We start from the raw sequence: 576,716 nt of genomic DNA, 5'->3' as shown, positions 1-576,716 counted from the left end.
ACTCTCCACTGGAGGCTTTTAAGCAGAGATTGGATGGCCATCTGTCATGGATGGTTTAGCTGGCATTCCTGCATTGATGACCCTTGGGCTCCCTTCCAACTCAATGATTCATTTATATCAGGGGTGAGGAACCTTTTTCAGCATGAGGGCCATATTCCCTTACAAGCAACCTTCTGAGGATCACTGGCCAGTAGTGGGTGGAGCCAGAGGCAAAAAGTAAATGGAGCAATGGGCGTAGCTAGAACCACCCCTTCAAAAGGTAAGCGAAAGGCATTATCAGAGTTTAAGGACACATTCTAGTCTAGCAAAAGCACTAATCCAGAATGCGGCAGCTAGACTGGTTACTGGGGGCGGCCACCAAGACCACATAACACCAGTCTTGAAATACCTACAGGGGCTCCCAGTACATTTATGAGCACAATTCAAAGTGTTGGTGCTGACCTTTGAAGCCCTAAATGGCCTTGGTCCAGTATATCTGAAGGAGCGTCTCCACCCCCATCGTTCCACCCAGACACTGAGGTCCAGCACCGAGGGCCTTCTGGGAGTTCCCTCACTGCAAGAAGCCAAGTTACAGGGAACCAGGCAGAGGGCCTTCTTGGTAGTGGCGCCCTCCCTGTGGAATGCCCTCCCACCAGATGCGAAAGAGAACAACAACTACCAGATTTTAAAAGACATTTGAAGGCAGCCCTGTTTAGGGAAGCTTTTAATGTTTGATGCATTACTGTATTTTAATATTTTGTTGGAAGCTGCCCTGAGTGGCTGGGGAAGCCCAGCCAGATGGGCAGGGTATAAATAAATAAATTATTATTATTATTATTATTATTATTATTATTATTATTATTGATGAGGGTGCAGAGCTGTCCTAGGGAGGTTTATAGCCTGGGCGGGGAGGAGGTATGGCCTAACGCAGGCATAGGCAAACTCGGCCCTCCAGATGTTTTGGGTTTTCAGCTCCCATGATCCCTAGCTAACAGGACCAGTGGTCAGGGATGATGGGAATTGTAGTCCCAAAACATCCAGAGGGCCAAGTTTGCCTGTGCCTGGCCTAAGGTGAGTCACATGAGCCAGAGAGAGAGGCCTGGAGGGCCACACATCTGGCCCCCACGCTTGAATTAACCCACCTCTAATTTACACAATGCTTTAGAGCAGAGATGGTAAACCTGTAGCGATCCAGGCTCCCACCCAGACAGCATGGCCAGTGGTTGGAGCTGTGGTCCAGCCACATCCAGACAACCAGAGCTTCCCCATTGCTGTTTTAGAAATTTGGCAAACGTGGACTTTTATAATCTTACAACAAACTTGTAAGGTAGGTCAGTGTTGTTACCCCCACATTGCAGGGGGTACTGCAGCCGAGAACAAGGAATTTGCCTGAAGCAAGTAAGAGGCAGGGGAGTTGGTGGCTACCCAAATAAACTTGGAAATGTTATTTTCAGGTAAACCTGTCAGGCTCATTCTTTCCCTGTATTTGGATGGCTAAGAATCTATTTGTTCAAGCAGGTGTTTAATACTTAACCATCTCCTTTTAAAACAGACAAGCAAAGAGTAATAGACTCAAGAGGGTCTGTGGGGTTTTTAAAAAATGCTTTTGTTGTAGTTTATTGTATTTTTCCTGTGCACAAATCACTCTACTTGGTGGTTTTGTTTTGTGTTCTGCAAGCCGTTTGGGGGTTGCTTGTTACATAAAAGTGGGGTATAAATTAATGTTCATCCACAGCAGGAACAGCAAGCTCCTAGCAGAGGCAAGAGTCAAACTAGGGACGTCCCAGTCTGTAGCTCACTCTCTTAGTCCCATGTTGCGTCCTCTGAGGCAGTAACAATAATATATGGGCTCTAGGAGAGGGAGAGAGGAGAAAATGGACCTCTCCGTCAGCTCTGCTGAAAGACCAGCAACTTTTGGCTCCTCATCTCCATGGAAATCTTTCCATTCCAGCTGGTCATGACAAGAACTCTGCAACTAAGAAATAGTGCCTGAGTTTGCTTTGTTCCTCTCCCAACCTCCCTTCCTTTTGTGTCATGCCTTTAAGATTTTAAGCCAGAGAGCGGGAGAGTCTTATCTTAACATTTGTAAGCCTTTTTTTTTTGCCTGAGGAGCCTGAGAAAAATGTTTATGTTGTGTATGTAATAAAGACAATGAGGATGAAGGTTTATGATGGCTAAAGCCCAGCTCAGATTAACACCCTCCTGACACACATGCACGGACCCATCATCAACAGCTTTCTAAAACGTTGTCTGCTGAATTGCCCTATTCAGCCCAACACTTGACCTTTTAACATTTCCACCCAGATCTGGTTTCAGACAACCCCGCCCTTCCCTGTCCCCCATGAATGTACTCAATCCACTCATTCTAAACAGGCAGAGTCCCTCTCTATCAGGCTCCTAAGAATAGTGAAACTTATCTGCCTCACCGAGGGTGCTGTTAAGTGGCATTCGGTGTCTGCAAATCCTCGGATGAAAGGAACCATTCTCAACATGCCAAGTAGCAATCTGGGGTTGCAACAACAGCGTGACCTGGGATTCATACCTTCCCTGTTCAGGGATGGCCTTGCTAGGAGGTAGAGCAAAACAGCCACCTTGGGTGGCAAGCTTCTGGTGACGGTTAAACAGTAGCAAGCAGGAGAAGGGCTACTGATTGCTGGCAGGGCACCCACTTTGCCTGCAGAAGGTCCCTGGTTCAAGCCCCAGCATCTCAAGGTAGGGCTGGGAAAGATCCCTGTCTGAACGTCTTTTGCTTCCAACCGACATATTGAGCCACCGGTTTTCACTACTGGATGTAACTGCAGACTGAAATCTCAAATGCCTCGGGGATTTGACCACTAGAGTAAACCATGCTTCCCTTCTGCTGGTAAGTCATTTAGTCGTGACCCCATGGACCAGAGCACGCCAGGCACTCCTGTCTTCCACTGCCTCCCGCAGTTTGTTCAAACTCATGTTTGTAGCTTCGAGAACACTGTCCAACCATCTCGTCCTCTGCCGTCCCCTTCTCCTTGTGCCCTCCATCTTTCCCAACATCAGGGTCTTTTCCAGGGAGTCTTCTTTTCTCATGAGGTGGCCAAAGTATTGGAGTCTCAGAGCAGTAGACAACCAATTCAAACCTATGCTTCTCTGCTCAGAACTTATTCCCAGTTAAGTGTGCATGAGCCTCACAGACCTCAATGGGGCTTACTTCCCAGTAGACATACATTCAGTGGAGGCTAGTGCCCTGGTAGACCAGGAGTAGATGGAGCCAGAGCCAATGGCAAACAGAGGCCAACTCCTGCCTGGTTGTAAGAAAGAAGGCAGGAAGGGGACGGAGGTTGGTGGGGCAGTGCCCCATTTGCCCAAACTCAGCTATCATCAACCTTTCCAGACTGAGGACCCACTTTTAACTCAAGCATGCATTTGCAAACCCATTAATTTTTACCATATATATGCATGGTGGCAGTGATGCTGCTGCAACCCACCCACCAGTTGGACGCCAATGTGCTAACAGATGAGCCTCCACTGCATGCATGGGATTGATTCCCCTATATTTTCTTTTATTTTCTTTTCTTTTCCAGGTACAGATTGAGGCAACTAAGTGGGCCCATGAAGGCTGGGGAAAGATAAGGATCCAGCCCATTGGCCAGGTCCACATACCTCCCCAAATTTCTCTGAAGAAAATATGGACGTCCTATTTCATCATCATCATCATCATCATAATTTTATTATTTATACCCCACTTGTTAGGTTTAGCACATATCTCACACATGACACAGCAAACTAGCCGTTTAACTCCTTTAGCTTTATTTGGCAATTACAGGCTTACAGCAAACAGAGCCTCCCACAGCTCATTCTTCACTATCGGAGTCAGTTGACTAGACTGGCCTCCGGTCCCTTCCAAGACCAGATATATGCTGAGCCCGCCCCCGCTTCCAGCTGGTCTTCCTTTGCTGTAATCGCTTGCTCCACCTCCTACTTCTGGGAGACTCAGGTGCAGCCAATTCCTCCTCCTCTGGAGTTGAATCCAACCCCTCACTACCACCTGCCTCCTGCTCCTGCATCTCAGTGTTGCTTTGAGAAGTGGCAGGCAGCCCTCTGTTTTCCTCTGTCTCTTCCTCCCCCTCTGCCGATTCCTCTCTGAGGGCCATGTCTCTGACACCACCCATCTGACTAGGTTGTCCCAGCCAATCCGGGCAGTTTCCAACATATATAAAAACATAATAAAACATTAAACATTTCTTTAAAAAACTTCGCTATAAAGGGCTGCCTTCAGTTGTCTTCTAAAGGTTGTCGCCTATCGCCTTGGCTCGGGGGTCAGATAACTCCATACCCTCCAACATTTCTCCCATGAAAATAGGGACATCCTAAGGAAAAGTGGGACATTCTGGGATCAAATCAGAAACCAGGATGGCTTCTGTAAATCCAGGACTGTCCCTGGAAAATAGGGTCACTTGGAGGGTCTGTTCTCTACCCCTGCCTCAGTATTGAGGCTGGGCTGTGAGCGACAATCTGAGGCGAGCCAGGACCCTGAAGCAGTTGGGAAAGGCAGAAACAGAGAGCAGAACCAGGGAAGCAACAAGGAGGCAGAACCAAAGAATAACCGAGGATTCAGGTGCACACCAGAGCTCAGGAGGACCATGGTACTTAAGTAAGGCTCAAGTGCAGGCATCCCCAAACTCGGCCCTCCAGCTATTTTGGGACTACAAGTCCCATCATCCCTAGCTAATGGGACCAGTGGTCAGGGATGATGGAAACTGTAGTCCCAAAACAGCTGAAGGGCAGAGTTTGGGGATGCCTACTCAAGTGGGACAGGAAGCTATCTTATGCTACTTCAGTGGGTGAAGTCAGCCCTGGACCTGAAGCCACCACCTGCAGTTCAGTGTTCTGCCACATGGGGCAGCGAGCACAAAGACCCAGCAGTTCTTGACACCATAGAAGGGAGAGATTCTGCCAGAGATATTCCTTTCCCCGGTGACATTTGGTCGCAGACACACAGGGTAGCAGGCCATTACTCAATGTAACTTGTAGGCGTGAACCCCAGCAGGGAGCAGGTTCCAGAGTCATCCATCACACAGGAGTGATGCAGGGGGAGGAGGGGTTGGGGGGGCCACTTAGAAGTATTCAAAATTGCTCCTTCAAAGAACCCTCCTCCAAATCTTTGATCTGCACCATGTTTGAAGCGCAGCCAAAAAAAAATGCAAACAAACCAGGTCACCCAAACTTCACATTAAAATGCAAGGCAAATGGAGAACATTGTGTGGCAGGCAGGGGGAGAGGAAGGAGAAGGACTGCTGCCTGAAACTTCCCCTAACCTCACCCAGTATCAAGCACCCTAGAAATACGATACGATAATCTTTATTGTCATTGTCCCATACAGAACAACGAAATTGAAAAAAAATCTACATCAGTCATTCAAAAACCAACAAGCCTGCTATCCCAGCTATCCCAGCATGGTTTATCCCCCTAAAAACTCTGGTACCCCATAATTAAATACAATATACTCTCATAGAGACTACCTTAAAAAGTTAAAGGGACCCCTGACCATTGGGTCCAGTCATGGCCGACTCTGGGGTTGCGGCGCTCATCTCGCCGTACAGCTTCTGGGTCATGTGGCCAACAGGACTAAGCCGCTTCTGGCGAACAAGAGCAGCGCACGGAAACGCTTTCAAACTGCTAGGTTGGCAGGAGCTGGGACCGAGCAACAGGAGTTCACCCCATCACGGGAATTCGAACCAACGACCTTCAGATCGGCAAGTCCTAGGCTCTGTGGTTTAACCCACAGCGCCACCCGCATCCCTAAAGACTACCTTACACTGCGTTTAAAACCAAAATTGCATTTGGATAGAAACTGTTTCTCAGGTGGCTGGTCCTAGTCTTATTTTTATTTATTTTTTTATTTTTTTAAAATATTTTATTAAGGATTTTCTTGTTTTACAGAAGTGTAGTGCCTCGTTTTTTGTTTTTTTTTCATGTAACATTTTTACAAATCCGTTTCATTTGTTGAGGCATTAGGGGGAGAAGAAAAAAGAAAGAAAAAAGAAAGGGGGGGGTGGAGAGAGGGAAGATGGATGGGGGTGGGGTCGGGTGGCGGTGTTTTTATTATGTTTAATGTATGTAGAGTTTGGTGTCAGCGTTGCTTGTGTTGTTCACTTGTGTTCCTTTGGTGGTGAGAGAGGTTGGGGTTGGCCTAGGGTGTGATTGTTTGCTTGTGATTGGCTGTGGTGATCTTTGTTTTCGTGTGTGAGTGAGGTGGGTGGGTGTTTTGGATCAGGTTAGCCATATTGATTTGTATGCTGTTGGTGGATTATTGTCATTGTCCTGTTGGGCTGTGTATGTGATAAATGGGAGCCATACCGGGGTGAAGGCGTCTTCTTCTGTTTGTCCCCGTGTCAGTTTCAGTTTATTAGTTAATTTTTCTAGTAGGGCTGTTTCCCATACTATTTGGTACCATTGGTCCATGCTTACTCCTGACAGGTCTCTCCAGTGTCTGGTTATGGTGTTTCTGGCTGCTGAGAGCAGGTGGGTTATGAGTTCTTTGTGGTGTAAATGGGCATTGTTGTCTTGGAAGATGTTTAGTAGGGCCAATTCTGGGGTGATGTCTATTACTTGCTTAGTTATTTTACATATTTCTTGTATGGCTGTTGTCCAGAATAGTTGGATTTTGGGACACTCCCACCACATGTGGAGGTATGTGCCTGTGGAGGTGCACCCTCTCCAGCATTTTGGTGAGGTTCCTGGGTGTATTAGCGCTAGTTTCCTTGGTGTTAGGTACCACCTGTAGGTGAGTTTCAGTGTGAGTTCTTTTCTTTTCGTTGATATGGATTTAAAGGGGGGTTTAGACCACATTCTGGTCCATTGAGTGGGGTTAATCTCATAGCCTATGTCATTCTCCCATTGTTTTTTGATTGCGTCTAGGGGATTTACAGGATTTTGGAGTAGTATTTTGTATATTGCGGATACCGTCCCTTTACTGTTTCCCTTTGTTGTTAGGAGGAGGTTTTCGAAGGTTGTCAGGGGCCTAGTTGCTGCTGATTTTACTGTTGGGTTGTTTAAGAGGGCATGAAGTTGGTGTTGTGTTAACCAGGGCATTTGGGTGTCTTCTAGTTTGTCTTGTATTTCTTGTGTTGACAAGGGTTTGTTATTTTTATAAAAGTCTATTAGGCGATATAAGCCTTTGGTTCGCCAGGTTTTTATCTTGAGGTTTTGTGCTGCACGGTGGAATAATGGGTGGTACGCCAGGGGGATTAGTGGGGATGGGGTTGGGGATAGTTTGCCTATTTGTGTTTTCCATGCTTTGAGCATGGTCTGTGTGTACCTGTTAAGTGTTGTGGGAATTTTCTTTAGTTTGTTTGGGAGGAGTGGGTATGTTGTGGTGCAGGTGTTTTCAATTGTGTCCCTCTCTAGGTGTACCCATTGTTTTGTCTCATCTTCTAGTATATATGGGATTATGTGGCGTATTTGGTTGGCATTGTAATATGCTTCTATGTTGGGGATTCCCCATCCTCCTTCGGAGGTGGGGAGGTGCAGGTATTTGGGGCTTATTCTTGGTTTTTTATGTGAGAAGATGAAAGAGTGTAGTTTTCTCTGCCAACTGCGAAGTTGGGTTGAGGGGATCCAGATTGGGAGGGTTTGGAATAGGTAGGTTAGTTTTGGGAGTGTGATCATTTTGATCATGGCTATTTTGTCTGAGAGAGTGAAGTTCATGTTATTCCATCTCTTTAGGTCTTTGTTAATTTGTTGCCACAGGGGCTTGTAGTTGTGGAGGTACAATTTATTGAGGTTTCTGGTTATTTGTACCCCTAGGTATCTGAACTTGGTGTGGCAAAGTTTTATTTTGGTGACCTTCGTGAGTTCTTTTTGGGTGTGAGGAGGGGTGTTGAAGCACATAGCTTCTGACTTTGTAAAATTTACCTGTAGGCCCGACACCATTGCAAATGTGTTGAGTTCTCTGATTAGGGAGGTTGCTGTGCTTATGGGGTCTGGTGTTGTGACCGTTAGGTCATCTGCAAAGAGCCCTAATTTATAGGTTCTGCCTTTTATTTCCACTCCCTTGATGTCTGTGGCTGCTCGGATGCGGATTGCTAGGGGTTCCAGAGCCAGGATAAATAAGAAGGGAGGCAGTGGGCATCCTTGTTTCGTGCCTCTTTGGATAGCTATAGTGTTAGAATCCATATTGTTAGTTCTGCATTTTGCTGAGGCTTGGGAGTATATTTGTTTGAGGATTTGTAGGAAGTTGGGGCCAAATTTCATGTTAGTTAGTACTGCTAATATGTATTTCCACTCCAAGCAATCAAAGGCTTTGAGGATGTCTAGGGACATAATTGTCAATGGGAGTTTGGTTGCCTTGCTGTGTTCGATCAGGTTCAGTAGTTTCCTGATGGGGTCTGTTATATTGCGGCCAGGGACAAAGCCAGTCTGGTCTGGGGCTATTAACTTGTGTAGGAAGATTTTTAGGCGGTTGGCCAGGATTGATGTGAATATCTTGTAGTCTTGGTTTATTAATGAGATTGGGCGGTATGATTCTACTTTGAGGCTGTCTTTTAGTGGTTTTGGGATGGAGACTATTTTGGAGTGGGTCCAGGTTTTGGGGATGGGGCCCCCTTTTATGATGTCGTTGAATAGGCGGGTCATGTGGGGCATCAAGGGTTCTTTGAATTTCTTATAGAATTCTGCTGTGAAGCCGTCTGGGCCTGGGGCTTTGTGTGGTTTCAGGTTTTTGAGGACCGCATCTATTTCCTCTGGGGTGATAGGGCTGTCCATGAATTCCTGTTCCTCATCAGTTAGGGTAGGCATGGTCAGTCCTGCTAGAAATGTTCTGATTTCCTTCTCTGGTGGGTTATGGGAGGTGTATAGGTTGGAGTAGAATTCTGCAAATTCTGAGGTTATTTCTTTGGGGGAGAATGTTATGTTGCCGTCTTTTTTGGTGATGCAGTGTATTCTTGTTTTGAGTGCTTTTTTCCTACATCTATTTGCTAGTAATCTGGAGTTTTTCCCTCCATATTCGTAGAAACGTTGTTTAGAGTATAGAATGTTGATCATTGTTTTGTTAATTTCTAGGGAGTTTAGTTCTCTCCTTTTTTGTTCTATAAGTTTGAGGAGTTTTTTAGATCCTGTTTGTTTGTAGCGTGATGAGAGGGCTGTGATGTCTTGTTCTATTTTGCTAATTTTTGAGGAGGTTTGTTTTTTAAGGAACGTTTTCTCTTTTATGCAAGCTCCTCTGGTGACCGCTTTCATTGCGTCCCATAGGAGGGGGGTTGTTATATTGTTTACATCGTTTTCTTTGAAGTAGTTTTGGAGGGTTTTTGTGAGACTCTCTCTAATTTGTTTGTTTGTAGTTAGGATGGGACTGAAGGACCATGATGGGGTGGTTTGTGTTCCTTCTCCTATTTTAACAATGACTTCTACTGGGGCGTGGTCTGTGATTTTAATGTTACCTATGTTTGTTGATTCTACTGAGGGGATCAGACCCTGTGTGAGTAGAATGCTGTCCAGTCTGGACACTGTATCATGGCGTCCCGATTGGAATGTATGGCTGATGTCTCCCGGGTTTTGCTCACCCCAAATGTCGTAGAGACCCCTGTTTTTTAGCATTTTTAGTAACTTGTAAGAGTTCCTGGTTGTTGGGGGTTTCCTTCGGAGGAAGGTTGCCCATGGGGTTGTGGGATGGATATCTTTCAGGGATATACCTTTCATATTTAGATTGAGGTCCCCTCCTAGGATTGCTTCCCCTTCAGAGAAGGAGAGGAATTTGTTTAGTGTCTTCTGGAAGAATTCTAATTGTTTCGTGTTTGGGGCATATATGGAGCCGATTGTCAGTTTGATTTTGCCATCTAGTGTCCCTTTAGCGAAAATGAATCTGCCCTTTTTTGTCCTTGAGGACTGTTGTGGCAGTGAAGTTCAGGTCTCTACTGAGTATTATGGCTACACCACGAGCTTTCCCTGAGCCTTGTGCGACCCACTGTTGACTGAAGCGGGGGTCGCTCAGGAGTTTGCTGCCTTTGGGTGGGTTGTGTATTTCTTGTAGGAAGGTGATGTGTGGTTTCATGGTGTTTATGTATGAGGTGATGCGTTTTCTTTTGATGGGGTTTCCCAGCCCCCTCACGTTTAATGTAATTGCTTTTAGGTTAGCCATCTTGCTTATCTATTATGTGGGGCGATTCCCTGCCAACCCATTTGGGTTGTCTTGTGTCTCTCTCTTCGTGTTGTTTAAAAAACCAGTGGGGTTGCGCTGACCTAGGGTGTGGTGGGTGGGGGGCTAATGGGATTAGAGTAAGGTTTGGGTTAAAGAGTAGGGGGTAAGTTGTAGAGAGTTTCCTATATGTAGTCATATAGGTGTTTGTTTGGGGTATTTTAGGCCATCTGGCATTTAGCCAGTTGGTCCTAGGTCTCAGCTGGTGTGGAAGGCCGTGTTCAAGGACAGGCCATCCCCCCTGTTGTTTGCGATAGGGGGTGATCAGTGAGACAGTGTGAAGTGACTTTGTAACGTCGCTGTCAGGTATAAGGTTCATAAGCAATGTTGCCAATGTTATGAGCAACATTGTTGGTGTGTTGGGGTGGGGATGTGGGTGCTGGTACGCTCTGGTGCCACCATAGTGCTGGTTGGGTATCAGATTTTAGCCTGATTGTGGGTTGTGTTATTAAGGTTGGAGGAGTTGTTTTTCCCTAGTATGGAGTATGGGGGTGTTGAAGGTGTGGGTGATGGGGAATGTGGTTGAGGTCGTCTGGACTGGTGTTGGGTTGGGGATTCCTGTGGGGGTGCGGGGCTGGGGGGGATGTTGATGGTGTTAACTAAATCTATGTTTTGGGGGGGGGAGAGGGGAAGGGGGGGAATCACCAGTCCTTCAGTTTGTGGTTTTTTCCTGGTTGCTTCATTCAGCTGGGGTTGTTGTTGTTGTTGTAGGGTTGTCCATCTGCGATGAATTGGTTTGGTTAATCTTGGTCTGGTTTCTTGTGTCGTATGGCCGGCGGGACGGTTCTGAGCATGATGCTTGCCTGTATTGGTTTGCGTTGTTGTGCCGCTTCTGTAGTTTCTTTTTCTTCTGTACCGTTGTCCAGTTGTTTGCTGTTGTTTCCTCGTGGTTGGGGCTGTCACTTGGTGGGTTTGTCGGTTGCCATTCCGGTGGGAGGTCGAGTTCAAGGTTCTTTAGTATTTGCAGGGCCTCAGGTATGTTGGTAGCCATGTGTTGTGTTGTATTGGTTGTTACAATGAGGCGGAAGGGGAAGCCCCATCGGTATTTGATCCCTGCTTGTTGGAGACGCTGGGTGCATGGGCGCAGGCTTTTCCTCCGGTTTAGGGTATCCTGAGATAGGTCCTGTAAGGCTAGATTGGGGGTTTCTCCATATCGAAGGTTGGTTGAGTTTTTGAGGTGGTTCCATACCTCTTCCTTCTTTTTGTAGCGTGTGAAGCATACAATGATGTCTCTTGGGGGGGCGCTGGGTTTTGGCATAGGTTTTAGGGCTCTGTGAGCCCTCTCCAAGTCATCTGCCTCAAGTTTCAGGCTTGGGATTGTGTTTTTCAGCCAGCGTATAATTAGGTCTGCTGGGCTTTTCTCCTCTGTTTTTTCAGGAAAGTTGCGGAAGCGGATGTTACAACGTCTATTGCGGTCTTCAAGGTCGGCTTGCTTAATTTTCATCTCTCTGTGTTCTGCTTCCATTTGGTTTACCAGTTCGTCCAGTTTCTTGTTCACACGTGTGTTCTCCTCCCGGTATTGCTCTATTATTCTTTCTTGCTTTTGGTTCTTGTTCTCTAGAGCTTCCACTTTGGAGGTTAGATTGTTGATTAGTACCTGCATGGGAGCCATTGTGGCCTTCAGTGTTTCTTCTAATCGTGCTTCTAATCTTGCTTCCATTTCCCTCAGATCTCGTTTCGTTATTGGGTGGTCATCATCTTGAAGGGGAGTTACCATCTTAGCATTGTTTGCCATCTCCCTGGTTGGTGTCATCTCGGTCTCCCTGATGGTTTTGGTTTGAGGTTGGCTTGGCGTCCTCTTGGGGTAGGGCATGTGGTGGTTAGGAGTTGTGGCAGTGGTGATTCCTGGGTATTGTTGGGTTGCTGAGCTGATCAGGCTTTGTTGGCTGGTGGCTTTTACAGAGCGTTTGGATTAGGTGGTCATTTGTGTCACTTCTAGCCTGTGTTTTAAGAACTTCTCTAGGGCTTTTGTGGATGCCTCAGCGGTGCCGCCGAGGTGGGGGGGGCAGGTAAGCAGAGATGGGTAGACTAACGGACAGACAGTTCATATAAAGGGAGGGGGTTAGCAGGTAGAGATGCAAGAGATTAGAGGGGTGGGGCCAGGGGAAATATGTGTTTAGGAGGGGGTTGTATATGCCCAAAAGGGGTATTGGGGTCCAGTTAAGGTGGAAGTTGGGGTTGGGAGTGCGCTCAGAAACAGAGACAGACAAATAGGCTATATGTAAAGGGTGGAGGGAGAAAAAAGGGAAGAAGAAGAAGAAAGAAAGAAGAAGGGGGGAGGCGGGGGGGAGAGGGGAGATTGGAGTAAAAGAGAAGAGAGAGAGAGGGACAAAAAGAGAGTTGAAGGAGTGAGGAGAGATAGTACAGTAATATCAGCGGTATTAGAATGCAGCAGTAGTTTTAGCTATAGTATGAGGGGGGCAAATTATGATAGGGTGATATGAATGTGTGTATGTGTTTCCTTTAGGGGAAGGGGGGATGGAGAGAGGGAGGAGAGAGAGAAAAGGAGAGGAGGAGGGGGAAGGATGGGAAAAGGAAGGAGAAGAAAAGAGAGGGGGAGAGGGGAGGGAGGGAGGGAGGGAGGGTGAGCTGCTGCAATGGTATGGGGGAAAGTCTTATTTTAAAAGAGGGGGTGGGGGGGAAAGGGCTCCCCTCTCAAAAACAAACTGATGAACAGGCTAAAAAGGGGGGGTTGATTTAAAAAAATTAAAGGGATAGAGAACAAAATTGGGGATGGAAAATGAAAGGTGGGATAAAAGGAAAAAATGAGGAGGGGTAAAGAGAGAGAGGGGAGAGAAAAAAGGGAGAGAAAAATAAAAAGGGGGGGAGTTGAGGGGGAGAGTATCAATAGCAATAGCAGTGATATGGAGGAAATTTTTGTTTTAAAAGAGAGTGGTGGTCGTAGCTGGGGGCGAAAGATTCCCCCCTCAAGAACAAGCCAACAAATATAAAAGAAAGGGCTTTAAAAAGAGAAAGAGGGGAGAAAAAATAATAATTGTATGGTTTTGGTTTTTTAAAAAATAATAATAATAATAATATTTCCCCCTAATTATTGTTATTATTTTTTGTTTGTAAAAAAGTAATTAAAAATGTACGGGTAAAAGATAAAAATGAGAATTAAAGGTTAAAAAAAGGGGGGGTTGTCTTTAGATAGATAGATAGATAGATAGAGCTTTTTATTTTATTTTTTTTAAAAATGAGTAAAGTATAGGTAAAAGAGGATAGGTAAAAGAGAGTGGAAAGTCTGGGGCGAAGTGGCAGTCCCAGGAAATGGCCTGTGATGGTTCAGGGCTGTTTTCTGGGTACTGCCATTTTAATTCTTAAGAGGGGAGTTTGAGGTGGAAATAAAATGAGGTTTAAATTCAGAGTGTGTGTGTGGAAAAGTGTGTCTTTAAATAGTGTGTAGAAAAGATAGAAATAAAAATAAAGATTCAAATAAAGGGTGGCTGCAGCAGCAGTGGCCCCTCTTTTAAAAAGAAAAGTGATAAAAGTAGGTATATGGGGGGGAGGGATAAAAAAGATATATATATATATATTAAAGGGGGAGGGAGGGGAGGAAGGGGTTAAAAAAAGGGGGTTAAAAAAAAAAGAAAGAAAGGGGGGGAAATCCCCTTTGTTATGCGGCTTCTCTGTGTTTTCCTTGCTGCTGGAGCTCCCGGTGGGGCTCAGCCACGTGTTTTTTCCGGAGCCTCTTTTGCCTTCCCGTGCTCACCTACCTCTCCTCTGCTTTCCTGTCAGCAGAGATGGGGGCAGCAGCGGTAAATTTGGGGCTCCTTTTTCTTTCTTTCTTTTTCTTCCTCTCTCCCCCTTTCTTTCTCCCTCTTTGCGTTAGCTCCACTGTCCTCCTGGTTTTGGAGCTCCTCTCGGCTGTTGGGGGGGGTGGTCGGGTGCCTTTCCGGCTCAATCAAGGTCGTGGGGGGGTGTTTTGGCTCCTTTGATAGGCTCCCCGGGCACCCCCGATTCCTCTCCGCTGGCGGTGCTGGCGGCAGCAGTCCTGGGAGCCCGGGAGTCGGCCAGACAGAGCCTTTTACTCTGGCTGGCTTCAGGAGCTCTTTTCTGCTGTTGCAGCCTCCATGCTGCCTCGCCGGAAGTCCCAAGACACTTGTATTTCGAGGAGTTAGGTGGCATGTCCCTTTCCCTTTAACATCCCCAGTTTGATTCTCATGTTTCACACACCTGTCGGGAGTTTCTTGGGTTCTTCTGTGCTGCAAGTGCTGTCTGGATGCCCGGCTGCAGGTAGTGGGAGACTCTCAGCCGCTCTGTATTAGTTCCATCTCCGGCTGGTCCTAGTCTTTATAACCCTGTACCTTCTTCCAGAAGGCAGAAGCTGAAAGAGATCGTTTCTGGGGTGCGCACTATCCTGCACTATCTCTGCAGCTTTCTTATGACACCTGGAAGCGTAGATTTGATCCAAGATTCCCCATAGATTCCCCACCTTGCTATGTAGCTGTGAAGTAAAATGTTATTGGAAACCAGAGTCCAGCTATTGCACTGGCAAGTCTGCCTGGAGTTGCTGTCTAGTCAAGGGGGCGGGGAGAAGAAGGTTCAGCCAAGTTTGATAATAATCATTATTATGTATAAATGATCACCAAAGCTTATCGTACACAGGTGTGCAGCATGTGGTCCAGTGGCTGCTTTTGCCGCCCTGCCCCCATTTGTGCTGAGCTCCCGTTGCTCGGTCCCAGCTCCTGTCCACCTAACAGTTGAAAAACACGTCAAAGTGCAAGTAGATAAATAGGTACTGCTCCAGCAGGAAGGTAAACGGTGTTTCTGTGTGCTGCCCTGGTTCGCCAGAAGCGGCTTAGTCATGCTGGCCACATGACCTGGAAGCTGTACGCCGGCTCCCTCGGCCAATAAAGCAAGATGAACGCCGCAACCCCAGAGTCGTCCGCGACTGGACCTAATGGTCAGGGGTCCCTTTAGCTTTACCTTTATCTATCTATCATCACCTACCATCATTGATCGATCATTTACCTTATATTTATATGCCCCACTTTTCTCCAGGGAAATCAGGGCAGACATTGTTTCCCCACCCCCTCCATGTTATCTTCACAACCACCCTTTTTAGGGCAGGATAGGCTAGGAGGCGGAGACTGACCCAAGGTCACCCATTCAGGTAGGGTGTTCAGAGGCAAAAGAGGGCCTGGGCTCTTGCACCTGTAATAGTTGTGCAGTAGGAAGCAGGTGGTGCTGTGGTCTAAACCACTGAGCCTCTTGGGCTTGCCAATCAGAAGGTCGGTGGTTCGAATCCCTGCGACAGGGTGAGCGCCCGTTGCTCTGCCCCAACCTAGCACTTCGAAAGCATGCCAGTGCAAGTAAATAAGTAGATACTGCTGTGGCAGGAAGGTAAACTGCATTTCCGTGCGCTCTAGTTTCCGTCACGGTGTTCCGTTGTGCCAGAAGTGGTTTATTCAAGCTGGTCACCTGACCCGGAAAGCTGTCTGTGGACAAATGCCAGCTCCCTCAGCCTGAAAGTGAGATGAGTGCAGCAACCCCATAGTCTCCTTTGACTGGACTTAACCGTCCAGGGGTCCTTTACCTTTTTACCTAGTTGTGCAGTAGCTGTGCCCTGCAAGCTAGACCTGCCACCATTCCCTCTTCTGCACTGAAGATGGCTGGAATCCTGATCGCTGTTGCCTCTGGGCACCCTACTCCTCTTGGGCCTCTCCTGACCTGCTTCCAAGTGGCTCTGTGGACCGTTTTTAATTCAAGTGGGATTAAAAAAAGCAGAGAAAGCCTTTTAGATGTTTCATTTAATTTGCCAATGTGGCAGGGGGGGGGGGGAAGCCTCAGGTCAAATTGCTCATCCAGGCCTCTATATCTTGCCTTGAACACTCTCTCTAGACCAGGGTTCAGCAAACTTTTTCAGCAGGGGGCCAGTCCACTGTCCCTCAAACCTTGTGGGAGGCCGGACTATATTTTTTTTTGGGGGGGGGGGGATGAATTAATTCCTATGCCCCACAAATAACCCAGAGATACTTTTTAAATAAAAAGACACATCATTATCATCATCATCATCATTTATTATTTATACCCCGCCCATCTGGCTGGGCTTCCCCAGCCACTCTGGGTGGCTTCCAACAAAATATTAAAATACTGTAATACATCAAACATTAAAAGCTTCCCTAAACAGGGTTGCCTTCAGATGTCTTCTAAAAGTCTGGCAGTTGTTGTTCTCTTTCGCATCTGGTGGGAGGGCATTCCACAGGGAGGGCGCCACTACCAAGAAGGCCCTCTGCCTGGTTCCCTGTAACTTGGCTTCTCACAGTGAGGGAACCGCCAGAAGACCCTCGGCGCTGGACCTCAGTGTCCGGGTAGAACGATGGGGGTGGAGACGCTCCTTCAGATATACTGGACCGAGGCCGTTTAGGGCTTTAAAGGTCAGCACCAACATTTTGAATTGTGCTCATGTAAAAATACACTGATTCCTGGACCGTCCGCAGGCCAGATTTAGAAGCCGATTGGGCTGGATCTGGCCCCCGGGCCTTAGTTTGTCTACCCATGCTCTAGACCAACCCCCGCTCATCCTATTTTGCATCCAAGAGTTTTTGCCTAGCTGGAATATGTCCCGAAATACTGTTTATGCCTTTTGAGAGTGGGTGTGGAAACAAACCTACCATACAAAGGCAAAGTTTATTTATTTTTTGTTCTGATTGGCTTTGCCTGTGACTCTGCCCACCACTGGCTTGCAGTCCTTGGAAGGTTGTTCAGGAGGAAATGTGGTCCTTAGGCTGGAAAAGACTCCTAGTCTCTGTCTCATGGTGCCACTTTGTGTTCTTATGTTATTTGCTTATGTAAACTACCCTGGGAAATGTTGGATCAACTAGGAGCTTAAACAGCCAAAGAGGCCAGCTTTATTAAGCATCATGTCTTTTGATTGTTGGTGCCTGCCAGCTGGAGAGCACATCCTCTGCTTGGTTGGGAAAGACTGAGATGGTTTGGAAGTTCAGATATGGAAGGAAAAGAGTTTTTTTAACTGGCTGGCATGAAGGAGCATTTCAGGACATCAAGGAAACTGTGGTTAAAGACGCATTACCCACTTAACAGGGACGCGGGTGGCGCTGTGGATTAAACCACAGAGCCTAGGACTTGCCGATCAGAAGGTCGGTGGTTCGAATCCCCGCAATGGGGTGAGCTCCCGTTGTTCGGTCCCAGCTCCTGCCAACCTAGCAGTTCGAAAGCACGTCAAAGTACAAGTAGATAAATAGGTACCGCTCCGGCAGGAAGGTAAACAGCGTTTCCGTGCGCTGCTCTGGTTCGCCAGAAGTGGCTTAGTCATGCTGGCCACATGACTGCCAGCTCCCTCAGCCAATAAAGTGAGATGAATGCCACAACCCCAGAGTCGGCCACGACTGGACCTAATGGTCAGGGGTCCCTTTACCTTTACCTGCTTAACACACAGGGAGCCCTCTCTCACCTTTTTTGCAGTGTTGCAAATCAAATTCCCATGTTATCATGCACATCAGCATGACTGCAGGTGTTCTGAAATATGGGTGGCGTACCCTTCCCAGTCTCCGGAAGCTGGGTTGAATAGCAAGAAGCTGTTGTCAGTTGCCATTCTGGGTTCCTTGGGTCCCGGAGCTGAAGCCTAGATGAGCGGGGTGATTCAGCAGGGTGGCAGGCGGCAGGGCGGTGAGCGGCAATCAGCTCAGTGGGATCCCACCTTTGCCGCCAGTCAAATATACTCAGAGTTGAGTGTTGATATCATGCTCTTTATTTTAGCTCATGGTAAACAGTGAGTGAGTGCTTTCCCCCTAAAACCTCCTGGCTATATATACATTATTTACACAATGGGTCCTGTGTGATTGGCTGATTCAACTCCGCTCCTGGAACCTGATTGGACTGTTCCTGCAGGCCAATCAGGTTGCTGATTCACTTCCTCCTGGAGCCGGATTGGGCAGCTCCTGCAGACCAATCAGGTTGCTGCCTTCATGGATCCTACCTGCCTATTGTTCTGGGATCAAGCTTAGTACATAACAGTTTCCAAGTTGCCTCTGGACTGTCCACACCAGTGAATGGAGAGAAGACATCAATGTCTTCATTTTCAAATCAGATTGAATCTTACTTGGGGGAAAACACATCAAAACACTATAGAGAGAAAATAGGAGGTATATGTGGATTGTGGCCAAAGTCATGTGCTTCACAAACCACCAGCGGGTGCTGATCTGGGTGCAGCATACATGAGAGTGTGTACACAGCCCAGAGGAGGCTGGTCCATTGTGGCGAATGGGAACTCGGTCTGCCCTTGGCCTGCCCCCACCTGCCTGCCCCCTTACTTAATAATAATAATAATAATAATTTATATCCCGCCCTCCCCAGCTGAAGCCGGGCTCAGTGCTGCTAACAACAATAAAAGTAACACAGCATTCTAAAATCAATTCATTCTAAAATCAATTCAAAATCAAATTAATGGCAACCATTGGGCTAGAGTTCTATGAGGATTACAGAAGGAGAAAGGGGGTCAGACTGTGCCTGGTGGAACAGCTCTGTCTTGCAGGCCCTGCGGAAAGATGTCAAGTCCCACAGGGCCCTAGTCTCTTGTGACACAACGTTCCACCAGATTGGGGCCATGGCCGAAAAAGCCCTGGCTCTGGTTGAGGCCAGCCTAACCTCCCTGTGGCCAGGAACCTCCAAGATGTTTTTGTTTGAAGACCGTAAGGTCCTCTGTGGGACATACCAGGAGAGGCAGTCCCGTAGGTACTCATTGGCTGTCAGCTTCCACCACCTTGGTCCCAGTTTTGCCCTTGCAAAACTCAGCAGGCAGAAGGATGGGGACAAGACTAGAATTAATTGGCTCTGCCTGTCATTGGTTCTGGCTCCACCTCATGTTGGGCTCCCTGCCTTCTTCCCTATCCACTCACAGGGGGCCCTGCCACCCTTGCTTTTGCGGGGACAGATGCTTCTCTGGGTGCTTCTCTGCTGAACATCTGCATTTGCTTTTCCCCCAGTCAGTTATTATTTTTACAGCAGCACTGTAAGTCTGCCATAATCTCTCCTTATGAGAGAACTGCTACTGTGAAAATAAGTTTCTGGAATGCTCTATCATTCTAGGAAGTGGATGGCATGAAACACTATCCTCTCTCTCTCTCTCTCTCTCTCTCTCTCTCTCCCTCCCTCCCTCCCCGCATCTCAGTTTTTCTGGCCAAGCTTTTTGTAATCTGGGTTTATAACTTGCAAATCATGTCGTTTTATGACAGACATGGACCTGGGTAGGGGAGAAAGCCACACAGTGGTATTGTTTCTCCACACAATCCCAGACGCAAACGTGCAGGTGGCAGCTATTTTCCCACCTTTCAACATCCACCTTCTCCCTTCCTTCCGATGCCGGGTATATGAGAATGAGGCATGGATGACAGGTTGTGCAGGTGGGCAGAGCACTGTGGCAGCTCAGGTGGCTGCAGCGGACTGCCGTTGAGGGGGGTCAGCTTTCTGTATCATGAAATATGTGTTCTGTAATTTGTACAGAGGGTGAAAGATGCATCTCCTCACAGGAATGACAGCCTTTCATTTGCAGCACCCAATTGGAGGTGATGGAGGAGAACTGAACTGCCAGGATGGCAGGAGCTGGCGGATGCTGGGTCTGGCGTGCAGCTGCTCCATGTACTGAGCCACTGAATTGCAGGTCACAGCTTCTCAGTGAAGGACCTTCAGGCCCTAGACCACCTCCAACCACCCAGGGCAGCTGTTGGTCAGGAAGGAGTCTAAGTGTGCTGGTCCCGTGGGTAAAGCGAGAGGCAAGGTCCGGGTCCAGTCCGAGGTCGAAGGTGCAATATGGAGGCAGTCCATAAAAGCTGAACCTGGGTGCAGGGCAGGGAGTCAGGCGAGGTCAGGAACGCAGGACAGGGTTCAGGCAGGAACTGGCAACCTACAAAGTTGCTCCCGCAACCTGGGACTGGGGCTGACTGGCTTTTATCTGCCCCGAAGCATAGGGCGGCCCCAATCCTCAGGTGACTCGCCTCTCCTGGCCTGGAGGCGAGCACTCCTCCTGCGGGAACTTAGTTCCCTCCGCCTCTATGCCCTGAACCTCTGCAGCCCAGGAGAGGCTGGAGGGTTACTGGACCCAGAGGCAATCTCAGCTTCCTCTGATGGGGCTGAGAGTGGAGCACCTGCAGGCAATGGGCCCTCCCTCACCTCAGGAGCCAGAGCAGACTCAGCTGGAGCCTGCACCTGAGGATCCAGCACAGGTGAAGACCCTTCAGGCTCATGCCCCAGCCCCGGCTCAGCTAGCTCTGGAGGCAGGGAATCCTGTGTAGGCTGGGATTCCTCAGGTTCAGCATCCGAGTCTGAATCCCAGGCCATCACACTTAGACGGCTTCCTGTTACAGTTGAGCTCTGTTCAAGCAACAATATCTTCCTCAATTCTATTGTGAGTCTGTATCCTTGGCTGATATTTGGCCTTGCCTCATGGTTGGCCCTATTCTTTGGCCCTGAGCTCTGGTTCCCCTACCCACAGCTTCTGGTTTCTGGCTGACCTCAGTGTGGCCCGCATCCCAGCCCTAACACTCAATACTACATAACCTTCAGTTGCTCCCCTTTCCTCATGACAAGGTGGTTCAGACATGCAGCACCCATTACTGGGTGACTGAAACATTAAGTGATGAGTTGCACAGCTCCAAACACAGATCTAGAGAATCACTGAATCGCTGAATTGTAGAAATGGAAGGGACCCCAAGGGATGGAAGGGATCTAGTCTAATCCCCTACAATGCAAGAATGACAGCTAGTCACAGATACTTGAGGGAATATCTTCTTCCATGGTCAATTTGCCCATAAATGAAGATCTTCCTTCTTCAGGATGGTTCAACCTTTCTAATGGACCTGGGCATCCATTGTTGGACTTGGAAGCCTAGGGTATCAGAGATGTAAGAACATAAGAAGGCCCATCTTGCCCAGCATCCTGTTCTCATAGTGGCCAACCTGATGCCTATGGGATGCCCAAAAGGAGGACCTGAGCCCAACTGTACTATCCCAACTTGTAGTGCTTTGACTGGTCAAGGAGAAACTATTCCTTTGCAGATCTTTTCCTAACTGAAACTTTACACCTTCTTCTCCAAGTTTGAGGACCACTGCTCTGTGTACACAAGGGCCAATAGCTGGCATTTCATGCTTCCTCCTTTATAGTAGATTAATAGGATCTCATATCAGACCTGGTCCTGAGCACTGCTTTGAGCCAGCAGTGCCAGCAGGGCTCCACAAGTGCTTGGGCCACTCAATTCTATGGTCCTGAATCTGCCTCCCACTCTTCACCCCTAGCAATATGTCTATGCCAGTGGAGAAACCTCCCATCCGCTGCAAAGGCATTTATCATCTTGGCATCTGAGTAGCAATTTCACCAGGTGCAAAATCCAGCCTCGAAGGCCCCATTCGTAGCTGAGAATGCCGAGCTGCCGCTGACACAATTAACCGCAGCCCATTCATGATGGCACACGTTGAAAAGATTAATTTTCTTTTAGCAAGCGGGGTAGCCCAGAGGGGTGAAAATGAAGGGAAATGCATCTGTGAGATGGTTTTCATTCGAGTCCTGTCCTGCCTTCTTCCTGAACAAACCACAAATGAGACTTTGTTTTGTTTTCCAATGGTTTGCACCCAGAATCATTTGAAGCTTGGGAACAAAAACTGGGGGTCTTGTCTGTTCTTAAGGGATGGGGGGAAAGAGAAGAGAGGCAGGTGGAAGATAGGGGGAGAGGGCAATTGCAAGTGTAAATCTTTCAGCATGCCTTTTGGATTGATACTGGATGTCTCATATATAATAATCTGAATTTGATCCAAGAAAAACAAGGTTCAGTTTTAATGCTCATGAAGCTAGAACTGTGCTTTAGTTAGTCAAAAGCTGTGAGACATATCAGTTAGCAGAATCAATGTGCAGATCAGAATTGAAAGGCAACCAGGAAGGCAGCAAGCAGGAATGCCCACCAGAGCTCAGGGAAACCATGTTTCTCAAGCAAGACTTGTGAACAAGCTAACCACCCTTGTGAACAGTGAGGCACCATTTCAATCTGGAGCAGCCTGGAAACATCACTGCAGGCCAGTCAGATTTCTTGCAGTTGTCTGTTCTCCAGAGCAGCCTTCACCACCCTGGTCCCCTTGCAGATATTCTTGGCTCCATCTCCCACCATCTAGTGTGGTGTCATGCTTAGAGTGCTGGACTAGGACCTGGGAGGGACCAGGCTTCAAATCCCTATTTGGGTAACCTTAAGCCAGTCACTGCCTCTCAGCCTAACCTACCTCAGAGGTTGTTGTGGAGATTAAATGAGAAGGATACCTCATGTATACTGTGATAGGAATTTTGAGGTCTTAGATATATGTTAAATGTTCATAAGTGTACCAACCAAGCACGTACATAGATCAGCACAGGAAGACTGACCTGAAACCATTTTGATTCCCAAACTGACCAAATGTTTTCTCTGCAAGGTCAAAGGAAAATGGAAAAGCCTCCCCATTGTCTTTTCCTTCACAAATCCTGTCTTAAGGGCACATTTAAGATATGAATAGGGTGTGAACCTGACCTGGCTCAGGAACTAAGTATTTATCATTACAAAAGACTGCCCAGGCTCCCCAGGCAATCCAATCAAGTGACCATTAAACAGGTAACCTGTCAGACAGGAGGTAAACAAAGCACTCAGATTTCTGCTATAGACCGCCCTTTCTGTGATGTAGGTATGATGTATCTGGGGGGGTGGGGTGTCTTGAGCTACACCCCCTTCTGGGGGTGGTCTTAATCTACAGGGTGGCAATTTCAAAAGTCTATATAAGGGCTTGCACACCATTGTTCAGGTTTCCTCCTCCCTCCTTCGTGTGGTGAGTGAGGACCATGTTACAACAGATCAATAAAGATCAGGCTTACTAGCTGCTTTGCTTCTCAATATTCTCTAGTTGGCCTCTGTTATTTTCTCCTACCAATAGGGAACCTACGTAAGTACTCTATATGGGCTCTTGGATACCCGTATGGGGAAAAGGGCAGATTTTTTGTTTACAACAATACCACCATGAACTTGTTGGAGGAAAAGGTGGGATGTACATACAGTAAATAAAATAGATAAGTGAAAATCAGCCCCAGTGAACATAGCCAATGGGAGCAGTGGCCCAAAACATCTGGAGGGCACCAGGTTGGGGAACTCCCAGTCTACAAAGAGCTGTGTTCCTCATATATGCCAGTGAGCCTGGATGATGAAGACTCTGGCTGAGGTTGGAGTTCTAAATCCCTTCACTAAGTCTTGCATTGTCATGAGAAGCTGAGAGGATCCGGCAAGCCAGCTTTATTTGCTAAATGCAGATAGTACTCAGCTGGGGCACCAGTCTATGAGCCTCTCATGCTGTCCTAGACAATTAGAATAGTGATGTAAGTCTATGCTGTCTTTTCGACAAATCGTCCTCAGGGCAGTCAAAGTTGGCAGAGCCTACCGGTTGAATCTGGATATGTTATCATAGAGCTGGCCAAAGTTCTTAATCCTACAAGCTTCATACAAAATTATTCATAAAGCCACGAACCGCAAGATACACTTTTGGTTGGCAGAGTCTTCCTTCTAGCATGCACACAAAACACAACAAGTTTGCACATCAGACTGCAGCCTCAAAAAGACAACACTGCAAGCAATGAGTTAGTTTGATTGCATTGTGAAACTTGGCTGAGTTTCCAGAACGCCCCATCTCTGTAGTCCAGTGAAAACACTGAATCCCTTTTAGGACCTGGCTAATCACTAAAATGATACACATGCTACTGTTACTAGCAAAGCGGAAGTTTTATTATTTGTGTAGCAAAACACACTGGCTTCTGGCTTCATCAGTTGCTCTGTTAAAAATGCTGCTGGTTCCAGGGTGGCTCTTACAGAGCTTTGAGGATGGAGTGCTCAGAAGGGCTTCATGGGCTGATGCAAAGTGGTACAGGCTGAGGCCATGTGGTATCAATGTGTCCAGAGAACACATCCAGAACACCTCTGCCTTTGCTAACATGGTTGGATCTATTGGCATCTCTACAGAAATTACTGATATGTCTTACAGGCTGTGGTTCCCAGGACTGGAAATGGTTAGCAGTTGCTTTTTGGTCCAAACTGCAGATTTTAGATGGAAGATAGATAAGACAGACAGAGACAGACAGACAGACAGATTGTGGACAAATGCAAATCTCCTCCTCCTCCTCCTCCTCCTCCTCCCTCTCTCTTTCTCTCTCTTCTATCCTGCATCCAGGTGAGTAGGATTCATTGTGAGAACACTCAAGGAGGATGCAAACAGGTCTGGCTAGAGATGTGGTCTTGGGAGAGGGGTGTGCGGCTTGGGGGAGGGTGTGATCTGGTAAGAGAGACCCAGACAGAGAGGCTTGGGAGACAAACTCCCCCAGCCTTGAGTTCTCCAACCCTGACCAACTGAGAAACTTGTTGCGCATCATCTAAGACATTAGAGATTTCCACACCAATGGGAACTCAGAATGTTGCAACATCTTTGGGGGTAAACCAACTGAGCTGCAGCTCTGTATTTTTGTTATATGATATATGCTTGTTTTCTGTAAACACTTTCTTTCTGGCATGACACCAAATTCCCTTCTCAAATTGCACGGGATCCCACATTTTAGGGTAAATTCAAGGGTGTTTGCCTGCAAGATAGCAGCCAAATCCTTATTCTCTAGGAATCCTTTAGCTCCCATCTAGCCTTGAGAATTTTTTTTGGTGGGGTGGGGGGTGCTCCAGATCAAAACTACAAGTCTGTCAGCATATTCTCTTCTACGAAAAGTTTTCCATCTCTCTTTCTCAGTCACACATTCATAAAAGCCACCCTTTTTTCAGGGACACAGTGGTTGGCACCACTGTGAAACTCCAGTTTTTCTTAATTCGTATATTCCACTTCTTGAGCTTCTCAATTTTTTCCCTCACTTTTCAGTTTTAAGTCTGAAGTATGAGAGATCTGTTATTGGGATGATGTGGGGCAGATGGGCAGATCACTGTCCTCTCCCAGATCAAAGAAAACTTGCTCCAGAGACATACTCACACCCCTGGCTGAAAAAGCAAACTTCTCAACAACTGTTGCCACCAGATCCAGTTGTATACAGATAGCAGACCATGCAGGAGAACTTGAGATAACAGAACAGGAGCAGTTTTCAACACCTTCCAGTTTCTTCCCTAACTGCCATTTGTCTTGAGTCCCCAGAGGAAATCATGAAAAGAAAGGCTTTGGAAGGAGCAAAAACAAAACACAAAAAAGCAATGAAGTGCCATTTTGCATTTTATGGTTGCCTGCTGGAATGCCATGTGCAAACAAACATATATTTATAGGCTTGGCTTGTCATGTTAACACAAAGGCAAAAGCAGGCCATGAAGAACATAAAGAAGATGAGCCCAAGAGACTCTTCCCATTAAACTGGTGCAGTCAGTGTGTATGTAAGCTGCAGCCCTATTGGTTCTGCTTCAACTCTTATATACCCCATGCTGGTTTTATATATATATAAAATTTGATGATAATTTCTAGATGCCAAGATCCAAGTTTGAGGCAGGAACCCCAGCAGAGATTTAAAATCACAAAATATTCAGCAAATCAAAGCACTGAAATATAGGCTGTTAAATCTTTAAAATATGCCCTTGTGAGTTCCAAAATGTCCCTCTTCCATTGGTTCACTTACAAACTCTTCAAAGGTCTGGTTCATGTGCGTTTCCATACACCAGTCAGAAAAGTGGCACAGGCAGTAAAACTTGGCTTAGTTCCAAAACATTGAAAGCTTCTAAATTATTGGTATAGGAACTCAAGGGATGTTTGTGGGAGCTATGTGGTCTGAGCTGGAGCAACCAGATCAATCCTCTTCACATGCTGAGCTTCTTGGGTTAACTGAGGGAACGGAGATCTGATTACCTAGTCCCTCTCAAGGTGAGCGGAAGGGGATACAGCTAAGCCTGGCAGGACAGATTACTCTATGGTATTAATCCCTTCATGTTAATGAGACTTAAGCATGTTGGTTGCATGAGGCTGGTTATCCCACACTCAAAAGGTTGCTGTGTCCTGCAGAAGAGTATCTCCTTAAAGTCTCTAAAATATCAGAAGTGCTTTCACTGCAACTTGGAACAGGGCCTTAGGTGTGGTTGCCCCTGTTATGTGGAAAGGCATCCTTGCTGAGATACAATGGGCATCTGCTATCTGTATTTTCCTGAAACAATTGAAGACTTTCTTTCTTTCTTTCTTTCTTTCTCTCTGAAATATACTCAGAGTCGCAAAGTGATTTCATGCTCTTTATTCAGCTCATAGTAGTGAGGAGGAATGAATGAATGTCCCCTCACAGTATCTGCTTTATATACATTATTTACACAATGGGCTGCACATGATTGGCTAATTCTGGAATTCTACTGTAAGCCAATCAGGTTGTGGATTCACTTCTATCTGGAGCAGGATTGGGTGGTTCCTGCCAACCAATCATACTGCTGCATTGTTCTAGGACCAATCAGACTGCTGCATTCTGAATCCTATTGTTCTAGGACCAATCAGACTGCTGCCTTTTGGATCCTATTGTTCTAGGACCAATCAGACTGCTACAGTTTGGATCCTATTCAACTCAGTACATAACACCCCTCCCCTCTAAGTTCCAGTCCTGCCCGGGAGGTCGCATTCATAGTCCTCAAGGTATGCCGGCGGCCTACGTGTGCGTTGTGGCCTGGGGTGTTCCCTGGTCCGGGCTCCGGGTTCTGGCTCGTGTTCCAAGGATGCTGGCTGTGATGCGGCTGTTTGGTCTGGTGCAACCGGCTCGCTCAGTCGTGGTTCTGGTTCCGGTGTCCTTTCGGCCTCACGGGTCCTCTCTGTATTTACTGATTCTGCCTCTCCTGCTGGCCCCTCCTGCTCTATGGGCCTCACTGCCCCGCTGTTCCCTTGGGACTCCTCTGACCTGTCCTCCTCCTGGTTTTCTCCCGGGAATCGTCGCCGTATCTGGTCGCAGTGGCGGCGCCAGCATTGCCCCCCATCCGTTAGCACCTCGTACGACACGGGGCCAGTGACCCTGGTGATTGTGGCGGGTACCCATGCTGGGCCTGCCCCAAAATTCTTTGCGTACACTGGGTCCTGGGCCTCGAAGGTCCGGGGGTTCCTGCCTTCCCCCACCACTACCTCATCCTGAGCTCTATCGGGGTGAAGGCGGTCCAATCTGATTGCAAGGCGCCGACCCATTAGTAGTTCAGCGGGGCTCCGGCCAGTCGTTGAGCTGGGGGTGCTGTGCTGTGCTAGAAGGAATGTGGCAAGGCGGTACTCCCAGTCCCCTTGCGTCATGCGGCGAAGGGTGTCCTTGGTGGTCCGCACCATGCGTTCTGCTTGGCCATTGGTGGCAGGGTGGAACGGCGCCGAACGGATGTGGCGGATGGCGTTCTGCGCTGTGAAGGTTTGGAATTCTCCTGACGTAAATGCAGTCCCGTTGTCTGAGACGAGAGTGTCAGGGAGCCCGTGGGTTGCAAACAGCCTGCGTAGTACCCGGATGGCTGCGGACGTGGAAGTGGACGGTACCAGTGCGACTTCCAGCCATTTGGTGTAGGAGTCCACCACTATGAAGAATGTTTTCCCCTGAAAGGGGCCAGCGAAATCCACATGCAGGCGTGACCATGGTGCTCGGGCGGACTCCCAGGACTGGACTGGGGCCCTTGGGGGATCTGGGCGGGATTCTTGGCAGGCCTGGCAGTGTTTGACCCAGGCCTCTATCTCTCCATCGATCCCCGGCCACCACACATAACTCCTGGCAAGGGCCTTCATTCTTACTACCCCTGGATGTGTCTCGTGTAGGGCTGTGAGGACCCTTTTGCAGAGGGGCTGGGGAACAACGACTCTGCTTCCCCATAACAGGCACCCCTTGTGGGCCGACAGTTCATGTTTGCGGGTTGTGTAGCCGGCGAATTCTGGCCCGGGGCTGCTGCTGGGCCATCCCCTCCACACCCAGTCCAGGACCCGGGAGATGACCCTATCTTTCTTGGAATGGTGTGCAACTTCTTGTGCCTGAATGGGGCGGTCGGGAAGCAGCTCCAGGCTCATAACCTCTTGTGCAGGTGCTGGGTCAGGGCCTGTTTCCGGTAGTGGTAGCCTGCTGAGGGCGTCCGCATGGCCCATCGCCTTCCCAGGTCGGTGAATCAGTGCATACTGGTAGCTGGCAAGGAAAATTGACCACCTGAGGACGCGAGGAGACAGCACTTGGGGGGTCTGCTTTTCGGGGGCAAACAAGCCAAGCAACGGCTTGTGGTCAGTCACCACGGTGAAGGGCCGCCCGTACAAGAAATCATGGAATTTTTTTACTCCCTTTACGATTGCCAGACCCTCCTTGTCGATTTGCGAGTAGTTCCGCTCGGTTGTGTTGAGTGTCTGGGAAAAGTACGCCACCGGTACCTCTCTTCCATCCGGGAGTTGGTGCCCCAGGACAGCTCCAATGCCATAGGGTGAGGCGTCGCATGCTAGCACCACCGGCAGCCTCTCGTCGAAGTGTGCCAAGACCGAGTTTGAGACAAGCAAGTCCTTGACTGCCTGGAATGCGGCCTCCTGGCGCTGGCCCCACACCCAAGGGGCCCGCTTGTCCAGGAGTCTGTGTAGGGGCTCCGCTACCGCCGCCTTGTGGGGAAGGAAGGAATGGTAAAAGTTCAATAGTCCCAAGAAGGCCTGAAGTTCAGTCTTGCTCTTGGGCGCTGGGGCATCACAAATGGCCCGTACCTTGTCCCCAGTCGGGTGGACCCCTTCTGCGTCCACCATAAATCCCAGAAAGTCCACCTGAGGCACTCCTAGTAGACATTTTTCCCGCTTCACCTTGAGACCCGCCGTCTGGAAACGGTGCAGAACGGTGCGGAGGCGGTCCTCAAACTCCTCTGGTGTGGGGCCGGCAATCAACACATCATCGAAGAAGGGGGTGACGCCAGGAATCCCTTTAAGGAGAGAGTCCATTATATTCTGGAATATGCCTGGTGCCACGCTGACACCGAATTGCAGCCGCTTTACCCTGAACGCTCCTCTGTGCGTCACAATCGTCTGTGCCTCTGCTGTGGCCTCATCTACTGGCAGCTGTTGATATGCTTGGGCCAAGTCCAGCTTGCCAAAAATTTTCGACCCAGCCAGGGTGGCAAGGACATGGCTGACCACTGGCACTGGGTATGCGTGGGCCGTGAGGGCCTTGTTTATGGTACATTTGTAGTCTGCGCAGATGCGGACCGAACCATTAGGCTTGACGGGTGTGACGATTGGGGTTTCCCAGGGAGCATTAGGCACCGGCTCCAGCACTCCTTGCTCTACGAGTCGGTCCAATTCCTCGTCTATACGGGGTTTCAAGGCGAACGGGACCCGGCGGGCCTTGAGCCTGACCGGTCGTACTGCGGGGTCAAGCTGTAGCGCAATGGGGGGGCCCGTATACTGTCCCAATTTCCCATCGAAAACCCCTGGAAATTCCTTGCATATGGCGTCCACGTCCACTTGTAAGCTAGTGTGGTTCACCCCGGTGACAGCTAGCCCCAGTGGTCCAAACCATGCCAATCCCAGTAAGCTAATGTAGGGGCCCTTGACCACAAGCAAGTCCAGTTGCCGCGTCCGCCCTCGGTATTGCACCCTGAAGGTCCCCACCCCCATTGTGGGGACCTTACGTTTCTGGAAGTCCCGGAGGGTGAATGGGGCCGGCCTGAGTTTGGGACCCCCAGTGGGACACAGTTTCCTTAAGGTCCTTGCCGAGATTATGGATAGAGTTGAACCCGTGTCAAGCTCCATGCGGCATGGGGCCCCCTCTATCTGTACCTCTACATAAATTTTCTCTACGTTGGGGTGGGGCAACTGGTATACCTGGAAGTCCGTGAGCTCCGTCGAGTTGCCTTGGTGCGTTGGGCCCCGGGACCTGGGGCTCTTGGATTGGTCATCTGATGCCTGGTGTCGGGTGGGCCGAGCCCGACACACCCGGGCGATGTGTCCCGATTTTCTGCACTGCCTGCACTCTGCGTTGCGGAAACGGCAGGTCCTCCTCTCGTGACTCTCCCCGCAGCTTGCGCAGTTCCCTCCTTCTCGTCGAGGCAGCTGTGGTCTGTGCGCTGCTTGAGTGCGCTGCTGTACTCGGTGCACCTCCTCCCTGTTGGATCCTGAGTCGTCGGTGAGGTCTTCATGGTGGACCCTCGGTTGGGATGGCAGGCTCGGCCGTGCCTCTTGGGTCGACCTCTCGGCAGCTTCTGTTGCCAGGGCCTCCTCCAGAGCGACCTGGAACGTTAGGTCCTTCTTAGCGTAGAGGCGTCGTTGCAGCTTCTCATCCTTCAGGCCACCGACGAGGCGGTCACGAAGCATGTTCTCCAGCTCTGAGAAGTTGCAGAACCGGGCGGCTTGGCGGAGAGAGGTCACAAACCCAGTTATGGTTTCCCCAGGGGCTTGCCGCTTTGCGTAGAAGGCATTTCGACGAGCCACCACTGAGGGCTGCGGCGAAAAGTGCCCCTTCAGCTGTTCCATTATTGTTTTGTATGGAACAGTAGCGACGTCTTCAGGCGCAAGGAGAGCCCGGGCGATTTCAAACGTCTCCTCTCCGCAGACGCTGAAGAATATCGCCCTCTTCTTGGCGTCTTCTTCGTCGGTGACCCCTTTGGCTTCTAGGAGGAAGGTGAAACGGGAGGCGTACGCTTCCCAGTCTCCAGATGCTGGGTTGAATGGCGAGAAGCTGCTGTTGGCTGCCATTCTGAGTTCCTTGTGCCCCGGAGCTGAAGCCTGGATACACGGTGCGAGGCAGCGGTGCGGCAGTTGGCGGTGCTGCGGTGCTGTGTGTGGCAGTCAGCTCAGCGGGATCCCATCCTCGTCGCCAGTGAAATATACTCAGAGTCGCAAAGTGATTTCATGCTCTTTATTCAGCTCATAGTAGTGAGGAGGAATGAATGAATGTCCCCTCACAGTATCTGCTTTATATACATTATTTACACAATGGGCTGCACATGATTGGCTAATTCTGGAATTCTACTGTAAGCCAATCAGGTTGTGGATTCACTTCTATCTGGAGCAGGATTGGGTGGTTCCTGCCAACCAATCATACTGCTGCATTGTTCTAGGACCAATCAGACTGCTGCATTCTGAATCCTATTGTTCTAGGACCAATCAGACTGCTGCCTTTTGGATCCTATTGTTCTAGGACCAATCAGACTGCTACAGTTTGGATCCTATTCAACTCAGTACATAACACTCTCTCTCTCTCTCTCTCTCTCTCTCTCTCTCTCTCTCTGACAACCTTTCCCAGCTAGATGGATTTTACTTATTTTTTTTAGGTTTCCCTCTATTGTCAGCTGTTTTTATTGTCCAGCCTTTAGAGTTAGCATCCAGCTAAGTTCTACTCCACAGACCCATTGAAAACACTAGCTTTAAATTAGACATGCCCATTAATTTTAAGGGGGCTACTCTGAGCAGGAGTAACATTGGTAGCCATCCATGGAAATCCTTTCTGAATGTTCCTATTTCCCGCACTCCTCTTTGGGAAGGCTGGCAGTGTTTTGGCCCCCCGAGGATGTGATAATGCATTAAGAATAAACAAGGGGGGGGGAGAATAAAGCAACCATCACAGGGAAATCATACCCTGTCCAAATGAAACCTTCCTCTCATCTCTGTCATCACATTTCCCTATTTGAAACCTTTCATTGTTTCAGATTTTAATTCTCTTTTGGCAGATCGCCTCTTTTGGGGCAGCGACATTATCCGGTCAAGCACTTTCCAGTTGACGGGTGGTGGTGGTGGAGGGGTGAATTTAATATTCTTCCAAACTGTGTCAGATTGTTACCCCTCTACTCGGAATGAGATAAAATCTGTAAGCAAGAGGCAGTTAAAAGAGTAATTATCAAAAGACTTGGGCTATGAAAGGACGTGTAATTTCTGCTGTCATTGATAGTCGACACTCCAAAAAAAAGTGATAAATTTGTCTGTGGCAGGAAATAAAATGACAGAGCGCTTCTGTAATGCAAATCAGCACTTCCTTGAAGGTTTTTGCTTTGAAAAGGGTATTTCCCCTGTGAGAGTTATTTCATTTACTCTCTTCTTCTTCTTAACCCCCAACCCTATCTGTTTCTTCTTCTTCCTTTGCTCAGAGCGTCACAGGGCCTAAATGTTGCCCACTTGCAGCAGTTAGCAGCAGCTCCATGGGGATCGCGCTTCCTTTCTCCCAAGAGGTCTGTCTGGAAAGAAGACGCGTTAAGAATGCCAGCTTTTGGTTACAAAAGAACTGTTCGCTCCCAGTGGGGCAAGAATCTAGAACAGGCTTCCTCAACCTCGGCCCTCCAGATGCTTTGAGACTACAATTCCCATCATCCCTGACCACTGGTCCTGTTAGCTAGGGATCATGGGAGTTGTAGGCCAAAACATCTGGAGGGCTGAGGTTGAGGAAGCCTGATCTAGAACCAGAGCTTGCAGAGTGAGGATGCGGGAACCTGGTAACAACTCCCATCAGCCCCAGCCAGTGTGACCAGTGGTGGACTTTGGGTTCTCAAAATTCAGCCGTGCCCTATGTGATGCTAAAATGGAGGGCGGGGCACCTCTTGCACTCCATTCTACAGTTTTGTTTTGGTGTTCCCTGCAGCACGGCTGAGACTGTACCCATTGTGCTGAACTCAAACCACCCCTGCCCCTGGTCAGGGATGATGGGAGTTGAAGTCCAACAACATCTGGAGGACCACAGGGTTCCCCATCCAGTGGTGACTGGTGCCCAGGGCCATCTTTAGCATATGCGCCGCCGGAGTGCAAAGACCCGCCCAGCGCCCCCAAATTTAGTGCTGCTCATGTTTACACCTAAGATATACTTCTCCATAGGGAAGCGGGTGGCGCTGTGGGTTAAACCATAGAGCCTAGGACTTGCCGATCAGAAGGTTGGCGGTTTGAATCCCCGTGATGGGGTGAGCTCCTGTTGCTCGGTCCCTGCTCCTGCCAGCCTTGCACGTCAAAGTGCAAGTAGATAAATAGGTACCGCTCCAGCAGAAAGGTAAACGGCATTTCCATTCGCTGCTCTGGTTCGCCAGAAGCGGCTTAGTCATGCTGGCCACATGACCCAGAAGCTGTACGCCGGCTCCCTCGGCCAATAAAGCAAGATGAGCGCCACAACCCCAGAGTCGGCCATGACTGGACCTAATGGTCAGGGGTCCCTTTACATTTATACTTCTCCATGGTTGCAGGCAAGGTCATGGCGGCGGCGGAGGCGGTGTCCTGCTCTTCTGAGTCTCGCTGCTGTCGCCCCTCAAGGACTGGGCACCTGAGCTCTGCAAAGGCCATGCAGCTTCACATCCAGGTACTTTTAAAAGCTCCCCAGGAGGAGGAAGGAGAAGAGCAACGCCTCTTCATGCAGGGCAGGACTCTGGGGAGGAGAAAGCGGCCAGGGTAGAGGCGGCAGTGGCAGCCGGCTTTGAATGTCAGCTTAATCAAAATTATTTATTATTTAATCACAGGTAGAGATAGTTAAGAGCTTAGGTGCCTTTAGTGGCGGGTGCCTGGCACTCCCCAGAATTCTGTGCCTGGGTGCCTTGGACCTCTTGCACCCCCAAGTAAAGACCACCCTGCTGGTGCCCACTGGAACTGATAGGGAGGGATGCAGGTGTAGTTGGAGCTATACCAGAGAGGGCCAATTAATTCTAGGTTTGTCCCCATCCTCCTCTTGGCTGAGTCCTACAAGGGCAACACTGAGTCTAAAGAGGAGGAAGCTGCCAGCCAGTGCCATTCCCTGAGCTGGTTGTACAAAGGCCAGGCTGGCAGGTAGCCTGGGACAGTGCCTGGTATGAGGGAGAAACAGATACAGCAATAGGAGAAAACCAGCTCTCCTCAACCTGGTGCTCTCTAGATGTCAACAGAGTACCATGCCCACTGTTCCCAGGCAACATGGCTAACGGTTCAGCAGCTTCCTCATCCTTGGGATAGTGGAAAACAGTTGATTGTGAGCAGGATATGGAAGAACTGTGATTTTATGGGCTTTTCATCTCCCCATACTGACAATTTGACCGTGCGGGAGCATCAAAATACTTGCTGACTGGCAATGTTGTAGGATCAATAAAACAGAGCAGGGCTTCTGAAGCGGTGCTCCCAGGACTACCTCAAGCAGTGGACAGTGGTAGTCCCTGATGAAGCAATGGAAATGACAGAGGGGAAAACAAACCACTGGAGGGGTCTGTGAAGTTTCCAGGCTGATGAGGCAATCCCTTCCTCCCCAGTATGCAACCTGAAAAACTGCTTGCATCTTCAGCCATGCAGCCATTGTTTGAGAAAGTATGTGCATAGGGATAAGGCTAGAGTTGAACACAGCTCCTGCTAGAAAACACCACTCTTTGCTGTGCAACTGTATCCTTATTATTTTTTATGTTTCCATCCCATCTTGCCTCCAGGGAGTTCAAGGCGGAATACATGCCCCTCCCCATCCCTGGACCCTATCTCTAAAGCAATGCTGTAAGGTAAGTTAGGTTTAGAGTGACCCTAGAACAGAGCTTTCCAAACTTTTCACAATGGTGACACATTTTTTAGACATGCATCGTTTCGCAGCACAGTAATTCAGTTTCACTAGCAAACCAGAGGTTTAAACTAACCCCTTTCCAGCCCCGGGAAGAACATGGGGGAGCATTCGCACAACACACCTACACACTGCAGCCAACACACTAATGTGTCACGACACACGGTTTGGAAAGCTCTGCCCTAGAAGGTTATCAGGTGAACTTCAGGCCTTCGCACTCTAACCGCTGCACAATACTGCCTTCCCAAGATCACAACAAAGATGGGGAGGCATTCTCTATGGTGCTCTGCCCAATTGGCCTAGCACTGTACACACAGACACGGCTTCTACATAGTGCTCAAATGACAAGGGAAGAGGGTGGCGCTCTCAGTGGAACTCTGCAAGCCTCACTCTCCCTCCAGCTTTAGCCAAACCAGACACATACTGAGAGCCTTCTGAAAAGTGTTAGCTAGCATAAAATGTAACGGGGCCAGGGGGTTGCTCCTGTGCATCCCCTGTAAATTGAGCATGGCTCCTACACACTGCTAGGGAAGGGGGGGAAGGACACCAATTGGCAAATAACCCAGAGCCTCTTCCTTTCTTATCTCTGGCATTCCACCTTAGCAATGGCTTCACTAACTGCTTTTCCTTTTTTTAATCCGAGAGAGAGAGAGAGAGAGAGAGAGAGAGAGAGAGAGAGAGAGAGAGGCAGGCTCTCCCTCCATCTTCAAACTAGAACTAAAAATACCTGCTTGACCCTTTTAAGTAAGGATTGCATATGTGGTTAGCACAACTCCCGCTGCCCCCTGCTGAGATCAAAGGCTGGGCCCAACTTAACTTGGAACATTGAGCAGCTGTCACTGCCTCCCTTGTTAAGGGCAAAGTTTCCTCTTCTCTGAAGGGTGTGGCACTGGCTTATTTGATGTTCTGCCTCTTTGGAATAATATGGCCGCTGTTCTAATTGCTCTTGGTTTTTTTATATAAAAAAAGCAAAATGAAACGAGCAATGCAGGATAGAGCCATTTGGCCACCGTGCAGGTTATTGCCATAGAAGGAAAGAAAGACCACGTCAAATATTGCACATCCAGGCAGAGAACCCCGCAGAGATTATTTCGGATGAGTTGCTGCAAATCCTGCATGAAGTGTCAAGCTCTTTTAAGTGAAAAAACACTTTAAAAAACAAATAGACGCAAAGCTTTTAAACTCTGGAGGGTGGGAGGATGTGCGTAACATCTTCAAGGCCCGTGAAGTGTGGGATGATAAGATTTAGGCTGCATACACAGATATGTACACACAATGGTTGTCTTTTCTAGAATTAAGGTCTGAGTGCTTCCCTGCCCCCCCTTCATAATCCGCAGACAATTTACATCTCCTGCCTGCATGTGAACATCCTTTCAACTTTGTTGGGACAACCCTGCTGTTTATATATTTTGCCAAATAAGGGCCAAGGACGGGAAACAGACACACCCACACCCGATTTGGAATCACAATGGGAACCCTGGCATGAGACCACACGGTTTCTTCCCAGAAGGCCATGGGGAGTTAGCTTGTTTTGGTTCAAGCCTTGCAAGCTCCGCTCCACCCACACGGCTGCTCCCCGAGGCTCATCACACGAGGGGCTCAAAAATCAAAGCTAACTGAGGATCCGCTCCGGAGAGTTTTTAATTCTCAACGAAGCCTCTCTTCAGATGGACAAGAAGCTGCTCTCAGATACTGGCTGCAGAGGGAAAGAGAAGGGGAGCAAGCATCAGAGCTGCGGTGGGGAACCTTTTTCATTCCGAGGTCCACCTACCCTGCTGGACAACCTTTCAGGGGCCACACACCCATGGTGGGCAGGGACTGAGGCAAAAGTGGGCAGAGCAAGAAATCAAATGCAAGCTTTGCACAGAGGGCTTGAGAAATGCAAGAGAATACAGTGGTACCTCAGGTTAAGTACTTAATTCGTTCCGGAGGTCCGTACTTAACCTGAAACTGTTCTTAACCTGAAGCACTGCTTTAGCTAATGGGGCCTCCTGCTGCCGCCACACCGCCGGAGCACGATTTCTGTTCTCAACCTGAAGCAAAGTTCTTAACCTGAAGCACTATTTCTGGGTTAGCGGAGTATGTAACCTGAAGCGTATGTAACCTGAAGCATATGTAACCTGAGGTACCACTGTAGCAAAGTAGCTGGATTGTGTGTGTGCCTGGATGTATCCCATCCATAACAAAGCTTGGCCATAACAAGCCAAGGGAAGAACAGTTGCTCAGAGTTGCACATGTTTAGCATGTAAACATTTAGCATGTAAACAGTTGCACATGTTTAGCATGTAAAAGATTACCGTATTTTTTGCCCTGTAAGACACACCCAACCATAAGACGCACCTAGTTTTTAGAGGAGGAAAACAAGAAACAAGAAAGCAATGCATAGCCTCTTGAGCGCAGAGGGAGGAGCGCTCCCGCTGCGCTCAAGAGGCTTTGTGTGGCTATCTCTGAAGACAGAAGAGCAAGAGGGATCGCTGCGCACCGATCCCTCTTGCTCTTCTGGCTTCAGCGATAGCTGCACAGCCTGCATTTGCTCCATAAGACGCACACACATTTCCGCTTACTTTTTAGAAGGGGAAAAGTGCATCTTATAGAGCGAAAAATACGGTAATTTGTGAAGGTAAGGCTACCAAGGGCTACCAGCCACAATAGCCACTGTCTGAGGTAGTATACATCTGAATGCTGGTTGCTGGGAATCCCAGGTGAGGAGAGCACTGTTTCATTCAGGTGCGGCTTACAGGCTTCCCATGAGCATCGGGTCAGACACTGTGAGAGTAGGATACTGGACGAGGTGGTCTGATCCAGCAGATTATTTCTTATGTTCATACCAGTGTTGGAATGCAGGGAGCCCAACTGCAGGTGGAGTCACAGCCAATGAAACCTCATTCTCTATTGATCGCAAAGAACTGGAAGGAGGAGAAAATCCCATCATTATTAGAATGGCAAAACAAACTCTGTGAATTTGTAGAAATGGCAAAATTGACAGCAATTATTAGCGGTCACTCAAATCAGAGAATAATCAAAGAGTGGGATGGAGTGAAGGAATACATGAAAAAATATTGTTCCGGAATTGAAATATTAATAGATAATGCGTAAAACGTGCAGGGGTAAGCAAGAAAATAACGATAGAAACAATTGAATAATTATTAAATTATAAACAACGCAACAAGATGGAAGAAATAAAATATTGAGATCACACATGGGTGAAGGGGAGTGGGGGGCATGTGGGAATCTATAATATTATTTATAATATACATTTCTTAACTGCGATGTATTTACATACAGCAAAGGGAAGCCTAGAGTAATCATGTATGTTTTAATTTAGGTAATCTATGTAATAGGCTTATGTTAGAAAATGAATATGGATTTTGAATTTGATGCTTGTATTTGTTTCTTTTTGGTTTTGAAATAAAATTATATAAATAAGACACCTCATTCTCTCTTTGTCCCCATCCTCCTTTCTCAAAGGCAGCACTGAGACTATGGAGGAGGATGCTGGCAGGTTGTGGCACCACCCCTTGGGTTGGCCGTAAGTAGGAAGGCAGGAAGGGGAAGGCTAGCTGGGGGGGAGTGCACTTGGTGGGACAGTGCCCCATTCATCCTCAGGGAGCAACCTTCACTGCTTCTAATTTCACATATTCATGGACCAGCATCTCTAGGTAAGGCTAGGATAGGTCACTTTCTAGAACTACCGCCAGCTAGTATGAAGAACACAGGTAGGGGACTTGTGGTCCTCTAGATATTGGATCCCAGTAGTGATGTATGGAAGTGAGAGCTGGACCATAAAGAAGGCTGATCGCCGAAGAATTGATGCTTTTGAATTATGGTGCTGGAGGAGACTCTTGAGAGTCCCATGGACTGCAAGAAGATCAAACCTATCCATTCTGAAGGAAATCAGCCCTGAGTGCTCACTGGAAGGACAGATCCTGAAGCTGAGGCTCCAATACTTTGGCCACCTCATGAGAAGAGAAGACTCCCTGAAAAAGACCCTGATGCTGGGTGTTATGTACTGAGTTGAATAGGATCCAAACTGTAGCAGTCTGATTGGTCCTAGAACAATAGGATCCAAAAGGCAGCAGTCTGATTGGTCCTAGAACAATAGGATTCAGAATGCAGCAGTCTGATTGGTCCTAGAACAATGCAGCAGTATGATTGGTTGGCAGGAACCACCCAATCCTGCTCCAGATAGAAGTGAATCCACAACCTGATTGGCTTACAGTAGAATTCCAGAATTAGCCAATCATGTGCAGCCCATTGTGTAAATAATGTATATAAAGCAGATACTGTGAGGGGACATTTATTCATTCCTCCTCACCACTATGAGCTGAATAAAGAGCATGAAATCACTTTGCGACTCTGAGTATATTTCACTGGCGACGAAGGTGGGATCCCGCTGAGCTGACTGCCACACACAGCACCGCAGCACCGCCAACTGCCGCACCGCTGCCTCGCACCGTGTATCCAGGCTTCAGCTCCGGGGCACAAGGAACTCAGAATGGCAGCCAACAGCAGCTTCTCGCCATTCAACCCAGCATCTGGAGACTGGGAAGCGTACGCCTCCCGTTTCACCTTCCTCCTAGAAGCCAAAGGGGTCACCGACGAAGAAGACGCCAAGAAGAGGGCGATATTCTTCAGCGTCTGCGGAGAGGAGACGTTTGAAATCGCCCGGGCTCTCCTTGCGCCTGAAGACGTCGCTACTGTTCCATACAAAACAATAATGGAACAGCTGAAGGGGCACTTTTCGCCGCAGCCCTCAGTGGTGGCTCGTCGAAATGCCTTCTACGCAAAGCGGCAAGCCCCTGGGGAAACCATAACTGGGTTTGTGACCTCTCTCCGCCAAGCCGCCCGGTTCTGCAACTTCTCAGAGCTGGAGAACATGCTTCGTGACCGCCTCGTCGGTGGCCTGAAGGATGAGAAGCTGCAACGACGCCTCTACGCTAAGAAGGACCTAACGTTCCAGGTCGCTCTGGAGGAGGCCCTGGCAACAGAAGCTGCCGAGAGGTCGACCCAAGAGGCACGGCCGAGCCTGCCATCCCAACCGAGGGTCCACCATGAAGACCTCACCGACGACTCAGGATCCGACAGGGAGGAGGTGCACCGAGTACAGCAGCGCACTCAAGCAGCGCACAGACCACAGCTGCCTCGACGAGAAGGAGGGAACTGCGCAAGCTGCGGGGAGAGTCACGAGAGGAGGACCTGCCGTTTCCGCAACGCAGAGTGCAGGCAGTGCAGAAAATCGGGACACATCGCCCGGGTGTGTCGGGCTCGGCCCACCCGACACCAGGCATCAGATGACCAATCCAAGAGCCCCAGGTCCCGGGGCCCAACGCACCAAGGCAACTCGACGGAGCTCACGGACTTCCAGGTATACCAGTTGCCCCACCCCAACGTAGAGAAAATTTATGTAGAGGTACAGATAGAGGGGGCCCCATGCCGCATGGAGCGTGACACGGGTTCAACTCTATCCATAATCTCGGCAAGGACCTTAAGGAAACTGTGTCCCACTGGGGGTCCCAAACTCAGGCCGGCCCCATTCACCCTCCGGGACTTCCAGAAACGTAAGGTCCCCACAATGGGGGTGGGGACCTTCAGGGTGCAATACCGAGGGCGGACGCGGCAACTGGACTTGCTTGTGGTCAAGGGCCCCTACATTAGCTTACTGGGATTGGCATGGTTTGGACCACTGGGGCTAGCTGTCACCGGGGTGAACCACACTAGCTTACAAGTGGACGTGGACGCCATATGCAAGGAATTTCCAGGGGTTTTCGATGGGAAATTGGGACAGTATACGGGCCCCCCCATTGCGCTACAGCTTGACCCCGCAGTACGACCGGTCAGGCTCAAGGCCCGCCGGGTCCCGTTCGCCTTGAAACCCCGTATAGACGAGGAATTGGACCGACTCGTAGAGCAAGGAGTGCTGGAGCCGGTGCCTAATGCTCCCTGGGAAACCCCAATCGTCACACCCGTCAAGCCTAATGGTTCGGTCCGCATCTGCGCAGACTACAAATGTACCATAAACAAGGCCCTCACGGCCCACGCATACCCAGTGCCAGTGGTCAGCCATGTCCTTGCCACCCTGGCTGGGTCGAAATTTTTTGGCAAGCTGGACTTGGCCCAAGCATATCAACAGCTGCCAGTAGATGAGGCCACAGCAGAGGCACAGACGATTGTGACGCACAGAGGAGCGTTCAGGGTAAAGCGGCTGCAATTCGGTGTCAGCGTGGCACCAGGCATATTCCAGAATATAATGGACTCTCTCCTTAAAGGGATTCCTGGCGTCACCCCCTTCTTCGATGATGTGTTGATTGCCGGCCCCACACCAGAGGAGTTTGAGGACCGCCTCCGCACCGTTCTGCACCGTTTCCAGACGGCGGGTCTCAAGGTGAAGCGGGAAAAATGTCTACTAGGAGTGCCTCAGGTGGACTTTCTGGGATTTATGGTGGACGCAGAAGGGGTCCACCCGACTGGGGACAAGGTACGGGCCATTTGTGATGCCCCAGCGCCCAAGAGCAAGACTGAACTTCAGGCCTTCTTGGGACTATTGAACTTTTACCATTCCTTCCTTCCCCACAAGGCGGCGGTAGCGGAGCCCCTACACAGACTCCTGGACAAGCGGGCCCCTTGGGTGTGGGGCCAGCGCCAGGAGGCCGCATTCCAGGCAGTCAAGGACTTGCTTGTCTCAAACTCGGTCTTGGCACACTTCGACGAGAGGCTGCCGGTGGTGCTAGCATGCGACGCCTCACCCTATGGCATTGGAGCTGTCCTGGGGCACCAACTCCCGGATGGAAGAGAGGTACCGGTGGCGTACTTTTCCCAGACACTCAACACAACCGAGCGGAACTACTCGCAAATCGACAAGGAGGGTCTGGCAATCGTAAAGGGAGTAAAAAAATTCCATGATTTCTTGTACGGGCGGCCCTTCACCGTGGTGACTGACCACAAGCCGTTGCTTGGCTTGTTTGCCCCCGAAAAGCAGACCCCCCAAGTGCTGTCTCCTCGCGTCCTCAGGTGGTCAATTTTCCTTGCCAGCTACCAGTATGCACTGATTCACCGACCTGGGAAGGCGATGGGCCATGCGGACGCCCTCAGCAGGCTACCACTACCGGAAACAGGCCCTGACCCAGCACCTGCACAAGAGGTTATGAGCCTGGAGCTGCTTCCCGACCGCCCCATTCAGGCACAAGAAGTTGCACACCATTCCAAGAAAGATAGGGTCATCTCCCGGGTCCTGGACTGGGTGTGGAGGGGATGGCCCAGCAGCAGCCCCGGGCCAGAATTCGCCGGCTACACAACCCGCAAACATGAACTGTCGGCCCACAAGGGGTGCCTGTTATGGGGAAGCAGAGTCGTTGTTCCCCAGCCCCTCTGCAAAAGGGTCCTCACAGCCCTACACGAGACACATCCAGGGGTAGTAAGAATGAAGGCCCTTGCCAGGAGTTATGTGTGGTGGCCGGGGATCGATGGAGAGATAGAGGCCTGGGTCAAACACTGCCAGGCCTGCCAAGAATCCCGCCCAGACCCCCCAAGGGCCCCAGTCCAGTCCTGGGAGTCCGCCCGAGCACCATGGTCACGCCTGCATGTGGATTTCGCTGGCCCCTTTCAGGGGAAAACATTCTTCATAGTGGTGGACTCCTACACCAAATGGCTGGAAGTCGCACTGGTACCGTCCACTTCCACGTCCGCAGCCATCCGGGTACTACGCAGGCTGTTTGCAACCCACGGGCTCCCTGACACTCTCGTCTCAGACAACGGGACTGCATTTACGTCAGGAGAATTCCAAACCTTCACAGCGCAGAACGCCATCCGCCACATCCGTTCGGCGCCGTTCCACCCTGCCACCAATGGCCAAGCAGAACGCATGGTGCGGACCACCAAGGACACCCTTCGCCGCATGACGCAAGGGGACTGGGAGTACCGCCTTGCCACATTCCTTCTAGCACAGCACAGCACCCCCAGCTCAACGACTGGCCGGAGCCCCGCTGAACTACTAATGGGTCGGCGCCTTGCAATCAGATTGGACCGCCTTCACCCCGATAGAGCTCAGGATGAGGTAGTGGTGGGGGAAGGCAGGAACCCCCGGACCTTCGAGGCCCAGGACCCAGTGTACGCAAAGAATTTTGGGGCAGGCCCAGCATGGGTACCCGCCACAATCACCAGGGTCACTGGCCCCGTGTCGTACGAGGTGCTAACGGATGGGGGGCAATGCTGGCGCCGCCACTGCGACCAGATACGGCGACGATTCCCGGGAGAAAACCAGGAGGAGGACAGGTCAGAGGAGTCCCAAGGGAACAGCGGGGCAGTGAGGCCCATAGAGCAGGAGGGGCCAGCAGGAGAGGCAGAATCAGTAAATACAGAGAGGACCCGTGAGGCCGAAAGGACACCGGAACCAGAACCACGACTGAGCGAGCCGGTTGCACCAGACCAAACAGCCGCATCACAGCCAGCATCCTTGGAACACGAGCCAGAACCCGGAGCCCGGACCAGGGAACACCCCAGGCCACAACGCACACGTAGGCCGCCGGCATACCTTGAGGACTATGAATGCGACCTCCCGGGCAGGACTGGAACTTAGAGGGGAGGGGTGTTATGTACTGAGTTGAATAGGATCCAAACTGTAGCAGTCTGATTGGTCCTAGAACAATAGGATCCAAAAGGCAGCAGTCTGATTGGTCCTAGAACAATAGGATTCAGAATGCAGCAGTCTGATTGGTCCTAGAACAATGCAGCAGTATGATTGGTTGGCAGGAACCACCCAATCCTGCTCCAGATAGAAGTGAATCCACAACCTGATTGGCTTACAGTAGAATTCCAGAATTAGCCAATCATGTGCAGCCCATTGTGTAAATAATGTATATAAAGCAGATACTGTGAGGGGACATTTATTCATTCCTCCTCACCACTATGAGCTGAATAAAGAGCATGAAATCACTTTGCGACTCTGAGTATATTTCACTGGGAAAGATGGAGGGCACAAGGAGAAGGGGACGACAGAGGACGAGATGGTTGGACAGTGTTCTCGAAGCTACTAACATGAGTTTGACCAAGCTGCGGGAGGCAGTGGAAGACAGAAGTGCCTGGCGTGCTCTGGTCCATGGGGTCACAAAGAGTTGGACACAACTAAACGACTAAACAACAAGATATTGGATCACAGCTCCCATTATCCTTGACCAGGCATAGGCAAACTCAGCCCTCCAGATGTTTTTGGCCTACAACTCCCATGATCCCTAGCAAACAAGACCAGTGGTCAGAGATGATGGGAATTGTAGTCCCAAAACATCTGGAGGGCCGAGTTTGCCTATGCTTGTCCTTGACCATTGTTTACGCAGGCTGGGGCTCCTGAGAGTTGAAGTCCATCCACATCTGGAGGGCAGCTGGTTCCCTATCACTGTTGTAGGCAAGCCTGAGCCTAAGGCAGGATGCTATTGTGATAGGAATTTTGAGGTATATGTTAAATGTTCATAAGTGTACCAACCAAGCACATACATAGATCAGCATAGGAAGACCAACCTGAAACCATTTTGATTCCCCTGAGCAAATGATTTCTCTGCAGGGTCAAAGTGGGAAGCCTCCCCATTGTCTCTTTCCTCACAAATCCTGTCTTAAGGGTATGTCTGTGTATGAACAGGGTGAACCTGTGACCTGGCTCAGGAACTAAAGTACTTATCATTACAAAAGATTGGCCAGGCTCCCCAGGTAATCCAATCAAGTGACCATTAACAGGTAACCTGCCCAACAAAGCACTCAGATTTCCTGTAGACCGCCCTTTCTGTGATGTAGGTACAATGTATCTGGGGTGGTGGTCTTGAGCTACACCCCTTCTGTGATGTATGTATGTTTCTGGGGGTGGTCTTGATCTACATGGTGGCAATTTCAAAAGTCTATATAAAGGATTGCACACCATTGTTCTGGGTTCCTCCTCCCTTCTTCGTGTGGTGAGTGAGGACCTGTTGCAACAGATCAATAAAGATCAGGCTTACTAGCTGCTTTACTTCTCAATATTCTCTAGTTGGCTTCTATGGGAACCTATGTAAAGACTCTATATGGGCTCTTGGATACCCCATAAGGGAAAAGGGCAGATTTTTGTTTACAACAGATATATATTGTGATATATATCACACTATGTTGGGACGCGGGTGGCGCTGTGGGTTAAACCACAGAGCCTAGGACTTGCCGATCGGAAGGTCGGCAGTTCGAATCCCCGCGACGGGGTGAGCTCCCATTGCTCGGTCCCAGCTCCTGCCCACCTAGCAGTTTGAAAGCACATCAAGTGCAAGTAGATAAATAGGTACCGCTCCAGCAGGAAGGTAAACGCCATTTACGTGCGCTGCTCTGGTTCGCCAGAAGCGGCTTGGTCATGCTGGCCACATGACCCGGAAGCTGTACGCCGGCTCCCTCAGCCAATAAAGCGAGATGAGCACCGCTTCCCCAGAGTCATCCGCGACTGGACCTAATGGTCAGGGGTCCCTTTACCTTTTTACCACTCTATGTTCCCATTCAAGAGGAGGAATTGCACCCTTAGACATAGCTGGATTGCTTTAGAAGCCTGCTGCTGTTGCTGCTGCAGACACGATGAGATGCAAACTCCGTTCAAAAGGCAGTTACTAATTTAGAGCAGGATAGAATTCACCTTTTCTCTTCTAATTCCAGCTCTCATTGAATCTAAGAGCAAAGATTCTGGGATCTTTGGGGGCATTATTTCTCTGCCCCTCTTCTTTGTGCATAAGATGGGTTTTGTGATCATACATGACAGTCTGGATTTTGAAGCTCCCATATTCAAAGTTAGCAAGGAGAAAAAGCAGGATCCTTCATCTTCAAGCTCCGCACCCGTAGCTTTGCTCCTGAGATATATATATATATATATATATATATATATATATATATATATATCCCAAAGCCCCCCCACCTTTCCTGAAAACCCACTTTTCCCAGTCAGGAGTAAAGGCATCTTACTCCTTAACTTTTAATAAATAATGTACATGGGCTGCCTGCCACTCAGGAGCGAGAGAGAAGCAACAGAATCAAAGCCTAACTCTTTCCTCCATCAAAGCCTCCGGAAGAACAGAAGCACTTTGTACAAGTTTAGTGGCTTTGATTGGCATTCAGCGCTGCTTAGTTTCAAATGGACCGCTTTCGACAAATGTCTTGCATTGGCTTGTATGTCAAGCCGAACCTCAGTTTGTTACGTTGATTTGAGTCAATGTCATATTTGCATGCCGCTCCTCTGCTAGCAGCAAAGTTGAGCTCAAAGCAGCTCACAACAATTACAAAGCGTTAGAAAATTACATATAAATAACATTCCCATCAATATGATCACATTTTTTAAAAAAAAAAACACCCCGCAGTAGCTCATCAGAAATGGCTGCTAAGTGGCATCCCAGTTCCAGGTGACATTCTGTACTTTTCCATGTGTAAGACTATGTTTTTTCATTAAAAATCCTGCTAAAAATTGTGGGTGTTATACATGGGTAGTGCATAGGGTGGGCGTTTGATTGGCCGCTGCAACGATTGTCAGCGGCTATTGTGCATGTTATTGGTTGCTGCATCAATGGGTGATGTTGATTGGCTGAAGCTCCAGCAGTTGGGTGGGCGACTGGCAGCTTCTGCTGGCGATGGGACAGATAGGAGGTGGATTTTGGGATCAAAAAAAGCTCAACAACTCTGTGCCTGCTCCCCCCATTTTCTTAAATGTGAGTCTCCAAAAATAGGGGGTGTCTTATAGATGGAAAAATACGGCAATCCCTCTTGGAAAAGAGACAAGATTCTTCTTGACTTTGGTTTTTCTCTCACCAGGATACACACACACATGGAAGGGCCAATACCCAAATAGGGTGAATTGCTGTATTCAATGTCCACTTTATGGATACTCCTTGCTGTAATAATAATAATAATAATAATAATAATAATAATAATTTTTATTATTTATACCCCACCCATCTGGCTGGGTTTCCCCAGTCACTCTGGGCGGTTTGCAACAAAATATTAAAAATGCAATAAAACATCCAACATTTAAAACTTCCCTGTGGAGAGTAGAGTATTTGGCTTATGCACTTCTTGCCTGTAATGTCCATTAAGATGACAGTTTGGTGACTCCTGTTCTCTCAACATTCCCAGCGGCATCCACTCTACCTTTTGGCCAAACAAATTACAGTGGTACCTTGGGTTAAGTACTTAATTCGTTCTGGAGGTCCGTTCTTAACCTGAAACTGTTCTTTAGCTAATGGGGCCTCCTGCTGCTGCTGCGCCGCCAGAGCACAATTTCTGTTCTCATCCTGAAGCAAAGTTCTTAACCCGAGGTACTATTTCTGGGTTAGCGGAGTCTGTAACCTGAAGTGTATGTAACCCGAGGTACCACTGTATTAACCCAAACTGTTCTGAGTTGTGTGTGAGTGTGTGAGTGTGTACAGCTTTGGTTGTGCTGTAGCCCCCGACGAAAGAAAATAATGCAATACCATTGGGAAAGAATCACAGCAGAAATAGCCCACCACTATCATCGTGTCACAAACATGTCACAGAAAACACTCACGACAAAGCACTGTTCTGGAGGAGGCCAGAGACTTGCTTGATGGAGGTTGTGACATCTCCCCCTTCATCTGGAATACCCAGAAGTAGAAGTTACAGATAGGTAGCCGTGTTGGTCTGCCATAGTCAAAATAAAAAAAATCCTTCCAGTAGCACCTTTAAGACCAACTAAGTTAGATCTTGGTATGAGCTTTCGTGTGCAAGCACACTTCTTCAGATACACTGAAACAGAAGTTGCCAGATCCTTCTATATAGTGAGAAGGTGGGGAGGGGTATTACTCAGAAGGGTGGTGGGAATGGGAGAATGGCAGATAGCTGGGATGAGCCTGCTGACGACTCTTAACGACTGTAATGGGTCTTACAGGAAAAGGCAAGGGGTGAGAAGGTGAGAAATGGCTTAGTCATGTATAATGGGATAAGAATCCAATGTCTTTGTTCAAACCAGGTTTCTCCATGGTTTTAAGTTTGGTAATGAGTTGCAATTCAGCAGCTTCTCTTTCCAGTCTATTTCTGAAATTCTGAAATTCTGAAATTATGGACATAAATCTGACATCAAGAATCACAAAACAGAGAAACCAGTAGGAGAACACTTTAATCTCCCAGGACATTCTATACAAGATCTCAAAGTAGCTGTTTTACTACAAAGGAATTTCAGAAATAGACTGGAAAGAGAAGCTGCTGAATTGCAACTCATTACCAAACTTAAAACCATGGAGAAACCTGGTTTGAACAAAGACATTGGATTCTTATCCCATTATACATGACTAAGCCATTTCTCACCTTCTCACCCCTTGCCTTTTCCTGTAAGACCCATTACAGTCGTTAAGAGTCGTCAGCAGGCTCATCCCAGCTATCTGCCATTCTCCCATTCCCACCACCCTTCTGAGTAATACCCCTCCCCACCTTCTCACTATATAGAAGGATCTGGCAACTTCTGTTTCAGTGTATCTGAAGAAGTGTGCTTGCACCAGAAGTAGAAGAAATTCGTTCCTATTAACCCTCTGAATCTTTGGATCAAAGTCAGAGTGGAAGCGGAGGCAAAGTGGTGTTCATATGACAAGTGGGGGTGTGGGGTTGGGCAGGGGCCCTTCTGCCTTTCATGTATGTTTTTCCCCTAAATAATAATAATAATAATAATAATAATAACAACAACAACAACAACAATAATTTATTATTTATACCCTGCCCATCTGGCTGTGTTTCCCCAGCCACTCTGGGCGGATCCCAACAGTATATTAAAAACATGATAAAACACCAAACATTAAAAACTTCCCTAAACAGGGCTGCCTTCAGATGTCTTCTAAAAGTCAGATAGTTGTTTATTTCCTGGACTGATGGGAGGGCATTCCACAGGGCGGGTGCCACTATTGAGAAGGCCCTTTGTCTGGTTCTCTGTAACTTGGCTTCTCACAGCAAGGGAACCGCCAGAAGGCCCTCGGCGCTGGATCTCAGTTTCCAGGCTGAATGATGGGGGTGGAGACGCTCCTTCAGGTATACTGGACCGAGGCCGTTTAGGGCTTTAAAGGTCAGCACCAACACTTTGAAATGTGCCCGGAAACATTAACCTGCGCTAACCAAGTGGCCGGCTCCTGGGACCTATTAAACTTACAAGTTGTACGGTGGGCATCACATTACAAGAAGGCAAGAATAAGTAATAGACATTTTCTCTGACAAGCAGTTACATTTCACCAGGGTTTGTTTGCTTTGTAAATAGAACCTGAAGAAGGGTGTTTTGTGTGTGTGTTTTTGGGGGGTGGAGTGTGGAATCACCACTTTGCTCTTAAGAGTGGTTAATTTGCTTGCATCACACATCGGAAGCCTGAAAACATTTGTTCTGATTAGTGAGCACAAGCTTTGCATCCTTCTGTTGTTTCTCCTGCTATTATTGCATTGATGTACAAGATGCTGCTCTCAGGTTATTGGGTTTAAAAAGAAGAAAACACCCAAGAGGTGGTGTTGACAGTTAGCTCAGCTATTGAAGATTAAAAGGGGAGCAGAAAACTCATGGGGAAGAGGTTCTATAATAGCCCTTTCCATTGATTGATTGATTGATTGATTGATTGATTCAAAGCATTTGGACTCTGCTTTTCAGGGAGGAAAGCTCCCAGAGTGCCTTCCAAATCAACAAAAACAACACAGTCCTTTTCCTCAGGCTTACAATGGAAAAAGATGCATCATAAAAGGAAAAAGGGATGGGGAAGGTAGAAGAAGAAAGAAAGCAAATTCAGTCACCAAATCCTAAGCGTTACAAAGTTGTTATAATGGCCAGCTTGGATGGGAATATTTAATGTTTTAATGTTAAACATTATATTATCTTTTTATATATGTTGGGAACTGCCCAGAGTGGCTGGGACAAACCAGTCAGATGGGTGGCGTATAAATAGTAGTATTAGTATTAGTATTAGTATTAGTATTAGTAGTGCTTTTTTCTTTAAAAAAATGTGTATGGATACTCTCATTTTGACTCACCATTTTATAGTTCAAATTGGGAAAAATAAATACGGTAAATGGACAAAAGTACAAAGATTCACAAAATGTTTAGGGGTATGCGTACCCCTGAGTCCCCTCAGAAAAAAGCACTGAGTATTAGTATTAAATATGACATCCCTATTTTCATTTGAGAAATGTTGCAGGGTATTCTCTTTGACCTGCCCTTAACAAACGAATTGTCATCTCTAAGACTTATTCTGTTCTCCTATCCTTTAGATATCCAAACAGCGTAAGTATAGGATCTCCAGGAGGATCATGACTTGAAAAGTCCCCTCTTTCATCTGTGCAGCCTTACAAGATCTGTGCATGATAAAAGACAACTGCGTATAAATGGAACATTTTAAGAGCTTCGGAAATGGTTTTTCTTTTCTGAAGCAGGCCTTCCAAAGTGTGCTTTCTCTGAGATTTCTCCCCCCATTTAGTGCACAGTCCAATGAAAACCAGGCTCTGGGCCTTTTTAAAGGAAAGGCTTTTGATTTAGTTAAGTTTTACGAGTGTCAGCTAAGAAGCAACGTGCTTCCATGGCAGTCAATCCCTTTTTATACTCTGCAACGTCAGGAAGCTGTCAAGGAAAGGGGTAGTTCTGCAGCCTGACTTACGACTCACATTTAATGGAGATTTTACTCTTGGACCATGAAAGCCTTCAAAATGAGTGTAGATCCACTTTTCCGGGGTTCATTGCTTGGCAGATTCTTCTTCTCTGAGCACTTGCCAAATCAGAAACATGGGGTGCAAAAGCATTGTAATAAAAAATTTAAGGTCTTTAATATATATATATATATATAAAATGTTCATAAATGTACCAACCAAGCACGTCTGGAGCAGCACAGGAAGACCGCCCTGAAACCATTTTGACTCCCCAAATGACCAAATGTTTGCTCTGCAAGGAGGGAGGGGGTGAGGGAACCTTCCCATTGTCTCAGGAATTGGGTAATCACTATCTCAAAGGAATGGCCAGACTACCAGGAAAGGCAATCAGATAAGGCAATATCAGACAGGAATACCAGGAAAGGCAATCAGATAAGGCAATATCCTGTCCTGGCAGACAGGAAAAACAACAACAAATTTCTGTTGTAGAGCACCTTTTCTGTGGTGTAGGTATGATGTTTGTGGGGGGGGGGGGTGTCTTGTGATGTATGTATGATGTATGGAGGGGTGGTCTTGAGCTCCAGGACAGGGAATTTAAAGTGTCTATATGAGGGCTGGCACACCTTGGTTCTGGGTCCTCCTCCTGCTCCTGTGTGTGAGGGGAGCACACTTTTGCAACAATTCAATAAAGATCAGGCTTACGAGTTGCTTTGCTTCTCAATATTCTCTGGTTGGCCTCTGTTATTTTCTCCAACCGATGGAGAACCTACAAAGGACTCTGTAAGGGCTCTTGTGTCCCCTATAAGGGAATAAGGGCAGATTTTGTTTACAACAGAACAAATGGATCTGCTGCTTAAGGGGAAATTGGTTGGTGCACTTTGATATTGTTTTCAGTCTTTAAGGTGCCCCAAGGAACTTGCACGCACATCGTTGGCTTCAGCAAGGAAACTGAGGACTCTAAGGAACCCGCCTACAGCAGCACGGCACAAGGAAATTGTGAGAGCCAGTGTGCCATAATGGTTAGAGTCACTAGTGACCTTGGGCCTCACCATCTGATAGCATAACCTACCTCACAGGTTTGTTGTGAGGATGACATGGGGATGTATACAGCACCTTGAGCTCCTTGGAAGGTAAGGTAGCATATAACTGGAACAAATAAATAAAATGATAAATAATTTGAACTGGTGAAGTTTATGAGAGCACAGGGACAGAAAAGCACAAGAAGAAACCTGATGGGTTAGTTCAATGGTCTAGTGTAGCATACTGTTCTCGCAGTGGTCAAGCAGATGCCCATTGGAAGACCATAGGCAGGACCTGAGCACAGCAGTGGTCTCCCCACTTTCTGTTCCCAGTAACTGGTAAAATAAGAAGGGCCAGCTCAAGACATGTGGGCACCTGAGGCAGACCCCAATATTGTGCCCACCTCTCCACCAGGGAAGAAGGGGTGTAAGAAGATCTACGTCAGGAACAAGCAGGGGAGAGAAAGATTGACATGGGGATCTGCTGCCCCGGGAGATCCTGCTGCCTGCAGTGGTCATCTCATGCAATTCATCTTTATTGCTTTTTTAAAACAGAAATGCTTGCATAACATAAGATCACAATATGAAGTTTCAATTTCTTGTTGGTATACAAATGTTTCTAAATCATAAGAAAGAAAAAAGAAAAATATATTATTTGTCATTCTAAGGTAAAGGTAAAGGGACCCCTGACTGTTAGGTCCAATCACGGATGACTCTGAGGTTGCGGCGCTCATCTCGGTTTATTGGCTGAGGGAGCCGACGTACAGCTTCTGGGTCATGTGGCCAGCAGGACTAAGCCGCTTCTGGCAAACCAGAGCAGCGCACGGAAACGCCGTTTACGTTCCCGCCGGAGCGGTACCTATTTATCTACTTGCACTTTGACATGCTTTCGAACTGCTAGGTTGGCAGGCTTAGGGACCGAGGAATGGGAGCTCACCCCGTTGCGGGGATTCAAACTGCTAACCTTCTGATCGGCAAGTCCTAGGCTCTGTGATTTAACCCACAGTGCCAGTTAGCTGCTGTTAAAACTGCACCTGAGCTAAGAAAAGTAGTCAGGCCCTGTAGACCCTCCAAGTGTCCCTATTTTCCAGGCACATCCCTGATTTAGAGAAGGCGCCACAGTTTCTAATTTCATCCCAGAATGTCCCGCTTTTCCTTAGGATCTCCCTATTATTATTGGAGAAATGTTGGAGGGTGTGTAACCTGGAGTTATTTGGCACTTTCTGAAACAATATGTGAGCCTACTAAATACAGCCATCCTTCAAAATATGCACATCCAGATTTTGGGATATACTTCTCTAGCCAAGCAATGAACACAAAAATGTTTACACTGCAGTAAAGCATGCATAAAATTGCATATAATAATGAAAATAGCATTATAAAAAGGGAAATCGATTTGCAAAAAAAATTATATATTAGGCATAATTGCACATAAATGTGCATATTAAGAGAAATGTGACTAAGATATTGATGTATTTTCATGAAGACTTGTAAAAAAAAATACAAGCTAATGTGGATATGTGGAAAACCAAACTTAAGGCTGGAAAAACGAGAAATTGAGAGAAACCACAACTGACAGATTCGCTCATCCCAAGTTGCAAGTTGCTAGACATAGAATTAGCTCGTCTGGTTGCAACATAAAAAAAGGAACCTGCACGGGACATTGTTCATAACTACTGTGTAGATCTGCCTGCATCAGCCTTCATGTCATTGCACTACATAAAATAATTACCCAAGAAAAAGCTGAAGACTGAGCTATCACTTATCACATGATGGCAACCCTACTAGTCAGACAGGAAAAGCAGACTCCCCTAGAGAGTGCTGCAGGCTAATCCTGTGCTCCCATTAAACAATGTTGACTGTTGACATGGGCTTTGCACTAAAAAAAAAAAAGGTTTATGAGCTCTCCTGGAGTGTGGCAAGCATTATGAATCAGAATGATTCCATGAGATCTGCAACAAAGTGTTGCAGTGTGAAATGCTCCTGTTCAGGATTCCTTTTTTTTTTTCTTTTAAAAAAATGTTTAGGGGTATTCTCAATTTCCTACTCATATTGAAATACTGCCCCTCAATGAGGCCAAACTTAGATTAACAAAAAGTTTAGGTTAAAGTTTAGGTACCCCTGCGTCCCACCAGAAAAAGAAGCACTGTATATAATACATTTTGATGATCTGCAAGGTAGCAGAGTAGCTTACAGCTAGGAAGCTTCTAGGTGATCGATTGCTTCTTTGTAAAGCCTTTATATTCAAAAGAACTTTTCTTTCTTTTTTATATATAAATTTTTATTAGTTTTTTAACATATCATTTTCAACAATAATTAAACATACTTTTCCATCTTATACAATTTTTTTTTACTTCCATCAATCACATCTGAAAATTTTCCAATCTAGAAGAATATATTTACAGTCACATGCTCATTCAAACATGGGTATGTTCCCACTTGAATTGTAGACTGCAGTCTTCTTAGACTTACAAACAAAACTGCGCTGAGATTTGCACCAGAGTTTGACCTCAATCAGGCCTTACAGTTTCTTATGAAAAGTTTTTACTTTTGCCTTAGTTTCTTCTCTTTGTTCCTTTCAGAGAGCTCATGCACAGGTTTCGCCCTATTAACATTTAGGGATGTTCCTCTGTCTGTTTCACTTCAGACAGATCACACTGACACAACACTGCCCTCAGCAGTATCCTGGGAAGCCTCTCTCAGGAGCCATTCTGGGGGGGAACAGTTAAAAAACAACAGTTACTGGAATAACAGTCACAACAGAATGGAATGCATCTCTCATGTTACTCACAATCAGCCAATCACATGAGAGCTACTGCCAGAGGGTGGGGGGAAACCCATGTTAAAATTACAAAGTAATTTAACATAAGTAAACATTCCCTTTTCAGGAAATTAAATCATTATCCTTAACAACTGTCAGTCTTTGCCCGCTTAGTTCACTATTAGCATGTACATGTTGATGGGACAGAATAAAGCCAGAATCTATATATTCAGAACACGTCTTGAAAATATCTTGTAACCAAATGAGATATACCGTATTTTTCGCCCTATAGGACGCACATTTTCCCCTCCAAAAATGAAGGGGAAATGTGTGTGCGTCCTATGGGGCGAATGCAGGCTTTCGCTGAAGCCTGGAGAGCGAGAGGGGTCGGTGCACACCGACCCCTCTCGCTCTCCAGGCTTCAGTAAGGTCCGCGCAACCCTCGGGAGACCGGCTGCCAGTGGCTGCGCAGAGCTACCTGCAGTCCCGGGCTCAGCGTACTTCTCCCCATCGCCAGCCCCACAAGCTCGGGGGACAGCGGGGAGGCGGAGTGCGCCTTCCCGCTGTTCCCCGACCTGGTTCTTCCAGCCCCGCACCTGGGGGGGAAATAAAAAAATTTTTCTTTATTTCCCCCCCCCAAAAACTAGGTGCGTCCTATGGGCCGGTGCGTCCTATGGGGCGCAAAATACGGTAATCATTGTCTTCCTAAAAATCAGCTTCATCCAATGAGTTCTTGGCCGGCAAGTGAGGTTTCAAATCACCCACGGCTTGCGAAAGGTGGGGTGTCAGTCATTCTAGAGAGAAATGATCTATTTCTAATGTGGGGGGGCCCCACCAGGCTGGGCCAGCCCAATACATTTTGGCACCCGAGGCAGACCCGAAAATGCCCCCCCTCCCCGCCAGGGAAGAAGGCAGCCAGGGAAGTTCTACTTCAGAAATATGGGGCGGGAGGGGGGGGTAAAATAAAGATTGACATTGGGATCTGCTGCCCCATGGACCCTGCTGCCTGAGGTGGTCACAGTGCCGGATTTACGTATAAGCTAAACAAGCTATAGCTCAGGGCCCCACTCTCTTGGGGGCCCCCCAAAAAAATCAAAGGAAAAAAACCTGGATGTACCTTTCCAAAATATAAGGCGAAAAACAAATAAAATAAAACCTACATACAGCAACAGTGTTTTGTGTTGTGTAGGCTCCTATGCTGTAAGTACAGTGGTATCTCAGGTTACAGATGCTTCAGGTTACAGATGCTTCAGGTTACAGACTCTTCTAACCCAGAAATAGTACCTCGGGTTAAGAACTTTGCTTCAGGATGAGAACAGAAATCGTGTGGCAGTGGTGCAGCAGCAGTGGGAAGCCCCATTAGCTAAAGTGGTACCTCAGGTTAAGAACAGTTTCAGGTTAAGAACAGACCTCCAGAACGAATTAAGTTCTTAACCCGAGGTACCACTGTAATGGGCCCTGCCTGCTAGCCTGCTCCCTAAAATATCACTGGTTTGCTCATTTCTATATATAGGGTGCCTACATTCTGCATGGACTGGTTCCATGGCAACATGTGCAAATGGCTTTAGATACCTATTAGGTCCATAAATTACCATATAGCATATACAGTCATACCTCGGGTTAAAGACGCTACAGGTTAAATCTTTTCAGGTTGCGTCCCGCGGCGACTCGGAAGTAACGGAACGGGTTACTTCCGGGTTTCACCGCTCGCGCATGTGCAGACGCTCAGAATGACATCACGCGCATGAGCAGACGCGGAGAATCATTCGCATCCAGAGGTACCACTGTATTCAACACAAAAAACAGGGACAATTTGTTGTTGACAAAGGGTAGCTGAACATATAAAAGGCCCCATTACCTTCAGTAGCTTAGGGCCTCATCAAACTTACTGTATTTTTCGCTCCATAAGACGCACCTTTTTCCTCTTAAAATCTAAGGGGAAATGTCTGTGCGTCTTATGGAGCGATTGTGTGGTCCCTGGGGCTGGGGGGGGCAGGGCTTCCCCCACCAGCTCCTCAAGCTCTGGGAGCAGCGGGAAGGCTGTGCGCAGCCTGTCCCCTGCTCCCCGAGCTGCTCTTTGGGGCTGGGGGGGGGGGAACCCGGGCTTCCCCCGCCAGCCCCACAAGCTCCTGAGCAGCTCTGGGGTAGCCAATGTTGGGCTGCCCTTCTTCCTCCTCGGGGAAAAGCAACCAAGAGCCACACACACACTCCACGCGGCTCGTGAAAGGGAGCGCTGAGCAGAGCCTGAGATGCAGACAGGCTCTGCTCAGCGCTCGCTTTAAATGATTTTTTTCCCTTGAATTCCCCCCCCCCCAAAAAAAGTAGGCGCGCCTTATGGTCAGGTGCGCCTTATGGAGTGAAAAATACGGTAAATCCGGCCCTGGGTGGTCAGCTCAGCTCATCCCACCTCATGGGTGAGCTGGCCCTGCCAACAGGAGAGAAACCCTAGAATTAATGTTTCTTCGGGGGGGGGGGGGCTTGCTAATTCTGCTAGACACTTGCCCAGACATTCTCCCCTGACAGCACTACTGGCATTGGACTGATATTAACCAGTCTGCCCTTGTCTATTTACATCGCTCTCGTTAGCCAGAAAAAAATATAAAATAAAAATCACGGGCTAGGAATGGCGCTGCCATTAAGCGTGGCTCATCTCTCGCAAAATCAATAAAGGCTTCCGATTGCTATCTGGAGGTTCTTTCACGCTGGAGCATGCACACACACACTCATCTGTTTATAGGCTATGGAGCCATTCGCTATACAAACACACACACATTCTGAGATAAGGACTAGGTTTGGGGTTGTGAGTGTGTGTGCTTTAAAGGCAGGCGCCCACTCTCTTTGTTCGAGCGCAGCTTCTCCTTTGCATAGTCAGAGAATTCCAAAAGCGTTCTGGCACACCCACTAGGAAGAAACAAAGCTGAAACAGGCACCACCAGTCACCCCGGGGCTTTACCAAAGAAGAAAGAGATGGAAAGGTGTGTTTAGATGGAAGAGTCATAGATACCCAAGGCTTAGGCCAGGTGCTCCTTAATTAGTCGTATTAACATCTCGCTGGAGCGAGTTCAGAGTGAAGGTGAGCTTTCTTAGCACAACTGGTTTCCCTGGCTGGGCTGTTTCATTACAGGCATGGATGGTTGCTTTTCATTTCTTAGATCCCCTGCTGAGAAGTTTTTTTATAAAAAAAAAGAGGTCAGGAAGTCTCCTTTAAACAGCTGCCTCCTGTTGATGCGAATCTCTTGATTATAGTTTATTTTCAGCACCTGTAATCGCCACCTTCTGCTGTCATTGATAACATTTAGTCAATCATTCACAGAGGTGCAGGTATGCAACCCTGCAGCAGGCATGGGCAAACTCCAGATGTTTGGGACTACAATTCCCATCATCCCTAGCCAACAGGACCAGTGGTCAGGGATGATGGGAATTGTAGTCCCAAACATCTGGAGGGCCGGAGTTTGCCTATGCCTGCTCCAGTGCCTCCAGTCCACACAATAACCCTGTGAAGTCGGTTTGGCTGAGACAGTCATCCTGCCAACTTTCGGGCTAATTTCAGGTCTCCCAGGCTACAGTTATAACTGCCATCCCTGATTGTACAATAAATGTCATGGATCCAGGTCTCCTTTCATACACAGCATGGATAGGGAACCCGTGTTGTCCCTCCAGACTACACCTGGACTACACCTCCCATCATCTCCTATGGACCACCCTGGCTGGGACAGATGGAGCAGGATCTGGAGGACCACAGGGTCCTTGCCTCCTCTGAAGGAGGAGGGGAACTCTGTTGCCAACAGCAAAATAAAGATCTGCCTTGCTTTCATTGGATCCTGCCTCCACCCATTACAGTGGTACCTCGGGTTAAGTACTTGATTCGTTCCGAAGGTCCGTTCTTAACCTGAAGCTGTTCTTAACCTGAAGCACCACTTTAGCTAATGGGGCCTCCTGCTGCTGCCGCGCTGCCGGAGCACGATTTCTGTTCTTAACCTGAAGCACTATTTCTGGGTTAGCGGAGTGTGTAACCTGAAGCGTATGTAAACTGAAGCGTATGTAACCTGAAGTGTATGTAACCTGAGGTACCACTGTATTCTCTGACCAATAATGGACTTAGCAGACACTTGAGTTCCTTGATGGGGAGTTGGGTTGCAAAAGCCAACCCCAGGGTTTTTCCTGCGACATCCCCCATGAATTTATCAAATCCTCTTTCAAGACATCCAAGCTGGTGGCTGTCACTGCCTCCTGTAGGAACGTGTTTGGTTCCTACTATGGGTAAGTCCTTATTTTTATCTGTTTCGAATTTTCCAACATTCAGCTTCATTGCAAGTCCCCGAATTCTAGTGTTATGAGAGAGGGAGAAAAACTTTTCTCCATCCACTTTCTCCATGCTAGGAATAATTTTACAAATGTCTATGTCGCCTCTTACTTGCCTTTTCTCCAAACTAAAAAGTCCCAAACGCCGCAAGCTTTCTTTGTCAGAGAGTTACACCAGAACCTTGATCATTTCAGTGGCCCTTTTCCAAATCTTTTCCAACTCTACAATATCCTCTTTGAGGTGACCTAAACTATATATGGGACGTGGGTGGTGCTGTGGGTTAAACCACAGAGCCTAGGACTTGCTGATCAGAAGGTCGGCAGTTCGAATCCCCACAACGGGGTGAGCTCCTGTTGCTCGGTCCCTGCTCCTGCCAACCTAGCAGTTTGAAAGCACATCAAAGTGCAGGTAGATAAATAGGTACCGCTCCGGTGGGAAGGTAAACGGCGTTTCCATGCGCTGCTCTGGTTCGCCGGAAGCAGCTTAGTCATGCTGGCCACATGACCCGGAAGCTGTACGCCGGCTCCCTCGGCCAATAAAGTGAGATGAGCGCCGCAACCCCAGAGTCGGTCACAACTAGACCTAATGGTCAGGGGTCCCTTTACCTTTACCTAAACCATATACAGTATTTCAAACGTGGTCGCAACATAGATTTGTACAATTTGCCTTTTTCGCAGCCACTGCACGCAGGGTCAACATCTTCGTCAAGCCAGTAGAAGGAGCAGAGAAAGCTTGTCACAAGCTTAAATCTGGAGATGGATGGCAATTGAGATGAGAGAGGTGCGAGGAGGGTGAAACTGAAAGGCCCTTGTGATGTGGGTGCTCTTATTGAGGGTCTGACGCATTTTTAGGTGCCGAACTGCTTGCTGTAAGGGTATCAGTTGGCTTCCAATATGCTTTGCTTGTATATTTGTACACCAAATCAGTATTTTAAAAATACACTCAGTCTCCAGGGCTCTCTCACTGAACGGAAACTGAAACTTGTCCTGTTACTCTTGGGCTTTTCACTGATTGGATGCACTTATCTATATTTTTGATCTCCCTTGCAAGGTAAAATATTTTTTCTTCCCAAGAAGATCAAGTAACTCCTCTTTAGCGGACATTGTTACTAGTCCATCTCAGGGAAATGGTTTGCAAAACAGCCCTTTGTGCCAAACATCCCCCATCTGCAACCTCAGACTGAAGCAACTGTATAATTATTTACAGAGCTGGGACACAGCTGCTGGAACTGGAGTATCAAATGTAGGTGGCTCTTGCAGCAAAAATTAAAGAAGAACAGGAGATCAAGGAAACGACCCCCCTGCTGCACACTCCACCCCAAAGGATTCATAACTCAATTAAGAGCTTCTGTTGTCTTTCATAGATTGCTTGGGATCCTCTTTCTTATTATACTAGCTACATATCTTTAATATGCCAGACTTTTCTGGCTTCCTCGCCCTTCCGTCAAACTAACTTTGGAAGAATCCAGTCTCTGACTGTGTGGCAGCATTAAAAGAGAATGAATCTTCTCCCCTTCATTCTGCTGCTTCTGGCTTAGAAGGGGAAACAGTGGTTTATAGTGGTTAAAAACAAGAAAGCTTCATTGTGATTTTCTGTCAAGATCAAATCAATATCGTGGCCCTCAGGCTGCAAAGGTTACCCACCCCAGGTGTAGAACAGTCTACCTTGACTATTCTGTTGGGTGCTTTTTGTCCACTCGTATATTATTATTGGGTTTTTAAAATCTATTGTATCAATTAATCTACTTAATCATTTGGTCGAAGGGCAGCATATAAAGGTTGGATGCAGACTCAGTTGAATTTATTTCCATTGAAACAGGCAGGACTGAACCTGTTTGTTTTCTATTCCATTGAACCACTTGTCCCATTGATTTCGGTGAGTTCCCAATCCCAGGGAGAGAGGAAGGTTTGCTGTGTTTTAATGCTGCCAATAACTAACCTTACACCTTTAAAACAAACCAGCTAAGTAATAGGTGCTGTATAAATTGCAAACAGCTTTAATGTGGCTTTGTTTGTTTCGAAGAAAATAAAATACTAATAAGCAGTCTCTTCCCCTGTTTTACAGACCTTACCTTTTTAGGACAGCCTTTCCAGATGCTTTTAAGAGACGCTGTTTATAGGGATCATATTCATTTACACAATCATCCATTAAATATTATTCAGCCGTGCTATTTAGCCCAATCACAGTAGAGAGAGACATGTTCTGTGATGCATTCACAAGGTGATCAAACTGAAGAGCAGTCGCAAACCTTCATCTTGATCTCCCGGTTGTGCAAGAGGACACAGAAAAAAATGGGACGCAAACTGGAATGTACGAGAATAGCCTTGTTGGATTTGAATTGGAAGCTGGTTACTACTGAGTCAGAGCCTTGGTCCACCCATCTCAATACTGTCTACACTGACTGGCAACAGCTCTCCAGGGTTTCAGGCAGGAGTCTCTCCCATCCTTACTTGAAGATGTTGGTAATCAAGTTGGGGGTCTTTTGCAAGCAGAGCAGGTGCTCCACCATTGAGCCTTCTCTTTCTGCAAAGAGAACTAAAAATCAGGAAAAGCGTTGGGCTTCCAGCAAAACCTGAAGCCTGGCTCTACTCCTCCTTCCAATGAGTAAAATTTATCACGTGGCCTGATGTTGTTACACTGGGCACAGAGACCCCACAGCCAGTAGTCAATTATGCAGGAACTGCAGCCCTCTAGTTCCTCCTATCAGGCTCATCCAGTATGGAGAACGGTCAGTAGCAGTGTAGTGGCTAAAGGACATGGGGGGCGGCGGATAAAATATCACCATTAATTTCACGGCATGGATGATGTCATCTCCCTGGCGCACAATTTATCGTCTGCATGCCAAATAAATTAGTTTTTCTGAGAATCCTTTAAAATAAGCTAAGTAGAGGAAGAGGCGGGCTACATTAGCACGTGTGGCTAAGGATTAAACTGCGAAAATGCCACAAAATGGTGGACCAAGCTTCTGAGTCCATGATAACTCCACATGAAGCTGCATTTTCAGCAAGGCGGTGGTACTGGGCGTGGGAAAGCTGGCTTGGTGTTGAAGCAGCAATGGTGGCAGGGGTCAAATGGTATGGTCTTAGAAATAAGTGCCTGTACCACTGGTACCAAATCGCCTTAATAGAAAAGCTAACCAAAAGACCAAAAATGACACAGGGACAAATAAAAGAGGATGCCTTCAACCCAGTTTGGCTCCCCTTTACTGCACACACAGCCCAACAAGACAACAATGAGAATGCACCAACAGCATATGAATCAATAAAAGGTAAAGGTAAAGGTCCCCTGGATGGTTAAGTCAAATCAAAGGCGACTATGGGGTTGTGGCACTCATTTTGCTTTCAGACTGAGAGGGCCGGCGTTTGTCTGCAGACAGCTTTCTGGGTCTTGTGGCCAGCATCACTAAACTGCTTCTGGTGCAACAGAACACGGTGACAGAAACCAAAGTGCACAGAAACACAATTTACCTTCCTGCCACAGTGGTACCTATTTATCTACTCGCAATGGTGTGCTTTTGAACTGCTAGGTCGGCAGGAGCTGGGACAGAGCAATGAAAGCTCACCCCGCCGTGGGGATTTGAACTGCCGACCTTCTGATCGGCAAGCCCAAGAGGCTCAGTGGTTTGGACCACAGTGCCACCCATGTCCCTCTTGGGTATTTCAACCTGGATTTGAGACATGAGCATATATTAATGTCACGCTGATCTGTAGAAAAGACTCTATGACCTGAAAATAGAGACAATGCATGTACTTTCATAATCCAAGAAAATCTTTAATAAAAAGTGATTTTTGAAAAGAAGAAATAAGACTATGAGGCTGGCAGGAAAACCTGCCCATGAGGTGGGCTGAGGCAGCTCCTTCAGCCTGTGGAATGCCAAGAGGCATTGTACCCATGTGTGCCCTGCCCACCTCCATGCTGGCGGAGAAGCATTGGCAGCAACAATGGCGGCTTCCGGCAAGATGTTGCTGAAATCTTGTGAGATCTTACAAAAATCTTGCTGAATGGGATCTCACCCAAATCTTGTGAGATCTCACAAAATGCACAAGATTTCAGCAGAACCCACCACTGCCAGTGTGGTGTAGTGGTTAAGAGCGGTGGACTCGTAATCTGGTGAACCGGGTTCGCATCTCCGCTCCTCCACATGCAGCCGCTGGGTGACCTTGGGCCAGTCACACTTCTCTGAAGTCTCTCAGCCCCACTCACCTCACAGAGTGTTTGTTGTGGGGGAGGAAGGAAAAGGAGAATGTTAGCCGCTTTGAGACTCCTTTGGGTAGTGATAAAGCGGGATATCAAATCCAAACTGTTCTTCTTGTTGTTGTTGTTTCCCCGCAGGTGCTGCCATGCAACTCAAGTAAGCAAGGAGGAGGAGGAGGAGGCAGGGCGATGGTGCCACCTTCTTGTTTTGCCTCAGGTGGGATTTGCCACCCCCAGTTGGGTGGGCTTCAGCTCCAACCATCCCGGACCAGGAATGGGGAATCTGTGTCCCTTCAGAGCTTGTTGAACTGCAGCTCCCATCATGGTCCAGAATACAGTGGTGCCTCGCAAGATGAAATTAATCCGTTCCGCGAGTCTCTTCGTCTAGCGGTTTTTTCGTCTTGCGAAGCAACCCTATTAGCGGATTAGCGGATTAGCGCTATTAGCGGTTTAGCGGCTATTAAAGGCTTAGCGGCTTAGCGGCTAAAAGGCTATTAGCGGCTTAGCGGCTTAGAAAAAGGGGGGGGAGCGAAAAAAATCTCAAGACTCGCAAGACATTTTCATCTTGCGAAGCAAGCCCATAGGGAAATTCGTCCTGTGAAGCGCATCAAAAAACGGAAAACCCTTTCGTCTAGCGGGTTTTTCGTCTTGCGAGGCATTCATCTTGCGGGGCACCACTGTAGTAGGATTTGGAGCCCAGCACCTGAAGGTCAAAAGGTTCCTCATCCCTGTTCCAGATCATCAGCAGTGCTGTGGTCAATTCTGGAATGCAGGCCCAGACCTGCCACCCAACCACATTTGGAGGACCACAGTTTCCTTATGTATGGAGAAGGAAGCCCACACTACAGCAATGCCAGAAGACAATGTCTGTTGCTGTTCACCTCCAATCCCATTCCTCCTAGGCCATCAGTAGGCAATCCTGCTCAGTAATCAGCATTCCTGCTCACCCAGAAGCCCTGGAAAAGGCAGTTGACTGTGGAAGGGCAAAGGTCAGAGACTCTGCCTAGGTGATCTGGCACCTCTTCAAAACCCCATCATTTCTGATGTATTTACGGTGCAATCCTATTTGGGACTCCTCCAAAGATCTGCATATCCCATTGAGTTCAAGGAGACACACTCCCAGGTAAGGGCGTATAGGATTTGCAGCTTCCCCATGTGATTTTATTGTGTCTATTTTTGCAATCAGATTATTCTTATTACTGTTTGTATCGTGATTATTCATGACTAAGTGCTATTAAATACAATTATCACCACAATGATGAGACAGAATTACTGTAATTATATTTGATTACACAATGGTTCTTTACTACTAACAAAAGAAGAAAAAAGAAATATTATAATTTGCATTAGTAGTAGTAGTAAGAGCAGCATTTTGAAATTGTAATCGGGGCTTGTAGTTGAAAGAAAAAAGAACATTTACTTGCTGCAGCAGATTAATATGAAATGATTAGGATACACAGGGTGGAAACCAAATTTTCACATATATTTGAACTTCAGTTATTATTTAATGAAATTATTTTATTAAAGTAGGAGTATTATCATTTAGTATGATCATTTAATTATAATGGGATTTGCTAAAGTCATATAACTTAACTTAACTTCCAACTATGCTTGGAATCACAGCCACAGCTGCAGGTAAGTACCATTGAATAGAATGAGACATAGTTCCAAGTCAACATGGCTGGTGAGGAGATGTAAGCCACATTGAAGTCAATGGAATACGGCTGTCACTCTCACCTGATAACCAAGGGGTGAGAGAATCTTCAAATTTTGCTCACATATAAACTGGGTGCATTTAATGGTACTTACATTACAATAAGAGGGACGCGGGTGGTGCTGTGTGTTTGTAGCCTTATTGGAGTTCACCGATTGAGTCTGCGTTGCTCCAGGACAGGAGGAAGGAAGTCAAATGACACCAAGGTTGGTTCAAAGAAAGAGTTTATTCTGCTCTCCGGATAGCAGAAGGCACTTGCGTGATCAAGTCCACAGCAAGTCCAAAGAAACGAGAAGTTTCATGCAGTATATATATCCTCCAGACACCCCCTTCCCCAGCCACGTCAGCTTGTACACGCAGGTTGACATCACATATGTTCCTGCTCCGGCACTCTTAACCATAAAAGGGATTTCCTTCCTGCACTCCTGACCATAAAAGGATATTCCTGTTTCTACTCTTATCTTGGAGCCAGAGGTCACCATTTCCGAGAACACACTCTGGCGTTATTCCCAGACGTGGGTCTGTGAGTCTTTGTGATCAGAACATAAGATAAGGCACAAACGTGTTTTCTCTGTTCTACTGGTATAGTCAGGGTCATCCTTGACGTCACAAACTGATAAAGGAGAGAGTTGTGGTCTTGTTATGCATATGCTCAACGGCTCAAGTTTATGCATTTTAGCTAAGGCAAAATAGGGATTTTGGTGCAGTTTAAAACTGCCTGCACAGTCAGTTTTGGGTTTTGGGAAACCCATTCCTTCAGGTTAAACCACAGAGCCTAGGACTTGCCGATCAGAAGCGAGATGAGCGCCGCAACCCCAGAGTCAGCCACAACTGGACCTAACGGTCAGGGGTCCCTTTACCTTTTTACCTTTACATTACAATAGTCACAAAACTGAACAATATCAAGTTTGGTTTCCACCATTTTATTCCTATTGTTTCGCATTGATCTGATGCAGCAAAGAAAAAAGGCTGCCCTTTTTATTGTTTCAAAACTATCATTTCGAAATTCACGACATAAGCGGGTGATGGGAGTTGTCATCCGAAACGCCTGGACGGTACTAGGTTGACAAAGACTGGGCTACAGGCGGTGCCGGATTTAGGTTTGATGAGGCCCTAAGCTACTGAAGGTAATGGGGCCCTTTATATGTCCAGCTGTCCTTTGTCAAAAGCAAATTGTCGCTGTTTTTTTGTGCTGAATATATGCTATATGGTAATTTATGGAGCTAATAGGTATCTAAAGCCATTTGCACATGCAAAATGTAGGCACCCTATATATAGAAATGAGCAAACCAGTGATATTTTAGGGAGCAGGCTAGCAGGCGGGGCCCATTACTTACACCATAGGAGTCTACACAGCACAAAACACTGTTGCTGTATGTAGGTTTTATTTTATTTGTTTTTTATCTTATTGTCAGGGGACTGCCTTCAGAACAGGGGAGGGACGCAGGGGGGCCATTGGGATACAGAGAGCCTCTGAAACTTCTGAGGAGCAGTTCCTCTTCCAGCGGTGGGAAAAGCCACACCTCCAGTGGAGAAGAGAGGGAAGGGGCCAGCCAAGCGAGGAAAGGGCTCGAGGATGCAGCTGAGAGCCCCAGCACCTCACCTCGCTGGGCTGGCCAGGAGGGACGCACGCCACTTCCGTCGCCCAGCTTGCACAGAGGGGTGAAACGCAAGGAGGGGAGGCGGAGGCTTGGGGTGCCTAAGTTCTTAGGTTGGGGGAGAAGCCAGAAGGGGCCACTCCCGGATTCTGCAAGTGACTAAGACGGCCATGAACTTTGTAGATCTGCACTGTAAATAGTTTGCACAATAAAACCTGTAAATGACAGGCTGGAGTTCTGCCTGGTTACTCACGAGCAACCACCATCAGCATCTGACACTTATATTTTGGAAATGTACATACAGGTCTTTTTTTCTTTAAATTTGTTTGGGGCCCCCAAGAGAGCAGGGCCCTAAGCTATAGCTTGTTTAGCTTATGCGTAAATCCAGCACTGGCTACAGGGACTTCTGTCAAAGCAGGTACAAGAAGAATGCCCCTCATAATAAGATCATTAAGCCCAGCACCTAAAATTACCGAAACGGGTCCCTCTACTTTCTGCCAGGTGCAGGGAAGCGAGTGATGATAGATGAGCTCCTCGTGGGACCTCTGGAGCAGCAGCTGCTTCCCAGCATATAATTTGCTCCGCAGTCGAAGGCTACTTTGTAAGCATCGATTGTAATCTTCAGAACAGAACATGTTTCACAGCTTTCAGGTTTACTGACCACTTGTTCAAGGACTTAAGCTTTGCGTGCTTCTCCACGCCAGGTAGCTGAACACAGAAATCAATCGACAGGAGCCATGAACTACCAGGACTTCTAGAGGAGCTGGAGGGAAATATGCTCTCTTCCTCCAGAAATATGAAGATATGTTTGTTTATTGCTTTTCCAGAGAGAGAAAGAGAAGGCTGCTGAGTACAAGTGCAAATCATAGCTTTCTCTCCTAAGTTGTATATCTGAAGTCTACCAACTTAATAGAAATTTTGTCTTAAAATGAAAGATAATCTACCCAATTGAAACTGTATAAGATGCATTATTGTGGGGTTATGTTGCACATAAAAAACATTTCACTTAATAATGCCTCACATTTTCTTAATGCTAATAACCTGAGCGAAGAGAAGGAAGTTAAAGCTGTTGCTTTTCTTTTCATTTCTTGAGGGGTTAAAAAAAAAAAGTACAGTACAGTGGTACCTCGGGTTAAGAACTTGATTTATTCCGGAGGTCCGTTCTTAACCTGAAACTGTTCTTAACCTGAAGCACCACTTTAGCTAATGGGGCCTCCCGCTGCCACCGCACCACCGCCATTTGATTTCTGTTTTCATCCTGAAGCAAAGTTCTTAACCCGAGGTGCTATGTCTGGGTTAGCAGAGTCTGTAACCTGAAGTGTATGTAACCCTAGGTACCACTGTATGTCTTTTTGTGACTAATTATGTACCATGCTCAAACCAACATAAGTTTTATTGTCCTAGGCTAATCCGGCTTTGTTCCTAACACAAACTTTATTGTTATTTCACCAAATGAGAAATCAAAACTATCAGTACAATAAAGGGTCATTAACCTATTCTATTTTTTTGGAGAGGTTTTTTTTTGGGGGGGAGGGAGACAAAATTCTGAGTCATCTTGCATGCCATGCTTCTGGCTGTTTTACTCATGTGTAAAACGTGGTTTTGAAAAACAGTTGCAAGATAACAAAAATTTGGGAAATGTTATATAGAAAGAGAAAAATGAGTCTGTGGGTTGCCATTTTTATGGAATTACCCAGATCCTAAGGTGGCAATATCCACAGGGGCAGCAGATCCCAATGTAGATCTTTATTTTCCCCACCCCCAGTTCCTGATGTACAACTTCACTCACCCCTTCTTCCCTAGCAGGAAGAGGGGAGTCATTTTGGGGTTTGCCTCAGGAGCCAAAATGTCTTAGGCTGGCCCTGTGTGCAGCTAGCCAAGCTGTTGGATGGTGGCTCTGAAGGTTTTCCCTGGTTTGCTGCCTTCTCTGCTTCTGTGGGATGATGAGAGGGGCGCTTGGCAAGGACCCCAAGCAGCTAGTATAGAGACCGCCAACTGTGGTCTCCTGAGAAATCTCTATGTGGGACAAGAAGCTACAGTTAGAACTGGATATGGAACAACTGATTGGTTCAAAATTGGAAAAAGAGTACGACAAGGCTATATATTGTCTCGCTGCTTATTTAACTTATATGCAGAATTCATCATGCAAAAGGCTAGGCTGGATGAATCCCAAGCTGGAATTAAGATTGCCGGAAGAAATATCAACAACCTCAGATATGCAGATGACACAACCTTGATGGCAGAAAATGAGGAGGAATTAAAGAACCTTTTAATGAGGGTAAAAGAGGAGAGCGCAAAATATGGTCTGAAGCTCAACATCAAAAAAATGAAGATCATGGCCACTGGTCCTATCACCTCCTGGCAAATAGAAGGGGAAGAAATGGAGGCAGTGAGAGATTTTACTTTCTTGGCCTCCATGACCACTGCAGATGGTGACAGCAGTCACGAAATTAAAAGACCCCTGCTTCTTGGGAGAAAAGCAATGACAAACCTAGACAGCATCTTAAAAAGCAGAGACATCACCTTGCCAACAAAGGTCCGTATAGTTAAAGCTATGGTTCTCCCAGTAGTGATGTATGGAAGTGAGAGCTGGACCATAAAGAAGGCTGATGGCCGAAGAATTGATGCTTTTGAATTATGGTGCTGGAGGAGACTCTTGAGAGTCCCATGGACTGCAAGAAGATCAAACCTCTCCATTCGTAAGGAAATCAGCCCTGAGTGCTCACTGGAAGGACAGATCCTGAAGCTGAGGTTCCAATACTTTGGACACCTCATGAGAAGACAAGACTCCCTGGAAAAGACCCTGATGTTGGGAAAGATGGAGGGCACAAGGAGAAGGGGAAGACAGAGGACGAGATGGTTGGATAGTTTTCTCAAAGCTACCAGCATGAGTTTGACCAAACTGCGGGAGGCAGTGGAAGACAGGAGTGCCTGGCGTGCTCTGGTCCATGGGGTCACGAAGAGTCGGACACGACTAAATGACTAAACAACAACTGTGGTGCAAGGTGTATGGCCCTAGCAGCTCCTCAGGACCACTTGACAGCATGGAGAGGGTCCTGCTTTGTTGTGCTCTCCAAGAAGACCCCAGACTCCATCTTTTGGGAGGGCTGAACCCTGGCACACATAGGCTCTGTTCAGACCCTGGGCCGAATCCACAAAGCCCATCAAGATCAAACACCCCCCCAAGATCTGTTTTGTGTGCAGTTGTCCTTTTAATTCAGTCTAAATCTGAATGAAGGAGGATATTACATGGTGGTGGTTCTGGCCCAACACAAAATGTACCTCTGTTTTTCTTTGTGTTTGGAAGCAGGAGACCCACTTTCAACAATTCCCCTTCCTCCCCAGCCTAACTTTGAAAGAGCAGGGTTTTTTTTAAAAAAAAAGTTCAGCTGTCTTCCAATTCCACACATTACTACTCCTTCGTGTCACATCCTAGTGGTGCTCAGAAACTGTGTCCTCATTTAATTGTGGGATGATAGTATGGCAGGGCAGGCAGAGAGAGATTTTTAAACCTGCAAAATTGTCACAGCTTTAAAGTACAGCAACAGTATTAGCCACCTGTCCTTTTATTGTGGCCTTAAATAAATGTTCTTTTTCCCCCTGGTGTGGCTCAACTTTATTTATTTTTTTAAGAGAGAGAGAAAGATGCTGTATCTTTAAATTAGGAGTCACTGAATAATGCATCTTAGGAGGCAGTGAAAAGGCTAACAGGCTGTGGAAGGGAAGGAGTTTAATCTAATTTGGTTGGAGGGTGTCTCTCTATGGTGTTGTTGTCGGGACTGTGGGAATAGAGGCGAGAGCCGGCAGCAGTGAATGGTCCCTCCAAAGCCAAAATCAGTGGGGAGTCCCTTAGCCGCCAATGATCCGAAGCCAGCCCTTGAAAAGAGGATTAAGGAGCAAGCTCAGATTTGCAATTCACACTAAGGCACCCCGTGGAACCTTTGGTAATATTTCAAACCCCATTCTAGGGAAAGCGCCCTTAAAATAATAATAATAATAATAAGCTGGCCAAATTGCATTAATAAACAATCTATTCATCCGTTTATGATGTGGGGTGTTGTTTTTTTGCTTTGCTTTGTAGCTGGGTTGTGTGTGTTTTCTAAAGCTTTTAATGAGTAGCGATGAGTAACTTCAGTTGTTCTATATGGCATTGGAGTTGCTTTTCTCTCTCTCTCTCTCTCTCTCTCTCACACACACACACACACACACACACACACACTTAAAACTTCCATTTCTATCTTTTCCCTTCCAGATGAAGACTCTGTTAAACACCCTAAAGTAACGTTCTTGGGAGGAATTGAGAAAATGTTTAGGATGCATCCATTGACTGAGTTCCATCCGTTTAAGTTGGGTTTCTTTTCAATGAAACAAATGAACTTTATTGCCAGGATTGGTGACTAGGAGGCAGAAGAGCCAGAGGCACGATGTAGGTGTTGTGATTGAAATCAAAAGTGGAAGAAACAAATCCCGGCTTTCGATCACTGTTGCCTTCGTTCCATTCCCTCTCTTTGTCCTATTTTGTCTTTAAAATCGGCGTAATCCACAGGGTAGGCCTGCAATCAGTGGGGCTGTGGGTGCCAGTCCCATTCAACTCGGCAGAAGAGGCACACTTAACTTTGTTCCTTGTTTCTGTATTTTGACAAGGAGAACAAATATGAAAACAAAATTACAGGGTGCTTCCTCTGGTCTCATGTAGCAGGACAACCACATCACAGCATCCTCTAAACATAATGGGGTTGGTGATGCAGGAGGACAGCCCTGATCCATTTGGTACTTCCTTAGAGTAAACTTGGAAAGGACCTTAATGGAATTGGCACAAGACATTTCTTCTTCAACAGAACTACCAGGCCAGATTCAAGGTGTCGGGATATAAACCCTTCAGCAGCTTGGGACTAGTAAACTTGGAAGGATCACTTTACCCCATATCTGCCCACTTGAACCCTTTTGCAAGTGCCTCTTAGTGTCTGTTCTGCAAGATTTTGCTCTTTCATTGTGGCAGCACCTAATCTCTGGAACTCCCTGCCTCTTGATATTATGCAGGCACAATCATTGTTCTGTTTCTGGCAGCTGCTAAAAGTTGACACAAGCCATGTAATTTTATGGTGAAGCTTTGTTTTTAAACTCTGTTGATTTTTATCTATGTTTTGGTTTAAAAGTCATCTTTTATTGCTATTTGTAACTGATGTTTCGTATCATTTTATACCAGCCACTTATGGGTTTGTTTTTAATTAAGCGGGATGTAAATGTTGTTAAAGAGGGGGGGGGGATTAAAAATACCTGTAGAATTTTTATGCATCCCTTTCCCTATAATTGCACTGTCATCATAACCAGTGGTCTGCTTCAAAATTTGTGACAGGTTAATTGTCTTTCAACTCATCCTTCAAGTCCCTGTTTCCCCCCTGCTAAAATCACCCAGAAGAATATCTTGAGCTTCCTTTAATCACATTTTACCAAGGCATAAAACTGCAACCACCTAGCCTAGTACCTTAAATTTCCATTGAACATTACATGGATAAAGGAGCTATAACTTTGATTCCCCCCCGCATTATACATATCAAAGTCTTTTATTATACTTTCACCACTGTAGATTACACCATTAAACTTGGCTGTATTCACGTTCTGTCTTTTCTTGCTGTGAAAAGATTTAGTTACACTTCCAGTTACAATATGCAATATTCTTTGGGTTGGGGAAAGGGGTGACGCTGGACTCTTTTTGCTCCAGGAAGGGAATTTTGAGGAATCTGTGTTGCCTCTGTGCAAATTTTTTTTCGGGGGGGGGGGGGGAGGCCGGCTGGGAGGAAGAGACTGGGGTGGCAGGAACAGCGTGGAGAGGCATATCTGTGGCCTTAGCTGGCACGTTATTTGAAATCATGTTTAATTACAAAGTTTCATTAAAAACCTTTGCTTCAAATTTTTAGAGCCCTAATAAGATTTCCATTAATTTAAAGATATCACTATTCCCACAACGGACCAAATGCTTTCTCTCTCCCTCCCACCCCCACCGACTCCCCTTTCATCCATGGTTAAATATGTAAATAAAATGTCTAAAGTCATTCTTCAAAGAAGACAAAAGGGGGAAAAAGAGCCCAGGGAAAAGACAGGCATAAAATTCTTTCCCAATTCTCCATAACATTTGCCAGAGGGGGGCCGGAGACCAGCCAGGGCTGAGCAGCAGGGGTGCCTGCCTGCTCCATACAAATCCCACACGCAGGGGGTAAGAGAGAGAGGAAAAATAGGGGCTGAAAAAATAAAATATCTTTTCAGCTGGAGCCATCAAAAGAGTCTTTTCATTTATTAGTTACAGGGTTCTTTTCCAGTTGCTGATTTCTCATCGTCTTTCTGTCCTTTGGTCGGTCGGTCTGTCATCCTTTCTTCCACTCTAACATCATGTTCTATTTACTAGGTTTCTGTGTCTTTTTCCACCTCCTCCTCCTCCTCAGTGCACACTCCTTTAAATGGAAGCCAATCCGAGCAAGTTGTTTGTGCTGCTGCTTTTTTCTCGCCTGAAATTTGCAGAAACTTGGTGGGAGGGAGAAAGAGAGAAGGAACGATCTAAAGAGGGGATGGAAATGTTAGCTCTAATAAACACCATCCTGAGAACAGCCCGATTTCAAACGGGGGGGAGATCAGTTAAAAGACAGCACTGTGGCAAAGGATCGGATCCTGTGAATGTTTCACATATTCCCCATTAGCTTTCGGGGGGGGGCAACCCGTCCCCCAAGAAACCTCATAGAAGAATAGAGATTGTCCATACTTAGAAAAAAATTGTAAGTAATCTCCGTCTCGATATATGGGGGGGTGGAACCCATTTTGGTATTCTTTTAATTTTAATTGAGTTTTTATTTAATAAGCAATTTTGGGTATTCTGGTGGTGGCTGCAGCATACTGGGGCACGCTGTACATGTTTGACTTGAGTGTCATTTGGATTTCGCTTCAAAAAGGGGACAGGGGCTCTTCTGAATGCTTCCCATCCACTGTTCCACCACCCCCAACTGAGCCGAGTGGAGGAAGATTCAGGGTGCATACCAATTCTAAGGAAAACACGCCTGGCTTAACAAAGAAGAGAAATTCTTCATTAATCCACTCTGATGCAGACTCCTTCCATACCGAATCACCAAACGGTGGCCTAGCTTCCCTGATGATCCCCCCCCCCCGACTTAAAAATCAAAATTAAAGGTCCTCAAATAAATCTCAAAAGTGTCCACAGAAAGAGGTCAACAAAGGGTGCATGGCACATGTTTATTCAGTACACTGGGAAGGACAATGTTGTCCCCTCACCCATAGCTCACTCTGGGACAGTCTGCAAAGATGGAGAACAGAAGACACCTAACTCATGGAAACAATTCTAAACTATTTACAAAATTACTTAATGTTTGACTATATTATTTCCACTGTAGATGCATGGGGTGTTTCTTGTGGGGTGGGGGTATATGGGGAGTGTTTGCTATATTTATTTTTACAAACTGAAAAACAGAGTTAAGAAGTGGAAGCTAGGAGAAGGGTGCTTCTTGTTGTTGTTTAGTCGTTTAGTCGTGTCCGACTCATCGTGACCCCAAGGACCAGAGCACGCCAGGCACTCCTGTCTTCCACTGCCTCCCGCAGTTTGGTCAGACTCATGTGCTTCTAGTTTCCGACTATTGCTATTTTCAGATCAGATTCAGCCACATACCAGCAATTCTGGTTGCAGGATTTGGTGCTCTTGCCCAACAAACCCTCTTCTCCTCCCCTACACTAGACTTCTCACGATTAAGGAAAGTAGTGGGGAAACACATTGGAAAGCGAGGGGTAATAATTGCAGAGGGCAATACCATCTCATCTTGCTGCCAGCGAATCAGAATGAATGCTCGATAAACCAGTCCTCGTGTCCAACCTCCCTGGAAACCTCATGCAAGCAAATCAGGGACATCAATAAGGAGACTGTCTGGAAGTGAAAACCAGGGTCCTTTAAACCAATCTAGCCTTTTCCACAAGAGCTACTGAATCTACCGGGAGACCTTTCAGGAAACAAGCCAGTGTTTAAATTATAGGTGATTATATCTATATATTAAACCACTATTCATGCAGAAATACCACCTTCATTTTCAGGAGATTTGTTTGCTTAGGAACATAAGAGCTTGCTGGATCAGGCCAATGGTCTATCTAGTATAGCATACTTCCAGCAGGATCCGAGCACAGGAGCCCTCTGCCCTCCTGTAGTTTCCAGCAGAGAAGCACTGCTGCCTCCAGCTATTTCTATAAATGTATGTTCCATTGGAATTGGACACTTGCAGGTCTCCATAGCAGGGGTAGCCAACGTGTGCCCTCCAGGTGATGCTGAACTGCCACTCCGATCACCCCTCGCCATTGATCCTGCTGGCTTAGGGCTACTGGGAGTTGAAGTCCAACAGCACTGGGAGGGCCAAAGGTTCCCCAGCCTCATTTTATAGACTAAAAATGTCCAGCTGCTATTGAAGCAGATGGAGATGTTGAGGCAAACTTGTTTGGATGGTGCTTCTGCCTGAAAACACCCGGGCGTTTGCATAGGAGTGTGGATGTTTTTGAGTCCCATGGAACCATTCAGCAGCAAAACGTTAGTAGCTGCCTGATAAAAGCTTCTTTGATGCTCAAAGCTCACACACAACTTTAGCAATGTAAGGTAGTTCAGCACAAGAGATCACCCTAAGTTGTATCTGTGCCTTCTCTTTTCCCATTTGAGCAATACCTTCTCTTTTTCTTTCTTTTCTCTTCTTTTCAACAAAAAAATCAATGCAGTTGAGTCTCTCTTTCCACCACTTTGGCAGATCAATTTGTAATGGCAGATTGTTAGAGATACAGAGCCGAAGAAACATAAGGAATGAATGTCCAAGCAAGGAAGCGAACTGTGTGTGCTTGTGTGTGATTCTGACCAGGGATATTGTACCGTTCCACAAAGGGTATCTGCACAAAAGAGCCCAGCTCTGAAGTCCGTGTCAAAGCGGGACAATTGACTAAGGGCAGCTGGGCACTCAGCATTTGCCGCAGAAAATACCGACGTTTCACGCAGCAAACATAAGCATATGGACATTGCACCTGCAGCTTTAAACATCTACCTGGGAAACAGTGAGGTGGCAAACCTGCCATCAGGCTGAACAACTTCATCTACAGGGAGGGACTAGCCAGAGATGGAATGACCTGGGGAGGGAATAGAAATAAAATAGGAAGAGGGTTCTAAATGGGGAATCCACAGCCCCTGACTAGTTTTTCCAGTTTAAAAATTTGGAAAATGCCCCTCACTAGCCCTATTTTGTCCTCTCCTTGAGTTGTTGTTGTTTTTTTGTTTGGATGGTCTACCTAAGTCATGGGTAGGCAAACTAAGGCCGGGGGCTGGATCCGGCCCAATCGCCTTCTAAATCTGGCCCACGGATGGTCTGGGAATCAGCGTGTTTTTACATGAGTAGAATGTGTGCTTTTATTTAAAATGCATCTCTGGGTTATTTGGGGGGCATAGGAATTCGTTCATTTTTTAAAATTTTATTTTACAAAATATAGTACGGTCCCCCACAAGGTTTGAGGGACAATGGACCGGCCCCCTGCTGAAAAAGTTTGCTGACCCCTGGACTCTATGTCCTTGAATTCTGATCATGCGTACCCTGATGGAGGCTAGAAAGGGGTATATGAGTACAGTGGTACCTCGGGATGTGAACGGGATCCGTTCTGGAGCCCCGTTCCCATCCAGAAGCAAACGTAACTAGTGACGGCACGTCTGCGCATGCATGTGTCGCTTTTCGCCGCTTCTGCGCATGCACATGACATCCTTTTGAGCGTCTGCGCATGCACGAGCGGTGAAACCCAGAAGTAACGTGCTCCATTACTTCCGGGTTGCCGCAGAGCACAAACCAAAAGCGCTCAACCTGAAGCATATTCAACCCGAGGTATGACTGTAATTGATTGCTCTGCCCACTTTTTAACTCTGGCCCTGCCCACCACTGGGATGTGCTCCCCCCACCACCAGAAAGTTCCTCTGAAGGGAATGTGGCCCTCAGATCTGCATTAGAGAATTATAACTCACCCACCGGGCCTAAAAAAGACGTCCTAACCTGTCGCACTGCACCGTTTCAAGATTTGTGTGTGATATCTACCGTATGTGTGATGTTTTTGCGGCAAGAAATGTTAGTGTAGCACACACACAATCCCCCCCCCCCCCGGTGGCAAACTGAATTTGTGCTGAAGCCTCCAGTCATTGCGGGGTTTGCTGTCATAGTCACACTCTAAGGATGCAACCCTAGGTGTCCAGTTGAGCTCTGTGGGCTTTACGTCTATGTAACCATGCACAGGATTGCACTGTTAAAGGTAAAGGGACGCCTAACCATTAGGTCCAGTCATGGATGACTCTGGGGTTGCGGCGCTCATCTCGCTTTATTGGCCGAGGGAGCCGGTGTACAGCTTCCGGGTCATGTGGCCAGCATGACTAAGCTGCTTCTGGCAAACTAGAGCAGCACACGGAAATGCCGTTTACCTTCCCGCCAGAGCAGTACCTATTTATCTACTTGCACTTTGACGTGCTTTCGAACTGCTAAGTTGGCAGGAGCAGGGACCGAGCAAGAGGAGCTCACCCCATCATGGGGATTCGAACCACCGATCTTCTGATCGGCAAGTCCTATGCTCTGTGATTTAACCTACAGCGCCACCCGCGTCCACGTCTGTGTAGACATGCACAGGATTGCACTGTTAGACTCAAGCAATTGGGGCAGCAGTAACACTCCCAGGTAACATGCAGAGGGAAACACAATTACATTGCAATCTTATGCATCTTTACTCACATGTAACTGGCAATGAGTTCAATGGGGCTCTCTCCCAGGTCAGTATCCCTGGAATTGCAGCCTAAATCTCCTCCAGGGTGGAGAAAACCAGCCTTCCTGTACCTTACAGCTTACTGGGAGGGAATTTTCCACTTTGCCGCATGATATTTTAGGGGATTTAACTTAAAGTCACATAAGCCCCGTGTGGTTCTGTTTTTGACTTTTGGTCTCTGTATGAAAGATGCTTTTGGCTCTCAGCTCACAATCAAAGCTTACATTTTGTAAACAGATGGGGCTGAAGACTCCCGGCCAACTGCATTTTTACAAGCTTCTCAGCCAGACATTTATGGCCCTGGCAATAAAATGCGCCCAACTCAATCCCCTTTTGAGCAACCACCCCCACCTCTCTTCAAGATCATCCTTCTCCTCGCCTTCCCTCCACCCCCACCCCAAAATATAAGAATTCTAAGAGGGGCTTAATTTAACACACGCAGGGCTTAGCTGTAGAGCTTGTTTCGAAACCTGTTTTCAGAGCATCTGAATTAGTGAGAACAGATAGGAGTTTCTTGTGAATGTATGAAGTGGTTTTCCCCCTTTAACCAATTTGCAAGCAACACATTCAAACTTATCTGAGGCACAGGCAGATGGAAATGCTTCAGTCCTTTGGCAAGGGTGTGATTTTGATCCAGAATTAACCCCAAGCATCTCATATTTTGGAAAGCAAGACCATTATTAGAAGTGCTTTATTTCAGGCAAGGTTTGCAAGGACTGGACCTGTTTTACAGTGGCTGAGTTAAGCCCTGGAATGTAAAACAAGGTTGAGGATGCCCAGAGTACATTTCCTACTCACTCAGGCAGCACCTCTCACTTCAGAACTTATTAGGAAATCAGATTGTGCCCCGTAGCCCTAAAGTTGCATGTGCTATTGGTTTCTAGCCTCAACACTGGGACTCACCTGATGCAACTTTGTAGTTAAGGAGTGACTGCTTCAGATTTCATCTTCACTAGGATAGAGAACTCCCTGAGCTACTTGCACCCAGCTTCAACATTCTCATCTGCAATATGAGAATAATAATTGTGACCTCCCTTAAATGGTTGTTGCAGGCATTGGGAAAAGGTTATGCATGTTATATCAACTGCCTTGTTTTTGTAACCCAGCCTTCTCAGGCATGGAATGGTTGTTTTTAATATGCTATTAATTGTGATATTACATCAAGATTTTTTTCAAGGTCATCTACAAAATCTCTCCAAAAGACAAAACAGAAACAGTGATCGATCAAAGAGCAGGCCACTAATGACAGGGCCTTTGCAGTGATAGCCTCATACTTGTGATATATGTTTCAGCTTCATTCTGTTTTTTAAACAGGACTTGAAAAGCCATTAATTTTGACCTAAGTTTAGCTGAGAGGTTGTGCTTAATTTTTTTTATATACAGCAGCTGGTTCTAAAATTGCCTCTTCCAAATTGTTAAATTTGGTTTTGTATTGAATGCTGTACCAGGCTGTGAAATGGTTTTTAAACAGATGCTTTAATAGCTTCTGTTTTATTGGGAATAGACTGCTTCCATTTTATGCTTTATTTCTGCATGTGAGTCACTTGTGGGGGAGGAGTTTTGCCCTGAAAGGGGACATCAAATGTGTGTGTGTGTGTGTATAATCTCCTTTTAAAATCCTTAGAACCCCCCGGCAAAAAAGGCCAATAATATTGACCCCATATTGCAGAATGGGAATACTGAGGCCGAGAGAGAGAGATTGGCTTGTTCCACAAAGTGAGTTTCTGTCTGATGATATTTGAACTAGAGGCTTCCTGCCTGACAGTCTCTCCTATACTCCAGTAGCCTTCACAGGTGGTAATTATGGAGAAAGTCATTGATTTTGTTCATTTCACACAAACCATCCTCATGTCGCACTGAAACAAAGCCTAAGGACCTGGAACCACACTAAGCCGATAAGCACAGAGAGTGCTTTTGTGCCCATGTCCTGCTTACGGGCTTCCCAGAGGCTTCAGGTTGGCACCTGTGAGTTCTGGACTAGATGGGCCATTGGCCCGATACAGGAAATAGACCCTTTTTATGTTTTTCCCTTGTATGCCTCACCATGCTTTACTCCCCACTGTGATCTCCCCTGTGTCAGATTTTAGACTGTATTCTCCTTGGGGCACAGACCTTCTTCAAAGTGCCCTACCCACTGATAGCACTCTATCCCTAATTAGATAAACAAGATAATAATAGAATATAGCAAACTCTACATCCTTATGTAGCCAAAGCAGTACCACACTTAGAACTGTGGGAGTGGGGATTCCAAAGTTTGCAGAAGTACAAAGGGGGAGGGGGAACAATTGATGGGGGGGGGGAAATACCCCCAGATGTGGACTGAGTATGTTCAGTGGCTACAGAAGGCTGGGAGAGAGGATGAAAACCCGGCAGGCTGGAATGGAGTAGCCTGAAAAGGGGCCTGGCTGGCCACGAGCGCCCCACACAGCAACCAGCTCCCATTTGTAAAAGAATAAAAATAAAACGATAATAACCTCAAGGAACAATTGTGTGCCGTCCCAAAGCTTGCCTTCTGCATTTACCAAAAGAAGTTGGATTTCCTCCCCAATCGGTTTTAAAAATTAAGAAAAGTTAAGAGAGCAGCATCTTTTAGAGGTGGCATAGGTGTTCGAGAGAAGAATTGCCCACTCAGCCACGAAAATCCCCGGAAGCCTGTTGGCCAGTCACTACCTCTCAGCCTACCCTATCTCAAAAGAATATTGTATGGATAAAAGGGTGCGCGAGAGAACCATACACCCCCTTTCGAACTCCGTCGAACAACAAAATATGACTCTGAGGTTTCAAAAGCAACTTTAAAAACCCCAACCAGAAACTTGTTTGTTAGAACAAATGAGGAGGAACAGACGACTAGGCGGGGAGGAGAGGCAGAGAGAGTATGAAAAGTTTCGAGAGATCGATGGTGGGGGAGATGTTTAAGAGAGGAGAGACGAAAAAGAAACTTTAAAAACATCGGCACTGATCGAGGGAGGACCTCCAGGGTCTTTCCAGCGGTTCTCCCCCCGCGCACCCCGCTTTTCTTTTGAAAGGCGTTCCGAATGATTGGAAAGTAATCACCGTGTCAGTTTCACCTTTTCTCATGCAAAGTGAGTGTCGCAGGGAAGGCGGATCCTAGGCTGTGTGTGTGTGGTGTGTGAGTGTGTGTGTGTGCGCGCGCGTGAGAGAGAGAGAGAGAGAGAGAGAGAGAGTATCCTGGGCTGTAAACGCCTCCTCCAAGCACAGCTGCTGCAAACCCCAGGAGTTAGCCTTCTGAGAAAGGGAGAGAGAGAGCGCTTTTACGCACGCATCTCTGCGCCCCGCCGACCTCTCGCTTTGGGTGGAAGAGGGAAAAATATCCGACCCAGGGACGGTGCGCGTGTATTGCGGAAGGAGGTTCGGTGCGCTCCCCCCGCCAACCAGCTCTCCTCGCCACGGCGCTTCAGAGCTCGCCTTCTCGTTGCAATCGGATCTGCCTCCTCCCCGCCTCTCGTCGGCGCGCAAAGCCCGCCTCCTGGGGGAAGGAGGGAGGGGAGCGAGCGAGCGAAAAGTGTGGAGAGGTGGGATCGTCCGAGGCACAAATCGGAGAGAGAGAGGAAGAAGAAGCTACAGACCGAGGAGAAAGAGGAGCTTCCACGCCGCTTTGGGGACATGTGTGCGCTGGAGGTGCAGTGATCGCTGGGATTTCCCCCTTTTTTCCTTTCCATTTGAACAAGGAACTTTGCAAGCAAGGGGACACCCACCGTTCCTGCGATCGTGGTCGGAGGAGATGGAGGAAAGAACGCCTGTCGCCAAGAGATCCCTTGCAAGGACTTAAAAAGAAACGGCAATCCCCCGCAACTTAAGCTTTCTCTCCTTGGTGCAGTAAGTTTGGTTGCGGAGGGAGTGGGGAGGCCTGAAACGGCAAGAGGGTCCTTCTCTCCCGAGTCTTTCCTTCTCCCCGGCGCCGCACCGCTTTTGCCCTGTGGAGTTTGGAAACTGACCAGGATGGACTTTGGCCGGAAGACCTCCGCTGTTCGGATGCGAAGCTCTTAACCGGAGTTGAAAGGCGCTATTTCGCTTTCTTTTGGGGTGGGAGGGTGAGAAGGGGCTGCTATGCTGCTGCCCCACGTCGAGTGGATCGGGCCTGTCCCCTTCTGGGGGGGCTCCTGGCGAAAGTTGGGAGCGACGGTGGCCGGGGAAGGGGCTTCGGAAGAGCTGGTTTGACACCAGCCGCCGCCGCCAACAGAAGCAGCCTTCTTTCCAGGCATTTTCCGAGACGCGGGGGCCAGGAGCGCGGTGGGTCGTGGCGCAGCGTCGGCCAGCATGGGCGCAGCGCGGAGGAACTCCCGTCGGACTCTGGGCATTGTCTTGCACCTGGTCTGCTCCTGCTTCGGCATCAGCTCCATCGACATCGACCGGGCCGGGGACGGGAGGTGCCAGCCCATCGAGATCCCCATGTGCAAGGACATCGGCTACAACATGACTCGGATGCCCAACCTGATGGGGCACGAGGACCAGCGCGAAGCAGCCATTCAGCTCCACGAGTTTGCCCCCCTGGTGGAGTATGGCTGCCACGGGCACCTCAAGTTCTTCCTCTGCTCCCTCTACGCCCCCATGTGCACGGAACAGGTCTCCACGCCCATCCCTGCTTGCCGGGTGATGTGTGAACAGGCCCGCTTCAAGTGCTCGCCCATCATGGAACAGTTCACCTTCAAGTGGCCCGACTCCCTGGACTGCAGCAAGCTGCCCAACAAAAACGACCCCAACTACCTATGCATGGAAGCACCCAACAACGGCTCCGAGGAGCCCCCCAGGGGCTCCAGCATCCTGCCCCCTATGTTCCGGCCCCAGAGACCCCAGAGCGCCAGCCACGACCTGCAGCAGCAGCACAAGGACGGCCTGGGGAGGGCCACTTGCGAGAACCCCGGCAAGTTCCACCACGTGGAGAAGAGCGCTTCCTGCGCCCCTCTCTGCACCGCCGGGGTCGACGTCTACTGGAGCCGCCATGACAAGCAGTTTGCCGTCATCTGGATCGCTGTCTGGTCCATCCTCTGCTTCTTCTCCAGCGCTTTCACCGTCCTCACCTTTCTGATAGACCCCCAGCGCTTCAAGTATCCCGAAAGGCCCATCATCTTCTTGTCCATGTGCTACTGTGTCTACTCGGTGGGATACATCATCCGCCTCTTCTCTGGTGCCGAGAGCATTGCCTGCGACCGTGACAGTGGACAGCTCTATGTCATCCAGGAGGGCTTGGAGAGCACCGGGTGCACTCTTGTCTTCCTTGTGCTCTATTACTTTGGCATGGCCAGCTCCTTGTGGTGGGTGATCTTGACATTGACTTGGTTCCTGGCCGCTGGGAAGAAATGGGGCCACGAGGCCATTGAAGCCAACAGTAGCTACTTCCACTTGGCGGCCTGGGCCATCCCGGCCGTGAAGACTATCATGATCTTGGTGATGCGGAGGGTGGCTGGGGATGAGCTGACAGGCTTATGCTACGTGGGGAGCATGGATGTGAATGCCTTGACCGGATTTGTGCTGGTCCCTCTGGCTTGCTACCTAATCATAGGCACTTCCTTCATCCTCTCTGGCTTTGTAGCTCTGTTCCACATCAGGAGGGTGATGAAAACTGGTGGGGAAAACACGGACAAGCTGGAGAAACTCATGGTCAGGATTGGGGTCTTCTCGGTCTTGTATACGGTGCCGGCTACTTGTGTCATTGCTTGCTATTTTTATGAGAGGCTGAACATGGATTACTGGAAGGTCTTGGCCATGCAACAGAAGTGCAAGGTGAACAACCAGACCAAACACCTGGACTGCTCAATGAGCCACTCTATCCCAGTGGTGGAGATTTTCATGGTCAAAGTCTTCATGTTGCTGGTTGTGGGGATTACCAGCGGCATGTGGATCTGGACCTCCAAGACCTTCCAGTCCTGGCAAAGCGTTTGCAGCCGGAGGCTAAAGAAGAGGACTCGGAGAAAACCAGCCAGCGTGATTGCAAGTAGCGGACTTTACAAGAAGCCCCAGCACTTGCCCAAAGCCCACCATGCAAAATACGAGTCGGCTTTGCAACCCCCTACCTGTGTGTGAGCAGAATGTATAATAATAGTAGTAGTAGTAGTAATAATTTAAAAAAAGAACAGCCATGGAGTGACCCTATTTTGAAAGACTCGCATGCACTCACAATAGTGCTCGGAACTAAAGATTAACAATAATCATGAATAAAAAATTTCTTTTTAACAGTGCTATTGTCAGATAGACAAAATAGCCAGTGAAGGGGTAAAACTGAAATGTTTAAAGTCAAGATATGGGGATAAAACAAGGGTGAACATGCTTAGGGAAAAGTTTTTAGTACAAGGAAAACTGACAGTCCCTTATTTAAAAAGAAAACTAATTTGTTTTTAATGGTTTGGTTTTTTTCAGCCCTCCTGAGTTAAAAGCCATGTGTAATGATTTGTATGTATACTGAAAATTCGTTTGCGTTTAGATTTCTAACCAGGTAGAGTTAGAATGGTTTTTTTGTTTTTTGGGGGTTTTTTTAAGAGCTTGAAGGAGAATTGTCTCCTTTTAGGTAACCAGCCCTTTGAGAGTAGCTTTTGTTCAATCGGCACATTGTCTTTTGAAAACAACTTCTGTTCTAACTTTTAAGAAATCCTTTTACCAAACGCTTCTCATCCTACCTACTAGGCATGGAGTTTCTAAAAACAGGTTCAATGCGAAAAGCTCACCCCTGCTCAGTTGCTTTAAAAAGTCCTCTGTCTGACCCAAACTTAGTAAAAAATTATGTGCAATACAGGTTCCTACCCCCACCCCCACCCCCGCTGCCACACACACAAAATCCTTGCCAGGACATGAAAGGAGAAACAAGTATTTTGCTGTACATAAAGGCAACAAAAGCGATCTCTAAACAAAAGAACGAAGGGGTCTAGTCCTTAGAAACCCTTTAGTGTTACTTTTTTGTGGCTTTTTAATGGAAATCAGACACGTTTGGACTGATTTGTGGAAAAAGAAAAAGTGGGGAGGGTATCAATTGCAAAGGATCCAGAAGGGCTTATTGACTCTTTCTATTGTTAAACAAATTTGGATGCTGAATAGATCAAGAAGCACTGGGTTATTTTTTATTTTGTCTCTTTGTTGCATATGAGAGGCATAAACTTATTTGTGGTGTGTGCGCGTGTATCGGAGAGAGAGGTGGAGAAAGTGTATGTATATATTATATATATATTTGTAATATACAATTATTTTTTATGCCCTGTTATTTTATTAAATAATAATAATAAAATGTGGCCTTTAGTTTGATGATAATGTGTGTCCTTAGCATTCTGTATTGATGGGGTTTTGCAGCAAATAAAAGAGGTTCGTGGGGGGGGGGGTTGCGAACACTATTTAATATGAAGAGATGCTTCAAAGTGACCATGTTAATTTATCTCATTCAAGGCCCAGTTGTGTGAGGGGAACATTTTATTTCCCAAACACCAAATTCTTTCCTCCTCTTGCTCCTTCCCCAAGACATGCATTGCTAAGGTCTGTAAGGAACTAGGTTATGTGAAGGGACTAATTATCCATTCTGGTTGTAAGTCCTCAAGGATTTGGGAATGGAGGCAATTCTAAGTGCAGAGATGGTACCCTCCAGATGTTGGTAGACTATAGCTCCTATCAGCCCCAGCCTGAGTGGCCCATGGCCAGGGATGATGATGGGAATTGTGGTTCACCAACACCTGGCGTGCTCCACATTGGCCATCCCTAGTGTGGTGGTTAAAGCCGTGGTTTCCAAACTGAGTTCTGGGTGGGGACTATCAGAAGCTTGCCAGAGGTTTCTGAATGCAAAGACTGACCACCATTGTGCAAGCATGTCCATTGCTACCCATCTTTCCCTTCAGTGTTCAGCCACAGGTGAATCATGGGGACACCTCAAGCCACTGATCTGCATCTTGGGAACATGGGAAGCTTCCTTACGTTGAGTCGGAACATTAATCTGTCTTGCTCAACATGGTTTACATGGACTGGCAGGGCTCTCCAGGGCTTCAGGTAGGAGTCTCTCTCAGCCCTACCTGGGGCTGCCAGGAATTAAACCAGGGGCCTCCTTCATCAAGAGCAGATTCTTTGTGATGGAGCTATGGCCTTCCTCATACTTCCACCCCAAGCATCTGGGTCCCAGTGCTGGTTTGCAGACTGACCTCTAAGATTCCATCAGTGTTTCTACTGCCATGCAAATATATTGGCCCAAAACTCTAATAAATAAAATGTGTCTGAAAAGTTCTTCAGGTGGGGCAAAAAGATAAGAGCAGCTCTCTGTTCTTTCTCCTCACCCTCTGGAATCAGAAAGAGAGGAGTTTGTTTGCATTTTCAGCTCTTTTAAGTTTTAAGTGCTGTGTTCCCATTTATAGTTCTGGGGGGGGGGTCTTCTACATACTTAATTCGTTGGTGACACAATGCACATCATCTTCAGTTTGACTAACTTTCTTAAGCAGATGTGGGGAACTTTGGCCCACTTGAGGTAACCGAACTACAGCTCCTACCATCCTCCGACAGTGTGGATAAATCTGCATTTGTGTGGGTTAAACCACAGAGCCTAGGACTTGCCGATCAGAAGGTCGGCGGTTCGAATCCCCGTGACGGAGTGAGCTCCCGTTGCTCAGTCCCAGCTCCTGCCAACCTAGCAGTTCAAAAGCACGTCAAAGTGCAAGTAGATAAATAGGTACCGCTCCGGCGGGAAGGTAAACGGCGTTTACGTGCGCTGCTCTGGTTCACCAGAAGCGGCTTAGTCATGCTGGCCACATGACCCGGAAGCTGTACGCCGGCTCCCTCGGCCAGGAAAGCAAGATGAGTGCTGCAACCCGAGAGTCGGTCACGACTGGACCTAATGGTCAGTGGTCCTTTTACCTTTACCTATGACATGCCAAGTCTCTAAAGTACCCCAGATGTGAGGCAGCAACAAGCCTACCTAACAAAAACTCAGGGAGCTCAACGGCAGAGCAACTGTTTGGCATGCAGAAGGTGCCTGGCTCCATCCCTGGCCGATTCTGCAGGCAGGGCTGGGAGTGCCTCCTGTCTCAAACCTTGGATAGCCCTTGCCAGTCCGTTTTTGGATGGACAAAGGGTTTGATACAAGGCTGTTTCTTGTGTTGCTATTTAAGGGGAAGAGCCATAGCTCAGTGGGAAAGTGTCAGACCTGGGAGGCTCTAGTTCAAATCCCCCACACGGCCATGAAGCTCACTGGGTGACCTTGGGCCAGTCGCTGCCTCTCAGACGAACCTACCTCACAGATTTGTTGCAGTGATAAAATGAGGAGAACCATGTATGCCACCTGGAGCCCCTTTGAGGAAGCAGGTGGGACATCAATGCAATAATAAGATGTCTCCCCTGAGTCCTTTGGCCTAGCTGGAAGGTGTCCTTGAACTCTCACGATGCCTCTTGCTTGTCTGGATGGAGGACAGAGAGGAGGTTGTGTGAGAGGATGTAAAAACTAGCCTGTTGCAGAAAGGTTAAAACTTACGTTTGCTGCACCACCCACTTATTCCGCTGGCACTGCCCACAACCTTCATGTGGCCCTCAGAAAGTTGTCCAGAAGGGAATGTGGCCCTTGTGCTGTAGAGGGTTCTCTATCCCAGATCTACTCTGATTGGCAGCAGCTCTCCAGGGTCACTGCTAAAGGTCTTCCCTCCCTGTAACTGGATTCATGTTGGATTCTCAGCATCTCCAGGGAGGGCTGTGAAAGACTCTTGCCTGAAACCCTGGGTAAACTATATGGGCCAACAGTGTAATGTGGCACAATTCAGAATCTTACATTCCTGAGCTATTTTTCTAGGGTCTCTCTCTTTCATTCTAGCACAGTGATGGCCAAACTCAGCCCTCCAGCTGTTATGGGACTACAGTTCCCATCATCCCTGACCACTGGTCCTGCTAGCTAGGGATGATGGGAGTTGTAGTCCAAAAACAGCTGGAGGCCCAAGTTTGGCCATCACTGTTCTAGCACAAGGATGGAGAACCTGGGGCCTTCCAGATGTTGTTGGACTACTGCTGGCTGGGGCTGATGGGAGCTTGACTCCAAGAGCATCAGAAGGGCCACATGGCTCTGTATCCCTGTACCAGAATCGTGGAATCATAGAATTGTAGAGTAGGAAAGGACCCCAAGTGTCATCTGGTCTAACCTCCTGCAATGCAGGAATCTCAGCTAAAGCATCCATGACAGACGGCCATCCCAGCTCTGCTTAAAAACCTCCGAGGAAGGAGAGTCCACCACCTCTCCTGGGAGTCCATTCCACTGTCAAACAGCTCTTACCACCAGCAAGTTCTTCCTGATGCTGAGAAGAAATCTTTCCCGTAACTTGAAGCCATTGGTTTGGGTTCTACCCTCTGGAGCAGGAGAAAGGAAACTTGCTCCATCTTTCACGTGACCACCTTTTATATATTTTAAAATGGCTATCCTATCTCCTCTCCATCTTCTCTTCCCCAGGCTAAGCATACCCACCTCCCTCAACCATTCCTCAAAAGCTAGGTTTCCAGACCCTTGATCATCTTCGTTGCCCTTCTCTGCACACGTTCCAGCTTGTCAATAGGCCGTTTCTGCTTAGTATTTGTAGACTGTTTGGGATTTGTTTTGCATTTGCTGTCCACTTTTTCTTTTTTATCCACAAGAGAACATTGACCTCTCTGTCAGGGGAAAAGAAGAAGTATCTTCCCTGCCACTGTGTTCTCCCAGCCATGTGTTAGTCTTTTGTTCTACACGTTGCTTTTAAAATGCAAATTTTGCCCTCCTTTTGTAATCCTGGAGTGAGTTTATGTGGGGATTGCATGTAGCTGGGAACTTTGCATGCATTAACCCTGCAGGATTAGGCCCTTGCTGATCAAAGTTTGGAAAGCATGTGTTTACACTACACTTGGTGTGATGGGTTGGCTTGAGGGTCACCAACTGTTGCTGCTTTGTCTGGCGGGGACTCCTTGAACAAGGATGTGACAGGCAGAAATTCAGCAGCTAAACTCCTAGCATGGAGGCAACAGGGGGAAGCTTCTGCCTGCTGCGCCTCTGTTAAAGGCACAAGAGCCATGTCCAGGGGAGGAGGTGAGAAGCTGGCAACCTTTGTCAAGCACATTACCTGTTTTCTGATGGTTGATTTGGTGCTCTTGTGCAACAAACCCGCTTCCCCAAATGACCAGGAAAGTAACAGAGAAATACAGTAGGATAAAACTTGCTTGACACAACATTGTCAGACCTCCCTGAAAGATAGATAGATAAAAACTTTATTCGCATTAGCCAATGGCCATAGCAACAATAAAACATTACAGTATACACAGAAAGGGAAATTTGATATAAGAGCACAATTTAAAGTCCTGATCAGCAGTCAGTTAGTGGCCCTTATTCTGATTGCCCCTGCTACGAACCTAGCAACCTTTGCTGTTACCTGCTCATTTTGATCTGATAGAAGAAAGGACATTGTGGCAGTGGTTGAGCGCCCTGGGATGGTTAGTATGAGTGGGGTGATGATCTCGTTCCTCAGGTCTTTGTAGAGAGTGCAAGACAGGAGGACGTGTGCCACTATTTCAATGCTACCATCTCCACAGGGGCAAAGACATTTCTCAGGCAGGATCTTTTGGAATCGACCCTCAAGTACCGCAGATGGCAAAACACCCTCCCTACAAACAAATCAAGATGAAAGCTCAATAAATAGGTATATTTATTCATTATGTTCATTTATTAAATTTGTCAGGTCTCCAGAGCAACCCAAAGCAACTTATAACCAAACAAATAGGCAATAAACCCCACACAGATATATTAAACCTAAGAGGAAAGAGAACTGCATTAGAAACATACAATCAACTTCTGAAAGGCGGAAGAGAGTTCAAGACCAAAGGCCTGGGAGAAAGAGGAATGTTTTTTTTTTTAATAAGATATTTATTGAAATTTTCAAAATATTACAAAATAAAAAGAAAAAAAAGAAAAATACAAAATAAAAATAGTTAAAAACAACTCAATCTTTCCATTACTTATTTTTCATTAGCTTATTTCCCGGACCTCCTCACGCCTCCCTTTTTTGTATTCCAGTTCGGTTTGTTGGTTCAACAAATCCTTCCCCTCTTTGTTTATCCAAGTCTTTAATCTTAAAGTAGTGTAACGTTAAATTTTTACCTGTTAGTAATCCATTTTTCATATTCCCTTATAGTATTACAGCTAGAAACCACTTACTTTCTATCCAACATCATTCTAACATTCATTAATTTTACAATATTTCTGTAAATAGGCTGAAAGAGGAATGTTTTTGTCTGGCACCTAAAGATATGCAGTGAAGGCACCAAGCAAATCTCTCTGGGAAGAGCATTGCATAAATGTGAAGCCACCACAGAAAAGGCCCACTCTCATGTTGCTACCCTGTGGACCTCACGTGGAGGAGGAACACAAAGAAGGGCCTCAGATGGTGACTGCAGGGTCACACACAAACACACACACTGCCGAAAGTATCCTGATAAAAGCTACTTTATCAGATAACAGCTTCAATCCTGAACACACCAACTACAGAGTGACAGGTTTCACATATGGTGGACCTGCCGGAAGGTCGAAGAGTTCTGGAATGACATCTACTCAGAACTAAAAATAATGCTAAACGTAAATTTTCCTTAAAAAGCCAGAAACATTTCTTTTGAGTATTACAGGTACAGATATCCCCAAGAGCTTAAGAAATTATTTTCTGTACGCAACCGTGTCCGCAAGGGTGCTTATTGCGTCATATTGGAAAAATGACAAACTTCCTACTAGAAATGAATGGTTACTCAAACTTACAGAACATGCAGAATTAGCCTCTCTTTCCGAAAGAATCAGAGACAAACCCAGACAGGAGTTCATTCTAGAATGGGATAACTTCAAGAACTACTTGAAAAATAGTTGTGATATAAGCACGGTAGTTGCCTTTGAATGATTTCTGTAAATAATATATATAAAGGAAAATGACATCAAAACAGAAAAGAGAATTTTTACAAATAATAATGACAAATTGAAGTAATATGTTTATTACAAAGGGAAACATGGAGAGAATGGGAGGTCTTACATTTGTGTAGAAAACACCTAGTTGAAATTATATGTAATTTTCTTTGTGAACATAGATATCCTTATTGGACTGGCTGAAATGAAGATAACTACATGTTGTATATATATATATATATATATATATATGAGAAAAGTGATTAATAAAGCATTAAAAAAACCAACAACTACAGAGTAACTTCTCTATGAACCCAGAGGAGTTTGCCTGCAAGTAAACAGATAGAATCATAGAATCATAGAGTTGGAAGAGACCACAAGGGCCATCGAGTCCAACCCCCTGCCAAGCAGGAAACACCATCAGAGCACTCCTGACATATGGTTGTCAAGCCTCTGCTTAAAGACCTCCAAAGAAGGAGACTCAACCACACTCCTTGGCAGCAAATTCCACTGTCGAACAGCTCTTACTGTCAGGAAGTTCTTCCTAATGTTTAGGTGGAATCTTCTTTCTTGTAGTTTGGATCCATTGCTCCGTGTCCGCTTCTCTGGAGCAGCAGAAAACAACCTTTCTCCCTCCTCTATGTGACATCCTTTTATATATTTGAACATGGCTATCATATCACCCCTTAACCTCCTCTTCTAGATGCCTAGATTAGAATCACGCTGTCCAACTGCAATCCTAAATACATCTTCCTGGGAGGAAGACATATTGAAATCAATGGGATTGATGTCTGTATTCCACCAAGTCCCATTAAAACCATTGGGGTTTACCTCCAAGTAAACAGCATACCCTCCAAGTGCCCCTATTTTCCAGGGACAGTCCATGATTTACAGAAACCACCCCAGGTTTTGATCTGATCCCAAAATGTCCCACTTTTTCTTAGGACATCCCAATTTTCATCGACGAAATGCTGGAGGGTATGGTAGGGCATCCCTATTTTAGAAATGTTTGTGGGTATAGAATTATGTGACCCCTCAGCCAAGAAGTTAAGTAACTATACAACCATTATTTTGAACCCTGATTCTGTGTTCCCAGTTTGGTGTCATCTGCAAATTGGATGTAAGGTAAAGGTAAAGGGACCCCTGACCATTAGGTCCAGTCGTGGCCAACTCTGGGGTTGTGGCGCTCATCTCGCTTTATTGGCCGAGGGAGCCGGCGTACAGCTTCCAGGTCCTATGGCCAGCATGACTAAGCCGCTTCTGGCAAACCAGAGCAGCGCACGGAAACACCGTTTACCTTCCCGCCAGAGTGGTACCTACCGTATTTATCTACTTGCACTTTGATGTGCTTTCGAACTGCTAGGTTGGCAGGAGCAGGGACTGAGCAACGGGAGCTCTCCCCGTCACGGGGATTCGAACCGCCAACCTTCTGATCGGAAAGTCCTAGGCTCTGTGGTTTAACCCTCATCTACCGTATTTTTCGCTCTATAAGACGCACCAGACCACAAGACGCACCTAATTTTTGGAGGAGGAAAACAAGAAAAAAATATTCTGAATCTCAGAAGCCAGAACAGCTAGAGGGATCGCTGTGCAGTGAAAGCAGCAATCCCTCTTGCTGTTCTGGCTTCTGGGATGGCTGTGCAGTCTGCATTCGCTCCATAAGACGCACACACATTTCCCCTTACTTTTTAGGAGGGAAAAAGTGAGTCTTATAGAGCGAAAAATACAGTAAATCATTTATAAAGACGCTGAACAACAACGGGCCCAGGACAGAACCCCGTGGCACCCCACTTGTCACTTTTTCCCAGGATGATGAGGAACCATTAGTGAGTACTCTTTGGGTTTGGTCAGTCAACCAGCTACAAACCCACCTAACACTTACCTTGTTCAACCCAAATTTTACCAGTTGCAGGTGCTAACAGTATGGAAAGCAGAGTCATGTTTGACTACCTTGATATGCTGTAATCTGCCCAGAATGGCTGGGGAAACCCAGTCAGATGGGTGGGGTATAAATAATAAAATTATTATTATTATTATTATTATTATTATTATTATTATTATTGACATCCTGATTTCAAGGACAATAAATGATTGAAAGCACAATAAAAATATTCTGGAGGGACAACAAGTGTAGGGCTTGGCTTTGCTCCAGTGGTGGGGCAGTGATGGGCAATCATGAACTTCTAACGGGGGGGGGGGAGGTCTAGAGATGTAGATCTAAATCTATTTCCTGTCCATTGATACAGCAGCCATTGAGACCCGAGTCCATTCCTATCTGCAAAGCTTCATCCCGAATTCTCTTTGATGGTCACATTAAGGTGTGACAGAATGTTTGTGACTGGATTTTAGCATAGTTTATGAACAGAAGCCCTGAACCTTCTGACCATAGAAGCCAACTCCTAGGGCTGAGGTCCCTTCGGGGGGGGGGGCCTATAAAATATTTGAGGGAGCTAGCGCCCCCCCAACCCCATTTGATGAGCATTACCATTAAAATGGTGTGTTTGCACCACGTCATGTAATCAGTTATGTGGGGCGAGTCTTAACTGCTCCCCCCAATATTTTATTCAAGTTTGCACCCCTGCTACTGACACAGCCACCCCCTGAGCAATGTCAACAGCAATGCTGCAAAGGATTCTGGAAACTGAGGCTACAGATTTACTCTGTGGAAGAATAAGAGCTATCGTTGCCGTCTTGTTCCTTTATAACTTTGAAAGGCGGCAGTCTCCAGTTTTGCTCGAGTGCCTTGTTTCCTTGCAAAAATGGCTGCTCTTGAGTGCTGGGGGTTTATAGCAGGCTCTCAGTTCTCTTCCCTTAACAATTGCACCTTGGAAATGCAACCTCCTTCAGATAAGAATGCTGCTCCCTGAAGCAAAGGCTTTCTCCAGACATTCACATTCTGATTTTCACTCTCCACACAGGAGAGGTAAACTTGTAACCTGGGAAAAGGAAAAGAAACAGACCCAACAAGGGGCCTGAGTTAATTTCATTTGCATGACAAAAAGATCCTTAGATTTGGGAACAAGGCGATGCCTTTTGAAATGCACAATCCCTTCTGTTGTCGGCTGGAGAGGAAAGAGGCCACGGAACTGGAAGATCAGGGCTCCCTCCTCAAAGGAAAAAATATATACAAACGGGGAGAGGAGAGAGGGGGGGAGAGGCAGGGTGGGCCTTGTTTTGTGTGGAGTGTATCCCAGTCTTTCCAAAACTTAGGCAACTGAAGCACACTCTCCCCCACCCCACCCCTAAATTAAAATAAATAGCAATGCTTCGTTCTTTCATCTGAAGAGAAATAAATCTAAAACTGGAAGATTAGTCTGCAGCAGGGACTCATGCAGAGACAAACACCAAGGCAGCCTTCTTTGCTCAGTTCAAACACTGAAAAGGACTAAATGATCAAGTTGCAATCAAAGCAAGCACATTCCAAATTTTTCCACCCCACTGGAGGCTGTTTGAAAGGCAGCAAGAAGCAAATCTCCCAGAGATGCGACAGGCAGCCTCCTCTGCAGATGAGTACTTGGGGCACACGGGAATCGTCATTTATAGGTTTTCTACCAAGCCTTTCAATCGAGCCAAAGTAACAATTTATATTTATTTGATAGCTTACAGTACACCATTTCAGAAATTCCAGGTGTGCTTGCACAATGTGGCTGTTGAATGGTTTCTTTAAATGTAAAGGTTCATCACTGTTCCACCCGATGTGTATGTCTTTAAGGGGCCAAAGCAAGGGCCAGAGCAAGATAACGAAACCCAGCTTTACAGCTGTGAAACATAGCAGGTGCTGCCGAGTTGTACTGATTAAGCTGTGTTGGCAATTGGGTGTAGTATATAAGGAGCAGCACCTAGCTCACCCATTACCCTGGGGGATGGGTTGGTGGTTGGGTCATGTTTGTTTGTTAATGTATTTAGTGTAAAAGGAGTTTTTGTTTTTCTTATTAAAACCTTGTTTAAATTATTTTTGAGTCCCTTTTTAATGCATGGTCTCCCCAGCAAGCTCTCTGCAGCTCTACCATACTGCAAATAGCCAACAGTGGCCCCATCTGCACTCTGCATTTAAGGCACTGGTAAAGGTAAAGGGACCCTGACCATTAGGTCCAGTCATGACCGACTCTGGGGTTGCGGCGCTCATCTCGCTTTACTGGCCGAGGGAGGTGTCGTACAGCTTCCGGGTCATGTGGCCAGCATGACTAAGCCGCTTCTGGTGAACCAGAGCAGCGCACGGAAATGCCGTTTACCTACCCGCCGGAGCAGTACCTATTTATCTACTTGCACTTTGACGTGCTTTCAAACTGCTAGGTTGGCAGGAGCAGGGACCGAACAATGGGAGCTCACCCTGTCACGGGGATTCGAACCATCAACCTTCTGATCGGCAAGTCCTAGGCTCTGTGGTTTAACCCACAGCACCACCCATGTCCCTAAAGCACTGTTACATGACTTTAATTGACCCACGACATTGCAGAGTTGTTAGGATATCCTTCTGCCCCTCAAAGAACTACAGTTGACAGAGCAGTCTATCAATTCCTCTTCCCAGGGAACTCTGAACTGTAGCTCTGTCAGGGGAATAGGGGTAGGTGTCACCTAACAATTCTCAGCACCCTTGACAAACTACACTTCCCAGAATTCTTTGGGGGAAGCCATGATCTTTTAACAGACCCTCTCAGTGTCCCTATTTTCCAGGGACAGTCCTGGATTTACAGAAGCTATTTTCCAGTTTCTGATTTGATCCCAGAATGTCCCGTTTTTCCTTTAAAAAAGGTAAAGGACCCCTGACAATTAAGTCCAGTCGCGAACGACTCTGGGGTTGTGGCACTCATCTCGCTTTACTGGCCGAGGGAGCTGGCGTTTGTCCTCAAACAATTTTTCCGGGTCATGTGGCCAGCATGACTAAGCCGCTTGTGGCGAAATCAGAGCAGTGCACGGAAACGCCGTTTACCTTCCCGCTGGAGCGGTACCTATTTATCTACTTGCACTTTGACGTGCTTTCGAACTGCTAGGTTGGCAGGAGCTGGGACTGAGCAATGGGAGCTCACCCCAACGCGGGGATTCGAACTGCCAACCTTCCAATCGGCAAGCTCTAGGCTCAGTGGTTTAGACCATAGCACCACCCGAGTCCCTCCGCGTCTCATAGGAGAACTGTTGGATGGTATGGAGTTGGGAGCCCAACAGCTTCTCATGAGGGCCACAATTTGCCTGCCATAGGAGAGCCAAGACTGTCAGCTCATCTTCCTGCCCTTTCCATCACTTACAAATGTCAAAGCTGACTCTTGCTCTTGCTTTGATGATAGCGGTGATGGTGCAAAAATCCACCCCTCGTTTGATTCATCTGTTTAGCATGGCACAACAACAGCCACAAGACATCCTAAACTCATTTTGGAGGAGCTCTCACTTGGTTTATTCTCTCCTCCTTGAAGCACCCCACCTATTCATTAGGCTGCACACTTGTAATCTTAGCCCAGCCGAAAGTGTTGTGTCGCTGAGATGTTGCAGAGAACCGCAAAAACGAGTCTTTCTCATTATCTGCCGGCTCAAGCAAAGAGCGTAAATAAAAAGCACAGGAAATGTGGAAAACGGTGCTGGTGAGATCCAAAACGCATACAAGCCAATGGAAATAATTCATAATTGCTCTGCAGAAGCCGGTCTGTCCATGTGGCCTACATCTCTGCCTTTGTCTCCTTCCACACCCTCCTGCCACGGTTGCTGTCGCAGTCTGCCGGCTTAGACTTCCATCCTCCCTCACCTGCCTGAGGACTGGTGTCATCTTTCCACACTTAAAGATGTTCCCCCTCCTCCTCATCCCTATGCCTTTCACAATTGTCTAGGAGGGATCTGCTGCTTCAGTTTCCCAGCATGTAGTGCTCCCCTCCCAGAGTGAAAGGCAGTGTGGAGTAGTGGTTAGAGCACATGAGTGGTGGTTGGGGGGGATGGGACACTTTAGGGTTCAAAGGGAGGAAGCCCATGACATTTTGCTATCTGAAACAAAGGACCACATGGTAACCCCCTCACATGTACCAAAGCTGGCCAGATGGACAGCTGAACTTTAGAGTGCCTCCATGCTGCCAGTATTTTGCAGAAGAGATTCAGGCATGTACCATGAATTTAGGTTTGCACAATTAAAGTGGATTAAAGCATTCCATGTGCAAAAAAATCCACTTGTATGTTTGTTTAATGCATTGAAAAATATGTGGGATGAATGAATGATGATTAATGTGTAAAGGCCCTGGAAGCAAATCAGGTTGAATGCTCAGTAATGGCCGGCATAGTCTAACCACTGTGTAAGGTCTGATGAAGTACCAAACAAGGACCAAAGTGAATGATGAGCTGGGTTCCCAAACCAGAGTCAGGGCAGCAAGGACCAAGTTTGCTAAGGGCTCTCCTACATCCACTTGCAGGAGAACAACCACCAATACACTTCTATGGTTAGCAGTGGTAGCTGTACCTATAGATCAAGGGTATGGAACCTTTGTCAGCCCAAGGGTCACCTTCCTTACATTCCAGTGGAAGGCAGGAAGTGATGCAAAAGTGGGCGGAGCAACAAATGTAAATCCTACAGCCAAAAGGAGGGTGTAAAGCACTGTTGGTGAGGGAGGGAGGGTTAGGGTTGCCTAACTCTGAGAGTATTTACAAAGCTATGTGTCTGTGATTTATTCTAGCCTAAGCATTTTCATGCTGAAAGTTTGTTTAAAGGTTGATGGGGGAAGATGTAAATCAAAGTTTTAATGTGCTTGGAGCAGTCACCCTTGTGCTAACTCTGCTACAAGAAAGTTAGAATCTCTCTTCCAAATCTCTCTTTCCAAAATGCCTATCAGCGGCTCTGGCTCCACCTACTGTTTAGGCCTTCCACCACACGAGTGGGCACCAGGAGGAATGGTTCAGGGCGTCTTGTCACTGTAGGCAAAATTCCCCTCCACTGCCCCTACTCTGCCCACACCACTGCAATCCCCACTGCCACCAGCCCCATCACCACAACTGCACCCTCATCTGCATCTGCGCCCAGACTGCCACGGTGGCACAGCTTTAGTGGTGAGGGCAAGGGTGCTGTGGAAGCAACCACAGTGGTGCGGGTGAAGCCGCAGCAGGGCTGGCAGAGGTGCAACAGTGCTGGCAGCGGAGCAGCAACGGGTGTGGGGCAGGAGTTGGATCTGTTGCCTGAGGCACATTGCTTTGCCTTGCCTCATGGATGCCTCATGGATGCATGGATGTGGAGCCAGTGTGGTGTAGTGGTTAGGAGCGGTAGCCTTGTAATCTGGTGAACCGGGTTCGCTTCCCCGCTCCTCCACATGCAGCTGCTGGGTGACCTTGGGCTAGTCACACTTCTCTGAAGTCTCTCAGCCTCACTCACCTCACAGAGTGTTTGTTGTGGGGAGGGAAGGTAAAAGGAGATTGTTAGCCGCTTTGAGACTCCTTAGGGTAGTGATATCAAATCCAAACTCCACCAGCCTTGAGCATCCCAAGTAAGCAGGGACAGGACTGCACCACAAATCTGTTAGTTTTTAATGTGCCCCTATACTCTTTCTTGGGACACGGATGGCGCTGTGGGTTAAACCACAGAGCCTAGGACTTGCCGATCAGAAGGTCGGTGGTTCGAATCCCCACAACGGCGTGAGCTCCTGTTGCTCGGTCCCTGCTCCTGCCAACCTAGCAGTTCGAAAGCACGTCAAAGTGCAAGTAGATAAATAGGTACCGCTCCGATGGGAAGGTAAACGGCGTTTCAGTGCGCTGCTCTGGTTTGCCAGAAGCGGCTTAGTCATGCTGGCCACATGACCCGGAAGCTGTACTCCGGCTCCCTCGGCCAATAAAGACAGATGAGCGCAGCAACCCCAGAGTTGGCCATGACTGGACCTAATGGTCAGGGGTCCCTTTATCTTTTTTATACTCTTTCTTACAGTAAGTGTCAGAATAAGCATTTTGTTGTGGTGGTGTTCTAAAGACTGAGAAGGGACCTTCTCCCCTACATTCTGTTTAGCTATAACCTGATACAGCCCAAGACGTTAAACTCCCCACAAGAAGATACTCGCTGACTCTGGGAGCTGGAAAGAGGATCCTACTGGTGGCCTAGTTTCTTGCAGTGGGGAAGGGTTCATGCAGAACAGCAGGAGAGAGAAAATTCACCCAGAAAAAGCCATTGCATTTTTCATTGCTCCCAAAGGTACAGAGAACATCGGCAGAGCTGTACAACGTGTACTGTATTTTCAAAGGCAAGAAGTCCGTGTTGTACCCTCCAGTCGGCACCATGTGTGAAATTGCAAGGAGGAAAGGAGGAGGAAGGTAATTGCATCCTTAATTACTGGCTTGAATGTGCAATTAGCTAATTTGGGGCACCTAAGTATATCCTTCCCAGTCTAGTTGCACCTGCTCTGAAAGCAACAGGGCCCAATATCTTCATCTGGAGGCATCTTAGTCTACTTGGTGATTTTAGGCAATGGATAGAGTAGAGGGGAAGAAGACCCTCAAGGCTGCTTTGGCTCTTTACCCCCCGCAAACTGTGTTTTTCCCTAGCTGACATCGCAAGCTGCATGACCTCATTAAGTTCCAGAGCGAATGAGCTAGTGTCCCTTGGTTAAAAGAACACCACAGTATACCAGACCACTTTAGGAATATTTTGCAAATTCAAAAATGAAATGTTTGTCATGGGGTAAGGGACAGACTTCTATGATCTATTGCAGGGGGTTAGGAATCCAGGGTTCAATTTTTTAAAAAAATAACAATAAAATATAATAATAATAATAATAATAATAATAATAATAATAAATATTTTAAAAAAGGAATCCGGGGTTCAGGGACCATATTAACTTACTTTATTTAGAACTTTTGTGGGGGACAGTACTCACCAGAATGGAGTACTGGCTAGGCTTTTTTTGTTGTTGTCGTTGTTGCAAAGTTGTTCTTTTTTTTTTTTTTTTTGAGCTATTTTTATGGATAATTGTTGTATTTGGACATATGGCAACCCTGGTATCACACCACTTTAAACAGTCATGGCTTTCCCCAAAGAATGCTGTGAACTGTAGTTTTCAAAGGGTGCTGAGAGTTGCTAGATCCCTATTCTCCTCACAGGGCCATAATTCTCAGAGTTCCCTGAGGGGTCGACCATTAAATCACTCTGTAAACTGTGGCTCTACGTGGGGAAATGCGGTCTCCTAGCAACTCTCTGCACCTTAAAAAAAACCACTACAGTTCCCATGATCATTTGGGTGAAGCCATAGAATAAAGGAATTGTAGAGTTGGGAGGGACCATGAGAATCATCTAGTCCAATGCTCTGCAATGCAGGAATCTTTTGCCCAACATGGGACTCAAACCCACAACCCTGAGATTAAGAGTGTCATGCAGGCATAGGCAAACTCGGCCCTCCAGATGTTTTGGGACTACAACTCCCATCATCCCTGACCACTGGTCCTGTTAGCTAGGGATCATGGGAGTTGTAGTCCCAAAACAGCTGGAGGGCCAAGTTTGCCTATGTCCGCTCTACCGACTGAGCTATTGCATGTCTTTTAAAAGTTGTATGATACTGCTTTAAATGTATAGTGCAGATGGGGCATAATTCTAGTTTTTTGTTTTTTTTTGGTTTGGTTTTTTGGACTCTCATTTTTATTTTACTTTCCAGAACAGCACCGTCCCCGTTTTTGCTTCCAAAAGAGGGATTACCAAAAAAATGATATTTGGTCCCAGGTGTCACAGGAAAAAAGAGCAATGGGTCGAGCGCTTCCAAAGGCCGTTGCCTCAAGGCCGGGACGCTTTGACCTTCCCAAGGAATTGTCAAGGTGCCATTGTTCCTCTGGCAAAAGAGAGGCGTGGGTCGGGCCTGCGTCATTGCTCCTTGACAAGCCACCCGTGGAGAAGGTAAGGAGACTGGAAGTCATGCTGGCAATTTGAATAAGCCACAGAGCCTAGGACTTGCCGATCAGAAGGTCGGCGGTTCGAATCCCCGCAACGGGGTGAGCTCCCGTTGCTCGGTCCCTGCTCCTGCCCACCTAGCAGTTTGAAAGCACATCAAAGTGCAAGTAGATAAACAGGTACCGCTCCGGTGGGAAGGTAAACGGTGTTTCCGTGTGCTGCTCTGGTTCGCCAGAAGTGGCTTAGTCATGCTGGCCACATGACCTGGAAGCTGTCTGCAGACAAATGCCGGTTCCCTCAGCCTATAGAACGAGATGAGCACTGCAACCCCAGAGTCATCTGCTACTGGACCTAATGGTCAGGGGTACCTTTACCTTTACCTTTAAGCCCATTCCTGACCCGAGAGTGATGGGGCCACATCTTCCTTTTGAAGAAGATGACTGAGAAGAAGACACCCAACCCAAAGCCAGCACCCAGCTTGACGGCGGAGTCAGCCAAGCACTGGTCCCACTTCCTGCCTCCGACGCCATCTTGGCCACCACCCCCTGCTCCCCATAATTCTAGTTTTGTCCCCATCCTTTTCCCTGCTGAGTTCTACAAGGGTAACACTGAGATGTAGGAGGAATGCCCCATTCACACATATGCACCACCCTCCACTCCCTAGGTGGGTGCAGTTATTGTGGCATCTGGTTTCATAAAGGAGAGCTCATTTCATCTGACTCCCCCTCCAGATGTTTTGGAGTAGAAGTCCCATCAGCCCCAGTATCTGGAGGGTACCAAGAAAGCTAGTTTAGCCCCATGTCCAAATGTGTCCCGGCTGTTCTGTATTTTATTTTGTCTGCCATCAACCTGCATTTGCCAACAAAGCTCATCTAGTTGCACATAGATCGGGCTTCCTCAGCCTCAGCCCTCCTGACGTTTTGAGACTACAATTCCCATCATCCCTGACCACTGGTCCTGCTAGCTAGGGATCATGTAGGCCAAAAACATCTGGAGGGCTGAGATTGAGGAAGCCTGACATAGATGAACAAAGCCAGCCAACATTGCAGATCAAAGATGGAAGAGCCTGCTCTAGCAAACGCAACTCATCAATACTTTACTCAATTTTTTAATTAAAAATAAATAAATCAATACTTTACTCCCTCACAACTGGAGGGCTGGAATGGGAGGAGATCGAAGGCTGGGACATCAGTGTGAAGGGCAGAAATAGCCTCATACCATCTCAGGAGTTCCATGCTGCCTGAACTGTCAACCCCAAACTGGTTGAACACGGCACTAAATCATTAAGAGAGACATAAAACTTTCAAGCCAGGCTGGTCGCATCAAAGACTCAAACTGCTGTGTTGCCGTGGGAGGGAGAGAACAAGAAAAACGAACTGTGTGACCCACGTTGGGCAATTCCTCCATGATTTGTGGGGTGAGAATGACCTTCCCTACCAATGAGCTAGAAGATTGGTCCATGAGCCCTAGAAAAATACAGACCCAACGAGGCAGGATGCACAACTTGGAAAGCTCTAAAAGGGGCTAGTTATAATAGCTCAAGTTCAACATGTACCCCAAATGAATAATTCAACTTCATGGTTGTCCCTTTGCAAAATGAATTAGTTCAGTTCATGTTCAGTTCACAGTTCAAGTTTTTTTCTTTTTTAAAAAAAAAAATCAGCATTCAGAATGTTACACGCAGCTGTGCTGAAGCACAAACTATACCTAAGACAACTAAGAAAACATCAAAACTGTTAGTATAAAAAGCCCTTAACAACTTGGGACCAGTTTACCTGCAAGATTGCCTTACCATATATGGTCACTTGACTGCATTGTTTGGCAAAGCCAGCAGGTGCCATAAAACCTGTTCCACATTTGCAAGAAATCAATATTTGAGTGTGGCAGCACCTACACTTTGGAACTTCCTGTCTATTGAGATCAAACAGGCACCTTCACTGTACTCTTTTTGCAACCCACAAAAAAACATTTTTGTTTAGATAAGACTACCCAGATGTCTAGAAAGTTTATGCAAATATTATTATTATTATTATTATTATTATTATTATTTATTTTGATGCAAGTTTTAATCTGTATTTTGTCTACTGTTATTTCAACTTCTTAAGCCTTAAATTGTTATCACTTACAGATAATTTTTCATCTCTATCTTTTTTGTAAACTACTTTGTGGTTGTTGGGTTTTTTTAATATTTAAAAAATCAAGCAATGTTTAAATTTAATAAAATAAAATAATAAAATTAATTATAACCATTTGGCTTAAAGGCAGAAAGAGTCTAAAGTATTTTTTTAAAAAAAAATGTTACATAATGAACTTGAACTAGAAATCATTCAGAGTTCTACCCCAAAACGAACTTAGTTCACATTCAGCTCACCCAGCATTTATGGAAACTACATTCAGGTGCAGTTATTGAGATTTCTGATCTAATTCGGTGAACTTCATTGAACCAAACTATTTCATTCCAAGCACTGTGTTGGTGAATGGATCAGACACAGATCTGCCCCTATAATGTAGAAAACTGCTGATAGTGGTGGAGATGTGATCTGACATCAAAAGGAGTCTGTACATGAGGGGGGCTGAACCCTCCCGCCACCTACCACTTGCCCTTCACAGTCCTCTTCCCTATTATTATTTTATTTATGATTTTCAGTTTTATACATTTCAATAATTTTACAATCATTTTAACATTTCAAAACTCTACTTCCTTCTTCCACTTTCTGTGATTCCTTAAATTTATCTTTCTATATTTTCTGCATTTTCCAAATTAACCTCATTTACTCATTTATTCATCTGCTTTAAATATATAGTCTTATAAGACTGCAGGTTATTATAGTAATCCTGCCAATGTTCTTACCTGCCTACAGGTTATTTGTAAATATTCAATAAGCCATTTCCATTCTTTTATGAAAAGTTTTGTTATCTTGATATCTAATTTTTCCGGTAAGTTTCGCCATTTCTGCATATTCCATAAGTTTTTGTATCCATTCTTCTTTCGCTAGGACTTCTTCCTCTTTCCATTTTGGGGCAAGTAACATTCTTGCCACTGTAGTCGCAAAAATGAATAAATTTCTATATGTTTTGGTAGTTCTGTCCCTATAATTCCCAAAAGGAAAGCTTCTGGGTTTGTTTGTTTTTACAAACGTTATTTTAAACATCTTTTTCAATTCATTATATATCATTTCCCAGCAAGCTTTAACCTTAGCAATAGACCACCAGCTTCACAGACCTCTTCTCAAAGCACTTTCCTTCAAACTTGGATCACTTCCAGTGTTGGAGATCAGGTGAGGAAACTAGTTCTTGGAAAAGGGGTCAGACTGTTTAGAAGAAAACCATCATTGAGGGCCCTCCTCTGCTCACATGACCTTTTGTTGTCCAGAATGAGCTACTGAGGAGAGACATGGGCTGTACCCAATGATGGGAACAAACTTAAGAGGCTGAACCAGGAGTCAGAGCAGGGCCCCCATTGGAAAGGGGCAGAGCTCCACCTGAGATTCCCTGGGGTGGATGGGTTCTGAGCTCCCTAAAGGATGGACATGCAAAGAAAGGTTGCTCCTGTAGTCGAGGCTAATGAATCAGGAGACCTGCCAGTCATTTTGTAGGACTCAGCAACGGCTCGCTTGCTTGTTGTGCCTTGGGAGCAACACTTTGCTGTGGAGAGAGGAGAAGGGAGTTGAGAGCTGATGGGCAAAGAGAACAGGAGAGGGTGAACCAGAATCAATACCAAGAGAGAAGAGGCCAAGTCCTAAACAGCAGGCTTCTAGGTCTTGTCTTCCACCATCCTATAACACTCATCAACTGTGTCTTTTCAGTCCAGTTGGAGTCTCTTTTGAATGTAATGCTTTTATTACAATTTAAACATAGTTTGGGGAGTCACAGCTAGGAGACTACTGTGGTTCAGGCAATGTTCCGTCTCAAACAGAAAGCCTTATACGGCCCTCCCTGTCTGCCGGGGGGGGGGGGGACAGGACCTGCAAATTCATAATATGCCCCCCAAGCTGCAGTTCCAGCAGTCTATCATATGGGGCAGCGTCTCCACCCCCCTCGTTCAACCCAAACACTGAGGTCCAGTGCCAAGGGCCTTCTGCAGGTTCTCTCACTGCAAGAAGTGAGGTTACAGGGAACCAGGCAGAGGGCCTTCTTGGTAGTGGCACCCACCCTGTGGAATACCCTTCCATCAGATGTCAAAGAAATAAACAACCATCTGATGTTTAGAAGACATCTGAAGGCAGCCCTGTTTAGGAAAGTTTTTAATGACTGATGTTTTAATGTATTTTTAATCTTTTGTTGGAAGCCACTCAGAGTGGCTGGGGAAACCCAGCTGGATGGGCGGGGTATAAATCTGTGGTGGTGGTGATGATGATGATGATGATGATGATGATGAACTGAGGCTTCCTTGGCGGCTTCTCCTGACATCAAATGAGATTCCTCGCTTTTTCTGAGGTTGGGGCAACTTTTCTGTAGTCATGTCTCCTTTGGCTCCTATCCTTCTAGGTCCACGGGACCTATCTTCTGATTTGTTGGTGAGGATGTGGGACACAGCGTGAGGAAACATTGAACACAGATGAATTGCAAAACCTGAGTCCTATTTCTTGCTTGTCAGTCCCTTCCTGAGGCACTGCAGCAATCTCAGTCTTTACGTTCCCTGGCCCAGCCCAAATGTTTTTGTGTCTCTTTGTGATTTAGTGCCACGTTCAACCAGTTTGGCAGACGTCTCTCTTTGCAGGCAAATCTGCAGAAAGGCAACATTCGGTCAGATGAGTGATTGAAATAGGGCCGTATATCAACAAGTTGAGTCCTTGAGATCCTCAAGGGCAATGGAGCTTCCTCTGGCAGCTTATCCGAGTTTTTCCTCAGATCCACCTGCTTGGGTGGCAAGCAGAGCTTCAGCAATAATCTGAGAGTCCCAATCTAAAATTGCACGCAGGGAAGGTACGAACCCTGTGGTCAAAAGAAACTGGAATGCTGAACAAAATCTGGTTGTTTAGCTCATGGGTCGGCAAGCTAAGGCCTGTGGGCCAGATCAGGCCCAATTGCCTTCTGGATCCAGCCCGCGGACGGTCCGGGAATCGCTGCGTGGATCACCAGTGCACACATTCTTTCCCTCTCCCTCCCTCCCTCTCACACGGCGGCACTTTTCTCCTCAGGGACAGAGCAATCTTGTCCCATGCTGGGCGCCATCAATGGTGGGAGATGGTTCATCAGCCTGCCCGCCTCAGCAGGGCGGCACTGTGAAGGGGGCATGTGACACCGGCTGCCGGCTGTTGCTGCATTTTCCTCCTGCTGCTCCTCCCTCTCCCTCAGTCCGCTCTTCCTTCCTTCTCCATGCCCCTTTTCCGCACCGCTTCCTCACATGCTTTCTTTGCCACTGCCTGCCTCCCTCCTTCATTCCTCCCATGGCATTCAGGCTGGTCATTGCGGTGGCTGTGGTCGCAGCTTGTGGGTTGGCAGGTGGCTCTGTCTTCTTCGCGGTGCCTCTTGGGAAGCAGCAGCAGAAGCAGCAGGTGGTGGGTAAAAGCTCTGGCGATGCCCCGGTTCCCTTACCTCCGTCCATGGCTCCTCCGCCAGGGCTGCTTCTTCTGTCTTCACCAGCCAAGGCAGCCTCCTTCCCTGCCACAGTGCCCAGCTGCCTGGAGAAGCTCAACTCCAGCTATTGGGATGACAACTGGGACAGGTAAAGTGAAGCATCTTCAGGCCTCTTTGTGGGCAGGTGAAAATCTTTCATTCCCCCCCCCCAAAATATAGTCCGGCCCCCACAAGGTCTGAGGGACAGTGAACTGGCCCCCTGCTGAAAACTTTTGCTGACTCCTGGTTTAGACACATGTGTCCCTTGTAGGACACATTTCTCAGACCAAGAGCCATACCTTCTCATAGACAACCTTCTGGGGGCCACATGCCTGTGGTGGGTGGACAGGGCCAGAAGCAAAAGTTGGTGGAGAGATGGAGGAGCAGGGGGTGCCGCTACCCACGTGCACATTGGTTTTCTGACTCCCTGGTGAGAAAAGTGAGGAGGAGCTGGGGATTAATGGTGGTAGTGAAGAGCAACTGTGGAAAGGGGACCAACGGAAAGAGACTTATATGAAAGCCCCTCAAAACATTGAGCTAGCTGGTGCTTAATGTTATTTCTAGTATGGGTAGGGTGAGAAGCAAGCTCCTAGCAGCTTCTCCTTCTGCAGCTGACGGCTGGGGCCAGGTTGGTCTTGCCCTTGCTATGATGTTCTTCTTGGGAAGCAGGGAGTGCAGCCTCCTATTAGCCCTGGACCACAATAATGTGGAGAAGAGGGCTTTCAATGGCTACCGGCCACCACGGCTATGCTCTGCCTCTTCTGCTCATGTTCTGCTCACTGCTTTTAGGGACATACAGTGGTACCTCGGGTTAAGTACTTAATTCATTCCGGAGGTCCGTACTTAACCTGTAACTGTATTTAACCTGAAGCACCACTTTAGCTAATGGGGCCTCTTGCTGCTGCCGCGCCACTGCAGCATGATTTCTGTTCTCATACTGAAGCAAAGTTCTTAACCTGAAGCACTATTTCTGGGTTAGCGGAGTCTGTAACCTGAAGCGTCTGTAACCCGAGGTACCACTGTATCAATAATGTGGTATATATGGGCATCAGAATCCCCTTGCTGGGTCAAACCAATGGTCCATCCAGCTCAATGTTCTGAGATGGCCAGCTAGATGCCATTATGGGAGGGTCGGGAGCTGGGCATGACAGAATTATCCATCTCTTACATCTAGTGTTATCCATCTCCAGCATTGAACAATCAATACTTTAACACCTGTGCCTGAAAACTGAGCAACTTTCTCCAATTGGAGGCAGCAGTACTTCTGATAGCAGTTGCTGGAAACCACAGGTGGGGAACATGAAGTTGGTCTTGCTTTCTTTCAGGATTTCCAGAGGTATCTGAGAACAGGATGCTAGACTAGATGGACCATTGGCCGGATCCAGCAGGCTATCCACATGTTCTTCTGCCCTTTAGCTCTGTACTTCCAGGGAAAGTTACACAATGTCCCTGTTTTTTTGCACAACACACATTTCTTTTCTTCTTCGTTTTTTTTAACCCCCCCCCCCCCCATATTATACATAATTTATTTTGGAGGGGCCATGAACTACAAGCCCCACTCCAAGCATCGGAAGTCACCTTCAACCTCATCTCTGGTTTCTGAGGTTTCCACAGATATCACTGGCATAATTTCAAGGATCTTGTCACAGCCTTAAGGGCTAGAAGGACTTTTCTGTTTTATTTTTAAAATCAAGCTGGGGTTCCCAGAAGCTGTGTTCTTCGCTTTTCAGGAATTGTGGAATCTGTCTTATACGCAGCCACACCATTGGTCCACCTAGCTCAGTATTGTTTACACTGACTGGGCAGCAGCTCTCTGGGCTATTGATGTAGAACATGGGTAGGCAAACTAAGGCCTGGGGGCCGGATCCGGCCAATTGCCTTCTAAATCTGGTCCGTGGACCAGAATGGTCCATGAGTAGAATGTGTGCTTTTATTTTAAATGCATCTCTGGGTTATTTGTAGGGCATAGGAATTCGTTCATTTCTCTTTCTTTTTCAAAATATTGTCCGGCTCCCCACAAGGTCTGAGAGACAGTGGACCAGCCCTCTGCTGAAAAAGTTTGCTGACCCCTGATGTAGCCTATTTAGATTTGTTCAGGGGACGCTGAAGGGTCCGCTACAGTTGGAAAAGACTGGCAATTCCAAACCGAGAAAAAGAAGCAAGCAGCTTTTAAAGCAAAAGATCCTATATTTGATTGCAATTGGGTTCCCTACGTCAAGATGTCAGCAAAGGTAAGAGGAACCCCTTCCCAAGGTAACTTCAGAATTTTTATACAACTGCAATTGTGGGTGGTCTTAATCCACATAGATTTGTCATTTTACAAGGTAAGGGGGAAGTTACATTGGACGCAGGTGGCACTGTGGTCTAAACCACTGAGCCTCTTGGGCTTGTTGATTGGAAGGTTGGCGGTTCGAATCCCCACAATGGGGTGAGCTCCCATTGCTCTGTCCCAGCTTCAGCCAACCTAGCAGTTTGAAAGCACGCCAGTGCAAGTAGATAAATAGGTACCGCTGCGGCAGGAAAGTAAACAGCATTTACATGCGCTTTGGTTTCCATCACGGTGTCCTGTTGTGCCAGAAGCGGTTTAGTCCTGCTGGCCATATGACTCGGAAAGCTGTCTGTGGACAAATGCCAGCTCCCTCGGCCTGAAAAGCGAGATGAGTGCCGCAACCTCATAGTCGCCTTTGACTGGACTAAGTCCAGGGGTCCTTTGCCTTTGCCTTTACCTTACATTGGTGCAGGGTGCAGAAAAAGGGTTCATGTGCGCATGATACAGGGTTGAGTGCAAATCCTATCTACATAGGTAAGATAACATCTAAAATCCAGGAAGAAAAGGTGAACAAAATGGTAATCCGGTTTTTCTAGAATAACAATAGGGATGAGTACTTTTATCTGACAGATGAATTCCTGCAGGGTCAAAGGAAATGGATCTGTTCGTCTGCCGCCTTATGGAAGTGGGGAGAGAAGCTGAGCAGAAGTGATTAAGTCAAAACTAAAATCAAGTTTGCATTTCATGGTTACAATAAAGTGTTGCAATTTAAGTACATAGTTTCCAGTCTTAATTCCTGAGGGTGGTTACAATCATTGCAGGAAGTTAAACAAATGCTTTTGGCAAGGCATTAAGATACCAAAGAACCAATTTCATTGAGCTGATAGAAGTGTAACGATTGCAACAAGGTCAACTTTAGGAATTCTACATTCACAGATAGGAAAATACAATTTCACATTTAATGTAAGAAAACTACAATTCCAGAAATAATATTTTATTACTCATACATAAAATAGGGATGGGGAAAATTTAAGGAACGGGCCAGAGATAGCACAAATAAATGGAAGGGAACACTATTTCGTCAGAACAAAAGAAGAAGAAGCATGAACTAAAAGAAAGGGGGGAAAGCATGGGGGAATTTTAGAGGAATGGGATAAGACAAAGTATTATTAAAAAGGATAGCTAGATGATAGCTATATGACAGCTAGCTAGATATGATAGATAAATTCATCAACAACATGAGTTGTCATTACAGTATTTGGTTCGTTTGGCTTTCCACCTCCTTTTAGCAATTTTCTATATCAATTGTCAGGCACAGAAAATTGTTCTAAGCCAGGCATAGGCAAACTCGACCCTCCAGCTGTTTTGGGACTACAACTCCTATGATCCCTAGCTAACAGGACCAGTGGTCAGGGATGATGGGAATTGTAGTCCCAAAACAGCTGGAGGGCCGAGTTTGCCTATGGCTGTTCTAAGCCCTACCTGGAGATGCCCAGGGTTGAATCTTGGCTCTTCTGCATTCAAGGCAAATGCTCTATCACTGAGTTACAGCCAGTGCCACATTGTGGAGTGCCACATTCCACACTTTTTATCCCAGTGGCATTACTCTCTCTCTCTCTCTCTCTCTCTCTCTCTCTCTCTCTCTGTGTGTGTGTGTGTGTTTTACAACTGTAGCTTTATGAGGGGTCTCCTAACTGCTCTCTGCACACATAACAAACTGCAGTTCCCAGCACCCTTTGGGGGAAAGCAACGAGTGTTTGGAATGGTATAAGAATGGTTTAAATGTTTGGTGCAGATGTGACCATAGAGCAGGGGTGTAGCATCTCCAATTCTTGCACGTTGCAGGGGGGTGAGCACATGTGCTTTGGCTGGAGCACACCGGGGGCGCACTAACGTGCCTGAACCCAGCAAAGAGGGGAGGGGAGATAGCCGCTGCCTCTCCACCTCCCTGCCGCTTCCACCCCCAAGTCAGGCTTGACCTGGGAATGAGGTTGTGGCCAGCTGGCTCCTGTGCCCTCTCCCTCCCTCTTGGCCAGCCCAGGGGCAGCCCTGAGGAAGAGGAGCCACTGCCGCTGCTGCCCCAAAGGTTGGGTCCAGGCATGGTTCCCTCCGATGAAGGAGCCTGGTTGTGCACTGAAATATACACCTCAAAAGAAATGAGACCAGGGCAATGATTTTTTTAAATAAAATAAAAATAATTAAAATTAAGAAGTATTTGTTTATAAACGTGTGTTTAATAATTCCTGGCATCCTGATACCTGAGTGCCAGACAGGTAGCCATTCCAGAAATAACAAACCCAGATGAAGACAAAAGGGTGTGATTAACTTGGCTGGGAAACGGGGAAATGTAAATATCTCTTTTGTTACACTTGATGGCTGTTTGGTGGAGGGCAAGGGGAACCGTGGGGCAGGGTCCAGGATGCTCTGATTACTGCCACCAGACCTCCCCTTTCATGATGTAACCATGACGTATTAGTGATGTAGTTTGGGGGGGTGTAACATGGGGATTAGCAGCTAATAAAAGTTTGGGTTCTCTCTTATTCAGGGCTTCCATCTTGTTTCACCTTGTGGCAGGTGGGAGTCCTGTCGCAACAATCTTCAATCAAGACCAAGCCTACTGGCTGCTGTTTTGCTCTGGTATTCCTGGCTGGTGTCCTTGTTTTTTGTCCAAGGGAGCCCTCAGAGTTCTCCATTAACACACCTAATGAAAAAAAAAATTATTCACTTTTCAAAGACAGCTGTAAAAATATATTAAATAAATGAAAAATAATGGGCTGGTCAGTTGGAACATTTCTGGCCTGTATTGAAAGAGCCTCACCCACTTCTGATCCTTTTCCAACCACGGTTCAAAGCGTTGGTGCTCTCTCAAGGATGACTTTCCCTGCTTCCTGGCAAACGGGGGCATTGTTGTTTCCTTCCGCACATCAATTTATGTACGATCATTTAAAAAAAAAAAATTATTGTAGCATAGTGAGCTTTTTATTGCCACCAGGAGAGCCAGCATAGGATCCAGGAAGAGGGCGAAGGCCTAAAAGTGTTTTGAAACTAGTTTTGGAGAGGGAAGAGTACAGGAAACCCTTTGATGATCCGGCCACTTGGCTTGAAGCAGGGACAGGAAGCAGCCCTCTTTGAATCAGTTTGTCCTCTTTGAATCCGTTTACTCAAACAAAGCTTCCTTCTCCAATCTCCCTGCTTCAAGAAGCTTTGCCTGAAATCTCCCACCCCCACCCACCCCTATTGGAACCCCAGTGGCCAGATTCCTTGGGAAGTTTAACTAGCTATGTTAAATAATGCGTTAATGAGTCACCGGCCCATTGTTGTTGTGCAGCTACAGTGGGTGACTGCGAACAATGCAGCAATTATTCAGGACCAGGAGACAGAGGGGATATGGAGAAGGGGAGAGTTGAGTGAGATGGTGGAGTGTGATGTGTAAAGGAACAGCTCGTCTTTCGAGGCACCAATGAGGAGAACAAGGAACTCACAACAAGAGTGGCTTGCCAGAAGGCCTGGTTTGCGCGTCACAGTAAACCATTATTAACTCACAAGAGTGGCTTGCCAGAAGGCCTTGTTTGCACGTCACAGTAAACCATCATTTATCAAACTATGGTTTATTAAACCATGGCTTAATGTTATATGAGAATCCTGCCCTGTAGCTCAACTATGGTTTGTTTGCTGCCAACAAACCACAACTGGAAGCCATGATTTGTTGTTGGCTTATCAACCTTGGTTTGTTTTAACTGTGGCCGGCATCACATGTGCACCCTTAACCATGGTTTGCTTGGCCCCACCCACCCCAGAAGCTACAGAGGCATGAGGTGAGAGCAGCTGGAAAACAAACCAAGCTCTGGAGAAACAAGTCATGGTTTGTCTGACACTCTATGGGGCAACTCGTGGTTTGTAAAACCTGTGGTTTGGATAAACAAACCACAGCTTGGTGTTATGTGTTAATCAGGCCAAGTAAAGACACTTTGTTAGGATTACAGATATTAGGCTGGTTTATAAGAGGTTAACAATCAATGCTTCCCTCAAAGAAGCAAGAGTTATCAGGTCCAGCCCAGGAGATTTTGTTGCCTGAAGCAAGATGGCATCCCATCCCATTCCATCTACAAAAGCTTGCCAGACTAGCAATTGACTCATATTTCAGTACTGGCTATGGGATGTCTTGCATTACACCTGAAGGCAGCAGGATGACATAGGTGTGCAGGGCAGACCACATCACACACCCAGCTCTGTTCACCGACATTTTAGTGCTGCTCTCCCCTCACCACTAACATTTGCTCCCTAATGGTAGGGCAGCCCCAGGAATTAGAACCTTGTATGGATGCACAGAACCATAGAATCCAAAGGCTTTCTTTCATGAGCTCAGGTGTTGCTCAGCCCCTTGACCATTCTGCTTGCCCTTTCTGCACCTTCTCCTGCTCTACAATATCCTTTCTTGATTGTATAACAGCATCACAATATCAGCAACTTTCTTTCTGACCCCATTTCTAATTTGCTTTTTTTGCAGTGACTGCGTTCAAACAGCAACAGAAGGCTCCTTTAGGCACAGAAGCTGCTCTATACTCTTTCCTTAAGTCTGAAGGCATAATAGAAAGCTGTATGTTCTGTTTAACCATATTTAGCCTATTTACTACTACTATCACTACTAGTAGTATTTATTTATTTATTTATTTATTTATTTATACATACATACATACATACATACATACCCTGCACATCTGGCTGGGTTTCCCTAGCCACTCTGGGCGGCTTCCAACAAAATATTAAAATACAATAATCTGTTAAACATTAAAAGCTTCCCTAAACAGGGCTGCCTTCAGATGTCTTCTAAAGGTCTGGTAGTTGTTTTTCTCTTTGACATCTGGTGGGAAGGCGTTCCACAGGGCCAGTGCCACTACCGAGAAGGCCCTCTGCCTGGTTCCCTGTAACTTGGCTTCTCGCAGCGAGGGAACCACCGAAAGGCCCTCAGCACTGGACCTCAGTATCTGGGTGGAACGATGGGGGTGGAGATGCTCCTTCAGGTATACTGGACCAAGGCCATTTAGGGCTTTAAAGGTCAGCACCAACACTTTGAATTGTGCTCAGAAATGTACTGGGAGCCAATGTAGGTCTTTCAAGACCGGTGTTATGTGGTCTCGGTGGCCGCTCCCAGTCACCAGTCTAGCAGCTGCCTTGTGGATTAGTTGTAGTTTCTGGGTCACCTTCAAAGGTAGCCCCACAGAGAGCACATTACAGTAGTCCAAGCAAGAGATAACTAGAGCATGCACCACTCTGGTGAGACAGTCTGCGGGCAGGTAGGGTCTCAGCCTGCGTACCAGATGGAGCTGGTAAACAGCTGCCCTGGACACAGAATTGACCTGCGCCTCCATGGACAGCTGTGAGTCCAAAATGACTCCCAGGCTGCACACCTGGTTCTTCAGGGGCACAGTTACCCCATTCAGGACCAGGGAGTCCTCCACACCTGCCCGCCTCCTGTCCCCCCAAAACAGTACTTCTGTCTTGTCAGGATTCAACCTCAATCTGTTAGCCACCATCCATCCTCCAACTGCCTCCAGACACTCACACAGGACCTTCACTGCCTTCACTGGTTCTGATTTGAAAGTGAGGTAGAGCTGGGTATCATAGTTTGGTGTAAAGTAGTTAAGGTACAATTTGAAAAGTTTGTGACTGTGGAAATTTTCTCCTGTGGGCCTCCAATGGGAAGGGGGAAGAAATTTGATTCAGTTTGCATTTAAAGGCGAATCTACCAAATTCACACTATCTAAAATGATATGCAAACTGAAAAATGTCTCTCCTTTGGAATTTGCACTTCTCTGAATTTTGCAGTGAAGTTCTCCAACCAAACAGGGTTTACAGAAATGCAGCTACTAGGGGAAATTGTTTATTAAAAAACCATTTTTTTTTTAAATTTATGATTAAATTTCCACCCCAACCCTTCTCCCAAAGGAAATAGCATAGGGGAAAAAGCATTATATTAGGGGAGATGCTGGCAAAATCATGTTAAAGCTTCATACAGAAGCGGTTTTATTAAGAGAAATTGGTACAAAAATGCTGATGAAAGATCACGTGGGGGTTTTTTTCCTTTAAAAAATTGCGTGAGGCTGTAGAAATGTGAAGAGCTGCATTTAAGATCAGAAAAATAAGAAATAGAGAGAGCTGAAATGAACAGATTCTTCGCTCCCTAACTTCCAGTACAAAAATTTCTAAGCCACACTCTCTGAACCAGAAACCAAAGCTGTTTGGTCCTGTGGAGTTTATTGGAAGCCATTCTTTTCTTTTTCTGCCTGTCTATTATTATTATTATTATTATTATTATTATTATTATTATTATTTCTTACAGTTGTCAAAATGACAATAGCTAACAGGGCAAAACAAATGAACAGAGCTATGCTCCTAAGTCACTCACTGGATATGTTAGAGTTACTAATAATGTATAAGGTTGGGTATTGGCCCACCTAGCTTATTACAGCCTACACAGACTGGCAGCAGCTCTCTGGGGTTTCTTTCCCAGCCCTACCCCTTATTGCACCAATACATAACAAATAAACAAACTCCATTTTTTCAATAGATAAATTACTGAGTTGCCTACCCCACTAGATTAGTTCAGGCTTCCTCAACCTCGGCCCTCCAGATGTTTTGAGACTACAATTCCCACCATCCCTGACCACTGGTCCTGCTAGCTAGGGATCATGGGAGTTGTAGGCCAAAAACATCTGGAGGGCTGAGGTTGAGGAAGCCTGCATTAGCTTCACCATACTCATTACTTCTCATATTCTCATTATCCAGTCATCCAATTAAGGTTTTCTGGAGTTCACCCAAGGTCATTCCTTTCTAACTCAGGCCAAAGAGGCATAGGTTTCCAGCTAAAAGTGTGGAGACTTTAATTTAATATCCGTGGCACAACCAAACCTTTTGTGCGTGTGTGTCTCTTGTGCTTGCAAAGGCAACACTAGTCTCATAAGATAGAAGCTTGCGCTTGTTCGGTTGCTGATAAAGCTTTTCCCTTGGGGCAAGAGGCCCAGCTGCTGCATTTATGCTGGCTTATTCAGCTACAAAGAGAAATCACTCTTCCTTCCTTTTAAACTGTTCTCAGACTACCAACGGTGACCTACATATGACAGGTTGCTATTCTTCGCCAAGGCAGTTAGAGAACGGGGAAAGGGGGAATCTTAACACGTATTTACAACCCATAGGAGGAGGCTTGGGCTTTTCACACTGTGGACATGTAGACATAAGAACCTTACAGAGGGAAATCCCAACATAGGTTTCTTCCTAAGAAACAACAGTCTATAATCTTTTAAGGAGTCCACAAGTGCAAATTAAAGGCTTAAGTGGAACAAGAGAACCAAGGTAGTACATTTCCTGGGCCACTGAAGAGAGACGTGTGGAGAAACAGATTCCAGTGGAGACAGTATAGTAGAAATGTCACACATATCCATGGATTTTTCCTTTCAGATTGGGGGACACGATTGCTTGCTGCTGTAGATAAGCATGTTTGAGAATCTTAGATCCAGGGCAGGGAGGCCCTTCCTTCAGGTCCCATCACCCTCACAGGCACACTTGGTGGGACTGAGAGAAAGGACCTTCTTGGTGGTGGCTCCCAAACTTTGGAACTTCCTCCCTAGAGAGACTAGATTGGCTCTCTGCTTCTTGTCTTTCTGCCAGCAGGTGAAGACCGCTTTATTCCCGAAGACTTTGGGGAAACTGACTGCCAATTTCTTTCTTTAATTGATTTATTTCATAAAAATTGTGCTTGATTGTAAAAGCAAACAAAAAGAAGCTCAAGGTTGTTTACAAAAAAAGATAAACCAGTAACATTACCCATGGGCTAATCTACACTGGTCAGTTGTAACGTTAAAAATATGTGATCAGAATGTGACATCAGGGGGCGCAGTAGAGCAGTGATCTGTGGTCAATAGGAAATTGCATGGAGAGCTTTATTACCTTTTTGAAAGAGTTTTTACAGACCAGTGTAGATCCATCCCATAAGAAAAAATTGACAGCAATAATGTAAGACTTTTGAAAAGTTAACCTCACAATGGACTAAAAAAAGATGAAAATTTGCATTAACTTCCTGGAAGAATGGAAGGTGTTTATTGCATATATACAGAAGCATTGTACACAGGATAATACAGGCATAGGCAAACTCGGCCCTCCAGATGTTTTGGGACTACAACTCACATCATCCCTGACCACTGGTCCTGTTAGCTAGGGATGATGGGAGTTGTAGTCCCAAAACAGCTGGAGGGCCGAGTTTGCTTATGCCTGGGTTAATACATTAGCAGGGTTTTTAAAGTAGTTGTAATTTTGTTATGAATGGAATAAGTAATTTAAATGGGTTCAAGTTTGACAATGGACATGCAGTATATTGACAAATAATCAAATGAGGGAAGGGACTAGAGGGAAGTCAATTTATTTTGTTTTGTTTTGATTTTGTATTGTTGTTGTTTTTATTTCTGTTATTTTTGAAAATTACTATAATGTTAAAAAAAGAAAACTTGCATTAACTTCCTAACTTATGGAATAAGGCAATCTCATAGGTCTCAATTTGCTAGGCGGTTTTGCTGATGGAAGCAGACCCACCTGCCCCAAAGGAGCACCCACTTGCAACCCCAATGTTCTTGCAAAGTGAACCAATCTCCCAAGTGAGTTTCCAAATGATCCCGCTCAGATCACTCTTTATAAGATAAAACTAGCCCTCTCTGGCAAAATACTACAGTGCTACTTCGGGTTAAGAACTTACTTCGTTCTGGAGGTCCGTTCTTAACCTGAAACTTTTCTTAACCTAAGACACCAATTTAGCTAATGGGGCCTCCCACCACCGGCGCACAATTTCTGTCCTCATCCTGAAGCAAAGTTCTTAACCCAAGGTACCAATTCTGGGTTAGCGGAGTCTGTAACCTGAAGTGTCTGTAACCTGAAGCGTATGTAACCCGAGGTACTAGTGTACTAACTTCAGTCCTGGAAGGATTTGTATGTACCTGAATGTGCCACACTGGCACAGCATCTCCTGCACATGCGTGCAGAAGGTCCCAGGTGCAGGGTCCAGGTAGGGTTTGGAAGAAAGCACCATCTGAAATCCTGGAGAGCCATCTTCAGCCACCTAGACAGAGCAATGATCTCACTCAGTACTGTAAAAGGCACCTTCCTGAATCCCCAATGTCAATCGCCCAACATCATCGTGATGTCTGGTCCCTCCTTTTTCCTTTATGGTGTGGTTGAGTTCAAACCATGCTCAAAAGGAAGAATAAAGGAGGCAGCGGCAGAGGAAGCTGCTCAGCTGCCTGGGGCTGGCTGTGGTTTTGGGGTTTTTTAGGAGTCCCCATTCCCCTCACAAAACTGTAGTTTCCAGAGTGATTCAACAATCAACCCCTCTTCCCAGGGAACTTTGGGAACTGTAGTTCTGTGAGGGGAATCCGGGTCTCCTAATAACTCCTAGCACCCTTAATAAGCTACAGATCCCATAATCCTTGGGGGAAACTATGACTGTTTCAAGTGGTATCATAGTGCTTTTAATGTATGGTGTGAATGTGGCCAGGATCCGTGTCATGTTGCAAGATGCAGCCTGCCAACACCCACCTGAACCCTGGAGGGACCCCATGATATTATCCCATCAGATGTCAAGGAAATAAACAACTATCTGACTTTTAGAAGACATCTGAAGGCAGACCTGTTTAGGGAAGTTTTTAATATTTGATGCTTTATTGTGCTTTTAAATGTGTTGGGAGTCACCCAGAGTGGCTGGGGAAACCCAACCAGATGGGCGGGTTTGTTTGTTTTTTAAAAAATTATTATTATTATTATTATTATTATTATTATTATTATTATTATACCATCCTATACCCAGGGGTCTTGGGGAGGTTCACAGAATAAACGATAGCTTCCAAAGTTCCTATTGGTGGGGGGACATGTTTCTAACAATCTCCTCGCTATACTTTTTAAAAAAAATTAACCATAGCCCACCCCCCTTTTATTTTATTTTATTTTTTAAAATGGGGGAAGAACAGGGAATTTGTAGAGAAATATGTAGGCATGCAATATTGCAGTCCGTTTCCAAGGCTGCTTTCAGCGAAGTGGCTTTAAACAGCTGAACGCTAGTCAGGCCGTCTTCTGGTGTGTGTGCATGTTTTAAAAAACTTTAGCCTAAGAAAATTTTAGGGGAGGAGTTTCCCCCCCCCCCCAAAAGGTGGGAAAGCCTTTACCCTCAGGTTGCCTCCATAAGAGCCTCCCGCTGTGGCATTTGAAAGCCCAGCAGACATGCCTGAATGTATAATACACCCTTGAAGTATTCATTCATAATCCTGCGGAGATTTTCAAAGCTGTAAAAAGAATGTAGCCCTTTACAACCTGCTGAAGGCAGAAGAAAAATTATATTAGGAGTTACTAAATAAATAGGGGGAAATAAGTTTGTGTTGGGGGTGCGGTGGGGGACAAGCGTGGTTCTCAAAAGGCCTGGCAGGGGGAGGGCTTTTTATGGGAAAGCGACTTCTCATTTTGCTAAAATAATAATAATAATGCGTTCCCATATCCTCCAAAATTAATCCGATGACAATAGGGACATCCTACTCTGTAACAACAACAACAACAAATTTATACCGGATTCACCAGACTGAGTTGCCTCAGCCACTGTGGGAGGCTTCAAACATATATTAAAACATAATAGAACATTAAAGATAAAAAAAGAGAACTTCCCTGTACTGGGCGGCCTTCAGATGTCTTCTAAAGGTTGTATCTTATCTTCTTGGCTTGTGGCTTTTGTTTATTATATGTAATAAACAAAAATCTGCCCTTATTCCCTTATGGGGGACACAAGAGCCCTTACAGAGTCCTTTGTAGATTCTCCATTGGTTGGAGAAAATAACAGAGGCCAACCAGAGAATATTGAGAAGCAAAGCAGCTAGTAAGCCTGATCTTTATTGAACTGTTGCAACAGGGTGCTCCCCTCACATGCAGGAAAGGAGGAGGAGCCGGTCCAAGGTGTGCCTGGCCTTATACAGACATTTTAAATTCCCTGCCCTGGAGCTCAAGACAACCCCTCCATACATCATACATACATCACAGAAGGGGTGTAGCTCAAGACCACCCCCAGATACATCATACCTACATCACAGAAAAGGCGGTCTACAACAGAAATCTGAGTGCGTTATCTCCTGTCAGGCAGGTTACCTTTTAATGGTCACTTGATTGGCTTACCTGGGGAGCCTGGCCAATCTTTTGTAATGATAAATACTTTGGTTCCTGAGCCAGGTCACAGGCTCACCCTATTCATACACAGTCATAACCTTAAGACAGGATTTGTGAACGAAAAGACAATGGGGTGGCTTTTCCATTTTCCTTTGACCTTGCAGAGAAATACCCGTATTTTTCACTCTATAACACACACATAGTTTTTAGAGGAGGAAAACAAGAAAAAAAATATTCTAAACGAAACAGTGGATGTATGATTTTTGTGGTTCATGCTGTGGCCACAGACATGTGATCTGACGGTGAGTTTGAGATAGCCCAATGCAAAAATCCTGAGGATCCATGTGGATCCGTGCTTTGTAACCACGTTTTAAGTGGGGAGGGAAGGAAAAGCACTCAAGGGACAAGGAACACGCGTGGGGTGGGTGGAGAAGGATGCTGTTAATAATGCAGAAGAGGGGTATAAGAGGAGAAACAAGCAGGCTCTGCTTCTCTCCCTCCTCCCTGGCTCGCTGAAAAACTTTGCTGCTATTTAGCCAGCTGAGTGGGGAGGAGAGTGGGACAGAGAGCCTGCTTGCTTTAAAGGAGCCAACCGGACAGGAGCCGCTTACACTCGTGTAAGCGGCTCCTCTCCTCTCCCGCTTTGCTCCTTTAAAGAAGCAGGCTCTCTGTCCCTCTCTCCTCCCCACTCAGCGGCTCTTCTCCCGCTTTGCTGTTTCAAAGCAAGCCACGGAGGAGGGAAGGAAGGGGAACCATGGATCCTCTGCTCACGACTGCAGCAGATCCCCCCGCCATCCGTAGGCATTCGCTCCATAACACGCACAGACATTTCCCCTTACTTTCTAGGAGGAAAAAAGTGAGTGTTATGGTGCAAAAAATACGGTCAATTTGGGAGGGACAAAATGGTTTCAGGACTTTTTCTGTGGGGATTCAGACATGTGGTTTATATATGCAGTTATGAACATTTATTACATATATATGTGACCTTAAATTTTTTATTTCACATAACTCCATACCCGCCAACATTTCTCCCATGAAAATAGGAACATACTAAGGAAAAGCGGGACATTCCGGGGTCAAATCTGTAAATCCAGAACTGTACCTGGAAAATAGGGATGATCAGGCATCCCTTGAATGTGACAGTCAGAGACACACAAACACCGAAATAATAGAGATTCTCCTGGTAGTTTGGGACAGTTGGAGTAGTTGGAGGCCAGTGTGGTCAGGAAGATGATTGACAGCAGCCCTCCAGGATTTCAGCCAGGAGTATCTCAGCTCCACCGGGAGATGCCAATGACTGAACCTGGGACCTGCTGCTTTGCAAGATGCTCTGCCACTGAGCCACAGCCGAGAGTGACAGGCTAGGACCTGAGAGACCAGGGCTCAAATCTCTGCTCAGCTATGAAGCTCATTGGGTGTGACCTGTCAGTGCCTCTCAGCCTAACCTACCTCAAAGGGTTGCTGTGGTGATTCAATGACAAACAACTCTGTATGTGGTTTACAAAAATCTATTACTAATGTACGATATTTCAACACCTTCTAATTCATGAAATCTTAAATAATATATACAATGCCAAAATAATAGTGACATGCGTAGCTCAGTATCTCAAAGCCAAGCAGTCCAAATATTCCTGAAAAAAGTCCACGAGAACAACTCTCTGTGTGTACACTTATAATGTTGTGATCCCAACGGAACTCCAACAACAAGATACCCAGATTTCAATCTTTGTTTTGTGAATCTTCTTCTGGCCCAAAAAGGAACTATAGATACAGAGTTATTTAGTTTGTGATTTATCCCTCTGTATGCCCTGGGCATGGTATTGAGATTAGTAAAAGGTAAAGGGACCTCTGACCATTAGGTTCAGTTGTGACCGACTCTGGGGTTGCGGCGCTGATCTCGCTTTATTGGCCGAGGGAACCAGCGTTCAGCTTCCGGGTCATGTGGCCAGCATGACTAAGCCGCTTTTGGCAAACCAGAGCAGTGCACGGAAACACCGTTTACCTTCCTGCCGGAACGGTAACTATTTATCTACTTGCACTTTGACATGCTTTCAAACTGCTAGGTTGTCAGGAGCAGAGACCAAGCAACGGGAGCTCACCCCGTCATGGGGATTTAAACCACCGACCTTCTGTTCGGCAAGTCCTAGGCTCTGTGGTTTAACCCACAGTGCCACCCACGTCCTCAATTGAGCTTAGTAGTGGAGATTAAATGAGCAGGGGAGAACCATGAATGCTACCTTGAGTTCTCTAGAGAGAAAGGAGGAATAGAAATAATAGAAATAATAATAATAATAATAATAATAATAATAATAATAATAATAATAGAGTTGTGCCTACAGAGTTAAAAACAGCAGCTCATCTTTGCCATCACATCCTGCATTTTCTCTTATTACATCCCAATTTGGCACATATCCAGAGACTATGAAACCTGTTGAACTCACACCCCAGAGCTGATGGACTGGAGATGATAACATTTGGCTCCACCAAAAAAGGCATTCAAAAGAGATGACTTCTGAAAGCTTTGACACACCAAATGCTTTCTGGTAGAGCAGAAACGCCAATGTCCTTAGGTGACCTCCCACACCTTAATTACCGGTACTTGTGGTTTGCAATCCTTGGGCTGATAAGGATGCAATCCCCATTGCTTGAGTGTGACTTAATACTCAGCTAACCTCAATGAATCACTTTTCTGAGCACAAAAGTACTGTAGCTTTGCCAGTAGGGGAACTTACGCAGAACGTACTGCGTATCTCGGCAAAATACCGATCACATTAAAATGTGGGAGAGCTAGAAACTGTGGGTGACGTTTTTAAAATAAAATAAAATAATTGCTAAGCCTCCTGATGAGGAAAGGAAGAGACTTTGCGTAATTTGATGATCAAGAAAGGAAAGGGTAAACAGCCCGTCCCTGCAGCCTGCTGTGTAAGCACTTTAGTTCCACTGAGATGAATCAGGCCACTTTCTGCCCCCCCCCCCCACCAGTCTGAAGCAACCATAATCTCGTGTGCCTCTTCAGAAGCAAGATCAACCCCCTCAGTGCTGGTGGGAAAAGACTGACATGAGAACGTAAGAACAGTCTGATGGATCAGGCCAGTTGCCCATCTAGCCCAGCATCCTGTTCTCACAGTGGCCAACTAGATGCCAATAATAATAATGATAATAATAATAATAATAATAATAATAATAATTTATTTATACCCCGCCCTTCCCAGTTCAAAACTGGGTTCAGGGCAGCTAACAACAAATTTAAAACACTTAATTATAAAAGCAGCATAAAATACAGTATAAAAACAAGAATAACAATAAAATTCAAAATTCAGAAATCAATTTAGGGGAAGTAAGCATTAGATAATCCCCAGGGCTACAGGGACGGGGGTGGCGCTGTGGGTTAAACCACAGAGCCTAGGACTTGCCGATCAGAAGGTTGGCAGTTTGAATTCCCACGACGGGGTGAGCGCCCATTGCTCAGTCCCTGCTCCTGCCAACCTAGCAGTTCGAAAGCACATCAAAGTGCAAGTAGATAAATAGGTACCACTCCAGTGGGAAGGTAAATGGTGTTTCTGTGCGCTGCTCTGGTTTGCCAGAAGCGGCTTAGTCATGCTGGCCACATGACCCGGAAGCTGTACGCCGGCTGCCTCGGCCAATAAAGCAAGATGAGCACCGCAACCCCAGAGTTGGCCACAACTGGACCTAATGGTCAGGGGTCCCTTTACCTTTAATCCCCAGGGCTAGCTGGCTGAATTGGTCCTACTTGGACCAGTGAGGAGGCTAGGGGAGAATTAGCTGTGGGGTCTCTTAGCGGGTAATCTTCATAAAAGGGGAGGGGGAGGGAAGAGAAGAGAAGGGAAATAAAAGATCAGGCAGAATTCAAATTAAAAGCCCGACGGAAGGAGGTTAAATCCTGAAGGGCCCTAGTCTCATGGGACAGAGCATTCCACCAGGTCGGAGCCATCACTGAAAAGACCCTGGCCCTGGTGGAAGATAGTCTGACTTCCTTAGGGCCTGGGACCTCTAAACTATGGTTATTCATGGACCTTAAGGTCCTCTGCGGGGCATACCAGGAGACGCAGTCACGTAAAAATGAGGGCCCTAAGCCGAAAAACCTAAAAGCACAAGAGTCCTCTAGCAACTGCTATTCAGAATCTTTGCTGCCTCCAAGCATAGCCATCATGGCTAGGAGCCATCCATAGCCCTCTCCTCATCCAGGGATTTATCTAATATTCTTTTAAAGCTATCCAAGTTTGTGGCCATCGCTGCCTTCTGTGGGAAGGAGTTCCATCATTTTGACCAGGGGTCAGCAAACTTTTTCAGCAGGGGGCTGGTCCACTGTCCCTCAGACCTTAGAATCATAGAATCATAGAATCATAGAGTTGGACTATATATTTTTTTTGGGGGGGGGGAATGAACGAATTCTATGCCCCACAAATAACCCAGAGATGCATTTTAAATAAAAGGACACATTCTACTCATGTAAAAACATACTGATTCCTGGACTGTCCGCAGGCCGGATTGAGAAGGCGATTGGGCCGGATCCGGCCCCTGGGCCTTAGTTTGCCTACCCATGGTCTAGCTTCTCCAGGGAGGGAGTCCCAAAGTCTGGGAGCAGCCACCGAGAAGGCCCTCTCCTGCATCCCCACCAAGTGTGCCTGTGAGGGTGACCGACAGAAGGGACTCCCTAGAAGATCTCAGAACCCAGATGAGGGAATGTGCACAAAAAATACATCTAAACAAACAAACAGAGGTTGCTGTTTCTGCAGTCGCAGAAAACCCCAATATCTGGGTCAGCGCTTAATGACATCCTGTAGGGTTTTGTGCCATGAGTAGAATTGTGCCAGATGATCTAAGTAATCTTTCAGGTCTATACAGAGCAGGCGGTCCTTCTGATAAGCTGGACCTGAATCATAAAATCATAGAAACATATCACTGTAGAGTTGGAAGGGACCCTGAAGGTCATCTCGTCCAACTGGGGTTCCCCAAAGTTGATGGGCATTGCCCTTCAAATGGTGTCCACAGGCTGGATTGAGAAGGCAATTGGGCCAGATCCGGCCCCCGGGCCTTAGTTTGCCTACCCATGGTTTTGACTATGCACTGTGTGAATGACTTTCTTTTATCTACCCTGAATCTCCCATCATTCAGCTTCATTGTACGTCCAAAAGTTCTAGCACTATGACAGAGGGAGAGAAAACTTTTCTCTGTCCACTTCCTTCATGCCATTCATAATCTTATCAACTTCTAGCATGTCACCTTTTCTCTAAACTAAGAAGTCCTGAACTCTGCAACCTTTCTGCATAGGGGAACTGAACATAGGCTGAACAGAACCAGTGGCTTCCTGCTCCATCGTATTAGCTAGAGTGCCGGCCTTTCCTTCCCAAACATTGACAGAAGTTTTCAAGGGAGACCTGAAACACCATGTCGCAATGGTCACAAGGGGTTGAAGATTTGTTACTATTTTTGCAGCATGAATTTTATCATAGGGTCTCTGCTCAGTCAGCATGAAAGGGGAGCCTTTTAATGAGGTGAGGTTACAGGGAACCAGGCAGAGGGCCTTCTTGGTGGTGGCGCCAGTTGGGTGGAACGCCCTTCCATCAGATGTCAAGGAAATAAACAACTACAGTCATACCTCGGGTTACAGACGCTTCAGGTTGCGTTTTTTCGGGTTATGGACCTGCTAAAACCCGGAAGTACCGGAATGGGTTACTTCTGGGTTTCAGGGGTCGCACATGTGCAGAAGCACTAAATCACGCTTTGTGCATGTGCAGAAGCACTGAATCGCAACCCGTGCATGCGCAGAAGCGCCGCTGCGGGTTGCGAATGCTGCGGGTTGCGAACGTGCCTCCCGCACAGATCCTGTTCGCAACCCGAGCGTCCACTGTATCTGACTTTTAGAAGATATCTGAAGGCAACCATGTTTAGGGAAGTTTTTAATGTTTGATGTTTTACTGTGTTTTTAATATTCTGTTGGGAGCCACCCAGAGTGGCTGGGGAAATCCAGCCAGATGGGCAGGGTATAAATTACTATTATTATTATTATTATTATTATTATTATTATTGCCACTGAGATGAAGCCTTCTCACCCTTTGTGCTGACTGGAGTCCATCAGAGTTAAAGCAGGTGAGCTGGCCACTGAGGATGGGCACCCACACGGTAATGAGAAAAACACTGAGGAGTTTAGGGACACTGAATACACTAGGTACTGCTGTTTCTAGAGAATGGTGTGCAAGTTCGGTTATGCACAATGGAACTTCAAGGAAAACACAGCTTAAGGAATTCCAAAATGCACTCCAAATCATTTAGCCGTCTACGTGAGCAGAAAATAGTAGAGGTAGCTGAAAGGCAACACACGGAGATCTACACCGAACATTGCATCATTCATTCATTCATTCACTGGTAGTGGCACCCGCCCTGTGGAACGCCCTCCCAGCAGATGTCAAACAGATAACCAGCTATGTGGCTTTTAAAAGATATCTGAAGGCAGCCCTGTTCAGGGAAGTTTTTAATGTGTGGTGTCGTATTGTGTTTTTACTATTGGGAGCTGCCCAGAGTGGTTGGGGCATTCTATCAGATGGGCAGCATATTATTATTATTATTATTATTATTATTATTATTATTAATTTGTACTCTGCCCATCCGGCTGGGTTTCCCCAGCCACTCTGGGAGGCTTCCAACAAAGATTAAAAATACATTAAAATGTCACACATTAAAAACTTCCCTGATCAGGGCTGCCTTCAGATGTCTTCTAAAAGTCTGGTAGTTGTTTATCTCTTTGACATCTGATGGGAGGGCGCTCCACAGGGCGGGCGCCACTACCGAGAAGGCCCTCTGCTTAGTTCCCTGTAGCTTTGCTTCTCGCAATGAGGGGACCGCCAGAAGGCCCTCGGCGCTGGACCTCAGCTTCCGGGCAGAACGATGGGGGTGGAGACGCTCCTTCAGGTATACTGGTATATTATTATTATTCCCTACCTTTTCCCCTTACAGGGGATCAAGGCAGTTTACAGCTTAAAACATGGGGGAGGGGGAATCATTTTTTTAAAAAATCAAACTTTAATAGAAGTAAAACTATAAACAAATATAAAAGATCTATTAAAAACATAAATATAATTGCAATAAAAAACAGCAGGGTACCAGCCGTTTCATTAAAAGCAGATAGTTCCCAAAAGCCTGATGGAACAAGGAGGTCTTCACCTGCCCAGTGGAAGGGCCACAAGGAAGGAGCTTCTCCAGGGAGGGAGTTCCAATGTCTGGGAACAGCCCCTGAGAAGGCTCACATTCCTACCAAGATTATTGTATAATCTTAGAAAAGGAGTGGCTTTGGGGGACGAAACTATGGAGGGCTGTGACAACCATGAAGGGCCCCTGCATTTCTGAATTTACAGTCAGCTGTTCCATGCTCCATTCCAACCCCCTCTCTTGTTTTCCACACACCCTTTCATTCCAATGGCATTTTGTGGCCACTGAGCATGCTAAAACTTCATTCGGATAATCTGGATACCCATCCAAGGTGAAGTAAAAGAATGGGCTATGCTATTTTGAGCTGCAGACGGGGTGTATAATAAAATAATAATAAAAGAAAAAAAAGAAATCTCCCTGCAAGTAGAAAAGCAGCAGATAAGGCTTATTGTCTTGCCTTTGCCTGGTTTTCTGCCTCACCCCATCCCACCTGCAGTGTTGTTTACTTTTTAAAAACAGGGTTGCTTTCCTTGTGGGGGGGGCACGAAGGGGAGAAAGAAGGGGGCATCATCAGGGCAGGATGCTGTTCACTAACCCCTTAACCTGCCGCCTGGGGCTCCTGCCCCTTTTGCCCCCTCCCCTCAATCCAGGCCAGCATCAGAGAGAGATTTGGGAAGTGTCCAACTGTGCTTGCCGCATCTCACCGTTTGCCTGAGTCAGCAAGCACTTTGGCACTGCCTGCGGATGTTAGCAGATTGCTGCTGCCTTTGCATCTCTCAGCGGCAGCACACCTCTGAGAGGAGGACAGCGGGAGGCTGGGCTGCTTGCAATGGAACTGCGTGACAATCGGAGGGAGGAAATCCACTTTCTTTCCATCTCTGTGTCTTTGCCTTCATCCTTTCCCTTTCTGCTTCCTTCTGCTCCAGTTCCCTTCTTCCCTTCTCAAATGCCTTTCCGTAATCTGACTTCTGGCTTTTTATTTCCAGAATTAGCTTTTACTCTTTTTTTCTTCCAAAAAAATAGGGAGGGGGATTTATTTCATACTCCACTAATTGGCTTTTTCTCCCTCCGAATCTCACCCCCTGCTTTTGCCACCTCCTTCTTGAACCCCATCTTAGTAGTCTTTTATTTAAAAAGACACCTAATCCTGCTTTTCACACTTCGGTTCCACCATTCTCTCTGGCTTCCCTTTGACTTCCAGCCCAAATCAGCCCAATTGTTCCTTGCTGAGGGCCCAGGGGTTTTTCCTCGCTACCAAAATTAAATTCTCTTAGGGCGTTTTGGAGGGTTCAACCCCCCCCTTTGAGCTGCCTGCCTGCTATTTATGCTAAATAAAAAGAGAAAGGCATTTTGTAACACAGTGGAGCATCCAGGCCTATACAGGTTTAACCATGTCAAGCCACATCAGGTGTGGAAGGTGCCCTTAGCTCATGCGTAGGCAAGCTAAGGCCTGGGGCCCAGATCCGGCCCAATCGCCTTCTCAATCTGGCCCGCGGACGGTCCGGGAATCGGTGTGTTTTTACATGAGTAGAATGTGTGCTTTTATTTAAAATGCATCTCTGGGTTATTTGTGGGGCATAGAAATTCGTTCATTCCCCCCCCCCCCAAAAAAATATAGTCCGGCCCCCCACAAGGTCTGAGGGACAGTGGACCGGCCCCCTGCTGAAAAAGTTTGCTGATCCCTGCGTTAGCTGCATGCATGGAAGCAAATCCAGTTGAGATCAATGGGGCTTTCCCCCCCTGGGTAAATCAGATTAGGCTTTGCTGCTAGTTTCCTCACTCCATTATATACTTGGGTTCAGTAATTATGCTTCCTACAAGTACCTTTTTTCTTCCTAAAGCAGCTGATCCACAGGGTGCTTCCTTGCTCTTGTATTATGACAGCAGCAAAATCTTGTGCCTGTCTAGGCCACCTGTGCAAATCTGCCTCTGGCACACCTGGACCACTGCGAGAGGTGAGGACAAGCAAACCGAAACATTTAACCAAAAAAAGGCTCAGCGGCCCTAGTGTAGGATGAGCTCCTGACAACAACATCATGCCAAAGGATGATTCCTAAACACACTGACCTTTGGAAGACATACAGCTATATCTGCATACAAGGCTTTGGAGTCAAGATAGAGAAACACTGGGGGCGGGTTAAACAAGTCCAATATAATGTTGGGAGGATAATATGGATTTTTGTAGTACTTCCCCATGTGGTGATTCACTGAACTGCAGTCTTCTCAGTGAAGGACCTTCAGGCCCTAGGCCAGGGGTCGGCAACCTAAGGCCCATGGGCCACAAGCAGCCCATGTGGGTCATTTAATTGGCCCATGGACCCCCGCCACCCGCTTGGGGACCCCCACCGCCTGTTTGGTCGGCACTAAACCGGCGCGGAGCAGAGCAGGGACCGCCTTTCGCGACACTGGCTGCAGGAAGTTCCTGCAGCCAATGGGAAGCTGTGCACGCCTCCTCCGTGCCGGAAGGAGCACCAGAAATAGCATTTGCACATGCGTGAGTGCACGCGCACTCTGGCCCACCACAGTGCCTGCAGGACCGTGAACCAGGCCAAGCCACAAAAACTTTGCCGACCCCTGCCCTAGGCTGATTCCACCTACCCAGGCTGGACAACGAGTCCTTCTATTTATTTATTTACATATTTACATGTTCTTTGCCATGTTTATTAGAAAAAATTAAGCCACATTGGTTAGAAAGTTAAGCCCAGGAAAGAGAAACACTCCTCTTCAGGTTTTAGATGCATTTGTTGAAGCGGTTGCATTTTGGCAAGCAACTTACTGGATGATATTCATGGAGAAGCATGCAGTACTTTGGTGCATCAAATGAATACAGTGGTACCTTGGGTTACATACGCTTCAGGTTACATACGCTTCAGGTTACAGACTTTGCTAACCCAGAAATAGTGCTTCAGGTTAAGAACTTTGCTTCAGGATGAGAACAGAAATCGTGCTCCGGCGGCACGGCAGCAGCAGGAGGCCCCATTAGCTAAAGTGGTGCTTCAGGTTAAGAACAGTTTCAGGTTAAGAACGGACCTCCAGAACGAATTAAGTACTTAACCCGAGGTACCACTGTACTGCCATGTACAAGTCACATTAACTTTTAAAATTAGACAAGAGCTCATCTAGAACACCAATAACTAATCCCCTTGTATAAAGTACATTCAAGAGGCAGAACAGACTCTCAGATGGTACAACACTCCCAGACCAAGTCTCCCACCAGCCTCGCAAATTTATGTATGCCAGCAGAAGCAGCAACTGAACAGGAAGATCACTGACTGAAAAAAACAACTTCTGCCCTGACAGATACAACGTAGGTGAGACAACCGCATTACAGGCAGGCAAAGATCAATATTTCCCAAACCTACTCCTTCAGTATTTGTAAGATCTCAAGCCATGATTGTCCTTAGCAATGGTATAATTATTGGTACCTAATTGCCAGCATTTGGTGCCCTGCTTTACCAAAGCAGCCACACCCACAGCCACAAAAGAATGAACGCTACAATGCTCCTTATAGCCTCAAGTGTTTGACAGTCTTCCAAGCCTCCACGGCAGTCTGGTGGTGCACAAACCACTTAGGAAATGAAGTACGTCTCTGGTGTGATCTGATCAATTTTGTGGTCAGCTGGGTATGCTGCTGCTTTGTAGTTGCAGACGGTCACTTCATCTCAATGAGGTTCTGTCCATTCTCCCCTCAGGCCTATGTAAAAGATCTTCGTTGTCTCAGCACATCTTGGAGATGTGGATGGACAGATGATAAACATTTGAGAAGCGAGCAATTTTTGTAGGATATTCCAGTTCTCCAGTAACATCACGATTCAGGCTGAACATCTGATCTGGTTCTCTGGCAGTATCACCAAAAGACATGAGAGGAATGTTCTTAAAGAGTCTCATTTCTGATGGGTGTGTGTCATCATCCTCTCCCATCACAATTATCCCTTTTAGGTTCACATTGCTGGTAAAAGCAATATTAAACAAAAGTTCTTCATCATCATCGCTTTCTACAAACTTCTGGCGGTCCCCACGGTCCCAGGTGTGGAAGATGAAAGCCCCACTGCCTTCCCTCTGCCATAGCTGTCAGCTTACAGATTTGAAAATAAGGAAACAGCAGCCTTCGAAAATAAGGGATCAGCAGCCAAAATAAGGGATTTTCCAGGCACAGGTATGTTCAACTTCTGAGCCCCTCTGAGCCAAAGGCAGAAAGCCCAGCCAGCAGCCAAATGAAGCCTCATCAATAAGGGACAGTAGCGGGACATGGTGCTGGGATAAGGGACTGTCCCGCCAAATAAGGGATGCTTGACAGCTATGCCCTCAGCTCTTTCAGGCACTCCAGGTGCTTGCGGTCAATGCGCAGGTAAAGGCCTCAGGCCTGCACAATGAGTCCTCCTAGAAGAAGAGGGCTTCCTGAGCCAACTGATCTTTGCTTGGGTGATTTAGTCTTCTTGAGCGCTGATGTGTACGTATCCTTGGTATTCTCAATACTTTCTCTGTCCTCAGAGCACTCCTCCTCCTCCTCCTCCTCCTCCTCCTCCTCCTCCTCCTCCTCCTCCCCTCTCAGCTGCTTTGGCAAAGCAGGATGTAAACCCACAAAATAGGCTCACAAGGCGCACAGAGCGCATGAGTGTTGCAAGAGAGAATCGGCAATACAAAAATGAGCAATTTGAGGCGGGGGAGGCACCTGTGGCTAAGCATCCCATTAAGACCTTCCTTATTCTCTGGCGTTATCAGAGCCATGAAATTCAGATGAAAGGAAGTTAAAACACAGAGAGAGGTTGGTCCCGGAGTGGCCATCCCTTTATTTGATTTTTGGAACTGTCTTTGGTCTCCGTTGCAAAGCACGCTCCCCGCAAAATAAAAGTCAAATCTTTTCGCGTACAGTTTTGAAGCAGAAACTTTTGACGAGCGGGCTTTGATCCACAAATGCAATTAGCATTGGAATTAGAAACGGAATGGAGATTTGTCTAAAAGCATTAATTCAAATCACATGCCTGGCCCCACCACTCCCAGCTACCCCCACCCTGCTGCCCGTTATTGCGGCTGTAATTCCAACAGCGCCTGTAGCAGATTCAGAAATCAGAAGAAAGGTTTAGCGATAATAGGTCTCCAACTGGCATGAAAAGGTGGAGCCAGGGAACCCAGGGTCCTCTGATGGAATTAATGTATACATTATATCCTCTCCCCAAATTTGTTTTCAAGGGCAGAATGAGTCATCTTCTAGTCTTCACAAACTCCCCAGTGTATCTGCATTCATGATGAGAGTAGCATAACTAGGCGTGGATGCTTGGGGTGGAACAGTGCTGTCATGACAGAAATCCAGGGCCTCACATTGAGTCTGCTTCCACATTGGGTCCAGAGTTTAAAAACACCTAATTGCGCCACTGGAGTCAATGGGGACACCTGCCTTGATTACCATTTGAGTTGGGGATAAAGGTGGATACCCGGGATCATTAAGTATCTTGGAAGTTATTTAAACTTTCAGTATGGGATAACAACACACGTATTCAAGGCAGTTGGCAAGAAGCTTGTTCAGAGGCTTAGTAAGGGCAGCAGGTCAGGCAGATGGTTGCAACTTCTCATTAGATTTTGCCTGCAACCAGTGCCAGCCAAGGGCATTTGATACCTGAAGCAGAAGCCAAATGCTTTCCCTCCCCACCAGCTTGAGCCAGCACCTTAAGAAGTCTCGCTCCGTTGTGGAGACACCAGTTCCCCCCGTGAGCAGAGAAAAATTGGTCCATCTAGCCACCAGGTCATTGACTGGCAACAGCTCTCCAGGGTTTCAGACATGGAGTCTCTGCCAGCCCTGAATGGAGATTCAGCAGATTGAACCTGGGATTTTTTTCTTCTTCATGCAAAGAAGAAGAATAAGAAGATTTGATATCCCGCTTTATCACTACCAGAAGGAGTCTCAAAGCGGCTAACATTCTCCTTTCCTTTCCTCCCCCACAACAAATACTCTGTGAGGTGAGTGGGGCTGAGAGACTTCAAAGAAGTGTGACTAGCCCAAGGTCACCCAGCAGCTGCATGTGGAGGAGTGGGGAATCAAACCTGGTTCACCAGATTACGAGTCCAACACTCTTAACCACTACACCACACTGGCTGCCAGTGTGCTCTTACCACTCTTACCACTGAGCTACAGTTGGAGGAGTGACAGCTTTCAGGCCAGAGGGCTGACCCTTTAAGTTATTTAAACATAACTCTTTAAGTTACAGTGGTACCTCAGGTTAAGAACTTAATTCGTTCTGGAGGTCCGGTCTTAACCTGAAACTGTTCTTAACCTGAGGTACCACTTTAGCTAATGGGGCCTCCTCCTGCTGCTGCTGCTGCGCAATTTCTGTTCTCATCCTGAAGCAAAATTCAGTTGGTGTAGTGGTTAAGAGTGATAGTCTCGTAATCTGGGGAACTGGGTTCGCTTCCCCGCTCCTCCACATGCAGCTGCTGGGTGACCTTGGGCTAGTCACACTTCTCTGAAGTCTCTCAGCCTCACTCACCTCACAGAATGTTTGTTGTGGGGGAGGAAGGGAAAGGAGAATGTTAGCCGCTTTGAGACTCCTTAAAGGGAGTGAAAGGCGGGATATCAAATCCAAACTCCTCCTCCTCCTCCTCTTCTTCTTCTTCTTCTTCACCCGAGGTACTATTTCTGGGTTAGTGGAGTCTGTAACCTGAAGCGTCTGTAACCTGAAGCATCTGTAACCTGAGGTACCACTGTATTTAAAGTTATTCACGCATTGCAGGGGTTTGGACTAGAAATGTCCAACCAGTAGATCGCGATGTTCCAGTAGATCCCCGGTTGATCCTGGTAGATCGCGGGACCCTTATTGATTATGGAATTAAATAAAGTTTACCGAAAGTTAAGAAATAAAAGCTGAAGAACTCTGGGCTCAAGAACTCTGGGCAATCCATCCACCCCACGCACGCTTCTCCTCCCTCCAATGGGTAGATCACTGCCAGTTTTTTTATACTGGGAGTAAATCACAGTCTCTTGGGGGTTGGACGTGCCTGGGCTAGATGACCCTTGTGGTCCCTTCCAACTCTACAATTCTGAGACTCTATTTATTTATTTTTTACTTCATAAAATTTATATACCGCCTCATTATGAAAGAAGCTCAACAACATCAAAGCCATTCCCAGAATCTAGAGTTATCCACAAGGGAAAGGAGCCAGTGAGAAATAGCCTTGGAGCAGATGCTTAGAAAGGCTTGGTTTGCTTTCAAGCCACCAGAGCACGTTTCTCACTCAGAGCTGTCTGTGGTCCTGAAACTTGCTGTGGCCTCCAATCCAAGCACGATAGGCTGTAGGGCAGGAAGCTTGATGCATTCGCTATACTGCTGGACCAGTGAGGTACTGCAGGAGGCATTGGGTTCCTCTAGCTCAGGAGAAGGTGCCTATGAAGGTCTTGGCTCTGCCTCTATAGGTCCTGTTTCTACAGGGAATTGGTCTGTGGGCTGTCTCTCATCTGCAGGTCAAGAGACCTCCTGACTTATAGCAGCAGGCTCACTGTCTTGAACCTGTTACAGATAGGTAGCCGTGTTGGTCTGCCATAATCAAAATAAAAAAAATCCTTCCAGTAGCACCTTTAAGACCAACTAAGTTAGTTCTTGGTATGAGCTTTCGTGTGCAAGCACACTTCTTCAGATATCTTCTTATCTGAAGAAGTGTGCTTGCACACGAAAGCTCATACCAAGAACTAACTTAGTTGGTCTTAAAGGTGCTACTGGAAGGATTTTTTTTATTTTGTCTTGAACCTGGTTCAACTCCTTAGCTGATGCCTCTGCAACCTCCAACTCTTTGCCTGGATTGTTGCTGAATTCCAAGGCCATATCATCACACAGAGTGGCCCTGTCTACAATCTGGCACTGTAAGGCACATTGAATAGGAGGGGAAAATTGGAGTCAGGCAATTTGCCAGTGGTCCACCAGCAGGATTTGGAGCTTCTCAAAAAAGTCAACTGCTATGACTCTCCTTGTATTGTAGGCTTCAGCACCAGGTTGAAGCAGTAGAAGGGGTTATCCCATTTCTGCTTGCAGGTGGATGGCCACGATTCTGAATGTTCCCCTACATTTAGAAACCCCACACAAAATGCATACTCTCCAACACTTCTCTGATGAAAATAGGGACATCCTTTCCCATTACTACTACTACTACTACTACTACTACTACTACTACTACACTCGGGGTAAAGGTAAAGGTAAAGGGACCCCTGACCATTAGGTCCAGTCATGGCTGACTCTGGGGTTGCGGTGCTCATCTCGCTTTACTGGCTGAAGGAGCCAGTATTTGTCCACCAACAGCTTGTGGGTCATGTGGCCAGCATGACTAAACCGCTTCTGATGAACCAGAGCAGCGCATGGAAACGCCGTTTACCTTCCTGCCAGAGCGGTACCTATTTATCTACTTGCACTTCGACATGCTTTCGAACTGCTAGGTTGGCAGGAGCTGGGACCAAGCAACGGGAGCTCACCCCGTCGCGGGGATTCGAACCGCTGACCTTCTGATCGGCAAGTCCTAGGCTCTGTGGTTTAACCCACAGCGCCACCCGCGTCCCTTACACAGCATATATGAAAAAACAATTAAACATTAAAAACCTTCCCTATGCAGGATTGCCTTCAGATGTCTTCTAAAAGTTGTATAGTTACTTATCTCCTTGGCTCAGGGGTTGTATAACTCCAAACCCTCCAACATTTCTCCAATTAAAATAGCGATGTCCGAATGAAAAACGGGACATTCTGGGATCAAATCAGAAACCAGGATGGCTTCTGTAAAACTGGGACTGTCCCTGGAAAAAAAGGAACACTTTGAGGGTCTGGGAGAGGGCTAGCTTAGAACTTTCTCTCTCCCCTGTGTGAGAGTGTTATGTGGAAATTTGGGTTGTTTGTTATTCAATGTGGGGAAACATTTGGAAATGGAACATTATGCCCACCATCTAAAGTGTTACATTTCACTCCTGCTTGTGGACTTTCTACATGCATCTGGTTGTCTATTGTAAAGACAGGATGCTGAAGTAGACGAGCCTGATTCACCAGGTCCAGTTTATGTATTATGTTCTGATGGGTCCTGGTTGAGCCAGGTTGGGAACTAATGCTAGTGGATCTCTGACTGAGCTGGGGTTGGGGGCTTAAGTCTGTGTGGCCCAGCTGTGCCTGGAACCAGCACACTGAGACAGGGATCCACAGGATTCCTGAGCCGCTCAGCCCTGCAGATCTGATCTCAGAATTGATCCCAAAATATCTTTTTAAAAAATCAATGTAATACATGTTTAATTTGGCTAGGAGATTACTGACTGCTGTAAGGACCAAGTTAGGGTTTATATAGCCTTTTGTAAACCCAGCACCTGCCTGGCAACAATCTGTGCCCCAGATCTTCCTGCCTACTTTGAAAATTAATTTTAGAGGCTTAAAACTTGCCTACTTGCATTCGGAGATGTGCACTTCTTCGACCCAGATTTTCTGCTCTTTGTTTTCGCCTCTTCTGAGTGTTACTGTTTCCCCCACACATAACCACTGAGTTTTCCCTGACCGTTCTTCTCCTGGTTTTTTGGGAAGGAAGAAAACAACAACTGCAGTGGGGAACAAAGGCTGAAGTGGCTGAGCAAAAGGCAGCTCTTAAGAACCTTATCAAAGCTCCAGCAGGGTGAAAATAATTATTTGCACGCAGTTGGGGGTTCTGGAAAAGAAGGGCATCTGAGCCTTGGCTACGGAAAGAATTTAAAAGCAACACTGCAAAGAATTTTGGAAGTGGGGAGACAGGATGTGAAGCCCTTGCGGTTTCATCCTTTCCCCCTACACACACTGTATTAGCATCCTTTTGACGCAAATGACCCGTGAAGACCAGCATGAAGAGTCAGTTGAACAACAAAGATAAGAATGAAGATTAATATTTGTCATAGGAGTGAGCACAGAGAGGTTTGATTTTGTGGGATGTGAAACACAGAGCAGTCAAGTACAACATCCCTAGAGTGGACATAAAAAGGGGACGTCTGGACCAGCCAGTAGGAACTTTCTGTTTCCTCCTAGGCTGGGACAGACTTCCTCTACATGTGACCTGAGGTGGGCATGGCCTCACCTGTGCAGGTAACAAAATACCTCAACGGGGGCCGCCATCTCTCTCTCTGACTACATTCGTCAAAGAAGCAACATCTGCTTAGCCTAAGATGCTAAGAGAGAGGACAAAGGAGCTATCTTCTTATGGGAAGTTTCCCGGTGTATATTACTTTTGTAACTTAAGTCTGCCTTCTGGGATCCATCTGTGAACAGAATGTGTAAGTAAACTCTTTTTATACTTTTATAGAAGACTATGTCATGTCTATCTTTTTATGAGGGGCTGTGGGTTAAACCACAGAGCCTAGGACTTGCTGATCAGAAGGTCAGCGGTTCGAATCTCCGCGACGGGTTGAGCTCCCATTTCTCGGTCCCTGCTCCTGCCAACCTAGCAGTTCGAAAGCACATCAAAGTGCAAATAGATAAATATTTGGCGGGAAGGTAAACGGCGTTTCCGTGCGTTGCTCTTGTTCGCCAGAAGCGGCTTAGTCATGCTGGCCACATGACCCGGAAGCTGTACGCCGGCTCCCTTGGCCAATAAAGCGAGATGCGTGCCGCAACCCCAGAGTCGGTCACGACTGGACCTAATGGTCAGGGGTCCCTTTACCTTTACCTAAAGGGGAAATTACCAAGGAAACTTATTTTAGAGGCTTTAGCGAGCCTGAGCAAACACATCCATTGTGCAGGTTTAAAAAGGGGAATGTTACTCTGCTAAATTGTAGAACTTGTTAACACAAGTCGGAAAAGATATAATCAAACAATATATCCTCTCTTGCATCCATGAAAATTCCAACAGATTTGTGTAAGGGGTGTGCAATGGATTTGGACCAAGCCCAAACCCTGCAAGCACTTAGGACAGGTCATCTGTGTCTGCCTCAATTAGTACCTTTCTGGGTTGTTGTGAAGGTAAAATTGGGGAAGGAACCATGGTGTTGGGCATACAAGTAATAAATATGCTGAGATATAAGAGCAGAGAGATAAGGTGTGTGTGTGTGTATCTAGAGATGATGGAGAGTTTGGTCACATCCAGACCATATTTTGAAAGTGCTATTATACCATGGGAAGAAGCCATGACTCTTTAATGTGGTATGATGCTGCTGTAAATCAACAGTGCAGATGGGGTGTTGCAGTCTATAGCCCTTGCTATCCTAATACGCAGCTTCCCAGCAAGCCTGAGGAAGCAATTCCAGCAGATTTACTAGCATGACAAGGTGTACAAGCGTCGTTCTGGTAAGTGCAAGGCAAATTTCATTAGAGAAACAGCAACAAGCCAGTGACTGAATCCACAGTGAGAAATTGAAGCATACGTTTATCACGTTGAAATGCTGCAGCGATAAAGGGGGTTGGAGACGCCCAAACAGACCAAGAACCCAGGGTGCTCTTAATGATGCTTATTATGCAGGCTGCATATGTTGCTTAGGTAAAATTTGCAAAACCAAACAAAACCATGTGTTTTCCTAGCTTGTATCGTTTATTTTGCAGTGGAAGCATCAAGACAGCAACAGCACTGAAATCCAAGTCCTTCGTAGCTGGGAATTCTGCTGAGTTTTGGAACAATCAGGACTGACAGAGGGAAGCCCTTCGTCACACAGTGCCTAGTTTCACAGCGGTGTTCATTCCCAAAGAGGTAGCGATGGCCACCAACTTTGATGGCTTTAAAAGAGGATTAGAAAAATTCATGGAGGAGAAGGATATCAGTGGCTACTAGACATGATGTCTCTGTTCTCTCTTCACTGTCAGAGAATCAGAAAGCCAGTTGCTGGGATTCGCAAGTGGGGGGGGGTTAACTATGCGCTGTGTGAATTCAAGTGCTAGGTGCCCCTCCCCAAAGGAAAAACAAACTGCAGGATGAGATGTCAGACTGCATACAGCCTCCTTCTTTCAGAAAGCAAAGCTTTGTGTGTCTTAGCAATCAGACGCCCAAAGTCTGAGGCCACCATCATATTGCTATAAATGTGTATGAATGTGCCACCCTAGTCTCCGAGTGGTGAGAGACGCCAGGGGCTTCAAGCACTTGCCCAGGGTTCAGTTTCCTTGCAGGAAGGTCAGGGCAGTGGCGGAGCTTCATGCTCCGGCATGGGGGGGGCGGAGAGCAGGCGGGGGCGGGGCTGGTGCGCGTCCTGAGGGTGTGGCGCACTACCCACAGGAGCATGGCTGGCGTCCTGGGGGCATGGTGTGTCGTGCTGCCCGCAGGGGCGTGGCATGCTGCCTGCGGGGGCCTAATGCCCAGCATGGGTGGGGGGCAGCCACGATGGCAACTGCCCGGGATCACGCTTCTGGGGGCAGTGCACTCCCCCCACACTCCTCTTCCTCCCCCACTGGGTCAGGGTAGACTTTGGTGTCTTTAAGATGCAGTGGACCCTCTGGATACAAATTTAACTCATTCCGGGGGTCCGTTCTTACCCTGAAAAATCCATAAGTAGAGGCGCCGCTTCTGCGCAGAGCACTTCTGCGCATGTGCGTGCGGAAAACCTGGAAGAATACTTCTAGGTTTGCCACGTTCGTAACCTGAAAGTCACGTATCCAGAGAGGTACGTAACCCAAGGGTCCACTGTACAGTCATACCTCTTGTTACATTTGCTTCATGTTACGTTTTTTCAGGTTGCGTCCCACGGCGACCTGGAAGTACCGGAAAGGGTTACTTCTGGGTTTCGCTGCTCGCGCATACGCAGACGCACAAAATGACGTCACACGCATGTGAAGAAGCGGTGAATCGCAACCCGCGCATGTGCAGACATGCCGCTGCGGATTGCGTTCCTTTCATGTTCGCAACCCGAGGGTCCACTGTAGTTAGTTTTCTTTACACATACGGTATGTTCAATCTGAGCATAGACTGGAGAGGCTCACAGCATTTACACTCCAACAAATATTGCTTCTCTGCAGGGGTGCCAACTTGAATAAAATATTGGGGGGGCAGGTAACCCCCCCCACCCCACATAATGTGGTGCGCACACACCATTTGAAAGGCACTGCCCTTCTACTTGGGGGCACCCAGCCCCCTCAAATATTTTATTGGGGGAGTCTGAAGACCCCTTGGCCGCTAGGAGTTGGCTCTTATGCTTCTCTGTTTAGGCTCACTATGTCAGGTTCCTGTTGGAAGACCGGACAAATGCTAGAACATTAGCAGTGGCAAAGTTCTTATCGGTGGTTGCAAGAACCAATGATCCCTATATTCTGAACAAAATGCTTGTTTAACCTGGAGGTAGGCTGTATGAATAGTGTATTGCTTTGTAACGATTTGTTGGGTCTCTGGACCGTAATAAAGATTGTTGTTGTTGTTGCTTCTCTGTTAGTCACAGCTTTGAACCCAGCACAGAGCAAGGCATGTCCCTGTACTGTCTTCCTCCAGCCTGCTTCCAGCTCTCTCACAAGCAACTCCATACCCTTCAACATTTCTCCAACGAAAACAGGGACATCCTAAAGAAAAGTGGGACGTTCTGGGATCAAATCAGAAACTGGGACAGTTTCTCTAAATCAGGGACGTCCCTGGAAAATAGGGATACCTGGAGGGTCTGCAACTCTGATTGTTGTCTCGCTCAGTGAGGAGTGGGGTGGCTCACCCATTTGCCGCATGGCACAGAGGATCTTCTTTGGTAGTGCTAAGGCTGGTGTTTAACTAGCCAGCCCAAGCCATTACAGACAAAGGAACTGGTTTGGCAGGCTTGCTCTGACAAAACCCAGGTTCCCTCCTAACGCAGGATCAGAGGTGTGGAAGGAACACAGTGACCCACCTGCAATCTGATCTGACTTTTGTCTCTGTTGCCGGTCCTGCTGTCATCAGCAGAAACAAAGAACAGCAACTCTGTGTGTGTATGTGACCCAGTATGTATTTAACAATTAAATTGTGCAACGATAGCCACGCTTTCCAGTTTCCACAAGTCATTTTCCACAAGAAGAGGAGGCTTTGAAGTGTAGTGCAGTAAGGAGACCAAAGGTGAATGACGTTTTCAAGAGAAGTTAAGTGTTCCAGTCCAGAAATGGGGTTGGTGGTGGAGGAATTAGCCTATTGATATTCAGTGCTTTGACCTGCTGACAATAGCAGAAGGATGGAGGTTACCATAGCTTCCCATCCCCATAGGGAGTATCACTCAAGGGAGACCAACCATATCTGCTTTGATGGGCGGGGGGTGGGGTGGAGGCACACAAACTGAGCAAGGTTTGGGGCCATGTAGGGAAGGATCTATTCATGCCAGCATACCCTCCAACATTTCTCTGATGAAAATAGGGATGTCCCATTCCATAATGATAATTTTACTATTTATACCCCACACATCTCACTGGGTTGCCCCAGCCACTCTGGGCAGCTTCCAACATATATAAAACATAATTAAGCATTAAGCATTTTTTAAAACTTACCTATACAAGATTGCCTTCAGATGGCTCAGGGATTGGATAATTGCATATCCTCCAACATTTATCCAATGAAAATAAGAACATGCTAAGGAAAAGTGGGACATTTCGGGATCAAATCAGAAACTGTGATCAGGGACGTCCCTGGAAAATAGGGGCAGTTGGAGGGTCTGTGTTAGTTCTCTAAGTTTCTCATTTTTCCAGTCTCCGCATTTTTGCAGCAATTTGGGGTGATGATGATGATGATGATGATTTTAATCCTCACGAAAACTCTTCTGCGTTTTTTGTGGGCGAGTTTCTCCTGTTTTGAGTAAGGTACAAATTTTTGCAACCACCTTCTAATATAATGCATTTCTATATGTTAGTTTCACAAATATATTTATTTATATATATATATATTCCTCCCCCTAATTATATGCATAACATGTATTACCCACACAGAAGGAGAGATTCAGAACAGCCTTCATTCTGCTGGCTTTTGGCTCGAGGAACAACTTAGCTTAAGATGTCAAATGCAGTTTTTTTAAAACACACACACCCCTGATGGATATATATTTGTGTGTATGGAACATCCAGTGGTGGTTTTTAAAGCGCAGATGCTGAGCAAAGCAACTTCCCACTGCTCCCCTACTTTGAGATATAAAAATAATGTTTTCATTTTGAAAATAGTTTTTTAAAAAAATAATAAAAGCAGTAGATTTTATTTTTATTTTTTAAAAAAGAAAACTCGTGCTGTAAATGTGCTTTCCCTTGGTACATCTCCCATTTTCAACAGAACGTATCTACCCTTGCAGTAAGACACAATGCCCCAGGGAATGAGTTTTGAGTTCTATAAGGGCAGCACTGAGACTAAGGAGAAGGAAGCTGACAAGGCAATGTCACCCACTTCATTCACCTGCAAGTTCTGGAGTTAAGAGAGGGGAAAACATGGACACTTTGGGGGAAAATGAGAAACGGAGAGCAGCACAAATTGACAGTTTCACCATTCCCTACTGCCATTTGTCTTTGGAGGAGGCAGAAAAAATGTGTGTGGGGGGGGACACTTTATCAGGCCCCCCAGGCCAGTGGTTACCTACACCTGTTGTAGTGCCTACTTTCTGGCTTGCTATATGGATATGAGGTTGGTTTCTTCCATCCCTAAAAAAATATGGATGTCCACTGTGCTGCTTGACTTGTGTTCCACCTGAGATCTATGTCCCCACACTTTGGCTTCCTTTTTCCTCTGTTCTGTCATGCCATTTAGAAATTGTGTGCAGAAGTGGACAATTAGAATGATAACTGTATTTAAGGAGCCTCTCCATTTATTGCAAATCTATGGGAAAACATTTGTAGAACCCATTTAATTCATTTAATGGTAATGCAAACATTGATATAAATTAAGGCTCCGGAATTCTCTCTCACATCTATTCACACCCCATGAGAAGTGAATGAAGATGATTTATTACTTGTGGATGATAATTGCCTAAAATAGGTTATGATGTAGGATGGAAGAGGGGGGAGAAAAGAAACGGAGCTGCCGTCTACCAAGCAAGAGCAAAATTCTACAGACAGAGAAATTACATTTAACGCCAGTGTGTTGAGGAAGAAACGTGGTTCTTCTCCCTTTGGGGAAACTCTTAAGGACGTCTTTTTAGAACTGTCAAAATTCACAAGCTGTGATAAATTATTCTTTTTCATTACCCACTTATTAAGCAGGCTGTTTGGTATAATGGCAGAAAAATTCTGTTTTAATTTCTGCCGTATTACACAACCTCTGATTTCTGATTTGAAACAGCCTAGTTATCAAGAGAAGTGATGCATTTTATTTTGTACTCTGGGACCAGCCTTTCAGCCAAAAATGTGAAGACAACTTAAAGTGAGGGGAGGGGAGAAAGAAAGAAAGAAAGAAAGAAAGAAAGAAAGAAAGAAAGAACTGCTGCCCATCAGACTGGCTGTATCTCTAAGCAACAGGCTGAACTAGTAGCTGAATTCAGATGTAAACCAACAAACCATGGCTTGTCATTATGAGAATGTGCAGTGGTAAACCTCAGTCGACCACTTCCTCTTCTTCTTCCCACATGAGGGGAGGAGATTAGAAGTTTCCACTTCTAGTTTGTTCCACAACAGCTCAAACTAGGAACTCAAACTATGATCAAATCTTGGAACTCAACAATTCATTCAGTGGCTGGGGAAGCCCAGCCAGATGGGCGGGGTATAAATAATAAATTATTATTATTATTGTTCATTCTACATTCTACTCTCGATGTTGTTGCAGATTCCAAATGCAGAGCAATAGCTGTAACTATGATTTTTCCACTCAGTTACATCAAACTCCTCCTCGCCCCCAAACCATGCTCTGAAAAGCCCCTTCAAATTATGGTTTCTGGTACTGATTTGACAGACGGTCATATAGCAGTTAGCCCAAATCAGGTATTGCATCCAGCCATGGTTAAACTTTCTGAACTGAACAGTGGAAATGAGATGTGGACCCTTTGAGGACTGTATCCAATGTAATGCTGAGTTAAAGGGAGTCAGCACTGAACTAATCCCACTGCCCGATTGCATTGTGCAAGAAGTTATTATTACACAAGAGGTTCCAAAAGCAAACAACTTATATTTTTATGAAGAATTTGTAAAGAACAGGAAAATAAAATGTAGTTTCACAACATTTCCAGTAGCATAAACTCTTAGCGCAACAGCTCTGCCAGTGGGACCTATTGCATTAGATTCCTCTCCTGTGCAACACTGAGAAACAGACATCTGTCAGTGCAAAGGCCCTTAAGCTAGCAGACCAATAGCTTTGGGTGCAGCCTTCAGTTTGCAACAGAGCTGTGACTTCGGTTTGTGGTGCTGTATAAACCAGAACTATGGTTAGAACTATGTGGGACAAGAAGCTACAGTTAGAACTGGATATGGAACAACTGATTGGTTCAAAATTGGGAAAGGAGTACGGCAAGGCTGCATATTGTCTCCCTGGTTATTTAACTTATATGCAGAATTCATCATGCGAAAGGCTGGACTGGATGAATCCCAAGCCAGAATTAAGATCGCCAGAAGAAATATCAACAACCTCAGATATGCAGATGACACAACCTTGATGGCAGAAAGTGAGGAGGAATTAAAGAACCTTTTAATGAGGGTGAAAGATGAGAGTGCAAAATATGGTCTGAAGCTCAACATCAAAAAAATGAAGATCATGGCCACTGGTCCCATCACCTCCTGGCAAATAGAAGGGGAAGAAATGGAGGCAGTGAGAGATTTTCTTGGGCTCCATGATCAGGTGCAGTGGCGTAGCAAGGTCAGGTGGTACCTGGTGCAGAAAATTTCTTGTCACCCCCCCCCCCAAACACTGAAATTATTAAAAGAAGGAAAAATAACATACTTACAGCTGCAAGTGTTATTTTCTGGTTTATTTACTTCTCATTGTGATACGATAATCTTTATTGTCATTGTCCCATACAGAACAACGAAACTGAAAAATCTACATAAGACATTCAAAACCCAACAAGCCTGCTATCCCAGCTATCCCAACCTGGTTAGCCCCCTAAAAACTCTGATACCTCATTTTTAAATACAATGTACTCCCATACAGACTCCTTACAATGCGTTTAAAACCAAAATCACATTTGGGTAGAAACTGTTTCTCAGGCGGCTAGTCCTAGCCTTTATAACCCTGTACCTTCTTCCAGAAGAAGAAACTGAAAGAAATCATTTCCAGGGTGCGCACTATCCTGCGCTATCTCTGCAGCTTTCTTATGACACCTGGAAGCATAGATTTGATCCAAGGTGGGAAGAGTGCACCCAATTATTCATAATTGAGCTTAAGTACTTAAAACCAGTGAGCATAAGTACTTAAAACCTTTTTTCCTAATTTTGTCCTCTGTGCTTGAGCAGGGCTGTGTGGGCGCATGCACAAGGCCACGGCCTTGCTCGCCAAGTCCACCTCACCTTTCCCTCACTAAGCCGCCAGGGCGAGAGAGGGGTCTGCTGGCGCGCCTTCCCCCGGGCAGGAGCCGCCACAGCTGCAAGGCGAATGTAGGCAGGGATGGAAGATGGCGCTCCGAGTGTTTGCCGCTTCCCTCTCGTGCTCCATGGCGATGAGTGGGGAGGGAGGGGAAAGGGACTGAGGGCGGGAGGGCGAATGAAGGCAGGCAGGAGCAGCCTTGCGCTGGGCTCCTGAGGGGACTTCCTTGAGCCCAAGGGGGACGCTGCGTCCCCTCAGCGCAGAACCAGACTCACCAGAACCTCCGCCTTGCCTCTTTGCCCTGCAGGTGCAGAAGGAGGGAGGGGAATCCCAGAGAAAACCAGCTTGTGACACATATTTTTGCCATCTTGTCACCCCCTCAGTGATGACACCCGGGTTGGTCCACACCCACTGCACCCCACTTCCTACACCGCTGTTCAGGTGCAAGCTGCCTCTGCCAATGGAGGTAGAGCATAGATGTCATAGCCTGGCCTGGCCTCAGCTCGCATCTGCTATATGGGTATAATAATGTGAATGAGTCTTACAGGACCATGGTATGAATTGATGAGAAGCACTCTGACACATTTATCACTGACAAGCGCTGAGGCCCTTCGCAAAAATGTAGCAGCAAAACTTATCAGGTGCTTGTCCCACATCCCTCACTTAGTCTAGGGCAGGATGGGAAACCTAAGACCTGGGGCTGATCTGTGGCCCTCTAAGCTGCTCTGTCTGAGCCTTGAGACTCTCCCTGGCCCACCTATGCCCTTCACTGCTGCCTGTGGGCAGGAGTCCTGGACTCTGAGCCTTTGTAGAAGTATCTAGCCCTCCTGGAAAGAAAGTTATGAAGCACTATGTGTAGGTGCCCTTCCATACCCCAAAACATTTCACCATTAAAAATAGGGATGTCCTAAGTAAAAGCAGTGGACGCGGGGGGCGCTGTGGGTTAAACTACAGAGCCTACGGCTTGCTGATCAGAAGGTCAGCGGTTCGAATCCCCACAATGGGGTGAGCTTCCGTTGCTCGGTCCCTGCTCCTGCCAACCTAGCAGTTCGAAAGCAAGTCAAAGTGCAAGTAGATAAATAGGTATGGCTCCAGCGGGAAGGTAAACAGCATTTCCATGCGCTGCTCTGGTTCGCCAGAAGCGGCTTAGTCGTGCTGGCCACATGACCCGGAAGCTGTACACCGGCCAGCTCCCTTGGCCAGTAAAGCAAGATGAGCGCCGCAACCCCAGAGTCGTCCGTGACTGGACCTAATGGTCAGGAGTCCCTTTACCTTTAAGGAAAAGCAGGGCATTCCAGATCAGATCTGAAAATGTCCTATTCCATTGAAAAAAAGAGAAAACTTTATTATTTATACCCTGCCCATCTGACTGGATTGCCCCAGTCATTCTGGGTAGCTTCCAACATATAAAAAAAATAATAAAACATTAAACATTAAAAAACTTCCCTATACAGGGCTGCCTTCAGATGTCTTCTAAAGGTTGTATAGTAATAATCTCCTTGGTTTGGGGGTCGCATAAGTCCAACATCTCTCCAATGAATATAGAGATGTCCTAAGGAAAAGCGGGACATTCTGGGATCAAATCAGAAACAGAGAGAGCTTCTGTAAATCCAGGACAGTCCCTGGAAAATAGAGACACTTGGAGGGCCTGCCCTTCTAAGCAATTTCTGTGCAATGAGCAAGCTTGGCTGCTCTTTCCGGTCAGTGTTTTTCGCCAAGGAGTTGAGTCAGAGCTGCTTTTGATAAGTGAGTTGTTTGGACACCAGGCAATAAGAATACTTGGTGTGTGCTTGTATCCCCTTTAATGCACTTTCCCCGCTGATTTTCTAGAAATCCAACAGGTTAAGGCTTTCCTCGTACAGAAATACCGTTATTGGAAAACCTTCACCACAATGGAACTTCCTCTAATTTTGTGGTATTATGCCAAGCCCTCCCATGACAGACTGGCAACCCCAACACTCTCTTAAACATCAGAGTGTGCACTGTGGGCCAAAAACGGTTGGTGATCCCTGCTGCAGGTGTGGCATGGGTGGCCAACCTTTCATAACTCAAGGGCCACATTTCCTCGTGGACAAAATGGGGGGGGGGGCACTTGCCAGTAGTGGGTGGGAAGAGAGACAACAAGAGCAAGGGACGTGAGCCTTGGTCATTTTTCAGGAAGTCAATATTCCAGCCACACACATGCAGAGGTTTCTATGCATACACAAACATCTCTCCATCATTTCGAGCAAGAGCCATTATCAGAGCTCAAGGATCAAATAGAGAGGACTGGGGCTACCTTTGCCCCCCTGGCCTGAAGTTCATCACCCCCTGCTATTGCCGGCAGGTGCAAGCTGACCATACAGATGGTCTGAGATGATCCGCTGGCCCAAACGCCTTGTTGCAGCTAATGATCAAGAGACTCATCACCATTAGAGCACCGTTCTTAACAATATGTTATGGCATAAGAATTAGATGCTGGTGACCCATAAAATCACTGCAAGCAATGTTTTTGTTTCAACAAGTGCTTAAAAGCCCCCCCTTTAGAGAGAGAGAAATATAAAGAAAATAAAGCAGGAACAAAAATAACAAGGCTATTAATCTTTCATTAAGCTAAAGGGATGAAAAGGAATCACTTAAAGTATAGTTCTTTCTTTGCTCCGCAAGCTGGGATACCCCCTGCTAACTTCAAAAGCACTAAAAGAACTTAGTTAATATTGTTGGCTTGGAACCAGATTGTGGTTTACTTTAGGTTCTCCCCCCTCCCCCGCCGCCTTTCTTTCTACCCCTGTATGATTTCTCGCCTTCCCTAACAAAGGAAAACCCAATGAGCCGGAGAGTTGGAAACAACACACAATAACATTGTGGACGGTGGTTGGACTGCTTGGCAGGGGGTTAGACTCGATGGCCCTTGTGGTCTCTTCCAACTCTATGATTCTATGGTGATTTTCTCAGTGTTCTGATATTCCCCAGCCGTTTGTCAATGGACGTGTAGAGGGTGCACCATCCATCGATTCTGTTTGTTCTAACAGCTTCATATCAAACACGGGGTTTGGGCAGTGTGCACTGAGCTCTCATGAAGAGCCAATAGAATCAGGGTTCTGTGACCTGAATAAGGCAGATAAAAAGGATTACATTTGCATATAACTGGCTGTTTTGTAGAACCGCATTCTGCTTCCGCAGGCATTAGGGGCGGGCAAGCAGGTACCCAAACAGTAGCACCTGCTTCCTGGCTGCACCTCTCAACCCCTGCTGCCTCCAGACGGCCAGTATTTTGCTGGAAGGATTCAACTGCGTACCAAAACTTTGGGTTTGCAAAATTAAGAAGAGCTCCACCAAATCAAGCCAAAGGCCTATGTAGTCCAACATTCTGCCAATCAGATGCTCACTAGAAGCCCACCAGCAAGTGCAATAGCCTGCTCCCCACTTGCAATTCCCAACAGGGGTGCAGTGTGGGGGGTGCCAGAGGGGCATGGATTTTTGAGGGGGAGCAGAGCAGCCCCCTCCTACAGGAGCCCCCAGCGCAGCCTGGCTTAGTGCTCCTCTCACGGTGTCAGAGGAATCAATGCTTGCAGAGAGGACCACCGCGCTGGGCTGCACTGGGGGCACGGGGGGGCACACCTGCTTTGTACCCGCCAAGTGCTGTGTTGGCTAGCGGGCTCCCCCCTGTGGGGATGTTCAGGGTGGCAGGAGAGGATCTATTGTTTCTTAATATCCTTCCTAACTTGCGCTAGCAAGTTCCTTTATGTAGCAGAGTTACATCCCCCCTTTTATATGCACAGCAGATAGCTGGTTGCAGGCTCGTGTGAGCCTCTCACTATTCTACAATTCAATCTGTCTCAGATTGACTTGTGTGTTCCTGGTAAGTTCCCTTGAATCCCTCTTAAAAGAATAAAGACGCAACAATCTTATTCAAAGTCAATAAAAGAAGTTTACTCACATCAGTTCACAGTTGGATTCCTGAAGGCAGACTTAGTTACAAATATGTGCATGTGGATCTACCCCATTTGGGGGAATAATCACAGTGCTTCTGCTAGCCGAGAGCTAGCAGAGCAGTCCTAGCTAGAACCTGGTCATACGAAGAAGGAAGTCAAAAAGAGGAAGGTGTGCTGAAGAAGGAAGTCAAAAAGAGGAAGGTGTGCTGCGTGACTCGTCCTTTTGTTACCTGGACAGGTTAAGCCACACCCACCTTCTATCACATGCAAAAGGAAGGATGCTCCAGCCAGGAGGAACAGAAAGTTTCGACTGGCTGGACCAAACAATCCCTCACATGTCTTCTCTAGCATTACAAGGAATGTTGTACTTGACTGCCTCTCATGGATCACATCCCACACTCCCTGCTTGGCTCTGGCGGTGTCAGTGGCAAGGGCTGGGGTGTCAAGAGGGGCTCCTGCACCTGCCGCATTGCACCATGCTCCTCCCGGCGCATGCACGCACCCCTCCGGCATTCAAGCACCTCCCCCAGGCGTGGTTTGCTTGTGCAACGCCACTGATTCCCAGCAACTGGCATTCGGAGACTTACTGCTACTGATAGTGCATTAAAGCCCTCTGTCATTGCAGTGCAACAAATCCATTCTTTCCCCCAACTGACTTTTTTTTTTTGCAGTTTGGAAAGTGACCATCGAGTCCCAGAATTGTATAGTTAGAAAGGGTCTCAAGGGTCATCCAGTCCAACCCCTTGCAATGCAGGAAAAGGTTGGGTAAGTGCAGTGAAAAGTGCACAAACAGTCAATGCAGGGATACATGAACACCCCCACAAGCAAAATTGGGAGAAATGCAGGATGAATGCTCATTTTCATAGAATTGCCCTGTAAACATATCAAAACCAATGCTCAATAAAGACGGGACACAGGCTAACCTCTATGGAAGCTTTGTGCAAGCAGAGCAGGATGAATGCTCAATAAACATCTGGAGGGACGCGGGTGGCACTGTGGTCTAAACCACTGAGTCTCTTGTGCTGGCCAATCGAAGGTCAGTGGTTTGAATCCCCGCAATGGGGTGAGCTCCTGTTGCTCTGTCCCAGCTCTTGCCAACCTAGCAGTTTGAAAGAAGGCCAGTGCAAGTAGATAAATAGGTACCACTCCAGCGGGAAGGTAAACAGTGTTTCCATGTGCTCTGGCACTTGTCACAGTCCTCCGTGCACCAGAAGTGGTTTAGTCATGCTGGCCACATGTCCCGGAAAGCTTTCTGTAGACAAACGCCGGCTCCCTTGGCCTGAAAGCGAGATGAGCCCCACAACCCCATAGTCACCTTTTACTGGACTTAACCATCCAGGGGTCCTTTACCTTTACCTAAACATCTGGAGGAGCCCCAAGACTCCACCAAATTAAACCAGGGAGGATGCAATTGCACAGGAACCAAAAGGTAAGCCATGGACCTCAATAAATTCCAGGGGCCATCCATTAGGGTTGGATCAGTCAGTGTGTTTTTGGTCCAGATTACTTTTGCCTGTGTTCAGCCAATGCTACTCCTACTCAGAGTAGACCAATTCAAAATGATGGACACCTAGTTTTGTTAATTTCTGTGGATCTGCTCTGAGTAGAACTAAGTTAGATGGTTCTTTCTTTTTTGGGGTTTTTTTTTTGTCTTTTGCTTTTTGCACCTTCCGCAGGTTCACACCTTCAAATGCATTTTTATTGCATGTGTCTTGGGAGGGAAAAACCATCCTTTCATTTACATTCCAAAGTCCCTATGATATTCAACAAGATGTTGGAACATGAAACCAAGCACTTCTTCAGCTCCAGATTAGAGAGGTGCACTGGGGAGAATAAAGCAAATCAGAGTCCTCCAGCAAGTTGCTTTGAAATCAGATTCAAAAATATAGCTTTCCCATCCTGCTCTCGGTTTCCTGGAACCAACCCAGATGGACCAGCAGGATATCCCCATCATCCCTCTTCAATGTTTTGAGAGCCTTTAAATTAATAACCATTGAAGAATGCATCATGGTGTGTGTATATTGTGAAGTATTGAGAATACAATCTGGCTACAGTTCCTGGCCCCTGTTGCTTTCATGCCCTTCCATCTGAGTCCAGATTATTAATTGCAGGGACACACACACACACACAATGGCCTGTGTGAGGGCTAGATTACATTTCATAGAACTGCATGCTACGCAAGTGTTGCATGTTACATCTTGGCTAAGCTGTGCACCAAGATTTTTGCCTCAGACTGCAATCCTAGGGCCACTTACCAAAGAGGAGTAAGCGCTCATTGAACTGAATGGAACTTATTTTTGAGCAGACATGTAGGATTGCACCATTAGACGAGCTTCTATCTCATAGCCTCCAACTGCTCTTATTTGCCAGGGGAAATACGTGTAGCGGTTGGCGCATTGGACTAGGACAGTGGTGTTCAAACTTTTTTCAAAGAGGGCCAGATTTGATGAAGTGAAGGACCGTGAGGGCAGACCAAAGGGCCGACCAAAGTTGTTAATTGTTAACCTTTTTTTTTAGGATTGAAGTTGTTGAGCTGTTTTATGATTTTACCCCAGGAGATAAACTGCCACAGGGGCCAGATTAAACTGACCGGCAGGCCGGATTAGGTCCCCAAAATGGACCTTGGACATGCCTGGACTAGGACAAAGGAGACTCAAATATCCGACTCAGCCCAAATAATGATGGGGTCACTCACTTTGGGGCCAGTCATGGTTGCGCGCTAGAGATTAGTGGGGTTAATCAAAAAGACCGACTCCTGAAATACAGTGGTACCTCGGGTTACAGAAGCTTCAGGTTACAAACACTTCAGGTTACAGACTCCGCTAACCCAGAAATAGTACCTCGGGTTAAGAACTTTGCTTCAGGATGAGAACAGAGATTGCATGGCGGCGGCAGCGGTGTGGCGGCAGCACTAGGCCCCATTAGCTACAGTGGTACCTCAGGTTAAGAACAGTTTCAGGTTAAGAATGGACCTCCAAAACGAATTAAGTTCTTAACCCAAGGTATCACTGTATATGGTCTGGTTCCTGGGCTGCCACTGTGGGAAGGATATTACATAAGCAAGGCACCAGAGATGAAATAGCCCTCTTCCTACTTCAGCCTTCACTAATGTGACATAGAATCGTAGAATTGTAGAGTTGGAAGGGACCCCGAGAGTCCTCTATCTAACCCCCTGCAATGCAGGAATCTCAACGAAAGCATCCATGACAGATGGCCGTTCAACCTCTGCTTTATAACCTTCAGTGAAGGTTCCTGATATTTAGTAAGAATCTCTTTTATAACTTGAAACCCTGGTTTGGGTCCTACCCTCCGGGGCAGGAGAAAACAAGCTCGCTCCATCTTCCATGTGACGGCCCTTTAGATATTTGAAGAAGACTGTCATCTCTCCTCTCCATCTCCGCTTTTCCTAGCTAAACATACCCAACTCCCTCAACTGTTCCTCATAAGGCTTCGTTTCCAGGCCCAGGATCATCTTGGTTGCCCTCCTTGACTTATCCCAAGAATTGGGCAGGGGGAGTCATGTTTGTTTTTCCAGGGCAATATGGAATCACAGAACCATACAGTTGTAGAGTTGGAAAGGAACCAATCCAATCGCCTGCAGTACAGGTGGCCATGTGTCTGCCTCTGAAGAGGACAGTCCTCTAACTGAAGGGATGCTAGAGACAGACCTCTGCTTCAGGTGCAGGGAACCGTTGGCTCTCCAGAAGTTGCTGAACTACAGCTCCCATCATTCCTGGCCATTGGTCATGCTGACTGGGGCTGATGGGAGCTGCAACTCAGCAACACCTGGAAGGACAAAAGCTTGAAGGAGCTCTCAAGTCAAAAGGCTGCCTGGTCCAAGTCTAGTTTAAAGGCAGAGTCCTAAGAAAGCAGGGGCTCTGGATACAGGTAGGTAGCCGTGTTGGTCTGCCGTAGTCGAAACAAAATTAAAAAATTATTTCCAGTAGCACCTTAGAGACCAACTAAATTTGTTATTGGTGTGAGCTTTCGTGTGCATGCATACTTCTTCAGATACACTGAAACAGAAGTCACCAGAGCCTTATATATAGTGAGAGGGTGGGGAGGGTTATTACTCAGGAGGGTGGTGGGAATGGGTGATTGGCTGATAGGTGTGGTAAACCTGTTGATGACTGTTAACGACTGCAATTGGTCTTACAGGAAAAAGCAAGGGGTGAGATGGCTAAAAATAGCTTTATCATGTATAATGAGATAAGAAGCCAATGTCTCTATTCAGACCAGGTCACTCCATGGTTTTAAGTTTGGTAATAAGTTGCAATTCAGCAACTTCTCTTTCCAGTCTACTTCTGAAATTCTTTTGTAATAAGACAGCTACTTTGAGATCTTGGATAGAATGTCCTAGGAGATTGAAGTGTTCTCCTACTGGTTTCTCTGTCTTGTGATTCCTGATGTCAGATTCATTTATCCTTTGGTGTAGGTTTTGTCCTGTTTGTCCAATATAGAGAGCTGAAAGGCACTGTTGGCATTTGATGGCATACTCAATGTTAGAAGATGAGCAATTAAATAGTCCTGAGATGTTTGATGTTGTTGGGGCCAGTAATGATGTTGTCCGGGTGTATGTGGCAGCAAAGTTGGCCTCTGGGTTTATTGCAGGCTCTGGTACCAGTGTCCATGTTAAGTCTGGTTGTTGTATTATTGTGGGTGAGGAGTTGTTTAAGACTGGGTAGCTGTCTGTAGGCAATGAGGCTCTGTCTGTAGGGGCTCTGGAGTTGCCATACCTAGGGAGGACCTGGTCCGCAGGCACACAGGTTCTCTGGTCACAGCTTTCCCCATGCTATGATGAGATGCATTGTCTTTCTATTTAAATTGTAACAATTTCTCAATTGGCACCTATGCATTGACTGCAAATTTTATGCAAATCCATGTCCTTCTAGGTAAATGGCCTCCCTGGTTTAGTCCAGGGATAGCCAGTGCAGTGTCCCCAAAACACTGCCGCACTACAATTCTAATCAGCCCCATTCAGTATGACCAGGGATAATGGGAGTTGTAGTCCAGCAATATCCAGACAGTGCCATGTCAAGTTGGCTACCTCCAAGTTAGGCAGATGGTTGTGGCATGTGTGCTACAAAATATTTTAATTTATTTATTCTACTATTACTATTTGTCACTGTGGAGGCCAGTTTCGTTTTTGTTTTTTGTTTTTTGTTTTTTGTTAAATTTTCCACCTCAGGTGCCAAATAGGCTTGGCCCTGCCCTGCCTGTTTCCTATCCCAGCTGGGTGTTATCATCCATCCCCATTCATGTTGGCAGAAATGAGTAGGCAGAAATGTGTCCATCTCCCCTACTGGCTTCCATGCCAACCTGCCCTTCCCTTTCCTCTCTGATTTGCCAAGATCGTGTTACTATATAGAGCCACCAATGGCAAATTCACAGCGGGAATCAAGGTGTAAACAGCTTAGCAGTTGTATGTTTAAAAACCATCAGTTTTCACACATACACACCCTCTACACACACACAAAATCCTGCTGGTGTACTGATTTTCAGCTGCGATTTCCAAACACTTATATGGCTGGAGTCCTCCAGAAAGCCTATGGCCTACAAACTAGGGAGGTTCTAGACTATTCCTCAGACTGGGACCACGGCCAATGTTTTGACAAGTGAGCAGTCATCGCTGAAAGCAATTTTGAAGCGGTACAGGACATTTTTCCAGCATTTGAACTGAGGAAGGATCCAATACGACTGGTGCTCGATGCTGTGTAGAGTACTTAGCCTAGGTCTCCAGTGCTTGTGGCTAAAGGCTAAAAAAAATACTGTTTTTACTAGGGGCTGCTGCTCCTGCTCAGTCTACTCGCCACACCCAGTCCCTAAGCTTCCCCACCCGGTTTGCCTCAAATCCTCACAAAAATGAGAGAATCTGCAGCCAAATCACAAATGCATGATTGCCAAAGAGCCACAAACAGGGGACTGTATGATGTCATACCCTCTAAACATTTGAAGCGGGAGAGAAACAATAGAAAACTCTTCCTGTCACAGCACACTTTTCTTCTTACCCGCAACAGAGAAGGTTGCCCACTCTCTTCTAGAGAGTGCACTCTATTTTGAATTGGGCTATGGACTTTTGTAACTTTTAATGGTTATTGCCTGCTTGATTTCCATCACTGAATCTGTTGAATCCTGGCAAGTCTTTTGATGTGAGTAAACCTTCTATTTTTCTTGTTTACTTAGCCTAAGGATGATTTATTTGTTAAGAGGGAAACAAAGAAGGGAGGTGATCCATGACTTCCTAAGCATCCTTGGATATCACAATTGTTCTAGAAGGTTATGCAACCTCTTCTCTAAAAGCTTCCAGAGATAAGCTGCACATGGATGGTGATATTATGGTACTCTCCTGAAATAGGTGCAGTCATTCTTACATAAGAAGAGGAAGGATAGTTAATGGGGAAGAAATGTACTATCCTACTCATCCAAATCCATCCAGCAACCCACTTCCCTCTCAGCTTGTTGCACGTTTAACAGAGTGGAGCTCTTCCAGCGATGTTTAATGGAGGGTGGGTACGATTCAGAGAAGCCCTATGTTCTGATCTCTGGGGCTCAGTCAATACTCTTGACAGCTGCATTTTGGACCAGCTGAAGTTTCCAGAGGGCCACACACCTCCAAAGGATGCTCTTAAGGCCCCCACATACCACGAATTCACCCTTCAGCTACTAGGCAGCCTGACCTATTACAAACACAGTTCCCCAGTGTAATTGCCCAATTAGCTGGTAAGTGTAGTATTTTCCCCACACAAACTTATTATTAATTTTTAGATGGATCACAGATTTTTAAGCAACGCTCTTATCAGATGCAAGAACAATATTCTGAAAGAAGCTTTTTTTCTTTTTCCAGAGGTCGCTAAACATGTAATTTCCCTCTGTCTTCTGCAAATTGTGTTTCGGCCTAATGAATTCCAAACAAATCTGATAACTTTGTTCCTCGCTGAATAACTGCAGCTCAATAATGAGATGCTCCAGCATCTTCTTACGCTTTTGTCCAAAGTGTTATGCTCTCCTAATTCACATAAAGTGGGGCCTTGCGCTCCTGATTAGTCAATTTTGGCTTCAAGGACTTCTCTTCGTTTCAGGATAAGGAGAAAATTATTCCACTGCCGCACTTTTGATTCACTTTATAATGATTTCTGTCCTGGCTCGTAATCGCCTCCATCATGAAGGGAACTTCTATTATCACCGTTTAAAAGGGAAGAGAGGTCCTGGTTTGCCTCTTTTAAAATATTATCATTAGGCTTAAGCGTGTTAATAAAAGTCAGCCCAGCAGTCTAGGCACTGTCTCTGCCACATGCTCTCTTTTTAGCTTGTTAGACCTCCAACCAGAAACCTGAAAGGGAAGGGAAGAGATGAAGAAAGAAGACAGAGCGAGATTCAGAGGAGCAAGAAGAAAAGCAATTCCAGGCGGTGTGAAACAAAAGGGAAAAGATGTCCCCGTTTGTTTGCTCCCACCAAATTTGCCTCTACCCAGTTCAAGAGTAACACCTCTGTTCAGGTCAGCGATTCATTAAAATGCAATCAAGTGGTGTCACTTCTGCAAGTCGAGATGTACCCCCTTGGGGAAGAAAGGACGGCTCGACTCAGAAGAACCCTCATTAGGAGGAACCTTCAAAAGGCCATTGATGTCCACAGGAGCATTTCCATAGACTTCAATGGGGCTTGGGAACAGTTCGATTGCGTATCACTGCAAAAACACTGTGCAGCGTTTTGAAACCCAGCTCTGTGAAGTGCTGGTGTTTCGCTTGCAAACCAGAGGAGTCATCAGACTGATGAAACCCCTTTATATCCCTCCGAGGCCTGATTCTGAGGACTTAACTATAAAGGGCATTTACCTTGAGTAAACACGGAATGGAAGTGAGGTTTTGGTTTTGACACGGTCCATAAATGAAGAAGCTGGGGAGAAATAGGGATTTTGGTATCTTCAGAAGGTGTCTGCTTGCACCATTGATGCTGCATTGTAACGAAGAAGCATATATGGCCCCGGTATCATTTAATAAGGTGCAAAATAGAGATGGGTGCTTTAGGGATCAGCAACCAGAAGACCTCTAGTTAAATCTGGCCTACTGCAGTATTCCAGCTGGCCCTCTGTAGTGGTGGGGGAGAAATTTGATTGCTTGCACTCAAAGGCAGACCTATCTAATACGCACTTCCTGAAACAATAAGCGGACTGAAACACAGCCAACATGTCGGCCAGTAAAGCGAGATGAGCGCCGCAACCCCAGAGTCATCCGTAACTGGATTTAACGGTCAGGGGTCTCTTTACCTTTCTTTACTATGGACTACTGGAACTTTTTTAGAGCAATGTTTGGGAACCTTTTTAGCCTGGTGGGCCAGATCATCATCTCCCCTTACCCAATGGGCCAACTTTAGCAACTGGACTAGACCACCTACCAGTCAATCATCTGGCACCCAAATGACTTGGCAGGTGATTGGTAAGTGGTTTCTCCCACTGGTCAAAGTTGACCCATGGCAGTGGATGGAGGATCCAGGAAGCAGAACCTAACTCCCCATACATCCATTGATGCATGTTGTGTTCAGTCCTGTTTTCTTCAGGCTTCAGTTCATTTTTTTTATTATTAAAGAGCTCTCTCTCACACACACCCCATATATATACATGTCAGCATTGCTTCAGTAGCACTGGCTCTTTCACAAAAGAAAATCCTATTAACTACTTGACACAAACAGAACATTTTACATCATATCCCCCCCCCCTTGCAACTTGATCAAAAGGTTGGCATTTCTTTTTAACATTATGTCTGCACAGCTTTGGGGTTCCCCCCCTTTCCCCCCGTAGGGGTTAGTATTTATTCCGGGATCATAAATATTTTAAAAGTACGTGGACTCTTCATGTGCTTTGTCTGACAATCATTTTTTGTTATTTCAAACTGGACTTGGATATGGGTATCTTACTGGAGTAAAAGAAGAGAAAAAGAGGGAAAGATTCTCCCTCCCCCCCCCTTCCTTCTCTTTCAAAACCAGCTTTGAAAAATAAAATAAAATAAAACATTGTGAACTGAAATGGCTCTTATTTGAAAGTTTAACTTTTTCTTTCATCAATTTATAATCAGAGTTCTTCTGGTATGTTTGATTCCTGACAAATAATGATAAAAGTCATGTGCCCCCCCTTGCTAATGAGATGATAAAACAGCAGGGATCAAGTTTTTAATTACTAGAGGCTACGCATTGGAGAGGTACCAATGATATTTTCTACTGCATGTCTAAGTTGTAACTTCAGGCTTACGACAGTCCTGCTGTGTTCCTCTGCCTTTGATGCTCACTCATCTTTGTCTCCCGAGAATGTACAAAAACTTTGAGCCTGGATCCTGGGGGTGGGGGGTGGCTTGCAATTATTGCCATAGCCTGCTACAGGTTCCACTGTCAGCTGTCCTCTCCCAGCGAGGGGTCCTTCATGCTGCCCGTTTATAATGGAAAGGAAAATGGGATGCTCAGGGTCACCCTGATCTAGCAAAGAGAGGAGGCTCGTGTCAAAGCTGAGCCACCAGCAAGTGTCCAAGGGGAGCTACGAAACGTTCTAAGTTGCCAAGTACATAACAAGAGCCCTACTGGATCAGGCCAAAGGCCCATCTAGTCCAGCATTCTGTTCCCAAAGTGGCCAACTGGATTACTCTGGGGAAACCTACAAGCGGGGTCTGAGCAAAACAGCACTCTCCATCTCAAATCAGACTCTGTCATCTGTGTGTGGGGCTGGGAATGTCCCCTACCTGAAACCCTGGAGAACTGCTTTTAGGGGGCCCTTTGAGATCACTGCTATCACACACCCTCCAACATTTTCCCGATGAAAATAAGGATGTCCTATTCCATTATTATTATTATTATTATTATTATTATTATTATTATTATTAATATTATGCCATCCATCTGACTATGTTGCCCCAGACATTCTGGGTAGCTTCCAAATTATAAGTAAAGGGACCCTTGACCATTAGGTCCAGTCGTGACCGACTCTGGAGATGCAGCGCTCATCACGCTTTATTGGCCGAGGAAGCCGGCGTACAGCTTCCGGGTCATGTGGCCAGCATGACTAAGCCGCTTCTGGCAAACCAGAGCAGCGCAAGGAAATGCCGTTTACCTTCCCGCCGGAACGGTACCTATTTATATACTTGCACTTTGACGTGCTTTCGAACTGCTAGGTTGGCAGGAGCTGGGACCGAGCAATGGGAGCTCACCCCGTCGCGGGGATTCGAACCTCCAACCTTCTGATCGGCAGGTCCTAGGCTCTGTGGTTTAACCCACAGCAAAAACCATAATAAAACATAAATTAATAAACAGAGAACCTGTGAATTGCCCTGAGACCCCCGGGTATAGGGCGGTATATAAATTCAATAAATAATAATAAAAAAAATACCCACATGACGCTGACACAAAAATCTCGCACATACACTATGTAAAAGAATGAAAGTTTCCTATCCCCCTTCTCCCTAAACTAAAAAAACTTTCCTATATAGGGCTGCCTTCAGATGTCTTCTAAAGGTTGTATAGTTACTTATCTCATCAGCTCGGGGGGCACATAACTCCATATCCTCCCAATGGATATAGGGATGTCCTAAGGAAAAGAGTCCCATGGACTGCAAGAAGATCAAACCTATCCATTCTTAAGGAAATCAGCCCTGAGTGCTCACTGGAAGGACAGATTGTGAAGCTGAGGCTCCAATATTTTGGCCACCTCATGAGAAGAGAAGATTCTCTGGAAAAGACTCTGATGTTGGGAAAGATGGAGGGCACAAGGAGAAGGGGACGACAGAGGAAGAGATGGTTGGACAGTGTTCTCGAAGCTACCAACATGAGTTTGACTAAACTGCGGGAGGCAGTGGAAGACAGGAGTGCCTGGCGTGCTCTGGTCCATGGGGTCACAAAGAGTCGGACACAACTAAACGACTAAACAACAACAACAAAGGAAAAGCAGGGCATTCCAGGATCAAATCAGAAACCACGACACCTTCTGTAAATCCAGGACTGACCCTGGGCGATAGGGACACTCAGAGGGTCTGCAGTGGCTCTCCACTGGGAGGGTCTGCTATTATTGCCAACTGCTCCATCTCTTTCTCTGCACTGTTACCAAATCACTTGCAAATCAGCAGGCGGGCAGTGGCACCTGCCACTCTACTTTCTCCCTTCCGATGTGTTCTGGGCTGGAGTGAAACATGTTGGAATGATCTGCAGAATCTGATTTCTTTCCGCAGGGCCTGTAAGACAGAGTTGTTCCGCCTGGCCTTTGGCTTGGAATCAACTTGATCCCCTTCCCCTCTTTCCTTTTTCCTTTCTCCTTCTCTGATGGAACTCCTATTTGGGGACTTCCCTGGCTTTTTTCTGGCCCACGTAGGACCAGTCTGGATAGTTGGCCTTGGTGAAGAGCTGACGTTTTCATCCCAAAAAAAGTTTTTGATTTGAGTTTCTACTGAAATGAGGCTGCATTTTAATGTTGTATTTTAATCTTGTTTTTAAGTTGTATTTTAATCAATTGGTTTTATACTTGGTGTTAGCCGCCCTGAGCCCAGTCTTGGCTGGGGAGGGCGGGGTATAAATAAAAATTATTACTATTATTATTATTATTATTGGTGAAGCTGAGGAACAGGTACAGGGGGCTCTTGCTGGTGGGCCCCCTTCTGGGATGTGGACACTTGCCAGATGCTCAGCCCGCCACCCTGGCACCATCCAAACGCGGCAGGGTTCAAGATCCAGGACAGCCATCAACAAAAGGGAGCAGGTGTTTAGGTGGTGTCTGTACAGAGAAGGCAGATGCTGGGGCCAAAGCTTTATAGTTGCTCATTTGCCTTCAGAGGAGGCGGGGTGGGGGTGGGGCGGAACCACAGCACACTCAGAATGGGTTTAACAGGCATTCTTTCTTCCCAGAGAATCATGGGGAATGGGAGCATGGCTGAGAAGATGGAGTTTTCAACTCAACAATGCCCCTGGATGCTTTGGAGGAAGTCCGTGGCCATTAAAGTGATACATGTTTAAGGAGGAAAGATGTCCGTTCCATTGCAGTCCAGCTTCTGACAAAAACGAAATTATAAGAATGCAAGAAGAGGCTGATGGATCCAGAGGCGGAGAAAGCTGCTCCAGTAATATTGGTCAGAAACCAGCTTGGCCAGAGAGCTGCTTTGAAAAAAGAGTGAAGATTAGTCAGCCAAAACTCTAACCTCTTCAGCTCTTGCCAGTCTTCCAGTCTTACTGATTCAGTCACCAGTCTGTTGCTTTCCCCTCTGCCTAAGGCAGAGATGGCAAAACTATAATTCCCATCATACCTGACCACTGGTCCTGTTAGCTAGGAATGGTGGTAGTTGTAGTCCCAAAACATAATAATAATAATAATAATAATACATTTTATTTATACCCCACCCTCTCTGGCCAGAGCCAGGCTCAGGGCGGCTAACACCAATAAAATCACAGTAAAAACATAATAGGAGAAAAAACCAAAACAAAACAATTTAAAATACAGGTTAAAATGCAATATAAAATGCAGCCTCATTTTAAAAGTAGCCGATAAATCAAGGGATGACACTCAGGGCAGACCACACTCCCCTTTCTCCGCCAGTGGCTGGATCAGGCCAATGGCCCATCTAGTCCAGCATCCTGTTCTCAGTACACAAGCAGAACTTGATCACACGAGCACTTTCTCCCCTTCTGTGGCTCCCGGCTAGCATTCAGACACATTATTGCCTCCTGCTGTGGCAGAACAGCTTAGCCATCATGACTAGCAGCCATTGACAGTCTTCTCCTCCACAAATGTGTCTAATCCTCTTTTAAAGTCATCCAAGTTGGTGGCCATTGGTACCTCCATAGTTCCATAGTTTAACTTTCCATAGTTTATTATGTATTATATGCAGACTGAAAACAACAGTAGCAGCCAATTGTGTTAACTGTCGGTGTTATGTACTGAAGTTCTCACCCTGGGCCAGCAGGGGGATACTGTAGATAGTTATGCAAATAAGGGATCTAAAGTGACGTTCAGTGATTGGATAGTTTTAGAAAGTTGTTACAATTATGTGTACTGGAGCTCTATATAAGCAGGCTGACTGAACCCTTCAGCTCAGTTCTGTTCTGGCCTCTGAATAAACAAGAGCTGTTTGAAGAATCGCTGTGTTGTCTGATATGTTCACCCACTACTTAACAGTCGGAGCCGCCGTACGACCGAGCTGTAACAGCTACTCCTCCGGCCGTATCTTCGGAACCCCATCCAGGCTCTCCTCTGACGGTGATTAATGACCTAAACCTTTGAATGAGACTTCAGGCACGCTCTCAATTGCGCAGAGTACTCAGACAGCAGCAGAAGGAGCTAGAAATATGTGCTACATTGCTACTTTATTTCTAACTATGCAAGACAGAAAAGAATATGCGTCTGCTCTCTGTGAGAGACAGAAAACAACAGGACACAGAAACAGGAAACCAGTAACTTCAACATCCGTCTCCCGTCTCCCGTGAGACTTCCAACAGTCTGGAATGTCAACAGAGTCTTGTGACTCCAAGAACTGTGCAGTGGCATAACAGAAACCTAACATTAACTGGGTTGCTTTTCATTCCAGACATGGAACTGATAAGTGAACACACTGGCAATTTCTGCTCCTGTTTCCATCAGAATTCATTGCCATCCCTACTTGAAATGTAGCTCCCTTCTTCCCTGACCATTGTCTGAGCTGGCTATAAATGATGGAAGTTGCAGTCCAGGAACATCTTGGGACTCAACATTGAAGGACACTGATTTGAATGGCACATACACACTTGCAAATGTGAAGTGCCTTGGGAGAGGGTGGAAATAGGAATATGGTACGGAAAATAAGTTACAATTTGAGAATTATTCAACAAATGCTAATACGGAAATGTGCCCTTAATACATTACATAATGTACCATGAAATGAAATGGACCACAAAATGTAAATATAATCTAAACAGCAGGATCGCTCTGTTTTTTTAATGATCTGCTCACTGAAACATTTTTAAAGCATTTAAGAGATGCTTTGCAAAATTGGAGCTTGCAGTACATCAGCAGAGGGATAAATGATTCCTATTTTGCTTAGGGGATCGTTAGGGTGGATTTGATAGCATCAACTCCATCAAGGGCTATATTAATCATAAAACATGCAATGAATTATCTAGTATTAGTACATGACAGTCGAGACTGGATCATCCCGAAGTTGAAGACATTAAAAAATGAAACAAAACTGTAAAGTATTGGTCAGAAACCAGCTTGGCCAGAGAGCTGCTTTGAAAAAAGAGTGAAGATTAGTCAGCCAAAACTCTAACCTCTTCAGCTCGTGCCAGTCTTCCAGTCTTACTGATTCAGTCACCAGTCTGTTGCTTTCCCCTCTGAAGTGGAGGGCCTAAGGCAGTGATGGCCAAACTTGGCCCTCCAGCTATTTTGGGACTACAATTCCCACCATCCCTGACCACTGGTCCTGTTAGCTAGGGATGATGGGAGCTGTAGTCCCAAAATATCTGAAGGGCCGAGTTGGGGGATGCCTGTCCTAGAGCAACGTTTGCCTTTTGTTTTGGATCAGGGGTCAGCAAACTTTTTCAGCAGGGGGCCGGTCCACTGTCCTTCAGACCTTGTGGGGGGCCGGACTATATTTTGGGAAGAAAAGAAATGAATGAATTCCTATGCCCCACAAATAACCCAGAGATGCATTTTAAATAAAAGCACACATTCTACTCATGTAAAAACACGCTGATTCCTGGACGGTCCGCGGGCCGGATTGAGAAGGTGATTGGGCTGGATCCGGTCCCCAGGCCTTAGTTTGCCTACCCATGTTTTGGATGAACACAGTGGTGGCTGTTGAAGATTGTAGGGGGGGTTGGCAGGGAGCTCAACAGTAGGTGGTGCCAGAGCCAACAGCAGCTCAGAGCCAACTAATTCCAGTTTTCTCTCTGTCCTCCTCTCTGCCCAGCTCTTCAAGGGGCAAAACTGGAGGAAGCCAACAAGCAATGCCACCTTCTGGGCAGGATGTGAGTAAGTAGCCTAGCAGGTGGGGGAGTTCAGAGCAGAATGAGGTTGGTGGGACAGGGCCCCATTTTCCCAAACAGACCATCCTCCACTGGCTTAATGGCATAGTTTGGGCCACGGGGCTGCTTCATTTTAATGTTAACTGGTCAGGTTGTTTTTGCTCCTATGGTTCTGAGAGACAAGGGCTCAAATCCCCTCTCAGCCATGAAGTCCGCGGTTGGGTGACCTTGGGCTGGCAACATTAACCCCACCCCTTGCAGATGACCACAGTGCCTGGAGACATTCAGTCAGGTTGTGCATCCATAGCAATGACCAGAGGAGGAATAACCTATGGGAGGATCACAGAGAGAAGAATCGCCATGGTGCATCTGCAGTAGCACAACGGGGGCCTTCATCTGCCCTAGAGGTGAATTTGGGGGAGCAAAACCGGTTGACCAACATGGGGCGCTGAGTTGAGAAGGCACAACAGGGGGCATCACAACAACAACTTAGAATGGAGGGTGAGAGGCTGGGGGGCGCCAAATTTTTGTGTTGCACAGGGTGTCGCTGAAATTTGAAAACTCAAAGCCCACCACGGTCTGCCCCAGCTGCAACAAAACATATCTCGCCCATATTGATCTCTACCGCCACAGGTGCTGTAATTCTCCCCTAAAGGCACACTCTTCCATTGTCTCCCAAGACACAGCGATGCCAACTCTACTCAACTTGATCTAACCTACCTCACAGGGTTGTTGTGTGGGCAGAATGGGAGCTCCTTTGGGGGAGGATGTGGTAGATGCAATCAATCAATCAAATTAGCAAACTCATTCTTCAACTCTGGTTCCTTATGGAGCCAAAATGGCATCATCCTGTGCTTGGGAGAAGACCCCAGATTTGCAGATGTACCAAAAAAAAAGATCCTCAGCACAGGGGCAACCCTAATTGGGTGGGGTGAATCCAAAACAGACCAATGAGAACTAAGCATGCTCAAGAAGCATGGGATACTGTGTGTGAGAGAGATGGAATGGAATATCTTGGGAAAGGGCATAGCTGGCATGCCTTGCGCAACACTGCACCCTTGTCAGCCTGATTTTCAGAAAAGGTTTTCAGCATTCTCCATAACTCCCCCCCCCCCCGCCTTTACAATAACTAATCAGCCACATTTTTTTTTTTTTTGCTTTCTAAAGACACACAGAGAAAGAAACAGAGAGACGGGTTGAGCTTTGAACTCTTCTCCCTCCCACCCCCTTCCAATCTCCTCTTTGGGTCTTGGTTGAAAAGCCTCTCCCCCCCCCCCTTCTCATTTGCGTTTAAAATGGATGTTTCATACCGGTTGATTAGTGTTAGTATGGAATACCAGCCGCTCTGAGCTCAGAGCTCAGCTTGATATCAGCGGATTATTCATCAGCTACCCCAGCAGGGGGGACAGTTTCTCACTTTCCCTGTATAGCCTCAAAAGTGTTCAGGTTTGCTTTTTAAGCTATCCCCCCCCCCCTTCCATGCACTTTCCCTTTTCACAGCGCTCCCCCCACTGCCCCCTCCACGAATCGGAAAGGCTATGAGACTGTGCATAGCATCACACCAGCGCCCTGAAAACGCCAAATTCCCCAATTCAGAGGCCAACCGCCTTGTTTCGAACGGTGCACAGAAACCGGACCACATACTATGATTTGCCCTTTGCCAGCCTGACTAGGCCAGTTCTTTGACGCTGTCAAAGCGACAGATCCTGAAAGAGCTAGAAAATCCATTTGCTTTGTCAATGCTCCCAACACAAAACTTGGCTTAAAATAGTAATAAAAAGCGACACGGAAACCAATACAGAGTTGTGTCCAACTGTTTAAAATAGTATGACACTGCTTTAAATGTATAGTGCAGATGGGGCCTAACTAAGGTCCGTTCATTTCAATGGGTCTACTCTAGAGTAGAACATAGGTGGACACAACCCAGCAAGAAAATAAAGCTAGCCCTTGCCAAACTTAAAGGCCAACAGACTAGATTGCAGAACTAAATGGCCTTTTTAAAAAAATAATAAAAATTGACAAGTCACACCTGCATCTGTATCCACAGATTGACTGTTTTTAAGAGCCCCTCCCTGCAGCCACCATTTATAAATTTGTTCAGCTGCAGCAGGTGCTTAATAAGCTACAGCTGCAGCAATGTGTGCTAAATTCTGCAATAGTAGCTATAATGCTGGCTTCTTAAAAACAAAAAACGAAACCAATGCATAGCCAGGGAAGTTTTTAATGTGTGACATTTTAATGTATTTTTAATCTTTGTTGGAAGCCGCCCAGAGTGGCTGGGGAAACCCAGCCAGATGGGCGGGATACAAATAATATATTATTATTATTATTATTATTATTATTATTATTATTATCCAAATGGAGATGGAGGGCAGCTAGTAACTGGATGGTCTATTCCTGCAAAAGTTTTGAAGCTGTAGTAGCAAATTTTGTTCTGTTCTGACAGGGCGATTGACGCTCAAGCACTTGGGGCAGAATTTGTTCCCCCACCACCTGTGGCTTGACCTGTTCCTCTGGAAACACCAGGGATGGGACATGGGATTGCTCCAAGCATGCTCTCTCTACTATTGCCCTCATAGCTACACAAACAAACACCTCCTGGGGAAGAACGGGAAGTGGGGATGTGGGCAAGGGAAGCAGAGAACAGTCGTGGCTGAAGCAATAAACATGGAAGGCATTGAAAGCAAGGAAGGACGACATGCCTTAGCTCAGGGGTCGGCAAACTAAGGCCTGAGGGCCAGATGCAGCCCCCAGGCTCGGAAATCCACCCTGCGGATGTTGCCGCCCGCTCAGTCAGTCCCATTGCTGTCAACCGTCGCTTATATGGCGGGAAACTCCCTTATCCCAGCGCCGTGTCTCGCTGCTGTCCCTTATTGATGATGTCCCTTAAATTTCCCGGGTTTCAAAGGGAGCAGCTCCTCTCCTTCCCTCCCTGCCGGCCAGGGAGGAGGGAGGCTCCAACTGTGTTGCTTGGCTGCCCGGCCCGCCCCCCTCCGGCCTCCTCTCACCAGCCTTGGCCCCTAGGAGCTCCTCCCCGATGGGACTGAGGAGCCTTGAGAGGAGAGCGAGGGCAACCATAGAGAAAGCAGTTCAGAGAGAGGAGGAGGAGGAGGAGGAGGAGGAGGAGGCAGAGGCGGAGGCGCAGGCAGGTGTTCCAAGGGCTAACCATAGAGGAGGAAAGCAGAGGAAGGACCGCAAGCGCTTCTCCCATAGATTTGTAGTGGTAGATTAGCATAGATATCTGCAGGTTTACTTCGGGCACTATTCCCCCCCCTCTTCCTCCTGCCCCACCTGATGGAACTGAGAGCTACAGGTGGAGCACAAGAGAAAAGATACAGAACTGCAGCAGCATCTTCGTAGCTTGGACTTCGTTTTGCGCGAAAAGTGGTTGCTGCTTATAGTTATTTAATTGCAGTGTTTCATCAGCTGGTGTCTTCAGCAGCAACCTCTGGAAACGAAGGGCTAAAAACCGGCGCTGCTCTCCAAAATTATCAGGTCCCCTTTAACTTCATATTTCAGCTGGTTGACTAAAATCCCTTATTTTGGCTGCTGATCCCTTATTTTTGAGGCTGCTGGTCCCTTATTTTCAAATCTGTAAGTTGACAGCTATGGTCAGTCCTCATACGCTGCGGACACCTTGCCGCGTGGGGACTGACTTCTGTGACGTTGGCATGGCTTCTGGACGGCAGCGATGCTGGCGTGGCTTCAGATTGGCTGCATGAAGCTCCTGCAGCCAATCTGAAGCACAAAAGTCCCTCCTGGAGCGGCTGGAGGGTGAGCTGCGTGCTGCCCGCCCAGCGCTCCGCGTGCGCGGCCTGCCTGCCGTCCTAGCCTCGGACGACGAGCTGCAGTGTGTGGTTCATGCCATCTGGGAGCTCTGCGGAGACAAGCTGATGGAGCAGCTGCTGCTTGTCAACAACGCCGGTGAGCGGGCAGCACCGAGACCCACTCCTGAGCAGGTGCAGAGTGCATTCCTCCACACCAGGTCCGGAGGCAGCTGCAGGACCGGCTTGCAGGTTATTTATATTTTTCAAAATATAGTCCGGCCCCCCACAAGCTCTGTTGGACAGTGGACTGGCCCCCTGATGAAAAAGTTTGCTGACCCCTCGCCTTAGCGCCCTGAAGAAGAGGGAAAGCCACCTCCACTCTACGGAGGAGGTGGGGTTGCGGGCTTCATGGCTCCTCCACGTGCACAGTGGCTAGAGCCCAGCCCCCGCGCGATTTGGGGGATTCCCAGCCGCATCACCTCCTGGCCAGTCAATCGGCTGGCTCAGGGGGCATGGCCTGCCCTATTTAAGGCAGGACGCAGCTGGGGATCTCCTTCTTTCCCCGCCTGCCAGCTGTTCCTGCTTTACCCACCCTCCTGCCCTATAAGCTTTCCGTTCCTTGACCTTGCTATGGACTTCGGTTGGTCGCTGTTGAGGGGCCTGGTAGGAATTTTTCCACCTGGCAAATTGGCACCAGCCATTTGGTTTTCGCTTCCCTCATAGCAAATCGTCACAACTTGCTGGGTATTGGCGGTTAGGCATTGGTATAGTTCTGTAGATGGAAGAGGGGAGGTAGCGCCATCACCTGCCCCGCATATTGAAGGGTAGTCCAGTAAAGGATTCCGGGTGGGGGGGGCGTGGCCCTGTCCGAAGCCTGGGGAGGTGAGGGCCTAAGGCACGCGCCCTATCGGTGACCCTGGGGGAGTTCCTAGTTGATGTGCATCAGCAGGACTCACCCAATGGTGGTTAACGCTTTCCAGACTTCAAGTGGATGGGCTGAAGTGAGATATAGTCGGTTAGGACGAATGCCTAAGCCAACACCGCTCATCACCTGTAACCAATAAAGTTGTGGCCTTATTTAGCCCATTAACCTTAATAATTGTGTCATGTGTCATTATTTCCATGGGGGGAGGGGACCCACCATGCAACATGGAAAGCTGCTTTATCAGGCCACTGGTTCATCTAGCTCAGTATTGTCTGCTCAGACTGGCAGCAGCTCTCATGGGTTTCAGGCAGGAGACATTCCCAGTCCTGCCTGGTGGTGACGGGGATTGAACCTGGATACAGGCTAAACCACCAAGCCACCGCCTTGACATGCACTCGCTAGGACCCGAAATATTCTTTAGCCCCTGTGAAACTTCATGGCTCACCTGGGAAGGCGTTGTGGGGGACTAGTAGGTTGGTGATGCCTCTTAGAACTGCATCCAACCAATGATAAACAATTTTATAAATCATTAAATGTGTCAATTTGAATGGAAGTTGTTAATGTCGCAGTTGTTGCATAAGGGGTTGTTATTTTGACTGGAGTGTAATTGAAATTAATAAGATTTTGGAACGCAAAAGTAAAGTAAATCATCAAACCATCAATTCTAGCACACAGTGTGGTGGGGCACCTAAATTATATAATTTGGTATCTGAATGATTGGTATTAGTAATTGTATTATAATTTGGCATCATTATAATGAGGGGTTTGACTAGATGGCCCTTGGGTACCTTCCAACTCTTTGATTCTATGATCCATGGCAGATGGCCATCCAACCTCTGCTTAAAAACCTCCAGTGAAGGAGAGTCCACAACTTCCTGAGGGAGTCCATTGTCCTTTCCACTGTCAAACAGCTCTTACCACCAGAAAGTTCTTCCTGATGTTCATTCAGAATCTCCTTTCTGGTCCTACCCTGTGGAGCAGGAGAAAACAAGCTTGTTCCATCTTTCGTGGGACAGCTCTTTAGAGATCTGGAAATGGCAATAGCCTTCTTATCCTGCCATAGCCTGTCTAGCAGTGAGTTAAAAGGAAAAAGATTTTTATTTTCTTTGGCTGCAAGATACGCTGGAGCATAGCAGAGCATAAAGGCTCAGATCCTATTGTCTGCCACGCAGAAGGCTTTGCCCCTGGAAATGCCCTGCTGAACCTCAGGTGCCACATCAGACAATCTTGGGATCCAGGAGGAATCAGAAGGTTCTTTAAGGTGCTTTGCCTCATAATACTCTCCCCTCACCAGGGCTGAAGCAAGAATCCACTGGCAGTTCAGTCGGCTTCTGAACACACTTGTAAACCACTTATAAACGCCATCTCCAACTCCTCGAAAGATTCCATCAATGGTGTCTCCGAAAAATTTTACACATCACTTGGGAAGACAGGCGAACTAATATCAGTGTACTGGAAGAAGCAAAGATCACCCGTGTTGAAGCAAGGATTCTTCAACATCAACTTCATTGGACTGGTCATGTTGTGTAGATGCCTGATGACCGTCTTCCAAAGCAACTACTCTATTCTGAACTTAAAAGTGGAAAGTGTCATGCTGGTGGTCAACAAAAGAGGTTTAAAGACTGTCTCAAGGCAAATCTAAAAAAATGTAGTATAAACACTGACAACTGGAAAACACTGGCCCGTGAGCGCTCCAGTTGGAGAGCAGCCTTTACCAAAGGTGTCATGGGCTTTGAAGAAACTCGAACTCAGGACGCAAGGGAGAAACGTGCTAAGAGGAAGGCACGCTTGGCAAATCCACACCGTGATCAACTCCCACCCGGAAACCAATGTCGCCACTGTAGAAGGACGTGTGGATCCAGAATTGGCCTCCACAGTCACTTACGGACTCATTGTTAAAACCGTGTTTATGGAAGACAATCTTACTCGGCTACGAGTGATCGCCAAAGAAGAAGAAGTTCCCTGTCCATAATCTCAAGTGACAGAAGTCATTGGTCAGCCCTGTTTGGAAAGTTCCCGCAATCTCTCCCCTCCGTCCTTCCCCCCCCCCACCCCCCGATGTTCTGCTTTCCCCCTTACTGCCACATTAGTACCCACTCTGAGAAATAAAATAGATGCATCAAATTATAACCAGCGCCCTCCCCCCAACAGAATAGGATAAAAGCACCGGACGGTGCCTATGAAACATTCAAAGAGCAAAAAGGACAAGCAAGCATTTTACTGGGGTGGGTGGGGAGGGGGGTGCAAGCACATTTGGCTCCCAGTTTACAAGCACTCCATAAATAGCTGATGAAGCAGAGGTTGACAAATCAAGCATTGTAACACTTTGATAATTTATGAGGTCATTTGGAAAGAGTCCGTGGCTGCCCCCAGGTGTTTGAGAACCTCTCTCTTTCCCAACTCTCCGTCCCCTTGGGGAAGGAATTTAACAAAGGAATGTCTTTCAAAAAGAGGCACTCTCTGCTGGCCACCACATTTCCCCCTTGAAGTGTTTTCAAACACACAGCAAGCTAAAAACTAAAAACAAAAAACCCCTTAGAAGTTGGGAATTAATTTTATTTATTTTTTGAAAAAGGAATAGCTAGCTAGCTAGCTAGCTAGAGACAGACAGATAAGTAGATACCCTAGATTATTCCCAAAGGGTCTGACAGTCCTGGGAAACTGAATTTGAGGGTCAGATTCACAATGCCTGAATCCCAAACAACGTTTTGCAGTATGAGACCCTGATTTTATATCCCTGCCCCACCCCATGGGAGCCTAAATGTAGGACAAAGGCTTTGGACTCTTGGCACTCTGGAGTTAAAGGCTCAGCCGGGGAACCATCCAGCTGATGGTATATATAAATAGCATGCACACACACTATAAATTTTGGAAACGTATCTGTTCACTATGCATTCGGAGATCTCTGAAGATAAAACCAAATTTTGCATGAAGGTTCCTAAGACCAAGAATTAGGTTTTCATCTATGTTGGGATACAGCTGGGTACTATTTTGAAACAATATGGCAGCCAGAATCTTTCAGCGCTGCATTGATGTTGACCGCTGAGTTCAAGACTGCACAGATTTAGGGGTTTCTTAAAAGACGCCTGCTTCTTGGGAGAAAAGTGATGACAAACCTAGACAGCATCTTAAAAAGCAGAGACATCCCCTTGCCGACAAAGGTCCATATAGTTAAAGCTATGGTTTTCCCAGTAGTGATGTATGGAAGTGAGAGCTGGACCATAAAAGAATGGATGCTTTTGAATTCTGGTGCTGGAGGAGACTCTTGAGAGTCCCATGGACTGCAAGAAGATCAAACCTATCCATTCTGAATGAAATCAGCCCTGAGTGCTCACTGGAAGGACAGATCCTGAAGCTGAGACTCCAATACTTTGGCCACCTCATGAGAAGAGAAGACTCCCTGGAGTGTTCTCAAAGCTACCAGCATGAGTTTGACCAAACTGCAGGAGGCAGTGGAAGACAGGAGTGCCTGGCGTGCTCTGGTCCATGGGGTCACAAAGAGTCGGACACAACTAAACGACTAAACAGCAACAACAACAGAATTTCCCATGTAATGCTGTATACAATGGTACCTCGGGTTAAGTACTTAATTCGTTCCGGAGGTCCGTACTTAACCTGAAACTGTTCTTAACCTGAAGCACCACTTTAGCTAATGGGGCCTCCTGCTGCTGCCATGCCGCGGGAGCACGACTTCTGTTCTCATCCTGAAGCAAAGTTCTTAACCTGAAGCACTATTTCTGGGTTAGCGGAGTCTGTAACCTGAAGCGTATGTAACCTGAAGCGTATGTAACCCTAGGTACCACTATATAAGGCTGCTAGTATGTGTATTTTATATTATTTCCACTAAGGTCGCATCCACACAATGAGTTGCAGTCAACTCTGTTCCATCCAGAGTAGACCCATGGAAATGAATGGTTGGGCATGCCCACTAATCTAAAGAACCAACTCTTGAGTAGAACTAGCATTTGATACAACCCAATGCATTTAAAGCATATGGCTCCACCTTAGGAACCCTGGGAACTGTAGTTTATGTGTGCTGGGAACTGGAGATCTGTGATGGGGTGAGCTCTGAGTGTTAAAGTGGTAAAAACTAAGGGCATGCACCTTTGCAACCATCCAAGATATCCCACAAGGCAGCAGAGGTTTAGAATCAAGCTCTCCTTCTCCTAGATGAGCTACTTCAGCAGGCTGACAAGCTTCATCTGGAGCACGTGCAGCAACCGCCACCAGCCAGTGTGGTGTAGTGGTTAAGAGCGGTAGACTCGTAATCTGGTGAACCAGGTTCGCTTCCCCACTCCTCCACATGCAGCTGCTGGATGACCTTGGGCTAGTCACACTCCTCTGAAGTCTCTCAGCCCCACTCACCTCACAGAGTGTTTGTTGTGGGGGAGGAAGGGAAAGGAGAATGTTAGCCGCTTTGAGACTCCTTCGGGTAGGGATAAAGCGGGATATCAAATCCAAACTCTTCTTCTTGACCATTGGACCCACTGTTGGGTCAATTAACCGGAGCCCTTCTTCGCACGCAGGGGAAATCCCTAACTCAGTGAAACTTTAAGACCCAGCGGCCAATTTCAGTCCAGCAGTATGTTGGCGACCTTGCACATCTGACCTGTGCCACACTGCATCCTTCTAACTCAGAGAGACAGAGAGATCTCAAGAATTAGCTCCCTAAAAATTTGATCCACCTTAGATGGGTTTTCAAAGGGTACCTTAAGGCTGATGGAGCTCATTCTAGAGAACCATCACATTACTAGGTTGCTCATCATCATGCACATCACCAGCAGAGGTCCCCCCCCCCCAAAGCAAACGTGTCAAAAGCAGTTTTTGCAACTCAAGAAAACATACTTGGGCAATTACTCCTTCCTCTACCATGTTGCCAGATTTGCTGTACGCCAGGGCTTTAAAGCAGAGATCTGAGGTTCATATCAACGCTTTAATCCTCTCAGCAGCTTTGGGTATTTCCTGATGTTTACGAGGAGTGCTCTGGCCCTGAGGCTGGGCGCTCATTGCCATCAACAACAGCAACAACAACAGAAAATGAACTTAGCTGAGGTGAAGGAATTGGGTGTGCTTGTTTTTTAAGCCTTAACCACAGCTGTGCAGTGGAATTTGCTTAGGCCCAGCTTAAACAAGAATGGGCCAGAGATGGGAAGAAATGGCTGGTAACATTTCGGAGTTTCCTCATTTCCCCTCTGGAATTAGATTGCCTGGTCCCTAAGATTGTGTGGAGATGCTCCCTCGTTTGTCCCATTCTCTCAGGGGTGCCAATTTGAATTAAATATTGGGGGGGCAGGTAAGCCCCACCACCCCACATAATCAAAAACAAGGCATGATGAAAAACCGGCTGGTATCGTTTTTGTTAAATATGCAGGGATATAAGATATGCAAAATGAACCATGGAAAGAGAGGAAGGGAAGTCATTGATATCTTAAGTATGCAAAATGTTTATCCAAAATTGTAAAACAGAAAATTTAATAAGAATCATATTAAAAAAAGAAGACACCATTTTAATAGCAATGCCCATCAACTTTGGGGGCACCCCAGTTGGACGAGCTGAGCCTCAGGGTCCCTTCCAAGTCTACAATGATATGATTCTATGATTTTATGATTCAGGTCCAGCTTATCAGAAAGACTGCCTTCTCCTGTATAGACCTGAAAGATTACTTAGATCATCTGGCAAAATTCTACTCATGGCACAAAACCCTACAGGATGCCATTAGGCGCTGACCCAAATATTAGAGTTTTCTGCTACTGCAGAAACAGCAACCTCTGTTTGTTTGTTTAGATGTATTTTTTGTGCACATTCCCTCATCTGGGTTCTGAGATCTTCTAGAGAGTACCTTCTGTCGGTCACCCTCACAGGCACGCTTGGTGGGGATGCAGGAGAGGGCCTTCTCGGTGGCTGCTCCCAGACTTTGGGACTCCCTCCCTGGTGAAGCTAGAGTTAAGACTGCCTCCCTCCTTGTGGTCCTTCTGCAGATGAAGACCTTGTTCCAACAGGCTTTGGCAAACTGACAGCTTTTAATGAAAGGGCTGGTGCTGTGCTGTTTTATTGTAATTAATCTGCAGGTTCTTATATATGTTCTAATTCTATTAATGTTTAAAGCTTTTTAATGATTGGTGCCCCCCCCCCCATGTTTTCAGCTGTAAGCCTCCTGGAGTCCCTCTCAGGGAAAGAGGTGGGGTATAAACAAATATATAATAAAGATAAATGATAATTGTCCAGGCTTTCCCTGACCCATAAGACTGAACCTTGTTTTATATGTATGAATACCACCCCAAGTCTTTGTTTTAATTGCTTTTGCACGTTTTTATACTGTTGTTTTCCAGGTTTTAGGTGGTATTTATTTTTTAATGAATATTGCTTTTATGTTGTACACTGCTTAGAAATTTATTTCATTTTGGAAATATGAAGTGGCTGGAAATGCTGTTAAATGAAATAACCAAATAAATCAATGTCTAGAGGGCCAGAGCTTCCACATCCCTGGCTTAGGGGCAGAGACACAGGAAGGTAAGGTGGTACCCGGTGCGGAAAATTTAGTGTCACCCCCCACACACATTTATTTATTTTTTCTGGTCTGCAAAAATGGTTTTATGTTCTTACAAAGGAATAATAATAATAAGTAGTAATAATAATAATAATAATAAACTTTTATTTAAATCCTGCCCTCCCCGGCCGAAGTCAGACTCAGGGCGGCCAACATCAGATACATAACATTGGTATAAAATCAAACAATAATTAATTTACCTCCTAAAAACATGTCAAAATCAAATTAAATCTAATTAGATGGCTTTCCACAGGGTTAGGGTTGGGGACAGTAAGTGCTCCACAGAATTGAAATTTCAGCCTTCACAACATAGGAAAACGGCAAAGTAAACAGCTATTTTCGTGGAGGAGGGTCAAGATGTTAACTGATATGTATGAAATTTCATCTATAGCTATATAATCCCTAGTGTAGTAAAATAAGACCTTTGGAGCAGGCATTTTTTAAAAAAAGTTTTTTATGAACGGCCCTAGTAGGGCAGTAATTGTTCCTTGATAATTTGTCACCCCCCTCCATCCTACACCCCTGATTAGGGGTTCCTTGAGAGACAGGTTGACGTGCAAAGGACTCCCCAAGAAGCCAGAAAGCCTGAAAAAACACAGTTGCACTGGGTCTCACTGTGGTATTAAACAACATAAGCTAACAGCTGTCTGATGGTGCAATTCCTGGCTCCCGAGTCCCGAGGCATCATTTTCCTGTTTATACTTGCACATCAAATGGACTTTTTGAAAGTTTCCCCGATTTCTTTTTTGTTCTGTTTTCTTTGTTCTGCTTCCATATGGTCTTCCCTCCTCTCTATCCCCTCTGCTTTGGAGATGACATGTATGGGAAATGGCTTATTGTAAGCAACAGGAGGCAGCGCAGACCAGTCCCCCCCCTCCCACTTTCCCCATGCACACATACACACAGCCAGCTGCATCATGGGGGCAAAACAAACATCAAAGCAAAGCATCAGCCAATTCTTTTTCATACAGGATACAGGTGATGTGTTTATTGATATAGTTGGAGTCTTGCCACATACCCAGAGCTGTGTGTATAATTGTTCCATAGTTCACTGCACGAACCTCAGGCAAGTGCCTTTTGGTGTGTAATTCAGCATTCAAATCATCTCAGCTTTCAATTTCTTGTTGGTTTTTAAACCCAAGTTTCTAGTCCGTAAGATTGAGCACAGGCAAGCATGAATGTGCCACTTCTGAAGTTAAGCTGGGGAGAGAGCTGAGCATAGTTTCAGTGTGCAGCGCAACATTTTTCTCTCTCCTTCCTAATAACTGAAAGAAGCAAGCAGAAATGGATGGATTGAGATGATTTGGATACCATCCTCATTCGATAATCTGTTAAAAGTACAGTACCTGGTTTGAACACTATCACATGAACAAGCAGCAAAAGCCACCAGCTTTCTCAGTTCTTCCAATTAAGACACATCATGCAGCAATTGCAAGCAAAACGCTTAAAAAAAACTCCATTTGAAAACATTCTGGAACAGAATGACAAAAGAAAATTAATAACAACAATAAACCAATGTACACAAAAGATATCCCACCAAACACAAACTGGATGAAATCCTTGGCAAACTATCATAGTAGTAAAATCGACATGTAAGAAGACTGTGATACAAAAGCCATCAAGAAAATAAATTTATAGAGAAATGGGCAAATCACAGGGCTGTTTACAACACAACCAGATAAGATGAAAATAATCCATATAAGAACACAATCCTTAAGAGGGAGAAAAAACAACACATCATCATTTAGGGAAATAAGAAAACAATGCACATTGGAGAACGGAAAAATTTGCATGTCTTAAATAAAGCTCTGTAGAGTCACAGCTTATACATGAGAGAATGCTTCTCCTCTCAAGCATTCCATAAAGTGCACATGCACGACCAAGTAATCATTCTGGCAGCCCTTGAAGGCAGGCTATCATTACCCCCATATTGCAGATGGGCGACTGAGGCTGAGACAAAGGCCACCTAATTGAGACTGTGGCAGAGATCATAGCAGTAACTGCCCGGATTGCAGTTATGGCCATAAAAGGTAAAGGTAAAGGTACCCCTGCCCGTGCAGGCCAGTTGTGTCCGACTCTAGGGTTGTGCGCTCATCTCACTTAAGAGGCCGGGAGCCAGCGCTGTCCAGAGACACTTCCGGGTCACGTGGCCAGCGTGACGAAGCTGCTCTGGCGAGCCAGCACCAGCGCAGCACACGGAAACGCTGTTTACCTTCCCGCTATAAAGCGGTACCTATTTATCTACTTGCACTTTAGGGGTGCTTTCGAACTGCTAGGTGGGCAGGAGCTGGGACCGAACGACGGAAGCTCACCCCGCTGCGGGGATTCGAAGCGCCGACCATATGATCAGCAAGTCCTAGGCACTGAGGTTTTACCCACAGCGCCACCCGCATCCCTGTATAACCTCACACATAACCTCACACAAAAAGAAAATTGGGTTTTAATGGTCAAACAGCAGCACCCAAATGCCAATGAGTTTTCTTCTTTTTTGTGGTAATGGGGAGAGAGATCTTCCCAGGGGCTGGGGATTCAAGCCAGTCTCCCCAGGATCCCTTTGACAAGATCTTTCTAAAAGCCATGAAGCAGTTGCCTTAGAGCTCTGGACGACCTGTTGGTTGAAGCTTTCCCCCCAATTTGCCTGCACAAAGCCTATGGGGAGGCTTTGTGATTTGTCTGAGGACCAGGTATATGACGATGGACATCCTGATTTGCTGGCTGGGTGTTTACATGCCTTCACGTTAAAACATTGGTTCATCTCACCCTCTTAACCTCCCCAAACACTTCCCCAACTCCAACCCCCCCCCCCCCACAGTGCTTTAAAAACAAAGGACCTATTATGAAGTTTATAACATAAAGTGCTTTTGATAAAGTGGTTTTTTAAATGAGATTCTATCCCGGGGTGGTCAACCACAGGCCTGGGGGCTGAATGTGGATATCCAAACCTCTGTTTGACCCTCAGGAAACTTACCAGAACAAACACCCTACTTACCCTTCTTTGCACCCTCTCCATGGGTGTAACCAATGGAGCTGTCCCTCCCAGATCAAGTAAAACAATAGAAATACTTAACTGACCAATCACATCGGTTCTGCTCCCCCCCCACAAACCAAGTCCTCTCACCCCCACCCCAACAAAAATCCTGGCTATGCTCATAAGGTAAATGTAAAGGGACCCCTGACCATTAGGTCCAGTCATGGCTGACTCTGGGGTTGCGGCGCTCATCTCGCTTTATGGGCCGAGGGAGCCGGCGTACAGCTTCCGGGTCATGTGGCCAGCATGACGAAGCCGCTTCTGGCAAACCAGAGCAGCGCACGGAAACGGCGTTTACCTTCCCGCCAGAGCGGTACCTATTTATCTACTTGCACTTTGACGTGCTTTCGAACTGCTAAGTTGGCAGGAGCAGGGACCGAGCAACGGGAGCTCACCCCGTCACGGGGATTCAAACTGCCGACCTTCTGATCGGCAAGTCCTAGGCTCTGTGGTTTAACCCACAGTGCCACCCACGTCCCTTCCATAGCCTACAGTAGAGAGGTCAAATTTCCATAGGTTACTCCACTGGCGTGCACTCCCTTCGTAGACTTCTCAGAATGGGATGGGGGCCCCTTGGTTGAAAAAGTTAACCAACACCTGTTCTATCCAGACTCTCATCAAATCAGTAGGGCTGCCATACGTCTAGATTTTCCTGGACATCTCCGGGATTGATGCCTGGGGGAAATTTCTGAAAGGATTTATCCTGGATGTTGGGCAAGTCAATAAAAAAAGAAAAAGCTCAAGAATTTTCATAGAATCATAGAGTTGGAAGAGACCACAAGGGCCATCGAGTCCAACCCCCTGCCAAGCAGGAAACACCATCAGAGCACTCCTGACATATGGTTGTCAAGCCTCTGCTTAAAGACCTCCAAAGAAGGAGACTCCACCACACTCCTTGGCAGCAAATTCCACTGTCCATTTTGGGGTCCTCCTAAAAAAACCCCTCAAACTAGTGTGTCCTGGTTTTTACTTTTTGAAATATGGCAACCCTAAAATTGGTCAATTACTTCCTTGAGTGTTGATATTACTCATTTTCTTTTCATTTGCTCCTTTCTATGGCATAGTTGTATTATGTTTTCATGGGTTATATGCAGAATACCGTATGTATGTGAATTATTTACTGCAGCTGCCTCGTAATACCCGTCCCACATGTGAAAGAACTCAATCGTTTAGTGTGGCAGTGCCTGAACTTTGGGATTCCCTGCCGATTGAGATCAAGCAGACACCTTCACTGTGCTCTTTTTGGTGTCTGCGAGAAACATTTCTGTTTAGGCCAGTGATGGCCAAACTCGGCCCTCCAGATGTTTTGGGACTACAACTCACACCATCCCTATCTAACTGGACCAGTGGTCAGGGATGATGGGAGTTGTAGTCCCAAAACAGCTGGAGGGCCAAGTTTGGCCATCACTGGTTTAGGCAAACCTAATAAGATGCTTAGAAAGTCGCGGTAATCTTAATCTACCTTAGTTTTTTAATTTATCTGATTTCTTGATTCACTGCTCCATCTGGTGGGAGAGACATATATTGCTTCCTAGCCACGTGCCAAACTTAAAAACAGAAGCCAACCTGCTAGCAATTGCCAACCAGCACAGGCAATTAAGCAGGTGCATCTTTCCAAGAACTATGGGTTGCTAGATGGTTTTCTTTCTCTCTCTCTTTCATTAAAAAAACCTGTTTCCCGTCAAGCTGGCCGTGATTAAGAATCAGATGCTGGTGTTTGTTTCTTTATTAATAGTGTTTTAAAGACTAATTGATTTATTGATGCTTTATGATTTTATATGATTTCTGCTTTATTTGTGATGTTGCATTATGTTTTATTATTGTTTATAAGCCGCTTTGGGATTCATATGAATGAAAAGCAGCACTGAAATACAATAAATCAAATCAAATATTTCCTTCTCCCTCCCCACCCCACTTTCCTTTTGTGCTGTGTCTTTTTGATTGCAGTCCTGACAGTGATTGATTGATTGATTAATTATTTGGGGTCGATGAAAAATAGAACATTTTGTTTTATTAACAAATAGGAAAACTGCCCAATTAAAAAGACTGAGCGCAGCTACCGCTTCTAAATCCAGCGAACCTGAGGTTCTCTCTCCAGCGCGTCCAAAACTCCGGGTCGCTTCGGTAACTTTCGGGGCTCCTCGGTAGCTTTCGGTTCTTTCGCAGAGCGGGGTAAATACCGTACGCTTCCCATTGAGCCGCCGCCGGCTGCAACCGACCGGCTTCGGAAACGTTCGGCATCACATGCCTGTCAGAAGGAGCGGGAGGGACGGCGAGGTCACGAGGACCAATCAGAGCTCGGCGCGCTTCTCCCTCGCTTTCGAAGCTGTGCGAGGGAGGGTGATTCGTCAACGGAGTTCATCCGCGGAGAACACGCGCGTGGGGAAAAAATATCCCTAAACATAACGTCGTTATTGTTTTCTACCTTTCTTTTTTTGCGACGAGGAATACGACCAAAAAAAAAAAAAAAAAGGCTGGGGGGGGTCCGTGTGAGAAAAAGGGCCAACGGTACCGGGGATTCAAAGGGCGAGGTTCGTCACGTGTCGCGGAGGGATTTTATGTTCTTTATGACGGCCATGCCAATTCCATTTCACAAGGTGGAAAGAGCCGTTAGGGCGTAGCCCCTGTTTTTTGTGTGAGTTGTGGGCGGGGTCAGCGGACACGTGCTCCTCCCGGGGTCTATAAAAGGCCGTTTAACCGTCGCACCAACGCCTCTTCGGAGCGGTTGGAAGGCCCGTTCTAACGTCTCCCGGGGTTCGGTCGTCGCTGGTGGGCGGGACAAAAGGGGCCGTGGGCGCTGGGGTGAAAAGGGGGTTCGACCTTCCTCAAATTATCAAGGCAAGTTCTCAGGTCTGTAGTGCCTCTGCACATGTGCAGAGTGCCTTCGCAAATCAAGTGTTTGCTTCGAGTTTTTGTTATGTTTTATTTGGGGGGTGGGGTGGGGTGGGGGAGCCGACGGCTCTCTTAATAGCTCCTGCACTCTTTGGGATGTTCTAAATTAAATTTTAAGCAATAATTACATTCAGGATTTTAAAATCGTCGTTGCTGTTAGCATCAAACCCTTAAGTTATCAAGGCAGATGGTGGCAGGGTGTTGCCTCAGGCCTGCGGTGCCTCTGGGCATGTACAAAGAAGGTATTTGCTTTGGGTTTTGTGTGTGAGGGTGGGGTGGGGTGGGTTGATGGCTTTCTTAGCTCCCACATTATTTGGGATTTTTTGTTCGTTTGTTTAAAACAGGTTGTGGAATGGTGGTGTCTTAGGCCTGCAGTGCCTCTGTGCACGTGCAGAGTGTCTCCACTTCGTTAATGTTTCATTAGGTTAATGAAAAAAAGGTATTGGGTGTGGGGTGAGGTTGCCCCCCCTTTTTAGTTCCTGCATTATTTGTTGCTTTTAAAAACCTGTGTGTAAATATATATATATGGATGGTTCCCTTGTAAATTGCCTTGGAAAACTTTAATATATAAAACTAAGGTATAAATAATTTTTTTAAGAAAGAAAGCTCTGTTAGAGCCAGATGCATATTAGATTATTGGACCTAAATTAGTTATTCCTACAGTGAGGGGGGAAAGTATTTGATCCCCTGCTAAATTTGCCCGTTTGCCCTTTGACGAAGAAATGACCAGTCCATAATTTTAATGGTAGGTTTATTGTAGCTGTGAGAAACAGAGTAACGGGAAAAACCCCAGAAACTTAGAAGATAAAAGTCATATTGATGTGCATTATAATGAATGCAATAAGTATTTGATCCCTTTGCAAAAGATGACTTACTGTAGTACTTGGTGGCAAAACCCTTGTTGGCAAATACAGAGGTCAGACATTTCTTGTAGGTGGCCACCAGATTTGCACACATCTCAGGAGGTATTTTGTCCCACTCCTCTTTTCAGATCCTCTCCAAGTAAGTAAGATTTTGAGGCTGATGTGTAGCTACTCGAACCTTTAGCTCCCTCCACAGATTTTTGATGGGATTAAGGTCTGGAGACTGGAGACTGGCTAGGCCACTCCAGGACCTTAATGTGCTTCTTGAGCCACTCCTTTGTTGCCTTGGCCATGTGTTTTGGGTTATTGTTATGCTGGAATACCCATCCTCGACCCATTTTCAATGCCCTGGCTGAGGGAAAGAGGTGCTTACCCAAGATTTGACAATACATGGTCCCATCCATCGTCCTTTCGATGCGGTGAACGTGTCCTGTCCCCTTAGCAGAAAAATAGCCCCAAAGCATATGTTCCCCTCCATGTTTGACAGTGGGGATGGTTCTTGGGGTCGTAGGCAGCTTTCCTCCATCTCCAAACACGAGTTGAGTTGATGACAAAGAGCTCAATTTTGGTCTCATCTGACCACAACACTGTCACCCAGTTCTCCTCTGGGTCATTCAGATGTGCATTGGCAAACTGCAGACGGCCCTGTACACGTGCTATCTTGAGCAAGGGGACCTGGCGGGCTCTGAAAGATCTCAGTCCTTCACGACGTAGTGAGTTACCAACTGTTTTTATGGTGACTATGGTCCCAGCTGCCCTGAGATCATTGACAAATTCCCCCCGTGTGGTTCTGGGCTGCTTCATAACCGTTTTGATTATTGCAACTCCATGAGATGAGATCTTGCGTGGAGCCCCAGACGGAGGGAGGTTGACTGTTATTTTGTGTTTCTTCCATTTACGAATTATTGCACCAACTTGTCACCTCACCAAGCTGCTTGGCTATTTCGGAATCTGCTTCCGTTGACAGGTGTCTTTTGTACAGGTACTGTAACGAGCTGGGATTACAGGTAAGACCCTTACAGCAGGTGCTTCTAATCTCAGCTTGTTACATACAGTGAAGATACCAGGTAGCCTGACATCTGGCGGGTTGATAGGGGATCAAATACTTATTTCACTCATTATGATGCATATCAATCTCTGACTTTTGTCTTCTGGGTTTCTGGGGGTTTTGCTGTTATTCTGTCACAGCTACAATAAACCAACTAATAAAATTATGGACTGGTCATTTCTTCGTCAGAGGGCAAACGGGCAAATTTAGCAGGGGATCAAATACTTTCCCCCCCCCACTGTAGCTTCTCATTGATCTCAGTTTGGCATACTATTACAATTAGTCATGATTATCAGTTTCTGTAGGTCTACTGTTGAGTATGATTAAAATTGGATACATGTCCATGTATCTACTCTTGAGTTTACGTTACAAATGCAAGCAAACTTTTATTCCATAATACTGTAGGGTTTTTTAAATGAAAACATTACACAGTAATAGCAGCAGTGTGTATTTTGTGTGTTTGGGTCATTTACATGTGTACTCAAAAGAAGGTTGATGGGACTTATTCTCAGGTAAACTGCAATCACGGAAGTACATCCAGTGTTAGTCATGTTTATTGATTTCATTGCATCTGCTCTGGATTTAATTAACTTTGACCCATTAATTTTGGTGGGTTTAGTCTTAAGTTGATGTTAGTTGGGCATAGCCCATGCATGTGTGTTTGATATTGAAGATGCTGTGTGTCCCATTAATTTAATACACATTTTTTATTTAGTTTATATCCTGCCATTCAAAGTCTAGGGTGGGATATAATTTAATGTATTATTTGGATTTTATAATATATCTGGCCAACTCTTTTCTAGGATCATTCCAAAGTGACAAAACAAAAAGATTGCATTGAATTTATACTGCACACCTGACTTGAGAGTTTCTGAGTTCACAGTAGTTTCATCAGTAACCATCTCTCCTCTCAAAAGTAAGAGTATTGAAATCAGTACACTTAAGTTAGGCATGGTTAACATAGGTCCTTTGATTTCAACAGATTACTTGTTACAGGGCTTACCTTTTGCTCCATGTGTGACTTCTCTTGCTCATTACTTTCCCCATGAAAACCTGCTCTTTAGAGCTGAAGTGCAACAAATGGCAATTAAGGTTTTCCATGGATTCTCATTTGTTGTAAACCATGCATGGGAAACATAGAGGAGATGGAAGTGTGTATATACCTTTACTGTAGTTGACTACACAACAAAGAAACTACTTGCCTCTGTTGCTTTATCCCTAAAAATAGAACTTTATGATATTAAATATAACAAGAATATAATACATATTCTGCCACTGCATTGACTTGTGTCTGTGTCTGATATTGCATTTAAACTGGTGAGTGAATAGCACAGCAGTTGAAGAGGGGTTGGGAAATGTATGTAAAAATAAGAATACAGAAAGGAGAGGGGGTGAGTGGAGAACGTGGAGTGAGGAGAAAGGTAGGAAAGGAGGAAGAAATAGGTCAGAAATCCAGAAAAAGGTAGTAACAGGTCTGGAGTAAACTTTTTAATGTTAATTTTAATTGAAAGTTTAATTTATATTCTCCCTTTTCTCAAAAGGAGCTCAAGGTGGTGTACGTGCTGCTTTTCTCCATTTTATCCTTGCAACAATCCTGTGAGGTAGGTTTTGGGGAGTGGAGGTGTGGTGAGCTGGCAGCTGTGGGAAGCACCTCCTTTGTGTGGCATAGGGTGAGCTGTTGGGGTAAGATCTCCCTTGTGGAGTTTTGGGGGGCAGTAGGTTTCCCCATGTGCTGTTTAACTTGTGTAAAATGAAGGTTACAATCTTCATACCAAAGTAGTGATAACCCCAAGCCTTTTTCGTCAGAGGTATAAGTGCACTCATTTCTACGTGAAAGGGAGTTTCCTTGAGTTAAATATGGCTTAATTCTAAATAATGGGAGCCTTAAAATACAATTTCATAAGCCCCATGGGACACTGTGTCTTAGAGCTAAGCATATCTGTATCTAGTGGTTGCTATAAATTCCAGTGAATTTTACTTTGAAGCCTCACAGCCTGCTAAATTAGCTTCCAAAAGTTTCTAGTTTAGATAAGAAATTGCTAGCCTACTGGGGGCTCGGCAGAAGAAGGATGTTAGAATTATGTCTCTCTGGCAGCCTGCTTGGTTTCATTGCGGAGGAAAATGACAATTTTAAACAGCAGCAGCAGTTTGAGTAAAGCACGGATTGATAGGTCGGCAAGTGGCAATTTTCAGCAGTGGCAGAGGTTTGAGTAAAACGAGAAGGGGGGAATGGGAGCTTACGCAGGAATTGTGTAAGCTTTTTGGTGTTAGCTTCTAGGACTGGATGATATATTGTCCAAAAGTAGTTTGAAGTCCCTTTAGTGATACTGGTTTCATAATTTGACCTGGCAATATATTGTGAATCATAGTGTGTGTGCACGCGCTCTGCAAAAATCACAATGTGGGAAAAACCGTGAAACCATCCAATGCTTCTACATAGCTCCATCCTTATTTCAGACAGTGTGACATATTAGTATATCATGATGTTAAGCTGGTGATATATCACGATGTTGAAAACCAGATATCGCCCAGCCGTATTAGCTTCCTAGTTGTACCCATTGCTATTTTGCTTTGTTAAATCATGTTTCTTTTAAAAAAGCAACCTTTACTCAAAATTCTGCCATTGTTTAAAACAGCCATTTTCCTTTGTGTGCTTCCCTTCTTGTTTTACTCAAAACTTCTCCTATTCCTCAGATGCCTTGTGTGAGAAAGGAAGGACATGAACCTTTACATAATGTGTTTCACTCCTGGTACCATGTGCTATCATTAGCATGAAATTCCCGATTTAGTGTAGTAATTTAGATGATATTTTTATTAACAAGCAAACACCCTTGTTTCTGCAACGTCCGTCAACTGAACATAACCTTCACTAACTGAATGAGCTAACTGACAAGCTTGCTCTTAGGAGTCTATTCATCTTAAAAGCATGCATAAATAAAAAATATATAATCATGGTTTGTGTGTGCAAAGTGGGCTGCGGAATAGCAGAGGAGGGGTAATGAGAATGGTGTGCAGGGGAGAGTTGAAAAAAGAAAGGCAATAGAAAAAGTGAAGGTGGAAATGGAGTGTACAGGGGGTTGCGAAAAGGAAGTAGGCAGCATGGGGATGGGATTGAAGATGAAAGATCTGAAGAATAGAGGGTGAAAAGCAAGCTTAGAAGTTGCTTGGTGGGAAGGGAGAGTCCAATGGAGTTAATGTAGAGGGAATAGCAGTAGAGTTGGTGAGCAGGGGCAAAACCCCTAGTTAATAATGTTCAATAAAATGCATCATGATTCTGGCCAGAATCATGCAGTGTGACGCTTTCCTAAAGCAAAGTTAATAAAAGAATTTGCTACAATGTTTTAAAGATTTGGGTGCATAAACCAAAGCTGATTCACACAAACATGATAGAATAAACTTAATCTTAGAGGAGTCCACTCAAAATGCAAATTGCTGCCTACATGTGCTGCTTGTTCAGTGCTTTTTAACATCTGACAAACTGGACAGTAAACTGAAGAGTGTGCGGTCAAAATGAAATACAAGAGAAATGCTTTTATTTTAATGCAAAAGTGGTGAGAGCACATTTATTACATCACAATTTTGATAAAACTGATAAATATTAAACATATTTTAAGTGCTATGCTAGAAAGCATCTGATCTAAGTTGAACATTTTTTTCCAAATACCATGGTATTGTGTAAGCTCAGCAAACTATTCAGGGGCCAAGTTAACACAAGTTAACCCTATAGGACAAAAAACCATGGGGGTCTTTTTTGAATGAGAAAAAAGCTAATGTAGGGAAGTGACTGAGCAGCCCTTCCTGCATTTCCTCCACTGAAACATTCAGCCTTTGTTTTGTGTTGGTTTCAGTGTTGGAGAAAAAGTATGAGACTATTAATCTGTGGTTTGCCCTTTATTTTTAAAGCATTCTTTGAGCATCTTCTAATAGTGCTCAAAGACTTCTCCATTTGTTGTCCAGAAATTAGAATGAGCCAGTGTGTGGCTTTAGCTTGAATGCTGGTGGAAAATTTTTAACCTTATTGGAAAATGAGGGAAATCAAAAGGTGTGCATTTCATTTAATAATTGCAGCTTGTTACTTGAGCAACCATGTCTGGTAGAGCCAGAGCCAGAGCAAGGGGAAGGGCCCGTGGCCAGGAGACTGCTACACCTACAGTAGGAGTACCTATGGTGAGTGTTTAAAAGCTTAAGGATTGGATATTTAGATATAGGGAGTGTTGATTCATGCATAGTTTTATATTCCATTGGTTTGAGTTTTCTTTAAAACTTCTTTAAAAAATCATTGGATGGTTAATAAAAATAGCCCACTGAAACTATTCCAGTAAAGCCTTGCACAGCTTTGACTTTGTGCCCAAGAGTCAACACAAGTGTTTTTATTTTCCATTTGTGGGCTTTGATAAGGTGTCCAATAACTCAGGTGACATAAGCTTAATACGAAATGATATTCAGATTTTCAGAGTTACACTTCCTTCTTTGGCTTTCCTCTTTTTTTGTAAAGGATCTTTGTATGTCATCCTCATACCTTCCACAATGTTTTTCCTTCCCTTTTGTTGTCTGGCATGGTTGCTAGTGGCCAAAGGTCAACCCTCAGGGACAGCAAAAGAAGAAGAGGTAGACTGGTTGGATTGGTGGGGAGTGGGTTTAATACCATTGTTTCTGCTGGCTTGTTGGCTACTGCAGGTCTTTCACAAAAGGTTTTCTAGGAGGTTCATTCCTTGTCCAGATTGCTGGCCATATTATTGGAGCGGGTGGGTCTCCATGAGTCCCTCTGCATGAGAGTAGGAAGGAGCCTTCTTGCCAGTTCAGAAACCATAGTATCACAGGCAGCCGTTGGTACTCAAGTCTCCTCACTGTCTCTAAAGATTGGGGCCTGTCTGGAATTTTCAGCAGAGTCTTTTTCACCAAGAACAACCACCTAACCTTTTATAACCTACGAATCTCCCTGTCATGGGCAGTTTTAGGAGTTGAGTCATATCTGGATGCCTCTTTCACCTTGGATATTCATGGTGAGTGGCTAGCATTCTTTTCTAATTGTTATTGAATTATTTAGGTTCAGGCACCTACCTATATGCAAACTGCAGCTCAGCAACCTGAAGCTGAGCCACCAGCTGAAGGAGAACGAATTGGGCGTGGGCGGCAAAAAAGAGGACCTGTTGCACCAAGATCGCAAGGTAAGTGCAGCAGAAGACCACTGTTGTTCAAAAGAGCCTATTGTCTCCATATTATGTTGCTGTTTGGATTAGCATTAGATTTCAAGAAGTTTCAGTTAATTAGCATTTAGCTTTTTCTGTTTTCTGCTGTGATACTGCCTGTTTGGATTTGCTATGAGAAGGAAGATTTACTGCTGAGAGTTTATGAAATGTGGAAATAAAACAAGTTACTTCATTTATTTTACAATATTTATATAATACAAGAGTTAAAATTATAATTTTGCAGTCCTAACCGCATAATCATTTGTGTGCAGTGCTTATATATCTATGCTTCAGTTTCAACATTGTCTGGTACTAGCCCAAGCACTTACTGAAAAACTTCTCCCTTTGCTTCAGGTAGCGTTGGAAGTAGTGTTGGTACTGTAGACTATCTCTAACCTTGTAGTTGTTGTTTAGTCGTGTCCTACTCTTTGTGACCCCATGGACCAGAGCACGCCAGGCACTCCTGTCTTCCACTGCCTCCCACAGTTTGGTCAGACTCATACTGGTAGCTTCGAGAACACTATCCAACCATCTCGTCCTCTGTCTTCCCCTTCTCCTTGTGCCCTCCATCTTTCCCAACATCAGGGTCTTTTCCAGGGAGTCTTCTCTTCTCATGAGGTGGCCAAAGTATTGGAGCCTCAGCTTCAGGATCTGTCCTTCCAGTGAGCACTCAGGGCTGATTTCCTTCAGAATGGATAGGTTTGATCTTCTTGCAGTCCATGGGACTCTAAAGAGTCCCCTCCAGCACCATAATTCAAAAGCATCAATTCTTTGGTGATCAGCCTTCTTTATGGTCCAGCTCTCACTTCCATACATCACTACTGGGAAAACCATAGCTTTAACTATATGGACCTTTGTTGACAAGGTGATGTCTCTGCTTTTTAAGATGTTGTCTAGGTTTGTCATTGCTTTTCTCCCAAGAAGCAGGCGTCTTTTAATTTCATGGCTGCTGTCACCATCTGCAGTGATCATGGAGCCCAAGAAAGTAAAATCTCTCACTGCCTCCATTTCTTCCCCTTCTATTTGCCAGGAGGTGATGGGACCAGTGGCCATGATCTTTGTTTTTTTGATGTTGAGCTTCAAACCATATTTTGCACTCTCCTCTTTCACTCTCATTAAAAGGTTCTTTAATTCCTCCTCATTTTCTGTCATCAAGGTTGTTTCATCAACTCTGGGTTGCCAAGAGATGCAGTGTTAAGATTTAGCTGACTGAAATTTCTTGCTGATGCTGGGGGGGGGGGGGGTAAACAAGTGCGAGTCATGATAGTTCCTCCCAAAATTGCAGAACTTCAGATTTCAGCTGGTTTTCAAGAAATGTCATTGGGAGAAAGAGGTGGACGCCGCAGAGACTTCCATGACCTTGGCGTAAATACTCGTCAATCAATGGCACATGTTAAAGACTCTAAAACAGGTACACGATTCTAAAGCATACGAATGTGTAAATTATAACTACTACGCAATAATAAATAAGGATGCTGTATTCCTTTCTAATTTAGCAGCTGGTCTGTTGAACTCCCAAACCACTATTTAAATTTCCAAGGTGGCAGAGAAAGCTAAATGAAGGCCAGTGTGGGAGGGGGGAGGAAAGGGAGTCCAAGGCTCACCATGCCTGTATTAAATTCTGGTGGGGCTCTTGGAGTTCTGTACTATGACTACTAACTTCTTTGCTAGCAAAAGATGGCTGATAGCAGCTGGATGCCTTTCTTCAGGTGCTTCAGGTACTCTGATAAAATTAAGCACAAACCATTTTCGGCTGACTTCTCGTCCGCAATGGGCCTTGTTCCAATACCACATTGACTACAATCCACAAATGGAAGCCCGGCGTCTTCGTTCAGCTTTGCTGTTTCAGCACGAGGACCTAATTGGGCGGACACATGCTTTTGATGGGACAATTTTGTTCTTGCCAAAGAAACTGGAAAACAAGGTATGGTGGCTCTAAAGTTCTTAAAATCTAATTGTGCCTAACCTTTCTAACACAATAGTCACACTGCATCTTCTACGCTATGTGTGCTTTTCACCTTGGTTCTGAAGTTCAGGGTGGTCATAGCAACAAGCTCAAATGGCTTGAGATGTGTATTCCGTTTGCTGCTGGGTGCTTTATTGGTTTATGCTGTGAACACATTTGCAAACTAGAGAAACCTATGGGCACCACATGTCCACTAAAACCGGGCAAACACTAATAGAATGCTTCTTTGAAGTCTAATTTTGCTGTGAGGTGGGTGAGGAAGGTATCCTGTGGGTACCAGGAAGGGACTCTGTGGGCACAGGCACCAAATTGGCAACAACCACTTTTAAGGGATTGACCTGTGTGTCCCCTTGATGTAAAGCAAAATCTTAAGATATTTAACTTTTCTATTCTCAGGTTTCTGAAGTGTTTAGTCAGACCCGACAAGGAGAGACTGTGAAGATTACAATCACTTTAACCAATGAGCTACCATCTACTTCACCTACATGCCTACAGTTTTACAACATTATTTTTAGAAGGTTGGCTTTCAGTGTTGATTTCCTGTGAAAGAAAGTAATACTAGTGATGGGACAACAGTATGTTTATTTTGCTAGCTCATATTAGTCTTCTGTTTGTGGTGAGCCAGATTTTTTAATGCACTGTAAGTCAGCTAGCTTTATTACTCTGAAATACTCTCCTCCACTGAGTGGAGTGAGTTTTTCCTATTTGCTTCTGTAGGCAGGGCCATACAAAATCACCTAGTTTTTAATCCTGCTCGCCTTATAGTGAGACTGTGTTGAAAGAACCCCTGCTCAGTTGATGCTAGCTTCTTCAGGGCAACATCCTGGATAGTTGCTCTTCAGTGTGCTCCAGGGTGAGAAGGGAGTGGGCTGCTTTAGCTGTCTCTCCATTTTCTGGCAGTAGTGCACTTGACAACCACATGTTTTGTGGATTTTTGGTATTAGTGGCATGCTCCTCAACAAAACTTATTGCTGTTGCCACCTTTGGTAAGGAGAACCTGAGTGTGTGGTTGGAAGGAAATGGTTGTGAGGCTGATGCTAATTGTTGCCTGTGTAAAATCTATATAAATCTGACTTGCCACATAAGAAGCACTTAAACAGAACTGAGGTGTTCTTTTCTATAAATGTTCAAGAGAGACTTGTGGAAAGACCTTAGCCCAAACCATGGCAGAAACTATATTTTAGGTGCTATGCTGTGGATTGGTAGCACTGTTTACTATCTAACCACTCCCAAATATATTTTTTTTCCAGGCTACTGAAAATAATGAATTTGCAGCAAATTGGAAGAAATTATTACAATCCAAGTGACCCAATCAGTATTCCCAAGCACAGGTAATTAAATAGGGCTTAAATGTTTTGGTGCTCTTGTAACAGATTTTCAGGTCAGCCAATTTTTACTCTACTGAACAGCTTATTGTGTCTCATACCTATTTTGGATAATGTCGTAATTTTTTGATAACCTGTACTTAAATTTTATATAGTGTACTTTGCACAGTAATATGTAGCATAGACCAACAGCTGTTTTTGCTTTGTTACGTTTTGTAGATAAGGTCATGTGGTTCCCAACCATTTTGGTACGGTGACCAACAAATCCAAATTGCCTTGGCAAATTGACTTGGGTGACACATTGATTTATTGTCACATGTATTGTGGACCATAGTTCTTCAGCAGCTGTTGGTTTCACACTTACCTCTTATAACTTTTTGTTGTAAGAGGGATGGGATACCTTTGGTGCCTGCACATTAGAAGCAAGATGTAATAGCCACTCAAAACCATAGGTGCCAACTCCCTGAGGCCCAAGTACCCAAAAAATTCCCCATGAAGGGGCCAGGCACCCCCAAATTTTGGTGCCAGGGCCATTCATGCTGCATGGCACCCACACCCCAGGCCGTGGAGCTAGTTGGCACTCCTGCTCAAAACAGTTCTGAGTATCTTGTGAACCACCACTGGATGTGCTGCCAGAGAGCAGTTTCCAAGTGTTAAAATTGAAGATTTAAGTCTTTCTGAAATTAGATTACCAGTATAAATACAGCGTTATAATATGCAAATGAAACTAAGTTCTAAGATATTCATCATACCAGTTAAAGGCAATGATCATTTTGGATTAACTGAAGAAGCCAATGACCCACTTGCAGACTCTGTGACCCACTTGCAGGTTGCATCCCACAGGTTGGGGAACACTGCTGTAGATAATACAGCTTTTTTCATCAGCCTCTTCTGAATAACTCTCATTGCTGATAGTGGAGTAGGTTATTACTCCTCCCATTTGCTGTGCTTCTTGGTCTACAGAGATGAGCTTCTCTTTTCTGCCTGCTTCAAAGCAGTGAGGCTTTCACATTTCCAGCTCTGAACTTTTATGTCCAACATCTGCACATGTACTGTGTGACTCAAGAGCCACTGAGATAGAACTCTTTACTGTTGTGCATGAGATAATTGGTAAGGGTGGAAGTTACTTTTGCAAGGATCTATGGCTAGAGTTAGGTGTGCACTTGTCTTTTATTGTTTACTTGCAACAAAGATAAATGGTCACCATTGCACATGGTGGACTGCATGTTTACTTTTTAGAAATGCATTTCCAAAGGAATGTATTCTTTCAGGTTTTTTCCTATTAGCAGTTAGAAGACAGTGCTGACTGCAAAGATGTGCGTACTGTATGTGGGTCGCAGGATTTTCTATTTGAGCCTATTTAGAAAATTATTTGTGGAAATGTTTGAACATGTCTCTGTTGGAAGCAGGCGAGTGTACCTTCAGGATATGGTGATTATTGGGGCATTTCTCTTTTTTCGAGTGGAAGAATTGCAGACATTCCTGGATGGGATTAACTGTATCTGGATCATTGCCAGTTTGTGTTCAGACATGAGTTTGGGACTGAATCAACATTGGTTCCCCTGATGGATGTTCTTTGAGAAAAGGGCAATGGCCTTTAGTACCACTGTCCATGGTATCCTTTTTGAACAGACTATGTTCAAAATGGGGGCTGGGAGGGTTATTGAGTTGTTGTCGTTTTGATTGTATTTTGATTTTATTTTGTGAGCTGCCCTGAGACCTCTGTGTGCAGGGCAGTATATAAATTCAATAAATAAAATAGGTGAGATGGACATCAGTGGCACTGCTATGGTGGCTCTGTTCCTAACTGCAGGGTTGGGAATGAAGTGTTGCACTGAGAGAGTCCTCTTCAAGGGGCCCTGGTGTTTATGCAGTGGGGTGCAACAGAGCACTATTTTGTCCCCAGTGCTATTCAACATCAATATGAGGCTGTTAGGAGGGGTAATTAGGAGTTTTGGAGCAAGTTATCATTGGATGCTGTAGATATCAGACTATTTCTCATTACATCTGTGTCAGGAGAAGGTTTGCAAGCCCTAGACAGATGCCTAGATCTAGGCCATGGTGGACTGGTTGAGGGTCAGTTAAACAGCTTGGGTCCTGGAAAGATAGACTTTCTGGGTAGCTGGTTACTACGTCCAGGAGTTGGGTCAATTGCCTCTTCTGGATGGTGTGCTTCCTTTAAAGGAGCAGGTATGCAGTCTGAGGGTACTTCTTACCATGTTTCCATCTCTTCCACTAGAGGTCCAAGTGAATTTTGTGGCCTGGAGTGCTTTTTTACCAGCTGCATCTGGTATTCCAGCTGCAGCCATTCCTGGATCTCAACAGCCTGACCATGGTGGGCCATGCAGGGTAACTTCAAGGCTCTATTGTAATTTGGTTTATGTGGGGCTGCTCTTGTATTTCATCAGAGAGCTACAGCTAGAGCATAACAAAACAGCAGGCAAACTGGTTACAGGAGCAGATTACTGGCAACATCTTAGTCCACTGCTGAGTGAGCTGCACTGGTTGCCAGTTTGCTTTTAGGCTGGTTCAAGGGCTTGTGTTAATTCACGAAGCCCTAAACAGCTTAGGCCCAAAGTTCCTTAAGGAACACCTGATCCCTTAATATGTCACCTTTGGCACTTAGAGTGGCTCCTTGTGCCTCTGAGGTTTGATTGGCTTTTAGTGTGCCTTCAGTGGGGCAGATTCTGCCCTGTGGAACTCCTTGCCAGTTGAAGTTGAGCAGGAGTTGTCTCTTCCTTCGTTCATGTACTTTTTGAAAACTGCACTGCACTTTGAATTTTTATTTAAACCAACCAGCATCTGTTGTTGCTGTTTAGTCGTTTAGTCGTGTCCGACTCTTCGTGACCCCATGGACCAGAGCATGCCAGGCACTTCTGTCTTCCACTGTCTCCCGCAGTTTGGTCAGACTCATGTTTGTAGCTTCGAGAACACTGTCCAATCATCTCGTCCTCTGCCGTCCCCTTCTCCTTGTGCCCTCCATCTTTCCCAACATCAGGGTCTTTTCCAGGGAGTCTTCTCTTCTCATGAGGTGGCCAAAGAATTGGAGCCTCAGCTTCAGGATCTGTCCTTCCAGTGAGCACTCAGGGCTAATTTCCTTAAGAATGGATGCGTTTGATCTTCTTGCAGTCCATGGGACTCTCAAGAGTCTCTTCCAGCACCATAATTCAAAAGCATCAATTCTTCGGCGATCAGCCTTCTTTATGGTCCAGCTCTCACTTCCATACATCACTACTGGGAAAACCATGGCTTTAACTATACGGACCTTTGTTGGAAAGGTGAAACCAGCATCTACTGAGGTTTTATTTGTTTTTAATTCTGTCAAAGGCAGGTTTTATTGTGTTTTGTATGTTGCAACCTGCCTTGCCATTTATTTTGAAAGAGGATTATACATTTTCAGATAAAATTTTGAAGATTTAGAATTTCAGAAATAAGGAAAGCATCTTTGACTTCATGACCTTTGGAATTGTGTTTCTTTTTGTTGAGTGGCAGATTCTACAAAGCATGATTGTAACTAAATGAAAAGCTTCTCCTAAAAATTTCCAGTTGTATTCTCAAAGTGTTGGCCTGGTTCCTATGTAAAACCATGCCATAGTTAAACCAGAGTACAGTACATAAACAGATTGTGATCTGTTAATTGTAAACAAACCATACTTGACTTACTGGGCAGGGTTTAATCAAACAAAGCATCACTTGCAAATAAGGCCACTGAATGGCAATTTGTGATATGGCATTCTGTCCTCTGTCCGTATGGCAGGTTGATGATTTGGCCAGGTTTTACAACTTCCATTCTGCAATACGAAACAAGTATCATGTTGTGCACAGATGTGAGCCACAAAGTTCTCAGGAGTGAAACTGTTCTGGATTTTATGTATTCCATGTATGAGCAGGTGGGAGAACAGCGGTTCAGGGAAATATGTGCTAAAGAACTGGTTGGCTTGATTGTTCTTACAAGGTAAGATTTGTTTGATCATTTGCGGGGGCGGGGGGGGGTTACTTATACCTGATCTCACAGAAGGGAATTGTAGCCATGCTTGTAGTACCTGTTGTCTAGATTGTGTATAGAAACAGTTGCTTGCTGTTAATAAATGGATAGTATTGCTTTACTTGGGTTTCCACTGTTCCTACTTATTTTAGCACAGTATATTTGAAAGCAGTGAACAGTTTGCTAAAGAGCACATAGTTGAAAGCACTTAAAAGGGTATTACTGGTCCAAAATCTAAAGTGTTTCTGTTAAAGGAACAAAAATAGTGTTTAGGATGTGCATACATTGCAAGTTGTATTGCTTGCTTCCCTGACTTAGTCTTCTGCCCCCTGAAGGCTTTTAAGCAGAGTTCTGGGAATGTTGACGCAGGGCTGATTGAAGTATATTCTACTGTAAGCAAAAGGCACAAAGTTACTATTACCCTCTGTATGAAAAAAATCTGACTTCAAATAAAGCAACTTAATTTAGTAATTGTAAGGGAATAATGTTTTACCCCTTTGTGGGCACCTTGCTTATACCTGGGATGGAATGTTGACCTGAAATGCTCTTTCTGTCATAAATCTCCCCTATCCTGCTGAATTAATATAAATTCTCCATTCGTAAAAGAGGACTTCCAAGGTGGGCTACCTCCTATTTGCTCCAGGGCTTTTCTGCAAATTTGTCTGCTTGTTGTAGGAGTTTCTCTTCAGAGTTCCTCTCTATTTCAGATTTGGGCAAGTATTTCTGATAGGAGTTTTAAATGTTCTGACAATATCCTTTTTCTCCAGCACTTGGATAAAACAATCAACTGAGAGACGCTTTATTTCAAATTGAGTTGGGGGGCCTGAAAGTATCACCATGTCTCTTTTCCTGTTATGCTAAGGCAGTTTCCTGTCTGATACCGGGTCATTTAGTATTGTTAACAGTTTTTTGTACAATGTTTTATGCTGAAATCTCAAAGGAAGCAAGATTAACAGAACTTTTCAAAACTTTGCCAGATATAACAACAAAACATACCGAGTTGATGACATTGATTGGGATTCCAATCCCCAAGCTTCCTTTAAGAAGGGAGATGGAACTGAAATCAGCTTTATGGACTACTACAAAATGGTATGATACATTGGCTTCCACTGTGTTGAACCTTCTCATTAGCTTTTCTAAAGTTAAGATTTGCAAAAAGTAATTGTGTTTGTCTTTCTTTTTACCAGTTAAATAATACAGTGAACTTAGCTATTTAAAGATATGGATCTTGAACTGTAGGCAAATACTTGCGACCCCAAAGGCATGTCTTTTGCTACTGTTTATGTGAGAATCCAGAAATAATTTTGAGAGGAAAAAAGAGGTGTGGACTTCTATAGTCTCCATATTCAGTAGATTGCCTTGCCTCTATAGAGACCCCACGCCCATTTTCTACCTCCTGTACGGGTGGATCTGTTTCATCTCACTCATCCCCTTGTCTCCCTTTATGTAATTATTGGTGACGTAAAGTATTGGTAGGCTTCCAGTCAGGGTGAAATAACAAATTACAAAAACTATAGGGTTGATACTAAAAATGGCAGCTTGGTGTTCCTGTCTTTGCTCTGAAATGTGTTGTTTCACTGCTCCTGTTCTTTGCCATTGGCTGCCTTTGGCAGATGTGGGGCTCAGTATCATGTTGGGACATGAGATGAGTGAAACTACATTGCAGGGTTGCTGCTTTTTCTTAAGCCCCACTCTGGTCCTTTCCTGTACATCCACAAATGATATATTTTTAATGAATATGCTGAGCATCTCCAGTATTTGCAGAACTTACTTTAGTGGCTGTAGGGAGTTTATTACTATTGTTACAAAAATTGGGTGCTACCCCCCACTCTCTGCTAAGCAGTAGCAAGATTCCAGGGCGTTCCAGGCGCTCACTCAGGGTTTCTGCTCAAGAATTGAAGGTGCAGCAGAGACTGTCATAGCTTTAAGAACTGATTTATTCACATATTTACACCTTCAGTCTGCATAGAGGGAGGCCAGAACGTACAGCATGGTCATCTCAGGCAGGGTTTGTTCCCCATAGCACTGGAGCCAAAGGCATCACTCCCAGCTAGCCTTCAGCCAAGATGGATCTCAATGTTTGTTCTCCAGTCTACCCCACACACCATGCTCAAAACAATCTTTTCTTGTCACCTCACGCCCAGTTACCCTGGCAGTCTTGTCTGCCTGGGCTCAGGTTTCCTATTAGATGGGCTATCAACACCTTTTGTCATATTAACAACTTCTATCCCAGGTGAGGCCCTGACTTGGAAAGAAAGCTTAGTGTTTTTCCTCTGGTCTGCAATCATCCCTTCAATACTCAAATAATCAAAATTCTGCCATTTACTAATTTCTAGCATTTAGGGGGTTCCCCTGAAACTCACAACACTATAGATTGTACAGATACTTTTTGGGTGGTGGCTGTTGTTGTTTTTTACTTGGACTTTATATTCTGCTCCATTCCAGAGGCTCAGGGCAGATCACAATATATTAAAACCAAGCACAGTCCATTGTGTTGGACCTTGCCAGGTGATCTAGTTCCACACATTTTCTGCCATATAGGGCACCCTGCAAAAGGTTACACTGCAAGGCTAGTTTGGGGAGGGAAGAGTTCTTTTTTTAAAATAGGCCTGTTCTATTATTTAAAGGATGTAAAACTAATTTTCTTTTTTTCCATTGTGGCATGCCACTCAGTGGGTCCTAGCATTATGTTCTGTGTTCAGAAGTGTTGCAGCTGCTATCATCTTCTGTTGGCCATATTTATGATATTGTGGAACCTGCATCTCTCCATGTGACACAGCTCCTTCTGACTTCATAGTCAAAAAGTTTTGCAAAACTAAATTCTAGATGATGTGCTTTTAATACAGCAATATAGCCAAGAAATCAAAGACCTGAATCAACCACTTTTGGTGAGTCAGCCGAAGAGGAAGACGGGCCCAGGAGGTGTCATGGCAGGTCCAGCCATACTTGTTCCTGAACTTTGCTACCTTACAGGTATATTACAATTAAAAGTAAGCTTTCTGTCATGTTATCTGCCTCTCAGTATTTTTGTTAATATTCTGGATCAAGACAAATTTTTACTTGGGAGTACAGTCATACCTTGTACTGTTGACACCACTCAGCATAGTTCTGGTAGCTAAACTATGGATGTAGTGCTGATAGGGTCCTTCACATTAACACTCTCACAGGAATCTTACAGTTACATTTGTAGCAGTTGGATAATAAATGAGGTGCTTATGGGGGGGGGGTGCGAGCGCATGGACGCACAGGGAGAACTGAATTTAGTTAACTATTGCCTAGCTGTATATTCGGATAAGAAAGAGTGGCTTCTGTGTTATGGTTACCAGATTTTTTTCAATGAATCTGGGGGCACTTTCTTTCTTTCGAAGCTGAGTAGCAACAGGGAGTCAGTAGTGGGGATGGAGAGGCAAAAGACCCTGGGCCCAAGCACACATGCATATCCAGAGCCTTCCCCGCTGATCTGCCCCCTTCCCCCTTTGTTTTGACAGATCAAGGGAGGCTCAGGAGTCGTGGGCGGGTGAGCGTTGCCCAGGAGGGGCACAAGGCACTGTTTCTCTACCAGGCAAGGTGCAAGGCCCTTCTTTTGCACCCTGTGAAACAAAAATGCACAGAGTTTTTAAAAAACTGGGCAACGGTTGGCCGGCCGCGACTCCCGAGCCTCCCCCGATCAGTCAAAACAAAGGGGGCAGGGGGCAGGAGATCTGTACCGCCTGACGTCCCCGGTTCCCCTTTGGCAGTGGCAGCGGCAGTCAACAGCCTGGAGCCAACCTGGTAGCACAGTTGGCTCTGGCTGGCTTCAGGAGCTGCTCGTTGTGTCCCCATATGTTGTGTCTTTTCGCAACAGTGAGAAGCTCTTGAAGCCAGCCAAAGCCAACTGAGGCTGCCACGTTTCCCGGGGACAGATTTGCAAATCTGGGGACATTCCGGGGACGGAATTTGTCCGGGGACAGATTTGCGAAACCGGGGACATATGGTAGCCCTGTTCTATGTGACATTTTGCCTTAAATAATCTTTTTCATACTTGTAGGCTTAACCGATAAAATGCGAAGTGATTTTACCGTTATGAAAGACTTGTCTGTTCATACAAGACTTGCCCCAGACCAGAGAATGCGTGAAGTTGGAAGGCTCATTGATTACATTAACAAGTACGTTACTTAAATCATATTCAGATAATAGTTGCACAGTGTTGATTTGCTAAGAAACATGAGCCTGCTATTTCCCAGAAAAAGAGATTAGCACAAATAATGTAACTCCAGTGTTTTTATTTTATATATCTAAATAGAGATGATAATGTCCAGAAAGAACTCCATGATTGGGGCTTAAGTTTTGAATCCAACTTGCTTTCCTTTTCGGGACGAGTTGTTCAGTCAGAAAAGATCCATCAAGGAGGGAAAGTGGTAAGTTAACCTTTTACTTCATTTAATGCATTTTAAAATATAGCCAGAACAGATTATTCTCATCAAGCAACATGTGTTGCTCAAGAAAAAATGTTTTAAGACTTGGATTTATGTTCATGCTGGATGATTACTTTGGAATCTTCTCTAATTCAGTTTGACTACAATCCGCAACTTGCAGACTGGTCTAAAGAAACCAGGGGAGTATCTCTAATCAGTGTAAAGCCTTTGGATAACTGGCTGTTAATCTACACACGGAGAAATTATGATGCAGCTAATGCATTAGTACAGAATCTTTTCAAAGTCACACCAGCAATGGGTATACAGATGAACAAGGCAATGATGTAAGTACCATATAAACACTTACAATCTAGAAACTATATTGCTTTATTTCAGAAATTGTACTGTACTAGGATGGTTAAATCAAGAAAATTTGTACTCACAGTAATTTGTCAGAATTTCCAATAAACTACTTTGAAACCACAGGAATGTTCAGGAGAATTTGCAATACCATCTAGAACACCTAATCTTTGTTTTATCTTTCGGCAATTGAGAGTTTCAGTGGAGTCTCTGGGATTCTTAGGCACTGTATGCACTATTAAAATAATAGGGATTCATTGCTATTGAGTTTCTTAAATTGGGATAGGTGCTGTTAAATAAAGTACAGTAAAACGTGGCCTTTTTTGTAGGATTGAAGTAGAGGACAGAACAGAAGCATATTTGAGAACTTTGAAGCAAAAAGTTGATTCAGATACAAAGATGGTATGTATTAAGTGATTTAGAAGATATAATGCTGAAACATGGTGTGGTGGCTGTAGATTCTCTGAATCATGCTGGAAAAAGCTTGAATTGAATTTCCTTTTGTTGGTTTATTTGAAGAAAAGGTGTTATTGGCATTAGAAAATTCCCAAAACCAGTCCACCAGACTTGTCATCCAGGGAGGCTTTTGGGTCTATGTGTGTTGCACCAAGGACTTGAGATGTACAGATTCCTTGTTATCTGGTACAATGTGGGAGCCTAGGATGATAAAGGTTTCCAGACCCATCATCAATGGGCAGGTTACAGAGTGCATTGTTGAGACCTGTCAGTCCATATTTTGGGCTGTGCATGCTGAGCATTCCTGATCATTCCATCCAGTTGTGGAAGGCCACCATTGTGGTCCTCCACATTAGTATGCTGCTGGGAGACATGCAGGTTGGCCAACTGGCCCTAGTTACGTATCACACTGTAGCTTGAGCATGCCAGAAGATAGAAAACTTTTCAATAGTAATTGTGATACATTGAAGTTTTTCTTTCATTTTTTTAAAAAGGTGGTTTGCCTCCTCTCCAGTAACCGTAAAGACAAGTACGATGCAATCAAGAAATACTTGTGTACCGATTGCCCCACTCCAAGCCAATGTGTGCTCGCTCGGACATTGAGTAAACCCCAGACAGTAATGGCCATAGCCACAAAAATTGCTTTACAGATGAACTGTAAAATGGGTGGGGAGCTCTGGAGTGTTGAGATACCAGTAAGTAGTTCTTTTCAAGTATAATTGTTTACTTCATTCCATTTGTTAGCATTGTCAAATAAAAGGTAAAGGTACCCCTGCCCGCACGGGCCAGTCGTGTCCGACTCTAGGGTTGCGCGCTCATCTCGCTCAAGAGGCCGGGAGCCAGCGCTGTCCGGAGACAATTCCGGGTCACGTGGCCAGCGTGACGAAGCGGCATCTGGTGAGCCAGCACCAGCGCCACACACGGAAATGCCGTTTTACCTTCCTACTATAAAGCGGTACCTATTTATCTACTTGCACATTAGGGGTGCTTTCGAACTGCTAGGTGCGCAGGAGCTGGGACCGAACGACGGGAGCTCACCCTGCCGCGGGGATTCGAACCGCCGACCTTGCGATCGGCAAGTCCTAGGCACTGAGGTTTTACCCGCAGCGCCACCCACATCCCTAGCATTGTCAAATACCTACACATAAATACCGAATGTGCTTAGATTGGCTTATGAAGTTTTATTCTTTAACCCAATTTCTTCGTAATCCCACTTGACTCTTCCTGTTAACTTTGTGATCTGTTTAACCTAGCTTCTTGCTTTGTTTCTCTACTATCAGGATAAAAGGGAACTGGGGAGTTGTCCGAAACGGCCCACAGAGTAACAAAGGCTGGAATTGATTTGGGATTGCAGTTTAAAAGCTTGTAGTCCCTAAGTGCTAGCACCATGTGAAAGAGAGAAAAAGGAAGAACTGTAGAAGTGTCTTCTCACCCTTCCCCCTGCCCAAATGCACTTGTTTGCCTTCAAAGCATGCATACCTTAGAACACAGCTCACATTGGCTCAGTATTCGTTCAAAGCTGTGCACATCCATACTAAAAAAACCCTTCAGTTGCTAATAAATACTTTCTTGTAGACTGAATAAGAAGCTTTGGTTTTATGTAGAAACCTTCAAATATGATACTCGCCTTAATGGACTTACGACAGTCACTGTAAACACATCAGCAAATTCTACTATTAGTAGTAGGTGCTACTGGAAGGAATTTTTTTATCTTATTTTATTTATTTTATATCAGTAGATTGAGATTGGGTCAGACTAATGGGAATTTAAGAGGATATCCATCTAGCTAGTACTGTGCCCTTTGAGATCTGAGTATGACTCTTGAATAGCTCCCATAACTATTTAGTGCAAAAGCTAATTTTAATATATTGGAAACTTGGATTTTTGAGTTTGTAGCTCACTCTGTTTTTCTTAATATTTTTCAAGCTGAAACAACTCATGATTGTGGGAATTGACTGTTACCATGACACCACAGCTGGCCGGAGGTCAATTGCAGGATTTGTTGCAAGCCTGAATCAGGGAATGACACGGTAAAAATCTGAAGTTTTGTTTTTTTTAATTGCAGCACTTTGTTTTTTAGTTTTCTTTATGAAAAGGCAATTTATCAGAGAAATCAAAAGTATTACATAAACTTTCTCAGCTGCCTGGCTTGTGCTGCACACACTTTCTACTTTGTAATAAAGTCAAATTCAGTTATCATACAGAGAGAGACTTCAGGTACTTGGCTGCTGTCACAGTAATGACGAGGAAAATTTATTTTGGCTGAAGCATTTTCTTTTCTCACAACAGTTGGTATTCACGCTGTGTCCTTCAAGATCGTGGACAAGAACTTGTAGATGGACTTAAAGTATGCTTGCAAGGTAAACTTAAATATTTAAGAACTTATGTGTGTCATTTTCCCTATTTCTTTTTTTTTAAGGGACTGATGAATTGGTAACCATGGGTCTGATCAGGTTTGCCAAGCTGTTTGTAAAGACCTGCCCAGCCCCATGCCCCAATCTGCTGATGGTGCCTTTAGTGGCACAGTCCACTGCTCTTGAAAGCAGGTCAAAGCACTCCACTCCACACTCAGTGGCAGCTGGGAGTTGTTTATCCTTGTTTCATGCAGTTTTCCTAATGCAAATAAAACTGGGGAGTGGGGTGGGGATGGTGTAAATCAGGCATAGGCAAACTCTGGCCATCCAGATGTTTGGGACTACAATTCCCATCATCCCTAGCTAACAGGACCAGTGGTCGGGGATGATGGGAATTGTCCCAAAAATCTGGAGGGCCAGATTTTGCCTATGCCTGGTGTAAATAAAGGTTATCCTTCTGTTAATAAATGGATACTTTTGAATTCCATTACCTTCACTGGGAGAGAGGAGCATATGTTTTGCCTTGGTATTTAATCTTTGATTGGGTCATGCCCAAATATTTTATAAATTTACACAAATTTGGAGTGCTAAATATATTGGTTTAGATGAAACTTTAAAAGCACTCCTTTAATATTTTTAATTTACCAATTTTTTATTTTGACTAAGTAATAATCGTAAATAGTAAAAATGTGCACCCCACCCAAGACCATTCCATTGTAACTATCCAACTTCCCCAAATTTCAACACCTCTTGTAATGGTTTGAGCCCTTTTCATTGCAACAGTAAAAATTCTACAAACGCTGTCCATACCTTCTCAAAATTATTTCTCCTGCATATTCCCCATCTTACTTTAATGGCACATGTTAATTTATCATTAATAGATATATCCCACACTTCTTTATACCATTCTTCCATTTTATATTCATCTTGCCCCTTCCACTTCCTAGCTATAATAATTCGTGCAGCTGTCAATAAATTTGCAAGCAAGTCCTTCATAGCCTACGAACCTTCCACCCAATGTAAATTGATAATAATGCAACCTCTGAACTTTCAGTCAGCTTTAACCCCATGATTTCTGTTATCTCTTTAAACACCCTTTGCCAAAGAAATGGTACATATTTATAGCCCAACCACATGTGAACATAATTCCCAGTTTCCTGGCATCCCCTCCAACATAACATCAAATATTCCTTGTTTATTTGATTTAATCTGACTGGTGTTAAATACCATCTCCAACCTAATTTATAATTTTCTTTTATTCTTATAGACAACATTTTCAACGTACCTTTCTCCCATATTTCCCCCCAGCTTTGACTATCTATCTGCCCTGTTGTATCCTTTCCCCACACCTCTTTTAATTGATCTTCTTGATCCTTCCATTTCTACTAATATTTTATAAATTAAAAGTACTCCTTTAACCAGACAAATTGTTATATAACAAACTGATTTATAACAAGCTTGCTTATAAAATTCACTTTAATGGGAAGTTGTCTTAGCAGGGTGGACAGTTAATTTATTCCTGTGAAAAAGATAAAGTGCTTCCATTCAAAACACAAGAGTGAAGGAAACCAGTTTTACTAAGCTTGACATTTTGAGGGAGGCGCTATAAACAGACTGCTTTTTTAATTTAATGGCATGTTGGCGGCCAAAGGGAATAACATTAGTAGTAAATTGATGCACTGATGTTTTCTCCTAAAGCTGCTTTAAGGACTTGGTATACCTACAACAACCATATGCCTTCTCGCATTATTGTGTATCGAGATGGTGTTGGAGATGGTCAACTGAAAACCTTGGTTAACTATGAAGTTCCTCAATTTCTGGAGTGCTTGAAAGCTGTTGGGCAGGACTACAAGTAAGTTAAGTGATCCGACATGATCATGTCATGATTAATCACATGCAATGGCTCCATAAAAGGTAAGCTTGGTGATGCCATCTGGCATACCTGAATATCAAATGGGTAAATGAGATGGCTTTATTGAACCACTTCTCCTTGATCTAGCATAGCCTTCCACTACCTGGTAAAAGTGTTTCTGTTGTACTTAATTGCCACCATATTAGAGTAGGTTTCTTAACGTACTGTTTTATTTCAAATTAGTAACTGTATATAAACTTCTTATGTGATCTTCTCAAGTCCCAAACTAACAGTGATAGTGGTGAAGAAGCGTGTGAATACAAGATTCTTTGCTCAGCTTGGTGGAAGACTTCAGAATCCACCTCCTGGCACAGTTATTGATTTGGAAGTTACCAGACCAGAATGGTAAGTTGCAAGTAAACTTTGTGCATATGGAAGATAATTGAGCTGTTGTCTGGATTGCTTTTGCCAAATCCTTGTTAATAACCAGTATTCTTGCTATGGTTCTTGACTGGGAAATAGCCAATTCTTCTGTGGATGCCAGAGGTCTCCAAGTAGGCCGTGTTCTTGCAGTTCAGAGGCAACAAACACCCAGAACTTCAACAGAAGACTTTTCCCTTCTTGTTGCGGATCATTGTTTCTTTTCTCGGCTCAGAACAACATCCTTTCTGGAGTTTCCCTCTCTATTGCTATTCTTTACCTTGTACTTTCCTTCCGTTGCATTCCTTCTCCTTACCCACCTTTGAAAAAACAAAGCAGACAAAGGAAGCATAAGCTTCATTTTAAGCAAGGGGTAGCACTTAGCAGTAGTCATAGCCGGCAGCCAGAATTGTGGGACATTCATTGCCATTTTGAGAACTCGGGGAGCTGGGCAAAGGTCCTTCCTCCCAGTCTGGAGGCTTTTGTCTCGTGTGATGGAATGCCTGCTTCATTCACTGCCTCTTCACCCGTTACACCAAGGCTGAACACTTCCATGGCTGTGGAGGAGCAAAGGCAAGGCCGCACATTATCCCACCATTGCTCCGTGCATGGCAAGTTCCCTCCTCAATTCAGCCACTGCAGAGTTAGGGAGACCCAGCAGCTGCTTTCTTCTGTGGACTCCAGCACAGTGGGCAAGAGAATTGACTTTGTTGATCTATGTGGCCTCCTGTGTGGCCTATTAATCCGTCAGAGGAAAATCTCCTTCCCCCACAATCTCAGCAACTTGTTCCTGGGGCCAAACTGCTTCAGGCTTGCCAGGGAGTCTCAGCCCAGTCTGTTTCTGAACCCACAAGTGAAGCCTTTGGCACAGTTGCCATTACATCAGGTCTTCTTGCCACCACAATCTGCTCTCCATATACAGTATATTTTTCCTTCTGGTCTCCTCCCTGTCTTGCTGTAACAAGTTTGCTATAATTCAGCACACTGCACCTGAACTTTCCCTTCCTCCTTTCATGCCTCAACCTAGTGCTCCTTAGGACCTGCTCCCTGCACTACTGCCTTCTAAATGTACCTTGGATGGCACAAGGGCTCCTGCCCCCTTTCAGGAAGCTAGAGAGCAAGCAGGAGTGAGAGATGCTGCCTCTCTCTCATCCCATGAGACAACTAAGTATTGAGTGATGAGATTCTGGAAGTAATCTGGGATCCTCTGTACATCCACAGTGAAATACAGTTTATTGTAAACAATTGTTACTTCTGTGTGAGAAGGTATCCTTGTATGAATGAATACAATGGATTACTCCTCTGACTTGTATTTACCTTGAGTGGACTTCAGGTGAAGGTGCTAAATCAAAGGGTGCACTTCGGAAGGCACCCAACAATTCTAGATACTTGCTAGATACGCACTGTTTGGTATAGATTAAGCAAAACCTAGGAAAGTGTGTGCATTATTCTTTGTCGGTGGGGTGGGGGGAGAGAGGTCATTCATTATGCCACTTTTCATTCAAATGAATTACAAAGCAGCTTAAACAGTAAATAACCTGAACGTTACAAATACAGAATCATAGAATAACATGTCATCAGTTAAACAATTGCAATCTATAAAACACTACAGTGGTGCCCCGCAAGACGAATGCCTCGCAAGACGGAAAACCCGCTAGACGAAAGGGTTTTCCGTTTTGGAGGTGCTTCGCAAAACGAATTTCCTATGTGCTTGCTTCGCAAGACGAAAATGTCTTGCGAGTTCCTGCGGGGTTTTTTCCCTTTCCCCCCCCTTTTTCCCAAGCCGCTAAACCACTTATAAGCTGATCGGCTAAGCCGCTTAACAGCTGATCGCTAAGCCGCTTATCAGCTGATCGTTAAGCCGCTTATCAGCTGATCGTTAAGCCGCTTAACAGCTGATCGCTAAGCCGCTTATCAGCTAAGCCGCTAATACTGTACTGTAGCGCTAATCCGCTAAACCGCTAATGGGCTTGCTTCGCAAGACGAAAAAACCCGCAAGACGAAGAGACTCGCGGAACGGATTCTTTTCGTCTTGCGAGGCACCACTGTATTAACAAAATGACTAAAAAATAAGTAGAACATCACAATTAAGGCAAATTCATATTATATGATTAACAAATTAATATAGCACTTATAATCTCTAAAACAATATGTTATGTAATGAGTTGAATAGGATCCAAATTGCAGCAGTCTGATTGGTCCTAGAACAATAGGATTCAGAATGCAGCAGTCTGATTGGTCCTAGAACAATGCAGCAGTATGATTGGTTGGCAGGAACCACCCAATCATGCTCCAGATATAAGTGAATCCACAACCTGATTGGCTTACAGTAGAATTCCAGAATTAGCCAGTCATGTGCAGCCCATTGTGTAAATAATGTATATAAAGCAGATACTTTGAGGGGACTTGCATTCATTCCTCCTCACCACTATGAGCTGAATAAAGAGCATGAAATCACTTTGCGACTCTGAGTATATGTCACAATATTAAAAACAGTAGCAAAATGGCAACCAAAAAACAAACTAAGCACTGTTAAATTCATGCACACACATTCCCCATCCCTATGCTTCATAATCTTTCTTTCTGTTCAGCTCATTAAAAGACACACAATGCCTGTGTCAGCTACTCATCTGAAGGTTCCTCACGCTGGAGGTGGGGTGAAACCAACCACACACTGATGGCAAACAGTCTCTCTCCCCTCACAGTTCTTTCCTCTAGAAACAGCTCCCTTACAAAGGCTCTTAAGGCTGGAGGGTAGGACAAGGCAGGTGGAAAAAGCCATTGCCTGATGGCTAGCACAAAGTTTCTCCCCTCATAGCATGTGTTCCTTAACTTGCACTTGTCTGGAATTCCATTCTGAATTGTAATTTTCTTCTATTAAAGGTACGATTTCTTTATTGTGAGTCAGTCTGTGAGAACTGGCAGTGTTGCACCAACCCACTACAATGTAATCTATGATAATAGTGCCCTGAAGCCGGACTACATGCAGAGGCTAACATACAAGCTCTGCCATATGTATTACAACTGGCCAGTAAGTATATGTACAATAAATACACTTCTCTCTCAGCAGATGATATCCTCAAATGAGTTAACTCCTCCCAGGTCCTCTAATAAGCAGGGTTCCTGCAAATCAGGTTCAGAATCTTTGCTCTGGACGCTTGGGGAGGAGTAACTTTCCACTTTTAGTTCTGCTTTGCTCCAGTACATTTGGGAACAGATGTGAGTTCCAACAAAAAGCTTGTTGTGGGCTCCTCTGCCCACAGTCATCCATTTGGGGTAGAAAGAGAATTGGTAATGCAACTTCGTTTTTGTAAGGCTTATTAGCATTTCTGCCTGCTAGTCGATTCCTTAAGAATCAATAAAATTCTGAATGAGGTGGGGTGGGGAGGCAGAAATACGGGGCAGAGGGTATCCAAATTACTAAGTAGACAAGCAAGCTAGCTGAATTTGCTTAAGTGTTCCCTTACCGTGCATGCTGCTTTTGCTTAACACATTAATACAATTTGTCTGTGTCTGAAGCAGAAAACTGGCTTGAAGAAGCCCACCTAACTATAATTGCATCCTATTGAGGTGATTCTTCATGTGTCATAAGACAGTTTCCTTAAAAGCCTGGTAGAATCATTCATGTGGCTCCATTCCATTCTGCTCCTCCCACCCAGTGCAGCTCAAATGAGTCTTGTAATCTAATCTGAACCCAGAGAAAGCAGCATGGGGATCTGCATAGCACGTCAGAGATACATTGATGGCTAAACTGCAGTTTAAGACTAGCTTATTGTGACATGCAAACTAGCTCAGGAATCCTGTTATGGGTGGCTTTGATAGATTGAATGCCACTAATGAGAATGTCTTAAATTCTGTTTACTTGCAGAACCTCACACAAGGGCCATCACAAAATCATATTACCCAGCATCAGTAGTACATTGTAGCCATGAGCATAAATCCATTGGGACCAAACTGCATTTCTCCAGATGGGGCCAAATGACATTTCTCAATAAGAAGGTCCTTTGAAAGTAAAACAATTCTCCAGTCATTCTTTTGAGAGGAGACATGAGAGACTTGGTCCCACCTCTCTGCCACATTCTCAATAGAATATTTATTTAGATTCTTGTTGATTTTTAACTTCTGTTGGTGAGGGCAGCAGAAAGGAGATTTCTGGGTAGATTTCCATTAAGGCGGAATGGAGGAGGCAGCTAAGCTGAATTTGAGATGTACATTTTAATGATAATTGTGCTATCTTAGGCCCTGTCTCTTCATCATATTTGTCCTTTGAAAGTGCAACTTTTAGTTTGTGATGTGCCTAAGAGGAGGGCACCAGCTTGCTGTACCTGCCTCCTGTAATATGTTTGTTTTCTCCATAGGGGGTTATTAGAGTTCCTGCTCCCTGCCAATATGCCCACAAGCTGGCTTTCCTTGTGGGTCAGAGCATACACAGGGAACCTAACTTGTCGCTGTCAGAGAATCTCTATTACTTGTGATCTTACAGGAGAGGATGAAGAACAGTATGGGAAGATAACTTGTATCGTAGACATTTTTCTCCCTTTTAGAGATGTCTTGAATGTGGAGCTTAAAAAAACAAACGATTGTTTCATCATGCTATGCTGTTTCACTTAGTATTATGTCAAACTATTACTTGTGACTTCAGCAAGATGAATTTTTAGTTAGTTTTGTTTGATAAAGTGTACTTGGTTTTTTGAACATGGTTCTTGCTAAAGATCCATATATTTCCATTTCAATAAACTGTTAACACATTAATCTGAATTTATTGGTACTTTTCATTCCGGAGAATGAGTGAACACAGTAAGCTTAAATAGAAGACTAAGTCCTCAATTGTTTCTTCATTAAATAGTAAAGGTAAAGGGACCCCTGACCATTAGGTCCAGTCGTGACCGACTGAGGTTGCGGCTCTCATCTCGCTTTATTGGCTGAGGGAGCCGGCGTACAGCTTCTGGGTCATGTGGCCAGCATGACTAGGCCGCTTCTGGTGAACCAGAGCAGTGCACGGAAACGCTGTTTACCCTCCCGCCGGAGCGGTACCTATTTATCTACTTGCACTTTGACATGCTTTCGAACTGCTAGGTTGGCAGGAGCAGGGACCGAGCAACAGGAGCTCACCCCGTTGTGGGGATACGAACCGCCGACCTTCTGATCGGCAAGTCCTAGGCTCTGTGGTTTAACCCACAGCGCCACCCACGTCCCCATTAAATAATTGGGGTCAATTAAAATATGTAGTGGGCACAAGATTTGTCTTGTATGTGTAGTGTTGGAAAGCCGTCCAACCTGTTTTGGAGCCATTCTGCTTTTAATAGATCCAATTTACATCCAAATAGCAAGTCAGATTGGACAAACAAAAGTTCTGCTCTTCCCCATTGACATATATAATGGAAACTATTAACATCTTTAGATGTTACTGCAGCTATAACTTGATTCTTTTTCATGGAAATTGTAGGCAAAAGAGCCCCCTCCAGAACAGATTTATCCTACCAAGTTGTAGCTGGGCAGGGTGGTTCAGCCTCAGACCAAGTGGGCCACAGCAGTACTTTGACACATGTTATTTAATTATATATAAATATACAATTAATAGTATGAATATTTGTTAAATTTAATACACAAGCTCAGGGTACCTGACAAATTAGTAGATGCAAAGCCCGGAAATGAGGAAAAACCCAGGGATCTTGGGTTAAGTGTGAGATCTTTGGCAAGGGGGAGATTTAAAGAGCCTTATGTCGATCTAAAACCAGGAGCCTATGTTCTTCCCCACTAGGCAGGTTTTTCCACAACCACCTACCTACCCACCCAGATGGCCCCAAATCTCTGCTGCTTCTCCCTACCCCACTGATTCAACTCCTCTGGCCTCCAGGCAGGCCATTGACCTACACACAGCAGAGCCCATGAGGAGCCCAACTAAGCAGCAGCAGCAGCACTGCCAGGTCTCTGTTCCTCCCGGGACTTGGAGGTGGTTCTCACCTAGCCCTTCACTCCCTCCTTTCTGATACTGGTGGGCAGTGGGTAGTGCCAGGTTTAGGGCAGCACAACTGGGTCCCCCACACTGGGCACCAAGCCAAAGGACACCTCAAAATCTGGCAGCACTTGCCGGGCTTTGGGAAAGACACGGTCCTAGAGCCCTCCCACCTCCTTTCCAAATCTGGGAAAGCACCCCAGGAGCCACTTCCAGTTCCCTGCCCTGCCAGGTGCCTTGTGGGCTCCGTGTTGAACAACCTTGTTCCAGGGGATTTATTTCTGAGGTGTTGTGAATGGCAAGGTCAAAGTAAAATAATGCATGTCTACTCTGTAGTAAGCACCATTTAGTTCAATTGATTTATTTCTGCTGTTTCAGCCAGCCAGCCAGCAAACAGCAGCTACTGGCTTAGCTTGTGAGCACTGATTATGTCTGCTTTACCTTTATGCTTAATGTCTGTTTGGAATGCCTACAGTTGGAGGGCAGTAAATAGGTGTGGAGGAAAATGGTCCCCAGCCCTTGATGGGGGGAATTACTTACCTTGACTGTTCGTTTATTGGATGTATACACATGCATCCAGGCTTGCTCCTTCAAGAAAGACTGAAAATGGATTCCTGAGAGACTTGTTTGAATGATTTCATTCATGATTTGGCGGGGAGGGGCATATAGTGTTAGTACTGCTTAAGAGGGCTGGGGTGCTTGGCAATCTGTCTTAAACCAAAATCTCTTGATCAGGCATAGGCAAACTCGGCTCTCCAGATGTCTTGGGACTACAACTCCCATCATCCCTGACCACTGGTCCTGGTAGCTAGGGATGATGGGAGTTGTAGTCCTAAAAACATCTGGAGGGCCAAGTTTGCCTATGCCTGCTCTTGATACTCTGAAAAAGAATGACTGCATTGCTGTGGAGGGTGTATTAGAAGAGAGACTGGGCTCTTTGGGGTTTCTGAATCCTTGGAAGAGCTTGCCGCCTTCCTAACTTCGTCAATAAAGAGGCAACAAAGACAAACCTACAAAATATCAAATTTATTTATATAAAATATTTTACACATGAACAACTGTACACATGCACACGCCCACACAATACTTTACCACAAATTTAGGCCAGTATTTTTCTTTTAATTTCATAAATCTAGCACACTAGATTATTTTACAAGAATTTACATTATATTTCTTTGAAGACACAATGGGGAAAAGCTTTGATCATTCATATTATAAACCTTCCATCAATTACAAAAAGAAAGGCAGTCTGAAAAGTATGTATAAACAGTAAAAAGAATTTACAAATGGACAAGTTACAAAAGTAACAGCCAAATATGCCTGCCATCAACTACATAGGGCTTTTTAAAATCTTTCCCCCCCCTCCCAAACCATAATGCCAATATTAGGACATAGTATGTAGTGGCAAACGTAGCAATCTTTATCTGTTTTAGTAACTTCTTGCTGGCGATGGTCAGTGAATAACACAACTTTCTCATTGTAGCACTTCCTCACTTTTGTGTCTAGCATACTTCTGAGATCAGTACCAAAAAAATGGTGTCCAGCTCGACTGCATTGCAAGATACTTTTTTTTTTTTAGAAAAATTATCTGGCTGTTGGAATACCAAAACCTTTACTGGTGCCAGGACCTACAGAAATATATATATATATATATTTTTAAAATGGCTTGACTGTGCATTCTCTGAATATTTTTTTATGCAGTAAATCTGGCTTTTGATGTACTTGAGAGGTTGAATAGCAGAACTCGTACAGATGTTTAAGAATGCATCTTTGCACAACACTTTCAGACTCCCAGGAATTACATTGGACATTGAACGGAGTCCGCAACACCAATTACTTGATCTTTTAAAATTACCAATGTCTTGGTGAAGGATGGAAAGACAGTTGAATACACAGTACATACAAAGTATACGCTGTATAGTTTAGACAGTACAAATCATTTGTGCATTAATAAGGCAAACATCAAGGCGGAATAAACTAGGAGTTTCAAGACCATTTATGTGTAAAGTTGTGGGTAAACGGCAGAAGAGGGATCAAAGAACAAGATTTTCTTTCTCCACTTTAAGGGAGGGAAACGTACCAAAATGTATCCAAAGTTGGTAGCTGGAAGAGAGTTGCCTTGTCATAAGATGGTTGGTTCTCGTGATGTTCCTCAATCCCTTCAGTCTTCCCTTTATATATATTTTTAAAATGCATGTTGGCAACACTGTGCTTTTTAGTAAGAATGCCACGTTGATATTTTCCCCCTCCCTCCCCTCCTTGCCATCAGATTTAAGGAACTTGACACCAAACCAGTCAAAGATGTTTTTGCTGATGTCGGAATGTGTTAGGAAATGGCCAGGTTCTCTATAGAAAGAGGTTCAGAATAGTCATGAAAGCCCTAGTTTGTTTGTTTTTTTGAAGTTTTTAATCATTTTATTTTGTTAAGAAAAAAAAATACATAGATCTGAAGCTTTATAGGTTGTCCAGATGAACACGAAATCATTTCACTGCACCAAGCTTTTTCAGAAGTTTCTTCCCTTTGGAAATCAGCCCCTTTTTCTTTTTCGAGGACAGTTCCCTGCCTCGCCCGGGACTACCAGAACCCACAGATGACGTAGGTGACCCCGTATGGAGATGGACTGTGGGGGATGGTGCTCTCCTTGGTGAGGTACCTGTATTCTCAGGAGGAACCTAGTAGGTACATTGTTACAGTTTACTGAATGAAAGCCAAACAACAAGAAAGTTGGTAACATTTTTTTTTTGTTAATTTTTTCTTTTTTGGACAATCCATTTTTTTTCCTTTAAAGTATGCCACACAACAGATTTAGCTAATTTACCAAAGTAGTGAGAAAAACAGCATATACAGCTGAAGGGTTGAATTTGTGGGGGTTTTTTTGTTTTGGTAAAATAAATTGTACTGCTTATTTTAACCGGGTGACTCGGAACTGGATTTTGGCCAAAATTAAAATTGCCTTTTCACATTGTGGTACTCTTGGTGACCCTGAGCACGTGAGAAAATGGAACTAAGTACTACAAATGCCAAGTTCTATATATACACCAGCCAGTTTCCACAGGGAATCGCCAGTTGTGGAGATAATATAATCAGAGGCTTTACCCCCCCCCCTTAATTTTTGAGATCCATTGGACACTTTTTTTTTAAGAAAAGCAATACTGTATATACATATTTTATAAGATGGCACACTGGTTGAAAGAAAAAAAGCTAAAATGAACCTTAATCATAATCAAAGAAAGCTTCCTGACCTTCGATGGTAGTAATACACACTTTTTATACAATAGGATTTCTTGTAAAATGGCTGGTTACAGGGAATGAATACTTCCTTGCACAGAGTGCATTGATATGTATGAAAGTCATTCGAGAGTGAAAACTTGTGAGTGACCACACCGGTCGCAGTGCTTGCTTAATGCTTATAAGCCGGCCACCAATTCTTTCTGGCAGCTATGACACTTGCGTGGTCCCCACTGTATCCAGAAAATCTAGATCAGGCTCAGTTTAATGAACGGAACTGAAATTGAAGAAAAGAGGTCACAAGCTTACTTTGATCTCAAATCAAGGTCTTTGTCTAATGAAGAAAACAAAAAAGAACCACTTCGTAGAAGCACCCCCAACGTACACCTGAAGATACCATATATATATTGAGCTCTAATGCATTCATTCATGGGTTTGAGCTGCATGTCTATGTCAACAGTTATTGCATTGATAAACCAAAGAGCCGCCGAGTGCTTTGCAAACATGGGTGTAGGACTATGCTATTGGAGAGTTTGTATTATTATTATTATTTATTGAATGATGACTATGGAGAAGATACTGCCATAGGCAAACTTGGGGTATCATTGACCAGCAGAGGAACTTTTAAGGCAAACAGTTGAAGCAGATATTTGAGGTTAATGTGTTCTCAGATACAAACATACCCCTTTCTTTTTATCTACCATACTGATCTGCTTACAGTGTTACACTTATCAAGGGTGTGTCTGTTTTGTGCTTTTACCCCCTCCCTCTCCTGGAGGTGGGGGGCTTTCCTCCCAGATTGGCTAACAATGCAATATGCAGCTTCTCTTTGGAATTAGACACTAGGAACACTTTTTTATGCAAACAAACAATGCGTCCAGTAAGAAATATGTTCCAAATGTTAAAACTTTTTTTTTTTTTTTTACGAACATGAGCCCTGAATACAAGGAGGAAGAAAACAGTGAGATAAGTCAATTCTGTTGACATTTTATGACTATATAGACCCTAGATGTTGAGAATTTTTTTTTTTAGAAAAATAAAAAGAAGGGGGGAAAAAGTACATCGAAGGAAAGTCTGCAACCAACCAGGGCTAATGGTTTTGGAGACATATTTCTCTCTCTGCACATTTAGGTGCTAAGACGGCTGCATTAGATAATGCCAGCTAGCTTGAATTGATATTTTTACTGGTATCTTCAGTTGCTCACTTACGTGAAGGCTACATTGCCTTTTTTTAAGGTGTGAAATGAACACTCTTCTTCTGTTCCCAAGCAGATGAGCAAAGAAATAAAAATATACATAAAATATAATATATAAAAACTGCAGTGATGAAAGAAGACAGAAGTGAGATACTACACATGAATACTTTTCAGAGATGGGCACCTTTGTGGGATACTTGCTGGCAGCGGGGTTGGGGTGAGGATTTTGAATGGTTTGAGTTTATGGTCTACGCAAGCTTGCTGGAGCATGTCCCTTCCCTCCCCCCCCACCCCCTTGTTCTGTGTTGCATTTAACACTATAGCATACCTATATTCTGCAGCTGTTAAATAATTGCAAGGCAGAAAAATGCTTGAAAAGCTAAGCTTGCATTGCAATGAACCAAACACAAAACGAATGGTTCGTAGCTAAATGCTCATGATACTATTATACACACTAGTGGAAGAACAAGTTATTTCTGTGTTTATTGGCATTTCCCCCGCAGCATGTCCTAAAAACAAAAAAATGGATTTTAAAAATGTTGACAGATGATACTCATAACTAAATCTGATATGAAATATGGGGGGGGGGGGAGGAAACAGAACCAAAAAAGGAATAAATGTGTTTTTGTTATTCAATGCTTGCTTACCCTTTTTGCTTTCGTACGTATTGGCGTATCTTGAGTATATCGTGCTGGGGCATCAGACAAGTAGACGTCTACATCATCAGGCACTTCTTCAAGAAAGTTTGAAGGAACCAAACCCTTCTGGCCATTAAGTTCGCCCTGGAATGTAAGCAGGTGAGGTGGGAAGTGATAATCCATATTAAATAAATCTTCCTTGCAAAAAAAATCCACAAATTCCAAAAATGGTTTCCAAAATAGCTGACAGACAGTCAGGCTTACAAGGTCAAAGACACGGACCAAAAGGGAAATGTACTGGGATACATGAATCTGACCTTTTCTGTTTCCCATTTTCCCCAGTGTTAAGCCCAGTTCTCCACATTTCTGCATTGGTTTGCATTTTTTTAAAGTCCTCGTGAAAATCCAGCATTTTGGTATGCCATTCTTGCAACAAATACTTCCCTTTTTTGCATTTTATGAGCATCTTTGCTCATATATGCATTTAAATTTTCATAGAATCTTAAGAGTTGGAAGGTACCCAGGGGTCATCTAGTCCAACCCCCTGCAATGCAGGAATCTCAGCTAAAGCATCCATAACAGGATATCCATTCATTTTGTTAGAGGACTGCGTGGCAAAATTTGAAGAAGTGCACTTTTGAGTTGTGGGTTGTTTCAGGAACTGAATTAGGTAGGTTCAAATGAAAACACAAACCAAACCTACTTTCCCTCCCAGCCCTAATTTCAAATTGTAATGACCAGCTGGGATGGAGTGTTCCTGCTTCCCTTCTTTTTCCTTGACCCCCCCAGTGATAAACTAGCAAACCTTAGTTAGAATCAAGGTTTTCAGAGCCATTAACACTACTTTCTCGCTGATGAGCAAACCACAGTGAATTGCAGAAGATCCATATGAAAAGGGAAAAAAATGTAGAAAGTTAAAAGCGGCAGATGATCAAATGGGTGGATTACTGAAGTACCGTGACTTACTCACTAGTTTGCTACTCTACCTTGAAGCTACTTCTCCAGGATAGGTATCCCCTTGTGTAAATATCAGACCTTGCTCAGTGTGCACCTCCAAATTCAGGGTTGTGTATATACTGAGATCCTCCTAATTGCTGGATCCAGCAAAATCACTTCCAAATTCCTGAAACAACCAAGCCAGTTTCCTGGTAATGGGCCAATAAGGAAACAAAGGAAGTGGACCTGTGTCAGAGGACAAATGGGTGGCTGCCTCAACTAGGATAGTTAAAAGGACAGTGGAGAGTTGTTTATGTGAGCTGGAAGCAAAGTAGCAGGAGAGAGCGTCATGATTGATTTCTGTTTGAATCCAAGGCTGTGGGCTCTGGGAGAAACAAGACCTTTTGGGGTGCTGATGTGAACCTCTCCATCATAGGCTCAGGTTGTATATATATGTAAATGAACCACATATCCTAGAGAAGATACGGTCTCTGCTCTGCCTCATCCCAAAGGAAGCAAACCCTGGGGAAGCACAGCGAACCTAGACACAGATCTAAGGAGCAGGACCTCTCTAGTTTTGGGATCCACCATGTGGGATGCCTTCCCCCAAAGAAGCTTCTCAAGCAAGCCCCTGAATGTTGGGTCATTCGGGGCACCAGCTGAAACTTGGCTCTTTTATTAGACCTGACTGAGTAGGTGTGTTTGCTGTCCTCTGGTATTTGCAGCTGTTTCCGCTCTGTGCTACAATTTCCTGCTGGATTTGAACTGTAGCTTGTTTTTTTGGGGGGGGGGCGGTGGCGGGGGTTGCAAGGGGGGCAGTTTCTTGTTTTTGTATCTGGGGTCTTGACTGGAAAAAGAGCCTAACTAGTCTGCTCTTGCTGGTGTATACAAAAGCAGGGAAGGCTCTCTGGTTCCAGGGGGCACTCTTGAAAAGAAAAAATAGGCTGTTCTTGGTTTGTAACACCCTGAGTGGAAGAGGGTTTGCTGCCAATGAATGGACTCAATACTACAACTGGAACAGAGTAGTGGAAAGAAAGAAACAGGACACTTACATAATAAAAGCCATCTTCATCAATTTCTCCAATGACTGTTATAATGTCTCCTGTACAAAATGTTAGCTCAGCCTGTGGAAAGAGAATAAAGGACAGCATCACCAGGTTTTGCAAAGCAGGGTTCAGTTTTTGATGCTGCATCAAGGATCGCTTCTTTCCATATGAACCTACCCAGACCCTGAGGCTCTACTTTGTGTGCTGCCTCCTCAAGAGGTCCAGAGGGTGGCAACACAAGAAGAGGCCTTCTCTGCAGTGGCTCCCCATCTGTGGAATGCTCTCCCCAGGGAAGTTCGCCTGACACCTTCCTTATACACCTTTAGGTGCCAGGCAAAAGCCTTTTTTAACCAGGCCTTTGGGTGACCTGATCAGCATCCCATACCCTTTTAAAATGTGGCTCTTCTGGGGGGAGTATTATTAGATTATTGATTTTATTTTTATTTTATATACCTGTGATCTTTTTAAGTGAACCACCCTGAGACCTTTGGGTATAGGGCGGTATACTACTACTACTAATGATAATAATAATAATAATAATAATAATAATAATAATAATAATAATAAAAAATGATGGATATCTAGTAGCACCTCTGTTTATTATTGGTGAGTTGACTGTATCTCCTGCTGCCACTATTTACAGAAGTCTTCTTACATTAGTCTAATGCAGCAAACAACGAGTCTTGAGGTTCCTTTAAAAACTAAGGTTTATTCTGGCGTGAGCTGTTGCAGGCCAGAGTTTCACTTCATCAAATGCACAAAGTGCAACCCTGAACTAGCAAGCACATATACGTATGAGGGGAGGAGGATGAATGTCAGAACAGACACGGGGTAGCACTCGGTAGCACAGCATCTGCGTTGCAGGCAGAAAACCCCAGGTTCCATCTTTCCCTTTTCTGTTTGGTATACTTTTAAAGAAAAGAGGGAAAAGAGAAAGAGGGAGCTGGTGAGATGCGCTGGCAGAATTTAATTTTAATGCCTGTGTAGAAGAAGAAATTCTAAGGGAGAGTTTTTTCTCATGCTGGTGTACCAACTCCATGTTTTTGGCAAGACATTAAAAGCTGGTTCCATGGTGGTGGGTGATGTTGCAGGCGAGTCCCCGATCTGAAACCTGTTGAAGTCTATGCCTTATGCTATACCTGGTCATAAGTAAGTAATTATGGGTGGGAATTCATTTTAATAGGAGCAAGTTCTTTTTTTTAAAAAAAAAATTAAATTCAGTTCTACACACTTTTTTTTGAAGCAATCAGAAGTTGGTTTTGGGTTTTTTAAAAAAACAACCATGAAAATTCTTCAGCATTTCAGTGCAAATTTCTCTTAAAAAAGAGAGTTTCCCCTAATAAAATGCAGTTCTGTTGTGTTAGTGAAAACAACACCATCTTTTCCCAATGTCCCCACCCCCAAATTTATGCAATTTGTAACCAATTGGTTGGTTGGAGAACTGCACCACACAATTTGGACAAGTGCAAATTTTGAAGGAGGGCTGTGTTGCAGTTCTCATATTGGGAAATGCAACTTCGATTGGCTTGGCTTCAAATGTGAACTGAACCTGATTTCTCCTCCATCCTTGGCTCTGACCACTGGCAAGGCTGCCTAGGGCTGAGAACTGGAGTTTAACAGCACCTGGGGGACCACTGGTCTCCCTGGTGCTTCCGGTGTATGTGCCATGATTATTTTGGACTACAGTTCTCACCAGAGAAGGCACAAACCAGCCCCTAAATCTGTGGTAGTCAATGTGGTGCCCTCCATTTGTTTTACGTTGCAACTCCCACCAACCTCAACCACGATACACAGTGGTCAGGGATGATGGGTATGGAATTCCAGCAACATCTGGAAGGCACTAAGTGTCAAAGTGCCGTCAGGCAAGCAATGTCCAGAGTGAGGAACAAATTCTTTATTGTCAAATGCACCGTATTTTTCACTCTATAAGACGCTCCTGACCATAAGACGCACTTAGTTTTAGAGGAGAACAAGAAAAAAAAATTCTCTCCCTCTCTGCGCAGCACCTCTTCAGCGAAGTGGCAGGAGAAACAGAGCCCCTTCCATTTCTCCTCCTGCTTCGCTGAAGGGAAAGCTGTGCAGCACCTCTCCAGCAAAGTGAAGCCAGGAGAGCAAGAGGGGTCAGTCCGCACCGACCCCTCTCTTGCTCTCCTGGCTTCAGGGATAGCTGCCCGAAGCCTCCGGAGTGCAGTGGGAGAACTCTCGCTGCACTCCGGAGGTTTCGGGCGGCTATCCCTGAAGCCATGGAGCCTGCATTCACTCCATAAAATGCACACACATTTCCCCTTACTTTTTAGGAGGGGGAAAGTGCATCTTATAGAGCGAAAAATATGGTACACTTACAAGTTAGGAAAAGGCATGTCTAACAGTCCTACGTGTCTCAGCTACTCCTGGGTGGGCACAACAGGGAGGCCCCAACCTCGGGCTTACATGTCTGCGTGCAAGCAGATGGAGACTGTGCCTGCATGCAACCTTCTTCTTCTGCTCCTCCCACTTCATTCCTCTCCTGGTCCTGGGAGACAGGGGAGCAGGAGAGGAAGGCACAGGAGGAGGAGGTGGGGAAGCCCTGGACTCTTCACTCTCAAATCCTGCAGCCCCCTTCTGTGTCTGATTCTCATCTCCCAGTTGTTACAGGTCCCCCCATATCACAGATCCCTTCTTCCAAGTCAGTCTCCACTTCCACTTCTGCCGGTGCCCACTTCTCAATACCCAGCCACCACTCCTCTGTGTCCAGCCAGTCCCTGACACCAAGCTGGCTACCCCCCTCCACCCTCAAAGGACTTAATTCTTTCTGTATCCATGTATCAATCAGGTTAGAAGGAAGGTTTTTTTGGTTTTCTTCAATGCGTACCTCCACGTCAACATTAGGAGAGCTCTCCCTTGGATCGTAGTCATATAGTGCCACCATTCTCCTGGTCGATGCCGCAGGCTGACGGCCGCTCCTCCTGTTCCTTTCTGTTCCAGCCAAAGGGAGGAGAAGCTATCACAGTTACTTTTAAATATATATCACCACCATGCAACTGTGACATAAACGAGGGAGCAACCCCACCTGAGACCTTGTTCGCTAGCAAGTCACTGGCTTTAAAATGGGCACAATGAAATAGGTACAGTTTCTAACTCTGAGGCTGGCTTTGCCTTTTGACAGTGCTGTTCAGATCAGCCTTTGCCAACCTGGTGCCCTCCTGGCCTTTTCGGGAGTTGGAGTCCAAAGCCTCTGGAGGGCACAAGGTTGGCAAAGGCTGCTTCAGACGGTCAGGGACCTGGGTTTCATCTGTATCCAAACCACTTCTGCCAAATGGACTGCTCTCCTGACTTAGCAACAGAGGGTAGAAGAACATAGGAACACAAGAAGAGCCCTGCTGGTTCAGGCCAGTAGCTAAGTCTATATCAGGATCCTGTTTTCATAGTGGCCAGGAAGACGCTCCCCATATAGCAGCTTACAACATATGCTTGTAGTCTTCAAGAATTGGAAAGAACCACAAGTGGTTCATGGGTGCACCAATGGTGGTGGGAAGCTACCGCTAAACTGAAGCTAAAAGGCAGGGCTCTAAATTCATCTTGATTTAAGCCTCTGCAAACAGATCCTGTTAACACCTTTGCCTGCTAGAAGAGCGAAGGCTCCTTCAAGACCTTTCATGCTGTAACAGAAACATTATTTACACCAGAAATATACACATTTTCTCAATGAGCGACAAGAGCAAACGTGGTTTGAGCAAAAGCTGCAATGTTTAGACACCGACATTAAACATTTCTCAGGGGAAGTTCTGGAATGGCCTTCCAAACGACATGAATGGGGCATGGTCCTTGCAACTGGCAAAGGAAAACCATGCTTGTTTAGCATCAGTATCTCATGAAGGATGCTTTGGAGCAGAGATAGTGGGGAACAGTATGAAAACTGATGAAAGGGAACTTGGGACAGGGACTCCATGTCTGATGGACCAAGAACATCAAGGATGAAGAACGTTTGGGATTGGTACATTTTTTGTAAGAAAGAAAGGAATGTATAGCATCGCACCACACCACCTGGGAGCTGGCATTTCTTTGGAGGAGACTCAATTCCACAGCTGGAATGAAGCTGGAATCTTGGTTTAGCTAGCAACTGAGCTCTGGTCCCTGCAGATGTCTAGGCAGCCCTAAACATCTTTGAACAGCCTTTTAAAGAGGCACCAGATCCTTTTTAAAGATGCACAAAAACTGATCCCCAAGTTGGAACAAGAAGTCAGGTTGTTTTCCCCTGGAGCTGAACCACTATTTCAGCTGGTCCAAGGTGCTGGTTGTAGCACTTTCATGAATGATGGAGGAAAATAACCAGTCTCAGCTGTGCAAAGGATGCAGGAAAATAGGGACTGGGGGGAGGATGCTCAAATGAAGGAGAGGGTTTGCGAGTTTAAAGACTCCTTTTCTCATCACATCTTGCGTTGACCCTGGTCTGAAAGAGCTGCCTCCCTTGAAGATGCAGACCAGGATCCAAAAGAAGAATGAAAGTAGATTCATGAAGCCACAGGTGCGTATACCTTGTGTTGCTTTCATCAGCAGTCCCTTGACAACACACTACAAAACCACCCTACACAGTTCTACGGCTCCTGGTGGTTATACCTTATGATTCTGGCAGGGTACATGGGATTAACCATTAAGCCTCAAGACTTTCCCCAGGGCTGTGTGTATTCCAAATATTCATGTTTGGAAACCTATTACAGTGGACACTCGGGTTGCGAACGTGATCCATGCGGAATGCATGTTTGCAATCCACAACGGTGCGTCTGCGCACATGCGGGTTGCGATTTGGTGCTTCTGCGCATGTGCAACTGCCGAAACCTGGAAGTAACCCATTCTGGTACTTCCGGGTTTCAGCGGTCCGCAACCCGAAAAAACGCAACCTGAAGTGTCTGTAACCCGAAGTATGACTGTATTTATTTATTTACATTCTAAGAAATCTCAATTTTCATTTACTTAAAGAAAAAAAGTCTAGTCCTTATGGTTGTGGATCAGTGCTTGGTGAAAATGTAGAAGGCCTTCTCTGGCAGTGGCAAGGAGGCAGCTTCAGGGCTTAATTTGCCCTCCTTGCCCGCTGCCCAACATCTCCAGAGTAGTACAGAAAGAATCTCACACTTTTTATCATCAGGGAGTCCTTACCAACATTAACAGGTCTGATGAAGACCGGTGTACCTTGGAAGGTGCTGTACTTCCCTTCACCATAAAGGTAAAGGGACCCCTGACCATTAGGTCCAGTCGTGACCAACTCTGGGGTTGCGGCACTCATCTCGCTTTATTGGCCGAGGGAGCCGGCGTACAGCTTCCGGGTCATGTGGCCAGCATGACTAAGCCACTTCTGGCGAACCAGAGCAGCGCACGGAAACGCTGTTTACCTTCCCGCCGGAGTGGTACCTATTAATCCGCTTGCACGTTGACGTGCTTTCGAACTGCTAGGTTGGCAGGAGCAGGGACCGAGCAACGGGAGCTCACCCCGTTGCGGGGATTCAAACAGGAGCTCACCCCGTTGCAGGGATTTGAACTGCCAACCTTCTGATCAGCAAGTCCTAGGCTCTGTGGTTTAACCCACAGCACCACCCACGTCCCTCCCTTCACTATGAAGCTAAAGGTACCCCTGCCCGTACGGGCCAGTCTTGACAGACTCTATGGTTGTGCGCGCATCTCACTCTAGAGGCCGGGAGCCAGCGCTGTCCGCAGACACTTGCAGGTCACGTGGCCAGCGTGACGAAGCTGCTCCGGCGAACCGGCACCAGAGCAGCACACGGAAACGCCGTTTACCTTCTCGCTATAAAGCGGTACCTATTTATCTACTTGCACTAAAGGGTGCTTTCGAACTGCTAGGTGGGCAGGAGCTGGGACCAAACGACGGGAGCTCACCCCGCCGCAGGGATTCGAACCGCCGACCATGCGATCGGCAAGTCCTAGGCACTGAGGTTTTACCCACAGCGCCACCCGCGTCCCTCCCTTCACTATAGGCTTCTTTAAAACAGAGGTGGGCTGGCCACCCATCAGGAACCATTTGGTTGTGATTCCTGCATTGCAGGGGGTTGGTAGGTGACCTGCGAGGTCCCTTCCTGCTCTACAACTCTCTGATTCTGCTGTGGAATTCTGTGGGGGATATTCTAGGCCAGTAGCTTCCAAACTTCCTCACCCCCCCAGACCATTGGAGAATTGCTTACAAGACCATATGAATGATTTTCCTGCCAGAGCCGGCCCACCCATGATGCAGGGTGAGGCAGCTGCCTCGGACGGTGGAAATGGAAGAGGCAGCACACCCTTGAGTCCATCCCACCATCACTGCAGAAACAACCTAGGTAAGGGAGGCTTTAGCAGCAGAACAACAACAAAACCTTCTGCTGCCCAGCTTTGAATGTACCCAACCCCTACGGGCAGGGGGACCAGCAGATAAGCTCTGCGGAACTCCATTCTCCATGAGGGACTTAATCTCAGGGTTGTGGGTTTGAGCCCCATGTTGGGCAAAAGATTCTAACTCAGAACTCATAAAAGTAGCCAGCAGAGCTGCACAATGACCTAATGAGGCACCTAATGAATGCTCACATTTTACAGGTGAGGAACACCCTTTCTGCTGCCAGTATCTGATGGGATGCCTAAAAGGAGTATCAAACAAGCCAGCTCAAAGCACTTTGCTTCGTCAACAGCTTGAATCAGGTTGTTGGGTTGGGGGTTGGTTGGTTTTAAGCACAGACCTCTTTTGGACTTTCTGGACCTGCGGTGTGCAGAGTGTGAACTCTCTTTGAAACGGTTGCAGTTGACTTCGGGAAAAGAACAAACAAAAGAAGAGAAGATATGAAGCTGTTAAGAAGGGAGGTACGGCACTTTCAAAATGTGGACTTTCAAGGACCGAGACCAGTTGGGTGGCAAAGCAGCACCTCCTTTTAACCACCCCATGTGTTTGTCTTTATCACAGAGCCATTGTTGCACTGAGGGTGGTGTAATCCAGCATGGTCAAGGGGTTGGTTTGCTTTTCCACATCCTCAGGATCAAAGGAGACCCCAACATGAACAACAGAGGATCAAAATCAGATTCCAGCCCACCTCCCCAAACCCCTTCCAGGCCAAAGGAGTTAAACCATTATACTTCCTTTAAAACAACAAAAACTTAAGGTTCCTGGCCAAACTAGCCACAACATTAGCTGCATGGAAGGCGCACATTTTTTGTTTTCTAAATAAGCAGCTGCAGCGAACCCATGCATTTGAAGCACATTTCTTGCTCGCTCTCCTGCCAAAAAGAACTTTGGGAACTGTAGTTTGCCAAGGGTGCTGGGAATGTATCCCCGTGAGGAGTGAACTACAGTTCCCGGGATTTTGGGGGGAGGTCAGGTGCTTTAAATGTGTGCAGCCAGCTTCTTTCAACCTCTGCTGACAAAAATAGATGGAAGCTGTTGTTTGTCTTCCAAGGAAAGCTCCTTTGGGTGCCCCCTTGGGGAGGGTGCAGTGTGGGGAGGACAGAAAGTTAAACCCCCCATAGTCCCGAGACAGCTCAGGCTGTCCCACAGCTGCTATTTACATAACTGAAGAATGTGCATGTTACCAAGCAATTAACATTACATCTAATTTGGCCCTTTGCCTCTCTAGTTTTTGAACCTGAGCTTATTCTGAAGACTACTTCTGTTTCCTACACAGTGATGACCTGCCTGGTCCAGAATATTGTGCGATTCAGGCCATGACTCAGAGCTGCAGGCAGCGGTCTCCGATGGGAACAACAAGCAGGGTGACCCAGACCAACCGGCAATGCAGAACATGCCATGCAGACTCTAACCATTCGGAAGATCGACATCTTTGAACCGATGAATTGTTGGCAGTGGTTGTGTTTTAAAGGTCTCAATAGGGGGGAACAAACATTTCTATTTGAGTTTCGTTAGCCCTTATTCGCGTTCACCAGGAGTGGGAAGCCTAAAGGCCAAAGACCAAAGGCCAGCCCCCCAGGGTCTCTCTATCTGGAACTCGGTAGTCTCCTCCTGAGGCCACAGCCCTCACAGGCCCTCCTTGGCACCCAAAGTGGTTTTGCCTGGCTGGAATGTGTCCTTGAACTCTGGGTAATGCCTAGCACTTCTCCGGATAGCGAGGTGTGCGTGCGGAAACCAGTCTACTGTGCAAAGGCCAAATAGGCATTTGCTGCCCTGCCCACTTTGGCCTTGGCCCCCAAGACCTAATGCGGCCCTTGGGTTGAGAGGTTCCCTACCTTGGCTTACACAGTAATCTAATTCTGGACAGATATATCCTACTTGACCGCAGGCCTACTGCTGAACTGGGGAGCATTTCTACAACTGTTGCAGACAGAGTCCCAACGGCGTGATGACAGCTACCGGTGGCCTCCCTTACCTATTTTCTCCACAGGGGTGTTCAGAGGGAGGAACCCTTGCTTCAGAAGCTGCTCCATCATAGCTTCGTCATCGGCTTGGATTTCAGAGACCATATTGCAAGGAATAAGGCCCAGCCTCGCGCAGGTTTCCCCCCGGTAAAATCCATCAACGTCTTTATCGCCGTACACCTGATGTTGATGAGGGGTGAGAAAACAAACAAACGACTTACTCAGTTTGACCAAGCAGTTAGGCATTTCTGAAGTTTGTTTGTTATTTGTTGTTTGTTTGTCAAGGAAATAAACAACTATCTGACTTTTTGAAGGCATCTGAAGGCAGCCCAGTTTAGGGAAGTTTTAATGTCTGATGTTTTATCGCATTATTATTATTATTATTATTATTATTGGAATCACCCAGAGCGGCTGGGGAAACCCGGCCAGCTGGACGGGGTATAAATAACTTTTTAAAAATTACAATAACAACAACAACAATAAATTTCCCAGCTTTCCTCCTAAAGTCCCAAGGTAAAGGTAACGGTAAAGGGACCCCTGACCATTAGGTCCAGTCGCGGATGACTCTGGGGTTGCGGCGCTCATCTCGCTTTATTGGCCGAGGGAGCCGGCGTACAGCTTCCGGGTCATGTGGCCAGCATGACTAAGCCACTTCTGGCGAACCAGAGCAGCGCACGGAAACGCTGTTTACCTTCCTGCTGGAGCGGTACCTATTTATCTACTTGCAATTTGACGTTCTTTCATACTGCTAGGTTGGCAGAAGCAGGGACCGAACAATGGGAGCTCACCCCATCGTGGGGATTCGAACCACCGACTCTTTGATCGGCGAGCTCTAGGCTTTGTGGTTTAACCCACAGCGCCACCCGCATTACAAAACTGCACAATATTAAAGACTGTTTAAACAACTTAAAATTACAAAAGGTGGGTCCTATAAACATGCACCTCAAATGTCCAACACCAGGCGAGTAAAAAAGTGCGTCTTCAGCATTCTCCAAAAGCTGTACAATTAAGGTGGCAAAGGCACCTCTGATGGGAGGGAGTTCCACAACTAGAATCGGCTGGCTGTGCCTACTGCTGGCTCTGGCACCATCTGCTGGTGGTCTCCTTGCCTTCCAAGGATCAGCCAGTGGGACTGGTGGAGTGGAAAGCAAGAAGCCCAAACAGCAGATGACTGTTTTACAATTCAAAGTACTCATTTATACATCCTTACGATATCAATGACTTCCCTTCTTCTCTTTCCATGGTTCATTTTACATATCCCTGCATATTTCACAGAAACTATACCATTTAGTATTCCATGATTACAACCATCATAACTTATTTACACTGTTGAATTTATCTCAGTGCTGCCAGTGTTTTCAGCTGTACACAGACATTTTCCATATATTAAATGAACGTTTTCCAATCTTCTCTAAACGTATGTTCTTCTTGTTCTCTTATTCTATATGTTAAGTCTGCAAGCTGCACATATTCTGTCAGCTTAAGTTGGCATTCTTCTTTAGTTGGCACCTCAATTGTTTTTCATTTTTGGGCTAACCAATCATGGGCCACAGTAGTGGCATACATAAATAACCTTTTTTGACACCTGGGAATGTCAGTCTGAATTATCCCCAACAGAAAGGACTCTGGTTTTTTTGGGAAAGTACTTTTAAACAATTTTTTCAATTCATTATGGATCATTTCCCAATACTCTTTTACCTTTTTACAAGTCCACCACATGTGAAAAAAAAGGTTCGCTCAACCTCTTTGCAGCCGACTAATTCTAGTCCTGCCCCAACACCAACATCCTCCTCCCCCCTGCTGAATTCTACATGGTTCACACAGAGACCTGACAAAACACCAGGAAGAACTTTCTGACAGTAAGAGGTGTTTGACAGTGGGATGGGACTCCCTTGGAAGGTGGTGGACTTTATTTCCTTGTGTCAGGCACTGTGCTGAGGAGGCATGGTGGGAGCCGCTGCCTCCCTCCGACCCCGAATCTCCCCAGGAGCGGGAGGACAGTATAGATTTGGAACAGTGGTTTGCAGAGGGGCATAGTTCAGAAGGCAGAAGCTGGGAAATACTGGATGGGGAACAGCTAGGAGAAAAAACACTGGGAGGAGGAGGGTTAACAGATTTACAGTCACTGGATAGCATTCCTTCCCCACCCCCATCTAGAAGGGCTCAGAAAGTCTCCAAACAGAAAGCACAGAGAGCACAAGGTTACAAGACGTAGGAGTGATGTAGATTAATAGGGATGCAAGGGGAGTGAACCTTAATTGGGAGCACCGCCATTCTAGAGAGATGTGTTCTGTTGTGTCTCACTGTGATTATTAAAGATTCTAACTGGTAAGACGACTCCTTTTCCTTTGTTCTGCTTATCTGCTGCCAAGGCGGAAGGAAGCTGATTCCCTGAAGCCTGACACCTTGGAGGTTTCTAAGCAGTGGTTGGGTGACCATTTGCCATGGCTACTTCAGTTGAGATTCCTGCATTGCTGGGGGTGAGACTAGATTGCTCTCAGGCTCCCTTCCAACTCTTCAATTCCATGATTCTATGATTCGAAGGTGGAACGTGGCAGCCAAGGACATCCCATGTACTACTTGTGTGTAGGAGAACAGGCAAGTGAGGGCTGGCTGAATGCACATTCTGGTTGGCGGGGTGGTGCTCCTTCAGCCCTCACAGACTGGCCCCCACGGGTAGCAGCCATAACTGGTTCTAGCCTCAATCCTGCATGAGTGTGCTCTGCTTCTGCTTCACAGGCCATACCTTGATAATCTGCCCTTCTTTAAACGGGAGCTCCTCTTCAGCCGCATCAGGATTGGGAGACATGGTCAGTGGGTCATAGTCGAAAAGGGCAACGAAGATCCGCGTGGAAACCTCCTCTGCACCAGGGTCAGTTTCGGATTCTTCGTAAATCTCTGGGGACAGACGCTCTCGGCTACAGTACCCATCTGCAAAATCAAGGCCAGAGGCCAGAAAGAAAGTTCAAGTACGCGTGAGGGAGCAGCATTGCGAGATGATCTTTGACAGCCCTCCATGCAGGCGCCTCTCAATCACATTCAGCAAAGACCCCAACTTGTTCCTAGGATGCAAAATAGACAGAGGATGTGAGAACATAGGAAGAGACCTCCTGGATCAAGACAGAGGCCCACATAGTTCAGCACCATCCATCTGTCAAAGGCTAATTTAATGCTTCTGAGAAGGCCACAAGCAGAGCATGAATGAAATAGCCTTCAGCAGCTGATATTCAGAGGCACGGTACCTCAAAACATGAAGGATTTATTAAGCTGTCATGATTAACAGCAAATTTGTCTATTCCCCCCTTTTAAAGCCACCCAAGCTACTAGTCCTCCTCACATCTTGTGGCAGAGAGTTCCGTAAGTTAATCAAAGGCTGCGTGAAGGCAGTACTTTATTTTGCTTATCCTGAGTGTGCTGCCAGATGCAATTTTATTAGACGAGCCCAGGTTATGGTATTATGGGAGAAGCAGAACAATTTTGCTCTAGCCACTAAGTGCTGGCACCAAAAGCAGAGGCCCCATGTCTGTGTCGTAAGCAATTTAGAGTGGACATTTATGCAACGTGAAATTAGAGAAAGAGGACACAGATTTTTGCATAAAACTTACACTTGCTAATTTATAGGAATAGATGCAAATTTGGGAATCACGGCTGCAAGTGAAATAGAAATGCAATACAGCTCACCACAGCAAGGGAGACGTGTGTCCCGGTGGTCCTTGTGTGCTTGCCCTGGCCGCTGCTCTCCCTTCTTAGCATACATTATTAACTTTAAACCTGACTTGGTTTATAGTTCAGTTGGTAGTGCATGAGGCTCTTAATCTCAGGGTTGTGGGTTCAAGTCCCACACTGGGCAAAAAGATTCTTGTATTTTAGGGGGTTGGACTAGATGATTATTGTGGCCACTGCCATCTACAGTGGTACCTCTAGTTGCAGACACGGTCCATTCCGGGGTGCCGTTTGCACCCTGAAAAGTCCACAACTAGAGTAGTGTTTCTGCACAAGCACGGAGTGCAAAAGAGCACTTCTGTGCATGCGCAAAGCGTGCAGAATGCTTCTGTGCATGCGGTGAAACCTGGAAGTATACACTTCTGGGTTTGCCGCATTCGCAACCCGAAAATCCGCAATATGAACCTAACGCAACTAGAGGTATGACTGTATAGAAATTATCGTTGTCATTATTTATTTGTGTTGAAAGCGGGTTTGGACTGGAGAGCCCTTCAACCCCAGCCAGATGGGCACGGTATAAACAATAAATCATTTTAATCATCATCATCATCAAAGGGTGACATCAAAGCTGGTAAAATGCGGTCTTGACTATGCTACCACTCAGTGGATTTGTAACTGGCTGACTGACCGAACCCAAAGGGTGCTCATCAATGGTTCCTCTTCATCCTGGAGAAGAGTGACTAGTGGGGTGCCACACGGTTCTGTCTTGGGCCCGGTCTTATTCAACATCTTTATCAACGACTTGGATGATGGACTCAAGGGCATCCTGATCAAATTTGCAGATGACACCAAACTGGGAGGGGTGGCTAACACCCCAGAGGACAGGATCACACTTCAAAACGACCTTGACAGATTAGAGAACTGGGCCAAAACAAACAAGATGAATTTTAACTGGGAGAAATGTAAAGTATTGCACTTGGGCAAAAAAAATGAGAGGCACAAATACAAGACGGGTGACACCTGGCTTGAGAGCAGTACATGTGAAAAGGATCTAGGAGTCTTGGTTGACCACAAACTTGACATGAGCCAACAGTGTGACGCGGCAGGTAAAAAAGCCAATGCAATTCTGGGCTGCATCAATAGGAATATAGCATCTAGATCAAGGGAAGTAATAGTGCCACTGTATTCTGCTCTGGTCAGACCTCACCCGGAGTACTGTGTCCAGTTCTGGGCACCATAGTTCAAGAAGGACACTGACAAACTGGAACGTGTCGAGAGGAGGGCAACCAAAATGGTCAAAGGCCTGGAAACGATGCCTTATGAGGAACGGCTAAGGGAGCTGGGCATGTTTAGCCTGGAGAAGAGGAGGTTAAGGGGTGATATGATAGCCATGTTCAAATATATAAAAGGATGTCACATAGAGGAGGGAGAAAGGTTGTTTTCTGCTGCTCCAGAGAAGCGGACACGGAGCAATGGATCCAAACTACCAGAAAGAAGATTCCACCTAAACATTAGGAAGAACTTCCTGACAGTAAGAGCTGTTCGACAGTGGAATTTGCTGCCAAGGAGTGTGGTGGAGTCTCCTTCTTTGGAGGTCTTTAAGCAGAGGCTTGACAACCATATGTCAGGAGTGCTCTGATGGTGTTTCCTGCTTGGCAGGCGGTTGGACTCGATGGCCCTTGTGGTCTCTTCCAACTCTATGATTCTATGAAAGGGTGGGCATGTTCAAATAGAGGACTGTCCTCTGTATAGTTAGACACAAGGTCATGGCTATCCTATAGCAACCCTGCATTTTAGTCTGCTGCTCATCGCGGCTGTCAGTGCTCACGTGGACACTGTGGATGGCACAGGGGTGGGTGGTATTTGATTCAGCTTGCATTTAAACCAAACCTTGATTTGCACTTCCTGAAACAATGCACAGGCAGAGATACAAAAATGCTTCACACTGGGGAGGGGGATGCTTTTCCTATTGTGTAGCTTAGGGGAAATTGCATACAGAAATGCATAGATTAGGAGAAATTCACACTGAAAAGCTTGTTTTAATGAGGTAAAGGTAAAGGGACCCCTGACCATTAGGTCCAGTCCTGACCGACTCTGGAGTTGCGGCGTTCATCTCACTTTATTGGCCGAGGGAGCCGGTGTACAGCTTCCGGGTCATGTGACCAGTATGACTAAGCCGCTTCTGGTGAACCAGAGCAGCACATGGAAATGCTGTTTACCTTCCCACCGGAGCGGTACCTATTTATCTACTTGCACTTTGACGTGCTTTCGAACTGCTAGGTTGGCAGGAGCTGGGACCGAGCAACGGGAGCTCACCCCGTTGCGGGGATTCGAACTGCCAACTTTCTGAACAGCAAGCCCTAGGCTCTGTGGTTTAACCCACAGCACCACCCGCGTCCCTGTCTTAATGAGGACTCAAAAAGAAAAAGTAAAAGCGAATTGATGTGAAAATCGCAATGCTGGAAAACTGTGAGGATCCTAACTGGACAGATTAGCCCCTCCCTAGTGGACAGGTTGCTTCGCTCCAGTTTATGAACAAGAGGTGCAGCCAGTTGCTAACATGGGCCTAAAACTACAGCTCTGCTTGAGTACTCAGCGCCTGACCCCCACTATGGTACATGGTTTTGAGGACATCCATTTGGTGATCAGATTGGCTCTGGCCACACATTTAACCCTGCTATGATGTGGCAGCTGTGTCAAGACGCTCATTTCCTAACAGTCCACACACCCTGCCTTTGTGTCCATGCGCGAGATGGAATGTATTGCGTTTCCATTTCAGTTCTAACCATCGTTTCCAAATCTGCTTGTCTTTTTCTTCTGAGTGTAACCTCCCCTTGGGACGATCTCACATCTATTATGAAAAATATTCATAATAAGTGACATGAAATGACCAGGCAGCCTTAAGGCTTGGCTGCAGTAAAGCGGAGGCCCCGGGGAGAGAATAATAAGTGGAACTTGCAACAAAAGTTTGCAGTGTATTGTGTTGCTGTTCAGGATTCCAATCATCCAGTTCAATTTCCCCTCCTCCACCCTGTATCCCACCCCCCAACCCCAGTAAGTCAGAATCCTGTGGCCACTGAGCACACTGCTTTGAGCCCCTTCAACTTGGATCTCCCACCCACCCAGTTAAAGTTGCTTTTATTATTCTGCAAATCTTAAGGTTCCCCTGATCCGTCCCTCTTGTGGGTGGGTGGTGCCTGGACATGGGTGGACATTTTTAATAGCTACTGCTATTCCCTTTGGCCATACCAGTTTTTATATCATTCCCTCCAGAGGACAAAGCTATTTATTTGTTTGTTTATTGCCCACCCTTCTCCATAAGGTCCCAGGATGAGGGACAGCATTAAAACGATATTACAAACCATTTAAAGCAACTTACAACCATAAACATAATGTGGGTCCTGAAAACATATACCTCAAAGTGCCCAAAGCCAGGGTGATTTCTTTAATTGCCAAGTTGGGGTGCTAGAACTACTTGCTCTCTCCAGCAATAAATTAGCTGATCTCCTTCTGCCTGGAGGGGTAAGACTGGAACCCGGGCTATTGTGTCCCCAACCACCAGAGGAATTTGCAGTTGGCAGGAGGGCTTCTGCAGATTGGCATGTTTACAGTCCACCAGTCCCTGCCTTCAGCTTCTCCTGCCTCCTTGCTCGAGAGACAGAAGCTTGGAAGCTACACTGCAGGGGTGTTTGCTAGGTACCTTAACAGCACACCTCCTGTACTGTTACCCTGTGCTGCAGATCAGAAGGGTCCAACTCCTACCCATTAGCTCCGTAGGTGACCTTCGGTCAATAGAAGCAGTCTCTCAGGCTAATCTATCACACAGGATTGTTTTGAGGATAATTTTGTGGGGGGCGGGGAGGGGAAATCACATAGGCTGCCTTGAGCTTCTAGGATGAAAGGCAGGATATAAGTGTAATAAAAAATAAATATTAATAAAAAACTATTCCTCCATCCATCTCACACTTGCAGCCCATGCTATTCACACAATCCCGCACAATTTTACAATCAAAGTCATCACATGACATCACATCACATTGACTTTTGCAGAATATTTGGCCATTGCAGACTAATTTCCTGAATACTCTCTGTGTTGGCATCCCTCCCCCAACCCCATATGCCTTCCTCTAACTTCGACTGGTTTCAATGATTTTTTCCCAAGTGGCGATGAGCATTAACCAAAGCAAGTGCTGGTGCGTTCACAAGGAAAGTCGACTTGTGAGGACTTCATAACTGGTGATGGGATAATAACTGTGGGAAGGGCCTCTTAGTTCCCCATTCCCATTTCCCTATCTCAAGTGTTTAGATCAGAGTCTCTTTGATGAGTGAAGTGCTCCAAGCAAGACCCCTGGACCGAATCTGCAGTGAGGCCCATGGCAAAATGGTACCACAGAAACTTTCAATGCATAGATAGCTACAGAGAAAAGTCTTACTGCAACTTTAGATACCATTAATTGAGCAGAGCGGTTGGCCTTTATTAGCTTTTAGCTCCCCTGAACATGCCTTCGCCAGGTCAAAGTGGCTGTCTATGCACAAGAAGACCACACTTGAGAACTGACCAGAAACACTCTAGTCTATATTATGGATGCAATCCACAGCAGACAGTGTCCATGCCATTCTCTTGGGAATCCAAGGAACTTAAGACAAGTGACATGCTGAGATCCCATTCAGCTTTTGTGCATGGGATGGGGAACCTGTGGCCATCCAGATGTTATTTGGCTGGGGCTGATGGGAGTTGGAGTCCATCAATGCCTGCCTTAACAGTGTGCTGGATCTGGGGCTGGCCTAGATGCAAAAAAGGAATGTTTTGCTTTTAACCAAATTCTGCATTATAGTTCCATGGATACAATTGAATGCCATTTTGAATGAAGACTGAACCTTCAAAAACAGCAATGATTTCAACCACCGAATTAAAAAATGCAGAGATTTTTTGAGTTTCTTAGGATTCCCAAGCAACGCTGGGTATGAAGCTCTTGACACCTCTAGTTGTATGGCTAATACTTCTTGGGTGGGGTGTAATGACCTTTTCTGCAGTTCAGCACTACCTCAATGCAACCCCACACCATCAAGTGTAGCCCTAGGCCTGGCGCCTGCAATTCAATGACAATTTGATCACACCCCCTTGATGCGATTCCTTGACACCACATAGGAAGGTAAGTGCATGTATCTTTGTCGGCACACTGATTTCAGTGGTTTCCAGCAGACCCACACAGAGAAGTCTAAAGGATGCTGCCCATGTGGTCTTCCTTGTGTGCTTAAGGAAGCCTTTATACTTACCGAGACTGGCAAGGGAGTATCTGTGGAGGGAACACCAGCCATGCCAGTAGAAGTATATGTAAGAGGGTCTAATTCATTTCCCATTAGAGAGGGATGGGGTAACATGTGGGCCTCAAAATGTTGTTAGATTCCCAGATCCCATCAGCCAGAAAGTCCAATAACATTTGGAGGGCCACAGGTCCCCCATTCTTGCATTAGAAGAATCTGCAACATTGCCACCACTCGACCCACGCTGAGGTGGCACATGGTGGTATCCCACAAAGTGGCCGGTTCTGTTCACAAACAAAGAAGACTGCGCATACAGGGGACATATCTGCCATGGGCACACCTGCATGAGACGTGGCTGCCACTAGCAGGACCCGGCTGCTAGCCTCAGTCGTTCAAGGTCAACATTCACCACTGGCATCCCCCAATGCCTTTTGCATATACGTATTTTTTGTTCAACAGAACACCACATTTTCGGAGAGGTGCCGCCTTTTCAAGGGGGAAAGTTACTGAAACGTCATTTCCAAGCAGCAGGAGGGCAGACAAAATGCATGGCAGGCAGACAATGAGGGGAAGGAAGGCCAGCCCCAAAGCCTTGCATTTGTTCTTTGTATTTGCTTTTTCTTGTAAAGCAGGTGGGAATGTGGACAAGGGGGTAGCATATGGGACAGAGGGGTATATGAGGACCACACCCCCTAAACACACACACACACATGCACACACCAGAAGTAAGTTGCCAAACCAAGATGGTGGGGAAAGGAGGAGAGGGAGACTCTAGGCCATGGGATGGGGAACCTGTGGCTCTCCAGATGTTGTTCAACTCCCATTGACTTCTGCCAACATGGCCAGTGGTCAGGGATGATGGGAGTTGTAATGCAACAACATTTGGAGAACCACAAGTTCTCCACCTAGGTGCACAAAAGTTTACTTTTATTAGGCCCACTGAGGAATGAAAACAAATTCATTTTCATGGTGCCTCCCAACTTAACGCTTCCCAAAACAAAATGGCGGCAAGATGCCTCTGGGATGTGGCCTGTGCCCAGGGAAAAGAGGATTTACCTCCTTGTAATAATTCTTTTCTGTTCTCCCCCATTCTTGAGTTTGCACTGCGTTGCATTACACGCCCCCAGATTGCTCAGAGATCAAAGCATCCCTGTTTTGAATCAACACCACACCCTTCTTGCAAGCAAGTCCCGTTGATTTCGGCAGTGCTTGGTATTGGTCTACATGGCCTCAGCGCCATTTTGGTAGCAGGGAGGCCTGAAGTTCAGATCTGAGCTCCACTAACAGCGGGGCTCCATGACATTTTCAGAGGTGAACCAAATCCTATCCGCATGCAGGCTTCTGCCAGACTTGGACATTAATTAAATTTGAAATTCTCAGAGAGAAAGCCTAACCATGTGCATGCTTTCTTGGACACACCTCCCACCAAGTTATTAGGATTTCCCCCCAAAGCAATGGTGTGTCATGGGGCTGCATGATCAGAATCTGCTCACTGCCCTGGTGTTGTCGATTGGCTCCCACTTGAGCATCCTGCACCTGCATTTCGGCAACAGAAGCACTTAAGGTGAGGGTACAAGAAAGCAGTTATGTGCTTGGATCATGTCCATTGGGATTGCACAGCCAAGTAGAAAGGTGGGGGGGAGGGGGGCAGAGAGAGGATGGGGTTCATGCAATGGGTGGTGCTTTTGACTCGTTTCAATGTGGAAAGCTGATGGCATGGGCAGGGAATGGGGCCAGATGACCATAAAGCTTTCTCCTCCCTAAGCAAAACTTACCTGTTCGTAAAGAGGGGAAAGGAAAGCAGGACAAGACTTGCCTTATCAAAGAGGGGGCGAGGGAGGGGCGGCCTCGGCATTCGGCGTGGCATGCAACGTCGACATACAGAGATGGCGCTCATTTCACACGCAGCTCTGAAAAAAGCAGCCCTTTTTGGTTTGGCACAAAGGACGAAGAAGGGTTTTGGCATACCGTATCTATAGTCAGAGGCCACGGTACGTTGCCGGCACCATTTCCTGTGTCCGCCAATGCTGCGATAATAAGCATCTTCTCTTAGGGGGGAACTATGCCCCTCACTACCTGACCGAGCACCTTCACTGTTACTGTCCATTGTAATCTCTATGGAGAAAAACGGAATGGTCTATTAAGCACGACTCGGGTTACCCTTCCCTTGTAGAGGCTTCCTCACGCCAAGGCTCTCAGCCCAGGTCTTGTTTCCCTTTGGCTGGGACGTTGGCTGCCATGCCCCTCAAAGCATTCCACAAAAATGTTAAGAAGGGAGGCCAAATGCTCATCTTGGCCCAGCCGACAGGGTACCCAGAAGCCCAGAAGAAGCACCTGAGCAGAAACACCACTCTCCTCACCTGTGGCTTCCCAACAACTGGTGTCTGAAGGCAGGCTGCTTCTGACAGTGGAGGGAGCACACCACCATCGCACCTAGTCTGGTACCCTCCAGGTGTTTCTGGGCTCCAGCTCCCACCATCCCTGGCTGTTGGCCGTGCTGCCTGGGGCTGATGGGAGTTCGAATCATCAACCCACCCTTGGAGCCCACCAACATCTGGAACACCATCAATTCCTCTTGCACGTGCTAATCTAATAAAACGCATCACCTCACTTATTTTGTAAGGCCTGATTCACGCTTTGGGCTATTTTGTTCTCTCTTTTTTTGGGTAGAAAGGTGGTTCTTCTCAACAGCTGAGTGAGATGAAGTAGCCATATGATGTGGGTGGGGTGGGGGAGAGAGTAATTCACATGGCAAAACTGCCAGCGTAATGCAATCATTAGAGTGTTGATTTCAGGGATCTGTGTTCAAATCCTCACTTTGCCATGAAGCCCGCTGAGCGGACTTGGGCCACTCGCTATCTCTCTTCCTAGCCTACCTGCCGGGGTTGTTGTGGGTATAAAATGTAAGGGGAACAATGTACACTATCCTGAACTCCTCAGAGGAAATGGTGGGCTAAGACACAATAAATAATATCACCGGATCCTCGAAAAATACGTCAGCAGTTCCTCCCAACCCCAAAGCTGTGGCACTTGGCTGTCTTACCATACACCAGGCAAATGATGAGGGGAAGGCACAAGGCTGAGGTTTGTTTGTGTAATAATAAATCATAGTGTATCATCGCTATGTACAAATTCAGCCTCTCCATGTTTGATCAATTTCCCATTGGCATTCTATAAATGTGGAAGCTCACAGGTCCCTCTCAGGCCATTGTGGACTTTTTAGTTCATAAATTTTTGTTTGTTAATTACAGTGGTGCCTCGCAAGACGAAATTAATTCGTTCTGTGAGTTTTTTCGTCTTGCGAATTTTTCATCTTGCGAAGCACGGTTTCCCATAGGAATGCATTGATAATCCAAAAGGAAACAAACTTGCAAGACGTTTTCGTCTTGCGAAGCAAGCCCATAGGGAAATTCGTCTTGCGAAGCAACTCAAAAAACGAAAAACTCTTTTGTCTTGCGAGTTTTTCGTCTTGCGAGGCATTCGTCTTGCGAGGTACCACTGTATATATTCTTCTGCATCCTCAAACTATGGAGAAATGCCTGACTTAATTTCGGCAGCCCTGGTTTCACAAGGACTCAACCTCTTGAGTTTACTGTTAGTGGTGATGATTATTTAACCTTTATGAGAAATGGCAAAGGTACCTCATGCTCTGCCAGAGAACATGAGGTGCGTGAGGAGAAGCCACCTCAAACTGGTTTATCCCTCTGGGGAACAGAAGAAAGATAGCCAGGCCACTGAAAGGAAACCGCAGGGACACAATTCATATTTCGTTTTCTCATTCAGATTGTTGGGTCTTCCTTGTTGGGTACTCTTGACCAAGCTCCAAAAAACACACACACACATGTATTATGGAGGGGGGAAATGCAATGTGCTGATGAAGAGGAATGGGAAGATGGATGCTCTGATGGGTGAATCAATGAGGAGGATGAGGGCAATTCCGTACACCTACAGCACATCAAACAGAGTTCAAGTGACATAGGTTTTCTCGGACAAACCTAGCTATACTTCCCCTAGCCAGGGGCCTGATATGGTTCACACAGAAAATCTTTCTACCCCCCGTCACCAGACCCCACTGATTTTGGCAACAGTGGCTTGTGGTCCATTGTTCATCTGCATGAATCATCTGTGTGATGTGTGTGCATGCGAAAGGGGCTGTGTGAGAGTGTGGCTAGTTGGGAGCAGGGTGACTATGGCCCCTGGGTTTTTTAAAAAAGTGGGGGTGGGTAGGGGTGAGCCATACATGGTTTAAAGTTGAGGAAAACTGCCTTCAGGCTGAGCAGAAGGGCAGACGAGGATCCTGACAACTGAAAATCACCTCCAGAGTTATAGGCTATTTCTTACCATTGTGGTTGCTGCCCTTTAGGACTGGTAGAGCGGAAAGCAGGGAGGCCAACAGTAGGGGGAGCCAGAGCCATTGGCAGCCTAAAGGTAAAGGTAAAGGACCCCTGACAGTTAAGTCCAGTTGTGAATGACTCTGGGGTTGTGGCGCTCATCTCACTTTACTGGCCGAGGGAGCCGACGTTTGTCTGCAGACAGTTTTTCCGAGTCATGTGGCCAGCATGACTAAGCAGCTTCTGGCAAAACCAGAGCAGCGCATGGAAATACTGTTTACCTTCCCGCCGGAGTGGTACCTATTTATCTACTTACACTTTGACGTGCTTTCGAACTGCTAGGTTGGCAGGAGCTGGGACCAAGCAACGGGAGCTCACCCCGTCACGAGGATTTGAACCGCTGACCTTCCGATCGGCAAGCCCAAGGCTCAGTGGTTTAGACCACAGTGCCACCCACATCCCAATGGCAATTAGAGACAACTAATTTTAGTTTTGCCTCGTCCCCATCCTCCTCCCACAAGAAGTACTGAAATTGAGGAGGAAGAATAAGCTGCCTCAGGCAAAACCACACCCCTGAATTGGTTGTAAGTAGAGATGGGAAGGCCTGGAAAAAAACCAGAAAAATTGGGGGGAAACCAGTCCCCCCCATTTTTTCCAAAGCCGTTTCCCTCCCGGAAAAATAAAAACAAAAACCAGTTTGATATAGTTTTAATATTCCACATATCGCCCCCCCCCCCGTTCCCCCACCCCAGGCCTTCCCACATTTAGTTGTAAGTAAGAAGAGACAGGTAGGAGTTGAATGAGCGCCAACTGAGGCTGTTGGAGTTGTGCTCCACTCATCTTAAGGGACCAGCCCCCACTGATTTGTTGCATCCCATATTTTTCCCTTGTAGGGGAAAAAGCAGTGGGGGCAGGGGGGGATGGAGGGTGATTTTAAGCAGCCCTTTCCATTCCTTCACTCAGTTCTGCAGCCTTTGGAAGCTGCTTTCAGGTGTTTTCTTTTTGTAAAGGGTGGGTAAAATAACATGTAAGTAGCAAATAGCATCTAGTTTGGCTGATAGTTTGCTGAGAGATCAAATCCTTTGTCTGAGCTCCTTTAGATAATATCATCCCCCCGGGGATCCATGGAGAAAGGCTAATCTAGTTTCAGCTTGTGCTGTAGGTACATGCAGGTCCCGCTTCCCAAACACAGTGTGTTTGCATAACAAGTTGACGATTTCCATTGATTCCTATGGGGAAGTTTCTAATGTGTTCCCAATCACAGATTTTTGTCCCGAAAAATGCTGTCTGTTTGTCTGCTCATTCCCCCTCCCTCTGATCCTCAGCCAACCAGCAAAAGGCAAACAAGGAAGTAAAAAATGCTTTCTGTTTGGATATCTGAATCTGCAGTATGTAGAGCAAGTCTGGGGGTACGAATTCCTTGTGTTCAGATAAGTGAACTTTCACATAGCGAGCGTTCAGAAAGTGGGACCTGTGTGTACATCCAATACAGCCACACACCAGTTTGTTTTCACCAAGTGCAGTGTGTCCACTGACACAGCCTGAAATTGTCCTAGGTGTGAGCAGGACATATTGGGCGATCACATCCAATTGCCGTGCTGCAATTTGAAAACCCACCATTTACGAATCACAATGATGTGGAAAGTACAGAGGCATTCTCCTGTGTGTGGAAGTGGAGCAAAAGTCCCTCTTAAAATAAAATAAAAAGCCAAGAAACTCTTCTTATTAAAAGAGCTGCTCCACTCTCTTCCAACTCTGCAATTCCATGGGGATTCTTTAGTTGTGGTCCCCGCATTGCAGGGGGACACCATATGACCCTTGAGGTCCCTCTATGATTCTATGAACTGACGGAAAGATGGTCAATAAGAAAGGCTTTGCACCCCATTTCCCAGTCCTCCCAATTCTATCAAAATTGAGAGAAGACATACGGGCACACTGTCTTCATGGGACTGTATTGCGTAAAAATATACATGGCGGACATGGGGGCTGCCTGTTCAAATGCGTCCATGCATTGATGCACCTGCCAGCACACAGGAAGAAAAGCTTTGGGAGCCTTCTCTCTTGTGTACTTGCTGAGTAGGAGTGGAATGGCATAGAGGAGTATCCAAATTACACAGCATGCCCTCTGCCCCGCCCCCACCGACAGGACTCTGTAGTGGTACAGCCTTGGCAGGATGCTACCACCAGCCTCTCGTGACAAACCCAGGTTGTATAAGCAGAGTGGTTCATCCGCTCGGCAGTTTCCTCCCCAAAAGTCTCTCACGCTAAATATCCAGTGGGAATATTCCTATGCAGACAGAAATGTGCCATTGCTGTTCCTTCCCACTGTATCAAAATCAAGGTCAGGAGCTTGATTTGGGGACTTCCCTTCCTGCCAACCCATCTCTGTGCTTCCCTTCCAACAAGCAACACAACATGTACCAGTCAGGCCAACTAACCAATGGAAGGGACCAGCATGGGCCGCGACCGCTGTGGTCCTCCCGAGCTTCTGTGAGATATTCTTTGACCCCGGTGCTCCATCCTGTCTGGTCGTCCGGAGGATGATGGGTTACTCAAAAGCTAAGAACCAAAATAAATGGGAGGAAGAGAGAGAGAGAGAGAGAAGGGGAGGGGAGAGACAGGTTTAAAAGTTACACAGCTGTACACATGTCAGTAAAGGGTGGGGGGCAGGGAGAGGAAGAGGGCAGGGTGTGTGAAATTAACAGAAAATCAAGTCAATCATTAGCTCTAAAGGCAACTAAACTTTGTTTTTAACTGAAAGGTTAGCTGAAAAGAAGAGGACAGATGCCCAGTAAACCTGGAAAGGAAAGAAACAAACGAAAGAAAAAAAGTTTGCTGGCCTGATGTGGTACATAACTTTGCAAACAACAGTCGCACATTGGAACAGAAAAAAGGAGAGTTTTAAGACATTCTTTTGCCTTTGTCGTTGCCACTAAAACATGCTTCCGGTCCCTTTGATCCCTCCTCGAAGTGGACTGAGCCTCTTCCCCAAGAGCTGCGAAGAGTGGATTAGCCTGTATTTATTTGATCTACTCAATTCACTCCAGCCAGACTCTGTCGTTTTTTTTTGCAGCATCGCCATCCATCCATCCTCCTGTCATTCCTTTCCCCCTACTGTTCAGTCTGTGGCCACCTCTAGGCTTTTAAAAGTCATTAATGCTTGCAGGAAGTGGGGGAGGAGAAGAAGAAAACGAGATCCCAAAACCTTCTCAAATTAATTTATTTGTTTCCCCCTTCAAAATTGCACAGCTGGCACACTCTGCTTGCTAGTTTGCTGGAAATGGCACCACCTTCTAAGGCTCTTCAGAGGTCAGCTTTGTAACAACCGACATTAATTGGAGAGAAGGAAGGGTTGGGGGAGAGGTCGGCACCAATTTTGTTAGTGGATTATTTAAAAAAGAGAGAGAGAGAGACTCCACTGAAAACAAACTGCTGGCCTAGTTAATGCAGAAGCAGCTAATGCTGAAACTACTATCATCATTTGAGGATGAATATTTCTGACATGCCCATTCTCTGGATTATTGCAGTCCTTAAAAAGCCAGCAAGCCATTCTTGGTGTATTTGGAAGCAGGGAGGTCTATGACAGACGAAATAAAGGCTTTGCAAGCATAGCTGCCCCTCTTGTGGATTAAATATGGAACTGCAGCAACTGTTCCCAGGCTGTGTGTGTATGTGTGTGTGTTTTGAAACAGCCAAGGAGAGCAAAAGCTCATTTTTTTGGAGGGGGGTATCTTTCTCCTGCATGCAGAGATGCAGTTCGCAACTTCAAAGGCAAGAAGAGATGGTTTTTGTTGTTTAAGAGTGAGGACGGTGGATAATAGAAACACAATGAATTTTGTTAACTCCAAAGCCCTAGGGTCACTGTCGCTACAGGACAGGACAGGAGAGAGACTGTTCTTAGTACTTGCCCAGAGATAAGGGTTGAAGAAAAAGAGAATTCGTCCTTGAAAGTCTAGGAGTGAGGGAAGCAAAAACAAGATGACAAGATGGTATATTTAAAGCAGACCTTAAACAAACAGAAGAGAGAGAAAAGGGGGGGGTTTGAAATAAAGTTAGTGTTTGGCAGCGGTGGTTGTTTAAACCCCAAGTTATATATAAAACCCCATAGTGGTTACATTTTAAGGAGCACAATAAAAAAGAAACAAAGAAATTGTTGGAAAAAATTATAAAAGAAAGAACAACCCCAAATGTTAGGAAAATGGTAGTTCAGCTAACCCTTAATTAAAATTTAGTTTGAGTTGTCCTTTTAAAAAAAGGAAGGGAGAAAACAAAAGCCAGTATCTATTTTGTTGATTGATTATCTGTGAGGGGTTAAAAAAATAATAATCATCGTTGTAAAGCAAATTAGTCCCATTTCATTATGGCACAAGATTTTTTTTAAAAAAAATAAAAATACTAAAAATAACAATAAAACAGAAGCATTAAGAAGCCTGTGAAAGCAACATAGATTAAAAAAAGAAATTAAATACGTGGGAAAGAATGAGGAAAGAAAACGCAAAATAAGAACGGGAGCAGGGAGCTAGAGACACATGCTGAGGATGGACTCTTGAGAAAACAAAAAGGAGAAAAAGGAAGAAAAGAGGTTGATTTGGCAAGCAGATGTTTAGAAGGAAGTTTTTGTATTTCAACACACCAGAGGGTCTTTGGGCTCTCGGTAGGATGGCCTTGCGGAAGGTGCCCTAACGTCATTCCCTGCCAAGTGGCCACTCCAGCCTCCCTGATAATCTTCGCGCATCAAATTATCTGCTCTATTACACCAGTGAGGCTCGCACTTCCTTTCATAATAAGATGGCTTGCTCTCCTCGCCTTGGGGCTCTAGAAAGGAAGGGAAGGGGTCCCCAAAGTCTTCTTCAATGCTGCTCTGCCTAGTCAGCGTCCTGCGGCGGGCAAGCAGGGGCCGGGGCGGCGTCTTTCGGCAGGAGCAGCTCCCGCCAGCAGCACAGCAGCTGGGCGCGACGTTTGCGGAAGCCGCCTCGTAGGTGTTGCGGAAGCTGAAGCGCGATTCCTCTTCCTCGCTGCCGCAGTCCAGGCCGCTGTCTGGGCTCCTTGTGGAAGACCTGCTGTAGGTATAGCCTCTCTCGCCTGCATCCTCCAAGATTCTCTGCTTCGCCGGGTGCCAGAAGTTGTGCTGCGGGTCTTGGTGGTAAGCTCTGGCAGATCTACTCTCTCTAGCTACTGCGCTCCTCATTTTGTGGGCCATCCCTAAACCCTGCTTGTGCAAAAGTTCTGAGTGATCGCCGTCCTCTTCAGCTACTTCGGGGATACTGAACAGCTTTTTACTGTGGTGGATCTGCTGGGCAAAATCAGGCTGCTCCAAAAAAGCTGCTTCAATTCTCTTATTCGTATAACATTCCTTTAAAAGTGCATGTGAGATTTTTTAAAAAAGAAAAAAAGAAACCGGACCAAAGAATAGGCGAGGAGAACAAATAAGTGTGTGATTTTAAAAAAAAAAAAAGAGGAAGGAGGGAGGAAAGAAAAAAAATAAAGACAGAATTAGTTTTAGAGCAATGGCGAACAGAAAGCATGCAGCTTTTATTCAGTGAGGAAAGATGTCATGCTTTGAATGGGAATCTGTGAAAATAAAAGACATGATTAGGAAGTTGCTCAGTGTTGTATTTAGTGCAAGGATGTCAATACAGCAGGCTGATATATTGAGGCTCTAACAAAGAACTGAAAACCAGGCACTTGGAACAAAGAAGTGGATGCTGCACAGGAGGTCTCCTTTGGTATGTGGGGAAGATGGGGTATTTGCCTATGGCATAACTCTCCCCTCTGCTTTCCTCCAATCTGTAGACTGCGCTCTTCAGTTAGATTTATCTCAGTGCAAAATCTCCTGTCCTGTCCACACATTAAAAGAAGCTAGATGAAGAACAGAAACTTACTAGCATGCATTTGCATGCTGAGAATAATTCCTAGAAGGCACATTAATGATCCTTTTCCATTGAAGGAGGAAGAGGACTACAAATGCCCAGTGATCAACTAGGATATTGTCATCTTCCTGTTTAGCTCCGTACCTATCTAAACTGACTGCTGTTTTGAAGGATATCTTATGAATTGACTCACCAAATCTACACTGTGACACCCAGTTTTAAGGGGATTAACATTTTGGTACCTACCAGATGCTAGATAAATTACCAACAGGAAGGCAGAAGAATCAGCACCAGGGAGAGCTCCAAGGTAGGAGAGGTGTTGGTTTTCATATGTCTCTGCTCCTTGTTTTAAAGAGCACTCAACTTTTTAAGCTTAACATTATTTGAAATTGGCTTTCTGTTAGATGTTCAAGGCAAAAGAATACAAACTACGCCTGAAGAAAATATTTCCCTGGCATGTGGCAGACTGGAAGGGGTGCACAGAGATGGGATTGTTTTGAAGTACCTGGTTCCTGCCAGCAAGGTAATTCTAGGAATATGTGTGACTGTGTGCCTGGTTTTTCTTGGGGCAGCAGGGCTGATAAGGGGCAGAAATTTGAAATTATATAGAATGTGATTCCTTAGTGAGGATTTGAGGTAATAGTTGGGAAGTCTCTGGCTGTTTTTGTATACAGCGTGGTGGCCTAGGATCTCCAACCACATTCTTCTTCATTTGAAGACGCTGCTAGTCCATGAAACCTTTGGACCATCCAAGCCTACTCTCGAGTAAGTCAGCAGCTCCTCTTTCTTTCTCTGTCCTATCCTTTGCATAGAGGATTTCCCCATCTCATAGTTGCTTTTTACCTTGAGAGTGTTATGCGATGTTATACTGACTCGCCTCCTCCCTCCATCCTCCATCTGCATCTCTGAGTACAGCTCTTCCTCGTCTTCTTCCATGATGTCAGACAGGTCCGAGCCCCGGCTGCTCTCTGTATGGTACTCCTCCCCATGGCAATAGTGGGGCTGTTGGGGGGTGGGGTGGGGGGAGAGGGAGAAAGAGGGGCGAACAAAGCAAGATGCGACTTTCAAAATTCAAATCAAGGCCAACCTCAAGAGGTTGAGGTGGGGCAGCTCCCAAGAACCTCAGCACCACCACCAGGGCTGCAGGCATTTGTGAAACCAAAGGACTCTCCAACACCAGCTGCAGACTACACCATCCTGGGGATGGTGTAGCACTTGTTTTAAAGCACACACAAGCAAGCAAGTTTCTTTACGCCGTGACTATGGCACACGCCTGACGCTCAAGCTGCTGCAGTTGCACCAGTTACCTGCTTCCCGAGCTCGGAGCCTTTTAAGAAATCATCAACGGAAGCCCCTCTCCTCTTGACACGCGGCGAGTCATAGCCATCTTCTTCTTCGTCAGAGTTTGCGTAATGCGCAGCGCCGCTCCTTTCACTGAACACACTCCTTCTCTCCAGCTGTGGAGTCGAGAACAGGGAGTGCAGTGAGGGAAGAGCTCCTCTCTAAGGATGGTGGGGAAATTGGATGTGAGGTCTGTGTGCTCTGGTGGTAGGGATGGGGAAGGCATTCAATTCAGTTTGAACTGAAAGGAAGCCCATTTAATCTGCACAGTCTTGGTTGCTCAGTTGGTAGAGTGCAAGACTCTTAATCTCAGGACCATAGGTTCGAGCCCCATGCTGGGCAGCAGATTCCTGCATTGCAGGGGGTTGGACTAGATGACCCTCACGGTCCCTTCCAACTCTGCAGTTCTATGATTCTTCAACACATTCACATTGCTTTGGGGCTCCTCATTTCCCCAGTTGGTAGGAGGTTTAAGGGCAGGAACCTATATCAGGGATGGGGAAAATTATGGCCCTCCAGATATTTCTGGACTACAACTCTCATCATCCCTCATCGTTGGACATGTTAGCTAGGGCTGATGGGAGCTGAAGTACAACGATGGTTGGAGGGCTACCGGTTCTCCATCTCTGCCCTACAGTGTCACGTGAGGACATTGGGGGACTTTGGGTGTGCGCTATATCTGTTGATTTACAGATTTAAAAGGCACAGGGAAAAGTAGGTAGATAGCATTGTTTTTAATAGCACTACCAGGTTCCTCAAAGCAACAGCATGTTTCCCAAGTGTACCTGCTTGCTCCCCTCTCAAGGCCCACCAACCAAAATCATTGTTAAAAAAAGAAAAGAAAAAATTCTCTCCTTCATTGGCTATATTCCCAGCTTCCTCCCCAGCTCCATCCAAGTAAGTGCATGTGCTTGGAGTGGGGTGCCCAACAGCTAGCTGCCAGTCATAACTCTTCCAGAGGAATATCCAATGGGGTGGCCTCTAGATGATGCTTGCCTCCTATCACTTCTTACCATTGCCCATGCTGGCTGCGGCTGATGGAAGTTGGAGTCCAACAACATCTGACAGGGACCGCATTGGTTACCCCTACTCTGCTATCTCATTCTGCTTCCATGGGTAAAGGTAAAGGTAAAGGGACTCCTGACAGTTAGTCCAGTCATGGATGACTCTGGGGTTGCGGTGCTCATCTTGTTTTACAGGCCGAGGGAGCCGGCGTTTGTCCGCAGACAGTTTTTCCGGGTCATGTGGCCAGCATGACTAAGCCGCTTCTGGCGCAATGGAACACCGACACCAGAGCAGCGCGCAGAAACGCCATTTACCTTCCCGCTGGAGTGGTACCTATTAATCTACTTGCACTTTGACGTGCTTTCGAACTGCTAGGTTGGCAGGAGCTGGGACCGAACAACGGGAGCTCACCCCGTCGCGGGGATTCGAACCGCTGACTTTCCGATCCTCAAGCCCAAGGCTCAGTGGTTTAGACGACAGTGCCACCCATGTCCCTCACTTCCATGGGTAGGCAGGGTCATATGGAACCCTTCACACATAGAATTGTAGAGTTGGAAGGGACCCCAAGGGCCATCTAACCATCAGTTCAGCAGTATCTAGAGCAGCGGTTCTCAACCTGTGGGTCCCCAGATGTTGTTGGACTACAACTCCCATCATCCCTGAGCTCTGGCCTTGCTAGCTAGGGGTGATGGGAGTTGTAGTCCAACAACATCTGGGGACCCACAGGTTGATCTAGAGGGACCATGTTGGCTACCCCTGCTATGCTGTTCTGCTTGCATGTGTAGACCAGACCCACAGAGGGCCATTCACATATGAAAATCACCTGTGGATACTGCATCCATGAAGGAAGTGTATGTGTGAAATGGCCCAAGATCGGGTTTTGCTGCCAGTTTTGTGTGGTTGTGGGTGTCAGATGCAGCGAGTTCTACTCACCCTGCTGCTCTCCGCTGCGACGCGCTGAGCAGCCTCCCTGGCCATGGCCTTTGCGACTGTGTTGGGGACGGGCGCGCCTTGTGGCTGAGGGAGTATTCGGTTTGGGGAAGGAGACCGCCTGCCCTGGAGTGGGCTGTGGAAGTTGGGAGGCTCCAGGGTGTGTCCGTGGATGGGAGACGCCACGCGGCCCTGCTCCCACGACTCATCCCTTTTCACATGCGGACACAAATGTTCGTCTTTGGTATCTGGGATGCCGGCACTTGGTAATGGCTTAGATTTGGGAGCTGGCCGAGGGTGAGGGGTTGGAGGCACCAGTAGGTCAGGTGGAATGGCGGCGCCCAGCGAGTCCACCGATTCCCCTTGGACAGAAAGTGTCCGGACGAGAACTTCCCTGGCTTCCAGGCTCCGGATTCTCATGAGCTCCACGACGGTGTTCTCAGCCATAGGAAAGATAACTTCTGCCACCTAATCGGATGTATAAAACACAAAGGCCAAGTTGAGAAGGAGCCAAGTTCTTCTGCTGCCATGCCTAGATGGGAAAGGAAGGAAGGGCCCTCAAACTAGTACAGAAGATGGGTAGAACACTCCAATAGGACTGAACAGTAGCCCTATATGAGACAGAGGTGGCACACTTCTACCTTACGTCATCTACTTTGACTTTTTTTTTTTGCTAGGACCCTGAGGTCTGCTAAAGTTATAAGTTTAGTATGCATAGAATGTTATGTTTGTGTGTGTTGAAGTTTAAAACTTATGTATAGGTTTGCATTAGGCAGGAGGTTTAACTTCAGTTAATTATGGTGATATAAGGCTGGAGATTTCCATTTCAGCGTTTATGCTAAGTTATGACCCATCCCTGAGAAACTGTCTCAGTAGGCACTAGCTCAACGTTTCTGTTTGTGTAGGATCTCTCTCTGGGACTGGAGAAAGGAAGGTTCTTGGACTGTATTAAGGGCTTAAAGAAGACTGGACGGCATTGCTAGTTTGCTTAAGGAGAATGTGTTACTTTATAGTCTTGCAACATATATTTTGCAACTCGTTTAAGACTGTTTGCAGTAACGCCTTTTGGAACCTTTTCTTGTGGTGTGGAGCATATTAATTTCTACTCTGCAAAAGGTTCAGACCAGGGGTTCCGCTCAAATAACTCTAACTAAAGTTCTACCAACAGCATTCATGTGCAAAACAGTGGCTCGATAGGGGCAGGATGGCAGACATTACACTTCAAATTAATCACACATGCTCAACTTCAACTGCATATGCAATTTGTTTTTAGCACAAGAACTGAGCTCAGTGCGTGCACGCACACACAAACACTCTTGGTTTTTACATGAAGTTTTCTTTCCTTCAGCTGCCTAACCTAGGGCTCATCCACACTTAGGTTTGTCCCGTGATTTCTACGCACTGGTCTGAGAGATTCTTCTTTTGTTCCACCACTTTCCCTGGGAAAAGCCACTGTTTACCGCTAAGTCACAGCAAATGTCCATTTGATAGACGTTTGTTCTGATTCAGCAGTAAGTGGTGGGTTTCCCCAAGGAAAGTGGCAGGACAAAATGAAAAAACCTTTCAGACCCATGTCTAGAAATCACGGAGCAAGTGGCATTGAATGAATAAAACTTTATTTGCATTAGCCATCGGCCATAGCAACGAAAGAACATTGTGGTATACACAGAACAAAATAAAAAGTCACTTATATAAAACAGAGTTTAGGGACCTGAATCAGCAGTCAAATAGTGGACCTTATTCTGATTGCCCCAGCTAAAACCTTGCAACCTTTGCAGTCATCTGCTCCTCTTGATCTGCCAGGAGAAAGGACACAATGGCAGTGGTAGGGCAACCCGGAATGGTCAATAAAAGAGGAGTAATAATCTCATTCCTCAGACCTTTATAAAAAGTGCAAGCCAGGAGGGCAGGCACCACTGATTTGGTGCTGCCATCTCCACAGGGACATAAGCGTTTTTTGTATGGAATCTGTTGGAATCGTCCCTCAAGTACAGCCGAGGGCAATACATTCAATCTTGCAAAGGTAAAAACACATCTATATTTTGGAGTTGCTAGGTTATACAGATAGGGTGCCAGAGAATCAAAGTGGCAGGATGGAAAATGGTCGTACCATGGGCAAAATTTCCTTATTGTGCCAAGTTTGTCTGATGCTCAGTATCATTTTGGCGTTGGCAAATTTAGACTGTTTGCTTTACTATAACCCACAGTGAGTAGCTGTTGTGGGGCATTGTGGATGAGCCCATAGAAAGGGGGAGAAAAGGGCCCCATCTGCAGTATACATTTAAAGCAGTATCGTGCCACTCTAAAGAGTCATGGCTTCCTCCCCCAAAGAATCACAGGAACTGTTTGTTGAGGCTGCTGAGAAATGCTTTTTTTTTTCTAGAAAAAAATGGTGCTGGTACTGTGTACCATTGAGTACCCCCAGAAAAAAATCACTGCTGAGAGTTGTCAGGAGATCCCCACTCCCTTCCCAGGGCTACAATTCCCAGAGTTCCCTGGGAGGAGAATGGACTGTTAAACCCACTCTGGGAATCAAGGCGTGTGGGTCATCACCAACGAAGTGGAAAATCCCACCTACCCTTTGGCCTTTTGCATAAACTCCATAACCGGTTACGTTGGCTCCATTGGAGGTCCCTGTTGCTGTGAGAATTGGTGGCTTCCATGAAACCAGGATCGTTCCTGGCGTCGGCCCAGCCTGAATTCTGATGTCTTGAGGGGGAGCTGGTGGACCTAGATTTCAAAACACGCTTCAGTTACTACCAGTCACTTAATTCCATATGCCCTACAGGTAGAAGCATATTGTTATTAAATTTTCATTGTCTAAGGCAGGCATGTCCAGCTGGTCAATCACGATCTACTGGTCAATCGCGGATCTACTGGTCAATCATAGTCGATTCCATGACCCTGATCCACCTCTCTCTCTCTGTGTGTCAAAAACGCTCAACAACTTTGGGTCTTCCTCCCCCCAAAAAGCTCAACAACGTAGGTCAATCTAATGGGTGGATTTCTTTTTTAGTGAGAGATCGCAGCCTCTTGGGAGTTGGACATGCCTGGTTAGGGGGCTGGAGATGTCAAAATGTGTCATCTCAGTAGTTTATTGAGGGATGGAGGAAACTTGCCTGAGGACTAGGCAATTTTGGCATAAGTTCACTCATTAGTCTACTCCACCCCATTACCATTTTTTAATCCATAATTTTAAAAACAAAATTTTTAAAAATCTGCACAATTTGCCACATGTTAAACATGTTTCTAAACATGGATTTCTTACACACTGTCTCTCAAATTATGCATTACCAAACAAAGTTTTATGTCGCTGTTGTTTTTAGCTCAGAACTGCGTCAGAACATTCCAAAGAATGACTAGTCCACACTACATAATGAAAGCACTTTTATAGCACTTTAAACATCTAGGTTTATTTTGTTATTATTAATAATTTATTTAACAAATTTATATACTGCCATTCATCTGAGGATCACAGGTGCTGTACAGGGTCCCCCCCCCCATTTTTAAAAATAATCCTGGGAAATGTAGTTTGCTAAGTGTGCTGAGAATTGTTAGGAGAGCCCTCCTTTCACCCTTACAAACTATAATTCCCAGAGTTCCCTAGGAAGAACGATTGATCGTTAATGCAATTTAAATCTGTGATGTGGATGCACATCAATGCAGGAAGTGGACATCAGGTCTGTCCCCGTCATATTTTGCAAAGACTGAATTCCCCAGACATCTCTAGTTCTAGCAAACCACATAGATGCACATGCTTTAATTCCAGGGTTACTCTTAGTCGTTATTCTTTAAAATTCAGGTGTTTCAAAAGAAATCCACACGGTAAAATTACATGTTAACGATTAGTTGTCTGATTTAAAAAACGCAGAGGACATAAAACTATCAAAATATAAATAAAACCAGTTGTTTTAAAACAAATGCACGCAAATAAAATTAAATGCTAAAATTACACCTCTTGGCTGGCTAAAGAAAAAGGTTTTTCGCAGGTGCTGAAAACAATACAACACAGCCATCTGCCTCATGGCAATTTCAGAAATCCTCCTAGTTAGAAAAGAATTCAGGAAGGACGGAATGCAGGCCCAAGAAAACACCAAAAGGAATGGAAGGGTAGAAATCCTCTCATCCCTATTCTGAACCCACAGCCAAGACCAGGATGTTGAGAGCAAGACAGCTGCCAAGAAGTCCTTGCAGGGCATAGGACAGGGCAGAGGCCAGCCTTGCAAATGGTTTTTGGAAGGATTACAGCAAACACTTTTGCATCCCAACAATGGGGAGCCACTTCAGCAGCAGCAATCTGATGCTGAGGAGGGAAGTCTGGAAAATCATTTACACGCCCTGGGTCTCAGAATATCCCAGAGAGAGCTTGCAGGAGGGCTGCAGAAATCCATGTGGGAACCCAATAATGCTGAGGCAAACAGCACACTGGCAACTTCCTGCTGCGGTCCCAGTGTGCAAAGTCGGTGCCAGATTAATAATTGCCTGGTTAATTGGCTGCTAGGACAAGTGGATGGGGAAACAGCATGCCAGAGGCTACCAAGAGTCTTTTGTGCTGTCCGCAGCAATTGCAAGAGAAGTTTGTCAGAGGAGGACATGCATCAGCTGTGTTCCATAAACTGGCCCAACTCCTTGCACACAGAAAACCAGCAGGTCAGGAAGAAGAGAAGAAGAGTTTGGATTTGATATCCCGCTTTATCACTACCCGAGGGAGTCTCAAAGTGGCTAACATTCTCCTTTCCCTTCCTCCCCCACAACAAACACTCTGTGCGGTGAGTGGGGCTGAGAGACTTCAGAGAAGTGTGACTGGCCCAAGGTCACCCAGCAGCTGCAGGTGGAGGAGCGGAGACGCGAACCCGGTTCCCCAGATTACGAGTCTACCGCTCTTAACCACTACACAGAGAGTCAGTGTGGTGCAGTGGTTAAGAGCGGTAGACTCGTAATCTGGTGAACCGGGTTCAATTCCCCACTCCTCCACATGCAGCTGCTGGGTGACCTTGGGCTAGTCACACTTCTCTGAAGTCTCTCAGCCTCACTCACCTCACAGAGTGTTTGTTGTGGGGGAGGAAGGGAAAGGTGATTGTGAGCCGCTTTGAGACTCCTTAGGGTAGTGATAAAGAGGGATATCAAATCCAAATTATTATTCTTCTCTTCTACACCACACTGGAAAGAAGGCTGGTGTGTGTTTCTGTCTACATTTCCCCCTGACACCATAGCTTTTTTATAGGTAAAGGTAAAGGGACCCCTGACCATTAGGTCCAGTCGTGGCTGACTCTGGGGTTGCGGCGCTCATCTCGCTTTACTGGCCGAGGGAGCCAGTGTACAGCTTCTGGGTCATGTGGCCAGCATGACTAAACCGCTTCTGGCTAACCAGAACAGCGCACGGAAACACCGTTTACCTTCCCGCCAAAGCTCTACCTATTTATCTACTTGCACTTTGAAGTGCTTTTGAACTGCTAGGTTGGCAGGAGCAGGGACCGAGCAACGGGAGCTCACCCCGTCACGGGGATTCGAACCGCCAACCTTCTGATCGGCAAGCCCTAGGCTTTGTGGTTTAACCCACAGCGCCACCCGCATCTTTTTTATAGGCATTCCCTTATCTATGTCTGATCAACTCGCGTGTGACTGCATATATGCAAGGCATCGTTAAATGAGTAATTCAATTCTAACCTGAAATGACAGGAGAGAGCTGGAAATTACTTGTGTCTCATAAGGAGACCCTCCCCAGAGCCCAAAAAGGATGTCAGTGGGTCAAAAGTCCAGGAAAAAAAAGACTCCAATGACTCCAAATGGTGTGTAGGAGCTCTTGCTGAAGCTGCACTACTCTGCTCTACATCTGTTGGGTGGCAACACTGTTTTTATTTATTTATTGGGGGTGGGTAACTCAAGGGTATGCAGTACCGGCACCTCCCCAAATGTTAAAAGTGTGGCACTTACTGTAACACCTTTTTTTTTTTTTGCTCATGCATGTGGGGGGCTGGAACATAACCCCCTCGTAAGAGAGAACAGAGGCCTAACTCAGCACAGCTCTTCTTAAGCGCTAAGCGTCAGCTAGACTGCAAGATCTTTTGCTTTCTTTCCATTCCTTGCATCTTGGAGTGGCAGGCTGCGTGTGTGTTCCATAACCTGGGCTCCATGCAGCTAAAAACAGCTGAGCAAAAACAAAAAACAAAAAAACCTCCCCCTGTTTGAAGGCCCTGAAAACCTGTTATCATGATAGCACACTTGCTACGTCTCTAATTAAAACCAATCCCCTATAAATAGCAGTGTGCTGGATGGAAGCCTAGCCTAAAAATATCCCTGTGATTATTAAGGTTATGTATATTTCATGAGTTCTGCCACATATTTGGCAACATCCTGGCTAAACTGAACAAGCTAAAAAGCTTTCGGAGGGAAAGGGCCGCCCCCTCCACCGTAACAATCAATTCACAGTGCCGGCAGTCCTACAACAGCCCCGAACATCTCTGAATTGTTATTGCCAGGCAACAAAATCCTTATGGGTTGAGAAAAAGTACTAGCAGGTCTCTGTATACCAGGAATCCTGCTTAGCTTTCCCTTGGGAAACAGGGCGTGTGTCATTTTGGGGAATGAAGCCCTCCCCCAAGCCAGTTCTACAGGGACGATCCTTGAAGACCCTTTTATATGTGGACTGCCTTGCTGAGCTCAAACTCTCAAGGTGTGCCATTTAAGACACCTGCATCCACAACTTTACGGTATGAGAAGACCACTTTTTTTTTAGCTTTGAAAGTCCCGCTAACCCTGCTTGGGAAACATGGATGTCTCCATCTAGACCAGGGGTGGGGCACCTTAGGCCCAGGAACCAGATATGGGCCCCCTGGCCTCTCTATTTGGCCCACAGGGTTCTCCCCAGGCCACACCCATCCCTGGCCTTGCTTTGCACCCCAGGTGTTTTCACCTGGCTAGAATGTGTCCATTTGCTTGCCTGGATAACTGATGGTGCAATCTAAATGTGGTGCATGTACTTATCCCATTTCTGCAATAAACTATGCATTCAAGCCACCGAAACCTTGGCTACTTGTCTTGCTGGCTTGCTGATCCTTCCCCAATGGCACAGGAACATAGGAAACTGCCTCATATTGAATCTGACCTTTGGTCCATCTAGATAAGTGCTGTCTACCACTGATTGGCACCAGGTTTCAGGTAGGGGATGTTCCCAGCCCTACCTAGAGATTGAATCTGGGACCTTCTATGTACAGAGCAGATGCACTACTAGTGAACTATGGCCCTTCCCAGAGGGGAAGGCAGACGGCAGCTCTAAGTTAGAGGTCCCAAATTCCATGTTCTTTGGGTGTACACGCCTGGGTGGTCATAGGTACTTGTACACTCATGATAACACACCCTTTCACCTCTCACCTTCCTTTGACAGTCTTCCCAAAACTCATCTTGCCCCCAAAGTCTTCAGGACAACCCCCTGCTTCCAGTGTTCAATGGTCATGGGTCCGTAATGAAGCCTTAAGTAGGTGCAACTGAAACAGTGACATGTTCCAGGAGCAGTCAATGTTGTGCCCCACCCCGATGTTCCTGGACTACAAATCCCATTGTCCTTGACCATGCTGGTCGGGGATGATGGGATTTGTAGTTCAACAGCATTTGGAAGACTCCACGTTGGCATCTTCTGTGTCAAAGTTTAGAATGCCAGATCCTTCAGGAAATAACCTTCCCTCTTGCAATCTGTAAGCTTTCACGTACACCAATGGCGCTACATAAATTAACAAACAACAGCAATATCCTAAAAAAAAACACAACACAGAGTCAAACCTGCTGGCAATGTCGAAAATTCTACAAAGGCTTCCTTTTTTTCCCGTTGCTCCAGTGGGAGCTGCCAGGGCATTTGGTGAGGCTTGGCCAATACCTTCACCTTGTAGGCCATGTTGGGCTTCAGGTTAAAAAACTGATACTTGTATCTGGCAGCCTTGACAATATCGAATTCCTCTTCGTTGAGGAAGATCACGTGACTGTAATTGCTGTTGGTCGGGAGCCAGGTGAGCTCGGCGGAAATCTGGGTGATGTTGTCCACCTTAAGGTGCGAAGGAGCCACAATGACATCCTTCCCAACTAACAAAGTGCACTGGAGCTCGTCAGAATTGCCCCTACTGGTTATGCTTTGAATAGATATTCGATACGTGCAGGTAGCAATGTTAAGTTTTTCTATGAGAGCTTTAGTTCTGCTCCCCAAGGACACACTCATCCGTATTTCTTTGTCTACCAAGACGTTGTAGCTATGAATGGTTCCCCATCCAGGTGGCACGACCGGAGGCTCCCAGCCCACAATAACACTTTTGGCTAGTTGTTTGATAAGGGTAATTTTTCTAGGATAAGGCACAATGTCTTCTCCGATTTCATCAATGTTCACATCCAGGGTCCCTGCACTGTTATTGACAACGCCAGGCTCCAAGTGGCTGGGAGGGTTTATCTCCAAAAGGCCATCTCCTTCCAACATGTGACCAGTGTGGTTGATGTAATTCTGGTCCTGTTCGCTGCCCACCCCACTCAACAAACGGGATTCATTGTCCTGCACAAAATCCACAAAGTTGGAAGGGACAAGACCTCTCTGTCCATCTAGGAGTTCACCTAGAGGAGAAAGAGAAAAAAGGTGGAAGGCAGGTTGCACAAACACACAGAAAAGACACAACGATTCATCTGGATTCACATTTAAAGATGGGCCAAGGAGAAATGCAGCCAGTTTCAACCACCATCCCTGCCCTAGCCCTGTTGAAGTACTTACCCAGCCCAACCTAAGCCAGTAGTGACTGCTGTCCATTGGGACTGGTAGAAAGCAAACAGTAGAAGGAACCAGAGCCAAGGCTAGGCAGAGTCAACTAATTCGACCTTTCTGTCTACTGGGCTTTACTTTAGCCTCAAGTTCAAGTACTTTATTATGGTCATAGACCAGCATAAGCAAAACATTTAAATAAATAGCTGTCAGGGAACTGCCATCAGTGCCAGAGGGAGAGAGAGAGCTCCAGAGGGATCCCAGAGAGTGTCACGGGATTGGGAGAGGCAGCCCATCTTCTGGGGAAGGGAATCAGCTCAGCTCCAGTGGAGAAGGGGGGCAGATGGGGGAATCTGAGAGGGAGTCACATGACTCCTTGCCTGGGACCAGTGGGGGGAGGAAGGGTCCTCCGCTGCCTACGCCTTCCTTGCACAGAAGGCTTCCGCGCAGGGAAAGTAGGAGGCGACTGGGCGTGAAAGAACTTCTATGCTGGAAGAAGTTTAAGAAACGCCCACTGACGGATGCTGCCAGCGATTGAGACAGCCACGGGTGAGTGGCTGTCCGGACAGAAAAGGTTCACTTAGGCAACCCAGCCAGGTGTGGGCACCGGCTTATGCACGAGCAACCCCTTGAACCATTACAGCAATCCATCAGTCCTTGACGTTGCTTGTACTATAAGAGGGCACTGTATATACCGGGGGAGACTTTGAGGGGGAAGGTACTTAAACAACTCCACGACAACCCAACAGCTGGGCACTTTGGACAGCACAAGACCATGTTACTTGTCATCAGGCAGTTCTGGTGGCCAAAGGTGAGGGAAGACGTAAGAGAATATGTACGGGGGTGCGACCGATGCCAGAGGGCAAAGGGGGAAAGGGCTGCCCCCGCGGGGTTACTGGAACCCTTACCCACACCGGAAAGGCCCTGGGAGGTGGTGTCCATTGATTTTATGACAGATCTGCCCAAGTCGAGGGGAAAGACAGCGGTCATGGTAGTAGTCGATCTACTGACAAAAATGTGCCATTTCGTAGCGTGCTCTGCAACGGCAGAGGAGACAGCCAGACTGTTTGTGGATCACATTTTCAGACTGCATGGGGCTCCATTGAGGGTAATCTTGGATCGCGGGAAACAATTTACTTCCCGGTTCTGGCGGAAACTCATGAGCTTGCTACAGGTCGAGGTGAGCTTCTCGACGGCGAGGCACCCGGAAACCAACGGACAAGCTGAAAGAGTGAATGGCGTGCTCCAGCAATACCTACGCTGCTATGTCAGCGAGAGACAGAACGATTGGGTAGAGAAATTAGCTTTGGCTGAATTTGTGTACAATAACGCTGAACATGTGTCCACGGGAATGAGCCCTTTCATGGCCAATTACGGGTGTCACCCCAGGGCATTCCCGGGGCGTGGGGAGGAAGGATGGAGCGTACCTGTGGCTGAGCAATTTGTGGAGGAAATGGAGGCCTTACACCAGCAACTCAGGCTGAACTTAGAGCGGGCCAAGGAAGTTTACAAGAGGCAGGCGGACAGGCACCGTCGGGAGGGGGAGGCTATACGCGTGGGAGACCGGGTGTGGTTGTCATCCCAAGGGTTGCCCCTAAAGGGAGGGTGCAAGAAGTTGCAGCCTAGGCGGCTGGGGCCTTTTGAGGTAACGCAGCAGGTGAACCCAGTGGCATTTAAACTCAAGTTGCCTGACAGCATGAAGATACATTCGGTGTTCCACAGGTCCCTACTTTCACCGTACAGGGAGGGGCGGGAATTCCCGGGACGGGAGCAAGGGGTCACCGCCCACCCGCGGGTCGAAGAGAGGGAACACTGTAACGAAGCCACGGAAATACTCGATTCAAGGTGGCGAGGTCGCCAGGTAGAGTACTTGGTAGCCTGGGAGGGGGAACCCCAGTCGGAAAACACATGGGTCCCAGCTGAATCAATCACTGACGAGTATCTGGTGGAAGAATTCCACAGTTTGTTCCCAGATAAGCCCAAACCATTAGTCAGATTTTGGGAGGAAGAATTTGGACCCACAGACGACGAAGGGGACTTTGTGGGTTTTCCTGCCTCAGAAGAGGAGGGAGAGGAGGTGTCCGAGGGAGAAGAATCAGACGGGGAAGTTCAACCAGTGGGAAGAAATCCCAGCAGATGGGAGGCTGGTTTTGAATCCTCAGAAGAGGATGATAGCTCTTTCAGGGGGTTCCCCGCACCGTGGGCCGAGGAGAGAGAGGGGGTTGTGTCGGAAAAGGGTGCCGGGGGTGGGAGGGGTCCTGAGGAGGAGGTGGATGTCAGGGAACTGCCATCAGTGCCGGAGGGAGAGAGAGAGCTCCAGAGGGATCCCAGAGAGTGTCACGGGATTGGGAGAGGCAGCCCATCTTCTGGGGAAGGGAATCAGCTCAGCTCCAGTGGAGAAGGGGGCCAGATGGGGGAATCTGAGAGGGAGTCACATGACTCCTTGCCTGGGACCAGTGGGGGGAGGAAGGGTCCTCCGCTGCCTACGCCTTCCTTGCGCAGAAGGCTTCCGCGCAGGGAAAGTAGGAGGCGACTGGGCGTGAAAGAACTTCTATGCTGGAAGAAGTTTAAGAAACGCCCACTGACGGATGCTGCCAGCGATTGAGACAGCCATGGACAGAAAAGGTTCACTTAGGCAACCCAGCCAGGTGTGGGCACCGGCTTACGCACGAGCAACCCCTTGAACCATTACAATAGCATAACAGTATGAATCTAATAATTATTAAATAGGAGCAAGAACCAAACATAGATTTAAACATATACAGAGAATACTTAATTAAGCATAGATAATGGGTGAGAAAAAATTTATAAGAAAAATTAAAAGATCGGTTAACACAGCTATATGGGGTGGGTTTCAGAAGTGCGGATCTAACGATATGGTCTTCAGTTTAGGACTGAATTGTAGCATAGACCATTCTTCGTCGAATATCTATCATGGCAGCGCAAAATCTGGCAAATGAATATGTGACTTCTGGGCTCTCGTCCTGTAGTAATAAGGAGATGTTGTGTTGTTCTGAATGCCCAGGAAACGTATATAAGATGGGTTGGATAAACCTAGTTTGAATGTCTATATAATACTGGCAGTGAAAAAGGGCATGCTCCATTGTTTCCTGCTGCTACCGGGCTTTCCAAGGGCATCAGTGAGACTAAGGAGAAGGATGCTGACAGTCATGGGCTGGTTGTAGGTAAGAAGGCAGGGAAGTGGGGGCTGGCTGAGGGCAGACAGAGGTCAATGGGGCCAAGCCCCCTTTGCCCTAATAAATTAGCCACCACTGCCCCCATCTGATAAAAGCCTTCACCCCCACCATTCAATTAGAATTAGAATTAGAATTTGTATGAGGGGAGAACAAGGGAACCCTCACTGACCCCACTCTCTCTGCCACATCCCACTCGTTCAGTTCCATAACTCCCCATGCATTGGTGGGCTGATGTCTCCAGCAGTTGAGACTGCTCTACTTATAGGGCCACCCTAGATGGTTCAGAATGCTGGATAATTGCAAGGGGAGCAAGTGGAACCCAGAATGCTCCCCTGCACCCAAATTTGTTGATGGTTAAAGAGAGGCAAAAACAAAAGCAAAATGAATAAATTAATTGCCAATCTCAACAAACCTTCATAGAAGCCATCTTCGTCCATGTCTCCATACACATAGAGGTATTTTCCTGCTGTGAGGGGCAGCTCTGCTTCGGGGTTTTCATTTGGTCCATCAAATGGGTTGTAACTGGAGGGAAGCACAATTACCTTTTCTCGCCATCGCTCATGTAATTAACCAGTCAGTGTTGAGAATCTCAGGGTAGGGCAAAGAGCTCCTTCACCCTCCTGCTACATAGGAAGCCACCCTGAACTGTGTAAGACGATGGCTCCATCTAACTCAGTACTGTCTGGAAATGGGTCTCCAAGGTTTCAAGCAGGGCTCTCTCTTAGCTCTACCTGGATCTGCCAGAGATGGAACCAGCAACCTTCTGCATGCAAGGCAGCTGCTCTACCAGTGAGCTATGACCAACTTCCACTTGCTCCCAACTTCACACAAAGCCATATCCTGACTCTTCCCCACACAGCTAGCAAGTCCGGCCCTTGGTGAGCCAGTTGGGTTTAGAGCACCCAAACCCTTTCACAGCACCATTTCTCTTAAGGAGGCTGATTCATTCCTGAGTCCTTGCCTCTCTCTGGCTGGTCTCCCCCATCTGCTTTTGCACATTTCCCCTAAGAGTCTTAGGCTACCCACTATTACCCAATTCACACCTCCCACATCCCCAAAGCGGAGATACAGAAGCGAGATGTCCTACTGCAACACTGGAAAGCTTCATCATATTCTGGGATGCCTCTGCGATCCAGCCCCTCCTTGGTCAGCCCTCATGTAGGCACAGAGTCATGTGCAGGCCAGGGTGCTATTAAGCACAACTGGCAGCAGGGTAGTGTTGGGCAAGTAACATGCCAGTTTCAGGCATCAAGGCCATGACAGGTCCTGAGCCTGGGACCCTTGGGAGGGTCAGACAAGGATGTCAGGGCTTGCAACCACTGGAGGGGACCGCAGAAAGAGGAATCAAACATGCACCAACCCCCAGAACACAAAGTAGGCCAAGGGGCAAGACGTGACCTCTGTTTCTTGCAGAAGTCTGTTTCTTAAGTCTAAGCAGCGTATGAACTCAATTTGCAACGGGCCCCACCTTGTCTCACTCAGCCTTTCCCAGTGCCTCTCATTGAGCCTTGCCTTATCCACCTCCTTGGACATTATTTCTGCTGGCCCAGTAGTTTTTCAGCATCTATGCTAACAATGAATGTTCAGGAACCCTGACAATTGGGAACATGACTGCCTTACTTTCCACGCATGCAGGATATTAAAAAAAAAAACGGTGTCACAATCGTATACAGTAGTACCTCGGGTTAAGAACTTAATTCGTTCTGGAGGTCCGTTCTTAACCTGAAACTGTTCTTAACCTGAAGCACCACTTTAGCTAATGGGGCCTCCCACTGCCGCCGCGCCCCTGGAGCATGATTTCTGTTCTCATCCTGAAGCAAAGTTCTTAACCTGAAGTACTATTTCTGGGTTAGCAGAGTCTGTAACCTGAAGCGTCTGTAACCCGAGGTACCACTGTAGTTCGAGAGAAATCCCAAGATGTGAAAGGCAACTTATTTCAGCAGCAGGACTCTGAGTGGGCAAGAGAAAGTACTGCTTTCACTTCTGCCCGTGGCCCCTGAAAGTGGCCAGTCAGCAGGTAAAATGGCCAGCTCACCTCTCATTCTCCCCAGTGCCTGAAATGCAGGAAATATCTTTCAGGCAGACCAAAAAATTTACCATTTCCTGGTGATTTGTGGCAGGGCTCAAACTTTGAGGTTAATAAGACCACTTAAAGGAGAGGATAAAAGAGAGAATATTGGCATACAACGGTGTGGGATATTGCATCATTAGAAAAACTGAGATGCAGCTGAGTTCTTAAGAGGCCAATGCAAAAGTTGTTTCAATTTGTCACTTACGCTACTATCTAAGAGCATGACTGGCCCCCACCAACAGCTTTTAAAGGGATGCTGTCAAAATGAATAATTTTTGTGTTTTCCACCCCCGTTGATGTGTCTTCTTTATAGTGGACCCCCTATACTCTCTTATGGATGCCACATGTAGTATTTTGCATTGACTGCTAATAAATCAGTTTTTTAAAAAAGCATTTCAAGTTTTGAAAAATAAAAAATACAGTTCACATACAGGCCTGCTTGGTGGGTTGACATTACCTATATCGAGCGATGCAAAGATGGACTTTTCCAGAGTATCTCTGCTTTGAGGTATTAGAATTTCGTTCATTATCCATCTACAATAAGAAGTAATAAATGTGATTGGTCTTCTGGGGTCAGGGTTATATCTTAATCTCCTAATGTACAAATGACCACAATATATATACTGTATATATATTATTATTTCTTCCCAGATAGAGTCTGACAAGCATTCTATTTATTTAGGAAAGTGCATTAATATCAAGCAACAGGAATTTAACAAAATGCGTAATATGGAAGTGCTAAGAAGTCGTATTGGGTGTAGCACTTAACACCGTGTGAAAGACATTCAATAAAAACAAAGCACCACTTAAGACTCTCTCTCTCTCTCTCTCTCTCTCTCTCTCTCTCTCTCTCTCTCTCTGTGTGTGTGTGTGTGTGAAATGAATATTGAAAACAGGCATTCAATGTCTGGCAAAATGGCAGAACCCATGGGCAGAAAATGGATATATTGGAGTTGAAGTGCTTGCATTATACCAAGTCAGACCACTGGCCAACCTATCTCACTATTTCCTATGATGACCAGCAACTAGTTTTTCCAGATGTTCACTTTGTGTAAGGAGTGGGCAATTCCACATTCAGAAATCTTTCTTTCAGTAATCAGGACTCAGACATCACAGGAAACTATCTTAGGCTGCATCAGACCATTGGTTCATCCAGTTCGGTGCTGTCTACACTGACTACCAGCAGTCCTCCAGGATTTCAGACACAGTCTCTCTCAGTACTACCTAGAGTGGCTGGGGAAACCCAGCCAGGTGGGCGGGGTATTAATATTAATAATTACTAATCAAACCTCTCCATCCTTAAGGAAATCAGCCCTGAGTGCTCACTGGAAGGACAGATCGTGAAGCTGAGGCTCCAATACTTTGGCCACCTCATGAGAAGAGAAGACTCCCTGGAAAAGACCCTGATGCTGGGAAAGATGGAGGGCACAAGGAGAAGGGGACGACAGAGGACGAGATGGCTGGACAGTGTTCTCGAAGCTACAAACATGAGCCTGACCAAACTGCGGGAGGCAGTAGAAGACAGAGTGCCTGGCGTGCTCTGGTCCATGGGGTCACGAAGAGTCGGACACGACTAAACGACTAAACAACAACAACAACAAAAGATGCTGGAGATTGAAGCTGGTACATTATGCATGCAATACTGGTGCTCTACCACTGAGCTATAGCTCTTTCTCTGTAGGGTTCAATGGGTTGGGTTTTCCCAGGGCTCTCCAATTACCGATTCCCAGTCAATTCTGGCAGTGACTCACAAAGGTTGCAAGAATAATCCTCTTTTAGACCCTGCTACCTGAGATCCCACCCCCACCCCCAATTTCCAACATCTCCCAGGGAGGGCTGAGAACGTCTCCTGCCTGGAACCATGGAGAGGTACTGCCAGTCAGGATAGACAACACTGAGATGGACCAATGGGTCTGACTCAGTATAATATGTCACTGAAGGTCTTTGAGAGCAAAGATGGAGTCCTCTACATGCAAAGAACGAGATCAACAGGAAGCTGCTGTACCAGGTCAGACTTTTCGTCCACCTTCCCCAGTACCGTCTTCTCTCATTGGCTGTGGACTCGGGCAAAGGAAGGTCTTGCACCACCTGATCTTTCGTACTGCAGATACAACAGGCTGAACCCATGTGGAGGTACACAGGGGCTCCCTTTCTAGATGTGCCCTCAAACTTACAACGAAGTTCCTGCACCATCATGAAGCCACTGTGGACAGCAAAACAGCCTGCCTGAATAACTCTACCTATCTGATTCCTGGGGGCTATGTGCTCTTGGCCACCCACTCTCAATCCACCCACCTCCTCACAGAAAAACGCAAACAAGCCAAAAATGTTTTGTCCATCACTTTCTTCCCACTCATGCCCTGGTAGCCCGTGGAGAAAATAACACAGCCCTTCTCTCCACTCTGTTGGTACGCAATAGAACTCATAACCAAGCCCATAATAATTGCTTTGGGAGATTGCTTCCCCCTCCTTATTATCAATCACCAAGACGGTAAATGGATGGTGTCTTTGTGGAATGGCCGAGGCCTGCTTGCAATTTCTGAAAATTGCCCATGTCAAGAACCTCTTAGTTGGTTTGACTTTTCAAAGCCCGAGTTCTCCTGAAGCATTTTCAACATAATATAGCTCTCTGCCTTTCTCAGGGATACTGCACCGCTGAACGTATCCCGAGCCAAAATCCCCACGTGGGGTACACACACACCCCGCAATTACCAATACAAAAGGCAAACAATGAGCAATTCATGTTTGAAAAAAGGGCAAGCGAAGTAAAGCATAATAGGAAAGCCAAGCTGGGTCTCCGTGCCAGCGTCCTATTTTCAGAGTGGTGGGAGTAAGATAGAGCAATAGCTGCTTAAAATACACAGAGACACATTCCCCCCTGGCTTGCTGCGTACTCTGAACTAACCTGTTTTGCAATGCAAAATTATGGGATGCTCAGAAGAAAGTCCTACACAGTTCAATGAGATTTACTCTGAGGTAAGTGTGTATAGAAGGTATACACACTTTTGCCCCATTAATGTCAAACAGTCCAACCTGATGTGTCTGCAAAGGAACAATCTGAAGTCTTAAGCTGCACTCTGCAAGAGGGGCTTGTGTTTGACACCTTTTGCATTTGGATCAAAATGCAAACTCTGCTGGGATTGGCTCCACTTGGGAGTGGAGCTGATCCCTGATGTAAGCGGGGTGCGTGTTGTTAATTCAAGTATCAAGTACCATACAAAGTAAAGTGAAAGATGAATGCATATGTGCATAAACACATACAAGAGCATTTCTTTTAAAATGTTGGGATGGGGAGGAAAAAAGAAAAACACAGTGTAAACTTACCCCCATAAGCATGTCCTGACATTTCAATATCATTTTCTTATATCTTATTCAGATTGTGTTTTCCCTCTAGCACCACTGCTGACATTATTATTTAAAAAACCAACAGGGCTGTGTACCCTCTTGGCTGTCTCCATTGAAGCAAGGCTCCCTCTACATTATATATGTCTGGTTATCCAGCAATTAAAACAGGAAGAGGTCTAGAATCATTACAGGGGTAACTGCTCAGGTAACACCGGAGTGTTCAGACATAGCAACAGACAAAAGTTTTGTGTTTCTTGAGTGAGCAATGAGAATCAGCGCTCCCAGCCCTCCCCTGCCCACCATGATCAAACACCCCTTTGATCCATGCCTGAGGTGAACCATTGTTTGCCATTTCACCAGAACCAGCAAATAATGGATTCTGCTTGCCCTGGGGTTTGATCCTAGGTTGTGAGCCTAGTTTGCAGGGCAAGTGCAAAACCATAGTTCACTGGGTTGGACAAAATAGGGAATTTTGGCTCATCTCAAAAGGACTGGAGGGACATAAGAGGATAAGGGAGCAGGGGTGTGAGGAGAGGAGGAAGTCTGCCATTTCTAAGGTTCCTCAATTTTTGTTCCAATAATAATAATAATAATAATAATAATAATAATAATAATAATAATTTATTTATACCCCACCCATCTGGCTGGGTTTCCCCAGCCACTCTAGATGGCTTCCTACAAAATTTTAAAAATATAATAAAACATTCTGACTTTTGTTTGTACTCAACGTGCAAACTCGACTGTTTTCCTTGGAATTGGTGCACACAATCATGTTACCTACATCATGTATGGGGAACCTTTGGCCCTCCAGAGGTTGCTAAACTCCCCTTAGCCCCAGCAAGTATGACCAAAGGCAGAATACAGAGATTCTGAAGGACCTGAAAATTTGTTTATGTATGCCACAACTGCAGCCAGAATGGTATTTGCCCAGAGGTGGAAAGAGGGTGCTGTACCAACCAAGGAAGAGTGGCTGATTAAACTGATGGATTATGCCAAAATGGCAGAATTAACAGGTGCAGTAAGAAATCAATAGGGAGGAAAATGATTAAAGAGTGGGGAACATTTGTAGAATATCTGAAGAATTATGGGATGCAAGTAAGTGCATTGGTAGAGTTAATTTAAATCAAGCAATTAAAATTATTATCAAGACAAATTCTAGAATAACTAAAAAATGGAGTACAGTGGGAAATGAAGTGTTAAAAATTCAAATAAGAAACCACCAAAGGGGGGAAGTTTAATATGCATTTGTATTGGAAGTATGTGATTGTAAGGTGTGTATCTGTAAATTTTTGAAAACTGAATGTGTGTGTGTGTGTGTGTGTGTGTGTGTGTGTGTGTGTGTTAAGAAACCTCTGGAGAACCAGAGGTTCCTTAAACCTGATCTATATCATCAGCCCTTCTTAACGAAAAACTAGTCCCAACAGTTGAAGAAGAGTCAGGTTTGTCCAAAGCCATTTTTAACTTACGTCTGATTCAAACCTGCATCTTGGGCTGCCAGATCGTGACCGGGACAGGAAAGTTGGCTTGATGGACAATTGCTCTGGTTTGTCACCGGATAGTTGTAGGGGTCGTATGAACTCTGAGATCACACAGTGGCCTCCTGAGGAGCTTTCATGACCTGTGTGAAAAAGAGAAAGGAAGTAACATCTCAGGAAACTGGCAGGTATAGTGGCAATCTTGCAGCAACACACAAATTATTATTGTTGTTGTTGTTGTTGTTAGGGATGGCAGTTCCATCACCTTAAGTTCCAGCCCCCTTAGCTACTGAGTTTAGATTACAAAGGTGGGCAGGACTCCTGCCCCCCATCTCTTGGCTTACCTCTGACAACTTCCTATGTTACTTAGTCTGACGATGATGCTGCATGAACATCAAATCACATCTTTTGTACAGTTCCCATTACACAACCAGTGATGGAAGACAACTTCCCCTCCCTTCCTAAGCATTTCCATACACTAACATTGGCAACGGGATGTCCGTGGGCTCCAAAGAGGACCGGCTGTACCCCTAGAACCAACCCAGAGTCCAGAAAGGTGTATCAAGAGAGTGGTAGCTTGAACATATGAAGATTAGTAGTGAGTGAACTCCTCTCAGCTTGACTTGGAAATCAATCACCAATTATGAGTATTTATTTTTTTAAAGAGAGAGCTTTGGAGGGAGCTAACATTTTCCCAAAAGGTATCAATTAGCTCATCATGTTGGCTACATGGTACTGAGTTGGTTTCAAGTCCCATATGCCTCCTCCAAATCCTGTACACCAGTTGCTTCCCACATGGAGCTCAAGGAACATCCCAAATGGGGATTCTTAAGGCTGCAATGTGCTGTTTCTGGCCTTCTGAACAAGATAGGGAGCTGTCCAACAGCAATGGTGCTGAATGTTGAACAGGAGAGCAGCTGTTTAGGATGATTTGAGGAGGAAGGCCAATTGCAAAGGCCAATTCTCCTTGTTACTGTCCTATGGCATGGGTAGGCAAACTAAGGCCCAGGGGCCGGATCTGGCCCAATCGGCTTCTAAATCTGGCCTGTGGACGGTCCGGTAATCAGCGTGTTTTTACATGAGTAGAATGTGCCCTTTTATTTAAAATGCATCTCTGGGTTATTTGTGGGGCATAGGAATTCGTTCATCCCCCCCCCCAATATTGTCTGGCCCCCCCACAAGGTCTGAGGGACAGTGGACAGGCCCCCTGCTGAAAAAGTTTGCTGACCCCTGTTTGGCAACAAATCCACCAGATAGGTGCATGACAACGAATCAGAGAGCCCTGCTGTCTTTGCTAAGAGTCCAACGCCTCCCCTCAATGCATTTCTCACATGAATTGCAAGCCTTTGTGTTCACTTACATCTACTGACATCACCACATCACCAGTGTGGCACCCTTCAACTGTTGCAGGACAACCCCTTTCATCAACCCTCCAACAGGTGGAGTCCAAATAACATCTGGAGAGTCAACAACATTGACTACCCTTGGATGACCTTATGTTATCACATTCACAGTGTGATCCCTAATTGGCTGGGAATGTGTATGGACTATATGGAACTGGCTGAGATGACCGGCAGAATTCGAGACCAGGAAGAAGGGCCGATGGAAGAAGATTGGAAAAAATTTAAAATATATCTTCAAAAATACTGCAATATAAAAGAATGTTAGAAAGAGGTTGGAAAAGAATATTAGGCCGTTTTGGAAGATACGGTATAATGGATTAAGTAAAAATGAAGTGTAGAAACTGAGGATAGAGGAGGATTAAATACATTATTGAATGTTAAAATAAGCAAATGAAAAGAAGGTTAGAAGGATTTGCTGGAAATACGATCTAATCTAGAATACAAAGCGGGGAGGTGTGAGGAAGTCATGGAAATAAGTAAAAGGGAAAAAGGTTGTAAAGGTTTAATTTGATTTTTGTTATACTTTATTGTAATGCATTTTTATCTTTTGTTGAGTTTTTCTTATTGTCTGTTTTTTGTAACATGTTTTATTCTTTTTTCTATGTTTTTTTCCTTTCTTTTTGTAATTTCAAAATTGGAATAAATATTCTTTAAAAAAAAAAAAGGAATGTGTGGAGAAGGAGGAAAGAGAAGAAATGGCTCTAAAGGGGTAACAAAGAGAGTGACAAACAAAATGGGGGGGGTATGTTTGGGATTGTTGTTTTGAGGGCATTTCCAAAAAGCACAACTTTCATACCAAGAGCTGCCTAAACAGCATTAGGCATGGACCTTACTACTATTTTCATATTCTCCCAGAAATTAATAGTCTATGTCTCTATGACATAGCTGCAGTCTACTTGCAGTATCTGCATGGTGCTAAGATAGACTTGAGTGTCTCTGAAACACAGCCATTTTGTTTTATAGCTGCCCTGAGAAATCGCTTCTACCGTAGGCAAAATGGAGGGCACTCCACAGGGCTAAAGAGTCCAGACCGCAGGGAGCCCTCCAGAACCAGATGCCATCTCTGCATAGAGTCACACAGAGGCTGATGGCTCAAACTTCAACGGGCAAGAAGGAAATGTTTGTGAATCTTAAGTGGGGGGGAGGGAGAGATAACTTGCAAAGGGTTGGTGTATCTGTCTCATTTTAACTTGCTCACATTTTGGACCATTTCACACATTGTGTGGCAGGGAAAGCTTAGTGCTGAAGTGGGCATGTAATTGCCAGGACTAGGTGGTGAACTAGGGATGCGGGTGGTGCTGTGGGTTAAATCACAGAGCCTAGGACTTTCCGATCAGAAGGTCAGAGGTTCGAATCCCCGCAATGGAGTGAGCTCCTGTTGCTCGGTCCCTGCTCCTGCCAACCTAGCAGTTCGAAAGCACATCAAAGTGCAAGCAGATAAATAGGTACCGCTCCGGCGGGAAGGTAAACGGCGTTTCCGTGTGCTGCTCTGGTTCGCCAGAAGCGGCTTAGTCATGCTGGCCACATGACCCGGAAGCTGTATGCCGGCTCCCTCGGCCAATAAAGCGAGATGAGCACCGCAACCCCAGAGTCGGTCACAACTGGACCTAATGGTAAGGGGTCCCTTTACCTTTAGGTGGTGAACTATGGCAAATTAACTGCTTACCACATGAAAAGAATGGCTATAATAAGCCTCTCCACACGTTCAAATTTAGGAGAATGCAATCAAAGTGGATCAAAGCTCTCTGTCACAAATCTACACCATGCATTTAAAGCTCAAGGCTTCCCCTAAACAATCCTGGGAGTGGTAGTGTGCTGTGTGTGCCAGAAACTGTGTCCTGTGGTGGCTAAATTACAGTTCCCAGGATTCCCTGGGAGATGCCTAGTGTTTTAAATGTGTGTTGAATGTGATTTAAATGTATGGTGTAGGTGTGAACCCAACAAATCCACTTTTGCTGTTAGGAAAGTGATGGGGAAATGCATAAAGAAGGTATCAGATATATGATTCATTCATGGAAATGCATAACCACTCCACAATCAAATCAGGACGCTCATTCTGGCATAACTGCCTTGCAAACAAATCAGAAAGAATGCTCAATAAAAAGCAGGCATCATCTAATTCCCATGGAAGCTTTATGCAAGAAAATCAGGATGAATGTTCAATAAATGGGTCTTTTGCAGGCACCTGGAGATCTTTAAAGCATGGCTAAACAATGGGGGAAGGAGTAATGTAAGAATGGGACACAAACATGTGTATCTCACTCAGGAAAGCCGGGATTAGCTCTCTATACATTTGGACACTAAACCTGGTTCTTTCTGGATGGAAAGGGCTATACCACAAGGACTCTTCAGATTGGTCCTAAGTTTGCAGTTTGCAGTAACACATTGCACCATGGCATCACCACCTCCAGGCAACTGTTTTACAGCAAAGGGCATGACAGGAAGCATTGTATTGTCTATCTGCAATTAGTAGGGCTATGAAGCCCCACAACATGTAGTCTGGGCTAGGGAAGAAATGGCAGGTGTAAGGGGCTCTTGCAAGCACACCAGAGAGCAGAAAAGAGCAGGCAACAGCAAACTCATTTTGTGAACTGATTTCGAGTCAGAGACCTGGATGAGTCAGATATAAATTTTCACCCTGAACCATATGCACAGATCCAGGCTTTGAAAAGTAGACTGTAGACTATTTTAATTAAAAGGAAGGGGGAGGGAGGCAGAGAGGTTCAGAGAGGATATTTGAGGATGTCAGCACCGTCCTAAATTGGCCGCTGTGGCTTTGCTACAGCTGCTGCTACTGCTGATATAATTAGGCTCCATTTGCTATTTTCTGCTTCCATATTTGCAGCTCCCAGGGAACAACAGTGTAGAGCAGAGGCAAACAGAGTACGGCACGTCCATCCCTCCCCCCTCTCAAAAAAAGAACCCTGCTTCTTCAAAATGGCCATTTTGCAGACACAACTTGCTGCAGCATTTATAGATTTTGTCAAAAAGTCAAGGACCTAATTCCGCACCTGATGGGGTACGACCACCTCGTCAAAAAGCCCTATGGAGTCCCAACACCTTGGTTAGAGAAGCAAATGCACTTTCCCCCTCCTGCTTGCACACAAATATGGGTGCACCCTTTCCAGACTCACGTTTGTGGGTGCTTGGCCCAGAGGTGCTCTCAAGGCAGGCTTCCAGGGCCCTATTCACAAGAACCTGGTTAGCTACATTTTGAATTAAGTAAAAGAAGTCACATTGCTCTCTTAAAGAGGGAGTGGAGTAAGACAAATAAGTCTAGAGCCTGACATTACTCAGGACAGCAATACCTCAAGGACCACCTCTCTCCATATGAAGAGAACCTGCGATCATTGTCTCAGGCCGTTATTCATGGGTCTCCTCCATGAGATGACTGGAGGGTTATTGGTTTGTTTTTGTTTTTATTATGTACAGTGGTACCTCGGGTTACAAACACCTTGGGTTACAAACACTTCGGGTTACAGACTCCGCTAACCTGGAAGTAGTACCTCGGGTTAAGAACTTTACCTCAGGATGAGCAGGCAGCAGCAGGAGGCCCCATTAGATAAAGTGGTACCTCAGGTTAAGAATGGTTTCAGGCTAAGAATGGACCTCCAGAACGGATTAAGTTTGTAACCAGAGGTACCACTGTATTTTGTGTTTTTTATGTTGTGAGATCTACAGATGAAGAGTGGTATTCAAATTTAATAAATAATAATAATTACTTAAGCTGTTCAATTTCTGCAAGGGATCTGCAGGAAATCTGCTAGTCAACCCAAGTTCCCCAGATTCTGTTCTGAATCCCAGAAACTGTCTTGAAGCACATAAACAGCTGGCTTTCAGAGGCTGACACCGTGACTCATCCTCCGCAATTGGCTTTAATTATTCTGAGGCACTCTAAACTGTGAGCACCATTCCTTCCCAGATGAAATCATCCCAGTCACCTGAGCGTATTCATCTAGACCAGGGCTGAAGAACCCCTGGGGAACACATCATTCCCTTGTGGGCCACCTTCTGAGGCCCATATGCTACTGGTGATGGGCAGAGAGCCCAAAGCAAAAGTGAGTGGAGCAAAGACATTTGTGTTGGCATGCAACCAAGGAAACAGGGGCAATTGGCAGGCCCCCAGCTAGCTCCAGCCCACCGGCCAGTGTGCTGGGCAATCTCCAGTCCTTTTTGCAGCATCTGCGACCCACAGCTTCAGAAGCTGGGGCATGCAACTCAGCAGAGATAACGCGCAAACAGAAGCGTCAGGAGAGGTTGTGTAAGCATATTTACAAGCAGTTTATTCAGCATACATCCGGACAAAAGGAAAACATGTCTGATCCCCTTCGTGTCCAATGCAAGAATGCTAAAAGCAAAAGCTATACACAAACGGAAGTTCCCAGCAAGCTGTGCTGGAGTGTAAACAGGCATGCCTGTCCCTTAAGGTGGAACGGAATATTCTAACAATTTGTACACCAACCATTTTTTTTTTTTTTTACACTCACACATGTCTGTCCATCCAGATGAGCAAGAGGCATTATCAGAATTCAAGGGCACATTCCAGTGAGGTGAAAACAAGGAGGGTATGAAGTATGGGTGGTGGGGTGTGTGGGTTGGGGAGATGGGGTGCTCAATGGCAAATTCAGCCTTGTATGGAATGGCCTTAAGAACACAAGGCTCTCCTGGACTAGAAAGGCCCAACTAGCCCCACCCCCTGCTCTTACGTTGAGCATCCCAATGCTTCTGGTAAACTTGGAAGCACAACATGAGTGCAACGGTGCCCTCCTCAGATTTAATTCCCAGAAACTGGTATTCAGCCACCTCCTAAATAAGGCCCAGGCAAGAGCCCCATGGAAAGCAAAAGTATTCACTAACAGAAAACACTGCAGTGTGGCAGACTCCTCAATTTAAAGGTCTCAGGGCACAAATTAGGCAGCAGCACTTAAAGAACATTTGCACAAAGTAATTCATACTGCTATTGATTGATCAATTATGGACTATTCTGAACGCCCAGGAGAGCGCATTAAACTGTCCTTGATATCTGATGAACAGAATATCTTACTGATTGGCTGTGCCAAGAAGATTGCTATCTTTTTACCCAGAACGGATTCCCAATTGGCTGCAGCCGGAAGACTTGTGTGACTTTTCAAAGTGGATTTGGCTTGTACAATTTAATGCAACCTGACAAAGCTTTTTGTTTTTACATTTCCCACCTCCCAGCTCTGAACCCAAAGTGTGTACACATGGCAACAGTCCATAATTCAGCTTTTCAGGTTTTGGAAGTTTGAAAAGATTGCTCCAACACCCAGGAATCTCAAAGCATTCTGATGAAAATACAGAGAGAAGCAGTAATTGCTGGTGTTTGCTCATTTGTCCCATGTCCACAATAGAAATCAGCCCAGTAAATGGATGCATGCTTTAATCTTTTTGTGGCTCATTGCTGATTTTTTTGTTTTGAAATGTTTTCTTCTGAAAACATGCTTTTATTCTATGCTAACTTCATTGACTTTTTTTTTTTTTTACAGTCAAGCGGTATATAAACTTTCTGAAATAAAATACAGTCATACCTCAGGTTACAGAGGCTTGCTTCAGGTTGTGTTTATTCAGGTTACGGACGCGCCAAAACCCGGAAGTACCGCAACAGGTTACTTCCACGTTTCGACAGTCGCGCATGTGCAGAAGCACTAAATCACGCTTTGCGAATGCACAGAAGTGCCAAATCACAACCCATGCATGCGCACACACGGCACTGCGGGGTGTGAACGCTGTGGGTTGCGAACGTGCTTCCCACACGGATCACGTTCGCAACCTGAGCGTCCACTGTAAATAAATACAAAATGGTACTTGCTGTTTTCATTTTCAGTCTACAAATGATACGCAATCATAATGGTTATTTTCCCACTTAAACTGTGCATATTTTGCATCGAAATGAACAGCCTTTGCATTAAAATAAATAGTGTGGAAATAATTATGTCAATAATTACATTAAATTCATTAGCTGCAGAAATAATTAGGTAGATTCCATTAAACGGCAGACAGCGACTAACATAGTATTTGGCTGAAACTGAACTGCCATGAAGCAGAAACACTGCTGACTCTGGATAAGACAGGTTGGAAGGAAAATCATCCTTGCAAACACCAGCCCCAGCACCCCACCACATTCACCATCTGAGGCAGATGCTTCACTCTGTTTAATGTCAGAGCCGGTCCAGGTGATGGATGAGAGAAGAATGCTATGGAAGTTGGGCCCTTAGTTGCAAGGGTCCAACCTTTGCTCAGTGCAGGAATCCTACAACTACAGCATCCCGGCAGAGTATCTTCCAATCTCCACTTAGATACCTCCAGCAAGTCATTGGGTTTGGTCACCCTGGTAAATTCTATTTGAAGAGCAGGGTAAAAATCTATTAAATCTGAAATGATGGTTGCTCAGATGTCTGCATACGATCAGGAATATCTGCTGGGCGTTGGGTATGGCCCAGTAAGGTTTCCTTGTATACACAGAAGCAGGAATGTTTCCCACGAGCAGAATTTGGATTGAACTAGGTTGTGTTTAACAAAGTGCACCAAATCCGCTCAAATATATCTGAAAGCAGTTCCCATAATTGCCAGGTGACCTAAACATGAATGAAGTTTGTTTTAGGGTAGAACTCTGAACGAGCTCATTCTCACGTGCGTGTGTTTTTAACTGTTTATAGACTCTTTGGGCCTTTAAAATGCACAATCATTGGGGGGAAATAAATCAAACTATTCACATTGCATTGTGTGTGTGAGTGTTTTGATGCTTTCCACTGCAGTAGTTTGTAATGTTCTGAATGCTTAATTCCACCCCCTGCCTCAACCCACAGAGGATGAACTTGAATTGAAACATGCACAGAACGAATTCATTTTGTAAAAGGGTGAGTGTTATCTGGAATTAGTTACTTTTCAGACAAATTGAATTTGGACTAGTTCCTTTTTAAAACGAGCCTTTCCAGGCTCTGCCCACGACTTCATATAAGGGTCAAGCCAGATACATGCACGTTTATTTAAACTCACCCAGAAATCCAATATCAGATGTCTGCTAGCTCTAAGGAAAATAATAGGGAAACTTCCTCAACTCACAACACACAGCTTTGTAGTTGAACTGGCAAGTGTTTGTTCAATAATAAGCACATGCACATGTGACATCCGAATTGGCCCAACTTGCCAGCGCCAAGCCTCATCAGAGAGAGGGCAAGGGCCTGTGGGAGACAGAATTACGTGTGCAAATTGGCACACTGGAATGGTTCCAAGTGTCCTCGGGTGACCCTCCAGCCAGCGATGCAGCTGTGACCTTTGGAAATTATTGATGCACTTAAAAGCAAGCTAAGGAGACGAGGCTCTGCTAGTTAGCAGTAGCTACTATTGGCAAGACAGAAAAGCCTCAGCCAAAGCCCCATCACCACCCCAGATGAACCAAACAAAAGCTTTTAGGCAGAGGAAGGGGGTGCGGAGGTGTGGTCTGCCCCGGGTGTCATCCCTGAGGGGGGTGACACAATGACAAAAATATGAGGTTGGTGGTTTTTTTTAAGGGGTCACGAAACTTTTTAGTTCAGTCAACAAATGTAATGACATGCAGCTGGCACTGAGCGCCACACTGCGGGGGCCGGCACTTACTGTGGGGCCTGCAGCGTGCCCGAGCCACATGTCTCTCCTGGGAGTGACGTGGGGGCTTGGGCTCCTGCGGGCTCCGCGCTGCCTGAAACGGCAGCGTGGGACTTGCGCCTGCCCTCCGCCTCTCCCTCAGCAGCCCTACAGCAGGACCGCACCCGAGCGGCTAGCTACGCCGCTTTTAGGTGATGGTTTAGGAAATGTATGACTTAAGGAACACTGCAATCAGCAAGGCAAGAGAAAGTAGAAGTGGGAACAGAGGGAATGATGACTCTGCAATGTTCCTCTTCAATTTCTAGATTATTGTCAGGTGTGCATGCAGGAGCCAGGCCCTGTGACCAATAAGACTTTGCAGGACTGGGGCCTTCCTAAGTTTGTTCTGAAGAGGCAAGGCGCAGCCACACAGGTGAGGCTGATTGGTAACTCACAGCACCTGGTGGCAAGAGCCTTGAAGGGATATAAGGTCAGCATTTCCCTTTGGCTCTTTGCCACAGCAACACATTCCCTTGCTTTGCTGCGTTTGACTCCTTGATCCTCGGACCCTTGACTTCGTGACTCCTTGCTTCCTGACCCTTGGTTTCTTGACTCCCGGCTCTCTGACCCTTAGACTTCCTGACTCCTGGCTTCTGGACTCCCGTTCCTGCTCCCACCTCGCCATCTTGCCCCCGGTCCCGACGTCCCCAGCCGGGACTTTGATCACCCATGAACCAGACCATGACAATTATAATACTTCCTCTGGTTCCTTAAAATGCAAAGGGAATAGACAACTGCAAATTTTACACTGGGCTGGGGGGCCTTTTCCAGCTCAAGAGCCACATCCCCCCCACCCCCGGGGGAAACATGGCAAGGGACATGCACCACTGGCGGGTGGAACAATGAATGCTAATTTTTACCTTTGTGCTACTTTGTACACGCATTTGCACACCCCTTTCTACCTGTCCTCCATCCAGTCAAGCAAGGCATGATCAGAGCTCAAGGGCACAGCCCAGCCTCTTACCATTCACACAAACAACTGTTTCCCTTGACATCTGAAGTGGTACATTTCAAAGAACACATGACTATTCTCAAGAAGGAAAACTGATTCACTCAACTTCATTGAGCATCTCTTGGCTGCTACGGATGCAATGACATGATCTGGCGTTACGTGAACGGACAGTAGGGTTCTGGGTTTGACTTTACAGAGAACATTTCTCTGTTGGAAGGGCGATCAGAGAATAGTTCTCCATCAGAAGGAACCCTCTATTTGAAGGACTGGTTTAAAGAGAAAGAGCCTTAAGAAGGGAAAGGAGCAAGAGAATTAAGGTTGCCCATCAACTACGTATAAGCACCCAGACAGCAGAATGAGCATACAGAGATCACCTGGTCACAGTCTTCCCTCTCTAGGTATGATATTTAAATTACAACAATTATTTGCATAATTTGCAAATTTATAATTTGCATAATAAAAATCAGATGCACACATTTTATGCAAGCCTGCTTTCTCTTATGTGGGGAATGCATTTACATTTGGGGGCGATGCTTCTATGTGGTCACCCTAACGAAAAACAAGGCACCCTGGGCTCATCCTGTCCCCACTCCCTGTCCCTCTTCCCCTTGCACACAGCAATCTTTCCCCACCCATTACTTGCCATTTTGTCTGGAACGGAAAGCTATGATTGGTGCTTGTTTTGAAAAGCAGGATTGCAGAATGGGGTCTGATTCTAGTTTCCAGTCCTGGTCCACTTAAGAGGGGATTGAGAGAGGGAAAGAGAGATCTAAAAGCTGAATTCCATCAACTTCATCATGCTGCCTGGTGTAAGGGAAGGAGGAAGGGAGCAGCTCTGGTCTGTTTGTTCATGACGTATAGTCTTCCTCAGTCTGATGTCCTTTGGATGCTGTTAGCCTACAGCTCCCATTGTCACTGACCATTCACCCTGCTGCTGGTGCTGATGGGAGTCGAAGGACTCCAGACTGGGGAAATGCCAAGCTATGGTTTGGCATTATATCCGAACCACTTGTCAATATTCCGAAACACATGATGGCATTGATTTGCTCTAGCACTATTCCAGAAATGGGCAGATCTTTCTAGACATTCTACGGACCAAAGCACTCGGCTCTTACCTTTGCCTAAGGATGTGGCAATTCCGTTCATGAACTGGGACAGGGATTTGCTAGGTGAGCCAGGGATATCCGTGGATGCCAACGAGTTACTCGTCAGTAGATCAATCTTCCCAGCTTGCTGCCGAAACCTTTCCAGTTCCTTGGAGAGGAGGTTAAATTGCTCGCCTTGCGTCCGACATTTCTCCTCTAGCTCACGGACCTTAGCCTGGGCAAAGGGAGAACACCAAAACTGAGATCACGGCACGAGGGGTCACAACATTTGGAGATAATATGTTGTGGCTTTTCCCTTGGGGTGGGTGCGGGCATATTCACATGGGAATAGGGAATCAAGGAGCTGGTGTGACCCCCATTTAACTCCCCCCTCCTATTCTTATGGCCGTTAGATGAGCCATCATGGGGTGCATAGGATGGTACAGGATTGCACCCTCAAAGGATAAAAGAATGAATTCTGATGGGCTGTGGAATCTGGATCTACACATTGGTGCAGAGTATTTGGGTGTTTTGTTTTGGCACACGCAGCCCTGGTTATGAGGAACTGCCTTTAGAAGAAAAGAGGGAAAGGGCCCATTTGGCCAAGCACTCTCTTCCCTCAAGAGACCAGGGTATCCCAACCCTGTGAACTTAGGCCAGGCATAGGAAAACTCGACCCTCCAGATGTTTTGAGACTACAATTCCCATCATCCCTGACGACTGCGTCCTGTTAGCTAGGGATGATGGGAGTTGTAGTCCCAAAACATCTGGAGGGCCGAGTTTGCCTATGCCTGACTTAGGCACTTCAGTTCCAGGAAGCGAACTGGGGTTCCATAAAAGCAAAGGATATGCTAAGCTGTTGTTAGGCTACAGCCCTGCTAGCAAAGCTGCTTGCTGGATGCCAGATCCACCATGAAGAGGCAATCTGGTCGCACCATTAAGCACCTAGATTGCTGCTCACCATGCCACTGTGCACAGAAAGAGAAGGGCAAACTTATAAACTGTGGTTCGGGCATGTGGTGAAGCAACCAGGTGACGGTTCTACTGTGAAATCAACGCTTAATGGGATTTACTCTCACAACTTCATGCAGACTAGCGTTCTCTGTGTTTGCTAGCCATGGTTGCAAAGGCTGCAATCCTAACTCCACTTACCTGGGAGTAAGCCCCATTGAATTCAACTGGATTTACTTCTGAGTAGACTTTGTCAGGACTGAGCTGTAAGCATGGTCCTTTTATTAGATTACTGGTTTGCCGGGGGTTGGATTAAATGACCCTCAGGGTTCATTCCATCTCTACAATTCTATGATTCTGTGCTCAGGAAGAGGACATCCAGGGGTTGAGGTCAGATAAGAGGGGGATTAGATCCCCATTATGCCTCACTTTCAAGGGTGTCTGGCTGTTGGAGTGCTTGATTAAGATGGGTCTTTTGATGTGATACTATGAGGCCTTTATTACAGTCACCACTTGCCAGTCACCCACCAAACCATTTCCCAAAACAACGCCATGAATTGGCCCTAACAGAACATATTCAAGAGTCCACACTCCGGAAAATGCTCAATAGCCCTTTTTTTAAAACAAACAATGAATGAATAACTTCCAGATGTTGCTGAATTGCTTTGTTCAATAATTCCAGCAGGAACAGGAAGCAGCATGAACTTCAAGCAGAAAAGCTTTGGTGGGGCCATTTTGCTTTACCGAACCCACAAAAGCAAAACTTTGGAATGGATCTCTTAGTCAAACCCAGAACACCAGGGTTTGAACTCAGCTCCCTTGTGTGGGATCTCAGCTGTTCCTCCTCCTCTTCTGGGTCACTGCCGTCTGTTTTACTTGCCCCTGGGTCCAATCTATGCAGCCACCCAGAGAGGGAATGGCAAGTGAAGGAAGTTGCCTCCCTGTCATCACTCTATGAATGGCCAGAGAGGGCAGATGAACAAGCAGCAGCTGCAAAGAGGAAAAGGAGCACGAGGAACAGGAGATCTGCGGTTTGACAGCAGCCCCCTGCAGGAGTGTAGGGACCTCAGCAGAAACTGCCTTCCCAGGTTGATGGACCCCATCTGCCCCTCACTTCCCTCTACCTTCTTCACCATTAGACCCACTCTTGGTCTTGTTCACTCCATCTGCCAGAGCCTGTCCTCATTTGCAGGAGAAGTCCCTAACTCATTGAGGGATTGACACCCATTGGCTACCCTCACCTGGTTTACCCAGCCAGTCAAAGCTGTGGCTGCTGTTGCATGTTGACAGCTTCTAGGAGCCACAAGCAAGGGTCAAGTGCAGGGTGGGGACCAAAGGTGGCAAACTACCCCAGAAGGAGCATGACGGGGGAAGCATCACTTCCCTAACAGCCCCCACACCCCACCACATGGTGCACACCCAAAAAAACTGATCTTTCCACAAGATCAGGCTTTCTTTCCAATTTGAGTCATTTTGCCTGAGGTGTGTTGAGGCAGGGCAAGTCTTGAATGAGGGGAAGAGTTTCCCATGGATGGGCTTCCCCTTTGGAAATCTAGGGCAGACATTAAAACCTGGAACAAAGCATCAGTTTTAGGATAGTCACAGTTGATGCAGAAGCAGAAGCAGGCAAAACAGCTGCAAGAGGAGCAACTTCCTAGGTGGAAATTCTGAATTGAGACTCACTCCAACATTGGATTCAATGGACTGTGAAGGCTGTTATGCCGAAATTTATTCCCTCTCCCTGACAAAGTAGCTCAGCACTGTCTCCTTTGAGGGTTGGTGGCCCTCCAGGGTGTCTGATAAGGCGTGTTTCCCATCTCACCAGCTACATGAGATCATTTTTTTTAAAAATAGAGATGCCAGGGATTGAACCTGGAATGGTTTTCCCTACAAAGCATGGACTCTGCCACTGAGTTGTGGCCCTGCTCCTAAGTCAGGGGTGGGGAACCTGTGGCCTTCCAGATGTTAATGAACTTCCACCATCCCCTGACCGTTGGTCATTTTGGATGGGAGTTGGAATCCAACAACATCTGGAGGGCCACAGGTCCCCCATCTCTGCTCTATGGGAAGCCAAAGCTCCTTCCCTAGATCCGGAATGGAGAACCTGAGGCCTCCAAGTTACAGTTCGACATCATCAGCCTCAGCTGGCATGGCCGAATATCAGGGAAGGTGGAGCCTGGTAGCATCTGCATGATCTCAAGTTCCACATCCCTAACTTCATCCTTTGGAGTATACAAAGATATTTGCATGTATTATCTCAGTAATACTTATGTCAATCTTGTAAGGTAAATCATTAATATTAATTCTATGTTTTCTTCTGGATATAATTTTTTCCTCACTGCAGGTGACCTCCGTCCCTATCTAAGAGAATGGGCTGGAGACCAAGTCAGACTCTCTGTTCACAGTATTGTCTGCTCTGACAGTTCTCCAGGGACTCAGGTAATGAGGGAGGCAATGTGCCCTACTTTACAGAGAATGGTTCTCCATCTGAGAGGCAGTCAGAGAATGGTCCTCTGGTTTGAAGGTGCCCTCTCTCTGAAGGGCTGTTCTGCCCAAGTCCTGTTTAAAGAGAAAGAATGCAGAACAGCAGGGCCTTGGAGTTGCCCAACAGTAGTGAGTACCTGGACGGCAGACTAAGGCTGCATGCATGCCACACATTTAAGACACATTCTTTGCCTCAAAGAATTCTGGGTACTGTAGTTTATTGAGGGTTGCTGGGAACTGTAACTGTGATCTAAAAGTAGTGTGTGTGCAGCCTAAGAAGGCACATAGGGCACCAGATCACAGCCCGTTCCAAGTTAAAATGTACTATATCATGTTAAAATTTGCATCTTTATTTATCTAAATCACCATATGCACATTTTATGCAAACCTGCATCCTCTTCTGTAGTGATGTGTAGGTGGGCCACCCTGGCAGAGTTTGACTCACTATCTGGACCCAGTTAAAACGACACCTTTCTTGTCGTTATCAACTGAAACAATGAGATAACCATGTCTTCTTATTTAGGGCTTGTCTAGACTTCTGCTTGTCCCGGGCCTTGAAAGCGGTTTGTTCCTCCATTTCTCTCCGAAAAATCTGCTCTTTAGCGATAAATCAGAACAAACAGCAATCCGCTGAAAACCCAATTGCTGTTTGTTCCGATTCAGTGCTAAAGATTGGGTTTCCCTGGGGGGAAACAGAGGGGTGGATAAGCCCTTTGTCAACCAACCAGCTGGCCACGTAATCTGAATTCAGACAAATCCATACGCAACACCTGGAAGTTACTACTTTGCACGAAGCTTTTGAATCATTCTTACTGGGCATGCTCATAAATCCTAGCACTCAACATCAAAATGCAGGCTTGAGAGTATGATAGTAACAAAGCATTCTCTGTGCCAAGTTCACCAGGTAATACCACTGGCTTTGATTCACCTGGCTCCCCCAGTGGTATCTGGATCAGTAACTAAACATGCTTTTGGAACAAGGGCTCTATTGCGTGGGCATTTCATGCAAAGGGGTGGGTGGGCAGTGTGCACTCATTTGGCTTTGGTGTGGAGTTGAGGGGGAGGGGGCAAAGAAGAGGTTTTATTTTCTGACCGAAATACCTGCATGCTGTCCAAGGTGTTCTGGATGAAGAGCAAAGCAATATACACAGAAACAAAAACAAAAAGACACAGGGAAGGGGAGGGGAAAGATGCAGAATAAAAGAAAGATCTTTAAAACAAAAAACCAAAAAAGCTGAACAACAACAACAGATTAGAACACACTTCTCTTTTCACACATTTCAAACCAACATATATATTGTGCGTATCTACGCCACATGTTCAGACCCATTTCAAATATATCCTGGGAGGCGCAGTTTGGGTAAGAGTGCTTAGTGACCCTTTGTTCAAAGTCTGCAGACCCTCTGTGGAATATTTTTCCCAATGCTTCAAGGGGCACACAGATGCAGCGATTCACTGCGAGGCAAGTCACCATGTTTCCCCAGAATGCCTCAGCTGCCATATCATCATAGCACAGTGTCATTTCAATTGAGGCACTGCTGAAATCCAAAGACGGCAGCCCACACGGGGCTACCTGGGGCTGCCATATTTCCATTCCCTGCCAATGATACATCCAGAACAACACTGGGCTCACCCACACTTTTGATTGCTATTGTGTATAGTGTATACCAATTAATTCCACTGGGTCCCATTGATCTGCAGCTGTGCCTTGCAGAAATCCGACCCAATTTGAATCTTATTGGATGCGTGGAAAATACAAAGAGTTTTGCTTAACTGAGCTTCAACTCCAAAGTGTGGATGAGCCCACTGCATCCAGCAGTGGAGCAAGCCAATCGGGCGCCTGGGGTCGCGCGTGTGCCCTGCGCCCAGGAGCAGGGCCAGCTGCCTGTGGGGCGGGGCCAGCCAGGGCAGGATGCTCTGTGAGGCCTCCGAGGAGTCTGCCTGCCTCCTTCCACTCAGCCGCCCTACAGCTGAGGGGGAGGTGGCGGGCAGACGGTTTGGGGCAGCGCGGAGCCTGTGGGCGCCCAAGCCGCTGGGTCACTCGCAGAAGAGATTTGTGGCTCAGGCGCGCTGCAGGCCCCGCGGCAAGTGCCGCCCCACATTTTGTCACCCCCCTCAGTGGTGACACCCGGGGCGACCCACCCCCACCCCCTTCCTCCACCCCTGTGTCGTGATGTAGTGTTCTTTTTTTCACTGATTAAAGCATTTTGGTGGGAACGGCACTGCCCCAACTGCAGGCTTGTTTCAGCAGCTTCACGCCGCTTGAAGTGGTGGGAAAAGCAAGAAGCGTTTCAGGGGGTCAGGTGGCCAGTAGGGTGGAAGGCAAGGAGGCCAGCAGCAGGTGGAACCAGAGCCAAGGACAGGCAAAATCATTCCCATCTTCCTCCCTGCTGAGTTTCACAAAGGGCAAGACAGAGATGGAGGAGGAGGAATTCAGCAAGCAGGGCTACCTCCTCAACAGGATACAAGTAAGGAGACAGCTGCGTGGGCTGGGGGCAGATTCAAGCTGGTAGGGCAGTGACCCGTTTGCTTTAAGGGACCAGCCTTCACTGATGAGGAAGATGCCGCCTCCGTTGTTTTCACCGCTAAGCCTCTTGGCCTTGAGAATATTGAAACTCTCTCCTGCCCCTCAAGAAACCTTGCAAAATGCCACCCAGCATTTGCAGCCTGCAAAAGCTCGAGGACATTCTTTATACAGCGCTGCACAAAGCAATTCGTTGAGTTTCTTGATAGGGAAATATGAGAGCGGAATGCAAGTTGGAAACTTGTTTCCCTTTTTCGAGAATGAGTAACGTAGATATGCCAACTGAGACGTTTACCATACTCAAACGAAGAAAAGAAAAATGGCATGCATTAACAACAACCACACTGGCATACGTTTAGGGGAGGGGGAGATCAATAGTGCCGCTGATTAGCAATCGCAACAAGCCAATTAAATAAACACATGGAGGAAATTAATAAGCTCAAGGGCGATGTGAGATCAATAAGCAAATCACAAAGGGGAGAAACAGCAGACAATCCAAGTGAAATTGGAATTTCAGGAAGGATAAATGACCTCTTCCTGGCTATAGCTGCTCCCTCCCAGCTTGATCAAACTCATTTCCTCTTGCATTTGCTAGGGGTTTTAGCTACCTTATATGATTTAGTGTTTTTTTAAAAGCAATTTTAATACACTTGATGGTGGCAGTGAAATTGCACAAATAACGTTGCACATGAAAACTTTTAAAGGAAGAAAAACCCAAAGCCTTGGTTGGCCCCTGGGGTTAGTGACATTGGTGACACTGGTTTTGCCCATGAGGCCCAAAACACCACAAAGGCATGTTGAATCCTTTAACACCCCCCCCCCCCGGATAAAGAGCAACAGAGGCTTTGGCAGGGACCCTCCCCCTGCCCCATCCCAAGAAATTGCCACTCCACCTGTTCTTTGTGTTATTCATTTTGCCTCTGCAATAGTTAAGCCTGCACTGTTTTAAAGAATAACAATAGGAAGGTGCAGTGGCGTAGCATGGGTTGTCAGCACCCGGGGCAAGGCAAGTAATTTGCGCCCCCTAACCCCTAACCTGCCGCCGCTGCCAGCTTCTTCTTGCTGCTGCCTGGTCTGGTCTGGTGTGGTTCTCTCCCGCGCTCAGCGCTGTGCTGGGCGGCCGCTGCACTGTCCCTCCCCCAGATAGTCCCTTGCTCTCTCACCGCACGCCTGGCACCCACCCCCTCCACAGTGGGCGGCGACCCAGTGGCTCGGATCGGATTCGCACAGCCAGCACTGCAGTGAGAGAGAGTGAGTGAGCCAGGTAGGGGCAGAGAGCTGCGAGTGCGAGCGCGCCCCCCCCAGATGTTGCGCCCGGTGCGGCCGGCCCCCCCTGCACCCCCCACGCTACGCCACTGGGAAGGTGTTTGTTCTTTTGGTTCAAGATATGTTAGGGAAAAGTGCCCTGCAATCCATCTGATTCTGTATAGATGACAATATCCATAAACGTATGTATGTATGTATGTATGTATGTATGTATAGGTCCAGCATGTGTGTGCATCAGAGTCGAGTTTCTTTAGGACCCCCAATCTCTGGGATTCAGCATGCATAGACCCGGGGGAGAGGGCTGAGCTTTGGAAAACTGAAGATTTAGCAACACACACACCCCACACATTTCACAAGGCATCCTCCAAAGGTAAAGCAGGGGCAACAATTTGCCATGGGTAATTTCAATTTCCTAGTCCCTGCCTGCCTCTACTGTTTCCTATTGAGGCTTCTTAGGACGAGCTGCAAGTTTTGCCATTTTATGTCAGTGTGACTTGCAAGACTGGCTATTTATTAGGGTTCAGCCCTGTTGTCAGGGACTGTGACCAGTCACCAAAGAATTATAAAGTGCGCCTTTAGGTGCAACCCTGTGCGCAATGCAGGAAACTGAGTGCCAGAGCATCCTCAACTGATGGCTGTCCAGCCTCTGCTTGAAGAAGACCTCCGGCAAGGGGGAGGCCACCATCTCTCTAAGCCAGACATAGGCAACCTTCGTCCCTCCAGATGTTTTGGCCTACAACTCCCATGATCCCCAGCTAACAGGACCAGTGGTCAGGAATGGTGGGAATTGTAGTCCAAAACATCTGGAGGGCCAAAGGTTGCCTATGCCTGTTCTAAGCAATTGCTTCCACTATCAAATCATGTGAAATTTAACCCCCCAGGAGGTCTAGTATCCTGCCCTCTGGGGTAGCTATTGCCCTCCTTTGTGGAAACAGCCCTTTGGGTGTTTGAAGAGCCCCTTTCTCTTCTCCAGGCCAGCGGTCACTGGTGACCATTGAGATTGGCAAGGAAGAATGCAAGGAGCCCAGAGAGGAGGCAGTGCCAGAATCAATGCCAGCAGAGTCACTCATGCTAGTTTTGCCCCATCCTCCTCCCTACTGGATTACTGGATTACTACAATGCACTCAGTGCCGGATTTATGTATAAACTAAACAAGCTATAGCTTAGGGCCCCACTCTCTTGGGGCCACACAAAAAAATTAAAGGAAAAAAACAACTGGATGTACATTTACAAAATATAAGATAAAAAAACAAATAAAATAAAACCTACATATAGCAACAGTGTTTTGTGTTGTGTAGACTCCTATGATTTAAGTAATGGGCCCCGCTTGCTTGCCTGCTCCCTAAAATATCACTTGTTTCCTCATTTCTATATACAGTGGTACCTTGGGTTAAGTACTTAATTTGTTCTGGAGGTCCATTCTTAACCTGAAACTTCTTAACCTGAAGCACCACTTTAGCTAATGGGGCCTCCCGCTACCGCTGCACAATTTCTGTTCTCATCCTGAAGCAAAGTTCTTAACCTGAGGTACTATTTCTGGGTTAGCGGAGTCTGTAAACTGAAGTGTCTGTAACCTGAAGTGTATTTAACCCAAGGTACCACTGTACAGTGGTACACAAAAAACAGTGACAATTTGTTGTTGACAAAGGACAGCTGGACATATAAAGGACCCCATTACATTCAGTAGCTTAGGCCCTCATCAAACCTAAATCCGGCCCTGAATGCACTCTATGCAGGACTTCCCTGTGTAGTTAGTACAGAATGCTGCTGCAGCACAACTCCTGCTGACCCGCAGTGAGGCCTTGTGAGCATGGAATAACACCTGTGCTCAGAGACCTGCCCTGGTTGCTGATCTGCTACTGAGCCAGATTCAAGGTGTTACTGTTAGTATACAAAGCCCTTAACAACTTGGGAACAGTTTACCTATGAGATCGCCTTTCCGCACATGTACCCACTCGACCACTTTGATCAGCTGAACAGGCACTGCCACAGCTGCCACATAATACCTGTCCCCATTGGTAAGAACTCGATCATTTCGCGTGGCAGCACCTACACTTGGGAACTCCCCGCCTATTGCTACCAAGTAGGTGCCTTCACTGAACTCTTGCACTCGCTACAAAAATTCCTGCTTAGGCAAGCCTACCCAGATGCTTAGAAATGCTGGAGCGACTTTTACCCTGTTCAAGGATTTTAACTTTTTGTATGTTTTAAAGTATTTAAAGGTGGTGGGTACGGATTTTTTGTCAGGATTCACTCCTGAAGCCTTTCCCATGAATGAGCATATAGCCACAAGGCAGCAGAGGTTTGGGATCAGAGATTTCCTTCTCCTAGATGGGCTACCTTCCCAGAGCCTCAACTTCCTACTTCTCTTTCCAGCACATGCAGAAACCACCTTCTTAACCGCTGGCCCCACTGCTGGTCTCGTCCGGAGCTTGTCTTCATGTGCAGGGGAAGTCCCTAACTCACTGAGGGTCTGGGACCCATCAGCTACCCTCAACCTGGTTTAGCGACTCAATCGAAGCCATTTCCCGAATTGTGGTTGATGTTGCATGCTGACAGCTTCTGGGAGCCACAGGTGAGAGCTGAGTGAAGGGTGGGAATCAAAGGTGGGCAAACTACCTCAGAAGGAGCACAACATGTCCCCACCAGAGGCACTATCTCTCCTCTAAAGGTAAAGGGACCCCTGACCATTGGGTCCAGTCGTGGCCGACTCTGGGGTTGCGGCACTCATCTTGCTTTACTGGCCGAGGGAGCCGGCGTACAGCTTCCAGGTCATGTGGCCAGCATGACTAAGCCACTTCTGGTGGACCAGAGCAGCACACGGAAATGCCATTTACCTTCCCACCAGAGTGGTACCTATTTATCTACTTGCACTTTGACGTGCTTTTGAACTGCTAGGTTGGCAGGAGCAGGGACCGGGCAAAGGGAGCTCACCCCTTCGCGGGGATTTGAACCGCCGACCTTCTGATCGGCAAGTCCTAGGCTCTGTGGTTTAATCCACAGCGCCACCCGCGTCCCATCTCTCCCCTAACACCCCATATACCCCATGAACTAACTAGATAATTGTGTGTGGCTTTTTTAAAAAAACTAACTAAATAAATAAAAACCCTGTGATAAAGGTATTGCAGCAGGTGCAACCAACATAGTAGCCTTTAGATACTGTTGGCCTCCAAATCCCCCCCAGTCCCTGCCAGAACAGCCAATGGTCAGGGGTGATGGGAATCCAACAACATCTGGAAGGGGGGCCACTTTTGCTATCCCTTAATTGCTACCCCATAAGAGCAATGCAGAGAGCAGCAGACCATTGTGCCTGTTTTTTCAAAGCAAATTTTTTTGACTCAGTGGGCCTTCCTCGTGGATTAATGGCCAGTTCAGAGGACTGGAAGGCAAAGAAGCACAATCCCAGAGTCGATAAGATGTACCCAGTCATTAATCCCCAGGAAATACCCAGCATCAAAGATCATAATTACTATTAGAAGTCATTAATGAAGCCGGTGGAGGCATATAGATTTTTACTTCTCTGGGCACCAGCTGTACAGACAGGGCAATTAATGGGCTTTGACTGAGCCAGGGAGATTATCAGAGGCAGCTTTCGATATTCTGCTTGATGTGACAACCTTGTTTATTGCTAAGTTCATGAGGCTTCCGATAAAGTCTAATAAAAATGCTGGGATTCTCCTTAAAAATAAAAAAGGCCTTTTCTGAGCCCATCTAACATCCTTATAAGAAACATAAATGAGCTTCTATGTTGCCCTTGTCTCCACTTACTCCTTGTGATCCCCCATTCTTTTTTTAAAAAAAATGCAAAGCAAGAGAATTTTCTTAGGACCTCTTAATCTTCAAGGCAGTCTTCCTCAATCTGGTTGCCTCTGGATGTTGTTGTACAGTGGTACCTCGGGTTACATACGCTTCAGGTTACATACGCTTCAGGTTACACACTCCACTAACCCAGAAATAGTGCTTCAGGTTAAGAACTTTGCTTCAGGATGAGAACAGAAATTGTGCGGTGGCAGCACAGCAGCAGCAGGAGGCCCCATTAGCTAAAGTGGTGCTTCAGTTTCAAGTTAAGAATGGACCTCCGGAACGAATTAAGTACTTAACCTGAGGTACCACTGTACTGGATTTGTCATCATCCATGACTGTTGGAATTGCTCACTGGTTTTAGAATCTGTCAGCTGACCTGGAGTGGCCAATGCCTGCCAACCAAGCCTTATAAGGCCATCACTTCAGAGCAACTGGTCTCTGTGGCAGGGGAGGAAAACTGCTTAGGAGCCTTCTTTGCTTCTCCTGACTTCTGCCTTGGATTGTGATGCCTGCCTGCTTTAAACCTTGCACTTGATTCTGTCCTACTTGGACTGACCACCAGTTCTTCCTGTGTTCCTGGAGCTGCCTCTGGCATTAACCTTTGAGAGGTCTGACACAATCATAAGGGTGAGATGCCTGCATTTGTTTTAAAAAGTGAAGTTCTAAGGAAGCTGAATGCTGTAGCTGGTGTCACATGCTTGACCTCTCCCTCCGCTGTCAGAGGCAGCATCTCTCGCTTGCACTACTGCAATGCGCTCTGTGTGGGGCTACCTTTGAAGGTGACCTGGAAACTACAACTAATCCAGAATGCGGCAGCTAGACTGGTGACTGGGAGCAGCCGCCGAGACCACATAAAACCAGTCTTGAAAGACCTACGTTGGCTCCCAGTACGTTTCCGAGCACAATTCAGAGTGTTGGTGCTGACCTTTAAAGCCCTAAACGGCCTCGGCCCAGTATACCCAAAGGAGCGTCTCCACCCCCATCGTTCAGCCCGGACACTGAGGTCCAGTGCTGAGGGCCTTCTGGCGGTTCCCTCACTACGAGAAGTCAAGTAACAGGGAACCAGGCAGAGAGCCTTCTCGGTAGTGGCACCCGCCCTGTGGAACACCCTCCCACCAGATGTCAAAGAGAAGAACAACTACCAGACTTTTAGAGGACATCTGAAGGCAGCCCTGTTTAGGGAAGCTTTTAATGTTTAATAGATTATTGTATTTTAATATTGGAAGCCGCCCAGAGTGTCTGGGAAAACCCAGCCAGATGGGCGGGGTATAAATAATAAATTATTATTATTATTATTATTATTGTTATTCCAGAGGGTAGGACCTGAACCAACAGATTCAAATGACAAGAAATGAGACTCCAGCTACATGTCAGGGAGAACTTTCTAATGGTAAGAACTATTGTAGGCTTTAAACAGAACTTGGATGGCAATCTCTCATGAGTTATTTAGCTTGATTCCTGCATTGCATGGTGTTGAACTAAAGGACCCCTGGGTTCCCCTTCCAACTATGCAAGTCTGTGATTCTATGAAAGGAATCCTACATGTGTCTTCAGAAGTCAGTTTCATCATATTCAATGGGAAATCTGCTCTACTTCCCAGTGGGGAGGAGTTGCAGTGGACCGCATGGCCACCCACTCTCCTCTGGGGCGGGGGACGAAGTCCCGCATCACCTAGAGGTTCCCGGCCATGTCACTGTCCAGCCAGCCAATCCGCTGGCTGGGGGGCATGGCCAGGCCCCATTTAAACTGAAGCGCAAGCTCAGAAGTCAGTTTCATCATATTCAATGGGAATTACCCACCCCCTCTGCCCATAGATGTGTATAGGGCTGAAGCCTAAATCAGGTATAGGCAAACTCTGGCCCTCCAGATGTTTGGGACTACAATTCCCATCATCCCTGACTACTGGTCCTGTTAGCTAGGGATGATGGGAATTGTAGTCCCAAACATCTGGAGGGCTGGAGTTTACCTATGCCTGGCTTAAATCAATCAAACATACATACACACATACATACAAATGTATTGATAATAATTAGGGTCATCAACCCGTTATAGAAACCTTGGTTTTTCAATGGCCTGCCTTAACCAATCAAGCAATTCCACTGGAATATTTTTACTGTTTAGATTGTGCCAACTTCGTTTGCGGTTATAGCGTGTTTCAATGTAATTTCCCAAAGCGGGCATGCCGTATCGGAGTATACAATTCACATCCTTAAAATATCAAAAGCACACTTCCTGAGATATGAAGGCATGGCACAAAGAATCACAATTTAGCAAGCAAAACCAACCACTTCTTGTCGGGAGGAACAGCCATTAATAATTATATTATTTTGAAAATTCCCTGTTAACAGCAACACATCAGAAAACCCCCAAAACATAATATGAGCATGCTCTTAACTCTTAGCTCGGCTGATATTTGCCTTGCCCTTGCCTGTTAATCCACCAGTTGATGAATCTACCAGTTAAAACGAGGGTGGGAAAGCACAGGCCTTGGACTAAATGTGGCCCTCTGGGTCTCCTTCTTTGACCACACCCCTTGGGGCCCCACTTTGCATCCCCCCAAATGCTTTCAGCTGACTGGAATGTGTCCTTGAACAGTAATAACGCCTCTTGCATCCTTGGATAGACAGATGGATGGTGAATGATATGTGTGGAGACCTCTAACTTTGGTCACTTTTCCTGTTCCACACACTATCCCCTCTGGCCCCATCCACCGCTGGCATGAGGCCCCCCGAAAATTCCCCATGAATAAATGTGTCCCTTGGGCTGCTAAAGGTTCCCCATCCTTGAACACAACCAACCAAAGCTTGCAGTGCTATTCGCAGTAATAGGTCTGAGAGCAGAAAAAAGATTGTCGCCTTCCTTACCTCTAGCAGTTGAACTGCACCTTCATGTTCTTTCTTAGCTTCAACCTGAGCCTGAAAGAGACAGAGGAAGAAAATTAGACCAGCTCCTGTTGCTCTAGAATAAATCTAACCCAGGGGTCAGCAAACTTTTTCAGCAGGGGGCTGGTCCACTGTCCCTCAGACCTTGTGGGGGGCTGGACAATATTTTTTTTTTGGGGGGAATGAACAAATTCCTATGCCCCACAAATAACCCAGAGATGCATTTTAAATAAAATGACACATTCTACTCGTGTAAAAACACACTGATTCCCAGACCGTCTGCGGGCCGGATTTAGAAGGCGATTGGGCCGCATCCGGCCCCCAGGCCTTAGTTTGCCTACCCATGACCTATCCAACAGATCTTTACAAAGATGGTTTTTAACACACTCAGAGGCTGCTAAAGACATTTTCTCCAGTCTAAGAGGTTGCACCAGGCAATCTTAGAGGTGTGACCCATGTTCCCTTGCAGCGTAACATGTGGATCTACTCTTTAGCAAAAATAAAAAAAAATGCTAAAGCAATTCTAGGCTGCACCAATGGAAGTACAGTATAGTGTCCAAATCAAGGGAAGTAATATTACAGTTCTATTCTGCCTTGGTCAGACCCCACCTGGGGCAATGTGTCCAATTCTGGGCACCACATTTTAAGAAGGATACTGAGAAGCTAGAATGTGTGCAGAGGAGGGAGACCAAGATGATGAAGGGTCTGGAAACTAAGCCTTCTGAGGAATGGTTGAAGGAGTTGAGCATGCTGGGACCTAGAAGGACAATAGCATGTCAATTCTTTCTCACAGAGTAAAGGTAAAGGGACCCCTGACCATTAGGTCCAGTCGTGGCCGACTCTGGGGTTGTGACGCTCATCTCGCTTTATTGGCCAAGGGAGCTGGCGTACAGCTTCCGGGTCATGTGGCCAGCATGACTAAGCCACTTCTGGTGGACCAGAGCAGCGCACGGAAACACCGTTTACCTTCCCACCAGAGTGGTACCTATTTATCTACTTGCACTTTGACATGCTTTTGAACTGCTAGGTTGGCAGGAGCAGGGATCGAGCAAAGGGAGCTCACCCCTTCGCGGGGATTCGAACTGCTGTCCTTCTGATCGGCAAGTCCTAGGCTCTGTGGTTTAATCCACAGCGCCACCCGCGTCCCATCTCTCCCCTAACACCCCATATACCCCATGAACTAACTAGATAATTGTGTGTGGCTTTTTTAAAAAAACTAACTAAATAAATAAAAACCCTGTGATAAAGGTATTGCAGCAGGTGCAACCAACATAGTAGCCTTTAGATACTGTTGGCCTCCAAATCCCCCCCAGCCCCAGCCAGAACAGCCAATGGTCAGGGGTGATGGGAATCCAACAACATCTGGAAGGGGGCCCACTTTTGCTATCCCTTAATTGCTACCCCAGCTTCCGGGTCATGTGGCCAGCATGACTAAGCCTCTTCTGGCGAACCAGAGCAGTGCACGGAAACGCCATTTACCTTCCCGCCGGAGTGCTACCTATTTATCTACTTGCACTTTGACGTGCTTTCAAACTGCTAGGTTGGCAGGAGCAGGGACCGAGCAACAGGAGCTCACCCCGTCGCGGGGATTTGATCCACGACTTTCTGATCGGCAAGTCCTAGGCTCTGTGGTTTAACCCACAGTGAGCTCACCCAAATGCGCCATGTTTACACACTCCTGTTTCACTTCCCACCATATCCATTCCTGACCAACTTCGCTGGGGGAAGTGGTACAGCATTTGCTTTGCACGCAGAAGGTTGCAGGTTCAATCTCCAGCATCTCCTGGTAGGGCTGGGAGCACACATACCCCTCTGAAATTGTGCTGCTGCCAATCCGTGTAGACAATACTGAGCCAGATGTGCCAATGGTCAGACGTGAGAGGAAGCAACTTGCTACTTTCCTCTGTTTGCATGCCTCCTCAACTCTTTGCCTTCAGAAGAAACTACGGAGAAAACGGGCTCGTCTGGAGAAGCATCCTTTTTTTATTCAGCTGCGTCAAACGCCTTTTCTTTCCATTGGCTTTTTGTGCTAGACTAATAAACGTTCCCTAATAGCATCTGATAAAGGAAAGAGACCACAAAGAGGTCTCTGGAGTGCAAACAATACCTTAGCAAGTAATAAGAAACTTTTGTCTTATCTACCATCACAGGTTTAATAAAAAATTATAAATATACCTTTCCAGAATTCAAACTCAAAATATTGATACCGAAAGCTACAACAGTACTCACTGCACACACATTTCATAACAAACTTGGTTATCTTACTGGGTCCTCTTATCAGCATTGCGTCTGGGAAGGCAATATTGTGCCCTCCTTATTGTGGCTGGGAGGCTACATAGGGACATCTTGGCGCTCTGTATATCCTCCTGAAACAGGACTATCAGCCTGAATATGCTATCAGGGATCTAAGGTGGAAGCAGGAGTTATTAGCTTTCTTAATATGAAATGCAGCTATGGAATCTCATAAAAGGAGCAGCTCACCTATGGGGAAAAGCTGAGACATTCAGGGCTTTTTAGCTTGCAGAAAATGCAAGGAAGAGGAGGCATCATAGAGGTGTACATGTACCCCCAAAGTACTAGAACATAGGGACATCCAACCAAAGCTGAACGTTGGGAAAGTCAGGACAGACAAAAGGAAATAATTCTCTGCTCAGCTCACAGTTCAGCTATGGAATCTGTTCCCACAAGAGATAGTGATGGCCACCAACTTGGGGGGGGGGGGGCTTTAAAAGATGATTAGACAAATTCATGGAGGAGAAGACCATCAAGGCTGCTGGCCACGATGACTATGTTCTCCTTCCCCTGTCGGAGGCAGTATGCCTCTGAAGACCAGCTGCTGGGAATCACCAATGAGGAGAAGCTCCATCATCATCATCATAATTTATTATTTATACCCCGCCCATCTGGCTGGGTTTCCCCAGCCACTCTGGGCAGCTTCCAACAAAATATTAAAATATGTCTGTTAAACATTAAAAGCTTCCCTAAACAGGGCTGCCTTCAGATGTCTTCTCAAGTCTGGTAGTTGTTCTTCTGTTTGACATCTGGTGGGAGGGCGTTCCACAGGGAGGGTGCCACTACCGAGAAGGACCTCTGCCTGGTTCCCTGTAACTTGGCTACTTGCAGCAAGGGAACCACCAGAAGGCCCTCGGCGCTGGACCTCAGTGTCTGGGCAGAACGATGGGGGTGGAGATGCTCCTTCAGGCATCCGGTCGACCACTGTGAGAATAGTGCCAGGTTAGAAGGGCCTTTGGCCTGATCCAGCAGAGCTCTTCCTATATTCTAACCATTGGTGCCTCAAGGGTTGAATTCTGCACCAACCTTATATTTGTTGGCTACCTCCTATGTGCCAGATGTTTGAATGTTCCTGCAGAACAGCGGTCCGCCTGGGTCAGGACTGTCTCCACGCTGACCAGCAGGGGCTGTCTGGGATTTCAGACCAAAGATCTTTCCCAGCCCTAGCTGGAAATGCCAGGGACCATTTGCAAGCACAGTGTGTTCTCTACCACTGAGTTATAGCCTTTCCCTTAACACAATGGACAGGGAACACACTGTTTCCCATCACCTGCAGGAGCTTGAATCTGTCCTCAGCCACTTTGTGAAAAGTCACATTTTCAGAGATGGAAGCAGCATTTAGCAGCGTGCTATGGCTGGCTAGCTACCCAAGAACAGCAAGATAATGTACAAGGTGCCCTTAACACACGGTTGCACCAACTACCGGTAAGAACCAAAGTTCTCAAAATATGGTTTCCATAACATGAAAAAATGGATTCAATAATGTATTCCACATTCACTTAACGTCCTAACTAGAATGGGCTCAGATTAAGAAACGGGTTATGAAACTGATTTGTGAAATCTACCAGGGACTCACCTGTTTCACTCCTGGTGCCACACATGTGACGGCTTTGCCCTACTGCTTGCTTTTCACCCTTCCCTTCCTCCCGCTACCTTGCTTACCTTTTGCAGGAGTTCAATTTCCTGCTGTTTTGCGTTGAGAACAGCCAAGGCTTGCTCATGCTCCAATTCCAGCTGTTGCCGCCGTTCAGCAGCCTCTCGCATATGCTGTTGAGTGGGGAAGAAAACAACTCATCAGGCAAGTGTGAGGGACAGGTGCCAGGAACAGGTCAGTAATAGCTCACACACGGTGCCAGCAAAGTTAATTCTCTATTCAAAGAAGCAAACAGCTCAGGAGGCCAGGCCTAGTAAGCACAGCAACTCGTCTGAGTAGATCTTGCCCCTATGAGGCAGTTGTGAGGACTGAAGGTGAGCCTTCCCACAATTGTCTAAGGCTCCTCCTCCCCTGGGTCCTTCCCAAGCAAGCTGAGACTCCATCAGCACATCTATCTCTGCTCCACCCTCTTCATACCTTTTATGACCCTGGGAGATCAGGGGGGATGGGAACTGGTTGCAGCAGGAGGGGGAGACCCCCTGGCTCTTTCAGCTGCCTGCCCCATCTCTGCTTCCTCTCCAGCCTCTGCCACTGCATCTTCCTGCTTGCTAAACTGTAAACCTTGTTACCTCTTCAGTTTCTGACACCTCCTCCTTCCAGTCTGCTCCCTCTTCTCCCTCTGACCACTCATCATTGTCCCACCAACAACCCCCTGACTCTGAGCCTTCTCCCCTTGGGGTTTCCCAGCTGGTGCCTCTCACCACCCCTCTGCCTCCAGCCAGCCCATGACAGAAGTGAACAACAGTTGCTTCCTCACCCCAATATTAGTCCTTTGTGGCAGAGAAAAAACTTCAGCACAATGCCAATTAAATGTTGACAATGTGATGCCCATTGATGTTTTTACCTGCTCCTCTTTCACTTCCCACTCTAAGGGATATTCATACATTCTTGATATATACTTTCCTTTATTATATATTAATTCTCTTTCAAAAATGGAATTTTCTTTGGCAAGACCTTCTTTCTTATCTGTACACAATTTTTGGTTTAGTTGGAAATATTGTATCCAATCAGACAAGTGACATCTAATTTCATTGTATTTTTTTAAAGTTGGCTTTTCTTTGTCTGGTTCTAGTAGGTGGGCCACCCTCCCTTCATGTTTTTCCTTTTAACTGCTATTGCTTCCACTGGAGATGTCCACGAGGTATCTTTGGTTCCAAAATTCCTCTATATTTACTCCATATCTTATAGAGTGATTTCCTTATTACATGGCTTAAGAAACCTTTGTGGACCTTCACCTTTTCGTGTATTAGATAGGTGTGTGTGGGCCAGTTAAACAGCCTCCGTGGGCCGCTTCCAGCCCATGGGCTGCAGGTTGGGGACCCCTGGTGTAGACCCCTGGCCACAGTGATCCATGCGTTGGTCACCTCCAGGCTTGACTACTGTAATTCGCTCTAGGTGGGGCTGCCCTTGAAGCTGTCCCAGAAACTCCAGCGGGTGCAGAATGCTACAGTGAGGCTCCTCATGGGGTCTCTGCCATGGGAGCATATTCACCCAGTGCTTTTCCAGCTGCACTGGCTCCCGGTGGAGTACAGGATCAGATTTAAGGTTCTGGTTTTGACCTTTAAAGCCCTTCACAGCCTAGGACCCTCGTACCTACGGGACCGCCTCTCCCGGTATGCCCCACGGAGAGCCTCAAGGTCCATAAATAGCAACACCCTAGTGGTCCCGAGCCCTAAGAAAGTTAGATTAGCTTCAACCAGAGCCAGGGCCTTTTCAACACTGGCTCCGGCCTGGTGGAACGCTCTGCCTCATGAGACCAGGGCCCTGCAGGATCTGATTTCTTTCCACAGGGTCTGTAAGACAGAGTTGTTCCGCCTGGCCTTTGGCTTGGAGTCAATTTTATTCCCTTCCCCTCTTCCTTTTTTCTTTCTCCTCCTGCAATGAGGCTGCATTTTAGTATTTTAATGTTTCAATATTTTAATGTTGTATTTTAATCTTGTTTTTAAATTGTATTCATTCAACTTGTTTTTATTATTGCTTGTTAGCTGCCCTGAGCCCGGCCTTGGCTGGGGAGGGCAGGGTATAAATAAAAATGATACACGCGACGGTCACCTCCAGACTGGATTATTGTAATTCGCTCTACATGGGGCTGCCCTTGAGACTGACCCAGAAACTCCAGCGGGTGCAGAATGCCGCAGCGAGACTCCTTACGGGGTCTTTGCTGCGAGATCACATTCATCCGGTGCTATACCATCTGCACTGGCTCCCGGTGGAGTACAGGATCAGGTTTAAGGTGCTGGTTTTAACCTTTAAAGCCCTATACGGCCTAGGACCCTCGTACCTACGGGACTGCCTCTCCTGGTATGCCCCACAGAGAAACTTGCGGTCTTCAAATAAAAACATCTTGAAGGTCCCAGGCCCCAGAGAGGTTAGGCTGGCCTCAACTAGAGCCAGGGCTTTTTCGGCTGCAGCTCCAACCTGGTGGAACGCTCTGTCACAAGAGACAAGGGCCCTGCAGGACTTGACATCTTTCCTCAGGGCCTGCAAGACAGAGCTGTTCCACCAGGCCTTTGGTCAGGGCGCAGCCTGACTCCCTCCTTTGGCAATCTTTACAAAACTTTAGTTTATGGTTGCCATCAATTTTGATTTTAATTAATTTTTATAATGTTTTTATAATGTTGCACTATTTTAGTGTTGTTGGCCGCCCTGAGCCCTTGGCTGGGGAGGGCGGGATATAAATAAATTTTATTATTATTATTATTATTATTATTATTATTATTATTATTATTATCATTATCATTATTACTGAGCTAGATTGTCTGGCTCAGTACCAGGCAGCTTCCTCTGTTCTTGTTTCTAACCATTTTACAGGGTTGCAAAAGAGAGAAGAGGCACCATTGCCAGGATGGGATACAGTATTTCTCTTTCCATTGCACTGTTAAATCATAGGATTGCAAGGTTCGAAGGGACACCATGGGTCATCTAGTCCAACCCCCTGCAATGCAGGGATCACAGCTGAGATGGAAAGAAAAAAAGACTCTCTCTGCTCTTCAGAGATAGTTCCTAGAGTCACATCATAAGCTGGGTAGAATGCTATCCTATGTTCCCTTCTGAAATGCTCTGACGTGATTCTCAGTGGATCACTTTGCTTATTAATGGCTGCTGGTTCGCCTGGGGATAGTTCAAACTCTCAAGGCATCTAAACAGGCGACAGGACACATTAAAAATAATACATCACGGAAGGGGCTGAGTACAATGAGTTGGAAAGGCATGTGCTCAAGATGACATAGAGGGACAATGTGGTGGGACACCTGAATTGCAGGCAGAAGGTCCCAGGGCCAATTCTGAGTATCTGCCGTGAAAAATTCTGTGAATTTAACTAATCCTCCTTTAACCACCATTTCTTTTGCTGGCCTCCCAGGCAATGGATCAACAGACATTCACACAAAGCCCTATGTCCTCTAATCTGACCTTCCTTTCCCCAAAACCTTTTCCTCTGTTGCAAACTATTCCCACCAAACCTGCAGGCAGTAAGTGGTGCCCGCTGAGGACTTTAGAGTAAGCAAAGGGAGAGAGCTCTCTTCGCCAATTCACAGAGAGACAGTCTTCCCTTTTGAAATCGTCCAGAATGAGCTGGCAAACATTGCACGAACCTTTATATCTATCTACCCATCACTATTTGGCCTGTTTTTGAAGGACTAAAATAGGAATGAAAGGCATCCAGCCTTGCTTGGCACGTCTTTTGGGGGGGAAAGGGCGGGGGGGGGCAGGTTGGAGAATGGGTGTTTTTTTGTGTGTCTTTCTTTTGCTGAAACCAAAGACAGAATTGCTTTCGTCTTCCTTTGTTCGCCTCTGAAACATCCACGCTGTGCCCTCTTTGGTCTCCTTTTTGCTTGCCTGACAAAGTTGTGATTGTAAAGCAATGTTTGAACTTCTCTTTATCTGTGTCACTCCAAAGGAGACTTAGCAGAAGCTGTTACTGTGGTTCAGTCAACTGACAAAATGTGTGTGTGTGTGTGTGTGTGTGTGTGTGTGTCTGTCTGTCTGTCTGTCTGTCTGTCCAAAGGAGGTTGACCCTAGAGCTCCTGCTCTGAGTAAGTGGAGGGCAGCATATTTTTATAGATCAGCATAAACCATTTAGAAACTTATAACCATGCTAATTTTTATTTCAAATGTTCCTAAAAGGGTAAGGGTAAAGGGACCCCTGACCATTAGGTCCAGTCATGACTGACTCTGGGGTTACGGCGCTCATCTCGCTTTATTGGCCGAGGGAGCCGGCGTACAGCTTCTGGGTCATGTGGCCAGCATGACTAAGCCACTTCTGGTGAACCAGAGCAGTGCATGGAAACACCGTTCACCTTCCCGCCAGAGTGCTACCTATTTATCTACTTGCACTTTGACGTGCTTTCAAACTGCTAGGTTGGCAGGAGCAGGGACCGAGCAACGGGAGCTCACCCCGTAGCAGGGATTCGAACCGCCGACCTTCTGATCGGCAAGTCCTAGGCTCTGTGGTTTAACCCACATTGCCACCCGCATCCCTCAAATGTTCCTACAAGTGACAAATAATGTTTGTTCTGCAGTTGCAAGAAACCAGTCCTTTAGCATAGCAGCACCTACACTTTGGAACTGCCTGTCCCTTGATATTAGGCAGACGCCTTCGCTGCATTGGTTTTGCCCCCTGCTATAAAATGTTTCATTCCAGCAAGCTTATCCAGGCAAGTGATTTTAGCACATGGTTTGGACACATGGTTTTTAGTAGGTATAAGAACATGCTGAATTGCTGGATGCACAAAGGTATACATTTCCTGCAAAAAAGACACAAAACTTTTGAGTATGCTAAAACTATCCGATATTAGAAGCACTGGGATGGCGGCAGTTATTATTATTTTTAATCACAGGTTTTTATGGGCGTTGACTTTCTACACATTGTTTTCCTCCTTCTTAGCATTCTTGCTTGGGGAAAAAAATGATTGATTTATAGATCTTGCTTTCAATGTTGGTTTGTTTTTTTATTGGTCTTTCAAATGAATATTTTGGATGGTTCCTTGTAAATCAGTTTTTGTTCTAGTAAGCGATATATAAATTTTGAGGAATAAATAAATAATGTTCTGCCTGTCCACTTGTTAACCATTGAAGTGCGAGATTTGCTGATGAGTTACTTGATAAGCTCTGCTTTCTATTCTTCACACACACACACATTTCAAACCAGAGTTTTGAAGCCTTCTGCCTGCAGTCAAAGTTGGCAAGAAAGTCTGGAAAAAAGTTGAAGAAAACTCTTCTTCTTTTCATTACTGCTTGTGTGAGGAAGATAATTCAAAGTCATCCCATTTCTCAAGCACACAGTAGGTTAAGGCAAGTGATTACAGCACTCTTGACAAGGTCAGAAAACACAGGCATGTTGAGATGCATTTTTGCAATTAGGGATGTCAGAGAATTCCAGTCAAAACAGGCCTGGCTGTTGAAATAGCCACATACTTGCTCACCGGATTAACCACATGCAAATACAAGTAGGCAATTGTTGACACTAAATTTAAAAAAGCTGTGAATTTCTATCACTAATCTACATAACTTACATCCAAGTTTCCATCTTGGGAAGCAAGCTCCATAGAATCCAGCAAAACTTACACCTCAGAAGTAAATCCCAGTAAATTCAGTGCAGAAGTAAGATCCCATTAAATTCACTCCCACTGTTTGACATAGTAACTATTCTTTTAATTCATGTATACGGCATATGTAGCCTTACAGTGCAATCCTAAAAAATGTCTAAATTAATGGGGTTTAGGATTGCAGACCTGGTGTATGTATGTTTACTCAGAAGTAAATCCTAGCTTCCTCATAGCGTGTGCAGCGTGTAATAATAAAAAATATTATTACACATAATACACACAAGGTATTACACATAAAAACTAAAAATAGATAGAGGCAAAATAACCCTTTTAAAAATGTTGTGGCAAGTAAAAATGTCTTAAAGGTAAAGGGACCCCTGACCATTGGGTCCAGTCGTGGCCAACTCTGGGGTTGTGGCGCTCATCTCGCTTTATTGGCCGAGGGAGCCAGCGTACAGCTTCCAAGTCAAGTGGCCAGCATGACTAAGCCGCTTCTGGCGAACCAGAGCAGCGCACGGAAAAGCCATTTACCTTCCCGCCAGAGCAGTACCTATTTATCTACTTGCACTTTTGGGCGTGCTTTTGAACTGTTAGGTTGGCAGGAGCTGGGACCAAACAATGGGAGCTTACCCCGTCACGGGGATTCAAACCGCCGACCTTCTGTTCGGCAAGCCCAAGAGGCTCAGTGGTAGACCGCAGCACCAACTGCAATTTGGGTTAATAAATCACAAAACCGTGGAGTTGGAAGTGACCCACACAGGAATGCAGGAATCACAGCTAAAGAATTTGTGACAGACAGCCATCCAACTGCTGTTTGGAGGAGCACCCACTATCTTCGGAGGGAGTCCACTCCACTGTCGGAGACGGGCACTCCTTGTCCGTTCCACAGCCTCCGAGAAGGCCCTCTGCCTGGTTCCCTGTAACTTGGCTTCTTGCAGTGAGGGAACCACCAGAAGGCCCTCGGTGCTGGACCTCAGTGTCCGAGCAGAACGATGGGGGTGGAGATGCTCCTTCAGGTATACTGGACCGAGGCCGTTTAGGGCTTTAAAGGTCAGCACCAATACTTTGAATTGTGCTCGAAAACATACTGGGAGCCAGTGTAGGTCTTTCAAGACCAGTGTTACAGGCCCTGGTGGTCTGGGAGGTTCTTCTGGGAGTTCTTGTCCAGTCTCCCAGGCACAATGGCCTCTCCATCTTCTGTAGTCATCTCTGAGCCCAGACCTGGCTCCCCATCTGGCGCCCCTGCAGACTTCAAGTTCTGTCCACATTGCTGCTGGATGCAAGAATCACGACAGCATCACAGCCTCCGAAGGGTGAGTTACAGCATTCGTCTCTCTTTCCACATTGCCCCATCCCAGTCGTCTCCAAAGTGTGTGTTCTTGCTCCAGGCGACAAGACGGCTTTGCTGAGGAAGCTGATCTCCGTGGTGGGAAAGGAATCTGCCCCGGGAACAGGTTTATTTTTAAAAGTTCCAATATTTATAAAAGCCTACCGTCGACATTAACGGAGACTCAGATGGCTTTTTGAATGTCATTGCCTTGTTTCAGAAAGAGAACTGGAACGCAGGGAGGGAAGCGACCCAAATTTAATTCTGCGCTAGAATGTGGCGATCAAAGGGGCTTGCTGCCTCGCTCAGCCGAAGCCACATCCACGGTACAGAAGAGTCAAGGCAGATAGGCGGCTGGAGCACATTGGGCAGAAAGGAAGAGGGGGGGGGGGGAGGAGATACATTTCCTTTGAGATGTTATATTTAACTTTCCAGAGTGCTGCGTCAGCACATTTCAGTCCTGGCTCTTCTGCAAAGCTAATAAATCCCGATATAATGAAAGGGAGAATTAAAACTGCTCCACCTCAGTGCAGGGCTGCTTTCTATATTCAGAGGCGGAAAATGAAGACCACTTTCCTAGGTAGGCTACTACACGATGTAGGCAGTGAACCCATTGAAACAAAGTCGATTTTGTTTGCATTTTAATGAGAAACAGCATAATTCGCACTTCTCGAACCAATATGCAAACTGAAACCACATTTGTGATGAGTCCTGTAGGATGTGCTGCTCAGAACGCCTAGCGATTCTCAGGGTGGTGCATTGTCTAGGATTAATTGTTGTCATCAAGATGCTTAATTTTTTGCTGCTATTGGTGTTTGTTTGGGGGGGGGTTGTATTTTTTATTATTATGAGACCTTATTATGATTTACCGTATTTTTCGCTCTATAAGACGCACCAGACCATAAGACGCACCTAGTTTTTGGAGGAGGAAAACAAGGGGAAAAAAATATTCTGAATCCCAGAAGCCAGAACAGCAAGAGGGATCACTGCGCAGCAAAAGCAGCAGTCCCTCTTGCTGTTCTGGCTTCTGGGATAGCTGCGCAGCCTGCATTCGCTCCATAAGATGTACACACATTTCCCTTTACTTTTTAGGAGGGAAAAAGTGAGTCTTATAGAGCAAAACTACAGTATGTGTGGATTGTTTAATTTTATTGTATACCTTTTGAAATGTTTTTTATTTAATGCTCACAGCTACTTTCGTTGTACATATTTTTTGTAATTATGTAACTCTTTTTAAGAATGTAAGCTGCCTTGAGCATGGCTTAACTATGGGAAGGTGGCATACAAATAAACGACAGTAATTGGTGATGAAAACCAGATTTTGTGATGCAATTCTCCAAGCGCACAGTGCATACAGGAAGTGCATATATCAGAGGAAACTGTGTAGAATATAGGATTTTGTGAGGAGGGTGTGCAGCCAGATCTACGGCTGTTAATGTATTTTATTTTAGCCATCAATTTCAAAGGTCTCAAAGAGAAGACAACAGAATCGACTAGCGTGTATGTCAGGCATAGGCAAACTCGGCCCTCCAGATGTTTTGGGACTACAACTCCCATGATCCCTAGCTAACAGGACCAGTGGTCAGGGATGATGGGAAGTGTAGTCCCAAAACATCTGGAGGGCTGAGTTTGCCTATGCCTGGTGTATGTAGTTTGCCTGACATGAGCACAAACTAAGGAGATTGCATAGAGAGCATGCAAAATGGAGGCGCAAGGGCAGCTGTGACAGCAGCAGCCAGTGGATCAATGGGATCTTCCTCCTATTTGAATGTTCAAACATTCCAAGGTTGCAATGCCAAGTTGGGCCTTGCCATATGTTGCAAACAATTCAGCCCTTTGCTGAGCATCCTTCCTTGCGATGACAATGACAACACTTACATTCGAGGGACCAGAGAGCTCCACATACAGTCTCTCAGCTTTCTTTCTACATACCTTTAGGACCTGCTCTAAGTTCTCCAGTTTGGCTCGGAGCTGGTGCTTCTCCTTCACAGCCAAATCACGTTCTTTGGTCACTGCGGCGAGGGTTTCTCTAAGCTGAACATAGTCTGTTTTCACCTAAACAAGAGCAGAGGAAAAACTGAGACAGAACATATTGCATTTCCGCAGGTGCCATCAATGTGAAAGAAGAACCACATGATTGACGACTGTCAATTAGAATAGAATTAGAATAGAAAATTAGAGATTTGGGGAGCTTCCTGGCCTTCCATAACACCTCAGCAGTGCCACAGGCTGATAGCATCCATGCTATGCCTCATTGAGGCAGTAATTGATGCAAAAGGGGCCCAAACCAAGTACTGAATACATATGCATGCTTCTACTTCTCAGTGGTCCAATACTGCTCTATTTGCAATCCTTGTTTTGCTGATTTCATTTAATATTTTAATTTTCTGAGATTGTTAATTTGGGGTTTTCATCAGCTGTATGCCATGATCATCAGAATTATAACAAATAAAGGCTTGACATATCTCGCTTTGCATGTCATGAGTCTATCTCATATATTAGTTCCACCTATTAAGTTGAATTGCTGAAATAAATGAACTTTTCCACGATATTCTAATTTTCCAAGTTTCACCTGTGTGTGCAATTTTATGTGCCAGAAGACTACCCTTTATTGGAAGCACCTTATATTTAAAGGGTTCTGTGTTCCAAATCTAGCTTAAAGATAAAGAACTCAAAGAAGGGGGGAGAAGGGGTTTGAAGTTACCACCAGAACGGTAGCCTGAGAAGGCACACAAGGTTGCTCGGTCACAGTCTTCACCGCTACAGTGAGATGTATGCCAGGGAAGCTCACAGAAGCCAGAGGAATTTCAGAGTACGGTTTCCAGTGGCGAGAAGCAGTTGTCTTAGTGAACAAGTGCATGCATTGACGCTAGAGGCAACATTTCCATTAACCACTCTGACACCTAATTTCTAGAACCTCCAAAGAAGGGAGCGAAACTCTGAAGAATGACAAATCGCAGCAACTCGCACTACAAGTCGTCTCCAAAAGGCAAACAAGCAGGATAAAGCGGGAATAGTGATTCATCCTGGGACAGCCACTGGAAAATAGGACTGCCCAGTGGGGCTTGCTAGGGTGAAACACAGGGAGGCCAACAGTAGGTGGCGCCAGAGCCAATGACAGGCAGAGCCAACTCATGCTAGTTTTGCACATACACAAGACTAATCTCTGCTGGGGTCTGTAGGATGAAACTGACAGGTAGTAGCATCCCATGGTCTGGCTTTAAGTAAGAAAGCAGACAAGGGAGTGGGGGGCTGAGGGGAGACTGAGGTTGGTGGGGCAGTGGGGCAATCACACAGGGTCCCCGGACATTTCACGGTCTATTGATCCCTGTGCCACCACTTTATTTCCCGCTGCCCCCACCCAGGCCCTACATGGTACAATACTGAGTCCAGTCAGGGTTAAATTGGAACATAAACTTCTGTTTATTTATTGCAGTTTAACAAGCGTGTGGTTTCATAAACGGTATTGGTCAATTACAATCATGGGGTGCCTATCCAGACCTATAACTTCCGCTACCTGCTCTCACTCACTCAACCACATCTCAGATATTTACTTGTCTTCCTAGCTCCTAACTATTCCTGACTCAGCTTATTTTTCTACACTAACTCAACCTACCCACAGACTCTATTCCAATTCACTCCCACTCCAACCAACCACCCAACTTCCAATGAACTCTCCCCTTCGCCCCTCCCAGAGCTGGTTTTATAGTCCCTCTGACTCCACCCCCCTGGGTTCTGATTGGGTAACCTGTTTAAGTATTTCACCTCCAGCACTCTCATATGTTAACTTCACAGGCAGTGCCCCATTTGCCCTAATAAGATAGCCTCCTCTGGTGCTGCCGCCAGCAAACAAGACTAGCTGGAGCAAAACCAGTAGCTGCCACAGAGCTTGAGCTCAGAATTTGGGGGTTCCTTCACTCGGAAACTTGGGTTTTTAATTTATGTGTTTGGCAAAGCAGGTAGAGAGGTGCCCAGGTGTGCTGGGTGTTGCTTAAACACTGCCCCCTGGCAACAGAGCCTCATTTTCTCCTTCCCTCTAGATTTTTGCCTTGAGCTGGGTGCACAAGCAGCAGCTGATTTGGTTTGCCCCGTCCCAAATGTGCTCATGGAATCTGTCAATCCCGTTTGTTCATGCTTATGCAAGTGGATCTAATGATCGCCTCTGCAAGCTGCTGTCTCGGGAACATATGGGCCATACATGAAATGAAAATTGCGTTGGAACAGCGAAGCCCCCCCCTCCTTCCCCAACTCCAGTGGCAGCAAAAGACGGCTGACCTAGTTTGAAGGACTGCTAGATACAGCCCTCCTGATTCTTATAGAAGACTTTGCTCCAAGAACAAATTATAAAGCGGTAGCCAAACTAGCCTGTGACCCCAAACACAAAGATGGTCCTGTGGCAACTTAAAGAGCAAAAGATTTAGTATGACACTAAATCACAACCAAATCTGTAGGTCTTTTGTTTGTTTGCTCTGGGGTAATTCCTCTTTCAATGATTCAAGGTGCCCAGAAACATATTTGCACAGTTCAGCTGCGGTTGCCTAAGAGCATATCCACATCACCACCATCCCATTCCCACAAGCCAGGTGTGGGAAACCTTTGCCTCTCCTGATGTTGCTGAACCACAACTCCCATCCAAGCCTGGCTAATGAGCAGGGAGTTGTAGCTCAGCAACATCACGAGAGCTACAACTCTCATGTTTCCCACTGCTGCTATAGGCTAACAGCAGACTCATTCCTTGGCTGTGGATTCCTGATGTAGCCAAACTGGTACCACTTGTGAGCAACAGGGAGGGATGAGGAGGACTGGAAGGACTCAAAGATTTGCAGAATTATATCCTGCCCAATACACACACACACACACACACACACACAAACACACAGTGGTACCTCGGGTTAAGTACTTAATTTGTTCTGGAGGTCCGTTCTTAACCTGAAACTGTTCTTAACCTGAAGCACCACTTTAGCTAATGGGGCCTCCTGCTGCTGCTGCACCGCCAGAGCACGATTTCTGTTCTCAACCTGAAGCAAAGTTCTTAACCTGAAGCACTATTTCTGGGTTAGCAGAGTCTGTAACCTGAAGCGTATGTAACCTGAAGCATAAGTAACCCGAGGTACCACTGTATATATATATATACACACATACACATACACACACACCCCTTTAGAACAAATAGAGATTGATCCAACGGAATTTCCCTGTCAAGGAAGACACTGGAACCCTAGACAGACAATAGGTCTAAAGGTAAAGGTAAAGGGATCCCTGACCATTAAGTCCAGTTGTGGCCGACTCTGGGGTTGCGGCGCTCATCTTGCTCTACAGGCCGAGGGAGCCGGCGTAAAGCTTCCAGGTCATGTGGCCAGCATGACTAAGCCGCTTCTGGCGAACCAGAGCAGCGCATGGAAACACCGTTTACCTTCCCGCCGGAGTGGTACCTATTTATCTACTTGCACTTTGACGTGCTTTCGAACTGGTAGGTTGGCAGGAGCAGGGGCCAAGCAACAGGAGCTCTCCCCGTCGCAGGGATTCGAACCGCTGACCTTCTGATCAGCAAGTCCTAGGCTCTGTGGTTTAACCCACAGCGCCACCCTCGTCCCTCTCAAGGAAGAATTTCCCTCTCAAGGAAGAAACTGGAACCCTAGTCAGACAATAGGTCTACATGCATTCAAATAATGCATGGAGTGGAGCCCCTGGAGACCGGCCCCACACATATCTCCCCACCTATGCTCTTGACCTTTGCGCTTTCAGCTGAACATGCTTGGAATCACCTTTCAGATGTATGCGCTAAACAAATAAACAAAAAAATTAATGGGCCGTTTCCTCCCTATTTCAGCTTTATTATAGGTTTCTGTTATAATAGATGGGCTTCCTCCCTTTTAAACATGGAGTGGGGAGGAGGGGAGACAGACCCTTGTCATAGCTCATTAAGTACCAGCAAAATATTCCACACAGCTTCCCACACCTCTCCTCACTCTACCCAGCCTTATTCTGAATACTGATTATTTCCAGGCAGACTTAAGAAGAGAGAGTTTATCTGGCACGCAGGCATGCACGCACATTTCTGAGCAACTGTAATTAAGAGACCTGCTAATGAATTTCCCTCTTTTAATCACAGCTACCGGCGAGCAGATTATGAAACGTGGCTCAGGAACGTTGCTGTGAACATGTGCTGCAAAACATCTCCCTTTATTTCCTAGCCCCTCCTGAGAGGCTACAAAATGAAAGAATGGACAGAGAGAGAGAGAAAAGGAAACAAGTAATTCCAGGCTTAAAACCCATTTACATTCTACATTTAAAGCAATATCATGGAACTTTAAACAGAAGAATTAGTTTACTCTGCCTGTCATTGGCTCCAGCTCTATCTACGTTTGGCCTCGCAGCCCTACAAGTTGCAATGGGCACTACCACCTGATGCACCTGATGTATTTTTTGCTCTATAAGACTCACTTTTTCCCTCCTAAAAAGTAATGGGAAATGTGTGGGCATCTTATGGAGTGAATGCAGGCTGCGCAGCTATCACAGAAGCCAGAATAGTAAACGGGATCACTGCTTTCACTGCGCAGCGATCCCTCTTGCTGTTCTGGCTTCTGAGATTCAGAATATTTTTTTTCTTGTTTTCCTCCTCCAAAAACTAGGTGCGTCTTGTGATCTGGTGCGTCTTATAGAGCGAAAATACGGTATGTTTCGCTCCAAGCAAAGAGGCTTAAAAAGACATTTCCCCAGGACTTCTAGCAAATAATGAGTCGCATCCGAGGCGTCTGTCAGCCACTGTATTGTATTTTATATCCTTTTGTTGTATTACTGGTGCACGTTGCACTTTTGCCCTATTTATTTGCAGGTTGCTTTTAATAAGCAAGCTGATCCTTTGAATACTGTCCAAACAGGCCTGGCCCTCTCAGGTGGTGAGGTGAGCACCTTTGCCTCAGGCATCAGATTAGGAAGAACAGTGGATCAGTCCCCTGCTCAAGCCCCCAAGATTACACCAACGGGGAGGGGAAACAGTTAAAACAGACTTCAGTCAACAGAATAGAATGGGTCATAGAATCATAGGACCTCTGCTTAAACACTCCAAAGGATGGAGTCCTAAAACATTTAACTCAAGTGTCCAAAGACACATCTCTGGCTTACAATGAAAATGCCAGACACAATTCGGTGTGTGTGTGTGTGTGGGGGAATTCCATGGCTTTGGGGCTGCCCCAGAGACTGCCCTTTCCAAGGCCACCATTCCACAAACTTCTTGAGGGTGATGGAACTATCAAGGTAGTCCCCAGAGCCCATTATATACCGCCCTGAGACCAGCAGGTATAGGCCAGTATATATAAATTTAATAAATAAAATAAAATTTTAGCACCCAAGAAAGTCCGTAGGGACCAAAAACCGTAGGGAGAAAGGTGTTACACCATTTATCACGGTAATGCTTCCAAGAAGTATTTGCTGCTGGTGCAAAGCAGCACCTGTGGCCAGCTCTCCCGCAATGCCTTGCTCTGAGGAAGGACTCTGGGCAGCCTAGAAGTGTCTGTACTGCTGTCGCTAATGGAGCAGGAAAAGCTACTCAAAACTCAGAGCTTGGCAGCAGAGCAGTGGGGAGGTTGGTGCACCTGAAGAAGATGGCAGCAGCAGCAGCAGCAGAAGGTCCACCTGCTTCATCCACAACATTGTGCTTCCAGCAGATCATTGGCCCAGAGATCAATGAACCCCCCAAACAGTTTTGGCCACTCTACTGAGAACTTACCTGGTCATACTGAAGTGCCTTGTGAGATATGCTGGCATACTGGAGCCTCAAGCAGTTCTTTTCATGCACGACATTGTTCAGTTCATTTTTCTAGACGAAAAAGAGAAGAGAGAGACTAAAGCACAAGGCGGCATCTTCAATCCCAGCGACTTCAATCAACCAGCAGAATGTGCCTTGGCTGACCATGTTGGGCACTCCAGGGTGCTGCCTTGTTGTGAGTCACACCAGTGGTCCGACACCCAGCTCAGTATCACTGCAGCTCTCCAGGATTTCAGATTCTCCCAGCCCCACCTGGAGATGTGGGGGTTAAACCTGGAACATTCTGCAAGCAAGGCAGATGCTCTGGCACTGAACTATGGCTCTTCCCCCAGTTGTGGGGATTGTACTTGGGGCTCATAACCCAGGAAGGCAGCCCTAAACTTATGGGACATCTTAGGGAGAAGAAAAGGCTAAGGAGTAGACTCTACACAAATCCAGAGTGGAGTCCCTAAGACAGTTGGATGGTGCCTTGTTCCTTCCAGCAACTCTCCTGAAGCTAAGCTGGTGCCAAGCGTATTGCTCTGCTTTGCTTTGGACCACATCAGCGAGGCTGTGAGGAGGGTCTCGTCGTCTGGGCAGCCCAGGACCTCCATACACCATGCCCAGGCTTGCGACCCAGAGAGGTCACTTTGGTGCTACTAATACAGCTGTTTGACTTCACCCCCGGAAGTGCACTCCATTGTTCTTTGAGACAGATGAACGCCAACAATAACTTTGGGAAGGGAGCAAGCTGGAAACACACAAGGATGGGGAAATAGGAAGCTGTCTTATACACAAAGCTCTGGATCTTGCTGGACCAAGCAGAGAAGAGCTTTTGCTTCTGGCAAAGCATAGGCTGTGTACACACCATACATTTTAAGCACATGACTTCCCCCAAAGGATCCTGGGAACTGTCATTAGTTATGGGTACTGGGAACTGTGAGGGGTAAACTACAACTTCCAGGATTCTTTGGGGGAAGCTGAGTGCTTTAAATGTGTAGCATGCGTGCAGCCACAGCATCTGCTTGGCAAGAGTGAATTGTTCCCTCCTGTTCCTCACTAGTCTGACCACATCTGTTGCACTGTGTTTAGTTCTGGGTACCACCTTTTGAGAAAAACCACATGCCACAGCCATCAAGTTCAGGGTCAGAGTTGCGCAGTGGTTACAGTGTTGGACTAGACCTGGGAGACCAGTGTTCAAATCATGAACTCATCAAGCTCACTGAGTGACTGTGGGCCAGTCACATCCTAACCTACCTTACAGGGTTTTTGTGAGGACAAGGTGGGGAGGGGAGAACAATGTGCTTCACTTTGAGCTCTGTAGAGGAAAGGTGGACTACAAATGAAATTATTATTATTATTATTATTATTATTATTATTATTATTATTATTATTTTCTACCCTGCCCATCTGGCTGGGTTTCCCCAGCCACTCTGGGTGGCTTTCAACAGAACATTAAAAACAGAATAAAACTTCAAATATTAAAAACTTCCCTAAACAGGGCTGCCTTCAGATGTCTTCTAAAAGTCTGGTAGTTGTTGTTCTCTTTGACATCTGACGGGAGGGCGTTCCACAGGGTGGGTGCCACTACCGAGAAGGCCCTCTGCCTGGTTCCCTGTAACCTAACTTGTTGCAGTGAGGGAACCGCCAGAAGGCCCTCAAAGCTGGACCTCAGTGTTCGGGATGAACAGTGGGGGTGGAGACGCTCCTTCAGGTATACTGGGCTGAGGCTGTTTAGGGCTTTAAAGGTCACCACCTAGCTCGCTGACCACTGAGCTGATGGGATCTGGGAGTCTTATAACACCTGAAGAATGACAGATTCCTCACTCCTGCCACCTGCCTCTCCGCACAGTTGGATGGGTGTTTGAAACTCAAATTTATCAGTTAAATAAAAGGGGGGGGGGGTTTGAAGCATCTTGTTAATTTGAAGGAGGTGCTTTTTGGCCTTTAACATGGTTTTATTTATTTATTTGGTGCCTCTATCTTGGAGCTAGGGGTCAGCGATGCCTGCTGTATTTCTGAGAAGTTAATTATCCCTCACTCTTTCCACACAGGCAGTGACACAGTCAAATGAGGTCCACCATTTAACCTATTCAAAATCAATTTCTTCCCTGCCCCAGCAGCTGCTGATGAAGGCAAGGAGGCTGGAGAGAGATTAATAAGTCATGAAACCAGCCACTATTAGCCACGGGACACAACCCTTTGAAAAGAGAAACACTTCTGAAATATTATCAGACATATTTAAAGAAAGAGAGAGAGAGAGATTGAGAAGCAGGCAAATGCTTCCAGGCTTCTAGAATGTTTGTTATCATCAGCTCATCAGTTACTGTGTGTCTTCACTGGCTCACCATTCAGTAAATATGCAATCAAAACCTTCAATCCATTTGATAAACAGAGATAAATGCAAGAAACATAGAGGGGCTTAATTTGAAAAGAAAACCCCACACAGACAATAAGGCCATGTGCAGGAACCACGGTGGGCTTTACGTCTTAGTATCAACAAGATTAAAAGCGCCACAAGAAAAACCAACCAGCTCAGTCAGTTTTCGTGTTAACATTCTGATCTGGCAGTTTGCTTTACATCACCTTAAGACATGGAGATTCTATCTCAGCAGAAACACAAATTTTGCATGTGCCTATAGAATCCTAGAAATGCTTGTTCTTCCACATCCAGAATATTTTTGGAATATCCCCCACAGCCATTCTCTAAATCATTGTTAGCTAAGCAAAATTATTAAAAACAGACAGACAAACTTTCCCTGCAAAGTGAATGCAAGCATTTTGGGAGAAGACTGCAACAGAAACTCCCCAAAAAGTCCATATATTTTAATTGACAACTCTTTGGCATCTATAAGATCAGATAAGAAACCCCCTTCCTCTTCTGGTTAAGCGTCCCACTTTAATAGGAAGTCAGAATGCTGAACAGCTTTAACATGCTTGCGTTCTGTAAAACCCTGTAGGAGAAATATGAGCTCATTTGCGAAGAAAATAAATGCTTAGAATAAAATAAAAGTTACCTTACAGATCATTTGCATCTTTGCAGAAAGAAAGCCAGAATCTCTTCCACGGTTTGAAATAAATGAAACATTTTCAATATATATTAAGTGTGTGTTTCAATGGGTACAAGGCCAACAGATAAACAAAAACAAAAAAAAAACCACAATTGGGAGATGGCTCCAGTAGATTTAATGCAATCTGACACCACTGTCTGTGCAGCAAGGTTCTACATTGCCTGGAGTTAAGCATCTGTTGTCCTGCATTCGTTAGCGCATGCATCAATTTTTTTGCATCTGAAAACAAAAGCCCTGCCCTTCTGGAATGTAAAATTATGCAGTTAGGGTGGGATGGGAGAGAGAGAGAAAAACGTGTTGGACTTTTTGTGAGTTATCGTCTTTCTCTGCACTCAACGCACTGCCCAATAGTGTGTTCCCATCTTCCCACCAGGATTTCTCACAGCGGAGTTGGTTGAGTGACCTAAAAAATTGGACGCAGTCTACCTGCCATGTATCACAGTCTGTTGGATACTTCAGAATGCCCCAACACTTTCGTTAGCAGCACTAGGCAGGCAACAAATCAAAATCAAACAAGCCTAGGAGCTAACAAGCCCCTTGATGGGCTGCATTTTGGCTTGAGAGTCACAAATTGTACTGGCCTGGCCTTGACGTAGTTCAAGAAGCTAAGCACAGGAAACGAGAGAGATTGAGAAATGCTTGGATAGACTTTAAAATAGCAATTTGACTGGCTGCTACTGGCAAGTTAGAGTACATCCGGAAGAAAACATGGAGATACTACTACTGACCCAGATTGCAGGGTTGCTGCAAAGAGTTCTGAAATAATACTTGCCAAGATTTTCACCCAATCTTAGTCGGTCCAGCATGAGACTCCTAACCTCAGGCTCCTGGGTTGGAGCCCCGCATTGGGCAAAAGATTCCTGCACTGCGGGGGGCTAGACTAGATGATCCTCGTGGTCCTTCCCAATGCTATGATTCTGTTATCTCTTCTATGACTCAGAGGTGAGGAACCTGAGATGCCCAGAAGTTGCAGGCCTCATAACTGGCCTTGGGCTGGTGGGGTCCAACAATATCTGGATTGCCACAGGATTATCCAGCCTATTGTTATAAGTAAAAAAACACTGCTCTTTTCCCTTATGGAGTACCCAAGAGCCCATATAGAGTCCTTTTGTAGGTTCTCTATTGGTAGGACAAAATAACAGAGACCATAGCTGTCAACCTTCCCTTTTTGGGGGGGAAATTCCCTTATTCCAGCGCCATTTCCCGCTGCTTCCCGCTGCTATCCCGGATTGTTAGATATCCCATAGACTGTCCCCGGGACAGGTGAGGCTGCTGATCCCTTATTTTCAAGGCTGCTGATCCCTTATTTTCAAATCTGAAAGTTGACAGCTATGACAGAGGCCAACCAGAGAATACAGTGGTACCTCAGGATAAGTACGTAATTCGTTCCAGAGGTCCGTACTTAACCTGAAACTGTTCTTAACCTGAAGCACCACTTTAGCCAATGGGGCCTCCTGCTGCTACTGCGCCGCCGGAGCACGATTTCTGTTCTCATCCTGAAGCAAAGTTCTTAACCTGAAGCACTATTTCTGGGTCAGCAGAGTCCGTAACCTGAAGCGTATGTAACCTGAAGCGTATGTAACCCGACGTACCACTGTACTGAGAAGCAAAGTAGCTAGTAAGCCTGATCTTTATTAACTGTTGCAACAGGGTGCCCCCTTCACATGCAGGAGAAGGAGGACCTCAAACAAAGGTGTGCCCGCCCTTATATAACCATTTTTAATTGCCCGCCCTGGAGTCCAAGACCATCCCCAGGTTGTATATATGCATAAATGAACCGCATATCCTAAAGACAACACGGTCTCCACTGTGCCTCATTCCAAAGGAAACGCAAACCCTGGGGAAGTGCCTGGAACCACTGGAATATCGCACTACTTGGAGATTGCGGTGACGTGCCACAATATTCATGAATGGAGAAGTGTTTAGTAACAAGAGTCGCTAGAGCACGAGACTCTTAATCTCAGGGTTGTGGGTTCAAGTCTCATGTTGGGCAAAAGATTCAAGCATTGCAGGGGCTAGATGACCCCTGTGGCTCTACAATTGTATGTTTCTATTATTCTACCTGCGGTCTGACTCTGAAGTGCTATAGCGCAGACACGGGTTCACCTCTGTGGTAATAACTAGGGGCTGGTTTATGAACTCCTGTATTTAAAACCAAAATCTGTGCATCGGTGAGGTCTGGTTTACAATTTGAACTTTAGTGCTGACATAGTTGAAGGTGTGGGGGGGTGGTTTGGAAAGGTGGGAGGGGGAGAAAGAGTGAACTGTGGGTCAAGCTACAAAAGGGCAAGGAGGTGGTGACATTTAAAAGCCTCTGCTGTTAACAGCCAAGTGAGAAGTCAGCTAAGCCACACAGCAGGGTTTCCCCCACCACCACCTTAATGGAGAAACCATCTGCATTTTAAATAAGCTCACTTCCATAATGAGGGTTTCTTTTTAAGATGCAAATGAAAACATGTCCTAATAAAAGATGATCAACAAAAGGGTGACTGGGGCTCCTTCCTAGCCTAAAAGCACAACATCAGATAATATACAGGGGGTAAAAATAGCAGCCACGGAAATCAATAAAGTGCCCACCCAAGCCATGGGACTGTTTCTCTGTAATCAGGAATTGGTTCCCGCAATCAGATATGTGGCAATTAAAAAGCAAGAGAAAGAACAACAAAAACCTGAAACCATTTCAAACTCCTTGTTGGTTCACCTATTCAAGGCTGCATCTCTTTAAATTGCATCCTGAGACAGGCAGATGTTAGCACTGAAGTAGCCAAAGAGATGTTCTCCAGATGTGATTCCCACCATCATCAGCCAGCGGTTAAGGATTGATGGGGTAAGGATGGGAAGCATCATGCAGACTACCCTGGCACTAACACCTGCTTGTGTCAGGATGTGATCAGTGCCGGGTTTATGTATCAGCTGAACAAGTGATAGCTTAGGGCCCCACTCTTTTGGGGGGCCCCAAAAAAATTGAAAGGAAAAAAAACCCGGATGTACATTTCCAAAATATAAGATAAAAAAGAAATAAAATAAAACCTACATGCAGCAACAGTGTTTTGTTTTGTGTAGGCTCCTATGATGTAAGTAACGGGCGCCGCCTGCTAGCCTACTCCCTAAAATATCACTGGTTTACTCATTTCTATATCAATTACCGTATTTTTCGCTCTATAAGACGCTCCAGACCACAAGATGCACCTAGTTTTTGGAGGAGGAAAACAAAACAAAAAATATTCTGAATCTCAGAAGGCAGAACAGCAAGAGGGATTGCTGTGCAGTGAAAGCAGCAATCCCTCTTGCTGTTCTGGCTTCAGGGATAGCTGCGCAGCCTGCATTCACTTCATAAGACGCACACACATTCCCCTTACTTTTTAGGAGGGAAAAAGTGAGTCTTATAGAGCAAAAAATACGGTACTTTGATAAAATACACATTTTGTTATGTGCAAATGGCTTTAGATACCCATTAGGTCCATAAATGACCATATAGCATATATTCAACACAAAAAAAACAGCGACAATTTGTTGTTGACGAAGGACAGCTGGACATATAAAGGGCCCCATTGCCTTCAGTAGCTTAGGGCCTCAGGAAACCTAAATCCGGCCCTGGATGTGATTCAAGAGCAGTAGCCTTGAAACATGTGAACACGTGTTAACATATGCTCGAAGCGCATGGTGCCTATGTTCGCATGTGATCCAATAGGCTCCCAGGATCTCCAAGACATCACCACAGAACTTTCTAGGGTCCCCTCTCTGATTACTGACCACAATCTTATGTCCAACCTCACAAGGCTTTTGCAAAAAGAGCAGGAAAAATGCTGTTTACGGGTAGAAGCAGTGAGGATACAGTCTACTTGGGTCTCAGTTCAGTCCGGAAGGGAGAGTTCTATAAAGAGGAGACACCCAAGCCAGTAACAAGGGGTGAGGTGATCCCCTGGGTCTGTTATATGGATTGGAATAGGAGCAGGGTTGTTAAGAGAGCGCCCCTCACTCAGGAACCGAAGTATTAAGCTGTGGAGGAAGAAGCTGTGCTGTGTCAAAAGAATTAACCTGAAACATCTGCCATAACGAAAAGACCTAGAGAGAAGTAACAGGAACTGAAGTGTAACAACTAACTTTTGGGTAACGGAAGTTTAAGGAAAGCTGTGCATATACTACTGTGATTAAAGCCTGTGACATCTTCATACTTACCGCATTTTTCGCCCCATAGGACGCACTTTTTCCCCTCCAAAAATGAAGGGGAAATGTGTGTGCGTCCTATGGGGCGAATGCAGGCTTTCGCTGAAGCCTGGAGAGCGAGAGGCATCGGTGCGCACCGACCCCTCTCGCTCTCCAGGCTTCAGGAAGCTATCCGCAAGCCTTGCAAGCCCGGTGGGAGTTCCCGCGGGCTCACAAGGCTTGCAGGCAGCAGCCTGCAGCCCCGGCGAGTGTCCGCAAGCCTTGCGCGCCCGGCAGGAGGTCCCGCCGAGCGCGCGAGGCTTGGGGCAGCAGCCTGTCGCCCGAAGCACGGGGAGCCCTCCGGAGGGTGCCCTGTGCTTCGGGCAGGTGTGCACAAGGCTTGGGGCGGCAGCCGCGGCGGGGGGGGGGGAATAATTTTTTAAAATTCATTTCCCCCCCCAAAAAACGAGGTGCGTCCTATGGGCCGGTGCGCCCTATAGGACGAAAAATACGGTAGTTTTAAGTTAACTTCTACCTGAAAGAATGCATCTCCTGACCCAACTTTGTTTCACCGACTCTTTTTGTAAATAAAAGTTTCTTGCTTCATCTGCCTGAGACTCCCTGAATCAAAGTTTCTGTCACACATGACCCCCCAAAAGAAAGCCTGTGGTAAATTGTAGAAATTTGTTCAACTGGCGTACCATGCAGTAGGTCCACTATATTGAATTGGGGGCAGTTAGTGGGGTGAGTCTGCTACACATGCCCCCGGGACCAGTGCTATTTATCTAGAAAAAGAGGTGCCAGAACTCACCACAAACACCTCCCTTTTTCTCTTATAGTGGCACTGGCACCCACCGGAAAGGTGCCAACTGGAAAGGACTGAATTCTGGTGAGTTCTGGCTGAAAAACAGCCCTGCTCAGGACTGGTCTAGAAACAACCACGTAAGCAAAGACTACCATGCCATTCAAGGCAACATGCAAAGTAAGCCACAGAGAGACTGGGGATTAATAATAATAATAATAATAATAATAATAATAATAATAATAAATAATAATTACTAATAATTAAATTTCTATGCTGCCCTTCACCCGAGGATCACAGAGTGCTTTACATTACAAAAACTCAAAACTACATTATCGTAATGAATGCACTGGAAGGGCAAGCTCCAAGAAATATCAAGAAAAGCAGGAAGGGTAAGCCCAGGTTTGGTGTCTGGATCCTTATCCATGACAAACAGATTTTGGTGCACTCTAAGGAGATCTTTATTAATCACATCCAGCTACATTATCAAACTTTTTTTTCTGTTTTGCTCTGCTCCTCCCATCTCCGCCCTCAGCTACTGGGTTCCTGCCCAGGACAAACCCTCTAAACATGAACTTAAAGGGTAGTTAACAGACCCCCAACACCAGTTTAGCAAATAATGATCATCTCCGTTTCCAAGAGAAGCTAAGAAGCTTGAATGGTAAATATTCCCTATGGATCTTGAGCTATGACAACCATGTATATTAAAATCAATGTTTGTGTGTAGGGCATTAGGAAGATGGAACATGGTGAAATTTCACCAGACACCCCATGCATATCTTTCAAGGCTTTTCTTGATGTTCATAATGTCTGGAAACTTGCATTTGTGTTGGTGGTGCTATCAGGGAAAGGGAATGTATAGCCCTCCAGATTTTGTTGGACTCCACTTCCCATCAGCCTCAACAAGCATGGGTCATGGATGATGGGAGTTATAGCCCAACGACACTTGAAGGGCCACCATTCCCCACCGCAAAGTAGGATTAATGAAAGCTGAGGGTTGTAGAGAGGCAAGCTTCCTACCAGATTCTTGCATTTAGTGGCAATCTCAGTGGAGTTACAAAACAGCAGCCATAAATTTAACGCATCGTACCTTTGCACAGTGCAAGGAACTGAGAGCAGCAGGGACCTAGTGGGAATTCACTTTTGGATAATTAAAGTACAGTAGCAGAAGATTAAATTTGTGCAGCCTATTTTAAAAAAACGACTGCTCAAAAGCTCTCATGCTTTTATATTTAATTTGCTCAGCACCATATGTTCTGCCGATACCTAGAGAATCTCTTCCTCTCTCATATCTTACCCCCACCTCTCTTCTTAATTTCATGAAATCGAGGATGGTGGACAACAGAAAAAGAGCAGAGGAGTCATTAAAAGGGAGACACTTTCAAAAGGTGCATCCCGTGATAGGGGTCTGCATACCAGGGATTTGAACTGACCACAGGTTTGGTTTTGGATCCCGATTTGGCGCTTTGGAAAACAATCTGCCTTATTCCAAGGCACTCCATACGTTGCTTGGGGATTCATTCAAGTCTACATCATTCCTCACCCACCCCATTCAGAAACTAGAAACCACTTTGAGTAGATGCTTAATCACATCTGCTTCACCTTGTGACACCCTGTATACACCCTGCTTTACCTCTGACAAGCAAAAAAAACAAACACCTAAGGGGCACCCCCTTCACCTTGGGATTTGGGGTGCCTCTAAATCTGATGCACACGACTGCATCTCCTCCAACAGCATTTCATAAATTAAAATAGGGGGATTCTTGTGCAGTTGGCAACACATCTCTCCACAAGCATCACCTTCAGCACTTCCCCAGTGGGGAGGCATATGTCGTTTTGTGGTTTGCCTCAGGTGTCAAAATGTATTGGGCCGGGCCCTGCTTTTCTGACTTATACCTCCTTAAGTTACTTAAATTACTTAAGTGCCAGATTTATATATAATCTAAACAAGCTATAACTTAGGGCCCTGGTCTCTTGCCCCCCCCCCCAAAATTAAAGGACTACATTTGAACTGTGTATTACTTCTGAATAAAGATGCTTTGGCTTAGACTATTATCTTCTTAGAGACCTAAGAGAAGGAGCTGGGTTCTGGGGAAATTTGGCATCTGTGCAGTGCCGCGTTTACGTGTAAGCTAAAAAACAAAACAAAACTGGATGCACATTTCCAAAATATAAGATAACAAACAAATAAAATAAAACCTACATACAGCAACAGTGTTTTGTGTTGTGTAGGGTAGGCTCCTATGATGTAAGTAATGGGCCCTGCCTGCTAGCCTGCTCCCTAAAATATCACTGGTTTGCTCATTTCTATATATAGGGTGCCTACATTCTGCATGGACTGGTTACATGGCAACATGTGCAAATGGCTTTAGATACCTATTAGGTCCATAAATTACCATATAGCATATATTCAACACAAAAAACAGCAACAATTTGTTGTTGACAAAGAGCAGCTGGACATATAAAGGGCCCTATTACGGTACCTTCAGTAGCTTAGGGCCTCATCAAACCTAAATCCAGCCCTACTTAAGTAACTGCTTGTTGATATGTAAATTGAACAGCAAACAGTCACTCTGGCAAAACTGTAGATTTGCCACCCCTTACCAGATACTCACAGAGAAGCCCTGGGCGCTAAAAGTGTCTTCACCCAACTTACAGCTCCCCCCCTCTGCCCCTCTCCAGTTCCAAATGGCAAAAATGCTGTTTTCCATGCATGCGCCAAAATACGCCGACTGGCAGTAACTCTCCAAGGTTTTAGAGAAGGGTCCTACCTGGATATAATGGGGACTGAACCCGGGGCCATCAAAATACAGAGCAGATGCTCCAGCACTGAGCCACAGCCCTTCCCCGAGGGACTAATCACTTCTCATTACTCTGTCCCAGCTCCTTACTCTCAGCATCTCATCACTCGGGCGCAAACTGAGCCAGTGGTGGGTCAACGAGCACATCTTAGCTTCAAACCAGCACCCTAGCAAAGAAGCAAGATGATGTATACACAAACATGGAAAAGGTTGAGAGAGTTGGGTATGTTTAGCATGGAAAAGAGGAGACTGAGAATATAGAATATAGAATATAGAATATAGAATATAGAATATAGAATAGTCTTCAAATATCTCAAGGGCTGTCACATGGAAGAGGGAGCAAGCTTGTTTTCTCCTGCTCTGGAGGGTAGAACACAAACCAATGGATTCAAGTTACAAGAAAAGAGATTCCAACTAAATATCAGGAAGAGATTTCTGATAGTCTTCTTCTTCTTTGGTGATCACTCGTAGCCGAGAAAGATGGTCTTCCATAAACACAGTTTTAACAATGACTGTGGAGGCCAATTCTGGATCCACACGTCCTTCCACAGTGGGGACATTGGTTTCTGGGCGGGAGTTGATCACGGTGTGGATTTGCCAAGTGTGCCTTCCTCTTAGCACATTTCTCCCTTGCATCCTGAGTTCGAGTGCCTTCAAAGCCCATGACACCTTTGGTAAAGGCTGTTCTCCAACTGGAGGGCCCACAGGCCGGTGTTTCCCAGTTGTCAGTGTTTATAGTACATTTTTAAAGATTTGCCTTAAGACTGTCTTTAAACCTCTTTTGTTGACCATCAGCGTTACGCTTTCCAATTTTAATTTCGGAATAGAGTAGTTGCTTTGGAAGACAATCACCAGGCATCCATACAACATGACCAGTCCAACAAAGTTGGTGTTGAAGAATCACTGCTTCAACACTGGTGATCTTTGCTTCTTCCAGGGCACTGATGGACTCTCCTTCCTTGGAGGTTTTTAAGCAGAGGTTGGATGGCCATCTGTCATGGCTGCTTTAGCTGAGATTCCTGCATTGCAGGGAGTTGGACTAGATGACCCTTGGAATCCCTCCCAACTCTACAATTCTATGATTCTATTAACCAATCCCAAGGCATGGAACTTCAACTTCCCCCATCACAAAGTCCTTCCCAATGATAAGTGATGGGCACTTTTAAAGTTAAGGAAACAGAAACCACTTGATGAAAAACACATTATACGTCACCACATAAAAGCCTGGAGCTTGGAGAAGGGTGGGAAGTGGGAGGGGTGGTTTGTTTCATTTTAAAGACAAAGAAAGCATTGCCTTCCCCGGGTGTTAAAAACCAAAGCAAAACACAACCTTCTCTGGGACTCTCAGCCACTAGTGCAATTGCCAATGCAATTAATGGAATTGTTACATTTCAAAGCAACTCCGACTGTGTGGGTTCCCAAGCGCACTGCATGCAAGGATGCCAGGAGCAATTCTAATTTGAATCCTGGGTTTCTTCTCTCTCTCTCTTCCTCTCCCCTAGACCACCCATTCATGTTTGCCTCGTAAATGAAGCAGGGGTTACTGCAGAACAGAGGTCACAGACATTACAAAGCATGATCCCAGGGTAGACTCCCTCAGGCATATCCTTAAAAGGAAACACACAAAGCAGAAGCAATTGTTTTACGCTTGAAAATGTAGGGCTCAGGAGATGCTTGGGGAGTCTGATACTTGTGAATGAACCGATTCGCACTGTTTGACCAAAGACGGGGATTGGGATTTAGTTGTCCATCAGATTCTGTCCTTCTGGTAACACTGCAATGCAGTTTGGCAGTTTAGATATCAAGATATACATTGAAATATGTAAAGGTAAAGGTAAAGGGACTCCTGACTTTAGGTCCAGTCGTGGCTGACTCTGGGGTTGCAGCGCTCATCTCGCTTTATTGGCCGAGGGAGCCGGTGTGCAGCGTCCGGGTCATGTGGCCAGCATGACTAAGCCGTTTCTGGCGAACCAGAGCAGTGCACGGAAATGCGGTTTACCTTCCTGCCAGAGCAGTACCTATTTATCTACTTGCACTTTGATGTGCTTTCAAACTGCTAGGTTGGCAAGAGCAGGGACTGAGCAATGGGAGCTCACCCCCTCACAGGGATTCAAACCGCCGACCTTCTGATCAGCAAGTCCTAGGCTCTGTGGTTTAACCCACAGCGCCACCCGCTTCCCTATTGAAATATGTACTTGGAGGTAATTTTTTTAAAAGTAATAATTGCATTGTAGTGCAGAAACGGAGCAAAAAAGACTTAAGGGCAGAATCAGCAAGAGTGATGCAGAAGAGAAATCAACAGGTTTGTTCATTCCCTGGTAAGACTGATGTGTTTATTCCAACTGAGAGAACAAATTCCATTGGTGACCATCTCATGGCAAAGAAACAGGCACTGCTTAGCTAGACAATGTTTACACTTCCTGTTTTATTTTATTTTTATTTATTTATTTATTTAAGGTTAATATACTGTTCAACATTCAGAATTTCATAACATTTATAATGGGCTTTAGGCTCATTTACCTAAAGTAAGTACAAGTAAGCAGCACTGAACTAGATAGTTATGTATGCATAGTTATGTATAATATTGCATTGTTAGATTCTGGTGCCCTGTGGAAGTTATGGACTGTCGCTCTAGTCTCTGAAGAGTGGTCAATGCTGGGTGGAGCAGAACAGAATTGTAGTTCTAAACATCTGGAATACACCAGGTATGGGAAGACTGACATCCATTATCGCAGCAATCATTAAAAGTATATGATCTCCCATGCTGTAGACATGAGACTTTGAACCAAACAGGGATGGGGGGAGGGGAGTTCAATTCAGTTTATATTTAAAGATGAATCTACCAAATCGGAACTTATTGAAACAATACAAAACCAAATTGCAGCCCTCCTTTAAAATCTGGACTGATATGAATTTTATGATGCAGCCGGTGATTAGCAAATTGCACCTATGAGGGGCAAAGGTGCATAGGTAAAGGTAAAGGGACCCCTGACCATTAGGTCCAGTCGTGGCTAACTCTGGGGTTGCAGCGCTCATCTTTATTGGCCGAGGGAGCCGGCGTACAGCTTCCGGGTCATGTGGCCAGCATGACTAAGCAGCTTCTGGCGAACCAGAAAAGCGCACGGAAATGCCGTTTATCTTCCCGCTGGAGTGGTACCTATTTTTCTACTTGCACTTTGACGTGCTATCGAACTGCTAGGTTGGCAGGAGCAGGGACTGAGCAGCGGGAGCTCACCCCGTCGCGGGGATTCGAACCGCTGACCTTCTGATCGGCAAGTCCTAGGCTCTGTGGTTTAACCCACAGCGCCACCCACATCCCTTGCAAAGGTGCATAAGGAGGAACGAATCGGTGAAAATAACATTAAAGGTGCACTGCAAAATGTGCATGTTAGTGAAAACCGCATACAAATATGTGTTTATTAGAAGAATTTTGCACCAAACTCTGGAGAATTTTCATAAGGATTTTTTTTAAAAAAATGCGAATTACTGCAGGAATGTAGAGAACTGAATTTAAGACTGGACAGATCAATTCCCAGGCCCAGATAATATTTGATTCAGCGTGTGGGCTGGGGATTGGATTGTGGCAGGAGTGCTAAGGAATAAGGCACCCCACCCTTGTCAACTTCGCCTTTGAGCCGGTGCCAACAACTGGGCTCAAACCCTTCTGCCCTGACTGGGCTAGGAGAGCTGGGAAGCACTTCAGAGCTGGGAAGCACTTCCAGAGACCTTCCACTGCAGGAGAGCAGGTCTAAGTGCAATGGACCCACAACTTTGAGCTGTGAGACCAAACTCAGCAGCAAAGTCAGCAGAGTATGAATTACACGAACGAAAGCTCTGAAGCGTAACTTCCTCGAAGCCTTTTTACAGCTACTGCAAACTAAAAAAAAACTATAAACTAAGACTAACGGAAAAGGGACACGGGTGGCGCTGTGTGTTAAACCACAGAGCCTAGGACTCGCTGATCAGAAGGTCGGCAGTTCGAATCCCCGCAACGGGGTGAGCTCCCGCTGCTCGGTCCCTGCTCCTGCCAACCTAGCAGTTCGAAAGCACGTCAAAGTGCAAGTAAATAAATAAGTACCATTCTGGCGGGAAGGTAAACGGCGTTTCCGTGCGCTGCTCTGGTTCACCAGAAGCGGCTTAGTCATGCTGGCCGCATGACCCGGAAGCTGTATGCCGGCTCCCTTGGCCAGTAAAGCGAGAAGAGCGTCGCAACCCCAGAGTCGGTCACCACTGGACCTAATGGTCAGGGGTCCCTTTACCTTTACCTAAAGACTAATGGAGGCTACTGGACTGCATGAGTGTTATAGTTTCTTATGCAGTCATCTTATCTCTACACAGGTAACACTCAGACTCCCACAGTCGGGCAGGAGCGTAAGAAGCGATGAGCAGATTCCGCCGCCTCCTTTCTGAAAACATCATGAGATTCTTACAATGGGAGGGGTGAAATTTCCACAACCCTTTCACTCCACAGCTGCATCTCCACCTCTGGGGGCCCACTTTGGCTTCCTCTGATTTAGTAAGTTCTGTTGGACGTTTGGCTGCAGCTCATGCTTTACCCACTGAGCTATCCTAATGTATCATCTACCTTTTTTGTTACCCACCACCAGCACCACAGTGTATGCCTAGCTGAAAAGGGGCAGCTACTCTCTATTGCCTGGTGTTGGGCTAAGATAGGATGGAGGGTGATGCCTTTGAAAAGGTCATTCGCTCCAGTTATCCCCCAATGCAATTATGCCGGGCTCCAAACCACCTTCACAACCTCTTAGTAACCATCCCAGGGGAAATAGCACTAAAATGCAATGGGTCAAATGGTGAGGCAGCCCTAGTAGAATCTGATTAGTCTGTCACTCTTAGCTGTAATTTCCCAACCCCAAAGCAACCTGACACTGGGAGCAAGCAATGAAGAAGAAGAAGAAGAAGCGGAGGAGGAGGAGGAGGAGGAGGAGGAGGAGGGGTTTGGACTTGATAATAATAATAATAAATTTTATTTATACCCCACCCTCCCTGGCCAGAGCTGGGATCAGGGCAGCTAACACCAGTAAAATTACAGTAAAAACATAATAAGGGGGAGGGAACCAATTTAAAATACAGGTTAAAATGCAATTTAAAATGCAGCCTCATTTTAAAAGTAACCCATAGATCAAAACCATAAGGGGAGGGAAACATAAGGGTCAGACTGAGTCCAAACCAAAGGCCAGGAGGAACAGCTCTGTCTTGCAGGCCCTGTGGAAAGATGTCAAGTCCCTCAGGGCCCTAGTCTCTTGTGACAGGGTGTTCCACCAAGTTGGGGCCAGTACTGAAAAGGCCCTGGCCCTAGTTGAGATATCCCGCCTTTCACTCCCCTTAAGGAGTCTCAAAGCGTCTAACAATCTCCTTTCCCTTCCTCCCCCACAAGAAATACTCTGTGAGGTGAGTGAGGCTGAGAAACGTCAGAGAAGTGTGACTAGACCAAGGTCACCCAGCAGCTGCATATGGAGGAGCGGGGAAGCGAACCCGGTTCACCAGACTACGAGTCTACCGCTCTTAACCACTACACCACACTGGCTCTCAGGCATCAGTCTGGGAATGTTCCCTGCCTGAAAGCCTGGACAGCCATGAAGAGAGTTGAAAGCAACTCAAGAGACCCAGAGATGGAAAGAAGATAAAGTACCGACCAGAGAAGAATGGCAGACCAAATTGATGGACTATGCCAAAATGGCAAGACTGACGGGAAAGATCAGAAATCCGGAAGACCAAATTTTTTGTGAAAGACTGGAATAACTCTGTAACGTATTTGAGAGACTACTGTAAACAGTTTGAAATCTTGTAAGGTGACATGGACTTTGGAAATGATGAGTAAGTAATAGATAGTATAGTAAAGGTAAAGGACCCCTGACCATTAGGTCCAGTTGTGACCAACTCTGGGGTTGCGGCACTCATCTCGCTTTACTGGCCAAGGGAGCTGGTGTACAGCTTCCGGGTCATGTGGCCAGCATGACTAAGCCGCTTCTGGCAAACCAGAGCAGCGCACGGAAACACCGTTTACCTTCCCGCCATAGCGGTACCTATTTATCTACTTGCACTTTGACGTGCTTTCGAACTACTAGGTTGGCAGGAGCAGGGACCAAGCAACGGGAGCTCACCCCGTCGCGGGGATTTGAACCGCCGACCTTCTGATCGGCAAGTCCTAGGCTCTGTCGTTTAACCCACAGCGCCACCCGCGTCCCTTAAGTAGACAGAATACAGTAAAAGATGCTAAAATGAAAGACTGAATTGGAACCCAAGGAGGGATGGAGGGAGGTCCGAAGGTTCGGAGAACCTTTTGTTTTGTTTTTACTATTTTCTGTTTCTTTAATACTTGGATTGGTTATGATTGTTAAGAATATTATGTAAAAACCAAATAAACACACTTAAAAAAGAAAAGATGAGAAAGCGACTCAAGAGACAGCATGGCTTTTCAAGGTACATGGGTGTGTTTTCCTTGCACTAATTGCTTAAAGAAACACATGCAATGGATTCTAAGCCACACACAACAGGAGAAGGGCCATAGCTCAGTGACAGAGCTCATGCTTCTCCCTGGTTCACCCTCCAGCATCTCAGGCATCAGGCTGGGAATGTTCACTGTCTGAAAGCCTGGGCAGCCACGGCCAGTAAGGCCTTGTCCCACTAGTTTCCCCCAGTAAAGCCCATAGTTCACAGCTGAAGGTCAATTGGGTTTTCAGCAGATTGCTGCTTGTTTCAATTCAGCGGCAAATGAACCATAGAGCTGGAAGGGACCACGAGGGTCATCTGGCCCAACCCCCTGCAATGCAGGAATCTTTTGCCCAACACAGGTCTTGAACTCACAACCCTGTGATTGAGAGTCTCGTGCTCCACCGACTGAGCTATCCCAGGAATCGTGCTTTCCAGGGAATAACTGAGAGGCAAACACAACACCACTCAGTCTCGCGCTTTCCAGTCACCATCTCTTAGCCTAGCCTACCTCACAGGGCTGTTGCGAGGGTGAAATGGGGAGGAAGAGAACCATGTACATCACCCTGAGATCCTTGGAAGGTGAAAGTGGTCAATGAATGAAATAAATACAAATAAAATGATACTGAGCTAGGCAGACCAAGGATCTGACTTAGGATAATTGTCAGCTTATGCAACCCGTGACCTCACCAGCACATTGGTAGATATTGTAAGAATCTGCCTAAGAACCACCAGACAGTGTGGTTAAGAGTCCTGAACTAGGGAGACCAGGGTTAAAATCCCAACTTAGCCATAAGGCTCACTGTAGTTATTATTATTATTATTATTATTATTATTATTATTATTATTATTTGTACCCCGTCCATCTGGCTGGGTTTCCCCAGCCACTCTGGGCGGCTTCCAACAAAGATTAAAAATACATCAAAATGTCACACATTATAAACTTCCCTGACTATGTAACCTTGGGCCACTCATGGACTTTCAGCCAAGCCTACCTCACAGGGTGGTTGAGACTATTAGGGTGAAAAAATGCTATTTTCCTGCTTTGGCTCTGAATCTAACAGTTGTACTATATATATATAGTATATATATATATATATATATATATAGTATATATATATATATATACAGTTGTGTATATATATATATATATATATATACAGTTGTACATATATATATATATATATATATATATATATATATATATATATAATCAACATTAATAACATGCTGGCAAGCCAAATTTGGAAATGACAGTGGGAAATGTACAGATTTAAGGTTTCCAAAAATACTGAAGTTGTTTGCTTGTTTGCATTATACAATCATAGAACTATAGAGCTGGAATGGACCCAAGAGATGTCTAGTCCAACCCCCTGCAATGCAGGAATCTTGGCTAAAGCATCCATGACAGCTGGCCATCTAACCTCTATAGTGGTACCTCAGGTTACAGACGCTTCAGGTTACAGACTCCGCTAACCCAGAAATAGTACCTCGGGTTAAGAACTTTGCTTCAGGATGAGAGCAGAAATGGTGCTCCGGCAGCGCAGCGGCAGCGGGAGGCCCCATTAGATAAAGTGGTGTTTCAGGTTAAGAACAGTTTCAGTTTAAGAATGGACCTCCGGAACGGATTAAGTACTTAACCTGAGGTACCACTGTACTTAAAAACCTCCAAGGAAGGAGAGTCCCCAACCTCCTGAGGGTGACTGTTCCACTGCCAAACACCTCTTACTATCAGAAAGTTCTTCCTGATGTTTAGTCATTACATTACATTAGTAGTATCACACCTTTCCCTCATGAGGTTCAAGGCGACTCATACATTGTACTCTCCCTCCCAATTTTATCTTCACTGCAACCCTGAGAGGTAGGTTAGGCTGGCCCAAGATGACCCAGTGTGTTTCTTGCCTGAGCTGTGAACTGAACCCTATTCTCCTGGGTCCCTGGGCCAACGCTCTAATCACTTACAACTACGCACTGCATAGAAAGGGAAAGGGGAGGCCACTTCAGTGCATAGATGTCAACTTTCAGATTTGAAAATAAGGGATCAGCAGCCTTGAAAATAAGGAATCAGCAGCCTCGCCTGTCCTGGGGACAGTCTATGGGATATCTAACAATCCGGGATAGCAGCGGGAAGCAGCGGGAAACGGTGCTGGAATAAGGGAATTTCCTACAAAAAAGGAGGAGGTTGACAGCTATGCTTCAGTGTTATGTGCCGGTCAGCACCCATCGAAATCCACAGCTTGCCCTTGCAGTTTGCCCTCTACCCCACTATGAGGAGCTGTTCCCTAACACCAATTGGGGGAGGGGGTTAATGGGGAGAAAGGCATCTGTTTTTACATGGCGAGTGTTGGAGAGGATTGATGAAATGGTCAGCAAAAGCAGGTAACAGTGTCAGGACTCTTGTGTGCTCTGAAAATAAGTCCGCTTTGCAGGCGCATGCCTGCACGGCAGCGCGCATTAAAATTCCACCCACCCAACACGTGGGCATCAACATGCGGAAGCCAGCACGAAAGCCAGACGTGCATGAGCCGTGATTAAATAGTCAGTTTCAAGTACGTGCATCGAAGCCCCGTATCCTTCCTTGCCGACAGTTAACGCTTCAATTAAAAGGATAGGCTCTCACAACTGTTTCCCAACAAGCCTGCCTTATTGCAATGCACGAGGGAACAGTGGCGAGGTGGGGGGAGATCAGCGGTTGCCATGGCAATGCAGCCCAGCAGGTGCGGAATATCTGTCCTGTAGTACCTATTTGAGAAGGAGAAAAGGAAGGGGTGGGGAGGCTTGGATGCTTTTGTATGACCATGGATGCTTTAGCTGAAATTCTTGCTTTGCAGGTGGGTTGGGTTAGATTGCACTCAGGGTCCCTTCTAACTCCACAGCTCTATAGGCCAGGATCATCTTTGGTCACCCTCTTTGGACAGAAAAGTCTTCCCATGATGTCTCCTGGCAGGGATGGGGAGCCTGGGGCCAAATGGGTCCCTTTGCGCCTCTTTATGTGGCCCTCATGACACTCCTGAGGCCACACCCCTCAGCTTCACACCCTCTTTTTGCCTGGCCAGAATCATAGCTGTCAACTTTCAGATTTGAAAATAAGGGATCAGCAGCCTCAAAAATAAGGGATCAGCAGCCTCACTTGTCCTGGGGACAGTCTACGGGATATCTAACAATCTGGGATAGCCGAGGGAAATGGCGCTGGAATATGGGAATTAAATGCAAAAAAAGGGAAGGTTGACAGCTATGGCCAGAATGTGTCCTTGAACTCTGATACGGCCCTTTGGATGACCTGGGTGGAGGAAAGGGATGTGTGTTTAAAAAGTAGCTTGCCCTGCAAAGGTAAAATTACCATCATCAAACCTTTTATTGGCATCACATACAAACATCCAAAACAAATCAATACAGAATTACCACTTCCCCAGTGGCACAAAACATTTGCTAAAAGAAAGGAGGCAGAGCAGTCTATCGTCACATCTCTAGGTCTCCAGGGAGATCAGGTACGACGTGGCCCAGGGAGAGAGGGAAAAATAGTGGAAGTGAACAGCTGCCTTCGCAAATGGTGTAAACAGGAACGGTTTGGATTCTTAGATCACGGACTGCAGTTTCTTGAAGATGGACTTCTGGCAAGCGATGGGCTGCACCTCACAACGGTTGGGAGGAATGTTTTTGCCAAAAATCTCAAAAACCTCATCAGGAGGGCTTTAAACTGACTAATGTGGGGGAGGGAGACAGTGCTCCTGAAGGTAGGAGTCTATCAATTGATGAAGATGATCATCCAAATGTCATAGACCAAATGGAGCAAACAGCACACAGACCTAGTGGTGGGAGGAAAAAATCCTTAAATAAGAGACACGGGGGAATGATTAATGGACTTCAATGTCTGTACACTAATGCGCAAAGCATGGGAAATAAACAAGATGAGCTTGAGCTCTTGGTACAGCAAACTAAATATGACATAATAGGCATCACTGAAACCTGGTGGGATAAGTCCCACAATTGGAATGTAATAATGGAGGGATACAATCTATTTCAGAGAAACAGACCAGACAAGAAAGGAGGAGGAGTGGCGTTATATGTCAGGGATGTGTATACCTGTGAAGAGATCCAAGATTTAGAACCTCAAAGACAAAGTGAGAGCATTTGGGTCAAAATTAAGGGAGAGAAGAATAACAGTGACCTCACTGTGGGAGTTTACTATAGATCCCCAAGCCAAACGGAGGACATAGATGATGCCTTCCTGGAACAGATGGCCAAGCATGCAAAAGGAAGGGAGATAGTAGTAATGGGGGACTTCAATTACCTGGATATTTGTTGGATGTCAAACTCAGCCAAGAGCATAAGGTCAAACAGATTCCTCACTGGCCTTGCAGACAACTTCATTGTCCAGAAAGTGGGAGAAGCAACAAGAGGAACAGCCATTTTAGATCTGGTCCTAACCAATGTTGATGACCTGGTTAGTGGGGTAGAAGTGGAAGGATCATTAGGCGCGAGTGATCATGCTCTTCTGAAGTTTACTATACAGTGGTGCCTCGCAAGACGAAATTAATTCGTTCTGCGAGTTTTTTCGTCTTGCGAACTTTTCGTCTTGCGAAGCACGGTTTCCCATAGGGTATTAACGGTTTTAAGAAAAAGGAAACAAACTTGCAAGACGTTTTCGTTTTTCGTCTTGCGAAGCAAGCCCATAGGGAAATTCGTCTTGCGAAGCAACTAAAAAAATGAAAAACTCTTTCGTCTTGCGTGTTTTTCATCTTGCGAGGCATTCGTCTTGCGAGGTACCACTGTACAGCAGAAAGGAGCAGCCAAGCATACTAGGACTCAATTTCTTGACTTTAAGAAAGCCGACTTAGGGAAGTGCTGGGTGAGATCCCATGGACAGTAATACTAAAAGGAAAGGGAGTTCATGATGGCTGGGAGTTTGTTAAGAGGGAGATAGTAAAAGCACAACTTCAGGCAATACCAATGAGACGGAAACATGGAAGGTGCCTAAAGAAGCCAGGGTGGCTATCTAAAGAACTTTTAACTGAGTTAAGATTAAAAAAAGATGTGTACAAAAAATGGAAAAGGGGGGAACCACCAAAGAGGAATTCAAACAAATAGCCAGCACGTGTAGACACAAAGTCAGAAAAGCTAAAGCACAGAATGAACTCAGGCTTGCTAGAGAGGTTAAAAGCAACAAAAACGGTTTTTATGGGTATGTTCGTAGCAAAAGGAAGAACAAAGAAACAGTGGGGTCACTCAGAGGAGAAGATGGTGAAATGCAAACAGGGGACACAGAAAGAGCTGAACTCCTCAATGCCTTCTTTGCCTCAGTCTTCTCCGATAAAGAAAACAATGCCCGACCTGAAGAATTTGGAGCAAATGATTCAGCAGAGGAAACACAGCCCAGAATAACTAAGAAGATAGTACAAGAATACTTGGCTAGTTTAGATGTATTCAAGTCTCAAGATGAACTGCATCCAAGAGTATTAAAAGAACTGGCAGATGTGATCTCAGAACCACTGGCAGTCATCTTTGAGAATTCCTGGAGAACAGGTGAAGTCCCGGCAGATTGGAGGAGGGCAAATGTCCCTATTTTCAAAAAGGGGAAAAGAGAGGACCCAAATAATTACCGCCCAGTCAGTCTGACATCAATACCAGGGAAGATTCTGGAGCAGATCATTAAGCAAAGGATGTCACATAGAGGAGGGAGAAAGGATGTCACATAGAGGAGGAAGAAAGGTTGTTTTTTGCTGCTCCAGAGAAGCGGACACGGAGCAATGGATCCAAACTACAAGAAAGAAGATTCCACCTAAACATTAGGAAGAACTTCCTGACAGTAAGAGCTGTTCAACAGTGGAATTTGCTGCCAAGGAGTGTGGTGGAGTCTCCTTCTTTGGAGGTCTTTAAGCAGAGGCTTGACAACCATATGTCAGGAGTGCTCTGATGGTGTTTCCTGCTTGGCAGGGGGTTGGACTTGATGGCCCTTGTGGTCTCTTCCAACTGTATGATTCTATGATTCTATGATTCTAGATAAAATTAGCACCTGTTTCTCCACCCACTTTTGCCTCCGGCCTCATCCACCTCTCTGGCCTATGGCCCCTGGAAAGTTGCCCAGGAGGGAATGTGGCCCTTGGGCTGGAGAAGATGGGGCAGGGCGGGGGGAGGAATCCTACCTAGGAATTCTCTGAAATATTCCCAAGGCCATGCTGCCCTTTCTGGTCCGCTTAATTCCCTGGTTGAGCTTTACCACCTGCAGGCTCTCCAAGTGCCCCTATTTTCCAGGGACAGCCCCAGATTTACAGAAGCCATCCCAGTTTCTGATTTGATCCCGGAACGTCCCACTTTTCCTTAGGACTTCCCTATTTTCTCCCCCCCCCCTTTGAGTCTTTTAAATGCTTTATTGTCCGTCTTCTATACATGTACAACAACTAGTCATAATCATTTCCATTAATCCAATAAAGATATCAATAATCACAAAGAATACATACAGTTTTGACTATGTGGTTTCTTCATGAACCTGTGACTTCCCTTCCTCTCCATATTTCCCCCTTGTTGATAAACATGTTGCATAATTTTTCTTTATTATTTTATAAAAACTATTTTTTCTATATCCATAACAGTATTAGTTACAGAAATCACTCAAAGGCTACTACTGTATTTAGGTTACAGTTATTTTTCAGATATTTCTTAAAAAGGACATCCCTATTTTCATCGGAGAAATATTGGAGGGTATAGAGTTATCCGACCCCCAGGCCATCTGAAGGCAGCCCTGAATAGGGAAGCATTTTTTTAAAAATGTTTAATGTTTTATTATGTTTTCATATATGTTGGAGGCCCCCCACAGTGGCCGGGCAACCCAGTCAAATGGGCAGGGTATACATAGTAAAATTATTATTATTATTATTATTATTATTATTATTATTATTACCCTATTTCCATCATAAATGTTAGAGGGTGTGCACATGATGCCCTGTGTCCACTTACAGCCCTTTCAGATGCTTGAGAGAAAAGACAGTAAGATCTTTTCAGAAAAAAGTTATTTTCCTTTACAGCTGCCCCATTGCAGGCTAACAACAACTGACTCTACAGTGCCTCTTGATGACTTTATTCAGCCTTTTGGAAAACAAACACATCCCCCTGCGCAAGTCAAGCTTGTGCAATTGCTCACTCACCACACCAAGCCAGATGTAGCATTCCAGATGTGTTTGGGTTGTCCGTCATGATAAACCAGACCCTGACCTCAGGGCCCCGGGATGCAGAACAAACCCCCCCTACACACACAATCCAAATCTGGATCCAGATTTGGCAGCCCAAAGTCCCCAGTTTTGGCCTTGATAAAACACAAGTGTCCCCGTGTGACATTTCCTCATTCCTGTATTCACAACTGCACACCTAGGGATGAAATCTTGCAGTTTGCCCTTTCATTAATGAGCAAGCTGTGAGGATCCAGGCTAATATTTTATCAATCAAAGATCTTTTAAAACATCAAGGCATAAAGGTTATTTTAAACACACACACACACACACACACACACACACACACGGATAACTTCATTGATCACTTTACTTTTCTTCAGCAAGGCCACCCTGTCCTCCAATTTATTTTAAAACAGGTGTGACTTCTTTTGTAGATGAAACCTATAAACACAACTCTAGGCATCTTTGTTTATAAAAACAGCTGCCAGTAAACAAATCAACGCACAGGTAGCTCCGTTGGTTAGAACATGGGGCTGATCATGCCAAGGTTGACGTTTCGATCCTCGGGTGGGACAGCTGCATATTCCTCCATTGCTAGCGGTTGGACTAGATGATCCTCAGGAACCCTTCACAATTCTATGATTCTATGAAATAACTAAAACCCAGGCATGCACAATTGTTTTTGCTGTGGGTGCCCATGGGTGCTCGGCCTCCGCTCCCTGCCACCACCCACTGCCCCCTCCCACAGTGGCTGCTGCCTCTGTGCAAGGCCTGCCATGGCTACTGAGCGACACCCGCAGCCGCAGTGATTGGGGCTGAGTGCCAGAGGTAAGGTGGTGGGACGCTGTGGTGGGCAGCTTGTCGTGGCAACGGTGCACATCTCACCGACCTGGAGGCCCCGGTCCACTTACATCATTATGGCATGGTGTGAGCCGAAGTTGGGCACCCACAATGTGGGGGCCAATTCGGCGCCCCTGCTCCATGCCCACATGGGAACCTTTGGTGCCCTGGACAAAGAACGCCCAGGTCAAAAGGAGCGTGCTTATTGGGGCAGTTTTCAGGGGGAAAGATTCGGAAACAGCTTGGGTCCAAAACTACCTCCGCCACCTGACGTACCCTCAAGTCAAACTCTCCAGTTTGACCCCCACAATTGGTCCTAATGAGAGGCAAACTGTGCTGTTATTTTCTAAGCCAATAAAAGGAAGTGAGAGTCACACAAGGGCTCCTCTGTCCTCACCAGCGAAAGTATTTCAGACACCTTTAGGTTTGGATAAGGTAGTTCGCACAGATACCTTCATGCCTTGCCTTTCCCCCCACCCCTTAGGATTGCAGCCTAAATGTATTAAATAAATGGGAAGCCACCCTATACAGAGTCGGACCTTTGGTTCACTTAGCCCATTCATGTCTACACTGACTGGCAACAGCTCGGGGGGGGGGGCATAGCTGTCAACGTTTCCCTTTTTTAAAGGGTAGTTCCCTTATTCTGAATAGGATTCCTTGCAAGAAAAAGGAAAAGTTGACAGCTATGGGGGGGGGGGTTGTTCAGAGAGTGGGGATCTTTTTCAGTACAGTGGTACCTCGGGTTACATACGCTTCACGTTACATATGCTTCAGGATACAGACACTTCAGGTTACAGACTCCACTAACCCAGAAATAGTACCTCAGGTTAAGAACTTTGCTTCAGAATGAGAACAGAAATTGTGCGGCGGCGGCGCAGCAGCAGTGGGAGGCCCCATTAGCTAAAGTGGTGCTTCAGGTTAAGAACAGACCTCCAGAACGAATTAAGTACGTAACCAGAGATACCACTGTATTGCCTGGAGAGGCCAGGGTTTGAAGTTGGGCACTGTGCATACAAAGCAGATCAAGGAATCATAGAAATATGATTCTATGAACTATGGTAACTTCCAATGAATACAGCACACTGAGCTGTTGGCAAATCTGAACAGAAGAAGAAGAAGAAGAAGAAGAAGAAGAAGAAGAAGAAGAAGAAGAAGAAGAAGCAGCCTCCCAAAACTTACCAAGATGATGCAGCTGCCGAATGCACAGGGAAGTCTCCCATTCCTGATATGAAGCTCACAACATTAACCAGCTCTCTTGCTCCAATCACTCTCGGCATGAAAGCAGCCCCACCTCCGTGCATCCTCCATCGCCTGCCCCATTAAAAAGGCACCCAAGTGTCAGAGTGCCACCCGCCTGCCCCGCTGCTCCTCCTACTCCTGCTGAGTTGTCTGCATGCTGTTAAATTAAAATTAATCTTCCTTGCTGGCTGGTGCTGACCTTTGCAGCGAGCGCCTGGAAACAGAACATCACTCCCCTGGGGGCTGAACGGAGAGGTGGGGCCCTGGAGAGAGAGCAACACCTCTTGAGTCGCTGTGCCAGTCCAAGCAGGATGTCCAGCGTGCGCACACAGGCACATTTCTTAAAAGTGAAAAGCTCCCAAGGCACTGTGCTGCCTCAAGTGGGTGCATTTCGCACAATCCAACGAGTGATCAAATGTTGACTTGAGAGAGATTTGAACTGGAAACCATCTAGAGGCCTGATCTGAAAAGGATCCACCCAGACCCTGGCAGTGCCAGATTGTTGAAGACCTCAACTATGGGTGACTGTGTCCGTGGGTAGTTCCCTTATTCTGAATAGGATTCCTCGCAAGAAAAAGGAAAAGTTGACCGTGGGTAGGCAAACTAAGGCCTGGGGGCTGGATCTGGACCAATTGCCTTCTAATCCGGCCTGCGGACGGTCTGGGAATCAGCATGTTTTTACATGAGTAGCATATGTCCTTTTACAGTCATACCTTGGGTTAGAGATGCTTCAGGTTGCGTTTTTTTGGGTTACGGACCTGCCGAAACCCAGAAGTACTGGAACAGGTTACCTCCGGGTTTCGGGGATAACACATGCGCAGAAGTGCGAAATTGAGCTTTGCGCATGAGCAGAAGCGCCAAATCGCAACCTGCACATGCACAGATGTGTCACTGCAGGTTGTGAACACTGCAGGTTGCGAACATGCATCCCACATGGATCACGTTGGCAACCCGAGCGTCTGCTGTATTTAAAAAGCGTCTCTGGGTTATTTGTGGGGCATAGGAATTCATTCATATTTTCCCCAAAAAATATAGTCTGGCCCACCACAAGGTCTGAGGGACAGTGGACTGACCTCCTGCTGAAAAGGTTTGCTTACCCCTGGTGTAGGGATATCACACCAAGTATTTGCGTACCTTAAAGGTAAAGGGACCCCTGACCATTAGATCCAGTCGTGACCGACTCTGGGGTTGCGGCGCTCATCTCGCTTTACTGGCTGAGGGAGGCGGCGTACAGCTTCTGGGTCGTGTGGCCAGCATGACTAAGCCACTTCTGGCAAACCAGAGCAGTGCACGGAAACGCCGTTTACCTTCCCGCCAGAGCGGTACCTGTTTATCTACTTGCACTTTGATGTGCTTTCGAACTGCTAGGTTGGCAGGAGCAGGGACCGAGCAACGGGAGCTCACCCCGTTGCGGGATTCGAACCGCCGACCTTCTGATCAGCAAGTCCTAGGCTCTGTGGTTTAACCACAGCGCCACCCACGTCCCTCCTGTGTACCTTACATGTACTAAAATTGTCCCTGGTGCTTGACAGGATGATGCGCTTACTGGTCTGATCCTTTGTGGGGGGCTTTAGATCTATGGGATTCTGCAGGATCCAGGGTGGCCCACTAGGTTTTCCTCTGGGTCCAGCTCTGACCAGGCTCAAGTCTTGATTTATGAGGTCAGACTGAACTCTCTGGTCCAGGAGTGAAGTTAGTCATTAGGATTGCAAAGCTAACAAGACTCCACTGAGGACTCATCTGCACTATGCATTTAAAGTGTATCATCCCTCTTTAAACAGTCATTTGGGATATACAGAAGAAGAAAGGCTAAATTCATGGAACCGCTGAAAAACGGGGAGGGAACTTGAGGTTTGATATGCGAGAATTGTTTAAATTCTTTTTTTTAGTTGTTGAAATGTTTATTTGTTATAATTGAAAATTATAAACAAACTGTATATGCACCTCTTTAAACAGTCATGGCTTATCCCAAAGAATCTGAGGTAGTATAAAGAATCTGAGGAAGTACCGTATTTTTCGCTCTATAAGACGCACCAGACCATAAGACGCACCTAGTTTTTGGAGGAGGAAAACAAGAAAAAAAATATTCTGAATCTCAGAAGCCAGAACAGCAAGAGGGATCATTGCGCAGTGAAAGCAGCGATCCCTCTTGCTGTTCTGGCTTCTGGGATAGCTGCGCAGCCTGCATTCGCTCCATAAGACGCACACACATTTCCCCTTACTTTTTAGGAGGGAAAAAGTGAGTCTTCTAGAGCAAAAAATACGGTATATTGGTGCTGGGCGTTGCTTGGAGACCCTGATTCCCCTCACAGAGCTGCAATTCCCAGAGATTGATGGAAAGAGAGATTGACTATTAAACCACCCTGAGAATTTGCAAGAGAGATGTGGTGGCTATATAAGGCAGGCTCTGGAATAACCTGCTCCTGAGGTGTATGAGGCCTTTTATGTTAGTGCAAACACCTTAAATTTGAGAGTACTTGAAATTGGAATAGGGATCCTCTCTTGAACAATATCCTCTTTGAATACGGTGCCTGTGGTTTGCAACCAGGAGCCTGCCTCACCACAAAAGAATCCATTTTTATTTTATTGAGAACTGGTTTTTCTCCTGTGCAGATTTAAGTGATCCGATCAACCAATTCGTCAACAAAACTCTTACTCAGCTAATAATGCTCCAACTGATGAGTGACCAGTGCAAGTCTTTGCTAATAGAATTCCACTCTGTTTTACTAAAATGATATTCTTCATATACTGAATTAAAGATCAAAAGGAATAATAAATTCCAGTGTTGTCTCTATCTGGCTTTCATGGAGGCAATAACAAAATTATTTAGCGCTTGACTGTGTTTCTTCTGTATCGGAGACTGTCAAGTCAAGTTTCCAGACTGGATGCCCTGTTGACATTCTCTAACAGCCTCCTCCAATTTAATTGCAAGGACAAAAACAAATGGGTAATGAAAAAAACGCCCAGAGAAAAGTCTGTCAGGTGTTAATCGTTTAAAAATAAAATAAAGCCATCAGCTTCAAGTGATTAAGGGTGAAAAGATTGATCAGGCAACTTTCCCACAGCATCCTAATCTAATAGCATCATTGTCACCAATGGAAAGCCAAGTGAAATCCCTCCACCTCGTTTCAGGCATCTGTGATTGAATGTCTCATGTGAAGGATCAGACCCACAACAGTCTTGTGAGGTAGGTAGGTAGTCTGAGCCGGGATGTGGTAAATCTGGGAGCTCAAAGTGGGCTCCTGATTCCTCCTTTGCTGAAACAAATGGTGCTCACAACTATCTATCAACCAATCACTGCTGGGAGCACACTGACAAAGCCAAACATATTACAGATACGAAATGATGTATTGTGACATGTTTTGCTTAGATAGGTGACCATAAGAAAAATGTATTTCATATCAATAACAATTAAAATTTATAGAAATTTATAGGAAGGGGGAGGGGAAATTAAAATATGTACTTAATGCATACCAGACTACTGTACTGTAAACTGTGGGTACCATTCTACGACATGCATCATTAAATCACACCAGACTGCATAAAATTATCACATTTCTTTTGGTCTCTTGCTACTTTTAATTTTTGTGTCAGTTTGTCCAATAATGCTCTTTGCAAAATTGCATTATACTATTGGTCCTTAAATAATCATTGTAATGATTTCTATGTCCTGGCGTGGGCTGTTTCTTGCTGCTTTAGTTGGGTTTTTCCTGGTTTTGGTTTTAGATTATTTTTGTAGCTCTGCAAACCTTGGGGTTCCCCTGGTCCACGCTGTTGACTCCTCCTTGCTCTCAGGGCTCCCATTTCCCTCAGTGCTCACCACCTGAGTTTGCTAATAGGGAGAGTGATAGTTAGACCATCACTGACAGACCTATCCTTCTCCATGCATATAAAAGTAAAGGTAAAGGGACCCCTGACCATTAGGTCCAGTCGTGACTGACTCTGGGGTTGCGGCGCTCATCTCGCTTTATTGGCGGAGGGAGCTGGCGTACAGCTTCCGGGTCATGTGGCCAGGATAACTAAGCCGCTTCTGGCAAACCAGAGCAGCGCACGGAAACACCGTTTACCTTCCCGCTGGAGCGGTACCTATTTATCTACTTGCACTTTGATGTGCTTTTGAACTGCTAGGTTGGCAGGAGCAGGGACCGAGCAACGGGAAATCACCCTGCCGACCTTCTGATCAGCAAGTCCTAGGCTCTGTGGTTTAACCCACAGCGCCACCGGCATCCCATTTAAGCCACACAGCCCTTGCCGCAAACTTACAGCGATGAGTTCCATAAGTTAATTATGGAACTGGAATTGCTGGGACCGGCCACAGCTTCTTTTGAAGTAAATGCTCAGTGGGAAATTCAGGCTGGCCACGCCAGACAGGCTATTTAATTCACAGCGGCAACTTGTGCCTGCACCATGGCAATGTCCTGGCAGACCCTGCAGCTGACCAGAGGCTCCCTGTCTAACTGGCTGTCTTCCCTGACCGCATCAGCACAAGACATTTAAAGCAGAAGAATGGCACAATAAACAGGCATGGCTTTCCCCCACAAAGAATCCTGGGACCTGTAGTTTTTAGAGGTTCTGGGAATTGCTGCTATTCCCATCTCAGAACTACAGTTCCCATATTTTCCAGGGAAGAGAAATTGATTGTCACACCACTCTGGAAACTGTAGCTCTGTGAGGGCAATATGGGTCTTTGGGGATTCAGAACATGGCTGTTTAAAGTGGTTAAGTGCTGTTTTCTACCTGCTTCTGTTTCTGGCTACTGGCGCCTGCTGCCATTTCATGCCCACGTATGCTTAGCAAAGTCACAGAGGGCCTTCTCCCATGGTTTTGTACCTGTTAAAAAAGGTAAAGGACCCCTGACAGTTAAGTCCAGTCGCAGATGACTCTGTGGCCAGCATGACTAAGCCGCTTCTGGCGAAACCAGAGCAACACACGGAAACACTATATACCTTCCCGCTGGAGCGGTACCTATTTATCTACTTGAACTTTGACGTGCTTTCGAACTGTTAGGTTGGCAGGAGCTGGGACAGAGCAATGGGAGCTCACCCCGTCATGGGGATTCGAACCGCCAACCTTCTGATCGGCAAGCCCAAGAGGCTCACTGGTTTAGACCACAGCGCCACCCGCATCCCTTCTACCTGTTAGGAATGGCCAACCCTGTCTAAGGTCGCTATGAGATGAAATGCAAAGTAACCAATGGTAGTTTTGATCTATGCATATATGCTCATTCTAAAAAGGAAAGTGCCAAATACGAGTGTAAAAGAGTCAGGTTTTTAATGAGAAGTTATAATGAGTCTGAATGTACAGTTAACACAGAGAAGGAGACAGCTGCTACACACTAAAATTGCATGACATCCCCAACAACACCCCTGCCCCTTTTATCACACCTTTTTGAAGGCAAGACAGAAATGACTAGCCATTTGGAGGAGTGAATAAACTACAAATAGTATCCAGCATCATATTTTATAATTTATTTTACTGCGCTCATGTTCCATTTTTCTTGTTTGCAAGGCTCCCAATTGTTTTCGTGCATGGAACACATGTCTCTCCCCCCCCCCCCAATAAATAAGTATATCTGGTTGGTGATCTGCTTTAAGTTTTTATGTGGTTTTTTATTATGTGTGTGTGATACACACATACTTTGACATTTTAAGGAATTTGTAGTACACAAGTATTTTATAAATAAAATTAACATACACGAAGCTGCCTTATACAATGTCAGTCAGACCAATGGTCCATTAACTCCATTAACTGACTACAATGAATGGCTGCAGCTTTCCACAATCTCAGACACGAGTCATAGAATCACAGAACCATGCAATGCAGGAATCTCAACTAAAGCATCCATGACAGATGACAATCCAACCTCTACTTGAAAACCTCCAAGGAAGGAGAGTCCACAACCTCCCAAGGGAGTCAGTTCCATTGTGGAACAGCTCTTACTGTCCAAAAGCTTTTCCTGATGCTTAGTGGAACCTCCTTTCTTATAAGCAAAGCCATTGGTTCAGTCCTACCCTCCAGCAGGAGAAAACAAGCTTGCTCCATCTCCCATGGGACAGCCCTTGGGATATTAGAAGATGGCTATAATATCTCCTCTCACTCTCCTCTTTTCCAGGCTAAACATAGCCAATACCCTCAACCATTCCTCACAAGGCTTGCTTTCCAGCTTGTCAATATCCTTCTAAAAATGTAGTGCCCAGAACTGGAGGCAGGACTCCAGGTCTGGCCAAAATGCTGGGGACTCCGCCACTGTACTGTGGCCCTTCCCTAACCAAAGGGGTCTCCAAACCAGGTCCAGATCAGGTTCCAGATCAGGTTCTGACCTGCTTAGGTTCTGACCAATCAAAAATATCACAGACCTCAGAGCACAGAAAAAGGTGGCCAATGGTCCAATGGCAGATATGGGGTGAGGAACCTGTGGCCCTTCATCCTTGTCCATTGGCCATGCTGGCTGGGCTTGATGGGAGTTTGAAGTTCAACAACATCTCAAGGGCTGCAGTTTCCCCATTCATGTCATAAAGACTGACTGAATGCCATAACATATACTCCTAATTAGGTGTTTCAACCAAGAACCTTGTTTCTAATGAGGAGTGGCACATGAATGAGAGAGAAGAAACTTCTTTCCTTTCCCTTTCCACCCCACACCCAAGCAAGTAAAAGGGGGGGGGGGATGCTGTGCAATCAAAGTGTCTGTCACACTAATCGGCACGTTTACACTTAAAATGTGATTTTTCTCTCTCTCCAGACTTTCCCTGATGCCACACTGCTATTTAAAGCGTTTTCATTCCCTCCGGTGCCGAACCAACTCCTGCCTTTGATATAAATGTTTTGACAAGAATGCACTTTTATGAGAAGAGTTTTGAAGGTCCTTGTGGTAAATGATATCCGTGTGCAAGCAGGAGAGCGGGGAGCAGAAGGTGGCTTCTCCGCAACCTCTGCTTTCAGTCTGAATGCACGCTCCCCACCTTCTCTTTTCTGGAAGAAATTTGCACGGCCTTGGTAAAGCAAGTGGACAGCATTTACAACCTGCTAGGATGTACTTTGGGAGGACACCATAAAGGAGGCAGAACCAAGTGCATCCTTCTGGTGGCCCCATCTCAGAAAGGATACCAACCGAGATGGGGAAAGGGTCAAAGAAATGGCAACCAAAATTATCAAGGGATGGGAATAAGGAATGTCTAAAGCTGGATTTCGCAGGGACAGAGGAACCAGAGACCAAATTGCAAACATGCGCTGGATTGTGGAGAAAGCTAGAGAGTTCCAGAAAAACATCTACTTCTGCTTCATTAACTACGCAAAAGCCTTTGACTGTGTCAACCACAGCAAACTATGGCAAGTTCTTAAAGAAATGGGAGTGCCTGATCACCTCATCTGTCTCCTGAGAAATCTCTATGTGGGACAAGAAGCTACAGTTAGAACTGGATATGGAACAACTGATTGGTTCAAAATTGGGAAAGGAGTATGACAAGGCTGCATATTGTCTCCCTGCTTAGTGGTTAATAAGAGATGGGGCCAAATCACCACTAGAAAGTCACAGGTTCCCCTTCCCAGATGAACAGAGACCAAAGGGAGGCCACAGTACGTTTCCAAGCACAATCCAAAGTGTTGGTGCTGACCTTTAATGCCCTAAACGGCCTCGGTCCTGTATACCTGAAGGAGCATCTCCACCCCCATCGTTCAGCCCGGACACTGAGATCCAGCGCCGAGGGCCTTCTGGCGGTTCCCTCATTGCAAGAAGTGAGGTTACAGGGAACCAGACAGATGGCCTTCTCGGTAGTGGCACCCACCCTGTGGAACGCCCTCCCATCAGATGTGAAGGAAATAAGCAGCTATCTTATCTTCAAAAGGTATCTGAAGGCAGCCCTGTTTAGGGAAGTTTTTAATATTTAATGCTGTATTGTTTTAAACACACAATTGGAAGCTGCCCAGAGTGGCTGGGGAAACTCAGCCAGATGGGCGAGGTATAAATAAAATTTATTATTATTATTATTATTACAGACCTTGACAAACAAGGCAGGGAGGCGCAGCCTGCTTTCATGCCTGGCTGGCTGCCCAGGCAGCCAGGCAGCCAATGCCCTTTCAGCCAGCAAGGCACACACCACACCACACACCCCGGAGGCTGCTCACTGGCCAATTTGAACTGCAGCAGCCAGCTACCCAGGCGGCCGGGGGGAATCCCCCCAATGGCCACCTGGCCATATGCATTCCATTCTAGCTGCTCAGGGATGGAGACTGAGTGCCAGGATCCGCAACAGCCCCCTACCCACAGGAAGGGGTGAGCATTGGTTTTGCCCAGCTCCTAGGTGTCTGGGTGCTATGGCCAAATGTCTGGCTGGACAACTTCTCTGCTGCTTTCAGCAGCTTTGCCACCCTGTAGATAACCACATAACTTTGCTTTCAGTGTCAAAAAGCAGACAGAAACAGAAAGGGATGAGGAACCCAAGAAGACGTTTAGCTGAGCTTATGTGATTGCTGATCCATTGCTATTTGATGTACCTGTGGGGACAATTTATTTGCTGCTGAAGAATTATCATTGAAACAGGTTATTATCCTGGAAGAACTGTTCTGTCATCTGCTGCTGTGCTCAGAGAACCTTATTGCTATGTTCAGAACACCTATCACCACACATTTGCAGGATATTGACTGTTGGAAGACATTTTGCCTCCATCTCAGTGTTCTTCAATAGTGACTGAGCATGCCTACTACTTCTGCTTATGGAACATTTATTTGACTCCTATTGTTTGTGACTACATGCACGTATCACGTGTTTTCTGTTTATGAATTGTGACACAATATAATGTTATAAATATTTTGTCAGTACATTATTAGCCGCATGTTGCTTTTGGTTGTTCGGAGCTGAGGGGTGTCAGCGGAACATTTGTGGGAGTTCTGGTGTGACATATGAACCTCTGCCATCCATGTTCCACGTTGCATGCCAGGTTTTTCTTCCATGCCCTGAGGGAACCTAATAGTGTCCTTTTTCTCTCACTAATGCTTGCTCTCCCTAGATAAATATAAAATTGAATTTGATAGAAAACAGCATTACAGTTCCTCTTTTGCATCTCTCTTATGTAATCTTTGAGTATTGTTCCACTTAATGGAGAGAACAGTTTTTGATTCAGTTTACTGCTGTTTTCTCTAGGGGATTTATCTTGCTCTGGGGAATTCTACAAGTCTTTATTGATAAATATATATATATATATATATATATATATATATATATATATTCTTTAGCATACTTAAGGAAAGGAATACTGAAAAGTAATGCATGTAACCAAACAGTTGAAATTCAGCCCCTAAGGACTGGGATATAAACACCAGTTCCCAGCCTCTTTATTCTCCCCAAAACTCAGCCATTTCAGACAGAGGGAGAAGGAGGAGGAAATAATTGTGGTTAGATTTGCTGACAGGTTTTACCCATCAGCTCCTTCTCAACATGGCCTATGCTAACAATACTGCAGAAAATGACTGCAAAACATACTGCGCTCATTTAAGGGAACATCTGTATGTAACTTGGCTAATGTGCCAAACTAGGCATGATTTTAATGCATATTTGCATTTAATATGTAGGTTTTTAGGGGAGGGAAATGCAAACTGTATTAGCCAAGAGGGGAGGGTGATAATTAATGGGATCAGATAAGGCACGGTGAAAGAATTTAACATTTTCCTTCCAGCTGTGGGCTTGAGAAAACTCCTTTCTCTAAAGCTAGCTTTTGCATTGGGAATAAATCCCTTGTTGGAGCCAATCCCATTAATTTCCGAGATGATGACATTTGGGTTTGTTGTTGTTGTAGTTGCTGTTTTAAAATAATCCATTGCACATGAGATGCACATACGCATTTAAAGCAAGATAGATGATAGAAACTTTAATTGCATTAGCCACTAGCCATGGCAGTAAGGTAAAATATTCTGGGGATAGAGCTAAACAGTTAGCTATACAAAATACGTTCTGGTGGTTTACATCAATACAAATGACAGAGTTTAAGCAAATTGTGTCCCCCAAATCATGGAAAGCCACGCATTGCGGTGAGATCACCAAACTGCCTTCTTGTTACTGGGGTGGGCCCGTTTGATGACCTCCACACCTCATTGGTTGCCCCTTTGTTACTGGGGGAAAATTTCTGTCGGTTGGTGTTTGATTGGCAACTAAGGGACTACTTAAGGGTCTGCACAAGGTGAAGCACTTTCTCTTTCGCATCGTACAGCGCATCTCTCGTGCTCCCTCCCTATAATTTAAGGTTGTGTTTTTGACCTTGCTATGCCTGTCTAGGGGTTGTCTGTTTTTGAAGCAGGGGCCCAGTAGGAATTTTGCCATTTGGCTGATTGGCTGGTGCCATTTGGTTTTTGCCTACCGTGTAGCAAATCGTCACAACTTTGTAAGGTTGGCGGTTAGGCATTGGTTCATTCTTTGGTGGAGGGGATTATGGATTGGCTGTGCCTGCCCCTCATTTGTTGTTGTTGCTGCTGCTAGGGAATTCCGTTAAAGGAATCCAGGGGCTCGATTTGCTCTGTCCAGTCCCCTCTCAGGGGTAGGGCCATGCTAGAGTTCCTGGGAACATCTGAGGTGAACTAAGAGGTGGAAATTGGCCTCTGTGCTCCCCCAGGATGTTTTCCCTTACTGATCTCTGGAGGTTCCAGTTGTCAGTCCTGTTCCTGCCACCGTGCAGGTTCAGGTAGTCCGAACCAATGCCTAAGCAACCACTCACATGCTGTAATCAATAAAGCTGTGGCCAAATTGATGCCAAAAAATCTTAAACGAATATTCTGTGTCCTGTGTGATTTATTTTAAAGCCCTAAATGGCCTCGGTCCAGCATACCTGAAGGAGCGTTTCCACCCCCATCATTCTACCCGGACACTGAGATCCAGCGCCGAGGGCCTTCTGGCGGTTCCCTCATTGCGAGAAGTAAGGTTACAGGGAACCAGGCAGAGAGCCTTCTTGGTAGTGGCGCCCGCCCTGTGGAATACCCTCCCACCAGTTGTCAAAGAGAAAAACAACTACCAGACTTTTAGAAGACATCTGAAGGCAGCCCTGTTTAGGGAAGCTTTTAATGTTTGATGCATTACTGCATTTTGATATTTTGTTGGAAGCCGCCCAGAGTGGCTGGGGAAGCCCAGCCAGATGGGCGGTGTATAAATAATGTATTATTATTATTATTATTATTATTATTATTATTATTATTATTTTGGACGGGGTTTGGGGGTCTTCACACGCAAAGTGTACCTTGGTCCTCAAAGGCAGAGACATCACAGGCATGAGCCAATCAGTGCCTTCCACAGCTGTCCCTCCCTCCCTCCCTCCCTCCCCCAGTCTTAATTCCAACAAAACTACTGGAAACTTGCAGCACCAGAGTTTTCCCTGGAACAGAAAATGAAATGTGTATCTGAAATGTAATGGGACTGTTCTGAAACTGGCTCTGCTACTTTTAAATCTTCACGTCTGTCTTACAAGAATGAGCTGTTAATTTGAAAATGAACTTGCACTGTAAGCCAAAACAAGTAGGAGGAAAATCATATTTTGCTTCCTTTGAAATTCTTCCGGAAAAATCTGCTGTTGTTTCATTTCGGCAACCCTGCTCACGCTTCTGATCTTCCCGAAGGGTAAGCAGGGAGAGAATGTCAGCTTAATCCATTTCTTATCATGGGTTTGGGGTCCATGGAGCTATGCACAACTTTGTTCAAAAGGAGGGCGGGGAGCGGCCACTTTCTCTGCCATATAGACAGGAAAAAGACTCCAGAGAACATCTGCTTTGAATACAGAAGGTCCCTGGTTCAATGCCCAGCAACTCTAGGTTGGACTGGGAGAGACCCTTGATCCTGACCTGAAATTCTGGAGAATCACATATAGTTTCTAATAACAGAAACTCTGAAAATCACATATAGTTTCTAATAATAGAAACTCTGGAAAGTCATGTTCACTTTAGTTATATTGACTAATAACATGCTTTGTATCAGGCGGTGGGTAGTTTTTGACTCTCTAAATGTTGATGGACTCCAGCTCACCTCATTCCTGACAATTCCTTGGCAATGCTGGTTGGAGTACAAGAGGCTGCATCTAACCATGTTGTGTAGAGTACAAAGACTCTGCATGCTCTTGTGCAGGGGTCAGCAAACTTTTTCAGCAGGGGGCCGGTCCACTGTCCCTTAGACCTTGTGGGGGGCCGGACTATATTTTGAAAAAAAATAATGAATGAATTCCTATGCCCCACAAATAACCCAGAGATGCATTTTAAATAAAAGCACACATTCTACTCATGTAAAAACATGCTGATTCCCGGACCATCCGCAGGCTGGATTAAGAAGGCAATTGGGCCGAATCCAGACCCTGAGTCTTAGTTTGCCTACCCATGCTCTTGTGAATGCTGTCTTCACTTACAGTTACAGTGATACCTCGGGTTAAGAACTTAATTCGTTCCGGAGGTCTGTTCTTAACCTGAAACCCTTCTTAACCTGAGGTACCACTTTAGCTACTGGGGCCTCCCACTGCCGCCGCACCACCAGCACATTATTTCTGTTCTCATCCTTAGGTAAAGTTCTTAACCCAAGGTACTACTTCTGGGTTAGCAGAGTCTGTAACCTGAGATGTGTGTAACCTGAGGTACCACTGTACACTGCATCATAGAATCATCAAGTTGTAGAGTTAGAACTTAGCATCATATTTTGTTTATAAAACATTTCAAGTTACTGGATGCTATGTGACAAGGTTTTTTTAAAAAAGAAGAAGAAAAAGAACCAAGAAAAGGAATAAAAGACTCTTGCCTTTAGGCTCACAATCTAAAAATCATTCCACACAATTGGGGTACAGGAAGTGTTGGGGAGGAATGAGCAGCAGGTGGGGGCAGCGAGATGAAAAAAATAAACGAGATTGGCCTCAATCAATTCATTTAAAGCACACACACCCAAAGAATCCTGGGAACTGTAGTTCACCCCTCTCACTGAGCTACAATTCCCAGCACCCTTAAGAAACAGCCGTTCCCAGAATGCTTTGGGGAGGGTGTTTTAAATGTGCTTTAAATACATGATGCGCATGCAGTCTCAGTCTTGATAAACTCCAGATTTTGAAATTAGACAGAACTGGGCTTGAAGATCAGTCTGCATTCCAGATGTCAGCCTAACTTTCCCTCCTTTTCTTAACAGACCTGGAGTGCTCACAAACTGTAAGTAAACTACTTTTGACTGCAGTTCGGGGTTCGCATGATCAAATGCTCCTCCATTCCAAAATATCCTTTCATGTACAAAACTAACATGCCAGGGACATGGATTTGTTGTTCAGTGCCTGACTTTTGAAAGCTACAAACATATGCAGGCTTACTCGGGAATTTGCCTCACACGATGCAATGGGGCTTACCTCTGAGCAACCATGCATTTAGGATTCTGCTGCAAAAAGATTCTTCCCCACCCACAACTCTTCTACCTATTATCTACAGCAAAGCTGACCGAGAAGCGAAACTCTTGCAAGGTTTGCATATAGAATTAAACATTCTTCTCTTCTGTGCCTGTTTTGCAAAAGAAATAAAATAAAAATAAGCTGCCAATTTCCTCTTTATCAATATTAGTGGAATATAAGAATTCATTGGGTTGTGTGTGCCTGTGTATTTATTTCTCGCCACTTGTTTTGCATCAAACAGTTATATTTTGGACTCTGAAAAGAATTCACTGGAGCAGTTCAAAAGGCCAAATATAGCTAGTTCCTAATGCTGCAATAATAATAATCTCTTAAGGGATAGCTCCTAAATTTAGAGAAATGATTGCTATAGAAGCCAGCGAAATAGGCATTAAGAGAAATGGTCCCCTAAGGCGATCCCTTGGCTCAAATGCTCACTTCTACTTCCTTATAGTTGTTAATAATTTGAAAGTTGAATTCCTGTGGTGGCGGTGGTGGAAATTGCTTCCTCACTGGCAGCTTTCCCCCTGTTGAAGTGAAACTAATATTTTGCATTTTCTTTGCAAGCATCTTTTGTGTTAAATGTCACAAAAAGAATCAATAGCAGGTCTTGAACAAACATCAGGCTTGGGGGCATGCTGGAGGTCAGTAAATGGAGAGCACTGGGGCTAAATCTGGCCCTTTTGAAAAAAGTTGCCTGGCCCCAGTTACTAATCCGGATGTAAAAGAAAGCAAGGGGAGAGCGGAACTTTGAATGACAAACTGATATTCCTTCGATTTCTGGCAAAACTAGTCTCTTCGTCTTCATGGGACATGGGGTACTTATTTTTGAACGAGATGTTGCTGCAAAGGTCCTAGGTCCACAACAGAAGTAAAGTGTCCTGATCAAGGGAAATAGTACTATTTTATTTTGCCTTGATCAGATACCACCTGGAGCACTGTATCCAGTTCTGGGTATCACAGTTTAGAAAGGATATTGACAAGCTGGAAGGTGTGCAGAGAAGGGCAGCCAAGATGCTCAAGTGTCTGGAAACCAAGCCTTATGAGGAATGGTTGAGGGAATTGGGCAATTTAGCCTGGAGAAGAGGAAAATGAAAGGAGATTTGATAGCAGTCTTAACATATCTGAAAATGGAGCAATTTTGTTAGCTGTTGCTCCAGAGCATGGGTAGGAAACTAAGGCCCAGGGGCCGGATCCAGCCCAATTGCCTTCTAAATCCAGCCTGCAGACGGTCCAGGAATCAGCGTGTTTTTACATGAGTAGAATGTGTCCTTTTATTTAAAATGCGTCTCTGGGTTATTTTTGGGACATAGGAATTCGTTCATTTTCTTCTTCTTCAAAATATAGTCCAGCCACCCACAAGGTCTGAGGGATAGTGGACCGGCCCTCTGCTGAAAAAGTTTGCTGACCCCTGCTCCACAGAGTAGTACCTGAACCAGTCGATTCAAATGACAAGAAATGTTAAACCACTCTGGAAATTGTAGCTCTGTAAGAAGAACTCCCAGCATTCTTAACATACTAGGGTCCCCTGGAAAGCCATGGCTGTGAGGGGAAGCCATGGCTGTTATAAACTGGTATAAGATAAAGGGTAAAGGGACCCCTGACCATTAGGTCCAGTCATGGCCGACTCTGGGGTTGCAGCACTCATCTTGCTTTATTGGCCGAGGGTGCCGGCATACAGCTTCCAGGTCATGTGGCCAGCATGACTAAGCCGCTTCTGGTGAACCAGAGCAGTGCATGGAAACGCCATTTACCTTCCTGCCAAAGCGGTACCTATTTATCTACTTGCACTTTGACGTGCTTTCGAACTGCTAGGTTGGCAGGAGCTGGGACAGAGCAACGGGAGCTCACCCTGTCGCGGGGATTCGAACTGCCGACCTTCTGATCGGCAAGTCCTAGGCTCTGTGGTTTAGACCACAGCACCACCCACGTCCCTTCATAAACTGGTATAATACTCCTTTAAATGTACAGCAAAGATGGGACCTATATTGCCACAGAAGAGGCCAGCACCTCCTAAGGCAGTCTGTTCCTTTGTCGATCAGTTCTTATCATTTTGGAATACTTTGTGCTGGTCCCAGTTCTGCTCTCTGGAACAGCAGAGAATGCGTTTACCCCATTGTCTGCATGATGTATGAAGAGATCTGAAGATGGCTATCATGTCCCATTTTGATCTTCTCTTCTCCAGAGTCTTCTCCCACACTCTTCCAGTGTCTCAGGATGGGAACCTGTGGCCATTCAGATGCTGTTGGACTCCAACACCCATAAGGACAAGCCAGCATGGCCAATGGGCAGGGATGATGGGATTTGTAGTCCAACAATGCATGGAAAGCCACAAGTTTCCCATCCTTGCTTTAACAGGTAATAGGATAGAATCTGTGAGCGTAAAGTCGGGGCAGTGAACATGCTTACCCTCTGGATGTTGTGGACTCCAAATCAGATCACCCCTGACCATGCTGGGTGACCTGGAAACTACAACTAATCCAGAATGCGGCATCTAGACTGGTGACTGGGAGCGGCCGCCGAGACCATATAACACCGGTCTTGAAAGACCTACATTGGCTCCCAGTACGTTTCCGAGCACAATTCAAAGTGGTGGTGCTGACCTTTAAAGCCCTAAACGGCCTCGGTCCAGTATACCTGAAGGAGCGTCTCCACCTCCATCATTCTGCCCGGACACTGAGGTCCAGTGCCGAGGGCCTTCTGACGGTTCCCTCAATGCGAGAAGCCAAGTTACAGGGAACCAGGCAGAGGGCCTTCTCGGTAGTGGCACCCGCCCTGTGGAACACCCTCCCACCAGATGTCAAAGAGAACAATATCTACCAAACTTTTAGAAGACATCTAAAGGCAGCCCTGTTTAGGGAGGCTTTTAATGTTTAATACGTTACTGTGTTTTAGTGTTTGCTGGAAGTCGCCCAGAGTGTCTGGGGAAACCCAGCCAGATGGGCGGGGTATAAATAATAAATTATTATTATTATATTATATTATATGGGTGCTGCTGATGGGAACTGCAGTCCAAAACACCTGGGAGGTACCATCTACTATCAGTGATTGGGGGCGGTGGAAGCTCTGCACTACTTCTAACATAGATATTTTATGAAAAGTGATGGCAATCCCCGATGTGAAGAAGTTGTTCACTTCAGTTGGTTCCCCCTCCTCTTCCTTCATCATGGAATTTCATAGCTAATCGTGATGGACATAGAAAGGCAAATAACCAACAATGAGGAGAAGAATCCATAAAACAGATTAAATTAAGCCCCGTCATAAATGATAAGGCTTTCTTGTTAGACAGCCTGGCAAGACATTGTGAATGTAGGATGTCATGCTGAAAACCATGCCAATTGAACAGATTAGAAAAGTGTCAGTCTCCCTAGCCTTTCATACAAACAACACGTCTCTCTCTCCCTCTCTCCAGAAAGCAATTCCCAGCTGACTTGACAACTCAGCTTCCCTCCGTTGCCCAAGGTGGAGCAAGATCTTTCAACCACAAGACAATTTAAAACTCACACATGAAAACGAAGACCACCACAGCCAACCACAAATGAACAACCACACCCTAGGCCAACCCCAAACTCTCTCACCACCAAAGGAACACAAGTGAACAGCAGAGAACCTGCACGAGCAACGCTGACACCAAACCCTACATATATGAAGTAAAATAGAAACATCGCCACCAGACCCCACACCCACCCATCTTTCCCCCTTTTCTTCCTAATGTCTCAACAAATGAAACAAATTTGTCAAAATGTTACATTGGGGGGGGGGGGATATACAAGAGAGAGACATTGCGCACACTTTTGTAAATCAAGAAAATCTTTAATAATAATAATTAAAAATTAGGCTACTAAAACAACTGACAAGCGGCAACAAACCTTCTCTCTGCGCTCTCTGCCCTTCTCATTTCAAAAGCACAGACTGCTGATGAATAGGGAAAATGCAGGAAGAAAGGAGAAGAGAAAGCATACCCTCCTTTCCCCCCAAAGTATTTGTTCCTCTCATTATCTGATCAGCACGCAGCACTCATGGTAGTAACCCTGGGGCCAAATCATTGGGTTATTACGCCTGCCAAGAGTTCAGCATGGTAACCAAGGAAAACTCTTTTATCTGCCAATGTTTACAGGCAGCACTGGATTTACACAGAGAGGGGGATTTGCTGGAGAGAAGCACAGCCCAAAATCAAGGTGCATCTGAAATGCTTGCTTAACTCCACAAGGCTGAATCGCTCAGCCTCTCTGCCAGTTGCCAGAGCTGTTGCATGCACACACACACACACACACACACACACACACGCACACACACCATTGAGGGCCCGCGTTCACAAGCTGCACTGGCATAATGCCCACTGTATAAATTGAATCTCAGCAGCGAGTGCCATGCTCTGTGGCAGTCACACAGGGCTTTGGCCAGGGATTCTGCTGATTGACTATTTGCACCCCATGGCCCGCAATGTGAAGGCCCAGAGAAAAGCCAGAACAAATGCAAAAAAATGGGGTTTTCAACCTGACTGAAGAAGTTTAAGTAACCGAATCATTCCTTGAATATAAACTCAATAAATCAATGCCTCAATAAATGAGCATGAGATAACTGACAATTAGCAGAAGGCAACATTTTATTTAAAAAAAGAGAGAGTTCATTTTTAATATGTTTCTTTGCAGAACCATTCCTGAATATAATAATGCACTAGTTTCAAGGAGGAGGGGAGCCCCCCACCCATTACAAGTTTGCTCCTGCCAGTTGCAATCTCCTCCCTACTCCAAAACTGCACACACATACACTGGTACCTTGGTTCTCAAACTTAATCCGTTCTGAAAGTCTGTTCCAAAACCAAAGCGTTCCAAAAGCAAGGTGCGCTTTCCCATAGAAAGTAATGCAAAATGGATTAACCCATTCCAGATATTTAAAAACAACCCCTAAAACAGCAATTTAACCTGACTTTTACTATCTAACGAGACCACTGATCCATAAAATGAAAGCAATAAACAATGTACTGCAGTCACACAATCAATCAGTCAGTAGCTGAACTGGGTTCCACACAGCCACAAAAACAAACAAAAAAGAATCGCAAAAACAAAAACGCAAAATAAATAGCAAAAACAGACAGACCTTAGCGTAACACTTAAAACAGAAGCGTAAAACTCAAAACGGAGCACATTCAGCTTCTGAAAGAAGTTCACAAACCAGAACACTTACTTCCGGGTTTGCAGTGTTTGGGTTCCAAGTTGTTTGAGTACCAAGGCATTTGAGAACCAAGGTACCACTGTATATATATTTGGGCTGTGCACCAGATTCGGCTGAGTCTAATCCAAATCTGGCATCAGATGAGCAGAGGCAGATTTAGGGGAGTGCAACTGGTTCACCCGCACTGGGCGCCAAGCCGAGAGGGTGCCGCAGGGGGTGCCAGAACAATTACGTACTGAAGACAAGTGGCTGGGGGCGCCAAATGTTGGCACTGCACAGCGCACCACTGAAATCTGGAAACCCAAAGTGTGCCACTGAGATGAGTCAGGTACAGACAGCCACAGATAGCTACAGGTTGTGTTGGGTGATCCAGAGCAAGGTATGTCTGCAAGGCTGGGCGGGGAGGGGTCAGGTAAGAAGGAGAGGCAGCTATCAGGTACAAAAACCCTGCAAAATGACCTAGACCTACCCTGGTTGCCAGAAGAATACAGGGCCCTGATGCTTGACTATCCTTACTGAAAGAAGCTGCTCGCAAAGAAGCAAGATCGACGCCTTCGCTGAAAAGCTGTTTAGAGGAGGACCCCAATCCTGCTGAGTTTGGGGCACTTTTTTGCAGGTGGCTTCATTGCAGAGAAGCCATTTGCAAAGGAACACTCTGGACCAGGCAGGATTGGTGCTTCCTCTCGCTGATCCTGCAGGGCAATCCTTTGTACACAGCTTCCCTGCAGACAAGAGGAGGTGACCAAGATCATGTCCCTGCTGAGTTCTCCTACTGAGTGGACAAGTGTGGCTCAGGTGGCCTGCTTCTGCCTGGAGCTCTGGCAAGGTTCTCCCCAGCCAACCATTGGCCAGAGATTCTTCAGCTTTGATTCCTGCATTGCAGGGAGTTGAACCAGATGTTCCTTGGGATCCCTTCCAACCTTACAATTCATTGATTCTGTGAAACCATTTTTCACAAAATGCATCAAAGTGGTGTACAACAATGTAAAACAGCGACAGTTTGCAGAATCATACAGAAGACCAAGCATGTACAACAAAAATAACAAACAGTGAGCCAAGTTGATCAAGGGTTGAGAAAGGCTTGGGTGAACAAGAATGTCTTCAACTACTAGTGGGAAAGCATACCTGAAGGTTCCCATGGACTCCATAGAGTACTGGAATTTCAGAATGTAGGTGCCACCACAAAGAAGGCCCCTTTCCTGGTTGATGCCAGTTGAACCAATTGAAGGCACACTGTTCTCCAGCACGGTGTGAGGCTTGGATGGTGAAGCCATTGCTAGTCTGCTGGTCTGCTTCAGAGTTCTTTCTGCCTGTCTCAAGGGCTCCTGCAGTTGTGTTTGGTGAGAGGAAGTGGGACAAAGCCCTCTTTCTCTGCCACCATCTTCTCAGGATGGATTTGAAGTCACTGAGGTCTTGATTGCCTCCAGCGGGGCTCAAGAATTGCTTCTTGCCCTGCCTCCGTTTATTGAACACATAGGAACAAGGGAGGTCAAGCCCTGCCTCTGCCGGCAGCCCTTGCGCTCGAGGGTTTTCAAAGAAGAAATTCTGTCCAATTCATCTGCAAAACTCTTGAGCGCGAACGCTGTCGACAGAGAAAGGCACAAAAGCTGCCAGATCTTATTTTGCCAGGCAATGCAGAGGAACATAAATTGCAGGCTCTGGTTTACCAACCAAGCTTAATAAATGCAGTACTCTGGGCACTGGGCAATGTTTCAATTAAGAGAAGCTGGAAACCATTAGGCTAAATAGAGGAGAAGGGGTGAGCAACTCTTTCAAAGCCTTTTTGCTTTTCATTAAAACAAAACAAATCAGAATGTCTTGGAACACTGGAAAGCAAAGGACCAGCTTCAGCTGCCCCACCCTCCTCCTTTCCTATTCTAAGAATGCCACCAAGCCCATGAGGTTTATGGCGGAGCTCAGAGGCATTCAGGGAGGAAGGAAGCAAGATGGCTGGCTGGCTGGCTGGAAGCTGGAGCTTGTCTACCAAAGATAAATTAATACATTGTTTTAATTTTTAAAAAATCAAAATCAGGAGGAGCAGGAAGCCTTGGAGGGCACAAAGTGGTGTCTGGGGGCACAATACTGGCAACTCCAGGCTTAAAACAACAGCTAGAAAATGTTGCAATAACATGTTGGCAGAGGAATAGTGCACAGCAGGAATTGATATTATCCTGCTAGGCTAGTTCATTCTCAAAGCGCACAGATGGGTGCCCCAAGGGACCCTTTACCCAGAAATTTTAATTATTTGACCCAGTTTGACCCAGGGATTCTTGCAATATTAAAGCTCTCTAGGATGTTAAGGATCGAGGTCCTTGGGTTAGATCTCTCTGGCTTATTTTGGGTTTCTGCTTCTGTGCTACCTGATGCTTCTGGGCATCCTGCAGGCCACTGGAACTACTTAGCAAGCTTTTTATGAATTTCAGGAAGGTTTTGCAAACAGGGGCTCAGATTCTTTGAGCGGTAAAGCTGCTGCTGTTTGCCGTCAGGCTATCTTGATTTACCTGGTGCTCCATGCCTGCCTGCCAGCCCACACACAGGGCTGAACCTTTTTGAAAAGCTGGAGTTTGCCATCATATCTATGCATTCCATAAAAAGCTATCAGAAAATGCCGAAGACACGCCTCTTGACCCTGGTGTGTTGGACACCCAAGACATGTGCTTTCAGGACCCACCCTATTCTTGCGGCTGCAATCTGCTTAAACTGCTTTTTTACTCTCAATTTTGAATTGTTATAACCCACCCTGGTACCTGCTAGTAAAGGGCAGATAATAAACTTTATCTTATTATCATCATCATCATCATCATCATCATACACCCCACTTTTCTTTCATGCAACTCAAGACCAGAGGTGATGCATCTTATTTTGCCTATTGCTGCTGCTGCCGCTGTTGCTGCCAACATCATCACCACCAACTTGTTCCTACCACAGCCGCCTGCCCTGCCAGCACTGCACACCCTGCCACAGCCACCTCTGGGGAAGAAGCACCACCACCACAGGCAGTGATTTGGGGCACGATCACACCAATTTTGAAAGCAATCCTGCCCCAATTCTCTGGCAGGGCACCCATGGATGTGCCACTTAGGGGGGCTTCTGTAACCTGAGGCAGGAGAGTCACCCTGCCTAATGGCTGAGCAGGCTTTGCTCAATACAAATTGGACAAGGTTTACAGGTGGGTCTCCCATCCATTCACTGACCAGACCCACAGCTGCTAAGCTTCCGCAAAGTGGATGCATCATTTGCTTTCAAGCCAAATCCTGGAACCTGCTCTTCCTGTCTTGCAGACCTGGTCTCAATTCAATTTTTAGGTGAGTTTGGGGGATATGATCTGATGGAGTTGCTTGGGTGTCTCCTGGTATCAGTTGTGGCCAATAACTCTGGAAGAAGAGAAGAAGAGTTTGGATTTGATATCCCGCTTTATCACTACCCGAAGGAGTCTCAAAGTGGCTAACATTCTCTTTTCCCTTCCTCCCCACAACAAACACTCTGTGAGGTGAGTGGGGCTGAGAGACTTCAAAGAAGTGTGACCAGCCCAAGGTCACCCAGCAGCTGCATGTGGAGGAGCGGGGAAGCGAACCTGGTTCACCAGATTACAAGTCCACCGCTCTTAACCACAACACCACACTGGCCTTGCCAGTAGATCCCTAATCAAGGCACCCATATATTTTATTTCCTTAAAGCTCTATCTTTCAGTTGATCAGGCACATTAAAACATGTTACATACTACTGAGAAACTGCCTGATCAGGGTCAGACACTGAAAATAAGCTGCTGTGTTAGGAACAAACTTTGAGGAGCAAGTTTTCCAGTGCAAGTAAATGTCTTTTCCAACTGTCTGAATTCTTGCAGACCTTGCTGAGGTCAAATGGGTTGATCTCCACAGCAAGCTTAGGAACACAGGTAGCTGCTTTATATGAGGGGTCCATCTAACTTGCCCATCTAACCCCATTCTGTTGAACGTGCAATGACCAGCACAAAGGAAGTCTTTTACCATCATATGTTATCTGACCCCTTTAACTGCAGATTCTAGAAACTGAACCCAAGACCTTATACACACAAGGCATGTGACATTCACCCTCACCCTCCCCACAAATTTGATTTTAAACTAGGCAGTTTGGGCCCAGTCAGACATGAGTAGCAGCCCTGATATTGTTCACTTATCACAAAGCATCAAAATGAAGCAAAAAGTCTAGGAGCCTGAATTTTGCCAGGGCTGAACACCTTCATTCATTTAAACTTGGAGATAATACTTGAGTGTGCAGAACAGTAGTTCTGGAACTTCTGGTTGTTTGAGACACTTTCTTTATAAAAAAAAACAATGAATTAAAACTGAAGGCTCACTTCACTCTTGTACTCAAATAAAAGTTTATTTTTAGAATGTGAAAGGGCGAGAATGATCTGCCCTCCGGAAATAGCCTAATCGAGTCTCTCTTAAGGACGTGATTAGGAGGAGGCAAAAAGCCAAGATCAATGACTCATAGACCTAGGCAACATGCAGCCTCCTCTGAAGACAGGCAGTTCTGCTGCATGGGGTGTAACTGAATTATCCAAGCATAGCCAAAGAAGATAAGAAGAGCCCTGATGGATCACACCACAGATCCAGCCACTCCTGCATCCTGTTCCCCACAGTGGCCAATCAGATGCCTTCTGGGAAGCCCACAAGCAGGGCATGAGAGCAAAAGACCTTTTGCATTAGTGCGCCCCAGCAGCAGGGACTCAGTGCCACGCATGCCGCCTCGAACATGGGACTTCTACCCTGCCCTCATGACTAGGAGCCATCAATATACCTATCACCTTTTAAAATCCTTCTAATCTAGTGCCTATAGCCACATCTTTCTGTCTATCTAGCCATAGTTCATAGCCACATCTTCATAGCAGCAAATTCCACAGTTTAGCTATGTGGTGTGTGAACTATGTGCTTCCTCTTGTCTGTCCTGAATCTCCCACTAGTCAGTTTCACTTGGCTGACGCTGAACTCCCATGTAACCTCTGAAGGAGAAACAGCACCTCTCTATCCATTTCCTTTAAAATCAGTCCCTTTCTGATCTCCAATTTTACATGTCTAGCTTGCCAATTCTACATATTCTGGCTTAGCAACCTGGGGGACAACGATGTCATTGACACAATAATAGTGGTGGCTTTGTGTGTTCAGACCTTTAAACCTGACCCTTAAATAAATTCAGACAAGACTCAAAGTTTGGTTTGGTTTATGGCAGAATTTAGGCCACAACTTTATTGATTACAGCAAGTGAGTGGTTGCATAGGCTCTGGTTCGACTAGCTCCCTGCACCCTTGCAGGTAGCGCTGACCCAGGGAACCAGCATAGGTCAGCCAAGGGTGAACACCTGGATAAGCGGAAAGCCGGGAACAGGCTATCTCTGCCCCCCAAATGCCCCCCTGGACTCAGGCATGGGCACAACCCCCTCACAGGGGTTGACCAAACCACCGAGTCCCTGGATTTCTTTAATGGAATACCCTTCACATAGGGATGGCAAGAGCGTTCTCCCATCCCTATCACCTGAACCAGAGCCTATCTGCAACCTTCCAAGTTGTGACGATTTGCTACGCGGCAGGTGAAACCCAAATGGCACCAGCCAATCAGCCAAGTGGGGAAAATTCCTGCTGTGCCCCTGTCCCAACAACAGACGACATACGACGGCATAGCAAGGTCAAGTGCACAGCCCTAAAAATAGGGAGAGGCGGGCAAATGTTCCAAAGCACGCACTGAAAGAGGAAGCTCTGGGTCATGTGCATAGGTATATCATAGCTGTCAACTTTTCCCTTTTCTTGCGAGGAATCCTATTCGGAATAAGGGAATTTACCTTAAAAAAAGGGAAACATTGACAGCTATGAGGTATATATAGGTCCCTTGATCCGTTTAGTTGCGTCCCATTGGCCTGATTAAGTCCAGCATCAAGGGACCTACCAATTGGGTCTTGTAGCTAATCAATCAACCCACCCACAACACAGGATTTGGTTGCTAGGTCTCACCGCAACACGTGCCCTCTTTAAGGGAGGACCCAATTTGTACCAGGGGCATCCACACATCCTTCTACTTGATTGGTGGTTCTGTAATGTTTTCCCGTTACCAAACTACTGCTGCACCACAGTGAAGCAAAAGCAAAGCCAAACACCTTGGAGAATTTGTGTCATGAAAAAAAATCACAGGCCTTCAGCAGGGAACTATGGGAAATGCCCCAACTGGAAATGAAGTGGTGGACCAACCTCAGAACTTTTGCCCATGCAAATAGTATTGAAAGCAAGATAGTGTATAAGCAGCCAGATAACATCAGAAGAAACATGTCCTGATGAATGCACACTACAAAAGACGTCAGGAGGGGCGTCCCTATGTACTCATCTGTTTTCAAACTGCATTCATGGCACATGGTCTGCTGTAAACCAATCAAGAGGTGAAATGATTTTGGAATAATAAAGTGTCCAAACAACCTGACCATCACCTGTTTTCAGAGAAGGGAAGGGCAAATAGATCGGTTTCTCACTCAGCTTTTCATTTTCTGCCCCCCACCCACTCCGTATCTTTAATTCAGCTCTCCACACTTCTACATATGTAAGTTTGCCTTTTACAATAAAAAAAGCCTTCCTCAAAATTCACAAGCATTTTGTGTGCCAATTTCTCTTTCCACACAGTTTTGCCTGATAATACACATTTTATGCAAATAAGTTTTCCCTAATATAATGCATGTTTGTATGTTCTCTTCACAGATATATGCATTTTTAAATGCACACTTTACCCATATATGTGTGTGTGTGTGTGTGTGTGTGTGTGTGTGTGTGTGTATGTCTCTCTCTCTCTCTCTCTCTGTGTGTGTGTGTATTCTTACACATAGTGTGGCCCAAGAGTCACACTGAAAAAGTCAAAGAAGCACATGTTTCATAGAATGCCTGTATTTCAGTTCATACATTGTTTCGGAAAGTTTGAGTTTGGCGAGTTCTCTTTTAAATGAACACTTAATCCGATTTCTCCCCATTCCCATTTCAGAGTGAACTAAATTAAATGAGATTCCCCTGACACACACACAGACACACACACACACACACCCCACATAAATAATTGTTTGGGTTTCTTTTTCGTCGTCCTCCTCCTCCTCTCTGCTTAATGCATTTGTGTTCCAAAGAAGCCAGCTCAATCTTCTTCCCACGCCCCTCTTTATTAGAACTGAGATGCTAAGGCACAAAAAGCCCATCCTGTCTAACTCCCACCCACATCCAGAAGCTAGATGAGGATTCCCACCTTCAGTATTCAGCTTCTTGTCATTTTTCTTCAGATGAATTCCCCCAGCCACCTCCTGTTGCTTCTGCCAGCATGAAAGCACCAAACTGGGAGAGGGGTGGGGGAAACCAGAAGGAACAAATCTTAGCCAATTTGCCAGAGCAAATGCTTCAAAATTCTACCCTTCCAGCAATGGCTCCCTGGCTGGTAATTGTAAAATCAATATTCTCATTTCCTGCCATAGAGCCAATAGTGACATTAAAATTGCAATCTGGTTATCCACAGTAATCACAGCCAAACCCAATTATCCTCAAACAGAAACATAACAGAAGCCCCTCAAAATGCAATTAATCCCAGGGCTGCAGTTCTGACCCTGTTGCTCTAGCCACAGTAACCAAAAATATGTCCATTATTGCTTTTTGAAACCCAAAACTTCATGTTGCCTCTTTTTTTCACAGCTCAGAAGCATGGAACCTCCTACAACCGATAGGGATCGCTGACTGGAGTGGATCTTTTGTGGCCTGTGCTTTTTTGTGTACCTAATGGGAAGTCAACCACTTCCGACCAGCAAACATCCTTCTTAACACAAAGCAAGATGTGTCCTACATTGTTACACATCTCTAAGTGCTTTCCAGGGCTCAGTTTAATTCTTCTGGATCCTTAACTACTGGTACAATGGCTTGTAAGAGCCATGCGGTTTGAGTTTGGAGCAACCAGCTCAGAACCTCTTCACATATTGAGCTTCTCCGGTAGACTGAAGGGGAACAATAGGCTTGATTACCTTTCTCCCAAGGTGAGGGGTGTGGCCTCACTAAGCCTTGCAGGACAAGTTACTCTATGGCAGGCATCCCCAACCTTCAGCCCTCCAGATGTTTTGGACTACAATTCCCATCATCCCTGACCACTGGTCCTGTTAGCTAGGGATCATGGGAGTTGTAGGTCAAAATATCTGGAGGGCTGCAGGTTGGGGATGCCTGCTCTATGGTGTTAACCCCTTCATGCATTAATTAGATTTAAGCATGTTGGCTGTATGAGGCTTTCTATGTTGAGGTTCTTTTAATTGCTGTTAAGAAAAATCTGGTGCATGTGCTTCCCTTATCTTGCACCTGCAGGTCCTTTGATTCGTGTTTGAAGGTCACTGACCTGGCAACCAGCCAAGTGTCATTCTTGGGTATATTAAGAGGGGGCTGTACATTGGCTCTTTGCTTGGCTGCAAGGCTCTGCCAGATTGATACTGAACTGTGCTGTATGTATGGTGTGAGTTGTACTTGCTTTGTATTGGAAGCCTGCACCTTCTACTAGGGATCTAGTGGAAGCCTGTATACAGCCATACCTCGGGTTACAGACGCTTCAGGTTGCATTTTTTGGTGGTTACGGACTGCCGAAACCTGGAAGTACTGGAACGGGTTACGTCTGGGTTTCGGCGATCGCGCATGCACAGAAGCAGTAAATCACTCTTTGCGCATGCACAGAAGCGCCAAATCGCAACCCACGTGTGCGCAGCAGCTCAGCTGCGGGTTGCAAACACTGCAGGTTGCAAACATGCAACACGCACGGATCACATTTGCAACCCGAGCATCCACTGTATAGTGCAGGGGTCAGCAACCCGTGGCTCCGGAGCCACATGTGGCTCTTTTACACCTTTGCCGCGGCTCCGGGGCGGATACTAGTGAGGGGAGGAGGTGCATTGTGCGCCCCGACACTCCCCACTGTGGCAGGCGCTGTACTGGCTGTGACGTTGCATGGGGGTGGTGCGTGCGTTAGTCACGCACCGTCCCGACGTCACCTTCCCGACCGACCGACCGCTACATTGTAAGGGGCATGTACGCTGGTCACTGCATTGAAAGGGGGCATGTACGCTGGTCACTGTTTTGAAGGGGAGTGAAGAACACACACACACAAAAAGGTAACTTGTTAATTTAACATTTATTTCTATGAGGAGGAGTAATTCTGAGGGGTCAAAGAAAGAAATAATAAAAGAGTGACAAAAAAGTTATTTTTATAATGACAAGTTTTGCGGCTCCCAGTTTTTTTTCCTTCGGAAATGGGTCCAAGTGGCTCTTTTTGTCTTAAAGGTTGCAGACCCCTGGTATAGTGTATACAGTGGTACCTCGGGTTAAGAACTTAATTCGTTCTGGAGGTCCGTTCTTAACCTGAAACTGTTCTTAACCTGAAGCATCACTTTAGCTAATGGGGCCTCCTGCTGCCACTGTGCTGCCACTGCACGATTTCTGTTCTCATCCTGAAGCAAAGTTCTTAACCCGAGGTAATATTTCTCGGTTAGTGGAGTCTGTAACCTGAAGCGTCTGTAACCCGAGGTACCACTGTATAATGAAACTGCCTTAATGCTTTGGACTTGTCAGTAAAGGAGTGAACTGACTGAAGAGTTGGAGTCTGACTGAATATGGTAAAAAGAAAAGAAAATACTGTAACACGTGAAAATACTCTTTGTTTAATGCAACAGCAGCATCAAACAGACCTCAGCACAAATCTTTGAGGAACTCCAGTGGTGTAGCATGGGGGGTGCAGGGGGGGCCGGCTGCACCGGGCGCAACATCTGGGGATTAGGGTTAGGGGGCGTAAATCCACGGGTTAGGGGGCGCAAATCCACGGGTTGGGGGCGCAAATCCATGGGTTAGGGGGCGCAAATTACTTGCCTTGCCCCGGGTGCTGACAACCCATGCTACGCCACTGAGGAACTCCACTATGCAAGTTTATCACCCTCTGAATCCGACTGCCTGCTGGAATATGAAAGCAATCTTTCTGTAACCCAGGAAGAAGCCCCACGCTGAAACCTAGTGCAAGGCTTCATTAAACAGTAGCCATGAGAGATACCTTGTGGTCGATTAGCCATCTACACAGGCAACAGGAACATTGACAAAGCACAATTGGAATCTTCATCGAGTAGCAATTCAATTTCGTGGCACACACCCTGTGTGTGAGTTGGGGGGGGGGGAGAGGTGTCTTAACAGAAACACCTCACAAATTACTTACTGTGCTGCAGCAGTTTCCACTGGGGGAAAAAATCAATTCTTGCAAATCAACACCATTTTCAACAAATCCAGCATTTTCTGAGAAGAAGGCATTGACATTATTGTATGCATCTCTGCCCTCGCACCAGGGATCACTTCCTAAAAAAGCCTTGCAAATAAGCTTGCAAAAGTCCCGGGCATGAACAAAATTAAATAATAATTACTACCCTGCTAAGAGCATCTTGCGTTTCTCTGGTGGCTGGGGAGGAAGGGGAGGTTCCTCCTCCAAAGCCAGCATGGAAGCACAGGCTGCTGACACATCATACATTTAAAAGCACATGACTTTCCCCAAAGATTCCTGGAAACTGTAGTTTGTTAAGGGTGCTGGGAATTATAGCGTTGTAGGGGGTAAACTACAGCTCTCAGGATTCTACGGAAGAAGGTAAAGGTAAAGGGACCCCTGACCATTAAGTCCAGTCGCGGACGATTCTGGGGTTGCGGCGCTCATCTCGCTTTACTGGCCAAGGGAGCCGGCGTACAGCTCCCGGGTCATGTGGCCAGCATGACCAAGCCGCTTCTGGCGAACCAGAGCAACCCACGGAAATGCCATTTACCTTCCCGCCGGAGTGGTACCTATTTATCTACTTGCACTTGACGTGTTTTCAAGCTGCTAGGCTGGCAGGAGCTGGGACCGAGCCAGCCTCTCAGAAGTCTAGTAAACACACAGACATGAACACATTTCTGTCAGCTGGATATATGCAGCAGCAACAGAGAGCTCTTTCAGCCCGCTCCCTTCCCAAAACTCACTCACTTGCCTGGGTGGTGTTCCTGGCCATCTATGGCACTGGCCTTCAACTGGTGGATTGGGACCTAGTACTGGGTCAAGTGATGTATGGAAGTGAGAGCTGGACCATAAAGAAGGCTGGTCGCTGAAGAATTGATGCATGTCCCATGGACTGCAAGAAGATCATTCTTAAGGAAATCAGCCCTGAGTGCTCACTGGAAGGACAGATCCTGAAGCTGAGGCTCCAATACTCTGGCCACCTCAAGAGAAGAGAAGACTCCCTGGAAAAGACCCTGATGTTGGGAAAGATGGAGGGCACAAGGAGAAGGGGACGACAGAGGACGAGATGATTGGACAGTGTTCTCGAAGATACAAACATGAGTTTGACCAAGCTGCGGGAGGCAGTGGAAGACAGGAGTGCCTGGCGTGCTCTGGTCCATGGGGTCACAAAGAGTCGGACACGACTAAACGACTAAACAACAACAACAACTGGGTCGAGGCCTGATCTAAGGCAGGTTGCAACAGCAACATTACTCCCATACAATATGGGGAGAGGGGTGAAAAAGAAATACTTCCCCAAACTGGATACCCAATTCAAATGGAACAATGGGAAAAGCTGTGGAGGCAAGATATTAGAATTACCGCTTGCTACACAATTAAGGAAAACCTAATGAAAATTTTCCTGCTTGGCAGGTGGTTTTCCTGCTTGGCAGGGGGTTTTCCTGCTTGGCAGGGGGTTGGACTCGATGGCCCTTGTGGTCTCTTCCAACTCTATGATTCTATGATTCTATGTGGAAGACAGGAGTGCCTGGCGTGCTCTGGTCCATGGGGTCACGAAGAGTCGGACACGACTAAACAACTAAACAACAACAATGAAATTGATGTACCCCAACCAGACTTGCCAAAATGTACAAATTAAATTCCAACTTATGTTGGAGATGTAACACAGCAGAAGGAACGATGTTTCATGTATGGTGGGGATGCAAGAAAATAATAAAAAAATCTGGAGTTCAATCCACAAAGAGCTAAAAAAGATGTTTAAAACATCTTTTGAGAAAAGGCCAGAAGCCTTCCTAATAGGTATCATTACTAAGGACATCCCTAATGATAAGAAAAGAATATTTTTATATGCCATGGCTGCTGCCAGGTTGCTGATAGCTAAAAATTGGAAAGGGGACAATGTCCCCTCAGTAGAGGATTGGTTAAACAAATTATGTGAATTTTTTTTCCCCTGATTGGAACTTTAAAAGAGAATTTATCATCATCATCATCATTATTATTATTATTAATAGTTTTTATTGAATTTTACAAGAAAAGAAAAAGGAAAATTGAATTCTATGTGAATTCATAGAGGTGGCTAAAATGACAGCAGTGATCAGACTTCAGTCAAATCAAAAACTTAAGAAGGAATGGAACTGTTTAGAAGGATATATGACAAAACATTGTTCCAAAACAAATTTATTGATATGCATGGACTAAATTCGTAAAGGAGTGGAAAAAAATTGTTGTAAGATTGTTCTGGGGGCCAAAGGAACTAATATATATAACAAAATGATAAATTCAAAACATATGCAAAACAAAACAATTCAAAAGGACGCTGTGTTGTGGTGGAGGGAAGTCACAAAAATAGAATGAGATAGACACAGAATGGAAAAGGGGGATTTTATCAATGTAATAATTTACACAGTATATTCTGTACAGCGGACACTCGGGTTGCGAGCATGATCCGTGCGGGATGCACGTTCGCAACCCGCAGCATTCGCAACCCACAGTGGCATGTCTGCGCATGTGTTGGTTGCGATCCAGCGCTTCTGTGCATGCGCAAAGCACGATTTAGCACTTCTGCGCATGCGCAACTGCTGAAACCCGGAAGTAACCCATTCTGGTACTTCCGGGTTTTGACGGCCCATAACCTGAAAAAACGCAACCTGAAGTGTCTGTAACCTGAGGTATGACTGTATACCTTAGAGTACATATTTCATGTTATAACAATTAAATGAAATAAAGATTGATTTATTTTTTTAAACTTCCCCAAATGCATGTTTGGGTTAAAGGTGGGTCTGGGTTTTAAAAAGTTGAAGAGTGCTGATCTACGGCTACTAGTGAGTTGGTAAATACTTGAGTTGGATCGCCCCAGCAGCGCCCCCTCCCACACTATGCCCCTGTCTCCAAACAACTCTCTGTGCTCCTGAGAAACTACAGCTCCCAAGATTCTTTGGAGAAAGCTATGACTGCTGCTGCATTAAATGTATGGTTTGAACGTGGCCAAGGTCAGAGGAAGGAGAGCTGAGGCTTCTCCCCCCCCCCTTTTTGTAAATATTGAGAGGCAGGGAGGGATCGATCTGGCACCTGGGAATCAGAAGGAGAGGCAGCTGCATGAATCAGCCCTTGGTTGTGACAGTTTACAAGGCAATCTTCTGAAATGAGATTGTCCAGGGGCACTGTTTATATTATGGAAAGTATGGCATTAAGTGCCTGTCAGAGAACCCTCACTGGGTGATATATTCCTGCCTGCCATCCTGTGCAGCTCTCTTCTGAACCGAGTGCCATTAAGGAAGCAGGGCAGATACAATGTGTCAAGAAAGGTTTTTGGGAAAAGAGCTTACAGACGCAGAGACAACCTGCTGAGAGAGAGAGAGAGAGAGAGGGAGGGAGTCTCAGGCCCAATTTGGGATGTGGTTTGCGTGCAAATTTTCGCTCGGCTGCAAAATTTGCTGTCACAGACAGCAAAGCCGAAAGTGAGAGCACAGTGACTGGCAACAGGTATATCATAGGAAACAGCACCTTGTGTAGAGTGGAACCTCGGGTTAAGTACCGTATTTTTCGCTCTATAAGACGCACCAGACCACAAGACGCACCTAGTTTTTGGAGGAGGAAAACAAGAAAAAAAATATTCTGAATTTCAGAAGCCAGAACAGCAAGAGGGATCGCTGTGCAGTGGAAGCAGCAATCCCTCTTGCTGTTCTGGCTTCTGGGATAGCTGCACAGCCTGCATTCGCTCCATAAGATGCACACACATTTCCCCTTATTTTTTAGGAGGGGAAAAGTGAGTCTTATAGAGCAAAAAATACGGTACTTAATTCGTTCTGGAGGTCCGTTCTTAACCTGAAATTGTTCTTAACCTGAAGCACCACTTTAGCTAATGGGGCCTCCCGCTGCTGCCATGCCGCTGCCGCTGATTTCTGTTCTCGTCCTGAAGCAAAGTTCTTAACCCGAGGTATTATTTCTGGGTTAGCGGAGTCTGTAACCTGAAGTGTATGTAACCTGAAGTGTATGTAACCCGAGGTACCACTGTACTGTGGTGGATTTATTTCCACAAACATCCTACCCAACCAAATTTACCCAAATTCTCCATTCTGGTTCTCTAACTCAACTTCAACTTGGACTTCCACCTGACTCAGCTAGCATGGACCAATGGACAGGGGTGATGGGAGCTGCAATATCACAATAGAATGATCACAGAAATGTAGAGTTGGAAGGGAATGCCAGTCCAACTTCCTGCAATGCAGGAATCGCAGTTAAAGAATCCCTGACAGATGGCCATGCAACCTCTGTTTAAAAATCTCCAACAAAGAAGAACTCACCCACCACCTCTGAGGTAGTCCATTCAACTGTCAAACAGCTCTTACCATCAAAAAGTTCTTCCTAATGTGTAGTCAGAATCGATTTTATTATTATTATTTGACATTTGAATTCATTGGTTTGGCTCCTACCCTCTGGAGCAACAGAAAACAAACGCTCCATCTTCCATGGGACAACGCTTCAGATATTTGAGGATGGCTATCCTATCACCTCACTGGAAGGACAGATCGTGAAGCTGAGGCTCCAATACTTTGGCCACCTCATGAGAAGAGAAGACTCCCTGGAAAAGACCCTGATGCTGGGAAAGATGGAGGGCACAAGGAGAAGGGGACGACAGAGGACGAGATGGTTGGACAGTGTTCTCGAAGCTACAAACTTGAGTCTGACCAAACTGCGGGAGGCAGTGGAAGACAGGAGTGCCTGGCGTGCTCTGGTCCATGGGGTCACGAAGAGTCGGACACGACTAAACGACTAAACAACAACAACAACAACATCCTATCACCTCTCAGTCCTTTCTTCTCCATCCTGAACATACCCAACTCCCTCAACTGCTCGTCCATAAGGCTTATTTCCCAAACCCTTTATCACCTGGGTTGCCTTCCTCTGCACATTTTGTCAAAATCTTTCTTAGGCTGCTCTGCTCAGAACTATACTCCTGGTGTGGTCTGACCAAGGCAGAATAAAGCGGTAGTATTGCCTTCCTTGATCTGGACACTACACTTCTGTTGATGCAGCCTAGATGTGGCAATCACTTTTTTTGCTGTTGCTGCACCACACTGTTGACTCTTGTTAGGCTGTTGGGTCTGCTAAGACCCCTAGATCATGGGGAGGCAAACTAAGGCCTGGGGCCCAGATCCAGCCTAATTGCCTTCTCAATCCGGCCCGCAGACGGTCCAGGAATCAGCATGTTTTTACATGAGTAGAATGTGTGCTTTTATTAAAAATGCATCTCTGGGTTATTTGTGGGGTCTGCCTGGTGTTTTACATGAGTAGAATGTGTGCTTTTATTAAAAATGCATCTCTGGGTTATTTGTGGGGCACAGGAATTCATTCATTCCCCCCCCCCAAATATAGTCCGCCCCCCCACAAGGTCTGAGGGACAGTGGACTGGCCCCCTGCTGAAAAAGTTTGCTGACCCCTGCCCTAGATCCTTTCCACAGGCATAACTGGCATGCCAGGTGTCCCATGTCTTATATTTCTGCAGCTGGTTATTCCTGCCTAAGGGTAGAACCTTACATTTACATTCATTTTGTTAGTTTTGACCCATTTCTTTCATCTGTTAAGGTCATCTGTGAATCTGATAACTCTATTCCTTCACCTGAGTCATTTATAAAGATATTGAACAACACCAGGCCTAAGAGAGAACCCTGAAGGAGCACCCCACTTGTTCCTTTTTTCCAGGATGGTGAGGAACCATTAGTGAACATTCTTAGGGTTCAGTCAGTCAACCAGCTATTAATCCACCTGTTACCTCATCCAGCCCACATTTTACTGGCTTCTCTGCAAGAATATTAAGGGGGCCTTTGTCAAAAGCCTTACTGAAATCAAGATACATGTAAGAACAGCAGAGCTCAGATTCCTCCGAGGTATTTTTGATCTTGTAGGATTTGATATGTGAACTCCTCTCATAAATGTGAATCCCTTATGTTATTTTACCTGTAATCTGATGTTTATTCCTCTCTCCCACCCATCAAACAGATGTTTCGAATTCTTCTCTATGCTGTAAAACTACAGTGAGGCACAGAAGCCAGAAGTCTTTTAGCCAAAGACCTTTTTGATAGACATTACGCTTGCACAGCTCTGCTTTTTATGTAGTGTCATATCGGCTTTCCTTCCTAAGTAGATTATTCTCATGGAGTTTGGAGTTTGGATTTGATATCCCGCTTTATCACTACCCTAAGGAGTCTCAAAGCAGCTAACAATCCCCGTTCTCTTCCTTTCCCACAACAAACACTCTGTGAGGTGAGTGAGGCTGAGAGACTTCAGAGAAGTGGGACTAGTCCAAGGTCACCCAGCAGCTGCATGTGGAGGAGCGGGAAAGCGAACCCGGTTCACCAGATTACGAGTCCACCGCTCTTAACTACTACACTACACTGGAGCAAACCTGGAGACTCCGGATAACATCAATAACTTTATCACTTTCCCTCTAAATGCTGCTTGGGTGGTGTTTTTTTTTATCCATTCTCTTTTCTGACTTTGAAATCTATGAAGCAATGTCAACCTTTGACTCTGAGATGGAACATCTACATACGCACATTCGGAAAATTTGCATGCTTTGATTCAGAGCATCTGATGAACACAGAACCACAAGCACAGCTGCAGTGGGGAAGCCCACTTGGCCTGCCAGCTTGCTTCATAGCTGAGGTCCAACCAAGCTGTCACGGTCCAGTCTACAGGCGATCGAAGTCCCGGCTGAGGACGTCAGGACCGGGGGCAAGATGGCGGGGTGGGAGCAGGAATGAGAGTCCAGAAGCCAGGGGTCCAAGGGTCAGGAAGCAGGAAGTCACAATGTCAAGGGTCTGAGGAGTCACAAAGCCAAACGCAGCAAGGCAGGAAGCGTGTTGCTGTGGCAAAGAGCCGAAGGGAAATGCTGGCCTTATGTCCCTTCCCGGCTCTTGCCACCAGGTGCTGTGAGTTACCAATCGGCCTCACCTGTGCAGCCACGCATTGCCTCTCCAGAACAAACTTAGGAAGGCCCCAGTCCTGCAGAGTCCTATTGGTCACAGGGCCCGGCTCCTGCACGCACTCCTGACACAAGCTATCCGAAAGACAATTTGTAAACAACAACAAAAGGCTGATCTGGGTTTGGAGATCTTCAAGGGAGCTCTTCTCTCAGTTCTGCCACTGTTACAGGTACACTTGGTGGGGACGCAGGACAGGGGCTTCTCGGTGGCTGCTCCCAGACTTTGGAACTCCCTCTTTAGAGAAGCTAGCCTGGCTCCCACCTTGTTGTCCTTCCCTTAGCACAGGGGAGGCCGACTCCCAAGAGACTGCAATCTGAAAACTGGCAGTGATCTATCCCGGGTCAAAGTTATTGAGCTTTTTTTAGGGGAGCCAAAGTACTTGGGCTTCTTTTTTTGGGGGGGGGGGGAGCCAGTGATCTACCACAGACATCCAGTGATCTACCGGTAGATCATGATTTTCCTGTTGAACGTGCCTGCCCCAGCAGTTGAAGACTTTCTTGTTCCAACAGGTTTTTGGGAACTGACAGCTTTCATTGAAAGGGCTAATGTTTCTATTGTAAGTATTTGTATACAGTCATACCTCAGGTTACAGACTCTTCAGGTTGCGTTTTTTTGGGTTATGGACTGCCGAAACCCGGAAGTACTGGAATGGGTTACTTCCGGGTTTCAGCGGTTGCACATGCGTGCAGTGCTAAATCACGCTTTCCGCATGTGCAGAAGCGCCGAATTGCAACCCGCGCGTGCATAGACACGCTGTTGCGGGTTGCGAACGTGCATCCCACATGGATCACAGTCGCAACCCGAGCGTCCACTGTAGATTTAAAGTGCTGTATCGGTCTATCATCTATCTATCATCTATCTATCTATCTATCTATCTATCTATCTATCTATCTATCATCTATCTATCATCTATCATCTATCATCTGTCGTTGTTGTTGTAGTTTAGTCATTTAGTCATGTCCGACTCTTCGTGACCCCATGGACAAGAGCACGCCAGGCACTCCTGTCTTCCACTGCCTCCCACAGTTTGGTCAAAATCATGCTGGTAGCTTTGAGAACACTGTCCAACCATCTTGTCCTCTGTCGTCCCCTTCTTCTTGTGCCCTCAATCTTTCCCAGCATCAGGGTCTTTTCCAGGGAGTCTTCTCTTCTCATGAGGTGGCCAAAGTATTGGAGCCTCAGCTTCAGGATCTGTCCTTCCAGTGAGCACTTGGGGCTGATTTCCTTAAGAATGGATAGGTTTGATCAACGGTAGCTAAATGGGACCTTTGTGTTTAGAGGCAGTTTGGGGGCAGTTGATGGGATACAAAGAACTGGTGGTGGTGCAGGAAAGCTGTTACCTTCTTTCCTTGCTTATGCACTTCTGGAAACATCTCCCTGGCCATTGTTGACAACAGGATGTTGCACCAGGATGAATCCAGCTAGTTGTCTCCGATGGAAATAGATGGAATGGAATAAGATAACTTCTCCAGATTTGCAGGATCATGTGCTCTTGTGTGTTTTGTACATTAGCCTGAAGAAGTCTAAGTCTCCTCTCCCTTGCAGTTCTTTTAAGCTGCTTGGCTTGTTGAGAACAAGAGCCCAGGGCTCTATATTTAGCAGCTGGGGCCTATATTCATACATCACTACTGGGAAAACCATGGCTTTAACTATACGGACCTTTGTTGGCAAGGTGATGTCTCTGCTTCACCTAGAGACATCTATCATCTATCAATTCTATCAATTGCTCCTGCTTGGCACTTCGGCAGGTGTTTTCGTAGAACTGGAATGTGTCCTTAAACTCTGATAATGATTCTCGCTTGCACAGCTGGAGGATAGAGAGCGGCATGTTACATTAGGCCAGATTTTCTTTGCATTCCAGCATTAAATTTGTAACAACAACAGAAGGCTGACGGATGTTTGTGTGTGCGAGTAAAAAGGAACTCTTAGAAAAAGAAAAGTCTTAAAAGAAAAGTCTGAACTTTTTAAAAATGTACACATAACTGTTCAAAATGTAAAACATGGGCTTCAATCAAACGTTTGCATTATTCTGGGTGCTTTAATTTCCAAGCCAAATTAGCATCACCCCTCCAAAAAAAAATCCTATCCACCAAAACAAAATCCAACTCCAAAATTGATGGATGCTTGACAAGAGTTGCCTGAAAACCTCCAAACAGTACAGAAAACTCCACGTCGTAACTGGTCTATAAAAATTACATGACTTTCAACACACTTTTTTAATTGCCTTCAATTATTCACAGCTACAGTGGCTTTCAAAATGACAAAGTGCCTCAGCTGGAGAGACAGCTGAATTTTTAATAACAATTGGGGGAAAACACACACACACACACACACACCCCGCAATGAGCGGATGAAACACCAGTTGGAAAACACATGCAGCATTTCGTGTGACAAAATGCTCACGTGGCCCTGAAATGGCTTGTTTGTAGTGCTCCTATTTAGGGATCTTTTCCAGGTTGGAGCTAGAAAATTCAAGTTCAAGGCACAAACTTGGAAAACTTCAGAAGGGATTAGTAAAGGTATGTGGTTAGGCCTTCTAAAAAAAGTTAGTGGCAAAGCATAGATTGGCTTTAATTTGATTATAGATTAATTTAATTTAATTATAGATTAGCTTTTAACACAAAAGAAAACGGGCATATTTACACCTATCTGCAATTATTTTATAGCTAAATTAGTAGGATGTGACCCAATTCCTCCATTGGCATATACCTTTGGTTAAATTGATTAGGGTAATTTAGGAATGAAAATTTTGAAATTTCATCTGTAATTTCCTGTAGAGGAAGGTCAATTGCCAAAAATAACAACAAAAATCATCATTGTTGTTAATAATTTGCTATCACAATTTAAAAAACATTGATATAGAGAACTTTTTAATAACCTCCAATCTGACTACAGTAGGTTCAAAGAACTTTATATATAAGGGCATAAACCTAAGAAGTCGAAGCCTACTTTAATCTCTTATATTGCGAGGTTGTAAATCTTAATTTTTATGAGAGTTCACTCTCTCCATGAAACAAAATAGTATAAGCAGTAGGAGCAGCTTAAATAAATGTTCTCTCTCTCTCTTTCTTTCATTTCTTGATGATTTTATGACTTTTCTTTATTGAGTTTTAGGGGCAAGTTGTGCAAAATGCTGAGCTAACTTTGCTGATAGAATAAACACACATATACTCCTGAAAATGCCAACATGAGGGTCTGGAAACCAAGCCTTATGAAGTACGGTTGAAGGAGCTGGGTATGTTTAGCCAGGAAAAGAGGAGACTGAGAGGAAATATGATAGCCATATTCAAATATCTCAAGGACTGTCTCATGGAGGAGGGAGCACGTTCATTTTCTCCTGCTCTGGAGGGGAGGACTCAAACCAATGGCTTCAAGTTACAAGAAAGGAGATTCCTTTAAAAAAAAACATTAAAAATATGTTTTCATATGTGATGGAAGCTTCCCAGAGTGGCTGGGGAAACCCAGTCAGATGGGTGGGTTATTATTATTATTATTATTATTATTATTATTACTCTGACTAAACACCAGGAAAACATCAGGAAAAAACTCTACGACTCTATGATGTTTAATAAAATAAATGAATAAATGGGAGGGTGAATCTTCAAAGCACTGGAGGTTGTTTTTGTAGCGACACCAGTGCCATCGGTGCTCACAATCGTTTAAGATCCTGCCTAGGCTTAACACTGCCTGACAAAATAAATAAGCTAAAAACCCCATATTTAAGCTAAATAAGCTTCACCAACACTGCTCAAACACATTCTAAATATGAATATCACTGGCACAAATTGGGCAGTATTTATGATGAAAAATATCCTCCCTCTCTCTCCCACCCAAGTAGGGAAGTACTGGATGGTAAAGATTATCTTCAAATGATGTACAAAGGCTGTTTGTCACAGTACAAAGGTTTTTGATTTTCAGAAGAATAACTTCCAGTGCTTTATCAAGGCAAAGACTAGGTTGGCTTTCTCCACAGCCCAGGATCAGAAGCTGGAACTGGACAGGCAAGAACTTGAAGTACAGCAGTTAGGTTGTTGAGAAGGGCAAACGTCTAGACTCCTTGCATTGTTGTATATTAGCCCTTACCAGTCCAGGGACTTCATAACCACTTGCCAGTCAGAGAAACTGATATTACACACCACTGCCTGCTTCTTTGTTTGAAGGTGCCTTGAGGTCTAAGCACATGCAAAGCATGGTATCTCATTAGGTTAACCCAGGGGTGAGAACCTATGGCCCTCCACAAACTCCTGTCAGCTCCAACCAGCATGGTCCATGGCCAGGGTTGATGGGAGCTGTGGCCTTCCAAACATTTATGGACTAGCTCCCAGCATGACCAATGGTCAAGAATCATGGGAGTCTTTATCTCAGGGCTAGATTAACAAAGTTCAAGTTCTGCTCTTTCCAACAGCTTTATACTTCCTTTGGTTTTGGTGATCACTTGCAAAAACTTTCATTGTTCCCTTTTGGGTGAAATGAAGGTAGATCTGCCATTGATAAAAGTCATGAGTACATTTCGAATGTACCAAGTCAGAGTACAGGTGAAGAACAATGTTCCATAGGGTCAAAAAAATTCCCAGCATATGGAAAGTTAGTACATCATCCTGGGAAGGCCCATTCTGCTGGACTTCGGCCCTTCTCCTATATGCTGCGAGTATTTAGATTTATCTTATAATTATATGGGGGGCATTCAATCATGTGATCCACCACCTGTGTTCTAAAGTGGTACAACATTGTGCTCTGATGCCAATCGCTGACTGCTCATTTTAGACCAAGCTAATGGGGCGTTCACACTCCCCAGGCTCTTAGAGGGCTGCCGTGCTTGGAACATTAACCAAAGTGCCGTTAATGAGCCAGGATGTTGCTAATCGTTGCTCAGCTGTTGCACTATTTAGTGACACTAGGAAAACAGCCAGAAAACTGATACCTTGCTGTTTGCTGAAAATTCAATCCCAAATGAATCCCAGCTTGGGCAAAAAAACCAAAATTCACTGCTGGGTTTATGAAGGAATGCATTGCCTCTGTTTAAGGAGGAGGAGGAGGAAAGGAGAACTCAATAAAAAGGAGAAATCAATAAAAAAAATCCCTCTCAAAACATGCTGCTATCTAAAACCACCTTCCTGCTCTGAAAGAAGATGCAAAAATATCAAAATAAATAAAATAGAAGTAAACATTAACAGCAATAGCAGCCATTGTTCCAAGACTGTGGCTTTGCAAAATGTATTGCACACTGATTTCCATCTGTGCATAGCTCTTATGTATATGGGCTTTTTTATGTGTGCACAGTAAACTTGTCTGGATTATAATTTATAAGCATATTATTGATCAGCAGGTGGAAGCATTTCCCCCCCTTGGAGAACACCATTCCGCCACCAACCAAAAACTGCCACCCTTTGAAATTCCCTGCTTCTCCAAATTTGGCAATGCAGTTCTCTAGGCAAGTAATGAGCACATAAATCTAATGTAACATGTGCGATACACACACACACACACACACACACACACACACATGATTGAGAAAGATATATCAAAATGCATAGATATGTGTATCGGGAGAAAATCATACTAAATGCTGATAAATTTTCACGAGGACTTTGAAAAAGTATGGGCAAGTGTTGGCGTAGAATACACCTGATGAATAAGTTTGCTAATGAACAAATTTATATATATGGAAGGCAATCCTTCTGAACAACCATAGCTATGCTTCCACACCATCAGTGGCGGAGGAAGCTGCTTGGGCGCCTGGGGCAGCACACCCAGGGGCAGGACGAGCCGCTCATAGGGGTGGGGCGAGGGTGAGGGGAGCCACCATTAGGGGCAGGGCGCACCGTGGGGCCTCCAGAGTCTGCCTGCCTCCTCCCACTCAGCCACCCTCAGCCAAGGGGGAGGCAATGGGTGGACTGTTTGGGCAGCGCGGAGCCTGCGCGCACCCAAGCCACCGCGTCTCTCCCAGGAGAGACGTGTGGCTTGGGCACACTGCAGGCCCCGCGGTGAGTGCCGCCTGGCATTTTGTCACACCCCCCCTCAGTGGTGACACGCGGGGCAGACCAAACCCACCGCACCCCCCTTCCTCCGCCCCTGCACACCATGGGCTCTGAGACCCAAATATGCAATAAACACCCTGACATTCTGGGCATTCTGAGAAGGAGGAAGATATATGGTGCAAATTAATATACGTGCCCGAGATTTAATTTAAAAAGACTAAGCAAGTTTATACTGAATTCACCAAGCCTTTGGTTCCGGAGGCTACTAATAGCCATTCAAATGAGTAGTGGGTAAATCGCCATGTCTCTGACATTTGTAGCTCCTGTCAGATTCCTGATACACTGTTTCCTTAACAGGCACATCAATCGTGTCAGCATTTCCTTTGCTTCCAGTCCAAGCTACAGGAGCAAGCTGGAAGGAGGAGTGTAAACAAAGAAATTGAGGACACGCACACATATACACACACACACACAAACAAATAAAAAAATTGTCCAGTAGCACCTTAGAGACCAACTTAGTTTGTTCTAGGTATCAGCTTTCGTGTGCATGCGCACTTCTTCAGATACACTGAAACAGAAGTCACCAGACCCTTATATATCGTGGGAGGGTGGGGTGGGGTTTTTCTCAGAAGGGTAGTGGGAGATGGGTGATTGACTCAATGGGTATGATAAACCTGTTGACATCTGTTAACGACTGCAATTAGTCCTACAGGAAAAAGCAAGGGATCATATGCAGATGACCAAAAATACAGTTCCCCAACACTATGCATAATAACAGCCCATGGCGACCAGTATTGACAGGAACCAGTAACATCAACAAGTGCTGGGAATCATGTCCACAAAAAGGTCTTGTGAACGTGAAGTATGAGGGACGTGTGGGAGACCTAGCTGGCAAAAACAGGGAACCAAAGGGCAATGTCACATGAGCACAGAAGCATCATGATCAGCGATAGGCCAAGGATTTAGCCAGCCAGTCAAAGTCGTTTCCCGGGACGTGGCCGCTGTTGCATGCTGACAGCTTCTAGGAGCCAGAAGTGAGAGCCGAGTGCAGGAAAGGGAAGAGTGGCGTAGCGTGGGTTGCCAGTGCCCAGGGCAAGTATTGTGTCCCCTAACCAGCACCTCCATCTGGTACTGATTCTGATGCCAGGCAGAGATGCAGAGCAGTGCACCTCCTCAAGCTGAGGCGCCGCCGCCACCATGAGTCTTGCCTTCAGCCTGCCGTTGCCACACAACTGAGGGATGCAAAGGCCTGTCCTCTTCCAGCTCCTGCTTGGTGTGCTGCTCAGGTGAGGTGGGTAGGCAGGTGGGGCAGGGAGCAACTCTGGGCAGCAGCTGCTGAAGCAAGCCCTTTTTTGCACCCGGGCAATCACCCTGGCAGACCCCCCCATGCCATACCACACCTCTGGCAGGGACCAAAAGTAGACAAACTACTCCAGAAGAAGCATGGTATGTTCCCCATCAAAGTGAGGCCAAAGATTTGTTGTACATATTTATTGTACATATATTTGTTGGGATGCATGGAGTGTTAGGGGAGGGGTAGTAACTCGGTGAGTAAGGGACTTCCCTTGCATGCGAAGACAGGCTCCGGCAGACACCGCAGATAAGACCAATAGTGGGACCAATGGTCGAGAAGGTGGTTTCTGCAGATGTTGTAAAGCAGGGGTCGGCAAGGTTGCCTGGGCTGGTTTACTCCTTGCCTGGGCTGGTTTACTCCAGCGGAGATCCCTCCATGGGCTGGATCACACGCGTGCATGAGTGCACCTGCCCGCAATTTCCGGTGTCTGCATCTACGCAGACACGATTTCCGGCACTACAGAAGCGAGTCCCCACACTGCGCTGCGCTGGTTTAGCACAGTGTGCGGAGACTCGCCCAGCAGGTGGCTTGGTTCGGGGGCGGCTCATGGGCGAGTTAAACGACCCCCGCGGGCCGCTTGTGGCCCGTGGGCCTTAGGTTGCTGACCCCTATTGTAGAGGGAAGTGAGGGGCAGATGGGGCTCGTCAACCTGGGAAGGGAGCCCATCTAGGAGAAGGAATTCTCTGATCCTAAACCTCTGTTGCCTTGCAGGATATCTTTGGGAGAAGAAAAGGCTAAGGAGTAAACCCAGAGAAATGCAGAGTGGAGTCCCTAAGATGGTTGGATGGCAACTTGTGGTGCCAGATATATTGCTCTGCTTTCCTTTGGACCATATCAGTGAGGCCAAGGCAGGAGTCATGTCACCCGGGTAGCCCAGGACTTCCATACAAACTGCGCTGGGGAGGTCACTTTGGTGATGCTAACAAAGCAGTCTGTCTTCACCCCCTGAGGCACACTTCATTGTCTCTCAGAGATGGACGCCAACAATTTGTTGCAAACCACTTTGATGTTTTTGTATAATGAAATTGCAATATACAACTATTTTCATAAACAAACAAACTGCTGAAGAATGCCACTTCCCTATTTGGAGAGAATATTTTGTGAAACACTACCGCCGCCGCCAGGATGCAGGTGGCACTGTGGGTTAAACCACAGAGCCTAGGACTTGCCGATCAGAAGGTTGGTGGTTCGAATCCCCACAACGGGGTGAGCTCCCGTTGCTCGGTCCCAGCTCCTGCCCACCTAGCTGTTCGAAAGCACCAAAGTGCAAGTAGATAAATAGGTACCACTCCAGAGGGAAGGTAAACGGCGTTTCCATGCGCTGCTCTGGTTTGCCAGAAGTGGCTTAGTCATGCTGGCCACATGACCCAGAAGCGGTACGCCAGCTCCCTCGGCCAATAAAGCGAGATGAGCGTCGCAACCCCAGAGTCGTTCATGACTGGACCTAATGGTCAGGGGTCCCTTTACCTTTACCTTACCACCACCGCCCACCCAAATTTTGCCACCAACAAATGTAGAAAATTTGGGGAGGTTGTTTTCACTCGGGTCTAGAATTAACTACAAGGAAATTGGCCATTCACTCCTCCAGGTTGCGACTCCTGACAGCAACTTCCCTGGCAGACATGCACAGCTAGGAAGCTCCGCTCTTCCTTTTATTGTGTGCATCCTGTCTTTGTCTTGTTTCATGTCTGCCTCAGTCTCAACTTGACAGGTGGTTGGACCAGACACAAGTGAGAACATGACATGTCCAAGGCCAGAGATGGAGCACATCAAAAAACCTCTCTCTACCTGATTAAGAGACTTCTAGGCTGTAAAATGTCAGCTGAGTCTGTTCAGGACAGCTCCCTTTTCTTCCCGCTTTAAAAAGTTAAAATCATAAGTGTCAGAGCTGCTTCCAGATCCTAGCTCACAGAGGATCACGCTAGCCAGCGATCATTAAACAAAAGTCTTTATTGAGTTACAGTTTCCATTCTCAAGCTGCTGCGTGCAACTTTACGTCTCATGGTTAGATCGGCGAAGCTCCATCTGAGTCTCCGCCCCCTGTACACCAGTTTAAGATTCTAGCCTTACTCCACCTCTTCCGTCTCTCCTTTCTCCTCTGGGTCCTGCTACCCCCCGGGGTCCCTTCCTTCCTGGATTCTTCTGACGCTGACGTTGACCCCCCTGACTCCTCCCCGTCTTTTCGGCGGGCTTTGGGACCTGGCTCCCTATCCGGGCTGCCAACTGCACCGCCCTCCTGTACATTTGAACTTGGCGCGCGCGCCCAGCCTTCAACCTTCCTCTCGACCGTTTCCTCGCTCCCCGATGGAGGCGTGGCCAATCCTGACTCATGTCCTCCCACTGGCAGTGCGCCGCCTGATCCCGATGCCTGGGACTCCTCCCCCCTACTGCACTCTGGTGTGGACGCTGGTCCTGATTTCCAACTGCTTCTCTCTGAGTCCCCTCTGGCCCCTTCTTCCTGGGGTGTCCCCCTCGGCACCCCCCTTGCTCTGACCATGGGAGCCCCTTTCTGTGAATCTTCCGATTCGCTGGAAAGACTCAGAGACCTCGGACCGCTGTCATCGCTAACATTACCTTCGGACTCCTCCCCCTCGCTCTCTATTTCCTCCCTTTCCTGTGCCTCTGCTCCTGAACCCCTGACAATAAGCATTAACTAACATTTTATCCCCACCTCCCCCGCCACTCCCTTCAAAAATGTCAGATTCCGCAGCCAAAATTCCAAGCAATATATTTTTAGCCTCGGCTTACCCAGAGAGGATTGTGTGAAGAGTTTGATCTTTCATTAATGCAAATTTATTTAAGTAGTCAAGTGCCAAAAAAAAAAAAAAACCAAGCACAAACACCACCGAAGAAAACTTTTAGATATGTTAATCACAGCTTCTTTAGGGATTGGTAGTCTAGTCCCTTGCGTTCCCTTCCCTCCCCCGGTGATAGCAACATGTCACAGGACTAAGTGTGCAATCCACAAAAGGACAAGGTTGGACAGCTGATGGGTTCATCACGGGAAAGATTTTTCACATTAGATGTGAAGAAAATTCATAATTGTATACTTTAAAAAAAAAAGTTAGTTGCCACACTGATGGAAAGTAACACTAAAGGTAAAGGTAAAGGGACCCCTGACCATTAGGTCCAGTCATGGCTGACTCTGGGGTTGCGGCACTCATCTCGCTTTATTGGCCGAGGGAGCCGGTGTACAGCTTCCGGGTCATGTGGCCAGCATGACTAAGCCGCTTCTGGCGAACCAGAGCAGCACACGGAAATGCCATTTACCTTCCCGCCGGAGCGGTACCTATTTATCTACTTGCACTTTGACGTACTTTCGAACTGCTAAGTTGGCAGGAGCAAGGACTGAGCAACGGGAGCTCACCCCATCGCGGGGATTCAAACCTCCGACTTTCTGATCGCCAAGTCCAAGGCTCTGTGGTTTAGACCATAGCGCCACCCACATCCCTTACAGTAATACTAGATGGTTCTAAAAACAAGGGCACAAAATGAAAAACAACAAACCAAACCCTAAAACGTATAGGTAAAGGTACCCCTGGCAGTTAAGTCCAGTTGTAGACGACTCTGGGGTTGCGGCGCTCATCTCGCTTTACAGGCCAAGGGAGCCGGCGTTTGTCCGCAGACAGTTTTTCCGGGTCATGTGGCCAGCATGACTAAGCCGCTTCTGGTGCAACGGAACACCAAAACCAGAGCAGCGCACCCTACTTTCTGCATAAAGATGGTGTCCAGGATCAAATTAGTACATAGGGGATGCTTAGAGCCCATTCTGCAAGGTCAGAAGGACCACCCCACAATCCAAGGGTCTGAAAGCTCAGTCAGATCCAGATGCAAAGGCTTCAATCCCCAGCACCTCCAGGTAAGGCTTGTCTGAAACTCACCCACTTGCTTGCTTACGCAAAGTCCGCCTCAGCTCCTGACAACCAGCGCCCCCTGGCCAGCCCCAGAGGCACCATTCGGCAAGGGAGCTTGCAGCCAGGGCTCTTTCAACAACAAACAGCCACACAAGCCTTTGGGAGGCAGACATGCTAGAGCAGGGGTCAGCAAACGTTTTCAGCAGGGGGCCGGTCCACTGTCCCTCAGACCTTGGGGGGGGCGGACTATTTTTTTTTGGGGGGGTGAACAAATTCCTATGCCCCACAAATAACCCAGAGATAAAAGCACACATTCTACTCATGTAAAAACACCAGGCAGGCCCCACAAATAACCCAGAGATGAATTTTAAATAAAAGGACACATTCTACTCATGTAAAAACACGCTGATTCCTGGACCGTCCGCGGGCCAGATTTAGAAGGCAATTGGGCCACATCCAACTCCCGGGCCTTAGTTTGCCTACCCATGTACTAGAGGGCATCAGAGGAGGAAGAGAGGGAAGGAAGGGAAAAGGGACAGAGGCCAGTGTTGCAGTGGCACCCCTGGCCAACATTCAAGGCAACCCGGGGTGCCATGGCACACTGGTTGAAAACCACTGCCTTAAGGGCTGTCACATGGAAGATGGAACAAGCTTGTTTTCCTGTTCTGGAGGGTAGGACTCTAACCAGTGGCTTCAAGTTACAAGAAAGGAGATTCTGGCTAAACATCAGGAAAAACCTTTTGACAGTAAGAGCTGTTTGACCGTGGAACGGTCTCCCTCGGGAGGTTGTGGACTCTCATTCCTTGGAGGTTTTTAAGCAGAGGTTGAGTGGCCATCTGTCATGGATGCTTTAGCTGAGTTTCCTGCATTGCAGGGGGCTGGACTAGATGATCTTTGGGGGTCCCTTCCAACTCTAAGATTCTATGATTCTATGATCCCTTCAGAACTTTGTATGTGTTTAAATAGCTAAGGTTGATTCATTTTACAGACTATACATGATCTACACACAGGATAGTAAGGGGCGTGTGAGCATTTTTCCTGCCAGAGGCAGTTCCCTGGCAAGTGCTAGTTAGCCTGGCTGCATTAGCATTGTAACAGAAGGGCACTTTAGACTCGCATAAAACATTTATTCACCTTACATGGAACCTAAAATGACTACAAAATTATCATTTCCTGAAATGAGTATAATCAAACAAAAATAAAATTGAGAGGAATCTTGTTGAAGCTTACTCAGGAGTAAATTTACACGTCCAAACTCATTGAAAAGGTTTGCACAGAACCAAGAAGAAGGGTGGGTAGCAAAAAGCCTCAAAAAGCTTTATATAGTAATAATAATAATAATAATAATAATAATAATAATAATAATTTAAAGGAAACGAGGGTCTGGGCTGATCTTACGCAAATGCAGTCTTTTAATGATCCTGTGACCAAATAAATCCAATTCAAAACCTGACCTCACATAGACAATTACTGCACATCGGAAGTTCTACTTTTGACAAACAATTTGCTTTTACTGGAAAGGATGCTCATTTTCCTTTTGGTCATACAGTCATAATACTTCTTGGGATTCCTTTGTATTCAAATAATATATTGCCTACTTTTTATGCCCTTTATGAATAAATGTGTTGATGGGTGTGGGTGTGGGTGTGTTTGTATGTGTATGTATGTATGCAAACATGCATCCGTGTGTGTGTGTGCCAAACTGGGTCTTTGACTCGGGTGGCAGAAAGCCTAGTTTCAGCACTGTATTGGGTAGTCCAGCACTGTGGACGTGACATAGACATTGGCCCCAGAAGAGCCAGATACCTTTCTGTTTGCACTTGCTTTAGTTACAGAAGCCACACGTACAAGAACAACAACCCCCAATTAGGTGTAAGAGAGCTCTTACAAACAGCTGCTAAGCTATCGATGAATTTTTGTTCTGCAGAATGAAGCTAAGGGGTTTTTAGTAGCAATGTTACAAGGAGCATGTAAAAATGGACCGCTAACAGATGAGAATATACAGTTTTTACATATTAAGAGAAAGGACTAAGATAAAAACAAAGAGGGAAAGGATTTGCTGAATTAACTTACTGAACTGGAATACAAAAAGGGGAGGTGTGAGGAGGTCAGGGAAACAAGTGAATGAAAGACAAGACATGGAATGATTGATTTGTTTTTAATTGTTTTTACTTTTTTGTATTTTGTATTCTCTTTTCTTTTTTTCTTTCTTTTTTGTTCTTTTTCTTATTATTATTATTGTAAATTCTTTTTTTATTTTTGAAACTTTAATAAATATCTTATATAAAAAAAAGAATTTTTGTTCTGCAACTCAGCAGGCAGGCAAAACTGCAGATGCAACTCCTTATATGTCATTAAATGTGCTCATAATGAAAAAAAAGATATAATTGAATTTTGTAATAATTTAATCTGATTCATTCATATTCTCTCTCCCTCTCTCAGGCAGGATGCATTGTGACCTGGTTGTGCAAAGAGTAAATTTAATAGCAGGCAAGGATGAGTGCTGATTATTGAAGCAGAGCTGGTGGATCGTAAGCAACCTATTTAACACACCCAGACCCACAAACCATATATCCTATATTAACAACGATACAGCTACATAAACCTCAGGATAATAGGATCTATTTATAGAGGTCACATAGGGACACGGCTGGCGCTGTGGGTTAAACCACAGAGCCTAGGACTCGCCGATCAGAAGGTCGGAGGTTCGAATCCCTGCGACGGGGTGAGCTCCCGTTGCTTGGTCCCTACTCCTGCCAACCTAGCAGTTCGAAAGCACGTCAAAGTGCAAGTAGATAAATAGGTACTGCTCTGGTGGGAAGGTAAACGGCATTTCCGTGTGCTGCTCTGGTTCGCCAGAAGCAGCTTAGTCATGCTGGCCACATGACCCGGAAGCTGTACGCCGGCTCCCTCGGCCAATAAAGCGAGATGAGCGCTGCTACCCCAGAGTCGGTCACGACTGGACCTAATGGTCAGGGGTTCTTTATAGAGGTCACAAAGTAAACTAAACTGATGGCTCGGCTGCTAACTTTTCATATAACTCTGGATCATAAATTTCTTATGTTAAGTACTTTCCATGTACGCACAGTGAGGGATGACAGCAGGGGAGCCAACCTGAATAAAATATTGTGGGGTCCAGGTAAGCCCCACCCCACACAAATGATCACATGATGCAGTGCGCACACACCATTTGAATGGGAATGCCCATCAACTTTGGGGGGCCCAGCCCCCACAGTCCCTAGGCGTTAGCTCCTATGGATGACATTGGTTAGAACGATATTTTTAAGGCCAATATATATGTGAATTTACACTCAAAGGATGCTGCTGGCTCTTTCAAACCATCGTCCAATTCATCAATTTCACAGCCCTCTTTCTTTGGCTATTCTGTCTTCCAGCTTTCCTCTCCCACTGGCTTACATCCCTCTGATACACTCTCCCTTTCAACTCTCAGCTCTTCCCAACCCTGATTTCTTTTGCCGCTGCCTCCTTAGGCACAGGACAACCTCCTAACCCAGGCACCTATCCGTGTCTCACTTCTCTCTAGCACAGGGGTAAGGGCCCTGCCAGCCTCCAGATATCATTGAACTACAACTCCCATCACTCCTGACGATAAGCAGGGGCTGATGGGAGTCGGAGTCCAGTGACATCTTGAAGGTCAAAGGTCCCTCATCCCTGCTCTAGCACCTTAATAGTTCGGCCAATGGTAGCAGGAGGCCTGTCTTTGAGATCAGAGCAGCTCAACCAATCACTCCAAGCAGTTTCACCACCACTGCTAAATTATTTGCTGTGCTATGGTATAGATTACAAACATTTTTGCTCGAGTTGGCCATTACGTTACATAGAACTAATCCTATACCAACCTGGAGGTGAGTCTCATTGAATTCAGTGGGGCTTATGTCTGAGTAAACACACATAGATTGCTCTCTCTCTCTCTCTCTCTCTCTCTCTCTCACACACACACACACACACACACACACACGGATGGGTCTGGCTTTTCTTAGCTAGCCAAATAAATAAAGTATTTGGTACCACTGAATTTTCAAATTAATCATTGCAATGAAGAACGTGACAGCTACCTTCAGGACCCTGGACAGGGCTTTCTCAACAGTCAATATCCTCAAAAGGTTCAGTGCTCCAGTCCTGGGGTTGGGGCTACTGAGTATGACCACCCCCTCCTGTCTCCATGCATACATTGTGTCCACAGGGCTCAAGGTATACTGAAGCTGAACATGGAGATTTGATTTTTTAAAAGCTAACATGACTTAACTGGAATGAAGCTTACAAATAGTTAAGATTAGCAATCTTTCCAATTGGAACCATGGTTACTGTGCCCTGGGAGGAGGGTGAGGAGGGCACGAAGAGAGGAACATCTTGAGAAACAGATTTCTAATAATCCTCAAGTGGAGAGAGGGCACTGGTTCCATTAAACAAGAAAAGAAGAGACAGAGAGAAAACGATCCAATTCACAACCATTTGTAAAGCCACTTGCCTGAACACATTTTCTCTCATCACAGATTTAGAAAATGAACTCAAAAATAACCCGCTCCTCACAGCTTTCCAGCATAGCAACACTAAGAAAGTGTTTCCTCAAAGCAGATGACTTCTCGAAGAACCAGGGGTGAAAGCCAATTTTATTCCAAGGCCTATCAAGGGAGACTACGTTCTAAATAAAGCAAGTGCGGTGCATACTCGTTAGCTGAAGAAAAGCAAGGAGACATGTTGCGAAGGCAGGGGGGAGAGGCAGATGGGGCCACGCTCCGCAACACAGCATTCTATATGCTGGAGCTGCTCCACCAGGAGCTCCTACTACTTTTGCAGCCTGCATGCACCAGAATAAAACATTAAAATTAGGCAGGGGCAAACCTGGCCATTTTGGTTCTCCCAGTTTCTCATTCTTCCAGGCAGCCATTCAGTTATCCACATCATCACTTTCTTTTAAATCTTCTGGCAAAAGCCTCTCTGAAAATCATCTGGAATTTTAGTGCAAATTTCTCCTAATATACATGATTTGCATGCTATTCGGCTTAATATACACGCCGAAGAATTGATGCTTTTGAATTATGGTGCTGGAGGAGACTTTTGAGAGTCCCATGGACTGCAAGAAGATCAAACCTATCCATTCTTAAGGAAATCAGGAAATCAGCCCTGAGTGCTCACTGGAAGGACAGATCCTGAAGCTGAGGCTCCAATACTTTGGCCACCTCATGAGAAGAGAAGACTCCCTGGAAAAGACCCTGATGTTGGGAAAGATGGAGGGCATAAGGAGAAGGGGATGACAGAGGACAAGATGGTTGGACAGTGTCCTCGAAGCTACCAGCATGATTTTGACCAAACTGCGGGAGGCAGTGGAAGACAGGAGTGCCTGGCGTCCTCTGGTCCAGGGGGTCACGAAGGGTCGGACACGACTGAACGACCAAACAACAACAACAATAGAATGCATGCTGTCAGGGCTGGCCCAAAACATTTTGACATCTGAGGCAAACCCCAAAATGCTGCCTCCCTCCTTACCCAGGAAGGAGGAGTGATATACTGGAAAGGGGGGGAATTAGGAGGAAGAGGAAAAGGAGGAGAAGTACCGCATCCATCTCACTGGGTTGCCCCAGACACTCCAGGCAGCTTCCAACAAAATATAAAAACACAGTGAGACTTCAAACATTAAAAACTTTCCCTACACAGGGCTGCCTTCAGAATAAAGATTGACAATGGGATCTACTGCCCCTGGGGATCCTGCCACCTGAAGCCGTCACCACACCTTGCCTCATGGGTGGGCTGGTCCTGCATGCTGTGTTACACTGTATGCTATTTTCACAAATATGCATTTTGAGCCACACTTGAGCGGCAGTGCCATTTTTCTAGAAAAAGAGGAGGTGGAACTCACCATGAACGCCTCCTTTGTTTTCATATCATGGCAATGGCACCCACCTGAGAGGTGCCGGAACAGAGTTCTGGCTGGGGGGGGGGGGGACCGCCCTGCCTAGAAGTATATGTATTTTTGGACTTGCTACTTGGCTAGGGGGAAAGCGCAAATTTCAAAGGGCAACTGTAGTTTGGTTCCCAGAAGGTGCGAATGAAGGAAGTTTGTCTTTCAATCTGAACTGAATCACACACTGAATCTGTGCCTGCCACATCAAGTAAAGCTTAGCATGTGTGAAACCGCCATGGTATAGGGGAAGCCACAGGCTAAGCTTTCACAGGAACCAGACACCCTCTTAAAGGCAACATTTTCAACGGAGGCAGTTCACCATGTGAGTGATCAAAAGGGGAGATTTGAGGGGGTAACATGCGTGCCCAGGGAAATGGGCCCCCTTAGTTAAGAATGATCCAGGGATGGCTCAATACATTTTGCTGCCTGAACCAGACACATACACAGAGAGACATTTTTCTTATACCATAAGGGGGGGAAATCATGCAAAATGTTGTGTATACATGCATTTTTCTGGGAGGGGTTCCATAGCTTGCATCAGATGCTCAGTAGCTGATCTCATCAGATTCTCATAAGAGTTTATCTCTGCTGTTGTTTTTAAGATGATTTTTCTTGTACAATTTTACATATGACTTCTGATTTTTTTTTTTAAAAAAGCAATATATCAATATTTTTTACAAGACAGATAGACAGATGGACAGATAAGACAGGGTACATGCCACCATGACAAAAAAAATATAAAGGGCTAGGAACCACTGCCATAAGGGAATAAATGAAGGGGATTTTCGTATCTGAAGCAACTGAGAGCCAAAGCATGGGAGTGTATCACAAGCAGCAAAGGAAATTGCTTTATACCATCTAAGCTAGGTTTGTCTACTCTGACTGGCATCCTCTACTTGATGTTTTTAACCAGAGATGGAAGGGATTGAACCTGAAATCTTCTGCGTGCAAAATGTGTGCTTTTTCTCTGATCTGTGGGCCATCTCCCGATGGGAGGAAGTCAGAACAACAAAAGTCTCAAGCATGGCTCAAACTGACACAATTTAGAGGTGTCGCAATACCATTTGATTGGTGCACCCCATTCCATACTTTCTGATGGATGCAATGATAGAAATGGTACAATGATATGAAGCCTTCAGACCGGCTAAGAAGATATAACTTTTCAAGTGAGGCGGGGTCTTTATGGAAACAGCTGATCTCATGGAGACTTCATGTATACATTGATCCTACATTCATTATGACGGAGGATAAGCTGAGATCCTGTGATCTACAGGATCCGTGGCCATTTCAAATAGCTAGTTTCTAGTCACCAACCCCCCAAAACACATCTCATTGAAATCCCGCAGTGAAGCACAAGGCCTGCTTTCTGAAAATCTGGCAAGGAGACATGTGTGCACGAAACTAAAAAAAAGAGGAAAAACGTGTTTGCAGGTTGACTCTATTTTGGGTTTGCTTAAAGACATCCAACTGAATGGAACAAATATTTACTGCATGTGCGAGAGTAAACACACAGCTCATCTGCTATTGTACAATATTTCACAGAAGCAGAGAAGAGTCCTGAATAAACACAGATGTAAAAGTGTGCATGTGGACTTTGAGACTTGATGGCTTGCTTGGAAAGGAAAACCTAACACCTCAACTCTACCATCATCGGTGAAGGAGCAAGAGAACAGAAATAAGATCACATGAGTGTTTATATTAAAATAACATTTACCTTGCCTTTTTGCCCAAGGCAAATTGGAATGAAAGACTAAAGGTAAAGGGACCCCTGACAGTTAAGTCCAGTCGCGGACGACTCTGGGGTTGCGGCACTCATCTCGCTTTATTGGCCGTGGGAGCCGGCGTACAGCTTCCGGGTCATGTGGCCAGCATGACTAAGCTGCTTCTGGCAAACCAGAGCAGCACACGGAAATGCCATTTACCTTTCCGCCGGAGCAGTACCTATTTATCTACTTGCACTTTGATGTGCTTTTGAACTGCTAGGTTGGCAGGAGCAGGGACCGAGCAACGGGAGCTCACCCCATCGCAAGGATTCGAACCGCCAACCTTCTAATCGGCAAGCCCTAGGCACTGTGGTTTAACCCACAGAGCCACCATCATCAGTGAAGGAGCAAGAGAACAGAAATAAGATCATGTGAGCATTTATTTTAAAATAACATTTACCTTGCCTTTTTGCCCAAGGCAAATTGGAATGAAAGACTACCATACCTAAATTAGTCCAAAGTTCAGTAAAGTACTTGTGTTTTCCCTTGTGCAACAATGTAACACCAGTGCAACAAGTATATTACTATGTGACTTACCTTATGCTACCCTGGATAAAACCTTGTGTGTGGATTGGGACACACACACACACAAACAAACATATAAACACACAATCCAGTTATCCTATAAGTCAAGCTTTTTTAAAAAAAAATTAGAAGGGCAGGCATTCCAGGGCCCAACCCCCAAAGACCGAGGAGTTAAGTCCCCTCGCTCACCCCCTAAGAACACCACTGGGAGCAATCGCACAATGAGCCCCTGGAAATCAGAGAACAGGAGGCAGCATGTTCTGAAGCAGAGAAAGGTTGTACCGAGACGAAAGGTGTGTGGTCCACGTCCTGATTCCTCAAGGGCATAATTGCTGCTCCTGGTTCTTCTCCACGAAGAAAGCGACATTTACACACACATTAGCAGATCCTTTTAACAGCATCTGTTGCAAACTCAGAGCAATTTAGTTTACATTCAGACTTACAGGCCGTTTACCCAACAGCTGCAGCCAGTGGTAAATGCCACGGTTGCTAAGTAACGAACAGGTAAGTGTTGCAAAAGATCAGGGACAGGCCTATGAACATTGCATGCTTAATGGCCAAGGACAAAGAGGATGTTTGCTTGAAGAGGTGGCTTGGCTGTGTTCCTTATGATGATATCATATAATTGCCTTTCTTCAAACAGGTGTCTAAATAATAATCACAAAAAGAGACGGGAATGGGAGAACTCAGCACACTCAGGACCTGTTGACTGTCCAGTGCTGAACATGCAATTATAGGGTTTTGAGGTTTTGTTTTGTTTTTTTGCAATTCATTCAAAGTGGAGTGTTAAACACGGTAATAGGCTTGCTTGGGGATGTGTAAGCAAGCAGCAATAGGGACCTCTGTGTCTGTCTCAAGCAAGAGCTCCAGTTGTCATCTCCCACCTACCCACCCTGCTCCATCAGGGTCTCGATCCTTCCACAAACGCTGCAGACTGAACTGTGCTTCCCTGGGATGCCACCTTCATTTCAATACAAGGTGGACTTCACACTCAATACAGATGATAACTCAGTCAGTTGATCGTGAAGGACCAAAGTGGCATCACCAAGCTTTAGAGAGAGATAAACCCAAGTACTGATCTTGCTGTTGAGCCTGGGGAACCTCATGTCACTGGAAAGGATCACATCTGTCAAAGAGCCTGCTGACTTGAGCATTGCCAATTTGTCTTTGGGGGCTGCGCTCCAGAACAAAAATACTGGAGGCTCAGTGGGAATTTTTGAGAGTTTATAAGGCTTTATGGGTGGTTGTTGTTGAGGTGCAACTACACAGGGCCAGAATAACTTGGAGAAGGAGAGTCTGCTGCCTTCACCCACCAGCTTTGGGTCCTGAACTGTACTTCTGTCCCATTCGACCATGATGAATAATTGAACATGGACTGAAGTAAGAGCGCTCAGGTTAGGGGAAGGCAGGTACAGTGAAGGCAGGCTGCAGGCTGCGTATGCAAAGGTTGGAAGTAAGCAAATGGGAAGCAGCTGGAAACATGGAGTCTGGAGGTGCCAAAGGAGGACTTGGTGACATTACCCAAACTCAAGTAAGCCAGTATATCTCCTAGTCTTCATAACCACCTATAGCACCCATTCAATCCTTCAGTTTTCCATAAGGGCTTAAACCCTGTTCACACTATACGTTTGACCCGGAGTGTACCAATTGCTTTCCCAACTTTCCTGTGGCTTCCAGAGACACCTCACTGGCAAGTGCTGGGAACAGACTCCTGCACTAAATGGACCTTTGATTCGATCTAATAGGTCTCTTCTTACGTCCAAAGGCAGAATTCTCATTCGAAAAGCAAATGGATCTGGATAGAATTCTTACTCCTATTTTTCATACACAGAACCCTCTGGGGAATTTTGCAATGAAGCAAGGGTTGGCAGTCTGCAAGATGTTGATCTGTATAACTACGACGGCCTCCTTCAGCCAGACACTACTGAAACAGAATCCTCCCGAGAGACAAGACAAATGTTCTGTAACAGTGTACACCTAGCTCTAATATTAGAGAGCGTTCCCAGACCATGTAAGGAGAAGAGAATCCCCAGTACCCAAACAAAGGAAGGTCACCGTACACAAAAAGCTTAAGAAGACTCTTCATCCTGCTTTTATCATCGAACGCGGCATTTGTTTAGATGGCCTTGAATTATGCAGGGTATCTTATGCCAGCAGGGCAAAAGTGAGGAAGGAGGCAACTCTAGACGCATTTCCGTGTAAGTAATGAGAATCAATAGGTCACACAGATAGGTATGTGTGTTTGGGAGGGGAACACAATATCATTATGTATGTGTTGCCTAAGCATCTGCTGGTCACATGTCAAGGGACAGGCGATGCTAAAGCAGAGGAACAGGGACTATTCTGCCCCTCAGGGCGAGTGAGTTGAAGGGGTGGGATTTTTACACACATGCACAATTTACGTTTTCCCCAACAACCTGGGTTTGAGAGGAAGCAGTAAGTCCCTTTCTAAAGCATAGCATAGGCTGGCACTCAGCATACAGCCGGGGAGAGTGACCATCTCCACCGAAACAGCCAAGGCAACCAGGCCAGGAGATAAGTTGTCAGGATCAAATGGGAACCATGACCAGCTGTGCCCAAACCTGAACTTGGAGCGTGTGTTAGGCAGGTGTGTAAGGCAGATTCCTGTACTCCTATAGCTCAGTGGCAAACCATCTCTTTTTTTGCATGCAAAAGGTCCCAGGTTCAGTCCCTGGCATCTCCAGCTAGGGCTGGGAGAATCTCCTTCCTGAAATCCTGAAGAGTGAGATGGACCATTGGTCCACCTAGTTTGGTACTGTCAGGTCTGTAGGTGCTTGCTCATGAGTAAAACAGCCAGGACACCGACCTGTCTTTTACAGGTTTTATTTTGTGCAAACTATGTACAATTCAGAGATCCAAAATTCATGTCTGTCTCGGCACTTGCAGATTCTGGGAGTGGCCTTTTCTGCCCCCCCCCCCAACATAAGAACGTAGACACCCCAAATCTCTGCCTTCCCTCCTTACGTTTGACCCCCTTGCGAAAACTGGGTGACAGAAGAGGCATGTCCGTTTCCCGACCAGCCTGGCTGAGCAAGGTGCTTGGGCTCACAGTAACGTCTGTGAGCCTTTGCCTCGCTTCGCCCCTTCTTTCCCCCTCTGCTTCACTGGAGGCATGACTCTCTCCACTGCCTGACGAAGTGCTACTGCTCAGCAACTTTGGAGGCTCCCTGTACTCTTCTGCCCCCCTCCCCCCTTTCGATGGCAGTCCCCTGACAGGTACTGTCTATACAATGAATGCCAGTAGCTTTGTAGGGTTCAGGCAGGGGTCTTTTCCAGTCCTACCTGGAAACTGAACTTGGAACCTGCATGCAAAGCAGTTGTTCTACCACTGAGTCACAGCACCCCCACAAAAGCCCTATGTTTCTCCACCACAAGGTCTCTGAGGTCAATGCCTAGAACTTGGGCCTTGAAATGCTGGAATTTGAGGTGCACCGTGCAGAAGGTACTTCAACATACATACACAGATGCAGGGCCGGATTTAGGTTTGATGAGGCCCTAAGCTACTGAAGGTAATGGGACCCTTTGTATGTCCAGCTGTCCTTTGTCAACAACAAATTGTCGCTGTTTTTTGTGTTGAATATATGCTCACACCCTTAGTCTATGCTGCCTGATCATCAGTCTACAAGTACTCTTTAATATTAGATAACAGGTACAAGAGCTTGACCTGCATTCAACTGTGCTGCACTGCAACCTGCAGTGCTACATGTTTCCATGCAACCAGTCCATGCAGAATGTATAAAAAAGGTAAAGGGAGCCCAAACCATTAAGTCCAGTCACAGACAACTCTGGGGTTGCGGCGCTCGTCTCACTTTACTGGCCAAGGGAGCTGACGTTTGTCTGCAGTTTTTCCGGGTCATGTGGCCAGCATGACTAAGCCGCTTCTGGTGAAACCAGAGCAGTGCACGGAAACATTGTTTACCTTCCCGCCAGAGTGGTACCTATTTATCTACTTGCACTTTGACGTGCTTTCAAACTGCTAGGTTGGCAGGAGCAGGGACCAAGCAACGGGAGCTCACCCCATCGCAGGGATTTGAACCGCCAACCTGTCAGTCTGCCTCCTCTCTCGTTAGCTCTCGTCTCCTTTCTCCCCCTTTCTCTTCATATCCCAAACATTCTTATTTACCTCCTCTTTCTGCATCTCTGCCTAAAAGCCTGTATCCTTCAGTGACATGCATCAGGCCTATACTATACAGCATTAAGCATTAAAAACAACAACAAGCATTGCAATCACCATGCTATCAAACGCAATAACATATAAGTAAAGGAAACAACAACAAATTCATCCCAATGATTAATGCAGTTCAATAAAGTCATATCGGAAAGAGCTGCTCCTGAGCACCAACCCTGTGGGGGATGAGACCATCTCTCTGAGAAAAGGCTTCTCCTTTGCTCAGGGCAGCAGGCAACCCACTTCCAGGATGGCAGCAAAACCACCAACAAAACGCAGAAACATGTCACAAGGGGGCTGGGCTCACACCCTCGCTCCACCCCCGAAGTGACTGCCCTACTGGGGCAGTCCCACCCCCAGCATAGGCAGGCTTTATAGATATAAAAAGGTAGAGGACCCCTGACAGTTAAGTCCAGTTGCGAACAACTCTGAGGTTGTGGCGCTCATCTCGCTTTACTGGCCAAGGGAGCCAATGTTTGTCCGCAGACAGTTTTCCCGGGTCATGTGGCCAGCATGACTAAGCCGCTTCTGGAGAAACCAGAGCAGCGCACGGAAACGCTGTTTACCTTCTCACCGGAGCGGTCCCGGTTTATCTACTTGCACTTTGACGTGCTTTTGAACTGTTAGGTGGGCAGGAGCTAGAACCGAACAACGGGAGCTCACCCCGTCGAGGGGATTCAAACCACCGACCTCCCAATTGGCAAGCCCTAGGCTCAGTGGTTTAGACCACGGCGCCACTCGCATCCCTTTTATAGATATAAAAGGTAAAGGGTCCCCTGGCCATTAGGTCCAGTCGTGACCGACTCTGGGGTTGCGACGCTCATCTCACTTTATTGGCAGAGGGAGCCGGTGTACAGCTTCCGGGTCATGTGGCCAGCATGACTAAGCTGTTTCTGGCGAACCAGAGCAGCGCATGGAAACACCGTTTACTTTCCCACCGGAGCGGTACCTATTTATCTACTTGCACTTTGACGTGCTTTTGAACTGCTAGGTTGGCAGGAGCAGGGACCGAGCAACAGGAGCTCACCCCATCGCAGGTATTCAAACCGCTGACCTTCTTATTGGCAAGTCCTAGCCTCTGTGGCTTAACCCACAGCGCCACCCGCGTCCCTCTATAGATATAGAAGACAATAATTTCTTAAAAAGGAAACAGTGGCCCTTATGTACTTAGAAGTACATTGCAGTAGGGGGTAATCTTAAGAGAAAGTGCAAGTAGGATTACAGCCTTAACACAGCACAAAGCAGGCATAGAATGGGGCGCCAATCAACCCCACATGTGAGGAAGAGTCCCCACTTTCATCTGTGAAGCCTGATGTGGAAAGTGGCTTCTTCTTCAACAAATTATATAGCAGGAGTGGATGAACCTGTGGCTGTCCAGGTGTTGCTAGACTACAACTCCCCTTATCCCTGACACAGGCCGGCTAAACTGGCTGGGGCCGATGGAGTCCGGCAACATTTAAAGAGGCACAGCTTACCCATTTCTGCATAATAGGAAGTTACTGTCCTCATAAATTTGACAACAAACCCCGCCTGCAGCAGCAGCCTTTCAGATTTATCCAAGAAACCTACATCATTAATCTGCAGTCCACAGGCGTCCGCTCCGGTTTCCTCTGCTGGCCTGCTGAAAAAGGAAAGCTTCCCTGTGAGAGACTGGGTGTGAGCTTCTTGCCTGGTCCCCGTGTCATTATTTGGTCTCTCCCAACCTGCCATTAGCCTTGTGTAGCTAAGCAGCCCCACTGACGCACGACTCCGAACTGCAAGATCACAGGCCTCCGTTATCTCTGGCAAGTGGCAGGTTTTAAGGGTTATTATTGAGCGTGGCAAGCCTAATTCCCCAGGCATTTGGGCTGTATTCATGGCTGGAAAATTGACCATGCAAAATTTCTGCTAAGTCAACTCGTTCAATTGGGGTTTGGAGCTGCAATATAATTTCCCCCACCTTAATCGCGTTCTTCTCTTCAGACATCAAGCCAAGTGTGTTATTTGCCAAGGTTCTTAAAGGGGGAGAGAGAGAAGGAGCAGCAATACTGCTTTGTGCAGAGAAAATGCAAAAGTTGATGGGAGGGAGGAGAGAAAGGAGCTGCATCTGGAGCTTGGGAAACTGCTGATTTTGTTTTCAGGACTGGCTTGTTAGCTTATTTAATATGCATTCATTCAGCTTTATCCTCTACTTGGAAAGAAGTGGGCGGGGGGGGGGGAAGAGTGCTTAGCCTGCAGCTTCCAACCCACAGGGCAGCACCCTTCGCAGCTGGGGGCACCACTGTACCTGACTGGGGGAAGAAGGAGCAGGCCTCATGCCTATACACTGGGAATGGGGGGGGTCTGCAGCCCTCCAGCTGTTGCTGGGGGCTATTATGAAGCTGCCCACGTTCTGAGATATTCAGGGGAGGCCCTTCTTTTGGTCCCACCACCCACACAGACATGCCTGGTGGGGGCGAAGGAGAGGGCCTTCTCAGTGGCTGCTCCCAGACTTTGGGACTCCCTCCCTGGAGAAGCTAGACTGTCTCCCTCCTTGTTGTCTAGTGAAGAGCTTCTTGTTCCAACAGGCTTTGGGGAACTGACTGCTTTTAATGAAAGGGTTGGTGCTGTGCTGTTTATATTGTACTTATTTGTATGATTTTAAGAGATTATATCTATCTATCAAGGGATGCGGGTGGCGCTGTGGGTTAAACCACAGAGCCTAGGGCTTGCTGATCAGAAAGTCGCGGTTCGAATCCCCGCGACGGGGTGAGCTCCCATTGCTCGGTCCCTGCTCCTGCCAACCTAGAAGTTCGAAAGCATGTCAAAGTGCAAGTAGATAAATAGGTACTGCTCTGGCAGGAAGGTAAACGGCGTTTCCGTGCGCTGCTCTGGTTTGCCAGAAGTGGCTTAGTCATGCTGGCCACATGACCCAAAAGCTGTACGCCAGCTCCCTCGGCCAATAAAGCAAGATGAGCGCCGCAACCCCAGAGTCGGCCACGACTGGACCTAATGGTCGGGGGTCCCTTTACCTTTTCCTTTATCTATCTATCTATCATCATCATCATCTACCATCATCGAATGATCGATTGATCTAATTCTGTCAATGTTTAATTGTTTCTAAATGATATTCTTTTCCGTGTTTTTAGTGGTTCTTATTTTTAATTTGTAAGCCACCTTGAGTCCCGTCAGGGAAAAAGGTGGAAGATAAAACAGTAAAATTATCACTAACAACCATAAGTTAAAATGTACAGAAAGTTTAAACAGTAATAGAATAGGCTAAAACTAATTAAGATTCATGCAAACTTTCTAAATATCTAGGTAGGCTTGTCTAAGTGAGAATATCTAAATAAGAATATAGTGGTACCTCGGGTTAAGAACTTAATTTTTTTCGGAGGTCCATTCTTAACCTGAAACTGTTCTTAACCTGAAGCACCACTTTAGCTAATGGGGCTCCTGCTGCCGCCGCGCTGCTGAAGCACGATTTCTGTTCTCATCCTGAAGCAAAGTTCTTAATCCGAGGTACTATTTCTGGGTTAGCCAAGTCTGTAACCTGAAGCGTATGTAACCCGAGGTACCACTGTACAGTGAAGATGCTTGCCTGATATCAATACGCAGGGAGTTCCAAAGTTCAGGTGCTGCCATACTAAATGATTGAGTTCTTACAGATGTGGTGCAGGTATTGTGTAACACCTGTAGTAGTGCCAGTTTTGTCAATCAAAGCAGTTGAGTGGGTACATACAGGGTAAGGGGATCTCGCAAGGGGACTGGTCCCAACTTATTGAGGGCTTTATATTCTAACAGTAACACCTAGAACACAGCCCGGTAGCCGATCGCCAACCAGTGCAGACCTCTGAGCACAGGCTTTACATGCTGACAAAGCCTCACTCCTGTCAGCAATTGCACTGCAGCATTCTGATAAGAGTCGTCTGGTCCTGCGGTTGGGAAGTGTCTTGCTCATGGAGCTCCCATGAGCCTAGCTAGCACCCACACTTCTGAGTTTTCAGATAAGCTAAAATGGTTTTGTTCACCCAAGGCTTTTAATGCACTGTGAGAGAGATATTGTGCTGCTTTCTGATGTTTTCATGTAGTATTGCATGACTGTTTCATGAATGAGTTTAGGAAGATGCCAACACACCTTGGGATATAAGGCAGGATATAAAATACTAAATACTAAATCAGAACAGGCTCAGCACGGGGCAATGGTCCATGGGAAAAGAGCTTTGCCAAGTCATCTCCTGCCCCTATGCGCTTAGGCACATTTGCTTGTAATTTTGTTGACGAACATTGTGCATGTTTCCATCAAAACAGCCAGATTCGCAAACCTTCATATTTCACAGAGCATTGCTTGAGTGGCAAACAGAGACATCAACTTGAAAACCTCATCATTCCTGCTACAGTGATTTGAATGATACCCCCATTCCAAATGTAATACCGGAGCTTAGCAAAAGATTGTTTAAAATCAGAAACAAGATTAATCACTGCCGTTCAGAGTATGAGCTGCCCTTTCACACAATAAAGCAATATTACAGCTATGAAATGTTCCATTTCATATTGCCCTCTAGTAGAAAAACAAGGAATCAAAGCATTGTACATAACAATACATGTCTGGGGAGGTGGGGGGGGGAGAAAGCTGTAAGAGGAGCTCGAGAAAGAGTTCTGACAGTTACACTTGAACTGCTAAATTACATTTGCCTCCAAGCAAGCCGAGAAAATCCAAAAACAAGAAAAGAAAATTTAAAACTGATGACTTACTAAGAAGCTGCACTGATGATTCTCTTGGGTTAGTGTGGTGACATTAGACCGAAAAGCCTGGTTCTTCTCTTCTAAAATATGGATCCGACCAAATGTTTTCTGTGGCACTGCAGGTTGTAAGTACGGTAGCTCATTTCCAAACTGTGAGGAGGAAAGAGAAGAACGGAAGGAAATATAAGAGTTCAAATCTTCCATTTATGAGGGGGGCGGGAATATAATAAGCCGTACACTAGGTTATCTTTCCATGGGGCTGTTTGCTTTTCAATCGTATAGCTTATAGAGTGCTTTTAAATACCACATGTCTGTTCAAATACAAGCAACGGCAAAAATAAGCTCCATTGCTAGACAACTGATCCTCATACATTCTTCCCATATTTTCAAGTTCTGAATCCAATCTTACTTCTGAAGTGTGTGCAACCTAAGCACTAAGATATCCCCCATTTTTCCATTTACAGTACAACCCTGAGCATGTTTACAGTAAGTACCACCAAGTTCAGTGGGGCTTGTTTCTGAAACACTGTGTTTAGGATTTCAGAATGCTTTGTGTGCCATTGCGCTCTAGTTCTTTTATGTCTCTCTCCCCTGCACACACACACACGCACGCACGCACACAAACATATACACTTCTTTTTGTGCTTTGTTTTTGGCAATGTGCATGTTTGCTCATGTGCATTACTAAAACAAACAAAACAAAAAAACAAACACTGCACGCTACAAACATGCAATATGGCCGCATCCAGTTGACCTGTTAATGGATTGGAGCATCCTTCCCAGTTTGTTTGCACAAAGTTTGTGGGGGAAGTTATACATGGTTGTCTGTTTATTGAGCATTTGTTCTGATTTGTTTGAGAGGCTATACAATTTCATATCAAGCAATGGTTACCCCAAACTGTCTCCAATGCTTTCCTTATTGCAAAAAGTCCAGGAATATCTGGAACTCTGAATTCTCAAGCATGAAGCGGTTTGGGTCTCTTGGGACTTAGAGAAGCAACATCAAATGGCTGTTTGGTTTGGGGAACTGGGGATTAAACTGTGCACTGAAATTGGGGTCCTGCCCTTGTGTGGACCTGCCCTTTGTCTTTCTTAAAATCAGGGAGCAGGTAATGTGAAAGTCGTGTACACTAAAGAGAGCCATGTTTGCCAATCAGAGTAAACAATCAAACAGATTTTTTTTCCTTTTTTCTTTGCTCACTCTAGCTGTCTGAGGTCCCGCATCATTTTCCGGAACTCCTCAGTAAACCAGGGGGCCCGGTTTCAGCAGTGTCACAGAGGGTGCTTCGGTGCAATCTCATTGATGGCCGCCAAGAGCCGGTTATTCTAGTTCTCGACAAGCTCATCTAGTGAGCCGCCAGGGGGAGCAGGGTCCCGCAAGGCCCGACGAAATCCATCAGGATCCATCAGCCTTCGCGGGTGAGCCCAAATAGGCTCGCCACCCAAGCAGGATGGGGGCGGGAAGTCAATCCTGGCTTTCAGAGCATAGTGATCAGACCATGGCACTTCCACAAGTGAGAACATAATCACATCTATACCCGCATCAAAAATTCAAATCCAGCGTGTGGCCTGCTTGGTGTGTGGGACCCAAAACAAACTGGGAGATCCCTAATGCCGCCATGGAAGACACCAGGTCCAGAGCCCGTGAGGAGGGGGTGGCATCAGCATGGACGCTGAAGTCTCCCAAAACCAGTAGGTTAGGGAATTCCAAGGCCCAGCCTGCCACCACATCCAACAGGCCTGACAGGGTGGCTGCTGGTGTGCTAGGTGGTCGGTACACCAGCCAGACAGCCAAGCTCTCCTTGGTGCCCCACACTAGACCAACACATTCAATGCTGGAGATTGATGGTGATGGCAGAGCCCTGAAAGAGCAATCCTCCCGGATTAACAATGCTACCCCTCCCCCCGGACCCACAGTCCGCGACTGGTGGAGGACAGAGAAACCGGGGGGTGCTATCTCATGCAGGGCAACTACTTCACCTTCACACACCCAGGTCTCCGTCACACAAGCCAAGTCAACCCCCAGCAAGATAAAAGAGTCTCGCATGGTGGCGGTTTTATTGCCTATAGACCTGGCATTGCACAGCACCAGTGACGGAGGTGGGTAATCCCTGCTCACCCTACCCTCGTCCCTCGGGATGGGGCATAGATTGGAAGAGGTTTGAGCATCACCACATCTCAAAACCCTTCGCGATGCAAGGCATCCCCAAATAATTAAAACCTGGTGTACAACACAAAAAAGCATGCAACATAATTATCTCATACAATATAGGAGGTCTTCAGTACAAGACCAGAGGCAAGCTTTTTAATTAGCAAACTAAGTAAGACATGATATTGGTAACTAATACGAGAGGAGAGAGACTCCGCTCTTCAGTCAGCAAGGATTACACACCAGCATTGAAAGCACACAGAGATTCTGTTGATCAGCTCAGTGACCCGCAACCCGTGTGACCCACCAAGTCAAATATAGCAGACTATTGGCCATGTGTGACTGTGAGTGACATGGCAGGATGTGCACCAAGAGCCCGCTATAAAACCCTGAAAACCTGGGTACATTTGTAGGCTTTTCATCAGCAAAAGGAACAGGGCAAGCACCTAATATCTACATTCTTAAATCTTGTCTATTAGCAAAAACACCAGCTCTGTTTCATCTCTCTGGTGCTTTATCGCTCCAGCACCAATGCCATGTGAAATTACTTCCTCTGATGCCAGTTCAGTTGGAACGAGCCTGCCAAGTTTTTATCAGCTCCTCTAATAATATTGAGAGGTGGCCCTGTGCCACTTTCCATCTCCATGCTAGGCACAGGATGGCAAACCTGTTCATTTATTCATAGGCCTACCGCTGGCTGCTTTTGTATCAACTGAATAAAGACCGTAACTCAACCTCTGGGATCCATTCAGCCCTAATGAAACAGGCAGATAAAGATACACAGCTTTGATGATAATAATAACAACAGGATTGTTTTACCTGTAAGGGGGCAGGGGGAGAAGGAGGCAGCAACAACTATGCTTGAAAGACCGGCACCATTGCAGGTGGTGCTGATATTAAATATTCTAATATCAGAGGACTACAGTGGTACCTTGGGTTACAGGCGCTTCAGGTTACAGACTCCACTAACCCAGAAATAGTACCTCAGGTTAAGAACTTTGCTTCAGGATGAGAACAGAAATCGTGCTCCGGCAGCGTGGTGGCAGCAGGAGGCCCCATTAGCTAAAGTGGTGCTTCAGGTTAAGAACAGTTTCAGGTTAAGTACGGACCTCCGGAACGAATTAAGTACTTAACCTGAGGTACCACTGTATATGCAAATATTTTGCAAGTTAGTTCAATGCATGAGACTCAGCTCCTGTAGCTCAGTGGGGAAGAAGACATGTTTTGAATTCGGGAGATCCCAAATTCAATCCTCAGCATCTCAAGATAGGACCAGGTAAGACTGTTGCCTGAATCCCTAGACAGAAATCATCTGTCAAACACACCACCCCCAACCTGGTGCCCTCCATATGTTGCTGGACTCCAGCTGCCATCAGAATGGGCAGTGCTCAGGGTTGATGGGAGGTATACAGTGGTACCTTGGGTTAAGAACTTAATTCGACCCGGAGGTCCGTTCTTAACCTGAAACTGTTCTTAACCTGAGGTACCACTTTAGCTAATGGGGCCTGCTGCTGCCGCTGCACCGCTGCTGCACGATTTCTGTTCTCATCCTGAAGCAAAGTTCTTCACCTGAGGTACTATTTCTGGGTTAGCAGAATCTGTAACCTGAAGCATCTGTAACCTAAGGTACCACTGTATAAAACAGATGTTCATAAATATACCAAGCAAACACATAAAAATATGTAAATCACATGTCTGAAACCCACAGAAAAGCCCTGAAACCATTTTCTCTCTCCCAAAATGACCTCAAATATTTATCTGCAAGGTCGAAGGAAATGGGAAAAAACCTCCCCATTGTCTCTGTGCTCACAAATCCTGCCTTAAGGGCACATTTAAGGTGTGAATAGGGTGAGCCTGTGACCTGTGACCTGGATTCGGGAATTAAGAAGTTACAATAACAAAAGAGTGGCCAAAACCCAGATAATGCAATCAGGTAACCTGCCAGACAGGAGATAAACAACACACTCAGGATTCTGTTTTAGACCGCCCCCTGTGATGTATGTCTGATGTATTGGGGTAGGTGGTCCTGGGATACCCCCCTTCTGTGATGTATGTATGATGTTTCCGGGGGTGGTCTGGAGTTTGAGGGTGGGCAATTTAAAAAGTCTCAGAAAGTATTTCAGGATGTCTGCAGTAAATATTAATATTTATCTTCAATTGCATTTTGCCACTTCTTTAACTTTTTATATTGTACTTCATTGCATCACAGTTTGAATCTTCAGGGATGAAGATTGTAATATAATACAGTGGAACCTCGGTTTTTGAGCGTCTCGGAAACCGAATGTTTTGGAAGCCTCAGCCTGAAAACCCGGAAGTAATTGCTTCCATTTTTGAACGCTCCTTGGAAGTTGAACGGCTTCCGCTGCATGTTTTTCTTTTTTCTCAACGGATTTTTGCCACCCACCCACTGATTTTCGGTTTTCGAATGTTTCGGAAGTCGAACGGTCTTCCGGAACGGATTACATTCGAAAACCAAGGTTCCACTGTACAAGAAATAAAAGAAGCAATTAATTGATAAATTATTAAGTGGTTTGCCAAGACCATCAGAAATTTTCAAGGGGTCCATGGCGGGGGGGGGGGGAGTTGGAGAGCTCCTGCTCTAGAGGGTATTCTGGCAGCCGTGAAGATAAAATAATATAGTCGGGTGTATGGAGTATTATAAAAAGGGACGCGGGTGGCGCTGTGGCTTAAACCACTGAGCCTAGGACTTGCCGATCAGAAGGTTGGCAGTTCGAATCCCCGCAATGGGGTGAGCTCCCGTTGCTCAGTCCCTGCTCCTGCCAACCTAGCAGTTCAAAAGCACGTCAAAGTGCAAGTAGATAAATAGGTACTGTTCCAGAGGGAAGGTAAACGGCGTTTCCGTGCACTGCTCTGGTTTCGCCAGAAGCGGCTTAGCCATGCTGGCCACATGACCCGGAAGCTGTACGCCGGCTCCCTTGGCCAATAAAGAGAGATGAGTGCCACAACCCCAGAGTCGGTCACAACTGGACCTAATGGTTTACCTTTACCATTATGGAGTATTATGGCAAGGATAGTACCTCTGGTGGGGGACACGTTGTGATCCTTCTGGGGCGGTTGGTCCACCTCTGGCTCCCACCCTACACCCACCTCTCACCCGTGGCTCCTAGAATCAGCAGCCACACCTCAGGAATGGCTTTGACTTGCTGGGTAAACCGGGTGAGGGTAACCATTAAGTCTTAAAACCTCAGTGAGGGGCAGATGGGGCTTATCCACCTGGGAGTGAAATTCTAGGAGAATGAAAACTCTGATCCTAAACTTCCACTGCCTTGTGGGATATCCTCAGGAGAAGAAAAGGCTAAGGAGTAAACCAGGGGTCAGCAAACTTTTTCAGCAGGGGGCTGGTCCACCGTCTCTCAGACTATGTGGTGGGCCGGACTATATTTTTTTGGGGGGGGGGAAATGAACGAATTTCTATGCCCCACAAATAACCCAGATACGTATTTTAAATAACAACACACATTCTACTCATGTACAAACACCAGGCAGGACCCACAAATAACCCAGAGATGCATTTTAAATAAAAGGACACATTCTACTCATATCAAAACATGCTGATTCCCAGACTGTCCACAGGCCAGATTTAGAAGGCGATTGGGCTGGATCCGGCCCCCGGGCCTTAGTTTGTCTACCCATGGAGTAAACCCTACAGAAATTCAGAGTAGAGTCCCTGAAGTGGTTGGATGGCACCTTGTACACCTCCTTCCAGCAACTCCTGCAGCCAGGCTGGTGCCAAATGTATTGCTCTGCTTTCCTTTGGAGCACATCAGCATGGCCAAGAGGGGAGCCTTATTTTCTGGCCAGTCCAGAATCTCCATTCACATTTGCGCCCCAGGGAGGTCACTTCAGAGCTGCTAACACAGTCGTTTGACTTCACCCCCGGAGGTGCACTCCATTGTCTCTTGAGACAGATGGATGCCAACAATAGCTTTGAAAAGCAACAACACCCTACTTAATTGCAGTGTTTCTCAAATCGGCTGCATTATAGTATATTGCTTTTTTTAAAAAGGGAACCTGCCACCTTTGCTGCTTATTGGGCAAATTCTAAAATAATTTAGTGGGGAGCACTTTGCCTGTTTTCTTTCTGTTTGCTCTTTACTTCCTACAGTGACAAATGCACCACAGCCAAGGAAATTGGCAGCTGGAGAACGAAACAGAGAATGATGCTCAACCAAGCAAGGAAAAAATGTCAGCAATTACAAAGCTATCAATCCACCGGTGCACTCCTGGATATATTGTGTCGGCATGGTAAGGTGACGTTGGAATGAATCTTGCTTGTATCACATTTCTCAGGCTTTGCAGAGCACAGCAGACTCTCACCTTGATTACTGCCCGCCCCAGCCTGAGACGCCAAGCACAGTTTTCAAAGGAATGGATTATACCAAATATGCCTTGGTTGCTATTGCAAGCGCTGCAAGCTGAGCGGTAGAGAACATGCTCTCCGCATGCAATCAATCCCAGCGTTAATCCCTTCCATCTCCAGTTAGGGAAAAGAAAGAAGCCCACCTGAGGTGCGGCTGTCAGTCAGTGTAGACCATATTGAGCTAAATTGACAGAGTCTTGCATGAAAACATCTCAAATTTAATCTCCAGAAAGGGTTGGGAAGGACTCCTGCCCCAAGTGGTGCAAAACAGCTGCCAACCAGTGTCAACAACAATGAGCTAGATGGACCAAAGATCTGATTTGGCTTTCTTTGTCCCAGAGAGAATGAAGACCAGTTGACTAGTTCAGATGCAAAACCAAGTTATGGTTTAGCAAGACAGAAACGAGCCTCAAACTTGTGCCCTCCCCACTCCAGAATGGCTACAAGGAGAGGGGAAGCACCAGTTGCCATGTTCAAAACTAACCTGAGATCCTCCTTTACATCTAAAAGTCCGGAGAACTCTGGTTAGTTTCAATTATGATTAGAGGAAAAAACAAGGAACACAAATCACAATTTGATCGTGGCTTCTTTAAATGAATCACCGTTCGGATGAAATGAGAAACACTGATTAGTTCAAAAGCGAAAGCAGATCCTTCCAATTTCCTTTCCCTGAGAAGAGGCAATAGGAGCCCAAGACTCCTGCAGGTGCAGGCAAATAAACACTGCGTTCAATCCAAAAAGATAGTATTACTCTTACTATGACTATAAAACAAAAAAAAAATCAGATGGCTTCACAGCATAAATACCATTTTGGCTGTCCTTATTTTTATCTGCAAGCCACCTTGAGTCCCTGCCAGGGGAAAAAAGACGGAAGTACAAATATACAATAATAATGTTGTTATTGGCATCCATCTCTCTCTCTCGAGAGAGAGAACGGAGTGTGCCTCCAGGGGTGAAGTCAAACCATTGTGTTTGCAGCACTGAAGTGACTTTCCCAGGGTGCAAGCTTATAAACAACAACAACAACAACAATGCCATTGAAGTGACATCCATGGTAAACACTGAGAAAGAAGAAAAGGGGCCCTAATTATTATTATTATTAGGAATAATAGCAACTTATAAAGCATCAACAACAACAACCAGTCCTAAGCCCTGAACAGAGATGAACAATAAAGGCTTACCATCTCATAGACACAATGCAAAAGGGAAAGGAGAGGGAAAGAGGAAACAAGGAAGTCCATGCAGCAATTCTTGAAGATATATAAGCCCAGCAGTATCATCTGATTTGGGCAAATGGGCCTCCCTGCCATTATGCAGATGCAGACATGCATAACACACCAGCCTTAATTTCCCTGGCCAACATGTGCCTCTTCAACTCTGCAGTCTGAAAGGTTACCAAGACCTGTGCCACGCAACCTGTTGTCCGCAACACAGGGTGGCTCTGGCAAAGATGCTTGACCCAAGGGCGAAAATCAGACACAAGGCCTGACTTTCACAGGTGAAATGCTGTCAAGGATGCATACCTTTTTTATGAATTGCATTGATGTGTCAATATTATAATGTGTCTATTGAGCGATAGATAGATGATAGATGATAGATAGATAGATAGATAGATGATAGATAGATAGATGATAGATAGATAGATGATAGATAGATAGATAGATAGATGATAGATAGATAGATAGATAGATAGATAGATAGATAGATAGATAGATGATAGATGATAGATGATAGATATAGATATAGATAGATAGATAGATAGATAGATAGATGATAGATAGATGATAGATAGATAGATAGATAGATAGATAGATAGATAGATAGATAGATATGTTGCAAGTCGCTTGGAGCCATCAGTTTAATCGGCAGCTATCAAGTCTAACCAGAAACAACAACAATTAATAGCAATGCCTTACCCAGAGTCTGACCATAGGTTTATGTCGCCCAGTACCGTCTGTTCTGACTGGCAGCCACTCACTAAAGTCTCATGTCTTTCCCAGCACTGACACCTGAGATCCTTTTATAACAGGAGATACCAGCATCTGCACCCAGGACCTTCTGCATATGCCCTCTGCCCCTGAACTGTGATCCCTATTCAAAATTAAAACGAAAACAACAACAACACAAAACCCTTTTCCGCTCTACAAGTGAGACCCGATGCTTCCAGAGCACCCTAGAGGGAATTGTGGCTTTCTTCCTCAAGAGCTTAATTGGTTTAGAGATACTTCTCTTTAAAACTCCTGCCTATTGATTTATTTTTTCTTTAAGGCAAAGTAAACAAGGCATAAGAAAGCTGCCAGCACAGAGAGATGTTAAATTGGCAGCAGATGGCAAAATGGAGAGCCTGTACAGGAAAGAAGGAAGTTCCAGCTGGTGATATAGTGTAGGGTGGACACAAGCCAAAGGTTTCCAGAAACTGTTCCCAAAAATGACCCAAGAGTGAAACCTTATTTCTATTTAGGATTCACTTATCCATTGGAAAAGCCTGGTCTAGTTCTGAGTCACATCCAGAGCTGCCAGGATTCATGTAATGCAGGAAAGTAATGAAGGAAAAGGGATGCGGGTGGCGCTGTGGGTTAAACTACAGAGCCTAGGACTTGCCAATCAGAAAGTCGGTGGTTCAAATCCCCGCGACGGGGTGAGCTCCCATTGCTCGGTCCCTGCTCCTGCCAACCTATCAGTTCGAAAGCACGTCAAAGTACAAGTAGATAAATAGGTACCTCCGGCGGGAAGGTAAACGACGTTTCCATGTGCTGCTCTGGTTCGCCAGAAGCGGCTTAGTCATGCTGGCCACATGACCCGGAAAAACTGTCTGCAAACAAACGCCGGCTCCCTTGGCCAATAAAGCGAGATGAGCACCGCAACCCCAGAGTTGGCCACGACTGGACCTAATGGTCAGGGGTCCCTTTACCTTTACCTTTAATGCAGGAAAGCTGTGTGCACAACTGAGTCTATGTAGTGAACCAGCAGGGCTCCAGGTTTGAGCATCTCCCTCGGCCAGGTGCGCGAAAGGGCTCTGGAGAGGGGCTGCTTAAAACGGCGGCCGCTGCTGCTGGCACCAACAAAGCCCAGCCCCCTTCCTACTCTAGGCAGGGCAGGGAGAAGCCAGGAGGAGGGAGGGAGGAGGCGGCGCCACCACCGCCGTGTGAGGGAGAGGGAAAGAACGTGTACACTGGCAATCCATGCGGCGATTCCCAGACCATCTGCGGGCCAGATCCAGAAGGCAATTGGGCCTGATCCTGCCTTATATTTGCCTACCCATTGCTAAGAGAAAGTGACTTGGATTATCCCATGAGGTTTGTGTCTGAGTGGAGATTTCTCCTTCTCTTGAGCCTCTATCCAGTAGATCACACTGACATTGCTTTGCCCTGCTACCCCCCCCCCCCCTGAATTCTCTTAGTCTCCACTTACTAGTCTTTTTTGATGTTCCCCAAAGTCCTGGAGAGAGTGGGGGGGGTTATATCTCCACCCAGCCATGAAGCAGTGCTGGGTAGCTTGAAAACAAATTGACATCTCTCAAGTCAAACTGACCCCAGAAGATTGTTTTGAGATTCAAACTACGGCTCTGCCTGCCTTAGTGAAAAGGACAAGATGCAAATGTAAGAAATATGAAGGAGAAGGCAACAAACAAGTTAATAAATGAGTGTGGAAGAGCACTTCACAGACTCCTTACCTACAGTTACTGCAGAGAGAACGTTTTACTGAAGACGCAGCTGAACATGGTGCAATGTAAATATCACCAGCCTCTTGCATAATCCATTTCAAGAAGCTTAACAAAAAATTAAAATCAGATTTATATTATATTTTGGAAGGGGGATTAGAGGTATTGTTATTTCAAGAGGTCTTCATTGCAAACCCAAATTAATTTCCACAGGCTCTGCTGCGAGCATTCAAAATACAAGCTGCATAAAAATATTATGTGTGGAGTACTAACAGGGCCAGCCCAAGACATTTTGGCACCTGAGGCAGACCCCAAAATAGCATCCCACCTCCATGCCAGGGAAGAAGGGAAGATCTACATCAGGAACAAGGGGAGAAGACTGACTGACATTAGGACAGGCTTCCTCAACCTCAGCCCTCCAGATGTTTTGAGACTACAAGTCCCAACATCCCTGACCATTGGTCCTGCTAGCTAGGGATCATGGGAGTTGTAGGCCAAAAACATCTGGAGGGCCGAGGCTGAGGAAGCCTGCATTAGGATCTGCTGCCCCAATGAATCCTGCTATCTGAGGCAGTCACCTCACCTTGCCTCACAGGTGGGCCGGCCCTGAATACTACACTGTTGATATTAAAATGTTCAGAGGAACTTGGCATTTGGGGGGACTTGTTTGACCAAACTGCGGGAGGCTGTGGCGTGCTCTGGTCCATGGGGTCACGAAGAGTCAGACACGACTAAACGACTAAAGAACAACAGAATGACAATATTATTGTCCTAAGAAACGTCCTTCATCCACAGCCATTGTTGTCATGAAATAGCACTATTTTGTTATTTTTATAATGAAAAGAAGGTGGAAGAACCAATAATGATAGTAGTAGTAGTAGTAGTAGTAGTAGTAGTAATAATAATAATAATAATAATTTATTCTTTATACCCCGCCCATCTGGCTGAGTCTCCCCAGCCACTCTGGGCAGCTCCCAATCAAGTGTTAAAAACAGAACAGCATTAAATATTAAAAACTTCCCTGAACAGGGCTGCCTTCAGATGTCTTTTAAAGATAGGAAAGCTACTTATTTCCTTCACATCTGATGGGAGGGCGTTCCACAGGGCGGGTGCCACTACCGAGAAGGCCCTCTGTCTGGTTCCCTGTAACCTCACTTCTCACAATGAGGAAACCGCCAGAAGGCCCTTGGTGCTGGACCTCAGTGTCCAGGCTGAACAATGGGGGTGGAGACGCTCCTACAGGTATACAGGACTGAGGCCGTTTAGGGCTTTAAAGGTCAGCACCAACACTTTGAATTGTGCTTGGAAACGTACTGGGAGCCAATGCAGATCTCTCAGAACCGGTGTTATGTGGTCCCGGAAGCCACTCCCAGTGGAAATCAGTAACTAAAGCTTTACCTTCCTTTAAACTCCAGGAGAGAACAGAAATTGACACTGGGCCATTTAACATATGAAGAGTCCAGCTGGATCAGGCCAGTGGTCAACCCAGACCCCTCTCCTCACAGTGGCCAATCAGATTCCTGTATGAAGTCTCAAAGCAGAACCTGGGTATAAGAACACTCTCCCCTCCTGCTGTTTCCAACAAATAGTATTAAGAAACATACTGCCTTTGGAGGCAGATTAAAAGAAACTATTCAAGGGTGATGTGGATTAAACCACAGAGCCTAGGGCTTGCTGATTAGAAGGTCGGCGGTTCAAATCCCCGCGACGGGATGAGCTCCCGTTGCTCGGTCCCTGCTCCTGCCAACCTAGCAGTTCGAAAGCATGTCAAAGTGCAAGTAGATAAATAGGTACCGCTCCGGCGGGAAGGTAAACGGCGTTTCGGTGCACTGCTCTGGTTCGTCAGATGCGGCTTAGTCATGCTGGCCACATGACCCGGAAGCTGTACGCCATCTCCCTTGGCCAATAAAGCAAGATGAGCGCCGCAACCCCAGAGTCGTCTGCGACTGGACCTAATGGTCAGGGGTCCTTTTACCTTATTCAAGGGCAATTAAGAGGCTGCTCATCCCTAATTATCCAGCTGTGCTCTATAAGAGTCAATAATATGACTAGAAGCCGTAAACAGGAAGCTTTTAATTAAAGACACAAGAAGCTTTTAAAGGCTCAGTACTGCTTTGCTTGTCCACACTGGCATCAGCTGGTGCTCCAGCTGTGTTTTACCACGAACAACAACAAATCACCCATGAGTCAGGTCAGAAAGGACAACAAAGATAATACTGGATCATTTAAAAAAAAAAAAATGACAATGGTGACATGTGGGCTTTCCAATTTGCAAAGGATGGCAATTACCTGAAAACCATATCCTTTCTTACTTTCTCAGATCTGCAAAGAGGGCAATAGGATTTCACCTGTGGAATCATAGAATTGTAGAGTTGGTACTCCTATCACCCTTAGGCGGGGTAGGGGGAATGGCAGCCCAGGAAAGGGTTTTCTCTGTAGCAGCCTCTACATTGTTGGACAGAAATTGCATGTTTGTAGCATCTTCACTGTACAGAATAAATGATGTAAGCAGGGAGCTGCAGCCCAAGATAGGAAAAGAAGTAGTAAAGGAACACCTAGCTACTTTAAAGGAATATATATATATATATATATATATATATATATATATATATATATTTGCAGTTGCAAAAGATTGGAGAGCCCAGAGCTTGGTTGGTTACGTTCGGTTGGTTGCAGTGCGATTCGTTTGTTTGTGGGCTGAGGGATTGTTGGGTCGGATTAGCCATATCGATTTGTATGCTGTTATGGGGGAATAGTATAGTTATATATAGTTTAAACTATGGTTTTCCCAGTAGTGATGTATGGAAGTGAGAGCTGGATCATAAAGAAGGCTAATCACCGAAGAACTGATGCTTTTGAATTATGGTGCTGGAGGAGACTCTTGAGAGTCCCATGGACTGCAAGAAGATCAAACCTATCCATTCTGAAGGAAATCAGCCCTGAGTGCTCACTGGAATGACAGATCCTGAAGCTGAGGCTCCAATACTTTGGCCACCTCATGAGAAGAGAAGACTCCCCGGAAAAGACCCTGATGTTAGGAAAGATGGAGGGCACAAGGAGAAGGGGACGACAGAGGACGAGATGGTTGGATGGTGTTCTCGAGGCTACCAGCATGAGTTTGACCAAACTGCGGGAGGCAGTGGAGGACAGGGGTGCCTGGCATGCTCTGGTCCAGGGGGTCACGAAGAGTCGGACACGACTAAATGACTAAACAACAAGGGGGAATAGATCATTGTCTTGTTGTGCTGTACAGTGGTACCTCAGGTTACACACACTTCAGGTTACAGACTCTACTAACCCAGAAATAGTACCTCGGGTTAAGAACTTTGCTTCAGGATGAGAACAGAAATTGCAGGGTGGCGGCATGGCAGCAGCAGGAGGCCCCATTAGCTAAAGTGGTACCTCAGGTTAAGAACAGTTTCAGTTTAAGAACAGACCTCCAGAACGAATTAAGTTCTTAACCTGAGGTACCACTGTATATGTGATAAAGGGGAGCCACACCAGGGTGAAGACATCCTCCTTTGCTTGCCCCCATGCTAGCTTAAGTTCATTGGTTAATTTTTCTAATAGGGCAGTTTCCCATACATTTTGGAACCATTTGGGAACATATTCACTCCTGATGGGTCTTTCCAGTGTCTAGTTATGATGTTTCAAGCTGTTGAGTGACTTATCAGTTTCTTGACATATTTTGTTTATATTCCTTTTCATTCCTTTAGCCTATGGCAACTCGCAGAATCCACAACTTAAGTTTAGTGCATCGATAGCTTGAAGGTCAGATAAACAATTCATTTCAGAAAGGTGAAAGCATGTAACACACAATACAATACCATATATATATATATATATATATATATATATATATATATATATATATCACAGAGAGAAGCATCCTCTACAGTGACTAACAACATGACCTTTGACAAACTCGCCAAATGGAATGTTAAGCAATAACGCACTTGTGAAACAATATGTTGATGACAGGGAGAATTTTTAAAAAGAAAGGAAGATCTAAGCATAGATCTTACACCAAGGAACACATCAAAAGGGAAAGATAAATTGAACTTGAAAGCGATGCATTTGTTCTTCTGTGCCCTTAACGAAGCAAAGCACTTTGTAGTTTATTTTCCATCAGCGTGACATTTGAAAAAAATCTGCTTTTGAGGATCTCCCCCCTCCCTCCCTCCACCATGCGCGCACACACAAACCCAACCAATATTGTAATCTTCAGCATAAGCTGATAGTATTCATACACATCTTTGTGCAAAAACAATATCGCTCTGAAACACTTTGTGCACACCTAACCATTTCATTGAATCATAGAAATGTACAGTGGTGCCTCGCAAGACGAAATTAATTCGTTCCGCGAGTTTTTTCTTCTAGCGAATTTTTCGTCTTGCGAAGCACGGTTTCCCATAGGAATGCATTGAAATCCAATTAATGCGTTCCTATGGTCAAAAAAAGTCCAAACAAAGCCAAATTTGGTACAAGAGTTTATTAAGTGATCTTTAAAGTCACACATACTGTAAAGAGCATTTCAAAAATTGAAGGAACAATAAATTAAGTTTCTAAACATGACAGAAAAACATTTAAAAATCAACAAAGTGCACAGTACATTTTCTATGACTCTGGGGGACAACTCGAAGAAGGTTCCTCTTCCACTCTTTGCTTCTTGCTGAAGAACCCCCTCCTCAACTGTTCCCCCAGCCACCCACCACACAGAAATTCAAATCCAGAATTTTTTTTAAAAAAAACAGCAGAGTGGCCCAATGGTCACAGAAAATCATAAAAATGCAGAAAAAAACACACAAGCTTCCAGATTCTTGCAAACCCCTCCCCAACACCAAGTCCTTGAATTCCAAACACCCCAACCCAAAATCCAAAACCCCCCAAAAAAGTTTTAAAAGTTTAAAAGAAGTTTTGGAAAAGCTTCAAAAATCACCGAAGTCTTCAAAAACCTCAAAAAAGGCTACCACACCGCGTTCTATGAGTTGCTCCTCGAAGTCAAGTCGCAACTGTATTAACGGTGTTAAGAAAAAGGAAACAAACTTGCAAGACGTTTCCATTTTTCGTCTTGCGAAGCAAGCCCATAGGGAAATTCGTCTTGCGAAGCAGCTCAAAAAACGGAAAACCCTTTCATCCAGCGAGTTTTCCGTCTTGCGAGGCATTCGTCTTGCGGGGCACCACTGTAGAGCTGGAAGGGACCCTGAGGATCATCTAGTCCAACCCCCCCCTCCCGCAATGCAGAAACCCTGCCCGCAACTGTTCCTGGGTGGGCTCAAACTACCAACTAGCCAGACTGTGCCACTGCCTTTCTAGGAAGCCCATTCCACTGTCAAGCAGCTCTTACCATCCGAAGGTTCTTCCCAATGCTTAGTCAGTATCCCTTTTCCCATCATTTGAATCCATTGGTTTGGGTTCTACCCCCTGGAGCAGCAGAAAGCAAGCGTGCCCCATCTTCCATGTGCTATTTGAAGGTGGCCATCATCATCCATCTGAATTGTGAAACTACAGATTTAACTAAGGTTGAACAAATTCATGCTTCACCCTGTGGCAACTTCTTTTAATTGTGAGGGTCATCTACCCTGGCTAGCAAGGTAAACATCTTCCAGGGGAAGGGGCATAAGAAGGGAGCAATTTCTGTTGTAACTTGTATTAATCACTATCAACGCTGTTTCTGCCCTGCTGCATTTCAGGGTCCGCCAAATAACTACGTTATTCGTCTTACTGCTCGCTACTTAATGTAAGTTACATAACTATATACATAACTTACGTTCATTTCAGTGTAAAGGAAACAACAACGCAATGCGGTTTTTTAAAAAAAGTAATTACCGTATTTTTCGCTCTATAAGACGCACCAGACTACAAGACGCACCTAGTTTTTGGAGGAGGAAAACAAGAAAAAAAATATTCTGAAGCTCAGAAGCCAGAACAGCAAGAGGGATCGCTGTACAGTGAAAGCAGTAATCCCTCTTGCTGTTCTGGCTTCTGGGATAGCTGCGCAGCCTGCATTCGTTCCATAAGACGCACACACATTTCCCCTTACTTTTTAGGAGGGAAAAAGTGAGTCTTATAGAGCAAAAAATATGGTAATCGGCTCCTCCTTTAAAGAGGGCATGTATTGCAGTGAGACCTGGAAAACCGACATCCTGTGTTGTGGGTGGGTACGATTGTTCAGCCACACACCCGATTGGTAGGTCCCCCGAAGCTGGGTGCAATCTGGCCAATGGGACGCAGTCCAAACAGTTTGAGAGACCTATTTATGCCCATGCACATGACCCATCCACTTTTGGCACATGCATTCAGAACAAACACCCACCTCTCCCTGCTTTTAGGGCTGTGCGCTTGACCTTGCTATGCCATCGTGTGTCATCTGTCATTGAGACAGGGGCACGGCAGGAATTTTCCCCACTTGGCTGATTGGCTGGTGCCATTTGGGTTTCGCCTGCCGTGTAGCAAATCATCACAACTTGTAACGTTGCAGATAGGCTCTGGTTCAGGTGATAGGGATGGGAGAACGCTCTCGCCACCCCTATGTGAAGGGTATTCCATTAAAGGAATCCGGGGACTCAATGGTTTGGTCAACCCCTGAGAGGGGGTTGTCCCCGTGCCTGAGTCCAGGGGGACATTTGGGTGGCGGAGTTAGCCTGTTCCCAGCTTTCCGCTTATCCAGGTGTTCACCCTAGGCTGACCTATGCTGGTGCCCTGGGTCAGCGCTACCTGCAAGGGTGCAGGGAGCTAGTCAAACCAGAGCCTAAGCAACCAGTCACTCTGTAATCAATAAAGTTGTGGCCTAAATTCTGCCAAAAACCAAAACCAAAATTTGAGTCATGTGTGAATTTATTTAGGGGGGAGGTGGTTTCAGGGTCTGAACACACAAATAACGCATCACTTGCAGACTTAAAAACAAGAACAACATGAGCAAAAAGTGATCATATTCAGTTGTCAGATTTCCATTCCTGACCACAGACCAATGTGTAAACTCCAGCAATTTCTGCTTCCTTTTTTTATTTTTGCTGGTGGTGGAAAGGACCAGGGACAAAGGGGAAAGTGAGTGGCGGAACCCTTAAACTTTTTAGCATCAGGCACATTCCAGCCATGCTAAACTCAGATGTTTCTAGCCTGCCAGTCCCTTCCATATCTCTCCATTTTCCATCCAGGCAAGAAAGAAGCATTCTTACAGTTCAAGATCACAGTGCAGCCATGTCAAAGCGTGTCGGAGGTACTGAGGCTATTAGTATTGTACATGTGGAAGCAAACTGGATGAATAAAAATCGACTCTTCTTTTAAATGAAAATTCTCCAGTCCAAAAATATGCTTCGAAAGCTTTACGACAGATCTTTACTCCTAAACAACAATAAAGTTACATTTAGATAGTTGCATAGCGTGATACAGTGGTACCTCGGGTTAAGAACTTAATTCGTTCCGGAGGTCCGTTCTTAACCTGAAACTGCTCTTAACCTGAAGCACCACTTTAGCTAATGGGGCCTCCCACTGCTGCTGCTGCATGATTTCTGTTCTCATCCTGAAGTGAAGTTCTTAACCTGAGGTACTATTTCTGGGTTAGCGGAGTCTGTAACCTGAAGCCCCTGTAACCTGAAGCATCTGTAACCTGAGGTACCACTGTATACTGATCCTAGCATAGGTAGAATATCTTAATTCATATCCTACATCCAGAGCTTAAAAAAAATCAAAGTTCTGTCTCTCCTTCAAACAGCCTCCATTCGCCTGAGGCTGTTTTGCTAGAAAAAGAGATTAGCACGTCCATGCTCCCCAGGGTGCTATGGCACCCCATGTGAGGCCAAAATTGGATGTCTGCAACCCCCCCATGCTGCAGTTAAGGAGGTGCTGGCAGGATCCTAGTGCCCTTCCATCTCCTTCTCAAAGCTGGGGAAGTGATAACTAGGCTTTGGGAAGGATGTGGGAGGGCTCTGGGACCTTGCCAGAGCCTCACACTTCTTCCCAAAGCCCAGCACCTCGCTTACCAGGCTTTGAGATGGTACCCACCCCAGCTCAGCACCCAGTGAATGTGCACTGCTCACTCAGCCCTAAATCCAGCCCGTCTATATCTGTATCCCACCTGGGAACAGTGCACATACCAACATCCCTGGGCTTTCACTCTCCCCATCTGTGTAAAATCCACTACGCTTCCCCATTACAGCAACCACAGGTGTCTTAAGCCTCAATTTATCTGAAGGCCTTAAGGGAAAGGAATTCACATTCAAAGGAATTCACATTCACACATCTTGGCTGAAGTCCCGCCAGCCACAAAAGGAAAAAGATGACTAATCGGAGATGGAACCTAGGCAATTTCATAAAAGAAAACAAAATATCTCACCCACCCAGGTTCAACATTTTTTAAAAAAGTGTTTTCTGCTTCGGCGCGCTCCTTTGAAACACAGGTTAGAGCTCCTAGGCCCAAAGGCATGACGGTATGGCCACTAGCAGAAAGAGATTGCATTGTGAAAAGATGCCCACATAAGGGAAATGAATGCATTGCGGGTCGAAATGATGCCATCAAAATCCCCTTCCTTGCCTGGAGGCCTGGAGTTCTTAATTTTGAAAGAGAGATGTGCTGGGGTTTAAACCTGCCTGGAAATCAAATCTTCTAGCTTGAAAAATTCTCAGCTGTCTGGAGACTCAGTGGAGAACAATGAATCACACATGGTACAGAACTAAGCATCTTTTGATCACCATGTCTGAAACCAGGACTTAAAAGCAAGCTCTGGGGCAGAACCAGTCCCTGGTTCAGATCATGACTCTGCCAGGAGCCACTGTGTATGGGGATGGGGAGCGGAGAAAGGCTCTGAACATTCAGATCTACCCCAGAGAAGAGTTCCAGACTGGATTAGACTTTCCTCAATGCCGCAGATAAAAACAACAACACTCCATCACTTTCCAGGCATCTGAAAACCACCATTTTCCTGCAGATACTCTGAGAAAACAAGGAGGCCCCATTTGCAATATACATTTTAAACAGTACGAGACCACTTCAAACAGCCATGGCTCCCCCTGGTCTCCACCACCCAAAATAATTGAAGCTACAGTTTGTTAAAGGTGCTGAATTGTTAGGAGACCCCTATTCCCCACACAGAGCTACAAGTCCCATCGTTCCCTGTGACTGGGTCAACTTTCTGTTTTGCAGTGAACCCAGCATGCCGCCCTCTCGGGCACTCCAGTGCCCAGGAAGGGTCCCAGCCTGAGATTAGTGGGAGGTAAGGGGCACGCCTCCCCGTACCTTTCGAGGGTATTGAAAGGGCAGTACCCACAGTCTTCCGTTAAATGCCTTTTTTTCTTTTTTTGTGTCTGTGAGCGGGGGTGGAAATCCCTGTCTCCCGGACAAAAAGGCAAGGGCACTGGGCTCCATTGCTCCATCCAAGGACAGCCCCAGTAAGGGACCGTGGTGAGCTGCAGAATACCTTTGAATTAGGACATACCGTAATTGGCAAGCAAAAATGTGGTTACAAAGCACGGCTCCACATGGATCCTCAGGATTTTTGCATTGGGTCACCCCAAATTCACCATCAGATCACATGTCTGTGGCCACAGCATGAACCACAAAAATCATACGTCCACTCTTTCGTTCAGAATAGTTTTTTTCTTGTTTTCCTCCTCTGAAAACTAGGCGCATCTTATGGTCAGGTGCATCTTATGGAAGTGGTTATTGGCAAGGAAAGAGGCACCCCTCTGAAAAGATCCTGATTTATGCTGCAGGAGAAAATCATCTGTTTGGAAAGGTTTGGAAAGAATGAAAGATGCTAATTTCTGCTTTACTTGAGCAGTGGAAGGAGGGGAGGGGAGGCAATATTTTAAGTCATGTTTTTTCTTTGGGATCTGCGTTATCTACCCTCCCCTAAAGCAATGGAATGCAAAGTTTTCGAGAAGAGTAGACTTTAAAGATACCTCTTTGCAATGGATTTATTTTATAACTAAGGACTTTGCCTGAAAGGAGACAGAGTAACAACCTTGAGAGACTTTTGAGGGATTTTGGCCACCCCTTGGAACTTTGTACTGTGAAATAAAAACAGTAAAGAATAAAAGATTGTTAACAAATGGATTGACTGTCTGTTAAGCACTTGGAAGAGAATACTGAATTTTTCCGTGTATAAGATGAGTGGTTTTTTTTTTACTATAGTCAAAGGTTAAAATTTGGGGGTCGTCTTATACATGGATAGTGCAGAGGGGGCATGTGCGATTGGTGCAATTGGTGGCAGCCACGAGCAGGAGATTGTCAGTGGTGATTGGGCTGGTGATTGGTGTCTGGGCAATCTCTGGGCAATCCTCCCCCCAAAAAAGCTTAACAACTCTGGGCAATCTCCCCCCATTTCTTTAATTTCGTGTCCCCCAAAATAGGTGTTGTCTTATACACAAGGGCATGTTATACATGGAAAACTATGGTAAACTGTGGAACTGGATGTAATGGAACAGAGGATCGCATAGTACCACAAAGTACTTGCTGCTCTCTCCCCTTTTAATAAGAGTTGCCTGAGAGCCCTGAAATTCTAAATCTAAAAGAATATGCAGTTCCCAGTTAGCAGCTCAGCTCAGCTGCCAGGCTCAAAGTCTACTGTGACACCAGAGCAGCTTTGCTAAACACAGACCGGAGAGTGAAAAAGGTTCTCTGTGACACACAAAGTAGATCAGCCAATGGGATCAAAAGAGGCAAGGCAGGCAAAGAGGTCAGAGGTTGAGGAAGAGGCTGCAAGGGCAGAACCGCTGACACAGCCGATGAGGTGAAGCTGCATGCTGCTTGTTACTTGTCTATGCGCACTGCCACAAAAATGCCATCTTTCGGGACAGAAAGCCCCACGGCATCTTGCGAGGTGCAAGGGCAAAGGTGAAGCTGTCTCATCCAAGAAGCTCAGTGCCAACTCGATGGCTTCCTTCCAGAAGCAGAGGCGGCCTTTGCAAAAGCGATGCAACCTCTTGTTCTTTTAGCTATTCTAATGATCTGTGGCTGCGCTGGCATTTGGCAAACTATTTCGAGGTCATGCTGGAACAGGAAAGAGGAAAGCAGCCACCCTGCTATATATAAATGCTTTTTAAAAGGAGAATGTAATGGTGGAATTGCTTTGGAAGAAAGCACAAGGCAGTCTGCTGCAAAATAAACACGCACACACATCATTTGCAGTTTCTCTGTTCCGATGTGGCTGTTGAGGACACTGTATGATACCCTTCATATTTCGCATGAAAATAAGGTCAGGCTCCTCAGATGAATCAACCTTTCTCTTGTGTGAGGACATTGCCTAAGCCAGCTTTTGGCCATGTGGTGCTCTCCAGAAGTTTTGAACTACAATTCCCATCAGCCTCAGCCAGCATGGAGGTGACTGGGGCTAATGGAAGTCCAAAACAGCTGGAAGGAACCAGGTTGCCAAACCCGGGCCTCAGCGCCTTCTCTCTTGCCTGTTCTGCCACCTCAGAACTTGATCCCTGACCATTCCAGACTGCAGAACTCCTTCTGTCCCACTTGGGATGAAAGCTTGCACCCCTGCCATCCAAGAACCAGCAGCCTGGATCCTGGCTCGTTGTGTCTTAGTGGGCCACAAACTGAACAAACCTAGACTAGAAGATTTTATGGTCCAGTCTGGTGCTTGTATTTATGTTATGTATGCTAGAATGCATTCTACATTGCTTGTGGTTCCTGTCGCTTTTTGAGCTATTGAGGATGTCCTGCACAAAAGAAAAAGAGAGAGTAAAAAGATAATGATCGTATTGCTGGTATCTGAATCCTGACCTCAATTCTTCGGCCAGAAAAGCCAAAAATTAATCTAATCTTTTGGAGACCCCAGATCATCAGTGCTGCCTATCTAACGCCTATTTTTTTCCCTTAAGCAAAAGTATCACTATATTAAGTACAAAAAACGAAGCACAGAGAGAAGGAAGCCATTTTTCAAACAAAGCCATTGTTCACACATTTCACATTAGATTTAGATCATTCCCCCCCCCCCCCTTTAAAATAAAGAGAAGGCAAGTGAGAATCCACTAGCAATGGATGAAAGAGCCGTGCATCCCTGGGAGGCATACAGATAAGAGATTTCAGGCAGCATTTTCCCAACACAAAAATCCCTTTGAATGAGCTCAGCAAATGTCTTCATGTATGTCATAGCAACTACACTAAACCCAAACACACAGGCAGAAAGTGCATTAAAATTCTGACATTCCTGCTGGCAGATAAGAAGTTTCCTAGGGTTTTGAAGACAGGAGCAGCAGTAATTTGTCAATAATGAGGCACCTTCACACACTCTTAATCAAATGTACAAGAGGCAAAGCTTGAAAATAGCCATTGAGGGCTTTGTTTTGCTTGTTTGTTCTCCTCCTGCAGATACTGAATCACACCCAGCCAAGCTGTACCAAGCCACCTTCTATCCGGCTCAGTGCAGATATAATTCTTGGGATAATCAGGAGTCAGGTGTTGTGATGTTGACAGAGCTGGACTAGACTGGAGAGACCCAGTGAAATATACTCAGAGTCAAGCATGGATTTCATACTCTTTATTCAGCTCATAGTGGTGAGGAGGAATGGAAGTTCCCCCAGAATGTCTGCTTTATATACATTATTTACACAATGGGCCTCACGTGATTGGCTAATTCCGGGATTCACCTGTAGGCCAATCAGGTTTCAGATTCACTTCCACCTGGAGCTGGATTGGATGGCTCCTGTGGACCAATCAGACTGCTGCATTCTGGACCCTATTGTTCTAGGACCAATCAGACTGCTGCATTCTGGACCCTATTGTTCTAGGACCAATCAGACTGCTGCATTCTGGACCCTATTGTTCTAGGACGAATCAGACTGCTGCATTCTGAATTCTATTATTCTAGGACCAACCAGACTGCTGCCTTTTGGATCCTATTCAACTCAGTACATAACACCCAGGTTCAGCTGCAAACCTCACTGGGTAACTTGGGGCCAGTCCCTCTCTATCGGTTCAACCTACCTCACAAGGTTGTTGTGGAGATAGAACAGGGTGGGTAGGAAGAGAACTATTTGCTCTGCCTTGAGCAAATGGGAAGAAATGTGGCATTTAATGGTGGTGGCTCCTCATATTTGGAACTCCCTCCCTATTGAAATGTGCCTAGACCCATCTCTCTCTCTACGGTTTTAGGCAGTTAGTTAAATGACAGCTTTTTCCCAGTGGGTGTTTGGAGCAGATAATCCGACTGCTGCTGTAATTGTCCTTCTTTGATTCATTATGCGTTTTCAAGGATTGCATTGTATCTTGATCTTTGTTTTGTTTAAAACTGCTTGAGCAAAGGGAATTGCATAGAGATCACGGAAATAAAATAATAATAAGTTTGGGGTCAGCAGGCCCATCTCGCCCCCCATCACTTCATCTCTATGGGCTGTAAGGCTCCCCTGCATACCCAAGCTAGCATGTGCTGAGAAAATGTAGGTTAGGGATCACAGAGAAGATTTATGCAGAAGAGCTGATCAATCTATGCAGAGTGGTGGAATGCCACCATCCGCTCCCAAATCCACTTCTCACCTGCAAAAGAGTCTTCTGCACAGAGTTCACCCACCTTCTCTGAATGAGCAAGCAAGGGAAAGAGCAAGGTGGAGCAGGTAGGAGCTTTCCCTCCTGGAGGGATCGTGAATTGCAAGCACAGAAGGAATGGCAAGCAAACAGGCAGGGACAACAGAGGCAGGAGAAAAGATGGACACACTCAGAGTGAGGTGGAGCAGGGCACTGAGAGCATATGCAGATTCTGTTCCTTTAAGTCAGCAAAGAGGCTTTGCCAACACACCAAAGAAGCATCAAGACAAATAGCCTTTTGAGACACAGGTTTCATTTAGTAAGCAAAACACGTTAGAGGATCTGAAACAAAGTGAATGAACCAGTCTGAACGAACCAAATTAAATTTGTCTGGGCAGGCGATTTTGTAATAAATGGGGAGGGTTCTGTCCCCCCAATCTCCTGGGCTGCACGCTGTGGCCATGCAGCAAGGTTTAGAAGAAAACTCTCCTGCTACAGCACACACCTTGGGGCTGAGCCTGACAGGTGTGGTGCAGCCCTGCTGGCCGGCGTTCACCCAGGTGGGCTTTCCAGGTGTAAAGGGCATCCCCAGTACCCACAAAGGACTAGCCAGAGGTAGGTGGCTGAGCAGCACTCTAGCCCAATAATGCCTCGGGTCTTCAAGCAGCTGTTTTTTTCAAGCCTGTTACCTGCTCGGAGGAAATGCCAGACGAGCCAAGTTGCAAAACTGCCTCTCCAACACCCAACAGTGCAAAGTAGGCAAATGAAAGGTGAGTCCAAAGGCCGGTCGGAGCTCCCCACACAAATTCCTACTCAACCCTCAAGTGTGACTAAAAAGTGGAAGAGTGGAAAGGTGTGGGGTTTGCACCCCCAGGCCTGTGCACTTGGCAGGGGTCTACACGGCCTACCCCCAAGTATGCCACATCAGCACTTCATAGAATTGTAGAGTTGGAAGGGACCCCAAAGACCATCTAGTCCAGCCCCCTCCAGTGCAGAAAATGTCAGGATCTCCGCTCGGCCAAGCTGATAAAGCTCATTTTCTTCCCCCGAGTCCTTCAGAATTGCCTCCCAACGTGTTTAACGACCTGAGCCTTTGATAGGGCTCCAAGGCATGTTCCATTCAGCAGAGTTTCCAGCACAGGAAAGAGACGAGAGGTTTGGGCTACATTGCAAAGAGTTTTATTATCCTAACTACGCAGACAAAAAAACACATCCTCTCTCTATGAAAGCAGAGAGCAACTGAACAAAGGAACAAAGGAAACAGGAAACCACTAATGTCACATCCCGTCTCTCTTCTCCCATGAGACTTCCAACAGTCTGGAAGCCCTGGAATGTAAACAGAGTCCTGTGACTCCAAGCAGCTGCTCAGTGGCAAAACAGAAACTAACAGGAATATGCAGCTGTCCCATATTGAACCTGAAACCTTGGCATTATTAGCACAACCCCCTAACCAATTCTAACCATTAACTTCCCCCATCGCCCAATTGGCCCCAGGTGCCACAGCACACCTCACCCAGACCAAACCATTTCTCTCCTCTTCTAGGAGCGGGACATGTGGAAAATGTACTGTTCGGGGGGGGCAGTATTTTCCCAATCAGGTGACAGCCCTAGTAACAATATGGGTGGCTATAGTACAGTCCTCTAGCTCTCATGTACACCATCAATCGATACACCTGTTCTCAAAGAAAAAAGAAAAAGTATTATTCTACAAAAATCACATTTTGGTCAAAGAGCTCCCTTACAACTTTCCTGAAGCTACTGCAGAGCAACTCCGCTACAAGGCAGAAACATGACTCGCGCCCCAATACTTTTCGTAGCCCCCACCATCCATCCCAGAGTTCCTTTCAAGCAAATAAACCAGCAATTCCTTCAGCGAAGGTTCAATGGTGCATTCCCCCTGACTTCAAAGGAGACTCGCCATACAGCTGTAGAATAACAATTCCCCAAAACAAGGAAGCTTTGAGAGCAGAATTGACCGAACTCTTCTTCACCCACTCCACAGAAAGGTCTCTGATGTATACATTTTCCATGAGGGGCTTTCATTTCCCATTGCAAAAACAACAACAAGGAGTAAACTTGCCCTGCGCAATAAATAATGACAGCGGTGGAGTGTGCTTGAAAATAATAGGATTCTGCTGTTGCTGCCTTCTGACCTGTGTGAGTTCCACCCTGGATATATCAAAATACAGCTTCTGTCTTAGCAGAGACAGATAGAAAGAGTACAGGGGGGTCTCTGAAGATTCTCATACAAATCAACCTGATGTTCACCTCTCAGACTAACGTGTAGATTGGACACCAGCTGCTGCATCTCCAGAGAAAGTCAGAGAGGCTCAGTGAGGTGTAGTGGTTAGAGTTGGACCTGGGAGGCCAGGGTTCAACCACCATCCCACCACCCATTACGCTTAATGGGTGACTTTGGGCTAGTTCAAAGCTTCATCAGCTGTGAATAAATTGGGGGACCTGGCTGTCCTTACCTACAGAACATAGGCCACTTACAGAGATAGGAGTTCAGCAACCCCTTCCTATTTACCAAAGCTCCTTTCCCCCTACTAGAAAAACAAGATTAAGCTCCTTTGGTAACCATGGGGCACCATCATGAGACAATGCACATCCACGTGTACCAAACCATTGCACTGGGGTTAGAAGTTCTCAAACTGTGGTTGGCGACAGTGGTGTCGCAATGGGGGGGTAGGGGCAGTGTGCCCTGGGTGCCATGTCTGGGGGGGTGACAAGAAGGCACCCCGTGGGGGCTCACTGTGGCGTGAGAAGCCATCGCGGCGCCACAGTTGCATGTGGAGGATCCTCCGTTCGCGGCTACAGCCACAAGCAGAGGATCTCAGTGCCAGCGGCAAACTGCTATGTACAGCACATGTGCGGTGTTACACGCATGCACTGTACGTAATGACACCGCACATGCGCTGTACATAGTGGTTTGTCAGCAGCGGCACTCGAGCACCATATGGATGGCAATAGGATCCCTCCATCGCCACTACAGCCGCAAACAGAGGATCCTTTGTTCACGGCTGCAGCCACAAGCAGAGGATCCTGGCACCGTCCGTACGGTGCTGGAGCGGCGCTGCCGGCAAACTGCTACGTACGGTGCATGCGCCATACGTAGCGACACCGCACATGCACCGTACATGGCTGTTTGCCGCCCCAGGTGTCACAATGCCTTCGCTTGCCCCTGGTTGGCGAAAAGGGCTGTGAAACAATAATATCTGTACTTGGACCAACTATTTGATTTACTTTTCCTCGCTGAGACCACTTTGATAAAGGTTGGGTTTGTCAAGCAGGCTTCGGCTTGGAGCTTTTTCATAATGCAGCAGTAGCTCAGTCTACAGATCTCCACACACACTAAAAATGTTCCAGTTAAAGGACCCATTGTTTTCTTAATATTTTGTTGGAACATTTATTATTATTATTATTATTATTATTATTATTATTATTAACTTTTTTAATATGGACAAAGCCGATAAACCAATACAAACCAATCAAAACATTCCAAAGGTCAAGAGAGAGAAAATGCACAGGTGAATATTGCATCCTCATTACACACATCGGAAAGAATATATTATATTCTATAAATGCCAGGCATACAAGATTGATTGCAGCAGCAGACTTGCAATGCTAACCACCACCTTTTTTAAACCTTGGAGGGAGTCGGTTGTATGATATATGAATAAAGAAATTTGTAATGTTGAGATAAAGTCCAGGATAGCATATCTCTCCAAAAAGGAAAATGAACAGTTGGTCTAGGTCAGGTGTCTTCAACCTTTTCATACCCAGGACCCACCTTTCATCCAAACTTGCATTTGGGGACCCAATTCTTAATCTTTTAACATATATTTCCATGGTGGCAGTTTTGGCCCACCTTGGATCAGGCCCACCAGTTGAACACCAGTGATCTAGGTTCTTCTGGTGAGGCGTTAATAAAAGTAATGAAGGGAGAACAGTCATCATGAAATTCATCTCTGGTTAATGTTGCCTTTGACTATTCTGCAGTTATGCTTGTCTACAAGCAAAACCTTCCAGACTCTCTCGTACTAGTTTTGCATAGTTAACCATCTTTTATCCATAAGAATGTGATCTCCATGTGGGCTGCTAACAGGAAATGGATTATTAATGGCTTGAATAACATATTAATAGCTTGAATAACATATCTTAATTTGCTTCTCAAATAACAACAGCAAGGCCAAGCCTAGGTCTAAGGCCCATTATTTCCTTAATACACTGTTGGTTTTGATGATAATGCCACTGCTGCGTGGATGGGTGGGAGTTTATTAAGTGGTCCTCTGAGACCACCAGCAATTTTAAAGTGGTCCGCAGTGGAGGGAGGTTCAGAAACACTGCATCATCATCATCATCATCACCATCATTTTATTTGTATGCTGCCTTCCCACAGTTAAAAACAATGCTCAAGGCGGCTTACAACATGACAAGATTTACATAATTACAAAAGTCATAAACAATAAATAAACCACATCAAAAAAATACACAGCCAAATGGAAATCAATTTCCATATAAATCAAAATCTAAAACTAAGAATACAGCATTAATATCCCAGTTTAAAATGACATAGGTAAAAAATAACAGCAATTTAAAGAACAAAAACAAAAACGGAGCCCTTTCTGCCCAGCAGCAGCAGTGGCAGCAGTCCTTTATGGAACCCGTCAGGCCCTGCCCTAGGCCCAGTGGTGAGTGGCAGGACTGGGGCCTTCAGGCGCTGAGCAGGGGAGTCAGGCTGCATTGTTCTTAAACTCTGATATGTAATGCTTCTTCGTCATCAGGATGGAGGATAGAGAGAGGTGTGAGCATGTGTGGAAAAATTAGCCTACGCTACAAATGTAAAATTTACATTGGCAGCGGCAGAGGAAGGCTCTCGGGCACCTGGGGCGGGCGGGGCGAACCGCCCATAGGGTCAGCACGGGGGCATGCGGCACCCTTAGGGACAGCGCCCACCATGGGGTCTCAACTGCCTTACAGATGGGGGGGAGGCAGCCAGCCGGACAGCGCAGAGCCGGTGGGCGCTGAGAAGCATGGCTTGTGCGCGCTGCAGGCCCCGCAATGAGTGCCCCCGGCAGGGTGGCACCTGGCGAGGTCCGCACCCCCCTTCCTATGTCCTTGTACATTGGTTGCTCCAGCTACTTTTGCCTCTGGGGCTGATGTCAGACATACCCCTCAACCATCCTGATTTAAGCGGGACATCCCAGAATGACAGAAGCCATCCAGGCTTCTCATCGGATCCCGGAATGCTCCTTCCTGCCACTCACCACCTGGCCCAGGGCGGGGCCTGACAGGCCTCACAGGGACGGTTGTTGTCACTGCTGCTGCGACCCAGGGGGATCCGGAGGGGCGCAGAGTTTGTTTTAAAATGTTCCTTTTCCTTTCATTTTTTTGTATATGCGGGGACGGGGATGGGGGTGGGATGGATGTTTAGTTGGGAATTTGTTTGATTTTAATGGATTTGTAATTTTTATAGTTTTTCATTTGTATTGTTTTTTGTTTTCTGGGGTTTTTTATTGTTTTAAGGTCTTATTTTGTTCTTAAGGGGAAGGGTCAGGGCTGCCGGGGAGTGGGTCCCAGCCAACAAAATGGCTGGGGTATGTTCCACGGAAGGGGATGCGCTGGGACAACCGATCTCAGTGATCACGGGTAGGAGGAGGAGTTACGCTAAGACCAGACCATGTCATTACAGAGGAGGCAGGTTTAGTCGTTGTCTGAGGACTATCCCTGCCTCCGGGTCTGGTCCTGTCCGGACGGATACTAGAATCAGCAAGGGATACCCACATAGCCTGAAGGTGCTGCTGTGCAATGCCAGGTCAATGATTCATAAGACCACTGCCATCCATGACGTGATCATGGATGGAGGATTTGACCTGGCTTGTGTAACAGAGACTTGGTTGGATGAAGCAGGTGGGCCTGTTCTTGCCGCTGCTTGTCCACCAGGTTTCTCTTACGCACAGCAACCCAGGCCCTGTGGGCGGGGAGGGGGGGTTGCAGTGATTTTTAGGAAGTCATTAGTTTGCACCAGGCATCCTATTGGGAAGACCCAGTTCTCTGAGTGCATGTTCTGGAAGTTGGGCAATAGGGGCAGTACAGGATTCCTTTTGGTGTACCGACCTCCCCGCTGCACCAAGGATTCCCTGCCCGAGCTGCTTCAGGTCGTGGCGGATGTTCTCCTGGAGACACCTAGTTTGGTTGTCCTAGGGGATTTTAACATCCATGCCGACACGACCTTACAAGGGGCCGCTCGGGACTTCGTGGAAAGCATGGCCTCCATGGGGCTGTCCCTGAATAAGTTTGGCCCAACCCATAGCCACGGACATGCCTTGGACCTGGTGTTTACCTCCATGGATGTTGGTGTTCTGACACTAAGTAAAAGCGAAACAAAAGAAGTGCCATGGTCAGACCACTTCCTGGTGCAACTTGACTTCTCCGCGACCCTTCCCCTCTGCAGGGAGGTGGGACCGATTCGGATGGTCCGCCCCCGCCACTTAATGGATCCAAATGGTTTCCAGAGAGCGGTAGGGGATGCTTTATCCCATGTTGATGGCCTTTCAGCTGATTCCCTGGTGGCCCGCTGGAATGTGGAGTTAACCAGGGCTATTGACTGTTTGGCTCCGAAGCGCCCTCTCCGATTGCATGGAGCCCGGATGGCCCCGTGGTTTTCCACGAATCTGAGGGCAATGAAACAATCGTTGAGACGGCTAGAGCGCCGGTGGCGGATGACCCATTCTGAAGCTGACCGGACACAGGTTAGAGCTCAGTGTCGAGCCTACCAAGTGGCGGTAGCGACGGCGAAGAAGGCTTTCTTCGCCGCCTCTATTGCATCTGCAGAAAACAGCAGCAGGAGACTTTTTCAGGTGGTCCGCAATTTAGCGGAACCACCTGCTACATCGGGGCCCAATACGGGCCACATGATCTCCTGCAATGATTTTGCAAAGTTTTTTGCAGATAAAGTCGCTCAGATTCGGGAAGAGGTAGACGCCACCGTGGGAGCAGGGCCGGGGCGGGGGAGTGCTAGAGTCCTGTCTAGTCAAATTGTGTGGGATCAATTCCAATCTGTTACCTCCGAGGATGTGGACAGGCTGCTTGGACGAGTGAAACCAACCACCTGTCTCCTTGATCCTTGCCCATCCTGGCTTATAAAAGCTAGCCGGGAAGGGCTGGGCGATGGGCTTCGTGGGGTGGTGAATGCTTCCCTCCGTGAGGGAGCCTTCCCAGACCCGCTGAAAGAGGCGGTTATTAAACCGCTTCTTAAAAAACCATCTTTAGATGCGGCCACGATGGCCAACTATCGCCCAGTCTCAAATCTTCCATTCTTGGGCAAGGTGATTGAGCGAGTGGTTGCTGAACAACTCCAGGCACGCCTGGAAGAAGCGGACCATTTGGATCCCTTCCAATCGGGATTCAGGCCTCATCACGGGACTGAAACTGCCTTGGTCGCACTGGTTGATGATCTCCGGCGGGCTAGGGACAAAGGTGAGAGCTGTTTCCTAGTTCTGCTGGATCTCTCAGCGGCGTTTGATACCATCGACCATAACATCCTTCTGGACCGTCTTGAGGGGCTGGGAGCTGGGGGCACTGTCATACAGTGGTTCCGCTCCTTCCTCCTGGGCCGTGTTCAGAAAGTGGTGGTGGGGGATGAGTGTTCAGACCCTTGGGCTCTCACTTGTGGGGTGCCTCAGGGTTCTGTCCTCTCCCCCATGCTTTTTAATATCTATATGAAGCCGCTGGGAGAGATCATCAGGGGGTTTGGACTGGGTGTTCATCAGTATGCAGATGACACCCAGCTCTACCTCTCCTTTAAATCAGAACCAGTGAAGGCGGTGAAGGTCCTGTGTGAGTGTCTGGAGGCGGTTGGAGGATGGATGGCGGCAAACAGATTGAGGTTGAATCCTGACAAGACAGAAGTACTGTTTCTGGGGGACAGGAGGCGGGCAGGTGTGGGGGATTCCCTGGTCCTGAATGGGGTAACCGTGCCCCTGAAGGACCAGGTGCGCAGCCTGGGAGTCATTTTGGACTCACAGCTGTCCATGGAGGCACAGGTTAAATCCGTGTCCAGGGCAGCTGTGTACCAGCTCCATCTGGTACGTAGGTTGAGACCCTATCTGCCCGCGGACTGCCTCGCCAGAGTGGTGCATGCTCTGGTTATCTCCCGCTTGGACTACTGCAATGCGCTCTACGTGGGGCTACCTTTGAAGGTGACCCGGAAACTACAACTAATCCAGAATGCAGCAGCCAGACTGGTGACTGGGAACAGCCGTCGAGACCATATAACACCGGTCTTGAAAGACCTACATTGGCTCCCAGTACGTTTCCGAGCACAATTCAAAGTGTTGGTGCTGACCTTTAAAGCCCTAAACGGCCTCGGTCCAGTATACCTGAAGGAGCGTCTCCACCTCCATCGTTCTACCCGGACACTGAGGTCCAGCACCGAGGGCCTTCTGGCGGTTCCCTCACTGCGAGAAGCCAAGTTACAGGGAACCAGGCAGAGGGCCTTCTCGGTAGTGGCGCCCTCCCTGTGGAACGCCCTCCCACCAGATGTCAAAGAGAACAACAACTACCAGACTTTTAGAAGACATCTGAAGGCAGCCCTGTTTAGGGAAGCTTTTAATGTTTGATGTATCATAGTATTTTAATATTCTTTTGGAAGCCGCCCAGAGTGGCTGGGGAAACCCAGCCAGATGGGCGGGGTATAAATAATAAATTATTATTATTATTATTATTATTATTTTGGTCTGTTGGTCTGGTGTGAATCAACCAGCTCACGCCAGAGCTCAGGACCAAAAAAGGAGCACCCCAATTTTGATCAGCAGAATGTTGGAGGGTACGGTCACATGGTCCTTGGAAGGTTGCCTAAAGGGGCTCAGTCTGAAAATAAAACCCCCACTCCTACTCTAAGGGCAGAAAAACGAAAAACAAAATGAGGTTATGGCAGAGGTCAGCAACCTTTTTCAGCCATGGGCCAGTCCACCGTCCCTTAGACCATGTGGTGGGCCGGACTATATTTTGGAAAAAAATAATGAACAAATTCCTATGCCCCACACGTAACCCAGAGATACATTTTAAATAAAAGGACACATTCTACCATAGCTGTCAACCGTCCCTTATTTGGCGGGAAACTCCCTTATCCCAGTGCCGTGTCCCACTGCTGTCCCTTATTGATGATGGCCCTTAAATTTCCCAGGTTTCATGCTCGCCCGGCTTGGGAGGGAAGCAGCGGCTTGGGGTCCTCCGCCGCGAAAGAGAGCAAGCGCTGGTGCCGTCATCCTGGCACGAGGAGTTCCATCGGCCCTTCCCCGCCCAAGAGAGGGGGAGAGAGACTCTCGCCCATGCCACCCGTGAGCCCGGAGGTGGCAGCGGTGGTGGCAGCTGAGGAGGCAGCCTGAGGGAGGAGGAAGAGGAGGGGATGGAGAGGGACGCAGAAGGGCGGTGCTTCAGCGGCCACAGCGGCGCTACAACCACTCATGCCGGATTGACAGCATCTGTCAATCCTACCAATGTATGTAACTCTTTACAACAGCAAAATCCCTTATTTTGGCTGCTGGTCCCTTATTTTCGAGGCTGCTGGTCCCTTATTTTCAAATCTGTAAGTTGACAGCTATGCTCATGTAAAAACATGCTGATTTCCAGACCGTCCGTGGGCTGGATTGAGAAGGCGATTGGGCCGCATCCGGCCCCCGGGCCTTAGGTTGCCTACCCCTGGGTTATGGCATTCCAAACTAGCTACACCGTTTGACAAATCCTTTATATTTATTGGTACAGGCATGTGACTTTCTGAAGCACCTAATGCTTCCTCTGCATTTTGTTTGTGTGAAGGCAGCCAGCGCAGGAAAGGCCGCCCTCCTCCTTCCCCAAATATGCCACCTTCTTTCTCCAAGCACTAAAAGGAGACCAAGGGCATCCTCTGGTTTCACAGAGAAGATTAACAAAAGGTCAGAAAATGTTTGATCTCTGTCATTGGTATAGTCAGGCTGAAAGCTGAGCCATCGCTTAAATATTTACAGGCAAGCTCTGCAGCCACAAGGTGAAAGGTGTTATGTAAATCCTTCTCCACACAAAACAGGGGGGTAAGAAAGAAAATCAGAAAGATCAGGATAGCACCGCCGCTGCCCCAGTTCAACCCTGCCTGTGTAAACATACCAGGTCTCCTCAAAACTGCTTCAACTTCTGACTACACACCCAGGAACTCAAACAGACCATTAAGAAGCTGTATTAGACTAGCTCATCAAACCCTTAAACCCCTTACATTTGGGGGGGGGGGGGACAGGACGGGACTTGAAAGGGGCAAAAGTGTTTGCAACATGATAGGCCACTGTTATAAGAAAAAACTGCTCCTTTTCCCTTATGGGGTACCCAACAGCCCATCTAGAGTCCTTTAGTAGGTTCTCTATCGGTAGGAGAAAATAACAGAGGCCAAGCAGAGAATACAGTGGTACCTCAGGTTACATACGCTTCTTGCCTGGCCCGGCGCCTTCCGCGCTGCCAAAGGGCGACTCACCTGCTGCCTGCGCAGCGCCGGGACTAACTCGAGCGGGGCGAGGAGAACACACACTCGCGCGCACACACACCGAGAGGCAAACTTGCCGCAGCCGTCGACGTCGCGGGGTTGGAAAGCGCGGAGATGCAGGTAGGGGGCGCCCCTCACAGGGCGAGCGCCAGAGGGCCCGGGCAGGCGCTCTTGTCACCGCCGGGGCGCTGGGGGGGGGGAGAAGGAAGGAGCCCCGTCCGAAGAGCCCCGGAGCCTGGCCTCCCTAACTGGGAGTTGTGGGGAGGGAAGTGTGCGCGCCTTGCTATTTTTCGCCGAAACAAAGCTCCCTCTCCCTCAGAACCCGCCTTCACGCGTTCTTGCCCCTACGGAGACGCACACCGCGTGCTATGAGTTGCTCCTCGAAGTCAAGTCGCAACTGTATTAACGGTTTTTAAAAAAAGGAAACAAACTTGCAAGACGTTTCCGTCTTGCGAAGCAAGCCCATAGGGAAAATCGTCTTGCGAAGCAACTAAAAAACAGAAAACCCTTTCATCTTGCGAGTTTTCCGTCTTGTGAGGCATTCGTCTTGCGAGGTACCACTGTATCTGGAGAGCCTGGCTATTCTTTTGTGATGATAACTACTTAATTCCTGAATACTGGTCACAGGCTCACCATATTCATATCTTAAATGTGCCCTTAAGACAGGATTTGTGAGCAAAGAGACAATGGGGAGACAACATTTGAGGTAAATTTGGAAGGGACAAAATGGTATCAGGACTTTTTCTGTGGGCTTTAGACATGTGGTTTGTGTGTGTGTGTGTGTGTGTGTGCTTGGTACATTTATAAATATTTATTTTATATATGTAAGACCTTAAAATTCTTATAACAATAACATAATATTAATGATATAATAAGATAATGCTAATGATCATTATTTTATTTATACCCCACCCATCTAACTAAGGTTGCCGGAGCCACTCTGGGTGGCTTCCAACATACATAAAAACATAAGATAAATTACGCACTTCCCTATACAGGGCTGCCTTCAGCTGCCTTCTAAAGGTTGCATAGTTACTTGATCTTTCTTGGCTCCAGGATCACACGACTCCATGCCTTCACAACGTTTCTCTGATCAAAACAGGGACATCATACCACACCCTCCAGCATTTCTGCAATGAAAATAGGGGCATCCTAAGGAAAAGCGGGACTTTCCCGGATCAAATCAGAAACCAGAATGGCTTCTGTAAATCCGGGAGTGTGCCTGGAAAGTAGAGACACTTGGAGGATCTGTACTGTCTCTCACATACCCCTGCAGTGTCAACCAACAATCCACAGCTGAGGGTCTTTTTTAAGGTCAGCTGAATTTATTTTTATTTTAAACCAGAACATACACCTCAGTTTGTAGAGCATGAGACTCTTAATCCCAGGGTGGAAGCCATGCCATGTTGGGCAAAAGGATTCCTGCATTTCAGGGGGTTGGACTAGATGACCCTTGTGGTCCTTTCCAACTTTACAAGAGCTGTTTAAAATGCTGCTAAGTTAGCCATTCCTGCCAAAATCTGGAATTCACAGCTAAGGGTCAACAGAAACTGGTGTCAGTAGTTGGATACGAACCATGCTTCCATTCAGAGACCAGAACAGAGGCAGAAGTACAAATGGCTTTCTGCTGCGAACGCCAGCAGGCAGACGCAGCAATACAGAGTTTTGCTGCTTATCAAGAGATTTGGGGAAGTTGCTACTGTTCTTCACTCTGTTCAGATTACACACTGAGTACTCGTCTCCCGTTTACTGTGCAAGCAAGTCAGCCAGGCCATAGCATGAGTTCTTGCCAGCCATCTCATCCTAGGTCACCCCCTATGCAGCATCAGGCAGGTGAAGTCACTAACATCCATGGAATTTTTTGTTGTTGTTTAGTCGTTTAGTCGTGTCCGACTCTTCGTGACCCCATGGACCAGAGCCACTGGCCACTGCTGAGTTTTCCAAATTGGCTGGCATATTGAGTGTAGCACCTTAACAGCATCATCGTTTAAAATTTTAAATAGTTCAGCTGGAATATCATCACTTCCACTGGCCTTGTTTTTAGCAATGCTTTCTAAGGCCCATTTGACTTCACTCTCCAGTATGTCTGGCTCAAGGTCAGCAACCACACTACCTGGGGTATACGAGACATCCATTTCTTTCTGGTATAGTTACTCTGTGTATTCTTGCCACCTCTTCTTGATGTCTTCTGCTTCTGTTAGGTCCTTTCCACTTTTGTCTTTTATTATGGAAATCTTTGTACGAAATGTTCCTTTCATATCTCCAATTTTCTTGAACAGATCTCTGGTTTTTCCCATTCTATTGTTTTCCTCTATTTCTTTGCACTGCTCGTTTAAGAAGGCCTTCTTGTCTCTCCTTGCTATTTTTTGGAAATCTGCATTCAATTTCCTGTATCTTTCACTATCTCCCTCGCATTTTGCTTGCCTTCTCTCCCCCGCTATTTGTAAGGCCTCGTTGGACAGCCACTTTGCTTTCTTGCATTTCCTTTTCATTGGGATGGTTTTAGTTGCTGCCTCTTGTATAATGTTACGAGCCTCCATCCATAGTTCTTCAGGCACTCTGTCCACCAAATCTAAATCCTTAAACCTGTTCCTCACTTCCACTGTGTATTCATAAGGGATTTGACTTAGATTGTATCTTACCGGCCCAGTGGTTTTTCCTACTTTCTTCAGTTTAAGCTTGAATTTTGCTATAAGAAGCTGATGATCTGAGCCACAGTCAGCTCCAGGTCTTGTTTTTGCTGACTGTATAGAGCTTCTCCATCTTTGGCTGCAGAGAATATAATCAATCTGATTTCGATGCTGCCCATCTGGTGATGTCCATGTGTAGAGTCGTCTCTTGTGTTGTTGGAAAAGAGTGTTTGTGATGACCAGCTTGTTCTCTTGGCAGAACTCTATTAGCCTTTGCCCTGCTTCATTTTGAATTCCAAGGCCAAACTTGCCAGTTGTTCCTTTTATCTCTTGACTCCCTACTTTAGCATTCCAATCCCCTATAATGAGAAGAACATCCTTCTTTGGTGTCATTTCTATAAGGTGTTGTAAGTCTTCATAGAATTGGTCAATTTCAATTTCTTCAGCACCAGTGGTTGGTGCATAAACTTGGATTACTGTGATGTTAAAAGGTCTGCCTTGGATTCGTATCAAGATCATGCTATCATTTTTGAGATTACATCCCAGTACAGCTTTCGCCACTCTTTTGTTGACTATGAGGGCCACTCCATTTCTTTTACGGGTTTCTTGCCCACAGTAGTAGAGGTGATGGTCATCCAAACTGAATTCGCCCACTCCCGTCCATTTTAGTTCACTAAAATGTTCATTTTTGACCACATCCAACTTACCAAGGTTCATGGTTCTTACATTTCAGGTTCCTATGCAATATTTTTCTTTACAGCATTGGACTTTCCTTTTGCTTCCAGGCATATCCGCAACTGAGCGTCCTTTCGGCTTTGGCCCAGCCGCTTCATCAGCTCTGAATCTACTTGTACTTGTCCTCCGCTCTTCCTCAGTAGCATGTTGGACGCCTTCTGACCTGAGGGGCTCATCTTCCAGCATCATAACTTTTATATGCCTGTTGTCTTTGTCCATGGAGTTTTCTTGGCAGGGATACTGGAGTGGCTTGCCGGTTCCTGCTCCAGGTGGATCACGTTTGGTCAAAACTCTCCACTATGACCTGTCCATCTTGGATGGCCCTGCATGGCATAGCTCATAGCTTCTCTGAGTTATTCAAGCCCCTTCGCCACGGCAAGGCAGTGATCCATGAAGGGGGGGGGGGGAAATACCTAAGGTGAATTCTGGGACTCCAGAATCCACAGATACCTGGACAGTCTCTAGCTCAGGTGTGGGGAACCTCTGGCCCTCCAGATGTTGCTGAACTCCTGCTTGCTGGAGTTGACAGGAGTCTACTTGCAGTCTAGCAAGAGCTGGGGTGGCCAAAGGTTCCCCACACCTCACCAGAGGAAAAGCATTCTGCATATGCTCAGGAGCACATTTGCCCTGCGGTCTTTGAAATGCTACATCCCCCTTGGAGGTCAAGGATTTCTGTGCATGCTCCAGGACACTCAGGCAAGGTGCCAGAATTTTTGTCAGCCAAAGGTTAGCCGCTGCACTCTTGAGACACAACTTCTGCTGAAATTGCTGATAAATTTGCACTGGCTTCCTCACCCTTTGAGACTATCTGAGGTGGGGACTGGAACAGGCCTGCCTCTTTGAGGACTTGTTAATTGATTTTAACACTCCTTTGGAAAGAAGCAGGTATGTGCTCTTTGCGACTGGGCATATTTCCAAATGTGAATTCCGCAGAAAAACAACAGACTGTGAAGCATTCATGTGCCCATGGCTCTGGAATTCATGTGCTCCCATGCCAGAGAGGTTTTATGAGCGAATTTGATGGTTCCTTTCCCCACTTAGGCCGGACAGGTTCCCAACGCGCCTGCCTTTAATGTTATGGCCCACCATTAAACTTGCATGCACCACGAAATGTGCCACCCACATGGAAAGAGCAGGCTGCATTTATCCTTTTCTCTCCCGATTTGAGTTCCACCTGAAAATTATGTGGCAGAAGTTACAAATGCTTGCAAATCCATGCCCCTGCATAATTCTCAGAGTGCAGAATGGTAGTGATATTATTAAGCCCCCTGCAGCAAACGTAGAAAAAGAGAGCCACCAAGCACCTTAGAAACAAATGGATTTATCGTGGCAGAGCCAGTCGTAGGGCTAGAGAGTTTGGGATTAGAGCATTCTGCAGGCGGAACAGCAGGTGCCTCCGAGTTCTGACAGAGGAGCATCACCACTCAGGAAGGGCCAGGTGGGGGCAGGTCCTGGTGGGGGGATTGCCATGGTGACAAGGACCCGCCCTCCTTTGTGACATCTCTTGCTTCTCCTTTAAAAGCCACTGACTTGCAGGCGGCCATTGTGGGATAGTGAGGAGAGCTTAGAGGAGAGAGGTGGTGGTGGCAGTTGGTGGTGGCAGTTGGTGGCGAGTAAGAGGAGGATTAGTGATTTGTTCTTTTTCGTTTTCTTATTTTGATTTTGATTTCATTTATTACTTTTATTTGATTTGATTTATTTTGATTTTCTTTTATTCTTTTCTTTTAACACTTTTGTTTATTTTATTTTATTTTTTGTTCTTTGTTTTAATATTTTTGTTCTTTGTTTTTTTGTGCACACCTGTGCATAGTCTGTATATATATTTATTTTTTAGATAGAGGAATAGTTAGGGTTTTTGTGGACGACATGGGCAGACTGTAAGTAGCATCCCTTTCTCTTCATCTCCGGGGGGGGGGGGTGTCACAAACTGGGAGGTTTTTCTGGCGGACACCTGAGTATCAGGTTTCTCCCTGTCCCTCCCTTGAGCTCCACCTTACACCCATTAAGTAAAACAAAGAAAAATATATACATGTTCCTGTTTCCCAGCCAAGTTGAGTACCCCCTATTGTACTGGCCAAGTCCCCAATCCATGTAGGTTGGATCCACTCTGGTCCTTGAGATGGCTACCTGTCTGGCACTCAGAGACCAGGAGGGCAGTGATGATCACCCCGGCAGAAGGATTGCTGTGTACGTGGTCTCATGCTTCAGGGATGATGGCTGCCCCTAGCCATGTCCCAAGTGCCTCCTCTGGTAGCCATCTTCCTTCTGAGCAGAACAGCATTGGAATGGTGTCAATCCGGTGTTGGGTTGCTTTTATATGAATATTTGGAGGTTTTCCTGCTACAAGAGTAGGCGAGTGCTACGACCAGATATCTTCTCCTTCTTCTTCTCCTTCTATCACTCATAGCTGAGTAAGATTGACTTCCATGAACAGTGAGTTTTAACTGTGAGTCCGTAAGTGACTGGAGGCCAATTCTGGATCCACATGTCCTTCCACAGTGGGGACATAGTTTTCTGGGCGGGAGTTGATCACAGTGAGGGTTTGCCAAGCATGCCTTCCTCTTAGCTCGTTTCTCCCTTGTGTCCTGAGTTCAAGTGACTTCAAAGCCCATGACACCTTTAGTAAAGGCTGTTCTCCTATTGGAGCGCTTGCAGGCCAGTGATTCCCAACCATTGATGCTTATACAACATGTTTTTAGATTGGCCTTGAGAGAGTCTTTCAACCTCTTTTGTTGGCCACCAGCATTACGCCTTCCATTTTTAAGTTTGGAATAGAGTCGTTGCTTTGGAAGACGATCATCAGGCATCCGAACCACATGACCAGTCCAATGAAGTTGGTGTTGAAGAATCATTGCTTCAACACTGGTGGTCTTTGCTTCTTCCAGTACTCTGGTATTACTTCGCCTGCCTTCCCAAGTGGTGTGTCACATTTTTCGGAGACACCATTGATGGAATGTTTCAAGGAGTTGGAGATGGCGTTTATAAGCGGCCCACGTTTCACATGCATACAGCTGGGTTGGTAGTACAAGAGCCTAGACTGAAACTTGAAAGACTAGTTTCAATGGACCAAGAATGGTTTTCATGGCTGGTTCTGACTTTCCCCTTTTCCCAGTGCGAATTCCTACTTGTACAGCAGAGGCCGTGGTCAGCAGCTGCAGTGCCTGTGTGCTTTGTTCTGTTGTTGTTGTTGTTGTTGTTGTTTAGTCGTTTAGTCATGTCCGACTCTTTGTGACCCCATGGACCTATCTTCCACTGCCTCCTGCAGTTTGGTCAAACCATCTGGTCCTCTGTTGTCCCCTTCTCCTTGTGCCCTCAGTGCTTTGTTCTAGAGGGTGCTGTTTCGTGGTGCTCATTGGTTGCTATAGGACAGTTATTTGGATAGTCTGAGCAGATTGGTTGAGCGCCTTGCGGGTGAAAGGCTCAGCTTTCATTAGGGAAAATGTTCTACCCTTATTTATGGGAGCCGTTGGAATAGAAAAAGGAAAGGACTGTGTCAGGATGTGTTTTGCGGGGAAATTTGCAGAAGTGAAGGTGTTGATTTGGGGTGCAGTCGGGGGTGGGTATGGTGCCTGCTGGAGGGGGAAACCCCCTGCCACCCTTTCCAAAAATTCTGGTAACAATGTTAATGAATGACCCAAAGCTCTCCCCTCTTCCTATTTATTTCATTTGCTTCATTAAATTTATACACTGCTTGACTTCATGAATGAGGGGGCCAGGCTCTCTGGGTCCTGGCATGGCCGTAGCTCTTGAACCCAGAGCACTTGGGACCTCCTTTCTCTCTCTGCCAGCTCTTCATGCTTTGGGCTGCCTCTTTCAGGCTCTGATGATGCCCCTCCAGGTCACTGAACTGCAGAGAGATGGAAGGAATTGGTCAGAGTGGGCCGGCAAGGATCAATTAGGCTCCACATACGTATTTCTGTTCTGCCAATTCTGCAGTGGTTCACTGTTTTCTCCAGATGCCCCTCCTCACACCCAAGAATTGGGGCTGCCAGTATCTGAGTCACTCTTTCTGCTCATCTCTTCTAGGATCAGGTGCTTAAGGCGCCTGTTCAGGCGCTGCCACAGGGTGGCCCCCCAGCCAGACACAGAGCAGCCCGTGGCGCCAGGTAAGCCAGTGGCCCTCCTCTTCCCATGTCCTTCTGTTTGCAGTTCTGCTGTGGTTCCACGTCCCAGCCCCAGGGGTGAGTATTGGAGAAAACAAGAGCAGGGACTGGATCCCTCAGACCTGCCCCCCCTGCCCCCCGGGCTCTTTGCCCCCCACTCTGCACTCTCAGATGCGGAGAAGTCCTCCCCTCTCGAGGAACTGACAGCCTGACTTTTGCATTTCAGCTGCTGGAGGATGAACAGCGCTACATCCTGGGGGTCATCGAGAGCTGCCAGGCAGCTGAGCTCAGGGGGCTCCGATCCCTGAAGTGCTCCAAAGAGGAGACGGCCCAAGCCATTCTGGTGAGTGATGGGGGGTGTGAGGGACCCCCACGGGGAGGTGGGGGGAAGGGGCTGTGCAGCTGTGGGGAGGAGGACCCTGCCGGCTTAGGCCATGGGGTTGCCATTCCCCTGCAAAGCCAAGCCTGGTGTTTGGGGTGGGAGCTGATTTTCCTCCTCTGTTCTCTTGCAGGACATCTTGGGGCCCTTGGAGCACTCCAGGGATCGGCCCCTGACCCTGGCCCTTGCCTTGGAGGTCCTCCTCCAGCTAAGGTGAGTGGGGTCTTTGGCGTGGATGGGGTTCTGGGTGGGCGGGCAGAACTCCAGGGGGAAAGAGCAGGCGGGAGGGAGAAAGGGGCAAGGGAGACTCTAACCCTCTCCCTTTCATTTCTGCAGCACGATGAGGCCCAAATTCACCTCTGACATGATTAGTGCCATCCTGCACAGGATGTTGGAGGCTGTGCTGTGTGGGGCGAAGGAGGAGGAGGAGGAGGAGAAGAGAGAAGTATGTCCTTTATTTCGACTTCCCTTCACAGGCTCTTTCTTCCTCTTCATCACACCCTTGCAGAATCCAACCCAGCATTCAAACTCTCTTCTCTCTTTTCCCACAGGAACTGAAGAGGCACTACCGGCTTCTGCTGGGCAGTCTTCTTATGGAAGCACCCAACCCTGGCACCCTCCTCCACCTTCTCAGTGTAAGTGTCCCTATGGCATCAGGGATGATTTTAGGGTTGCCCCCCCCATCCCTTACCCAATGGACTGCCCCATTTCTGGGGCACAGAGCCTGTTTGCCCCCCAATTTGGTCCAAGACCAAAGCTGGCAGCCCCTCATGGTCCAGAAGTGCCAGGGACTCCGTGGTGGGGACAGTGGGGGCCGCTTTGGCCCAGACTGGCCCCTGACTCTGAAATGCTCTTTCCTCCTCCTCAGAGGATATGCCCTGGGGGAAAGTGGGGAGGCTCAAGAACTTGCGGCCAGCAGCATCTCTTTGCTGCTGGCCATTGCCAGGAAATACCCCAACCTTGCCAAGTACCTTGCCTTCTTCTATTCATTTCTTTGGTTACTTCCATCCCCCCAAAGATCACATCCCCAAGTGATCTTTAGCGCAGATGATGCAGGGTGTGTCCCTGGGGGCCAGGATGAGGCCAGAGGCTTTTCCTGCCCCCTTTCCTGCTGCTGCCCTTCCACCTCTGCCCAGGAGGCTGCAGGGCCCAGGGAGGTCCTCTGGAACAAGGGACTGGGCCCAAGACAGAGGGAGACCCTTCCTGACTTGGCACTGCTTCTGTGCTCTCTTGCTCCCATCTGACCCCAATTTTTCTTTTCTCTGCAGATGACAGTAGTTCGGCCGGAACTGGCTTGCTTCCGCCGGAAGCCAAAAGAAGGTAAGCCCCACACCTTGGAGACAGCGCCCTTTGACTAAAGGCCTGTGGGAAAATCTCATTTTCATTTGCATTTGCATTCTCTTCTCATTCTCTTCCATCCAGATGACATCATCATTGAGGATATATAGGTAGTGCGGACCTCGGGCTCCACTGAACACCAGAGAGAGGCCAACATCCAAATGCACTCAGCAGGTAAGACTTTCTCAAAAGTCCATCGGTAGTTAGAGATGCCCTGTTTCATCTGCAAGAAAAGCAGGCACTCCTGGCGTCCTGCTTACCTTTTTTCTCTTGCAGGTGACAGAATGATGCCGGCAAGACCTCCTTCTCCATCTTTTCATGGGGGCAGAAGGGAAGCAGTGGCTGTGGGACCAGATCAGGTAGGAGGAAGCAGCCTTGTGGGGACACAGGCCAAGGGGTGGAATGATGTCATGGACTGGTTGGGCACAGAGGAATGGTGGGAGGAAGCAGGAACCAGGAAGGGAAGACGTCTCAGGGAGCCCAGGGAGTGGAGGGGGGACAAGGAGGAGCAGTCAGAGGGAGAAGAGGCTGGGGAACCAGGGGAGGGGGAGCCAATGGGTCTCAAATCCTCGGTGAGTGAGGGACTTTCTCCTGCGTCAGAAGACAGGCTCTGGCAGATGGAGCGGATGAGATCCAGAGGGAGCTGTTTGTGCACGTGCTGTAGAGGGAAGTTGATTCTAAGCCTGCGCTGCCTCATGGGATGGCTTCAGGGGACAAAAAGGCTCCAGAGTAAACCCTACACAGATGCAGAGTGGAGTCCCTAAGATGGTTGGGTGGCATTTTGTAGGCCTCCTTCTGGCAACTCCTGCTCCCAGCTGGTGCCTTATGCCTTGCTCTTCTTTCCTCTGGACCACCTCAGGGAGGCTGAGGGGGGAGGGTCTTGCTGTCTGGGCACAGGGTTGACACCTTTGTTTTGCAAAAGACAGGACAGGGCAGGGGACAGAGAGAGATCCGGAAATTGTTAACATTATTTTGCCTCAAAAGATCTCACAGAATTTTGGGTTTTTCCGTTCCTTAGGATATATGATCTACTCCCTGTGTAACTCCACGTGTCAAGAAAAAAAAAGAACTGGAAGAGAATGGAATAAAAATAAATATTTTTAATGGATTTTGAATAAATGCACAATAAATTGTTACTGTTTTGAATTTCATTGTGCTATTGTCTTCCATTGATCTGGACACTTTTCTTGTTGCAGCCTAAAATAGCATTAGCATTTTTTGCTGCTGCTGCATCACTCTCAGGTTGACTCATGTTAAGCTTGTGGTCCGCTAAGATCCCTAGATCCTTTTCCCTACCAGCGAACCAGGTGTCCCTCATCTCATATTGGTGCAGCTGGTTCTTCCTGCCAAAGTGCAGAACCTTAGATTGGCTACAGGTCTTCTTTGCTCACCACCAGGGAGTGAACATGTCGCAGTCAATGCTGTGGTAGCTCCGTGTGGCATTAACACAGTTCAGTGCAATCGCCTGGTGATAATCCAGTCCAGCTGGTACCAGTGACCTGACATCCAAGATGTCTCCAGGACACAGTGTTTTGCCTTGGTAGACCATACCATGTTCGTGACGCAGAGGCTGTGATATGAGCACAGTTCAGGTAGCCTTTGTCCGTTCTTGTTCAGGCTCCCGATACCAAGGGGGCCTCTGCGGTTATCCCAGCTGTGATGAACTCTCCCAGCAGAAATAGTAATAGTAATAATAATTTTATTATTTATACCCCGCCCATCTGGTTGGGTTTCCACAGCCACTCTGGGCAGCTCCCAGCAGAACACTAAAAACAGAATAAAACTTCAAACATTAAAAACTTCCCTAAACAGGTCTGCCTTCAGATGTCTTCTAAAAGTCAGATAGTTGTTTATTTCTTTGACATCTTCTGAGAGGGCACCACTACCGAGAAGGTGTTTGCAGGCTCCTGACATCCTGGTCTAGTTCCTCGCAGAACTTGTTCTTGATCTGTATATCAGAGCACACAGTGCATAAACACTCAATATGTTTACTGGAATGGAGGTAGTTGAGAAATGGAGAGAAGGCAAGCATTCTGAGCCCTCAGCTGGCAGTTCTATCACAGACAGAAGGGAGTCCCTTGCTGCAAATCTTACGCCGTGAATCTTCTGGATGCCCTCCTTGCCACAAAAGGTGTAGTTCTCTCTGAGGCTGCCATTTGAAGCAAGTCTTGTCCCCTGTAGAGCAGCAATGTCAATGCTGAGTGTTTTCAGCTCATGGTCAATGATGTTCATCTTCTGTGAGTTGTTGACCTGCAGCAGGCCAGAACACATGGTCCTAATGTTCCAGCTTGCTGGGTGCAAGAGGGTTTGTTCCTTTCTTTTTTGCCTAATATAGCAGTTTGGTCTGCTTAGTGTGAGTGATACTGTGAGCTCCAAGCACCCACTGAGGCAGGTGGCTAGTGGCCAGTGAGCACTTTATTGATTGGGGACTGCCTGGCTTTATTGAGGTTGCATGTGTGTGTGTGTGTGTGTGTGTGTCACAGGTTTGGTAGGAGAAGGCAAAGGAAGGGGCACAACAAGTCCCATCCCCCCCTCCTTTCTCTCTAGCAAGGAATTTCTCATTTTTCTTTGAAAAGGTAGCCTCACTCACCATAAGCAGGAAAGAGGAGGAACCCAGAACAAAGCTGTTCCCACCCTTATATAGACTATTTAAATTGCGCACCCTCAAACTCCAGACAACCCCCAGAAACATCATACATACATCACAGGGTGCGGTCTAAAACAGAATCCTGAGTGTGTTATCTCCTGTCTGGCAGGTTACCTGATTGCATTATCTGGGTTTTGGCCACTCTTTTGTTATTGTAACTTCTTAATTCCCAAATCTCGAAGCCACAAACATGAGTCTGACCAAACTGCGGGAGGCAGTGGAAGACAGGAGTGCCTGGCGTGCTCTGGTCCATGGGGTCACGAAGAGTCGGACACGACTAAACGACTAAACAACAACAACAATTCCCAAATCCAGGTCACAGGTCACACCCTATTCAAACCTTAAATGTGCCCTTAAGGCAGGATTTGTGAGCACAGAGACAATGGGGAGGTTTTTCCCCATTTCCTTTGACCTTGCAGAGAAATATTTGAGGTCATTTTGGGAGAGAGAAAATGGTTTCAGGACTTTTCTGTGGGTTTCAGACATGTGGTTTACATATTTGTATGTGTCTGCTTGGTACATTTATGAACATCTATTTTATATACAGTATATAAGACCTTAACATTCTTATAACAGCCACGCTCCTCCCTCAAACGCCCCTTCACTTAGAGACCACAGTCCACCCCCATCATCCTCAGCACACGTTCAGGACAACAGTAACAAGAGACAGAAACCCTTGCCCTCACTCTGAATCGGCTTTGTGGTTTTGTGACATCATCACACTGGCTGTGATGACCCAGCCAATTGGGGTTCCTTTCCCAGCAATATTAAGCCCCATCTTGCTTGGTTGTTTTTTAAACCGCTGCTTACTAAGAAGTGAACAGCAACAAAGGAGGCAAACATAGTCCTTCCCCTTGAGCAGGTGACAGCAAAGGTTGCAAGATTTTTAGCTGGGGCAATCAGAATAAGATCCACTATTTGACTGCTGATTCAAAACCCTAAAATGTATTTTATACAACTGACTTTTTATTTCTATTCTTTGTATATCGTATTGTTGTTTTATTGCTATGGCTGATGGCTGACGCAAATAAAGATTCATTCAGTTCACATTTCTTCCCCAAAACATGTTTTTCTTCCCAAAATTCTGCATGTAAACACTGAGCACAGCCCTAGATGCAGTGATGAGGGAAACTCTCCTATTGAATCTCTGTCTGTCAGGGAACAGGAGTCTCACTGGCAGGAGACAGGGAGAAGAGAGAATGTAAAAACTTAAGGCTGAACTGGTTTACTATTCCATTTCCACCCATTGCCAGTAAGATACCCTTTGGCAGCACACAAGCAAGGCAATCCATACTCCTAAGTGCTCCTGTAGCTGGAGGTTCAATTTAGCTCTTAAGGCCGAAAGCCTTCCTCCATGTATTTGTCTCATTAAAAGCTTAAATGCTCTCTGAGGGTCAAGCAAGATTTGATAACTCTTTTTAATTGTGTGGATGCAACATTTTTTGTTCTGTAAAGGGCAGCCTCAGGAAAAACCTGAACAAATTTGTCACCATGCTGTGTGGAAAGGAGAAATTTAACTCTCCTTCTTCAATGGTTCCCTCTGAAGCAGACATTTGCTTTTCAAGAGAAGCTAACTGATTTGTAAATCACTCATTCTGGTCGTGAGAAGTGATGTATAAACCGAACAAATTAAGCTAAACTAAAACCTAGCAATATTTTCTCCTCATTAGCATTCAGTAACAGCATGTTTGTTTAACGCTCTTGCTTCAAACATTCTTTAAAAGTTTTCACATTTCTCAAGAAATGTTTCTTAAGGTTTCTTCTTGCATCATTTGTTAAATTTATGCAGATGCCTATAATGAGTACGCAAACACACACATTTTGTTATCTGTGACCGTCTAGGGAACATTCTTTTCCCCAAAGGTTGTTTAAAAGATGGCATATTAATAATGGAAACAACTTTATTATATAAATCTTAAAGTTAAAGACTGAAGAGAAACCTTGTTTTCCGCAACCTCCTTCGCCCATCTCTTGAGAACTTTGATTAGGTTTTTTCTTTCTTAGTTCCGAATTTGGGTAGCTGCAAGCAAGCAAGGATTCTGTGCGTGTTTGTTTAAATAACAATTATTATTGCTGTGTTGCCCAAATGCAAAGCTCTAGGGCAGCCATGCTTAGCTCTCGCAGTGGGTGGCATTCTGCCTGACATTGTGCTTCTGCTACATTTATTAATCTCCTCCATCCGCCCATTAAACCTGAGAAAAAGAAAAAGAGGGCACAACTCCCCTGTTTCTGTCATTCTGACCCACATAAAATGACAGGAGTGCGTGAGGCACACACAGACCTTGTCAGTGGGTGACAGAAACTGAACTTTGTCCCTTGGCTGCTGTTTCGTATAAGAATACAGCATTAAATGTTCCCAGGGCTATCGGAAAAACTGATGTTGCAGTAGGACCGGTAGCCATTTTTTAATGTGCAGAGCAGACGTTTTATGTAATTTCATTTTTTTACCAGTTTATGCAATCAGGGGAAATCTTGTGTTATTATGTACAGGGGAAGTTGTGTTATAGTGTATTGCTTTTCATTTATTTTTGCTGTTTTAATTGTTGCATTTTGCATTTTTAAATATTGTGTTGTTATTATCATTATATGCCTATATCTATGATATAGTTTGTAAACTTGTTCGCCTCCGTCTGTTGTCTTTGCACGTGGACACTTCTTAAGATATCATAACCAAAATTTGCACAATGGTTTCTGGGATCAAGGAGCAGGTTTTTCTCTATGTTTGGAATCTACTGGGTGCCTTTCAAAGCTGCCCTAAGTTTAACCATGATCCACCCAACCACCACCACCCCACCTTAGAATTCTATACCCTCCAACATTTTCCCAGTGAAAATAGAGACGTCCTATTCCATAACGATAATTTTACTATTTATACCCCACACATTTTACTTTCTTTTTACAGATTTCATTTTACAGATTTTACTTTCTTGGGCTCCATGATCACTGCAGATGGTGACAGCAGTCACGAAATTAAAAGATGCTTGCTTCTTGGGAGAAAAGCAATAACAAACCTAGACAGCATCTTAAAAAGCAAAGACATCACCTTGCCAACAAAGGTCCGTATAGTTAAAGCCATGGTTTTCCCAGTAGTGATGTATGGAAGTGAAAGCTGGACCATAAAGAAGGCTGATCGCCAAAGAATTGATGCTTTTGAATTATGGTGCTGGAGGAGACTCTTGAGAGTCCCATGGACTGCAAAAAGATCAAACCTATCCATTCTGAAGGAGATCAACCCTGAGTGCTCACTGGAAGGACAGATCCTGAAGCTGAGGCTCCAATACTTTGGCCACCTCATGAGAATAGAAGACTTCCTGGAAAAGACCCTGATGCTGGGAAAGATTGAAGGCACAAGGGGAAGGGGACGACAGAGGATGAGATGGTTGGACAGTGTTCTCGAAGCTACCAACATGAGTTTGACCAAACTGTGGGAGGCAATGGAAGACAGGAGTGCCTGGCGTGCTCTGGTCCATGGGGTCACGAAGAGTCGGACACAACTAAACAACTAAATAACAACAAAGCCCACACATCTTACTGGTTTGTCCCAACCACTCTGGGCAGCTTCCAACACATATAAAAATATAATAAAACATTGAAAATTTTATAAAAAAACTTTCCCTATACAGGATTGCCTTCAGGGGGTCAGATAACTCCATACATTCCAAAATTTCTCAATTGAAAATAGGGACATTCTACCACACCCTCCAACTTTTCTCCTACGAAAATAGAGACATACTATCATACATTTCAATATTTCTCTGGTGAAAATAGGGATGTCCTAAGGAACAGTGGAACATTCCAGGATCAAATCTGAAACCGGGGTGGTTTCTTTAAATCAGGGAAGACCCTGAAAAACAGGGGCACTTGGAGGGTCTGGAATTCCCAAGCAATGCGGGGCACTTTGCACTAGTAAATGAAGTGATGTTGAAGCAAAGAGTTCCTCTATTCATTAAACTATACTTGTTCAGCATTATCAAACATTAATACAACTGTAGTAGTAAACACAGCCAGCCCACCCAAGAGTCAGGCGGAAGCCATTGCCCTGGGCAACAGGATCCATGGGGCAGCAGATCCCAATGTAGATGTTTATTCCCCTCTAGTTCTTGATGTAGATCTTCACTCACCCCTTTCCCCCAGTGTGGTGCAGGACGCCATTTTGTGGTTCGCCTCAGGTGCCAAAATGTATTGAGTCTCCCTCCTAATAGCTGATTTCAGTCAAAAGGCCTTATGGGCACCTCTGCTTACCAGAGCCACACCATTTATTAAAGCACCAGGCATAAGGTAACCGCCTCACAGTGAGAAATTGAGAGTTCACGGTCCACGGAACAGCAGATGCGGCAAAACCCATTAAGAACACACAAGTTGATTGAGGGGGTTTCGGAGATATTCTAATATTTTGTATAGCTCAAGCTGCTGTGTCTTTCTCATCAAAATATATCTGCCACTGCACTCTCCACCGAGTTGCAAATCAACCTGCCAAATCCAAGTGATGGATTCAGAGGCTGTAATGGAACACAGGATGGAGGAGGAGGTGGCAGCGGTGGAAGGGGGAAACTGAGACATTTACAGATCCACGCCATCTTCAGTTGTGGCAGCTGGCTCAGCTTCTTATGTGGCAGCCTCTCAATTACTTCAGCCTCCCCCAAAGTAGGACCCTGCAGATGTTGCAAGCTACAACTCCCATCATCCCACACTGTCCATGTCTGGGAGGGGAAATGTGGTCCAAAACATGTGTGGCGTTCGTACGGAGCCCCCAGTCATCTCACGGACTATTGACCCGTACACCACTAATCCTCTGCCACCAACCAGGTCCTCCCTGGTAAAATCACTTCAGTCTCAGTCAGCTTTTCAATTAATAAAGAAGAGTGTATTTTATTTCAGACATAAACAAAACTTTTACAGCTTTCCAAACGTTGTTGCTCTTTACTTTCGTAGTCTTATTTTCCTCTCTCTATCTCTTCTACCTCCCCACACTCAAGAACCCACTGCCCTAACTGTCTCTCTATTTCCAACTGCTTCTCCAACTGCCTTTCCCAACCAGCCAACCCACTAAAACCAACCAACTGCCCACCAACAGTTCCCAACGAACTCCCCTCAGAACTAATTTTATAGACCCACTGACTCCACCCCCCTGGGTCCTGTCTGTGCAACCTATTTAACTATTTCCCCTCCAGCACTCTCTCATATATGTTAACGTCACAACATGTTGCAGTACAGAGGGTTCATCTACTAATTTCAGTTTCTCTTAAATTTTCATCCTTCCAGTCTTAAACACAGTTCCACATCAGCTTGCAAGAATGTGTGTGTGTGTGTAATAAGTTCTTGTGAAAAATTCTCCAGCACTTTTGTTCAAATACAGGTTTGTTTGCAATTCTGCCTAATATTCACATTTCTACGAAGTGATATTCCCTGATATAATATAATATAATGCATGTTCGCAACCCGCAGCGTTCGCAACCCGCAGAGGTGCATCTGCGCACGGCGGGTTGCGATTCGATGCTTCTGCACATGCGCAAAGCACAATTTAGCGCTTCTGAGCATGCGCAACCCCCAAAACCTAGAAGTAACCCGTTCCGGTACTTCCGGGTTTTGGTGGGTCCGTAACCCAAAAAAACGCAACCTGAAGCATCTGTAACCCGAGGTATGACTGTACAATTCTGTGCGTTGTTTTCACCAATATATGCATTTTTATGCATGCTTCACCCAAGCATATGCATTTTTATGCACATTACTTTGCTGGAGAAGCACGTCGCAAAATTTGAAGAAGTGTGAATTCTGAAGGAGGCTGCAATTCAGTTGATGTTACTGTTTTGGAAAGCACAAGTTTGCCTTTAAATGAGAACTGAATAGAATTTTGCCCCCATCGCTATCTGGAGGGTTGGGGAAGGGTGATTGACATAGATGCAGCATAACATACAGTTCCCATTGGCCCAAGAGATATCCGTGGAAGGGATGGCTCCCCTTTCAAATGGAGGACGTTGCTGGAAGAGAACGTTCGCTTAGGCAAAGGCCCTTGTATGTCCTGGCACATATCTGCATATCTGACATATCTGTTCAGTCTGTACATCAGTAACCAAACTAGTTAGTGTAAAGATAACAAAATACCCAGTACCTGTGGGGTCTGCCCTTGAAGATGGTTTGGAGGCTGCAGCTCATGTGGAATGCAGCTGCTAGGCTGGTTAAGTGGGGCAGCCCCATGGCACCGTATGCCCTGAAAGCTCTGCACTGGCCCTGTTACTAATGACCCTGCGATCAGTGGTTGAGATATTTTTAACTGGTTGGGTTTTTATTTTTTAACTGTTATTATTATTATTATTATTATTATTAATAATAATAATAATAATAATAAATTTATACCCCTGCCCATCTGGCTGGGATTCCCCAGACACTCTGGGTGGCTCCCAACAGTATATTAAAAACATGATAAAACACCAAACATTATAAACTTCCCTAAACAAGGCTGCCTTCAGATGTCTTCTAAAAGTCAGATAGTTGTTTATTTCCTTGACTGATGGGAGGGCATTCCACAGGGCAGGCGCCACTACTGAGAAAGCCCTCTGCCTGGTTCCTTGTAACCTCACTTTCTCGCAGTGAGGGAACCACCAGAAGGCCCTTGGAGCTGGACCTCAGTGTCTGGACTGAACGATGGGGGTGGAGATGCTCCTTGAGGTATACTGGACCAAGGCTGTTTAGGGCTTTAAAGGTCAGCACCAACACTTTGAATTGTGCTCGGAAACGTACTGGGAGCCAATGTAGGTTTTTCAGGTCCGTTGCTATATGGTCTCGGCGGCCACTCCCAGTCACCAGTCTAGCTGCCACATTCTGGATTAGTTGTAGTTTCCGGGTGAATTTCAAAGGTAGCCCCATGTAGAGCGCATTGCAGCAGGCCACGTGGGAGATAACTAGATATGTTTGCTGTCCTGGGTACCAGCAGGAAAGGCAGCTTATCACTTGGATAATTAGTAATAATAACATACCCTCCAACATTTCTCTGATGGTAACAGGGATGTCCTAAGGAAAAACGGGACATTCCAGGATCAAATCAGAAACCAGGATGTTTTCTGTAAATCCAGGACTGTCCCTGGAAAATAGGGACACTTGGAGGGTCTGTAATATTATTAATATTAACAACAGCACTCTCTCCTCCAAAAGAAACAGAGACTGAACTTAGTTGTGAAGCTTACTGGGAAAACTCTCAACTCACAGGGTTGTTGAGAGGATAAAATGAGGAGGAGGAAAACAAAGTATGCCACTTGGATAAAAGGTGGGGCATAAATCAAATATATCAATAAACAATAATCTAAACTCATTCATCTGACGGTAAACTGTCCTGAAATCATGGCAACTATCTTCAGGCAAATGAGTTCAGGGCTGTGGCAAAAGCATCTCAAAGGCTTCCCTGAAGCATTCACATCTTAAGGGGGATGGAGAACAGAGGGAGGGGGCAGACGCAATAAGGATTTCCTAGCAGAGGTGAAAAGGGAAATTTGCTGTCTTATTACATGCATCATTTCTCAAAATTCCACCACCTTCAATGGTACTTGCTCCAAGGTGTGTGTGTGTGTGTGTGTGTGTGTGTGTGTAGGATTGCAACTTTATATTGAAAGGGGGGGCACTTTGTTTTCTAGCTACCATCCTTTATATGGAATACTAAGTCTCACTGGACTTGAGCCACCAACTGCAGCCAAAAGGTTTAGCTAAGCAGCCTGGCCTTCTTGCAGGAACGGCAGCTCACTGCAGGCTTCTTTCAGTCTTCCAGCAAAGCTGCAGTCCACCGCTTTGCCCCTCCAGGTGAGTAATCTGCCTATTTGGCTCTCAAGTTGCCTTTAGTGAAAACTAATTTTCCACCCAGCCTTCTCAAGCTGTCGGAAGGAGCCGTGGCCTTAATAGGCACCCGAAAGTTGCCTGCTTAATCCAAGATGCCCAACTGCAACGTAAACAGAGGGGGTCAACAACAAGGGTTTGAAACACCTTTGTGAAGTTATAGGTGAGAAGCCACCCATGCTTGTCATTGCAGCCAATGGTTAAAAGCAACTTTGTTTAGTCCAAGAAAGAAAAGTGAACGTACTCAAGTAAGGGGTGTCATTACTGTTATGCATGCGTACACACACACACACACACACACACACACACTCAAACTCCTCCAAGCAGTCTGGAAATTCCAGAGGTGCAAAGTTTACCCAGGTTTAGTTTACAGGCAGGGGTCAAGGGAGACTTCAGGTGTTTTGTAATGTTTGGGATTATTTCCAAATGTATAGTATATAAAAAAGTAAAGGGACCCCTGACCATTAGGTCCAGTTGTGGCCGACTCTGGGGTTGCGGTGCTCATTTCGCTTTATTGGCCAAGGGAGCCAGCGTACAGCTTCCAGGTCATGTGGCCAGCATGACTAAGCCGCTTCTGGCGAACCAGAGCAGCGCACAGAAACGCCGTTTACCTTCCCGCCGGAGCAGTACCTATTTATCTACTTGCACTTTGACGTGCTTTCGAACTGTTAGGTGGGCAGGAGCAGGGACCGAGCAACGGGAGCTCACCCCGTCACAGGGATTCGAACCGCCGACATTCTGATCGGCAAGTCCTAGGCTCTGTGGTTTAACCCACAGCACCACCCGCGTCCCTATATGGTATATATATATTTAAATATATATATTTTTATATATTTATTATATATATTAAATGAGTATATTTATTTATTTATTTATTTAATAATAATTATCCCATCCTTCAAGCTAAGTTCTCAAGGCAGTCGACAACATTAAATACACAATATTTAAAATAGTTTAAAGCAACTTGCAATCACAAATATACAGTAAGCCCTAAAAATATACACCTCAAAATATACCTTTCTGAAGAAACCAGAGGCCTTTCTCCTGGGCATGGTTGGCCAATTGGTGTCAAAGAAGGATAGAACTTTTTTTATGTATGCAACAACAGCAGCAAGAATACTCATCACGAAGTATTGGAAGACACAAGATTTACCCACCCGGGAAGAATGGCAGATGAAGTTGATGGCCTATATGGAATTAGCAGAAATGACTGGCAGAATCCGAGACCAGGGAGAAGAGTCGGTGGAAGAAGACTGGAAAAAGTTTAAAGACTATTTACAGAAATACTGTAAAATTAATGAATGTTAGAAAAATGTTGGAATGAAGTTATATGGCTTTAGTAGAAATGTTATAAGGAATTAAGTATAAATAGATTAATAGAGTATTAAAGGGAAAAATAAGGTTAGAATCTGTTAAGATAATTAAAGGATAGAAAGCAGAGGGAGATGGAAAGGAATTGCTGAAACAATTAACAGAAGTGGAATACAAAAAGGGAGGTGTGAGGAGGTCGTGGAAATAAGTGAATGAAAGATAAGATATTGAAATTGTTTGATGTGTTTTAAACTGTTTTTGTTCTGTTCTGTTTTGTTAGTTTAATGTGTTATGTAGTGTTTTTGTATTGTTTTGTATTGTTCTTTTTTCTTTTTTTTTGTAGTGTTTAAATTGTTGGAAAAGTAATAAATATTATTTTAAAAAATAAAATAAAATAAAAATATACACCTCATGTGCCAAAAGGCAGAGTAAAGAGACGCATCTTTGGCCGCCTCTAGAGATATTGTCCACCAGATGTTTTCTAAGGTGAGAGTCTATGTGAATGTCCAGGTGCCAAGCACCAATTTTGAATCAAGATGCCCGACCAAATGGTGACTTTGTAGCGTGACTGGTCCAAGCTCACAAACCTAGCAGCCTGTAATGCTTCACTAGATTAAATCCTGATTTGCCTTATTTCCAGCAACCCAAGTGCATCTTCTGAATTACCTGTTTGTAACATTAAGCCCTGTCTGGGTTGGAAGAGACCTGCTATGACTATTGTCCTAGAAATGGTCTTTTGTGCCGAGATTTTTATTAAAAGTTTTTTTTCACGATACGGGCTTTTGAAGCATCCCCCACCCCCACCCCAGATATGGTGAATCCCAGCCCCAAGGGGCAGAAGCTTCTGTTACGATGATCCTTGCCTACTAGCAGTGAGTTTAAGAACATCAAGGTCCTACTGGATCAGGCCAATGGTGACTTCTCAAACCCATCATCCTCTTCTCCCAGTAGCTAGATGGCCCAATGGGAAACCTTGAAAGCAGCACATGAGCACAATAGCACTCTGTAGTAAAGGAAGAGCCTCTACCCAATGATACCCACTTGGAAAAATACACGTTTCCTGCTAGACGGCAACTCTGTTTTTTTCTCCTTCCCTCTCTCTGTGCACCCCCCCCCATAACAACAGACTTTCGTTTAGCATCAGGTTTAACCAGCTTACAAGGTATTCTGGGGACAGCTCCAATAACAACCCCACAACCCCTTAAGAACATTTCCTCTCGAACTAAGAAATCATTATGGTCAGCCATGCTGGAAGTGGACTTAAATCAGCATCTCTTTGGAGAATTTTGAGGATTTTGTCAGGATTCCTCTTGTTTTTAGTGTATATATGTGTGTGTTTTACATTAGTGAATGATTTCTACTATGCGTGGCACTCAGATCAAACCATTCAGGCATCTGTCTTCTGCGATATTTTCCCCCAAAGAAAACAGGAACATTCTTGTTCAGGCTTCCAGCCAGTCAGGCACCCATGCCCTCTCTCAGAATACTCCGCCCCCAGAATACATCACCGCTCCTTCATAACCACCTGGGTTGTCAGTGTAAACATTGCTGCTTTTATTCTTAAAAAGTCTTCTTCTCCAACCACGACCCACAGCTTTTACACACACCAAACGCAACCAGATTGCTACCATCCAACCAACTCACACCACACACTAACACTGACCACTCTATATATACAGGTACAATTTGGTGAAAGGTTGCATGAGTCATTCTGGGCCGCTGACTCAAGAAACTGACTAAAGAAACAGCGGCCAATTTTTAGCCGTGACATGGGCAGGATTCTTGCATTGCAGGGGGCTGGACTAGATGACCCTCGGGACCCCTTCCAACTCTAGGATTCTTTTCAACTGACAACATTCCATGACAACTGAGCATGTTCCAGCCCAGCCATGCTCTCCTCCAGAATATACCATTCCGTCATCCCTTCATCACGGCTCTCACCTGCTTCCTTTTTACTCACCTGAGACTCAGCATTCCTTGGCAACTGAGCAGGCCCAGTCATCACTGGGTTGCTTTTACAGGAGAAGACACAGCACTTCAGGGTTTGTTTTTGTCTTGTTTCTGCTTTTCGGGGGGTACTACTGCAAATCTTCACATTGTTCCCCCCAAAAAAACATGCTGATACGTCCGTCCATCCCCCCTCTTGTTTTCCAGTGGCCCTGTTGGTGCTGACGGTACTTACCGTCAAAGTTTGCTATTCAAGAAAGTGATATATGCTCATTTGCACACACACAGTGGTGCCATCATCACACAAATAATAAAAGTGGCCCATCAGGATCCTGCACCGCTGCTATAATTAATGGCAAAATGGGTGCCATGTTGAGAGGATTCTGCAAAAGCCTGGCCTGCTGTGGGCTGCTAGCTTACTGAAAAGTTTATTCTGCAGGAATCTGTTTATTTAATGTTCATGAATTTTGTATGAGGTTTATTAACTGAATTGTTAACATTCCTACCTTTTCGGTATTTAACTGAAATTTGACTCATAGGTTATGGTAGCATTTTTAAAAATATTTTTGTATTGCATCTTTTGTTTTTGAGGTTGCAGTTGCTCTGCATGTTATTCTTCACTGCTTTAGGCTTCCTTTTATTGATTAATTTGTTTGTTTTATCTCATGGGCTCAGAGGAGCTTAGCAGTTTTTCTAAATGTTAATAGTTTGATCCCCAAGCGATCTAAAGCAACTGAACTATTTGGAAGAGGGGGAGGGTAAGAGAGGCCCAATGAAGTGAAAAATAGCATTGGGAACAGAAAAAACATTTGTGTGTGTGTGTGTGTGTGTGTGTGTGTGTGTGTGCTTTAAGCAAAGATTCATTGGCCAGTTTTTGGCTTTTGTATATGGAAGTGGAGGAAATGATATCTCATCCTTCAGACTTCAGCCTGCAAAAATAATAGCAAAAAATATGGACCAAAATATGATAGAAATAATGCAACAAAAAACAGAGATAGATGTGGTGAAAAAGGTAAAATATTTGGGAATCTGGCTAACTCCCAAAAACATTGACTTATTTCAAAACAATTATATTCCGGTGTGGAACGAAATAAGGAAAGACCTGGAAGTATGGGGCAGACTGAAACTATCCTTTTGGGGTAGAATTTATTCTATAAAGATGAGCGTCCTTCCTAAGATGTTATTCTTGTTTCAGACTATCCCCATAATAAAGGGGGTATCAATCTTTACAGAGTGGCAAAGAGTGATATCAAGGTATATCTGGCAGGGCAAGAAGCCGAGAATTAAATTTAAGTTATTAACAGATGTGAAGGAAAGAGGAGGCTTCGCCCTGCCAGATTTGAAACTGTACTATGAAGCAGCCTGTCTCTGTTGGTTGAAAGAATGGATAAAATTAGAAAGTAAGGAATTATTAGACCTTGAAGGTTTTGATAACAGATTTGGATGGCATGCATATTTATGGTGTGAGAAGAAGAAAATACATAAAGGGTTTGGGAGCCACATATTCCAAGGTTCATTAATAGAAGTATGGGATAGGTATAAAAACCTATTAGAACCAAGAGTTCCGCACTGGTTATCTCCGTTAGAGATTATGTCTGTGAAGAAAGTAAATATGAGAAGTAACTGGATTACATATGGAGACTTAATAATTAAAGAAGGAAGTAAATGGAAGATAAAACCATATGAACAAGTTAAGGAACATGTTTATGACTGGTTGCATTATTTTCAGGTAAATGAAATGCTTAAAAAAGATATTAAAGAAAGTGGTTACACGGAAAAAGATTCAAAGTTTCAAACCGATATAATAAATAATGATTGTAAAATTCTGTCAAAAATGTATAAGATATTGTTAGATTGGTATACGAAAGATGAAGAAGTTAAAACGGTAATGGTACAATGGGCCAGAGATTTTGGATATAATATACAATTTGATGATTGGGAAAAATTATGGAAGGAAAACTTAAGATTTACTGCTTGTACTGCGTTAAAAGAAAATGTCATGAAAATGTTTTACAGATGGTATATTACACCGGTAAAATTAGCAAAAATGTATAAAACCTGTAATAAATGCTGGAAGTGTAAAGAAAAAGAAGGAACGTTTTATCATATGTGGTGGGAGTGTAAGAAAGTGAAGGGCTTCTAGGAGATGAGATATAATGAGATGAAAAAAATGTTGAAGTATACTTTTGTTAAGAAACCAGAAGCCCTACTTTTAGGCATTACAGGAAAGGAAATAAGAAGGAAGGGTTATAAGCTTTTTCAATACACAGTTACAGCAGCAAGAATTCTACTGGCTCAGAAGTGGAAACAAGAGGAAATACCAACGAAAGAGGAATGGAGGATGAAATTAACAGACTAGGCAGAACTGGACAAGTTAACAGGGAAAGTTAGATATCTTCGAGACCAAAAGTTCATCGAGGACTGGGGGAAATTTGTGGAATATCTGAAAAGTACATGTGAAGTACAAACAACGCTGGTGGGGTTTAAAGAAGCACTGTAAAAACTGAGGTATATTGTTAAATGAAAATGGATGATTGGAGGGGGGACTAATGGCAATAGAGAGCAGAAGAAATGCGTAAGCAAGAGTTAAATATGGATGATTGTCAGAGAAGTTGAAGGAAGTCCAAAAGTATGGAATTTGTGAAAATTTGGATTAAAACTGTATATTTATGTTAAAAAATTAATAAAAAGTATTATAAAAAAAAATGTTTTGGGTTGGCTATGAATATTTCCCAAACTCCTCTGTTAGTTGAGGTGATATTTTTTTCTTACCATTACTGAATTAAAACGTGAAGCATATTTTGCTCCTACAACTTAAAAGGCATAAAAAATATCTGCTTAAAGAGGAACCCAGCCCTCCAGTCTTTTTGCATGGGCTTCCGTGCTATTGCCTCTCTGCTTAGCAAGGCTGCCTCAGGACACTTTGCTGCCTGAGACAAAGGACAAGACAAGAGCCTCCTCCAGTTCCAGAACTGGTAGCTGAATCTTTGGGCTGCGTACACACCAAATAAAGCTTTACGGCCCATTTGAAGCACTTTCCCCTCACCCTCCAAGAATTCTGGGTTTGTCAAGGCTTGTGAGGCGTAAACTACAGTGGCCATAATTCTTTGAAGGGAAGAATGTGATTCAAATAGGCTTGCATTGAAGGAATGGGTTTCCCAAACCCAAAACTGACTGTGCAGGCAGTTTGAAACTGCAGCAAAATCCCTATCTTTCCTTAGCGAAAATGCTTTAACTTGAGCTCTTGAGCCAAAACCCAGCTGTATAAACAAGTGCTCAGAGCCCTCTCCTTTGTCAGTTCGTGACGGCAAGGATGGCCTTGACTGTACCAGTAGAACAGGGAAGACACGTCTGTGCCTTATCTTACGTCCTGACCACAAAGACGCACAGACCTAGTCCGGGAACAGCGCCAGAGTGTGTTCTTGGAGTTGATGACCTCTTGCTCCAAGAGCAAGCATAGGAAACAGGAACAACCTTTTATGGTCAGAAGTACAGGAAGGAATACCCTTTTATGGTTAAGAATACCGGAGCAGGAACATCTGTGATGTCAACCTGCGTACACAAGCTGATGTGGCTGGATTCCTGGGGAAGGGGGAAAGGGTGCCTGGAGGATATATATACTGAATGTAATCTCTCATTTCTTTGGACTTGCTGTGGACTGACCACGCAAGTGCCTTCTGCTATCCGGAGAGCAGAATAAACTCTTTCTTTGAATGAATCTCGGTGTCATTTGACTTCTTTCCTCCCATCCGGGAGCAACGCAGACCCAATCGGTGAACTCCAATAAGGCTACAGCATAAGAACAGCCTGCTAGATTGGGCCAATGGCCCATCCAATCTAACATCTTGTCCTCAAAGGGGCCGACCAGATGCCTGTGGGAAAGCAGCAAGCAGAACATGAAAACAAAAGCACTCGTCCCTCCTGTGGTTTCCAGCAACTGGTATCTGGAAGAGCAGAGCCATCATGACTAATAGCCAATGATAGCCCTTTCCTCTGTGAATTTGTCTAATCCCTTTTTAAAGCCATCCAAGTTGGTGGCAATCACTGCCTTCTGGGGAGCAAGTTCCATAGTTTGTGCCGCTTCATGTGCACAGCAAATATACCGTATTTTTCGCTCCATAAGATGCACTTTCCCTCCTCTGTTCTTTGCTCAATCACTCCATTTCCCACTCTTTGAATCTTCCTTTCAAAACAACCATGCCTGTTTTGAGAAAACTTCACAGATTTAGGAACTGGAGCGCAATTATTTGATCTCTTTGCTGTTCCTCCATACTCCAAGCACTTCTCATTTGCACAGCCCTGGTTTCTCTCCCTGACTATTACCATTCTTGATTAATAACAGTAAAATGCTCAAATTTTAGTTTAGTTTATTTAGTTTAGACCGCTGCCAATACTGACTTCCCAGTGATAATGAAAACAGCTACATTGTAATGGAATGTCTATCCTTTTTCCATTCTCTTCATTATATACTGTGGCTCGCTTTAAAGCAGCAAAGCGGACAGGAACTGCCCACTTTGCTGTTTTAAATAGTTTAGTACAACATTTGAGTCAGAAATTTTTGTTCTTGTTTTCCTGCTCTAAAAACTAGGTGTGTCTTATGGTCAGGTGTGTCTTATGGAGCGAAAAATACGGTAGCCTGTGTGGGCGGGGGGGAAGGACTAGCTATCTAAAATGACTTTAAATGAAATGAAATAAGAACAACAACAATTCACACTTGCAAAAGTTCAATGCATTTTATTATCTTGCTGTAAGATCTGATGTGGGGAGACTTTTGGTTCTACAAAATGTTTTGGGACTCCTAAACACCATCAGTCCCAGCCAGCATGGCCAATGTTCAAGGCTGGTGGGAGAGTCCAACAACTGGAGGGCCACTGGGCTGGCCCAAGGCATTTTGGCACCTGAGGCAAACCACAAAATGGCAGCCCTACCCTGTCCCAACAGGGAAGAAGGGATGAGGGAAGATCTACATCGAGAGCAAGGGTGGGAGGAGACCAGCATTGCCTCCTATTTGACGACAGGTCTTTGTAGAGGAGCCATTGGGGGGGCTGACGAAGAGGCAGCAAATCTGAACTCCAAGAGGTGTGGGGCAGGTGTGGCTGCTGCTACAACAGCAGCAGTGGGTGATGGATGGAGGCCGGATCTGCTGCGTCTATGGATCTTAACATCTGAGGCAGTCGCCTCACCTTGCCTCATGGGTGGGCCAGCCCTCACCTCTGCAATACAGAAAGAGGACATGGCAAAACGTTTGTTTATCAGTATCCTACAACAGCAGTAAATTCCCAAGGGGTCAGTCACCCATTCCACAAAAGAAGGATTCATTCCCTGTTGTCTTCCTCTTTTTGCTGCCTCTAGCAGTTCTACCAGTGTATCCAACTGCTCTGAAGCAGCTGGGTAAACAATCCAGTGCTGGATGAAGGGAAAGAACCCTGCTTGAGACCCAGAAGACCCATTGCTGGTCAGAGTAGCGCCAAGACATGGGACCTCTGGCGTCTCAGGTGAGGTTTGAGTCCAGCTCCCACCAGCACCAGCCGGCATGTCCCATCAACAAGGATGAAGGGGGGTTGAATCCAGCAACATCTGGAGAGACACAGGTTCCCTGTCCCTAGTATACATACGTAATTGGGGGTGGGGGACAAGAACGCAGCATGGTGGGGACCAGAGATTTACAGAAGATTGGAAGGAGTATATGAATTATTTGAAGAGCAACTGTATTCAACAAATTGCACTAGTAGGACTACAAGAAGTTTTGTAAGGAGAACTATACGAAGTGTTACAAAGTAGAAAAAGAGATATTGGTTATGAGTTTGAAATGTAATAGGGAAGATAAGAAATGCATACGAAGAGATTAGATTGGAAACTTTTCAGCCAGGACTGATGGAAGTAAAAAAAAAAAATGAATAAGATGTAAAGGTATGTTTAATTACTGTTGAAAATGATATGTTAAAAAACTAATAACATATATATATATATATATATATATATGAAAAAGAACGCAGCATGGTGGTGTTTGCAACAATAGCACCTCCATTACTCTCTCAGATGTAGGAAACCACCTTATACTGAGGGCTTGCCCTCACCAGAATCTACTGCATGTCTGCAGGTGTTTGCATTCCTATTTAATTTAAAGCAAAAAAAAAAAAAAAAAGCAGACAAAAAGGCTGATTTGAAAATTCAATTTGTGTGAATAATGGTGTATTCAGCATCAAATGCTGTGGAGCAAAAAACAGAGTAGCTAGCATAAAACACCAATTTCCTAATCCATTCTTTATGTGTGCATATACATATTGTTGTAAGGCCAAACACACAAAACAATGATATCTGTTCAATATACCACCTGGAAGCATTAAAAACCATAAGGCTATGGTGATATAAATAATCAATTCCATTAACAGAAAAAAAGTTATATCAGAAGTACTCCAAAAGATTCTGTAGCCATAATTTAATCACTTGAGATAATAAGGCACATAAATAATTGTTGCTTACCAATCTTATGATCATACAAGCCTCACTGGAAAAAAATCTTTCCTGGTGCCCCAATCTTAATGCCAAATCCTATTGTATCTCAGTTATACTAGCACACAAAGTTAATTGGTTGCACCTGAAACATACCTTAAAGATATACTGTTACCATTCATACCACGAATGTTGCCAAATACTGCATAGCCCAAATACCCATGGAAGTGGTTTTTCTTAAACAGGATATTAGCAATGCAAATTATGATGTATTGATCTTATATATAAGGGCTCAGATCAAAATGTGAATTTAGACCTGAAGGAGTAATTGTCTTTAAACGATAAATGCAAAAGCACAACCTGTATTCAATATCCATAGGGGACAAAATCAGTGTCCCAATGTCCCAAAAATACTCCACCAAGGGAGCTTCTCCCTTCCCCTGTCCTACCCTGTGTTCCTATTTAATTTGACATTATTTGACAATACCCTCTAACAACACCAATGCTGATGCTTTTTTTCTGATAAATTGGGGAAAACCAGGCTTCAAACTGCTTCCCTGGGGGTAACACACAATTTGTTTCAGTGTTTTGCAGTGTTTTGCATTTTTTACTTTTGGTCACTCCCCTTTCCATGCCCACTGCTTCTTAAATGCTTTGATTTCTTTGCCAGCTGTGCTTGTAAATATTTCAAGTACACTCCTGAACAGTGGAATTTCTTTTTCTTTTTAATCCCTCAGATTTGCACAAAACCCAAAAACTGCAGAAGCGAAACACATTTTAAAAAATGTCTACACATGATAGACAGTGGTACCTCGAGTTACAGATGCTTCAGGTTACAGACTCTGCTAACCCAGAAATAGTACCTTGGGTTAAGAACTTTGCTTCAGGATGAGAACAGAAATTGTGCGGCGGCAGCGGGAGGCCCCATTAGCTAAAGTGGTACCTCAGGTTAAGAACAGTTTCAGGTTAAGAACAGACCTCCAGAACGAATTACGTTCTTAACCCAAGGTACCACTGTATTGAGCAACGATCTGAAAAGAACGTTCTGAGGATTTACATCTGTTTTCATTTCTTCTCCATCATGCTAGGAGAAGGGTGCATCAGGAGTTTACAGAAGCGAAGAACTGTAGAGGTGCGTGGGGTACCCAGAGTCATCTAGTCCAACCCCCTGTAATGCAGGAATTACAGCTAAAGAATCCCTGACAGGTGGCCATCCAACCTCTGCTTAAAGGTAAAGGTAAAGGGACCCCTGACCATTAGGTCCAGTTGTGACCGACTCTGGGGTTGCGGTGCTCATCTCGTTTTATTGGCCGAGGGAGCCGGCGTACAGCTTCTGGCCAGCATGACTAAGCCGCTTCTGGCAAATCAGAGCAGCGCACAGAAATGCCGTTTACCTTCCCGCCAGAGTGGTACCTATTTATCTACTTGCACTTTGACGTGCTTTCGAACTGCTAGGTTGGCAGGAGCAGGGACCGAGCAACTGGAGCTCACCCCATCGCGGGGATTCGAACCACCGACCTTCTGATTGGCAAGTCCTAGGCTCTGTGGTTTAACCCAAAGCGCCACCTGCGTACCTTTTAACCTCTGCTTAAAACCCTCCAATTAACTTAAGTGCACCACCTTTCTAGGTAGTCCGTTCCACTCTTGAACAGCTCTTATCATCAGAAAGTTCTGCCTAGCGTATAATCGGAATCTGATTTCTTGTCATTTGAATCCATTGGTTCAGATCCTGCCCTTTGGAGCTGCAGAAAACAAGCTTGCTCCATCTTTCATGTGACAGCCCTTCGAGTATCTGAAGACTGCTAACATAGCACCTCTCAAGTCTTCTTTTCTCCAATATCCGATCCTCAGAACCGTTCCCCATAAGGCTTGGTTTCCAAGTCCTTTATCATCTTGGTTGCTCTCCTCTGCCAAAGGGGTTAGCAGCAATGAGGCAGGGAGGGGGCGACTCAGGGAGCCCCGCCTAATCTGTAAATACACTTGATATGAACTCACAAGGGACATCTTAATGTTCTCATCGTACACATCGGGTGCAACTGGCAAAAAGCTTTAAAAACAAGCTTTCTTTAAAAAGTAAATACTATTCTGTAAGGAATTCTGGCTACTGATCCAACCTTCCAAGCACAAGCACTGGGCACGATTTTTGCCCATCAGCCGAACTCCACTGAAGTCGAGAGAAGCAAAATTACAGGCGCATCTGGCTGAGTCGGTCTACACTGGGTTTAATTATACACATTATCTAAGATTGCCTGGAAACAGGAATGCACGCCAACAATGGAAGCATCCATCCCATGGCCGCAGTGTGCTGACAAATGCTGACAACAGGGTGGATGAGCCACTTAGCTGTAATTATTTAGAAGCCATTAGAATATATTATTTTTTTTTTTAAAAAAGGAAAGAACTCAACAAAAGCTGGAATTCCAAGAAGGATTAGAAAGAGGCCTGAGCTGGTCCAAGGGTGTGCTAAGATAGAGAAGATATCCAAGACTTGCAACCTTTATCTAGCTGACTGCTTTGATGATCAATTAATGCTGCCATCCTCTGTGCACACTTACCTGGGCAGAAGCCGCAAGAAAATCCACAGGACTGAGCATACCTGTATAGAACTCTGGGCTGAAACAATATTTCGGATCAATTTAAAAAGCTGTTTCCGATATGATACGATAATCTTTATTGTCATTGTCCCATACAGAACAATGAAATTGAAAATCTACATCAGACATTCAGAAACCAACAAGCCTGCTATCCCAGCTATCCCAGCCTGGTTAGCCCCCTAAAAACAATGATACCCCATAATTAAATACAATATACTCCCATAGAGACTACCTTACACTGCATTTAAAACCAAAATCATATTTGAATAGAAACTGCTTTTCAGGCGGCTAGTTCTAGTCTTTATAACCCTGGACCTTCTTCCAGAAGGCAGAAGCTGAAAGAGATCATTTCCAGGGTGCGCACTATCCTGCACTATCTCTGCAGCTTTCTTATGACACCTGGAAGCATAGATTTAATCCAAGGTGGGAAGAGTGCACCCAGTTATTCTCTCCGCAGTCTTTACAACCCTGGACAGCATTGTTTTTTCCCTGACCGTTCAGCTCCCAAAACACACAGAGACCATAAGTTAACACACTCTCAACAGTACAATGTTAAATGCCATCAACAGGTCCTTTGAGAGATTATTTTTCCAGAGGATTCTCAGAAAATATAACCCCCGCTGTGCTCTCTTCATCAGGTCTTTTCTGTTTTCTCCCCAGGAAATTATTTGGGTGACTTCTTTTTAAAAAGTGAGTTTTGCTTCATGCAAATGTGGGCAGGAACTGGGAGGGGGTGGGGAGAATTATCCTCAAAGAGGGATTCTTTCTTCTCTCACACATGGGGAGGGGGAGAATGCTTATAAAATCATAGAGTTGGAAGAGACCATGAAGATCATCTAGCTCAACCCTCTGCCGTGCAGGAGTATTTCACTCAACGTGGGGCTCAACCCCACAACCCTGAGATGCAGAGTCTCATGCTCCACCGACTGAGCTATGCCTCAGACAGGACAGTCTTTCATTTTAAAGCAGCTTTTTGAACCAAGTCAGGGCCGTCTTTATCTGGGGGTGCAAGGGGTGCGGGGCACCCGGGCGCTAAATTCGGGGGGGGGCACCAGGCACCCGCCACTGAAGCCGCCTAAGCTCTTCACTATCTACCTGTTATGAAATAATAAATAATTTTGATCAAGCTAGAAAAACAAAATACATATATACCTAGGTACAGTGGTGCCTCGCAAGACGAAATTAATTCGTTCTGCGAGTTTTTTCGTCTTGCGAATTTTTCGTCTTGCGAAGCACGGTTTCCCAAAGTCTTCAAGATCACCAAAGTCTTCAAAAACCTCAAAAAAGGCTACTACACCGCATGCTATGAGTTGCTCCTCGAAGTCACCCTGGGTATTAACGGTTTTAAGAAAAAGGAAACAAACTTGCAAGACGTTTTCGTTTTTCGTCTTGCGAAGCAAGCCCATAGGGAAATTCGTCTTGCGAAGCAACTCAAAAAATGAAAAACTCTTTCATCTTGCGAGTTTTTCGTCTTGCGAGGCATTCGTCTTGCGGGGCACCACTGTATTACCAAAATGTATACAGTCATACCTCGGACTAAAGTAGCTTCATGTTAAGTATTTTCAGGCTGTGCTCCGTGGTGACCCAGACGTAACGGAGTGCGTTACTTCCGGGTTTCGCCGCTCGCACATGCGCAGTCGGTCAAAATGACGTCATGCACATGCACGGAAGTGGCGAATCGCGAACTGTGCACGTGCAGACATGGGTTGCGTTTGCTTCAGGATGCAAACAGGGCTCTGGAACGGATCCCGTTCACATCCAGAGGTACCACTGTACCTACTGTTTCACTAAAGGACTTTTGACTTTGTGTGTTCCTTTACCAAAGACACGCTGCACGGTCAGACTCAGCAACAGCGCTTGTCATTTTCAACCAAATTAATTAAATTTGGGGGCACTGGGCAGATCTTTGCACCCTGCATAGGCTAAAGATAGCCCTGAACCAAGGGCCACATGTGATTTTGGGCAACCTTCCAGGGGCCAGATGCCAATGGTGGGCAGGGCCAGGGGCAAACATGGGCAGAGCAAATTGCTCTAAGCAATGAAGGTAAATTTCACCAGTAAGCTGGTTTCTACACACACATATCTCTACCTTCCATCCAGTTGAGAAAGGCATTATCAGAGTTCAAGGACCCATTCCAGGTTTGAAGGCAAGCACACTGAGGGGTGTTGCCTTAGGACAATCCCCAAGGGCCAGCTAAGAGAGGCCTAGGGTGCAGTTGGCCCCTAGACCTGAGTTTCCCCAATACCTGTTTTAAAGGCTCGCAGTCTCTGCTCCAAGTCACATTTTAAAAGCAAAGAACCCTACGAAGGGAGAACGGCACAAGCCTTGAAATTGTCCATCAACAGCGAGTCCCTGGACTGCAGACTGAGCAAGCAAACTATTCACCAGGTCACTTGATTGTGTTTCTATTTAAATCATAGTAAAGGTAAAGGTAAAGGGACCCTTGACCATTAGGTCCAGTCGTGGCCGACTCTGGGAGCTCATCTTGCTTTATTGGCCAAGGGAGCTGGCGTACAGCTTCCGGGTCATGTGGCCAGCATGAATAAGCTGCTTCTGGCGAACCAGAGCAGCACACGGAAACGGCGTTTACCTTCCCGCCAGAGCGGTACCTATTTATCTGCTTGCACTTTGAAGTGCTTTCGAACTGCTAGGTGGGCAGGAGCTGGGACTGAGCAATGGGAGCTCGCCCCGTTGTGGGGATTCGAACCTCCGACCTTCTGATCGGCAAGTCCTAGGCTCTGTGGTTTAACCCACAGTGCCACCCGCATCCCTTAAATCGTAGTAGTTATTTCCTAAATCTGCAAATCTCCATCTTTTGTTTTAGTGATATGTAAGCGGGCACTCTAATGGTTTGGAAATACTTTTTTTTTTTTTTGCCCTTGATGATTTATAGTTGGAAATGAATGATGGATTGTTATATTTTGGAGTGCTGGTTTGATGGATTAATGCCAGGGGTCAGCAAACTTTTTCAGCAGGGGGCCAGTCCACTGTCCCTCAGCCCATGTGGGGGGCCAGACTATATTTTGGGGAAGGGGGAAAAAAATGAATTACAATGTCCCACAAATAACCCAGGGATGCATTTTAAATAAAAGGACACATTCTACTCATGTAAAAATGTGCTGATTCCTGGACCATCCATGGGCTGGATTTAGAAGGCGATTGGGCCGGATCCGGCCACCGGGCCTTAGTTTGCCCACCCATGGATTAATCAATCTGTTACCACTCATTCAGTTAATCCACCAAGAGTTCTTAAACCAAGCAGCAGTTTTAATTGCCATGCATTATACTAATACTAACAGCACCTCTGAGATTATTTTCCCCTGCGGCATTTACACATAATGCCAAAGCAGCCATTGCTTAGCCCTACATGAAGGAAAGCATGGGGCTCTCACACTCCCCACTTCTTCCCTGTGCCCAGGAGCTTCCAGAGAGATGAGCGTCACTTTCAAAGAGCAGTTGCCTTGTTGTGTTGGTCAAACCAGGAATCCCAGTTTAGAACAAGCCAACTTCACAACATTTCCCTAATAAATAATCCCAAAGAAATAAAGCAGCATTTATTCACATAGCTAATAATCATAATACTATTTTGACTTTATTGCTAAAATAATTCATAAATCCAGAACAGATGTGCATGGTTCCAGTTCAACAGAGTGGAAATGGTCACATCTCCAATGGGCTGGTTTGGAAACGGCCCCCACGAAAAGTGGTCAGAGTGGATATTCTAATTTCAAGAAGGAGATTCTGATGAGTTGTGTTAGTTTCTGCCATATGCCTTCTAATGTAATCAGAGGTCCCATTAACCCCTTTTGGTAGGCTCAGAAAGAGATTATACCTCAAGAAAATCAGCCAGATTGGACAACATGGAATTATGCGTACCACTCCCCAACAGATACTTCCTGAATCATCCATCTATCACACTACAGAATAGTTAGCCAGAATAGTTAGTGGGGCTGCCACCCCCTAAACCGCTTGCCATTGCTTGTAAATCTGGCAGTTTTGGAAATGTCATAACTGCTGTAAGATGGCCAACTAACCAAGCCTCGCCCCCCCCACCCATTATGACACACACACACGTGTGTGTGTGTGTGTGTGCTATAAAGAATACAGGATTTGTTTATGCTGATTCAGTTTATTGCCTATCACAGATAACCAAGGCAATCTCAGAACATTTGGAGTTCCACAATACAATCTATAATAGCAGAGTTGTGCATCTTAAACACACACATCTGACACCATAAGGCTATCATCTTTCTTTGCATGCAGTTGATGCTTTACACATGCTCCCTTTAACTTCATGCTAAAATAAATAAATGAAGACAGAGGATAAGGGATGTTTTTTAAGGTAAAAGAAGAGCAACGGTCTAGATTGCAATGTGTCAGAGTTATAGATAGATAGACAGATATCTAAAAGAAGGCAATCGGGGATGGAAGACAGAGCGTAATAAAATGTATTTGCAAATCGTCCAGAAAACTGTCTGCAGTCAGCTTCTGCACAAATGACACTTGGGCTGCAAAGCTAGAGTCGGACGCCTTCTGCCACTCTCAGAATGACACCCGCCCGTCCCTTCTTCCCTGCCCCACCCCCATCACTACTTAGAGGTTATGTAATACTGATCTACCAGGGCATTAAGCAAATCACATGACACAACCCAGTAAGATTTCAAACCGCCACCTACAAAATTTAATTAGCAGGCGGTAAACAAGAGAGGGTGGGGGGTGGAAACGCTCATAGGATCAAGAGATAACGCGCTTCTTAATACTATAATCAAAATGCATAGGGATTTTATCGTTCCTTGTTATTTATTCTTTTATTTTTTTAAGGGAGGAGAGTCAGATTTGTCGATAAATCTACAACCAGCACAGATAAATAGCCTTTCCGCAATTGGCTGTCTAAGTCACTGTTACAGAGAAGCTGATTTATAGCAAGCCAGGCCATTTGGTTTAGCTGGCTCAATGCCCCCTGAACTAACTGGTAGCAGCTCCCCCACTACCTAATGTCCTTTAGCTGGAGATGCTATGGATTTTACCTGGGACATCCTACATGTCTAGCAAGACCTCAGCCCCCTTTACCCGTATTTGTTCCTTTAGGTCTCTGCAACCCCCTCTGCAAAACTGACATAGAGCATCCGCAAACATTGGTGACTGAACAATAGGTCTTGGGTTCAGTTCCTGCTGCCTTCAGCTTCTCGGGTAAAAGGGTGGGGAAAATTTTACCTCCAGGGCCTAAATACACATCGTGCCAACTGCTTGCAAGCATGTTATTGGTATTTCTTTACTTACTACGGGGGAAGGGGGTGAATGTGATTGTCACAGGGTGTTGTTGTTTAGTCATTTAGTCATGTCTGACTCTTCGTGACCCCATGGACCAGAGCACGCCAGGCACTCCTGTCTTCCACTGCCTCCCGCAGTTTGGTCAAACTCATGCTGGTAGCTTCGAGAACACTGTTCAACCATCTCATCCTCTGTCGTCCCCTTCTCCTTGTGCCCTCCATCTTTCCCAACATCAGGGTCTTTTCCAGGGAGTCTTCTCTTCTCATGAGGTGGCCAAAGTATTGGAGCCTCAGCTTCACAATCTGTCCTTCCAGTGAGCACTCAGGGCTGATTTCCTTCAGAATGGATAGGTTTGATCTTCTTGCAGTCCATGGGACTCTCAAGAGTCTCCTCCAGCACCATAATTCAAAAGCATCAATTCTTCGGCGATCAGCCTTCTTTATGGTCCAGCTCTCACTTCTATACATCATTACTGGGAAAACCATAGCTTGAACTATACGGACCTTTGTCAGCAAAGTGATGTCTCTGCTTGTCACAGGATAGAGGAGAGCAAAATCTCCCATCCCCATGGGCTGCGATCCCAATAAAAATAACCTCTGTGCTTGATTTAAAAAAAAAACAAAAAAAACACCACCTCACACAACATGATTGCAAGCAACACAATTAGACAACCCATTTATTGAGCATTCGTTGTGATTTGTTATTTAAGGAGCCCTAGTTATGCTTTCTTTGCAGAGAGTTTAGATGGCGCTGCATCAAAGCCAGTGTCATTCCACACTTTCCATTGCAGTACCCTGCCACTCACCTTATTGCAAAAAGTTGGGGGGGGTTGTAGCAGGGAGAGGTGGGGATTGTTGCATAAGACCTCCTGAATCAACTCTATAAGTGTGCAACCTGAATTTAACAGGGTGCAACTGAATCCCACCTAAAAACGGTGCCTGTCTGGAAGTGCCCAGTGGTCTTGGAATGACTGACACTGACACACACACACACACACACACATACACACACACACACACACACACACACACACAAACATATGCTTGGCAAGAGATTTAATCAGAGGTGTTATGCCATAGAGACACTCTGCATTGTGAACAGGATGTAAAATGCCTTTTTGACTCTCAAAAACCAAAGCTGGATGTGCACAGCACTAAAGAAAGCCTATCACAATTGAGCACTAAGGAAACCCAAATTTTATGACAAGTTACACTGACTTTTGCAGTCGCTCTAAATAAGGCAAATTACTATGACTTCTTGGTCTGCATCGCTCGTTCCACACTTGGCACTATTTACTCTGCTTTTTCTCCTCTTGGAAAGGATCAGGGAATCACACAAGGCCCTGAAGCCTCATCTTCCAATGGCTGTAAATCTAAGTCAGCATATCTTCCAGATTATGCAATTTCACTAGGTACTGCCACCCACCTGCTTCCAAACATATATTTTCAGTCATGAGGGCCAGAAACCTACTCTGTTAACAAATGAAGCTCATAGGAAGTTGTCTTCCAAATCTCCCATCTACCCAATGTTGGTTACCCTTGCTAGCAAGAGCTGTCCAGGGTCCCAGGCAGAGTCATTCTGATCCCATGCCCTCTAACCCGTCCTTAACTGGAGGTGCTGAGGGCTGTTCGGCTTTCTGTGAAGGAGGTGCTTCACCACTGAACTACATGCTCCCTTTCTAGATTGCAAAGCAACCTTATCCTGAGTCATGAGTTCATCTACACCACCATTCTCCACTCTGACTGGCAGTAGCCCTGCAGGTTCCCAAGCACACAGATCTTTCCTAAGTCTGGTAACTTGAATTCCTAGTAACTGAAGACACTAGGGATTGAGCCCTTTGGCACTGCACATCACCCCACAGCTATAACCCCTCTCCAAAATATGAGCACATACTGAGTCAGACCATTTGATCCATCTAGTATTGTCTACTCTGACCCATCAAAGTTCTTCAGGTTCCTTCCCAGAAGAAGAAGAAGAAGAAGAAGAAGAAGAAGAAGAAGAAGAAGAGGAGGAGTTTGGATTTGATATCCCGCTTTATCACTACCCAAAGGAGTCTCAAAGCGGCTAACATTCTCCTTTCCCTTCCTCCCCCACAACAAACACTCTGTGAGGTTAGTGAGGCTGAGAGACTTCAGAGAAGTGTGACTAACCCAAGGTCACCCAGCAGCTGCATGTGGAGGAGTAGGGAATCGAACCCAGTTCACCAGATTACGAGTCCACCGCTCTTAACCACTACACCACACTGGCTCCTTCCCAGAGCTGCTCCTTGAGATTCTGTCTGCTAGAGATGCCAGGGATGGAACATAGGGATCATGCGCTCAACCACTGAGCTATGGGGAAGAGCTGTATGCTTTCCATGTACAAGGTTTCACTACATGGTCTGGCAGTTATACAAGTCAGAAGTGGCTACAGATCTAGAGTGGCTTTCAAGCCATCTCCAACCCAACATTTCACTATGACATTTAAGATCAAGCTAGAACACTGTCCTAAGTTGATGATGGTGAGGTTGATGGTTAAAATTTGTATACCATAAAATTCATCCAAGGATCACAGAGTAGTTCGCAATAGTATATAAAAGAGCTATTCCATTTTTGCAACTTGTATGATTTGGGAGAGTGGTTCGACATACATGGGCCTAGTTTGTATGAGACAGAAAGCCAAACTTAGTGAGAGACTACAGGAGTGTGTAGCAATTGGAGAGGAGCTCACAGCTACCGTATTCTTCCCTGGTCCTTCCTGCTGCTGCGCTGATTTCAGCCAAGGCTCATCTAATGTGTCATCTGAACCAGGGCTGGTGGTTAAGTTGTCTCTAGCTACAATTCAACTCAAGATCACAAAGAAATGTCCTCAGTGGTTGCTCCCCAACTTTAGAATCTTTAGCTAGACTGGTGACTGGGAGTGGCCACCATACAACACCAGTCCTGAAAGACCTAGATTGGCTACCAGTATGTTTCCAAGCACAATTTAAAGTGTTGGTGCTGACCTTTAAAGCCCTGGATGGCTTTGGCCTAGTAGACCTGAAGGAGCGTCTCCACCCCCATCGTTCAGCTGAGGTCCAGCTCCGAGGGCCTTCTGGTGGTTCCCTCACTGCGAGAAGTGAGGTTACAGGGAACCAGGCAGAGGGCCTTCTCAGTAGTGGCGCCTGCCCTGTGGAACGCCCTCCCATCAGATGTCAAGGAAATAAACAACTACGTATCTGACTTTTAGAAGACATCTGAAGGCAATCTTGTATCGGGAAATTTTTTATGTTTAATATTTTTCAATTTCTTATGTTCTATAAGCTGCCCAGAGTGGCTGGGGAAACCTAGCCAGATGGGTGGGGTATAAATAATAAAATTATTATTATTATTTAGAAAGTCTCTTCCTGGGAGACTCACCAAAGTCTGAGCCTATGCATCTTCCAGAAGCAGCAGGCAATTTATTTATTTTTTGTTACTTGTTAATTCAAACTATTTTGGGTGACCAGTTTTAAGGAAGGGATTGGTCGAACCTGGTTACTTGTCTGCAGCACATAGAACAGAGAGGGCAACAAGCGCCGACAAAGAAGAAAGAACTTTGGGACCTGAGCCTTAGCGCTAGTAAGTCTAACACATTTTTAGCATGTTACAGTGTGGTGGCCACAATCCCAAGAGCAACACAGGCACAGAGGAGGAACAGGTTCAAAGTCTGATAAGCCTCAAAATTAACCGGGTTATCCAATTAACTTTCACTGAGGCTTACTTACCTCACAGGGCTGTTATGAGGAAAAAACACGAATAAATCATGTACACCATTCTGAAGTAAAGGTGAGGATAAAAAAATAAAATAAGAATGATATGTTGGGATGAAGTTATATGGCTTCAGCAGAAATGTTATAAGGAATTAAGTATAAATAGATTAATAGAGAATTAAAGGGAAAAATAAGGTTAAAATGTGTTAAGATAATTATAGGATAGAAAGCAGAGGAAGATGGAAAGGAATTGCTGAAACAACTAATAGAAGTGGAATACAAAAAGGGAGGTGTGAGGAGGTCATGGAAATAAGTGAATGAAAGATTGAAACTATTTGATGTGTTTTAAATTGTTTTTGTTTCGTTTTCTTAGTTTAAATTGTTCTTGTTAGTTTAGTGTTAGGTATTGTTTTTTGTATTGTATTGTATTGTTTATTTTCTTTTTCTATGTAATGTCCAAATTGTTGGAAAGTAATAAATATTATTTTTTAAAAAAAATAAAAAAAAATAAGAATGATATAATACACCTGTGGTTCCCAGCAGCAGGTATTGAGAGGCATGCTGTCTCTGACAGAGAAAGAACATCTAGGTTTGTGACTGTATGTATATATAAATATACAGCGGTACCTTGGTTTACAACCACAATCCATTCCAGAGGTCCTGTTGTAAACCAAAACAGGTTGTAACCCAAGGTGCGCTTTTGCCAATGGGGCCTCCCTCCAAAAATTGGTTGTAATCCCAAAAAAATGGGTTGTAATCCAAAAAAAGGGGGGGAACACGCATTTCTGGGTTTGACGTGGTTGTAATCCAAAGCAGTTGCAAACCAAGGTACCACTGTATAGATATACAACACATATATGCGGGGACTGCCCAGCACTGCCCCGGAATTTTTAGAAACCAAGAAATATTGTGACATGGATAGTGTAAATTGTGAGCTTGGATCCATCATGCAAAAAAAAAAAAAAAAGGTAAAGTAAAGTTTTGATCCACCATAAAGGTGTCCAGCATGCAAACATCAACAAAGACTGCCACCCCGACCTCAGGAACCCTCATGTCAAGTTTGGTGACAATATCTCAAGAGCCAACCAAAACAACACCAAAAAATGGACAAAGGTGACATTTTGGTCCACCATCTTGATTCAAAACGGCAGCTAGTATCCAATGGTCAACAAAGATCACCAACCCCCGGCCTGGGAACCCTTGTGCCATGTTTGGCAAAGACGTTATCTTGAGAGGTGGCCAAGCCTACAGACAACAAACCGAAGGACAAGTGGACAAGCCATTTTCCAGAACGTATAGTAGATATGTACACTTTTCCCATCCTCTTTGTGCAGCTTTTAGGGTCCTTTGACTGTATACCAAATGAAAGTGTGGGTTGCAGAGCCATATTGGAAAACAAACAGGCTGATTGTGCTGTGGCTCCCTGTGTTGTCTTAGTCAGAAGCCAGATGTCATTGGATACAATGAAGAAAACTGTGAAGGTGGTAGGTATTCACACACCATGGGTGTGTTGAGTCTCAGTGGAGGATAAACCAGGTTAACAGGATAAGAACTAAAGATAGCAAGGATGCAACAGAGATAAGGTAATCTACATAAAGCTTATTCATGAAAATGAAGCCAGCCAACTGATTAAACATTTTTTTTTAAAAAAAATCAATGATTTAACTAAGAGATAAACTGCAAAGGCTGGTCTCTGACACCTGTCTGATGACCAAAAGTCATGGCATCATCTTCATTCCCAAAGAACGACCCCGAATGGATATAAATACCATTTTCTTGACACTGTCAACGTGCCAAATCCCTTCTTTAGATTTTCACGGCAGGCATCGTCCCATGCAGATCAGGCAGTAGTAGAAAGCATTTGGGTGGCCTCTGTAAGAACAGGATGCTAGACTAGATGGGCATCTGGCCGAATCCAGTACAGACCAGGGGTTTCCCCTCAGCCTTGCTGGACCTTTGCCTTCCATGCCCTGCAGCTTCTCACATGGGGAGGTGGAAGTGAAGATGCCATCATCTGCTCCCTAAGCAAGGTGGCAGCTTAGGAGTCCAAGCCATGCCAGGCAACTGTTTCACATGTCACAGGTATGGCAAAACTAGAATCCCCTCCCCCACATTTTAAAAATGAAATGTTAGCTTTCTCTTTAGGGCTCCTCCTAAACAGCTGGGGGGGGGGGTTTCTGCCGTCCCCAGGAGAATATTTGCTGAAACCGCCTTTCCAATTTTGCAGCAGGGTACAACTGTAGATCCAATTCTAATTTTGTTTAATATTGTTTTAATATAATCCCAGCATGTCCGCATTCTCAGTGACATCTGTGCTTCCTTGGTCATGTCCACAAAATGGAAGATGGCAGGATCCCCAAAGATGTGCTCCACAAGGAGCTTTGGCAGACCAACTCTGCATTTCAAAAATGTCTGCAAACAAGACATGAAGGCTGGCAATATTCACTCCGCCATGTGGGAATCCTTTGCAGACAACCATAGTGCCTGGAGACAGTCAGTCAAGTCATGCATCCATAGCAGTGACCAGAAGACGAGTGACCGCAGGGAGGAGTGCAGAGAAAATAAACGCCATGGCACATCTGCAGCAGCACAACCGGAATCCTTCCTCTGCCCCAACTGCAACAAAACATGTCTCTCCTGTACAGTGGTACCTTGGTTTACGAACTTAATCCGTTCTGGAAGTCCATTCTTAAACCAAAGTATTCTTAAACCAAGGTGTGCTTTCCCATAGCAGCGGGGGACTCAATTTACAAATGGAACACACTCAATATGTTCTGCTTCCAAGGCAAAGTTCACAAACCAAAACACCTACTTCCGGGATTTCCAGCGTTCTTAATCCAAGTTGTTCATAAACTAAGCTGTTCTTAAACCAAGGTGCCACTGTATTGCTCTCTACAGTCATAGCAGGCACAGTAACTCTCCAATTGTTTCACTTCATCCCCAAAGCGCACTCCCGCATTGCCTCCCGAGACAGATGGAAGCCAGCAACAATAACGGAAAGAAGCAATGGGTTTGGGTCTGCCCTCTTTCCAGACCCGTTCTCTTAGCCCATTGCTGCCTTCATCCAACAACGTGAATGAGGGCCTCTTAAGACTGGTGTTAAATTGCTGGCGTATTCTGCAACCTGTTCTCAGAACCGCAGTAGTGCATTCGTGGCAGATTCATTCTGCTTTAGATTGCTCTGTGATGCTTTCCCGACATTATTGCTATCCAGAGGAGCCATAGTACAACTGCAGCAGGACAAGAATAAGCCAGAAAATATGTGGTATAAATAGGGATTTCAGCAGGAAGTTAAGAATATGCACTGGTTAGAAATGAAGCCAGAACATTTGCAGCTGCCGGTAGCACTGAAAGTAGGATAGCGTGTAACTGGTGTGATAGCATCTTGAGTAAAGGTAAAGGTAAAGGAACCCCTGACCATTAGGTCCAGTCATGGCCGACTCTGGGGTTGCGGTGCTCACCTTGCTTTATTGGCCGAGGGAGCCGGCGTACAGCTTCCGGGTCATGTGGCCAGCATGACTAAGCCGCTTCTGGCGAACCAGAGCAGCGCACGGAAACACCGTTTACCTTCCCGCCGGAGAGGTACCTATTTATCTACTTGCACTTTGATGTGCTTTTGAACTGCTAGGTAGGCAGGAGCAGGGACCGAGCAACAGGAGCTCACCCCGTCGCGGGGATTCGAACCGCCAACCTTCTGATCAGCAAATCCTGGGCTCTGTGGTTTAACCCACAGCGCCACCCACGTCCCTAGCATCTTGAGTACAAACCCTCAATAAAAGGATACCAGGATGCCTAGTAAGAGAGTTTCTTTCAACACTGAGCTGGAAGTTCTCAGGAGAGGGCTTCAACTTCCTCCACGCACCAGGTTTATTTGGCAGCCCCCACATCCCGCCTTACCACCCACAAGTAGTACGGAGAATTTGTGGGAGCCATTTTTGTTTGACCCTAACCATTTGTCCTCCAGCAGAGGAAGGTGCATTCATCTTCCCTAGCTGGAGGTCATCTGCTGGGGGTTTTCCAGCTCTGGAGTCACACCTGCACCACCCATTTAAAGCCCTCTTATGCCACTTTTAACGGTCATCCTGGGAACTGTAGTTTGTTAAGGGTGCTGGGAGACCCTTAAAAAAACAGTTCCTGGGATTATTTGGGAGAAGCCATATGCTTTAGACGTGTGAATGTGGTCTTTATAGCTATACCTATAGCCGTCTATAGATAGCAATGAGCTTTCTTTATATTTAAAGTAAAAAAAATCCTTCCAGTAGCACCTTTAAGACCAACTAAGTTAGTTCTTGGTATGAGCTTTCGTGTGCAAGCACACTTCTTCAGATACACTGAAACAGAAGTTGCCAGATCCTTCTATATAGTGAGAAGGTGGGGAGGGGTATTACTCAGAAGGGTGGTGGGAATGGGAGATAGGCAGATAGCTGGGATGAGCCTGCTGACGACTCTTAACGACTGTAATGGGTCTTACAGGAAAAGGCAAGGGGTGAGAAGGTGAGAAATGGCTTAGTCATGTATAATGGGATAAGAATCCAATGTCTTTGTTCAAACCAGGTTTCTCCATGGTTTTGAGTTTGGTAATGAGTTGCAATTCAGCAGCTTCTCTTTCCAGTCTATTTCTGAAATTCCTTTGTAGTAAAACAGCTACTTTGAGATCTTGTATAGAATGTCCTGGGAGATTAAAGTGTTCTCCTACTGGTTTCTCTGTTTTGTGATTCTTGATGTCAGATTTATGTCCATTTATTCTTTGGCGTAAGGTTTGGCCTGTTTGTCCAATATAGAGAGCTGAAGGACACTGTTGGCATTTGATGCCATACACAATGTTAGATGATGAGCAATTGAATAGTCCCGAGATGGTATGTGTGATGTTGTTGGGGCCAGTAATGGTGTTGTCCGGGTGTATGTGGCAGCAAAGTTGGCATCTGGGTTTATTGCAGGCTCTGGTGCCAGTGTCCGTGTTAAGTCTGGTTGTAGTATTATTGTGGGTTAGGAGATGTTTAAGATTGGGTGGCTGTCTGTAGGCAATGAAAGGTCTTCCTCCCAGAGCTTGAGAAAGAGAACTGTCATTGTCCAGGAGAGGTTGTAGATCTCTGATGATGCGTTGTACTGTTTTAACTTGGGAGCTGTATGTGATGACTAGAGGTGTTCTGTTATTTTCTTTTTTGGGTCTGTCTTGCAGCAAGTTCTCTCTGGGTATAAGTCTGGCTCTGTTGATCTGTTGTCTAACTTCATCTGCTGGGTATTTTAGTTCTGAAAAGGTTTGCTGTAGATCTCTTAGGTGAGAGTCTCTGTCTGTAGAATTGGAACAGATGCGGCTGTAACGTAGTGCCTGGCTATATACAATGGACTGTTTGGTATGTTTGGGATGGTAGCTAGAGGCATGTAGATATGTTTGTCGGTCAGTTGGTTTACGGTATAAGGTGGTGTCCATGCGCCCATCCTGTATTTTTATAGTAGTGTCCAAAAAATGTATTTCTTGCATAGATTGATTCATTGTAAGGTTGATTGTGGGGTGAAAATCATTAAATTTCTGGTGAAAGGTGTTCAGGGTCTGTTGACCATGTGTCCAGATGATAAAAATATCGTCAATGTATCACAGATACAAGAGAGGTTTGAGTGGGTAGGAGTTTAGGAAACGTTGTTCTAAATCTGCCATGAAGATGTTGGCATACTGTGGGGCCATGCGGGTGCCCATTTATATTTAAAGGTAAAGGATGGTTAAGTCCAGTCAAAGGCGACTATGGGGTTGCGGTGCTCAGGCCAAGGGAGCTGGTGTTTATCCACAGACAGCTTTCTGGGTCATGTGGCCGGCATGACTAAATCACTTCTGGTGCAAAGGAACACCGTGACGGAAACCAGAGTGCACGGAAACGCTGTTTACCTTCCCACCACAGCGGTACCCATTTATCTACTCACACTGGTGTGCTTTCAAACTGCTAGGTTGGCAGGAGCTGGGACAGAGCAACGGGAGCTCACCCTGTTGTGCAGATTCGAACCGCCAACCTTCTGATCGGCAAGCCTAAGAGGCTCAGTGGTTTAGATCACAGCGCCACCCACGTCCCTTGCTTGTCCTTTAGCTCTTTATAAAGGACATAAAAAGCAACAACCATTCAGTCATTGTTTTGTACCAAAATCAGCCTAACCCCAGCAGTCCTCCTTTTACTCAACTGTCACGTGGCAGCAGCCATTCCATCAGGGAGGAATGAAAAGCAATCAGGTAGGCACCTCCTACCTCTGTACATCAGCTGCTCACCAGAGGAACTACTGCTTAAGAATTAGTGTCTGAGTTTGCTTTTTTCCTCTTCCCTCCTTGTCCCTTTCCCCTTGTGGGCCACCTGTTTATTTATTCTAGGTTAGAAGCCTGCATACAGAGAATGTCTTGTTTTAGCTGATTGCATGTAACACACGCTTCAAGGCTTTTTGGCTGGAGAGCAGGGTACAAATACTTCAAATAAACAAATACGGCCTTCCACTTGGAAAGCCCTACCAATACAAAGTCTTTGTAAGTAATCAAGTGTAATGCAATGCCCTCTCAGAGCTGCCAAGTCCACAGCATGGAAGTCGAGGTATTGCAGCTTATCGGTTAATCAAAGTGTCATGTGTTAGCTCTTCCTGGGCTGCAAAGCTTTGCGTTCTCTCACAACACTGACCCACATCCTTACAGGTCAGGGAGACCTGGTTTTTTTTCCCCTTCTCCATCTCAAAAGATCACCAACCATCTTAGTGACAAAGGCATTCCTATTTGAGAAAACATTCTGTCCTCTGCTTGCTGCTGCTGCTGCTCACAAGCTAATGTCTCAGCACCCATGTTTGTTTTCTTTTCTGCTTGGGACATATCGACACAATACAAACATGCAAGGCGCTAAGCAAAGCAAGCTGGCGCCAAGACAGGTGTCAATTGAACAAGTCTACCTGCTACAGCCTGGGGAGGGGGAAGTTGCTCTTGCTCAGGATACTGTCGCTTGCAACCAACATCACTCCTACCCATTCATAATTTTTAGCAAGGGATGCTTGAGGAATTTGGCCTCTGTGTATTCAGATTCATTGAATTCAACTTGATCCACAGCTTCCAAACTAATGTGCACATTGGAAGATAGTAAGCCCCTGGCTTTCATACTTTCTGAATATTCTGGTGCAGTTTGGGGCTCAAAATAGGTTTTGCAATCTATTATTATTATTATTATTATTATTATTATTATTATTATTATTATTTTATTTATACCCTGCCCATCTGGAGGTATTCTTTGAAATGCATGTTGTCAGAAAATATGGTTATCAACTAGGAAAGATTTTCCTGCTGGGTTGTTGTTTCTTTACTGCAGATTTTCAAACAGACTTGTAACTGAACACATATGAAAACTAGTATCATACCCTCCAACATTACTCTGATGAAAATAGGGACGTCCCATTCCATAATGATAATTTTACTATTTACACACATCTTACTGGGTTGCCCCAGCCACTCTGGGCATAAAAAAAACATAATAAAATATTAAACATTAAAAAAAACTTCCCTATACAGGATTGCCTTCAGACAGCTCAAGGGGGGAGATAACTCCATATCCTCCAACATTTCTCCAATGAAAACAAGGACATCCTAAGGAAAACTGGGACATTCCGGGATCAAATCAGAAACCAGGACAGCTCCTCTAAATCCCTGGAAAATAGGGACCCTTGGGGGGTCTGTATTATGCCCTTACTACCCATGTGGGTCTGAGCCAGAAGATGCATCTCCACGCCATCCATCCAGGAGCGAAACCAGGCTTCATTTCACCCAGGTCAAAGACCCAGTTTGCCACACCCCATGCACATTTCCGTACATACAAGCACAAGCTGGGAGCCTCAGTGGTACCCTTCGGGAAGCTTCACCCACAGCAAAATACCCAGTTAGCCGCGTGGCCCCCACCCTCGCAGCTGCTGCACTGCATCCATCCTCCATCTTGAGTGGGAGCAAGACCGAAATGTCTACACGAATGCATGTGCATTTATGAAGCCAGGTGTTCCTTCAGGGGAACCTGGGAGTGACAGGATGAGCTGCAGTCTCATCGCTATGGCAGCAGGGATGCCATCCCGCCTACAGGAAGTCTAGGAGGTCTCACGAGAAGCCAGGCAACTCCTGAGAGATTCTGCTGGTTGCAGTACTGGGTGTGGCAAATGTGGGTGGTGGGTGGCCTGGAAGAAGACAGTTTGGGACCTTTCTTTGACCAGAGGAGAAGGCCTCTAGTGCTGAGGCCAAGGGAAGGAGACTCCAGAGATGAAGGAGAGGCCTAGACAAGCTATGTGGAAACCTCCCTGCTGCAGCTGAAAGCACTACAACAATGTGGGCTGGAAGTTGACTGAGGGCCCAGCTACAATTTCCAATAAATTCCTCTTTGCCCCATTTTTTATTTTATCCAGACCTGGGTATTCCCACTTGTGATTTCTGCCAGGGGCGTACGAGTGGGGGGGTGGAGGGGACAGGTCACCCCGGGTACCACTGAGGAGGGAGTAACAAGATGGCCCACTGCCTCCCCCCAGCTGTAGAGTGGCCAAGGGCGCACTCAGTATGGCTGCTGCTCATGCGCGCCATCCATACAAGCATCTGTACGGGCTGCCCCTCACACAGTGACTGCACGGGCTGCCGCATGTGTGCAGTCCGTATGGGATGCCACTTGTGCGGAGTCCATACGGACGTCGCACGTGCGCCACTGGGTGGTTTGCTGCACGCCTCGGTGTCCCGCCCCAGGTGCCGGAGAGGGTTCCTCTGCCACTGATTTCTGCCTCAGATTTTACTCATGGGAAGACTCCTGAAAGCCAGTGTTTTCCCTTTTGTTCTAACTATAGTCAATAGTCTTCCTGTTGCCTTCACCTTCAGCTTCGCCCATCCATGCAGCGCTGGATTTAGGGTAGAGCAGGCAATTCTCCCACACAGGGCTCCGAGCCGAGAGGGTGCAATACTGTACTGAGAAGCTCCAACACTGGAGATCCACATGGGGGTGCCAAATTTTGGACTCAGTCAGGGCAACCATACTGGCAAAGATTACCAGGGTCCGCCCCTGAACCATGGCAGAGAGTCAAGAGAATCAGAAAACCAGGTAATCAGACAATCATTTGACATATACAAAAGGACATATTACAGTGGTACCTCAGGTTACATACACTTCAGGTTACAGACTCCGCTAACCCAGAAATAGCACCTGGGGTTAAGAACTTTGCTTCAGGATGAGAACAGAAATCACTTGGTGGCGGTGCGGCAGCAGCGGGAGGCCCCATTAGCTAAAGTGGTGCTTCAGGTTAAGAACAGTTTCAGGTTAAGAACGGACCTCCAGAATGAATTAAGTACGTAACCAGAGGTACCACTGTATTTAATACTTACTATTAAAGACAGAAAATAAAGCTGTGATTGGAACTACCACAACCAATAAAAACAAACAAGTGGGAGCATCACATTTTGCACGTATATCGTTTGATCGCAATTCTTGTATGAGAGCACTAAACATGGAAATGTAAGGCAAAACATTTTTTTTTTTTTAAAGTATGCTCAGAAAACCAGAAGTGTGCTGCTCAAAGCTGAAGAAACAACTGGAAAGGGGGTAGCCAGGGAGGGGAGGGGAGGAGGGAAGACTGCAGCTCCCAGGAAAGCACACAAAATCCTGGGTCAGGGGCTATTTTAGGACAGGTTCGGAAGAGGGACAAATTTTTCTTTGGGTTTTCTGCTGATTTACGTTTGTTAGAATTCAGCCACCTGAGGCTGAGAGGAAGGAGAGCAACTCAAAGTTGGGAAAGTGTTTGAGCTAAGAAGTCCCCTGGCTCAAATATTATTCACTACAGCCATGAACTCATACTACTCAGGACAAATGAGAAGGGCTCTTGATGCGTTAGGAAGTTAGGAATGAAGAATGGGAACGGAAAGAGGAATGGAGCCCATTGATGGATTATCTATCAAAGTATCACTCATACATGAAGTCACGGGCAGGATTTGAAATACAAGCAGTGGATTACTGAAAGATCAAATGATAGTGAAGTTCAGATAATAAAAACGTATGTATTGTAAAAGGTAAAGGTAAAGGGACCCTTGACCATTAGGTCCAGTCATGGACAACTCTGGGGTTGTGGCGCTCATCTCGCTTTATTGGCCAAGGGAGCTGGCGTACAGCTTCTGGGTCATGTGGGCAGCATGACTAAGCCACTTCTGGCAAGCCAGAGCAGCGCACGGAAACGCCGTTTACCTTCCCGCTGGAGTGGTACCTATTTATCTACTTGCACTTTGACATGTTTCAAACTGCTAGGTTGAAAGGAGCAGGGACCGAGCAACGGGAGCTCACCCCGTCGTGGGGATTCAAACCGCCGACCTTCTGATCGGCAAGTCCTAGGCTCTGTGGTTTAAGCCACAGCGCCACCCATGTCCCTATGTATTGTAAAATAGCTAATAAAAAGAAGTAAAAAAAAATCAAAAAATCAGGAAAGCAGGGTTGGGAAGTCAAGAAAAAATTCATGTTGAAATTCTTCTTTTGTATATTATGATGAATGTTTTGGAATATTTTTGGAGATTTGATAAAAATGATATATATAGGAAGAGTGGTGTTTGGGAGGGATGATTCAGCCTTCTTCTACCCATTTGTTGCCTCTGAAAGGTTTGGGGAGAAAAACAGTCGAAAGGGGAAGGGGTCAAGCAGCCCTTCTCCTCTGGCATTCTTCTGCTAAATCTGGCAGCCTCTTGCAGCTGCTTTTCAGCAAATGCAAGAAGCCAGCAGGGGACTGTTCACACATCTACTTTTGTGTAACATCTACATTTCTGGCTCTTGCCAGCTGGCTGTAGGCAAGGCTCTCATCTCTCAACCTTTGCTCTCTGTCAACTGCAGCATGGGTATAATAACGCTGAACTGCCTTCCAGGATTACCAAGCTGCTTTGTGCTTGGTAACTTGAAAACTTGGGTACATCCATACCATACATTTAAAGCACACACTCCCTGAAAGAATCTTGAGAACTGCAGTCTACCCATCACAGAGCTACTGTTCTGCACACACTTAGCAAGCTACAGTTCCCAAGATTCTTTGGGAACTTTAAATGTATTGTGTGGGTGTGAAACATAAATCCCAGGCTGTATTAACATCCCTGGCCAATTTTGAGAGAGGTTACTCACTAAAATGAGGGACGCGGGTGGCGCTGTGGGCTAAACCACAGAGCCTAGGACTTGCTGATCAGAAGGTTGGCGGTTCAAATCCCCACAACAGGGTGAGCTCCCGTTGCTCGGTCCCTGCTCCTGCCAACCTAGCAGTTCAAAAGCATGTCAAAGTGCAAGTAGATAAATAGGTACCACTCCGGCGGGAAGGTAAACGGTGTTTCCGTCCACTGCTCTGGTTCGCCAGAAGTGGCTTAGTCATGCTGGCCACATGACCCGGAAGCTGTACACCGGCTCCCTCGGCCAATAAAGCGAGATGAGCGCTGCAACCCCAGAGTCGGCCACGACTGGACCTAATGGTCAGGGGTCCCTTTACCTTTATCTTTACTCACTAAAATGGCCTGCCAGCATATAGTTTGGCCACAGATACCATTTCCTGCACAACTCTTCAGGCCCTAGATCTGTGGTTCTCAAACTTTTTTCTTTGGGCCATACTTCCAGAATAAAAATTTGCTTGTGGCACACAAAATCTTTTCTTGATAAGAAATACGTTGGAAAACAGAAAGAAAGAACTCCTAGCAGTGCTTGATTTGTAACATAGAACACAACTACTTTATAATATGATCATGGGACAGCCGGAAAGTATAAAGCAATGCAGTTACATAATAACACAAATCATTCCCAAATATAATATTGATGGTTCTTGAATCTTCCCACCACTCATGCCAAACTCTCCTGCCACACCAGTGTGGTGCGCCAGACCCTTTGGGAACCACTCCTCTAGGCTGTTAACTTGGAGAAGGTGGGCTGCATCTCTCATGGAGTCAGGCTTGGCCAAGGGGACTTCCAGCTGCAGGCCCCCTCACTGAAAATAACACACACTGTTTTGAATTCTGTCGCTGAAAGGTATCCCAAGCCTCAAATATTCTGTATTCTGTACAGTACTGCATATGGGATGAATCCAGCTAATTCACGTCTCTCCTATTCCTTTACTTGTGCACCCTCCAAACTGCCCCCAAATTTGCTGCAGAGAGTTGCAGAAATTCCAGAGCAGATCCGGGGACTACAGGGACTTGAAGCGGGAGAAAAAGAAAGGGGATTTCTGTTACATGAGCAGAAAGCATTCTCCTTGCACAACAACCCTGTATGCTTCTTTAGAGAGAATTCTAAAGTAACTTCGGCTAACATGATTTCCCTCTCCCGCCACAAAATATTCCCACTCATTGATGCTGTTGGAATAAGTGTGTTGTTGTTGCTGCTGTTTTGAACAGGGAGAATAGAATGTTTTTTACTGGTTGACATTCAAGAGTCAACTTTATAATGTGTCACAGAGGGAAGCTTCTGTGTCAGATTATAAAGTGAAATGTGAAATGTGACTGTGCTCAACATCAAAAATATCAGGTGCAAATTCTAAAATTCTGCTATGATTTGAACTGGTGCAAGAAGGGACTACAGTTCTTAGACAGTGTTACAATAATTATTAACAACAACAATGATAATAATAATAATAGTAACAATAGTAAACCAGGTCTTCCTCCAACTTGCTAAGTGTGGTATATGCTTACCATTTACCTTTACAACAATCCTGTGAGGTTGGTTAGGTTGAGAAATGGGAGAGTCACCCACGAGCACACCATCGAGCAAAGCATTCAAGTCCCACACTAACTTCTGCTGCAGCCAATCCAAGGGCCATAGCTCAGTGGTACAGCATCCGCTATGCATGCAGAAGGTCACAGGTTCCATCCCCAGCATCTCCAGGTAGGGCTGGGAGAGATGCGTGCCTGAAACCCTGAAGAGCCACAGCTGCTCGATGTAGGCAATATTGAGCCAGGTAATGGGCAAAGGATCTGGCTTGGTATAAAGCAAGTTGTTGTTGGGCTCAAACTCCGTCAGCCCCAGCCACACAGACAGTGGTCAGGAATGAGAAAGTTGCAGTCCAAAATTTTCTGAAGGACATCATGTTGCCTACGCCTGTGCTCTGTCACAGGGAAATTATTTGCCTACCATGCCAACCCTAAAGTAGCTGGGCAGCTCTGCATCTCCTTCATCATCAACCTCATTCAAAGACTGAAATGCTGAGAGCTGTTGACAACAAGGACTCTTCACATTTATCACTTGGTAATTCCTACATTGCATGGACTAGCTACGGTTTAAGCTCCATGAATGGGTCTTCCTTATAATTCTTTCTTCACCTCCCACAAAGCATGACACCAAGGAAATATGGTTCACACATGCACACAATCATCTGGTGCCGTGCGGCATCTAGCAGGGATTTGTAGGCATGAATGAGGCATCAGAGATTAAAAGCTGGCTATGGAGCTCCCATGATTGCCTCAAACAAAGCTTTTCCTACAGAGGCCATCATCGTATGTTCATTCAGCCACAATTCAATCACAACTCACGAGCAATGGGAAACCGAGCAATATCCATGCATGTGTGAATCAGGAAGGATGAGTTTACCTAATTTTACAGGAAGCTCCTTCTCCACCATTTATCATGAAGCCTCCTTTCCCTTCTCTTCTCTGGCATGGTGCTCCTGTGCTTCTTAAGGTGGATCGTATATATATATATTTTCCTCGCCTGCTACTCAGTCTGTATTTAGCTTTCTATATTATCGATCACAGCCTTAACACTTCCTTTCTGTGGCCACTTGATGCAGTTAGTAAAACATTGAGATTAATAGCTTTGCTTTTTTAAAAAAAAAAAAAAAAACAGCAGCAGCAAATAACATTAGGAGGCTGCTCTAAGGACCTGTCCCTCTTTCTGCCAGATGCAGTCAGAATCCACACTTGGAAAGAAAAAGGCTTCCAATCACACCTTAGGAGTGAGCGTTCTGAACGGGGCCTCATGCAATCAGGAAGGCTGCTGGATTTGATTTGATTTTTCGCAGGGAAGCATGGGGATAGCCTGTGCCAGCCCCAAGACATTTTCCTGCCCAAAGTACGAATGGTCCACCACTTCCTCTGCTATGGTCTTTCAAAAGTCTTGCTGCACCATTCAGACACCAATCCCTGTCTTCAAATACTCTTCCCCCCCCCCTTCAATGGTGCTGCCTGAAACAGGCTGCTTCACCCTTCTACATGGCAGAGACAGCCCCGTGGGGGTGGGAGTGGGGGTCATTCTGCATTCAGTTAAAGGTAAAGGTAAAGGGACCCCTAACCATTAGGTCCAGTCGTGGCCGACTCTGGGGTTGCGGCGCTCATCTCGCTTTATTGGCCGAGGGAGCTGGCGTACAGCTTCCGGGTCATGTGGCCAGCATGACTAAGCCGCTTCTGGCAAACCAGTGAACGGAAACGCCCTTTACCTTCCCGCTGGAGTGGTACCTATTTATCTACTTGCACTTTGACATGCTTTCGAACTGCTAGGTTGGCAGGAGCAGGGACCAAGCAACAGGAGCTCACCCCGTCGCGGGAATTCGAACCGCCGACCTTCTGATCGGCAAGTCCTAGGCTCTGTGGTTTAACCCACAGTGCCACCCGCGTCCCTTCTGCATTCAGTTACTGGTGCCCAAATCGAGGGAACACGCACATCAGCAAACAGACAGTACCAAGCACTACTTTGCTGCTCCCAGCCTACTGTTGCGATGGAGGATGTGTGCATATGGTGGAGTTAAAGCTAGCAGAGAGTTGTGCATGGCCACCAGATGTTTTTAAAGAGGGGGCACCCAGTGCTCAAATTAGACAGGGACAGGTAGAGGGGTGCCCTCACATAAACCACGAGTCCCACTTCCTCCCGATTTCAGCCAAATCATGCCCACTCTAGACACCACAATAAGTTAGGAAACCAGGCCCAACGTGGATGCAACCAGCAAAAACCTCAGTAAAGAATGCCAAGCCCATTAAACCAACTGATTAAATCCAGTTTAGGAAATAATGTTAATAAAATATAACACACATATACAGTACCAAGCACTTGGCGGTGGACTGCGTCTAAGTCATTCTCAGAACAGATCCATTGAAAATTGAAGGACTGAACTAACTCAGTGGGTCTACTCGGAGTATGGCTTACTCAGATACATGCAAGCCATTGACAGGATGTTGGAATGAAGAAGTAGCACATTTGCTTCTTATTGAACCATCTGGGAGCAAACATGCCATCCCGTTATTTTTTTTCATCTTTGTAAGTAAAAAAGAGAGAGAAAGAAACCCAACAACTTGGAAATTTGCTTTTTATAAATACCAGTGGAAGACAAACATTTAGAGAAATAGTGTAATGTACAGGAGGGGGTCATTCTCTTGCAGCAATGCTCAAACGACTGGGAGAGGCAGGCAGAGAGTTCCCTGTTCCCCCTTAGATCTTGAGTTGTTGTTGTTTTTAAGAAGGAGACAAGGGAACATGATTTGGCTGCAACTGGGAGAAGTCAGAGGTTGTACAATTCACAAAGGTTTTCCTTCAATCTTTCTACCCTATTATTTGCTTTGCAAGCATCCCAGCCATGATGAACCCCATGACTAGGTCAGGAATGTTGACTATATACATTCATGTGAAGGCATTGAGAAGGGCCATCACACACGTATCACACAGAGGATTTTGTCGGTCACCCAGTCAACACACACACAATCTCCATGTCAACAAAGACTAGGCAATGTACACAACACCCAGTTTATGTTGCCAATGTGTGCACCGCCTCTGACATCACTTAAAGATGGTGCACGTTGCCTCATTTGGCGTGAACTATATCAACCCCTGTTTAAATGCCACCCATGTCTACACATCATTTGAGATCCCTTGTCAAGTCCTTACTCACTCCTTATTTTAGTTTGCTACACTTGCTTGGTCTGTCCCCTCCTATCCATCTTCCTACATTCTCACCCACAGTATCAAAATTAAGATGGTAGGCTCCTTAGGGCAGAGATTTGTGCTTTTAAAAGAAAAAAGAAAATGCTGATCGCTATGGTTTAAATCCTGCTGACACGTACCTGGGAGTAAGTCCCACTGAATACACAGGGACTGACTTTGGAATAAACACACATAGAATTGCTATTATTGGGAGGAATCTGTGCTTTTTTTAAAAAAATTGCTCTCTGAAATAGCATGTGCTAAATTATTATTAATATGTCTGGCATTGTACTAGGCAGGAACAGGAGTCCCTGCCAACAGTTTGCTATCTAGAAAATAAGGCACAGCAGGGAAAAGGTTGCAATAGGGATGTGCATCGATGACACTATATACGTAATGAATAAATATAGGCAATTGCTGGTGTTAATGCACATTTGCAATTCAACTTGCTACACACACACACACAAGTAGGCAGGCATGCCATTCAAACAGAAACCCACAAGGCCGCAACTGTATATTATAACCTTCCATAAGGGAACAGAAAGAGACACCCTGACCATTTAAACCTGGAACGTGAAGAGTTCCAAAGCGCAGCCCACTCAGAACAAGTGCTCTTACACACACACACACACACACACACACACCGGATGTGCAAACGGAGAGAGACCAGTGGAAACGCCAAGGCCAATTTCATTAAAAATATCTCAGAGGGAGGCAATAATGACAGTGACAGCTTTGCAAGACACTCTGGTGTTGATTAGGGAAGCAATCGGATACCGTGCAGCTGAACTGTGTTAATGGAAGAACAGGAGGAGGAAAGGTAGATGGCAAAGTGGAGGTGGGGGGGAGAGAAGAGATACATGGACACAGTAGCTGGCATGGTTACTAACTTTGCCCCACATAGAAGCCATAGAAGCACAGCAAAGCATCATCAGCCACCAACAGACCCCGTCTGCCTTGTCTTAAGAGAGAAGGCCAAGATCCTGCCTGGCAGGCGAGGAAGGGTTAACCCTACCCCCAAACCCAACATCAAATAGATTGCAGGGGGGGCAATGGGGGAATGAAGGGAATGAAGGACAGGATAGAATAATCTAGCAAAAGGGCTTAATCCCTTTTATATATATATATTTTCTGCACACAGGATGAGAGATGAACTCTCCTATCTGTTCAAGCAAAACCTTTCCCTCTTCTCTCTTCTCCCTCCCCCCCCCCACTCTAGGGAGGACCTGAAGGACATCCAAGCTTCCCCCCCCCCCATCACATTCCAGCATAATAATAAAGTTTGCTTGCTTGCAGGGAGGGCTTTCTGCACCAACAACGCTGCTATCAAGAGAGGGCCGAGGATGTGTTTTACTCTAAGCCAGTTAAGCAGCCGAAGCTATTTTTAGGAAAGAGAAGGAAAAGTTGGGGAGGGGGGGGAAGGAGAGGAGAGATGAAGAGGAGGAGGAGGAGGAGGAGGATGAGAACGCAGCGACGGCAGCAAAGCTGTCTCGTTCCTTACCTTAGAATTTAGCACTCCTCATAATAAGCCGGAACAGATGCTCGCCACCGGGAACCAGACAGCGATGTGAACAGCAGTAAAACCAGCACGAAAATATTAAGTAAATAAAAAGGAGACCGCAGTCTGGGCTTAGGACTACCGGCTGGTCCTGAGAAGAGGAGGAGGAGGAGGTGGAGGAGGAGGACGAGGCAGCAGCAGCATCAGTGCGCACATTAACTCCGCTTGCGGTCCAGGCTCAAAATGATTCTGTGGCTGTCTGCAGAGAGGCAGGCGATGGGGAGAGCATCATCAGCCATGCAGCAGCTGCCAGAGCCTATGAAACAGCAGTGCTTTGGCGCGCGCATACCGCACACAGAAAAGAGGCATACACGCGCTCTCGCTCTCTCTCACACACACGCACACACACTTATGCACGCACACGCGCGCGCAAAGATGGCTTTCGCTTCCTTTGCCAGTTTCTCCTTCACCTAAGCGTTTGCCCCCCGCGCCCCAGATCAAGCGGGCGCTGATGGAAACTGACCGGAGGTTGAAGGCAAGGCCCCGAGGGCCTGGCTTCCAATGCAGGAGGGTGGAGGAGGGGAAGGAAGGAAGGAGGGAGGGAGGGAGAGAGAGAGAGAGAGAGAAAGGCAGCTGTGGATCTTATTTTACCTCCGCGCAAAGGCTATCGCAGGACAGCCTCAGCAGGTCAGCCAAGGCCTGCAAGCAAGTCTGGCCAATGAACTGCGAATTGTAGCTGCAATATTTTCACTCTCTCTCTGTGTGTGTGTGCATTTGTACCCTATATAAATATATAAAATATAAGCACACACATATATTCCTTTCAAAGCCTCCCTCCTCCAATGCCCAGTGGAAGCGTCTGAGACTCAAACACAGAAGGGTATTAAAGGCAGATTAGCTGTTGGAATCAACCATTCTGTTTCTCCCCCCACCACTTTTTTTTTTTAACAGAAGACAACTGCAGCCAACACACACACACAACTTCAGCCCTTCACTGTGTGATCTGGCAGCTGCCTAGCAACTGGAAGAAGAGCAGTGGAAATATACTGTATACATGCACAGGACTATACCTGGATCCCCAGTCCTTGGGCACCTGTCTTCTTCTTCCCTCATTTGAGTGGATGCTTCTTCGTTTTATAAGTCGCTAATGTATGTTACAAGGACTTTTCCATTTAATAAAAAGCACCCCCTTTCAAAAGGCATTTGCCATCTGTGTGTGTGCGCGTGTGTATGTATGTATGTATATAGAGAGAAAAAATAAACCCCTGAAGTTAAGAAATGGCTGTATGGAAACACTTTCAATTTAAATAATAAATGGAAACACTTTCAATTTAAATCATAATATGCCTCTAATGAGGCACTAAGTTAAAGTCACTTAGCAGTACATTTCCTCCTCTCCAGAAATGTTTTCTCGCCAGCAGGATGTTGTTGTTGTTGCTGCTGCTGTTGTGCAAGAGAATGCATAAGCAGGTTGCAGGTAACTTGGTTGCGCAATAGATTACACAATCTGTTGCTCCACAAGCCTCCGTTAGCACAACTGTTGCATGGGGTTCCTCTGCTATGCAAGGTCAGAACCTGCTCCTCTGCTGGTGGAAGAGCCCTTGCACCACAGAACAGAGAAAGCTGGCTGCATGGCAACGCTTGTTAGATTTCTTACCCGCCCTTTCACCAACAGTTCCTGGGGCAGGGGGTGGGCCGCAAGAACTTATTTATTTGTACAGTGGTACCTTTGGTGGCGCTGTGGGTTAAACCACAGAGCCTAGGACTTGCCGGTCAGAAGGTCGTGGTTTGAATCCCCGCAACGGGGTGAGCTCCCGTTGCTCGGTCCCTGCTCCTGTCCACCTAGCAGTTCGAAAGCACGTCAAAGTGCAAGTAGATAAATAGGTACCCCTCCAGTGGGAAGGTAAACGGCGTTTCCGTGCACTGCTCTGGTTCGCCAGAAGCGACTTAGTCATGCTGGCCACATGACCCGGAAGCTGTACACCGGCTCCCTCGGCCAATAAAGCAAGATGAGCGCCGCAACCCCAGAGTCGGTCACGACTGGACCTAATGGTCAGGGGTCCCTTTACCTTTACCTTTTTTACCTTGGATTACATACGCTTCTGGTTACAGACTCCGCTAACCCAGAAATAGTACCTCGGGTTAAGAACTTTGCTTCAGGATGAGAACAGAAATCGTGCTCTGGTGGTGCGGTGGCAGCAGGAGGCCCCATTAGCTAAAGTGGTGCTTCAGGTTAAGAACAGTTTCAGGTTAAGAACAGAACTCCGGAACAAATTAAGTACTTAACCCGAGGTACCACTGTACTTCCAAAAACTTCTGTGTCTACCAATACCTCCCTCTTGTAGTGTTGCTAGTGCTGTTTTGATTACGTAAGCAATGGCACTCACAGCATGAATATATCTCTCTCTCTATTCCTTACCCAAACCTCACCATGAAATCCCATGGTGGGTTACAACAATTAGAAAAAACAACAGTATTAACATCAATTAAAACAAATCAGTTGGCATCCATTTGTCTTGGGAGACAATGGAGGAGTGTGCTTTTGGGGGTGAAGTCAAGCTGCTGGAAGGTTGCAGCACCTGCTGTGACTGTAGAGACAAATGCAGGAGAGACATGCTTTGTTGCAGCTGGGGCAGAGGAAGGAGTCCGGTTGTGCTGATGCAAAAGAATTCCCTCTCCCAGCCGTGTGTCATTTTAGGGGGTGATTTCTTCAGTGAGGGGTCTTAAAAATATGTTTTTGGGTGTGAGGAATTCAAATCTACCTTGGTTCTCAAACTTAATCCATTCCAGGAGTCCGTTCGACTCCCGAAACAGTATAATAATAATAATAATAATAATAATAATAATAATAAATTATTATTTATACCCCGCCCATCTGGCTGGGTTTCCCCAGCCACTCTGAGTGGCTCCCAACAGAATATTAAAAATAGAATCAAACATTAAAAACTTACCTAAACAGGGCTGCCTTCAGATGTCTTCTAAAAGTCAGATAACCAAGGCACAGCTTCCAATTGGCTGTCGGATGTTTGGCTTCCGAAAAATGTTCGCAAACCAGAACACTCACTTATGGGTTTGAGGCGTTCGGGAGCTGATTTGTTCAGGAGCCAAGCCGTTCGAGAACCAAGGTACCACTGTGCTATGTTTGTGACTGGACAACACTGAGCTTGGTAAGTCCAAGTTTGACGAAGAAGCACATCAACAGCTTTCAGAAAACCATATAATTTTAATTTTACTTTCTGAAAATGCGAGGTAATGCTATACGGTGGTACCTTGGGTTACAGACGCTTCAGGTTACAGATGCTTCAGGTTACAGACTCCAATAACCCAGAAAGAGTACCTCGGATTAAGAATTTTGCTTCAGGATGAGAATAGAAATCGTGCAGCAGCAGCGGGAAGCCCCATTAGCTAAAGTGGTACCTCAGGTTAAGAACAGTTTCAGGTTAAGAACGGACCTCCGGAACGAATTAAGTTCTTAACCTGAGGTATCACTGTAACATATAATATACAATAGGTAAAGGTAAAGGGACCCCTCCAGTCGTGGCCGACTCTGGGGCTGCGGCGCTAATCTCGATTTACTGGCCAAGGGAGCTGGCGTACAGCTTCTGGGTCATGTGGCGAGCATGACTAAGCCGCTTCTGGCGAACCAGAGCAGCGCACGGAAACGCCGTTTACCTTCCCGCCCGAGCGGTACCTATTTATCTACTTGCACTTTGATGTGCTTTCGAACTGCTAGGTTGGCAGGAGCAGGAACCAAGCAACGGGAGCTCACCCCGTCGTGGGGATTCAAACCGCTGACCTTCTGATCAGCAAGTCCTAGGCTCTGTGTTTTAACCCACAGTGCCACCCACGTCCCATATAATATACAATATATTATATTTATTTAAACACGTTAGCCAAGGACAACAGTAAGCGGAGCAAAATAAATAAATAAATGGCTGGCATAATTAGAACCAACAAGAGGCAGAGCCAACTAATCCTGACTTTGCCCTCCTCCATTCTGACTTCTACAAAGTCAGCACTAAGGAGGAGGAACAGGAGGTTGACAGCCAGCATCTTCCCCTAGACTGGTTGTAAGTAAGCGGGTAGGAAGGCGGGGGCTGGCTGAGGGTATCGTCTCCCTCATGGAGCAGCACCCCACATGTCTTAATGAAGTGCTTCTCAAGCTCTCTGATGTGGGGGGTGGGCATTTCTCCCCTGCCCAAATTTACCAGGGACTGGTACCATATTTGGTCCCTGAAGTGCCCCACCCAACCTGGACCGTGGTAGAGTCACTCACATACAAACCAACTCTATGGGGCTGAGGGGCAGCTCAGACCCCACAAAGTACGTGCAGATGGAGCTGAACCCCCTCCCCCAATCTTGAGGGGCCGGGCCCCACCAGGCCTCCCCACAGGTCCTCCCTGCAGAGGCAGAGGGCCCCGTTGGGCCTTCCCACTGTGGCAGGGGGCCGCGCCGGCCTCCCTACTGCGGCAGAGGGCCTCATCAAGCCTTGCAGCCTCTTCCTGATGCATGTGACGTCGCACGCATTCAACAAGCCCCTCCAATGCCTGTGGAACTCAGCACCACTGGTCACTGGGGACTAACAGCTGAAGGTTTATGTACCATCATCTGTCTGCTGAGCACCCCTTTGAGTAGCACTGTGCTAATGTCCATTGTTTGTTTGTCTGCTGTTATGCACTGAGTTGAATAGGATCCAGATTGCAGCAGTGTGATAGGTCCTAGAACAATAGGATTCAGAATGCAGCAGTCTGATTGGTCCTAGAACAATAGGATCCAGAATGCAGCAGTCTGATTGGTCCGCAGGAACCACCCAATCCAACTCCAGGTGGAAGTGAATACGCAAGCTGATTGGTCTACAGGAGAATTAGCCAATCACGTGGGGCCCATTATGTAAATAATGTATATAAAGCAGACAGTTCGGGGAAACTTCCATTCCTCACTACTAATGAGCTGAATAAACAGCATGAAATCCACGCTCGACTCCGAGTATATTTCATCTGCCCTGGAATACATGCTGTGTGCCTTCTGGATCATGTCCCTGCCTGTGGCCTGTATGGGCTGACAACTATTCCCTTACTCCACTCCAGATTCTGGAAGCCAAGATACTGAATGCTGCTAAGGCCTGACCCATCCCAGTTCTGAACACAAACTGAAGATGAATCCACGCTTATCGAAGTTGTTTGCATTTTATACCCAGAGCAATAGTACCTTGCTTGATGGCAAAATGCATGCAGCTGTCTCGGTGGAGAGAAAAGACGGCTGCCTCTGGAGCCACAGGAGTTCCATCTGAGACTTCTTCATCAGCTCCTCCACGTCACTCGGCTTTTGACCCGTCAGTCCTTCCTGTAAAACCAAACAATTCCCCTTCAATAGTTGTCTTTGTTCAGCTTTTGCTAAATATTTATGTTTCCTTTGCACTTAAAATGAATGGGGTGGAACAATGTAAGGATGACATAATTTATGTAATTCATTATATAAATGTACATACAGTAGTTACTTATTTAAGACCTGTAATTTTGTCACAGTGGACAGCAAGGTGAAAAACAGTTTTGGGCAGAGGCCGAACTGCAGCGAAACAGAGACAGCACTGCAGGGTAGAACTGAAAACTAGACCTACAGTACTTACATTACTACTTAGGGACGCGGGTGGCGCTGTGGTCTAAACCACTGAGCCTTCGGCTTGCCGATCAGAAGGTTGGTGGTTTGAATCCCCGCGACGGGGTGAACTCCCGTTGCTCAGTCCCAGCTCCTGCCAACCTAGCAGTTCGAAAGCACATCAAAGTGCAAGTAGATAAATAGGTACCGCTCCGGCGGGAAGGTAAACGGCGTTTCCGTGCACTGCTCTGGTTTCGTCAGAAGCGGCTTAGTCATGCTGGCCACATGACCCGGAAAAACTGTCTGTGGACAAACACTGGCTCCCTCGGCCTGTAAAGCGAGATGAGCGCCACAACCCCAGAGTCGTCCGCAATTGGGTCCTTTACCTTTCCATTACTACTTGGGCCCCACCTCCCACCTTTTCCCAAGTTTCAGTTCTAGGGAGAGGAACCGAAGCTCATTTCAGCTCATTCAGCTCATTAGATTCCAGAGCTTTTATAACAAAAGCATCAACATCCCTCCCCCTTGGTTCATCGCAGTCCCAACAGAAGTATGAGTTTCATATTTACCCTCAAGCACCCAAGTTTATTCCTGAGCTCCTCACACTCAGCTGGAAGCAGGCAAATCTCTAGCCCATCCTTAAAGCCAGAACAAGACTGGCCAGCAAGGTTCTGCATTTTTGGGGCCTGCTTGTGGACCAGGTCCATTTTCTTCTTTGGCCGAGTTTTTTTAGCTGCTGATCTTGATGGCTGCTTGAATGAGGAGGAAGTGGAGGAAGATGGTAGACTACCAGCTTGCTAAAATAGAAGAGAGCAGGGAATAGAGTTAATTGTTGTTGTTTAGTCATTTAGTCGTGTCCGACTCTTCGTGACCCCATGGACCAGAGCACGCCAGGCACTCCTGTCTTCCACTGCCTCCCGCAGTTTGGTCAAACTCATGCTGGTAGCTTCGAGAACACTATCCAACCATCTCATCCTCTGTCGTCCCCTTCTCCTTGTGCCCTCCATCTTTCCCAACATCAGGGTCTTTTCCAGGGAGTCTTCTCTTCTCATGAGGTGGCCAAAGTATTGGAGCCTCAGCTTCAGGATCTGTCCTTCCAGTGAGCACTCAGGGCTGATTTCCTTAAGAATGGATAGGTTTGATCTTCTTGCAGTCCACGGGACTCTCAAGAGTCTCCTCCAGCACCATAATTCAAAAGCATCAATTCTTTGGCGATCAGCCTTCTTTATGGTCCAGCTTTCACTTCCATACATCACTACTGGGAAAACCATAGCTTTTACTATACTGACCTTTGTTGGCAAGGTGATGTCTCTGCTTTTTAAGATGCTGTCTAGGTTTGAATCAATATCATTGAGGAGTTTTACCTTGTCCTACATTTACGGGGGAGGATTATGGTTGGTCCCTGCCAGTCCGAGTTGGGGAAAGAGGTGTGCGGGCGTGGCGGCAGTGGCCCCACATCCACATGCCTCTTTCCCCAGCTCGGGCTGGCAGCAACTCAGGCTGTCCTCTTTATTGCTCTTCAAGATATGGCAAACCTAATTGGGGCAAGTACTCCTCAACTGGGGACAGAACCCCAGCAGAGATTTAAAATCACAAAGCAATTTTCACTAAAATAGTCATTTTCAATGTACACATTCCCCTAATGTATACAGTCCCCCCCCCCAAGCGTTGGTTGGCTGGAGAACTGCATCCCAGAATGTGCATAAGTGCAATTTTCAAAAGATGGCTGTGTTTTGGTTCCCACATTGTTTCAGAAAGTGCTAATTTGATAGATTCACTTTCAGATGGGAACCAAATCAAATTTCTCTCCCATCCCTAGTATGAGAGGAAAAAGAAATTGCTCTGTTGGTGGGTATATAAAGAGAGAGTAAATGTGTGCATATTGATTAGGTCATTTTAAAAGCATTCAATTTTTAATTTCCATTTCCATTTTATTCTGTGTCTCTTTTTCATTTAGCTGATGATTTTACATATTAATAATGGTATCAGACAGTATTTCATCAGTCTACAATTTTTCTATGTATTCTCTCTGTGTGTACACACACACACATGCATATACATAAATACACATACATAAAGCCAGCTGCCACTACACAGGAGATGGTTTGAAGAAAAGGAAAAACAAATTGGCCCGGCCCCATAGCTTGACCAATTGAAGTTAAGGGTGGCTAGGAGCTAGGTAGAGTCATACACCTAAAAAATGTGTAGACTCACATGCTGACCAGCTTCTGATTTTACCGTATTTTTTGCTCTATAAGACTCACTTTTTCCCTCCTAAAAAGTAAGGGGAAATGTGTGTGCGTCTTATGGAGCGAATGCAGGCTGCGCAGCTATCCCAGAAGCCAGAACAGCAAGAGGGATTGCTGCTTTCGCTGCGCAGCGATCCCTCTTGCTGTTCTGGCCTCTGAGATTCAGAATATTTTTTTTCTTGTTTTCCTCCTCCAAAAACTAGGTGCGTCTTGTGGTCTGGTGCGCCTCATAGAGCGAAAAATACGGTACTTGAAATGTTCGGTTTTTGCTTCTCAGAAGTATGTAAAGGCAAGAATTGGGCGGGGGGAGCCCCAGCACGCTCTGGCTGGAAAAAAAACTCCAAATGTTACACTACGTTAAGGTCTCTTAGTGGCATATTTGTTACACTGGCAAAAATGCTTTGTGCCAACAGGACCTTGCTGAACAAGAGAATGCATAAGCAGCTACAGTGGTACCTCTGGTTAAGAACTTAATTGGTTCCAGAGGTCCGTTCTTAACCTGTTCTTAACCTTGAAGGGGGAGAGGACAGGTTACCCCACCTAGGCCTGTGTAGTTCCCCCCCCCCAACTAGGCCCCAAGAGTTTTCAAAATTCTTTCTTTGAGGATGCAGACCTAAAATGCGTTAGCTTTGCTGTATAACAAAAAGTAGCTGAGAGTGGTAAACCAAGTTACCATTGTAAGGCATTATTTAATGGTACTAGGAGCCATTATAAAATGGGTGAATTAATTGAAAGGTAAAAAATTGCTTAGAAACATAAAAAGTAGCTTCCTATTTAAAAGGTCAGTCTATTGACGCTTATATAGTGGTACCTTGGTTTAAGAACAGCTTTGTTTATGAACAACTTGGATTAAGAACACTGCAAACCCGGGAGTAGGTGTTTTGGTTTGTGAACTTTGCCTTGCATGCAGAGCATGTTTTGCTTCCCGTTGAGTGTGTTCCATTTGTAAAATGAGTCCCCTGCTGCTATGGGAAAGCACATCTTGGTTTAAGAACGCTTTGGTTTAAGAACGGAGTTCTGGAACGGATTAAGTTCGAAAACCAAGGTACAACTGTATATTGAAATAAGTGTGTTGAATCAAAAGTCTTAACAAAACATCCTTAAACAATGAAAAGGCAACAATCATTTCATTTCCTACACCCTTTATTTTACACCACTGTAAATTGTAAAAAATAAATAATTGGTGTTTGCTATTTAGATCAATCCGTATAGCTCATTGAGTAGAGCACGAGACCCTTAATCTCAGGGCCGTCCTTTGAGCCCCATGTAGAGCAAAAGATTCCTGCAGGGGCTGGACTTGAAGACCCTCGTGGTCCCGTCTAACTCTTCCATGATTCTGTAATCTAAGGGCATTGCTTTCAAGTGAAATCATTCTCGACGTACTCAAACACAGTTCAAACACATTCAAAGGTTTTAATCAAAAGTAATCTTTATTAAATAGTTTTCCAGATGAAATACATTGTTTCTGAGAGATTTGCATGGGGAAATCTTTTCGATTCCTCAATAATAAGGGGCAGTGGGCTAAGGGAGGCCAGGGCCACATCCACACCATTTCATGTGCTATGAAGCCGCTTTAAACACTCATGTCTTCTTCCCCCAAAGAATCTGGGAGCTATAGTTTGAAAAGGGTGCAGAGAGTTGTTAGGAGACCCCCTGTTCCCCTCCAAGAGCTACAATTCCCAGAGTTCCCTGGCAAAAAGGGAACCCCAACCCTACTCCCTAACCAGAGCTAAAATTCCCAGAGTTCCCTGGCAAGAAGGGAACCCTATCCCTGACGCTAACTCTAACTCTAACTCTAACACTAACGCTAACCCTTAACCAGAGCTACAATTCGCAAAGTTCCCTGACAAGAAGGGAACCCATACCCTACACCTTAACCCTTAACCCGAACTACATTTCCCAAAGTTCCCTGACAAGAAGGGAACCCTACCCCTACCCCATAACTCTTAACTAGAGATACAATTCCCAGAGTTCCCTGACAAGAAGAGAACCCTAAGCCTAACCCGCCTAACAACTTTCTGTCCCCTTAACCACCTACAGTTCCCAGAATCCCTGAGGGGAAGCCATTCCTGTTCAAAGCGTCTTCATAGCACTTCCAAAGGATGGTGCGCCTACTGTGGCCTAATGTATCCTCCCTCATTTTCTTCTTTCTCCCCACTGCCCCATCACTTGCAATGCAGCAGATGTCCGCCTTCAGTCTCCCTTCAAAGCTCCTTCTCTCAGGTACGGCCACGGCCTTGTCCATTGCTCACTGCCAGTATTTCGCATTCATTTCTCCTATGTAAAAAGGGACGTCCTGCGGGTCTCTTCATGACTTTGGACTTGGGGAAAACCTCACCGGCTCCGGACATCCCTGTAAGGCAAAGGCAAAGAGGTGAATGGGATGGCCCCCATCCAACAGCGTCCCCCCAGACTCCTCCTCTGTTTGGCTGCCTGTTAACAAACAAGGCTTCCAAACCACTTTGCATCCATCTCAGCCAGCATAGCCTCACGGCATCCACTAGCCTGAACGCAAACTCTTCCAACAACCACCCACCAGCTGCAGCCTCGCCAGGTCCATTGCCAGACATCAACCAGCTTCAGAGCTGAATATCCGTCGCCTTCAGGTAGCGATCCCACCAGCAAGTAAACTTTGTACTTGCCTTCTCCTTGCTCCACAGCATCCCAGCACCAGCCGATTGCCTCCTTCCGCTTGTCAGCTTGCTGCCACGGGGCAGGAGACCACCAGGGCTGAGTGCCACCAAGCTGCCCATTTCTCTCTGGGAAGGGCAACTGTCAAGGCTTGCGCCTTGGCCCACATTGATACCCGCTCAGCTGCCAAATGTTTTTGTGGCATCACAGTCAACCCACAGACAATGGCAGCAGCTGGGGAGGCATCACCATCACACCCTCAGCCCTCACAATGGGGGGGGGGGCGCAGCTCATTTAGCTATGCTGTACCGCTCATTGCAATGCCTTGGATACAACTCGGCTGAGGAATGGCAATGCTTATATGGTTGGTATTCTTACTCTAAAGTGAAGAAGCTGACACTAATGTTTTACTGTAGTTTTATAATTTGTTTTATAACTATTATTATTATTATTACTATACTACCTCTGGAGCCCAGCAGGTCATATTTTATTCAGATTGTGCTTTAAGATGCAACACTTAAAGAAGTGGCAAAAGCTCTGCCCCCAAGGAGCTTGGAAGAGTGCTTATCAGCCTGGCCCAGCCAGGCCACCAGTCCCTGCCACTGGGTCCCCAGACGCCCTTCAGTGGCAGTGTCGCTTCTGATAAGAAGCCAAGCTCACTCCCATCCTCTCAGGCCACGGATCCCTGTGATTAATTCTGAGTTGCGTAAAGTAGTGGGCAGCTGCCACGGATGGGAGTCCAGCTGAGGTCCCATTCAAAAGCGCTGCCTCGCATCCATCAGTGAAGGACACTCAGGGGCCACTGGGAGGCGGGGAGCACGTGACGTGGTTTTGCGGGGATGGCAGTTGTCAGCACCAGGCCAAGGGCTGATCCTGCCCTGAGGGGTGGCACTTACCTGAGATCAGGGTTGCAAAGAGCAAGGCACATGGTGCACAGGCCGGTCCCTCCGATTCCAATCAAGACGAACAGAGGAATCAGCTGTGATAAGCAAAACGTTTTGAGATCAAAAGCCAAAGTTGAAAACCGGAATAAATCGCCTATGACAGTGTGCGTGGGAGAGGTCAGCTACGAATGACACCAGATTCAGGTAGAAGGCCATGTTGATCTGTCATAGTCATAATAAATAACAAGACGAAAAAATATTTTTTAATAATTCCAGCGGCACCTTAAAGATCAGCTCAATATAAGTTTTCAAGGTATGAGCTTTCGTGTGTAATACAGTGGTACCTCGCAAGACGAATGCCTCGCAAGACGAAAAACGCGCAAGACGAAAGAGTTTTTCATTTTTTGAGTTGCTTCGCAAGACGAATTTCCCTATGGGAAAAGCGAAAACGTCTTGCAAGTTTGTTTCCTTTTTCTTAAAACCGTTAATACCCTATGGGAAACCGTGCTTCGCAAGACGAAAAAACTCGCAAGACGAAAAAACTCGCAGAACGAATTAATTTCGTCTTGCAAGGCACCACTGTACACACTTCGTCAGATACTTCAGCCTTATAACTGTTGAGGACTGTTATGGCCAGTTGGTTCCACAGGGAAGGGCAAGGGATTCTTAAAGGGATAGATGACCAAAATTAGCTTCTAACTGCATTCTATACAGAATCTTAAAGTAGCTGTCTTATTGCAGAAGAATTTTAGAAATACACTTGAAAGAGAAGTTGCTGAATTACAACTCATTACCAAACTAAAAACTATGGAGAGACCTGATCTGAATGGAGATATTGGATTCATGTCCCATTATACACACTAAAGCTAAATTATTGGAATTATTAAAAATTCATATTCACCCAGTGCTTTTCCAGCTGCACTGGCTCCCGGTGGAGTACAGGGTCAGATTTAAGGTGCTGGTTTTGACCTTTAAAGCCCTTCATGGCCTAGGACCCTCATACCTACTGGACCGCCTCTCCCGGTATGCCCCACAGAGAGCCTCAAGGTCCATAAATAACAACACCCTAGTGGTCCTGGGTCCTAAAGAAGTTAGATTAGCTTCAACCAGAGCCAGGGCCTTTTCAACACTGGCTCCAGCCTGGTGGAACTCTCTGCCTCATGAAACCAAGGCCCTGCAGGATCTGATTTCTTTCCGCAAGGCCTGTAAGACAGAGTAGTTCCGCCTGGCCTTTGGCTTGGAGCCAATTTGATTCCCTCCCCCTTTCTTTTTTCTTTTTCCTTTTCTCCTCCTGTGATGAGGCTGCATTTTTATATTTTAATGTTTCAATATTTTAATGTTGTATTTTAATCTTGTTTTTAAGTTGTATTCATTCGACTTATTTTTTTATTGCTTGTTAGCCGCCCTGAGCTTGGCTGGGCGTGGGGTATAAATAAATATTATTATTATTATTATTATTATTATTATTATTATCGATGATAAAAATTAAAATTATTATTTTTTATTACCTGCACTGATAATAGTCATTGTTCGGATGGGGGGGGGGCTTTTATCTATTTCCACATTCACACAGTCAACCAATCAGTAGCTGAACTGGATTCCACACACTCACAAAAACAAATTAACCAAAAAAGCCTCAAAAACAAAAATGCAAAATAAACAGCAAAAACAAAAGCGCCAAACTTACGCCATTCTGGAAGTCCATTTGACTTCCGAAATGTTCGAAAACCAAATCACAGCTTCTGATTGGTGCAGGCACCCCAGAAACAATAGCAGACAGTGACACTGGACATTTGGCTTCCAAAAAATGTTTGAAAACCGGAACACTTACTTCCGGGTTTTCGGCGTTTGAGAACCAAGGTGTTTGAGAACCAGGGGACCACTGTAATTTAAATAGAAATGAAATACCTCTAAACATGGGATGTCGGCGGCACTGTGAGTTAAACCACAGAGCCTAGGACTTGCCGATCAGAAGGTTGGCGGTTCGAATCCCCGCAACGGGGTGAGCTCCTGTTGCTCGGTCCCTGCTCCTGCCAACCTAGCAGTTCGAAAGCACGTCAAGTGCAAGTAGATAAATAGGTACCACTCTGGCGGGAAGGTAAACGGCATTTCTGTGCGCTGCTCTGGTTTGCCAGAAGCGGCTTAGTCATGCTGGCCACATGACCCGGAAGCTGTACGCCGGCTCCCTCTGCCAATAAAGCGAGATGAGCGCCGCAACCCCAGAGTCGGCCACGACTGGACCTAATTTCCAGGGGTCCCTTTACCTTTACTTCTAAACATAGAGGGGAAGTCTGTGGGCAGGTGACTTGGGTGACAGGTGCTCCCTATTGATGGCACCTTCAAGGCCCCTGCTGCTCTCGTTTCTTAGGGCTCCTCATCTTTAAGCTAGACTCAAAGTGGGAAGCTCTTCAAACAGAGGATCGCTTAAAATAGAGGACTGTCCTGTGTTAAGTAGGACACATGACTACCCTTACCAGAAGAAGATATTATTCAAAAAGGCAGAACAGCAGGGCTGTTATGAGGTAAACTGAGTCAAACACTTCAGGTGACTGATTTTGGGTACCATGAAGCTGTTAAGCTCTTTAACAGACTTTTGTTGAGTTTTTACTGCCAGGGTGGGGGAAGAGGCATGTATGGGCTTCTCTGCTTCAGGTGCCAAAACAACACCTGAGTAGCCTTGAATACTCTAGTGTGCACCTTGGCTTTGTGAGGTCTCCTTTGCTGCTGTACCTCAGGGAGCAAAATGTCTGGCGTGGGCTGCACCACAGACGATTGTCACTTTTCTGACTGAAAGTCTTTAAGCTTTGCTCAGAATTTCAAGGGCAGAAACCCTTGTATCCGCTGCTAAGCCTGCTTTATGTGGAACAGGGGGGCCGTTGCTCCTTCTGCCGTCCTCACCCACCAGTCAAAACAAATAAGGCTACAGCTCAGCACCTCTCCAAAAACCCCTGAGGGAGACGCCCCTTCACAGATAGCAGCCGCCCTCTGCTGTTGAGTTCTGTTCCACGCAGCCGGAAGGCTCATCCTATCATTTTTGAGAGAGAGAGAGAGAGAGAGAGAGAGAGAGAAAAGGAGCTAGGGAAAACTATTTCCCAAGCTAGGGTCAAAGAAGGCCAAGTCAAAATCTCAGGAAGAAAATCTGACGCGGCTAAAATGATCAGCTGGGCAAGCAAAGGCATTTAATGTGCCCGATTCTCAAGGCCTATAATGGCATGAAACTGAGGGACTGACAGAGAATGTCTTCTTGCAGACCTGCTCAGGGTGTGTCCTCTCTTTTTTTTAAAAAAAATATTTTTATTAGTTTTACAACACAAAATTATAAAAAACACAACACATATTTTCTCACAAATTACATTCATTATGGACTTCCCTCAGCTCTTCTGATAATCCAATGCAATTCTGGGCTGCATCAATAGGAGTATAGCATCTAGATCAAGGGAAGTAATAGTGCCACTGTATTCTGCTCTGGTCAGACCTCACCTGGAGTACTGTGTCCAGTTCTGGGCACCACAGTTCAAGAAGGACACTGACAAACTGGAACGTGTCCAGAGGAGGGCAACCAAAATGGTCAAAGGCCTGGAAACGATGCCTTATGAGGAACGGCTAAGGGAGCTGGGCATGTTTAGCCTGGAGAAGAGGAGGTTAAGGGGTGATATGATAGCCATGTTCAAAGATATAAAAGGATGTCACATAGAGGAGGGAGAAAGGTTGTTTTCTGCTGCTCCAGAGAAGCGGACACGGAGCAATGGATCCAAACTACAAGAAAGAAGATTCCACCTAAACATTAGGAAAAACTTCCTGACAGTAAGAGCTGTTCGACAGTGGAATTTGCTGCCAAGGAGTGTGGTGGAGTCTCCTTCTTTGGAGGTCTTTAAGCAGAGGCTTGACAACCATATGTCAGGAGTGCTCTGATGGTGTTTCCTGCTTGGCAGGGGGTTGGACTCGATGGCCCTTGTGGTCTCTTCCGACTCTATGATTCTATGAATCCTCCGTATTGGTTATTTCTTACGCATTTCCTAATTTTATATTGCCTTATACTAATTACCTCTCCTCCCTCCTTTCCCTTTTTTACAATATTCCTGATTACAATATTCCTGATCTTCACAGAGCTTCTTGTAAGCCCACAAATGTTGTTTCATCACTGCATATACTTTTCAAATATGAGAGCCACCGAGACTTCCTTTCTCTGTATTAGGTGTCAAAAATTATAATTTTCAGCATCAGAGCGGGAGTCTAATGGGATTTGATGTTGGTGGCAAAAATCACGTGGTTCTTTTCACATATCTGCCCCATTCACACATCTTTGTTCTTTGGGGAGGCAGGGGGCAAATTTGCCCTAATTTATACTCCTTTATTGAAGGGCTATCAAAGGACAGCCTTCTACCCTTTGTTTCAAGCCTGGGTTCAAAAAGAGGGATTCTAGCTGAACCGCTTTCTCTCATCAAAGGTTATCTTCAAGATGTTTTCTCTGTTCCTTTGCTCCACAGACCAGGACCATGGCAGTCAATGTAGATGACTAAGCTTGTGCATTTTGCAGGACACCGGTTTTTAAAAGGGGGAGGAGAGATTTTAAAGTTTTGTGTGTTTGTGTGTTCACCAGGTGGGGGGGCGAGCACATTGGAATCCATCTTGTTCCCAGTCTGACCATAGGTTCATATAGCTCAGTATTATCTACACAAGGGGTCACCAGTATGGCAACCACACAAGTTGTTGAAATACAACTCCCATCTTTCCTGATCCTTGACCAGGTTGACCAGGACTGGTGGGAGTTGGAATCCGAACAATACAGGGAAGCTGTCCTTGCTTCCGTCCAAAATACAACATGACAGACGCTCTTACTTGTGAGATATTCATTTTGACTAAGAAATCTCTCTTGCTCTGTTGTATCAATATCTCACACACCTACCCCTTTGACTTACAAAAACAGCCACAAAAACTAGTTGCGAAGAAATGGCTCTAGGGATTTCAGAGGGCAGTGCCATTGGATTCCAGTCAATAAGCTGCCTTTGCCTTCCATCCTGGAAAGGTGGAAGGCACTTTCCCCAAAGCTATGTTTATTTCTACATCATACTGCTCATGGCATCAATCATGTCACTAACCCATCCGTGATTTGGTTTTAATAAGCAGCAGCTGCTGGAGAAAGTGAGATGAAGCAGATAGGGATTGTTGTGATGGACCGGGGGGGGGCACATTTAACTCTTTGCCCCTTCACAATCTAATTCCAGGGAGTAGAGCTTCCTCCTGGGGCAAACAGCACTGGGGCCGTGTTCTGGATCAGAACCATGATGGGACAACGGGTTAAAGCCCCCCTACCTTCAGTGCCACATGTCTCAGGCTAATTCACTACAATTTATTTTATCTTATTTATATCATAGGTGGTCTAGTGACATGACTGACTTCATGTTGAGTCTGATGACTCACAGCACCCATATCATCTTCCTTCACCTAGATTAAACCTGTGATACCTTCCTGACCTTCACCTCTTACTTTTAATCAGTGGTGTATAACAAACGGTATGCCTTCCTTTCACAAACGCTCACCAAAAACATGAAAAAGCAGAAGATAAATATGCCAGGTTCGCTCATATCTGGTGCTCTCCACTAAAAGCCTGAATTTTTGAAACTACAAAACAGGTTTCCCTTTGAAATGTCCATGGCTACACCACTTGGGGACTGGAATATTAACTGGCCCTTATGAACAGGCTGTGGTGCTGACCTCAGAATAAGTAATTCAACTGCAACGCCTTCAGCAAATGCAATTTTCATTCTCTCGAAACAGTTCATTTTGCTGTGAATGAACGGTGTCAGGAAAATTAAATCAAACTGTGATGCTTTACCCGCTGATAGTTTGGCCAATGAATATTTAACAGGAGAGGTTCCTATTAAGCATTAACATGTCAAGTGAACGGTAGAGCAAAAGAGAACAAGTTGCCATATGCTTGGATTTACTCATTGATATATGTGTTTGTGTATGCCTGCATTCATAATGGGTACCTTAAGAGGGGGAAAAGAAAATCTTCCACTTGAAGAATATCTCAAAGGTGGTTCCCGAATTACCTGGTTCGTGAGCTAGATTCAAATCTGAACTTTCAAGCCGGAGCTCCACACTGTATAGCTCCAAGAAACCACTGTCAGCAATGTAGCAAGAAGCTGAGGAAGGCTTGCACTTTGACCTTCACCCAGTCAGCAGGTAGAGAAATACTCCTGAAATTCTCCAAATTTCTCTCCAGATTTTGCAGTTCCAAATTGGTGGATCTTGTAACAGAGGTGAAATCAGCAAATTAGAAATCCACCATTGTTTGGAGTCAGGGATGGGGCGTGTTGCTGGACCACAGCCAGGATGGGCAATGGTCAGGGTTTATGGGAGTTGTAGTCCAAGAACACAGTTTATGCTTCCCTCCCTTAACTTTACAAGGATGCTTAGTAAAGTGTATTATCTAGATGTGTGGTTACCAAGGAGATGGAAAAGAGATGATATGCTGGGATCTGGTTTGTCTGTGTGTCTTTAAATGGATGTGGACTGGAATGCATATGTCTGTCATGGCCTTGAGCTCAGAGGAGGAGGCAGCCAGGTACTGCAACGTGTTGTACGCAGGGCTGCCTCTGAAGATGGTTTGGAAACTTCAGCTGGTGCAGAACTCAGTGGCCAGGTTGGGGCAAGACGGTTTGAGCCTATAACACCAATCCTGGCCCAGTTGCACTGGCTGCTGGACCCAATTCAAAGTGCTGGTTTTGACATATAAAGCCTTAAAGATGAACTGAAAATATTTCATTTAATTACATTTTACTAAGGAGGGAAGTCCGTGAAGAATTTAAGGTGCAGTACTAGCAGGACGCGGGTGGCGCTGTGGGTTAAAGCCTCAGCACCTAGGACTTGCCGATCGAAAGGTCGGCGGTTCGAATCCCCACGGCAGGGTGCGCTCCCGTCGTTCGGTCCCAGCGCCTGCCAACCTAGCGGTTCGAAAGCACCCTCGGGTGCAAGTAGATAAATAGGGACCGCTTACCAGCGGGAAGGTAAACGGCGTTCCATGTGCTGTGCTGGCTCGCCAGATGCAGCTTGTCACGCTGGCCACGTGACCCGGAAGTGTCTTCGGACAGCGCTGGCTCCCGGCCTTTAGAGTGAGATGAGCACACAACCCTAGAGTCTGGCAAGACTGACCCGTACGGGCAGGGGTACCTTTACCTTTACCTTTACTAGCAGGACAGAGCATTGGAGTCATCACTTTCGTTATCTAACCCAAACAGTGCACTCCGATTTAAGTCGTCAGCAGCATGGTATAGTTGAGAAACATCTTCTTTCTTTCGTCTTCTTTTACACCAAATCAAAGCCCAGATGCTTTGACTGTTTTCTGCCTCCAAGTAAAAAATGCATACCCATTTTCTATCTTGCTTTGATCGGTAACTTTGTGGTTTATTCCAGCCTCTTCCTATTAGAAGTTTGCTCTGAGCAAAGCAGGGTGCTGTATACAATTCTTTTCAAACATCAAAACCATGCAACTTACCGTTTCCATTTCCAACCCCCTAAAGCAATTGACAAAGATGAGTTATGAGTCTACTAAATGCCTGCACGCCTGGACAATCTGCTTCCTTGATCAGTTCCTAGGATTTATCTGCCCTCCTTTTCCTGCGTCGGCTGTGTGAAGCTGTCGGTGCTTTGTATCGTTCACCAAAATAGGGATCACAACCGATGGTTGCATAAACCGAGAAGGTGATCGTGGTACATGGCTTATGTTGCTTCACAGGTGCAGAGAGTGACCCGCTGGCCTGTGTCTGTTCCATGGCTATATTTAGCAAGGTATACGAGGCACGGGGACATATCAAAAGGACATTTCAGAGAGGCTGTGGGTGGGTGGGGGAATTCAAAAAGTTAATTCTATTTCCCCATTTTTGTTAAAAGCCACACTTCCTGCTTATCTCTCTCCCTTACTTGCTAAATGCAATAAATGGAAATGGAAAATATCATCGGAAGGGCACGCACACATCCAGGGAGGCATTCCCTTCCACACTTCTTGGAATTTTTACAATTCATTGGTAATAATTGTGTTGTTTAAAGAAGCAACTGCAACCGTTGCTGTTCCAACTACCAAGGAGGACTTGTTTAGTCCGGTCCACCTCTCAAGAGCTTCAACAGACTCTGCCCCAACTCTCACTAGCCTACAGAAAACATTCAGCTTTCTTAACCAACCAGTAGCTTTATTCACAGCTGGCTATAGAAGCTGTTCAACTAACAGCTCTTGAAGGTTACAACTGTGCTGATGGAAGGAGAAACTCAGGAAAGGGAGAAACAAGCACAGCAAAGACTGTAGTGTCAGAGCAATAACAGCAACTCTCCAATGTCGTAAGAGCTGGATGATGGGGTGTTGTTTTTAAAGCCTGGTGCATGTTCCTTAACAGGGTGAGGTTTCTAAGCAGAAGTTGAAAGGCCATCTGTCACGGATGTTTTAGCTGTGATTCCTGCATTGCAGGGGGTGGACTAGATGACTCTTGAGGTCCCTCCCAACTCTACAATTCTATGATTCTAGATACATTATGATGCATGTCTTCAATGCAAACTTCACTGTCCCCTAGTGGCCAATGGTTTGTTCCAAAGTTAAGAAACAAATATTTTGTTTCAATGCATTTATTAGAAGGTAGCATTCTGCCTGCCTGCCCCCCGCCCTCCCCAAAATTAATCTCTGCAAGATGTGCATGTCTTGGAATTTCAAGAGAAAAGGTGTGGCTACATAGGGAATGGAACTTTAAAACACTTTAACAGAAATAATTAATTATTCCTACAACGTGTAGTGAGTAACTTATTCCTACAGATGTTTGCATTAAATAGCAAAAGATGTTCAGCAATCATTTTAAAGAAATGAATGAATGAATGAATGAACAATTAAGGTTATGTGTCATTAAGTCTCCTGGAAATGCTACACAATGTCTTCACGCCACACTCCCAACTCAAATATTTAGAAAAATCTTATATTTAAAAAGAGATCCTATGTTGGTGTTTTTAAAGCATCAAGAAACTTATTTGGAATGTTATATTTACTAGTCTCCATATTTTCAGGGTGAACACTTTCCACAGAACATTTGTAGTGCTCCAATAATTTATACACATCAGAAATAGCCACTATTACAGACACCTTTTTAGGTCACTGCATGCGTCGCAATTGTTTAACAGTATGTCTTTCAAATACATAAAAAATAAAATAAATGAGAGGTTACACGGGGGGGGGGGGTGTTCATTGCAAGGCAAAATATACCTGCAGTTTATGTTTACATATATACATATCTATTATACACACAACACAGAGAAATAAGCATTTCAAGGCCACATTCTGGTTTGGTTTGGTTTTTTAAAAAGGCACCCGTTATAGTTTATTTCTCTTTCAGCATAAATATCGACATTGCTATATTTAAACAGTAGCAAATCAAAATACACTTACAAATATTTTACACAGTAATAAACACGATACAAAAAATAACCAACAAAATTCAAACGTTTGGGTTACTTCAGAAATGCTTAAAAGTTGCAAACAGGTGGACACTTTGGCCCCAAATCCAGAGGAAGTTATGTGTGTTAGGTCCCATTCATTTCAGTAGGATTTCAGTGCAACCAACTTTCTTTGGATCGAAGCTTTTGCCGTCACAAACACTTCATTCATGTTTTGGAAACTGAGAAGCCAATTCCCCAACAAAATCAGTGTTTTATTTAAGATTATTATTATTATTATTAAACATGCCAGTTTCTCTTGATCAACCACCCACTCTTCAAGGACCAAACTGAAATGGTAAAGAAGCAATACCTTGATTTTTGCTCCTGGGCAAAGAAGTGGCTCACTGCATTACACCCAATATTGTTAACGCAGATCTGATCTGTGCGCATTCGAGTTCCTTTGCACATACCGCAGATTGGAAGTATTTCAAAATTAAGTCAAGCTTCAAGACAGTTGTATCTTTGCTCCATCATCACATTTTTTTTTATCGCAGCCCATTTTCTTACTAGGCATTCTGAACACGGCCCACTAAATCAGCCTCAGTTGCAGGTCTTGCTAAAATTAACAGGACTTGCACAAGAGAAGAGAACGTGGACCCAAAGATCCTTTTCCCAATGGGCCCTGGTGCGTGTATGGAGAAGTGCCACCCAAGAAGGCTTCCCCATTCACTTCAGTGGAGGTGGCTGAAGAAGCATGCAAAGCTTCCCTCCCCTCCATTGACGTGAATGGAAGGCTCCCTAGCATGGACTGCAGAATATGTGAGCACCTCTCATTCATTTCAAGAAATCTTGTGTCCTTTAAGCATTTTATAACAAAACTCTGAAAGAACACACAGAGAGAGCACTTAGCAAACTTCACAGTGGAGTGGATCGTCTTTAAAAAGAAACAGTTTTATAACACAGATTAAAAGTTATTCATAATAGAGTTTAAGTTTTAAAAACAAAGAGTTGATGAGGTCACTGTTACAGAGGCACTTCAACTTCTACTTGTTTGCCTTGGCGCTAATAAAAATGAATATAAAAAATTACTTGCTTTTTTAAAAATATCACACACAAATCTTAAGACCTATAGTTTAAGACCATTTTTCAACATTAAAACTGGAGACAAGAGAAAGCCACTTCGCATCTCAATCTCAATCACATTTACTTCAGAGTAAATCCAGTTGCTTCAGTGTGACCCACCTCCAAAGTAAATGTGTTTAGGATTGAAGTCAAACAGTTATTTAGAGAACGTGGCTGCTTTAATTTTAAACAAGATTGTTATGCTAAGAAGATGAATTAATAGTGGGGAAAACGAAGCCAAATTTCAAAAGCTGAATGCTTCTGGCAAAAGAACAAAACAAAAAAAACACAAACTAATTCCCTAATTCTATACTGGTAACACTGATGTACCTAAAGTTGGAATTCATCTTCAAATTAGTTAGTGCAGAAAAGATTTAGCAGCTTTTAAGGTTACATGTCCATATGATAGGCTTTCCAGCTTTTTCTTGTTTGGAAGAAGAAAAAACAACCGTGGTTACAATTTGGTTCCGATTTGCAGGAGTAAAACGTAAGTGCTATTGACTACTTAAATAGCTAGTAAATGGCCAATCCTGCAAAAGAAACTTTCATTATGGTAAGAAAAGGCATCTTTACAAGAACTAGGCCACGTTGGTTTCCCTGCATGTGTGATTCAGACGATCCCAAACTCTTGGAATGTGCTGTTTGTTATGAGAAAGTCGCTGCTAGGACAATTCCAAGGATTAGAAGGATTACGGCTACACAAATTATTATGAACACCAATTTCTGCAAAGAGAGGAAAACTGTGATTAGCTTACCCCCCCAGATTATTATTATTTAATAAATTCAAAGATGCAAGAATTTACAATATGCACCCCCAAACTTAAGCATAATTACCTGACAGCAAGCAATTTCAGTGGTAATCACATTAAAACTAAAGTAAAAACTAAAGTCAAGGGACTTTCTGGTAATAAAATAACCAGAAACTAGAGCACTGTGATGTTGGTGTAGGAGCAAAAAACATTTGGAGTTACACAGAACCATGTTTAACAGAAGGGAACAGCGCATCATTTTTTGAGGTTTCTTCTTTTGTGTGGTAACATCAGCGTTTCAGGTACTTAATAGAGCAACAGAAGAAAAAGGGACAAAGCACATATTCACAGGGATCAAATATGCAGCAGTATATACAACTCAGCCTTTGCTTTGTTGTTGTGAGAACCAAGGGCTGTATGTTAAAGGCTGTTTGGAAGGCTTCGTGGGGAATGGGCATAGCTTATGTTTTGCACTCACAAGATCCCAGGTTCAATCTCTGACTTTTCAAGTTACAAGGATCAGGTATCACCTGCCTGAAAAGACCCGAGACCCTGGAAGTGTTAAAGTAGATAGTACTGAGCAGCCTGATCTGGTGTAAGGCAGCTTCCTGCGGAGGAAATGGGTTTTGAGACAGGACATACCACATAATTCTCAACTACTGCCTAGCAAGGATCTTTACAAAAGGAAAATAGCAGCTTCATCCATGTTATCAAAAATACAATACATGCAGATCAAGAGAGGCCCAGTTAGCAATTTGCAGAAGATCCAAATTCTCTCTCCAGTCCATCACTTTCTCTACACGTTGATGAAATCTGTGTAAGCCCCCAAGCTTGTGTGTTCCTACACCAATACAAAACAGATCTAGTCCCAGCGGGTATCACTCCATCCAAAATCTGTTGGAAGCGTTGGAAGGAAATATATTCAGCAGCTAGCCACTAGGTGTCTCAGTTCTTACTATGCACATGACTTCTGCTCTCAAACACATTTAAGGGTTGACATAGCGGTTGAGTGTAACCCACCAGCTTGGCGGATGTGTTAAATCACCGCACTTATCACCGATGAACAAAGGTTAGCATGCACGGCAAGTTAGTTGATTAGTACTTACTGCACAACAGCAGAGCGAGGCTGCATGCTGAGGTTATCGAAGCATCACTTAATCCCGACCGACAAGCCAATTATTAAAGCAAGTACAGCAAGCACCACCAGCACTGTAATGAGAATTATCCACTTTTTCTGCCAAAGGAAAGTAAGGCAATTGTTTCAATTTTGCAAAATGGTGTTAAAAGCTTCGTTTCAGAAATGTCAAGTACTGTTCTACCACCCAGCCTGAAAAAGTCAGTATGGTGTAATGCAGCCTTTTTGGATCTACTTTGGGTTTTTTTTAATGGAACCTCCAAGGCCATGCCCTAGAGCAGGGGGAGAAACCAACTCATGGGTCAAATATGGCCCAATGTGGGTTTAAATTTAGCCCATAAGACAGCTTTTCACCAAACCACACCTGCAAGCCCCACACTCGACATCAGGTGTGACATCAGGTGTGGGGCAGGTACAGACGTGATTGCCAATACATAATCAGAAGCCCCAAAGTGCTCTTCTGATTGTGCACTGGGCAAGGGAAAACAAGCCCGGCCCACCTGCCAAATTTGGCCCACAAGGCTGGGATCAGGCCTGCAGAACCAAAAGGGTTTTCCACCCCTGCAGTAGTCAGGTGCAATATAGTGGCCATGGTAGAGCCAGATGCAAAATCCTGGCCACAGGAGGGAGAGTCAATTACCCACAGAACCTTGAAAGCCATACATTGGGAAGGGCTGTAAATTCAATTGCAGAGCAACTGTTTTGCATGCAGAGGGTCCAACGTTCAACTCTGGTATCTTCAGGTAGGGCTGAAAGTGACCGTTCTCTAAAACCTTGGAGAACCGCTGCCTAATGGTCTGACCTGGAACAAGGCAGCTTCATATGTTCTTATGAACTGTGTATCCAATTACAAATTTACATTTGATTTACTACAGATCGGAAATGCCAAGTCTAATTGAGAAAGTAAAAAAGAGAGCAATTTTTATGGTTGCTACTGCTAACAATGGGGTGTCAGGAAGCTTTGCCAATCTATTGTAAATAACCAACCATCGAACAGCAATCCAGCACAGAAACAAGGGAGGCCAAGGGTGTGTGTGGGAGGGGTAAGGACCTTTAATGACATTCATAAGAAGAAGAAGAAGAAGAGTTTGGATTTGATATCCTGCCTTTCACTCCCTTTAAGGAGTCTCAAAGCGGCTAACATTCTCCTTTCCCTTCCTCCCCCACAACAAACACTCTGTGAGGTGAGTGGGGCTGAGAGACTTCAAGGAAGTGTGACTGGCCCAAGGTCACCCAGCAGCTGCATGTGGAGGAGCGGAGATGCGAACCCGGTTCCCCAGATTACAAGACTACCGCTCTCAACCACTACACCACACTGGCTCTCAAGCCCCATGCACTCTCTTCCCAGTTGAACCAAGCTATACCACCACCACCCATCTTCTAAAACAGTAGCTGGGGGACATCAAAAATTCAGAGAGCTAACCTCCTTCTCTCATGCCCCCTTGTAATTCAAGAACTGAAGGAGACACTTCTCCCCACACTTGACACAGAGGACAGGTTACTTGACTAGGACTAAGGAGAGTCGAGTTCACATAGCCCTGAAATTCACAGGTGGTCTTGGCCACATCACCATTTCAGATTAACCTCTCACAAATTTTGACAGCAAAACAAGATGGCACCATGTATTCCACACTAAGCACCTCAAGGTGGGATACAGAAGCACAGAGTTTTCCCCAGACCATAAATCACTTATGAACTTTGAAGCCCCTTGCAATTTTAATAGAAAATAAATGCAAGGCTGCGAGAGGGAGATGGGGAAGGTTATCATGGCATATCCCCACACCATTTCATCCCGATCCATCCTATTCTCTTTTCTTTGGAATATACTCATCATGAAGGAGGGTCTCCACCCCCATCGTTCAGCCTGGACACTGAGGTCCAGCACTGAGGGCCTTCTGGCGGTTCCCTCACTGCAAGAAGCGAAGCTACAGGGAACCAAGCAGAGGGCCTTCTTGGTAGTGGTGCCCTCCCTGTGGAATGCCCTCCCATCAGATGTCAAAGAAATAAACAACTATCTGACGTTTAGAAGACATCTGAAGGCAGCCCTGTTTAGGGAAGTTTTTAATGACTGATGTTTTAATGTATTTTTAATCTTTTGTTGGAAGCCGCCCAGAGTGGCTGGGGAAACCCAGCCAGATGGGCGGGGTATAAATAATAAATCATCATCACGCCAGTAGTACCAGCTGCCCTTACCAGGGTGAGGGGGTTACAACTGATTGTCTGCCCACACTAGAGAGCCACAGGACAAAACAGAATAGCCAAAAACCGTTTGTCAAATTTAAAAATAGCTTACTAACATCCCACCAGTTCATATGTGGAGCTGTACAGTTAGCCCCAAAAACAATAAAGCCATTTTGGGGTCAAAAAGAAAGAATGAAAAAGTGTGTTTAAAATAAACCCATTCTGACTGTATTAGGTCAGCTTAACTTTCCGACCCACATATGCCACCCTGTGGAATTTCAGTTCCCATCAATGAGGGGAAATTGCGTGCTAGTCCTAATGAAGGGCTTTGTGGAAAAAGGAAGCTGGAAAAAAATGTGTAATAATACATGCAATTAAATTAGCAACGTTTCCACTGCATCTTTTTTTAAAAAAACCCAAACACTCTGGCAAGTCCACTACAATCGTGACAAATAAACTTCAGTAGCCCAGCAGATTCCCTAAAGGCCCATTCGCACATGCTCAGACATAATGTGGATTCTGCATCTCTTGATGACTAGTGGCTGTCTCTTTCTGAAATGCATCGTGTTTGTAGCATCTGTGGTATTTGATCAGCAATGGCCTGTTCACATATGAAAGTTGTTATGTGACTGTGCATTAAGCAAGCAAGCAAACAAGCAACCATTAGTCCCCAGCCGTGTAGCATGTCAAATATTTAGCATGTGCAAGTATGTTTAAGAGGGGAAGGTGGGTGTGTAGCTGTGTCACACTCCCAACATTTCAGGGTGTGCGTGCACATGCATCCATGCATGTGTGCAAGGCCCTTTTAACACTTTGAAGCACTATATTTTTATTATTTTTATTTTACTTATTAAGTTTATATACCACCGGAATATCAAAGAGCGCTTTACAGCACAGATTAATATAAATAAGATGCCAACATTATTAGGCATTCGTAAGAATTTTAGCAGTAATATAATAGGAAGCCTTGCGGTCATGCAAGCATGCGTATTCTTCAGTAACATCAGTCTGATTAATGCAAAAAATTAAGCTGCAATCTTCTTAACTACTGATGAGAAGGCCTCACCGGAAAACAGCAGGATTTACTTCTGAGTAACCATGCACAGGACTGCGGTGTACAAAGCCAATTTCTGACATTGTAACTTTATTAGGTTCTATATCCAACCAACTTTTACTCATTTAAATTAATAGATCCAAGTTAGTCATGTTCATCAATTTCAATGGCTCCACTCTGAGTAGGACTCTAACCCTTAAGTTTATAGGACGAAATCTTAAGTTTATAGAACAAATAAACACAAATGTTTGGAGAAGAAAAGAGAGAAACAGCCCCTCTCTCCAACTCCTTCCATCGGTGAGGATGCAATACTACTACTACTACTACTACTAATAATAATAATAATAATAGTGACACACACAAAAAAGTGCTTTCCCCAACTTAAACTTGATCATTTATTTGGGATTGCTCCAGAAAAGGTGGCTTTGTAGCAATCTTGGTTTTGCATGTCATGCCAAAATAAGAAAAAGACATCTAGCTAGCTAAGCATGCAATAAAAGCAAGACTTGCTCACCAACAGGAAAACTTACCCTGCGAGCCTTGCTTTGGTATTTAACTGCCTTTTTCGTCTCTTCTTTTGCATGTTCTACATAATCGACTGCATTCATCACATTTTTCTCTATGCTGTTGACCATGTCACCCTTAAAGCGAAAACAAGAACATACAGCAGAAACAGAGCTTTATTTCACCACTGTTGGAAATTTCCAGATTTTTTTTAATGGCTCAGGACGAGAAGAAACATACTTAAATGATTGTACAACATGGATTATGTGATGAAATTTACATTTTAAAGAAAAAAGGCAGGTTTTTATTAGTAGTACATTTGATGCTTAACTTAAGACATATGGACATCACATCAGTAAAAGCAGGCATGGGAAAAAATACTGATAATTGAAAGCATAACTACAAAAATGAGATATGCTTCCTTAGGACTGGCATTCTAACATGGAAATTTTATATCTTACACTCTCCATCCACCCGAACACACCTCTTACCCACACAGCTTCCTGTGCTGCAATCATAACTTTTTAAAAAATTGTCATGTGTCACAGCTAATAAGCTTCAAACCAGCAACTCCCTAAAGAGTAAGGAACCAGCTTATCTCCTACGAATTAAATTTATTTCTCCCTCTTTCAGGGACACCAGACTGCTCTCCAAGGCAATATGTCCCCTGAGGAAGGGGCTGCCAGAGAAGCTATGCAATCAAAGCACTCTACCTTGCTATACAGAAACCCTTTGCAATGCCACCCCAGCATTGCAAAATGAGGCTCAGGTTTTTCCACCTCACCTGTCCTTGACTACCCTCCCTCCAAGGATGCAAGAGCAGCCCTGATCTGCAACCTGCCTTTTCTGTGCAACAGTCTCTCTCACAGTGAACCAGCCAAACACAAGCACGCTGGGCCAAGCTCATTACTGTAAGGGACAGTGGGATGAATGTTCTCCCTTTTCTGGCATTCACACCTGATATTCCTCAGGTGAGCCAGATTACACTTCCTACTGGCACCCAGCGCTAGATCAGACTTGCTGTGTTGTGGGTTCATGGGTCAACGAGATTTGACACTCGGTCACTGCTGCACAGATCTGGGCTGTACAGTGTTTGCACGTAAGAGTCACTATGCTTCTGTAAGAAAGATAAAGGTAAGCATGCCCTAATTATTATGAAGACATGTTTTCACAGGTCAAACGCATGCTCCCCACGAGTATCCCAGAGACACGCACTACACAGCACCTCAGCTTAGATGATGTCCTGCCTAGGACCCTCGTACGTACGGGACCGCTTCTCCTGGTATGCCCCGCAGAGGACCTTAAGGTCCATAAATAACAACACTTTGGAGGTCCCGCGCCTCAAGGAGGTTAGATTGGTCTCAACTAGGGCCAGGGCCTTTTCAGCACTGGCCCCGACTTGGTGGAATGCTCTGTCACAAGAGACCAGGGCCCTGCAGGACTTGACATCTTTCTGCAGTGCCTGCAAGATGGAGCTGTTCCGCCTGGCCTTCGGCTTAGACTCACTCTGACCCCTTATATGGGATTTGGTATATAAATTTTGCCTTGGCGTTTTTGCTGGCCCATGTAGGACCAGCATGGACAGCTGGCTCGGGTGAATATCTGATGTTTCCTCCCTTTATGGTCTTGATTTATGGGCTACTACAAAAATGAGGCTGCATTTTAAGCCACATTTTAATTAACTGTTTGTTTGTTGTTGTTTTTTCTATTACGTTTTATTGTAATTTATATTTGGTGTTAGCTGCCCTGAGCCTGGCCCTGGCTGGGGAGGGCAGGGTATAAATAAAAAAAATAAGAAATTAATTAAGATTAATGAAGTCTCCTGCCTGCCAGCATAACAGGCAGAAAGAGGCCAGGCTGCCTTTCACGTCAATGGAAGGCGCTGGCGGTAGTGTGGTTTTCCTGTTCCATGTCTACTTTTTAGGCTTCTCTCTATGCACCGGGAGATAAGGTAACAGAATGCAGGTGCTGTTAAGATGGTGACAGGTTAAGCTCCTGTTGCAAGCTATAGTGAGCAAGGTCTGAACAAGAGAGCTATTTCGTAAGGGAGAGCACGTTTAGATTTTCAGTTTTCTCCAAACACTCGGAAACTGTCCTTGCTGGTTCAGGGCTAGGTTGGAGGCATGAGATATCCCTGCATGAACTTCCTTTAAAGCAATTCCAGTTAGAATGCCAGTATATATACATATAATATGATATCATGTTTGATGAACTAACTCGGGAAATGGCACATGGGGAAAAATGGGAATATTGCAGGAGTGTTACCTGTGCGGTTCTGTCCGTCAGCAGACATTATCAGCAGCAATAAACAGCAAAGTGTTAAAAAGCTCATTCAACGTTTCACTTCTGCACTGCTAAAAGCCCCCAATAGGAGTCTAATTAACATGAAAAACCACAGAGCCCACCCAAAGCATCACATTACTTGGAGACTTGAGTCATTATTTATTTGCTATAAGCCTGGTCAATCATAAGAAAGCAGTTATTACGCTTAGTAATAATTAAAAAACTAAGCTACCTGAATGCAACTGTTTATATAATCTCAAGGAAAAGAACTGAACAAGGAACTAAAATGGATCTGAGTATCCGATTGGCTGCTAACCACAAAATCTGCATCAAACCTCCTTAAATATGCCATACAGCCAAAGCACAGTTGAGAAATGTATTACATTTTGAAAATACCCTTGTACATATTTTTTTATTTCCACCCCCCCCCTTTTTTTTTTTTTTTTACTTTCCTCAAATGAAAGGAAAAGCAGCTGACAAAACAGAAAAACAGTTTGGGGGTTTTGCTTGCTAGTGATGACATCTCCCATTTTTTGCGGCTGCTTTATCACACACCCTATGGGACACACCCTAAGTGCTTGGGGGGGGTGTCACATTGTCCAATGCAATTAATTGACTGTTGCTCCAAACGTTTTAATAAAATACTGCACTGCAACAAATTAAGTTATAGTTTGGTCACATACCTGAACCTCAACAAGCATTGCCATGTCCATAAACATTTCATGCAGCTCATGTATACTGGATTCCAGTTTTATAATATCTTTGTGACGTGACTCGATTTCATCAAGAGCTTCTCTAGTAATTTTGGTGTCTAAAATAATCTTTGGGGAAGAAGAAAATATGCATTGGATTTTTTCATTTATTGGAGAAATAGTACACACACAGGGAGAAAGACATTTAGGTTGTAAGCCTGTGAGCCGAACACCTTAATTCTAAAAGCACACTGCCTTTTTTTTCATTTTAAGCACTCCAGAAATATTATACATACAAGGGAAGCAAAGTAGGCGTGAAATACATACGTCAGAAGTGAAGATAGAAAGATTGCCACTTTCCAGCATTTCTTCCAGCTCTTCATCAGAAGTGTTCTTTCCAGCTAGTAAGAAATTATAGACGTCCATTTGTTACATGCTGCAAAATAACTACTTGCTCAGAAGCTGAAAGGAAACGTCTGCCTCTCACCAAGAGGAAATTGACAGTGTGGAGAGATGACTCCTCTTAAGCTACTTCATCAGAAGAGCAACAGACGTATGCTTAGTATTTAAGTGGACAGCTTCTGCTACACTTCTACCAACAATTATTATTGCGGCATATTTATATAAAATATATTACTTCCTTCAAGTGCTCAGAGCACTTATATTATTCACAGTGTTGGGGAAAGCTGCTCGGGTGCCCAGGGGTGGGGCAAGGCGCACCGCAGGGCCTTCAGAGTCTGCCTGCCTCCTCCCACTCAGCCGCCCTACAGCTGAGGGAGAGGCAGTGGGTGGACTGTTTGGGGCAGCGCGAAGCCTGCAGGTGCCCAAGCCACCGCGTTTCTCCCAGGAGAGATGTGTGGCTCGGGTGCACTGCAGGTGCCGCGGTAAGTGCCGCCTGGCATTTTGTCACCACCCTCAGTGATGACACCAGGGGCAGACCGCACTCACCGCACCCCCTTCCTCTGCCCCTGATTATTCAGTAATCTTTTAAGAAGGGCTGGGAAACCTGTCGCCCTTCGAGATGTTGTTGAACTGCAAATCCACCACAACCACCACCACTGACCATTGACCAGGCAGGCTGGGGATGGTGGGAGTTGGGAGTCCAACAACCACTGGAGGGCTACAGGCTCCCCATCTGCGGTTTAAATGAGTTTCGTCAGCAGACCCTCCCACATTCTCAAGTGCAACTAAGGAGGACTAAAAACAAATGCATTACTGCCTGCCTGCCAACTTCATCTGCCTCATCTTCCAGAGGGAAGAACCTAGAAACTGGTCGCCAATTGCCAAGGGACAGAGGAAGAAGAAGAGTTTGGATTTGATATCCCGCCTTTCACTCCCTTTAAGGAGTCTCAAAGCGGCTAACATTCTCCTTTCCCTTCCTCCCCCACAACAAACACTCTGTGAGGTGAGTGGGGCTGAGAGACTTCAGAGAAGTGTGACTGGCCCAAGGTCACCCAGCAGCTGCATGTGGAGGAGCGGGGAAGTGAACCCGGTTCCCCAGAATAAGAGACTACGGCTCTTAACCACTACACCACACTGGCTCTGACACACACAAGCACCAGCCTATCCACAACTATTATTGTATTTTGGGGTGGATTTTAATTGTAAGCCACCCTGAGAGCTGGAAAAAACGGATCTAAATTGCTAATCGTGTTCAGTTCTCGTGCTACAGAAAGCAGGGATGGGAAAAAGTCAGGGATGGGAATCATGCAGTCCTCCAAATGCTGCTGGACTCCTGAATCAGATAAGCCCCAGCCAGAATGGCCAATGGTGAGATGATGCTGGAAGTTGCATTCCAGCAACTTATGGAGAGCTGCAAGTTCGCCATCCTGGTAGTACGTTTTCCTAGCTGCAAGCATCTTATATGTCAGATTGCCTGGCACTGAGGAAGGGGTGGGATCAGCCCTAGTTAACAGAAGAACAAGCATTCAGATTATTCAGGACTATCACCACAATCATGTATGGATCAAGGAAGTAGTGCAGTTAACAACCCTGCTGCCCCATTCTGCAAATTTTATTGCAAAGTTCTCATTTGCACAGCATTTTTTGTATATATGCATTTTATTTATAAATATATTTGTATCTCACTATTCATAAAAAATATGTAAGCAGTTTATGACATATACAAAATTAAAAACCACTTCTTTTGTTTAGGAGATCAGCTATTATAGATGGCTATTTTCTTAACTGCCTGCATAATCCTGACAGCACAGAAAAGCTTTCAGCAGTACTAAGCAATAAAGGAAATCCCTTACTTATTTCTAGCTGCCGCCGTATCTGATCCTTGGTACGTTCCCGAAAGCATGTCTGGGTTGTATTGTATGTTGTCATGACCTCCACAAACTTCCGGGCCAACACTGTATGCTGGGATTAGATATAAATAACATTTGCAAAGTTACTTTTAGGACTTATTTTTATATGTAAAGCATATTGCTCTTCCACATACCTATGAGCCCACCCCATCCCCAAAGGGCAGTTTAGGAGGATGCTGAGAGTTGTTTGCGATCCCACTGGCTCTTTCACAGAACTACAGTTCCCAAGGTTCCCTGGGGAGACTGGGTGACGATGAAACTAGCAGTCTGGAGCATAGCTACTGTAGCCTTTGCAATTTTGAAGCCAATTTTGAAGATGGAGCTGTTCCTGTAAGTTATCTCTTTGGCCATTTTATCAGCTCATGTGGGACCAACATGGATAGCTGGCCCCGAGGAATATTTGAGGTTCCTGACCCCTATGGCTGTAATTCGTGGGCAGTCATTTAATTTTATCCTGATTCTAATTTTTAAGCTGTACTTTAATCAATTGTTTCATTGTGTTTTAATGTATTTGTTATTGGATGTTAGCTGCCCTGAGCCCAGTTTTGGCCAGGGAGGGCAGGGTATACTGTATTTTTCGCTCTATAAGACGCACCTTTTCCCTCCTAAAAAGTAAGGGGAAATGTGTGTGCGTCTTATGGAGCGAATGCAGGCTGCGCGGGTATCCCAGAAGCCAGAACAGCAAGAGGGATCGCTGCTTTCACTGCGCAGCGATCCCTCTTGCTGTTCTGACTTCGCTGAAGAGGTGCTGCGCGGAGAGGGAGAGCTGCGCAGCGCCCCTTCAGCGAAGTGGGAGGAGAAACAGAGCCCCTTCCATTTCTCCTCCCGCTTTGCTGGAGAGGCGCTGCGAAGAGAGGGGGAGTATTTTTTTTCCCTTGTTCTCCTCCTCTAAAACTAGGTGCGTCTTATAGAGCGAAAAATACGGTAAATAAAAATTTAGTTATTTACTTACTTACAATTATGCAGAATGCACTGCTTGTTCCAAAAGCAGGCCAACCCACTTTGGGAGGATAGCAAAGAACTGACATTGGACCAGTGCAGACCTTGCAGCTCTAAAGGGAAACAGCTGTGCAGGGTCATGCTGGCAGCCTCAAGACAGTGGGGAGCTGTCTAATGACTGCTTTGCTGCTCACCCAGATGCAGCACAGCTCACATCCAGGCATCTAGTTCTGTGAATCATCCCCTTTGTTTCCCATTTTAGTGCTTGCGGGGGACTTAACTTTCAAACTGAATTATTTTATTATTTTGAACACACACAAAATAATGAGAAAATAAACCATAAACTCAAGCAGAAAAGAGCTACCATTTCCTAACACACATCTCTCTCTCTCTCTCTTTAAAATTCTCTTCAGGGCACCTACCAGCCGTACCATACCTGTGATTTTCGTATTCTGACATCAGCTGAAGTTCGATTCACATTCTCATGTCGAGCTAAATTTTGTTCTATGGCTGCAAAACAGACAAAAGCAATTCGTAGAACTTAAGATGCCACACACAGTTACTACCCTTCACTCCCTACCATAAAAATGGAAATTGCATTAAAAAATTACATTTCCTACAGAATCAAAACTCAGTCAAGAATTAAATCCTATAAATAGCAAATGGATCGTCTAAGAGCCTAACCCTATTTAGCCAAAACAGCACTATAATGCACAAGAAAGAGGGAGATAGCAGCAGGCCAGGAGGGGGGCATCAAATTTTAAGTATCAATTATTTTTTCTTAAATAACTTTAAAAGGCTGGGCTGGGGTGGACACAACAAAAGCTATTCAATGAAGACAGAGGATGCCCAGTGTGTACAGAATGCTGTCTGTTGGGCATAGGAAAATTGACAAGGAGGAGAAAAATGCAAAATCCTAGAAGAGAACACAGCTGGCTGACTAGCTGGAACTCTAAACAGGAGGACCCGGCGCTGCAAATTTCTGTTGCAGGCACCATTTGTTAGTTTGAAACAACAAAGGCTGGAGGGCCAGCTTGGAAACAAGTGGCTAGCTGGAAAGAACCAGCTGCTATGCTTGCTGTTGCAATTTTCATAATAATCATTATATTATCAAGAATCTGGAAGGTGACTCTACAGCTGATGGTCATTTCTACTTTTTAATATACAGTTGTACCTTGGTTCTCGAACGACTTGTGACTCAAACGTTTTGGTTCCCGAACGCCGCAAACCTGGAAGTGATTGTTCCAGTTTGCGAACGTTTTTCGGAAGCCAAACATCCGACGCAGCTTCCACAACTTCTGATTGAGTGCAAGAAGCTCTTGCAGCCTATCCGAAGCCGCGCCTTGGTTTTCAAACATTTTCAGAAGTCGAACGGACTTCCGGAACACATTCCGTCAGAGAACCAAGGTATGACCGCAATTTGTTTGAAGAATAGCAGTTACCTTCCGTTGCAGTGGGGACAGAAGAAGGGAGCCTTTAGGGGAAACTCACATTGTTACTAGAATGGAAGCTGGAACTTTAAAAAAAAAACAAAATTCTACCTGCCAGATACAAACTGCCCCATATGCTGCTCACCATGCCTCTGTGGATCTTTACACTGACTTCTTTGCTTTCGCTGTGAAGCAGGCCTGCAAGCAGCCTGTGGCCCTTGAAGTCAAATTTTGCCCACCACCCTGTGGTCAGTCTCGTTTCTGCAGTTCCAGGCTGTCAGTGACAGCAACCACTATCGTTATGTGACGTGTTTCCTCCTCGGCAGCAGTTGGCCAGTGGAAAAAGGAAGGATGGCACTGGAAGGCAGTACTAAAGGTAAAGGGACCCCTGACCATTAGGTCCAGTCGTGGCCGACTCTGGGGTTGCGGCGCTCGTCTCGCTTTATTGGCCAAGGGAGCCGGCGTACAGCTTCCGGGTCATGTGGCCAGCATGACAAAGCTGCTTCTGGCGAACCAGAGCAGCACACAGAAACGCCGTTTACCTTCCCGCCAGAGCAGTACCTATTTATCTACTTGCACTCTGACGTGCTTTCAAACTGCTAGGTTGGCAGGAGCAGGGAAGGAGCAACGGGAGCTCACCCCGTCGCGGGGATTCGAACCGCTGACCTTCTGATTGGCAAGTCCTAGGCTCTGTGGTTTAACCCACAGAGCCACCCATTCAGGCAGTGAGGAGCCGGGGGGGGGGGGGAGAACAGAACAAAGCTTTGCCTATACAAACCATGGTTTGCTTGGTAATCTGTATAACTTATAGCTAACTCTTGGTTTGTTAAACAAACCACAGCTTAGTGCTATGTGTGAAACAGACCATTTGTGAGCTACCATTTTTGCCTGGTAGGCTGCGTTTGGCTTGACTAGCAGCAAGTTGTGCACGCCTGCTGTAAGGCTATAAAAGCCTACCAATGACACCGTTACACAACTATGGCCTGACTTGTGTTACTTTGCACTCAGCTATGTGACACAGTATTTTAGGAATCAGGCCTTTAGTGTGCTATAGATGTTACAATAACAGCACTTACTTTTCAACTTAGCACGAACGATATTTGCTGTTTTCCTGATCTCTTTGTTCAGTTCTTCAAGTTCTTCCTTTGTTTCTTAAAAAGGAGGAATTTTGAAACATCTTTTAGAGCTGTTTATGACAAACGACAGCTTAAGAATAAGCTTTGCTTATTAAGTGCTCCTGCCCCTCAGAAAACAGTCCCCAAATTCTGCATTGTTCTTATGTAGACTAGTCTCTTTTATCGTCTTGTATTATGAAAAACTTTAATAAACAATTAATTAAAAGAAAGAAAACAGTACCCAGACATAGTGGTGCGCTGTTTCTGGCTAAAAGATCCCCAGACCCTGCAGAGCCTTGCACCAGAAAGAACACTGCCCTGCTCCAGGCTCATCCTATATGGCTGAAATGATCCTGGACTGAGTCAGTGCAAAGTGGCTGCAGGCCCCTGCTTCCTATGTGTCATGGCAAGGGCCACAGACAGAGAAACAGGAGCTAGAGGAAGCCTGCTTCCATCTCCTAGGAGCCAGAAAGAACTGCAGAAATAATTTGGCTCCAACTGCAAATTGCCCTGGAACAGCAGAGTGGGGAAAAAGCACACTCTGGACTCTGCCATTAACTAGGGGACTAAGGACTGCTGGAATGATTTGTTTACTTAAAGACTGGGAGAGACCTGGCTTCAATACCACTGAATTTACTTTATTACAGTCACAGACCAGCATAAGCAAAACATCTAAATTGAAAAAGTGAAATCTGAAATGGTTTGCTTTTTTCTACCCTTACTGCTCGTTTTCCCTTTTGTGTTGTGTCTATTTCTATTGGTTTATTTGGTCTACAGCCTTTAAATAGTCATGTCTATTAGACACTGAGACTGTAGGCAAGGACTGCCTTATCTTTTGACACCTTCACTTTATTAGTGATTAAAAAATAGTAATTCCAGTTTTGTATCATCTTCCAAATCAAGCTAGCAGACAAGAAATAGCTGCAATCAATTCATACTTTACATAACCACAGACATCCGTTTAAAATTTAAATGATTTCTTATAAAACAATGCTCTATATATCTGAGCCTCCATTAGCGGATCATTGTCGTCCCACCCCCTGCCAGCCAAACAACTGTACCAAGCACTGCTTCGTATTTCTCTAGAGAATAGTGTATGCTGCATTTAGCTCATTCTGCTCTTAGATGTATAGAGAGCTAAAATTAGCTCATGATCACAACTGTTAGGGAAACAAGTGGATTTTTAAAAGACTCGTGCTCAATAGGCACAGCACAGTTAATCCAAATAACCAAGTTTCTTTTTTAAAAAATAAATAAATTCTACCTTACCTCTAGGCATGTTTACTTGAAAGTAAGCCTTAGTGGTGTCAGTGAAAATGCACTACCAGCCTTAGACCCACAAATGCTGATGGAACTACCCTAGCTTAAATCCTTGCGTTTTCATTTTATCTGGACTCTAGGTTTGGATGGGAGGGCCTGATCCGAAGATCTGAGGTGGCAGCAGGTAAGCATTTGGGATGAAAAGGTATAGATTGCTCTGTCAGGACAATAAAAGATGTTATTCCAGCACTATCAGGCTGAGGCAGGCCTCAATGGATGGAGTCCCTCAGTTCGGGCTCGTGCAATTTTTTAAACATGACCTCCATACAGCACCAATTCTTTATGGTTGCAGTATAAAAAACAAATCATACACAACACAGGGCAGGGATCAGCAGAGGCAAGGGGAGGCTGAGTGCCTGCCTGTGTGCATGTCTCTGTCCATGTGTATGCAAGCATGCTGGTTAGAGTGTGAGATGGTCACACCCACTTTCAGCGACACTTGCTGCTGGCATGGAGTCTCCGAGGGTTGGCCAAGGGTGAATGCAGCCCTCAGGCCAAAGCAACCTAGCCAGCCTTGCTCTCTGGGGAAAGAGAAGCTCATCATCACATCCTCCTTTTCCAGCCCAGTCCCTACAAGTGTTACAAGATGCATCTGCCTTCTTCAGAAAAGCTGGCCTGGCACCACTCCTCCTGATATGCTACTCTTGTTTGCAAGGTGCAAGTGGGTGTGGGTTTTTTTGTTTTTTACAGGGTATGGCGTGGACTAGTGATGTGAGGTAAGAATATTCTATTGAATATTCTCAAGAATGAGAATATTCTTGAGAATATTCTCTGCTAGAAAATTCTTTCCGGAGAATATTCTCCACAAACTGTAAATTCTAATGTAAGAACCAGTTTTACAACCCACATTTAAAAAACCTAGTAAATAATAAATCGAGCTGTGATATTGCCAGTGTAAGTAATGAATAATGATTTTTTTTGATCCAGTTACATAACTGGGCATTGGGCATAATAAAACCATTTGTGTTTTATTTACTGGAAATAATAGCATTTAGTTTAAAATTTGTATTGATTTTATTAGTGTTGCACTGAAAATACTGTACCATGTAGATATGCTTATTAAAGGATGTACTCATGTAGCGGACCTGAGGGTTGTTTTTTTTAATTCCTTCCACTTTAAAAGCTACACTTCATACATACACAACATAAATAGAATTCAAAGTTGATGGTAAATATATGGTTAGTGGCAGGCTTAGTGATTAACGTGAGTCATTCACGTTGAATTTTCAATTTCAAGTTTGGTGCAAAAAAAATCTAAGAATGTAATTCACTGCATTGCCCCATTGAATAAATGTATCTGTACAGTTTTTGGTTGACATCTGAACAAGTTTACCCATGAATAAACAGGTATATTAACTAATTACAGTGGTGCCCCGCAAGACGAATGCCTCGCAAGACGAAAAACCCGCTAGACGAAAGGGTTTTCCGTTTTTCGATGCGCTTCGCAGGACGAATTTCCCTATGGGCTTGCTTCGCAAGACGAAAATGTCTTGCGAGTCTTGAGATTTTTTTCGCTCCCCCCCCCTTTTCTAAGCCGCTAATAGCCTTTTAGCCACTAAGCCTTTAATAGCCGCTAAACCGCTAATAGCGCTAATCCGCTAATAGGGTTGCTTCGCAAGACGAAAAAACCGCTAGACGAAGAGACTCACGGAACGGATTAATTTCGTCTTGCGAGGCACCACTGTATGTAATTTTCAATGCATTAAAATGAATATTCTCCTATTTTAAATGTAAATTCTCTAATATTCTCATTAATCGAGAATATTCTTGAGACTATTCTCCAACAGATTATTCTTGAGAATTTAACATCACTAGTGTGGACCACTCCAACACCACAACCTGCAGAATAGAGCAGAAGTCTGGGAGAAGCTTATCCACCTAGCTCCACAAAATGTGTAACTAGATGTGCTGACTGCCCCCTGGCCATATAGAAAGCATTTAGGGAGCCAGAGGATCAGCTCAAAACCATAAACTTTTCCCCTCCTTGGGAGCACCTTGGAATGTTTCCTGCAAAAGAACCATGTGTAGCAAACATTACGCCGAGACCAAAGTTTCCTTGTGGATTTTGTGAGAAATGGCAGGAGCTGGCTAAGGCCTGATGAATCTTTCTCACAGCATCCACAAAAGGGGGAAAGCAAATAAATAAATAAAATGCCCCTAATGACCCCCATCAAGGCAGAATGCCACACTGAGAAGCACACACTTTCCTGCGCAAGCACTGGTTGTTGGGGACAGGTGTGGTACACAGATTCTAGTATGCACAAGCACCAAAGAGGTTACAGAGGAAGTGATGCCACCCACAGAAAACACCTGGACGTTTCCAAGATAGGCTTACCTTCCAAGTCAGATGCTATTTTTTGATTTTTTTAAAAAAATACTTTATTGTCACTTGTACAACTTGTATACAGTGAGATTACACAAGCACCCCCCACTTAGCTCTCTATTCTATTCTATCTTCACTTGCTAACCCATCACAGACTATAACCTTTCATGCAAATTCAGTGAGCATGCATTTTCAGAGTCACAAAATGAAAAGCTTACTGTCTTTAGGATGTGTGGCAGAAAGAATAACGCTGTGCTTCTTCTTCACTTCTTCCACAACGTCTGCTATTTTGGTAATGTACTTTCTAACTTCCTCAACCTTTAAAGAGAACATCAACGAGAGAGAGAAATGAATAAATTCAGCAAAGGGAGAGGTAGCTTTGCTTCTAATCACAATGAGCCAATAATCCGTTGTAATACTAAATCCACAGTTCATTTGTCTGCGTGGGTCCATTAGGTAGCGCCTAGCAAGAGATGATATCCTAGAACAAGGAGGAACAACAACACACCCCTTTTCTGTCAGTGAAGCAGGGTATTTTCCATTTCATAAGTTTATCAGTAATAATGACTGGACACCAACTGCTGATACAATATTAGGCAAGCTTCGTTGTTTCAGAAGTTTTTAGCTTTGTTTACCAAGTACAAGTAAAATAAGCATACTAAATGGGACTAATCTCTTGGGTATCAGAAATTTCCCAGAAAACCCATATTACAGTTTGTTGTAAGCAGGGATTTTTTCTGGGGGGATGCATACCCCTATACATTTTGCAAATCTAAGTTTGGCCTCATTAAGGAGCAAGTATTTCAACTGTGGGAGGCAGTGGAAGGCAGGAGTGCCTGGCGTGCTCTGGTCCATGGGGTCATGAAGAGTCGGACACGACTAAACAACAAATTTCAATATGAGTAGGAAAATGAGAGTGCCCCTAAACATTTTTTAAGGAAAAAAAGCACGGGCTGTAAGTCAAGCTACAATCAAAATATTGCGCAAATTTATCTAAGACATTTTCACAATATGTTATGTTATCCATTATTTCAATGTGATAGGAGTGCTCCAAAGGAAAAGTATTTTCTGAGAGCAACTAGAATAGCTCAGTCAGTAGAGCATGAGACTCTTAATCTTAGGGTCAAGGGTTCGAGCCCCAAGTTGGACAAAAAGATGCCCATATTGCCAGAGGTTGTGGCTAGACGTCCCTCGTGGTCCCTTTCAACTCTAGAATTCTACGATTCATCCTTCCCCTGTCTGGCTCTTTTGAATTTGTTCACAGATTCCGATCGAGGCCCAAATAACAAGGAACTGATTTCACATCTTTTGACAGCAACCCATGTCACAATTGTCACATTTTGGAAGATATTTGATCTCAATAATCTGGACTACTGGTATTCCAAGACTTGGCAAATTGCCCTTCTTGGAAAAAAAAGTCTCACGTAAGTTAAAAGTGATCAGGGGCCAAAGTGCTTGAGATCACTTGTTCGTCGTTTGGTCTAATTTTATTTTATATACAAACACAGTGGCTCAGGTGTGTCAGGTACCACAGGTCTATGCGAGTGTTTGGAATGAGTACTGTTGACGGTTGGGGTTGTGTGAAATGAAAGTATGTAATTGTTTTGATTTAGGCCACACTTCCCTTCCCTTTAATATGTTTTGTTATTTACTTAGTAAACTGCATATTCCTTTATTTCCAACTTTGACAACTCCCCGCTTTTCTTTTAAAACTATTTTTTCTTTCTTTTCTTTTTTTCTGAGTCTATTTGTAGTTATTACAATTTTAAAATGTTGGGAGGGGGCAAATTAATTTAATTTATTACCCGCCCTGATACAGAAGCCCTGATCAAAGAAAGAGGAAATATATTGCTGGTGAAAGGTGATCATTACTTCACCAAGTTGTGATGGTTCTCTTATACATATGCCAGGACTGAGATGAAGGTTGGAAAACAGCAAGGAGAGAATTACTTTTAAACTAGGAACACAGAATGTTTGGAACTCACTTCGGTTAACATAGGCCAACCTTTGTCACCCAGAACTCATCTTCAAACCCAAGTTCAGAGGTTCCAAAACCAAGAGTGGGGGACCTTTTTGACCAGGAGGGCAAGATATTTATGCCCCTGTCCCCTGTGGGTGGCTGCGACTTTGACATGTGGATGCAACCATCCACCTGTCAGTTATCTGGCATTGTAATGGAATCGATTGATAGAGACCTATCAAAGCTGGTCCATGAGGGTGGGGTGGTAGAGATAATTCATCCCTGTATGCAGCACTTCCCAAACACCCGTCAACCAGCTGATTGTCAGGCATTTGAAAAGGGATGCATGCTGAGCAAGCTTTGCAGCCTTCAGAAGTGCCAAGCACAGGGGTCCCTTCCAACTCTACAATTCTATGATTTACTGCATTAAATAAATATGATTATTACAATATGTAGCTCCTTCTTGGTTGTCTCTTGCATGCATCTTACCTGCTGGAAGAAGTCTTCCATATAATGGTCATTTTCAACAACAACAGATGCCTCTCCATCTTCATTTTGGGTGCGCTTTAAAAAAACAAGTATTATGTTATTCAAAGATATCCATTAAAACACTGGTAGGGAACTTTTGGCCCTCCTGACGTTGTTGAACTACAACTCCCATCACCTCCAACAAGCATGGCTAATGGCCAGGAAAGATGGGAGTTGTAGTTTGGGAACATCTGGAGGGCCAGAGGTTCCTTGTGCCTGCATTAAAAGAAACAAATTTGTTTCAACCTCAAGACAAAAAAGAAGATGATGATTTCTAGCTTTGCAAGCTATTATATAGCAATAAAATTAGCTATCACTTTGTCCTTGTGTATAACAACATATTTTACTAATCAAACTACATTTTAAGGCTAGTACTTGATGCACTAAACCACACTTAAAACACTGAAAACAAAAAATCATTACTGATTTTCCCTCATGTGCAATAAACAGGTCTTTCCCTCCTGTGCTCCCTGCACCCCCCATGACTCACTGGAAAGACGTAGAACAAGCTTATGGCACACAAGACAGATCGGAAATATTTATTCCTCAAACTTTCCTATGAAGTCTTTGGAGAATAACTTATGAAATGTTTTTTTCCAATTAAGCACTTCCTAATTATGTAGTTAAGGCTGCGATCCTATGCACACTTACTAGGGAGCAAGTCTAAGAAAAACCAGTGGGGCTAACATCTGTTAACCCAATTCTCCATTCTGCTTTGCTTGAATAAGTCCCGTTTTCTATAGCCACCTCAGCACCCAGCGGCCCTGGAGGAACAACTTATCATCGTTCTAGCTTAGACTGACGGTTGCATCTGGGACAGTTCCCTGATCCAAACTCTACTCAGCTGAGTGGTTGGTTGTCTCCTCGAAATTGTGTGTTTGTGTCTTGGCTGCAATGCAATACGCACAAAGAACCCTCCCACGCAAGAGACACGGGTGGCGCTGTGGGTTAAACCACAGGGCCTAGGGCTTGCCGACCAGAAGGTCGGTGGTTTGAATCCCCGTGACGGGGTGAGCTCCTGTTGCTCGGTCCCAGCTCCTGCCAACCTAGCAGTTCGAAGTGCAAAGTAGATAAATAGGTAACGCCCTGGTGGGAAGGTAAATGGAGTTTCTGTGCGCTGCTCTGGTTTCGCCAGAAGCGGCTTAGTCATGCTGGCCACATGACCCAGAAGCTGTACGCCGGCTCCCTCGGCCAATAAAGCGAGATGAGCGCCGCAACCCCAGAGTCGGCCACGACTGGACCTAATGGTCAGGGGTCCCTTTATCTTTACCTAAACATGCAATACAACCAAAGCCTGCGTTCTACAAGCACTGGGCATGTGAAGGAGTTCAGCAGCATTTCAAAAAACTGATACATGGCGTTTTTTAAAAAAAACAACAACCTCAAAGTAATTTACAAAAACAATAAAACAGTAAAATTGTAAGAAAAATGAACGCTAATTCAAGACTTTCAAAAAGTTAAAATAAAAATAGGCTTAAGCCATCTGAAGGTGCGTTGGCAGCTACACAACCCAAACCTTACATTTCATACTACATCAGGTGTGGAGAAAGGGCCTCGCGGGTCCATGGGCTAGAGGTTCCCTGCCCCTGCAATAGCTTAACTGAAAGATGCAAAACAATAACGACAACAATAACAACAACCCTGTATTCCAATCACACCCACATGACAGTGATAGAGCAACTCTGGATGTAGCTAAATCAAATAGGAACAGCCTATCCTGAAGGGTTATTGGGAAAACAGGATAGGTATATTGCACTGCTTTGGTGCTCTCCAGAATACAGATGCAAAAGCCGAAGGCATAATTCTCCAAACGCCATTTCATGAGTTTCCACCAATGCTAAAACAAAAGACCTCTCTCTCACACCCTCAACACCTCCCTCTCAACTTTTGCTGCGTCAGGAAGAGATAAGAATAGGCGGAAGGAAAGCATATATGTATCTCTCTCTCTCTCACTCACACACACAGCTTGAATGCCCACTTGTAAACATACAAAAAATGCAGGCAGATGCAGTACTTTCATTGTTCCCAAAGGAAGCTCAAACGCCTCCGGCCCTCCTAACTTTGCTGAAGTGCAATTCTCATCATCCCTCCCTGTTGGCCATGCTGGCAGGGGCTGGTGAGAGTTGGGAGTCCAACAGCCTCTGGAAGAGTCACGCAATCCCTATCCCTTTCCCCATGGGCATAAAACAGAGAAATAATCTTATCTGCATCTGTAACTGCTATAACGGGGGCTGATTTGAACAACAGAGGGGCGTTTCTGCTCCTCAGGGGACTGATTCTCACATGAGCAACCTGCCTCTTAACTACACCACTTCAAACTCACAAGTCCAAAGGTTTTTCTGTATAAAACCAAAGACAAGAATCCCTGCACATAGAAACCTAGGGTGGGAGAATAGCCAGTTCCCAAACATGCCGCCGATCTCAACGCTTTCCCCCTGTAAATGCAGGTTTACCCACTAATGAACTGGGGAAAATTGGGTTCCAAAACACAGCACTCAGGGTTGCAATTTACTTCTGTGTTTTTGGGTGGGTAGACGAATTACCACTTTCTGCAACTCCCTTTTTCCACACACACTGATTCCATCAATGCTTTCATTTCTCTCCGGCTGTGCCCCTAACTAGTTCAAGCATGCTCCTGAACTGTTTCCCCCTTTGACCCCTCAGCTTTGCACAAAACCAGAAAACTACACTAGCAAATCACATTAAAAATTGCAGGATTAGTTACACCTCCTGTTTTCTAGCAAAACAGATAAGGAAGTGACTCTTTTTTCACAGTACAGAAATTTATCTCAAAGGTACCGTGTGTGTGTGCACGCAATTTCCTGGAAGATTCCCTCTCTGATCCTTATGTGAAGTTAAACACTATATGAATTAATATTCATTTTAGTTCTATTACATTTAGTTCTACAGTGGTACCTCAGATTAAGAACTTAATTCGTTCCAGAGGTCCGTTCTTAACCTGAAACTGTTCTTAACCTGAAGTACCACTTTAGTTAATGGGGCCTCCCGCTGCTGCCGCCGTGCAATTTCTGTTTTCATCCTGAAGCAAAGTTCTTAACCCCAGGTACTATTCCTGGGTTAGCAGAGTCTAACTTGAAGTGTCTGTAACCTGAGGTACCACTGCATTGCATACCTTGGAGATATTGTGGGTTCAGTTCCAGACCACTCTCAAGAAAGCAAGTATTGTAATAAAGCGAGTTAAGCATTATTATTATTTGTTCCCCAGTGCTAGTGCATATAAAAGTGATGTTTACACTATACAGTAGTCTATTATGCCAAGTCCTGCTGGCTGTAGGAGTGAGAGGAGGAAAGCCCAGTTCCAGCCCCAGTCAGCTCCACTCCCGTGGCCAGAAGCAGAATAGTGGAGGACTTCCTTCCCCTGGAAGTGGCCAGACTGCCCATGTCCTCGTAAGGAGCAATATCTTTGACATGCAATATAATAAGGTGTGCTTGTATTGATAAATAGTGATGTATGGAAGTGAGAGCTGGACCATAAAGAAGGCTGATCGCCGAAGAATTGATGCTTTTGAATTATGGTGCTGGAGGAGACTCTTGAGAGTCCCATGGACTGCAAGAAGATCAAACCTATCCATTCTTAAGGAAATCAGCCCTGAGTGCTCACTGGAAGGACAGATCGTGAAGTTGAGGCTCCAATATTTTGGTCACCTCATGAGAAGAGAAGACTCCCTGGAAAAGACCCTGATGTTGGGAAAGATGGAGGGCACAAGGAGAAGGGGACGACAGAGGATGAGATGGTTGGATGGTATTCTCGAAGCTACCAGCATGAGTCTGTCCAAACTGCGGGAGGCAGTGGAAGACAGGAGTGCCTGGCGTGCTCTGGTCCATGGGGTCACGAAGAGTCGGACATGACTAAACGACTAAACAACAACAACGTATTGATAAAGCATACATGATATTTTACAGAGTAAACCAAGAAGAAATTGGGTCAAAAGACAGAGAAACAGCCACAGGAACACACAAATGGGAAACAAGAAATGGAAGAGTTGGGGCAATGGAAACGAATGCAGTGCATGTGGGTAGGCAGCTGCATTTTGAGACTGGGGTAGAGGACCACGGGGTGAAATAAGATGAGATCAGCACAGGATCCACAAAAACTTGGACTAACACTCAATTTCCCATCATGCCTTTATTGAAATTTTCAAGGCTAATCTGTTGCTTTTCCTTTGCACGCTATCCTTACCACATGGCAACCCTTCCTGACCCATATTTCCTGTTTGCATCTCCTGACTATCCCAGCGCCTGTGATACAGGCCCAAGCTGGATTCTGCTTTCTGCATTAGCTCTCATGCTAAGCTTCCCCTGATTCATGGATCAGGTTACATATATTTTGCTGAGCGGCTGGGGTAAGCCAGTCGGGTGGGCGGCATATAAAATTATGTAAATTATTATTATATGTGTGTACATGCTCACATGGTTGCTGTTCAAATCCAGTTACCGCCTCACAACTCAACTCCCCAAACCCACATCAGTCATGCCACGCAGATTAATGTACCACAAAGCCTCACTCAAATGGTACATGTCATGACTCAACTTGGTAGCATCCCCTCCATGCTGCCATACTGACCAGTCTAACACCCCGTGATCCTCTCAAAACACCACTCCAACAGTCATATCCCACCCCAGCTTTTTTATTACTATTTTTTATTAAGAATATGTCAACTGAACAAAATAAAATGGAAATAAAAAGTGAATTTAAAAAAGAAAAAAGGGGAGGAAGGTATATTATATCACTATATATGCAAACAACTACAATTCCATATATGCTAGACAAGTACATATGTATATAAATGTTACTATCATCCAAATACATATATGGTTATTTATAACCCACTATACAGTTTACCTCGGAAGTCAATCTGTTTGACTTCCAAAATGTTCAGAAACCACAGAACCCATGTCGGATGTTTGGGTTCCAAAGAACATTCGCAAACTGGAACACTCACTTTTGGGTTTGCTGTGTTCAGGAGCCAAAAAGTTTTGAATCGCAAAGCGTTCAACTTATGAGGTACAACTGCATTTTAATAAACGTATTCCTAATAACATTATACTTGTCCACATACCGTCTACGTCTACAAGCAATCAGTTCATAAGTTGTGAGTGTTGTCATATCCTCAATCCATTGACTGGAGGATGGCATAGATTTATCTTTTCATAAATATCCCACCGAAGCTTGACTACCCTCCCATAAGCTCCATCTAGTTTAAACCAATTCACATCCACTTCCCTTGCAGCAGCTGCTGCTCTCTATTCCCTGCCTACACAACCCATCTAAAGTCAATGCACATTTCCCAATCTGTAACACCTGAGCAATGCGCTCCTTCCCATTTGCCTCACTAGCATGATTACCATGCTCAGGCTACATAAACACAACATGTGACTTCTAGAAACAATAGACTGTGTACTTGCTTTTTCTATGTAGCCCATGTGCAATAAAACTCTACTACATATACACTTGCCCCCCTGAAAAACACTTCCTGAAAATCTGGCTTCATTCTGAAAATAAAAACTTAACGTGGATTGATTCTGCACCACCTCACAGTATGTCCACTTGAAAACAGATGTAGGAATGGGCCGTGTGTGTGTGTGTGTGTGTGTGTATCCACACCTGCCCAATAAGATACCAGATAGGTACATACCAAGATCACCACTTCCTCCTTCATTCACCTTGGACAAGTGCAGGAAGGAAAAGGAATGGATAACCTAATCAAGGGGAGGGTTTTCAAAAGCATATAAATTAACCACACCCACCCTTGTGGATGGCAGGATCACAAATCAATCAAGACGGGAAGAGGCATGCTGAGGACAAACTTGAATAATTCCAAATTGTGAAAAACTACATTTTTGTGCTGCAAATGGGTTAGTGTGTACACAGCCTCAGTTACACTTCACACAATGCATCTGTTTCTGCGTACCGATCCTCACAGTGACCTTGTTTCTTCCAGTCCCCACCCACCACCTTCTTCTTTGGAAGCATGAGCCCAAGAGATACAGCTTGCCTAAAGCGACCTCAGGAAGTTGCACTTCATCCAGGAACCAGTTCAGGGTTTTGCTTCTTAGAGACTGTGCCTCACTTTAACCCATGCCTTCTCATATATCCCTAGCAGTTATAGTACGGATTTCAAACCTCTGCCCCACAGACATCACATTCATTCACCTCCCCATTCCAGTTGCCATCTCATGCACCAAATGTCACCTCCAAACAAGCATGACAAACCCAGGGGCCAAGCTGTCCTCAGCCCCCTCAATATTTGTGGGCTAGGGATCTTCGCACTGGTGCATCCCTTTGAGGATTGCAAGGGCTACTTATTGGAAGGTGTGCTAGGGACATGGTGGGGTGAACTGTATTTGCCCTGGTGCGTCCTCCACCAGGGATGTGGTGGGGCAAAACATCTTCATCCCAGCTCATCCCTTTGATGATTGCCAGGGCGCCCTCCAAGAAGGCGCCCTGGCAAACTCAAAGGGATGCACTAAAGCACGTCAGCAAGCCCCACGAAGGGGGAAGAATTAGCCTCGCCAAGGCAGCCTTAGCCTTGAGACAGCGCAAACAAAGACAACTTAAGATGGGGTGGGGTGGGGGTGAGTTGACCTAACTGGTTTGGGGGGCCATGTGCGTGTGACATCATGCACGCACGATGGGTACCCCAATGTTAGGCGCAACTCGGCACCTTTGCCTCCAACCATCATCAACATGATTCACTGCCTTAAAGTTCCTTTACACTGGCACAAATGCACCTGACCCCAACTTGCACATCCCTCAAAGAACATCTCATTCATTAACCATACTCTGAAGGTAAACCACCTATAAGGGCAGCTGCCAAACTGTATGCAAAACTAAACCAATCATTAGAAGAAATTGTAAGCCCCAAATACCAACCCACCCAAACACCTCCCCACTGCACCTCAGCTACTGCATTCCAACCAGGGTGGGTAATTTGACACATCTCTGCATTAGGTGTGATTTGAGTATTTGATCCCTTCCAGCAGAGAGATACCTCAGACTTATCCACTGTCAGAAGAAGTGGCCTGTTCTGTATTAATTACTACTCTGGGCTTTCTCTAACACATGCAGAAAGCATTAAGGAAGATCTGTGTTCTTCTAAGGGCAAATTGTTCTTACCCTTAGGAATGCTATATGGGGCAAAGGAAGTCAAATGTGGCTCCACTGCTTCAGAATGTCAGGGAAGAAAATAATTCTTAGATGCAACAAGGGCTTGAAATACACCTCTTCCTAAGGGACCCCGTAAGGGGCTCCGGATCGCGGAGGGGGTAGCGGCGCTGTGGGTCGTTGCGCAATCAACGGAGCGAAGCCGCGTTGCTGTTGCCGGTCAGCGCTGACCTTTCTTCCTGCAATCTTCAAATTCAGAAAAGCTGCAACTCGTGAGTAATTTGGACTTTAAGTAATTTGGACTCTAATTTGGACTCGTGAGTAATTTGGACTTTAAGAATTTTTGGAGACCTTTAAAATCTTGAATTTGGCTGAAAGCGGAGTGACGATAAACAGGAAGCCCGTCTTCCGCTAACACTGAACTTGAAAGCAAAGAACAGGAGGAGTGGAGACTAAAAGCGATGCTTTAATCAATTGCTGGCACCTATTTAAAATAGCTAAGGGCAAAGAGATTTTAAGCTGTTTGCTTTTGGACTTATTTGGGAACAAGGATATCTTTCTTCTGTTGAACCAGTGGATTATAAATTAAATAAGAATCCCAGGTGCTGGAGCTGCCTGAGTAATTGAGCATCAGTCTGCAACATTGGATACTTTGAATTTAGACTTTGAAACATTCTGAGCTGGAACTTGTTATTTTGAAACATCTGCAGTCTAAGCACTGTCTGAAATACTGTTTTGCCTTACATATACTCTGTAAAAATTTAACTTTGTGGAGGTCGTTGGATGTTGAATTAGAGCTACAAATTTGAATTGGACTTGACTTTCTCCCTTAAGACATTTTAAGCTCCCTCTAGAGGATTTTGGACTTACAGCAGTGACTGTGTTTTACTTTCCTTTTCCCGGCCTTCTGTTTGACTGTTGCATCTGGGCTTCTACATTCTCATGGGAACAACTCAGTTTGACCTTGGCCCTTAGATAATTTTGGAATGAGCGGAACAAGGAAAAGGGGAAGAACCAAACAAACAACTTTAACTTTATCTGCAGCCTCACAGCGTAGATCATCTGTGCCTGCTTTGCTTTCCACTTTGCCTCCTGAGACAGAGGCGGCCTCCCTGTCACAGGCAGGGGAGGGAGAAACGGAAGAATTACAATTGGAAGATATGGCCTCAGGAGGGAGTGCTTCTGTTTTAGATAAAATTTTTGAAAAATTGGAGGCTTTGGATAGAAAGGCTGATTTGCAAACGGCTAAAATTGACCAGAATACAGAAAGTCTGAATAGATTAACTGGACAAGTTGCACAGAATGTCCAATCCATTGGAGAATTGAAGGAGGCTGTAGGTGAAAACCGGAAATTGGCTGAGGATACTAGTCAAAGACTGGGAGAATTGGAGAAAGAAGTTAGACCACTCAGCAAACAAGTTGGAGAACATCAGATTCACTTTTTGATGACAGAGCTGCGGAACAGGGAGGCCAACTTGAGGATACGGTCAATACCAGAAGTAGAAGAAGACAATTTAACTGAGTTTTTGACCAAAGAACTTTCCAAGTTTTGGAAGTTAGAGGAAAAAGATTTTAAAATAGTATCTGCTTTCAGGCTTGGAAGATTTAGGAGGAAAGAGAAGCCCAGAGATTGTTTGATTATATTGAGATCCAAGGAGGAAAGGGATAAGATTTTGGGCCTGCACTACGGGAAGTCACTGGACATCCTGGACAAGAGAATTGAAATTTACAAGGATATCCCTAAACAACTGTTGGACCTTAGATCTGACTACACGGAACTAGCAAGATTGTTGAGGAGCAACTCAATTATCTTCAGGTGGGAGTTTCCTCAAGGATTATCTTTTACTTTCAGAGGGAAAAAGATCAAAATTAGAACATTGGAGGATAGAGACAAGTTTCTGGGAGCCCACGGAGAAGATCTTCACAAAGGACTTGGAGTACCAGGGCCCGAACCTTCAGGGGAGCCTGCGCCCTCGGATCCTCAGGGACAGGAGAACAAGGTACCACCCCAGCAAGAATAACCAGATTTATTCAGGATGTCTCTGCAGCTTCTGAGCTGGAATATAAATGGCTGCAACAGTCCGGAGAAAAGGAGAAAAATCTTTCACATTTTAAAAAAAGAACAATTGGATATTATTTGTTTACAAGAAACACATGTGATTAGGCTCCACAGAAAAGTGTTAATAAATAAAAGACTCGGCCAGGAATTTATATCTTCTGACATAGTCAAAAAGAGAGGCGTAGTGATTTATGCAAAAGAGAGCCTTTCACCTAAATTTCTGTTTAAAGATGAAAATGGAAGAATTTTGGCAATAGAAATACAACATCAAGGAGAAAAAATTCTAATATTAGGAATTTATGCCCCAAATGAAGGAAAATCGGATTTTTATAAGAAGTTGCATGAGACTATGCTGGATTATCTGGATTACAACAACATCATCATGATGGGAGACATGAATGGAGTCGTATCAACCAATATGGATAAGTCACAGAATCAAAATGTTACTAAAGAGGGAAGACTGCCAAAGACCTTTTTTGAAATGACTGACAATATGGACTGGATTGATATTTGGAGAGTGAGAAACCCCCTGGGAAGAGAAGGAACATTCTTCTCTGAAGCCCAACTGACTTGGACAAGAATCGACCAAATATGGATAACTAGAAGTCTGGCACCCAAGATTAGAAAGGTGGAAATCTGCCCAAAGACATGCTCCGACCACAACGCACTGAGAATGGATATGACGCTGATCCCAACCGGCTCCTTTAGATGGAAGATGAATGATGGCCTGTTTAGAGACCAAGAGATTGTAAAGAAGGCCCAAAAAACTCTAAAGGACTATTTTGAGGTTAATATGAACACCAGGGTGGAAAAAAGAACCATATGGGACGCAAGTAAAGCTGTGATGAGAGGGTTCCTGATACAACAGAACACCATAAAGAAAAGATCACAGAATGAAAGGAAGGACAAAATTTTGGAAAAAATTAAAGAGCTAGAGAAGAAGTTAAGATCTAACCCAAAGTCTCAGCCGATTCTACGAGAAATTAAACTTTATCAAGTACAATATTCTAAATTGATAAACCAGGAAATAGAATGGAAGATTAAAATAATGAAGCAAAAAACTTTTGAATCGGCTAACAAATGTGGAAAACTGCTAGCTTGGCAGTTGAAGAAGAGACAAAAACTAAATACGGTAACAAACCTAGAGATTGAAGGAAGAAGTATTCAGAACCCTGGAGAGATCAGAAAGTGTTTTCAGAAATATTTTAAAAAGTTATATACTCAAGGGCCACAAGATGAAATTGAGATTAAACAATTTTTGGAGAAAAATGGATTAGCAAAGCTGTCAGAAGAAAACAAAACAATTTTGAATGGTAAAATAACACGACAAGAGATTGAGCAGGCCATCCAGAACATGAAACAGGGCAAATCGCCAGGGCCAGATGGGCTGACCTCCATCTACTATAAGACATTGAAAGACTACCTGATACAACCATTGTTGGAGGTCAGCAATGAAATTATGGAGGGGAAGAAGGCGCCGGAATCATGGAAAGAAGCTTTTATCACATTGATACCAAAATCGGAAAGTGAAAAGACACAATTAAAGAACTACCGTCCCATTTCCCTTTTAAATGTGGATTACAAAATATTTGCAGATGTTTTGGCACGTAGATTTAAGAAAGTTCTAAATGAAGTAATTCATAAAGACCAGGCAGGCTTTCTCCCAGGTAGACAAATGTATGCTAATACAAGGAACATCATAGATATATTGGAACTTTTGCAAACAAACATAAATACTAAAGCAGTTTTAATCTTTATAGATGCGGAGAAGGCCTTTGACAACATATCCTGGAAATTCATGAAAGGGAATTTAAAAGAAATGGGAGTGGGACGGGGGTTTGAGAATGGGATTGAGGCAATATACTCAGAACAAAAGGCTAAACTGATAGTTAACAATGTGGTTACAGAAGAGTTCAAAATTGAAAAAGGTACACGACAAGGCTGTCCGATTTCCCCACTATTATTTATCTCGGTTCTGGAAGTGCTCCTGAATATGATTAGAGGGGATCGGCTGGTGGAAGGGATCCAGGTCGGAGCGAAACAATATAAACTTAAAGCGTTTGCAGATGACCTAGTTCTGACATTACAGGAGCCGGAATCTAGTACGAAAAGAGTATTACAACTGATTCAAAACTTTGGTCGAGTGGCGGGATTTAAATTAAATAAACAAAAAACCAAGGTATTGGGGAAAAATTTGACAGATACTGAGTCGGAACGGTTTCAGAGGGAGACAGAGTTAACGGTGGTCAAGAAAGTGAAATACCTAGGGGTAAACATAACAGCAAGAAATCTGAGTTTATTTAAAGATAACTATGAAAAATGTTGGTTAGAAATTAAGAGAGACTTAGATAGTTGGTCAAGATTAAAACTTTCTTTGTTAGGCCGAATAGCTGCCATCAAGATGAATGTATTGCCAAAAATGTTATTTTTGTTTCAGACACTACAGATTGTAGACAAGACAGAATGTTTCCGGAAGTGGCAGAAAGATATTTCTAAGTTCGTCTGGCAGGGCAAAAAGCCCAGAATTAAGTTTAAGATATTAACGGATGCAAAAGAAAGAGGGGGCTTTGCCCTGCCAGACCTAAAGCTGTATTACGAAGCGGCAGCTTTCTGCTGGATAAAAGATTGGCTACTTCTTGAAGATACGGATGTATTAGATTTAGAAGGTTTTAATAATGCATTTGGATGGCATGCATATTTATGGTATGACAAGGTTAAGACAAACAAGGCCTTTAAGAACCATATTGTCAGGAAAGCAGTATTTAATGTCTGGATAAGATACAAAGACTTATTGGAGAATAAAACTCCGAGGTGGCTGTCACCCCTAGAGGCTAAGGCCCGAAAAAGAGCCAATATGGAGGCCAACTGGCCAAAATATTGGGAGATATTAGAAAGAGATGGTAACAATTGGAAATTGCAGAGTTTAGAGAAAATGAAAGATAAAGTGCGGGACTGGTTACACTACGCTCAGATTAAAGAAGTATTTAAAAATGACAAAAAGTTAGGATTCCAGGTGGAGAAGTCAAAGCTGGAAACTGAACTGTTAGAACCTAAGACTAAAGTACTTTCAAAGATGTATAATTTGTTGCTGAAATGGAACACACAAGACGAAATGGTCAAATCGGTTATGATAAAATGGGCACAGGATATTGGGCATAATATTATGTTTGAAGACTGGGAAAGGTTATGGACCTCTGGGCTGAACTTCACTGCATGTAATGCTTTGAAGGAAAATGTAATGAAAATGATATATAGATGGTACATGACCCCAGTTAAATTGGCCAAAATATACCATTCGTCTGATAATAAATGTTGGAAATGTAAGGAAAATGAAGGAACATTTTTTCACCTCTGGTGGACTTGCCCGAGAGTGAAGGCCTTTTGGGAGATGATATATAATGAGTTAAAAAAGGTGTTTAGGTACACCTTTACTAAGAAACCGGAGGCCTTCCTCTTGGGCATTGTCGGCCAGAGTGTGTTAAAGAAGGACAGAACATTTTTCATGTATGCAACAACAGCAGCAAGGATATTGATTGCTAAGAACTGGAAAACTCAAAATCTACCTACGTTGGAAGAATGGCAGATGCAGCTGATGGACTATATGCAACTAGCCGAGATGACCGGCAGAATTCGAGACTTGGGAGAAGAGAGGATGGAAGAAGACTGGAAGAAATTCAAGATTTATCTGCAAAAGTATTGTAATTTGGCTGAATGTTGATTAGGATGTCAGAGTAGAAGTAATTGTCTACCACTAAATAAGATTTAAGTTTAAACTATATGTTAATGATCAAATCCAAGATTACGAACAAAATGATAATTTGTTTGGAAACAATTCTTTAACGATGCAAGTGTGTGCGGGAGGCGTGGGGGAGTCTAAAGTAATGATGAAAAGATGTCAAATAATTAATGTTATTTGTTTAAATATGTTTATGTATTGAAAAACTTGAATAAATATATATTAAAAAAAAAAAAAAAATGAAATACACCTCTTCCTAGCATCTAAAAAAATCACAGAAGAAACAGGTACTTCTGAAGCTAACCACAGCAAACCAACTGGGAAAGCGTTAAATATTTTTAAAAGGTAACGAAAACTCCCATCATCCATTCTTATAGTCCCTGTTGTAAGAGGAGTTAAGGAGTACAGAAACACCTGAAGGATTGCAGGTTATCCACCCATTTAAAAGATAAGTACAGTCCAGTCCAATACATACACAGTTGCACAAACACACTTTACATTAGATGCCTCTAAAAACAAACAAGCTCTATTATATTAAATGTATGCATACATATTTTTATTGTACTGTACTAGATAGTCATTAAACTTGTTTATACCTTTTTGTAAAAAAATTATGAAAATGTAAAAAAGAAAAAGGGAGCATATACACTACAGATTTCCCTACCCAATGAACCTTGGGAACTGCAGTTCACTCCTCAGAGCTACAATTTCCAGCACACTTAAACTACAGTTTCTAATATTCTTTGGGAGGGATGTGCTTTAAATGTATGGTGTGTACACAGGCACATACACATTTTAATATGTACATTATATAATGTGTATATGTGTTAGATTATATATGTTTCTAAGCATGTTCTGCTTTTCTGCACACAATGAGAATCTGGAGCAGTAAAGAAAAACAGATCAATTTAGCATAGTAAAAACATACATGCACACATTTTATCTGAAATGAGTTTTTATGAGAGCAGTACAATGAGGATGCTATAAAGACAGATCTCAAGCTACTCAAAAGTGAGTCCCATAAAAGAAAATGTAAAAAACAAAAGCTAATCAATCTAGCATAATAAAAATATGCATACACAGGAGTCTTTATGAAATTCGTGCACAGGTCAGATAAAGACAGTTCTCAAGAGCAATCCCTTACTTGCCTACTCAAAAGTAAGCCCTATTAAAGAAAAAGAAAAAACATCGAAGCAATCCAACATAATAATATAGTGCACATGCACATTTTAAGACAAACACATACTCAGAGCCCAGTCCTTTACACACCTACTCAAAGTTAAGCCCCATTAAAGTAAAAAAAAAATCCAAAACCGAGTACAGCACAATAATCATCATAATAAAAGTGCACATGCACATTTTATATTAACATGAGGCTTTAATGAGAGTAAGGCAAGGAGAATGCTATGAATTAAGAGCTCTTTTACATATTTTCAAGGCTCTACACACACACACACACACACACACACACAATTGTGAGAGCTAAATACCCACTTTAAATAGCATGTTCATGCTTAGCCTTTTAGAAGCAGGTTATTGCTTATGTTTTTCCTGTTATTTGTCTTCTCAATTTGTATTTTTACACTGCAAACTGCCCTGTGATCTTCAGATGGAGAGATAATACATACATACATACACACTCAAAAAAATGTCTCTTTAAAGTAAGCAAATAACCCCCAAATGAATAAATCCAGCACAATAATAATGAAAACAACAACATTAATGAAATGCGCACTCACATTTTATATTAACACGGGGGTTTGTATTTTTAGGTGTGTTTATTATGAGAGCAAAGCGAGGATGCTTCTAACACGGAGCCCAGCCCTTTAGGCGCCTATTCAAAAGCAAACACCCGCTGTAAACAAAGTAAACAAAAAACTAAACAACCCCCCCAACCGAAATCCAGCAAACTAATAAATAATAATAATAATAATAATAATATGCACACAAAAACACACACGTTTAGCATCGACACGAGTCTTTCACGAGTGCAACAACACGAGGATGCTGCGAAGTGCCCAGCCCCTTTACATATGCCTACTCAGAAGTAGCACAGAAGGAGGAGGGGGGGACAAATAAATAAATAAATCCTAGCAATAAAATAGCACCCGATTTCATATTTATACGTTTTACGTTACACCCGAGAGCAGCAGCGCGAGGTGGACCCGAACTCGGGGCTCAGCGACCCCGGGGCGCGCCTACTCCAAAGTAAGCCCCCCGGAACCCCACCCCAGGGGCTGGAGCCCCTCTAGGGGGCGCCCTCCAGACAACCCCCCCGCCCCCCCCGGGACCCTCCCTCTGCCGCCGCCGCCCTCACCGCTGCCAGCTCGGCCAGGCGGTCCCTCATCTCGGCCAAGACGGGGCCCGGGCGGCCCTCTGCCTCCTCCTCCTCCTCCTCCACCGGCCGCTCCCGGGGTTTCAGAGGCGCCGCCGCCGCCGCCGCCTCTCCGCGCGCTTCCCCTCCGTCGTCCCCCTCACGGGCTGCGGCTCCCTCAGCTGCGATGCCAGGGCAACCACCGCCTCCCGCGCATGCGCCGCCGCCGCTCCCGCGAGCCGAGCAGCTGAGGAGAGCGCCGGGGAGGCAGAGAGGACCGCGCGAGGAGAGGGGCGTGGCCCATATGCAAATATAAGCAGGTGGGGCGTCGCTTACGCAAATCGAGCGCCCTGGGCGGGGGGGGGGGGGCGCGTTCGGGGATTCGGTTTTGTATGCCGCTTTCGCCCGCGAAACGAGTAAGAATAATGAGATCCTGCTCGGGGCTGCTTGCAGCAAAAGGAAGAAGGGGTGCATAATGTTCTTTGTTTTTTTAAAAAAATAGTTTTAATTAAGTTTTGCAGTTTTATATTCATCGCAATAACGTTATCTCAAAGAGAAAGAAAACTACAATTCCCGGACTCCCCCCTCAACTTCCTTTTCTGGTTCTTTACATATTAACTTCTCCAGCTTATTTTATGATACCTTAATATTGAATTCTTTAAGTTGAATATTGTTATGTTCTTATCATTTTTATACCATAATTGTTTTCAAATTGACTCTTGCACTTTGTTTTTTTCCAATTATGACATACATCTCTGTTTCTTTTAGGGGTGCATACAGAGCCTAGGACTTGTCGATTAGAAGGTCGGCGGTTCGAATCCCCGCGACGGGGTGAGCTCCCGTTGCTTGGTTCCTGCTCCTGCCAACCTAGCAGTTCGAAAGCTCTTCAAAGTGCAAGTAGATAAATAGGTACCTCTCCAGCAGGAAGGTAAACTGCGTTTCCGTGCGCTGCTCTGGCTAGCCAGAAGCAGCTTAGTCATGCTGACCACATGACCCGGAAGCTGTACGCCGGCTCCTTCGGCCATAATAAAGCGAGATGAGCGCCGCAACCCCAGAGTCAGCCACAACTGGACCTAATGGTCAGGGGTCCTTTTACCCTTTTTAATTTTCAAGCGGGCGCTACGAGAAACGATTTCGCAATGGCACCGCAAGGCAAAAAATATAATACAAATGAACATTTGAATACTTTGTATATTTAACTGGTATAGCTCAGTTAGTAGGGGATGAGGTTGGTAATCTCAGGATCATGAGTGTGAGCGTTGGGCAGAAGATTCCTGCATTGCAGGAGGTTGGACTCGGTGACCCTCATGATGCTGTCCAAGTCTACGATTCTGTATGGGAAGATTACTTAAGCAACATACAGCATCCCATAGCGATTAGTTATCATTTGTTGTTGTTTAGTCGTGTCCGACTCTTCGTGACCCCATGGACCGTATAGTTAAAGCTATGGTTTTCCCAGTAGTGATGTATGGAAGTGAGAGCTGGACCATAAAGAAGGCTGATCGCCGAAGAATTGATGCTTTTGAATTATGGTGCTGGAGGAGACTCTTGAAAGTCCCATGGACTGCAAGAAGATCAAACCTCTCCATTGTGAAGGAAATCAGCCCTGAGTGCTCACTGGAAGGACAGATCGTGAAGCTGAGGCTCCAATACTTTGGCCACCTCATGAGAAGAGAAGACTCCCTGGAAAAGACCCTGATGTTGGGAAAGATGGAGGGCACAAGAAGAAGGGGTCGACAGAGGATGAGATGGTTGGACAGTGTTCTCAAAGCTACCAGCATGAGTTTGACCAAACTGCGGGAGGCAGTGGAAGACAGGAGTGCCTGGCGTGCTCTGGTCCATGGGGTCACGAAGAGTCGGACACGACTAAACGACTAAACAACAACAGGTGCTAGAAGCAGAGGGCCTGTCTGATCTCAGCTGGGAGGATGCTCCACAAAATTGGGCTCACAATATTGTATGCACGGCTCCTGGTGAATACAAACTGTGTGTCTTATCCACAGAGGACTATAAATTAAATTTATGAATTGTACACCACCCAGAAAGCTTGTTATCCTGGGCTGGCATCCAAATGCCATTGATAAATAATAGGTATTTGTGAGAAAGAGGATGCTGAATGAGATGGACCGTTATGTTTCATCAAGGGCTATAAGCCATGAGAGCAAAATGAAACTTGCCCATTCAGAGGATGTTTATCTCCCAAGTACTGGGAAACAAAGGAAGCAGCCTCACCTTCCTGCTTCTCAGAGGCAATCAAATGGCTCCAGTTCTCATTTGACAATGCTACCATAATCTAGTTTTCCTCTATAGAAACATGTACATGTAAAAATATAATAAGGAATGAAAAACAAAAAAACAAAAAAAACAAACAAAAAAACAAATGGCTCCAGTTCTCAATGGAATGTTAGCCGTCTTAAGGAACCTTAGGTGCGATTCAGAAAGGCAATTATGTTGTTAAGATTGCAGCTTTAAAAAGCAGGAAATGTTTATATAATGTGGCATACCTATTGAGAAATAAATCTGAAACAGGCATGTTTCCAAAGCGTGTCCTGTTCTTAGCATGAGCTGGAGCAGAACGAACAAAACTTTTTTTGGGAACTGTCAGCCAGCGACCGGTTGTTAACCATCTTAGGACCAGAAAATAAAAGAAATTGTTTTAGTATAGATTGTCTGTTTAGCATATTTACATATTTTGGTTCTCTCTCTCTCTCTCTCTCTCTCTTTCTCTCTCTCTCAAACACAGTCCACAAATGTTTTGTTTGCTTGTTTGTTTATTGCATTCTGTACTGCTGTTCACACCCAAGGTGGTTTACAACTTTAAAACACTGATACAAACAAATTTTATAAAATGTAGAGTGACAAGATGCTTTCAGATGACCCATTTGAGCATTCATCCGGCTTTGTTTGCACAAAGTTTGCTTGGATGTTAGAATACCCCTGCACATACATACATACATACATACATGTAATGCAACACAGTAAGGCTAGGATGAATCCTGTTGACTGAGCATTCACAGATCCTTCAAGTGTCCCTATTTTCCAGGGACAGTCCCGGATTTACAGAAGCCGCCACAGTTTCTGATTGGATCCCGGAATTTTCCACTTTCCTTTAGGATGTCCCTATTTTCATCAGAGAAATGTTGGAGGGTATTGAGTTATGCGACCCCCGAGATAAGTAACTATACAATTTTTAGAAGACATCTGAAGGCAGTCCTGTACAGTGGTACCTCGGGTTAAGAACTTAATTCGTTCTGGAGGTCCGTTCTTAACATGAAACTGTTCTTAACCTGAAGTACCACTTTAGCTAATGGGGCTTCCCACTGCAGCTGCGCCGCTGCCTTGAACATTTTGACACATGTATATTTATCTTGTGTTTACAGTGGTACTTCGGGTTAAGTACCTAATTCGTTCCAGAGGTCTGTACTTAACCTGAAACTGTTCTTAACCTGAAGCACCACTTTAGCTAATGGGGCCTCCTGCTGCCCCCGCGCCGCCAGAGCACGATTTCTGTTCTCATCCCGAAGCAAAGTTTTTAACCTGAGGTACTATTTCTGGGTTAGCAGAGTCTGTAACCTGAAGCGTACCACTGTAACCCAAGGTACCACTGTATAGGGAAGTGTTTTTGTTTTTGTTTAAAGTTTAATGTTTTATTACATTTTTATATATGTTAGAAGCCGCCTAGAGTGGCTGGGGCAACCCATTTAAATGGGTGGGGAATAATAATAATAATAATAATAATAATAATAATAATTATAGCAGCTATTACTATTAGGGAATAGGACATCCTTATTTTCATCAGAGAAATGTTGGAGGGTTTGCATTCATCCTGATTTGTCTGTTGGGAGGTTAGGTCAGTGGTCTTCATCTGGTCCAGACTTAAGACTCACCTCTGACTTCCAGCCTGCAATTTGGGTCCCACTTTCACATATTCACTTCTGATTTATACCTATTAGTGTCAATAAGGCACATTATTAATTCTAAAATGACAATTCACAAAGCAGTATTATACATAGTGTTTCCTTAGCATGACTGCTAAATGAAACTAGTGGTGTTACACATGTTCTTAGCAAAAAGGCTAAGAAGCTATTGAAAACCAGTGATTCTCCCCCCCCCCCGACACATTATGTCAACTACAGTGGTACCTCGGGTTAAGTACTTAATTCGTTCCGGAGGTCCGTACTTAACCTGAAACTGTTCTTAACCTGAAGCACCACTTTAGCTAATGGGGCCTCCTGCTGCTGCTGCGCTGCCGGAGCACGATTTCTGTTTTTATCCTGAAGCAAAGTTCTTAACCTGAAGCACTATTTCTGGGTTAGTGGAGTGTGTAACCTGAAGGGTATGTAACCTGAAGCGTATTTAACCTGAGGTACCACTGTACTGCACAACCCAGCTACCCACCTCAGCAGACACTTAGGCATTCTAGTCCCTAGCATACTTCCATTCTGGGGGAAGCTTAGAAAGCCATAGAAACAGACTAGAGAGTGAACAGTGTCCCTGCTCCATAGAGAGGTACAGACATAGCTATAGGAAGGTAGGGCATATGGTTGCCAAGAAATATAATTATAGAAAAAATGCCCTCATCTTTCTCCTGATTTGCATCACTCAAGGAAAAAGATAAAATAAGAATTGGTCTGATCAGCCTCTGCTGGAATCCAACAGAGCAGCAACAGCTGTTCTGTGAACCACCCAGGAAGGTCATGTGACCTACATACCTGTGGGTCCCGACCCACTGATTGGAGGCCTATAGGTTAGATCAGGGGTAGGCAAGCTAAGGTCCGTGGGCCAGATGCGGCCCAATCGCCTTCTCAATCCGGCTTGCGGATGGTCCAGGAATCAGCGTGTTTTTACATGAGTAGAATATGTCCTTTTATTTAAAATGCATCTGTGGGTTATTTGTGGGGCATAAGAATTAGTTCATTTACCCCCAAAAAATATAGTCTGGCCCACCACATGGTCTGAGGGACGGTAGACCGGCCCATGGTTGAAAAAGGTTGCTGACCCCTGGGTTAGACGATGTTTTGTCAAGCAAATGTTATCCCTCGTGTCCCAGTGCATTTACTTGTCACTTTCCTAAACACAAAAAGTCCCGGTTTCTTTGCAGTAATGGTGATCAGGTTTGTTGCACAAGAACTTTAAAGGGTAAAGGTAAAGGGACCCCTGACCATTAGGTCCAGTCGTGACCGACTCTGGGGTTGCGGCGCTCATCTCGCTTTATTGGCCGAGGGAGCCGGTGTACAGCTTCCGGGTCATGTGGCCAGCATGACTAAGCCGCTTCTGGCGAACCAGAGCAGCGCACAGAAACGCTGTTTACCTTCCCGCTGGAGCGGTACCTATTTATCTACTTGCACTTTGAAGTGCTTTCGAACTGCTAGGTTGGCAGGAGCAGGAACCAAGCAACGGGAGCTCACCCCGTCGCAGGGGTTTGAACCGCCGACCTTCTGATCGGCAAGTCCTAGGCTCTGTGGTTTAACCCATAGCACCACCTGCATCCCCTTTAATCATGCAACCTGGATTTGATGGTAGGCGATTCAATCACACCCCAAAATACAGTCTGGAAGCACCCCAGAGTCTTCCCAGGCTGACTGGAAGCTCCCTGGCTTGCGCCTCCTTGTTCTGCCTCATCCCATGTCTTCCTTAAGTGGCCCCAGGGAAGGTGGGGGATTGTTTTGACTTGCATATATCTAGAGAAGAAGTAGGCAACCTAAGGCCCGGGGGCCGGATGTGGCCCAATCACCTTCTCAATCCGACCTGCGGATGGTCTGAGAATCTGTGTTTTGACATGAGTAGAATGTGTCCTTTTATTTAAAATGCATATCTGGGTGATTTGTGGGGCCTGCCTGGTGTTTTGACATGAGTGGCATGTGTGCTTTTATTTAAAATGCATCTCTGGGTTATTTGTGGGGCATAGGAATTCGTTCATTCCCCCCCCCATATAGTCCGGCCCACCACATAGTCTGAGCATAGCTGTCAACCATCCCTTATTTGGCAGGAAAGTCCCTTATCCCAGCACTGTGTCCCGTTGCTGTCCCTTATTGATGATGTCCCTTAAATTTCCCGGGTTTCAAAGGAAGCAGCTCCTCTCCCTCCCTCCCTGCCAGCCAGCGAAGAGGGAGGCTCCAACTGTGTTGCTTGGCTGCATTGCTCACCCAATAAGGAGTCTAAGAACTGGGGGGTGGAGCTTGCATGCCTTGTGCCGATCAAATTGGCCACATTGCCTGGGGACTCGCCTTTGCTCAGCGCTTCCCAGCGGAGAGGTGACGGTGGTTTTCCTTGCTGCATCCCCTTTGCTGGGTTGCTGCACTGTGGGAACCACCGCTTGAGGCTTCGTTTGGCGGCTGACTGGGCTTTCTGCCTTTGGCTTGGAGGGGCTCAGAAGTCAAACATACCTGTGCTTGGAAAATCCCTTATTTTGGCTGCTGATCCCTTATTTTCGAGGCTGGTGGTCCCTTATTTTCAAATCTGTAAGTTGACAGCTATGAGTCTGAGGGATGGTGGACTGGCCCACGGCTGAAAAAGGTTGCTGACCCCTGATCTGGAGTCTGCTCGTGGAGAGGTTTCCCTTCCCACAACCACCTTATGCCTGTTGGAATTACGGGCAGTGAAACCCAAAGCCTGGTGATTAATGAGCAGGAAGTCCTGCTGAACTCAGTGGGATAAATAAACATACTGTGAGTCTGTCTACATTCCAATAACACCAGCTCCTGGATACTGTAACAGTAATCTTACTCAGAGCCAGCCCAAAACATTTTGGCACCTGAGGTGAATCACAAAAGGGTGCCTCTGTGAGTGAGGATCTACATCAGGAACAAGCAGTGAATAAATATCGACATGGGGATCTGCTGCTGCTGCGGATCCTGCCACTGCTGACGGTTGCCTCACTTTGCCTCATAATTGAGCTGGCCCTGGTCTGACTGTTCTCTTGATGATATTCTTATTTATTTTAAAGTATTTTATATACAGTGGTATCTTGGTTTAAGAACAGCTTAGTTTATGAACAACTTGGATTAAGAACACTGCAAACTCGGACGTAGGTGTTTTGGTTTGTGAATTTTGCCTTGGAAGCAGAACATGTTGAGTGTGTTCCATTTGTAAATTGAGTCCCCCGCTGCTATGGGAAAGCACGCCTTGGTTTAAGAACGCTTTGGTTTAAGAACGGACTTCCGGAACGGATTAAGTTCATAAACCAAGGTACCACTGTATCGCTGTCAGAGAGACCCTCCAAAGCAGTTTACGTAAGATTATAACAATAAGCATCATTTAAAAAAAGTTTGCATTAAATTATGGGACGCGGGTGGCGCTGTGGGTAAAACCTCAGCGCCTAGGACTTGCCGATCGCATGGTCGGCGGTTTGAATCCCCGCGGCGGGGTGCGCTCCCGTCGTTTGGTCCCAGCGCCTGCCAACCTAGCAGTTCGAAAGCACCTCCGGGTGCAAGTAGATAAATAGGGACCGCTTACCAGCGGGAAGGTTAAACGGCGTTCCGTGTGCTGCGCTGGCTCACCAGATGCAGCTTGTCACGCTGGCCACGTGACCCGGAAGTGTCTGCGGACAGCGCTGGCTCCCGGCCTATAGAGTGAGATGAGCGCACAACCCTAGAGTCTGGCAAGACTGGCCCGAACGGGCAGGGGTACCTTTACCTTTACCTTTTGCATTAAATTAAAGGGAAAGGACAACTTGCTTGTTTTAGAAGATGTTCTCTCCCCTCAGAACAAGATGACGCCTCTGTGGTGGCAGTTGGGAGACAGAGGGGACACTATGAGGGCTGGATGGTGGTCACTCCCCAAAGCTTCTCCCCCCCCCCCACTCCTCAGGGCAAGATTGTGTGCTTTCCCTAATAGCTATTACATTTCGTTATACAGTAGTAACTTGGTTTAAGAACAGCCCTGTTTACGAACTATTTGGTATACGAACTCTGCAAAACCGGTGTTCAAGTTAGCAAAATTTGCCTCAGTCTTCGAACGGAAGCCAAATGGTGGAAGGGCACTGGCCACGGGAGGTCTCATTAGGGAAAGCACACCTTGGTTTAAGAATGATTTTGGTTTAAGAACGGACTTCCAGAACAGATTAAGTTCGTAAAGCGACGTACCACTGTACTGGGAGAACTTCCTCTTGTACTGCACCTTACCCATCTATTTGTCGTATAAATGCTACTCAATATTGATCCAGAGTAGATTCCAGTGTATACTTAGCAGAGTAACAACTTAAACATGTTGCAGGATTCCAAAAAAGTAGACCAGAGGCAATTGTATTTCATCCAGCAGAGCTTTGCTGCTACTGAAGGCAAATGAGCATAATGGTCACAAATCCAATACATTCAGGACTGGCACTGTTCATAAAAAAAATCCAGTTGCAGCAGACTTAACCTAAACTTACAATATCTTATAATACTGTAAGTCTAAACCTTAACACTATACAGTACAGTGGTACCTCAAGTTACATATGCTTCAGGCTACAGACTCCGCTAACCCAGAAATATCACCTCGGGTTAAGAACTTTGCTTCAGGATGAGAACAGAAATTGTGCAGCGGCGGCACAGCGACAGCAGGAGGCCCCATTAGCTAAAGTGGTACTTCAGGTTAAGAACCGTTTCAGGTTAAGAACGGACCTCCAGAAGGAATTAAGTTCTTAACCCGAGGTACCACTCTATACAGAACACCACACCAGAACAAAGAGATATAAAGAGAAAGAAAGTGAAATCCAGTCTCCTGGCCTATTATAGTCAGCATGGCCTTGACAGAAAGATAACAGAACCAGTTTAAACCAGCTGTACTCAGCTTCGCAGAAGGAATAACCCAAACAAGGTAAAGGTAAAGGACCCCTGGACGGTTAAGTCCAGTCAAAGGCGACTATGGAGTGTGGCTCTCATCTCGCTTTCAGGCCGAGGGAGCCGGTGTTTGTCCACAGACAGCTTTCCGGGTCATGTGGCCAGCAGGACTAAAGCGCTTCTGGCGCAACAGAACACCGTGACAGAAAGCAGAGCACACGGAAACGCCTTTTACCTTCCTGCCACAGGAGTACCTATTTATCTACTTGCCCTGGTGTGCTTTCGAACTGCTAGGTTGGCAGGAGCTGGGACAGAGTAACGGGAGCTCACCCCATTGCCGTCCTTCTGATCGGCAAGCCCAAGAGGCTCAGTGGTTTAGACCACAGCGCCACCCGTGTCCGTACCCAAACAAGAACCTTCTTTCACGCAGAGTACAGTGGTGCCCCGCAAGACGAATGCCTCGCAAGACGAAAAACTCGCTAGACGAAAGGGTTTTTCGGTTTTGCGTTGCTTCGCTAGACGAATTTCCCTATGGGCTTGCTTCGCAAGACGAAAACGTCTTGCGCTTTTTTCTTAAAGCCGCTTGAAGAGGCGCAGTTGCGACGGACCGTGCTTCGCAAGACGAAAAACATCGCAAGACGAAAAGACTCGCAGAACGAATTATTTTCGTCTTGCGAGGCACCACTGTAGAAACCTTCCAGAACCCTCTTGAACTAAGCAGAATAGGAAAGATCTGTACACATCAGATCAATACTTCCTGTACTAAGAAATGCAAACTGACACTATTAACATCTGCCGGGGATGTTACCTTCTACTGGGCAGGCATGAAACAGGGCTTTTTCTGTGGCTGCCCCCTGATTAGAGAACTCCTTCAGAAATTACATTCAGTTGTCTCCATGTAGGCCTCATTTAGGTGTAAGCTGAAAGCCATTTTGGAAAGGCCGTAGCTCAGTGGTAGAGAATCTGCTGTGCATGCAAGAAGGTGACGAGTTCAATTCCCAACATCTCCAGGTAAGACTGGGATAGAGGCCTGCCTGAAACCGCGGAGAGCCACTTCCAGTCAGTGAAGACTGTACTGTGCTAGGTGCCCCAATTAGACAGATTAAGCAATTTCCCATATCACTGTATTTCCCCCCGCCTTTGGAATACAACGAGTCTTTCAGCTGACACTTCTTCTGCATTGTTATGAAGCTAGCATTATTTTTTATTGTTGTGTTGTGTCCTGCAAACCCCCCTGGCGTTACTTTGAATGACAATACACAAAGGATACAAACAGAATCAAAAAAATTATGCCAGTTTTTTGGAACTATAAAGGCAAAGAGAAGGCTTGTCACCGTCGTATTCATAACTGCTCTTTCCCAGTCCCAAGATAAGGCTGGCATTCTCTTTTGACACATAGGCACATGTATCAATGGGTTAGTTTATCCATTCAGCAGAAATGAGTGGCAAAGCTTTTCCTGGGCTGTACCACCAGAGTTTGCAGGGGTGTTGTTGTATCTGAATGCTGCTACTATACAAAAACTCAAATAATCTCCCTGCACGACACAGCAAAGTTAGGCTACTCTTCTCATTGCTACTTTTGTACATGCAGGGTGTTTTAATAGGGCCCTGCATTCAAACCGGCAATGTCTAATGGTACATTTCAGAATTGGACCTGCTGCTTGTTTCTGATAAATGGTAGAGAACATGAGAAGAGAGGCAGGCAAAGACAACATCTACACCAGAGGTGGGCAGACATCAGGTTGCTGCTACTGTCTACCATCCAGATCCACTGAAAAGAGACAAAGGCAAAAAGAGCCCTCAGTCTGAAATTTTGTATTCTGGTCTAGAACCTAACCCTAATCCCAATTTTGCAATTTAAAGCAAGTAGCTTTTCCTCAAAGAATCATGGGGGCTGAAATTTCTCAAACTGAGCTAAATTTCCCAACACTCTTAACAAACTACAGTTCCCAGGATTCTTTTTTTTGGGGGGTGGGGGTGGAACACAAGTGCTTGAAAAGTATGATATGTATACAGATGCTTGCCTATGATCCCTTCAAGTTTTCTCTGCCAGTTCATAGGAGCTTTGGAACACTCAACAATCAAAAGCAACTTTTCCCACAACATATTGTATTGCCTGCACTCCAATTTACCTGGAGTGGTGGGACTCCAGGGGTTCCGGCGCTTACCCAGCATATGGTTTCCTTGGAATGAAAGCCAAATAAGACTTTAGTCTTTTCAGTATACAGTGGTACCCATTCGTTCCAGAGGTCCGTTCTTAACCTGAAACTGTTCTTAACCTGAAGCACCACTTTAGCTAATGGGGCCTCCTGCTGCTGCCGCACCGCTGGAGCACCATTTCTGTTCTCATCCTGAAGCAAAGTTCTTAACCTGAGGTACTATTTCTGGGTTAGCGGAGTCTGTAATCTGAAGCGTATGTAACCTGAAGCGTATGTAACCCGAGGTACCACTGTACAGTGTTTTATTTACACTTAATGTACACCTCATTAACACTCCCAACAGATATTTGTTCCGCATTAAGTTTATAGGTATAGGTAAAGGTAAAGGGACCCCTGACCATTAGGTAGTCGTGGCCGACTCTGGGGTTGCGGTGCTCATCTCGCTTTATTGGCCGAGGGAGCCGGCGTACAGCTTCCGGGTCATGTGGCCAGCATGACTAAGCCGCTTCGGGCGAACCAGAGCAGCGCACGGAAACGCTGTTTACCTTCCCGCCGGAGCGGTACCTATTGATCTACTTGCACTTTGACATGCTTTTGAACTGCTAGGTTGGCAGGAGCAGGGACCGAGCAACGGGAGCTCAACCCGACACGGGGATTTGAACTGCTGACCTTCTGATCGGAAAGTCCTAGGCTCCGTGGTTTAGCCCTAAAGGTATCATAGCTTTGGGTTAAGCACAGCTGATGGGAGTCAAGCTTCCCTCTGCAGCTTCCAACCCAACCAAACTCTCCAACACTAGTTCCCTGGCCTATTGTTTCCCTTCCTAAGATGATGTGGAATCCAGCTAGGTGAGAGAGGTGGCAGATTGCCTCATGGAAGTATCTTCCATTGCCACTAGGGCAACACGTCTCTTTTAGCTAACTCTTTGAGATGCTGGTGAGGCCGCCCAAGGCTGTTACCTTAACAAAGAAATTTGTTTGAGCTGTACACCATGTTTCTGCTTGTAGATTCTAACCCCCTCCATGCAGGTCCTGATGGGACCCACTCTGCCCACCTGCGATTCCCAACAACTGTTATTCATTTCTGACAGTGGAGATGGAACATGGCTAAATCAACTAAAGGTTCTCGTCTCATCTGAGCAGCAAGCCCAGCTGGTACCCTTGTTGTGAGAGCAACAAAACCCACTGGGAGTTCAGAAGCCATGGTATAGGTCAACAATGACTCAAAATAGCCAATTAAGTTTCTATTTCACAGGGATTTGCCAGTCAGGAGCTGCAATACTGTATTGGGTAAGCAATGCAGTCTTTTTGCCTCTTAGTTTCAAATCTGAAACATGTTTCATTAAGAGGTGTGTTGTGTTGAACTCCTTAACACATAAAAGGCACAAGGGGGGGGGGAGTGCCAAGACAACACTTCATTGTTTTGCCAGACTAGATAAAAGCTACGGTAAGTTTTTTGAGGACTGAAGCTAGGCCAGGCAAGAAGACAGAACAAAGGCAGAAAAGGAGGTAGTGAAAGAGGCTTGATAGCATTCTGGTCTGCTGCTGTGGAAAACCAATCTATAAAGAGATAAGGTGAGAAAATACACAAACTCCCTTCCTGACCTCTAGAGGCAAACTGATAAATTCTCAGAAGAAAAACACCCACAACCAACTCTGTTTATCACTTCATATAGCATGATCCATTAGAATCTGCTCTAATCAAAATAAATTATAATTTGAATACAAATATTACTTATTTGTATAGCTGAAGCCATTACAAAGCAAAATACATAAAACAGAATAAAATTAATTGCAGTTAAAATAACTGTTAAAACCAGGTATTCTGTCAGATAGTTTTGCTCTCTTGAATTTAACTTATCACCCCCACAAACTTTTCTCTTTAAAATGTCTGCTCTAAATGAGAAACAGACCACTTTTTCAAAGCTGTAGGGAACTGTCCCCTAATAAAAATTTAATCAGGACACCCAAAGAAATTATGATTGTTCTTCCTATTTATCAGGATGAAAACCTTTAGTTGATTTAGTTGTATCTAGTTCTGGCCGCCATGTTTTAAGAAGGATATTGGAATGGCATGTTGCCAAGGGTCCACTGGGGGGGGGATGAGTAAGATGGGGCGGGGAGCATTTTTCAGCCTGAGGGCCACATTGCTTTCTGTGCAACCTTTTAGGGGCCATATGCTGGGGTGGACGGTGCCAAATGCAAAAGATCAGTGACTGTAAATTTTATCTTTGTACAGGTTAGTTTCCACACACGCTCATGTATTACCCATCCAGGCAACAAAGAGGCATTATCTGAGTTCAGGGATGTATGCCAGTTGGGGGAAAAACACTCAGAGGGTCTGAACTAGGTTTGGTGAGTTGTGCAGTCTAGGGAGAGTTCCAAGGGCCAGAGAGAGAGATGCTTGGCAGTTCTCACTCACAAACCCTCCAAGTGTCCCTAATGTCCAGGGACAGCCCCAGATGTACAGAAGTCGCCCCGGTTTCTGATTTGATCTTTCAACATCCCACTTTCCCCTAGAATGTCCCTACTTTTATCAGAGAAATAATGGGAGCATATGGAGTTAAGTGACCTCAGAGCCAAGAAGAGGAGCAACTATACATCCTCTAGAGGACATCTGAAGGCAGCCCTGCATAGGGAAGTTTTTAAATGCATGTTTTATTACATTTTTATGTATGTTGGAAGCTGCCCAGAGTGGCTGAAGCAACCCAGTCAGATGGGCGGAGTGTTATTATTATTGAATAGGATGTCCCTATTTTCATCAGATAAATGTTGGAGGGCATGCTCTCAGCACCCATGTCTCAGGTTCCCTAGCCCCTGGTATAAGGAGAGGCAACATAAAGATCTTGAACTATCTGAAGGCCTGGCCCAATGAAGGTGTTAGTATTTCACGCCTCTGATGCTGCAGATGAAATTGGCATAAATCACATGCCTGTCTGGGAAGAGCGTGGGAACGGAAGACAGTCTTATCTCTTCCGCAGTATGTACTATTTGTACTGCACTTTTGCTTTTACTTGTGCCTGTTCTTCTCTCAGAGCTAGAGAGAGAAGACAGCATGAATCCTTTGAGGGCACGAGTGATAATAATAATAATAATTTATTATTTATACCCCGCCCATGTGGCTTCCCCAGCCACTCTGGGCGGCTTCCAACAAAATATTAAAATACAGTAATGCATCAAACATTAAAAACTTCCCTAAACAGTGACTACCTCTGAAGATGGTGGGCTCCCCTCCCTTGGCTTTTTAAAGAGAGGTTGGATGACCAACTGTCAGGAAGGCCAGACCACCCATGAGGCAAGTGCCCTGGACCGCACAGCAGGTCTAGCCTCCAAGGAATGCATTGCCCGCTGCCGTGCGACACCTGCTCAGCAGCCCCACCAATGCCACCTCTGCAGCAGCCTCAGGAGGTGCTGCTGGTCTCCTCTTACCCTTGTTCCTGATGCAGATCTTGCGTGCGCCATTTTGTGGTTTGCCTTAGGTGCCAAAAGTGGGGCTGGCCCTGACAGTCAGGGATTCTTCAGCTACTATTCCTGCATTGCAGGGGTACAGGCATGGACTAGATGGGGGGTGGGGTCCATTCCAACACTACAATTCACCCGGTATAGCCGTGAGAAAACGTGTTTTGATTCCAATAAACGTTAATTAACGTTTAGCTGTTAAGAGGCATAATGTTTAGTTGTTAAGTGTGGCGTAATCTTTAGCTTTTGGACTAGGACCTTGGACCTTGGAGTGGGTTTGAATGCCCACTCAGCCTTGGGCCAGTCACCATCTCTTAGCCCAGGGGTCAGCAAACTTTTTCAGAAGGGAGCTGGTCCACTGTCCCTCAGACCCTGTGGGGGACCGGACTATATTTTGGAAAAAAATATGAATGAATTCCTATAACCCACAAATAACCCAGAGATGCATTTTAAATAAAAGCACACATTCTACTAATGTAAAAACACCAGGAAGGCCCCACAAATAACCCAGAGATGCATTTTAAATAATAATAATAATAATAATATTTTATTTATACCCCGCCCTTCCCGGTTCAGAAAACTGGGCTCAGGGTGGCTAACAACAAATTTTAAACACTTAATTGTAATACAACATAGAAGCAGCATAAAATACAATATAAAAGCATGAATAACAACAAAATTCAAAGTTCAAAATCAATTTGGGGAAAATCCATCCAATAAACATTAGATAGTCACCAGGGCGAGCTGGCTGAATTAGTCCTACTTGGGCCAGCGAGGAGGCCAGGGGAGAATTAGCTGTGGGGTCCCAGAGCGGGTGATCTTCATAAAAGGGGAGGGGGAGGGAAGAGAAGAGAAGGGAAGGGAAGAAAACATCAGGCTGAATTCAAATTAAAGGCCAGGCAGAATAGCTCTGTCTTACAGGCCTGACGGAAGGAGGTTAAATCATGCAGGGCCCTGGTCTTATGGGACAGAGCATTCCACCAGGTCGGAGCCATCACTGAGAAGGCCCTGGCCCTGGTGGAGGATAGTCTGACTTCCTTAGGGCCTGGGACCTCTAAACTATGCTTATTCATGGACCTTAAGGTCCTCTGCGGGGCAGACCAGGAGAGGTTTAGACCACAGTGCTATCCGTGTCCCCAGAAGGGAAAGAAGAAAGCAAAACTGAGCTCAGAAGCGACAGGACACAATAAAAGGGCACATTCTACTCATGCAAAAACACGCTGTTTCCCAGACCGTCTGGGGGCCGGATTTAGAAGGCAATTGGGCCAGATGCGGCCCCCCGGGGCCTTAGTTTGCCTACCCCTGCCCTACAATCATCATCTGAGGTCCTTCTTTGTGTGCTTCCTTCCAGACTGGCAACATAATTCAGAGGGTAGAAACCTACCTCACAGGTAGGATGAAACGGGGAGGAGAACCATTGGGTTCCTTGTAAGTTAAAGGCGGTCTATAAATGTAATCATAATTTAAAATGCGGCCCACAAAGGACAGGAGCTGCCTATGTGGGAGAAGGCCGGCCCTCCCCTACAGCTCCCCTTCTGAGGTGAGACAGCTGAGGCGACTGGCTCTGCCTCATGGACGGCTCCCGGCCCTGGAAGTGAGTAACAGTAAGAGGCGAGCCGAGCGCAAGAGAGGGTAACTCTGTGGAAAAGACGGAGGGAGGAGGGGTAAGAAGAGGGAGGGGAAAGAAGGAAAACAAGGCTTTCCCGCCACCGTCTCCCACTCGAGGCTCAGCGCTGGGCGGCTTGCCTACTGCGCACGCGCGCCCAGGACAAAAAGTGTACTTCCAGGCTACGGGCGGCCTTCGAGACGGGGCCGCGCATGCGCGTAAGTCCCACGCGACCGACGCGCGGCGCGTTTCAACCCTCTCCCACGTGACAACCCGGCCCCTCCCACGGCGCTCTAGGCTGTTTGCGCCCCGGCGTCCGTTGCGTGCTACCCCCCCCCCCCGACGTCGTCGCGTCTCCCGCCGCGCGCGCGCACGCACGCAGGCCCTCCCTCCCGCCTTTCCCAACCCACCCAGAGCCGAGCCCGCCTTTGCCTCGTTCTTTTTACGGCTATTTGAACCGCCGCGCTTCCGCCATCTTCTTCCTCAGCCGCCCGCCCAGTTTAAACACACACACACGGAAAGAAAGAAAGAAAGAAACCAGAAGAGGAGGCGGCGGAAGCGGGAGAGAAAGAGCGGAGAGACGCATCGAGAAGGTAATGGACGGCGGTTAACGGGGTGGAGGGGAGAGAGAGATCCATGACGAACGAAGCGGCGGCCTCTCCGCGGCGACGGCAACGAGGCCTCCCCGAGGAAGCGGCCTTTGAGGCCTTCGAAGCTCGCGTGGCTCTTGAGGAGAGAGGCCCAGGATTTACCTCACGCCGGCGGTGGGGGGAGGGGAGGGGTCGGGATGCGGCGGCGGCGGCGGCGTGGGGGGGAGGGGAACGGCGGCGGCGGGGACGCGGACGCACGCGCCCCGTCGCGCGCCCGCGTCACAATCCCTCGCGGCCCCTTCCCCTCCTCGCGCCGTTAGTCGGGAGGCGAGGCGCGGAACGGCGGTTTGGAGGGGAGGCCGTTGAGGGAGGGAGAGAGAGAGAGAACCGCATTCCACCCCACCCCCTCACCGGCTCGAGGGCGCGAGTGAGTGCGCGGGGACGCCGGGGGGGGGGGGAGAATGATGGGAGGGTCGTCGCGCGGGGGGAGGGGGAGAAACGAGAGGGAGCCCCCTCCATTCCTTCCGTGTTAAATCCTTACAATATATATATGCGTGCGTATATATGATGCATGCTGGTTTGGGGACGTAGAAAATGGATAAAAGGTAGCGGGCCTTGGATATTTTGGGGGGGGGCACGGGGGGAGTCTTGGATTATATTCTAAAATTTTGTTTCCTCTCTGCCTGACCACGCCATTAGCAATTCTCTCCCCCCCCCTCCCCATTTAATGCAGTTTCTCAATTCTGCTGAGCCATCCTAGGGGGGGATGGGGGGGTGAGAGAGAGAGAGCATGGAGGGCGGGGAAAGAAAGGCGCGCGCGCACACACAAAAAACCCCTTGGCCGCCATTTACTGCTTCCTCCCTGACCCGGATGGAGAGCGAGCCACGCGCCTTTTGGGCGGCGTGGGCAGATGAGCGCAGCACGGGAGTTTTTTCTTTCTTTTCCTTTTTAACCTCAATCGGGCCTTTCTCTGTCTCTCAGTAGACGCAGCAGCATGGCCGCCCCGCAGGGAGAACCGCAAGTGCAGTTTAAGGTAAGGAACGAGGCCGGGACACCCATACTTCTCTTATTTTCTTGCTTTCTCGTTAAAAAAACCCACTTCTTTAAAACGCCTGGATACTAGCTTGGGAGCTTCCTTTGTTAGGCTGATGTTAAAACCCACAAGGATGTTCGTTAGGCTACATGTCTTGTAACCATGGCCGTTTTGTTAGAATTATTTATTTTTTTAAACCCCACTCCTGTTGAGAAGGCTTCTGAGAGCTGCTTGCTTAAGGTCGATATAAACAAAATGGACCTGGTAAATCTTAAAAGTCTCCTAGGTTTGTTTGGGATCGGACATGTGGGAGATGCAATTCTGCATGCTTACTTAGAAAAAGGTCAATTGGATTTAATTCTCATTTAAGTGTGTATAGGATTGGAGGCTTGGGTGTCTGTCTTTGTTTCCATAGGTTTTGATTACATTATTTATTCAAGAGAGGACTTGATGCTCAACTTTTCTGCCAGGGCTGTACAAATTACAATTTGATTAAGTTACAATTAAAATGTGGGGACATATTTAAATAGGTATATTTGGGACTTTTTATATTTTTTTGCATTTTACAGTGAGCCATATACAGTAAATTGTGTTGTATGCTTTCAATAGCAATTCCTGTGCTTCCTTCAGTGCTTTTTGTGGCATAATGTGTGACTTGTGCAATTTCTGATGTCACATGTTCAATTAAAAAAACTACTTTCCACTTATGCTTCTACAGCTGAGTTATCTGTAAGCCTTTAAAAGTAGAGATCCAAGGGCAGTATAGTCTCAGATGCATGAAGTACTATCTTGCCTTTTGGTTGGATTAATAGCTCAGTCAGGGAAGTGATTGTACAAATTTGTACAGATCACTACATTTCATATCTTGGAAAAAGTATGGCCATCCAACACCTCACAAGTAGACTTTTTTCACACACCCGCTCCCCCCAAAAAAACACATTTATTTGAATGTTACAATACATTTTCAATCAATATATCCCCTTCACAGACACCTCTGTAATGATGGTGACGTTAAAATATGCTGTTGTTCAGTAAAAGAGAAAAAGTGAGACCAGATCTCAAAGGTATCTTTTTTTGGAGATACCTTTAATTAGTCACTGATGATTTGTGAGGTGTTCTGATAAAGCAAAGTTCCAGGTGTTATTAACCCAAGCCTCTCTTGGTACAGCATTTTAGAAGTTTCCTTCCATCGTTGAGCAATAACAAGTAGATCCGAAAGGACTCTCCCTCTTCTCCCCCCAGGGCCCCCTAATTTGCTCTAGAGCAGAAGTTCCCAAATTCTGACCCACCGATTACTAGTGGTCCCTGAGCTTTGTTCAGGTGTTACATGGTGCGTTTTCAAAATACAATTAAAAACCATACAACACCTAGCACAGTATGACAATTGTTACAGCAGGCAGAAAATCCTTAAGTGGTCTGCGAACACCCATAAATCAGTCACATTGGTTAAAAATTATTTAGGTTAAAATAATTTATCACCCTTTGCGGTTTTTGCAGACTCTCATAGATAGATGCTTAAAAGTGTAAATTAATTTTTATTCCTCTACTAGTCCAACTAGTTTATGCAGTATATAGGCACTAGGCTGAATGTAAGCCATGTACATTTTCCTTTGAATTAAATCCTAGAAGTCCAGCACCTATGGTATTACCTTCCTCTTCTATCCCAGGCAATGTGCAAAAAGAACATTTTGTCATCTGTTTGGTTGTCTACTCATCTTGAAGATGGGTAGGTTATAGATTTTAAGCCTGGTTGAAGTGGCATTGGTTATGGTTATGAACATATTACATGGCAGCTACATGCCACTTACTCTGAATTAGTCCTATAAAGTCTGGTAGAATGGACATGTGCCAGTGTGTAGATGTTTTGTGGGATTAACCTATAAAGCCTTAAATGGCTCAGGACCACAATACCTCAAGGACTACATCTCCCAATAAGAACTGACCTGGACTAGGTGGCAATGTGAGAATGGGCCTTTTCTACAGGGGCTGCCTGCTTGTGGAATGCTCTCCCCAGGAGGCTCGCTTGGTGCTTTACTTACATATCTTTAGGTACCAAATGAAAATGTGGGAACCTTTCATATGTGGTGGTCGTGCCCCAAAATGAAAAAATTCTGGGACACAATCTACGAGGAAATGAAAAAATTACTAAAAATCACATTTCACAAAAACCCAGAATCATTCCTTCTTGGGATTCTAACTGACAATATCCCAAAAGAAAGATTAAAATTATTTTTCTATTCACTGACGGCGGCTAGGGTACTAATAGCCAAGTAGTGGAAGGGTGGCCATATACCAACTAGAGAAGATTGGCTACAGAAGCTGAGCGAGTACTTGGAACTTGCTAAGTTGACTGAAGCCTTAAGGAACAAGTCAAATAAAATAGTCCAGAAGGAATAGGAATGCCTAAATACCTACCTATCGAGTCACAGTTCAACAACCAAGATTTGGTTGTGTTTAGAATAAACCTGTAAGTAGGAAAATGTCTCCTTATACCAAGATGAGAAATATATTGAAATACAGAGAAATTGCTTTAGTTATAAGAAATGAACCACCATGAAGTCAATGGAAGTAAAAAAAACCCAAAATTATGATAAAAAGAGATTCACCCCATAAGGGTCAGCATCTCGGTAGAGAAATGACATTCTGGGCTGTCTATTAAAGTTACATTGTATTATACTTATGTTCTTACTTTTTGCGTTTGCTCTGTTTTCTTTGTCTTTTTTTCTGTCTTTTTTCTGTTTCTTTTCTTTTTTTGTATTCAATTGAAATGTTTTCATACTTTGTTTCATTTATATTTGCATAACAATTCAATAAAAAAAATAAGAAAAGAAAAAGAAAATGTTCTTCTTCAGCCAGGCCTTTGACTGATAAAAACAATCTATGACCTTTTAAATGTGTTTGTGGAAAGGAGGTTATTGGGGTTTTTTTTTTTTACTATGTTATGTATTTTGTGTTTTCATTTTGAATCTTTATGTTGTATACCACTGATCTTTGAATGAAGGGCAGTATATAAATTTAATAATGAAATGAAATAAGCTCTTGGCTGCAGTTGATGCAGTGTATTTGAGTTTTAAAGTGGTTTAATGTAAGTTAGCTATCTTAAACCCAGTACTTGATACATTTGTTTTACATTCTTTATTTCTAGTAGCTCAAGGTGCCATATTTGGTTCCCCCTAATTACCCCCACCCACCCTCCACAACAATCCTTTGTGGAAAGTTAGGTTGTGAGAGAATTACTGGCCTAAGGCCAGCCAGTTAACTTCATGGCTATGTGGGGATTTGAACTAGGATTTCCCCAGCCCTGGCCTAAAACTCTAACCTCTATACCTGTCTAGTTGGAGAAATACTTCCATTGTTGGTAGAAGTTAACCTAGGATGTAGTTGCAGTACAAAAGTATCTTGAATTCTTTAAATTTGTATTTCAACAGCTTGTTTTGGTTGGTGACGGTGGTACTGGTAAAACAACATTTGTAAAACGTCACTTGACTGGTGAATTTGAGAAGAAGTATGTAGGTATGTCAGATGTCTTCCTTATTCTATTATGCTGCTATATTAGTGATATGTAATCCTTTACCTATGTACCTTTTACTTATGTAAAATAACTTTGGTCGCTTTTTTTTTGCAAAGTAGATTTCAGTAAAATAAAGTGGTAATGTGTTTTTTGTAACTAAAAGTTTTTTTGAGCATTTACAGTTGTGTGACTTAACACTATAAGTTAAGGGGGCATCTGAATTTGTAACACAAATGGATTTTTTCTCCTTTGTCAGCTGATTGATGTTGGAAGAGGGGAGGGCGGTAGGAAAAATAAATTGGTTCTAGGGAAAAGAATGTACCTGATCATGCAATGAAAAATGTGAAGCTGTAGATCAGGGCTGATGAACCTAATACTGGACTGCAAGTTGCATCAGCCCCAGCCTGGAAGTAGAGCCCAGCAACTTCTGGAGAACCTCAGGTTTCTCCATCCCTTATTTAAATGGAGGCCTTTAAAGGCAGCATCACAGGCATCTTAGATCTTTTGTTGACAAGATAAAAAACATCCCATTGTTTTGGGCAAGTGGTTTATGATGGTCAGTCTTATTAAACAGATGAAGGTGAATAACTCTTACGTAAGTGAAGGATCATATTTTCCTCATGTTTTGTCACACTTGCTGATAGCCTACAGGTCAATATTTCAATTAGAATATTCACTCATATTCTACACTTATACATGCAATGTTCCAACAGAGATTTTATGTAATTGCAGCTACTCTGGGTGTTGAAGTTCATCCTCTGGTGTTCCACACTAACAGAGGTCCTATTAAATTTAATGTATGGGACACAGCTGGACAGGAGAAATTTGGAGGTCTGCGAGATGGCTACTACATCCAAGGTAAGTTGTACAGCTATTTTGACTGATTAACTGCTCAAAGCACATTTTTGCTACCTGACCAGAGTGTGAAATGTCTGTAATTTAATTGCAGCAACCTCTAGTTTTAATTTGGCTTTTTGAAGGGCATCTGCCAATGTAATCACTGGCAGCTGCTTGTGAAGGCTTGGTCTGCACCAATGTGTTATAAACATGTTTTAGATTATCACAGTTGTGCAGGACTTTCATTGGAAGACATCAGATAGTAACTAAATCAACTTAAGCAGTGTTTTTTTGCCATCTTCATGCCTTATTTTGAAATGTTGGGTTGTGGGCTCTTTAATCATAAAAATACAGCTGCTAAGATTAGTTTTTGAGGTAACACATCAAAGGTTGGCGGGTCTGTTAAAGGAGCATGTATAAAATAGTAGATTTTGAGTTTGGATAGCTGTACATTGTGTGAGTTTGATCACTGTTAATTAACTACAAATTGTTTCAACTTTTTAGCTCAATGTGCCATCATAATGTTTGATGTAACATCAAGAGTTACATACAAGAACGTACCCAACTGGCATAGAGATCTGGTACGGGTGTGTGAGAATATCCCCATAGTTTTGTGTGGCAACAAAGTGGATATCAAGGACAGGAAAGTCAAAGCAAAGTCGATTGTCTTTCACAGGAAGAAGAACCTGCAGGTAAGATAAAGTTCTCTTGCTAAAGATAATAGTTAAGATGGGAAGACAAAAGCAGTAGGGTGGTGTGTCAGTTGTTTTGGGAAGAAGTAAAGGAGCCACATCCTCTGTAATTTTGGTTTCGTAGTTCACATTACATTTTTCAACTGCTTGCTTTAGAAAAATTTAGATAATGAAGTCTACTTCTAAATTCCTTCTGATGATTAGTATGTAAAAGGCTATGTTTAAAGGAATGTTCATTGGAAGATAATTCTACTTTTGTCAACTAGTTGCATCAAGGTCATCTCAAGACTCCACAGCTGGGTGTATGTTTATGCACACAGATACGATGAGGGAAATTGTACCACATGGACACAGAAAATCATTGGGACTAAAAGCATTGTACCATACATGAATGTCTGCAAGAGGGCTGCAACATTCAGAATGGAATTAAGTGGTAATTAGGGCTGGGCTATGTCAGCTTTTCATCATTGTGATGTATCGCCAGTCAAACATTACGATACAGTGGTACATCACCATGTTGAAAAGCAGAGGTAGGAACAAGCTACAGCCTATGTGTGCCAGGTGCTGGCAGCAGAGGGAGTCAGGTGCAGGCAGGCACATCCACGCTACACCGCCAGGTGAAAGTGCCATTACACTCTGGCCCACAAACCCAGGCCTAGTTGTGATAGTGCACAAGTCTTCTGAGGTTCTGTGCAATGTTAATTTTCCACCTTGTAGTGGGAGAGAAATCATTGGGCTTATTTGCCCATTGAGGAAAACTCTTCATGAATCTGCAGGGCTTGTGCCACAGTTAAACAGTTTGTGTTTTAAGCTGCCACAGGACTTTGTTTCTGCAACAACATATGGACACTGTGATTCCCCTCTGGTTTGTTTCTAAATGCGCAATCTCTCTTTTCCTCCAGTACTACGATATTTCAGCCAAGAGTAACTATAATTTTGAGAAACCCTTTCTTTGGCTGGCAAGAAAGCTAATTGGAGATCCCAACTTGGAATTCGTTGCCATGCCTGCTCTTGCACCACCAGAGGTCGTTATGGATCCAGCATTGGCAGCACAGTATGAGCAAGATTTACAGGTAAATGAGCTCATAAAAGGACTTGAGATCGTGATCTGCTTGTTGTTGCCATTGACTTTAGAATGTTACTAAACTGGTTTTCCCTCTCCCCCCCATTCCAGATTGCTCAGACCACTGCACTGCCAGATGAAGATGATGATCTGTGAGGGAGTGAAGCTGGAGCCCAGCGTCAGAAGTCTAGTTTTATAGGCAACTGTCCTGTGATGTCAGTGGTGCAGCGTGTTTGCCACTTTATTATTCTAGCTGAGCAGAACATGTGCTTTAATCTTTGAAATGCTGAAAGAGAGAATGGGCTTTGGAGTGAATGTGGCAGTTAAAAAAAATTCCTTCATTTTGGACCTGCATATTTAGCTGTTTTGGACTGCAATTTACTCCCCATTTTGAGTTTCGAATCTGACTGCTGCAGTCGCATCACAGTATTCAGTGGTAAATCTTGTTTGTTACTGTCATTCCCATTCCTTTTTCTTTAGACCATAATAAAGTTGTATTTCAAATATCCAAGCAAGTGACTCTTCATGAATTTAAGAATAGTTACTCAGAGTCCTCAAAGCTTCAACCAAATTGGGGCAGAGTAAAAACACTTTTAACCCTAAACAGGTCAAGTGCTCTGGCTAGCAGTCAGAATAAATTCACATTCTGGAAAAGCTGCCATACATGGATTTAAGACAATTGGATTGCATTGGGGTTGAATTGAAATTGTAGCATTGGGCCTAATCAGTTAGGTCTGCCTTTTGGAGATTTGTCCATAGCACTGTAAAGGCATGCAGTAGGAAACAGTTTCGTCACTTGCTCATCTGTTTCCCCCACTGGGCTGCAGATAGGCAATACTGTACTATATATTTGAAGCAGCATTTTTTAACAAATTAACTGAAAGCAAGTTTTATGGGACTTTATTCCAGTTCACTTTCCTTTGTACAAGTTAGGAGAGGCTGGCCAAATAAAGTGTAATACTAAAGCATTATAAAGTGCTGTGCATGTTAACCAGTTGTGTAGTGTGTGGGCAGTTTTCATTGTTGTGTGCTGGGAAGGTGGGGCGGTAACCATTTACTCTGCCACAGTGTATATGGAAGCTTCCCTTCAGACACTAAGTGCCTATGGAAGTTTGCTTTCCAGGTCATAGAGTTGTGTCAGGTGAGCAAAGGGCTTACCTCTCTAGCATTGCACTTCTGAATAAAATTCCACCCTGCATAGAAGCTATTCACAATTTTTCAAATGTCCATGGTGTTTTGCTAGCTACTTGGTTTCTGTGCTGGTGAGGCTGGGCCCAAAGCAAGAAAAATCATGGGAAGGAGAAACGCTGGAAAAAGGAAACGCCAGTGTTTAGGTTCTTAAATTTTTATAAACCATGTCATGAGAAAGATCCTATTTTGGCAATAAATACAATAAAAGGAGAGCATGTAGAATGAACACTGCAACAAAGATTTCAGAAGACTAAATATTCTGGCTGTATGCTAATGTGATTCCAAAGTACATGGTGTAGATAATACCAGTTCTTGAGCTAGGGAGTTTCAACAGAAAGTATTCAACCAACCTACCTAATTCAAAGTAGATCCATTGAAATTAATGGACCTATCTTAGTCATGTTGAGTAATTAGAGTAGCTCTACTCTTGCATCTCAGCCATACTCTGTTCGCACAATTGGTGTGGTGCAGGGTTTTAGTGTTATAGTTGCTACTAAATAAGCTATAGCCTTCCAAGCTGCCAAAATCGTATCTCCGGATAATCTTAGGCACGATCTTAGAATGTATGTATGGAAGAGGTTCTGTCAGTTGGCCCAGATCCTTAGAAATTCAACTTAAAACAGATCTATTGAAATGTAGTGAAATAAATTGTAACTAAATCCTTGGACTTAAATGAGGAAGTCTTCTTTCTGGCTTGCAGCGTTTGATAAGAGTAGGTCTGCTTTAACAAAAACACTGGGATGCTAGGGGCTGTGCATCTGCTTGCCACCCCCTATCATTCCCACCATATTGACCCACTAGATCTTTCCCTTCCCACTCCATGCAACTACTTTAGCTTTTTACCTCCCCAACTCCCATTTCTGAAACTTCTGTTTCACAGTCCCACTGCAACTGGTTTAAGCACCTCCCCTATGTCACAAACTCTCCTTTTGTGCACCCCTTTGCACACAAACAACCTATA

General features: G+C 45.6%; 6 protein-coding genes, 3 long non-coding RNA genes and 1 pseudogene across 19 annotated transcripts; 5 read left to right on the top strand and 5 right to left on the bottom strand.

The window, feature by feature from the left end:
• Positions 1–23,868: 23,868 nt before the first annotated feature.
• LOC308465427 lies at positions 23,869–50,309 on the bottom strand. Of its 2 annotated transcripts, XR_013980427.1 has the most exons (4): positions 50,174–50,309; positions 37,387–37,464; positions 33,216–33,418; positions 23,869–25,305 (listed from the first exon to the last, which is right to left on the bottom strand). It is a non-coding gene; the product is annotated as an uncharacterized lncRNA (long non-coding RNA). The 2 variants fall into 2 exon arrangements; XR_013980428.1 differs by lacking the exon at positions 37,387–37,464.
• A 29,431-nt stretch (positions 50,310–79,740) lies between these two features.
• On the top strand, positions 79,741–83,402 carry FZD10 (frizzled class receptor 10). Its single transcript, XM_080985565.1, has one exon. The coding sequence runs from the start codon at positions 80,832–80,834 to the stop codon at positions 82,593–82,595; it is 1,764 nt and encodes a 587-aa protein (XP_080841691.1). The 5' UTR covers positions 79,741–80,831; the 3' UTR covers positions 82,596–83,402.
• Positions 83,403–128,657: 45,255 nt separating this feature from the next.
• On the bottom strand, positions 128,658–172,180 carry LOC308464781 (PITH domain-containing protein 1 pseudogene; annotated as a pseudogene). Its single transcript has 2 exons — positions 172,154–172,180; positions 128,658–129,482 (listed from the first exon to the last, which is right to left on the bottom strand). The product of its transcript is annotated as a PITH domain-containing protein 1 pseudogene (transcript).
• Positions 172,181–179,597: 7,417 nt separating this feature from the next.
• On the top strand, positions 179,598–208,740 carry PIWIL1 (piwi like RNA-mediated gene silencing 1). 4 transcript variants are annotated; one of them, XM_080985117.1, is made up of 23 exons: positions 179,598–179,722; positions 182,491–182,603; positions 183,229–183,288; positions 185,756–185,854; positions 186,735–186,855; positions 188,162–188,287; positions 188,586–188,800; positions 189,239–189,360; positions 190,093–190,173; positions 193,925–194,122; positions 195,130–195,241; positions 196,999–197,125; positions 198,180–198,297; positions 198,435–198,549; positions 198,703–198,890; positions 199,236–199,308; positions 199,857–200,057; positions 201,289–201,392; positions 201,652–201,722; positions 203,415–203,568; positions 203,848–203,973; positions 206,872–207,019; positions 208,347–208,740. In XM_080985117.1, exons 4-23 carry the CDS (start codon positions 185,774–185,776, stop codon positions 208,461–208,463), a joined length of 2,598 nt encoding a protein of 865 aa, XP_080841243.1. In that variant the 5' UTR covers positions 179,598–179,722; positions 182,491–182,603; positions 183,229–183,288; positions 185,756–185,773; the 3' UTR covers positions 208,464–208,740. The 4 variants fall into 4 exon arrangements, with proteins under 4 accessions (XP_080841243.1, XP_080841242.1, XP_080841245.1 ...); XM_080985116.1 differs by having other exon boundaries at positions 183,229–183,357; XM_080985119.1 differs by lacking the exon at positions 182,491–182,603 and having other exon boundaries at positions 179,638–179,722.
• Positions 208,741–210,955: 2,215 nt separating this feature from the next.
• On the bottom strand, positions 210,956–499,426 carry RIMBP2 (RIMS binding protein 2). 2 transcript variants are annotated; one of them, XM_080985024.1, is made up of 26 exons: positions 499,361–499,425; positions 498,405–498,539; positions 400,713–400,853; positions 310,079–310,168; positions 304,282–304,404; positions 295,485–295,589; positions 291,513–291,563; positions 282,156–282,176; positions 277,650–277,854; positions 266,527–266,678; positions 262,173–262,249; positions 260,057–260,166; positions 255,493–256,305; positions 250,295–250,446; positions 247,720–248,184; positions 245,748–245,897; positions 245,284–245,442; positions 243,204–243,923; positions 241,009–241,129; positions 236,208–236,354; positions 228,058–228,242; positions 225,323–225,491; positions 219,841–219,944; positions 216,996–217,067; positions 215,017–215,151; positions 210,956–212,617 (listed from the first exon to the last, which is right to left on the bottom strand). In XM_080985024.1, exons 2-26 carry the CDS (start codon positions 498,495–498,497, stop codon positions 212,426–212,428), a joined length of 4,752 nt encoding a protein of 1,583 aa, XP_080841150.1. In that variant the 5' UTR covers positions 498,498–498,539; positions 499,361–499,425; the 3' UTR covers positions 210,956–212,425. The 2 variants fall into 2 exon arrangements, with proteins under 2 accessions (XP_080841150.1, XP_080841151.1); XM_080985025.1 differs by having other exon boundaries at positions 212,484–214,878; positions 499,361–499,426.
• LOC308464780 (uncharacterized protein) lies at positions 439,698–443,565 on the top strand (the record flags this gene model as incomplete). The annotated part of the gene is made up of 7 exons (XM_080984369.1): positions 439,698–440,120; positions 442,270–442,349; positions 442,393–442,424; positions 442,573–442,689; positions 442,859–442,938; positions 443,062–443,506; positions 443,554–443,565. The coding sequence occupies exons 1-7, from the start codon at positions 440,110–440,112 to the stop codon at positions 443,563–443,565; spliced, it is 777 nt and encodes a 258-aa protein (XP_080840495.1). The 5' UTR covers positions 439,698–440,109.
• Positions 443,575–445,209, top strand: LOC308465418. Its single transcript, XR_013980416.1, has 4 exons — positions 443,575–444,045; positions 444,148–444,237; positions 444,340–444,422; positions 445,082–445,209. It is a non-coding gene; the product is annotated as an uncharacterized lncRNA (long non-coding RNA).
• Positions 499,427–502,451: 3,025 nt separating the features above from the next.
• On the bottom strand, positions 502,452–504,118 carry LOC308465421. Its single transcript, XR_013980420.1, has 2 exons — positions 503,577–504,118; positions 502,452–503,393 (listed from the first exon to the last, which is right to left on the bottom strand). It is a non-coding gene; the product is annotated as an uncharacterized lncRNA (long non-coding RNA).
• Positions 504,119–513,562: 9,444 nt separating this feature from the next.
• Positions 513,563–551,065, bottom strand: STX2 (syntaxin 2). 2 transcript variants are annotated; one of them, XM_080985271.1, is made up of 11 exons: positions 550,858–551,053; positions 535,581–535,655; positions 533,350–533,449; positions 529,450–529,524; positions 527,380–527,453; positions 525,948–526,056; positions 524,020–524,093; positions 523,684–523,821; positions 520,744–520,854; positions 516,950–517,077; positions 513,563–515,817 (listed from the first exon to the last, which is right to left on the bottom strand). In XM_080985271.1, the coding sequence occupies exons 1-10, from the start codon at positions 550,885–550,887 to the stop codon at positions 516,994–516,996; spliced, it is 870 nt and encodes a 289-aa protein (XP_080841397.1). In that variant the 5' UTR covers positions 550,888–551,053; the 3' UTR covers positions 513,563–515,817; positions 516,950–516,993. The 2 variants fall into 2 exon arrangements, with proteins under 2 accessions (XP_080841397.1, XP_080841398.1); XM_080985272.1 differs by lacking the exon at positions 516,950–517,077 and having other exon boundaries at positions 550,858–551,065.
• Positions 551,066–567,208: 16,143 nt separating this feature from the next.
• On the top strand, positions 567,209–575,075 carry RAN (RAN, member RAS oncogene family). Of its 4 annotated transcripts, none has more exons than XM_080985373.1 (7): positions 567,209–567,430; positions 568,413–568,461; positions 571,890–571,974; positions 572,705–572,830; positions 573,314–573,501; positions 574,404–574,574; positions 574,676–575,075. In XM_080985373.1, the coding sequence occupies exons 2-7, from the start codon at positions 568,423–568,425 to the stop codon at positions 574,718–574,720; spliced, it is 654 nt and encodes a 217-aa protein (XP_080841499.1). In that variant the 5' UTR covers positions 567,209–567,430; positions 568,413–568,422; the 3' UTR covers positions 574,721–575,075. The 4 variants fall into 4 exon arrangements, with proteins under 4 accessions (XP_080841499.1, XP_080841498.1, XP_080841500.1 ...); XM_080985372.1 differs by having other exon boundaries at positions 567,210–567,430; positions 568,410–568,461; XM_080985374.1 differs by lacking the exon at positions 567,209–567,430 and adding an exon at positions 567,713–567,854 and having other exon boundaries at positions 568,410–568,461.
• The last annotated feature ends 1,641 nt before the right edge of the window (positions 575,076–576,716 follow it).

The sequence above is a fragment of the Podarcis pityusensis genome (genome assembly GCF_964106645.2).
Source record: "Podarcis pityusensis genome assembly, chromosome: 16".
Classification (NCBI taxonomy): domain Eukaryota; kingdom Metazoa; phylum Chordata; class Lepidosauria; order Squamata; family Lacertidae; genus Podarcis; species Podarcis pityusensis.
Note: the sequence above shows the minus strand (reverse complement) of the source record. Positions and strands in the feature narration are given on the sequence as shown.

What these genes read in the sequence shown, in the direction of transcription:
- RAN (XM_080985373.1), top strand. Translation starts at nt 568,423, where the DNA reads ATGGCCGCCCCGCAGGGAGAACCGCAAGTGCAGTTTAAG. An exon ending in ATTTGAGAAGAAGTATGTAG is followed by an intron (nt 571,975 to 572,704) that starts GTATGTCAGATG and finishes ATGTAATTGCAG; the next exon opens with CTACTCTGGGTGTTGAAGTT. An exon ending in AGTATGAGCAAGATTTACAG is followed by an intron (nt 574,575 to 574,675) that starts GTAAATGAGCTC and finishes CCCCCATTCCAG; the next exon opens with ATTGCTCAGACCACTGCACT.
- STX2 (XM_080985271.1), bottom strand. Translation starts at nt 550,887, where the DNA reads ATGAGGGACCGCCTGGCCGAGCTGGCAGCG. An exon ending in GCCTGGCCGAGCTGGCAGCG is followed by an intron (nt 535,656 to 550,857) that starts GTGAGGGCGGCG and finishes GTTTTTTTAAAG; the next exon opens with CGCACCCAAAATGAAGATGG. An exon ending in CAATGCTTGTTGAGGTTCAG is followed by an intron (nt 520,855 to 523,683) that starts GTATGTGACCAA and finishes TTTCGCTTTAAG; the next exon opens with GGTGACATGGTCAACAGCAT.
- FZD10 (XM_080985565.1), top strand. Translation starts at nt 80,832, where the DNA reads ATGGGCGCAGCGCGGAGGAACTCCCGTCGGACTCTGGGCATTGTCTTG.
- PIWIL1 (XM_080985117.1), top strand. Translation starts at nt 185,774, where the DNA reads ATGTCTGGTAGAGCCAGAGCCAGAGCAAGGGGAAGGGCCCGTGGCCAG. An exon ending in CTCATTGATTACATTAACAA is followed by an intron (nt 198,298 to 198,434) that starts GTACGTTACTTA and finishes ATATCTAAATAG; the next exon opens with AGATGATAATGTCCAGAAAG. An exon ending in TCCATCAAGGAGGGAAAGTG is followed by an intron (nt 198,550 to 198,702) that starts GTAAGTTAACCT and finishes TCTCTAATTCAG; the next exon opens with TTTGACTACAATCCGCAACT.
- RIMBP2 (XM_080985024.1), bottom strand. Translation starts at nt 498,497, where the DNA reads ATGAAGAAGTCTCAGATGGAACTCCTGTGGCTCCAGAGGCAGCCGTCT. An exon ending in GATGCAGGTTTGAATCAGAC is followed by an intron (nt 262,250 to 266,526) that starts GTAAGTTAAAAA and finishes TTCTTATTGTAG; the next exon opens with ATGGATAATGAACGAAATTC. An exon ending in TCGCAGCGGAGAGCAGCAGG is followed by an intron (nt 245,898 to 247,719) that starts GTGAGTAGAACT and finishes TCGACTCCACAG; the next exon opens with CTGGAGAGAAGGAGTGTGTT.